This window comes from Arvicanthis niloticus, chromosome 1 (assembly GCF_011762505.2).
Source record: "Arvicanthis niloticus isolate mArvNil1 chromosome 1, mArvNil1.pat.X, whole genome shotgun sequence".
Taxonomy (NCBI): Eukaryota; Metazoa; Chordata; class Mammalia; order Rodentia; family Muridae; genus Arvicanthis; species Arvicanthis niloticus.
Window position 1 is genome coordinate 68,217,525 of NC_047658.1, and position 550,627 is coordinate 68,768,151.

The window sequence follows — 550,627 nt, forward strand, 5'->3', positions numbered from 1 at the left end:
CCACTTGCTAAGTAGTAGAATTGTGATCGAGCATTGTCACACCTGGCTGATTTGCATTAGTGACTGGGGAAGAGGAAATCAGAGCCATAGTGCCGACCTGGAAATGTGGATCAGTTGAGAGAGTGCTTGCCTGGGGTGCACGAACCCTGAGTCCGATCCCCAGTACTGCATATAACCATGCCTGGAATCTCAGCACTTGAGAAGTGGAGGTTGGAGGACCATAAGTCCAACGTCATCCTTGACTCTATGTTGAGTTCGGGAGACAGGTGACTCTGACTCAAAATAAAATTTAAAAAACGAGAACTCTTTTTACACTAAGATGGCTATAATAAAAACAACAGGAAATGTCGAGCTTTGCCAAGGCTGTGGAGAAACTGGATTGCTCTCGCGTTGCTGGTAGAAATGAGAAAAGGCACGGCACTGTGGAAGACTGGTGCTCTCCTAAAGTCATACAGCATCGCCATATAATCTAGCAATTCCACTCCTAGATATATACATCAAAGAATTGGAAACATGCATCTCATACAAGTGTTTGCACACTACTGTTCATAGCAGCATTATCTATAATGGCCCAAAGGGAAGCCGTCCAGCTGTTGAGTGGCTAAAGAGAACGCAGCAAGCATGTCCATGGGGTGGAGTGATACCACGAGAAGAGATGCAATGTCCACACATGCTGCAATATGGAGAAATTCCAACATGAACTTAAAATGTCCAGAAGAGAAAAATCCACATTTTTGTTTTTGAAGGAGATATAATGGTGTTTAAAGTCTGGGATGATGAGTGGTATTAGGTGTCACTGCTAATGGGTGTGGCATTGTTTCAGAGGGTGGTGGATGGAAGTGTTCTAGAGTTTGAAGCAGTGAGTAGGTTGTGTATCAGTTTTTAATGGCAATTGTATGGGGCTGGGGGAGTCTTTAACATATTAAGACTAGTACCACCATGTCAAAGATAAGAGATTACAGCCCAGAGAGACCGAGCAAGGACCTGAACCCAGAACTACCCTCATCCCTCTTTCTACTCCCTAAATTGTTAGTTCTGAGAGGATTGGATTCTCTACCAGGCCTGTTGCTCCAGTCGGGAAGCATAGCCTCAGGCTCACAGACAGCCCCAGGCAGGACGCTATGCATTGCCAGAGGACAGAGACCCACACTGGATAAACCCAAGGAAACTTGGGCTTGGTGGCCACTAGAGGTACAGGGGATGCTCAGGGCCACCAGTGACCTCCTCTCCACACCTAGGATTTTTCTTCTTCACATGAGTGGAAGCACTGAGATGGAAACTTCCCTCAAATCCACTTAAGCCACTCCAGGGAGACTCTTCAGTGTGCCCCCTTTCTAGATCAGTTATGTAGCTAGAAAATGGAATTCTCTAGAAGACCAGGTCTTCTGTCAGGGTCCTAGCCTCTGTGACTGGCACTTCTCCCCAGCCCAACATTCAGAAAATGGGGTTGGGGGTAGGTAGAGATGCATTTGTCAACAAGAAGAGGGAGACTGGGCAGGCTGAGTTTGTACTCAGCCACCTCCTGCCCTGGGCACCAAGGGCACTGCCGATTTTATCCCATCAGCCAGAGAAGGTAGCCATGGTGTTTGGAGGGCAAGTGACCTGGTGCTCAAGACTCAGTTTGTCTGCTTTCTGTCTGGGTGCAAGTAAGCAATGGATCTTGAGTCCCAGCTTCCGGAACTGCAGAATTAATTTTCATTGAGTTGAAAACATAGGAGATAAAGAATGCCAGCCCTCAGCCTGCTGCAGGGGAGGGCAGGGCTAAGCACCATTGCTACTGATGCTGTGAGTGGGTTCATGTTCAGCCACAGGTGAGAAGCTGAGGATTCTGGGAAAATGCTTCAATGGGTCCCAAGAATGGAATCGGCTGATGAAAGTCCAGTGCCTCTCCAAACTACTGGATGACTCTGCTCTGGCAATCTGTGCATTCTGAGCTCAGTGTCCCCTTAGCCAGTGAGAGCCGCTGAGTGGCAGCCCAGGGCTCTTGCTCATTTAAGGCTCCTATGAATGTGACAGTGTCATGAACCCACCCCCATATAGCCTCTATTTTGCAGCCCAAGAAGCCCTTACTACTGTTAGACATCTGTTTTTGGTTTTTTTGTTTTTGTTTTTTTGTTTTGTTTTTTTAGTTTTTTTTGGTTTTGGTTTTGGTTTTTTTTTTTGTTTGTTTGTTTTGTTTTGTTTTGTTTTGTTTTTTGGTAAGGCTATGGCCTGGGCATGGGTCTTCATAGGTGATTAGCCAACATAGGTGATGTTGAGAACGTGACTACTGCCTGTGAACAAACAGCCTTAAGTGGACCAGGCTCACTGGGGCTCTGATTGTCTGTGTGACTTTAATCAAGTCACTAATACCCCCTGGGTCTCTATGACTCTTGAGAAAAGGATTTATATTCGAGGGCAAGAGCCTGGGGCTAGGCCCACAGCCCTGAAGAAGTAGACGGGTGGCCCAGCCCCCACACTTCAGCTGCATCTAGTGACATCACCCCACCTCCTCCTGTTTCCCCAGCAACTGGGGTGCTGGAGGAGGCTCCCCAGAGGCCCAGAACGTCTGGATTTCTTTGCATACAACTGTACCTCATCCACATTTGCACAATTAAATTGTCAGTCTGGGTTAAGTGCTGTCTGTTGATGGCTGTCAGCCTCTCTCTGGCTTCGTTCACTAACTATTTGCTCAGACCCTGTGCAAATGACTTGCCCATCCCTCAGTTCTAGGGACTGAGAGTATGGTAGGAGGAGTGGGAGCCAAGAGGCCTAGATTCCAGCCCAACTAGGCCACATATCTGCTGTGAGTCTTGGTCAAGTCACTTCTCCTGTCTGAGCCTGTATCTCCTCATCATAAGAATAGGGCTATGGTGTCTACCCAGCCTTCATTCCTCTCAAGGTTCACAGGAGCCTGTAGCTGTGGCAGAGCTTAGAAACTGTGAACTCAATGCCAAGTCCAAGGTAGCTGAGAAAATGGGCATATGAAACCTGAGAGCAGCCTCTGACTCCCCACCATGTAGGTAAGGTTAGCCCACTCTCTGGTCTACCCTACTCTCTGGCTGTACATTTGGCTTCTCAGCTTCTTCCTAGCCAAAAGATGCAGAGTTGAGGCTCTAGGACAGAGGGTCAAGGGCCTGCTTCCCACAGATGTGCCCATCTATCCCAGATGTTCCATACCTTCCCCAGGTACAAGACTCCCAGACCTGCCTGCCCCAGACCAGAGGCAAGCTGTACCTGACCTTGCCCCTCTGTCTGGAGACCTCCCTGCCTCCCGTTGCTGGAGCAGGCCCTGAGTCAGGAGTGTAAGGCCTCCCACCCCTCTTCAGACTGGCAGCTCGAAGCCACAGATTCACCCTTCCCTGACACCATGCTTCCCTGACTTGTCTGTGCTCCCCCTGCTCCCTGCTAGGTGCCCCTCCCCCAGCAGCCTGCTGACAGACAGTTCCTCTCCCACCTACACATGAGCCGGCAAGCTTCCCATCTGGAATGGTTTATGTACCTGGCAGAAGAGGAACTAGCCTTTATCAGGGAGCTGTTACAGCCAAGCTTCACATCCATCATCTCCTCTGGGGCCCACTGCAACCCCAGGTGGTAAGCTTTACTCCTGTTTTCCAGGTGAGAACCAAGATTCAGGCACAAGAAGGATCCATACAGAGACAGTTGGCATGGCCGCTGAAGCTAAAATCACAGCTGGCAGAGCCCACTTGAGCTTAGGCCTGAGTGGACATACTTCCTGTATGGAGACTGAGGCACAAGTCCATGCAAATGCTTGCTATTAGTGAAATTGTGCTACTTTGCAAAGGCCAGAGACGCCTGTAATGCCCCAGCATCATCATATAGAAAAGGGGATCCTGGGAAGACAGCCTGGGTCTTCAAGAGTTGTGGGTCTTTGCTTCAGACTCTAGAGGGATGAGGAACTTCTTGCAGACAGAGCCATCCCATAATAGTAGAGACTGTCTTCGATGGCAGAAAGTGGGAGAATCCTGCCCCTGGGATTTGTGAGCAGGGCTGGCTGAGGGATGTGGACTCTTTCTTGTGGCACTGTGGAGCAACCAGTCTTTGTCTGGCTCTGATGTCACACAAAGGATGCAGCAGGGCCTGAGACCAAGGCACCACTGGTCCCATGTCCCCCTCAGATCACTGGCCACCTTGGGCTATGAGAATGGCCTACTCTTGAGACTGGGAACTTGTTTACATTGCACAATAATTGCAAATTTTAGCTTGTTCACTGTGTGTGTGTGTGTGTGTGTGTGTGTGTGTGTGTGTGTGATATACATACAATGTGTGTACATAAAGGTCACTACATGTCACTTTCTGTTTGTTCCTTTGTAACTAAGTTTCTCATTTGGACCTATGCTGGCAGCCAGCAAATTTCAGTGATCCTCCTGCCTCAGTTCCCTGACAGCTGAGTCAGAGAAGCACGCTGGCTGACTTTCCACATGGGTGCTGGGGGATTTCTACTCCTTATCCATAAGCAGAAAGTTCTCTTACCTGGGCTATCCTCAGCCCTATCTTTTTCACCCTGAGCTGTCCCTGAGAGCTGAGAGGGAAGCTTCTACAACACAGGGCTTGACTTCCAGCTTTTCTTCGTCATACTGGACAAACAATATCAGGGCAGCCCAAACAAGGGTGGAAGGGCAGACTTCACCTGTGGCAAGGTGCATTAGTCTGCTTTCTCATGCCTGTGATAGATAACTGGGAAAAACAATGTCATGGAAGGGAGATTTATTTCAGCTCATGATTTCACAGGCTTCAGTCCTTAGCCCTCTACCCCCAGCCTGCACTCTGAATCTTTAGGCTAAGCCCAGACTGAGACTCTCACTCAAAAGCATGGGAGTAGAGGCTCAGTGGCAGAAGAAACTGTACCCAGACACATGCCTGGTGGCTCCCTGCTTCCTGGTCTTCTGGTGACAGGAGCTCCTGGTGCTTCCCAGCATCTTCTCACCAACTGTCACTCAGAGGACACATGACCCAAGCAGTCAGCCAGCCCCTTCTCTGGGACTGACACATACACCAGAAGGGAAAGGTCTCTGACTAGAATTTCTACCTGGGGCTGTCACAGCCAATTCCCAAAGGAGGAGCAAAAGCAGGCCCAAGGCTGGTGGCTTCAGAGAATGATGGTACAACTCTTCCTCCAGGTCTCTGCTGCTCAAGTCTCCTGCCCAGAGTTCCTCGCAGGTGCACCAGTTGTGGCTCAGTTTCACTCCTGGAGACAACAGAGGCCTGAGAAAAACAAGCATTGTCCCCTGTGCAGCCACCATGGCCGTTCAACAATGAGAGCTGAGAGTGTCCTTTCAGAAGTGACGCCTCAGCAGACATGACGGGCAGTGTTTTGTTATGTGCACCCAGGAAAGCAACCACTCCCCACCCTATCCTGGGGTGCTATAGAATAATAACACCTCCCCTGTGGTCCTGAGGAGGAGGAGAACAGGCCCCTCCCAGGCAGTGGGCAGAAGCAGGTTTGCAGGTCTCTTGCATAACCTCTCTGCAGGCCTGGGGCTCAGTGGGCTCACTTGCAAAGAGACGAGTACCTCTGAGACAGGGACAGGTCTGGGATGTGTGTGCAGTGGGTCTCACACACACATATGTAGGAGCACACACGCACTTCCTATTTTATTATCTTCCAGAAGCCTTGAGGGGGTGCTGGTTGCTGTTTCTCCGATTGTACAAATGATGAAAGTAAAGATCGTGGTGGCTGAAATACATCTTCAGAGGCCTGCAGTGGGAAAGCAGAGGAAATCAGTGTGAGCCCCAGGCCAGAGGGCTTTGGTGACACAGTGGCTACTTAGTATGTCTCTCCCTTGTCTAGAAGGTTTGGCCTCTGGGCATGCTAAGCTGAACCCCTCTTTTCAGACACATGTTCCTTTGCCCCCTGGACAGGCCTTTTTCAAATCATACCTCTGTGTCCCTCTGTGTCAGTAAATGTTTCTGTCAGGTCCATCCAGGCTTGAGATGGGGAATCCTTGGGAGTTAGGAGAGAAAGAATAACTTTCCCTTCCCCATCCCTCCCTTTCTTCTTTTATTACTTTCTTCTCTTCTTCCCTCCCATCCCTGGCTCAACTTTTGCTGTAGACCAGAGTTAGGACTTGGGTTTTAGAGCCAGAGAGGCCCTTGGAGGGTTATCCAGCTCAACCCTCCCTATGGATGGGGCAGAGAGAGAGAGAGAGAGAGAGAGAGAGAGAGAGAGAGAGAGCAAGCAAACAGCAAGGCAGTGCTGAGTTCAGCAGGTAACCAGCTCTTCTGGCTCCTATCTGCAGTCCTGGAAACAGCCATTCAGCCTCCACCATCTCCAAGGCTTTAGCGGAAGTGAACAGAGGGGTCAGTGTGTGTGGGTCAGCATGACAGACAGAACTACAGCTGGTGCCTCACAGGGCACCGCACATGCAGGGTACAGCTGCAAAGCCATGGGTGGCAGCAAGCTCTCTGCAAGCAGACTTGACTGATCAGGTAAGCAATATCACCCTGGTGATGAGAAGGGAAGCATAAATGCTCCTAGCAGCAAGAGTGTCCTGCCCTGCTTTGCTGGGAGTCCTGTCCCCATTGAATTAGAGTCCAGGACCTAGGTGTCCAGAGCACGCCTTCTCCTTTGAGGAGATCTAGGCAGAGAAGGGGAATAAAAAGGGAAGATGATAAACAACCTTTCAAGCATCCAAGGGAACCCCTTCTAAAATACTCACGGGAGACTGGGCTGCAAGCAGGGCAGACTTGGTCCAGATTCCCTCTGATGCTCAGTCCAAGGTTTTGGCATCTCTCCCTTAGCCCTGCTCCGTCCCACTTAGGTTGAGGTGTCCCGCCTGAGCTGTGCCCTGTTCCTCACCCACCACAGAGGTGAGCAGTTGGCAGGAGCCACGGCTGGGCTACAGGTGTCCTAGCACTGCCTCCTGGCTTCTATCAGTCCCCAGGAGTCAAGGAAACTCACTCTGCTCCTCCTACATGATTTCTGTAGCCAGTGCCATGTTGACTCTGAGCAGGGGATGTCTGGCTCTGGGGATTAGCTCAGCTCTTTCCAGCAACTTCCTTTTGAGCCTTGGCTCAAAAGTCTGGGATATTAATCCAGACCATGGAGAATATAGATGATCTTTTGGGGTTATACTATTGCTATTTTATGGGTAAGAACAGGAGAATTTAAGCAACTCACTCAAGAACACACAGCTAAAAACAGAACCAGGATGATTCTACTGGAATCCCACATGGACTTTATTGTTGACAATTGCATTTCTGCAACAGGTGCTTACTCACTCTGTAGCCTACTCTCTAGTCTCTACTTCCGGTGATCCCCAAGTGCCAGGGTTACAACTGCCAGCTAAGGTGCTGGAGGAGAGTCTGAGGTCTATACTGTGATTCCTAATTGCTCTCCATTTCCATTCAACTGGAAGCAGAAGCTATCAGGCAGAAGTACTATTCATGAAAATGCTTGAGGACTGTTGACTTGCTTCTAGGAGCAGACGAGGCCACCTGGAATGGCTCTGACTGTGGTGTCTCTGGTGGCAGAGGAACTAAGGGCAAGTCAGCCCTTGGCCACCTTCACCTTCATCCCCAGCCTTCTGAAGGAAAGTCTTACCCTCCCTGGACTCCTGAATGCCTCACATAAAGCTCCCACTGCCATCCTGTAGTTTTTATAATGGGACTGACTTAGTACCCTGGGCTGGTCAGTGATGATGGCCAAGCGTTGTGTTCTTGTATTTACAGACTGTTCTTCTGTGTGTATGTAGTATATGCGTGGTGCTGCATGATGTGTGTGGAAAGTTGTATGTTTGTGAATGAACTGTTTGTGGGCAGTCTGTGTGTTGAGTTGCAACCTAATGACATGTATCTGACTACTACACACCTATGTGCTACTGGGTATATGAGATGCATACACATGTCCCCTGATAGTGTGTTTATAACCACTGTGATGATAGATATGTCCCAGCTCAGTATACCAGAGGACTGGTGTGACCAGAAGGTTTCAGAGTCATTGTGGTTCTCTCTCTCTCTCTCTCTCTCTCTCTCTCTCTCTCTCTCTCTCTCTCTCTCTGTGTGTGTGTGTGTGTATGTGTGTGTGTGTGTGTGTGTGTGTTTTGGGGAGAGCTTGAGAGCACTTTATCAGTAGCTACAAGGAGTGGGGGAAAGGTAGCACACAGCTTGGGAGAACCTAGGGAAGCCACTTCTTGCCTGCATTTCCCTTTTCTACTAATGAGCTAGATAAAACCCTGAGCACATTCTGATGTCGAAAACCCTAGAATGAGGAAGACAGAAACTGGTGGAACCACAGCATCTGATGGATAGTTAAAAACAGAGGGAAATAAGGCTGGCCTCAGGTCTAGACAAGAACAATTGAGGGTGATGGGCAGGATCAAGTCAGACAGGACTACACTCAGGGGAAGTCCTCTCCAGTGCCCGTTAGCTTCTGAAACCTGGTCCTCTGCTGGGACCGAGCCCCTGTGGCCGCTGGGTTTGCCCACACGACTCTCCTGCAACCAAGCCGAAATATAAGACACCGCCTACTTGGAGCCACTTTATGATGCACTTCGCATAGCAGAGCCCTAGCACCTCTTAGAAGTGAGCGCCCCTCTGAGATGCCTAGAAAGATGGCCCAATGAACCTTCTAGGATTAGGACCACAGCAGAAGCGAGGGCTTAAGACCCCCCCACCCCCGCCAACTCCTGAAGCAAGTAAGCTGCAAACGTCTTTAATAACGCTGACCTCCGCACTCTGATTCAAGTCAGCCCCTCCGGTTGGTTCAGGCTCTTTGCCTGCGCCTGGCGCGCCGCTGGCACACAACAGGCATGCTTTCAACACTAGCGGTGGCGAGCAAATTCCCTTCCGTACGGCAATAGGGTGCAAAGTGTCCCGGAGCGCCGGGCGGGCGCCGCGGGTCCGAGGCGTCATGGGGACCCCGCCCCCGCCCCGCGCGAGCCACCGGGTGGGGATTCGGCGCGCTGACGTGGGCGGATCAAAGCGGCGGTCCGCGCCTTATAAAGCGCTGCGGCCGGCCGGCGCCGCAGAGCGTGCTGAGCGAAGGGAGAGCTCCGGAGATCCGCCGGCGCAGGCCAGAGAGTGGAGCATAAGCGACAGCCGCGGCGTCCGCGCCGGGGTTGCCTGGATTCCCCGCTCCCGGCTGTGCTGAGTCTGGAAGAAGCAATCGTCCGCGCTCCAGTCGGCGGAGAACCGCACTCGCAACTCCCGAGAGCGGCCGAGGCTGCAGGGGTACGCTGGGCGCGCCCGGAGAGCGCCCCAAAGGTGAGCAGTGGCCGTGGCAAATGTTAATCAGGGACCTGCTGGGTAGGGAGGGAGGCGACTGAGCCGGAGAGACCTCCTTCTTAGTAGGGCACCCACTCCTGGGGAAGCAAACCAAAGTGGCCTTCGTCGCTCTCCTCCGCAGCATTCCCAGTAACTCCCCTTGGCGGAACGCAACTGCCTGGACGACCCTGGGACTCCGTGACTCGGGGCTGAAGGATGGGGTGGGTTGGATGTTTCCTTCAGTTCTCCTCCAGCTCTTCCGTCCTGTCCCCCATCCCAGGACTCGGTCCCCTCCTTCGCAGTCTGCGGGTTGATGAGGTCACGCCCGAGCCATCCCGGGGGTGGGGGATTTGGATCCCGCGACAGAGGGTGTGTGTGAGGAGGAGGAGGAGGAGGAGGAGGAGGAGGAGGAGGAGGAGGAGGAGGAGGAGGAGGAGGAGGAGGAGAAGAGAGAGAGAGAGAGAGAGAGAGAGAGAGACAGACAGACAGACAGACAGACAGACAGACAAAGGCCGAGAAGTTCGTAGCTCCTGCCAGAGTAGAGGTGGGGAGCTCCAGGAGGTGAGAAGGGCTCCTAGAGGCAGCTGGGAAAGAGGGGAGAGTTTGTTTACCGACCTCAGCTCCAGGTTGGGGGCTGGGGATGGGGAGGAGAGTGTTGCCCCCGCCCTGCGACACATCTGGAGCCGCTCGGAACATCTGGCTTACTTCCACCAGACTGGTATCTTCCACCCGCGGCACTGAAGTGCCTCCGTGTCCCTTAGAGTCTTTGGGAATCCAGGATTCCGCACCAGCGGGTGGCAGGAGTTCCGCACTTTCCCTATCCGCTTTTCAAACACTGCGTCTCCGCGGTGACCTGGAGCAACATAGAAGATCCTGACAGATTCTCCGCTGAGCTTAAAGTCAGGTCTCACGCAAGCTCGCAGGTAACCTTGAAGCTGTGGCTCGGCGTCCCTGTAGCACCCTTTTCGTCTTGAGTGCTGCGTGGGCAGGCTCTTGGAGCAGCACACTTGGTCAATTGCGGACATTGTCCCGGTGCGCAGCATCAAATCTAGGGCCAGCATAGCACGCCGGAGTTGGGAGAGGCTCGGCCAATCCTTGCCGGTTAGGCTGAGCGGGAAGACTATCTAAAGTAAAGGTTTTAGAGTTCCTCACGGCTCCAAGCCTTAAGATCACCTGTTGGCGGCCCGGGCCTGCGCCACTGTGTCCGTGTTCAACGTTTGCACTGCCCTGGGAGACTCATTCTTCCGACTGCTGCAAGCTGGGTAGTTTAGACTTAGTGTCCAAGGAGAAGAAGAAAGATTTGCTTTCTCTTTCTCTGTCTATAAGCACTGCTTTTTTTCCGCGGGCCCACTATGAGACTGTCTCCATTGCAGGCTGGGCGCCCAGTCTGAAGCAATTGCGTAGTTAGTTCAGGGCTAACGAAAACAAGTCTTATGGGATAACCAAGGCCAAGAGGGAAGTCACTCTGCGTTTCATCCAAGACGGGAACAGTAGAGCCCGAAGTCCCACTGTGTGAGGCCGGGGCAGATCTTTCTTTGAACCCAGGCTTAGCGCCCCCTGGCGGACCGGGGACTTCGAGCGGCGAATGCGCTCTGACCCTCAGGGCGCAAGGTGAGAGTGACCCAGCGGCTAGCAAGGCTGTCCTGGACCTTCTTAGGTAGGACAAGTATAATATCAGTATCCAGAGGCCAAGGTACCTTTTCAGCAACGTGCTGGGGTGACGGAAGGAGAAGTCTAGGGCCGCTGGAGCTGCTGGGAAGAGCAGGGAGTAGCTGGAGGCCTGGGTCCCCAACTGCTGTGCGATTTGGGCCCCCTCCTCTCGCTGAGAGTGGTGAGCCGGACCCTGATACTCCGCTGTAAGTCCTTGAGATTCCTTCTGCGTCTTGCCCTTCCCTTCCCACTTATCAATTCTGAGACCTTCGGGGATCCCAGACTTTAGGAGGGCACAAAGAGACGATGACTGGTATTTTGAGGGCCCCCCTCCGCGATGAGACAATGACTGGTATTTTGAGGCCCCCCTCCGCTATCTGATCCTGCAGATTTTTTTCTGGTTTTTAGGAAGTGTGTAAATTTCCAATAGGGAGGGAAAGATCTGGATACGGAAGAGGTGAGAGGAAGATTCGGACTGGACCAAAAATCCCGTTGAGACCCCAGCTTGGACTGTGTTTGTGCCAAGCATTTTAGACTTGGGGGGCTCGGGGGGATAATCTTTCTACTTAGATTCCTCTGGATTCTGCCAGAAAGCCCCAGAAAACTATGAAGTTTCAAACTGGTGTGTGTGTGTGTGTGTGTGTGTGTGTGTGTGTGTGTGTGTGTTTTCAAGCATTTGAAACACACAGACGTGCACAGTCTACACAGGTATGTATAATATTGGATACAGAGAGATCAGATGAAGATAAGAAAGCTGGAGCCAGGTTCTTTGTTTTTTTTTAATACAAGGAAAGACTAAGGCTGGGGTGGTTGAGGAATTGCCCAAACTCACAGAGCCAGATGAGAACCGCTCTTCTCTGTTCCAGAGGACCCCCTCCCCAGCACCCCCCTCCCAAGTCTGGCACCTCCTTCTTCAGACTCTGTAGACTCTTTTGGAAGGAATCTCTTTGTCCTTGCTGCTCCAGAGGGGAGAGGGGCTGTGTATGACTCGGGCGAATGCCAGGTGTTGGTAAATTTGGGAGAAGCCTGGAAGGGAGTTAATGAGGTGAGAATGATGAGCCGGAGTAAAGCCTCAGAAAGCAACTCCGCCGGCTGCCAGCGGGCGGGGTAGCGGCTCCTCTGCGGCTCTAGCTCGCCGCCTGGCGTCCGACAATCAACCTCTTGTGGGCCTGGAGCTTCCCTGCTCCGCTAGAGAACGTTAGCGGTGCCTAGTCCGGACCAAGGCACCGAAGTTGGAAGTCTGAGGTAGTTCTTCGGGCTCTGCAGAGCTTTCAGTTTGTAAAGAGCATCCACCACCATCCCACTTTTGCAGGTTCCCCTTCCCATATTGAAAAGTAGGTGCCCAGAAGAGGTCTTCTGTTTTCTCCTTGTCCTTAGCTCGTCAGGCACAGGTAGACAAGATAGCTCAACAGCTTAAGCACCAGACCGGTGCTCACTAACTGAACAGCCTAACAACTAACTGAACAGATGTTTCCACGTCTCTGGGCCTCGGTTTCCTCATCTGTGATGGATGGGGTGACAATACCCATCACAGGGCTGAGAGGAGCAAAGATGGCCACACTAGGAGACTGTTCTCTGTAAAAGGGGAATTCTGCTCAGATCACCCCATTCTCAGAAGGATGAACCGTAGACTCATTAAAGCTGCAATAACTAATAATCAATATCGTGGATTAGAATAGGAGCCCAAATCATTTCCCGGATCAGCTGCCTCAGCATGAGACCCTAGTTTCTCTCCTCGCGGTCTGTTTGTTCTTGCGCCGGTAGTGGTTGTGGGGGGGTCTCCGCCTTGCGGTCCTCTCCAGGCTCTCTGCTGGGTCCCCCACCCCCACCCCCACCCCCTGTCCCCAGAACCTCCGATCTGCTTCACGCTGTCCTTCCAGAGCGGTTCAGCCCTGATCTGCCCTGAGCGACACGCCCTCGGCCGCGCTCGGGTCTCACCTAATCCGAGCCTGACGCCGGCGGGTCTCGAGCTACCGAGAGAGAGCGAACGAGAAAGCGGACGCCTTCCTCGCTCGGCCTGTCCGGCCCGACCCCTCCTTTGTAATTTGAATAAAACGCCTCCCAGCCCGCGCGCCGCCTTAACCCGCCGCCCTGTTCTCCGTGATTGCAGGCGGCGTGCGCGCAGGACAGGCAGCGGTGGCCTGCAGGCGGCGGAGTTCGGCGCGGCTCCTGCAGGGTGCGACCCCCGGGAGCACCGGGCGCGCGCGACGATGAGGGCGCGGCCGCAGGTCTGCGAGGCTCTGCTCTTCGCCCTGGCGTTCCACACCGGCGTGTGCTATGGCATCAAGTGGCTGTAAGTAGGACCCCGTCTTCACTCTTATGGGCCATGGGGCGAAAAGCTGGAGAGGTTGGGTGAGCGCACTAAAATCTGGGAGGCAAAATTGGCTTGGGCGTCGCGGGCGAGCCTTTTTAGCTCGGCGACCTCTTCTGTGATATGCTGTTTTTACCCTCCGTGGGCTTGAGAAGTGGTGAGCGGACTTTTTCCTTCAGGACAGGCTTGCTTAAAGGCCAGTGAGAGAGAGTGGAAACATCCTCTCCAAGAGGCACAACCCAGAGAGGGTCTGCTCAGTGAAGGACACAGGGGGGCAGATCATGGCCTGTCAGCCTCCTGGAGGTCTGCAAAGAGAGTTTTGACCCCCACCACCTGGGGACCTTGCGGGAAGTGTCAGTCTAGCAGTGGGTCCTCCGTGTATTCGGTCTGTCAGAAGGATAGTTAGTACTGGCTCACTGGGATCTGATTGGAGACTCCCCATAGAGCTTCTGAACGGCTAGGGGCTGTGTGCACATGTAAGGGGTGTCCTGGAAGGATAAACGGGGTCTGGTCGCTGGAGGCAGTTTTCCTCATGCTGTGCTAATTCCTCCTGTGCTGGCTGCTGTAGGCAGCATGGGAGGAGTGGGATATGGGGAAAAGCAGCCCCTTCCTGAAGGAGCTGCCCCTGGGCTAGGAGAGATAAGCCCCAGCTGTAAATAACTTTCCAGGAGTTGTAAGAGTGGAGGCTCCGGGGCTCAGAGGAGAGCCGCCTGGTTGGGTCACCTATGCGGGTTACAGAGATTTTCTAGGGGTTGCCACTTTTGGCTGAGAAGTGGGGAGTTTGGCAGTGTTTGCAGAAGACTCTCAGAGCACAGCGCTAGGGTGGGAGAATCAAGAACAGGAATGTCTGCCTTGCTGGGGTCATGATTAGGGAGCCTGCAGATCAAACACGGGATAGATAGATCATGGGCACTGAAGAGGGTTGGTCCATGGATTAGCTTGAAAGAAGAGATTATGGTAACACACTGAACCTCTGGAAAATAGTCTGGAGGTCACTGGTCTAGCCCTTTCTGGTGCTGAGTTATTGATTAAATAATTTGGGAGGGAAATCCCATCTTCTTGTGCTTCTGGTGTACAAGAAAGGGGGTCTGTCCTGGGCCAGGTTTCTTCTACCTCCTTCTGCTACGGTTAGGCACTCTTGCTTACCAGACAGAGCAGGAGTCAGGGAGAGAAGCCCCTTTCAGCAACCGCCATTGTTTTACAGACCAGGAGATGAGGTGAAGAGAAGGAAGGGGTTTGCTGAGAGGTACAGGGGCCTTCATGGCCGAGCATCAGGCTTGGGTGACTTGTTTTGTTCATAGAGTCCTGGGGACACATCTCTCGGGCCTCTTTACCTGCCCTACAAAGGGAATCCTGAGGTTCTAGGATGCATGTGACTCACACAGCCCCAAGCTGGCACGTGCTGGGATGGGGTGGGGTAGGTGATTGGCTGAGAGCAACACCCAGCTTCGCTCCACCACGTCTAAGCCACGACACAAATGGGCACAGCTCAGTGTCTGCATTCAAGACATCTTCAAGGAGGACTCGATGGGCAGAGATGGAATGTGAAGCAGGTGTCCCCAGGCAGGAGCATCCCCTGTCCCCCGCAGAGAGCAGGGGCCACAGGGTGTCCTGTTGCAGCTCTGAGAACTGCAGGCCTCTATCTGATTTGTTAACACTGCGTGATAGGTGACAGACTGGCTTCTCATTGCTTCACAGTGAGTAAGGAAGTTAGGGTAGAGAGGGTAAGTGACTGTCACAAGGTCGCACGCTGGGCGCTGGGCGGTGGCTGTGAGATCAGACAGAACCCAAGCAGAGCGCTCAAGAGGCTAACCCTGGATAACGGTTGAACTATTACTGCAGCTGGAAAACAGAGGACCCGGGAGACGTGAAGTTTAAGAATAGTATAGCCAGGCTTGGTGGCAGAGGCCAGTAATCTCAGCTATTGAAGAGGCTGAGGCAGGAGGATTGCAAGTTCAGTGCCTAGCCAAGGTACAGATGCATTCGGAACCAGCTGGAGCAACTTAGTGAGACTTTGTCTTAAAATTTAAAAATAATAAGAGTTTGGAATACGGTCCAGCATGTGTGAAACCCTGGGTTCAGTCCCCTGCCCACAGGGGAAGAGTAGGAGTGGGCATAGGCACTTGTGCACACAGATGCAGCCTTCCTGGGTGCTGGGTGCTGGGTGCTGGGTGCTGGGTGCTGGGTGCTGGGTGCTATTTTCGACATACACATATGGCTTCTTTTCAGCTCCCAACCCATGCTGTGTGCTCTGCTTGCCTGAGCCCATGTGCAGAACAGAGGAAAGGGACACCTTGGGGCAGCTTCAGCAGAGTTTCATAGCTGACAAGGAGTAGAGCAGGTCTTTTTGGGTTGGGCTGTTGGTAGAAGGAAGTTCCAGGACAGTTATGCAGTGGGGGTGGGGACTCAGGGCCAGCTGTCCTAGGGAAGTCCTGGGGACCATGTGCTCGGGCTTGGAAACTGACCTGGAGATGAAAGGGACATTTGACACAAGAACTGAAACCAGATGTGACTTAGTGGCCTAAGGTGCCCACCTGGTGGGCTTCTGGGACAGATAACCTAAACAGGTGGGGTCAGGGACTGGGGAGCAGGGTCAGGACCTGACTGCCTAGGGATACACTGAGAACCTTGGGCATTGCCTCCAAGGCCAGAGGTGGGGTAAACCATGATAGGTCATGTGTGTGTGTTTGGGGGTGTATGAGGGGGTACAGGGGCAGATGTGAGCCTCTTGCTCCTTCTGGTGGAGGGGTTGGGGAGGAAAGACCCCTGGCCAGCTAAGGGACTATGAGAGGCTGTCCTCTCAGCAGCTGGCAGCCATGAGCCTGCCACTCAGCAAGGGCGGGGCCTCTCTAGGAAGAGTCTTAAGAGGCTCTAGCAGGAATGCAGCTGCTCTGGAGTGGGGCAGAAAGAGTGCCATCCTAGGAATCCATGTTTAGCTTAAGTGGTCACTTTCTGCCAGGCAGACCTTGGGCAAGACTTCAGCTTCTCTGTGTCTCAGATTCTCAGCTCTGACACAGGCTGGAAAAAGTCCTGGTCTGGGGTCTGCGAGGTCTAGCTTCTAGCTGGGCTCTGCCTCTAATAGGCTGCACACAAAAGTGGGCAAGTTCTGCTTGCCCCCCCCCCCATGGGGTTGATAGTACATGGAATCTTTTTTCCACTCTTTGGCTAGCAAGTGTCTGGCCAAGGCAACCAGTTAGAGCCCTTTTTAAGGGTGATCCTGTGACCATGGGGCCAGGTAGGGGCCTCTGAGGTCTAGGCAGTGCCTACTAGGCAGGGTTGGATCTACAGCTTAGAGGCTACCAACCTTCATCCAGTGCAGCTGCCCCTTTTTTACAGAGCAGGGAAGGAGCTGGCCTTGATCATTTTGATTCTGAGATCCTCAGACAAGTTCCTGGGGAGATTCTGGGGCCCCTGCCCCCTGGCTGTTCTCCTTGGGGTTGGTAGCTTCATCCTCCACCTAGCTTGGTATCCTGAAGAGACCTGGTTTTTAGACCTAGGACATCACTGAGGAATTCCAACTTGTCACCAAGGGGAAAGCTCCCATGGCCATCCCTGGGGGCAGATAGAAGTACAGAGAAGGTCTGACCTTGCCTGGTTGGCATAGACAGGCTCCATTTTTCCTGCTTCATGGATAATAGTCTGTGATGTGGTCCAGGACATCCCAAAGCCTGGAGGGTAGGTGGGCTAAACAGTCTGAGCGAATAGTTTCTCCCACCTTCCTGGGGTCAGCAGGGTCCCCAGAAACATAAACAAAGGGCCACCTTCGCTAGCTAACTTTGAGGAGCCCAAGGCAGGCCATATCCATGTCCATGGTCTCCTAATTTTACGCGTGGAGTTTCTGATGTCAGATTCAATCCACTGCCGGCCCGGCTCTGGGTATGCTTCTGCCGGTCTGGCTCTGGGTGTGCTTCTGTGGTCTTTGGGGTCCAGCTTTGCACAAGAGAAACGTAAATAAATAGTTTGGTTTCACTTAGCATTGTGAGAACCAGACAGCAGATGACAAAAGACCTTGGCCCAGACCACCCAAGGCCGTAAAGTGCAGGGCCATATAGGAAGGTCTTTCTGGAAGGTGGCTTTACCTGAGTCAGGTACCACAGAACTGTCTGGACACAAAGCTCCTGGCAACCCCAGAAAGACCCCTCATGATTGACTAGCCAGGAAAGCAACCCCATGGTGTGAGAAAGGAGAAGCAATGACCTCTCAGGACCTTGTGATGAGAGGAGAGTAGGCCTGGAGACAAGATGGGGGTAGGAGATAGATAAAGTCTATGGCTTAGTGTGGACTGAAAGTGACTTCCCAGCTGTGTCACTGAAAAATGCTCTCACAGAGCTATGAGCAAAGAATGCTATACACTGGGAAACTGAGGCTGGGCACTGGCGGTGACTCACCCAGGTCACACGGTGAATGTGTAACTGAGTCTAAGCTTGAACCAAGAGAACCCCAACTCTTGAATGAGGGAAATCTCTCTCGACCTATGGCATAGACTCCCCAATGAACTCTCTGTTCCCTCCTGTCCTCTCCTGCATCCTCTCCTCCACATCCCCATTCTGATAAACTGAAATGTTTCCAATTAGGGGATTCTAGAGCAGGCCAGCTTGTGAGCTGTCCACGGTGGCTCCCCCGCCTCTGCCTTAGTCCTGATTGCCTCCCCAAGGGGGTTCACTTACCCAGGTCATTACCACTAATCAGTGGATGCCTGGGAAGCCCTTGCAGTGCTTGGGGGTGGGGTGGGGAGGTAGATCTATTGCTGTGCCAGCTGCTCCTGGGGATTCCATGGATGTCCATTTCCCTCAGTCCCTGACAGGGGTCTGTACTCTGCCTGCCTCACTTCCAGGTGCCTGGGAAGAGCTTCAAGTATCCTGCTGAGGTAGCCCTATGGGAGGTCCCCTCCTAAATAGAATCTCTTTAGCCTGGGGACTTGAGGAAAGTAGACAAGGGGTTAGGGAAGCAGAGCACCCCAGATTCACCCACCAGTGAACCATAGGTACTAGGGTGCACTGGGTGCTGGGCCTCAGAGTAGCCCCAAACCTCAAGAACTTCCCCCACTGCCCAGAAGGAAGGACTCCATCAGCACTCCACTTCTTGGCTAACACCTACTTTTTGGTGAGTAGGCACCAAGGGTAATGCCAAGAAGACAGCCATGATGCTTGCATGGGCTGTGTGCCTCTGGCCCTTGTAAAATTTCCACTTTAGCCATAGCAAACAGCCCAGTAGGGAGAGAAAAAACAGCAAGCAACCAGGAAGAATGAAGGGGTTGCTCATACCCACCCAGGGGAGGCAGACAAGGGAAAGCTGGACTCCTGGGCTGCAGGAGAGCCTAGCTGTGCTGAGAGGAGAAGCCATACCAGGCCCATTTGTCTCTATGATCTGAGCCCCCACACACAGGCTTCACAAGCCGAATGGATTTGCTTAGACCAGGAAGCCATCTGAGAGACACATGCTGTATGTGCCTTCTCTATGGGCCAGGGGACATGGCTTAGCACACTCACCTTAGGTTCGTTAAGGCAACCTAACCACAAATGTCAGACTAGGACTTCTGTCCTCAGGGGTTTGCTTTCTGGGTCTATATTAGATTCTGTACTGGGTGTGTGTGAGTGCGCACGTGCGTGTGCACTATGGCGAGTAGAGTATGGCGGAGAGGGGCAGGAAGAAGCCAATGTCCGATGTATCAAGGATTACCTCATTTGGGCTTCATCAGCATTTTGTAGTTGTTCAAAAAGGAAGAACTGTACACTCTACACACGCGGCACACAAAGGAAGTCAGGTCTCTTCACTCCTTTGGATTTAAGATTCTCTTGGCAGTAAGCTGAGATCACAAGCATGTGTCACCATGCCTGACGTGAGTACATTATCTTACTTAAGCCTCTCCATTGCCTTCTTTGGGGGGAGGGGGTGTTGTTCTAGACAGGGTGTAGCCTGTCTCTGTAGCCCTGGCTGTTCTGGAACTTGCTCTGTAGATCAGGTTAACCTTGAACTCAGAGGTCCACCTGCCTCTACCTCCCAGGTATTAAAAACATGAACCATAATCCATTGTCTTTTGAGGTAGAAATAATACTTGAAGCAGATGAGGGCCGTGAGGACGGAGAGGTTAGGCGATTTGCTTAAGTCACGCAGCAGTGTCTCTAGTTTGTGTCTTTTCCTAGGCCAGCCATACATACAGCTGGAACCTTTGGGGTCTTACTGTCTAACTGCTGATGGGCTTGTGTAGCCCTTAGATTCGGGGCTCCTGGAGGAAAGGGTCTACGCCATGTTTGTCGCCAAAGGAGGCTGGGAAGTCTCGGTGCGTAGCTGCCATTTCTTCACTGAGTAGAAGTTCTTTTATTCAGTTGGGAACAAGAAGAAAAAGGCATTCCTGGCATTAGGACAACTGTGGGCAAAGGCATGGTGGTAGAGAAGTCCCAGTATTGCCAGATCCCAACCAGGGACATGTAGCATGCAAGTCCAGAGATCGTCGAAAGTCTGATTTGATGTTGAATTTTCTAAATTCTGGATCACTGTAAAATGAGTGTCCTTGCATTGTTGAATAGCAATTCTTTGCACAGGCGTGGACTTTACAATGGTGATAAATGGGTGTAGAAGTAAACGCAGTAATGGTATAAAGCTCTTAATTCACGGTGTGCACTAGCAAAAGGACTTAATTAATAGCACGTGTGATTATTATGAGACTCAGCAGTTGCCCGGGTTCTGGCACACAGCTACCAGTGCTCCACAAACGATCGGATGGAATGGGAGTAGTTCGTGACCAGGAGAACCCAGGCAGCAGCTGGAAGTGCGTTGCTGATTGCAGATGTGTTCATTCCTAAGACATTTATACAATTCAGTCTGGATAAGAGATGTGATCTTGTGTTAGAATTAGGGCGTAAGACCCAGAAAGGGACAATATCACATGCCAGATCGCAGGTGGTGGGTGGGCTAGGGCAGGCAAACCATTGCTTTGCGACATGGCGCGTTGCTTCTTGGTTTCCTGGCTCCTTCTGAAAATGACTCGGAGTCTGTGGAGGGGAGGGCTGGCCTCCAGAGCAAACGCCCCTCACACCCTGTCTTTCTCCCGTTGGTGGTTTTCGGGGTATGCAGGGCACTGTCCAAGACTCCAGCAGCCCTGGCACTGAATCAGACGCAACACTGTAAACAGCTGGAGGGCCTGGTGTCTGCGCAGGTGCAGCTCTGCCGCAGCAACCTGGAGCTCATGCGCACCATCGTGCACGCAGCACGGGAGGCCATGAAGGCCTGCCGCCGGGCCTTCGCTGACATGCGCTGGAACTGCTCCTCCATCGAACTCGCCCCCAACTACCTGCTTGACCTGGAGAGAGGTATGGGCTCTGGGGCGCCGCACTGCTGTGGTGGGAGGATCCAGGCGGAAGCTCTGTGTTTGGATAGGTGCGTGGATTCACGGGTGGATGAATAGATGGATGGTTACACAGATGGATAAGCCGTGGCTGGGTGGACGCTTGAGCGGATGAGTCAATCTTAGATATGGGTTTCAGGCACGAATTGAAGAATGAATAAACATTAGTGAATGAATATATCAGCACATACAGTGGCCCGAATAACGCTTCAGGATACACATGTGCTATAATGCACTGCTGAATGAAGGGTATTGCCGTAGACGGTACCAAGGTGGCTGCCTGCTGCACTGAAAGCCACATCAATATAATGTGACTGCTGGATAGCCCACTCCTGGGCAGGCAGGTGGACCTAGGCAAATCGATTAGGCAGGAACTGTTTCCATGTACAAAGCAGTCAGGGATAGCAGAGAGCTTTGAAGCAGGCTCCTGGAGGAGGGTGTGGGGACCTGAGTGCACACAGTGGATAATGGCAGATACAGACGCCTCGCTCTCTCTCAGTGATAGCAGTCTGCTTGCTGATGCTCACCTCTCCTACAGGTACCCGGGAGTCAGCCTTCGTGTATGCCCTGTCGGCCGCCACCATCAGTCACACCATCGCCCGGGCCTGCACCTCTGGCGACCTGCCCGGCTGCTCCTGCGGCCCCGTCCCAGGTGAGCCACCCGGGCCCGGGAACCGCTGGGGAGGATGTGCGGACAACCTCAGCTACGGGCTCCTCATGGGGGCCAAGTTTTCCGATGCTCCTATGAAGGTGAAAAAAACAGGATCCCAAGCCAATAAACTGATGCGTCTACACAACAGTGAAGTGGGGAGACAGGTAACCACCCCCCCCACCCGCCCCCGAGGGTGCGCCTGGGCCACTGGCTGGAGAAGGGCCATAGTGGGCCCCATGAGGGAGTGGGAGAGGGGATGGACTGGGACCCTGCTGCTCCTCCCTCTCTAGAGCTTGGGCCCCCTTCTCCTTTAGGGAGTCTCCAAGATTCAGGTGCTCCAAGCAGAGGGAACAGTGAACTAGGGTCCCAGAACTCTGCATTCTGCCCTTGGCTCGGGCCCTGAGCTTCCTTCCCAACTATAAAGTGGTGACAGGGTGGAGGCTCCTGCAAGTTCCTCAGCCTTCCTTCAGGACAGGGAGGGGGCTGGGCCACAGGCTTCACACCAAATCGTATCTTTGAAATGGGGAAAGGGATTCCACACTGCCCTGAGAGCACAGCTCCCTTCATGTGCTACCTGTCAGTGTCTCCCCATTTCCCAGTTACTGCATAGAAGGCTGGGTGAGTATGAGAGCGAACATACCACATTAAACGTGTGTGTGTGTGTGTGTGTGTGTGTGTGTGTGTGTGTTAGATAAGAGTACAACTTGGGGAGAGGATTGGATTGGATCTCTCCTACTGAGTTCTAGGGATCCAACTCAGATTATCAGGCTTGGCAGAAATCATCTTTACTTGTTGAATGATCCAGCCCCTTTCTCACTTTTTTTTTCAAAAATGAAAACCAACTTGACACCAATCCATGATGTGAACATATGCTGACTCTTTCCCTCCTGGGATCCCAGAACAACTCCCAGAAGGTTCTGTTGTCCCCTTTCCATTAATAAGGAAACAGCCCCAGCATGAGTGACCTGTGCAGAAGGCATTTCTCACACAATTTAGCCAGGGTGGCTCAGCCAGGAGCACATGGCCTGAGGAACCCACACCTTTTCACTTGTCAACTGTGACACTTGAATATCTTGGCCATCCTTGGACAATCTGGGAAAACTGAGGCCAAATCACACTATGGATCTGTTTCAGAGCCTTGCCAGGGACTTGGGGGTCTTGCCCCTCCCCCAGCTCTGGGGTTTGCCCGATTGTAGGAACCCAGAGATCTCTCTTTACCCAGCCCCTCTGCTATCTATGGCAACCCCAGCCTCCAACCAGGAGCTCCTGTCCTGTGCAAGAGGACGCTTGGCTTCCATCTCATGGCACATCAGGCCTTCTCTTGGGGGCCACATGCAAAAGGCCAATGCTGGTCCCCAGTAGTCTGGGGCTGTGCAAGGATTAAATGACTCCAGGACTAGGCAGCTTAGCACCTGCCCATGAGTATCCACCCCTTCAGGAACTGAGCCTCTGGGCTCTGTTCCGGGTTCCTTAGGCCCTATGTGACTCCTTCTTCTCCCTCCTACGTTTCTAGCAAGTTCTAGACTTTATACCTAGTATGCTTCTTCCTGTTGCAATGGTAAGGAGGATCCCTGACACTTTGTCCAGCTCACTGACAGAGGGATTGGGACAAAGCCATGGCAACCCTAGCCTCAGTTTCTCCAATCAGGTGATGCAGAGTGTGAGTCCAGGTTACCCTTGACCCTTGCAGGATAAGAAAGGAGAAAGTGTCCTGTGACTAGAAGAGGGTTTGAAGGGCTGAACAGAAAGGGCCGTGGAAGATGTCTAACCTCTGCCTTTCAGACATCAACAGGAAACTGAGGCCTATGGGGAAGAGTCATATCTCAGACCAGGGCTGGATCCTACCTAAGGGCCTAGCCCAAAGGTTTCCAGTTTCCCCCACAGCTCTGATTTAAACTGCATGTTCAGAGCCAATATTGACTTAAACTGTTATAACTCACACACCCCTTCAGTCCAGCCCATTTAACCCTTACAGCATTCTCTCAGGTAGCAGCAGCATGCCAGCTTTGTACTTCAGAGCAGAGGTCCTGTACTTCAGACAGAGGATCACCTGGCAGCCTGTGGGTGGGTCCTGAAGAAGATGCCATCAAACCCCCACAACTGTCTCTCTCCTGTTTACCCCACCCCTCCCCAGTTGCCTTCCTGCTTGCTTCTCTTTTTCTTGCTGCTCTTCTGGCAAGTCTCTAGTGAGTCCTGGTTTTGTGTGAGAGAGAAGGCATAGAACAATTGAAAAATCACAACTTTGGAATCACTGTCAGACGCAGGTTCAAATCTCAGTCCTACAATTTTCAAACTGCAAAGTTAGGTGTCACCTCTTTGAGCCTTCCTGCTTAGGATAGGGGAAGAGTGAGTCTCCCGGATGGGCTATGGTGGTTGTGTTAGAGAACTTGTCCAGAGTGGATATCTGAGAGGTGGCATCTGTTATCCCCCAACCCCCACAAAGACGGCTGTCTTCCTGCCTGCCCCTCTTAGCTGCTCTGTAGTGGAAGCATGACCCCCCAACTCCTCCTAGCTTTAGAGCCAAATGCTACATCCCTTGAGGCTCCAGTGGGACATGAATCCCTAAGAACACCCAGGCATGGAATAGGGGGACAGGGTACTGACAGGCCAGGGAAGGGTTCTGGCCAACTCGCCAACACCCTGACTGTCCGCAGGCTCTACGTGCCTCCCTGGAAACAAAGTGTAAGTGCCATGGGGTGTCTGGCTCCTGCTCCATTCGCACCTGTTGGAAGGGGCTGCAAGAGCTCCGGGATGTGGCTGCTGACCTCAAGACCCGCTACCTGTCAGCCACGAAAGTGGTACACCGGCCTATGGGCACCCGCAAGCACTTGGTGCCCAAGGACCTGGATATCCGGCCTGTGAAGGACTCAGAGCTGGTGTATCTACAGAGCTCCCCTGACTTCTGCATGAAGAATGAGAAGGTGGGATCCCATGGGACCCAAGACAGGTGAGTGCCACACAAATGTCATACTCAGGGCTGGGCCAGGCACAGTGGTGACTCAGTGGGCATTTGGAGGGTGGAGTCCTTGCCTAGTGGAGGGCAGAGGTTCCAGGGAGACTAATGGGACTCTGGAGATAGAGGCCGATGGCTCCACCTTCTTCCTAGATAGGAAGTAACAATAGCAGTACAGGGTGACAGGGTACATGAAGAAGGTCTGCCTAACATGGAGCAGGAGCTCAGTAAACGTCCCACAAACAGATGAAGGATACATGCACTCCCTCACTAGACAAAGGAGGAACTGAGAGGCACAAGAAGTGGGGACAGCATCAAATCTAAGTCAGCACAGGAAGTATCTGAAACAGAGCAGATGAGCTTCTGTAGAGGATACTCCTTTGTCCCCCCCAATAAGTGTCAGCCCTCCCTCAGGCTCTAGATCCTCTATGTCCACTTGGAGTCTACCTGGTTTGGGCCTGGAGTCCCTACAGCTGCCCCAGCCCTGGCTATGGATAGGGAGCTAGGGAAGACAAGAAAAGAGCCCATGCCAATGGCTCTGCACAGACTTACTGTGTGCCAGGTAGTGTTGCATTCCCAAAGATGGTTCATGGAAACCCAGAGAAGGTCTGTGATCAGATGCACCTGGGAAGCTCTCTGGTCATCCCCAAAGCCTGAGGGAGCCTCGGCTAAGGATTTGATTAAACAGAGTTTCCCAGAGGTACACAGCCGGGGAAATCTTTTATTAAGGAGCCCCTAATAGCATTCCACAAAGCTGGTGTGCACAAGGTTAGGGAAATACGGAGCAGAGAGCGGGTGTCTGGGAACGTGTCTGGCACATACTTGGTGCCCGGCCAGCATCTGCTTCCTCCGCAGCCCACGGTCCTGCCTGTGAGAGGAGAGGGATGGTTTGGGGCTCCGTCCCCACAGGCCAGGGCTCTGTGAGGAAGAGGCCCAGGCTCCCATCTGGAGGCCAGATTGAGGGGGTCGGCACAGTGGAGATGGAATGGGTCAGGCAAAGGAGACAGGAAGGATCGGGAGTCTGGTTTGAAGCAGCAGGGTGAGTGTGAGCACAGAGAAGGGGAGAGATGATTCTATCACACAGAGGGGCTGGGCACAGGGCCCCAGAGGAATGAGCCCTGCATCAGTGGAAAACTCTCTCCATAGGCTGTGGATCGGTTTCCTGCCCGGTTCCTCAGCCCCCAACCGTATTCCACAGACACAGCCCTTCCTCAGCCCTGGCCCTGCTGGAGGATGGTTCACCTGAGTAATCTTTACTAGGCAGGGACATGGCAGCAGGGAGACACTGATTTACATGGAGACCTTCCTCAGTTCCTTACCCTCTGCTATAGCTTAGGGGAAGGGGGAGCAGTGATCTTGGAGGCAGTGTTCAGGAAGAGAACTTTTGTTTGTCACTGACTCCAGTGACAGCAGCTGCTGCCCTGCACTGTCTGCTTCACAAACAGACGGACATAGGAATGCCTCTGAGGAATTGAGTCACTGCAGACTCCCTTGGACACCTGCAAACCAGCACTCAGCAGACAAAGTGCCCAGGCCCGTCTTGCCTCCTGGGCTGTTTTTAGTGTTCCAGAATGAATCCTGGGAGTTTTAACTGTAAAGATGATATCTCCATGGCAGCGTAGTGAGGGCGGGTACTGCATGGTACTGTACCTGCCTTGTAAGCATGAGGATTTGCATTCAGATCCCTGCCACTCACGTGATGGCAGGAGTCTTTGACTCTAACAGTGAGGTGGGGCAGGGATAGGAAGGTTTCCCAAAACTCACTGTCCATTCTTGGACAGTGGATCCCGAGCTCTGGGTTTAGACTCTCAATGGCTGGATAGATAGGTGGATGGATGGATGGATGAATGAATGATAGATAGATAGATAGATAGATAGATAGATAGATAGATAGATGCATGTATGCATACATAAGTACATAGGTAGGTAGATAGATACATACATATATATGTATGTGTGTACGTACATACGTAGGTAGGTAGGTAGGTCAGTAGATAGGTAGGTAGGTAGGTCGGTAGATACATAGATAGATGCATAGATACAAAGACAGGCAGATAGGGTGGAAGAGACAGAGACAAAGCCCCAGTGCAGTGCAGTGCAGTGCAGTGCAGGTCAGCAATTGCTCTCCCTGGAAGCAGTGTTAAGATCTTTTACTTAAAAAAAAAAAGTACAAGTTCTCTTTCTCAACATTGGCACCAAGACCACTCACCCCTCTCCCCTAAATAAGACATTCAGTGTCAACCTCGACCTCCAAAAAAATATATGCACACATTTGTGCACATGGACAGGTAATACACATATACTACACAAAATAGACACTGAATTAAGGGTTCTTCTGGAATTTAGAAATAGAAAGAAAAAAAAAAAAAAAAAAAGAAACCAGACAACTAAGAGATAACATAGCCTCAAGAGTTCCTTATTGGAGCTCTTGGAAACACAGGGAAGATAGGGAACAGAAAGCCTCAGTTTCCCCAAAGATTGATCCCCCTTCTTACAGCCAGTCACCATGGTGAAACTGCAGGCTACTTGGCAGGGAGACACAGGTGCTGGAGGTGATGGGCACCCACTGACCTCTTGTTCTCCCCCCCCCCCCCCCAGGCAGTGCAACAAGACCTCCAATGGCAGTGACAGCTGCGACCTCATGTGCTGTGGGCGCGGCTACAACCCCTACACAGACAGAGTGGTGGAGCGATGTCACTGCAAGTACCACTGGTGCTGCTACGTCACCTGCCGCAGGTGTGAGCGCACTGTGGAGCGCTACGTCTGCAAGTGAGACTGTATGCCCCGCCCCCGTGGAGGGGTGCTGCTCCTCTGAGGACCCACTGAAGGGCCTGGAGACCCTGGTGGACTTCCCTGCAGATGCCAGATGCCGGGCGTGGGAGGCGGCCTGTGCTGTGACCCCACTTGGAAGCCACCACCACAGGAGGCCTGATCGCCCTGGGAGAGCCGGGGCATCAAAGGAAACAGATAGGATTAAAAATAACCTGGCAGCCTGGGGCCTGAGTGCCCACATGTTGCCTTCCAGGCTGCTCCAAGAAGTCAGGGAAGGGATGGGTAAGACTGTGAGCATTTGACCTTTCAAGGCCAGAAAGACCAGCTTTCTGGAATGTTCTTTGGGACCTTGTGCCCACCACATGGAACCACTAACTTGGGTTGTAAATTTTTATTTTCCTTCCTCTCCCGTGGGATGTGGGAGCTACAGAAATATTTATAAAATATAGCTTTCTCTTTGGGGTGGCTCACTTCAATTCCTCTTTATATATTATATATATAAATATATAATGATTATATATTTTAAACAAGTGTGTGAAGTAAATGCTGAGCAAGCCCCAACCTGCCCCCAAATCTCTGCCCTCCTCAACTGACCCCAGCAGATCCTGGGCTGGCAGGAGGACTCTCCAGTTTCCAGGCAAGGCGGCCTCCCATTGATGTCCCAGCTCCACCCAGTTCTCCGACCTGGTCCTGGCCTCTTTCCCTGTATGTGATCTGTTGGTCAAGGGTGAGGACAGACGTCTTGAAACATAACCCCAGTTGGCAGTATCTTTATTCCTCAGGGACATTCTTACAGCACAGCCATCGGCCATGGTTTTAGACCCATTAAGCTTGCTACAAGAAAGCTGAGACCTTAGGGAGGCCGTCCTGGTGGGATACTGGTGGGACCCTGGATGGTGGGACTGTCCCATACTATTGTCTATGAGGCTGGGCTGACAGTGACTAAGCCTGGAGGTTGGGAGAGGCCCAGGCTCACAGCTCATGCCTGAACAGGGCTTGTGGCTACTGATGAGCTGAGACACGGGGACCAACAGGCCCCTTTCCCTTTTTCAGGTGTGGGGCCAGGTGGGCCAGGAAGAACTGTTTGGGTTTGGAAGGGGTGGGGAAGGAGGGAATGCCAGCTGCAGGTGGGGTTGGGGAGATGGTGGGGATCTGATTTGGACAGGGGGTAGACTGAGGTGCAGGGTGGACTCCCATGTAGAAATGAGCAGATATTAGGACCTAAGGTTCTGGGGGAGACAAGGCTGCAAAGTCACCTTTGTCATTACAGCTAAGGAGATGGGGACAGGGCCTGTCTGTGATGTTTGCCTGTCGGCTAGAAGTAGCAAGTAAAAGGGGTGAAGGAGGGAGGGACCGCCAGGGAGGAGGCAAGAGCTGGGGGACCTGGCTATTCCTCTCTGAGCTTTAGCTTTCATTCTTTTTAAAGATTTTTAGCAATGAAAACAAAAATATACCTAACACTGAAGCTTCTAGAGGAGCCACCTGTTCTTGCGTGTCTTAGGTGGATCTTCAATTTAATTTAGCCTTGGCCTCCAGCCTGGCCTTGCATTTCAGAAGTGGGTTTCTAAAGACATCCTTGTTGACAACATTTTTGTCCAATGGGATGTCCACAGGGCACCTCATAGGCACGAAGTGATTGTGATTGTAAACGCTCACGAAGGACTCGATCTTTGACCTCTTGACAATTTTCTTCTTGCTCATGGTGATTTTCTCCTCCTGGGGACAGTGGTCAATTCCAGCCACCTGAACAGAATTGTAAGGAACGTTCTTCATGACAACAGCTTTCTATCTGGAGAAGCAGCCAGCCAGCAAACTTCCCTCGGTTTCCTGAACTTGCCCAACTCAATAGCATCCAGCAGGCAAATAGCAGAAAAGAAGACTAGTGCCTGAAAATGGTCGATAAAAAGAGCAGGCCTGGCCCATGGAAGTCCCTCCCCCACCCCAGACAGGAGAATTGCTAAGAACCTGTGTTTTGTGCTTCTGACGTGTGTCCACCCAAAACCAAGGACGCAAAAGAATGTTTTAAACGGTTTCTCTCTGTGGCTTCCACACGTCGGTCGCAGCTCCCTCAGAGGCAGCTAGAAAGGAGACTTTCCCCATGACATCCCTGCTGAGCACGGCCCCAGAGCCTGGGCAAGGTTTCATGGAGAAGAATGGGGACCACTGCTGGGTCAGGGAGGATGGAATGGATGATTTGCCAGAAACTGGGCAGGCCATGGGGTGGGAGATAGCCAGATTTTGTGGCTCTCCTCCAACTTCTGCCTGCAAGCTTGTGATGTGGGGGTGGCAGAGTCTCAGAAACACCAGCTGGAAAGAACCTCAAGATAAGTCTTTGGGTCTCCTTTGAGTCTGTTTTCCAGATGAGGAAGTCCTCGATGGGAGGGGCCATCCTATGACCACTGCTGAAAGAGGCTGTGAGTAGAGAGGGACCCTGCTAGGGTGTCCAGTGTCTTTATAATCTGCCTTGGTTTCTCTTCAGTGTGTCTTCTCGGCCACACACCCCTCAGAACTGTCAGTCATTTGGCCCAGCCCACCTCTAGCCATAGATTACCCTTCTGCTACAGTTCCCGTGGCTCAATACCCCTCAGCTCTGCTGTGATGCCTGCTGCTTAGAACCCTAGTGGACATCTGCTGATTCTTTCAGAGGCCCAGGATTATCACTTCCCCCTCTCTCTCTTTCTCCCCTTTTTTGGTTTTTCGAGACCGGGTTTCTCTGTGTAGCCCTGGCTGTCCTGGAACTCACTCTGTAGACCAGGCTGAAATTGTCCGTTTGTATGCCTCCCCCCTCTGGCTTCTCATGGCCTTTGACCCTTTCAAGCAACCATAGCAACCCCCTCCCCTCAGTCAGTCAAAGCTCTCCTCCAAGGCCCAGGTAGACAGCTCCCTTCTCCAGTGAGCCTTCCATGACCACCTCCAGCTTGACTGACTAGGGGCTAGGCAACCAAGAGGGAGGGGAACCACTGGACCCTGGAGGGCACCTTACCCCTAGCTTCAGGTTGAACCCTACTGGGTCTACTCAGCAGGGACAAGGCTTCATTGTAAGTCACAAGCTCCTGGGAGCTCTAGCAGCTCCGGAATTTACTGTGTTCAGAGATTTAGAGTCAGAATCTCTGCACTCGAGAGTTTCAGCAGAAAACGTCCCATCATATGCTGCAGAGTCCAGAGGACTTGGCTTCAGAGTGTCAGCCACAGCAGGCTTCCCATCTGTACCATCCTGAGCCAGGGGTGGCCATCTTGGACTCTGAGCCCCTGTGCTGAACAGCTTAGACCTGTGTGGGAGGCTGGCTGGAGTCACCGGAGACAGGCCTGGAGAGAGACAAGACGGCGGGGAGGAAACAGGAACTTTCCAAGAGAAAGAAAGATTAGTTTGTGGGAAAGGAGAGAATGGACAGATAAGGCCCTGTGGAAAGGTGACTCAGGCCAAAGGAGCCACCATGTGGGGCCCAGCCCAGCCTCAAACATCTCTGCTGGGTTCTGCCACAGACCAGGGGACATAGACCAGGCCCCAGACAGAAGTCCAGACTCCAGCAAGGCCAGATGGTGTAGAAAGAGGTCTGGCATCACGCAGCATCTTGCTTACTGTCTTGTGCAGCTCCAGGCAACCTCTGGCCCTCTCTGGGCTTCTGCCGCCGTTGTCTTCCATAACTGTCCCGTGGCATAGGGCCCACCATCCCTGTCTCATTAATGAGGAAGCTCATAAAAGGAATAAGATGTGGCTTAGGGTCACGGTCTATCCATGGCAGAGTCAAGATTCAAACTCCAGGCTGTCTGGCTCCAACTTCTAAGCCTGTTCTCGATTTCCATATGGGTTTCCCAGAGTGAGAGTGACCTCCGCTGAGCTGGGACTGGTGTCACACAAGAGGGAAGGAACAATCCAGGACTGAGAAGTTTGGGATGTCTGTGTCTTTACTGCCAGGTCTTCTCCAAGTTATATTACTGGGGTGTCCCCTTCCTGTCCACCAGGCCACCACCCATCTCCAGAGACAACTGTGACAGCACACAGAGTAATTCGGCCATCATAATTTTAACAGGTCCCCTTGCTTACATGACCAAATTAGTATCAGCTTCCCAGGCTGGTGGCTGCTGAGGACATTCTCCTTATCAGTGGCAGGGTCTCCATTGCCTCATCTGCACAGGACTCAGGGCCAGGGGTGACTGAAGGAAGAGGAACAGGAGAGAGGCTCACCCATAGCCACTTCAGTAGTTGGTAACCTATAGAGGGCCCTCCACGCCAGTGCTCCAGGGCAGGGCACTGATGAAGTTAAAACCCCAAGTGTTTATGTCCTCACTGCCTCTGCCTCCATAAAAGTGTGCTGGGCTCAAGCGGCCTAAAAAGCAGGAGGCAACCTGATGCGCAGGGTCCAAAACCACTGGAAGGTTCCTTCCAGCTCTAGATCTACAGTCAGGGTTTCCTCTACTCTGGTCCTCTTGTTGTACACATCCAGAATGTAAGGATGCCAATCCTAGCTTGCCTGTGGTGTGGAAAACCCCAGACTATCTCCTTTACCTCTCTCCACTAGAAGCATCATTTGTCTCCACTTGTACTAGCCTCACTCCCTCCTCTCACGCCTCTGGTTCCAAGCTCTCTCTCCAGCTCCAGCCAAACAATCAGGCCCAGAGCAGGCAGCCACCTCGTGCAGACCCCAATTCTGTTAACCCTAGAACTTACTTAGAAGGATACCTGCATGGCTGCCCGCAACGAGGCCCACATCACTGCGGTCAAAAGGACAAAGAAGTGGTAGGGTGGACTGGGAGATACCTGGACAATGAGTGAAAGAGATAGGAGACAAGGTCTCTTTGGGATACAGGCTCAAGGACTTCAGGTTTACAGAGGCTCTGGTTCCGTGGGATGCCATGGAGGCCCTGCTCTCTGTGATAGCTGGCATTCACTGATTGGGTTGAGATCAACTCTCTGTCCTACCCATGATGAGTCTTGAGCCCAGACTCTACTCCTAGGATACCTCAAGTCTCTATGAGGGTCACCTCAGGGCCCCTGAGCTCCTTGGGCTATGAACACTGACAAATTGGACTCTGGGGATGCCATCTTACCAGCTGTGGTCTTCCAAACCCACTTCAATCTGGAGAACAGAAGCAATGGTGTTGAGGCCCATATCAGGGCAGACTGTGGGTGAGTGTCATCTCCCCAATGCTGCTCACCTGGTGTTTGGAGATCCTGGACCCCATCCACCCATGGAGGACAGTTTATAGATGAGAGACCCGAGACTTCTCCACTAGAAGCCCTCTGGTCCTTGCCTCAACCAGGGGAGGTTCAACCCAGCCAACCCTTGCTACCTTGTCCCTAAGCTTCAGTCTCCTACACACCTGCTGGATTTAGGCTCTGAGGCATTCCCCAGATTCCTCTGGGGACCAGGGTCATGGAGGGATTGAAAAGGAAGCAGAGACTGGGGTCTAACCCCATCTTCTCTATGACTCCATAACTGGGGCCTGGCTACTTGAGGCAGGACATGTGTTCTTAGGAGAAGCTCCCAAAGGAAACATGACTGGAAGGTCCTATAGGAATTTAATCACAGCCAAGCATGGCGGCACAGGCCTGTAATCTCAGAATTTGGGTGTTGGGATGGCCTGGTATAGCCTTGGTTGTGTAGGAAGACCCTATCTCAGAAAGCCAAACTCAAGGACACTGAGATGCTCCAGCAGGAGCCAGAGGACATCTTGGTAGGTCTGCCCAGGCTTTCTACTTCCAGCCCCATTCTAGAGATGAGGAATTGGGACCAGAGGGTAATGGTGGTCTTAGGACCTGTTTTGGGTTAGAGGCAGAGGCTTCTGTGGGGCTGGTGACAGATCAGGGTCAGATGCCATCAATTCATAGTGGCCTCCCATTCAGTGATGGGTCTGGCTGTGGGCATACTAGGGGACAAGCAGCTCAAATACATATGCAGAAAGGAGAAGGGCTCAGATCCTGACCCAGTGGCCCTGACCAGGTCCTGTGCTAAGAGTCGTAGCACAGAGATCCAGGTCCAGTTCCCTGTGCTATGTTCAAAGGCCCAGTCACATACTGTTAGGGTACCAAATTCCTCTGAATTAACATTGTGTTTCTCATGAATATTCCTTTCCCCCAAAATAATAATCAACACAGATGTACAGGGGTACAGTTACATGGGGTCTCCATATTTTGAGATACCCTAAGTTTTGCAAGGCCAATTCTCAAGGATGTTGTATATGGGGACCAGAGATCAGTGTGACTTCCCCAGGGTGACAGTGCAAAGGAGGCACGCCAGTGATAGAAAGGCACTGGACTCACATGGTTCCTTGCTTCCTTCCCCTCTGCCTTAGAAACCAAGAAATATGGGATAAGCCAATCTTAGAATAGCCTCAGAGAAAAACTCTTCCCAGAAGAATGAACATGCTTTTCAGGTCCCACAACACAAAGTGCCTTTCCTGCAGCCAGTACGGGAAGATCAATCATTACAAAGCTCACCTTGACTGACAAGTTTCCGGTCACTCCGCCTCTGTTGAGGGTTCCTTACAGGCCTTTCTTTTATACTCTACTCAAGCCAGACATGATGCACACATCTGTTATCCCAGCACTCAGGAGGTAGATGCAGGAAGCTATCCTCGGTTTCACAGAAACCATGAAGCCAGCCTGGGCTACATTTTGAGACTCTGTCTTAAAAATAAACAATAACAAACAAACACACACACACACAAAACCTCAACAGAACAAAGTCCTTCTAGTCTCTTGCCATGCTGTGCTGGGCATATCTACCCTGCCCTCTTCCAGGCCTGCTCTGTCTGCTTCTGACGGGCCTGCCTGGCCCACTTTCCTACATCCCCAGCTATGCCTGGCCTGGGTGGTGGGCTGTACTCCACCTGGCTAGTTCTAACTCCCATCTGGGTGTCACCCCCAGGATGAGTGCCCCTGGCTCCAGGCTGCCCTGAAGCTTCCCTCTTTCTCCCTGTCTGGGCTCTGCTCTAAGGTTCTGGGCCAACAAGGCAGGCCGTCTCATCCCCAGGATCCCTCACCTCGGGAGACTGACAGAGTAGGCAAATCTGAAAAGTGCACAGTGTGTGTGCTTTAACAGGTGGCCTAGAAGGCTTGATGAAAGCAGCCGGGAGTAGCCAGGAGCACTGGCAGAAGATGAAGGAGTCTTCTGGGGAGAACTTCCAGGTGAGGTGGCATTTGAACAGGGTTGCTACAGAGTCAGGGAACCCTGTGTTCATGGCAGCTGATAGGGAGCATGGCAGGGAGATGGCCATCCCAAGGACTACAGTGCTGTGAGTGGCTACAGATGAGAGGGACCAGGGTCAGACTGAAGGATCATGGGAGCTGGGAGCCACTGTGTACTTCATACCCAGGCCACAGTGCAGCCTGCTCTACACCAGGCTCTGAGCTGGGCGCCTGACATCTAACTGCCTATTCAATCCCCTGGCAACTTTAGACTCACTTCAAAGGCATCAGAAGCCCAAAGAGGGAAGGGACCTGGCCAAGGTCACCCAGTGGGAAGCCCCTCCCTTTTTCCTGGGCCTGTGGCAAGTTAGCACCCAGGAGGAGGGGAGATTTCCTAAGACTGTGTATTTGCTTTAGCCTCTTCTCTCGGCATCTGCCCATAAATCACTCTGACACTGTGATTGGGAGGCAGAGACATACAAGATCACCTCCGTGGGTGAGCCATTCCCGGGCCCCTGCACTCCACTGAGCTGTGGTTCTTGGCTCTGGACACTGGCTGCCCAGTCCTGAGCTCCAAATTCACAGCCCAGAATATCAAGGGAGGCATGTTTTCCCTGAACTGGGCAGGGAATTCAGGAGAAAGGGAGACAGTGTCCTCCCCAGGTGGGAGGGCCTGGCTACCAGATGAAGGCAGGGAAGGCTCAGTGCTACCCAGAAGCCTGGGCAAGCCCTGGGCTATGTGATATGTGGAGGCTGTGGAGTGGCCTGAAGCTCCTCTCGGGGCACTTGCTGACCACTTTTCTGGTCAGCTCAGGGGTGACTCCTTGAGGCGGGAGCTCCCGAGAGAAGACCCCTGGGGCCTCACTGTGCCTCAGTGTAGATCACGAGGGACATAAACTGAGTTCTTTCTGCCCAAAGTGGTTGGGGGCTGTTTGGAGAAGGCCTTGGGAGGCATTCCAGGATCCCTGGAGGACATGCCTGGGGGTTCAGGGAGCACATTTCATTTACAGATCTCAGGTGGTATGGGAGGCACTACACCTTAGACTTAAGATGTCCACCTCAGCTTGACCAGTCAGGCCTCAGGCTGGCCTGGCTGCTTCTCATCCTCCCAGCTAGCCAAAGCCCACGATGGGAAAGCGCTGCTCAGGCTGACCCCTCGGCCCAGCTCTCCCCTGATGTCCTGGAATGTCCACAGGACCTACATGCACTTTACCTCATGGCTGGGTCCCTGGTCCCAGGATGTGCATCACACTATATAATGGGAGGAGATACAGCCTGGGGCCTGAGCTGGAAAACCATGGCTTCTGGAGGTCCAAGCTGGCTGGGAGCCAGCATCTGCATCCTGAAGCAACTTCCCATCCCTCCTCGCTCAGCCTTCTCCACCCTGTAACCCTGCCAAGGTTATTATGAAAGAATTGTTCAACAAGGTTCATCCTGGGATTCAGGACACTTGTCATTTCTAAAGGGATGGCCTGAGTGTGTGGTCACAGGGGGCCACCCCTCTCCCGAACCCTCTTCTTGTTTCCCTTCCACCAGGGATAGCCTACACTCCTCTTTAGGCTGCTGAATGGCCCATGAGCATCTCAGAAGTCAGGAAGATGTGAGGAGGCAGGCCTCTGGTACCCACAGGGTCTGCTCAGTACCCAGCAGGGCAGAAGTACTGAGGGTGGGAAGGCAGGCAGAAGTGGGGAGTCGGGGAGCTATGAGTGGGCTGGCAGGGGGGCAAACTCCCCGAAGACTCTCCTGGGCCTCTAGTATACTCCATGGAAGCTGCTTGTCAAGACCTCTTGCCTAATTATCAAATTGTTCCCAGATCCCCTCCTGCAGCTGGACCCTCCAGCTGAGTCAGTCAGCAGGCAGAGTACTGAGCCCATCCTGAAAAGAGCTTGTCCTTGGCCCCACACTGAGAGGGACAGTGTGGGGTCAAGCCCTTGGCTGGATCCCCCAACTCCTGCTTTCTTAAGTCCCCAAGGGGACACTGGTAATCACTGTGTGCTGACCCCGCAAAGCCACAGCCCCTGCCGTTCCTTAACCAAAGGAGCCGGGTTAAGGCCACCCCTCACCCCTACCCCTACCTTGACCTTGGTTCCTTTGTGTCAGTCAGAAAATCCTCTTTCTGCCCTTTCCCCCAGATGGATCCCCACCTCATGCCAGAGTCAGTCTGTGTCTAACACTGGCTCTTCCTAACCAGGCCACATAGGGAGTAAGGGCATCTTGCTACAGCTACAACCCAGGGCCTTGAACTGCAGACAGAAGGCCTTATCCTGGGGTGCCCTGCTCAGGGCCCAAGGGAGCCAAGTTATATATGGAATAGGGATTTCCCAGGGTCCTCTGTGAGCCTAGAGGAGTAAGCCCTTTCCTCAGCCCCATGCAATGTTTCCCGGTGCACATGCATACACTTTTGAACACACACACACACAGGGCCCAGTGGGGTAGTGGGGAGCAGACATCTGCAGGACAGGTGTGACCCAGCTGTTAATCAGTACTTGGAAGAAGCCATGCCTAGAGACCCCGAGGGAGGTGAGGGCAGCCAAAGGTTTCCTGAAGTTCCCACAGCTCCTCACGGTGGCCACACCATAAGCCAGCAGCTTGTCAGCCCCTCAGGCACCCTCTTCTGTTTCCAGATGGGAAGTGGGACTCTGAACAAACAGGGATTCCACAGGGATCACACAATGTTAGGGGCAGCTGAACTTCCTGCCCCACCCTCATGGCCTGAGCCAGGACTCCCCCAACCTGCATGGAACGGAGAAGGCCTGGAAGCTAGAAGGTCTCCAGACTGGGGAGGCTGACCCAGCTATGTAGGAGGACATATGGCCTCTAGACAGCTGTCCCACAAAGTGGAGGCTGCACTATTGTGAGTAGGCCATAGTTCTTGTCCCTGGGGTGTTAAGGACTAGCTAAGGGCTGCCAGGGAGTGGGGTAGGGTGTCCTCAGATGTCCTGCTAGGTGTGGCTCTGTTTTGCATGTAGGGACTGTCAGAGTGGAACACCCCTCTGGAGTTCCAGTTAGATGCTACTTTTGCCTAGCTTGCCTCTGGTCCCCACTCTTGGATGCTCTTGAAGCCTAGACGTGTTTGTGTTGACAGAAGGGAATCCAGGTCCACACTCACGACAGCTAGCAAAGGTCTATGTCTCTCTAGGTCTCATTGTCTTCATGTGCTGGTCCTAGAGCATCTATCTGTCTTACCAGAGCTGGGCTGGAATTGACTGGATTAGTCAGGCGTCCTAGAGCCTGACTGCAAGAGGGCCTGATGGGGGCAGCGTGACTGAGGGAACCACCGGGTGAATGGACGGAAGGGCTGAGTGTGGGCATGGAAGCCCAGTCGGCTGAAGACAGGTGTGGGTGGATGGGGGTGGGGAGACCCCAGGGCCTGTGCAAGGGACAAGGGTTTTCCTAGCAAGACCTCAGTGTCCATGATAGCTCGGGCTGTGGCCACAGGCGTCGGTACATCAAACGGCTTGGAGGATGAGGGTAACAGCTGAGCTGACACTATGTTGACCCCAGCTGGTGGCCAGGCCTTGGGAAAGGAGCCCAGGAGGAGGCCCGGGGAAGAAAGAGGTCGAACAGAGATCCAGCCAGATGCAACTTTTGTGTGCTGAACTCCAGAGGGTAGGGCCCTCATTGTGGAATTGTCCCTACAACCTGAAGATCCATTTCACACATGAGGACACCAAGCCTTGGGTCTCTTCTATCTGTGTGTCCTGCCTTAAACACAGCAGAGATGTGAATGTGGAGGAAGCTTCCAGAATGATTAGGGAGAAAAGATAGAGAGGAGGGGGGCCGAATGCCAAGGATTGTTTCCCCTGCCAGCTCAGCCTCCCCTGAGGTCTCTGCAGCCCTCTGTCTCCCTGTCTGTGAAATGGGTAGGGGGCAGGGTTCTCTGCTCTCAGGGGGCCATCCAGCCCTGAGGTGGGAGGGACTGATGCGTTTCCAGAGAAGAGGTCCTTCCCTCAGATTTAACAAGCCGCCTGTTCTGTTGGATCTGCCCAAGCGAGACTGGGATAGAGCTGCCTCTCTGATTCGCAGCGTTTGAAGCTGCCAAGAATTCATCTCTCACTGTTGCAGTGAATAGCTGGGCTCCTGTGGGGTTTGCAGTGTGGGCCAGACTTCCCATCTCCTCTCTTCATCGTGAGCCTGACCATGGAAAGCTAAGTAAGTGAGCAGGAGACTCAAGACCAGGCTTCCTGATGTGCCACCTGGCTAGCCTGTGGGAGCGGAGGCACCATTATGAGCATGCACTCATTGGTAAGGGCTCTGGGGACAGACAGGCAGTCTGGCCTGTTACTCCCTTCCCTCATGCAATCCACAAATCTCCAGAGAGCTCCCAAGAGCTGGCATTCCCCCCCTTCACTTTCCCAGGTCTTTAGGGGGTCACCACCTGTTCCTCTGTGTTCCCTCCTAGTTTGTAAGAGCAACAAGGAAATGCTGAACCCAGAGACTCAGGGTGACATGAGCAAGGTTGTCATCTTCCAGTACTGTCATAGGTCCCCTGTACCTGTGTGCTAGTTCAGCAAAGGGGCCTGTACACAAACATACACTAGCACACACATGCACACACAGGGGGGTCTGACTGGCTTTCCTGTTGTCCACCTGTCACTATACCATCTTCCTACCCTCAGCCTCCCCTCTGCTTTTGCGTTCCCACGTGACTCATCAATACTGTATCTGAGCTCTAGCAGGTTCGCTCATAGCCAGGCAGGCCCTAGGGACCTCTGGGACCTGCACAACACCACATGACCTGCTGAGTTCCGGGGAGGTGGGGCATCTGACTCAGCTCCCGCTGAGGAGCCCGTTTGTGTGTCCTTGTGTCCGTAGGACCCAGGTGTGTGTGTGGGGGGGGGGGTGGTAAGTGGCCCCAGGGAAATAGACTCTTCTTGGATGCCCAACTTGGAAAAACAGGAATCTGAGGTCCCCTCCTCACTAAGCCTCCTCTGAAGCCTTCTGCCCCGTGGTTCCTGTGGGCAGTCGGCCTGGCCTGTGCCTCCAGTGCGCACACCCCGGGCTCCTGTATGCCCCGTTTTCTCCTCCACAAAAAGCTGGTTTGGGGAGGAGAGGGGACTCCTGCTCGTGTTCTCCACCCTAGGTGGATTGAATTCCTGGAGATGAACTTGTAATGAGAGGAGCCTTAGAAAGATGGGCATCAGGGATGAAGGGATGGCTCTGCAGCTAAAGTGCTTGCCCCACAAGTGGGATGACCCCAGGTCAGATTCCCAGAACCACGGTGTGGTATGCAGTAGCTCTCAGACCTGCAATCTCAGCACACTTCTGGGGAGATGGGAGGCAGCCAGGAGAATCCCCCAGAAGTTTGCTAGTGACCAGAAAACCCCGCTCCAAGTGGAAGGTGGAGATTAGCACTCAAGGTTGTCCTCTGCACACTACACGTGTGACACATGCCACACACACATACCGCATGTGCATGTCCATCCATGCACCACATACACAATAAACATTTTTAAAAAATTAGGCATCGGAGAATGTAGAATGTAATCTCAAACCAGCCCAAATTGCTATAACTGGGGATAAGGCGCTATCCTTCTGCGGTTCTTTGGGCCTATTGCTATTTTATTTTCTATTTCATGACTTCCGTAACCCACCTGAGTCACCAGGAACTTATACTCCTCACCTGTAGAGGACAGAGGAACAGAATGCAGGCAGGATCTCACCGTGTCCTCCCAGGGAACCTTGTAACAGATGCTCCCATATCAACCGAGGCCTTCATCTCAGATCCCACCACTGGAAGGGGAGTCCAGCCCGAGGTGTTAATGAGCACCATAGCTGCGGAATGGCTGACAGGCACTCCCATGTGCCATGTGTCATCGGTTGACTCACTTGTCCTCAGAACATCCCCCTTGAACCCATGCCACAGGCGAAGAGCCCTAGGCCCAGAGAGGCGAGGTAACTGGCCCATAGCACACAGCTTGTAAACTACAGTGCTGGGATTTGAGCTGAGTTGTGTGACATCCATCCCTGGAAAGATTCAAACTCAAATGTGCCTGACCATATAGAGAAGCCCTGCAGAGCAGGACCAGTTTCAGTCCCCTCTCTCAGCACAGTGGCTGGGACAGGAGGGTGCAGAGGGCTGACTCAGAATCTCAGAGGCCCTCCCAGTGCAGTGTGCCCTCCGCTGGTGGAAAAGAACCTAAGAACTCCCTCATCTCTGTGTAAATGGAGTCATCCACTCTGGGAGGGAGATGGTTCTTCTACGTGTATATGTATGTGTATATGTGTGTATATGTATATGCACACACACATACATATTTCTTGTCTCAGGGTCTGATACAGACCAGTTCTGTTTCCAGACACCTGGCCCTGCACAGGGCACTGGAGATCAGGTGAACTGTGACTGACCAGAAGAAATGAGACTTACTGAGTGGATGTCTATTCCCCACTCTGTGCCTGGTCAGGACAAGGAAAAACAGACACCCAGGGAATGACTGACTGGCCCATGGGGTAGCCAGGCAAGAGACACAGTCCCATCACCTACGGGTGAGGAATCACCTGAGAGGATGACAAGCCAGGACAATGCCTGCTGCCCTTCAGGACCACAAGCCTCAGGAGGGAGCTGGTGCTGAGCCATTATCCCAGGCCCAGTGCCTTACCCAGGATGCTCTGCTGCAGCAGGTGGTGCTGCAGAGCCACCCAGCTCCCTCCTGATGCTCAGCAGGCTGAGGAGGGACTAAGGGGCAGGATAAACATTACCCCTGGGTCCTAGTGTGGAGTGCTCTGCCCCCCAGTGCATGTGAAGTCCGCCTGTGCCTCCTGTGGTGTTTGAGAAGCAAAGACATCCAGATAGCTGGAGGCCAGCCCTGTGTTGGAAACTCTGAAGTTGCCCGATGTGTGTGTATGTGTGTGTGAGTGTGTGTGTGTGTGAGCATGTGGTGGATGAAGCCATGTTTCTCTTGGTCCCTCAAAGTCATCAGTTTGGTGGGGACCATGGCTGGAAGGATTGGACAATAGGCAGAATGCTGCCTATTGTCACTCACCCCAGTCCTTACCCCCACCTCCCTGAGGAGAGCAATAGGGCTGAGGACAATTCACAGAACACCAGAGCTGCCCAGGGTGCTGGGGTGCCAGGGTGTGGGACTCTAGGGTTCCTTGAAATGCTGCAGCCCCCCCCCCCACACACACCCGGGGCCCTCCTATCTGGTTGGCCTGGAGCAGGGCCAGAGCTGCCAGCTGGAGATGAAAAGGCTCTGGGCTCTGGGGTAGGGATGGGAGAGTGGGGTCTGTCACCCGCCAGGCAGTGGGAAGAGTGGAGTCTAAATAAATCACTAACGGGACAGAGAATTCCTTGGACATCTAAGATTATAGAAGGAGGGGAGCAGAGGGAAGGGAGGTTCAGTCCAGCCACCATGCAACCCTTCATTCTCACACACTGCCGAGCCCTCTCTCACTTCAGGGCCTGTGACTGTCTGGGGGAGGAGGCTTGGTTGGGGGGACCCTCTGCCCAGGGGCCCCTTGATCCTTGCGTGAGAAACTCTGACAGCCCGTGTGGGTCTGAGGGGAGGGAGGTGATGAGAGCTGTATCCTGCTCTGGGCTGGGCTCGTGCCAGAGATAATATCACGGTACTGGGGAACAGCGGATGGTCTCCCAGACCCCAACACCCCAGACTCTCACCCAGCCTGGGACAGAAGGGTAGCAGAGGCCAGCTGTGTGGCCTATGAGGTGGCAGTTGGGTCCTACCTACTACTGACAGGCTGGACAGGAGCAGAGACAGCCAGTTTGAAGGGGGGGGTGCTTTGGGAGGTTGGTGTCTGGAGGTCATTCATTTCCCCCTCCCTCTCTGGTTCCTTTCTGATTCTGTTTCTATATCTTGAAAATGGAATGCAAGAGACCCCAGTCATATCTCAGGGCTTCCAGGGCCTTCCCTGGGTGGAGCAGTTCTTGTTTTAGTGGCAGCTCCTAGGGCAGGGCATGCCATCTGCTGGGTAGATGAATAGATGGGTGGGTGGGTAGGTGAGTGGATGGATAGATGGATGGATGGATGGATGGATGGATGGATGGTAGAGACTGCAATTCAAGCATGAGGGAGACCAGGTCCCCAGAGGAGAGAAAGGGCTCCATTGCCTCAATCCACAGAGACCTTCATAAACCCCGCCCCTCACAGATTACAAAGGGGCCTCAGTGCTCCCTTGAGGGCCTTGAGAGGGCATCCAGTCAGGGTCTTGTGTCCTCTGTGGCAGAAGAGGAAACAAGGACAATTCTTGGCACCAGGTAGCCTCCAGAGCCCGTGTGACCTCTGTTCCAAGGGCACAGGCACCACCAGCCTGACATAATTGACGATGAAACCAAGGGAGGATGGGCACAGAAAAAAAGGGCAGCCAGAAGCAGGACTTGGGAATCTGGAATCTAGCTGACCCTGTCCAGGCTCTGTGTGCTGATTCTGGACACAAAAGCACAGCCATTCCTCTAGCTGAGGGTCTGGGTCTGCTTGGTCCCAGAGGGAGCGTGTCCTGTCTGTTCAGGCTCCTGTCCCATCTCTTACTCCGTCACTCCTAATGAAGCATGTGGTGCGGGGGATCATGCTACTGCCAGTCTCTGTGCTAGGAAATGTTCCCTTGTCCAGGAACCACTACACTGTTTAGCACACTTCCAGACTCGCCAACCCCTAACCACACACTCAGACTTTGGGTTCCCTGCCAGACCCCAGACCTGACACACACACACACACACACACACACACACACACACACACCCCTCCCTGGCTTCCCATGAGGTGTGGGAAAGCACTGCTTGCTCTAGAGCTGTGCCTTCGCCACCTCTGAACCAGGGTTTCTCCATCTGTAGAGTAGGGTGCTGAGGTACACCCTGGAGGATGTGAGCATCTTGAAGTTCAAAGGAGAAGAAAACAGCCAGTTTTCAGATGCTGTTCAGAATGAAAGCGGGAAGGAAGGGCCAGGTGGGCTTGTAGGCCTGCACAGAGCACTCCTGGCCATGAAATCATCCTCTCCCCCAAGGAGACAAGCTTAGGGACTATGATCTGCACCAGTTGCTTGTGTGAGTGGGAGCCTGATCAGGGACATTGCCTGGCACGCTCTCTGTGGAGATGTGGTGGGAACACTGGCCATAGGACACTTCCTCTGACTTCAGGAATGGAAGCGTCTGGAGAGGGACGATGGTACAGAAAGCAGAAGTGTAAGGACCGGCACCCAGGGTTCACCTGGCCTGTTTCTTACCACTCTCCCGGGGAGATGGAGATCTGGCCCTGACTCAGTGCCTTCCACACTCTGACACCCTGCAGCAGCTAAGGCTAGAAGTGGAAACTTTGTGGCACCTAGGGAAGGTACCAAGGACTAGCTGAGTTTGTGAAACTCAGGACAGAGACCACAGAGCCTGCGGGGTGGGCCAGAGTCACTCATGGGCCCCCTCTACAGGGCACGGAGGCCCCTTTGTCAGCTTCATCCAACATCTGTTTTCTTTGTGCCTCTCAAAGCACGGAGGCAAGATACATTTTCTCTGATTTAAAGATGAGGACACCAGATGCTGAAGAGATTAAGGCATTCGCCCAGGGCCACAAAGCCAGCAGTGGAGAGGGAAGGACCTTCAGCTCAGGTGTAGGAGGTTAAAATTGGAAGTTCCCAACCTCCCCCACTGCCCCCCCTCCAACCCCACAGGAAGTATGTAACAAAGACTTTCTTAGGAGAAGGGGCTTGACCATGACACCTCTACTGGCCTCAACAGGGGATATCTTGTCATCAGGACACTGCCCCCCAGCCAGCCCCATCCCTCTGGTGAACACCCAGGGCTTCCTTGAATATATTAGCAATGCCCTGAGCCTGTGGGATCAACGGATATGTTCCAGGCCTATCTATCATGCCTGCTGTACCTGAAGCTTGCATGTTGCCTATAGTTTTGTTCTTCCATAAACAACTCAGCACACTGGGGCGCTAAGGGAGTTCCCAGTGACAGCTGAAGCCCCCAGTGTCTGCCTTTACCTGAAGGCAGTGGGGAGCCACAGAGGGTGCTGATGAGGGAGGGGCAGGGAGAAGCTGAGCTGTGGGTTCTGCAGTGACTTTCCTAAGCAGCCAATGGTCTTGAGCTCAGGCCCCTCACATATTCAGCTCCCTGTCACACCTAGAGGGGGACAGGTGGGTACTAGTGATGGGTTTATAGGGTTAGGCTTCAGGAAACATCATCTTCTCCCTGACTGTTTCAGACCCTATCCTCTTGGGAATGGCTATAGTTTGGGACCCAGTTAGGATTGCTGTCCTCTCATTTGGGGTCAGAAGATGCATTAATATACAGTCACTTCCGTGTACAGGTCTGCTATGGCTGCCTATGCTGGTGAGGAATGGCTTCAGGGGTATTCCTCTCTTGAGTGCAGTGTCACCGAGGTGCAAGGCCATGCATGCCCTTGGCATCAGCATGCCCTACAGACCCTGGCTGGTGGCCACAGGTGGGCTGTGGTGGGAGTCACAATGCTTGAACAAGTTAGAACCAGACATCACCTGTGAAAAATTCTTCCCACCATCTGAGTAAACTCCAAGTGAGAGAGTTGGTCCTCAGGGGCACATGCGCAGGGTGGAACTGTTTTCCACCATGGACCTGTTCAGTAAAGAATCAGGGTCACCAGGGAAGTGTTCCTTGAATTCTTGTGTTGTTAACAAATCTTGTCTGATGAGTGGCATCTTGAATCCATTCTCAGGCATCTTGGCATTCCTAGATATCTTGTCCAGACACCAAGTCTCTGCAATAGATGAAATAGTGGGCACATTTTTTTTTTCTTGAAGGGCGCTCCACATTGTATAAGGTGGGCCTCACAATTTCTATCTGCCCTGGTAAACCCAAGAGGATGCCTAGCCTTGTTTGCTTGGATCTGAAAAACTTTGTCAGCAGATCTTGTGACTGTAACCATGGAAGCCCTAGGCAACCCTAGGCTTGCTTGTCTTCAGGGAGCCTCTGTGCGTGTGCTTTCCACAGTTTCACACTGCCCAGCCTGCACACCTCCCTTGGCAGACCTCCTCATGCTGGGGGAGCACTTCTGCAGCAGTCTTGAGGCTGGGAGGGGCTGGGAGAGCAGGGCCTCTGAGGAGACAGATGTGCTGCCCTAGGCCTCTGCAGCTGGATAGCACGTGGCGATGAACTCCCCAGGCATACAGTCTGGAGGAAATGAACCCAGCAAGGCTGCAGTGAGCGACTCTAGGTATGAATGCTTGGAGCCTGCAGACTCTTTCATTCAGCCTTCCTCAACCTCAGCCAGCTCCGTGCTCAGCCCCTCTCAGGATGTGAGAAAGTTTGTGAGGAACCAACCTTCGCCCCCTGTGACTTCCTCCCACAGAGCTCTTGATGCAGGACAACTCACCAAAGGCAAACCGAGCTCCTGTTCATCCTTCATGCCCCATGCTCTCCCGCTCTCCCCATCATTATGTTTCCCTGCTTTCCTCTCTCACTCATAAGCCCCAAACCAGGAGCAGAAGGCTGGTACCCAAAGACTATGCAGCTTCAGGGTAGTGGCTGAGGCTGGGCACAGAGACATTTTCTAGCTGCATGCCGCCTGTGAGAATGCTTGGCCAAAGGTGAGGCACAAGTCACATATCCCAATCCCTCTGCCTGCTGTCCCCTGGCTAGACATGTAGACCCTGCCCTCTGGTCTGACACTTAGCTGTTAGCAATCCCTTGTCTCACAAGAATATTCTTTTCTTTCCTTTGAGTTATAGCTTGCTATGTTGCCCAGGTTGGCCTTGAACTCCTAGGGGTAGGTGATCCTCTGGCCTTGGTCTCCCTAAGTAGCTAGAACTATGGGTGGCTTCATCCTTTCTCTGGACTTTTCAGCTCCTGGCTCTCAGGTCATTCCTTCTTGGTCTCCTGGGAGACCTCGCCCTTCTTCTTCTTGTCTCTAAAGGATGCCTGTGGCTCAGTTTGAACTGAATCTCTGATGGCTTCTCCCATCAGCAAGCTCTCTCAGAAACTGCCCTGTGCATGTCTAACAGCTGTCAAATTTTGGGTAGGGTTGGCAGAGTCACTACCTTTTCCCAGGGAAATCTGGGCTCCCTTTTTGGGTCCTGAGTCTTGTTAGTAAAATAATTTTAAAACGGTCTCAGAAAGGAAGCTCGGGGACAACTTTATTAGAGCTTAAAAGAAAAACTCCAGCAGAGTAAGCGGCAGCCACCCAGAGGAGAAAGAAAAAGAGAGAAAGCTCAAACAATTTGAATTAAGTCAGCCTGGAGGACAGCCACATGGCGGACAAACAGCCACATGGTCGGGGTACTTTAGAGCAGAAGAGAACTCTGGAAAAAAGCACCAGGGCAGATGCTCTGGCTTTGGTGAACATAGGTGAGCATCCAGGATTGGAAACCAGAAGGGAACGCTTGGTGTTTCTGAGCTCTGGCTCAGATAAGTGGGGAACTCAGGGAAGTCACAGAACTGACAGAGGCTCTGAGGAGACTACACCCAGGGCGGGAATTCTGGAAGGAAAGATACAGTATTTCATTAAAGGGATAATTATTTCTACTGTCTCTTCAGCATGGGTTAAAGTAGATTCATCTTTCTGAAGGTGGCCCCTTGGTCAGGTGGTTGACAGTCCACCTGAATTGGAATTGAAATGAAATTGAGATTGAATGTCGGGTCTCCACCCAGGCCAGAGCAACAGGTTCCCCCACAGAACCTGGACCTCACAGAGCTCTGAATGAGACCACTGAACACCAGCACCTCCTCTCCTGTCCAGGATTAATCCTATCCTGAGCTCTCAGTGTGTGTACCCCACCTTCCCTCTGTTCTATAGGCCCCACTCCATCCCCCTTAAGAAACCATGTTTGCCTGTCCATTATAGCTCCCTGTCTATACATCCACCCCAGTGTCCTCTACCCTCCCCTTTCCTCACCTCTTCTTTGTTTAGAGGTAAGATCTCATGAAGCTCAAGCTTGTCTTGAACTCTATGTATCCAAGGATGACCCTGAATTCCTAGTCCCCCCAACCCCTGCCCCGTCTCTGCTTCCCAAGTGCTGAGATTGCAGGTGAACACCACCACAGCTGGCTTGTATTTTCCTAAAACACAAACACAAGAGCTTTATTGAGCTTGCTTGTGTTCATCCTGGCTACCGTTGCCTTTGGATTGGAATAGTTCTGTACTTGGTTTGCTGGGACAAGATTGCCACTGTTTGCTTGACAAAGGGACAATGAAGTCCAGGCTAGCCTCTAGCTGCAGATCCTCTGGTCTCTCTGCCTCTCCTAATTTTTAGTGATTGTCCCGGAAGAAGTTACAACATGTGTCCTTAATATATTTATGTGCACACTATATGCATACAGAAGTATATCTTTATCAGTGTCTACCTAGCTTTAGTGAATTGTGTTAGTAATATCTAGGAATGTTACAGTAATGTGCTTCCGATTCCTTCCAATTCTCAATGGTATCAATATCCAGTATTCCTAATATACAAAGCACATTGTCAAGCTGCACACAGTCAGGCAGGCATGCATATGTGTGCACGTGTGCATGTGCGCAAACATACACAGAGAGATACAGTATCTTAACTGGCGCCTATATGCTCCAGTCCCAGGCTTCTTCAGATCTTCAGTCCTTCTACCTGAAGACCTTCCTTTGGTCCCCCTACCCCCACCTCCTCTGCAGATCTCCTCCTTTGTGTTCTCCTCCTTTGTGAGCGCATTCTCAGCACTTTGGTGTGGTCCAGTGTCTCCTGCTTCCCTTGGATTTAACTGTACCACAGTCCTTCAGGGTCAGGCAGCTTTTGTTAAGGGCTGCTGTCAAGATTTCGCCCTATCCTGGGCTTTAATGAGCCTGACTATTCTGTGCCCAGGCTGTTTGCCCCGATTAAGGTGTGCTGGGATTCTTAGGGTTGTTTGTTTTGTTTTGCTTTGTTTTGAGACTTTGTTTGGAGCCCTGGCTGTCCTGGAACTCACTCTGTAGGCCAGGCTGGCCTCAAACTCAGAAATCCGCCTGTCTCTGCCTCCCAAGTGCTGGGATTAAAGGCATGCGCCACCACTGCCTGGCTTTAGGTTTTAAATTTTATCTTTTTAAAAATATCTTTTAAAAAATATCTTTTAAAAAATATTCTGCACCGGGCAGTGGTGGCGCAGATTTCTGAGTTCGAGGCCAGCCTGGTCTACAGAGTGAGTTCCAGGACAGCCAGGGCTACACAGAGAAACCCTGTCTCGAAAAACAAAAAAACAAAAAAACAAAAAAACAAAAAAATAACAACAAAAATGCTGCATTGGGAAGTTTTGGGCCAGTATGTATTCAAATCACCGTTTCTGCCCTTGTCTCCGCTCTTCTCCTTCTGAGGCTCCAGTCACACATTTTGGAACTTTAGATCTTCTGGGTGTCCTGGGCTCTGTCTGCTACTCCCACCCCACCCCCACCTTTCTTCAAATTAAGTAGCATCAATCCTAACCTGTCTTCAGAGTCACTTGCATTTTTCTACATTTCTTTCCCCCCCCCCCATTTTTTCTGTATTTTACTGTTGATTCTAACTTTTTCAATTCAATTCTTGTACTTCAAAAATCTCTGTAATTCCGGTCAGTTCCATGGACATCCGCAGTCGACACATCGCTAGATTTCTGTTGGGAATCCCTTTCTCTTTAGTCATTGCAATTATTCTTTCCTTTATGTCTTTTAGCCTGTTTTCCTTTTTGTCATATTTGTAAAATGTCTTTGAAGTCTTTATTGCCAAGTCGGACATTTATGGGGACTCCAGGGCAGCTTCCTCCCGCCCCACTTATTGCTCTTCAGTTTGATTTCTAGATCTTGTAGCAATCCTTCCTCCCCTCCCCCCACCCCACCCCCACTTCTTTTTCTCTCCCCTCCCTTCATTTCCCCTCCCTCTTTCTTGCACTGATGACGATGACTGTAGACTGCTGTGGTGAAAGCCATTCTGCAGGCCATCCTCTCTGCAGTGGCCAGTGTCCTATGGACAGTGTCCATCGTTCTGATGTGGCCCTCTGGAGTCTCCTGATCCCCTAGAATTTGGCTGTCAACCCAGGGTCTGGGAAGTTTATGCTCAGAATCCGGCACCCACTTCTCCAGTGTCCACTTGTTCCTGTGCTCTCTCCCGCATTTCCCGGTGTTCTACCAGTCAGGTAATCCTGCCCTCTGACCTTCTGCTCCTAGAGCCAAACACTGGACACAGGACGGGAAGTTCCCTCAGTTTATTACAGGCAGTGGGCTCCTTTACCCAGCCCAGGGCACACAGACAGTCAGTAAGGTTCTTAGCCCCCTGACTGTTTTTGTCATTAGGCCCTTCGGCATGTGGCTGTGGAGGCCGACAGATTTGCTCTAGGATTTGGGTCTTAGGCCTGCTGTAGCTCTCACCCGCAGAGTCCCCCTTCCATGGGTCCTAAAGGGGTAAGGCTGCACTTTGTACTGGCTCCAGGCTTGGGGATGGGGTTACTCCCTTTTAGTAGCAGATGTCCAAGAACAGATTTTCCTTGACTTCTATCTTTTAAAATATTTCTGTTTGTCTTCAATAATTGTATTAAAAATATTTTGCTTCTATTTTTAATTGGCATGTACCAAAGGGTCCGTGGAACCACCACCACAATCAACAAGTCACGTGATGACTCTGGCTCCTCCCCCCCTTTTTTTTGAGGTGCTGAGGTGGATGCAGCCCCAGCCTCTGCACGCCAGTCAGTGAGCACTCTGCCACTGAGTTGCATCCCCACTCAGGGATTTCTTTAAGATTGAAAATCTCCTGTCCACCCCTAAGGCTGGAAGGGTTTTTTTTTTTTTTTTTTTTTTTTTTTTTTCCCCTGTAATATTGGCTAAATAAGCCGATGCCAGGACTGCATCCTTCCCCTCCCTGCTTCTTCCTGGGGCCTGGCACACGCTAAAGCCAGAAGCAGAGGGGGCAGCTGGGAATGGGCCAAGGGAAGTGAGCCAGAGCCTCTCTTGGCACAGGGCTGCCTGCAAGGCTCAGGCGAAAACATCAGTGGGACTGCCTCCAGGATTTGAAGGCCCCTTCCCTCTGCCTGATCTTCCCCAGACCAGGGGCAGGGGGATGGGGGCTGGAGGTGTGTGTGTTATGAGAAAAGAATAGAAACCTATTGAGAGCAGGGAGGACCTATGAGGCAGGGTCTACCCTGGGCAAAGATCTGGAGGACAAGACAGGTGGGACACAAAGCTGAGACAAAGGCTGCTGGATTTCGCTCTGGATAGGAGGGGGCGGGGGCGAGCCGGTGAACGTCTGCAAGGAGGAACTGTTCTGTATTACTGGGCCACGCTTCATTTTCACTCTCAAGCATATATATATTTTTAAAATCCTAAATAAATACAAACTAAAGTTTATAACTCTCCTACAACCATAAAAAGTGAAGTAAGCTCATAAATTAAACCACACAGGAGTAATACCGCAATTAAAGTCATATCAACAATATTAACGTAATGTGGTGGGTGATGTTTTACTGAAACCAACCCTTCCTCCCTCTGTGACTCTGGCATCCCCGCCACTGGGGGCTCACCAGCCTTCCGCAGCCCACGCATCAGGCGCCAAGGACAGGGTCCTCATCTTCTGAAGTTCAAGATTCCATTGTCTGGGCGGCAGCCTGACATCATTTCTACCTCACACAACAGGAATGTTTCATCCTGTGGCCCGTGGCCTGTGGCTTGTGTCGGGCCCCTGCTTTGTCTCTGTTGTGGTAGTGAGAGCCACTCCCAGGGCAGAGTGAAGAATGATCTAGGGAACTGAAGTGCCAGAATGTCTCCAAGGCCAAGTATGTGTTGTAAAGCCAGGCTTCGTGGAACAAGAAAGGGATGTGGGAATTCTGACTACACAGGGCCTGGGGAAAAATTTGTGTGGAGAGGAGGTGGAGAGGAGAGGGGGAGAGAGGAGAGAAGAGAGAGGAGAGAAAAGAGAGGAGAGGGGAGAGGGGGAGAAAAGAGAGAGGAGACAGAGGAGGAGGAGTAAGAGGAGAGAGAGAGGCTGTTTGTTGTGTTTTATAAATAAATAAATAAATAAATAAATAAGCCAGAGATATGTTTGGTGGAGGCCCGGTATGGCGTGCAGGAAGGGGGTGCCTCTGAGGGCCCAAGCGGAGGCATCCCTTCCTCCTGAGGTACCAGTGACAGGATGGTATAGTATAGAATAGAGTTTATTTAGGGCATGGGGAGGTGAGTTGAGGGAGTAGAGACAGAGAAGGGCAGAGAGAGGGAGAGAGAGGAGAGGGAGGGAGGGAGGGAGGGGGAAAGGGGCGAGGGAGGGGGAGGTAGGGAGAGAGAGAGAGAGAGAGAGAGAGAGAGAGAGAGAGAGAGAGAGTAAGTAGAGGCAGGCCATGAATATATGGAGAGAAAGGGGAGGGGAATGAGGAGAGAAGGAGAAGAGGGGACAGAGCAAGAGCAGAAGAGAAGAGAGTGCAGGGCCAAGCAGCCCCTTTTATACTGAGTCTGGCACACCTGGTTGTTGCCAGGTAACTGTGGGGCGGAGTCTAGAAGTGCTAACTAACCCTGTTGGTGAGCTAGGAGAATGTTTTCACCTCTAGAGGAAGCGGAGCCGCGCACAGCTGCAGTGTGAGTTAGAGTGGGAGGGCTGGGGGAGCCTGGGAAGATTCCCTCTTCCCATGTTCCTGTCCCCCACTAGGCTCTAAACAGGGAACAGCCTGCCCAGGGGATCCATGCAGGTCCCTGAAGGAGATCCTGCCCAGCAGTTAGGCCAAGGCCCCTCTCACAGAGAGAAAAGAGGGGACTGGGAGGTGGCCGAGCCCCCCAAGGGCCTGAGAGGCTTGATGAGGGAAAACCACAGAACCCTACCCCTACCCATGGAAGAGAGGCAGCATCAGCCATCCAGGTGAGCCTGCTGTGGACAGGACAGGACAGGACAGGACAGTACAGGACAGAGGGACTCTTGTCTGAAGCCTTGTACCTGGGTCAGAGTGGGTGAGGCCTGGGGGTTGGGGGCTCTGATTGCTGAACCAGAGAGGAGATGCCTGAGCCATGCAGAAGCAAGAAGGTCTGCTCCTGCTGGGACAATGCCTCCTCCTTGGATTTTTTTCCTGAATTTTTCATAATAAACTTCTCTTTGTTTACCTTCCTTATTCCTGTGCAGTGTGAGACTGTGAGCTCAGACACCTTAGTCCCCAGGTTAAGCTACCAGAGCTGAGAAAGTCTGATTCTCCAAGAACTCACGTCACTGTCACTGCTACACTCTCAGAGATTTGTTTGTCTAAGGGCCAGACCAACAGAGGGCACCGAACCAGCACTGAATGAATGAATGAATGAATGAATGGGATTGTGGCTGCAGCTCTGTGGAAAAGAGAGACGCCCCAGTTTCTAGCTTAAAGTCCTAGCTGTGTCACTTGAGTTCTGTGAACTTGTTTAAAGCCAGTTTCCCTGGGCCTTGTCTGTAACCTGGGGACTCAGCACACCTCCCCTGATCTCAGCTTTTCCTACCTGAGCTTTTAAATGGGGTGCCTGCCTCCAGGGAGCTCAGGGGGTCCTGGCTGACAGACAGAGAACAAAGAACAGAAATGGAAACACAGCCTGGGGAGGGACACAGACTGACAGACACAGACAGATGATCTGGCTTGAGGAGCACAGACAGGGAGCACTGTGGGGAGGACTTTGCAGAGAAAACTTGACAGATGAACTCAGCCTTGTGGACAGGCAGAGGTTGCTGTGGCCTAGGGAAGGGACTATCTAAGTGGAGACATGGCAGGGACATTCTGTGAACAAGAGGCTCAGCATAGGGGGGGCTGGAAGGCAGGTGAGCAAACACTTCCAGTTACCTGTCGCTCACCACCACCAATCCTGCGTTAGTTACCAGCGTTGGCTCAGGTCTACCTGATCCAGATAGAAACATTCATCTGTAAATATTTTAGTATCTCCAAGCAACAGAGACTTAAAAAAAAAAAAAAAACCAAAAGCAAAACCCTATACTATTACAGTATCATACCTAAAAAATGACAGGTCTTTAGTATTAGCCAGTGTTTACATGTTGTTAGTTTATAGGGTTCAAACAAGATCCACAGTGGGATTTACACAGACTCGCTTGCTGTTCACCCGCCCCATCTTGTCTTGTTTTGATGCTGGGGTCAGAATTTGGGGTTTTGCCCATGCTAGGCAAGCACTCTCCACTGAGCTGAATCTCTACACGCCCGAAATGTCTTTTTTATTGGGGTTCTTCTGTTACTTTCTCCTTGTCCCGTGTTTATGGGGAAATAAGGCCCAGTCTGCACTCCCGCTGTGCCTGGGATTTCCTGGCTGCATGCTCCAGGTGGTGATGTGGTCTCTGTCCCTGCATTCCTTGAAGCTGAGAGACGTGCTGCTGGCTAATGGTGAGTGAACTGAGTTGCAAGTGTGAGTCACAACCAGAGATTTAACATTTTTGGCAGTGTGTGTGCACATGCGTGTGCATGAGTACACACGTGTGTGTGCGTGCATATGCATATGCACACAGGACATAGTTGCCTGTGTGCAGGAGAGTTGAAAGCCAGAGGTTGGCATCCGGTGTCCTCCTTTATGTTCTGTTTTCTGCCAGGTCCCTCACTGGAGCTAGACTGGCTGGCCCGTCAGTCCTTGGGAGCCGCCTGTTTCTCCCACCCCAGCACTGGGATTGCAGATGTGCAGCTCTCTACTCTGCTCCGGTCCCAGCTTCTACTTGGGTGCTGGGGATCTGAACTCATGTCTTCCTACTTGCACTGCAGCCTCTCTGCAGCCTCTGAGAGCCATATTTCTAAGAGGCAAAAAGAAACAGATGAAGTCGTAATGATATATTTAACGGAAAACAAGAAGTTAGAACGGAAGCATTTATATTCTTTTTGAATGCCTGTCTCCGGAGCCAGCCACTCACAGCTCACCTTAGCCGGCACTTTTCAATTATGTAAGAGCTGTGTGTGGCTTGAACCTCTGGCACTGCACAGTGCAGAAGGGTGTGGTCACACTAAAAGACAACCATTGACCAGGAGTATTTCCTGGATGCTGCTGCACCTCCTGTCACGACATATTTCAGTGGTCCTCATTTGGATTTGCTCATGCCTCACGGGCTGCAGAGTATCAAGAGGCTGTTCTGTGCACCCTCTCTGAATCTTTTCACTCCATTTTCCTAAGAGAAGTCGACTATTTAGTGAGCTGATTTAAGATGTACACAGCAGCGGTTAAGAACACTGAATGCTCTTCCAGAGGTCCTGAGTTCAATTCCCAGCAACTACATGGTGGCTCACAACCATCTGTAATGGGATCTGATGCCCTCTTCTGGTGTCTCTGAAGACAGAGACAGTGTATTCACAATAAATAAATAAATAAATCTTAATAAAAAAAAAAACAAAAAAATGTACACAGCAAAGTGGAAGTCTCAGAGAGACTGGTTGTGTTGCGGACAAGTCAAAGTGTGTGGGGAGGAGGCAGGAGGTGGCTGGGAGAGCCTGGAGAAGAGGCTGTTTAATCCAAAGGGATCCCCTGGTGTGGACAGCCCCTAGACCAACAACCTCCTCCCCAAACTGCGGTTTCATACCCCAAACATATGGAGTCCTCAGGCACCCTTGAGGTGCTCCTGTCATGGAGTCCTCAGACACCCTTGGGGTACTCCCACCATACCCCAAACATATGGAGTCCTCAGGCACCCTTGAGGTGCTCCTGTCATGGAGTCCTCAGACACCCTTGGGGTACTCCCACCATGTAGTACTCAGACACCCTTGGGGTGCTCCCATCATGCAGTCCTCAGACACCCTTGGGATGCTCCCACCATGGAGCCTCAGACACAAATCAGGCCCCTCTCAGACTTTCTGCCCTTGGTCACCAGGTCTATGCAGAAGCATAGTCATTCTGACTGACTCTCCCTGTCTTCTTATTACTTCACTGGGCTTCACTCCTCTCATGGCCTTATGTTCTAGAACCTTCTCTCAGTCATTGTCTCCTTCTACGTAGCATTCATTCCCCCATCTCTCACTCCTCTCCCACATCCTCTAACTTTTTGTATCTCTTTACAACTCTGCCTCTCACAGGGTTGACTGTGCTCCTGTCTCCATGTCACAGGGTTGACTGTGCTCCTGTCTCCATGTCACAGGGTTGACTGTGCTCCTGTCTCCATGTCACAGGGTTGACTGTGCTCCTGTCTCCATGTCACAGGGTTGACTGTGCTCCTGTCTCCATGTCACAGGGTTGACTGTGCTCCTGTCTCCATGTCACAGGGTTGACTGTGCTCCTGTCTCCATGTCACAGGGTTGACTGTGCTCCTGTCTCCATCTCCTCTGACCACTGTCTGTCTTTGCCTCCTGGTGTCTCCCCCTCTCTGAAATGACTCCTGGAGGTCTCCAAGGCCATGTCCTATCCTGCCTCCTGTTCACACCCACGACCCTGCTAGGGCGTCACAGCCCCCCTTGTCTCTTTGCACACCTTCCCTGTCCTAACCTGGGCTGCTGTCTCCTGCTGACCCTGGATCCTCTGCCCAACCCCAGCTGCAGACCCAGCTCCTGAACTCCTGCCCCGACTTATTCACTCATGAGCAGGTTGGAGACTTTCCTCCTCAGCCACATGCCTGGCAGATTTCTCAAGTTGTGGCTGTGGCTTTCTGTGGCTTGGTGTGCAGTGCAGTCACTTGCATGAAGACATGTCCCCAGCAATGTCATTGATGTTGCTTCTTACCTGGCTAGCAGCCCTGTTTGATTTCATTTCCGACTTCTCTTTTAGTGTGTGTGTGTGTGTGTGTGTGTGTGTGTGTATGTGTGATGTGTGTACATGAATGCAGCCCCCTGAGTATCAAGGCACATGTGTGCATAGTCAGAGGACAGCTTTCAGGAGTCAATTTTCTCCTTTCACTGTGGAATCCAGGGACCGAGCTCGGGTAATCAGGCCTGTGCAGCCAGCCCTTTGACCTGCTGAGCCACCTCACCAGCTCATCACCTTGGTTTTTGAGGCAGTGTCTTTCACTGGCTTTGAACTTGGCAGGTTAACCTAGACAGCTCAGCCATTGAGCCCCCATCTGCCTTCCTGGCTCTGGGCTTTTTTACACCAGTGCTGGGGATTGAACCCAGGTCCTCATGCTGTGCGCTAAGCATTTGTCCACAAAGCCACCTCCCCAGTTCCCAAGGTGATTTTTAAAAAGTCATTACTAATTGTTGTACATCTAAGTAGACGGTGGGGTGGTGACTGTTCTAGCATCTACAAACCTTGTTCAGGCAGGCTGCCACTGGATGGCTTAGCCTCCAATTCCTCACAACACAGGCAAAATGGTTGGACATAGAATCTTCTCCTGTCCTCCTATGTTCTGCCTAGCAAGGCAGCAGGAGGCTTGCTCTGAAGAGTGAGTATAAACTTTCTGCTATTGTCAGAGGAGCCTCCAGCAGCTCAGCCCACCCCTGGCTGATGATGGAGCGAACGGGCTCGAGAAGGTTTGTGCCTTCCTGAGTCACAGAGCCAGGGACTCTTCTTGGGTTATGGAATTGTATAGCAAGCTCTGAAGAGTCCCTTCCTCTGGCACCTGTCTGCTGTGCAGAGTTGTCCTTTCTGCCACTGTTCTTAGCCTCTGTTGCAATAATTATTACATTTCTTGCTCATGCTTTCTGTGTTGCCACAGCCTGCATGGAGATAGGAGGACAATTTGTAAGAATGTTTCCTTCTCATTGTTTCTCTGGGTTGCTGACTCTGCTGGCCTTATATTACAGACATATCTTCCATTCATTTAAAATCCACAAGGCTGAGCTGTCTACCTACAAAACTGTAATTAGATATGCTACAAGTTGAAAAAGAGAAAATGAGCTACTTTGAAAAATCCCAGCTCTGGGGACCAATTCAGCAGATAAGGAGTGTCAGAGGGTGGCCTGAAGGACATTTGTGGCTGCAGGGACAGAGAAACTCATCTGGACAGGTCCCACCAGAAACCTGAAGCAAGGTAAGCTGGGAAGGTCACATGGCAGCTGTGTCTGTTCCCTCAGCACATCTGTGCAGAACTCAGATGCCTGTGTCAATGTCCCCGTTGAATGGCGAATTCCTTCCAATGGTGCTTGGTTGAAAAGTAAGTACTGAGCGTGGTGGCGCACACCTTTGATAGTGGTATTCAGAAGCAGAGGCAGCCAGATCTCTGTGAGTTCCAGGCCAGCCTGGTCTACATTGTGAGTTCCAGGATGGCTACACAGGACCCTGTCTTGAAAAACAAACAATAACACGAGCACCTTTGTTCAATTGTTTGTCTTTTCTGACCCTGCTAACACTGGCTGGGACATTATCCCATTTTCACAGATTCAGAACCAGATTTGGAGAGGAAGTGACTGTGCCCAAGCCACAGCGGGGAACTTGATGATGAAGCTTGGGCACCCATACCACCACAGCAACGCAGCATCCCACAGGACAAAGGAACATGGCACAGTGTTGGCTGGCAAGGGCAAGGCTCTTTCCAGCATTAAAAAAAAAAAAAAAAATCCAAAAAGCCCACAAGCTTGTTTGTGCAGGCATGCATGAGTGTATGAGTGTGGTGGTCAGAGGGCAACTTTTGGGACCTGTTTTGGGACACATCATGAGTGTTCTGGGGATCAGACTCATATCATCAAGCCTGGTGGTAGGGACCTCTCACATGAAGCCATCTTGCTGGCTCTTTTTCTAGTTTTTTTTTTTTTTTTTTTTTTTTTTCTTTTTATAGATTAAGAAATAGAGCCAGGGTGTGGTGGTGCATTCCCTTAATCCTAGCACTTGGGAGGCAAGAGGCAGATGTATCTCTATGAGTCTGAGGCCAGCCTAATCTACAGAGCAAGTCCCAGGACAGCCAGCTACACAGAGAAACCCTGACTCAAAAAACCAAAAGGAAAAATAAATCCTTAAATGTTCGATGATGTGGTGAGGGTTATAGCTTCCAGATGTAGAGGTGACGGGTTGCCATGGGTCTGAAGAGACAGCTGCTCTGTGTCACCCAGCACTCTACTGAGCATGTACACCAAGGACACAGTCAACAAGAGTGTACTTTTTCACATGCAGAAAGAGGAAAGAAGCCACCACTTGGTTACTAGCGTCTGGAACTAGCCTCAGCCAGCTCTAGTGTCATGTCTGGTCTCAGGAACTGGTGCTGCAGCCACCCAGTGCATATACCTGGAGAATGGTTAATACTGTCAATCACACAGGGGTCTAGCCTTGGGCCATACCTGGGAGGGATTATTTAGATTAGATTAACTGAGGTAGAAAGACCCACTTTAACATTGGGAGGCACCAATTTACTGAAAAAAAAAAAAAAGAAGCAAGGGGGCTGAAGACAGACACCCATTGTCACTCTCTGCTTCCTGATTGCATGTGGCCGGCTGTCTCAAGGACCTGCTGAAGTAGACTTATCTGCCATGAAGGGCTGTGTGCTGGAATTGTGAGTCTAAGTAAAACCTCTTCTCTCTTAATCAAGTTGCTTCTGTCATAGCAATGAGGCAAGCAGCATACCCACTCGATGCCTGAGGTTTTCCAAGCCCACACAGTGAGTTTTAAGGAATAGCTAACATAGCCATAACTGCTGATGAGAGAATGCAGCAGGGGTTAAGGCTTAGCAATCTGCATACACTTTGCCCAGCCCAGCACCCACATGTGTGCAGAGTGGATTTGATGACCCATGAGTGCCTGGTTGATTGCTTAAGAACAAGGTTTTCAGAATTAACTCAGCTTCAATATGGAATTCAAAACAGGAGAAGACAGGACTCACAGGAAATCACATATACTTCTAACTCTCAAAATAAATACTACTCAATTTTATTTTATAAATACAGATGCTGCGTTTTCTTCCAATTACCAACAGACCAGCTTCTCATGCCATCTATTGTCGGTGGTGGTTTAAAACTTATCTAAATAACCAGTTAGGTCAGAATAAATGGGTACCATTAGAAATGCTAAAGAGCTGGGTACAACCTTCCAACACTAATATTCTGAGGGAGAAAAAAATGTCTCTGGAATTTTTAATGTGGCTTAGGGGAAATGGAGAGAGAAAACACAATTAGATTTTCATTTATGATCTGTGCAGGCTCAGAACTGTCTCAACCATGTGAAAAGGCAAGGGGCTCTTAGGGGACCAGGAAAGGACAGCAGTGAGTCCTCCATTTCAATCTCTATCTTCCAAGCAAATTCTGTTACCATTATCTTTTATAACTCGTAAGACTAATTAGAAAGATCGGTAGGAGGTAAGATCATTAGGGAATTTGGCCTTGGCCACAGTAAACAGAGGTGACATAGACTCTGTAGCTGCTGGAGGTGTGTTCCACCCAGGTCACAGCAAGTACCAAAGGATGCCAATCCTGGCTGCAAGCTGAGCAGCATGTAGATGCATACATGGCTGACAGCGTGGGCATGCTGAGAATATGGGCAGAACCGATCAGCTCAGAGCAACGTGAGCCCATGCAAGAGGTCGAGCTGTGGAAGTAACTTCACAGCCCACACTTAGGAAGTTCACAAGGCAGAGAGCAATGGGAAGACCTCAGAGCCCTCCGATGCATGTCAGGGTCAGGGGACTAGAAGGTGAGCGTAAATGCATCAGCATGGAGCCTCAGGTGGCAGTCACAGGTCACATGGGACTCACCTTCCACCTGCATCAGCAATGACCTTCAAACACCTTTACCTTTTGGAGATGCCATCTCCCCCAGGATTCCACAGCATCTCTCTGTCCAAGATGGCGAAGTCTTCCACCTGCTTTGACTCCAAATGACAACACCCTGTGAAGAAGCCTCTCTCACCCACAAATGGAATGAAGTGGACTTCCCAGACCAAGCAAAAAGCAGGAGGGCTGTCTGCTTTGTAACAAGTCTGTTCATTTACTATCTGGAAATAGTGGTACTGATTAGTTCATCTGGCAATATGGCTGCTAAGGAAAGCTGGGCCCAGGAACGCGTGGCCGTAACACGATGTGTCTGTGAGACCAGCGTGTTAAGGAGCCACCTGGGACAACTATGGGGAATATAGCTGTGAAGTATGTCTCGCTTGTCACAGTATGTAAACTCAGATGAAACTGACAGCAGCAGCTGAGATACAGCCATGGCTTTAGCTCAGGATAGCCCTGTCATGAGGTAACATGAAGAGATGTAGGTTTAGAGGGGAAAAGAACAAAATAAAACAAAATGGGGGGGAAATCAGGTCAAGTGAAGTAAATTCAATTTTTATTTTTCTTTACAATACATGGATATGTGGATAAATTTTTCTTTTAAGAGCTTGCAACCCTGAGGCAATGTCTGTGGGTACATAATGTATATGCAACAGCAAATGGAATCTCAATGTGTAAGAACAATGGACCTGGAAAACATAATTGAACATCGTGACACTGCACACGTCTACACTTTATCTAGTCTCTTAACCCAACTATCTCTCGCAGTCTGCACACTGGACATCCTTGCCTGACTCTACCTATACTTTGTCATATATAATGGCTTCCTTCTGACTGAAATGTAATAAGTTAACAGGATTTATATCTAGGGGTCTTTATCTGGGGTGTATATTGCCAGAGGTGTGCCCAATTTTGGACCACATAAAAACTTTGGCCCCAAAGGAAGCTGGCTGCCATCTCATCTGACTGTGGTAACCATGAGGTTTCTGAGTGTTGCCTGGGATCCACCATAGGACAATTTTTCATCAGGGTATGGCACACTAGACAGAGACAGAACATCATTTCTGCTGGTTTTGGATTAGTGGATTTACCGGCCCAGCTTTCAGGATGCATGGCCCATCTTGAGAAAGCAGGGCAACAGTGGGTCTGCAGGCTGACTATGGTACTCGGGGCCGAGGGCCTGGGACACAGACCACCCCACAGTGGGTCTGCAGGCTGACTATGGTGCTCGGGGCCGAGGGCCTGGGACACAGACCACCACTTCGTTTCTTATTTATTCATCAAGCTAATGGATGGCACAGGCCTCTTGGTGGAAAGTCATTCTTGAATATTCCATTTTGTAAAGTTTTACAAACGATGAAGAGGGCGGATGCTTACTTGAAACTGAAGGTGAGCTCATTCTGTTACATATATTATCATCTTCCCTCTGAGGAGAACACAGAAGTGTAAATAAAGCGCAGACAAATGCCTATAACATGACTTGAGCTGTAAGCAAGAGGTGACCCTGGCCTGGAAAGCAAATCTCATGGACTGGCCCCACTGGTACCTAATGACCCTGAATCCCCTCTGTTCCCAAAGTCAGCCTTTCTGAGGAATCTGCTCCACTGACACCCATTTGTGTCGGAATTATTAAAAAGGCTAAGTGCAGCTCAGGCCTGGTGGAGGGCAGGGGCTCTGCCCTGGTCCTATAGTCTGACTGCTCGCCTCACTTGTCAGAACTCCTTCGAGGCCGGCGGAAGCTGGACACGTTTTCACTGAGGGCATAGATCCTCCGAGAGAACTCTTCAAACTCTCCCAGCACCTGCTCATCACACTCCACCGCCACCGCGCTGTCCACCGGGATGCAGCCGAGTGCTTCAAGCTGGTCCCCTGAGGTGAAGCCTGTGGCTTCCAGCCCGATAATTTCCTCTGCTTGCTCCACTGCACAGCAGAGCTCAGCTGAGGGGGCCGGGTGGCACGGGCCTGGCAGCAGGGTGCTGGCAGGGCCAGCCTGCTCACTGGGAAGCACAGTGCCATTTATGGCTGCCAGGTGTCCAGGCAGGGCCTCCCCCTGTTCTTGGCTGGAGTCCGCATGTCCGTGGTCTCCACTTACACCGTTGCCCAGGTCTACTCCTGTCTTCTTACTTTCTTTGGAGAAGTCCAGGGAGGTGTCCAGTGAGGAGGACAGTGGGGTGGCCTTCCTCTCAGAGTCTCCCAAGGTGGGCGTGGCCACCCCAGGCTGTGTCAATGCTGAGTTGTAGCTGGGAGGGGGGGTTCTGTATTGGAGTCTCTCATTCTCTGAGCTGGCCCGTTTTCGATGTACTTTATCTGGTGAAGGGACACCTGCAGAGAAGCCTACATCTGCACCCCCAAACATGGAGCTCTGTCTCTTCGGTACGGGGATGGCATTGGAGATGTGATGTCTATCACTAGAAGACAAACAAAAATGAGAAGTTACTTTCTGCTTTAAAACTCAGGTTATCTTCTGGACCAGAAACTGGAAACAATATATTTTAGATCTGAGATTAAAGAAATCAAAAACAAATACCCAAGCAGAGAATTAGATTACTATCAACCTTAGATGGTATTTGTTATAGCGTTTAAATCAAGAAACAACACAAAACCTGCAGGGTCTCACTTTGGTGACTTCCTTCTAGGAGGATACAAATTTATTCAATGTATTTAAGACAAGAGTGCCCAAGGTAGGATGAGGGACAGAAACCATGCCACTTGGGGAAGAACTGAAGGCTCTGGTTACACTGAAGCTACACAGAAACGTGTGATGGGCCCAGCCATTTCTGTGAATGCTGCCGGGCCCTCAGGGCTCCCATTCCGACCGTGACTATTCAATCCTATGAAAAGTGCTCACGCAAGAAGAGTTGCCATGGTAACTTGCTGATGGATGGCCTTTCCAACACTCAGTACTCATCACCCAGCAAAAGAGAACCACACAGAAAGCATCGAGGGAACCCTTCTTCCTCTTTAATAAAACATCACCACAGGAAATGGCTTCTCTTTTACAAGGCTGGTCACATACGTTTTTATAATACTTGGTCTTCAGTGCCTACTTTGAGCCAGGAAAAATAATCATTGTCCAGCCACACAAAACTTTACAGTTTCTTTAGTAACTTTACGTGTATCATTTCAGTTGGGCCTTACAAAGTCATTGTCAAGAAAGTAGAGTAAATCTGAAACAATAAATAACCATCAGTTAATGGAGCAGAGCCACAGACCATGAGCCATGGCTGCCAGCAGAGCCTGCAAGGGGCGTTGATGCCAGCAGAGCCTGCAGGGGGCGTCAAGTGTAGTTATAGATGTTACTGTGCAGGGGGAGAGTAGCTTCAAAACAGCCTTCTCAGCAGACGACACAAAGGCCGAGGGAGGCAGACTGTCTGACTCTTGTCCTTCAGGAGAGGACACACACAGAGGTTACGGGCTTGCCACTAGGTAGGATTGAAACAATAGCACAACTGGCTACAACCTATGCTGGGTCTGCCAGAGGAGACTGGCAGAAGTGAGAGGGAGCCTTCAGGGGCTTCCACTCCTGCCAAAGGACGTTTCCAATTATTTTAGCAACATTACTTTCAAATTACAACGTCAGTTAAGTGCTGACACAAAACAAGGGACCAACAGTGCCTCCTGTGTGCACAGCCAAGCCTGCAGCCACATGGCTGCTCGCTTGCTGCTCGCTGCTCCTTCTCTGTATTATGCCATGGTCTTTTGGTCTTTTCTCACGAGGTGTCCCTCCAGTGGCCTGCCACATCTCGCTCAGCCATAGCATGGTGTCAGTGAGCTTCATAATAAGTGGTCCCTGAGATATATATCAAACTGGGCAAGTGGACCAGCTAATGACTGTTCCTAAGAAAGAACAGAACCAAACTGAGCAAACCCTGATGGTCTCTGTCTAGGTTTCCAGTTACTGTGTTGTCAAGCCCACTGTGACTGGCTTAGTTATGTGTTTTTGGCCAACCTTGTTTTACTCTCCAAATGGTCCTGCATCAGACAGTACCAGCATCCCTCAGCCTGTTGACTCAGGATGGACAAGATCAACACAGGTTGCTGTAAGAGAGGTCACTGGGTGTAACCACTGGCACTTCACAGCCTTTGGCTTTGAAGGGTGAGGGCCCTGATACTCTCTGTGTGGCTCTGGCACCTGGCCCCTCACTTCTGTCTCTGCTCCTCTGTTGACAAAGGTAGGTGTGAGGAATGCATCCTGACACAGCCAGCTGTGTAGGCACAGGAATGCATCCTAAGGCCCTCACTGATGTTTTACACTTCCCCTCAGCTCTCCTGGACTCTGCACAACAGAGAAGTGATGTGATTTTGCTCCCTGCAGCTACAATGGGAAAGGAGCAAGAGTCTTCCTCAGCACCCTTCTGTTAAGTCCTTAGCCCCTGGAGCCCGTGCTTCTGACACAGAAGGCAGGCTGGTGAGGGGGTTGGCTGCTGAAGGCTAATGAGCACAGCTATCCTAGACTCCGTCTGAGCCCACAGCCCATGCTGACATTATGTTCCAATTCTCCCATCCGTGTGCATCCTGAGATCAGTGGGACACGGCTGCACACCACAGCTGAGGCGTCAGTGACACAGACTCAAAGCCTGGCTGTTTATTCCTCTCTCATGTGTGGGCAGACTTGGGCATTTTCTGAATCCTCTGTGACATTCTTCTCTGGATCACTCAGGTACTTACAGGAGGAGCTCAGGAAATGAAAATGTCTAACATAAAACTGGAAAATTATCAGAAAACATGTTCTCATGGAAATGGTAAGATGAAGCCGGATGTGATGAAATACATCTGTAGTCCTAGCAACCTGTGGGAGGCTGAGGCAAGAGTACCAGCAGTCCAGAGTAAAACACTGTCAGTCACTTCTGAGAGTCAGCGAGGACCGCTTACCGTTTTAGCCAACTTTTGCCTTTTCCCTCTTAGTTTTGAGCTTTGTGAGATGAAAAACGTTAAAAGGTTTAAATGTTAAAGTGTTTTACACAATTTTAAAAAGCAGAACAAAAAAGACATTTCTTGCTGACTGGGCTACGGGTATGAACCCCATCATGAAGCACGGATGGAGTGGAGAGCCGCAGGATTCTCAGGCCTCTGGGTACAGGGCATGGGTTGTCCTGTCCCTCCTGTGGCTACAGGCCTCACTGACTGGTTTCCCTGATCTTCTAAACCGTCGCCTGGGACTGCGTGCAGCGTGCCTGTGAGCATGTGCACGGTAGGTGCACTAGGTTTTGTTGTGAGCTCTGTGCATTGAACTAACGGAAGTCTCAGACAGCAGACATGCGTTACATGTGGACTTTGTAAGATTAATGTTAGCCACTCAGAATGGGTGTTTTTACATTCAGAATCTTAGTGATATTTCAAACTTTTAAGATAGCTGAACTCTGAATAGCTAAGGCATTACATGATGGCATTAAAATTATACATTAAGGATGCATGTATTTTTAATTATCACAGTAATTTATACTTGCAGGAAAGCAACATAAATATAAACTACATATAAAAAACCCTATCATAAACTATTACCCATCAAGTAACCACTATTAATTTTGGATGTTTTCCTTTTAAACTTCAATTTTATGTATGTTTAATTAAAAAAAAAACCCACATAATTCTGTATCCTGCTGTCATATGTTATTAAAACCTCTGGGTAAATATCATTTTAAAAGGCTGCTTTAATGAATGGAATGCTGTAATTTATTTAATTATTCCCTCATTTTTAGGATGTTTCTAAACTTTTTACTGTCAGAAAACAAACGGCTGTTCATATCTCATAGGCTGATGATCTGAGTGTGATCCTGGGATCCACAGGGTTTGGCGGCAGGGCGGGTGGGGGCAACTTAAAAAACTTGCCCAATAAGTAAATATTAAGTAAAAAGGGCAGCAATAAGAAATACTAACAACTTACTAAAAACTACAGATGATCAGGTTTTATTTAAGGTACTTTTTGCCTGATTATAGTCTTACTTTATGACTATTTTTATCTGATTAAAGAGTCTGAAACTCAGGTTTACTAATTGTGACCAATTTTTAAATGGTATTGACAATTTGCTTATAAAGTAAAAATTGTACATTATGTAAACTGTGATTAAAAATAACTTCTACACTTAAACTCACATCACACACATGCACACACACACACACACAGAGAGAAAGAGAGAAAGAGAGAGAGAGAGAGAGAGAGCACGAGCGTGAGCGAGCTTGTGGATACAGCTTACTGATGAGAGCATTGACGCTTACCGTGGGACATGGGTAAAAGGCAGAGGGAGAGGGACAAAACCTCCCCAGAGCATCAGAAAGGGTCTAGCAAGAAACATGGTCATTCTTCCTGACACCCAGCCCCTGCTAAGGGCCCTGGGAATTCTGAGCCCTAGACTTTGGGTGCAGAGTCTGAAGTTCAGGTAAGCTCACTGAGTCTGCCTCCTCTCCTCAGTCACTTGCCCTGAGAGAATGAGTTTTCTGGCTTGCTATGCATTCAGACTAGTAACACTGTACCTGGGGTTTAATGTTAAAATTAGAATTTATTAAAACAAACAAACAAACAAACCACAATACAACAGTTAAAGCTATCCTAATTGGGCATAGTTTAGCGGAAAACAAAAAGGCAGAGTCTGTGAAATGGCCAGCCTGTCAGGGGCAGCTAAGCGACTGGACAGCAAGCACTAGCTGTGGGACAGGAAGGACTTCAAGGGCCAAGCATCAGAATGGGAAGGAGCCAAGTGGCTTGGAGCTAAAGGTCAAAGAGAACACAGGTTTGGGTTCTCCTAGATGAAGGTGGTGGCTGCCTTTCTCACTGTGGGAGCCGCATCATCCAAGTCAGTCACCTTCCCTGGTCTTCACAGCTTTATGTAAAGACTGTTCCCTGGAGAAAAGATGTTCAAAGGCCTGGACCCCACTCCAGGGCTGTTAGACTATTTAGGGTACAACTTCCCCATTTATTGGTTACATGACCAGGGGCAGTTTTTCCCTTTCCATAAGCAAGATTATCGACCTTGCTGAAGACTAAGTAAGGCAACACACTTAAATTCCTTGGCTAAGCTGGGGGCGGGGGTAGTGCACGTCTCTAATCCAGCCCTTAGGAGACGGAGGTAGAAGGACCAGGCTACATAGCAAATTTGAGACACCATCTCAGGAAACTCCCAACTAAAACAAAACAGAAACCAACAAAACAAGGTATCGAGGTGGTTGTGAGGGTCAGAGAGTTGAGGAAAACCCAGTACTGAATCAATGAACAAACTTTGCCTGTGGTGAGTGGGCAGTGTCTTCTCTCTTGAAGTATGAGGTGAAGAAAGCTTTGAATAAAGGAGAAATGCTTAAAATGTCCTATTTAGATGATCTGCCAGCTGCTTAGGGACTACAAGAACTTCCCAGAATCCTTTGAGGTCTACATTCCAATTGTCCCCAAACCCCCAAAGCACCGTTTTTCTCTATATATTTAGCTCACAGAGAGATTTTTGTAAAAAGGAAAACCTCTATTTCCCTGACTTAAGTCAAGACGACCATGGCCAGCAATTTAATAATCTGTACGTGAACCTGTGGTGCCACCAGCCTGTCACAGCCCAGTTCAACTCTACCGTCCTTGTCCCACCACCTCTCTCCGTGCCGTTTCTGACAGAAGCCAGATTCTTCTTTGAAGAGAAGTGGTGAAGAGAGAAAGCCTCCAGTAGGAAGGTCTAGCCCAAGAACTGACTCTCATCTTCTGCTTGTCTCTGCCCTTCCGTGAACTGGTTACCACAGTGCATGACTGGCAGTGGTGGCACAGGCATATAATCCCAGCACTTGGGAGGTAGAGGCAGTAGGATTAAAAGTTTAAGGTCATCCCCAGCAGCATACTTACTGAGTTCAAGGCCTGCCTGGAATACGTGAGACCTTGCCTCAAAATACTACCACCACCAACAGGAGCTGGAAAGACAGCTCAGTGGTTAAAGCACTTGGTGCTTTTCAAAAGAAGTGTAGAGTTCTGTTCTGAGCACCCATGTTAGAAGGCTCACAACTGCCTGTAACTACAGCTCCAGGGATCCATACTCTCTCTTCACATCCTTGGGCACTCACTGTACTATCTTAAAAGACACAGGAGGCCCAGAAGCTCGAGGCCAGCCTGGGGTGTTATTAGTGAGCCCAGGCTAGCTAGGGCTATATAGTGAATTTAAAAACAAACAAAACAGACAAGCAAACACCCAGGAAACAAAAACCAAATAGAAGGACTAAGCGAGGAGTTAAAGAAAAACTCTGCATACAACAAACAGGTAGTTACCAAGCTCACAAAGCTCACACCATGACGGGCTATGTGTAAGCACCCTGTCAGCAGCTTTACACAACACCACACATCTATACAGTGTCACACAGCAAACAGCACCCCCACTTACACAGGAAGAAATTGCTACATGGAGGTCAAGAACTTGACCAAGGTCCCAGGGCCACCATTTGCTCTTCTTCCCCTTGAGGGGGGTCAAGAATCAGGGGAACATGTTTAGGCCAGTGAATGGGCATTCCTAGTCTTTCTTCTTAGAGCTCTGAATGCTGTGAGGTATTCTCACCAATTACAAGACAGAAGTTAATTCTGCTACAAAGCCATGTAAATTGTGAAGGGAGAGAGAAAATGGAACGAAGAAAAACCATGAAAAGTTACTGCATCAAGAGAGTTCATGAAGCTGGGTCAGTTTTATTTTAAAATGATTCCTCCCATTCTCGTTCAGATTCACCGAGGATATTTTATCTGTCTACAGCAGGGGCTCTCCTGTTGAGTAGTGGGGGAGACTACAGCTCTCAGCCTCAGATAGGTTTTCCCTCTGCAAATGTTTCCTCTGAGGAACATTATCAGACCACAGCTGCTCAAAACACTAAATCCTGATTCTCCGGATCCCAGCCAAAATCTACAGCTACAACTAGGAGGGACAGGGATGTTCAGAAAGAAAGGGGGAGGGTGAGAGAGAGAGAGAGAAAAAGAGAGAGAGAGAGAAGGAGAGAGAGAGAGAAGAAGAAGAAGAAGAAGAAGAAGAAGAAGAAGAAGAAGAAGAAGAAGAAGAAGAAGAAGAAGAAAGAAGAAGAGGAGGAGGAGGAGGAGGAGGAGGAGGAGGAGGAGGAGGAGGAGGAGGAGAGAGAGAGAGAGAGAACTTTTAGATAACGTTCAATCTTCCCTCCCCCTTGCAGCAGCGGCAGCCTCTCGGCTCTATCTGGAGGTGTTTAGGTTGGGGTCCGGCCATCAGTTTTGAAGCTCTCGGCACCGCTCCGCGCCAATATCATGTCAACTGTGCTAAAAAGCAATAATCGTTTCTCACCTTCTAAAAGATTACTGCTAAAATAATGCAGAGTAATGACAGGGCTGCGCCCGGCGCCAAGAGCAGGTTGCCAAGGCGAGGTTGAGGTAGGATTACGTCTTTTGGCAGCTAAGAAATTATGACATAAAGTTAGTTTAAAACAAAACAAAACAACCTTCATAAATTAGACTACTATTCTCTTTTCAAAATTTAGCCAAGGGTGGGATTTATCTTTCTCCCTTCCCTCTCTCTGATCAAGTGGAAGTCACAGCCTCCTTCCGTGGAAGCCAAATTTAACAGCTAGATCTTATCTCCCAGGAGAGAGAGCAGGGTTAACAGTATTAAGCAGGGGTCTCCTGGCCACAGGCAAGGGATCTAAGGGCCTCTCACCATTACCAGATAAGTCTAAGTGCTTAATCTTTGCCCTGAATGCTAACAAAAACTCCAAACAAAACAAAAATAGAAACAATCTTGGGCCCAAAGCACAGGCTGAAATGTGTGCCAGTGGCCACCTTTCCCCTGGGCTCTGTTTAGAAGGATTTCTGCCAAAGTCTGACTAAAATAAGCAAACAGTATAAAAAGGTAGAGCTGAACAAGGAGCCTTTAGATGGTTTCAACTGAGCAGTGATGGAAAGATGAATCTGGAGAAGACAGAGCCCACAGGCAGAGGACAAAATAAGCAGCTGAAGCAATCAGATCCCGGATGTGATGGGGTGGGCCGGCCATCAAACATCCTGGGCCTAGACAACAGGACCCCATCAGTAGACCCAGCACAGGTTAGGGACAGAGGGCAGAGAGCATCCTGCCCACGGCTCTCCTCAAAGCTGAACTTCTGGGATGGGAAATACACAGAGATTGCACAGGGCCACGGGGAGGTCCTGGGACCGGTCAAGTCTGCTCTATCACCCATCAACTTTCACGTTAGGACATCAGGACAAATTAATATACTGAAATTTCAGTCAGGCATCGGACATGAGGGGGACTATAAAATGGTCTGCAGGAATAGACATAGCCCATCTTGATGTCATTTATGTGGTGTGTAAGTAACATCCTCCAAGAGAACATGCAAAGAGGTCCAGGAATGACAGCTGGAGACCCCGTGCCGTGTCTGGACAGCATGTGAGACCTGGGACTAGTAAACTGTTTATGCTGAAAATTGGGAGGGGAACAACAATCTCACAGAACCCAGCCACAGAAGGAGCCCGGCAGGGAAATTAAAGCCCTGGCCTGAGAATGCTCTCAAAATTTAAAACCAGCCTTGGAAAGGAGCTAAAGGAAGCGGGAGACTCCGGAGGCCAATGACAGAAACTGTGGAATGAAGTTTTTGAAAGATACGCTAAGGCTGAGCTACCATCAGGTTTCTAATAAACCCTGACAAGGTCTCAACCACAGGACTCAGCTGCCTGTTGCTCTAAAAGAAAACCAGATCACTGCCATCACAGTGAGGGTGCTGTGGCCTTGAGCAGAGTCCCCTGAGTTACAATTGATCCCCAGTTAATTACTGCTCCATAGCAGACTGAGCGCTCTAGGGGTCCTCTGATGTCCACTGCACTACTGAAGAGGTACAGCACATGCTTAGTAGCAGGATGATTAACTAACACATTTACTGACCTTCAGTGTACGCGGAGTATCCACTACACACAGGCAAAGCACTAGACTTGGGAGCTAATAGCAATGGGAAAAGCCACACTTCCTGCTCTTATGGGGCTTAAAGCTAGTGAGAGAATCAGGCATGTGTCAGAGAACCCAAGACACAAATGTCACACAACTACCTCAGACATGTACCATGTAGGTGTGAACACAGGATAAGAGTCTGTGACAGAGAAATCAACTGAAAAAAGCCAAGGTCTTCAGGGCCAGTAGAGTTTTTCACTAGCTGCAGCTCAGGCCAGTACATGTATGAATATGTTCATAGATGCCAGATGTATACTTGGCCCTCAGAGGCCAGAAGAGGGCTCCAGATCTGCTAGGGCTGGGGTTATAGATGGTTGCAAGTCACCATGGGTACCTGTGGGTGCTGGAGCTAGAACACAGGTCCTCTGGAAGAACAGCAAGTGCTCTTAGCCTGTGAGCCATCTTTCCAGCCCAGACCTTTTCCTTTTATGTTGATTTTTCTCACGTATTTGTTACAGTAACAGTTGCCCAGAACAATGTGTTTTAGGCAAGGATCCCCACCCCCACTCCCACCCCTAACACACAGTGACTGATCTGGGAAAGCAGATGCAGGTGGAAAGGCGAGGGAAGGCTGATAGGGCCTGAACAGAGAAGACTGTACACCACAGGCTTATGGCACCTGCAACAGAGACACAGAAGCAGGTACAGGCAAAGCGTGCTGTGTGGAAGCCAGAGGCAAATGGAGTAAGTCACAGCAGAAGACTGTGAGAACACCTTCTAAGAACAAGGGGAGACGGAAGCGAGCCTAAGTCTGCACCTTTAGGAGCAGAACTCTGGTTTGTCATTTTGTTTTGGCTGTACTGGGGATGGCGTGTGGAAGGCAAATGCTCTACTACTGAGCCCCAGCCCAGCCCAGCTTTAGCAGCATAACAAAGGATGGAGAGCCCACGATGACACCAGGGTGCAACCTGTGGCCTGATGAAAACAGCAGGCAGCAGTGTCAGGATTCCCTTGCTAGAGCAGCAGGTAGAGAATCCTGCATGTGAAGTGAACATCATTCTAAACACAGAGAGGGGCTGTTTTAAATGAGGATTAAAGCTGGACTCCACACTGGCTCTGTTCACATCTTAGTGGTCTGACGGCTGTGCCATCTGTGAGTGAGTTTGTCCCTCAGGCCCTCAACTTCCCCATTTTTAACTCGGGAGAATACAATGGGTCTGGACTCCTAGGGGTGTTGGGAGACTATGGAGGGGTTCTTGGCCTAGTAACATCTGGCTAGCTGCAAAGACATACCTTGAGTACTCACTCACTGGGGAACTGCCGGGCAAGCAGCACAGAGAACGAACTTAACAGAAACTCAGAAGTTGACAATCTAGGAATTGTAGTCTAAGCTGAGCTTAAACCTGAGGATTAATGATCAGTGGTCATTTTGGGATTGGGTCAACAAAGAGCTTATTACTAAGCCTTCTTGAAATGTACTGTAATTATGAGTTCTGGAGACAGCTACCTGCTTGCTAGTCCTTGTTAGCATGTGGTAAAGGAGGCCTGCTGAAAAATAGCGACCTTTTGAGTGGCTTTTCTGTGAATTCTCTCCCCATTCAGTTAAGTATAACCACCCTCCAGAACCTGACCCAAGTGCCGCTTCTTTCTTGGAAGCACCTCTGACCACGCCCATCTGAGCAATCTCTTGGCCACACCCCGACTGCTGGACTTCTATGACCCAGCATTGCACTAGTGTTTCCACACAGGTTTCCAGCAGATGTCTCAGAAGCTATATCTGCTACTTGTCAGCCTGTAAGGCTCTGGAGTAAAGAGTTGCACAAAGAAGGTCCCCACCATTACCAGGTTTCCTGTAGCCAGAGAATAAAATAATAAACATAACACTTCAGTGTGTGCTATGCACGTTACAATGAAGAGAGAGCTATCTGGGAGCTTCTACAGAAGAGGCTATATCTAATGGGGGCCTTGGAGGACATTAATCAGGGAAAGAAGAGAGGGAAGAAAATGTGAGAACGAGAGCACGGACATATTCATCTCTCTCTCTCTCTCTCTCTCTCTCTCTTTCTCTCTCTCTCTCTCTCTCTCTGTGTGTGTGTGTGTGTGTGTGTGTGTGTGTGTGTTGGGGCAGGGAGCTAGAGAGGGAAGGGTGTTTAAGACTGAAGAACATGCAACCTGTGTGTACCCAGCTGTGGAGCCAGGCCTTATAAAGCAAACTGTATGTGGGTACCTAGCATTCTGTTTCTTGAGCTTCAACTTTCCACTTTGTGATTTATTACTGTATGGAGCTCATGGTGCATACATAACTTGTACCTGGGGCTTTCAATATGGCTGTTCTGATTTGAGGTATGGCAATTCTAAGACATGCTATATAAGAAAAGGTAAAATATCCTATCAGTCATTTTAAGGACCTAGAGCAAAGACTCAGTGGTTCAGAGCACTGGTTGCTCTTTCAGAGGACTAGGTTTGGTTCCTAGCATTTATATGGTCACTTAGAACACCTTAACTCCAGTTGCAGGGGATCTAATGCCCTCTTCTGGCCTCTCTGTAGGAACCAGGACATGTGGTACATATAAGTATGCACACATCCATGTAAATATATAAATCTTTAAAAAATGTAAACTAGTGAGTGTATGTTGATATTGATATTATTTTAGCTAGATAATTTTGCATCTTATTTGAGTTTCATCAAATATATTATTAAAAGTTAACTTACCTGTTTCCTTTTGCCTGATAAAATGCAGCTGCCAGAAAACTGCTGTCTGCATTTGTTGCTCACGCTGTTTGCTGAGCCCTGACACAGACAAAGGGCTTGAAAACTGGCTGCCCTGACAGAGTCCATCTCTGCAGTCGGAGATGTTACTACTGTTCACATCGTCTACATTGTATCGAGTAGATACAATTACTTTATAATCAGGAGGAGCAAACAGAAATTAGACATAAACATGAAAAGCAAATATCTTCAATCTGGATCAGACTTGCTGGCAGAGGAGAAAGCAGCCCCAGCAAGCAAAAGACTGTCACTGGCAGAAAGTCTGAGCACAAAGGATGTTGGACAGCTGTTCTCCATCCTGACTGAAGACAGAAGAAAGCGGAAATGGGTGTTAACCGCAGGAGGGGGGCTGTAAGTTAAATATAGGGAAGAATTTCCTGAAGTGAGGGTGTTTAAACTCTGGAATGAGTTATGGAAGGAGCCTCCCCACCCCCCAATGTCTTTTAAAGTCCCACAAATGCCAACATGCCTTGTGTGTTCCAGTCCAGAGGCAGGGAGATGGCCCATCAAGGTCCCTCTGAAATAGCGATCTTAAGAGTAAATAATTCCAGTGAAACTTTATTTTTCATTAACTTTCTACTAGGCTCCATCTTTTGTATTGGAATGCCAGTCTGAGAGCCATACTCTCACAAGCAGGCCACGTGATACTTAAGTAGTACTCTTGAGACTTCAAAGACATCTCATTTGATCTAAATTTAAAGACTGTCATCAGCTAGCTGTGGTTTTAAGTCCCCTGGAGGTCACCTGCCAGAGCTCAGCTGAATCTGGCATGAAAGCATGACTAAGGGAAAGGATGAGGGAGGATGTAAGATGTGAGACTTTCAAACGCTCTGACTGCTGTTGCATCGCGGTGATTTTAAAGTGTACCACTGCTTACTGTAGACAGACGTTTACTGAAACAGCTAAAAGTCAGCCTGGTAGTGCCAACCTGTCATCTCAGTCCTTGGGGGTGAGGCGAAGGTCAAGAGTTTAAGGCCAGCTTTGGCTACACCAGACCCGTGTCAAACAACAAACAAATACCCACCCTATGTTCCAGTTCTTGGGTAAGGACCTTTTCCTACTATTTCTACTTACAGCTGTTGGGCTTGATTCTCTCACTTTGCAAAGGAAAACAAGACTGCAGCATGTGGTGGCAAGGGCAGGAGAATTTCTGAAAGTTCAAGACTAGACTGTCTTTCCCTGCCACCACTGCTGGGTGGTAAGGGGGAGTGGGGAAGAAAAGGAAGAGTGGATGAGGGGCAGGGAGGATGAGGAGCAGGGAGGATGAGGAGCAGGGAGGATGAGGAGCAGGGAGGATGAGGAGCAGGGAGGATGAGGAGCAGGGAGGATGAGGAGCAGAGGATGAGGAGCAGGGAGGATGAGGAACAGGGAGGATGAGGAACAGGGAGGATGAGGAACAGGGAGGATGAGGAGCAGGAAGGATGAGGGACAGGGAGGATGAGGAGCACAGAGGATGAGAAGCAGGGAGGATGTGGAGCAGGAAGGATGAGGAGCAGGGAGGATGAGGAACAGGGAGGATGAGGAGCAGGGAGGATGAGGAGCAGGGAGGATGAGAAGCAGGGAGGATGAGGAGCAGGGAGGATGAGGAACAGGGAGGATGAGGAGCAGGGAGGATGAGGAGCAGAGGATGAGGAGCAGAGGATGAGGAGCAGGGAGGATGAGGAGCAGGGAGGATGAGGAGCAGAGGATGAGGAGCACAGAGGATGAGGAGCAGGGAGGATGAGGAGCAGAGGATGAGGAGCAGGGAGGATGAGGAGCAGGGAGGATGAGGAGCAGAGGATGAGGAGCAGGGAGGATGAGGAGCAGAGGATGAGGAGCACACGAAGGATGTGGAGAGCTATCAGTGAAGGGAAGAGCCCCTTACCTACTGAGTCACAGCTACTGGGAGAGACTACTGTGTGAGAATGTCCTGCAAGGCATGCCCTTCAAAACATTTAATTAGTCACAGCTACTTTAGATTAGAAGCTAAACCAATGTGAACTAGGCCCAGGCAGCATAAAATTTGTTTTTAAAATGCCCTTCATCTCCTGACAGCACAAGATGCACAGTAGAAACTTGAATTGTCAAGTGCATGAAATTTTACTCAATTGTTTTTTTAAGATTTTATTTGTGTGCAGTACTCACAAAAACCAGAAGGGAGCGTCAGATCCCCTGGAGCTGGAGTTAACTGTCACCTGTGAGCTGCCAGTTTGAGTGCTGGAGGGTTTGCTTGGGACTTTTGGAAAAGTAACAAACACTCTTAATTAACTCCTGAGACATCTCTCTAGCCCAACTTATTATTTTATATAGTTCTTTTGTGTTTATAACCCCTTTAGCAGATATATCTCATTTGTTCTACATATCTATGCTTGGAAACCAGGACTGGTACTATTAATATCAATAAAGTTCACTTGATACTTAAAAATAATTTATGAAATTTAAGTGATACAGCAGAAACCTACACCCATGCCTTCTGACCCCCAAGCTCTCTTTGTTGTATCACATTGCCCTGTATGAATGTGATGGTGAATTTATGCTTTATGATCAGAAAGTGAAATTTAGAATAAAAATTTCCTTAATAATGCACAACAGAGGGCTTTGAAATCATGTTTTTTTGTCAAGTCTTACTTCAAGAACTGCAGCATCCATGGAAGACAAAACTTGCAGGCGAGTTCGCGTGAGCTCTAGGATGCTCTGCACCCTGGGTTCTCTTCCTGCTTTTTAACTACAGAACAGGGACTGACAGAGGCGGACTTCCAGCATTACAGTTCTCATGGGTTTGCAAAGCTTTCTGAGGTATCTGGGTAAGCTTCCTCCAGAACACTGCTGGCCTTGCTGTGCATCATTCTACAAGACTCTGGATTTGACTTTGGTAACGGGTGTCCTGTCGGGGTAATAGTGCACAGTATCAGAGGGATGAGAAGCAGGGAAAGCACAGAGGAGACATCAGCATGAATGGGACATCATGGTGTGTGACAAGAACTGTCCTCGGTGGCTGTCATGTGATTCTGGAAAGTCATCCATGAGCCTGCTTTCTGAGCTGTGAACCACGATCATTATTCTTTTGCCCTCAGCTCTCTCAGGACTGTTAGAAGCACAAATACATACAGAAAGATTTTTAAGTAAATGGATTTTTAATAGTAAGAAGGTAGAAGCTACCAACATGTACAGGTAAACAGACTGCTTTTCTCTGACTCTTCAGAAAGGTTTAGTTAAGGGGCGTCAGAAGAAATAGTTGAGAAAATGGTTAACATTTTATACCATTAGTGTTTAAGAAAGTAAGCTGGTACATAAAAACACAAGAACTATATGAATACCTATTTGTAAGGCAAACATGGACTTTAAAAAACTAAAATACCTATAAAAAGAATGAATAATTTTTAAAAATAGAAGCTACAACTATGACCTGCTATTCATTATCCATTCGTACTAACTGCTAAGTGAGGCATGCTGGGTGCACTTTTATTTAAATCTCAATGGCACCACCATCAGCTAGGTCCTGTTACCCGCAGTTCTGTCCAGAGACTGAGTTCAGAGGCATTAGTATCAAACAGTCCATGCTCTTTCCACTTAACTGCACTATGTTGTCTTCTAGCAATGCTTTTCAACCTGTGGGTCATGACCCCTTTGGGAGTCAACCAGCCCTTTCATAGGGGCTGCCTAAGACCATCAAGAAACACAGATATTTATGCTACAATTCATGACAGTCATGAAGTAGCATTTTATGGCTGAGGGTCCCCACAACATGAGAAACTGTATTAGTGTCACAGCATCAGGAAGGCGGAGAACCACTGCCTTAAACCAAATTCCCACAGCCAAGTCCATTCTGTGTCTTAAGCCTACTCCAACGTCAGCTCCAAGGCAAGGCCCACGGTCCTCAGACCAGTCAGGAATGAACTTCTGGCCACATCATAACTTATGTCTCTCTTAGAGCATTTTATACTTTTTTAAAATTATTATTATTTTCTGTTCGTATTTCATCACCTTGATTAGACAAGTAGTGAGAATGCCTGTAGGTGTTTGTCCTATGAAAAGAAGACAGACACTTTGTATTCAGTGCCCCGTGCCAGGCTGGGACCACACAGGCCAGCTGGACGAAGACCCGGCGAGTGCTGCTCACAAGCCCTGTGGATTACATGTGGTGATAGAGGTGAGTCTGAGTCACTGAAGGAATACACCTTGGTCCCATATTTGCCCTGTGCTTGGTGGTGAGGGCATGACGTATGGCTTGGGCTATACCTTAATCTGTGAGAACATCTGCACAGGCAGTGGGGGTGGAACTGTTCTGAGAGGTAGGAATGGTGAAGTGGAGCACTGTGGTCAGAAATGTGTGTGCTGTGTCTGGGGTCCATGCAGACCAGAGGGCTGGGGAGATGCATATGCAAGGGCCCTACTGCAGACAGCCCTCTCCAGCTCTGGCTGGGCAAATCATCACATGGCAGTCACCGCCTTGGATTGCAAGCACATTCCTCCCTGACTGTAACTTAGCCCTTGAAGCAGCTCTGAACCTACCCATTGACTTAGACCGCTTTGTAGTAAGAGAACAGGAGAAAGGGCTGCACAGATGGCTTGCAGGTGACTTCAGCAGAGCATTTGGGGATAGGGCTCGAAGCTGAAATTCTGCTCACCTTGCAGCTCTAGTTGGGTTCCTGACACTAGGATGGGAAAACAGGGGTCACCTGGGAAAGAGCTGTCAAAAACCAGTGAGAACCACACCTGTGCCACAGTGTGCATGAAGAGAGAGGGCTCATTTTAGAACTGCTCAGGTGGAGGCTGACAATATTAGTTAAGAAATCTGTAATATACAGGAAAAAAAAATCACTTCATTAAAAGAGCCTTTATCACTGTCCTTTCTTTACAGAATCAAACAAAACAAGCTGTTGTATAACTTGGATGCTTCCCCAAGGAATTCGATGAACCCACTGATCCTCTGCCAGCTTGCAATCCTGAACTCCAGCAGGACAGACAGCGGCAACTCCACAGGACCTGTCTGCCAGTGGTAACCACTGCACAAGTGTTTCCTTTCCTAGAAGATGTTAAGTCTCCCCTAGGAGCTGAGACATTAAGAGTCTCCCCAAGGAGGAGCTGAGTTTGTTTGGCCTTTGCCCTTAAGAACACAAGCTGGGGATGTGATAAGGGACCCCCAGTCTACAGAGGCTTAGGGATTTCCTGAGGCTGAACCAGCTTGCTCCAGCTTTGTTTAGGTGTGTGGAGCCTGGCCTCCTGCGGTGGTCTTGACTTGAAATTATTCAGAAGAATTCATTTTCCCAGTACTATGTCTTGAAAATAGTGGCCCAGTTTCCATTAGAGACCAGAAAGTGGCTGTTACTGCATGTTCTTGTTAACACACTGCCATGGCTGGCACAGATGGGCACCGTGCAAACAATACGTTCAGGGTTTGATGGTCTTGCTACGCCAGTGCCAGGGGACCGAGATTCTCCTTTATTGCTACAGGTTCATAGGCCAATGGCACTCAGTCATTTCATTTCTCTGTGCCTTAAAACGAGTTGCTAAAAAGACAGTACTGCAAGTGGGGAAGGGCAGGAGGAGGGCTTGAGGTGAGTATTTTCCATAGATTGTCTGTAGGCATCTCAGAAGGCCCTAATATCTACAGTTGCAATAATTTGCTCTCTGTCTTCTCTGTCTCTCTCTGTGCCTCTGACACATACACACACACACACATGCACACGCACACGCACACACACATATATGGAGAATGGGACAAGTAGAACCAGGGAGATAAACTGCACCGATCCTGCTGTAGGAAAAGAAAAGCCATCGGTCAAGACAGGATGACAGAGTGGTAGGAGGAGGAAGGCAGGAGTCACCAGCAAAGTTGGAGGCTATGCACATGCTGACCAGAATAATTCAAGACAGTGGCCTTTGAGGTCCGCACAGAGCTTAGTAGGCACAAGGACCCAAACATAAACACCACAGAACACAAACAGTCCTGTAATCATCAGAGACATCAAACCAGTGCTCCCTCAATGAACAGAAACCACTGAGCTTTTGCTTATTTCTGTCAGACTGTTAAGACATGGATGACCTCTATCCCATATGAACCGCTTGTTCCACAGAGCAGGAGGAGGAAAGGTCCTCACTGTATTGTGAGGCTGTTACAACTTCATCATCATGTCTGTTCATGTTACAACCACAACCAGACATGGGAGATTCTTTTTTTGAGACAAGGTCTCACGTAGAATAAACTAGCCTCACTGTTTGGCTGGGGAAGACCTTAAACTTCTGATTCTCTGCGGTCACTCTTGAGTGCTGAGATTACAGGCATATGCCATGACACCTGGTAATCACCGTTTGAGAAAGTTAGTTACAGGCTAGCCAGAACCACCTGGGGTATATGAACCTCTTTAAAGAAAAAAAGGACAGAAGAACTGTTACACTTTACTCTCATTGGAGATGACCTTGGAATCCTGACCTGCGTGCACCGTGTATCTCAAGAGCTGGGATTACAGGAATGTGCCATCACGGCCGGCAAGAGATGCCATCTTTATAATTAATAAGGCTCAATATCATTAAGCAACCAAATGACTCAAACAAAACTCCAAATCAAGATTCTAAGTTAAGCCCGGTGTTTTACAGAGCCACTCAAACAGGACTGTGTACAGATTCGATGTCTGAGTGATGGCATCAGCCTCTTCCCGTTGCCTTAGGAACCGCAATGGGGCTCTGTCCCCCCACTTGCCCTCTCTCACTAGAGAACTTTTCTGTAGGTGATTTAGGGGCAGAATCTATGTAATCTTGGCTCAGCGTTCCGTGGGCCCTGCCAGGGAGTCAGCCGACAGCTCTCTGTAGTGTGCTAAGGGGCCTCTGTAGAAGAGCAGGGCTAGTGTGTGGAGTAAGTTTAATTTTGAGTGATGTCTTTGCAAACCCTTTTTATTACAGATCTAAAGCCACTTTTTCCAAGAGGCTTTATCAGTAATAAAACTGACATTTTGATTACGCTAGTCTGTCTCTTATATCCTCTCTCTCAAATGGTTCCAAATGTCAAGGGAGAGGAGGGGTGCCGTTTATTGCACATCTTCAAGCCACATCCAGACACACAGCAATTACATCTTATAATAATTAAGGAGGCATGAGCCTCTGGAGAGAAGTTAAACTCTGAGACAGAACAGGAAGTGTGGAAACAGACTGTGGGTACTTGGGAGAGGTGGTGCTGTCTATCAGAGGGAAAGAGCTCCCACAGTAAGTGATACAGGTTCACTTGATGTCTAGAATGGGTTGACTCTTGGTGACGCCTCAAGCAGGGCTGCGGCTGCCTCTTCCTTCCCAGCTATCTTAAGTGGCTTAAGGCTTGGGTTAGGTTACCTCCAGAATTACATGCCTTGAGGGCAGGGATGGAGCATTACAGGAACCTCCAGAGAGCCTGGCTCAGGGTTACAGGGACAGGGACACACAAACATCTGTAGTCACTTTTGTCAACACAGGTATTGTTATTATTTTGCATTAAACTCTGATTCTTTGCCTGCATTTGGGCACTGAGGTCAATATCAAGCTTTGACAATTGTTTTGATATTCTGAGCTAAGACTTGGATAAAAGGGGTTCTTTGTAAATGAGGATGTCTGAAACCTGTCATTCTGAGGGTCATATGGGACAAAAATAAATGCCAGAGAGCAACCAGAGATGACATTTTCTCATTATTCTCAGGGCTCATCTTCACAGCACAAGAGAGAATGAAGCCAGTACTAGACTTTACACCTCACATTCATCCTCACAGCGAACTGCTGGGTTAGCCGCTGAAGAGGCAGAGGTCAACACAAGGAAATCAAGTTTCAGAGAGGCCAGACTTCAAGTCCACACATTATACAAGAACATCTGCGCTCAAAAGCCAGAGCGTCTTCCAAGAGACTGACTGCTCCCAGCCACCATCTTCTCAGGATCTGACTCCCACTAAACAAGATTTGTTAAATCACCACCCACTGCTCCAGGACACAGGCTTCAGGATCCCTAAATGGCATGAACCCGGAGTTTCCATTATTCAAGTCACGTGAGTCACTTTAATGTTGAGGCTGCCTGCGTGGAACAGCACATGGTGACAAAGCACGACCCACGTTTTAGTAGCAATGCTGGGGCTCAGACTCTTAGTTCCAGCTGCTGGTCCTGGTGCCTGTCCTTTGCTTGTTCGTCCAGGAGTCAGACTGACCTCGCCTGCCTCAGCATCACACTCTACGACTCCCCATTATTACTTGCCTCTCTCCAAGAGGGTGCTCTCTTGCCTTAGCCAGGGCAGAGCTTAGGTTACAAGTTGAGATGGCAGCCTATTTATCTCTTTGGCTATCTCACAGCAGCAGAAAGCCCAGCAATGTGGGTGACTGGCAAGCTTTGCAGGTGTCTCAGCCACACCCCAGCTGTGGGGGTCAGACATATGGATACTTACCACCTGACCATCAGTCCGTGCTCCATGAAGTTTTTCAGGTTAGGAAGAGTCTGCCTCAAGTCTGGAGTCCCCAGGCCATGCTGGTATCTCAGCTGCAACAGAAGAAGATTGAAATTGAAAGCTATTTTGGGAGATGCTAGGCAATGCTCAGGAAGATGAACTGAACAAGCAAACATTAAGCGTACAAAGGCCACAGCAGCCACAGCAGGGGCATGGCGTTTAGTGGCTCTTTACCTTACACCTTGAACTTGTAAACAACGTGGCCAACCTGAGGCCTTGATCTAGTCTTCTCCATTCCCAGACCTTGGTAAAAGTTTTTAACACCACAGACATTATCTCATAGGAATATTTTATTTAAATCAGAAAAAGATGAATTTATCCTTATTGTATGTCTATGACTACACTGCCTACAGGTATATAGGTATGCCATATGTGGCCTGGGCCCACAAAGGCCAGCAGGGGGTATAGAAGCTTTTGGAGCTGAAGTTACAGAATGTGTGAGCCATCACGTGGGTGCTAGAAACTGAACATGGGTCCTTGGCAAGAGCAGTAAGTACTCTTAACTACAGAACCATACCCACCCCTCTTACCTTTAATTTTGTATATATGTGTTGTGTCTGTTTGCATAAGTATAGTGTCTGAGAGAGCTGGGAGAGGTTTTCGATCTCCTGGAACCACCAGGCATGGGTGCTGAGAATCATGCCCGGGTCTTTGCAAGAGCACGGCTGCTCCTGAGCACAGAACCATCTCTCCAGCCCCTCAAAGAAAACCAAATTACATGAATTAGTGCCACAGCTGACAGGAGCTGCACTCCAGGTTTCTCTGCAGCCTTCACTGTTTTGTGTGTGAGCGTGAGGGTGGGCCTCTTGAGGTTTTATCGCTAGTAGCACAAAAACAGAAGAAAGAAACAGTGAATTTAAGAGTTAAGTAAAAAGTTACTGGGAGATTAATTTACGCATGAGCACCCAGCACTCAGCTGATTTGCTGTAATACTTAATAAAGAGTTTACTCTCTGGAACTGAGACTCTAAAGGAGAATCCCATAGCACAAGTGAGTGTCCAGAATGCTCTGGGTGAATACGCACATCAAGTAAGAAGGCAGAAACACACTGTTAGATCTAGAGGGTGTCTTGGCTGTGACTGAAGCCAGTGGTAAATTCCCCAGGCTTCCTCGGTACACACAGACCCAGTGAGGGCCTGCTTTTCACAAGCCGTTCCTTCTACTGTATCCACCCCACTGACTGAGGAGAAAATTGGTAACAGTACTCGGGAGGTCAGGGGAAAGTATTCTCTTCCCTTCAAACCTAGCTTGGTGACCTAAATCACCTCCTGAGATTTGCTAGCCTTGAATTATAAGATCTACTCCATATTAAATGACATCATTCCTTGTATTAATATAAAAGCATTTTTTCCATACATTGATAAAAGCAAAATGGCTGATCTCCCAAAATGACATTCCTGAATTCATTGTTTCAGTAAGAAGTGAAATTGTTTACACATGGCATGAAAATTTCACCTGTGATTCATACTGAAAAATATTAAATATTAAAAAAAGACCTATGCAGAATAGCACAAAACTGTGTGTCTCTGGGCCAACACACAGTCAACTGCTTGTCTAAGCTTCACAATGGACGGTGGATGTTGAGTTGTTTTCAGAGACCACAGTGAAAAATTCTCTTAAGTCTGATTTCAGTCAAAGAAATGAAAATGTGGGAACTCCAAGGCTCCACCAAGGCCTTAAGTGTTTGTTACATTGCACTACTGTGCCGAGCTAGCTTTTCAGGGCCAGACAGCGCAGGGAGGCTATGGACCACTTTTCCAGCCTCCGTAAATGAAGAGAGCAAGGCTCACAAAGGCACATGGCGTCTCCTTTGCTCAGACTAGAGCCTCTGGATTACTGCTCCGTGTTCTCCCATCACACTGGTCTTGAGTTTTCAGCATGGAGAATGAAGGACAAATGTTTGTACTGTGGGTTGGCTGACTGGTCACTTTACAAACACACAGCCTTAGGTTTGGTTCCCCGCACCATGGGAACTGGGCACAGAGACAGAGCCCTGTAATCCTGTCACTCAGAAGGTTGATGCAGGAGGACCAGAAGTTGAGGGCCATCTTGGGCTATATACAGAGTTTAAGGTCAGTCTGGGATACATGAGACCTGATCTTAAGAAAAAAAAAAAAAGAGTTCTTATTAAATATGTTTCTGTATAAATTTAGCTTATTACTAAGTATTACCAAAGAAGTAGTCTAAAGTGCCCTAGGTTTCTAATGAAAGAATAATAATGCCTGGTCTCCAGGAGCAACTGCTTCCAGCTGTTTCTTTCCCATTGCCATCTTTCTCAATGCTGCTGCTAACACTTCCCACCGGCCACCTCCCCACTTCAGCAGCGTTCATGGTTCTGTCACAGGAGATTCTAACTGTTTTGCACCCCTCTTTTTCTCCTCTTTTTTTTTTTTTTTCCCAAGACAGGGTTTCTCTGAGTAGCCCTAGCTAGTCACTCTGTAGACCAGGCTAGCCTCATATCCTCTGCCTCTGCCTCCCAAGTGCTGGGGTTAAAGGCGTGCGCCACCACCTGGCTCACAATTCCTTTCTTACCCGCTGTTATTAAATTAGAGAATTCACTCCACTTCCCTCTCATTGTCCTCAATAAATTCAATACCTTTTTTTTTTTTTTTTGAAACAAGGTCTCATGTAGCCCAGGGTGTCTGGAAACTTGCTATATAGCCCAGGCTGGCCTTAAATCCCCCAATTTCTTGCTCCTGCCTTCCAAGTGCTTGATTATAGGCATGTGCCACCACACCTGATTTCAGCACCCCATTTTTTTTCTTAAATCAATATTCAGAGTTGTACTTACTGTGCCTCACAAATGCTGCTCAGCACTGAGCCACATGGCAGAATACTCCTTTCTCCATATGACTGAATACACCACACCCACCTGCTCAGCCCATTTCTCTCTGAAGAGCTGTATGGGCGAGCCAGCTCACTCACTGCGTCTACTCCCTCTTATGTATAGAGTGGGCATGGTTCTTGCCTCTAAGCACAGTGTGGCCAAAACCAGTATCCAGCCCAGCCAAGTATGCAACATTTACTATCATTAATGATACTTACTATCATTAATGTGTGTGCATATTCCTTCTGCCTGATTCCACAGTACCTACCACAAGGCTGGGATAAACTTGCTCAATAATGACTTATCACTTAACTAATTAGAAGGGAATCATCAAAGGAAGGAATGCGTTATCTCAGATCAAAAGGCAAAAACATAAATATAATGCTTAAGTCTTTTAAATGCTAGTTTTGACTGACTGGTGTGGCAGTGATAAAAACATGTATTTTAACAGCTTCAAAATAACAACACAGGGAAATGGACAGACTGACATGTGATGTGGGTGTCAGGAACCGGAGTGACAGACCCAACTTGGCTGTGCAGCCATGTGCAAATTTCTTCCTGGGCTGAGTTAATCAAGTAATTTCAAGCTTTTAAAGTTTCGTATTCTTTAACAAGTTACCCTGGCAAGGTACTGTCAAAAACAGAGAGAAAGTAAGAGAGACAGGAAAAAAACAGAAAAGAAAGGTGGAGCCAGGGCTGGGCTCACTAAGTTCCAGAGTTTACTTGGCTACACACTCATCCAGGACACCTTCTGGGGGTGCCCAGTGGGTAAGCTGTCCTTGGAACCACATCTGGACAGAACCCTTTTTACCATGCAATCCCTGTGGCACACTACGGCAGCAAAAGGACCAACAGCACCTGCCTTCTGGACTGTTGGAGAGACCGATGAGCGTCATGGCTATTCTTGGTTGTCAACTTGACTGCATCTGGTATTTACTAAAATCCAAGCTGCTGTGTCCACCCGTGAGGGATTTTTCTTGACTGGATCATTCAAGGTGGGAAGATCCACCTTAAATCTGGGCCACACCTTCTGGTGGCATAAAGGACATGGAAGAAGGACGCTCTTGCTTTTTGTCTGCTTGTCCTTGTTCATTTCTTCTCTGGCACAGCAGCCTGTTTCTCCTGGATTCTGACGCATACTGAAGACTAGCTGAGACACCCAGCCTCACGGACCAAACAACTCTTTGATTCTTAGACTTTCTGTTGGGAGGGAGCCATTGTCAAACTAGCTGGACCACAGCCTGTAGGTCACTCTAATAAATTCCATATTATATAACATATAATATTATATATAATATGTATGGAATATATATAATCAGTTCTATCTTTCTAGAGAACCTTGACCGATACAATGAGTCTTACTTCCAGAGAATAGGGGCTCCTGAGGTCTGCTTTTAGAGGGTGAGCACCAGGGAGGCAGAGGCAGGAGGATCAGAAGTTAAAGCCAGGAAGATGAGTTTGAGCCGGTAGCTGTTTTCTCTATGGGACCTTGCCTCAGCTCCATCAAAGCCCACCGTCACTGAGTACGAGCAGTACTACATTTCCCTACATCCAGCTACTTCTGACTCCCTACTGGGGAGGGGAAGGACAAGGAACCAGCAAATAGAATATCACTTTGGGTCTAACTGCCTCAAATTAGGCTCTGAAATAAACACCTTTTGTAATACGTCTTGTCTTCCTGTGCCACTACCCAGAGGCGGGGCAGTTCAGAAGTGGAATTTTGGTTTCAATTGGCCTGAAGTTCAGTTTCCTATGATTGGTCTAGGACGCCATGGAAGCAATTAAGTTTTTCTGCACTTGAGTGGTTGTAGGTGACTGGGATGAAAAGAGCATGCAGATCATAAATGAGATGGGAGCGGACACGTGAGGTGTGGTTTCCCTGGATGAACTAAGAAACAGCATTGTCTGGGTGCAAAAGAACAGCCTGGAGGAGGGAGCTGGCTGAATAGTTACGAAACAAACAGAAAGACAGCTAAAGCAGAGCACACTCAGACACAGCACCAACGACATCGCTGCCAAATTCCAGGGCCCATTTTCTTACCCACCCTCCTTTCTTGTGTAACATTACAGTAAGCCACCACATCCCAAGGCCTATCCAGTTGCTGTGAGATTTACCAAGTAAGACAGGTTGAGCTGACCTCGATGTTAGAGCTGGTTTACACAGGGTGGGGAGTGTAGCTACAGCAATAAGTACCACCCTCTGCAACTCCAGGGATAGAATTTGTAAATAAGCATTGAGTGTACTCTGAGAGCTTTGCTCAGTGAGTGTCCCCCTACTGAGCAGAGAATTCTGTTCTCATATCCAACATTCAATCTGAGTTTTAATTTTTAAACACAATTTTTCTAGGTCAAGAAAGACTCTGGGGTTTAGGAATCATTTTGTCATTTAGGTTTTGGTGGAGGAAAAATTCGCTTTAGATGACATGTGTAAATGTGCGTGCACGTTACACACACGTCCACACATGCACGCACACACACACACACACACACACATACACACACACACACACACACACACACACACACGGCCACTTATTGCATGGCTTATTAGCTCCATATGGAGTCTGAGATGAGCTGCATGAGATGGCTGATACAAACCGTCTGTTACCGTGAGGGAATGTGGATTAATATGTGGCTTCAATAAAGGTTACTAAAAGATCAACACTTCGTGATGGGATTATAATGAATCTGACTACAAAGAGAACTGGTCTGCAGGAACTGAAGGCAAGAAATTAAAAATGTACATATGCATCAAAGATGTAACTTCAGATGGCTTATGTAGTTAAACATCTCTGTAGATGCTTCCTAATATTTCACTTGAAAAGAACTAGATTAAGACCTTTTAAAAGGGCACTGCCATGTCCAAACCTGCCTTTCTGGAAGAAACTACAACTCACTCACAGTCATGGATGGGCTACTGTGAAAGTCTAGCATGAGCAGGCACACTGTTCTCAGAGTGAGTCTTGGAACACACATCTCCAAGGAAAAGCATAAAACCTTGATTATGAGCCTCCTGGATGCAAGGATGACCTAAATACTTTCCCAAGCCCATCTATAAACACATGCCAGTCTTTTCCACGATGGATGGGCTGTAATGTAAACACTTTACATAGCCAGGCCTGCGGGCCCGAGCTCTGAAGCATTAGCATCCAGTCTAACAGCACTACAGGGCTTCAGACACTCTCCAAGGCACACATCAACTGCCCTCGGAAAGCAGGTTAAACTGAGCACTGACAACGCCTTCCCACCTGTTTCTCACATGAGGGAGGGAGCTGTCCCACAGCAGATCTCAGAGCATGGGAGTCCAAGTTTCTGGGTTCTAACCACAGGCTCTTTCCTTTGTACTGTGTTCCTTCACTGTATTTATGAAGCACAGATTGTATCTGAGGCTAGCTCATTCTTACAAAAGCTCTTATATTGCCAATATCCTATGCATCAGAATCTTACACTGAAGCCATTCTGGCCATCATCCTTGGTGAAGCAGGGAGTTTACCTGGGGTTATGCACAAGAGCATGGGTGAGGGGTAACCTAGAGAAGAACAGCAGCTCACAGGCGGCTCTGTCATCTAAGAAAGTACCCATTTCTAGAGACCAGTAATGGCTTATTTGCCCTCACAAAGGGATGGGAGTGCCACTCATGACCTAGACCTGTGCAACCTCACAGGTCCTCTTCCCCTCTCCAAGGGAATGTTCGTGAACCCTATCTTCTCTCCTGGTAATCAGAGATGCTCTGGTCTTAAGATGGCAATAGTCATGTCACACCCAGAGGATAGAGTTCCAGAACATAGCACTGTGACCTGCTGTGACTCCGAAGTCAGCCTGAGTCTCCATCACTGGCAGCTCTTGGAAGTTAACTCATGAGGTTCAGTAATTAACATTGAAGTGGACAAGCAAAAACAATCGTGGAAGCAGCTCTAAGCAGTTTCAATTAATCTCCTTCAAAGGAAGACCATGTGCCCTGAAGGCTAAAGGGTGAGCAGGCTGTGTAGGACCCACCGGTGTAGATGCCCATGCTGCCCAGTAGGCCCAACCCTTACTGTTGGCAGGTAGGTACACAGCTTTCACATGGGACTTGTCTGCATCAATCTCCAACCCAATCAGATCCAACCCTTAAACTGATCGAACTCGGCATTCCTGACTCTCGTGATGCAATCTGACTACGTCCGGAACTGTACATTTGACTGAAACTGCATTTGAGTATAACAAAGGCCATTTTCTAGAATGTTGTGGAAACAGTTCTAGGGAATATAAATGTGTCTGCCTCTGTGCATTCACGACCGAGATGCACACAGGTTGCTGTACGTGGGAGTAGTTTATGCTCTCACTTGCTGAGTCCTTTTCCACTGTACACTGCATGGCTACACTCCCAACTGCTTCTCTATGCCAGCCCATGGCTGCTTAGTTCTCCATATTCTGATGTTAAGTAAGTTGCTTTAAATATTTGGATGCAGTTTTTAGCTGGATTTGTACTTTTGTTTTTCTTGTTAACAATACTGGAATCAGAACTGCTGTTTCAAAGGCAAATGTGTGGTTAATTTTATTTTAAAAATACCAAACTTGCTGGGCAGTGGTGGTGCACACCTTTAATCCCAGCACTTGGGAGGCAGAGGCAGGCGGATTTCTGATTTCGAGGCCAGCCTGGTCTACAGAGTGAGTTCCAGGACAGCCAGAGCTATACAGAGAAACCCTGTCTCGAAAAACAAAAAACAAAACAAAACAAAACAAAACACCCCAAACTTGTTCAAAGAGGTCATCCATTTTACATTCTCTGCATTGGAGCATCAGTGCTTTGGTGGCTTTGCCCTTTCTCAGCATTCGATATTGTTAGTGTTAAGATGGAGAGCCATTCTGGGGCTAGGAGAGGTTCTGTGTAGGGTGAGCACTCACAAGGGCGAGCGAGGCTCAGTCCCCAGTGCTAAATACATACATTGTAGTTTAAAACTAAGTTTATCGAGGCTGGAGAGATGGCTCAGTGGTGAAGAGCACTGACTGCTCTTCCAGAGGTCCTGAGTTCAATTCCGAGCAATCACTTGGGGCCCACAACCATCTGTAATGGGATCCAATGCCCTCTTTTGGTGTGTCTGAAGACAGCTGTAGTGCACTAATATATATATATATATTTATTTATATAAATACATTTATATAAATAAATACATTTATATGAATTTATTTATATAAATAAATATATTTATATGAATTTATTTATATAAATAAATATATTTATTTATATAAAAGAAAGTATTTATTGAAAACAAACAGACACTAAGTTTGCCCACCCAAGTGCCTGTGTAGATGACTTAGATGACTAATAAACCCTTTTCCATGTGCTTGCTTGCCATCCGGTTTCCTCTGGCCCACCTGCATTATGTGAGCTGCACTTCCTCTGATGGATACCTAAGACCCACTGGTTAACCTTAATCTTTTCCAGTTACTAATCCTCTGTTAAATACCAGTTCTGTCTATTCTAGCTAGAACCGATCTTGTTGACCACAACACCACCATCCTCTAGTTAATAAGGGATCCACAAGAAGAAAGTGGAGCTGCCCACTTACTAGCCGCATTTATAGGAGACGTCAGTTCCTATGACGTCTGTTTCCAACATTTCTGTCTTCTCAGCTGCTGTTAAGCTAAACTACACACTTCCAATGTCTTCCAACATTTTACATTATAAATTAATCTCCCATACTTTCTTTATTGTTCTCTGTAGTTCTGAGGTCCCTCCAGTTTCTTTAGAGAACTCGGCAATCAAGTGCTTTAAAAGTGAGAATTCTCTGGAATGTACTTTTCTCTCATTAATGGGTTTTTTCCTCTAAAAATGTTAATTTTATTATAATATAGCTATTTTATGCCTTTTACGTTGTTTTGAGGAAGTTCACTGACCTCACACGTGCCTACTGTTTAGTCTCTGGTTGAACATAAATAAACAGAACTTCAATAACACCCCAAACCAGCGAAGAGTGTCATTATTGTGAGTCATTGTTTGATCTGACAACTCATTAAGCAGAAAGCCGCTCACTGGACAAACATTTCTGTTAGCCAGCTTCCTCTCACTATGATGAAACTCCTGAGGCCATTAACATATTCTGAGAAAATGGCTGTTTTGGCTCATGGTTTGGAGGCTCTGGTCTGTGATCAAGTGCCCCCACACATATACTTTTGGGCTTCTGGTGTGGTAGCACATCATGGCGGAAGTGTGGCACAAACTGGTCCATCAGTCAGGAAGCCCAAAGAGACAGGAGAGAAAGACATCAGTGTGCCATAGTTTCCTTCAAGGACTTGTCCTCAGTGATGTCCCACAAAGCTTCATTTTCCTTAAAGGTTCCCCAGCACTAGAGAGCACCGCTCTGGAAGAAAGCCTTTGATTCATGGGCCAGTGGAGGATAGACCCAGGAGAGCACAGCAGCAGTGAGCACACACCGCATGCAAGGTTTGAAGGGGATCACAAAATGACAGCCATAAATATTCCCCCAAAAGGGGTTACCTATTAAAGGAGTGACAATTGAGTAAATCTGCAAGGGAAGGATGACCCACCTTCCTTATCTGAGTTTGAAGTGGACAATAGCCTGCACAGTTTAAAAACCATCCCTGTCTCCTCTACTCTCCAGTGTTACTTTATGTTTATAGCAAATGGAGATACCATTGGGTCTAATCTAACCACAAACTTTCAGAAGCCCCTCCTCCCCTACCATCCCACCTTCTGCCCCCTACCCCTGTCCCCTAGGTTGGCAGCAAAAGAGAAAGTCAGAGAAACAGGAAACAAGAGAAGGGCCTGATGGAACATTTCTGGCCAGAAGATGGAGGAGTCATATGAGCAGAATCATGGATGGTCTGCAGGAGAAAAGGTGGCTCCGGCTGACAGCCAACAAGACAATGGGACCCTTAGACCTACAGCTGAGAGGAGATTAACTCTGCCAACAACCGAAACAACTTACAAGTAAATAATTCCCAGGAGCATTCTCATAAGACCAGGCCAGCCCAACACTTTAATTATGGCTCTGAAAGACCCTGAGCAGAGAAGCCAGCGGAACCTATCCAGAATCCTGACCCACTCTGTGAGATGCAAATGGGAGGCATCTATACTGCTAAGCTTATGAAACTTTGATATGAAGCAAAAGAAAAGCAATACAGGCAGGCAAGACTACAGCTGTCCTTTATCGGCACAAGGCCAGACCTGAGCAGTTGCTGACAGATAGCCTTCAGATTCAGGAGGACCAGGTGAGAACATCTGTGAAAACTCTACCCAGCACTTTCAAGACACTTCTCTATGCCTCTGCCATGCACCAGAAACCACACAGATGGCCCCTGGGAAGCCCACTGTGTTGTGGTCATACTCTCTGGTGGATCACCAAGGGGAAAGGCTAGAAACACCGGACCTTCTCCTTGCTTCACCTCACGTGGGGTGTCACGATTGCTGCTCTTCATTGACTGTGGCTCTCTAAAAGCTCCATCCTTCGTTAGGGTAATAATAGAACTAAATTCACATGTTCAAAAGTTTGGAGGATGAAGATGGATAACTCGAAACACATGCACAGTGGGCTCAGCACGGGACAGATCCATGGCAGAGACTGCACAGTACAGAGTCCAGGCATCATCCTGGGGGCTTCGGGGGAGGCACAACATTTATACTCTTAACATTTCTGAGCCTCACAGTTCAACTATCACAACACTGGGATGTAATGTCATTCTCAGCCACATAGTGAATTTAAGGTCATCCTGGATTTCACAAGACGGTTAAAAAAGAAAAAAACAAGAAAAAAGTCAATGTAAACAAGACAGAGACACTCACTATAATCAGCTCATACTAAGTAGGACTGATTTATTAGGGAGGAGGAAAAAGTTAAGAGAGACAAAAACTAGAAGACAGGAAAAGCAATAATTTATTTTTTTTTACAGATATACGAATTGAATCTAAAAATCTAACTGAATCAAGTGAAAGCTCACTGGAAACAGTAAGAAGGCTCACAACACAGCGACAACAACAAACCAAGCACAGGTAGACTACAATGCGGCATCATTTTAAGTCACTTTAAACAAAGATAAGATATCTAGAAATAACAATCAAGAAAGCAGCTTTATATTAAGGAAAAGTTACTATCTGTTTGAAGGATGTTGAGGACCACAGGAAGTGGATACTCACACCTGCTCTTGGCTAGGAAGACATAAAGAAAAACACTTCCATGGACTTTGCTGGCCCACTCTAAACATTTTATAATACGAACCCATTCTATCACCAAATGATAGAAGGAGAAAACCATTCCCTTCAACTTGTCCTCTGACACATGCCTGCACACACACATGTACACATGCACGCGCAGAAACTGAGTTATGAAGTACCAGGGTGAACTGCACATCCCCTTCTTCTGACTGTGACGAGATCCCTGGAGGAAAACTTGTGGTGAGGAGTGGACTAAGCTATTGCCTGACTGACAGTAGAGCTGAGCTGAGCAGCAAATACAGGAAAGAGGATGGGTCCATGAAAGTGGGCTCTGAAGGGAGCTGGGGGGCACAGTGAGCCACGAGGAGGGTGAGCTGCATGTCTAGGTAGTAGACTGGACAAGGAACTACTCTTGCTTATTTTCATATAAAAAAGCAGGAATGTGATTTTTTTCTTGATAAATAAGGCTTATGTCAGGTGCTCATCGCCTAAGCGGGCAGGAACAGTTCTAGATAACCTGACTAGGGGGTGTGAGAAACATCACAAATTTTCCCTGGATGTGTTAAAATTTCACCAAAATGTGTCGGCAGGTTAATTTTTCTTTTAATATCACTCTCTGGTACTATTAATTCTTGGAAAACTATAATACAAAGCTGCTAACTATATCTATTAGTGGTCCTGAGGACTATGCCAAGGTTATTAAATAATGTGACCTTCTACATTTAAATTACCACTTTGACATTAATTTCCTAGCTAACTCCCCAAATTTCTGACTCAACAATTATATAATTAGAAGCCAATTCAGCTGGTGGCATGTGGCTCTAATCCTAGCACGTGACAGGTTGAGGCAGGCCTGTCAGGTTGAGGCAGGCCTGAACTATACAGTGAGACCTTTTCTTTAAAAAAAAAAAATATATAAAAATAAAAAATAAATTAAAAAAAATCCTGTTCACCTGAAATGGCACAGGAGGGGTTTTTAAAAAGCCAAAGACCCTCGAGGTTGGACTCCATTCTAGGTTTGCTTTACACTGCTGCTTACTACCTGTGTGACCCTGTAGTAAGGTGACCTGTGTCACTGCCCTCTCCTAGAGAACTCACACAGCAAGGCCTACTCCATAGACACCACGGGCTTGGGATACTGTACGCAAACTTGCCGAGTGGCAAGTGCCTCCCAAGTGTTAATCTTCTCCTCCTCCCTCAACTGAGTATTAAGAGTGTGACTGTGGCCCCCACCACTAGCTATTAACACTACACTACACTGTATCATACTATGCTATGCCACCTCACTCATCAATCATGAATTTTGTTTCTAACTTCTTTTACACAAGACTCTGTGTTCCTACTTGGGGGTCTTAAATAAGGGAAGTTTAAAAAGACAAGACTCATTTATGGGGTCAACTGAGGGGAGGGCATTAGGAAAAGGACAGAAAACCAAAAGGACATTGACAGTGGTAGGAGGAGAAGCCACTGCAGGACGTAAGAGACAGACTTACACTTGGAACCCAAGTTCACTAGCACAGGCCGACTGGACACACATCAAAGGGAGTTTGAACGACCCACCCGACCAGCTTTGCTAGCGACACTTGTCTATCCTTTCTCCTCACCTTCTGTCTGTGCAGGTGCAGACACGAGAGGCAGCTAAAACTGTGTATCCATTCAGTCAGTAGATATTGAACACCCTTATGTCCTAGGCCACGGCTCTGTTAAAAAGATAATCTTCCTATAAAGGAAAAACTGCTTAAAAATCAGAAACACAGAATATTAAAACATTTCAAAGGAGGACAGTATTTAAACACAGAGATGCGACCTGACCTTTAACTAAATCTCAGGGGACAGGAAGGTTTGGGAAGGACTGACAGCCTGCCTGGGCTAAGCACCGCAATCTGGAGTTTCTGGTAGGAGACAGGGAACTAGTGCTCCGGGCTTGCATGTGTTGAGGCCCAGAAGTAAGGAGGACAGGAAGGGCAAGGCTCTGCTGTGGAGAACGGGAGCAGAGCCATGCAGCCTGCTAGAGAACAGCAGACCTTAAACAGGGCTCCAAAGCCAGGCGGTGGTGGCGCACGCCTTTAATCCCAGCACTTGGGAGGCAGAGGCAGAGGCAGAGGCAGGCAGATTTCTGAGTTCGAGGCCAGCCTGGTCTACAGAGTGAGCTCCAGGACAGCCAGGGCTACACAGAGAAACCCTGTCTCGAAAAACCAAATAAATAAATAAATAAATAAATAAATAAATAAATAAATAAATAAATGACAGGGCTCCAAATTGTGAGGGTTCCGAAGAAGGAGCCTGTGTGTCAGATGACAGTGACACCACACTGCACAATGTGACAAAGAAACAGCCTCAAAGGATGGAAAAAAAAAATAGAGACATGGACAAAACCCCCCATATCTGATGTCTCTCCATCACGTTCTTGCTCTTTGTGGACTTCTAGGAAACAACTCCCATGGGGAAAAAAAAAAATAAAGTAGAGACATGGACAAAAACCCCCATATCTGATGTCTCTCCATCACGTTCTTGCTCTTTGTGGGCTTCTAGGAAACAACTCCCATGGAAGGAGACTACAAATTTCCATTCAGAGTAAGGGGGACAGTTCTATGGCTGCCTGGAGTGGGGAGCGTATATAAGACACTGACCTGCCCTGCCTAGACGGATTGTAGGCTCTGTTCTGACGCCCTTGAGGACAGCTGCTGAGGCTTCATTTAGATGGAGACAGTTCCAGTGTTCTCCACAGAACAGGAGAGGCCCTTGGAAGCCCACAATGGATCCTGAGGATCTGCCTTGAAATACGTCCGTGGAACAGTCTTCCACGAGCAGAGCCTGTTGCACAAGTTACATGGCAATGACAGGGGCCTGGTGAGGCGAGGCTCCCTTGCAGGGAGACCCTTGTCCTCGTTGGCTCTTTGGTTTTATGGCTCCACAGACTTATTTCCTATGGCTTTGTCTACAGTCATCTACTGTAGCATGCACACAGCAAGGGACTCAGCGAGTAACTCAGAGACTTAATTCATCCCAGGCGTCCCAGCCCACTGCCTACCTGTTAAAAATATTACTTCTCTGGTGAGCTAAACATTTTCCCTTTCTGATTTCTAAATGTTAACCCAGAGCCTCATCCAGCTTTAATTTCACTCCTCTTGGACAGCCTTCCAAATATGAAGATGGCTATCTGTTTCCTTGGACATATTCTTTACGTATGTTTTAAATTAAGTAGAATAATGATACATTCAACATATACTTCGGAGCTTATCAATAACTTCCATTACAGTTTTACTCTGTATCAGGTAAGCATTTATGAAGCCATGATGAAATAAAGGTCAACACACATGAGGTCCTTGATTCCCCAGCCACAGTGTGTTTTGTCTGAAAACAGCAGAGTGGTGCCAGCACTTGCCCAGCCTCACTCATACATGTCCCTGAGTGCTACACCAGGCACCAAGCAACTCTGCCAGTCCTAGAAGAAGCCCCTGCCTTTGGCTCTTTACATGGCATGCTACTCCTTCAGCCTCAAAGAGCTTCCCAGTCCCTTCCGTCCCTGGTTGCTATGGGCTGAATGTCCTCATGGGAGGCTGCACTACAATGGGATGGCGCCTGGAGCAGGGGGCTTGAGGAGTAATTAGGTCATGAGTGTTGGTCCCTCAGGGTGGAAGAAGAGAGAGAGAACATGTTTTCTTCCACACTATTTTCAGCAGCTAAGACACAATGAGAGGGCCCCCTGCAAACCAGAAGGGCCCTCACCTGACACCCAGTTTCCACATGATGGAAACAGGCCGCCGGTTAAATTACTCAGGCTGTGATACTTTTCTCAAAACAGCTCAAGCTAAGACACTGAGTGAGACAGCAGTTCAAACCTTACGTGGAGATGGTTTTCCTGACTGAACCAGTGGGAGCGACCCACATGATTAACAACCTGCTTTCTACATGCCAAGAGCTTGCAATGTCCATTATACTATGCATGAAAGCATCAAGGTTTTCTTCCGTTTGCTTTGGGATGACAGTACTGAAGGTTGGAAAGGTATACAATGTCTGTCAAACATCGGCTTACCTACCTCAAGCTGTGAATGTATAATGTTGTTACGGAAACTATGATGAGCATCATAGAGGGACTGAATCTGGTTTATGAAGAAGACTTTGCTTAGCTTCCCAAACAGACTAAGTTTCTCACCAATTAGGGTTTTAGGAGGAAGTGTGAAGACTGCTTCCAGGGATCTCCGTAGTATAGTTCCATGTAGGGCTGTCAGGGGGAGCTTCTCAATGACTTGGAACAGTCACTCACTAGCTTGGATCTCACTTTGCTGCTGAGCACAACAAAGTAAGGCTGAATTTGGTAATTTGGTTAAAACAAAGAGGAAAAAAAATAAAAATTCACTGTAATTTCTTGTAACTTTAAAATATCATTTTCCTTCTCACTTCTGAGCTTCTGGGATAGTTCTGGGGTAACATGACAGCCTGAAAATGTCTCCTGCAGCCTCCTGAAACCGTACCAAATATCAGTGATCACATGTTCTTTTCTGTGCATTTTTTGAGAAAGTTTCAGTATTTCATGCTTTCATTATTTCAAAGAACAAGACAGCTTTATTTTAAATATTTTTCTTCTGCATAGATTGTGTTATTTTCTCTCATTGTTCCCTCTAGCTGCTTCTTTGATTCTAGTCATTTGTCTCTGACACTCTTGATATCTTATAGGGTGTGAAATTTGTGTGTGTGTGTGTGTGTGTGTGTGTGTGTGTGTACGGTATTTATCCAGCCTGGGATTTGCTGAGTTTCTCGAGTCTATACTAAGTCTTTGAGAATACACACACACACACACACACACACTTTTTCTCTTGAGTAGCACTGAGAATTGAACCCAGAAGTTTCTACCATTGAGCTACCTCACTAAGCTGCCTAGCTTGGCCTAGAACTTCCTTTGTTCCCAGGCTGGCTTTGAACTTGCAGTCTTCCTGCTTGAGACATTGAGTAGCTGGGGTTTCTCTGCCACCACAGTCAGCTCTGACCACTTCTCTGTAACTTGTTCTTCTGCCCCATTCTGTCTCTCTTCTTCTAGTTACACACAATGTTCCACAGGCACTGGGATGTACTGGGTTTCTTACCTCCTTTTCTTGTGTAGTTATAGAGGGCAGCCCTTTCAGCACTTGTCCCACAGGCCCTGGGCTCTAATGACCTAATTTTCAGTCTTTTAAGTTTTTAAGATTTATTTTGCAATCTCTATTTTACTATCAAACCTATACAGAGGCTTGATTTCTATTTTCAAAACTGTCATTGTTGGTGGTGGTGCACGTCTTTAATCCCAGCACTGGAGAGGAAGAAGCAAGCAGAGTTTGAGACTAGCCTTGTCTACAGAGTGAGTTCCAGAACAGCTAGGGTTACACAGTGAAAGTCTCAAACAACAACAACAACAACAACAACAACAACAACAACAACAACAACAACAACAGAGACTGTCCCCTTTAGTGTTCCTCTCTTCTGTATTTTTTCCTTTATAGTTTTGTGTTTCTGCTGACATGTCCTAGCTAGCTGTCCCCTAGCTGTGAAGGACTGGTTCCCGGACTTCCTGCCCCAGCAAGGCTGTGGGAGCTCAAGCTTCCTTTATGAAGCAGCATATCCTCTGCAGAGAACCTGTGTGCATCTCCATATACAATGTATTTAAATCACTGCTTATTACCTATAGTACCCAAGGCAATGTGAGCACAGTATGAACAGTTGTACTGTTTCAGTGATCAATGAAGAGGGAGAAAGGCCATGTTCAATGCAGATGCCTTTGACTTGCATCCTTGAATCAGTCAATGTGGAACCCTTGCTTAAGGAGGACCAGTTCAATTTACCTTCACTAAAACAGATGCTTTATTGAGCCTACAGCTGTAATCCAGCACTTGAGAAGATAAGGCAGGGGGATTGCTGCAAGCTTGAAAACAGTCTGGGCAAGGGATTCTATAAAAAGAAAAAGAAAAAGAAAAGGAAAAAGAAAAAGGGAAAAGGAAGACAAAAGCCCAAACCCGTAAGACAAAACCAAACCAAATCCACGAGCCAAAGAGTGTTTTTTAAATCCTTTACCATAACTGTAGGAGCTGTTTCAAAATCCATGTCCACCAATTCCAAGTGTTGGGTCATCTTCAGGGTATTTTTCAATGTTTTTTCTTGAGAGTGGTTCACAATTTCCTGTTTTGCTATCCATCAAATAGTTTTGGGTTACATCCTAGACAATGTGAAATCACTGGCTCCTTAGTTTTATTTAGCAGGCCATTAACTTGGCTAACCTCAAACTGCAAGCCCTGGTAGGGGACATGAGGCTTCTCCAGGTCTGGATTGTAATTCATGAAGTCAGTCAGTGATTTGGGCAGAGGCTGTACACAGCATCTGAGGCCCCCTTCCCTAGTTCTCACCTTGATCTGTCTCCCTTTGCTTTTCCAGGCTGTGCTCTCCAGAGATCTGTTCTCTGAGATTAAGATTGAGAGTCCAGAAATGTCCAGGAGAATTTCAGTGGCCCACCAACTACAGACAGGGGCTGGTACTCAGGCTAAAACCTGCCAAATAAGACCCCCACCAAGTCCCATTCAGAACTTTACTCTCTAGTAACTGCCCACTTCTGGTTATTCTCTGGTGCCTTTTGTTGGTGCCTTTATTATACTTTCATTCAAAATTTCTATTGTTTAATCTGCAGGTGGGTGATCTGACAAGAGCCACTTATAACACCACCAGCAGAGTTGCCAAGAGGAAGTGATATGCACAAATATGGAGTCATATAGATAGTATTAAATACAAATAATAAAGTAAGATAGGAGAGATAAAATAGCATCAAAATGTTGCAAGCAGTAACTAACTTAGCAGACTTGAAAACACTGGATTTGAAGCCAAGCTGAAGGCAATCTGAACTACCTCTCAAGAATCCCCAGGAGTTGGTGGCTCTAGATATTTTGTGGATACACTCATTTGAGTGTGTGTGTGTATGTGTGTGTGTGTGTGTGGTCATGCATGTGTACACACCCCCACAAGCAGAAGCCAGGTCAACAATGATTGTCTTCCTTAGTTCCTCTCCATTTCATTTATTGTTTTTGAGACACCTACTCAAAACCATTTCTTACTGAACCTGAAGCTACTGATCCAGCTAGATTTGCTGGCCCGTGACCCAGGGCTCTGCCTCTGCCTTCTCTCCACACAGTGGCTTACATTACAGACTCATGGTGTTGTGCCTGGTTTTCTTATATGGATTCTGCGCATCCAAACTCTGGCACAACAAGCACTGTACCCCTGAACTCCCTCTCCCTGTCTCCCCGTACTTCTTGGAATGGCAGCTCAATTGGATTAACAATAGAAGACTGGCTGAAAAACACACAGTTGTATCCCCAGAACTGTGCTCATTCTCCCGTCCTGACACATGCACCACCATTTTCCTCCTTGGAGCAGGAAACATAAGGCACAGCTGGAGACAAAGGTCCTGCAGTGGCACCAAGACCATTGAGAGACTTGTCCATCATGTGCGCAGACTCCAGCTTTCTCTCCCACTCTACTTCCATCACACAAGCAACCTCATGACAGCAGGATCCCTGACAGGTTAAGAGCAAAGACTTATATAGAAAGACATTTGCTGTTCTTTAAGAGCCCCACTCAATCACCCTACAGAGAATCTTACAACTGAGAACCCCATCTGTAATTATTGTATAATTCTCACTCGCTCTGTATTATCTTCTGAAACACATGCCCGGCCAAGAACACTTGTAAGAAGAAGCAGTGCTTTCATCAGACACAGGCAGGCCATCCCTCTCTTGGCAGGCTATTCCTTTCAGGTTGAGTTTTTAGTGTTTAGTCCTGGTAAGAAAGGCACTGGTTCAGTCATTTTCTATGAATAAGCTTCCTGACTCCCTGTTACATGCTATGTACTGTGTCAGGTTCACAGATAACTCAGACTCAGGCCCTTAAGGAAGTTACTAGCTTAGCAAGAGGCACATACAAAACAACAGCAGAAATATAAGAATATTAATGTACTAGATTGACTGATGGATTTCAACAAGCTCTCTCGCTCGCTCGCTCTCTCTCTCTCTCTCTCTCTCTCTCTCTCCTCTCTCCTCTCTCCTCTCTCCTCTCTCCTCTCTCCTCTCTCCTCTCTCCCCTCCCCTCTCTCCTTCCCTCCCTCCCTCCTCAGAGCTCCTCTGTGTAGTCTTGGCCGTCCTGGAGCTTGCTCTGCCTCCCAAGTGCTGGGATTAAAGGTATACACCATATCACCTGGCTCTGGCTCTCAGTTTTAAGCAAAGAACAAACATGAACAGATTTGTAAGGCTGCTTGTTGCCTTTTCTCCTTATAAAAAGGGACTTAGTATGCCAGAAAAATATCTTGACTGGGGAATCTACCTAGCATCACTCACCAAGACCTCTTACAAAAGAATCTCTTACAAAAACCAAACCAACCAACAGACAAAACAGCAAGTGGACAACCACAGCCGCACTGCCACGGTGTGACCAATGTCACCACTGGGTCATTTTGGTTTGGAGGATAATCTTGGACTAAAATGTGCCTACTGTAGTAGTCAAGGAAGCCGCCATATCTACCCAACTCTGAAATGAGAAAACAGGAAGATTATCCCTGCCAATTTTCATGAATGTTGTCAGGACCAAATCAAATAATACACAGAAAAATCTTTTGAGAGGGTATCATGGGCCTCATTTAACTACAGGGCCTGACAAGGTGTTTCATTTTCCTGAGCTTTAAGGAATTCATCTGTAATGTGGGGCAATTCCGCCTGTTATAGGGGCCACAGGACTGAAGGCGCACGCCTGACACTCAGGCTTCATGTCTATTATCTATGACAGGACCTTCTTTGCTTACATTGGTTTTGCAATACCAATTGGTTAGTAAGAGTCAACGAGCTTTCCCAGAGGACATGAAGCAGGCAGGGTCCTGATAAGTCAGGATCCCTACGGAGAAAAAGCAAAAACAGATTTTTTAAAAACCACATTACTGAGTGAGCACATCAGTCTTAGAACCAAACCTGTCAGCTGAAAGTTTCCCAGGAAGCTTACAGAGGAATTCGCCAAGAATATGTTTGACTTTCTCACTGGTATTCCTGTGTACCAGGCACGGTCACAAGCATACGTGCCAGGGGGTATGTGAGAGAGTGTGTGTACACAAGGAGAAACATTAGGACCCACTGAGGAAAAATAAATCTCTCACACATGAAAATGAAGCAACTGCAGAGAAGCACATCGCCGAAGGAAGCTGATGCCGTGGGATACGCGAGCCGATAAATTATGTTAGGGCTTCGCAAAATGTTAGGCCCTAGGAAAAGAACCAAAACAAGTCAAATGACATCAATGAAAAGGTATGAGAAACTGGGCTGCCCCTCTGGGATGCAGGTTCTTGCTATAAACAGCGATGCTGAGGACTCAGATGACAGAGCACGCAGCATGACAATGAAAACAAAACCTTTCTCATCCTGCTGCAGAGCCACAGCCTGGGGATCCATGAGACCATGCCTGGTGCCATATTCCAAGCCTTGTGGGTTTCTGCTTTTCTTCTCCCCTCAACCCTTTGAGGGTGGGGGATGGGGTAAGTTCACATCATTTCTAAACTAGCAATTTGTCTGTCTAGATTTTGTTAAGCCTGTTATGGTTATGATAAAATATGATCTTTCATATTTAAATTACTTCTGACCTTGGTAAAATATTGCTTTATATTAACTGACTCTTGGGACCCTTTAATTTTATGAAACATGCACTTTAGTTTTTAAGAGTATGAAAGCAAAAGTGGATATTCCTGGTCTACTACATCATGTTAACAAGCTAGCATAGATCTGGGAACACAGAGAAAACATAGCAAATCTCTACTGAATCAATTTCAAACAGGAAAGGAGGCTGACAATTAAAAACAAAATATAGCCAGTGCCTCAAATCCCTGCACAAGCGAAGGGGCCCTAAGCAGTTTCCTGGATTCACGGCTCCCTGCCCAAGGCCATTCCAGGGAAGCAAGTCATGGAAGTGAAGAACCATGGGAAATTCCAACACCCAGTGTGTGTGTGTGTTGGGGGGGGGGGCACTGTTATGGATGTGATAACTAGTATTTCTGGAATATGTAGTGAAAAGAACTAAAAACATGCAGGCTTGTGGATCTAAGGAGGACAATCATGGTTCAGAATGTCTTAGATAGTAGCAGTAATGGGCCACAATCTTCATCACAAATCCATAACCAGGCGCCATGTTGTTTTTGTCTTACTTAAGCCAGGCTACACTCTTGGAGCCCTGGAGCACCCATGCAGAGTGGATATGGTTCAGGGCCATTGCCAGGCACTTGGTCTCTGGCATGCAGCAAGAACTCCTGCAGTGCTGAGAGATGGGTCACAAAACAAATAGACCTGGAAATGGATTTGAAAACTGTGACAGAATGCTGACTTTTAGAAAGGATCACAGGCCCTGGTGCTGACAGATGACAAGGGCGCCAGTGTCCTTACCAGTGACATGACTGGCCAACCTACAGGCAGGAAGAACACCAGTCAGAAGCCCCACAGGCCATGAAAAAAAAAAAAAAAAGAAGTTTGTTCTTTATTTTATATTTTTAAAATTTTATGATCCAGTTCTGCTTTTGTATAATTACCTAAACTGGAACACCACTCTCAAAGTACCACTAGCAGCAAACAAGAGGCTTGTGATGAAGTAGCAAGAAGCACACTGCTTCCTTCACCAAAACATGTCCTCTATAAGCCAAAAAAAAAAAGCAGCTCCTGAGCTGAACAGTGTTTACTGCAATGGCCGATTACATCTGGAATAAGTTCCTTATCCAACTGCAGATGGCACTCGGACATTCAGATCACACTGATGCCTCAAAACCACTCCTGCCTCAATGGTGTGTAGCAAGAAAGACAGGCCCTTAGCTGTCTAAAACTAACCACGGGCTAGTAGACAGTGGGTACAGAAGGGAACGAACACTTACTGTGACTGTGTCTAGTGATTTGCACATTTATATACCTCATTTAACAGTGTATTGATATATATCCTATTTTGTGTTTGAGATAACCCTGTGCTGGCTGCATTACCATTCTGGACTGAGGCTCAGAGGGCTTCTGCACTGCTGTAACGGTGCTTTAATGGAAGCCATGCTGATGGTCCAGCTAAAGCTCTGGATCCATACCTCAGCCAATGACTGTTTGGCAGAGATGCTAAGTAAGGCCTGTGGTACATGGACATCCTCCAGAGGGCAGCTGAGCTTGAGAGCTTCCTGTGAATTAGGGTGACTCTTTCTCAGGGCGGATCAAAGCCCGAGTTCCTCCTAACTTGCCCGCTGCCTTCCCGCTCTCCTTCTATAGACATCCTATACACATTAGGCTTTCCCACCTTTCCTAATCTCCTCCAGTAAACTGTCTTGATAATGTATTCCACGCCTGGAATCTGTTCCAACCCAACATAGTCAGTGAACGTGAATGTTAGTATTGACCTGTGTAATGACCTAGAAGAAGAGAACACTGATGCAGTATTGCCCTAGAGTGAGCGAGCCTGGGGAGCTTTTCACAGTGGGGAAGCCTGACACAAAGAGCAAATTCAAAAGGCTCTCTGGCCCAGTTCTCCTGCACCTGGGATAACATGCAGGGAGGAGGATTCAAAGCTTGAGGTAATGTGTAATGTACTGGAAGGCAGAGAAGGGCATGAGCTAGCAGGTTTGCAGAGCTGTGGCTTCCTGGTACGATGAGCTGCATGCATAGCTCTGAAAATCAATAAAAGCAAAATCAATGTGAACTGGACAGGTGGACATGGCGCAGAACTTGGTTCTTGATGGATCCCTCAAATGAGTCACAACTGAGTGGCTTAAAGGAAACATATAATAAAAACCCTGACATTGTCTGAGCAGATACTGTGGTAGAGCGAATACAGTAGGGAAAATATAATTGTATATGGATCCTCCAGAGCTGTGAGTCTCACTGACGTGGGTGCCAGGAACCAAACTCAAGTCCTCTGCAAGGGCAGTGCACATCCCTAGCCACTAACTTCCTAGCCTCTAGACAATTTCTTCTCTCGTTTTCTTTTCTAAAAAATAATTTATTCCTTTTTATTTTATATATACTTGTGTTTGCCTGCATGGGTGTCTGTGCATCCATGTACATGGTGCACATATGTACATGGTACTCACAGAGGCCAGAAGAGGCTGTTGGATCCCTTGGAACTGGTTGTGAGTTACCATGTGGGTGCTGGGAACTGAAACTGGGTCCCCTGCAAGAACAAGTGCTCTTAACCACTGAGCCGTCTCTGCAGCCTCTGCATGATTTTTCAGAAGAAGAAACTTTTGTATTACTCTGCCAACACTAAGAGCTAGACTAGTACATTCAACGAGTACTTTCTGGCTTCTGTGTCCAAAATCAGAAAAGCAAGATATAAAGTATAGAGAAACTAAGATAATACATTGTTTGGAAAACGATTATATAAAAGATATGAATTACCTTTTAAAATAAACAAAATGAGGTATATCATAATGGTTGTTCTTTAGGAAGGGGTAAAGAATCAAAATGGCAACATAGTAACAACGCTGTCTGTGCTTCTTGCAGCTACAGCTCACCAAGTATCTTAGACCCTGACTAAAAGCCCTACATCCTCTTAGCCTCTTACACTTGGTTATTAATGCTGCCTTTATGGAAATAAATAACAAAGCCCCATGGACGACGGAAAGTGCATTAGTGTGTGTGTTATCTCTCCTGGTATGAATGTAATGGGCATCTTAATAAGGAGATATAAACTAATGTCACTGATTAGAACATGATCCACTCACAGCACCTCACATCCTCCAGTGGGGCCTGATGGTCTTGTCTGAGTGGAATTACTATAAAGTAGATGATGAATTGGGGCAAGGGGCAGAGGGACACATAAATGTGCCTCAGAGACGAAGCAATTACATTCCAGGACATCACAAGCTCCAAGTCAACACAGACAAATCGGCAGTCCTGCCCATGTGGGATGCCCATTGCTCAGCACTGGCTGGGACTGAGCTCTTCTGACTGCTGGGTCACAGGCTTCCTTGGTCAGAATAATCTGAGAGTAACATTTACATGTTTTAGTCTCTTTTAATCTCCAAAATACCATGAAGTGATGTTTATCAGAGTTAAGACACAGGCACATTCCGCTTGGATGACTTCATTCTCAGGAGACCTTGTCATTATGAGAATGTATTAAAAGAAAGCAAGGCTTCACAAGCCTTCCAGAAGAATCCTAAGTGACATTACAAATAAAATCCAAAAAAAATTTTTTTGGCTTAGCTATACAAAGTAATTTCCTTCTTGTGGTTAGCTTAGCGGTCAGAGTTCAGCCATCTTTGGATAGAGTGACCACCGCAATTAGTGTGTGAATGGCACTGAGACAGGCTCTCCCACTCTCTTCTAATTAGCTTTGATTTCAGTGCTGAGCACAGGGGATTGACCTGTGAGCAGCAAATGCCCACAGATTCATTTACCACCAGGATTTTGGGAAATCCCACACATTTGTAGGAATGCTGGAAAGACATCTGTCCAAAACCCAGTCTGCTCGTCTGTGGACAGCTTGCTTTATCACATATTCTTAAGATGTTCACAGATGCTGTTTCCAGAGTATCTTTCCATAATATAGAACACCAGAAATACTCCACACAGATATGCTTCAGTTATTTCTTTAAAATTTCTTTTCCACCAAAAATTAGCCCAAGCCTGCTTCCACACTAATAACACAGAAGTACCATATGGTGATTAGGTCTATAGACTACACATATAAAAGCCTATTCGGCCTACATATGCTATTGAAACCAATAAAAGCAGACATACTTACTTGTGATGCTAAGATAATGAAGTACTCTATTGCAAAATTCTTTTTCTTCTGGGGTACATGACAATAAAATGATGCTTTTCATCATGGCCAATGGCATCTTCAGAGCAGAAAAGTATTCAGCCAACAGTGCTACGTAAACCCTTTCACTGCAGTTACACAGACCAACACATAACATATGATGTGCAGTTTAAAGTCTCGGGATGATAAGGCAAACTGTGTAGCCACGACTCAGTCTACAGAAAGAAGCTGATGGGTTCCAAAGGGTCCCAAGGAACCCCTTTTTGTGCTAATTCCTTTCCTTTCCCACTGGTAACAGCCTCAATTTGATGTATAGTTTTCATTCCTAAACAGCACTGCTGACCCTTGTCTGGTTTTGAACTGCACACTGCAGTGATCTCTTACTGCCATCCCATGTGTCTACCAATAAAGAAACTGCTAAATGAATTATGCTATATGCATACTACAGGACAACCTTTGCATAGCTTTACTTACCAACACAAACTGCATTCACAATATACTTAAATGGGAAAAAAAAACAAAGCAGAAAAGACAGACAACAGACTGTACAACCTAAAACTACTTATTTAAAATTGTATCTATTTTAACTGTGTCCTCTGAGCACCCTGGGTGCTGAGCCAGGAAACTTAGGAGTTTGAGGCCAGTCTGATCTATACAGATATGAGCCATGTCTTGATTTTTTTTAAAAAAGGCAAGCACTTTGTATCAGACTGCCTAGGTAGAGTGCCAGTATCATGGCAGTCACCGCTGCAAGCTACATATGCTATAAAGCACTGCTTTGAGGGCACCCCCACTTATTCCTACCTTAAGTGGAGTCTGGCTTGCCCTGGTCTCTGTTCTCCTGTCTCAGCCTTGTGGGTGCTGGGATTGTAGGAGTGTACTACTATGCCAGCTAAGTGCCTAACCATTTACCTATGCTGCCTCTGAATTAGGTAATTTTAATCTAAAATTTTTGGCTGTTTACTTGCTACATTTACATTAATAAGGATACTAATTTTATTATCATTGGAAACGCAAGCTTATAAATTTTAAAATGTTCTTCTTCAATGAGTACCAGAATTCAGATATATCATTTTTTTTGGAGTTTATTTCTTCAAATACCTTATGTCTAAGCTATGCTGGTCAGTTTGATGCCAACTAAAATCAGACCAAATTCATTTTTCATCTGGTTCATAATTCATTTCATAAGGCTCAATCAATCACAAAAAAATATAGTTAGGATTCCCATCTCTGAGCCAAGCTCTAGCCTCTCAGTTGATGCATTCTTTGCATAGCTACCCCCCCCCCCCAGATGCCACTGCTGGTGGTGCTTCGGAAAGCCAACTTCATAGAGTAAGGCTAGTGTGATAGGGTAGAGGAAAAGATGTTACAGATGCTAAGCCAAGCAAGATGCTACATCTACACCTTAGCTCCCAGCCACAGGAAAAAGTGGTGTACCACCACTGCCTAGCTGTAGTATGTCTGTTGCTGTCCGCTAGGAAGAAAGTAGCAAGCGTAGTCATTTCTCTCAAAGCAGGATGGGCAGGCTCTCCAAGCCACTGTGTCTGGAGAGGTCTACTTAGTCAAGCAAGTAGAACACCACCAACACTTAAAGAGGTTCTGCAGTCAACTGAATTATATTTATTATATAAATAAACTGAATGATTACTTACTAATAAAAAGGGACTTTTATCTAAAATATACCAAATTTGTTTCCAATTCAATAATAAAGACAAATAACCCAGTTTAAAAATAAGCAAAGGTCTGAATAGTCATATCTCCAAAGACGGTATACAGACAATGGGTATGCACTTGAAATGATGCCAGACACCTTAGCCAATAGGAAAACCTCAAATCAAATCACAGTGTGATAATCACCCCACAGCTAGTCAGAAAATATGAGGCCAGCCTGGTCTCCAGGGTGAATTCCAGCCAAGGCTACACAGAAAGACCATGGCTTGAAAAACCAAAAGGGACAGAAAATAGCCAAGTGTTGGCAGACATACAGGGAAATTAGAAACCTGGCATAGTATTGACAGGAGTGTAAAATGGTGTCGCCATCAAAAATGTCTGACGATTATTCAAAACAGTTAACGTAGGGAGACATAACTTAGTAGTTGGGTGCTTACTTAGCATGTATTAGGCCCTGGGCTTGAATACAGGAGAAAGAAAGAAAGAAAGAAAGAAAGAAAGAAAGAAAGAAAGAAAGAAAGAAAGAAAGAAAGAAAGAAAGAAAGGGAAAGGAAAGAAAAAGATCCAACACAATTATATGGTTCAGCAATTCTGCTAGATAAAATACTTGAGAATAATGAAAATATTTGCCAATAAAAACTTATATAAGATGTTCACAGCAGCAATATTATAATAAATAAGTGTATGTGTGTCTGTCATCTTAGTGTTTAGGGAAGGCAGAGCTAGAGGACCTTTGGGGCTTGTTGACCAGCCAGTCTAAAGAAACAGTGAGTTGTTCCAGGACCAGTGAGAGACTTTGTCTCAAAAACCCCGGGGGAGAGCAATGGGGAACACCCAGCACTGACTTCTGGCCTCTACATGCATATGAACGGGCGGCTACATCAACACACAAAGCTACTGCATATATACTTTAAGTGGGTGAATTATAAGGCGTGTCAATTACATCTTAGTAAAATCTTTTTAAGAATTTTAAATATGAACTTTCACTACATTATTGCCAAATTTTTGTTGGCAGCATGGGGGAACATTTTGACTATGAAAATATCCTTGGAGCGCTGGGGTGGCAGCTCATGGGGGTGTGCTCAGCAAGCATGCGTGAGGCCCTGCGCTCAATCCCCAGTACCCGTGAAGAAAAAACAGTCTTTGGAATGCGTACTCCTAAGAATTACAAAACAACATGCACATTCTCCCCGTGTCACATATATTGAACTGCACGCTGGGAAAGCATGTGTGGATTTAAGCAGCTGATGGGTGGGCATTGATTCCTCTAAACAGCCATGAACTTTGGGCACCAGGAACAAAGAGTTAGAGAATGACTGGGTCCTGCACATGTCCTCATAGGTCATAACTTGTTTAAAAGGAGAAGGTACTTTCACTTTCTGTGAAGCCTTAAGACAATATGCAGGGAGAGTGTAGGAGGAACCCTGAGCTTTACAATATGTGCTGCCGGAGTGAGCACTGGCCCTCAGCTTCTGATTGTTGTTTTACTTAAGCCCTGACACAGAATAAAGTCTATATGGAATTCACAGAATGGCCTACATTTAAAAATAAAAGGAATAATATTCACAAGCTAGTGGGAATACTTAATCTGGACTCTTTCTGTCAATGTGACAGGAGTAGGAAGCTACAGAAATTAGCATACAGGCAGTTCCGTATTTTTAATGCCAGGTCTGGAAAGCACACAGGTATGAAATGGGATATAGGACTGAAATCATGCCAAAGTCCTTACAGCCAACTGAATGTAGGGCATCATTGTTATTTGTAAAGTGTATCCACAAAGCGTTATGTCCTCAGCCCCTCAGCTTCTGGGGAGGAGAGAAGAGGGTCTGGGTTATGAGAAGCCAAAGAGATGGTGGCAAGTTCACAGAGAGCTGCTGACCCTTTGCCCTGTGCTGGCTGCACTAACTGGAGCTCACACCGGTAGGGCTGGTCTCATACAAAGTTTGACATTTCAGGGCTGACACACATATATCTTGCTTAATTAGAGTATGAGCTTTTGTAGGAAGTCTGGGTAGCTACATTGTCTAGGACAGCAATTCAAATATTTTGGTCTCAAAGGTTCTTTATACTCTTAAAATCAGTTAGGACTCCCAATTTATGTGGGTCACGTATATGTTAATATTTGTCATATTGGAAATGAGAATTAAAACAGACTTTCATTATTAATTCATTAAAAAATTAAAGAGGTGCTAGAGATTTGGCTCAGTGGTTAACAGCATTTGCTGCTCTTATGGAGGTCCTGGGTTCAGTTCCCAGCTCACAACAGCCTGTAACTCCAGCTCCAGGGGGTCTGAAGCTCAATGCTCGTCCAAATCTGAGAACACATGGTATACTCATACATACATATAAAAATAAATTTTAAAGAAACAACAGAAATCTATTACTTGTCAGTATAAATAAAAGTTGATACTGACACTTAAAATGAGTTGGTTTTTTTTGTTTGTTTGTTTGTTTTTTTTTTGGTTTTTTTTTTTTAAAGATGACCTTGTTGCTAAAGCATTCTAGGTGTGGCTGCTGTGTTATGTGCTCCAATAGGCGGCAGAGAGGAAGGAGGCTATGTCTATGCTCGTGTTCTGATCTGTGAACATCTGAGTAGCCTAACATTTCCTGAAAAAAGAGAGCCTGGGCTGACAACCACAAGTCCGGTGTCAGGGGGCTTAAACAGGGAAGTAGCCACCAGTTCTGTAGTCTGAGGTTGTATAGATTCCCAGGACTGGGAGCAAGCTGGACACTAGAAGAACCTTGCCTGGCACTGAGGGCTCCATGAGGGAGTGAGCTAGAGAGACAACCCTTCTCCTAGGTCCACTGTGGGAGGTCGGGAGAATAGTGAGCCTAAGATGACTACCACACGGGCCTGGATAGGGAGTTAGCATGAGACCACCAATTGGGTGCCAAGTAGGGCTGGTAGGGGCAGACCATGCCCAAGATGACCCCTGCCCAGCTCCATAATGCATGGATGGGGTACAGCACTCCTGAGATGACCTCAGACACTTAGAGACCCAGGGCACCTCTAAGAGGAGCAAGTAAGTGGTAGAGAAATGGAGGAGAAACAGAAGGATGTAGGCACAATGAAGACAGGCGGTGAGTGGCATTTAGAGGGCAAACGGGTAACCAGCTAGCTCTCTGCTCTTCTCACGATACTTTAGGAGTTCTGTTTGAAGGCCTGTCTTCCTAAGCCTGTGCTTTCAAAGCACGGGCTGGATTGATCCCAAACGCCGAAGAAACAAATATTACTAAGTTCTGTCATTTCCTCCACAGAAAAGTGATTTTACTACTACTTCTGGTTGTGATGAAAGGTTCTATTGACTATTCAAATCCTCAACCAAGTTATGGACGCGTACTAAATGACTTCACTCCCTTTTCTCTGGCACTTTAACACATGCCAGTGCTTTCATCTACCTCCACTAATATGGCTTGTAAATCACGGAGGCGGGACTGCAGTAATGGCATGCCTTATTCACATCTCTAGAGATGGGTTATAAACGAGACTCACTGAGAAGACAAATTCCTCTTTGACAGCATGCATTAGTATATGCAGATAATCCTTCCAAAGCTGCACACATCTTGTTGCTGTAAGGCTGGTTTATGAACGATAGTTATTAATAACTCTATTACAAATAGGAACACGGAAGAGCTGTACTATTAAGGTCAAAACACAAAAAAACTTTTCCAAAGCTTCTTGGGGTCACAGATCTGCTACAAGTTTCTTTTATGTGCTCAAAAGTAGCTTCCTGAACAAGCTTTCAAATCTATGGAAGTGTTTTGAAGAAACAGAAAATGACACCAGAGAGCTAGCTAGTTTCCTATGGACAGAGTAAAGAAGTGATTGCCTTCCCTTGCAAAGAATACACAGTTAAATACATACAATTACTACAAGCAAGCGATTTCCTATGCAGATGAGAACATTAGTTGAGGACATTGTGGCCTTCGGTTGGTTAAGCCAGAGGCTATTGAGAAGTGTTCCTACATGCTCCATCTGGGAGGGGATGCAAAGCACTGACCCGAGTTTCCACTACAGGCAGCCTCCATTTGGCTTTGCAGCATTTGGCCTGGGCTACTCTCAGCACCTCTTTATACCATCTTTTCCATTTTTATTGGGAATACGACATGTTTATGTGCATGCATTCTAGAGTTTGCAGCTGATATACATTAATAAGGAGACCCAGGTACTGCAACAGGGCAGGCCCTGGAAGCTTCCAAATCCGGTGCCAATATGCACAGAACAAGATAGAGCCAATGGGGCAGGAGAGAAGAGCCTCTGAACTCAGACTAAAAAGTAGTTCTAAACAAAGCCATTTTCACTCCTAGTCAAGCTGTGCTGTCTCTCTGCCACAGCAGAGCTCCTGGACATGCTACCAAGTTCACTTATTTACTAAGTTACTTCATCTTTAGTGTGGTCTTAGGTCTGAATTTTTTTCAGGAAAAGGCCAGTCTTTTCCAGGGATGACCACAACTGTGACAGTGGTGTGTGAACTAGCCTTGACATTAAAGTCCTGCTTCTTTGACAAAAATACTTATATGCCAAAAAATGGAGGGAGGGATAGCACCAGTGTGGGAAGAAGGGCACAAGGGAAGGTGAGTCATGGGCGGGTGTGTGGGTGCTCGCCCAGCATGAAGGTGAGGCTGCACTAGCGTGATCCCGAGCATGCGTAGCTTCGATAGGAAACAAGTGGTTAATGCAGTATGACAAACTAGAAATATGATCCAATTTCAGAAAAGAATAACAACTTTCATAAAAACCACATTTCAAAAAACAAAAACCAACATTAAACTGAGGTCTGGGGGGAAGAAAGCAAAGATAAAACCATATGGAGGAATAATTCTAGGTCTGCTGGACTTTTAGATTCATATGGAGAAAAGACAACAGGCTTGTAAAAGCAATGCACCACAAACCTATTACTTCCATAAAATCAAAAGGTGGAGGATACATCTGACAATGTCTTTACGGAACAGCAAATTGTGGCTTCTCCACCACATGGTGATACTGCAGTTGGACGGATCTCTGAAGGAAAGGAAAGCACTAAAGCCTTCCTCTGCAGCTAAAAAATCCATGGACTGTCCAACTCTTGAAGCAGAGCCAACTGCACTAAAGAAATGCTATGGGCTGCTCTCAGGAAAGACTCGGGCATCTGCTCCTCTTCTGATGGTCCATGGGAAATACTGTCCATATGAGATGCTAACTGATGGGATGCTGAAAGAGCCACAAGCATCCAAGACGGGCTGGAAGGAACAAACGCTTGGCCTTTCCCGTTGGGCCCTGGATAATGAGGTGAGGAGACTATTATGAACTTGCCAAAAGCACTAAACTTTTATTCCATAAACAATGCAAAATGAGTCCCCAGAAGTGGCCTAAGAGAAGAAAGCCATTACCAGTCAAGCTGTAGAGCCAAGAGATTTATTCAGACCACACACTCAAGCCCAAGCCTACCAGGAAGAACTCAGAAAAGGATGGCTAGAGGCAGAGATAGATTCTAAAACATGCCCACTGCTTCTCCAAATTCATTTTAATGTCACAGAATAAGACTATGGCCAACAAACTGCACTGCTCATATAAATGGCTAAAGTAAAGGGTTGGCTGCAGTAACTAATTATGGAGAAAGAAGGTTAACAATCATGTAAGACGAGCAAGAAGAGTCACTTACCTGTGCTATGTTCTTGTTCAGAAGGTAGACACCATAATCAAACTGCAGCTTCTCCCCGCCCTTTGGATACAGTGGAAATCTAAGAAAGGTAAACAAAGAGAACTTCTCAATGATGGGGTAAAATGACCTCCACACTGTTGACAGATGCAGATTTTCTTAGACACAGCACAAATATCTCATGATTAGACTTAACCGCAGACATGGATATTGTCGCTAGAATCTACTAATATCTGCATAAGAGACAGCAGCTGCCACCTTGCCATAGAGAAACTGAACACAAAGCAGGACCTGCAGCTCCAAGGAGTGGAGTCACTGTTTCCTGAACCTTGTCAGCCTATGACCAAGATCCTCCATATTCTTTCTAATGCCTTGGACTTGACACTTCAAGTTCTAGAACTAAATGGCAAAGAAAGTTAAGGGGAAAAATTAGACTTAAAAGCAATATATAAGACTGTTTCTCTTAAGATGGCTGGTCAAAATGCCAAATCTGAGCCAAAATTCATCTAAAATCCGTCCCTTTGCAATCATAGCTATGTGGATGTGGTGCCTGCATGGAGATGGATTTGTGCCACAAAGCTCTCTGGAATGACCTCACCTTGCGACCTGCCTGCCTCACTGATGCAACGTGGCATGAGCTCAGATCCCTTCAGAATGAGCTGGTATGTTAGGGAACACACTCTTGTGAGGTCCCCTTCTTCCCTCAGGCCGTGTACATTTACAGGTGTTCTGGTTTTTGTTTTGTTTTGCTGGCTCTCATGATCAAGCGTCAGTGCAATACCCTGAAACAGATTTCTCTACAGAAAGATCAGTCACTGGTACTTCTGCTTGTTCTTAATGACAGCCATGCTAATTGGAGAGGGGGGGCTCTGAGGTGCTCTGAACTTGTGTTACTCTGATGGTGAAGGGTGTTAGGCATTGTTTTAGATGTTTATCAGCCATTTGTGAATCATCTTTGGAGACTACCTGTTTATCAGCCCATTTTTTACATTACTGATAGGAATCTAAAATGCTCTAGCCACTAAGGAGCTAAGTAGAGAGGGCTGCAAAGAACAAAATATGTGACTACCATTCTGGGTATGTACCCGACCAACTTTAAGTCAGTACACCACAGAAGTGCCTTTGTATCCTTGCCTACCACAGCACCACCCACAGCAGATGCATGATGGAATCGGCCTCCATGTCAGTCAGCAGGATGAGTGGATACAGAAAATACGGTGTATGCACACAATGGAATATTAGGCACCCATAAAAAACAACAAAATTATGCCACTTGCAGGAGAATGACTAGGACTGGAAATTACTATATTAAATGAAATACAGAAACAGACACAGAAAGACAAATATCCCACCCCTTCTTTACTGTGAGTCCTAGACATTTTTATGACTCTATCAAAACATCTGTGTATCCCATCCATGAAGAATGACATAAAAGCAGAATGGAGTCTAAGGGAAGGAAGGAGTGTGACAGGAGGGTGAGGAGGGCTGACTAAGGGAAGGAAGGGTAGGGAGAGTGAGTGAATTTGGTCAAAGCTAATGATATATTTGAAAGAAACTGTACTTCTGAAGCCTACCATGATGTACCATGAATATACACTAATTAAAAGAAAAAATATCAACCACAACCTAGGGTCATGAAACAAATGACATCTAGCTTGGCTCTGCAAAACAGAACTACTCTCAAGAATAACATAGCCACAGTGAAATGAATGGTGTGGAATAATTACTAACCATTTTGATTGTCAAAAATGACTGAAGGAAAAAAGCTCATTTTAATAAAGAAAGCCCAGAGGGCATAGTGTTTTCAAGTAAAATAAAAAAGGAAGTTCAATTTAAAAGCTTTCTATTAAATTCTCAAGAGCTATAGGTTTCATAGTATCTAAAGGTAAATCTGATGTGCTATAAAGTTTACAGGCATTGGGGAGTGAGCAAGGTCACGAACTGAAAATTTATTAAAGGAAACCAAACGTCTTAGACACCCATCAAAATCACAGGACTTTTTATTTAACTGGGACAATAAAGCATAAACTATGCTGTGTGGTATATCCCCAGTAGAGAGGGACGGTGACAGCAAAGGCAGGACAAGCATCACCACACCAGGGGCTGGTTGTTGTTGTTGTTGTTGTTGTTGTTGTTGTTGTGTTTCACGGTGCCAGGAACCTTACACACTCACTGGCCTGGGGTGCCAGGAAACTACATCATTTGTAGACACAACAATGAGGCTCTTTGGAGGAACCTGCAGGAGTCTAAAAGCTCTGCCTGCTGCAGGGCTATTCTATAAGCCACCAGACACAGACTCTGAACAGTTCTCCCAACCCAAAGTCATCTCCACTTTCAAGTTATAAATTCAGAAACTTCATACACCATAAGAGTAAACTGAGATCAGCCCATGTTGAAAACCAAACTTCTACATTTGTGAAAACTGGATTTCACAACATTTGACTTTATTATGACTGCTCTGGGACTTTGTGGAAAGAGCCACAAGATATCTGTGTAACATTAAAACAAAACCAGAGAGTGATTAGAGACAAAGGTTGGAACAGGGCAGTGCTAAAACAGACCAGGGATCAGGACAGAGTTCACGTCTCGCTCTCCTTCCACATTCTTAATGGGTCACTTCAAGTTGAACACTTTGTTTATAACTTTCACATTCATCTCTTGTTGCAGAGGCATGCGGGTTTATAGACCTCCTAAGCCAGCTGGAGAGGTGGGACCCACTGCAAAGAGTAAAGCCCATCACCATCAGGACATAAGATGGGAATCAAAGACAGATAAGAACTCAGCTACTCACATGCAGCCAGAAAAACATTCTTAAAAGCACAAAAGGACTTATTACTGGAGAATACTACAGCCATTGTGGTGGTACCTCCCTGTGAACCCCAGTGCCTAAGAGGTCTGCAAGTTCAAGATTGGCATGGAGTATAAAGCAAGGCCTGTCTAAAAAACAAACAAACCAAAGAAACAAAAAAGAAAGGGTACTACTAAATAAATATAAAACACATATTTACTGTTAATACATTTAACATGAATTATTAGCACTGCACCCAACTAAATAGCCAACTTTGTTATTTTTCAACTTAAATGCACTTCCAAGTTAGGATTAAACCTACTGTACATAGTGAATATCACAGAAACAAAGAGCAATGAACACAGTGTGTGTGAAAGATTCCATCCAAGGTCAGTGCCCTGCAGACCTGTGGAAGACGTCCATCCAAGGTCAGTGCCCTGCAGACCTGTGGAGAGGGTAGCCTTTGGTACAGGAGCCTACCTTGTGCCTGGTCTCATCATGCTGAGTGGTCACATCAGCCTAGCCGACCTGTACCACTTCCTTTCTCAGTCACCTCAGTTTGTAATTTTGCACTCACTGAGTGATTATTTGGTTAGTCAGTGTTTCTCTTAGTATACAGCTCAGCATACTAATAATGTCTCCCTTAGTAACAGCTCTCAGAATAGACACTGACTGTGTCTTGTTTTTTTTTGTTTTTGGACAAGGCTGAACAACTGATCTAAAACTTACTATGTAGCTCAGGCTGGCCTCAAAATTGAGGCAATCCTCCTGACTTTAGCCTCCTGAGAATTAAGATTATAGGTGTAAGCCATACTGTGCCCAGCTCAGAAACAGGTTTGATTTTGTTCTTCTTTTGCCTTTACTAATGGACACTCAACAAACATTTTCTGAATTAAAGAAATAGAATCTGTGCGAAAATGATTTGGAGCTCATTATACAGAGCCATTTCAACAAGGGCAGATTTGTGACAGGGCTCCCCAATGCTAATGTGATCCCGGTGGGATTAGCAGAGAGGCTAAACCTGGGGATGACTAGACTTTGCAACAGTGTCACTATTATTTCAAAGAAACTGATGCCTGGGTCACCATTTAGTAAGTGGAAGAGACATGACCTCATTTCTCAGTCTTCATGGATAAATGCAGTATTCTCTCTTGCTCTGTGTCCTTCAGCAAGGCACACCCAGGATGACTGCTCAGGAGAACATCAGCCAACTGAGGGCAAGGATGGAGGAAACAAGGATGTTCATCTTGGGGGTGGGTCAGCACTTTCACAGACACAGCTCTGGGTCTGTTCTGCATGGCTTCTGGCAACAGGGAGTGACATGCATGCCCACTTGGTCTCACTACAGCCACTCAAAATCCTAAAAATCTGGGTACAGGTGGCTAGTCAGAAATGGGGAACATGTAAAGGATAGAGGGTGGAGGGGTGGCCTGCCAAAAAGTAGGTCCAGGTCCTAATTCCCAGAACCTGTGAATGTGACCTTATTTGGAAAAGGGGTCACAAAATATTAAAAGATCTAGGGATGAGATCATCTTTGATTATCCAGGTGGGTCTTAAATCCAGCAGGTGTGCTTATAAGGGAAAGGCAGAGGAGAGGTCATGTGCTCTTATCCAGCTACAGCCAGGAAATGTCTAGAAGCTTAGCAATGGGAAAGAAAAGGTGTGTGGCCCTACTGACACCTTGATTTTGGATTTCAGTCGTCCATGAGAGAGTATATTTTTGTTGTTGTAAGCCATCAAGTTTGTGGTAATTGATGAAAACCCTAGAAACCACCATAGGAGGAAACACTGGCTTCCTACTGGCTGAATGAGCTAGAGCATGCTCCCCACGCCCACCCCCACCCCCTGTGCCAAGGTTCTGTAAACTGCATGTGTGCATCTGAATGCATAATGGTTTCATTTTCCTTCAGAAAACAAAACAAAAACAAAAACAAAAACAAAACAAAACAAAAAAAAAGCATTTCAAAGCTACAATGCCTAAGGGGGCATCTGGATAGGCATTAGCTAGGGTTGGAATGTAGACTCACTAAGTGCTGCCAGACAGGGTACCTGAAAAGAAATCTGAATATTTGGTCTCACACAGAGAGAGACCTTTGCTTCCTGCATAAGAGTATACATACATAAAACACCAGCCACAGAGCCAATGTGAAGGTGTCTCTAACCCTTGTACCTGAAAGCTGAAGCAGGAGGGTCTTGGATTCCAGGAGAACTTAAGCTACTTAGAGAGAGAGACCCTTTTCCTTAAAAACAAAACCAATGAAACCACAGAGACATAATGCACAAAGACTATGTGATCCTGACCTTGGGAAAATATCTTAGAAGGAAGCCATTTTTTAATCTTTCTTATTAAAAAATTATAAGCACTTACTTCTCTTTCAACCCCAGCAATTTTTCTTTTTTGTAAACAAAGAACTCTACACTGGTGACAACTTCTAGGTCTTTTCCCGGACTCATGTCCAGGTTAGGTTCTTTGATGGAAGGTGGGGGTTGAGCTATGGCAGGAACTGCTTTACTTTTATTATGCATGTAAGGATCACATCTGTCCACTGTGTTGTAGAAAGCATGACAACATTAATATGCTCTGAGGACATATTTTCCTTTAATTCATGTGGAACTAGACTGTCTTCTTTCTATCTAGATTAGATTTTCATCACAACTGTTCTCCTGGGCTTAGAGTGACTCAATTCAAATAAGACTGACCCTACTGTAGAAACAATGGGCAGTGGGCTTCTGGGCATGCCTACAGGGCAGCAGTTCTCAACCTGTGGGTTTCTCCCTTTAGGGGTCAAACGCCCTTTTATAGGTGTTGCTGAAGACCATCAGAAACCACAGATATTTACATTATGACTTATAATAGTAGCAACATTTCAGTTATGAAGTAGTAATGAAAATAATTATATGGTTGGGGTCACCACAATGTGAGGAATTGTATTAAATGGTCAAATCATTTAGAAGGTTGAGAACCACTGGGTTATCTTCATTGTGTGGTGGTGGAAAGCCCTGCCCATGGTGGATGGCACCATTCCCTGGTTGCCATCCTGGACTGCATAAGTGAAGTAGCTTGGGAGACTAGACAGTCTGCTATAATCCAACTTTTAAAAATGGACTTCCTGGAAGAATCTGGCAGGCCAATGACATGGAGAATAACTGGCATCTCAGAAAAAAAAAAAGGAAAAAGAGAAGTAATTAAAGTAAAGCTGGAGAATCAGCCCAAGAATATGAAGCTCACTTTTAAAAATAAATTTTTATTTTATGTGTCTGTGTGTTTTGCCTGTATGTCTATGTAACCATGTGCATGTCTGCTGGACGCAGAGACCAGAAGAGGGTGTTGTAGTCCTTGGGAATGGAGTTACAGATGCTTGTGAGCTGCCATGTTGGTGCTGGGAATTGAAACTAGGTCCTGTAGAGGAGCAGCAGGTGCTCTTAACTGCTGAGACATATCTCCAGCCTCAAAGCTCACTTTTATAAAGATATTTTTAATGATTTATTTTTCCAAACAAGTCCTCATAAACCAACTATCCTAACTTGAGTCAGTTCTGCTGTGCTTAGGCTAGCCCACCTGACCCTCTGGTACAAGTCAGCAGTCCTTGGCTGGCTTTGCTAAATGTTAAAGCTTCACGGACTTCAAACATTTAACAATTACAACAATAACTACTACACCACCGTCACCAAACAATGCTGCTGCTGCTGCCACCGCCACCACTACTACTACTACTACTAAAAACAAAGCCAAGACTAACCAATCACACTGAATCCTCTATGGGGAAAGAAAAGAGAAAATGTCACCAGCACAGCCCAGGCCTTCCCCCAGCACTTGGAGACTGACCCATATTAAATTGGAGATCCACAGATCCACACTGTGCAGCTACAAGATATGGGCAAGGTAAAGACTTGACAATAAGGACGGATTGTTTACTTTTCCAAGACTAACCAGAGAGCCGAGGTCTCCTGAGCTCTGCAGCACCTCACCGGGGTGAGGCCAGAGAGAGGCCACAGGGAGGCAGAGCCAGGGGAATGGATGTCGGGCTTCACTTGGACTGGGAAATATTTCAGCATGTGTTTCTATTTCACAAGGTCACATTTATTAACCAGCCCATAACATATTCCTTTAAAAACATCGTAGAACAGCATTTCCACTTCCACTTGTCATCTCTTGTTCTAATTTATTGTCACTTTTCATTGTTTTAAATTTAGTGTGTGTGTGTATACACTCGTGTGCAGGCATAAAGTTTTTGCAACCTACTTTTAATAAGGGTTCAACCTCTCCTCTAGCCCAGCACCCAGCAGGGTGGTCGAAGAGAAACGTTATTAGGCTATGGGGGCAGTGGGCCTGCCCAGTACTAGTTGTTTGAAGGCAAGCTCGATTTCCTTTCTCAGAAGAAGTTCAGTCCTGCAGCAAACACCAAATATGACTCAGTAGTTGCAGACCAATCCTCTAGGCAGGCAGATACCACACAGGAATATTGGGCCCAAATAACTAGAGTCCAGTCCTTTGGGCAGGCAGACACCAGGCACAAACATGAACTGGCCTGAGGTAAGGCTGCTGAGGTGGCAAGCTGCTGCAGGAACCGTCTGAGCAGTTCTTGGGCGAGTTTCTCTCAATGGCAGCACAAGTGGAGCTCAGCAACTCTATGTAAGGTGAAACAATGTGTGTGTGTTGTTAGCAAAGAATAGCGAGGCAGAGCGAAGCAAACTAATGCTCAGTGCTCATCTCCCACTGTCTGTGGGGTCATATTTATATTCCTGCATCCTGGGTCCTTTCATGTGTTTGCTTTAGCAAGACATCCTTTCTCCTGTGTGCCCCAGCAAAACATCATTTGACATAACTAACTTTCCAAAGAAACTAGAAGTTTCCTTTTCATGAGTGTGTGCAGAAGTGTGCTCACTGTGTATGTATGTGCTCACTGTGTATGTATGTGCTCACTGTGTGCATGCTCACTGTGTATGTATGTGCTCACTGTGTATGTATGTGCTCACTGTGTATGTATGTGCTCACTGTGTATGTATGTGCTCACTGTGTATGTATGTGCTCACTGTGTATGTATGTGCTCACTGTGTATGTATGTGATCACTGTGTGTCTGCTCACTGTGTATGTATGTGCTCACTGTGTATGTATGTGCTCACTGTGTATGTATGTGCTCACTGTGTGTCTGCTCACTGTGTATGTATGTGCTCACTGTGTGTCTGCTCACTGTGTATGTATGTGCTCACTGTGTATGTATGTGATCACTGTGTATGTATGTGATCACTGTGTATGTATGTGCTCAATGTGTATGTATGTGCTCACTGTGTATGTATGTGCTCACTGTGTATGTATGTGATCACTGTGTATGTATGTGATCACTGTGTGCATGCTCACTGTCTGCATGCTCACTGTGTATGTATGTGCTCACTGTGTATGTATGTGCTCACTGTGTATGTATGTGCTCACTGTGTATGTATGTGATTACTGTGTGCATGCTCACTGTGTATGTATGTGATCACTGTGTATGTATGTGCTCACTGTGTATGCATGTGCTCACTGTGTATGTATGTGCTCACTGTGTATGTATGTGATTACTGTGTGCATGCTCACTGTGTATGCATGTGCTCACTGTGTATGTATGTGCTCACTGTGTATGTATGTGCTCACTGTGTATGTATGTGCTCACTGTGTATGTATGTGCTCACTGTGTATGTATGTGATCACTGTGTGTCTGCTCACTGTGTATGTATGTGCTCACTGTGTATGTATGTGCTCACTGTGTATGTATGTGCTCACTGTGTGTCTGCTCACTGTGTATGTATGTGCTCACTGTGTATGTATGTGCTCACTGTGTATGTATGTGATCACTGTGTATGTATGTGCTCACTGTGTATGTATGTGCTCACTGTGTATGTATGTGATCACTGTGTATGTATGTGATCACTGTGTGCATGCTCACTGTGTGCATGCTCACTGTGTATGTATGTGCTCACTGTGTATGTATGTGCTCACTGTGTATGTATGTGCTCACTGTGTATGTATGTGCTCACTGTGTATGTATGTGCTCACTGTGTATGTATGTGCTCACTGTGTATGTATGTGCTCACTGTGTATGTATGTGATTACTGTGTGCATGCTCACTGTGTATGTATGTGATCACTGTGTATGTATGTGCTCACTGTGTATGTATGTGATCACTGTGTATGTATGTGCTCACTGTGTATGTATGTGCTCACTGTGTATGTATGTGATCACTGTGTATGTATGTGATCACTGTGTATGTATGTGCTCACTGTGTATGTATGTGCTCACTGTGTATGTATGTGCTCACTGTGTATGTATGTGATCACTGTGTATGTATGTGCTCACTGTGTATGTATGTGCTCACTGTGTATGTATGTGCTCACTGTGTATGTATGTGATCACTGTGTATGTATGTGCTCACTGTGTATGTATGTGATTACTGTGTGCATGCTCACTGTGTATGTATGTGATCACTGTGTATGTATGTGATCACTGTGTATGTATGTTCTCACTGTGTATGTATGTGATCACTGTGTATGTATGTGCTCACTGTGTATGTATGTGATCACTGTGTATGTATGTGATCACTGTGTATGTATGTGCTCACTGTGTATGTATGTGCTCACTGTGTATGTATGTGCTCACTGTGTATGTATGTGATCACTGTGTATGTATGCATATTTGTGCCATAGCCCAAATGTAAGCTCATAGGATGACTTGGTGTAGTTAGCTCTACCCTCTAGGGAGTGGACCCAGTGGGCAGGCCTGGTGGAAGACACTTTAACCCACTGAGCAGCTTTCCGACCCCTCAGTTCCTTCTTGGTTTGAATTTTTATTCTGAGGACTATCTTCCAGACAAACGACAATCTTATTTAAGCTTGCTAATCAGTTTAAGGCAGCAGAGAAAGTCATATATAGCCGAGATTCTGGGCTGAAGTTAACACCATGAAGAGTAGGAGCTGAACAAAAGGCTCCTCTGACTCTGTTCCCCACAGTCAAATGACCTCTGAAACATCAGATCTCATTATAGACCCACTCTTGTCTCTTAGATCCATGAAAACTTGTGCCGTACTGATATAACACGTACCCTGCACAGTCCAGCCCTTGGGGCTCCAGAATCAGTCCAATGCCTGGTCCCTGGGATTGCAAACACACTTCCTATCATTCAGCACGCAGCAGGCCCTGACTCTGACCTTCCCTCTGTCTCTTCAACATGCCAAATTTGTTTCCTACCTTAGGAGTTTTGAATTCTTATCTCCTCTCCCTCAGAGTTTTTTTCCTCTAACTTCCCAGAGCAGATACTGTCCTATCATTCTGACCACTGGCTAAGTCACTTTCAGAGAGGCCTTCCTAAGGCCATACAAAGTGAAGCCATTCTTCCGGATCAATGGGCAGATCAGAGCAGCCAGGCTTACTTGTCAGCTTTGACGCTCTACACAAAAGCACAATTGGATATTATGGGCTTCCACATGTGCTACAACAGGAAGCATCAATAACGCCAGGGAAACACCACCATGGAAAATGTTACCCCAGTCTTATAGGAAGCTCAAGGGAAAATATGTTAAATGATAACAAAAGAATGCAACCTGTAAAGTTCAGAATATGGGGGCTCTAATGGGGAAGTTGGACATTTAGTTTCAGCAGAAAAAAAAAATGAAGGAAAAATGAAGGAGCGAAACTTCAGATGAAAGTACACTTACGATGAGGAACAACCGAAGCCATCCGCTGTAGTGCAAACAGCGTGGAGAAAGGCTTGTTAGAAAGCCAGACACAGCACACAATGTCATATTCTAAAGATAAATTCTGCAACTACAACCAAGCAAATGGAAAATGTTTGCACATCAAAACTGTATACAAAAATGGGCCCAGAAACCTTCTTCATAATGGTGAAAGACTGGGAATAGCATTCACCATGAAGAGCATGGATAAACAGGCCTATTCACACAATGAATTACTCAAAAGGAAATGTGCTACTGCTACACACAACAGCTGGATGAAGCTACAAACACACCGAGCGACAGAGCCCTGCACAAAAAAAGGTTCAGGTTGCAGTGTGCGGCTGAATAATGGCAGCCTGGGGGACTGGGGAAGACAGTGATTTATGGGAGGCAGAGGTGCTTCTGGGAAGATTTAATGTTCTGTATCTGAATAGGAATTGGATTGCACAGATATTTACATCTAAGGACTTCAGAGATGGTTCACTTAATATATATGCATCTCATAGTATACAAGTTTTACCTTAAAAGAAACAACACAAAACTCCATGCCCCGTCCCCAAATGTAAAGCCCCAGGCCCTATAGTCAACACAAGGTGGGGCATTGGAGGGAAGTGCTGTGGCATCAAAATGAATAGGCTGTCAGATAAGCAGAGGATGGATAAGGGCAAAGGAGAGTAAGAAAGGAGACCTGGCAGAGTGTTAACTATGGGTGCACTGCCGTCCATTGAAAAATTCTTTCAGTTTTTCTGTATAATCAGACCTTTTCATAAAAAAATGTGGGATAAATGTACATACAGTAACAAAGGCAAGTGGTAAGAGAAAAAATTACATATGACAGACAATGGGTTTCCCAACTTTAGGTTTCACTACTGTCAGTAAGAAATTGAACAAATGCCCAATGACACTTCGTCGTAGGAGGAGGGAAGCAAGCAGCTGGACTCCACCTGACATTCTGGCCACACCCACCTGCATCTCTCAATCATTTGCATGTAACTTTAACTTATGTGTGAGATGTGGGGAAGTTATTCATGCTGGGGTGACACTTTCCAGTGGTGCAGCTGCTCTGGGGTCACCTATGCTTCTGTAAGTAACTCTCAACCATTTTCTATAAATGAGCCCAATAAATGTGTCATTTCCCAGAAGGAAACTGCATGTGCACACCGCTGACAGTCATAAGCAGTAAATATCCAAGTGTCATGGCTCATATTCATGGACTATCGTTCAAATATAAGATCAGTACAAGTTAGACATTCATGGCAATATGGAAACACTTTAAAGACAAGAGATATTAGCAACTAAAGAAAATATAAGGACTCCCTTGGATTTGGACTTAAGAGAAATCAACCATACAAAAGGTCAGGGAACAACCAGAGGAGTATGAACTAGTGGTTATTGCATATCATTAAGAGACTCGGTTTTTTTTTATATGTGATGACGGCATAACGCTGTATTAGAGACTTATCTTTGAGAAACATGTTGAAGTATTTATGAATTAAAATGTTACAATAGCAAAGGTTTATTTAGAAATAATTCACTGAGATGAGAGAATAAGAACATAGATAAAAAAGATTAATGAGTGTACCTAATTATTATAGCTGGGCTTAAGGGTATGCTATACCATATTCTCTGCTTTTGTATATGTGCTTAAAGTCTTCCATAGTAAATGTTAGTTCAACAGAAGACAATGGCCTTCAGTTCACTCTATCTATCATCTGGTTCTCATTTGAGTCCATTCCCTTCGACCAGAATGTTTGCTCTGAGAAGATACAGATTTTTATCTATGTTGTGTATTATATTTCTAGTATTTAGGCTTTCCTATCATTGAGAAATTCAATAAATGCTGTTGAAAAATGAAAGCATTAAAAGCCACTTATACCACAATTATCACTTGTTAACTATACTAGAGTCTTTCTTCTATATTTCATAGTTATATTCCTGATCATGTGCTGGATGTTTTTACCTAAATGTCCCATAAACTCGTCAAATTCTCCATGTTTAAAATTAAGTGTTATCTTATTCTAGGGGCATGAGGTAATGGCTTTTCTTCTCTGTCCCTATAGTGTCCCGTGAATGGTGTTATTCCCAAACTTTAGGATTTGAGTAAGTTGGTCACTTGACTCCCTTCATATAGAGAATGGAGCTCTCTTACAGAACCCAGCACATACTTACTGCCTTACTCTAATTCATGTGAACATGAATGAAATCAGCTTTTTGATAATTGTCCCCATATCTAATGGTCAGTAAACCTCTCTTAAAAGTCAACAAGTTAAAAACAACGATTAGATGCTCCAAAAGAACAAGTTATAGGGAGAAGGAAAAGAAAACCTGGAGGGCCCACTGCAGCACATCCAGAGAGGCCTGTGGTTTGAACCTGCATGGCGGCTGTAGAGTGGTCATCTCTCTATGCTGAGGATGAGGCCAACATGAATTGCTATAGATTTTATATATGTGATAGGCAGACTCAAAGATGGCTAAGAGGACACTGAAATAGACAGCTAGAGGGTTTATGGGGTTGGGGGACAAGTCTGTGACCAGAGGGAACAGGGTTCTTCTGTAAACCACAGGAAAGCCCTCCTTCCTCTTCCTTGCTCTTCCTCTTCTTTAAAATGGTTGATTGATTGATTTAATGTATATGACACTGTAGCTGTCTTCAGACACACCGGAAGAGGGCATCGGATCTCATTACAGATGGTTGTTGAGCCACCTGGTGGTTGTTAGGAATTAAACTCAGAACTTCTGGAAGGTAGTCAGTGCTCTAACTGCTGAGCCATCTTTCCAGCCCCAGGAAACCCATTTTTTATACATGGGTGTGATGGGGTTGGGTTTTTGGGTTGTTTTTAGACAGGATCTCATTGTACTCCAGGCTAGACCTGGATTCCCCAAGAGGGTGGCTTTGAACTTCTGGTCAAATATATATAACTATGAAATATAAAAGAAAGACTCTAGTATAGTTAACAAGTGGCTTCTACCTCCTGAATGCTGGGATTATAGGTATGTGCCTAGTTTATGGTACTAGGAATCTAATCTGCCACTCCCTGCCTCCTAGATAAGCACTTTACACAATGAGCTATATCCCTAACCTGGGGTGTAGATTTTTTAGTTTTTAATTTTTAAATTGTTTTTTGTCTATACAACATATTTAATTTAGTGATATTCTTCTTCTTTTCAACTCCTCTTAGATCCCCCACCCTACCATCAACTTTATATTCATTCTCTCTCTCTCTCTCTCTCTCTCTCTCTCTCTCTCTCTCTCTCTCCTCTCTTTCTCTCTCTTTTTAAAGATTTATTTATTTAATGTATGTGAGTACAGTCGCTGTCTTCAGACACACCAGAAGAGGACATTGGATCCCATTACAGATACTTGTGAGCCACCATGTGGTTGCTGGGAATTGAACTCAGGACCTCTGGAAGAGCAGTCAGTGCTCTTAACTGCTGAGCCATCTCTCCAGCCCCTTTGTCTCTCTTAAAACCAAAAGCAGCACAAAACATAAACAACAAAAAAGTTCTCTGTGCTGGGATTTCGTCTGGTCTGAACTTGTGCATGCTGTCAGTTCTTAAGTTCATTTGTCCAGCAGCTTTGTAAAGAGCATTTTGGCCATAGTATAGTAAAAGGGAATAAGACCCGTTTTAGCATGTGTTCCAGGCCAGAAATGAAAACCATTTTTATTAGAGGTTCAGGAGTAGAAAGGAAAATATGAGTTCTAGATAATTCTAATCTAGAATTTCAGTTCTAATTTGCAGAACTGAAAGAGTTTTGTGATGGGTTGATTGTTATGATGGCACCCGTAATCTCAGGACTAAGGAAGTGGAAGCAGGAGGATTGGGGTTCGACACAGCCTGGGCTACATAGCAACATTCCATCACAGAACCCCTCCTCCTAATAAAAGGATATATACACTATTGTATAATATATAAAACACACACTCACATATTTCAAATACACTTAGAAGAGAAATTGAGGTGAAAATAGCAATTGTGGAATTCTAGACATTAGGTGGAAACCCAAAGCACAGGTATGGGCAGGACAGAGAGCTTCAGACCCGTGAGGATGTCAACTAATGCTTGGGAAATGAAAAGGCTTCGAAAAGCCTGGCTCTAAGAGACAGGCCAACCAAGCAGCTCAGGGAAGTGGACCCTCAAGAAGGAGGCTGTCAACAGTCAATGCTGCTCAGAGGCTGAGGCCAAGGATGTTAACTGCATGATAGATTTACTTCCACGAGCTCACTGCTGGGTAGCTTTGTAGTATAGGAAGAGTCTCTGTGCAGTGGGACAGTCTGGTGTGAGCTGGGAGTGGCTGGAGAGAAGATGATGGAGATGACAAGCTTGACAAGGGAAGGAGACAGGCAGTGAGACACAGAAGAAGGCTGTTCCAAGGTTCTCTGTCATAGGGTAGACCCAGAAGGGTCTACCTTAGATGATGGTGGACAGCCTCACTAATACAGGAAGGATGGAAGGCCACCTCTGTGGGTGTAATACTCAGTCAACAAACTATTATTGTGTGCTGGTCATTTTTCCTGTCAACTGTCACAAGTAAGAAAAATAACTTGTTAAGAAGCAAGCAGTGCTCCTCCACGGCCTCTGCTTCAGTTTCTGTCCTAAGTTCCTGCCTCAGTTCAGCCCAGCAATGGACTATAAGCCGTAAGCTAAATAGACATTCTCCCCCCACCCCCCAAAGTTCTCTTTGCTTTTACCACAGCATCAGAAAGCAAACTAGGACATATTGTATGCCAGGTACAGTGCCAGCTGAGAGAGATACAGTTGGGAAAACAGATGGGAAGCTTAGAGCCCGATGGAGCAGACAGTCACTGCTTGCTTAGCCATGCCAGCAAATCTGTAATCTATAAAGCATTCTAGAGGCAAGAAACACGACCTCAGAAAGGAAAGGGAGGATTCAGGGACAGTGTGACTAGCTGAGACCTCGAAGAAGCAGGAACTAAAAAGGAATGCAGCACACTGTTTGCAAGGAATAGAAAGGCAGTCAGCGAAGTCAGGAGAGGGGATGTGTGGCAAGGGACAGACAGGCAAATGAAGACCAACATGTCATTCATGACCCTTGAGACTATGAGGTCACAGTCTGACCTAAGCACAACAGAGAGACAAAAAGTACCAGGGGACAACAGCTAGCATCTTCCCCCTTCTACCTCCTTTGAAGGGAGAATAAAAATCTATAGTGAAAGATTATTATGAACCAAAGAGATGAAATCTGGTGTGATAGGTAACAAGACATCACCCCAAAATGAGGAGGAGATTGCATGGTGAGAAGGCTTACACCAGGAGGCCCTTTGCCAACATTGGGTATGACTTTTTCACAGAGCTAAACTAAAAAGGGAATGAATTTCAGGGAAATCAAGTTCCAGATAATTTCATAAGGTTAAAAATATCCTGCTCCCAGAAAGCCCTCAGTCAAAGTGGCTGTGGAAACCGTTGACGAGCACAGTATCAGTTTCCTTATAGAAGTGTCCCAGTTCCCTTCTGTAACTTGAAAAATAGGCAAAGTTCAGTGAACACACCATAATTAAAGGATGGAAAACCTGTCTTTTTTAATAGTCAGTTTTGTAAAATAAAATCTCTGCCAAGTAAATCAAAGTCACATTCCACAGCAGTAATGGCCACCTTGCATTGCCTGGCTCCAGCAGCACCTGCTCCCCAAAAATCTGTAAATGCTAAAAAAAATAAGAAAGAAACTGGACAATTAAAGCGTGCAAGGTACATAAACACTCAGCAACACCAGAAGACATTTCCATCTGGAGCATAAGCCCAGAAAAAAGCCATGCAGTGTTCTCGGTGTCTAAGACCCTCCGATGTGGTCTGCAGTGCAGCGTTGTCTAAACAGCTCAGCCTCCTAACACAACTCACTGCAAGCCAGTTCCTCACGCGGTGCTGGTAACACAATGGGGGCCGAACCCCTGTATGAAAATTATTTGTCCAATACCTACTTTAAGGGGAGAAGGAGAAAACCAGAGAGGCTGAGGCATAATCAGTTAAGGTCCTGAGCTGGAGAGGAAACAATCCAGGCCTTAGCTTTGTTATTTACTTGGACATGCACAAGGGCATTCTGCTCAGAGCCAGCATCCCAAACTTACAAGCCCGCACAATCCATACTACAGCCTATCAACAGACTCTGGACTCGACACACCTTCCAGGAGAGCTGGCACTTGACCATTACCTCGACTGGGACAGGCTTTCCTCCCTCCTCCCTCCCTTTTATCTGTGGGTGCCTCAAGGAGACAGCTCATATTTTACACTTTTTATTGCTCCTGAAATCATGAGGCATTTTTATGTACCTGGCACATTTTAGCATACACTTTATTTGTTCACACAAATGTCTTGTCTCCTCAACCAGTGAGAATATAATCTCTTTAAGGACATGGCTGGTTAAGCTGAAGTTCCTAGTGAGTGTTAAATACATCCACCTAAACAGATGATAGACAGAACAAATCAGGCAAATACCGACTGATAAATGTCCATCTAAATGACTGCAGCCTTGGGAATTAAAATTCCAAAGGCCAGAAATAAATAGCTTAAGGTTTGGAAATACTTTCATCCTTTTACACGCGCACGCACACAGAGGCACGATGCTGAGAGCACAGCAGGGAGAACATTGAGCACACACTAGCTCTTCAGTCCCTACAAGTGGCCACTGTCCAGTCTTTCCCTACATCTGATGGTGGTCCCCGTGGGTCCAGCTTACCTTGCTCTTTATTTCCTACACAAAGGCCAGTACAGTCCCTACCCTGCACCTCTCATACTCTACTGTAGTTTACCCACAGGTTCCTTGACTCTTCCACACGATTGTGAACTGAGCTACAGTCTTCCCAGTACTGTAACCCAGTCTCCTGAGCTTCATGTTGGGGCATATTTGTTTGTGGAAAGGATGGAAGAGAATGTATGAATGAGGGCAGGGCAGGTATGTCAGGCCACACCTAAATCCTAAACCTCTGTGAGTTGTTTTGTGTTTCCCTCTAGTGACAATCTTATTTAGGATTTTCATAAGAACCGTGGAGATGTTCACACACACAATGGTCACCAAAGTCGCCAACTGATGTCTGAGAAACTGGCACTCTGAAAACTACAGACATAACTTTTACATCACCATTTTGAGTTTAGGGCTAAATCAAAAAGGCAGCAATTGTCGACACCAATAACCGTGGCCTCATTAAAGTTCTAAACACAGCTACTAAAGTCCCAGGAACAATACTCACACATCATTACTTTCCAGACTTACGTAAATAAAAGGGAATAAAAGATTTGGAGATAAGTTCACAGAACTCCACTACATCAAGTTTTCAATAACTGGCCATAAATCTGTTAACTACTTAAGTTTTGAAGGCTAATTTTAAGTCATGTATCATAGAGGCTAAATACCTGCTTTCAGGATGTCAAAGCTCAAATTTATACACATAAGTTAGCTGACAATTTTTCCAAGTGCATATGCTATCTAGGAACCCGCACATTCAGAATGTATTTGAGAAAGATGTATTTCAATTATGAAATTGGAAAAAAAAATCACTTCAGTTCATCATCTTGCCCAGTTTCAAAGAAGAGAAAGGCAATTCAGAAGTCCTCAGTCATGGGGAAAGTCAGCCTCTGTGGAGGAAGCTCCAAGGATGCCGAGCTGACAGCAACCGATGTAAACATCCAGGCCAGTGTAATCATTTTTAATTAGCAGCAAGGTTTCCCCAGTTCTGACCAGTCATTTGGACCTGACCTCTGACAGGTCCTTACAAGCCATCGAAATCTCATTTTATTTTACAACCTCATATTTGTTATTGGGCTAATCTTTACCTGTTCTACATCACACAACAGCTCAAATATTTGAATGGCCTGGCAATAAATTCCCATGGTCCCCCTGGGTCAGTCAGATGTTAGCTGTTAAGTAAAGCTAAAAGGATCTATGCTTCATAAATCTCCTTCAGGACCCACATTTGCTCTTACAGGAGAGGCTTTCAAGCCCAAACATCTTTATAGCTATGTGCAGTGATTTATTAACTCCGCCTTGTTTTATCCAGAAAGATCAATCACATATGTATCAATAAGCTGGTGTGCTGGGGACGGCCTTTTATTGTACATATAACCACCTGCCTTTAATACAAACTCCAAGCTAAAGCTTTGGTAAGCGATTGCTGGATTTTAACAACCTTCACCTGTTTCTAATTTGGTTAAAAAACATATGGTTTAGCTCTGCTAGTTTGTTCTAAGCCAGTCTTTCCTCTTTTGAACCCAACAATATAAAAGAAAACAAATCCAGGGTACAAACCCCTACATTCGAGGATGTTACATATACACCCACCCCCAAACAATCTGCACAATTGCTTTGAGAACCATTTCTCACAAATAATAGGGAATGAATACCCTGGAATATGAAATTATTACATTTCTTTGAAAACTACCAAATTGTCCAGTTCTACTCTTGAGAATTCTACAAACTGTGTTCAAACTATGAAAATGACTACTTTATCTCAGTACCTCGCCAAAAGGATAACAGCTACATCGCACTGCCTGTGCGGTCAGGAGAGAGTGGAGTTTACATTGGGCCAGGCATAACCAAGGTTTTCTTCTCCCTTCCCTCATCTGTCTCTAAATTAGACCCAAAGTTTGGGAGGCAGGGAGCCAGCGGAGAGTGCACAACATCCTAACCCAGCATGGTAAAGTCAATAACAAAATTAAGAGTGTCTGGGTGCGAGGGCAGGAGAAAATCCCCAGGAAAAAGTGACTAATAGAAATGTCTAGCAGGGCAGGAGTCAGCCCCGCCTCCCGCAGCTACCCCAGACTTCTTTCCTGCACACGCCTCCCCCAGCTGCCCCCCACCCCGAGGACTTAATTCTGGCCATGGCTGGCAGGGCATCTCAGATTCAAGCCCTCCTTGTCTGAGGCCTACTGCAAGTGTGTATCCTGATGCCTTCACAGATCCAAGCCTCTCATGTGCTCTGCCATGAGCAGATCATACATCCTTTTGCAGTGGGAATGCACATAAGGCTTTGTTTGACTCTCCCGTGTCACCTCAGCTGCCTGGCGCCCCGTGTTGAGTAAATGCGCATCCAACAGTTTCAAGCCGTTTACCAACAAGCTAATGAAATCATAAAACACTTGAAAAAATTAATGCTTACTCGGACAAAAATGATACATGTATGTGGTTTTTAAGAGTCTGAAGTGTTTTTACAAGCCTGATGGTTAAATAAAAATCCACTTACATGTTTATTAGCTAAAATATAGGAACTCTATCCCCAGTTCCTAGATGCCAGAAGCAATTACTTGTAACACTTTAAGTCCCACCCTGAGTTGTACTCTGGTTGTAATTAATACCCTTCTCAGCCTGTCTTGATTGTGGGGTTTAAAAATGACCTGACAACCCATGGAGAAAGATGAGACTCCAGCTCTATTATACTTCACCTCCAACACCCACGTGTCCCTTCGCCTTCACTCTTAGGACAGTCACCACAAGCTTTGCTCACATCAACAAACAACCCCACACTATTACAACCACAAAGAGATTACTTTGATCCAAGAGACACAATATATAATCACTGTATTCCTTTTCCTTAAAGTTGGCTTTCCCAAGTTGTTTTTTCTTTTGTTTGCTAAGTTTGTTTGTGTGTCTAATTTCTTTCCAGATCTGAAAGTGATGTAATTTCCCTCTTGCTGTGATGAAGGCCTTCCGTGGTCCTTTGGTTCCTTTTTCTCAAAGCCGAGTCCTCCTTTTCCAGGCTCTCCTGTTCCAGGGAGGCTGAGGTATTGTGTCCCTCCATCCTCTGACCCCTCCCACTCTGCAGCCTGGGGTCCTTTCTCTTCCTGAGTGATGGCTCCCTTTTACTCAGCCTATGCCCTTGTGTTAACAGACTCCATGTTCCAGCAGCTTCCTAGGAGAGGTGAGAAGGTAGCTTTCTCTTTTGAGGTTTGTTGAGGGAGCAAAGATCTAACACCTCCTTATAGGTTAATGACAGACCAAAGTACATCTCTACCAAAGTCCAACTTGGGGAGTCAGTGAGTTTTCTGGGATTACTGACAGCACAGGTGACCCCATAGCAGCCCCACCATTGGAAAGTGCCACCCAGCACTGACATCCTTGAAGCCTTGAAAATTTCTGAGGAAAAATTATTTCTACAGCCTAGATTTATCTTTTAAATTAATTATGAACCCACTGCATGGTGTGTGTGTGTGTGTGTGTGTGTGTGTACTTTTCAGACATGCAGGTCATTGTTGTCAAGTGTGGTCCACTGAGCAAGACCTTTATCAGAACTGACCTGAAGGTGACCCTCAGAGCCAGGCCTATGGAAAGACAGGTCTGGGAAGGGTCTTTGTACCTCACCTCAACGTTCTCCCTTACCCCACAGTTCTGGGTAATTCTGCCCTGACTGCACATGGCCTTGTGGTCTTGGGAAATGCTAGAATAACAGACTGGGAAGTTAAATGAAGATGGCAGACTTTTCTCCTGTGTGTTTCTTGTGTCACTTACTAAGTAAGTAAACTTTTCATTCAAGTACATCATTTGCTTATTTATCACAGAACTAATAGTCCTTTAAATCCAGCACCTGGATCAAGAAACAAAGTATTACCAGCACTCAGGTCAGGATAAAATTACTACACTAGAACTGCAAATCAGTTCCTGAGTTGGTGAGGGGCCAGAATCACTGTGACTAGGGCAAAGCCAGCTGTGGTCGGTTGCCTCAAGCAAAGGGACCAGTGACCAACTAGAAAGAGCTCTGGGGGGGGGGAGAAGAGAGAGAGAGAGAGAGAGAGAGAGAGAGAGAGAGAGAGAGAGAGGAAGAAGGAAGAAAGAAGAAGAAGAGGAGGAAGAGGAGGAGGAAGAGGAGGAGGAGGAGGAGAAGGAGGGAGGGAGAGAGAGAGAGAAGAGAGAGAGAAAAACAGAGGGGGAGGGAGAGATATGCAGCCCACAGCCACAGTCTTTATAATCTGCGGAATCCCTGTGATGTCACCTCTTAGGGACTAAGGAGCCATGTGCTGCTCTCACTCCGTGGTCTACTACAGCTTTGTAGTCTCTGAGCCCAGGTGTTACTGATACTATCAAGTACCTTCTCTGGAACTCCTACTTTAATATGTAATATTTATATTCATTATAATGACACATTAAATATCATTACATACATTTCTTTCTAGTGGATATACTTAGAAATCCTGTGTCCCTGTTTTATTAGATCCTGCCCAATTGCTGTTACTATTAACTTACAGAACAATGAAAGTTCATGATGAGTATAATTGATGAACACACACACACACACACACACACACACACATACACACATATATATATAAATTTAGACCAGAGCCCCTGAAGTACAAGGCAATTACAATTTCCTGAGTGATTATTACTGCTGTTAAATGTCATAGCCCTAGAGTATACTACTAGCCTATTCACATACACTGGGTCAACATGGCTAGGCTGTAAACAGAATACCAGTGTTCAGATGGACCCAGGTTAGTAGAAGGTCCAGAAGGCTGGAGGGAAAGTGGAGCCATTGAATTCTGAAGGCCATGGCGGTTAGACACAGTAGGAGAGACAGGCTGCCTGGAAAATCTATCTGGTCTCTCTACTCTCATTCTGCATACCGCTCTCTCCTGCTGACCCCTAGCAACTCCTGCCCGCTAGCAGATGTGACGACAATGGATCTCTGTGGTCTCCACCTGCTATTGTTTGGGGTTCTACTCAGCACCTGAATGGATCTACCTCGCCTTCCAAATCCTATCCTGCACTGAGCACGCGCACCAGAATGTCTGTCAACATGGCTGGTTAGTAGTGTTGCTCTGGTCTTCTGACTCCCCTTTAGACCTCTACTTCTCCAGCTCCTCTCTCCACTGCACAAGGCTGTGTTTCTCTAACAAATCCTTTATAATCAACATTCATATTGATTCTGCTATCCCTACTCGATCTGATTGACGTAATACTTCTGACTGCGCCATTCATGGCCTTTACTATTTGTCCTCCCTCTCTCCTTTTCTTGCTTAGGTGCTGATGTTTTCATTCAGGAACTCATACAAAGAAAGCAGAGCTCTCTCCTATGAATTTTCAGATTAACCATTTAGATGCCTGCTTGTTTTGAGCACCATATTCCTGATACACTTTGATGTAACTGTTGGCCAGACTTCCTATGGTTGTACTAAATCATTGCTGTTTTGTTCTTAGCTGGCCTGGAACTTGCTATGTAGACCAACCTGGCCTACAACTTGTGGTAATCCTCCTGCCTCTGTTTCCAAAGTGGTGGGATTACAGGCATGTGCCACCACACCCAGCCATTTATCTTTTTGAATGTTTCTCTCTTTGCTATTTCCCCACCTGTGCTGTGCACTGCTCTGTAAACTTTCCTGCTGCAGCTCTGGCTTTGCTATCCACACCTTCTGGCCTTACATGCCATGGCTGCTCTGCTTGACTGCTGGCAGATCACATCCGATAACGGATGAGGAAAATAGATTTTCCATACCCCAAAGTGGATGACTTCAAATTCAAACAGTTTTAGAGGAAGATATTAGAAACGGTATTAACAAATCACAGTGGCACACAGCACATGAGCAGGGGCAGCCACGCGGCCTGTTAGCTTTCTCAGGCCGCTGTTATGAGTCACACACCCACAGCTCTTCACTGTTTTATAGCCTTTGACTTGAGTTGTATGGATTCTGCTTCCTCCTTTTGAGAACGCTCGATATCCTTTCTATTATTTTTGTTTCTTCGGAGCATGGATTCTCCTGCTTTGCAGCCCTTTACCCACAGGCCTTGGTTTCCTCTGATATTGCCCACGCTCTCACTCTCTAGACAAGGAGTTGCACGTTGCCTTGGATAGCATGTAATTCACTGCCCGACAATGTTTCTCATGACAACACCACTGACACTTGAGGCCAGATAATTTGGTGGTTTGTAGACAGCAGAAATGCCTGCCCTGTTCATTGTACAATAGGAGGCAGCATGCCTGGCCTCTACCCTCTAGATGCCGCCAGCGTGCTCCCTTGTCCTCAGTTAGAAGAGTGCTGCTTTCTGGGTGACAGACCGTCCCAGCCGAGAACCACAGCCATACTGGTATTTTGCAGTGATTGACATATAGTACATCTTATAGTTTGTTGTTGTGAAGAGACACCATCCCCAAAGCAACTGTTATAAAGAAAACACATTTAATTGCAGCTAGCTTATGTTTCAGAGGTTTAGTCCATTACCAGTACGGTGGGAAGCATGGCAGCAGCATGCTGGCAGACATGGTCCTGAGGAGCTGAGAGTTCCTGAACTGCAGGCAGCAGAAGACTATGTGAGCAGCTTGAGTAACAGGAGACTTTCTTTTTCCATTTTTTTATTGGATATTTTATTTACATTTCAGATGCCATCCCCTTTCCCTATTCTCCCCCTCCCCCCAGAAAACCCCTATCCCATGCCCCCTTTTTCTTTTTGCTTTTCTACACTTTTTAAAAATGTTAATCAAACTTTATAAGTTTGGTAATGCTCAATCAGAAGTGTAACCTAATACCCAGCTTAGATATACCAACCATCTTTGACTGGTGAAGACATGTGAACAACTGCCTCCATATCCCCCCTCTCTCTCTCTCTCTTTCTCTCTCTCATCACCTAGCTTCTCCTCTCCTTCTTCTCGTCCTCTCCTTACTCCTTCTCTTCCTTCTCTCCCCTCTCACTTTAGCTCCTCCTACATATTACCCTTCCTGTTAAAATAAAACTTTTCTCTCAAAATACAATCAGAGCATAATTATGCCAATTTGTACCAGTGAGGTACAAGATAGTCCTAATACTCAGTCCATCATTTTGTTGACTAACCAGAACCTCTGTCATCTCTCCTAACGAAAACACTTAGTTCTGGACCTGGCTTTTTTCTTGGCTTTAGAATGAATGTCAGCTGAAAACCATCCACTCAAATCTTTTCTCTCAAAGTAAATAGCCAGGATTGCTTATGGGACTATAAGTTTTCAACCCTGTCAGAAATCCAGAGTGACTGAGTTAACTAAAATTATGGGAAGCACAAAGCATAGCTTCTAAAACTTAGCCAATTTATAGAGACCACTGAACACCTGGACACTCCCTATACTACAAAATGTTGGAGCATCTGTTCTTCCGCCTTCTGGCCCAGGATCATCTGACAGACCTAGTGATGCAGAATTATTAAGGGCTGATTACCCTGTCTAGGCAGATATAATCAGTTGACTATTCTGCAAGTGTGTCCTTTTCTGGACAGTAATTTGTAGATGAAAAGAGGCAATTCTTGCCTAGTGGCTGTCTCACCACAACTGGAGTAACTTCAAAGATGCTCAATTTCTTCTTAGAATCCAATACAGGAAGCTGTCAGGAGCAGACAGGTCTCTAATCAAAATGAACATTAATACAGAAATGTTTGTAATGTCAATTCTGTGGATTTCTGACGTTTTGAAAACCAACTATCCATGTAAGGTAATCTGGACTGTTGTCTGTTAACTCCACTCAGCTATTTCTAAATAAAATATAGAAAACACCCTAACAATAAACTCCAAGCCATGAATTTGCTATAATCCCTTAACTCACAGGCTAACCATCTCAAATCAGCTGCAAAAGTTAAAGAAGGACTGGGTCTAGGCCTTGTATTCCTAAATTATCTTGATGCTAAAATTTGTTATGAGAATTGTACATTGCAGAATACACAGCCTTGGTGTATCTACCCATCAAGCAAGTAATGCAGACCTGCTCAAACCTCTGAGGTCCTGGAATTCCAACTGGATGCAGTGAAGACACAGCGTCAGAGGCTTATCAATTCACTCATCCCCCCACCCCTCTTCTAATATCTCAACGCCCGTAATCAGCTTGAAGAAGTTAATGAAGAGTCAGTGCCCCTATTCCCTGGGCTTGGGGACTAAAGTGGTTAATATTGGGCTGTCTTTCTACGGAAAAGTATCGGCTTTTGTGGGAATAGGGAGGAGTAGCTAGGATTTATTGCATAGCCATAACCTATTGGTAGAAATCTGTATAATTATTATAAAGATGAAGTTAATAATTTCTTAAATGGTACAAAATTTACTTTGATTTCAAATTTAAGGTTTCCTTTGGTACGAGCTTCTTATTGACATAAAAGTGAGATGAATATTGTTATTCTCATAGGCATTGTGCCCATATAACAGGAGACTTAACTATAACCGGCTCCCACCGTGACACACTTCCTCCACCTACTCCAACCAGGCCACACCTCCTAATAGTGCCACTCCCTGTGAACAAGCATTTAAACATATGAGTCTGTGGGGGCCACACTTATTCAAACCATCATAGCACAACACTCAGAGTCACAGGGATTCAGCTTTCCTCCCTATCACAGGTAGAAAAGCGGAGGGTCTTAGCATTGCCCGGATATGGAGGCACAGCCTAGCTTTAGTCTGATGAAAGTGGCTGGGCTCTCCTCACATCTCACAGTGGCTTGAAGACTTGTAGGTTCCCCCTCTGTTCTCCTAAAGGACTGCAATTCCAGGTTCATCTGCCACCTGCTGGGTCCAGTGCCTGAGGGGCTAGTGCTTTCCCACCATGGAAGGACCCACAGGAACCTTACACAGACTTTGCAAGTGCTCTACCACTGAGTGATATCCAGGCAATTTATGATTTAGATTCTCCTTTATGATCATCATTTTCTCTCCCATTGCTGTCTGCAAAGAGGTACAATTTGGGATGAAAAATTTCTTTTGGTCAGATGTAGCCAATCTGTCCTCTCAGAAAGGACCAATGTCCCCTCAAATCTCTAAGGAAAAGTAATATGCTATTTACCAAGTTCTTCTTAACCAGTGTATGGACCTCTCACTTTATGATTTATGCAGAAGCCACAAAATAATAAAACAAGTCTTGCATCTTTCACATGGATATCATTCATCAGGTTCAGTACTAGGAGATGGCTTCGCAAAGGTTTTCTTTTAGTTCTTCTTCTTCTTTTTTTTTTTTTAGGCTAGAAATGACAAAATCCTGGACTATACACTCAAAAAATAAATACACCACCTGTGAAATATTTTGCAAGCGAAGTTGCCTGAATAAATTCATGTGTCATCCAAACATTTAAAAAAGTTTTAATATAGGTGTCAATCAAACTACAAGGGATCTGCCACTTCTCATTAGCTCACCAAACTTACATTTATACAAATTAAAATAATAAAATGCCTCAGTTGCTTATTGGTATGTTTAATTAACTTACAACAGTGAGTTGCTCTAACTAACTCCAGTTAACACTTGTAATATTTCATCACTACACTCCACACCATGGAGTGGGAGCCATCATTTATAGTAATGGCAGTTACTAACAAGCATCATGGGAAGAATTAATTCTTTTTCTAAGTCTTTTTAAAAGGTTCCTATTAATATGAGTAGCATTCAACATTCTAGGCATTATTAACACCAGTCCTGGCTCAAAAGGAAATATGGAGACCCACTACTATAAAATTAAAACCAACCCAGAAGCTAAAAGGCATACAAAAATGTATGAGTTATGAGCAAAACTAGCCACCCACATCAACCTTGTGCTCACAGTCAGAGGAAGGAGAAGCTAGGCCTAAGGAACACAGAATCTCAAAGAAGCTTTTTTAAAATAAAGAAGACAATGTTGCATAGAAATAGAAATTCTGAAGAGGTTAGTACAAATATTAGCCACAACACTGTGAGCGAGTCTCTGTGGAAGAGCAGAGATGACTAAGGGGCAATCTGCTGAAACATAGCTATCACACAGGCAGTTAGTGTTTGTACAATGTAGATGCTTTGTGCAATGTATATGCAGTGTAGATTTATTTGTATTGTTAGATTTCTCTCTGAAATAGATGAGCTAAATACAAAATTCATTATCAAAGGACTGTTCTCTCTCCTCTCTAGACTCACAAAATTTAGCTTTAGATAGACACTCTGAATTTTGCCAGTTTCCAGGACATAAAACAATATTTCCTGGTTAAAAAAACACAATTATATCTATTTTTTTTGTGTGTGTGTGTGTGCGTGTGTGTGTGTGTGTGTCTGTCTGTCTATCTGCCTGTGTGTGTGCACATGTGCCAGAGTGAACATGTGGAATGGGTTCTCATCATGGCTAGGGATCCGATTCAGATGGTCGGATCTGGTTGGTGGCAAGTGCCATCTTGCTGGCCCTCTCCTGGTTCTAATTTCCATTTCTTGGTTACTAGTGTGGTTATTTTTCTTGTATTATTGGACACTGAAGGTTTGTTCTGCTGTAACAGCACATCACCTACAATGTATTAGGTTGTTTGCTCTTATTACTTATACACAAATATATGAGAAAAATATTCTAGAGCCATGAAGATAACTTAGTGAGAAAAGCACTTGCCTTGCAAGTGTGAGGACCTGAGCTTGAATGGCCAGAACTCATGTGAAATCAGGTGCAGTGCTGTAATCCCAGCACTCCTACAAGGATGTGATGAGAATAGGGACAAGAGAATTCTTAGAAGCTTGTAGACCAGCCAGCCTGGGGTCCTTGCAAGGAACAGTAAATACTTATCTCAGATGAGGTGGAAGGAAGACCTGTGTCTAAAGTTGTCCTCTGACCACCATATTTGTGCTGTCTATGCATACCTCCCCCAGAAAGACAGACAGAGAGACAGACAGACAGACAGACACACACACACCATCATCATCATCACCATCATCATCATTATCTTGATCAGTATGTAGGCTTTAATATATTTCCTGCTGATCTGTGGCTTGCTTTTTCATTCTGTTTTCTTTTGTTTATAAGCAAGCTGCTTTTCATTGTAAATTAATCAAACTTAAGGAATCTTTTTCATGGTATGGGCTATTTCTGTGGTTTACTTAAAAAATCCTTTCTAAATGCAAAGCCAAGGAGTTTTTAATTCTAAAAACCTGAATCTCATTTTTACTGTAATGAAACAGGACCAACAAGTTCTCCGAGTTGGGAACAGAACTGTGACTCCATGTGGAGTGACTGAGTGCACAGACATGGCCGACTACTGTGGACCTCAGAGGCCATCTTTGGTTTCTCAGATGAGTAAGCCTCAGCTAGATGGATAAAGCAGGCATTCAGCTGTCTCAGAGAGTGAGGAGGAAAGCATGGGTTCCCATGTATTTATCCTTTAGAAATTACAGTATTTATCCTTTAAAAGCCAGTATAAGTGGGGTTGTAGTGATACACGCCTAACATCCCAGCACTTGTGGTCTGGGGGCAGTCTGGGTTACACGGCAGGGTTGAAGGCAGCCTGGACTATATGGCACAACCTTATCTCAAAAAAAAAAAAAAAAAATCAGAACTGCCACCACCACCACAATCTAAATATAGCTCTCTCTGGTAGATATAGGTAGGAGGAATTGTATGTTTAAATGAAGTTATGTTTATTATAACCAATGTGATCAAGAATAAATATATATTTATAGTGGTTTGACTAAATTTATTAACTACTCAAGCTTTCTTTGAAGGGAATTTGAATTTTTACTTCAAGATTAAATTATAAATGTATCTCTCTTTCATCTCCACCTAGAAGAGAATAATGAGCGAGCTCAAATGCGTCACTCACAAGGCAGGCACTGAACTGCATGGTGGGCAAAGCAAACCAGGCAGCAGCTGTTCTGTGCCAGCAGACCTGCCCTTTTGGCATCTAGCTTTTGCTTGGGCTTCCAGTCTGCCATATACATACGGCTCACACGTCTAGGGCCCACTGTCACCAGCATGCTATTGCTCGTTCTTTCCAGCCTAGCTTTGTGTTGCCCATCAGTCCCTTCTGACTGAGAATGACTGTCTGAAGACACAAGTGCTGCTATACGGTGCAGCTGATCTGCTAAATTGAGATGCCTGTCTGCTCAGTAGCTCACAGGCAGGAAACACTCAGTACAGACACAGACACATGGTTCTCACCACAGACAGGCCATCTCTAGAATCTTGCATACTGCTTAGGACTGTACACTTTGTTTGGTTTTTGTTTTTTTGTTTTTTTTTTTTTTCTCAGTAGTTTGAGGGAAAGTAAAACTGGAGAGCCTGAGCCGGCAGACCAAGGGACACCTGAGGCTTCCTGGAACTACCTCCCACAGCACCTGCCACAGACACTGGCTTTTTAGTGTCCTCACCTCCCTACTCTTTCAAAACCATCATGTCCTAAGAACAAATGGAAACAATACTGTGACTTAATCGAACATCAACAAAGTTTCCAACAAGGACAATCCTTGCCAGAGCCCACAGCACCTATGCTGTCTTGTGACAATGTGAAAGACTGCAAAGCGAGCCCACGGAATACCTCACTGCTATTCTGGGGCCACCTGTGACAAACATAACGTCATGCATTCTAATAATGTAACACAAATTCACTTATACCACAGCCCACCAGTCACTAAATACATTATCCCTCTACCTCATTTCCCCTCTGGGAACTTCCTGAACTTCTACCATGATTTGAATATATTGCAAATCAGACGAGCAGGAGTTCAGGTTGGGGCCGTGTGTCGTCGTCATCTGGTTTTCCTTCTTGTCCCACTGCCCCATTACATTACTGAATTTTAATTTAGTTGGATACAGAAAACCGAGATGACAAAACGCTGGAGAAGACTTCCTCGTGCAGATAATAATGTCAGCGCTGCTAAAGCACACTTCATTAAAAGCGACACACGCAATATACTTCCAAGTGTCAGCAATGAAACAGCCGCGCCATTCCTTCTGACTCATTCTCCACACTTCCCTCTCAGCAGAGCGCCAGATCTTCACAAGGTGTTCATTTCCTGTCTCACCCAGCAATCACCTTCTGCATTTTTATTGTGTTGATCTCTCCTGCCTGCAATTCCACAGGGATTCCTCATTTTAAAACATTCTTTGCTCTCACTCCCAGCCCGCTCAGCAGTGCTGCTGAAACAGGGGATTACAGCAAGCACTGAAGTGAACAGCTTGCTGTGGTCCCAAGGGGTTCCAAGAAATAACCATGGTCCTGGCAAGAGCATCTAGAGTTAAGACTGTAGAGACCACAGTGTGGAGGGTCAGGTTACCTAATAGCATTTGCAAAACTGAACATCCCTTTATTCTCCTGACTCAACTAAACAACCTAACTTTTTGAATGTTAATAACCTAAAAAAAATGTAGTTCCTACATTGAAAACATTTCAGACAAGGGTAAAACAAAACAAGTAAGGCCAGGAATAGCGGGAGGATTGCAAGTTTGCAATGAGCCTGGGGTATATGGTAAGACTCCACACCTCAGACAACAACAACGATTAATACACACTTGTACAGTTGATGTGGGTGGTTGTTAAAATTCAATGCGCATACACCAAAGTGCTTCATTTCAGAGATGTGTAACAAGAGAGCTGCTTCCTGGACAACAGAAACAGAGAGTGCCAAATGGCAGGAGCACAAGAAGTACCTTCCAGAGAGAAGCAGGGCTTTTGCTTATGTGCAGCTATGATTTCGATTCTGGACATGGTTAGGGAAGGTATTAAAGGCAGATAGGCCAGGATGGACAATAGGAACAAGGTCAAAAGTAATATGAGGTATCTGGAACAACCAAGTGCTCAGCTTTACTGAAACCCAGGTTGTGACTCAGAACAAACTGGGGATTGACTAGAAGGCTAGTAGCAGGCCAGCTGGGACCATTCTGTTTAAGGATAAAGCCCTCAGCTTTCCTCACTGGAGGCTTGGAGGATATAACACTCTCTGGACTTGTTTCCTTATCCTAGATACAGTGTGACTGGCTGCTGTTTCTACTGCCCTGGTTTCCCTGCTGAGGTGGAGAGCGCCTGGAGCAGTGAGCTGAGATCAACACTTCCTCCCCTGAGTCACTTCTGTCTGAATACTTTATCATGGAAAGAAACAAAGTGAACTAATGAACAGAAGCTGAGAGCTTTTGCAGAAAGGAACCTAGGGATCTTGGAAGACATTGTTGACAGGTAACAATGCCAAGGTGGGTGACAGAAATGAGGAGAGAGAGTTACAGGCTCCACACAGGGGGTCTGGAGCTTGTGTTTATGCTTTCACTATGATGCTCTAACAGTGAAATCCCAGGGACTCACCACACACACCGATGAGGTGAAGTAACTCTATCTGCTCAACATGACATCAGAAAACCAAATCGCACTCATTCATTCAGCACTGGCAGCTGAGCAGCAGGCTGAGGGAACAGAGGGACAAAGACACTTGCAGCTATTCTGCCACTAAAGGAGAAGGAAACCGTTATGGACCCCCAGCCTTGCCTTTGGGATCTACAAAAAAAGGAAAAGATTCAAGACCTGTGTGGTAAGCCCCTTTACATACTGGGTCACAAAACAAGGTGTTAGCTCATGAAGTAAAACATCTCTCCACCTTGATGAGAACCGGGTCCACAGGAATGACTATAAATAAACTTGGCTCAAGTTTAGCATCTTGAGTTTGGACACATCACAATCTCTCTGCTATTGGAAATTTAATTTCCCAAAGAAATCAGACTCAGTCAGATAAAGAGGGAATTCCTGGGATTTCGGTCATAGTCCTCCAAAAGGAATAAACTTAAGTGCAAGAAAAGAAAAAAAAAAAAACCTAAGGAAATGTGAAGAACAGTATCACATTTCCCACATTCCAACAAGCCTACCACGAAAACCCCAGCTGCCCATCTTTTAGAGATCTGCAAAGTCCTTCTATAGAGGGGCCAGGAAGTTTCAAAAGTACCTGCCAGTTATATCACCCCATTTCTCCATCTGAAAATAAAACAAAGGGGGAAAACATCCTTAAAAAGTTTTTTAAAAAGAACCTATCAGACATCTTTGAGGGCTTGTACAGCCTCTACTCTGGCCTGTGGGGCCCAGCCCAGCCAGAGACATCCCAGTCTCTGTCCCATGTGTGTCTGTCATGCTTCAGACAGCAAAAGCAGCGAAGCAATTAACAATACATTTTTCTCTCAAAACCACTTTGGAAATCTGCATGTTAGTCTTCAGTACGGGAAGCAAGACACACACAACAGCTGGACTTTTATGACAAGCCCTTCCTGTTCGGTGGTTGAGTCTAACAAGGACCTGCAGTAAAGACCTCAGAGTTTCTCTTTATGCTGTGCAGTAAACAGCCCGGTATGAGCAAGGCACCGCTCCAGAGCCATGCTTCTAACTGGTCAGACAGAGGAAAGAGTGACTTCCCTTCCTCCAACCTGCACGAAGAGCCGTGAACTCTGTTATGTCACCTGCAGAGGCAGGCAACCAGACAGGGCAGCGGCTGAGAGAATCCCAGGCCTCTGGGACATTAACTATAATCTGTCCAATGAGTCACTCAACTCTTATTTTCCATCTCCCATGAAGGCCTGATTCCATTTAATGCCCCAGAAAGGTTCATACCAATCTGAAAACTCAGGAGAGAAGCAAACCGTGTCTAACCTGCTCTCTCAGTGTCTGGGATAGAATAACCATCAACTGACAGATTGATTCAATCAACAAGCATAATCAATAAATTTATTTCCACTTATATATTTCGACATCTATGCTGTTCCAGAAAGGATTTGGAGGATTTTCTAAAATTTCATAAAATCAGCCTGAATGTTTAATAGTTCACAAAAATCTAAAATATCAATTCTGAAATGCACCATTAACTGAGGTAATGCTAAGAAGAGTGCATAATACAACATACTAATAATTATAAGAAGCATTTCACTTTCATTGACATTAGACGTCAAAAAATATATACAGTTAGTCAATGAGATACAATGGGTTTCAGAAAAAGGCAAAGCAGTAGAAAACAAAATTCATTTACTCTAGACAAACGAAAGCTGTAAACAGTCAGCAAAAGTCTAGCCAGCCTGCACAGACTGCTGAATTGTTCATACATTCAGCTGACCCTTCACAAATTACATAGTTATCTAAAAAAAAAGAACACAACGTTCTAAAGATAGCCCTTCTTCTAGCTTCTAAAACAATTTCCCACATAACTTACATCTAAAAGTCAGATTATTATGTAGCAACTTGATAAAAATCTGGAGGGACATTTACTTTTGAAAACATGGAACACAGGGGGCTGAGAGGATAGAGGAAGCCCTGCTTCAGGGAGGGAGGGCTATGTGGTGGCTTGGCAGGTCAAGTTGCCCATTGTTAAGCCCAGTGACCAGAAGTTGACCCAGGACCCTGCAGGACAGAACCAACTCTCAAACTGTTCTCTGATCTTTGCATATATATCATGGCATGCAGCCTTATGTGTACGTATGACCTCCTACTCATGTACACTACACAGACATGCATTCATGCACGTGTACACACACATACACACACACACACACACACACACACACAAATGTAAGCAGAAAAATTAAAATCTTAAGGTGTTCTTTTCTCAAGTTCTTGTCTGGCCATGGTTGTCTCTCTTGTTTAATATCATGCAGAGTCCTTTCATCTGTTACAGGTGACATTTTTCATCACTAATGATGTCAGAGAAAACAGTGGAGGGGATTACTCAAAGGGCCTGATCCTCTAGAAATGTTAAAAAAAAAAAAAAAAAAAAAAGATCAAGCAAAAATGTCAAAACCAACTTTGTCAAAACTCTGGAAAATAGTTAAAGGTTTCCACCAGCCAACTGAACATTGCTATCAAGTCGGGAAGGGAGCCCTAGTGCCCTGGATCTGATCTCCAGCTCGGCTCTGTGCCTAGAGACAACAGCCTGCATTCCCAGTGTGGAACTTGTAGTTGCTTCTTAGGGGAGCAAAGCAGATCTTACTCTACAAAAACGTGTCTACTGCAACTTGTCTAGGGGTTACCTGTAGGATGAATGTCCTTCAGAACTCAGTGCAGAAAAGCAGTTAACACTGGTCAAGTTGTGAGGTAAGCAAACTGTACACAACCCTTGGGAGAAAAACCTGGATAAGTTTCTGGGAATATGATGCATCTCTGTGTCTCAGTGTGCTGAAGACTCAATGTACTAGTGACAAGTAATGTATAAAGATGAAATACGTGAGGATATAAAGAACTTCTGTATCCCAGGCTGGCCATCAACTTCCTGTGTAGCCAATGATGACCCTGAATTTTGATACTCTGACCTATACCTTCTGGAGTGAGGATCTTCAAAAACAAAACAAAACAAAACAAAACAAAACAAAACAAAAACTCTAACAGGGCCAAGATGAAGAAGAGGAGGCTAATGAGAGGGCTGGTGAGGAATGTGCATGCTCACAAGCCTGACACTGGAGCTCCATCCCTGGGACCCCCATATCCCGAAGAGACGGAAAGAACGGATTTTTTTTAAAATGTCCTTTAGGGGCTTAAGAGATGGCTCAGTGGTTAAGAGCACTGGCTGCTCTTCCGGAGGACTTGAGTTCAATCCCCAGCACCAACATAACAGCTTGAAATTCTCTGTAACTTCAGATCCAGAGAACCGGACACCCTCTGCTGGCCTCCTCAGCTACTGCATTTACATGGTGCACAGACATACAGTCAGAACTGAGGAAAGATGAAGACATTCTTAACTTTAAAGGCTTCAGCAATGTCCAGAGCATCCACACACAAGGAGACTGATATCACACATCAGCTGTGCTGGTACTGTAAGCACCCAGACTCAACAGATACACGCTGACCTTCTCACGTACACTGCATGTGTGCACACACACATATGCACATACACACATACACACATGTACACACATGTGGAGGTAAGGCAATTGAAAGCATGTTCTTCTTCAGTACATGTGAGATATTCTCCAAAATAGCTTACAAAATAAATATTAATTTAAGAACTTAGAGAAATAACTGGCTACAATGAGATAAAATGGTTATGGAAGAAAACCTAAAAAAATTCTAAAATAAATACATAAAGTCATATAGCATGTCCTTAACCAATGGGCTAGTGAAAACTATCACAAGGGAAATCAGAAAATATGCTGAGACAAATGAAACAAAACACAGTATACAAAAATAGATGCAGAAGTTTATAAGTGCCAACACTGTCATTTAAATATCTCAATAAAATTTTATATCATATAAACTGGAAAACGAAGAGAAAACAAAAATAATATACCTAGCAAATAAAGGATATTATAAAGACTGCAGTTTACAAAGTTGAGTATACAAAACCAATGGAATCAGTGAAGCTAACGAATATTTCTTTAAAAAGTCTGACTACATTGACAAACCTTTAAGCTATGGCAAGTCAGTAAAACCAGATACCCAGATACACCAGATACTGGAGGCAACAACAGAGACCTGACAGAAAGTGATTACCAGAAAACAGTACGAGCAGTTAACTGCACCAGCAAACAGATGACCTAGATGCACAGGTTGATACTGAGAAACACAACTGAGTGACAGAGCAGATGCAGAAACACTGAGACAAAAGCAGAACAAGAAGAAACATCTTGGGGACCTCGAGACGGCTCTAAACAAAAGTCCCAGACCAGATGCTTTGTTTGAATTCAAACAAGTGTTAAAGAAAGGGATAACAGGCTCCCTCAAACTCCCCAAAAGACTTGACCGTGGGTGGGGATCAATTCCTTTCTCATTTTAGGAGGTTAGACTACCCTGATCCTAAAGCCAGATGCACATAACAAACAGAAAATGACAGCTTACAAGTACAGGTGTCTGAACCCTGTGAATAGGATTATAGACTACACCTGCCTACGTGATATGTGAACTCACACCACAGGGAGAGCAGAGCCATGCCTGACCATTCCACTTGATGAGAGTCACTGTTTCTTCATGGCAGAGACACTGGGAGAACAAAGATCAGCAGGGACCCTCCTGAAGTACCAGAGTCCTCCATGGCAGAGGGCCAGGCACTTTCTCTGAGGATGAAGAGACAGATGCCCGCTCTCCCCACGTTACTCAGTGCTGTGTTGGATGTTCTAGCAGCAGTAATTGGCTAAGAAAACCAAGACAAAGTGAAAAGCATCCAGGTCGGAAAGAATTCAAACTTTCTGCTCAAGACAACATGGACTAATGTACAGAAAATTCAAACAATCTGTGGGAGAAATGACAATAATAAAATGTACAGAAATTTAACCAAAGGCATACAAGACTTGTGTATTGAAAAGTATAAAACATTGCCAAGAGGAACAGAAAAGGACCTGAACAAAGGCTAGCTGGACTAACAATTACAGTAAGATGCCAATACTTATTAATTAGATGGCAATATAATCAATCACCTTCAAAATTATTCAGAATTGGTAAACCTGATCCTCCAATTCCTAAGGAATTTCGAAGGACCCCAAATAGCCAAAACAGTACTGCAAAGAAACAAATTTGAGTTCCTTCCTTTCAAAATTGCAAACATGATTATGATTCTGGCTTAAAAGCATATATACAGACCACTGAAAGAGAAACAAGAAGTCATCCATGACCAATTAACTTTTTGCAACAAGGATGCCAAGGCCACTCAAGGGAGAAAGAACAGCCCTTTCAACACACTACCAATAATAAAAACTAATAATTCAAGATGGAACAAATAACTACCTTTAAGATTAAAATTATAGCTGGCAGTGGTGGTGCACACCTTTGATCCAGGTGCTTGGGAGGCAGAGGCAGGGGGATCTCTGCATTCAAAGGCAGCCTCATCAGGTCCAAGATGGCCAGGGCTACACAGAAAAACCCTGTCTCAAAACAACAACAATAACAATACACAAAACCAAATGACAGCAAAGAAAAATAATAAAGCCAGTAAGGGGAGCGCATGGATAAAACTTCTGACCCTGGACTGAGCACTGGCTTTAGAAGTGACAATTAAAAGCACTTAACAACAGGAACACTCAAATTTATCAGAATTAAAGGCATTTTATGCACCAGGAGCTCCAAGGAGGCTATGAAGGAACTTTTTAAATTGCTTCTTCCTCTTTACTCAATGATGGGAAATTCCCACCCTAACATTACAGGGATGGTTAAACAAGCACCACCTAACTATGGACAGATGGGCTTAAGAGCAGATTATTGGACATGTGTCCTTCTACCCCCAAGAAAGAGGACACTGCACACTATGACTAGGGGTTGCACTCAGGAAGAAAAGTGAACAATCAGAATATCGCGGTAGAAAAATGACAGAAACATAACACTAATTCAATAGTATTGGCAGGTGGAGTCTCTTCTTGAAGGAGGTGGGATCATAAGGACTCTGCTGTCATGAATGGATTAAAGTTATGGCAAGGGACTTGACAGGAGGAATTCGATTTTTACATGCCTTCCATCCCTCCCCCTCCATGAGAGCACAGCTTCCTCCTGTCTAGAGGATGCAGCAATAGGGATGGAACCAGCCTCAGTGAAGAGAGGAAAGGTCAGGAACATGACTCTGAGCTTCCCAGCCTCTGGAGCTGGGAAGAAAAAGTGAAACGAAAAATTAAAAAAAAAAAAAGAGTCTTGTTTATAAATTTCCTAGCACACCTGCACACACACACACACACACACACACACACACACACACACACACACTGCTATAATTGCACAGATTAGACTTGGAGTCACTTAAGACAGACAAAGGTTGTCATATCAAAAGATGGAGGTGAACCCTGGCTCCAGAAGTAGGTTGTGATTGGTTCTTTCAGTGCCCCCCGTGGCAGGTGGGAACTGACAAGGGGCCCCTCTGCTCTGACAACACACTCAGTCACATAACATTGGCTTTAATTTCTTATTTAAACTGTAACAACTAATAGAATGAGAGAAAACGCTTGCAAACCACTTATCTGATAAGGGTCTCCTTGCCAGAATAATAAATAAGTTTTACAACTTAACAACAAAAATAAACTACCCAATTAGAAAATGGGCAATAGATAAGAGGAGACATTTCATCAAATAAGATATACAAACGATTCCTAAGCAAAAAAAAAACAAAAAACAAAAAACAAAAAAAACCAAAAAAAAAAAAAAAAAAAAAAAAAACAAACAGTGGGGGAAAAAAAAAAAGCAGAGTTCAGTAGGGGAATAACAAAGCAAACCCACAGAGGGTACACTTCACATCTGGGAATGTGGAATGCAGGCCAGCAGGGCTGCCATGGACAGCCCACTGGGGGGCTTCCTCTCAGAGTTAAGCAGACTTACTGTATGACTCAGCAACCTCACAGGGGTGAAGAAGAGAACTGAAAATGGGCATTCAAACAACCATGAGTAAATATTCAAAGCGACAGTACTCATGTGAGCCACAGGTAGAAATAACCCAGACGTCCATCAAGAGATGAATGAAGAAACAAGATGTGGTGGTGTACACACTTGCTGGAAAATTATTGGGCCATAAAAATGAATGAAGTTCAGCTCTGCTTCAGCATGGACACATTGAAAACATTATGCAAACCGAAAGAAGCCAGGAAGAAAAAGGTCACATATTGTATGGTTCCACTTACATAAAATATCCAAAATAGGAGAATTCCTAGAGACAGAAACACATTGATGGTTGCCAGGGACTGAGGAGGGGCAGAGTTAGGGAGCAGCTGTTTACTCGGTGCAGGCTTTGCTTTGGGCTTCAGAACTATAGGCGTGCTAGCTGCACAACACTGAAAATGGACTAAAATACCACTGAACACTTAAAATCTTGAATTTGGTGTTACATCAATTTCAAATTGATTGTTAAAAAAGATCCAAGAAAAAACTACCTCATGTTTCTTTTGTCAAATATATTACAGTCTCTTCTTCAGCTTCTTACGGTTTTAAACTGAAAAGCATATTTGGTCTCAAATCAATCACAACACTGAAAAAGGTACTAGTCTAACTTATTTACAGGCCCCTCAGCTGAAAGGCACTCTTCCTTCAGACATATCCCTTAAATATCTCAGGAAGACTGATTCCCACCCTCTTTCAAAGATGCCAGAACCCATGATTCTCAAATCCCTTATAAAATGTCATGGTGTGTGCACAGAGCCTACACATATTCATGGTATGCTTTAACGTGTTTTTAAGTTGCTTCTGAGTTCTATTATCTGATGACTGCCCCAAACCTAGCAACTGCACTGGTAGAGATACACACCAATACTGCACTGGTGGGTACTCAAGACACCTGTAAGTAAATATTCATAGTAACACTATTTATTAGTGGTTAAATAGTTGATATATTTGGGGGTTGGAGAGACTGCCTAGCAGTTAAGGACATACACTAATCCTGCAGAGGTCCTGAGTTCGGTCCCCAGATGTGGGTACCCTGATGTGGGTAACATCAGTACACACATCAGGCAGCTCAAGGTTGCCTATAACACCATCTCTAGTATATCTGATGACTTCTTTTGACCTCCTGTACAACACCCCTCCACATACACATATACACATAATTAAAAATAAAAAAATCTTTTAAAGTTGTACTATACTGTTTAGAGTATAACTGTACATGCTCACTCTAGACATGACTGCCTCCCCCAGTACTTGTAATGGAATGCTGGCTAGCCCGTGGCTGCAGAATTCACAAGTACAGAGGGAACACATGTATACCGAGGGCTGACCAAGCTGCTAGGATCCCTCCTCTCTGCATAGCTCACTTTACCTCTAAAGACAATGGTGCTAAACTGCTTCCAAGCTCCCTAAGTATACAAGGTAATATTTAATTTTTCATGCCATGGAAACAAGATTTCTTAACTAGGACAATGATTCTCAACCACATTATACATCAGAACCACTAATGAAGACTTAAATATTACTCAGATCTGAGTACCACTGATGGAGTCAGGATCTCTACAGAGAGGGTCAGGAATCTAGGGGTTAAAAGCTCGGGTGGTTTTTATTTGGGGGGGGGGGGGGGGCGGGGAAAGGGGTTTGAGACAGGGTTTCTCTGTGTAGCCTTGGCTGTCCTGGAACTCACTCTGTAGACCAGAGCCTCAAACTCAGAAATATGCCTGTCTCTGCCTCCCAAGTGCTGGGATTAAAGGCATGTACCACCATCACCCAGCAAAAGCTCAGTTTTTAAGGCTCTCAAAATGACTTTAACCTGAAGCCAGAGTTGAAAATAATTCATCTAGAATATTCCATATCCCCATTCCTTGTGTGGCCACTGGTGCCTTACCCTGTTTCTCACCCACCCGCCCCTCCCTTTTGGTTCTGACTCTACCTCCCAGGTGTTGAGGCTGTGGGGATTACAGGTCACACACCAGCCTTACTCTGGTGGTTTTTAAATGCCAATTATTTACGTTGGAAAGTAGTGTGTTACTAGAAATTAATGCACTTGGCTATAATTTCCAAAATATTGGTTTAAAGTTGTCTGCATGGTCTCCTCACTTTCTGATGCCTGTATGTGCATTTGTGGGGTTTCTCCTCTCTTCATTCCTCAATCTGTTGTCCTGTCTTTTTGCTTTTCTTTCTAAATTCTCCCAACAGGGCCTTGTGCACTGGTCTGTTGTTTCAAAGGCCAGGCCTTCTGCCTGCACTGCACCACCCCACTGCGCAGCACCCTGGCTGATCCCACTCTGACCTTCAATATTTCCTTTCATTGATTTCCCAAGCTTCTGCTGGCCTTTCTTCACAGAGGCATCACTTTGAGACTTAGCTAAGTTACCTTCGAATACCTTTTCTGCTGTATGTACTTAGGGTGTGAATTTCCCTGAGCCCAGATACAGCTATGCTCCACAAACTTTGCTGTGCTACATTCTCACTAACATTCAGTTTAAGTTGAATACTTTCTCTATGGTTTCTTCTTTGGGCTGTAGGCTATTTAAAGTTTCTTTACAGAGCTGAGGATCAGACCAAAGCTTAGGCACACATGCCACATACTTCATGCTAGGCCCAAGTCCCTGCTGCACAGTTTGTTTGTTTCTGAGTCTCGACATGTTAGGAGGTGCACTTCACACAGGTCACAGGCCATACAGAAACTGTCCTCCATTGGATGCAGTTCATATTTCCAGCATGCTCAGCATTCCACCCATGTTTCCAGTCAGCTTACAGTATAACGCAAACAAAAGACACTTACTCTCGCTCCTTTTCTGTCAACTTGTCATTGATGTTATCTTTGATTGTTGATCTGGACCCCTTATGAATTATGGGATACCTGAGGGGTACTTGTAGGAAGAAGGAGATCATGGAGACCAAATGTGCAGTGTAACCAAGGGCGACAGCAATGCTTCCATCGTCTTTTGCTGTAAATTGGAAAACAGAGGAAAAGAAAACAACTGTTTACCTTACAGATGTAGCTCTGAGGAAGTCTTCTACAAATATGTGGTAAGTAAAATATTAATCATCCACTAAGTTATGTTAACTTATGCACCTGCTAACTATATGTAGAGCTATCTCCCAGTGAGCAGTGTGCTGTGTCAACAAGTGACAGATGTCTTATGGCGAGTTCTTAATGTGCCTGAATAGCTGGAACGAACTTTCGCATCCTTTTAAAGTGAGACATTAATACTTGAGTCTCTGTGATCAGTCAGAGGTTCTACTGCAACAGAGTCCAAGTACTGTGCAAGATTACTCACTCTGAAGTGAAGCAAAACCCCACACCACCTCCTTACAAGGTATGCTTCAGATACTGCTAAGGCCAATGTTGCACAAAGAAGCCTGGGAAATCTGAGATGAGACAAAGGGGAAATAGGCCCCGCAGTGAAGTGAATGTCCCCCACTGTATTGTTCACACACCAAACTTGTCATGCAACTTATGTGAAAGTAACGGGAGGGAAAACCACCTGTCATATAAATGTAAACTTCTGGCTTTTAAAAAGCTACAATTATATTCTAAAAACTCATCATTCATATTTTTACTCCTACCTATAAGGTTATAAATTATTCAAGTTCTCAGAACTTGAGTGATGCAATGAAAGGATTCAAATGTCCCGCCTAGCATACAATGTTCCTTAAGTACCTTAAAAAGCTCGCACGTGAGCAAAGATTTGACACAGGGTCTGGGATACCCAGCCAATGGAGAGAGGTCTCAATGATAACAGTGGTTGCGCTCACTATTGCCTGACTCCTAAGGACACCTTCAACTTCAGTTATTAATCCCTTTTTCATATTGTTCCTTTTATGGTTTCAGTATCTGTATAACTAGCTTTTCTCAGCAGGAATGCACCCCACCCTTCCTCAGTGAACAAAGTCCCTGCCCGTCACTATAGGGCTCTTCGATTCTCTTTGATCATCCTATAAACAAATACTATTTACTGCTACTCACTTCATTCATTCACAACAAATGCTAAACTGGACTCTCCTTTAGTATTGTTCTCATTTATCTTACAGATTAAGATAAAAACAAAACAAAAACTAAGGCTCAAAGAGACTAAGGAACTGTCCCCTAACAGCTGGTAAGTGGGTCCAACACCTAGCCCTCTGTCCTTGCACTCTCCCACACTATCACAGAACCTTGTTAAAAACAAACAAACAAAAGACACTATCTACTCATTTAACTTGGAGTTCTAGGATATAGCCAGCACTTGAATGCACCATCCCAGTGTCTTCACAGTTTTGTACTAAAGGGAAAATGCACGTGGGAAGTCTGTGATGGGGGCTGGAGGTGGCTCAGTGTCGAAGGGCATGCGCTGCTCCACCAGAGCAGCTGGATTCGGTTCCCAGCACCCATATCAGGTGGCCCACAACCACATGTAACTCCAGCTCCAGGAGGAGCCAATGCCTTTGGCCTCCTTGGGTATCTGCACATATATGTGCATATCTACACACAGACACAGTTATACATACATGATAAAAAATAATAAACATAAATCTTTTTAAAAGATGTCTGAAATCCCCCATTTCTGTAGTGCTTCACAAAAAGGCTTCACAGGCAAGACCTGCTGTCCTCTCCAAACTACCTCATGAAAAAGTAGAACAACATCCACTTCAGGTGACTATGGGGTCACTCCTAATTAACATCCCAGTTATTTTCAGGGAGTATGTCCTCTTCCCCAGGCACAACCAAATACCTTATTAATAATTTGCCTCTGTAAAAACCTTTTTATCATATTATACTAGCAACTAAGAGTACTTACTTTTATTGTATGTGCACATGCAGGTAGGTGTGTGTGTGTGTGTGTGTGTGTGTGTGTGTGTGTGTGTGCGCGCGCGCGCGCGCGCGCCTGTGCGCCGGCAGGAAATGAACCCTAGGTATCATTTCTCGGGAGCTGTCTATCTTGTTCAGGGGGCTCATTGATCTGGCCAAGTTAACTTGAGTCTCAGGGATGCAACTCCCAACACCGGGGTCACAGGCATGCACCACCACATACGGCTTTTTACATAGGTGCTGGAGCTTGGACTCTGGTCCCATGCTTATATGACAAGTACTTTACCAACTGGGGTATTTCTCCAGTCACAAAAGTAATTTAAATGATGAATTCTCTCATAAGAGAAATCTTTGATATCATAGCACGTAATGCCATCAATTCCCCGAGGGCACAGATGAGGTCCAGGTGGGACAGTATGATCAAAATCATAACAGTAAAAGCCACCAGCAGTGGAATGAATGGGGAAACTGCTTCTTAACTAAAATAGTTAAGGCCTAAAAATATGCTGCTCCACATATATCTAAGTCTGGAGTCCCAGCTGAGCCTGGGAGAGCCTTCACGGTGGAGAACTCAGCCTCCCTCCTTCTAGAATGAGCAGAGCCGCCAAACTAAAAACATTCCTCAGAGTAAAAGGACTTGTGTCCAAAGAACCTTCTTTTGAAGGGAGAGGCTTCCTACCACAGACCTAACACTCAGCCTGCCCCTTCCTATATAACCTGGTAGGAAAGGGGTTGAAAATTCTCAGGAAGCAACAAAAAAGTCTTTTGATGAACCTTCAAAAAAAGTCAAATTCAAACCACTAGCGGTTAATACCTCAAGCATCTATATGCTTCTCAAATTACTTACAGGATAATGGTAAGAAAAATTACATTTGCATGTTTTTAGATTACATACATATCTTTATTAAAAGAACAAAGACTTGATCTGACATCACCTTCCCCAGTGAGCAAAACCAATTTTGCTTAAATGTAAACCTAAAAGGGAATCTCAAAGAGAGGTGTACAGAAATGACAAATCAGAGGGAACGGTGGACAATAGAGTTAAGTAACATTGGAAAGGAGCTTCCGCTGAGGCTGTTCATGGTCACTGCTGGAGCCACAAGACTCCTGCTCTACCTATTACACACTCTATGATATTTCCCGGGCCAGGCCACAGTGCTCCGTCAGCCTCACAGTTAAAACACTGTGGTGTTGGATTTCCAATATTGAAGCTTTATATTAAAAAGCATTTTAAAGGGATCGCGTGTGGAGTCTTACAGGGCCCAGGGGTATTTCAATCCCTCAAAAGGAAAACCTCCTCCTGGGAGGGAAGTCACTTTCATCACCCTAAGACCACTGAGCCTCCAGTGGGAAAATGTGAGCGCATGTGGTTAATCATGGCGATTGCAGGCCATGCAACCTCAGATGTCACCGTCTGTTGCCAATAATTTTAGCTGAAAACCAAAAGGTTTAAGGTTCCCAGCATTCTGAGATCTGAAAGACGTTTTACCTGACAAAGCCAAAACATGGCCCTCTGAGATATGCTTTTCCAGCAAGCATTAACAACGTCCGCCACACCTAACACAGAGCAGAGGTGTGGGTTTCCTAGGCTGCTCTAGGGAGTAGAAAGGTCACAAACGAGACTTCTGCTGGTGGGAAGCTGGAGGGTGGGAGGAGGGCTGGGAGCCATGGGATGAACTGTAAGACTTAGCTATGTGAAATGATACTAATTCAACAGTGTTTGAAGGGCTTGAAAGCAAAACAAAAAGCCACAGTTCCCTTATAATAGGTATTTATGATTTGTTTTTAAGATACAGAAAGCCATTCAAAGCTAGAGCTTTTGTGTAATCTTTATGATAAAAATTTGCACAAACACACAATAACTACACAAACATTATAAATCAGTTCAGCGGTCCTTTAGTTCTATGTTGGACAAACTGTTCATATCGCAATGCATCTGAGCACAGTGAGTGATCACAAAGCTCTTACCATCCCGCCTTCTCAGTCCCCGAGGCAGCTCATCTGTTAAGGGGCTGAGCACCCTCTCACCCAGACAGGACAAAATAGTTAAGACTCTAATCAGTGCCACAGCAGTTACGGAGTCATCCCATGTTCTCAATGAAATACTGTTTGACATATGGACTCTCCTTTCCAAAAAACCATGCCTGCATGCAGGGCCACAGACACAGAGGACACCTGGGTCTCATTACCACAAAAGGCTCTCGTGCTATGGATTACTTAAAAACACACTTAAAAACACACAAGCACAAACATTGTTTTTTTTTTCTTTTCTTTTCATTTCTCTTTTTTAAACTAAATGTCTCAGTCAATGGAACTTAGATGAGCGCTCCTCCCTGGACCCTTTCCTCACACTGTGTGCAGCTCTCGCTGGCATGCTCTAACAATAGCTGCCTTACTCAGAAAAGCATAATAAATACAGGGCCCCTGGTGGAGTTTCCAAACATCACTGACCCATGCAGTGTTAATCTGTATCTTGCAAAGGCTCACAGACAACATGAGAAGCTCCTTTCCTAGAACCTCTCCCAGAATGCACTGCTATAGCACACTGAAAAGTCCTTGGATGCTCAGGAGGTCATTATTTAAAGACAAGAAAGCTGTATCACCACAGCCATAAGGGGGACCTTAGATTCAGGCAGATCAGTGGTAACACTAGGCTTTGCCACCAATTAAGGTGAGTCCTTGGATGGAAAAATGTTTGAATTTTTCAAAGCCTCAATTTTATTTTATTTTTTCTCCTCCCTTCCTCTCTCCCACCCTCCCTCTCTTTCCCTCATCTCTTTCTCTTTTTAAAAATGAAACAACAAAACAAGGTAGTTCTCTATCCATAATAGTAATTCTCACAGAACTAAAGTAACAGTATAACAACAAACACTACTCTTGCAATTTTTGAAACAGTCTCATGTAGTGGGAGCTGGCATTGAACTCCTGACCTGCCTGCCTCCAGGTGCTGGAATCACAGGCACTCCATCCATAGCGGGTTGATGTCGTTTCTACTCACCCAACTTAAATCACCCTCTTACCCTTCTTTCAAACATTCTCTGGTTCTATGAAGTGGTTTTTATAATCCCTTCCCAAGAGAACTATTCCCACTTTTTTGAGCCTCTAACATAGTATGTATTCAGTAACTACTTTCTTGCTTGGCTTAATTATATATCTGTTGCCCACAACAGAACCACAACCTCCCCTAGGCCAGATCAGTGCTTTAATCCTCTCTGTATCCTTCAGAACCTGGCAAGGCAGATAACCAACAGGGCATCTGTGTTGCTATACTACCTAAGTGTCCTGCAGAATGCGAACACAATATAGCTAGCGTATATCCTTCTCAAAACTCCTGACTCTAGGGCTCTCAAGGAGTGGACTGAACAGGACCTTGGGCTAAAATTAAATGTTTGTTTTATTTTATCTCCCATTTCACTCTTCATCGACTTCACTGACGGGCCACTGTGCATTTTTTTTTTTAAAGGACTAGAGAATGTATTCAGCTTTACTAAGCATTCTAAGTGTGGACAGCTATGGAAGCTATGAGAAACAAGGCACTCCAAAGAAAACTAAAGTAGAACCAGAAACCTTGGGCAGCCCAGGGTATCGGACTGCCACAGACACCATTCCTGCTCCCAAGCAGGCTGTCCCCATTTAGCAGCCAGAGGGACGACAGCACGGTTCAGCACATGCCTCAGCCCCTCTGAAGCTCTTTTGGCACTGGCCACGTACTGAGAATGAACCAGAAACCCCTTCCAGTGGCCTCAAGGCCTGCTGACCTGTCTCCTCCCTCTCTGACCCTCTCTTCCCCTGCTGCTTACTATATTCCAATCATATAGAACTGATCTTCTCTCTCCTTCCCTCCTCTCCCTTTGCAAGTAATTCCACTTATATTTACTGAGGAGAGGACTGCCCAGCAGACAAGAGGCAGGGCCGGCTCTCCCACACTCACACCCTTGGGTTGGCTAGCCTTCAACCCCCACATTCAGGGCCAGCTCTACTGTGTTGCAGCAGGTGAGACACAGAACCAGCTTTCCTGTTCTCATGACCCCAGGGCCAGCTCTAGCACCTGCCATAGGTGACAAAGGGTGAGACAAGTTGCAGGGCCAGCATCTCACGCCCAAACCCTTGAAGCTGGTTTACCAGCATCCCCACCATTGGGGTCAACTCTACTGTGCTGCCCAGAAGTGCAAGGCCTGCTCTCCCAAGTTCTGCAGCAGGCGAGGGGCAGGGCCAGCTCTCCTGCCTGTCATAGGTGGCAAGGGGTAAGGGGGCATCTCTCCCTTGCACATGTCACGGTAGGGCATGTGGTAGGTACAGCTCTCCCACGGTCATGCCCTCAGGGTTGGCTCACCTGTGCCCCAGCCACTAGGGTCAGCTTTATTTGTGCTGCTCAGGTGAGATGCAGGGCCCACTCTCCCAAGTGCTATAACTGGTGATAGGGAGGGCCAGTTCTCCTGTTCTCATGATCTCAGGGTCAGGTCTCCCACCTGCTGTAGGTGGGGAGAGGCAGGCGGGGAGAAGGGTATTTCTCTCTTCCTTGTCCACACTACTGCATGGGAGACAAGTGGTAGGGCCAGCTCTCCCGAGCTCATGCCCTCAGGGTCAGCTTACCCTCAAGTCCTCCAAAGTGCAGGAACTGTTCTCAAGAGCAATTAGTAAATACAATTTTAATTATCATTTTAATTTATGTGTATGGGTATTTTACCTGTATACTTCTGTGCATCATGTCTGTGCCTAATGCCTGTGGAGGTGCTGTAACACCTCGAACTAGAGTTACAGGTGGTTGTGAGTATCATGCGGGTGATCGGAATCACACCCATGTCTTCTGGAAGAGCAGCCAGTGCTTCTGGCTGCTGAGGCATCTCTAGTCCCAGTAAATGCAGTTTTTAATGAGTGAGCGAAGAAAGTAATGCACCATGGGCTCTAGGATACCACAAATTTGCATAAATGAACACCAAAGTGTACCCCTTGACTGAAAGAGGTGTGAAGGCTCCATGTACAATGGGAAGCAGCCCCACTCCACCCTGCCCTGCCCTGCCCTGCTGCTAATGCCACTTCCCAAGCTTCCTTTGGCTTAATAAGCATTAAAGATGAATCAAAACCTCAAGCTTTTATAGACACTAGTGTGTCCCAGTTCTCACAGCAATTACAGAAGTCTGACTGGAAAATAACGCAAACATGACATAGCCTACAGACCTGAATCGAGATAGTCTCTTGACTATCATTCTCCTTATACCATATCCCAGCTATCTGTGTGTTTTGCAGGCAGATGGAGTAATTAGATAAACTCCACCTGAGTGTTTCTGACCACAAACGGCAATGTTCTTCAAAGGAAAATGGAAGCATGTCCTGATGGATACTAATGACACCCTCCTCTGAAGTTCTGTGGTACACAGCTGGCTTTGCAAATACTCTACAAGACATATTGAAGACATGCAAGCAGCATTTAGGCTACAGGGGAAAGTAAGGCAATTTATTAATAACGAAAATAGTCTCCTGGACGGGGATAAAGCTCAAAGGGTAAAGTGCCTGGTGTACAAACACGAGGCCTTGAGTGCAGACCTCTGACACATACATTAAAATATATACTCTTGTCTTTGGTATTCAGAAACTAGAAAAGATTTTAAAATACAGGAATTATTTTAAATCTGAAATATGTAATCTCTTTAATGTTAAAAAAAGTGAGAAGTCAACAAATTAAAGCTATGCTAAATGGAAACACTCAAGATTAAATCTCAAATACTTTTCAGGTTGGTAACATGACTCAACAACAGACAACCCCTGCTCTAACCCTGCTCCTAGCTCTACACAAATTTTCATAAAAACCAAGAACAAAGACCGGGAATTACCAGTCTGCTGTCTGAAGCCCATTATTATTATTGTTATTATTTTAAATTTCAAATACAAGGCTCAGTAAGTATTCATTCCAAGATTAGGCTAAATGTTTTGTTACATTTACTACCAGGGAAGCAGATTCTGTGTACTTCTAACTGGGAATGCACAGAAATTCTAAAATCCCCTTTGGACAAAGTACTGGGTATCCATTATCACGATAACTCTATTCCCATACATATTATATATACCAAATCTTTATAATTAAAAAAAAGAAAGAAAGAAAGAAAGAAAGAAAATACCTTGGAAATCTTCGGAATTAGGCAACTTGACACCACATACAAAATAATCCTTATGCTCATTCTGTGAATTTAACCAAAGAATGAAATTAATTCATTGTACTTAAAAAGCAAAGCCACTAAGACAAATCCAGACTCCAGCAGGTCAATGTAGAAGACTGCCCAGGCTGTATGGTGACTGGCACATTACTTTCCTGGACTTTGTTATGCTTGACATTTTGATAGTAAAATTACATGTGCATCATTCAAAGAAAAGGGCATATGAAAGTAACAACATAAAACATCCTCTTGTCAGACATATCTATAATCTATAATCCTAGCACTTGGTGGGCATGGCGGCAGGACTAGGAGTTCAAATTCATTCCTAACTGCATCATGTGTTTGAAGAAGCTGGAGCTACATGATATCTGTTTTCTAAAACAAGAAAAAGAAAATATTCTGGCCAGGCAGTGGTGGCGCACGCCTTTAATCCCAGCACTTGGGAGGCAGAGGCAGGCGGATTTCTGAGTTCGAGGCCAGCCTGGTCTACAGATTGAGTTCTAGGACAGCCAAGGCTATACAGAGAAACCTTGTCTCGAAAAACCAAAAAGAAAAAAGAAAAAAAGAAAAAAAGAAAACATTCTGGCTAACCCATATTCACTCCATAAACAGTTTAATAAGATTCTAGGAGCAAATTCAAATTCTATTGGCTTTTTCTCTGAAAATCAGTTTACTAAATTGATAACCATTAACAAGAAGCTACCAAATTTAGGACTCGATTTTCTAACTAATAATACACTCAGATTTACTTCACTATCACCTTTTATATTAAGAAACTGCATTAAAAATTTAATGTCCTGACAGTTGCCTCAGGAATAACTTAATGAACAAATGCCCATAGGTCACTGAGCAATTATATTTTAAAGCAGCATATATACATCAGAAGAAACATCAGAAATGGTGGATAACTGGTTGAATAAAAAGATTCTGAAGGAACCAGGAATAATTTGGCATTGTTTCTGATGATATGAATTCATACCATCAAGCTGATATATAAGACAGTGAAACTATGGGACTTGAGACCAACTAAATGTGTGTGTGTGTGTGTGTGTGTGTGTGTGTGTGTGTGTGTGTGTGAGAGAGAGAGAGAGAGAGAGAGAGAGAGAGAGAGAGAGAGAGAGAGAGAGAGAGAGATCGCAACCAGAGGTGAACTTTGCAGCTCTGGGAGGCATTCCCCAATACGGCTTGTCTACCTTGTTTTTGAGACAGGGTCTCTCAATAAGACCTGAGACTGGATAATTGGGTGTACTAGCCATTGAGTCTCAGGAATCCTCCTGCCTCCACCTCCCCAGCACCGGGACAAGAGCCAGCCATCATGCCCAGCTTTTTACTTGGGTCCAAGGGATGGAACTTGGGTCTTTGTGCTTGAATGGGGAGCACTTTCAGGGTGGATCTCTCTTCCCAGCTCTGCCCACTGGAGACTTGATATACTCTTGAAATGGATACTAGCTCTTAAAGTTCTCCTGAATTATGAGAGAGCATGCAGAGTGATGATTTTCTCACTGAAAGGAAATTTCAAGAGGAATCATCTCTCCATCCCTCCAGGAATTTGAGACTTACCAAATCAATAGGGTAAATGTAGGGAAGCTCCGAGAGCAACTGCCTGCAACGGATTGTCAGCTGCGCGTTGGTCTTCAGAAAGAGCTCTCTAAGGAGAAAAAACCAAAAGTATATTCAAAAGTAAAAAATTACGCTTCATGCTTTCTAACATTTATCTCTACCTAATTAAACCACAGACGATTAAATGGTCTGTAATAGGCTAGAGAATTTCAGAAGTGGAGGCAAGAGTGATAGCCATCTTGAATCCTGACCTGTTTCCAACATTGCCAATTATGTTAACTTTACACTGTGGGCTACTGTATGCCCAGCACTGTGCTAAGAGCTATAAAGAATATACTATAAAGAATATAGTAACCAAATACCCATGCCAGCAGTGCCTATTACTACATACCAGGAGCACTGCAAGTGTTCGCTCAATTATTCCACCAACCACAGTGAGCCATCACTGTACCCACTAAACACTTAATAACCAGTGACTCAGGGAAGCTGATTGGATTTCAGGATTTGATTTATATGGCATTTCCTTTAAAAAGGGACGGGTGTGGGGAGAAAGAAAAGTAAAAGTATCCTTTCACAGCTACCCGTTATAACTGTCTCAAGAAACAGTGTCCTGTGATATCAGAAAAATAACAAAATAAGATGAACAGTTGAGCAAAATCCCAAGGTGTCGGGTCAGATGAGAGCTCATCTCCTGAGCAACTAAAAATGTGGCCAGCATAAAACATCACAGAGTATGCTTCCTGCCTGTCTTACCAGCTTAAAAACAGAAGGCATTTAAAAGAAACTACAGGCAGAGCAGAAGGGGCAGCCTTGCACTGCTGCAAAGGGCTCCGTTTCACCAGCAGACGTGCTAGACTGCTTCAGTCTCTAACCACAGCATCTAACACCTTTGGAATTTTCTGAATAATGGGGTTATTTTTTTGTTATTCTTGATAATGCCTACGTAATTAGGGTAATGAAGTGAGTTGCAGCAGACATTCCAGGGACAGAGCCGGTCACTATCATGCCTAAGGAGAAGAGAATTAGTTTTCAGCTCTACCCACACCTCCTTCCATGAAAGGCTTAGAAGGGGCTGGAGAGCAATCTCCATGTATCATTTCTAGAGGACAAGGCCTGATGAGTGTCATATTGTGAAGGCACCTAGATGATGGCAAGCCTGCAGTGGGCACAGAGCCACCTCCATCTGGCAGTTTATCTGTATCCTTGACAATCCTCACCATAGCCAGTAATATCAGTGTTTCCTCAAGTCTGTGAGGCCCTTGAGTAAATCGACAACTAGTTGAGCTGAAGGAGGAACTTAATGGGAATCATAGCTGGCTGGTAGGAAACACAGGTGTCAGTCTGCAGGAACTGTCAGGAGGTATCCAGCAGGGTAAGAAGTGAATTAAATCATAGGACATATAGGTCTGCTTATGAGAAAATCTAGAGTCGAAAGTGTTGTCAAGTCGACGTGATGAAGAACACAGATTTACTCCTCCTGCTTGAGGAGCACTGGACTCTTGGCGGCTCTGCCGGTGAGCTGGACAGAGACTCTGTGGAGCTTGGTTTTCCTACCTGCAAACTGGAGAATAAGAGCAGATGTTCTCTGCTTTGTCCTAGGTCTAGGATTCTTGAGTCCTCAAAGGAAAATGAGGAATGACAGAGCTTGCCACAGAAGGGAATGAGGTAAGGGGAGGAACAGAGGTGACGAGGAATTAACGTTCGAGGAGAGAAAAGCTATTGTCATCTAGTGTTGAGGGAAAATCTAAAATACACTATAGTTGTATAATGCTAGTTTGTTGAAGGGTATCTGAAAATTAAGCAAAGAATCACCATATTAAGAAGAAAAAAATATGGTAAAAGAAAATGGTATTTTAAGAGGAACTCCCTGATAGCAGCACTGGGATTCAGCTGGAAAGCTGGAGAAAGTGTGCTCAGAGCCATGCTCTAAGTATTTCGGAGGTCATCAAATGTGATATCAAGAAGCAGAAGTCTTAAGAAAGCGAGCCAACTAGCTGGAGGGGGCATGGAAAAGGTAAGGAGAGGAGAGGATGGAAATACCGGCCCCATATGTGGCCTGGGTGATGAGGAAGAGTGCTCCTGTTTCTAGATTCTTTCATGGTGCAAACACACAGTGGGTCCTTACAAATTATCTGCTGAGTAGGTGAATGGGGTGCTGAGATACACAGTGTATAAATTAGCTGCAGCCTTTTAAAATGCTGCTTTCCCATCGTTCCCATAAACTTAAGGCTCAGAGAAGCTCTTCTCAGCTGCTTTTACCTTTTGGCAGTACACTCCTTCCTCAGCTCACTCAGGGATTCCTTCTGCAGTTGAAGCTTGCCATGCTCAGTCGAAAATGCACTTCCTACAAGGGGAGATGGAAGGAGACACGGACAGATGTAATACTGCAGACAAGATGCTCAACTACATGGACACACACAGAGCTCAGTCTCCCGCCTGGGACAACTAGACAGAGTGAGCAGGCAAGGCGCATCAGTACAGAGGGTTTGAGATGGACTAACGGGACTGCCATTGGCTCGGCTTACATGGTCCAGCGCCCAGCAGAAAGCAAACAGCAGGACTCTCAGACTCTGCACACAGGTTTCTGGACACTGACCAAGAAACCTTTATGAGACTTCAAAATTCAGACTTCACTCCTGAAAGACTGGTTAACTTATTTTCAACCACAAATTCTACATAACATTACTGAGAATGTAAAATGTAGAACAGGAAAATTACCTACATTTTGATGGCTATACTACAGTTCATATAACTGGTTTTATGAACTTTCATCTTGCTTGTATATATTTTAGTGAAATCACAGGGCACAGGCAATATGTGTTCAGATTTTTCCATATTATGCCACAAGCATTTTTACATGGTGACAGTCTGAAGTTATGGCTGTGTAAAACTCAGCTTTATAGATGTGGCTTGTAGTGCTATCATACATTTTATCTCAAAAGGCTGACACTCGAATCCTATTATAGAACATTTCTTTTGAGTGTATGCGTTAGTATGCTAATGATTAATATTTGTGTTCGTATGCCTGAATCTTGTGACTATGTGAACTACATGACCTTCAGTTTTGTGATAATAAAATCTTTTTCTATCTTCCTACTCTGAGAAAATGTGAGCTTGCGTTCTTGACAGCCCAGTCCTGATTACATCTGCAGGGTCCTCAGGCACAGAGAAACGGTGTAAGATCCTGACATACTCAGTTTTGTATTTTTTCAAAGGGTTTTGTTTCATGAACTATGATGCAATAAGAAGAGCTGCCCTGAGCTCCTCTGCTCCTCCCACCCACAGAGGAAGAACAGAACACAGGCTTGACTGGCCAGAATCCAGTTTGGACCTTAACACAAAACCCACCACCTACAGAGTTTTTGTTTGTCTTTTAATTTAACCAAGGACCTCATTCAAGCTAGACAGATGCTGTGCTGCAGGTCCAACCGCCCGGCCCTACGCGGGTTATACCCAAGGCTTCTCTGAGCACCTTTTCTTCTCCTTCAACTATAAAGACCAACATGTGGAGGAATAAGACCCCAGACTCAAGGAGCACCACTCATCTTCTGCAGCCAAATATTCCTCCCCAAATCTTTGTCTTGATAATATGACATTTGGGTTGGCACTCACCACCCATGATCAAGTGTCCCTCTGCACACACCTGGCTGTCCGGAGATCTAAGTTCTCTGACGCATGAGAAAAGTATGTGTCTTTTTCATTGGGCTAAACATCAGATTTCTCTCTTCTGTTCTAGGCCAGTGCAGGAAGTCAAATGTGAACATACCAATTTTTAAAAAAGCTTGTGTGTATGTGTATTGGGGATGGAGTGGGGGGAAGCTATTCCATTTGTTCTATGTGGTCTTGTTCATGCATTTTTCCCTCAAATACTAAAATAACATTTTTTCCCTCAAATATTTTTCCTCAAATCACTTCAACCCCCAAAATAATTGATTAAGATAAACAACTGGTATAGTTTCACTTGAAGCAACAGAGATTTATGTATGCAAAATGCCTCATTCCTCAGCACCAGCTTATTATAAGCAGCCAGAACTGCTGGCAGCGCAGCTTTCCTTCAGAGCGTACTGGATGTGGTGGGCGTGTGGAGGCACAATAACTTTATTTAAAACCACTGCAACTGCTGAAGAGAGCATGTTACTTTGGTATCGTCTTAGTACAGGGTGTTTCCAATCCTTCATTCTGCCATCTTCCTCCTTCCTCTGAGTTAGTTATAAAAGTCCATAGTCACCTTCCTCTCTGTTCTACCTTTCTAGTATGCCAAATACTTATACACATATAAGTATACAAATACTTACATGGGACCAAACAAGATCAGGAATTCATTGTATATAAAAAGCATTGAAAACAAATGTTATCAAAAGTTACTTCAAACAAACAGAAGGAACGAAATGGGCCACAGGCCACCTCCCTTCTCCTGCTTTTCTTCTTTCTTTTTCTCTCTCTTCTTTTCTCTCTCTCTCTCTCTCTCTCTCTCTCTCTCTCTTTCTCTCTCTCATTTTTATTTAGTCACTTTACATCCCTCTCACTGCCCACCCCTCCTGCCCCCCCCCCCAATCCTCCCTGAGAGGGTTGAGGCTCTCCCTGGGTAGCCCCCACCCTGGCACATCATCAAGTCTTTGTATATCCTCTCCCACTGTGGCCAGACAAGGCAGCACAGCTAGAACATATCCCACAGACCAGCAACAGCTTTTTCTTAGCTCCTGATGGTTTTACCTGGAAAGGGCTCTGTCTCCCAGGAACCCTGAAAGCAGCCTACCCATCTCTTCCTGGGCTGTACCTTTTCTCTACTGTATTTCTCCACATGATCTTACCTACGCTGTATCGTATAGCATTGGTTTATTCCCACCAGTATGGACTTATCCCTTATGTCTAAATTGCTGCTATCAATGGGTCTTTAGGAGAGAAGGAAAAGAAATATATGCTGGGTTTGCATCTCCCCAACTCGCTCCAGCTATCCCCATGTCTAGGCATACGTCAGTGATCCACCCTACTGAGACAAGCCTCTGTGCACTGGGAACACAGGCAGTCGGGATACATTTAACAACTAAACAGCACTGTTGGTGCCTGTAAACCTAACAACTGAAGAATATCATCAAGAAAACAAAACACAGCTTCTTCAAGCTTTCTCTCCACAGAGAATTTGATCTTCAACTAGCCATTGGCCAGATCCTGTCAAAGTTATAGTTAAAGCTGTTGCACACCCAGTCTGTTATCTGTCGTGAACAGGTTGTGATAAGGTTTTAGGGTCCCCGTGGGAAGACAGGTCCTCTCCACTCAGGAATCTTATACAGGATTAACTGTGAGATGGTCAGTTCCCTGAGAGGGGAGAGAGTACGTCAGAGACAGAGGTTTGATATTTAAATGCTCTTTAATAATGTTCAGCAAACAATATATTATCACCAATGCTAAAGCTATTGTAACAACGAGGTATTGCCATATTTCCTATGCATTGACTCTATCAATGTCAGTACAATAAACACAAATAGTAAGTTGCTAATTACCGAAGAAATAAGCATAACAGTAAGTACATTATTACTCATGAGTTATACGACCTGAGTCCTTATGACTGTAGTTTCTAGCAGCTTAGGTCCGAAGAGTGCTTGACCACAAAAATAAGGGTGTTCTGCGGCTCCCAGCAGCTCAGGTCCAGAGAGTGTTTGACCATGAAGTTAGAGGCTTGGTCTCTCGGCTGTCTCCTTGATGATCGGGTACAGAGTGCTCAGTCTCTCGGCTGCTGCTTTTATGATCCATGCTGCAGAGTGCTTGGTCTCTCGGCTGCAGAGGAGGCCTGACCGGAGGATCACGCTAGGTAACCATTGCTACCAGTGTGATGAACTGCTCTGGCCAAGGGCTCCTTTTATGCATGAATTAGGGTTACTTCTGACGTACATGGCAGATAACCAGATGTGTCTGGTTATCTGTGGGCTATGACTTCATTGCAGGTGGGCTTTTAGTTATCATCATATTTTAAGACATGTTTAAGCTTGTTTTCTGGACTTGTCCAGACTTGTTTTCTTTCCTATTACAATATGGAGTCAGCTCTGTTAAGGACCTGATCCTTACAAAAACCAATAAACGATCATTCTGAGTTTTACATATGATGCCAGATGACCAAAAAGCAATATTCTTGAACTGTGAAAATTCTCTCCTTAGCAAAATGCCTTTTCTGTACCAGGAGTTAGGATGTTGTACTTTTCATGGGTTAATAGACGGATTTTTGTATGTGTGATTTTTGCAAAGCTGTAATTGACTGTACTTCATTACAAGTTCACCATCTTGCACACAAGAAACTGCACACTAAATTCCACCCCAAGAACTTAGTGCTAAGAGAATTATTTCCTCCATTGCAGGAACTGGTAAGTTCCCTTATTACAGGGATGGGAAGCAACTGGCTTTCTGCTTCTACACAACTGGTCTGACAGCTGAGGGCAGCGCTCATTTTAGTTCTTAAGAACGAAAGCCTTGACCTTGGAGCTTCAATTGAATTTAGACTGTCTGCCAGACGTATCTGGGCTAAAATATTGCCTAAGCTACACCCAAAACTCTAGACAAGTCTGTACTAGACAAGTCTGTATTTAATCTTTTTTATTGAGACAAGGTCTCCATAGGTAGTCTGAAGTGGGACCAGACCTTAAGGATTCTTTGGAAAGTCGGTTGTGTCAGATGGTGTTTTGCTGGGCAAGCACGTGAAGGAGTGTTTTCCTGAAGTGGACACAGGTGAAAGGCTAAGGCAGACTCGTGAAGGAACGTTACAATAAAGTAGACACAGGTGAAAGGATGTTCTCCTAAAGCAAACATGTGAAAGGACACGTGATGAAGGATTCTTTGCAAACAACATGCATGTATTGGTCCCCCTTACATTGCATAGTTGAGCTCCATCTGTCATGGCTCCATAGAGAGAAATGTACCAAAAAAAAACCTTCTGGTGGTGTGCTGCTGCTTCTTGCTGCTTCTGAGGACATTGGCTGATTTGGCACAGTGCTGTCAGCTGAGACAGACTCTCCTAGAGTTTTGTTAGGTCAGAGGCAAGACACATGATGAGGCAAGACCCGTGGAGGACATGTGATGTTTGGAGGAAGTAAATAGGACTCCACAGACTGTGACAGAGCCTTACTTGTAGAGCTAGCTGCAACACTTCTTGGTCCCACATCTTCACTGCTCTTTGCTTCACTGAGAGAGGCACCAGGCTGAGAACTCCTGGTGTCCTTGTTGGCCGTAATTCCTCCTGCTGCCAATTCAGCTGAAGCCTGTCTGTCTCTACTAGGCCGTGTCACCACTGCTGATTCATGTTTGCTATCCCAACCCTACTGAGCTGGACTGCTGGTGTATCCCTGAAGTCTTTGTGAGTGGACTGAGCTGCTGCTGACCTGTGAACTGAACTGTTGACTTCTTCACAAGGCAGATGGAGTTTGCTCCAAAGAACCATTTCTAAACAGGTCCACTTCTCCTGTATCCTTTCTTTTCCACTACCTCTGGTGGGTAGTGAGGTAGAAGGGAGGTTAAAGTGTTTAAGAACCATCATTAAAAGTAGGTTTGGAAAATTAACAGTAGTCTAGGCAGGCCAACCAGTCCCAGCTTTTAGAGGACTGGAGTTACAAGTGTCACCACCCACCAGCAAACTCTTAACTTCTCTGAGCTTCTTTTTGTTCATACAAAATAAGGATGGCATCACGTTTCTCTGTGCAAACCCCCACGGAGGTCCGAGAGCGTGAACAAAACTACATAGCTGGCTTGAAACGTTACTTTAAAATAACCACAAAGCACAAGGAGGTGTCCGCCTACCAATCCTATCTGAATCTCTAATTTGCTTTCACTGTAGGAAAAGCCCGGTCCCTGTAGTTCCTAAGCCTTTCCTAGCTCCAATAATTAGAACAGTGACCCATCCCCACCTTGAAAAGTAATAGGATATTATAGAATTCTGGTCATCAAATATGTAAACAAACTGCCCATGCTGTATTTTCTCAGCTTTGTTTTAGTCACTAAATAAGGAAATACTTCCAAGTCTATTCTGAACTCCCTTCCAATCAACCCACTGTGCTGGTTCCAATAGGATTGGCCCCATAGACTCATGTGTCTGAATGCTTGGCCATAGGAAGTGGCACTATTAGAAGGAGTGGCTTTGTTGAAGTGTGTCACTGTGGGGCAGGCTTCAAGGTCTCATGCTCAAGCTGTGCCCAATGTGGCACAGTCTCCTCCTGCTGCCTGAGAATCAAGATGTAGAACTCTCAGCTCCTTTCTAGCACCACGTCTGCTTGCGTGCTGCATGTTTCCTGCCATGACAGTAATGGACTAAACCTCTGGAAGTCTAAGCTATCCCTAACTAAATGTTTTAAGAGAGTTGCCATGGTTGTGGTGTCTCTTCACAGCAAATGGAAACCCTAAGATACCCAGTTGACACAATACGGTGCTCCAGCTCTGGGGTTTCTTTTTAACTCTACAAGCCAAGCCTCTCCCCTTTTAAGTCTCATATTCTTAGTTTCAAGACTGAGCTCCTTAAGGCAAACTCTCCCAAGCCATCTTTGTAAACAGTGGCTACCCATAGTTAGCTTTTGTTATCATGGACTGTACTAGCACTAGTAGGTAATGACAGCTATTAACTGGCTTATTCTTAAAAAGAATTTTAATCTTATTTATGTCTCTGTGTGGTGCCTGTGGAGACCAGAAGAAAGCATCAGATGCCCTGAAGCTGGAATTACAGGCAGTTGTGAACCACCTGACACATGGGTGCTGGGACTTGAACTCCGGGTGAGTGTTCTTAACTGGTGAGTCATCTCTCCAACCATTTGTTGAGTTTCTTAGTTATTATCTTACTCACTGCATAACGACCCAAAGCTGGGTATCTTAATCTTTTTATTTACTCATTCTACATCACCTGCTTCTCTAGTGCTTGCTGCTCAAGGATTGGACAAGGCAGGCTATGTCCCAACCAATGTAAAAAAGTCCCCAGGTTCTTCCTCTGTCCCTCTTTGCTTTAACCCAGTAAGTTATCACAGTGGAATCTATCACCCAACACACTGTGGTTCATCTTTTACCTGAACTGCAGGCCAGAGCAACAGAAGAAATTTTCCACTGCACAGAAGATAAGAACAAACTACAGAACAAAACAAAACAAACAAAACCCTTTGCTGGGCAGTGGTGGCGCACGCCTTTAGTCCCAACACTTAGAAGGCAGAGGCAGGTGGATTTCCAGGACAGCCAGGGCTATACAGAAAAACCCTGTCTCGAAAAACCAAAAAAACAAACAAACAAAAAAAACAAAACAAACAAACAAAAAAACAAACCCAACAACAACAACAACAAAAAAACCTACAGACATAGGCAATACTAGTTCACAAATTTCTTAAAAAATGATAAAAAAATTTATAATTAATGAGAGTTGCATATAAAAACTGTTTGGTTTTACTTTTGCTTATCACAATAAACTAAGAAAGCCCAGCACAACAGGAGAACAGCTGGTTGGGGGTCTAGAGGAGCACAGGGCCCAGAGTTTGGGTTTGGGCAGGCAAGTGGGGTGTCTTTTCTCCAGGGAGGTAGACCACAGCATTAAATTTTAACAAAGATTCAAAAACAAAACAACAACAAAAACGGATCTCCATCCTTTCTGCCAATCCTACAGTTTGGAAAGAACAGAATCTTACAGCCTGAGGGTATTCTACAAACAACCCTAAAATAGCTGAATACCTTTCTAAGGACAAAGTAAAAAAAATGGAAGACTTCCACTCCAGGTCTCCCATGAATTAATGCTACCAAACACAAATACTCTTTTGGGGAATATTCATTACTCTTGTCATGCAATGAAAAGGAAAACAGAAAAAAGTTCCCTAGCCATTGGTCCACAGCCCAGGGCACACTATCCATTTATACTGCTTGAATGTCAGACGCACACTACAGACAGCAGCAATGACAGCTTATTTAGTAGGAACCAGATAAGCCTTAAATTCAGAAAAACTTGTATATGGATTAGGGTTTACCATGAGGAACTTAAGTGCTTCAGAGTCTGAGCCTTTTGAAAAAACATAGGAGCCCCACTGTTGTAGAAGTGCACGTGCGTGCGTGCGTGCGTGCGTGCGTGCGTGTGTCTGTGAACGTAATTTAAATGGAGTTATCATATAATGGGGGAGACAATGCTCCAACTAGACTAAGCACTTCCAGTACTAGGAATAGGTTCAATTTTGTTGATAGAGAAGAAAGGTAAAAAAATTTAAATAACGCCCAGCTAAAAACCCTGTAGCCTACAACAGTGGTTTACCAAATGGATAAACTGGTGTAATTGAGGCACAGATATTATGGGGCAACCAAGCTCTTTGTGACTGGATTTAAGGCCCATTCCAGTGAACCTGTACCTGACATTGTTAATGTGGCTAAGAACCTGAGACTAGATCCGTCACACGCCTCTGAGAAAACCTATTGCTATTATTCTGGTAAAGCTACATGGCAAGAGAATGACTCCTAATGAGGACATGCTGCTGTACCCATTGACCAGGGCCTCACTCAGCTCACATCAGAGATGAAAATTAACACAAGCACCTGCAACTAGACGATGTGTGGAGAATAATGGAACACTCAGTCGTTTATGTGCTGTCTTCATTAAATCCAAGCCTCAGGGATCTACACAGAGGAGGAGAAGAAAGAAGAGGAAGAAGAAAAGGATGAGGAAGAGGAGGAAGAAGAAGAAAAGGAGAAGGAAGAGGATGAAGAAGAGGAAGAAGAGGAAGAGGATAAGGAAGAGGAAGAAGAGGAGGAGGAGGAGGAAGAGGAAGAGAAGGAAAGACTGTAAGAGCCAGAAGTATTGCATGACAAGTCTTCCAAACACAAGAGGACTGATACACATATGAACTGGCAGAGACTGTGGCAGTCTGTACAGACCCTGCAGTCAAGCCAGCATGGTCACAGGACCAGGAGGAAGAAGTGGACACAGGATTCCATCCCTAACCAAGAGGCTATCTAGAATTGACACCCACTAGCAAAGGGAGAATCACTTTCTCCAATGGAACTCACTGGGTATGTTAATCAGACTTAAGGACAGGCCCAGCGCCAGGGCAGGCCAACACAAAACAAACTCCATGGCGATTTTGTTGAGGAGAGTTTGTTTTGTTTGTGTATTTGTTGTCTTATTGGTCTTTTGTTGTTATTCTCATTCAGGTAGGAGAGAGAGAGAGAGAGAGAGAGAGAGAGAGAGAGAGAGAGAGAGAGAGAGAGAGAGAGAGAGAAAATGAAGTAGGGTGGTTAGGGAAGTAGGGAGGATCTGGAAGAGTTGGTGTAAGGGGAAAAAAGAAAAAAGATAAAAATAAATCATCTTGCAATGCATTTTGATCTTCAAAATATCGACAGATATAATAGGCACCTAGCTTCTTCAAATTGTTCTCAGAAATGAATCCCTTCGACTCTGTTCTAAGTGGCAATGCTACTTAAGATGAATAAGAAAGGGCAGATGTAATTCCTAGAGTTATCAGAAGAATCAGCAACAAATTCAAGGTTAAATATCAAACAAACATTTCTAACCTTGTCTCCTCACCAGGTTCTCAGGCTCAGCTTTGTGGGTAAGTTTGTGTCTGTCTACCAAGTATGACCATGGTGAACAAGGATATCTCAAAATATATCAAAACCTATCAGTAAAAAAACCTGGTTACCTATACCCAGCTACAATCTCTTCCCACAATCTAGCACTTCACTGTATTTACCACAGGATCAACATGAGATCCTAACCTTCTGATGCCTCTAACAGTTTGAGGAATATAAATGAATTCTCCATTCAGCGCCTGGGGGTCCAGTGGTAGGGCTCATGCAGGAGGCCACGCATCTGATCCCTGATGCCACTGTAAATGTCAGAGCAGGGACTGAAGCATACACTGAGTGTGAAAAATCAACTGGTCTGACTCATCTAGCTTGAGGATTCTCATTCTTTCTATGACTCAATGGAGTTCCATGAGTATGACAGCTCAAACAAAAGAGATAATATATCTACCATATCTTCAATCACTAAAAAGATACAGTATTTCAACTCATAGGACTCTTATTAATGATCAAATGAAAGAAAGCCCAAGAAGCATGTTACTGCCTAACATACATGTTCCCTATAAAGAGAAGCTCATGAATATATACTATTACTCATCCATCTTTTCTAAAAATTATCAACTAGTATTCATTGACAAACATACATATACATAATGTATATCATACCCCATGCCACCTCTCCTTTCATATTCTTCTATCACTCAGCACCTTATTTCTTCAGATGAGCTCTCAACCGGAATGTGCTGCTCTCTGACTGACTAGGCTAGCTAGCTAGCACACCCCAAGGATCCTCTCATATTTGTCTCCTAGCACTGGGACTGCAGGTGCACACTACCACCCTCCAGCTTCCTATGTGGACACTGGGAAGCTAAACTTAAATCATCATGTTTACGCAGCAATCCAACAGAGGCATCTCTCATACACTACTTACTTTGAAAGGAAGTTCTTGGCAGTGATTCAGAGTTATGGAAGCCACGGAAGTATCTTCATCCTTGCATTGTTAGCTCATGAATTTAAATACCTCTGCTCAGCCAAAACTGCTTTGCATTATGAACTGCAATGTTCACTTACAGTCTTACAGAAACATAGTAAAAAGCAAAGACTTTCTACTACCATTCATTCATGGGTATATATCAAATTAGTATATCTATTAATGTTTTCCTACCAGTATTATTCAGCCTTTAAAGTATTAAATTAATGAATCTTTTAAAAGTGAATTGTTAAAAATCATATGTATGGGTATTTTGTCTGCCTGTATGTCTGTGCATAACATGTGTGCCTTGTACCCATGGAAGTCAGAAGTAGGTGTTGGATTCCCTGGAAATGAATTATGGATGGTTGTAAACCACTATGTAGATGCTGAGAATCAAACCCAGGTCTTCTGCAAGAGTAGCCCGAGCTCTTAACCACTGAGCCATCTCTACAGCCAAAATTTTTCTTTTGAACATAATATAAAAATCAGTATCACTTTTTTTTTTTAAAAAAAAGGCCAACAGTTGATATACTATCATCAAGTAGAAAATAAAATTTAAACAGAATTATAATAGTCTCATAAAGCATCAGAAAATAGGAATAAAGTCAACTAAGCAAAGACCCATGCATTATGGTTTCAGCAGTATTTTGTTAAGATCTAAGAAACAATGGTACATGGGGTTTTCTTGGGGTGGGAGACAGAACCTTAAGATTCTATTTCCCATAACTATCCTGACAGATCTATTCAATCAAGTCCCATTAAACTACTAGCAAGGCTTTCTGTTTTGTCTAGAAATTCATATAAAAATGCAAAAAGAACAAAAATAACCAAGATGATTTGGAAGAAAAACAATTAAACTGAAGAATTTCAACAGACATCAAAACAAAGTATGACAGAAGGAAAATAGAAGCTGAAAAGTAGACTGATGGCCCAGAGCAGAGGGTCCTTCACAGGCCTGAGCAAGGCCGTGGCAGTGGACACATAGGAAAGTGGAGCTACAGTGCTCAGTCTGTGAAAAACAGATGCCGCTTGTAACTCATGGGACACATAAACCTCACTTCAGATAAACTGGTGATATAAATGTGGAAAGAAAAACAGTAAAAGAAGTAAAAGAAGATGGGGGACATGTGCCTAACATGCATGTCAAAGCCACAGAAGATGGGAGACATGTGCCTAACATGCATGCCAAAGCCACAGAAGATGGGGGACATGTGCCTGACATGCATGTCAAAGCCACAGAAGATGGGGGACATGTGCCTGACATGCATGTCAAAGCCACAGAAGATAGGGGACATGTGCCTGACATGCATGTCAAAGCCACAGAAGATGGGGGACATGTGCCTGACATGCATGTCAAAGCCACAGAAGATGGGGGGACATGTGCCTGACATGCATGTCAAAGCCACAGAAGATGGGGGACATGTGCCTGACATGCATGTCAAAGCCACAGAAGATGGGGGACATGTGCCTGACATGCATGTCAAAGCCACAGAAGATGGGGGACATGTGCCTGACATGCATGTCAAAGCCACAGAAGATAGGGGACATGTGCCTGACATGCATGTCAAAGCCACAGAAGATGGGGGACATGTGCCTGACATGCATGTCAAAGCCACAGAAAATGGGGGACATGTGCCTGACATGCATGTCAAAGCCACAGGATGGGGATATGTGCCTAACACGCATGTCAAAAAAAACCCATATCCATAAACAGAGAACTCCAGAAACTGGCAGTATAAAAATTTAATAAATAATTAAGAGACTTCAGCTGACACCTAATAAAAGACTCATTTTAAGTGTGTAGGATGGCGTTTGTGAGAATGGAACCCGGGACTACAAGGGCATCTTGCACACACCACACAAAGACTGAGTGCTGCACACCAGGGTGCCAGGTGAAGATGGAGGCCAGGCAGATGTAAGATGTTTTTGGAAAAACTTGAAACACCATCCATTACAACTGAAGAATTTCCACCCTACAATCCTGCAGTTCTACAGGAATCTCCATTAGGAAGCAGGCACTAGAACATGCATGGCAGGACTAACGTAATAATTTCAAACTGGAAATTACCAACACTGAAAGCATCTAAATACATATTTGCATAATGGAATTCTACTTGGCTTTAAGAATCAATTATAATTACAGGAAGGTAAGACAAACATGCTGAAAAAGCTAGCAAAATGTGTATACATGACTACTATAAAATGCATAGTGAGGCAAAAGCAAACTCTGGTCTCATTGAAGGTACCTGGTTAGTGTAGTGTAGTGAGAATCATGGTGAATGGCAGGGAGCAGCAGGTGTTCACTTTGTAAAAAGTGTGTGTGTGTGTGTGTGTGTGTGTGTGTGTGTGCGCACGTGTATTTGCATTATATCAATGTCAAGATATTCCAAAAATACTTTAAAAATTTAAAACAAAACAAAAACCCAATAATATCATCAAGCTGGGTATGGTGGCGCACGCCTTTAGTCCCAGCACTCAGGAGGCAGAGGCAGGTGGATCTCTGAGTTTGAAGCCAGCCTGGTCTACAAAGTGAGTTCCAAGACTACAAAAGGGCTACACAGAGGAACCGTGTCTCAAAACAAACAAACAACAACAAAACAAAGCCAAATATGGCACTAGCGCAGTCTGAGGAAGGAGGCTGAAGTCTGAGGAGGGAGGCTGATGGGCAGCACTGCTCACCTTTGTCCTGCAGAGCCATCTGGTGCTTATGCAGGAAGGCCACCTCCCGGCCCAGTGCTTTCTTCTGTCTTTCCAGTTCATTTCGAAGCACCAAAATTTTTAATCGCAGACATTCACTTTCTTTTTTCTAAATAAATAAAATCACAGGTAAGTTTATGAATATAAAGTCACAGCTGTAATTGCACATCCACCATGTTTCAAACCAACAAAGGCATCTGAATATCAATAAATGTATACATATGATAAATGTACACAATAAAGACATACCACAAAACACACTACCTATTTATGACCCACAAGTTCCAGAAACAAAAAATAAGTGAAAACTTCCTTAGCTGGCACCTACTATCATACTTAATGGTAAGGAACTAAGCCCTAGATTCAAGAACAAGACAAGAAGTTGCCTTTGCTGTTTCTACTTAATGCACATAGACCAGACAAGTCCTCACCAAGGCAGTAAGACATAAAAGAAATGAGAGGCTATGTGGACAGGGAGAAGGACTAACAAGACAGGTGATGGGACAGTTGACACAGAAGAGCCTAAATAGACAAAAACCAGCCTATGGCACTATAAGCAATTACAGCAAAGCCTAGAGTTTGGCTTTCCAGTACCCATGTAATATCAGGTGGGCTGTGCTGCTCAGACGGCAGAGACGGGGAGCAGAGATGGTTAGACTAACATATAGGTGAGCTCTGGGTGCAATGAAAAGATAGAGAAGGATAGAAGACAATTCCTGGTATCACCCTTGGGCCTCTGATGTACGTGAACATTCACACATACATGTGAGGTGCGAGCCCACACATGTGAACATGCATACATATATATATGGATAGCATACACACACGCACAGACACATGCAAAAGGGGGTAAATTCCTTTTTATTCAAATACATTCTCTGAACTCGCCTCCATTTACAAATCTGTCAACTGACGCACAGTGCAGCTGTCTGTGAGCACGTACTCACTGTAAGGAGGTATCTTTGTTGGCCTCTATCACATGGTATCAGTAGTATACTTTTTGTGATTTTCTGTGATATAAATATTGATCAAATTGTAATTTGGCTATACCTGGTGATGTTTTGTCTTTTCCAAAAGTTTAAATAGCTAATTAAAATTATAAGACAAAAATACGTTTATTTAATAAACTAAAAGTTAACAAAATGTGCAAAGAACTGTCAAAAATTTCTCAAAATTGACATTTAGATGATAAGAAAACAGGGGGATTGAGTGCAGTTCATCACGGCATGGCTCTTTTAAAGCAAGGGGAGAGGAAAACGATCCTGGGTGACTGTGTTGATAGCACCTGGCAGCAACCAACTCTCACCCAGAATGTTTTCTTCTTCATCCCTGAAACAATCAATCTACATAGATGGTACAATAGTCCACTTCAGACACAGCCGAGGAATCAGTACAAAACCTAGTTTCCTACCACTATTACATTAGGCTGGAAAAATCTAGGAAATATGCCCTTAAAAACAATGTTCCTAAATAGAATTTTTGAATAATGCAAACATTTATGAATGTGAACACCATGTGAACACCATGGCACATGTCCCTCCATACATGAAATCAATAAATATTTTCTAATCACTAAGATTAATCACTAAGAAATGTTATGTTATATGCTTTATAATTTAAGAAATTGAGGGGTCAATGAGGTAGCTTATTATTACTATTTAAAAAAAAAAAAAAAAGGAACCAAATCAAACCTAGTAGTGTTTTCTTTAGTGTGATCAGAAACCTTTGGGTCTTTGACACCACTGAGGGGGAAAAATAAAACAAAACAAAACAAAACAACAAAAACAAACAAAAAAAACTCTTCAGAAGTAAGGTTTTCCAGAAAGATGTAGGTATTCAATTGCTTTAACCCCTTTCTTTTTTACAAAACATAAAAATATTTTGTGCAGAGAGCATTCTTCAGAAAGCACAACCTGGCTCATGGGATGACTTGCTCTGTTCCAGGGTACACACTCACACTGGGAATGTTTTCTCATTCCAAAGCACAGTCTATCTAAATACGGAGCTCACACGAGAAGGCGTGAGCACAACATTTCGTGAGCACAGCATTGTGTGAGCACGGCATGCTTGTGTTATGGTCCATGTGAGGAAGCTGGCCCACTTACAAAAACAAACCCATTTGCTCAAACCAGAATCGCTGGCTCCTGTTTTTGAGGAGTAAACAAACCCTGCCTTTGGCATGGCTCTGTTTCCTTGCTCACACTTCAAAAGCGAGCTGATCAAAGATCTTAATGTAAGTATCTTCTATGGGCTGCACTCTAGTCCTCTCTTCATTCCAAGTACAGTTAATGTCACACATCTACCCCAATATATCTATCACTTTTAATTAGATTTTACACAACGCTCAGAAATCACAGACATGCATGTTTGCAAGCATACATTCCCATTTATGTGTCTTTTAAAAAATCATGGGTAATATTAAACACTCATTTTACAATGACAGATTGGTTTATAAATTATATGTTCTAAAATAATATAAGCAAACAAGTATTTTCTCATAGATCTGGAGCTTAAAACCCTCAGACACAAGTTCCTAATAAACGGCTCTGGGATAATCAAAGTTTCAAACACGTGTAATCGCACTGCGCAGTTGGGCCCCTGTCATGGTTGTGGTTCTGTCTATAAAGCATGATAGTCTGCTTAAATACTGCAAAGGATATACTGCCAAACAAGAGCTGCTGGAGGCCTTGCAGAAATAGTTATTATATGTATTTGTGTGTGTGCATGCAGGTGTGTGTGAGCATGTATGAGCGTGTGTGTGTGTGTTCATGTGTGTGCAGGCATCAGGGCACCCATGTGAAGTCAGAGGACAATAGGAGTCAACTCTTTCCTTCCAGCACGTGGGGTCAAGGAATGGAAGTCAGTCGTCAGGCTTGTGGACAGTGCCTGTGCCCAGTGAGCCATCTCACCGATCTTTACAGTCACAAAACCAAAACAGAATCTCCTTTTTAAAAGAAAAACACTTCTCATAAAAATCTTTTATACTAACATTATAGATTTGCTATTGATACTTTAAAATTAAGTAGAAAATAACTTTGAACCCAGCACTTAAGAGGCAGAGGCAGGCAGATCTCAGAGTTTGAATCCAGCCTGGTGTACAGAGTAAGTTCCAGGACAGGCAGGGCTACACAGAGAAACCCTGTCTCAAAAAGCAAAAACAAAAACAAATAAACAGAGCTCTCAGATTTGATTTCTAACATAATAAATATTAATAGTATAGCCAGGTTCTTAGAGACTGTCACCACTTTTAACATATTAAAAGTTCCTAAGACCAAAAGATTTGAGGAACTAGTGATTTACAGCATAGTTTATCTTATCTGTGCTCATTTCCCACAACGTGGAGTAACTAACAATCTGGAGAAAGTCTCAGACTGTGAAAGTCACCAAATTGCTTCCAAATGTCATTTACAGGTGGCTTTTCTCCCTTCCACATGGACAGGCCAATCACTAAGACAGAGAAAACACTTCCTTAGAAAACATTTACTCCAACTTATTAACTTCACAGACTCGGTAGTACTATCAGAACTCAGGCATAGGTACAATATGTAGGTAGAAAGCTTATATATCTTTATAAATATAAAATATATTTATATAAAATATAAAAGGTTGGCTTCTAAATAAGAGTGAACACCTACCAAACTGATCTTCTAATCAACTAAGTCTATGAAGATACCACTGTAGTTTCTACAGTGATCAATGGCATGCTGTTTTAAGGAGAAGTCGAGGTTTAAGTACACAGCACACACAGACAATTTTCTCTCCTTAGTCTATGATTGTGCCTGTGGCTCTGGAAGCCAGCAAAAAGCCAACCATCTCTCCACTTGCAGAGACCAGAAGTCAGGAAACAAAGATGCCAGAATAAGGGGAGATAGAAATGGGCACCCCAAATTCTGTTCAAACTCAATGAACTCTCAAACTTAACCCTAAGCCACACATGCACAAATGAATGTAGAGCTGCCCATGCATAAGGGTGAAGCTGGAACTGGAGCCACGCTGACTGGAGCATGAAGTTTAACCAGGTGGACTGCCAGCTAAAGCCAAACGTTTTTCAGAGCAAATCCTCCAAGTCTACAAACTGCATTCAGAACATCCAGGGTGCTGCACAATACTGCTCAGCCCATGAACAGTCACAGAACGTGACTCGCTCTCTAGAAAAGAGGACAAACATACTGGCAGCCAGCACATGTTAAAGTACCAGATAAAGGACCAGATCCTTGAAAGCCACTCAGAAACATGCTGAGATGGAAAGCAGACTACTCTAACAAGGAGTTGAAGGAGTTCCTAGTCAAGAGTGCAGACAGAAAAACAGTGAGCGCCCGGCAGTGTGAGGCCGCCCTGCCCTAGACCAAAGTCCCACCGCACCTCAGTGTCCTGAGTGAGAACAAATACCGCATCCCCAGCTCAAATCTAACACGATACAAACAGATTGCCCACTGTTATGAATTCAGGGTTACGGTGGAAATGCAAAAGTAACATAACATATGGGGGCTTATGCTCAATCACCAGTATTGCAAAAAAAAAAAAAAATTAAAACCTGAAACAAAAAAACAAGTTTACTTTAATAATTTTTAAATTAATGAGGAAATCATGATTGTTTCACTATATGTAGAACACCATTTAAACCATTTATGACTTTAAAAATCTCCCAGAAACTAGGACGAATTAAGTCCTAAACCAGTAGAGACCATTGCAAATGTCATACTTAATAAAGCAAGGACAACATTATTCCTCAACTAGGCACAGGCAGGAATCTCTGTGTCTTCTGTTCTGTATGGATGTTCCCACTGCTGAAATGAACAGAGAATTTAGAATTCCTCAAACATGAGCTGGAAGGAGTGCTACATGTCTGTGATGTAACTCAGGATGCTGAAGCAGGAGGATTGCTGCAAGTTGGAAGGCAGCCTGGGCTACACATTAAAACTTTGTTTCAAAAACAGCAATAGCAACAACAAAATTCCCTACCACCTAAATCTGTAGATACTATTGTTTGCATAAAAACTCTTAAGAAATCTACAAAATGAAGATCATTAACTACAGAATAAAACTAAAGTAGAAATAAATCAGAATGAATAGCATATATACTACTCAGACAAATAACAAATGAAAATTCAAAAGGCATTACTCTAATTATTACTGAGTTTTTGGAAACAAGCCTTTCTATTTGGACTAGGCTAACCTTAAACTCCTGATCCTCCTGTCTTAAATTTCCCCAAATTTAATTCCTCCAAATTTAATATCCATTCATGATAAAATCCCAGAGACTAGGAAGAGGAATACCCTAAAGCCAGAACAAATGATTGTTAATACTGCATTTAATGGAAGCATGAACTGTTTTTCCCTCTGGCCTGGCTTTGTGGGGCACACTACCACACCTGGCTGAACTTGGCATGATGCTTGTGCTTGCCCAACTCCCACAAAAACTTAAGACTCTTTACCAAAGAGGGTTGAAGACATTATTCAGAGAATTAAAGAAAAGTCTATATAAGACATAAATGCCATGTTCATAGACTAGAGACCTCAATATTGTTAAGACGTAATTCTCCACAAAACCTTACTTAAAATTCCAACAGGCTCTCCTTGGTAGAAACTGAGTAGTTTTAAAATTCATTTGGCAACATAAAGAACCTATGGGGAATAAAAAAAAAAAGAAAGAAAGAAAGAAAGAAAGAAAGAAAGAAAGAAAGAAAGAAAGAGGAACTTTTAAAAAAGTTTAGAGTATTTGCCCTACCTGGCTTTCTTGACAAACCTACAGTAACAGCTGGGGAAGATAAGCAGACAGGTCTGTGAGACGGAGACAAAACAGATGCATGTGCATCTGGTCAGCTGACTTTAGACAAACATGTCAGGGTAATTAATAGGGAAGGAAAAGCTGTTCACCAAATACTGTTCTGTCAACTGAACATCAGTTTGGGGAAAAGCTTTTACTCTTTCTTCACCCAGGACAAAAATAATAACTTGAAATGAATCAGAGATATAAACATAAAGCCCCAAACGCTAAAACTTCTAGAAAACAACACCAGAAAATGTCTGGGATTTTGAACTAAGCTGATGATTCTTATAAAGACTACAAAAAAAGACTTGAAACAAAAGGAAAAATAAGAATGAATGAAACAAACCATCAGAGGACTGGGGAGATTGCTCAGTTGGTGAAGTGCTTACCGTGCAAGCATGAGGACCTGAGTTTGATTCCCAGAACTCATGTAAAAACCAGAGCTAAAGCTGGGTGTGGTAACCACTGGCACACATTTGCAGCTGATGCACTGAGGAGAGAGGCTGGCCAGCCAAGCTTGATTGGTGAGCTCGATGCTCGAGTGATAGACCCTGCCTTCAACGCCAGCACTCAGGAGGCATAGGAGGGTGCATCTCTGTAAGTTTGAGGACAGCCTGGTCTACATAGAAAGCTCACAGCCAATCAGGGCTACATAGTGAGATCCTGCCAGAAAACAAACCCAAACCAAGGTAGAGGCTCCTGTAGAAGAACACCTGTGGCAGTTCTCCTGCTTCCCCCACACTGTCATCCACACACACATGCACAGGTATGCATGCAAGCACCCACATATATACAAATAGATTAGATTTCACTGAACTTTAATTTTTTTGCTTTTTAAATACCATTAAGAAGAGGAGCAACAACGAACAGGCTGGAGAGATGACACAATGGTTAAGAGCACACCCGGCTCTTGCAGAGGACCTGAGTTATGTTCCCAGCACCCACATCAGATGGCTCACAAGTACCTGTAACTTTAGTCCCAGGGTTCCCAAAGTCCTCTTCTGACTTCCAATGGCAATACATGTGTATGCATGTATAACACCACACATGCATATGTGTATACACATGCAGGTAAAACATTCATATATATATATATAAAACAAAAAATAATCTTTAAAACAATGATTTTTTAAAAACTCCATGTCACAGACTTAAAGAACATATTTTTCATGTACATGTAAGGAAAAGAACCTGTGTATAGAAATAAATATACATATATATGTATATATATCTTTATTTCATGCATAACTATATTATGTACTATATACTTATATAATATGTAATTAATAATGTTATATATTTATTTATAATATATTTATATTATTAATAACGACTGGAAAGACAGGTTAGCAGTTAAAGTACTGGCTGCTCTTCCAGAAGAGCTAAGGTTGAGTCTCAACACCCACACGGTGGTTCACAATTTTATGTACCTCTCCAGTTCCAGGGATCTGATGCCCTCTTCTGTCTTCCATAGGCAACAGGCACACATGCAGTACACAGACACATATGCAGGCAAAAACATTTACACATACACACACATACACACACACACACACACACACACACACACACACAACCTTCAAATAAGAATGAAAATGTTCTAATTAAAAACAGGAAAAGAGTATTGTATATTTTCTCTCATAAGCAAAAGCTAAAATAAAAACAACCTAACAGATGACCCAAAATTAGTAGAGAGAGTACTCAGGCAAAGCAGCTGGGGAGGGGGCTGAGGGAGTGTGGGGGAGGATAGATATGATGAGAGCATGATATGTGTATATGTGGAAATGTCACAGTGAAGTCCATTAATACAGAGATCTAATATACACTAATAATTATAATAACAAAACAAATGGAAAATGAAATCGGAACCACTTTACACATATGCCAGGACTTAACAGATAAATACATTATACTTAATGAAAGCCAGATTTCTCACTATCAGAAAAAGATTCTGCAAATAAATAAAATGAATGAGAAACCCAGAATAAACACTGTGGCATTAGAATGGCCAACATTAGTATGAACTCATGTTTATTTTAATATAGATAGGTACACATTCATACAGAGATAGCTATGCATACTGACAGGGCTTTAGAAGCAATGAGCACCCCCAATATCCCAGCACGCACAGCAACCAGATCTTGTTTCTAAAGACTGTCAGCCAACCTAAGGAGCCGGATCCTGGTGAGAGATGGCTGAAGACAGGGCTAGCACAGGGCAAATGCAAGATGAACTGGACCACAGCACCACAAGGGAAAGAATACCAGAAGATGGCAAAAGTCACAAGAGTCAATCTGACACACTATTTATTATATGTTTACTCATTTTAGAAAGGGTTAGCTATGTATCCCAGGCTGGCCTTAAACTCACTAAGTAGCCTAGGCTGGCCTCAGACATATGACAATTATCCTGACTCAGGTTTCTGAGTGTGTAAGCACATTACACCAGACATTTCCTAGGAAATACAGTTTTGTATCACCGTTCATGCTGGGCATGGATGTCATATGAGAAGACACCAAGGCTTCGGCTATAAATCTGGTATCTCTGAACAGGTAAGTACTTGAGGCTCCTTAAGAAGAAGTTTGAGGCAGGTAAATGGTTGGTTTTAGCATCAAATATGCCATACTTTTTTCCTCTATACTTACACTGGACCAAATTACAAAGGGAGGTAACTATTTCTAATATGTTACAAAGTAAACTATGGTTTCCTGTCTTATTCTAACGAGCCATCATGTTGGATACATTCTCTTTTGTTTTTAACTTTTATTTGTATGTACATTTGTGTATCCATACGTGTATGTATTCCTCATGTGTTCAGAAGGCCATGGAGGCCATCAGTCCTCTGGAGCTTGAGTTATAGGCAGCTGTGAGTCACTCCACATAAGTCCTGGGAACTGAACTCCGGTCCTCTGGAAGAGCAGCAAGCCCTTCAACTGCTGATCCGTCTCTCCAGCCCCGTGGATTCATTCTTAAATTCAATAAGCACTTAATATACACTTTACATCTTCTATGAGTCAAACCTTTGTCTAGAATCAAAAGAGAAGGAAGGTAGGGAGGGAGGGAGGGAGGGAGGGAGGGAGGGAGGGAGGGAGGGAGGGAGGGGGAGGGAAGGTGAAGAGACCAAAGGAAGCAGGAGAACGGGGTTGCAGGGACACATTGGGATCTCAATTCCCATAGAGTTTAGAGAGACACAAATATATTAAATAGATATCACATTAGATGGTAATAAATACTACAGAGAAAAACCAAGCAGGATAGGGATGGAGGTGTGGTTTCCAGTGGGTTGTTATGGAACTATATGATTTCTAGGTTCACTTCCAGTTCAAAACTCCCTTGACTTCCTTCTGTGTTAACTAGGCAGCATAAAAACACACAGTGAACCTCTGAACCTAACCTCGGCAGCTCACACATTCTATCACCTTACCCTGTATGTCACCACTCATGTTTTAGAAAAACAGGATTAAGAATACAAGTTTCCACAATGAGACAAAGCACATGTAGTCACTTAATGAACCAAGTCATTTCCCAGTTTTGCCTGGGAGAGGAAAAAAAGAAAAATAAAACCTAGCAAGTTCTCCCCAGACAAAATGCAGTATTTTGTGCATTACAGAGATTAAAATCTGATGCTCTCCCCCACCACCACCACCCCTCTATAATGTACTCCTGGCCTGGAATTAGGCCTGTATTGATCCTAAGTTATAACACAAAAGATAGCCATTTCTCTAGCGTGGAGGATTTTCCATAGACAAGGCAAGTGCTATGAAGAAACAAACAGCTCCTGCTGCTACTTGGGTACCTCTGGACACCTGCTACCTGCCAGGTAGAGCATGAGCGAGTGTGCAGGTGAAATTCAACTGCCAATGTCAGCAAATCTCTACAAGGCGAACGGATATATTTAGTTACTTAGGTCCCAGGAGAGGGCATGTGCATAGGTAGCTGCATACACGCCTGCCTCCCACAGTTCCAGAGGCCTGAGACTGTGGACAACCCTTCCGTGTAAGAGGCGCCTTTAGATAAGCATGTGCAAGCCACAGTGGAAAAAGGCTGCATATGGGAGGTAACAGTCCCTGGGGGCAAACAATTCCTGGGACATCATGGCAAGTATTTTTCTAACCCACAGCACTTTGAAAGCTGTTCAAAGCCGGGCAGTGGTGGCGCACGCCTTTAATCCCAGCACTTGGGGGGCAGAGGCAGGCGGATTTCTGAGTTAGAGGCCAGCCTGGTCTATAGAGTGAGTTCCAGGACAGCCAGAACTACACAGAGAAACCCTGTCTCAAAAAACAAACAAACAAACAAAAAAGGAAAGCTGTTCAAAGTCACATGGCTTCATTTGAAAAAACGTGTGATTTAGTGTGCACACTTGACTTCTAGGGACAGAACAGTCATTTCAAATCTGCCATTCTTTCCCTCTGAGGAAGAGCATAATAAAGCACCAGACTCTATGAAGACCCAAGATCTGTCCATCCCCACTGAGGGCATGGTTTCTTTGGAATGCCTCACCCAACCCACATCTCTCTAAAGGCAAACACTTCACAAATCAGACTCTTACAATTGATCCTATTAATTTTAAAATCCTTCTTTTTAAAGTGAATTCATCCTGGGTGAATATAATCAGAGTACAAATTAAACTGTAAAAAAAAAAAACAAAAACAAAAACAAAAAAAACATCTTCATTGAAGCCAGCACTATGTATATACACCAATGAAATGGGTTTTTTACATTTATTTGTTTGTTTATTTATTTATTGGTTTAGTATTTGTATGTGTATATGTCTTGGAAGTCAGAGAACAGCTTATAGGAGTGGGTAAGCTCCTTCCTTCTGCCCCAGGAATCCCAGGGACTGCACTCAGGTGTTAGGCTTGGGGGCAGGGGTCTTAGCAGCTGAGCCATCAATACCAACCCAAATGCTTTCTTCAAGTACATTAGTCCACTGACCTTCTTTCCCCCTTCCCTGTCCTGGCAGCTATTGGTCACTCACTGTACCTTTCATGCTTGAAGTTCACATTTATAAGATGTTAATAAAACAGTCTGCTAGTCATCTTTCAAGTAATTATATCTCAGGTTTCATCTAATAGAATGTGGCCCATTTACCTTACGTTATTAGCAGATGGGACCTTTGATTTCTAACATTTCAAACACGCCAGCAGCCATCCGAATGCAACACCATTAGCAGCATTAGTAGTAGCGTCTAGATACTTTTTCCAAGAATAATATGATAATCACTTGAAGAAAACAAGGAGTTTGAACAGGTACTTATACAAAAACCTACCAGCTCATTGCTTGACGATGTGAGTCTTAGTTTTTCTTCAATTTCCTTTCCAATTCTCTGAACAGTTACCTGAGTCTGTTTAATTGCACACTGGGCTCTATGAAGCCTAGAAATACAAGTTGTAGAAAAATGTAAGTGAGTTAATTACAAAGTCTAAACATAGAGAGCCACAGACATGAATTATAAATCTCCTAGGATAAATAGAATCAATCCTGAATAAACCAGTTATTTCTGCAGTCAAACATATAATGAAGTAACAGGAATTACAAGTCCTAAAATAACAGTGCTCTGAAATTCCTACTTCTGCTACAACATAATTAGGGTAAAGGACTCTAGGGGTTTAGAAGCACTTTAGAAAATGATCTAGTTGAGGGGCTGAGAAGATGGCTTAGTCAGAAAGCAGCTTGCATCTCAAGCATGAGGACCTGAGTTCAATCCCTGGCACCCATGTAAAAGCTGGAGACAGCAGCACAAGCTTGTAATCTCATTGCTGGGAGGCAAAGACATGGGATTCATGGGGCTTCCTTTATATAAATTCCTATAATTTATACAAACAGTAAAAGATCTAGAAGTAACAAGCTGATCTTAAAATCTGTCAGATCCCAAGGTTTGTCTATAGGTGCATGATCAAGGAAGTATGTTACTAACTTAAAGATGAAAAATAGATCAAGAACAAGGTGCTCTTATACATCCAGATAGTGGAAGACTGAGGCAAGCTCAATTGAGCCCAGAATTTGGAGACTAGTGGGGGCACAGTAGTGAGACTCCATCTCAACAACAAGCAAGGGCTAGAGATATGGCACAGTGGTGAACACTCACTCAAAGGACCCAGGTTTGATTTCCAGCACCCACAAGGTAGCTCACAGCTATCCATAATGCTAGTTCCCAGGGACCCAATACCTTCTTCTGGTCTCCATGGGCACCAGGCACACAAATGATGCATGTGCACACCACACCACACACACACACACACACACACACACACACACAGAGGTAGAACAATTGTTTAACTAATTTACTAGAGCCAGGACTGTCCACCTAGAGACAGTAGTAGGAAAGTGAAACATAGTCTTGAACTGGGAGAAAACAGCAAACCGCAAACAACTGTGCCGGGAAGCCACAGCAAGAAAAGGACAGACTCTTCAGCAAATGGTGTGGGTAAACTAAATCTCCTAATAAAGGAGAATGAAATAAGATTCCTCTCACTCTGCAAAAGGTTAATTCAACATAGATGAAAGACTTTAAGTCGTAAAACTTTGAACATGCTAGAGAGTAAAACAAAAGAAGCAAATCCACTTCAAGGTATAAGCATAGGCAACTTCCATATCCAGGCACAGGCAGACTTCCTGCAAGGACTCCAGCCGTTCAGGGGGCAGAGCTGGAGCCGTGGGTGGAACCGTGTGAAGCTAGCAAGCTGCACAGCACAAGATCACATCAGCAGGATGAAGGCAGCTTACAGAGTGGGGGAAATTCTCACCACTGACATGCTGACAGTGGGGAGGGGGTCAATACCTACAGCATACCTGAGCAAGGGACAGACACTGGGAAACTGAGGAACTATTTGAGGTGATGGGAACCTTAAATCTTGACTGGAATGAAGACTACACCAAAACCGCATTGTGATATGCTGTGTGAAAATTTTATTCCATTAAAACAACAACAAAACCACTATCAGTCTTAGCCTGAATGTCTTGGGGGGGGGAGGGGTAAGGGTGTCATTGTATAATGGATTTTATGGCATCAGTATCTCTGGCAGCATTTCAGTAGGGCCCCTTCTAGGCTGTCAGGAAGTACCTGAAAAATCACTGAAAATCAGCAGCTCCCTCAGGACTCAGCATCCTGTTGTATAAGACACACCTCTATAGAAACCTGAATGAAGAGAAGGTCGTCACCAGATGGTCCCTACTCCATCCCCAGCCTGGTCTCGGCTCCCTGTACTGACCACCGGCATTTCTTATTTCTGTGACTCTTTATAATCCATATATCTGCCCACATGTTTTCTATTTCTTGCAGGTAAGCAGAGTCCTAACCCACTAAGAGGCAGCACAGCCATAACGTTGTTCCTCTGGTCTTCTGTGGCTGCACCAGGCAGCTGACGGCATTTGCTCCTCCTCTAGAAATGTACACCAGATCACACACAGCACCACAACAGACAGTACTAAGGACCACATACGGCAAATGGTCCTCTTCTTGTCCTTTCCTTAGCAGGTCTTTCTGAGGGGCAAGAATACTCATTCTCGTGCATATTCTAGATGCTCAGCAGAGCGGAGTACAGAAGAGTCTCTCAATCTACTTCCTGATTGTCCAGCATTCACATCTATGTAAGCACATTCCTAAGAGTGAACGTTTTGACTGGTAGAGTGGGAGATTAACTGAAAGACACTATTTCCTACACTTATAAGATCAAAGTATTTTATCAAGAAAAGGTGCATAAAGACCACTCCCCTCAGGCGAGGGAAATAAGCAATTTTTACTAAAAACAATAGGCATTATCAACCCAGGGACAAGTCAACAAACAGCATTATTCTACGGAGGAGGGGGCTGCTTAGAGCTCCGCTGGTACTATGCAAACAACCTTGTCAAATGGTAAAGACTTTAAAAATAAAAATGATTCATGACCATAATTAATGTATGACTTCAACTATTTGGCTCTCTCTGCCCCAGACGCTTTCTGATCTTACCTTAGGGGCTTAAAACACACAGACAGAGTCACATTTCCTCCAATCTTCACTGTTATCCAAACAGACTCTCAGAGCCCCTGCCACATCAAGACGGGGTTCATAATGTCCCCCTTTCAAATCCAACTGGAGAATAAAACTTTCAAGTATTTAGGCTTTTCAAAATAACATGGTACATCTTGATCCTCCTGGGGGTCAGGAGGGAAAGGCCTGACAGGCGGGGAAACAACTGCTTTGCCTTCACACAGGACGGCTGCCTGAGGAGGGAGGACGCTTCTTGAGTTCTAGGGAAAGCATCTATCTATAGAGAAACACACCATCTAGTCACCTAGATGACTGCTCAATGCCAGTGCACCCGCTGAGGTAAACTCAGCATGCTGCATGTTAAGAGTTCAAGCAGCTTCCTCACAGTATCCCTGGTGACAGAGGACAGATGTGCCTTGTCATGTAATATTATCTGAGAAAGAGAGATAAGTAGAAAGTGGATTTAATGGAATTTGTTGGAAGCCAGATATTGTTGTAGATACAAAGACATATAACAAATGAAAAGTTGTATATTAAGTAAATACTTGCAAATACTGACAACTACCAGTCAAATAGTATAATCTCAGGCAATGCACTTGAGATGTTTTTGTCTGCTTAATGTTGATCATGTGGCATGTGAATTGCTACCCATATGTCTCAGAGGAGCAAGGACAGATCAGAACACAATTCCTGTAGCTTATGAGGAAGGACAAAGCGAAGAAGAAAATTCAGGGTGACAGAGACTATTAGGGACAAATGGGCATAGACTAGGAAAGGCTGCATGCGGTGGAAAGAGCTCAGGCTTCTCTTCAGAAGACACCAGGAAGCCATTCAACCATTAAACTGAAAAAAATTTCAGTATCTTTGTATTTTCGAAAGCTCTATGCAGGACCTATCAGGGACTGGTGAGGGCTGGGAGAGGGAACAAAGAGACTGGACTGGACAGCAGAGGCTAGGTTAGACTGGGCAGCAGAGGCTAGGCTAGACTGGACAGCAGAAGCTAGGTTAGACTGGGCAGCAGAGGCTAGACAGAAGGGCAGGAATGATCGATACAGGGGACATGTATACAAAGAAATCCCACAGGAGACTCTTGAGTTTGTGCAATGAAGGTTGAGGGATTCAGTGAACAAGAAGGTTGATGTGCGGTAAGCAACCATCTGAGCAAAACCAGGCGTTGTCCTGAGTGAAACAAAGATAGCAAAAGATGAAAGGTCAGTTAGAAGAGAGATAAAGTCTGATGTCTGAAAACAAATTACCAGCTGCTCTGGTCTGAACATGGTTTAACCCCGCCCGCTATAGGATGACCTGATGGAAAGCATGATTCTCGGGATGGTGGCACTGGGGGGAGGGGGGTGACAGGAGCTTTAAAAAGTGTCATCTTCTAGATGTCACTGGGGATGCGTTCTCGTGGGACCCTTTCCATTCTCAGGACAGGCCTGTTATATAAAAGGGACCAGCCTAACCAACCAGTGCTGCCTGTGTTCCTGGTTTAAGCCCTGATCCTTCCTCCCTCAGATCCTACACCCAGTGCCATCCTCCATGGGCATCAGAACCTGGGATGCCTATATAGATTGCAGAACTGTGAACTAAGAAAGCTCTGTTCCATGATGGCTCTGTGGCAAGCAACACTGGAGATCCTTTAGGCATCTGCAGGAATTAAGGGACATTCATAAACAACTTCATGTCAATAGGTTTAATTTAGATCAAATAGTCAAACTGCTCTCAAATCACTAGTTTTCATATCAAAAGAAAAAAGTTTCCATATCATAGAAAATATGAACAATTACTGCCTGTTAAGTTAGACTTACAGTTAGAACCTTCTCAGGCTGGAGATACAGCTCAGTGATAGTACTGGACTAGGACCCGTGAGACCCTGTTTCAACTCCTTGCACTAAAAACATCAAATCAAAATACCATGTCTGCTTACACAGAGACCAGGCTCAGGGCTTTGCTGGTAAAATACTAGCTGTATTAATTTTTCAGAAACAAAATATTTCATTTTGCCTAACAACACAAGATTAACATTGAAACAAAACACAACAAGGCTATCACAAAAATCTTCTGCTCAGTGCACTAATAATGACCTAGAGCTACACTATGTTGGAAGGCCAGGAAGAGGGCAAGACATCGGCAGTCAGTACTTCACTCAACACAGTACTTGACCTTTAAAGCAATCGAGGCAACTGGGGAAAAGGGAATAAACAGAAGCAGCACTGGAGATGTAGGAAGGAAAGGAAAACAAGAGACAAAAGCATCAAGGGATTGCTCTGGTCAAAGTATGTGTATACATGTGTTGTTGACAGACACAATGAAACAACTTTGTCCAGTTAACAGACATTTATCAAAAAGGGAAGAACTAAGAGTATGTATGTATCTGCAAACACAATGGTTGAGATATAGAAAAATCAAGAGATCTATATTTCCAGTCTACTAGAAATAAATTAAGCCAAATCTAAGATTCCAGAATAAATTTGATAGACTAGTTACTGCATATGTATGTGTATACATACATACTATCAACAAATAGCTAAGAATAAGTCTAATAAAGGATGTCAGTGATTTTAACTCAGAAACCATAAGATGTTGCTGAGACAGTAAAGCAGGGTCACAGGTGGAGACACGTGGACCGGGGAGTCATACTGTTAGTGGCTGATTCTCTGCCTAACTCATCTACAGCAGCCAAGCAATCACAATCAAAACTACTGCAGCCCCTACTAAAGGAAATGATACAGAAATGCAAGAGCCATGAAAAGGCTGAAAAACCACAGTGGAGGTCTTACACTACCAGACCATAGCACCCACACAAAACTTATAGTCACGTGATCCTGTTCAGCCATGTCAGTGAAGTACAATTCAGATTACAGAAACAGAACTTCTACTATGTAACCCATCTGCTTTAACAAGAAAAAGAAAACTCTTGTCAATAAGTGACCCTGAAATCACTTAATCTATAGAGAAAAAAACCCTGCCTTTTAATGTCTCTCTCATTCCATGCTAAAAATGAGTTTCATTGCTCAGAAACCTAAATGTAAAAATGAAAACTATAAAGCTTCTAAAGTAACATATAGGAAAATATATTCAAGATACAAAATGTTTGTATGTACATACATAGCCCAGGCTAGCTTGGGACTCATGAGTCTACCTGGGATTACAGGTGCTCTGATTACAGATGTGTGCCTGCAAGCCTGAGTGTGCTGGCTAGTTTATGTCAACTTGACACAAGCTAGAGTTACCTGAAAGGAAGGAACTTCAACTGAGAAAATGCCTCCAAAATACAGCTGTAGGGCATTTTCTTAGTGATTGATTGGGGAGGACCCAGCTGTTTGTGGGTGGTGCCATCCCAGGGCTGGTGGTCCCTGGTGCTATAAGAAAGCCATGAGGAGCTGGGCAGTGGTGGCGCACACCTTTAATCCCAGCACTTGGGAGGCAGAGGCAGGCGGATTTCTGAGTTCGAGGCCAGCCTGGTCTACAGAGTGAGTTCCAGGACAGCCAGGACTACACAGAGAAACCTTGTCTCGAAAAACAAAACAAAACAAAAAGCCATGAGGACTAAGCCAGTAAGCAGCACCCCTCCATGGCTTCTACATCAGCTCCTACCTCCATGTTACTGCCCTGACTTCCTCCAATAGTGGCCCATGATGTGGAAGTGTTAAGTCAAATAAACTCTTTCCATGCTGTTTCAGCAAAGCAATAATAACCCAAACTAAGACAATGCATCAGTTTCCTACTGTCCCTGTTCCTCTCCTCCCTACCATTACTCACCCTGATCCCCAGACAGCTCATCTCCTACTTTCAGATCATATATATCAACATGCTTTTATGTTTCTATATAAAATCTAGAAACCATAATGACAGAAAACATATAATATTTCATCTTTATGAGACTGGCTTAAATGAGCTTAATATGATTCTCTAAAATTGATTCCATTTTCCTCTTGACGATCAAAAACAATTACATTGTACACATATATTTTCTTAATCCATCCCTCCACTGTTGGCTGGCTCCATTACTTAGCTGTGAACAGAGCTGCAGGCCTGTGCAATAGTGATCTCTGGGATATCTCAACTTGGACCTCTGAATAAATGCCCATAAGTGGCATATCTGTGTCCTATGAATCTACTTTTAGTGCCTTCTATAGGGCTGGACTAGCACACTTCTGCCAGCAGTGTGTCGTTTCTCTTTTGTTGGCACCCTTGCCAACACATTGTTAATTGACTTCTCAATGACTGTCTTTCTGACTCAGGTAGCATAGAATTTGGGTGGTTTCGATTTGCATTCTAGTGAAGTTGAACTTCATTTTCCCTGGGTTTACTGACCAATTGTACTTCATCATTTGAGAATTGTCTCAAAAGGTGTTCCATTAGCCCATTTATTACCTGGGTTGTTTTGAGTTCATGTTAGTTTGCTACCTTCTTCATTTATTCTGGCTACTTATCCTGTCAAAGGTTGTACTAGTTACTTTTCTGTTGCTGTGATGAAATGCCACGACCAAAGGCAACTAGAGGAGGAAAGAGTTTTATTTTACCTTACCCTTCCAGAGGTGAGTCCATAATGAGTAGAGGAAGCAGGGTGGCAGGCAGCCAGAGCAGGGAGCTGAGGAATCCTGTCTTTACTGCCTCACCTCTGACTGTGTGCATGCATACACACACACATACGCACACACACACAAGCTGAAGACCTGGAAAAGCTAGCATACAACTAGCTCTGCCAGGAGCTGGAACGCCATGAAGTGCCTGGCAGAGGATGAATCTTGTGCTGTGATGATGACACAGACACATTTATCACAACACAGCAGGAGCCAAGACAACAGTGCTGCCATTGTGTGGGGCATAAGAAAAGCCACTCCGGAAGTTTTATTGAGACTGAGGTGCCGATGCTGCATCAGTAGTGGAGTGGGGTATTTGTTCAGTATGGAGACGGGTGTTGGGAGATAGACCTTGGCCAGGAATGAAAATGTGGCAATCATTAGCACACAGATGCTAATAATGTTATGAAACATTACAACATTTCATAACATCACTAACATGAGCAGAGTGAATGAGGTCACCCAGTAAGACTGTGAGGATGAGAGAGAGCAGAACCTAGAACAGATTTCAGAGGAACATCAATACTGGAGGAATTAGAAAAGAAGAAATAAAAGACCTGCCAAAACAAAAAACTCCAAAGTGAGAATATGCAGAGACCAGGACAGCTGCAAGAGTTGATGTCACAGCAGTTAGAGACATAATGCCTCTGGGAAGCAGTGACCACTGTCTCAGAATCTAGAAACCTGAAGTCTGGGCAGCGTCAACATATTTAGCAGTGAGGGACTGATTTAAAACATCACTTCTAATCTGTTCACCTCGAAATCCACAGCCATAATCATTCTCTCACCCAGCTAACAGCCCCCTAGCTGGCTTTCATGTCAGCTCTTGCTTTTCTCAATTGCATTTCCCAAGGCACCCCGACTTCACATGCTTAGTTCCTCACTGTAGTCCATCTGCCCTGATAGCCCCAGTACCGGTATGCTTTATCCACTGGTCTAGCCTGGCATCAGCTATGCTGCCTGTTGGCAATCCTCATGGCAAGCTCAGAAAAACATAACCCAAGACCTCAGGCTCTCCCACTGGCAACAGTCTAGACTCCAGGTTTTTCCTCTCATAGGCCAGAAGAGAGTTTAAGGCTCTCATTTAGACTGTGGTTACAGATGCTTTTTGACACCGTCTGGGATTAAATTTTCTTAAAGACAACTAGAGATATCACAACCTATAAAACCACAACTTAAAATGTTAGTGCTGTGGCAGCAGTGGTGCATGCAGGAGGCAGAGGCACTCGAATCTCTGAGTCCAGCCTGGTCTGCACAGAAAGTTCCAGGATAGCCAGAGCTACTCAGAGAAACCATGTTTCCAAAAATCAGATGGATGGATGGATAGATAGATAGATAGATAGATAGGTAGATAGATAGATAGATAGATAGATAGATAGATAGATAGGCAGGCAGACAGATAGACAGACAGACAGACGGACAAATAGTAGATAGTAGGTAGAAAGATGAATAGATAGGTAATAGATAGGTGATACACAGGCAGGCAGGCAGGCAGGCAGGCAGGCAGGCAGGCAGGCAGGCAGGCAGATGAATAAATGAATAAACAAACTAGGCATTAGTGTTGCCTAGTACAGCCAGACCCAAGCCACTTTCCACCTTCTCTGGTAAGTACAAACCTTCCATGCTCTCCAGGCCTCTAATAGCTATGGTCAGTTCTTTGTTGTCCCTTTCACAACTGTGACATCTCTAACACACTATACATGTACTTCTAATCATGTTAACGTCACTCATTAGTTTAAAAAAACTGTTTTTTTTTCCTGGTAACTAGAAGGGTTACAGCCTCTAGACGTTTTACAGCATGTATTTATATCATGCTTCCACACAGTTGGGAAATCACCATGCTACCTAACTGACTGCCACACAACACACGGTCCAGGCCACTCGGCCCTCACTCTCCTCCACAGCCAGCCCACAGCCTCCTCCATCCAAATGAACACTGCTGTGAGAACATCCAAAACATGCACTTTAACAGTGGCCAACCCAAATCACAGGACCGGAATGTGGCTCAAGAGATGTTCAGGCCTTTGTGTATCGATCACCAGTAGAACAACAGTGAGAGCCCCTGAACTAGCACCAAGAGTTCACAGGCTCTAAAGAGGTATGTCTAGATATTGCTTTTTGACCAAAAATAGCCTCTGTCCATTTAAAGAGATAAGTGCTGTGCATGGTGGCAGGCACATGCTTCTCATTCCAGGACTTAGGAGGCCGAGGCAGAAGAATCACAAATTTAAGGTCAGTTCTGAGTTACAATTTAAAAAAAAAAAAAAAATTGTATCTGGAACATCATATACACTTACTGACTTAATAATTATGTTGAACAAATAAACAGTCATTTAGATTTGCTGTGCTAGGCAATAAACTGACAACATGAAATATACATCTCATTTGTTTCATTATACTTCTCCCGGATTTGTTCTTTTACATGGTGAAAGAGTCTGGAGGCATAACAAAGTTATAACACAGTTCCCCAGTAGATTTTGAATTAATCAAAAAGAAGATTATTAAGATACTACAAACTGAATCTTGCCTGCTCAAATCCATGTGTTAAGGTCCTAACTTCCCAAATAAATACATGAGGCTTTTGGGACCTAAGGTTAAAAGGGGTCATGTGGTTAGGATCCTAATACAAAAGGATTGGTGGCCCTAGACCAGTAGTTTTCAGCCTGTGGGTCATGACCCCTTAGAAGGAGTTGAATGACCCTTTCACAGGGGCTGCCTAAGACCATTGGAAAACATATTTACATCACAATCCATAACAGTAGTAAAATCAAAGCTATGAAGTAGCAACAAAAATAATTTTATAATTTTTTTTTTGGGGGGGGGGTCACCACAGCATGAGGAACTGTATTTAAAGGCTGAAGCATCAGGAAGGTTGAGAACCAGAACCGCTGGGCTAGAAAACTGTCCCTCTCTACTCACATACAGAAAAGAGGCCATGGGAGGACACTGAGAAGGCAGCCATCTGCAGGCCAGGAAAGACACCCTCCCCACACATTGAGTATGTGGGCACTCTGATCTCAGACTTCCTGCTTTCAGATCTATGAGAAAACACATTTCTGTTAAAGCCACCCAGTCTCTGGAATCTTGCGGCAGCCCACACTAATACACTCACTAGGTCTGATCTCATCAGGTAAGCTCTTAAAGTGACTAGCTCTTCCTGAAAGACGGGGCTTAAAGCATGACAGGACCTGTGGGGTAGGGCAATGGACAAGGGCCTAAAGCAGCCTCTCTGGAGCTGACAGTGGGCCCAGAGGACAACCAGCAAGAACTAGAGAGCTGAATTCTGCAACCAGAAGGAGGAGAACTGTGCCAGCAACCACACAAGCCTAAACAAGGACAGTGAGCTCTAAAACGCAACAGAACATGGTAGACATGGACTGCAGCCACCTGGGACCAAGACCCTCATCATGCTGTGGTCATTTATCCACTGCTTTTGTTCAGCACAGGACTCCAGACTCCTCAGCATCTAACCTCATCCTGTGAGCGCTGGACACATCCTGTGAGCGCTGTCACTAGACACAGGCGTGGCAGAACACTGCTTCAACAAGTATCGCTTCCCTTCCTTCCTTTCCTCAGTAGGGGCAGGCCCATCTATCTCACTGTTGAGATCTTCACTGCAGAGTATACAATAATAAGGCAATGTTTTGATTTCTATTAATTCTGTCTTTCTTAGGTCCTATGAAATATATTGACTGACATGTTTAATTATGCTGTCTTACATTGTGTTGAGCATGAGAAACTACCTTGAGATCATTTTTTAAAGTTAGCAAAGCAGAAAGGCCCTACCATTTCTCATTCTGGATATACCACATGTCTATGAATGTAACTCAACTTGTTCTAACAACTCAGACCTCACTGGTTATCAGCATTGACTTGCGTGACTAAAGGCTCAGTGTGCCCTTTTCAATAAGGCTGCTGGAGTTGAAGAAATGGCTCAGTGACTTCAAGTACACACTGCTCTTGAGGACTGGGAACTGACTCGCACTGCTCATGCTGGGCAGCTCACAACACCCACAACTCAAGTTCTGGGAAATCTGACAGCTCTTCTGCTTCACTCACACACACAAATCCACACAGTTCCACACTTACACACACAACTTAAAATAAAATACACAAACAAATAAATAGGGCTGTTATCCACATGGCAAGCCTCCCTCTTCCCATACCACTCTCATCCCAACTACATTTCACACTGAAACTTAAGATGCGTTGAGTCTGTCTTCCAGTTTTCCAGTCCTCCGAGATCATCATGTTATATACTGACGCTGTGCATACAATCACCTTGTCTACAAGCTCCAGATCACCACTGCCATTGTGCAGCAAGACTTGTTCACGTGGACGAAATGCATCTCCTGTTCACTGTTATATCCCCCGAGCCCCCAGCCCCCAACCCCACCCTATCTACCCCCTGCACAATGTGTTTCCCAACATGAGGTACTTAGCAAACACTTTGCTGTGAGCAGTGGAAGGGGTAGACATGTTGAACAGCACTAGATCAGAACCAGAGCCCTACGCCATGGTATTAAAAGTTTCCTTCCAGCCTGATAGTGAGTCATTAAGCAGTTATCAATGTGTCTTCTCTGTCATCTAGCTCATACTTCTTCATCTTGCTGACAAAGCTATAACCGCATCTCTCATCAAGCACATACTAGAGTTATGTATATGTGCAAATCTAATTATCCTTTCAAAGCAGATACATCAGTCTGAGATAACTTGTTCCTGAAAGGGCTTGCCTAAAAGAAGCAATATTTAAGCTGCCATTTGAAAGAAGGGCATGCAGGGCTCTGGACGCTGTATGCAAAGGGACTGCCTTGGAGGGAATTAGACATCCCTTCTCAAAGCCATTAAAAGAGTGGAATGTCTTGCATGTTCGGAACAGAAAGGAAGTGAAAGTATGGAAGAGCTAAGTCCAAAGGGGACATCCTGGGAAGTCAACCAGAGCTCCACCACTATGCGCTCAGTATGCCCCAAATCATTTGCATCTCCACAGCACCTACAGCAGTCTTGGACACATGGGAATCCCTCAAAAACTTGAAGAGTTTATTAAGTATTATTCTCCCAAACCAGGAATCTACCCTAAAGCCTTCGACATTCCTTTGTCTAGACCACTCACATAGTTGAGAACACACCGTCTCATGGTAATGGCATCAAATAAAACACAATACTTGTGCTACATATAAAATTAATATACTTTCATTGAAAAGTAACTGGTAGCGCCGTGGGTGGGAGAGTTCTACTGAGAAGATGGTAGGGGTGTGAGAGCATGTGCTAATGAGATGTCAGGTCTAACTAAGATGTCCTCTCAGAACCAGCGGCAGGAATGATGGGGCAATGGTCACAGAACAATAATCAAGTCTTCGCATTTCCAATTTACAACTCAAATAACTCATTTTAGGCAACAACCACCACACTTGGCATAAGAACGGGCTAAATCATTCCCAGATTTGTTCCTAATACCATCCATGTGCATTTTAGCAAGTTTAATTTAAAATGTATTCATTGCACAATAAACACACTTGAGGAAGTACAGGGAAAAGAACTTTGGAACTAGAGATGAGAAAAGAAACAAATGGCAGATACGGACACGATCTTTAAGGAATACAGACAACTTGATGCCAGGAAGTTGTTTTAGGTTATGATTCTCTAGTAAAATGTTACCAAACTGTCTCAACAAGGGCTGGAAAACCTGCAGAGATAATAGTGAGCAAAGACTGACAAAGGACAACCAGAGCAAGGGAGGGGACAGAGGTCCTGATGGTTTATAGGTGCTGGAATATTTGTCCTTTTGAAACGCAAGATGAAACTGAACTGTGCTAGCCTTGGGAGTGAATCCACAGGCAGAGTTTAGGACTGAAGGGCTCTGCCCTTATGACTTTACCCATCACACTGGAATGAGGCATCACAGAAGGTCGAGTTTGGCTCAACCCCCTCTGGCTCTCTCTTTACCTTCCCTAAGTGAATCTCTCTCTCTCTCTCTCTCTCTCTCTCTCTCTCTCTCTCTCTCTCTCTCTCTCTCTGAAAGGATTCAGCCTGTTCGGCATGGATGGTGTGTATGTGTGTTATATAGCATGTTGTGTGAGGGTGCCCGTGATGTTCACAAGAAGGCATGGATCCCCAGAGCTGGAGTTACAAATGATTGTGAGCTACAGGATATGGGTCCTAGTAAATAAAGGAATTCAGGTTCTCTGGTTGTATAGAAAACTCTTAACTGCTAAGCCATCTCAGATGCTCCAAAGTATTTTGATGCAGCCAGGAGGCCTACAGGATGCCAGTGCCTTGAAATACACAGTCTTGGAAACTGTGAGAAATAAATTTGTTTGTTACAAATTGCTAAGTCTTAGATATTCTGCTACAGCCACACAGAAGAAACTAAGGAAACTGGGACCAAGAAACTGGTGCTGCTCTAACAGTTACCTAAAACTGAGAAAGCAACTTTGGAACTGGATAATGAGAACAGAACAGAAAGAATTTGTAGGAACACGCTAGAAGACTGAGACTGACATGAAGAGAGGATTAGGGTCTTGTGAATGCTCAGAACATGAGGTGTACCATTAGGAGCATCTGGATCTCCCTAGTGAGTATGTACGTGGTCAGGACCAGGATGCTGGTGGGGTTGACTATGCACACCACTGACAACTCTATGCCAATGAATAGCAAAGACAATCCTGATGAAACATCAGATGGCAATGAGTGAAAAAGACAATTGCTACTGGAGGAAACAACATCCTTGTTATAAAAAGGTAGGAACCTGGATGGCTTGTATCCATGTACTAAGAGGGTATATGTGCAACATGGAACAGGAGTTAGAGTGATACATTAAGATAGCTGGAGAAAGACATGTCTGAGAAGCAGAGCATTCCAGCTGCTGTGTGTGAGTGTGTGTTGACTGCACTATAAAATATAAAAGGAAATAAATAAATTATTTTAGAACATAAAAATCTAAGAAAGAGAGAGAGAGAGAGAGAGAGAGAGAGAGAGAGAGAGAGAGAGAGAACGAACCCTCATCCTGGTCAAACATGTTCAGCAGCAAACACCAAGGATGTGGCCAAGTAACTAATAAGGAGATGAGTGTGGACACCAGGCAGCCTGGAGTTGTCAGCCAGTGGAGAGTGACCTCTACAGGAATTTCTAAGAATGCCTCAGTCAGGACAAGGCCAAATGGAGCTAGGGCATGAAGCTGCCATACAGTCCCCATTAAGGCAATGGCTTGTAGAATCATGGGGGTAGAGCTACCCTCAAGGCTCTAGAAGCATAAAGTTGTCAACATGAGTCCTCAATCTATGAGACTCATTGTATGAGCTGAGCCAGGCAAAGTCATAGAAGTTGGTAGAGGCCAACTGCCAGCTAGAAGCCAACATGAGTTGTAAAAGAGATCATTTATAGCCAAAGGATTCAGCCTGTTCGGCATGGATGGTACTTGCCTGGGACCCTTCTATTTCCTTTCCCATGCCTCCCTTTTGGAAGGGCATTATCTGTCCTATGACTGTCCCACCAGTGCATTTCAGACACTTGCTAGAAGATAAAATGTATAATTTTGTAAAGATGGTTCTTAAACACTTTAACTTCCCTTCTAGCCCACCACCAACCAGAGGTAGCGGAAAAGAAAGGATACAGGGGAAGTGGACCTGTTTAGAAATGGTTCTTTGGAGCAAATCCCATCTGCCTTGTGAAGAAATCAACAGTTCAGTTCACAGGTCAGGCAGCTCAGTCCACTCACAAAGACTTCAGGGATACACCAGCAGTCCAGCTCAGTAGGGTTGGGATAGCAAACAAGAATCAGCAGCAGTAGCAATACCTAGCAGAGACAGCCAGGCCTCAGCCTCTAGACTAGTCAGCAGGAGAGACCTGAGGGACACCAGCAAAAGTTCTCGGCCTTTCCTCTCTGGATGAAGCGAAGATAAGCAAGCCTAGCCCAGCCTCTGTCACCGTCCATTGAACCTATTTATACTCCCTCCAAACATCATATGTCCTCCACGGGTCTTGCCTCAGTTTCTGTCTCAGCTGACATCATTCTATTAATCAGCCCCAGTGTACAGCAAGAAGGTGGTGACCAGAAGTTTTCTGGTGTGTTTCTCTCTCCGGAGTCCCAACAAATGCAGCTCAACTATGCAATGTAAGGTGGACCGATACATGCATGTAGTTAATGAAGAATCACATGGCTTTCACATGGCTTTCACATGCTTGCTTTAGCAGACCATCCTTTCACTTGTGTCTGCTTCAGTGAAATGTTTCTTCACGAGTCTGCTTTAGTCTTTCACACTTGTGTCCACTTCAGGAAAACACTCCTTCACATGTGTGCCTCAGCAAAACACCATCCAACACAACTGAATTTCCAAAGAACCCTTAAATTTCCACTTCAGAAATCTGCCTCAAAATGAGTCAGGCCTGGAGCCTACCTGTATCTAATCAGATGAGGCTTTGAGTTCTGTAGTTGATGCCTGGATGAGCTGAGACTTTTGAGCCTATTGGCAAGGAGTGACTGACTATAGTTTACATGTGAGGAGGACATGCAGTTTGAAAAGCCAAGGGATAATGGGCTGAATGTTTGCCTCAGGTGTTTTGTTACAGTAGCACAAAATGGCAAAGAGAATAGGTGAGAGCCTATTCTAAATCTTAATCTAATTTACATAACCCATCTCGGATCATGGGGAAATATATAGTGTCTCCATTTACTTTACAGTAGCACACTTACCAGTTTTGATTTGTACAGGAATGCACACAAACCATGAAACTGTGTAAATCTCACTCATAAAGAACTGTAAAATACTTAGTAAGACGGCAGCAAATCAAACCCACTGTGTTTTAAAGGGGGGAGGGGGTTTACAAGCAAGTAAATGTATCCCAGGAATACAAGAATAGTTTAAACTTAATTAAGTTTGTGTAAATGATACTTTAAACTGGCCAGGAAAATGTTAAGACTTCTCAGCCTCTGTGTAAGAAATCTGAGAACACCATGTGAGGGAAGCTCAAGCTAGCCTGGTGAAAAGGCTGCTTGGAAAGACAGACATCCAGCCAGCCCCAGTCTGGTAGACTCTTGGTCTACCAGAGTAACCAAAAGCCAGAGAAGATACATTCAGGCGTTGAGCTCGGAAGGATGTCATCTGACTTGGGCTGCATTTCTCACAGCAACTATACAGTTGAGCTCAAGTTGATCCACAGAACCGGGATAAGAAACTACTGAGTTGTTATTTTATTTTACTTATTTTTTTTTTCTTGAGACAGTCTCACTAGACAACCCAGGCTTATCACCTGACAAAACTTACATTGTGATCCACCTTAGAACACCCAAGGGTCAATGAAAACCTCTATGCTCAGGCATGGTGTGACACATCTGTGGTCCCAGTGCAGGAGGCTGAAGCATGACTGCTTGAACCTAGGAGTTCTAGCACAGCCTGGGCAATGCAGTTTCTTTAAAAGTAGATAGAAATAACAAAGCCCAACAAAACAGTGGTAACAATGGGCAGGGAGACCACCACTGGTCCAAAAAGCAACTGTTAGACTAAATGTAGCAAAGTAATTATATGCAACCAACATGCATCATTTTAAACCAACAATTTCAAGCTTCTTCATTAATCCAGTATCAACAGACTGATCATGTCAGCCGGTGAAGCTATACTGCAAGTGTAGCATAGATTTTAATTTTATTGCTATAATAAAATTTCATATGAACCATTTGAGTCTGTTTTGGCTTGTGGCCATAGGTTGTAGCTTTAACCCTGGTTAAATAGCTTGCAGATTTTAATCTTTGCTCACAGGAAAGATGGTACAGCAAGAATGTGTTTGAACCAACACATACTGGTTCCAAAAGGTCTATTCAGGCCTGTGTTCAGGGCACACCCGCTAGCTGCCTTACACAGTCTGTCCTGTCCTACACAACACTTCCTGCTGCCTTTTACCACGACTGTTTATTTCAAGACCCCTCCAACTGTACTAACCTTTATCTTTACTTCATTCTCTCATTCCTGATCTCAAGACCCCTTTCCTAATCCTGTGGCTTTTGCATCTTTCCCCTGAAAGCTTCCCAAGTCACATGGCTTCTCTTTTTTTCTAATTCTGTCTTAAAGCACACAAAACTATAACTACTGAGTATTTCATATGTGGTGGGCTTTAGGCCTTCTTTTCTTTTTCTCTTTGTTTCTTTCTTTGTTTGTTTCTTTGTTTCTCTGTTTCTTCCTTCCTTCCTTCCTTTCTTCCTTTCTTTCTTTCTTTCTTTCTTTCTTTCTTTCTTTCTTTCTTTCTTTCTTTCTCTCTTCTTTCTTCTTTTGGTTTTTGAAACAGAGTTTCTCTGTATAACAGACAGAGCCCTGGCTGTCCTTGAACTTAGAGAGATCTACCTGCTTCTGCCTCTCAAGTACTGGAACTAAAGGTATGCGCTACCACATCAGCCTCAGGTTTTATTCAGATAAGTACATGGCCTGCAATCTAGCACTCACTTGTGGCTCCTTGTCATCTGAACCCGTCCTTCACTGCACTGGAGACAGCAGTACAGTTAGCAACCCTGGGTGATTATAAAAATCATTTTCAACTTTAAGTAGTATTTCCAATTAACTGGACTTCATAGAAAGAACATTTGGAAAGGAAATTACAGAATCTGGCTGAGTCCTAACAGAAAGCAGTAGTGTTGAACTATGAAGAAAAGACTTGGATCTGTAAACACACGGAGAACTTCTCCAAGCATGAGGTCACAGCTATGTGGAGCAGACAGAACTCTACCATCATGGAGAGGACTCTATACTGGGAATGAGAAGCAAGAAAGACTACCACACAGATTCAAAGACTGCAGTGAGATTAACTTCAAGGTAAAAAGAATAAAAAGACAACACAGCTCAGAAACTCAGATTCACTACACAGAGCTCAAGAAAAGCCCTGCTGCATCTAAAAGACAAGAGACTAAAGCAAGACAGTCTTAGTTTTGATTGACATTAACCAGGAATGCAAACGGAAAGTTTGCCTAAGGATTAGATGTTCTTTTGCAATGTAGCACTCAAAGCTGAATCGTCACTGGTATTGCAGCTATTTAAAACACCTTGCATTTATGATACACAATAATTTTACAAGTTCATCATGGTGTCTCCATGCATGCATATCATGTGCTTTGAGACTGACCCCTCTGCACCTCCCCTTCTGCATTCCTAATGCACCTGTTTAATTGCCTCCCCACCTCTAGATCCCACACAAGAGAAAACACAGTAGTTGTCATTGTGAAACTCATCTATTTCATTCAACATGAGGGTCTCCACCCATTTTCTTGCAAACAATCTATTTTTCTATATAGCTGAGTAAAACTCTTTTGTATATAAATGCTACATTCTCTTTAACACTAATCCACTGATAAATACCTAGGCGGACTCTATGACTTGGCTATTAGCTTTTGTTTAGTATTGTTTTGGAGACAGGGATTCACATAGTCCAGGATGCTCTCAAACCCACTATATTTAGTCAAGGATTACCTTGAATTCCTAATTCTCCTTTGTAAACCTTTGTCCACCTCCAAAGGGCAGGGATTACAGGCATGAGTCATCAGGCTCAACACAACTATATTATTAAAGGTTTATTGTGAGGATATATGTAATTTTACCACCTCATTTCTGTTAAAATAAAGGCAATGATTCTAGTTATTATTAGTCACACCTTCTGTACATTTATCCCAGCAAGAAAGTCACTACTCAAAATACTTTGAGGAGCTGCTGCCCACTTAATTTACAATCTAGCCCCTGACGCTCCCAGTAAAGGTGAACCTCTATCATGCTGGAGGCTTTACTATTTAAGGATTGTTGGAACTGGAGTGAGCCCAACATTTCTGTAAATTAGCTGAGCAAGCACACAGGATAATGACCTTTTAGACAGATAACACAATGTGGTTACAGGTAAAGCAATGCTTCTATCTTATACTGTTAGTTCTAGCAATTAAGGAATAACCGTGGTCTTGTGTCAATTAAGATCACCATGAAGATCAAAGGATCAACCAGGAGCTACTTTAGCTTCTTTCATTCAAGTTCTCACCTTAACCATGCAAATAGAACACCAGCTAGAGGAAGGGACTTGCCCAGTATTTCAAAGCTATTACAGTTAGTGATCTGGGCTGATGTCCAAATTTAACTTCCAATTAGCTGCTCCATCCACACATCCATTACCTTTCTGCCCTCTTTGTCCCATCTGCACACTGCATTCAGACTTATGCACATGGTCTTATTACTGGTATAAGAAAATCTGAAATTTTTTCAAGGAATCCCCTATTGCCAATACATGTGATTACATTTACTCGTTTTAGTTTTGGGTGTAGTGTTTCAGAATTGGCTTAACAAATTTCTCCATTTGGCCCACTATCTGAAGAAAATGAGCAAACCCAGAATTCCTTCTATATTGGCAGTTTCACTACAGTTTTCACTGGACACAGATCAAAATTACTACAGCGTTTCCACAGTCGAGTTTCTAGTACGCACAACTCTTGAAGTCTGTTCCAAAATGAAACCACCATACTCTCCTTCCTCTCTGTTCATCCCACTGGCTTAGTTCTTTCCTAGCCTCGCACATTCTCAAGTGATTCTAAAGTCTTTGATCACTGATAAGAAAAAAAATCTGATGAGGGTAAGACTTCAGACTATATGCACGGGAAGCTTCCTGCGCAATACGGGTTATGTATCTGAACACATAGACATATATGTATGTGCGTGTGCGCGCGTGTGTGTGTGTGTGTGTGTGTGTGTGTGTGTGGGGAGAGAGAGAGAGAGAGAGAGAGAGAGAGAGAGAGAGAGAGAGAGAGAGGAACAGTTACTTAAGAACGCTTTGTTACAAAGAGAAAAAAAAAGTCACATGGAAGGAAAAAAATACCACTCAAAACTTCAGCTCTCTCGACTCAGGAACTAAGACTAAAGGGCCTCATGTGACCCCTCAGAAGCTCTAGGCTCTGAGTTCTCTTTGGAAAGGAAAGGGACTGCATGACTCTAAAAGTGTCCCAGCATTCCTGCTTTCCTGCAGGCTTTCCATAAAGTGGGCCCAAACTTGAATTCAAACAAAAGAGACAAAGGCAATGCTACAGATATGATAAAGTAAGGGCCATGCCCTCACTAAAGAACAGTGCAGAGAAAAGACACATGACACCCTGATGGCGCAAAGATTCATGTTCATTCATATTCATTCATATTCTCTCTCTCTCTCTCTCTCTCTCTCTCTCTCTCTCTCTCTCTCTCTCTCTCTCTCTCTCTCTCTCTCTGGTTTTTCTACTCACTCTGTAGACCAGGCTGGCCTCGAACACAGAAATCCACCTGCCTCAGCCTCCCAAGTGCTGGGAATTAAAGGCGTGCGCCACCACTGCCTGGCACAAAGATACTCTTCAATTATCAAATTCTTTAGGGTCAGCATAATTCATTCTTCTGACCAGAACAAAGTAACAGGGGCCAAATTTAGTTCCCACCTGAATAACCCTGAAGTTTTGTTTTGTTTTTAATGTTTTACTAAACTAAGAAAACATGGTACAGAATGGCTCTTTTAAGATTGTACTTATAGCAATAGAAAAGTGAAATTAATACGAGAGTAAGAGAATCACATGAGAGGGACCTACTACCATAGCTCACCCCTAGAGGAAGTTCCAGGGCTAAGCACCAGGGAGGAGTCCACATTCAAGCTCTCCAGAGCTTTTGCTTCAAAAGCAGATATAACTGGTGGATTAGATCCTAGCCAAAGCCTGGTCTGGACCAGCCTAAAGCAACAGGGCAAGACAGAACTGTGTCTCAGAGTAAAGCTCAGAACCACTGATAAGAATGTAAAACATTACAATGGCTGCCTAAAGTTTGACAGAAAATCATCACATCTATAAAGATGTAGAAAGGTACAAGGTAAGGAACAAAATTATTCCATGGAAACTGACCTGCATCTGATGGCAAGTTTATTAGACAGGGCCTTAAAACAGTTACTATCACAAAAATTTATGTCTGAACACTACAAAATAGACTGAACATATTAAGAAGAAATATAAGTAAAACCTAAAAGACCTAAATTGAACCTTTTCTTCCCTTTTTGGAAGCTGGAAATTGAATTGTTTTGTTTTTTGTTTTTTTGTTTTTCAAGACAGGGTTTCTCTATGTAGCCTTAGTTGTCCTGGAACTTATTCTATAGACCAGCCTGCCCTTGAACTAAACTCAGAGATCCTTCTGCCTCTCCCTCCAGAGTGCTGGAATTGAGGTGTATGCCACCACTGCCTGATGAAAATTGGATTTTTTTATTATGTACATGCTAGTTAAGTACACTTGACCTCTAACAACTCCTGCCCTTGTTTGTTTGAGGCAGAGTTTAAACCATGTGGCTCAGGCTGGCTAAGAAAAAGCTCGCCACACAGGAAGGATATATTAAGATGACTGGACAATGGAACAAAACGTTTAAAGAATTAAAAAGCAAAAAATTTAGAATTTACCTCCTCACTACTGGGATTACTGGTGCCACCAATTACACCTGGTCCCTAGTTTTGATCTTCTAAGAGATTAAACCATAATGTTTAAGATCAGAGGGAAAGTGTCGTGTGTGTGTGTGTGTGTGTGTGTGTGTCTGTGTGTGTGTGTCTGTGTGTCTGTGTGTCTGTGTATCTGTGTTTGTATGTGTAGTAGATAAACAAATCAGATGTTATAGACTTAAAGATTAGTAAGTTTGATGGCAAATGAAGTATCTACATATATTTAATAGGAATTAAGTCCATATGAAACCCAAGGAGAAATAAAACTTACACAAAACCAAAACAAGCAAGCACCTATGTGTAGAGGCCTAGAAACCATCAGACAATTGAATAGACTCCAAAAAGGGTAAACAGTAGATACAAGAGGAGACAAAAAACAATACTTCCAAAAATTATTAGTTAATTTTTCAATGTTAATGACTATTATAAGCCCAGAGATCCAAGAATCTTAAGCAATCCCACACATAAAAAGGGAAGGACAGGCTGGGGAGATGGCTCACTGGGTGAGGGCCCTGTCACATAAGCATGAAGACTTAAGAGAACCTGAGATTAGATCCCTGATGCCTACATAATGCACAGTGTGGCAGCATACTCTAATCCCCATGCTAGAAAGGAGAGGCAGGAGGATCCCGGGGCTCACTGGACAGCAAGCATAACCTAATAAGACAGAGAGCTACAAACAAGCAAATAGAAAAAAACCTCACAGGACTTCAACCTGTGGCCCATGTATTCATACAGATGTGTTGTGCACCCACATGTATAAAATACACATACAAAATATTATAAAAATATCTTTGTAAAAGAAAACACTGTACCAAGGGACATCATAATTAAATTGCTTTCAGTAGTTAAAAACAAAAACAAAATAAAAAACAACAAAACCTTAAAATCATCCTGAGAAAAAGCTCACCACATAGGAAGGATATATTAAGTTGACTGGACAATGGAACAAAATCTTTAAAGAATTAAAAAGCAAAAAACAAAAGCTTAACCTAGATTCCATGTCCAGCAAAAATATCCTTCAAAATGAGAAAGATACAAAGATGTTTTCAGACATACTGAAAGTTTTCAATTACCAACTAAAATGTACCACAAAAAAATACAGAAGGAAATATTTCAGACACAGGGAAAATGGTTCCAGATGGAGATGTGCCCTAAACCCAGGAATGAAAAGCAACATCAAGAGCAAGTGTGTGGACAGACATGACCTTGTGCTTTAGTCATGGGCCACCAAGCAGTGTGTCCATCAGTGCTGGCCTGAACATACAATGGTGGCCCCTCAAACCATAACAGAGCTAGAAAATTCTTATTCCAAGGGCTACCTCAGCCATCTGAATGCTGCAGCACACTTTACTGTGTGTTCACTGTGATGCTTGCATGTAAGCACACCTAATGCACTGTGTGTTGGAAAAGAATAAACAGCACATAGAGGTAGGCATAGCCTGAATACCCAACAGTAAATGCCCTTGCTGGTGCCTGTGCTCACTTTAGATGATACACCTGCTTATAAGAGAGGAGTTTAGGACATACCAGTATCCTGAGCTATGCTAGCACAGACCCATACACCTCACCATGCATACCCATGTATCTGCATACACATGCCCAAGGCATCTGCACACGTACAAGTGACTCGCGCCACTTACATTTGTATGTGCAGTCTGCACAAAGATAAAATCGCCTGCCACTGTACTCCACAGCTCTTACCCACACTAATAAACAATGCATCTGTACTTAAAGCTCTTCTGATGTGCTCAACTGTTGACAGCAAAAACAACAGCTATGCATAAGTATTCTGAGGTTTGTAATGAAAGCAAAGCAGCTAAAAGTAGCACAAACTCACTGGAGTCTTAGCTTTTTATCACTGCAAGAACATATATAAGATGATATAGCTCAAGGACAGAAACGTTAGTTTTGGCTCACACTTTGGGAGTTTCAGTGCAGTCACCTGGCCAGTTGTTTTTGGGCCTGAGAAATTCCAACACAGTAGCATCCCACAGTAGACGAAAATGTCACCTCATGGACCCCTCTCTGTTTAACAAATAAAAAGAGAGATGCAGGAGGGGTTGGAGTCTCAGTCTTCCTGTCAATGGCTCACTTCCATGACCCAACTTCCACCTACTAGGCTGCACCAGGTAATAGTCCTCCCGCACCTCATCAGCACCACTATCTAGCAACTAACCGTCTCCAGGGTAGGCTGCTGGGGATACTTACCCAAACCACTGCACTGGGATAGGAGAAAAACAAGAGAATGTGGTCCCAACCAGTGAGCATGTAAATACCACATTATAAACTTGAAAGCAACTATATAACAGAGCTAGAAAGACAACAAGTCATAAAATCTAGGAAGACGATAAAAAGGAAAGAAACTAATATAGTGGGTTAAACTGAGCACAAATACCTGGGTGGAATGTAACTTCAGCAACAGCAGCAACGAACGAGAAGTAAAACGGCCTGGAATCCAGCCCAGTACAGAGCTTGCCCTGCTTGCTCGTGATCCTTGCTTCATGATCCAGAGCTGCTAAGAAAAAGCCTAAGGCCTGGATAATCATCCCACTCAGTGGGCAGAGACTATCCCACTAGATAGATATGTAAGGCCAACATCAAGGTGGGAGGGGACGTGTTGCTGAGGATGAGGAGTGTGGGGGAGGAATCAGCTATGATCAAAACACACTATGGACATGTATAGAATTATCAAAGAATAAATTAAAACTATTTTAAAAAGAGAAAGCAATACAACCACATTTTGTCTAAAAAGAACGAACCCCTTTTAAATATAAAAATGCACAAAGGTTAAAGTTGAAAGGATGAGAAAAGATGGCTTATTAATAATACTGTGTAATTAAAGATGGCATGGTGGGTGATACCAGACAGTGCACAAAGGACTACCAGGATAAAGAAGGCAATTTTATGATTAAAATATCAACATGTCAAAAGAATACAATAGACATTCTTATTGTTTAAAAAGATGGAATTTCTAAATGTTTATGCACCTAGTATCAGAGCTTAGAAACATAAAGAAAGGGTGATGGGACTTCAGGGAGAAGCAGAAGCCTTCACAGAGCTCAACGCTCCTCTCTCAATACATGAGAAAATGAACAGAAAATAAAAATTAAAAAAAAAAAAACCCACCTACCTAACTATAATTTGCCTATGAATCTGACCAAATTAACTTAGAAACTCCCATTCAACAAAAACAAAAATGTGCTGCTTTGCAAATGATCAAGAAATGGTTACCATGAAAGAAACCAAAACATAAATCTCAGTAAACTGAAAATAATTCAAACCAAAGGGCATTAGCTCTTTCTTCACAACAAAATCAGACCTCAAGAACAAAACAAACAACAAAAACATCCTAACTACACAAATGTTAGTGTAGTTACTGTACCTAAACAGAGCTGTCTGGAATAACTCGGTGCAGGAGAGCCTGAGGTTTTCAGCTTCATTAATTGATATACCTCGCACTATAGTAAAGACACCAGGTCCTCTCCTGAAAGCTACTGGGGAAAACCCACAGGGCTTAGCCACCAGCCATTAGCATCTGTTCATTTCTCCAATGGGTCTGTTTGTAAACCTACAATGTAGGCAGTGCTGAACTAAATACTCGGGATAGGGTATAATTATTATAAAATAATTAGATCAAACATTTCTCAACAATTTCCTTTGAAAGATTTAAGCATCTATTAATAATAGTAAACAGAAACCATTCTTGATTTCCTGGCCCCTTATGGAGAGACAGACCTATAAGCATATGGATCTACTGTGAGATAGCAAACTTACAGACTGCTACAAAATGGATGCGATGTTTGATGTCACTGACGCTCCTCACTGTGCTAAGGAGACACATTTGCTGTATATTTTGAATAACACTTGGCCACTTGACTGGTAAGACACGTAAGTGTAAGCCCATGTAACATGACTACATTGGGTGAGGATTTCACACTTTCTGTCCTCTGAGAAAGAGATACTAAATTATATGGAGAGTCTACAGTTTATTACAAGTTTACCCTTTATTAAGCCAAGTTACATTGTCAGGTGTACTAAACTCATTTTCAACTTAAAATGGGCTTACTGGGGGGAGGAGGCAGAAATAGCTAGCTTAGCAGTAAGAGCAATTACTGCTCCTAGAGAAGACCCAGGTTCAGTTCCCAATACTCAAATGGTGGCTCACAACTGCCTATAATTCCAGCTCCACCACCGGGGACCTGACATTTCTATCGACCTCTGAAAACACTGGACATGCACATGATGTGCTTGCATACATGTAGCTAAAACACTCATTCACAGAAAATAAAAGTAACTCTTTTTAAAAACATGGTTTAACTGGAAAAGGACTCCACTGGGTGTCATGGGCCACACACAGTCTGCTTTAGAGGAAAATGTCACAAAAATGTGAATTTCCCCCAACCCCATTTTTTGCTCCTTTCTGAACAATTCAGTAGAAAACCCTTTGATGGGACCAAATAAAGTAAAATTCCATGTGGCACTGGAGATATGGGTGGGGTGAGATCCTGGCACGAGTATAATAGCCAGGGAGAGCCACAGGGGACTCCAACAGAAGTAGGGTAATAGCAGCTCACTGCAGATGCAGTCCTGGGTGGAGGGCATGTCGGACTGGTATGTTCAATGTCAGCATCAACAGCCAGACTGACTGTACACACTGGGAACTGGCTGAATAATGAATGTCATGGGGCAGGCAGCAGAGTTCACAGTGCTGGAGAATGGAGCCACAACTATAAATTGTCAAACAAAAGCCCTCAAATGAGCCCCTGGCGTTAACACTAGAACCAGAGATGCCTATATAAATTCAGGTTTCAACATAGGTAGATGATAAGAGAGGCAGATGTTATATAGACATACACATGCATGCCTCTGTGTGTGCAGAGTCATGGGAACCAAGGTAGACTAGATGCAAAGAACACACAAAGGCACAGATCCTAATTCCTACAAAATTGTGCTAAAGGAAATGGAAGGTCCTCAAGTGACAGGTTCCCACGGCAGGCAGAGGGAATCTGCAGAGCAGTCAGTAACGGGCAGTGAGGAAGTTGTTCTCAGAGAATGGGGAAAGAAAAGAAGGGGGCTTGAGCCTTACAGTAAGTAGTTACAGTACCACACAACAATCCACTGGCTCAAAGAGAATCTGTCTGTCCATACAGACAGACAGGCAGGAGGAGACTAGATATTTTCTTATAATGGAATGTCAATAGAAGAGATGAAGAAATTAGACAGTAATCATTTGGCAGCATCATATAATAATCCAGCCAACATAAATGTGTGCTGAAACCAGTGGGAGGAACTTCAGTGAAAAATTATCTAAAAATATCTCCCTGAAAAACTGTTAAGTCAAAAAGGTTAAATTCAGAGAGAAAAAGATGGCAGCCATCACTGTAATCAAGTCTTCCCACGCCTACAGTGAGACAAACTGAAATGTACATTAGACAAGACTGAACAAATTATATATGAGGACTTAAAAATGCAACATCTTCATGAGAAAACATCAAAACAAAATTATAGGACATCATAAAATAACTGTCAAGAGAAGACTGAGGAACTGCTTCAGATTGAGAGACCGAGGAAAGACCATGGTTGTCGAGTGGTACAGGATAGAATCCCTTTGTTATGAAGGGCATGGAAACAGATGGAGACTCTTGAGACTTGACATGACAGATGGATTGGGTGTTGCTGATGTGTGAATGGGAACTTCCTGATTTCCAGGGCTGCACCATAGTTATCTAGGCGAAGGCTCGTGTTTATAGACACTTTAACTGATGCTGTTGGCATAGCTGGGAGGGCCCTTCTAACTTTCAATGGCAACAGGGGGAGAGCACTTGATACTATTTCTGCAACCCTTCCATAAATTTAGAAATATTTCAAAGGAAAAGAAGTATAAAACGCTCAAGAAACCAAGGCAAGAAACACAAAGGTGGCAGAATCTCAATCCCAACTTCCCCCAAAACAACACACCCATCAACAGCTAGTAGAAGTCCATTCATTTCAGTCAATGTCATCCAGTGACATCACTGAGCAGGGAGACAGAGGGCCACCCTTTTCTCTAACTGACATACTTCACAAGATCAGCTGCCTCCCAGTGAAAAGTCACTCAGTAACTAATGTATTGAGAATGAGTTTTCAATGCCAGTTTTATCACTAAACTGTAACATTTAAGCCACGGGGGATGTGGATACTGATCAGCATGGTCTCTAGAACACAGAAGAGTCAACAGGTTTTGAACCTGGCCTGTATGTTCTCTCTGTAAATGGAATAAAATGAACAATTGTAGACGGTTTAACTCTACATTTGAGGTTGTTATTTGGCAGTTTAGATAAAGGAGGGACCATTCTATTTCAATTTTCAGGCAAAATATTAAATGTTACTCACACACAAATGGTTGGAATTCACATATCCAAACAGGAGAAACATTCTTTGTCCTTTATAAATAAGCAAATGAATAAAAATATGGCCAAAGGACACCTATTCAGGGCTGGGGAGATGGCTCAGTGGTTAAGGGTTTGTACTGCTCTTGCTGGACCAGAGATTGGTTCCCATCTCCAATGCAAATCACCTGTGACCCCAGCACAGGGGAATCCAATGCCTCTGTGGGTACCTGCACATATGTCGCATACATACCTAACATACATGCACACACAAATTCATAATTACATTTTTTGGTTTTTTTGTTTTGTTTTGTTTTTCAAGACAGGATTTCTCTGTATAGCCCTGGCTGTCCTGGAACTTACTCTGTAGACCAGGCTGGCCTTGAACTCAGAGATCCGCCTACCTCTGCCTCCCAAGCGCTAGGATTAAAGGCGTGCGCCACCACCGCCCAGCACAGATCTTTTTAACAGTCTCTCCATTGTTCCAGTCCCTGGGCTGTGGCACTGTGGAAGCTGCTCTGGGTCAGAACATCAGCATTTACAGTCATGCAATGAAGGGAGTCCCCATGGCTCCATGCTCAGTCCGTGTTTAGACAAACAAGAGTTGATTACAATATTATCAAATAGAAAGTTATTGTTTAAACTCATCATGTAAAAATGTGGCTAGTAACAAAGACAGGAGGAGGAGGAAGAGGCACCGTGGGAGGAATGTAGCAAATTCCTCATCCTTCAAGCTCCAAAGCCAAGAGCATGCTATCTAAAAACTCATTCATCAAATAACAGAAACAAAGAAGTTGGTGTCAAGTTTTATAGATAACTACCATAAGTCAACAGAAAGAGTTACAGGTGGCAGCTATCCCTAATGGGTAGAACTGGGCAAGGCTGAAGAGGGCAGGAGTCTCAATTTTTAATTTTAGGATTTGATTTTTTTTTTTAATAGTATGCTGTTTGTCCACTTTAATTTTTAAATATGTGGCAGGAGGGGTAGTGTCATTTTCTCCAGGGAGTTCTTGTAGCCACCATGGGGCCTCCTCTTACTGTTTCTAAAGAAGCAAGCACAAAACTAGAACATTTGTTATACTGCACAGTGCATGTGGGCCCAGCTATCTGCAAGACCCTGGCTGGGATCTTTTGAAGGTGGGCCAGCATTTTCCAGAGTCTCCCCTGCACAGGAGTTAGCACAGAAGCAAGAAATCCCTGCTTAGGGGGTGACCGATGTATGCAGGATAGCAACAGTGAACCAAACTGCTCAGACCAACTTTTACTTAAAATGAGAAAATTATAAAACAAACCTCAACTTTTCTTTATTTGTGCCACAACAAGTACACCTCACTAAAATAATACATTTTGTTGAAAACTCACAAGTTTTTTAAAAAGTCACAGAAAGCCAGTGCCTTTCCCATTTGCTTCCTATCAGAGACTCTTTGCCATCTCCAAGGAGTGAGTGGCAGCAGCGTGCAGGCTGAGCTGCAGAAGCAGGCATGCGTGTTGCTATGAAGGAGGCTGGGGTACATCCTGTACCTCTGGTTGTTGGGGAGTACACCATGCCTTTCAGGGTATCTTTGAGACTAGTGAGTTTACTTATGTGTAAACGATGTTTCAAATCTATTCAAATGACTTCACAAAGTAATTCCACATGACAACTTCTTTCTACCATCAAAATCTACTTACATTAAAAGGAAAACTGTGGCTTAAAACAAGCACTGAGAAGCCATGGTTTCCAAGGATACAAGATGGTTTCGTGTTAAGGCTCCAAAACTGGCACGCCTGACCCAGCATCAGTGAGTCAATGTGCTTGGAGAGAAATTACACAAGTCTTGTTTTCTGTGTTTCCTATATAACAGTTCCACAACAGTGGTTTATAACATGGAGGATCCGTAAGTAAGAAAGTCACTTTTAGTCTTGGAAACACCGTCTGAAGTTAGCTATTTCACCCACTGCAAAGTTCAGCTCTGAAGCCTGAAGAAGTGTCAGGATCATATGGCTCTTTGATCAAATCAACAAAAAAACCCCAAATGAAGCTGCAGTGTGGCCTCACCAAGCACAGGGTCTGTAATCCCATCTCAAAGAGCATGCACAGTAGGGAGAGCTCACACTGTGGGAGGGGAGCATGCAGTGGAGAGAGCTCACACTGTGGGAGGGGAGCATGCAGTGGGGAGAGCTCACACTGTGAGAGGGGAGCATGCAGAGGGGAGAGCTCACACTGTGGGAGGGGAGCATGCAGAGGGGAGAGCTCACACTGTGGGAGGGGATAAGAAAATACTAACTATTCAAGCTGGTATAAGCCATTAAAATTCACCTAACTGCAGAGTTGCTGAAGGGGCTCAAGGGGATACTAAAGCACACACAGCATTAGCTTTATACACAACAATTCAAAATGGCAAACACCTATAGCCCAGCCTCAGGCAAAAATCACTGGAGCCTAGAAGACAGACAATAGAGTGAGACCTGGTTTAAAAGCAGGAGAAGAAACAACCATTATCAAAGGGACTAATGAGGCCAGGGGCCTGGTGATGCTTGTAAAACACAGAAAGGTACAAAGAATGAAATGATATCTGTGGAGGCTTCACAGAGCGAGGGTATGCCATCCACATCCAAAGGAGAATCTTCTTAAGAAGTCAGGCAAGTGTGCCTGGTTCTTGCTGTTTCACAGGTGCTCTCTCCTGCTCCTGCTCCTGCTCCTGCCTGATAAGAGCCGGGTTGATTTTTGTTAGCACCTACTATATGCTAAGGATAAAGTGGCTCCAATACTCGCCAGTTTAGTATCTACTGGATGACAGAGAGTAATTAAATGGAGAATTCTCTCACTATGTGTAACTGTTAATCTTGACTTCCAGCTTTACTGATCCAGATGTTCCTAGAATATTAGCAAACCATATCTCTGGTGTGTCTGTGAAGGTGGTCCCTGAAGAAACTCACTAACAGAGAGAAGACCCACCCTGAAAGTGGATAGCACCATCCCACAGACTGGACCCTAGTCTTTCAATGGGGAAAGAAGAAAGCCTACAACAAAAGCCAATTAGCTCCTACAGGCTACCTCCATTGCAATGCCTTCCCTCAAGCTCACAGTAATGGAACCGGTGGTCATGGACTGACACCTCTGAACCCCAGGAGGCAAAATAAATCTTTCTACCCTAGAACACAGAAGACTAATACTGGGAGTAAAGACACGTCTATGACTAACCTGATCACATCACTCCAGCTGGTGCTGGAAAGGTTTGGGTAAGTGAGCAGGGTGACGCACACAGCAGCGTAAGCGAGCTTTCAGACAGGGATTTCAGATGGGAACAGAAGTGAACTAGAGGCCACTCATATTAAATTGTTAAAAGAACTTGGGTGCATTTTGTTGAGACTTTTAGGCTACATTTAAAGTTAACAGACTAACAAGACAAGGGAAATACAGTCAGCTCATCATTCACACTGTCTGGCTTAGCCAAATCTGTAGTGAGAACTGAGAGAGAAAAAAGAAAACAGAGTAAATAGATTTGAAAAATTTGTCATTCACCCAAAACTACAGCATAAAGCTAGGACTGAGGGAGATATGGTCAGTGCCACTAAAAAGAAGCCATATTCCATTTGGACATTAGAAAAACTGCCTTAACCACATTTAAGAATTTGGTTAGATCATGCACATTGCAGAATAAAACAGATTTTAACTAATCTCAAATACTCTGAAGGCTAAATTCCATGGGTGGTAGAGCATTTGCTTAGCATATGTGAGGCCCTAGGTTTAATTCCCCAGAACCAGAACCAAAACACAAAACTTCACTTTGAGTAGACTGCTGCTGTCTAGGAGCTATCTAGCCATCTAGGGAAGGGTTTGCCTATGACCAGCCATCCAAGCACCACTACAGCTGTGGTGATAAGGATCTAGGCTAATGTTCACACTGGCAGCCAACTTTGATATCACCCTTACAGGTCCTTGTCATGCATGCATACAGAAGAAGTGGTAAGAGGCTCTGAGAGGCTTGCATCCAGACTTCAAAGGAAGACCTAGGAGGTTAGACAGTACATGCCATGGCAGCGTGAGGATTCCCAAGACAATGATGTGTGGAGCTGTAAGGGTGAGCTGAAGGCACAATGGGGGCTCTAGGAAATTAGAGATGACATGAACATGGTAGGTCAGCTGAGACAGGCTACAGTTAATGAGCAGAGCCATTTTAAGAGAGTGGCCTTGGGCACTGCAAATGGGAAAGTGGGACAGTACTCAAGCCCTTGGGAGTTCACATCACTCCATCACCTGCCTCAGATGTATGGAACTACAAGATTCAGTGACTGTTATGTTAGGGTAGCAGCCTCGCTTTGGTCCACTCGCACCTTGTCTTGTTTGCCTACTCCTCCATTTTGAAATGGAAACATGTACACCATGCCACTGTATTCTTGGAGCATATGACTTGTCTTCTTATTTCATAACACATCACAGCAAGAATTCCACCTTGAATCTCAGAGGAAACCCTGGCCTCAGAACTCCTGAACAATGCAGGGTTGCTAAAGATACAGTGAACTTTGGAAATGAACTGATGCATTCTGTGCTATGATAGGAAGATGAGCCTTTTGGAGACAGAATACTATGGTTTAAGGAGATGCTTGGGATGTCAAAGGCCCCCCAACCCCCAGAACCTTGATCTTGACTGTCAACTTGGTTCAATTGAGAAGCTCCTAGGATTAGTAAAGCAAACTCTGGGTGGGTCTGTGAAGGCATTTCCAGGAAGCGTGAAGTAAGGAGGAGACCCACCCTAGATGTGGATGGCATCACCCCATAGGCTTCAGGTAGAAATGAGATCAAAGGAAAGAAAAACCACCAATAAAGTCTTCCTGGCACCTCAGCTGCAACCTCTCCTTCTAGCCGAGGTAAGGTGAAAGCTTCCTCTGCAGCTCGCATGTCATGACTGTGATGTACCTACCCTACCTTAAGCCCACAGTGGCTATGGACTAAAAGTAGAAACCAAAATATATCCTTTCCCCCCTCAAGCTATTTGTCCTGTATATTTTGTCATAGAAACAGAAAGACTAATTAACATACTACTTATAACATGGAACTTCCTCCCTCTTCCTCTTCCTCACCAACATAAAGCCCAAATCAATGATGTAACTGGGCACGCTGAGTGAGATGCAGGTTTAGATGGGAAAATGTAGGAGGCTCCAGGAGGGGTGAGCCCACCTCTTTTAACCCAGGCTCCTTCCAGAGCCCCACTGACTGAATGTGCCCCTGGGGTGGCTCCTTACTAAGCAGGGATTCCTTCTTTTGAGAACAGCTTCCCTAGAACAGAATGGAAGGGCTGACAGACACATGGGGCCCTGCTAATAGCAGGAGCCTAACAAAACAATGTCCCTAAGGACACTGAATTTCAAATAAGTCACCAGTGTTCTTCTTCTAGATTACTACACCTTAATCCTTGAATTTTCAACTACAGTGTTTGTCATACGACATATGTTCCACGAGTCATAAGGATGCCATATAGCAAGGCTCTTGATTGTTAGTAATCTATGTTTTCTCAAAATTATAGCCACAATTGATGATGACAAAATGTTGGCAGACCTATAAACCCAATCAAATAATGACAGAAACATCAGACATCCCCAATGAGACATTCTAAAACTATCTTAAATCTGTCGGGTCATCAAGAAAACCCTGCAAAGTCCAGAGAAGCTTAGGGAGATAGACTGGCTGGGCACGCTATGATGGCCTGGGTGGTGACATCTGAGGAAAGCCTGGGCCTTAGTAACATGTCAATTCTGGTTCACTAATCGTAATAAGTGTATCATACTAATACACGATATTAAGAACAGGTGAAACTAATCAAGCGTGGAATATATAAAAATGTGTACTATCTTAGCAATTTTCTACATAAAGCTGTTTTAATTTTTTTTTCAATGTTAGAAAATGCATCTGGCACTAACAGCAACATTCTGATGAGGTTTCAGGCTAATTTTGTAAAACAAGAACAGACTTTTTTTTTTAAACCACAAAATAAAGAACAGGTAATTTGTCATAACACCAGACTCAGGCTGCTTACGCCAGCACTGTGAGAAATCAGTGCCTAGATCCTACTGGAAACTGGCCAGCAGGACACAACCAACAAGCAATCCCTTTTGCTTTAAACAAAGAAGCTTGTTTTCAAAGAAATCCTGCAAAGTTGTAGTGAGGCCTCAAAGAAACCCAGTGGCCCTCTGCAGGACCAACCAAATCCTTTGACAAGAGACTCAGTTAAGAGGACACTTTTAAGATAGCAAGTTAGCAGTCTAACCCTTGTTCAGACATATCAGAACTGATGAAAGAAACAGTTCAAACTTGAAGATCTTGAAAACTGAGCAAAGGGGCCTGCCTCTGAGGCTGGTGCTGCAGAGCAGAGCCCACCTGAAAAAATGCCCTGTGCCGAGAGTGCCATGGTGAGAAGTGACAGCCAACCCCTGGTGGGCAGACAGAACCATGCACGCCCATCCCAAACACTCTGCAGTCCATAAAGTCAAGACCACCTTTACATTTCCTTGTGCCCCAAGGGCCTCATGTGAACCGGGAATGAATCAGCACATTGAAGAAGCAATAGCCACCTAACAGTCACAGACATTTTCACTCTGACAAGAAATGTAATATACAATGGCTGCAAATGTCTAGTTTGTTGGTGTTTAGTACAGTCATCATGCTCAACCACCACAATCTCAATCAGAGTCTTATGCTAGAATTAAACAAATTGAGCCTCTGCCCTCTTCAGTGACAGCCAAGAGTTTGGGTTTGCCTCGTTGTTTTACCCTGTGCTGGTTTTCTCCTAGCACCACTGAGTTGTCAGCAGCAGCCTGTGGAGGGCGAGCACTTGCCCAGCACAGGGAGCTCAGCCTTCCCTCAAAGCAGCATAGCTCTCAGTGTAAAACCACCACCACCGAGTCAGTGCCGTGTCCACGGACTCTGAGCTCACAGACAGTGGCTGTCAGACCAGTTACTTTAGGCTCTGGTTTCCCATCTAGAGAGGACAGGGCCACCTCCCATTAGACGGCTGCTCTGAGAACTGAGTAAGGGCAGGAAGCCCCAAATGAGGCTTCAGGGTCTTCTCTTGTGCCCTACAGGACAGTGAGCTTGATGAGATCTTCCAGACTATTGACATCCTCCATCCCTAAAGTCTCAGGCTCTTCCTCCACTGTGCATAATATTTGATTGTGGTAGATTCCTTGCTTGCTGCTATTACCAATGATCCTCCAGAAATGACTATAGCTTAGGAATGGGAAATTTTACCATCCGAATCTCCCTTCTGATACAGCTGCCATTGCTTTTGATGCCCCCCAACATCAAGACCCATGAGGAATGGCCTGCATGCAGCGCATCCACTTATGATAACTTCAGCAGCTTATTTTAAACCCAGGTATCATGAATCTGATCTGATTATCCACCTTCACCTAACACCTGCAGGATTCTACTCTGACATCTGGTTATCACCACCAAAACTTCCAATGCTTGGCCCCAACAGTTCCTCACGAGCCACCACATTCTCCCTCACTCAGCTCAGTTTCCAAGGCCTATTCTTATCAATTACTTCTTCAGTCCTTTCTTCTGGCCCCTCAAGGTCAACACATCAATTCTCTGGACCCAGGTGACTAAATACTCAGGGAAAACACACCCAGATACCAAATGATACTCCCTGAGCCTACAACATCATGATCGCCTAGACAGTTAGAAATGCAACCCTGAGCCTCCACCACAGACCTGGTGATTTGGCGACTGTAGAGATAGGACACAGGAGATTTATATCCAGGCCACCACCTAAATCCAACAGAAGGGGAAATTGGAAGACATTAGGCCCAGCCATTCTGTAATCCAAGACAGTGAATCCCTACCTGCTTCTCTGTCCACAAATGTTTATATCTCCTCTGCCTTCCTCACACCTGCCAGACAATCCTACTGAAAAGCAGAGTCAACCACAGGGGAAAGCATCACTCTCCCATCTGCAATGGTGACAAGGGATTCTGTCCCCTATTCACTGCTTCCCACTGTGACATCAACATGTACATCCCTCCTTTCTGAGGGCTCACCATCCACTCAAACACTGACTCCCTGAACTAGGTTTGTGTGACTGCTGTGTGGCTGTAGTCTATATATCATCTGGTAGAATATGAATTTGGTGAACAGAACACACATCCCTCATCCTCTCCTTCACCCCAGTATTAGTACCACTTCTTTGTCCCTTTGGACAGAAAAAAGAAAAAACAGTAGTCTTCGGTTCTCTTAATGTCCTCACTCCCACTGGCCCTAGCCACACCCATCACACTGTCCAAGCTGTTGTGATGTCATCAGTGCACTCAAAGCTGCTGAGGTCAGCGTTCTGCTCCCAGGACTCATTCTATCCAATCAGCAACCTAGCATCCAACTGATCTCATTCTTCAAAACACTTGATTTACTTTGGCTTCTGGAACACGCTGTTCTAGATCCCACCAATGGTCTGTGCAGATTTTCTGTTAAATGCTGGAATCCTTTAAACAGAATCCTGGGGCTTTGGTAGAGGTCCTCCTTCCTGTTGGCCTCTCGGGTGTGAGTTTTTGCAAGGCAGTTTCCTCTTTCAGGCATGGAGAGTGGGGTGGACAATTCTCTAACGGCTGCCTCAGTGCTGAGTCCTGCATGGCCATGCGACATGGCTCCCACCCCAGCAGGGTGTGGCCTCCATGAGTTGGTGGTTGCTAGGCATGAGGCTTGTTTGTATAATACTGTACATAATTATACTTATGTTTAATTTATCTCCTTCGGGAGATCTCCCTGCTAAAGTTAATGCCTCCATGATAATCAGAGACAGCATGAGTCTGGGAAGCAAGGGTTTGTCTAATGTCCTTAGCAAAATGTTAAATGCTGTGACCTTCAGGGCATCCCTTAAGGCTGTAAGAAAGAACTCTAAAAATAAGAGTTCAAAAATATATAATTTCTCAACTATGCAAAAAATATAAGGATGCAACATGAATTATATGGGGAGCTTTATAGGCCAAAAGAACAGGGGCAGCTATGATCCAGCTTGTAAGAAAGATACAAAGGAGTTCAAGGTCAGCCTGGAATGGGGCAATGTTTGGCCCATGCATGTAGGAGCAGTGATCTCAGAGCCAGATCCTACCCAGCTAGCTTACTGTCTGTACATACAAAGGCAAGCAGATCTCTGAATTCATTTGCAATGTTAAGAAAAATGTGCTTACTGTCTTTTCCTAAGAGTCAAGGTGCTAAGGTCAAAAAATGCTGATTGGTGGATAACCAAAAGGGAACCTGGGATGGACAACTGAATTGATCTGTAAATAAAAGACTGGGTCTGCAAGAGCTGAGCTGTCTGATGATCTTCAGAAAGCTGTCTCAAGCAGAACACAGGCTGTCAGCTTGTGCCTGAGAGACCAAATCTTTTAAGTTCAGATTCCATTATAGAAAACTTGAACTCAGATAAACTAAGTTTCTAGGCTAAACCCAATAGACCAGCATGTCCAGGTTAATCTCCCCCAACAATTCAGCATTTCCAGGTTAATTCACAACAAGCCAGCCCTCTGCCTGATGACCAACAATGCTGAGGGAAGCATCAGTTAAGTTTATAGCTTGATTCCCAGCACCAGCCAATTATGTTAAAAGCCATAGTAGCTTTCCAACTAGATATTGGCCAGGCTAGAAACACTCATCCCTTGTAGGAAAATTTTCCCCTAATTAATTGATTAGAAAATAAAGACAACAAGAATCCAATTGCTGAGCAAAAAGGGGGAGGTAGGCCTTCCTGTCTGAGAGGGGAAGAGGGGATTCAGGAGGAAGAAAACAATCCCTTTACTGTGAGGTGGGGAGCAAGATGTAGACCCGGAACTGTTGATGTAGACCTGGTGGCTGTTTCCACCACTAGAAGATTTCCAACAGAGAATAGTTGATAAGCTTAGGACAATAGATCCCTCGCCCAGAGGTTGTGTTATCTGTTGATTTTAAACTAAGATTGTCTGGTGTTTTCCATTTGCAGTGACTCAGGTAGGCCAGAGGGAAAGAACTTAGCCAGGGTGGAATTCCACCAGGCTTTGGAATGGGCAGATTGGGCAAAGGACCGAGAACCAGAGTAGAGGTAACCACAGTGGAGCACGGGCTGGCAAGAGCACACCCAAAGCTGGCCATGGGGTTTTGGGCTGGCAAGAAAGCAATCTTAGAGTTCTGGAGAGGCATTGGCTAGGAGAAACACATGAGCTCCAGCTATGTACCAGGCTAGGAACAGACCGAGACTGCCGATGTTGGTGCATAGCCGGTTTAGTGAGGATCGATTTTTAAACTACACACTATAACCCCCTGCTTGTTGTTTTCTGTAAAGCCTTACACCATAGATTCAGGGCTCCTCTCCATCAAAGCTGAACTGCAGTGTCAGGGTTGGTGGGCAGGGAGTCCAGATCGGCTTGTCTGTTTTGGGGTTCACTAACACTTCCACGGCACTACATACCCACAATTTGGCTTCAAGTCATTCTTTTTGTGGCTCCCAACACTCCTTTTTCAGAGCCCCTCTCCAAGCCCAGGCTGGTCCTTGGCACTTCAGAACTACAATGGGGCAGTCTGGAAAAGCAATCATTTCCTGTTAATGCCTCTACCCAAGGCATCCTGAAGCACTTGTTTTCATCATTCCACCACCATCCACCAGCTACTCAGGGCAAACACTTATCCTAAGTCCAATTTCTTCCTCACACACCACTATCTAGTCCATCAGCAGGTCTAGCTAGCTTGAAAACTGAGCCAGCATCTGACCACTTTCTTCACTGCAGCTAAGCCACAGTCATCTCTTGCATAGGATGTGCTGGCACCATTGCCTCACCATGCCACCAGCATTTGCTCTTTCCTATTTTCCTATCTTGTCTATATGTTTTATTTTGTACTAGAATCAAACCCAGGACCCCGAAATGCCATAACCTGCTCTAACCACTGAGCTAAACCCTCAGATAATAAATCATTTTCTTTATGCAACTCAGATCATATTATCCTTTTGCTCAAAACCCTTGAACAAGCTTCATATTGTACATGAGGAAAGCGGAGGGGTGGGGGGTATGTATCTAAAACCCTGTGGAAGATCTGTTCATTGCATTCAAACAAGACAACCTTCTGGCTGTAGCTGTTCTTGAAACAAACCAAACTCCCTCCCACCCCGGGGTCTTTAATGCATGTGATCACTCTTCTCTGGAATGTTCTTCCTCCATATGCCCACTCTGCTTGCTTGTATCTTTTTCAAGTCTTTTTGTTCAATTTTTTTTCCCCTCTGTGCAATCCTCTGTGAACTAAAATATCTCATCAAACCATCCTCGGCACTCCCCACCCCTGCCCCAGTTTTGCTCTCTGAAACTGACTACCGGGGGAAAATAAAAACTACCCAAAAGTTGTCTGTTAATTTCCCAATGGAATGCAAGGTCTGTGAAGACAGAATTTGTATTTCATCTTCCAGAAACAGGATTTGGTACACCTCAGATACCAGCACATGTGGGCATCAGAACACTTGTTCTCAGGGACAGCATACCTCCAAGATGTCTCCCTTCCTAAGGAGCTCAAAAATCTACAAAGATAAGGAATACAGGAAGGAAAAAGAAAATGAAATCAGAAGCCTTTGGCTCTGGCCCAGTGCCACCTTAGTGAGTCAGTTCCAATGCTGGGTCTCCATTTTCTGAGATCTAAAGATTAAAAAGAAAAATAAAAAGAAAAAGAAAAATCTCCTTTGCAGAGTAAATAACACAAAGCACATAATGACTTCCCTGGCAGAGAATACTTAGTCAACAGATGTTCACTTTATTGTTATCCATCAAATTAACCAAATAACTGCTTAAAGACAGCATATTTCCAAAGCTGCTCCTTCTCTGGGCTAGATGTCCTCTATTCCAGCTAGTCCTTATAAGACAGCTATAAAATGGCCATGATGCTGGCCACCTCCCCTAGCTTTTTCTCATCAAAGTAAACTAGCACCCAGGTGGAATATTCCAAATGTGATCTAATGGGCTCCAAGCCCAACAGCCCATTACCCTACCTCATCTGGACAATCTATTTTCAGTGGTGCAACATAACAATCTTAGCTCCTTCTTAAATGCTGCTGAGTCAACTGTTTGGCTTATACCAAAGCCTTCATGAACTCCAGCTTCCAGATAACTTCCCCAGGAACTCTTTAAAGCCAGCGCCACTCAGATTCAAACCTGACTCTGTCACTAGAATCAAAAAATCTTAGGGAAAACAAAGCAAAGCAAAAGATGCTAATGTGAAAAGGCCATCTTACCTCCATGGTGGATGCAAGGAAGAGAGGCCTGGAAACAGGCAGGGTAGGGAAAGAAAGTCAGCGTTAGATCATCCACACTGACAGATAACGGTGAAGACAAACTCACACACACAACAACAACATCCATGGGTCACAGGTATGCCATGGAAGATACCAGCAGAGCCCACTGTGGACGTCTCCATGATATCAAGATGCCTGGCCCATTTTATGCTCAGGTGTACCTACGACCAAAGACATTTTACTGAGAGTACTGTCACTGAATGGTCTCAATAAGAGAGAGATGTGTCAAGAGAAGTGTTCACACTAAATGGAGAATCAATCTATTGGTAAACCCTTTGTTATGTGCCCTTCTGGGCTTTCTGTGACTTCCTAAATGAGTTACTTGGGACCAATGTGCTCAACTTCTCTGAGCTTTAGTTTGCCTAATAATAAAACAGAATTATAACAGCAGTATGTCTGTTGTGGTACTATAAAAATATGTTAGCAGAGGCTAAAGAGATGGCTCAGCAATTAAGAGCATGGCTGCTCTTATAGAGACCCAGGTTTGATTCCCAGTACCCACACGGCAGCTTGCAACCATCTGTAACTCTACTTCTAGGACATCTAACACCCTCTTCTGGCTTCCCTGAACACCAGGTATGCACATGGTACACATACAGAAACTCAAATACATTAAAAAAAATTAAAAATATAAGGGTATGCAAAAATTTTAGCCCTGAATACTGTTTGTATTCTACATGTTGGATACTACTTTCTTTCCCTGTCTACTATGTAGGCCTTTAGCAGGAAGGAAAAAAAAAAAGAAGTTTAATATGTCTAGAACATAAAATATTTAGAAATTATTACTAACTTTCAATGAATAAAAGACTGTTTGCTTGCTAGCCCTGTTAATCTCTAGAATCTAAGTCCCCAAAGTAAACCCTGGCTTCTTATGTGCATGGAGCATTTCCAGTCCTAAGGAGCTATTTGCAGGAACTTGGTTATTATAAACACACTGTCAGGAGATAACATGTTAAACTCTGATTTTCTTCAAAGGTATAGTACTCACCTTTAGAACAACTGTGCTACAGGGGCTACGTGATATCCTGATGTGGATAAGGTATTAAGTCTTCCAAAGCCTCTGTTACATTCTCTTAATAAAACTGGATGTAAAAATCAAGTGATGGGTGGGGTGGGGTGGGTGTTTAATGGTAACTGGTTATTTTCCTTGGCACAGACATGAGGGTGAAATCACTAACCCTTGGAAAGCTGCCTTAGAACATGCCTGGCACAGTGAAAATGAAGTTACAAGGCAGCCATGAGGGGCAGGATGGTGGAGCCTTAATTCGAAGTGACATCTTAAACAAAGTCACCCTGAGTAAAGTAACCCTGTGAACCCAAGCCAGGATCGGAGCACTCAGGCAGAGGGAGCACGTCTCGGGCAGAAGATGATCCACGTCTTTAACTGCCTCTGATGATGTCCTTCACCTCTTCTCACTCATCTTAAGCTTCACTCACCTTTTTAATAACATCTGAAAATTAACATTTATGCTAAGCCAAGAATCGCTCACAGGGCTTTGGAATGACTTGTGGGATAAACCCTCTATGTTTCCCTCTCTACTGAGCATCCAGTAAACCAAACATCCTCCTGTCTCAGTTTCCCAAGTGTTGGCATTACAGGCAGGCATCAGCATGCTCTCCAGGTCTACCTTTTCATTAATGACAGTGTGTATCCCAGGAAAACCAAGAGAGAACTATCCTCAGAAAATGAGAAGCCATGCCCGCAGTGCACACCGGGACAAGGTGAGGAGGGGATGAAGATGATGAATACTTAATTGGATATAGTAACTGAGAATAAGATTTTCTGAAAATTATAGCATTTCCTTATGATAGCAATATGTATACAAGAACAGAAATGAAAGTTACAGCTAATATAAAATAGGAATATTCTATTCAATATATAAAATAACATACAAAAAGTCTAACATACTCAAAAGCAACTTTAATATAAAGGCAAACGTTTGATCACATGAAGAAAATGTCAAAATATTACTAAGGAAATGAGTAAAGTGGGCCAGCATAAAGACATAGCTTTGGTGGGAATACCAACCTAAAAATGACAGTTCTCCCGAAGTTAATATGAAAATTCAATTAATCAAATTTTTCCATTAAGATTTCAATAGAGTTGATTTTCACTTTTAGAATAAACTTAAAGTAACAACACATATTGTTTGTGTCTCTGGAAGAATCATCTTAGAATTAAACTGAGTATGTTCTTAAGACTCAGAAACCCCACTTCCAAGATTGTAGCACAAATAAAAGATGGAAAACAAAGAGTGTATATGTTATGTCACATGCATGTGTACACACACATGCACACGTACACACACACATTCTGCAGCACTGTACACACTGGCAAAGCAAACACTAAAAAACTAGAGTCAGGCTAAATAGGAAATGTCTAGCTAAGGTGGGAGATGCATCTGTGTACTCACTGGTGACCCCTTCAGGCTCCAGTGGGTCACTGCAACCCAAAGATTGCTTGCGCGCGCGTGCTCTCTCTCTCTCTCTCTCTCTCTCTCTCTCTCTCTCTCTCTCTCTCTCACACACACACACACACACACACACACACACACACACACACACCCCTGTTATACTAACCTCTTTATAAAACAAAACCAAAATCTCTGAGAACAGGACAGGGAGGGAGGCAGGTGAGTTGAAAGGCTGGGAAAGTGGTGAGAGACTGTGTTAGAGTGACCAGAACACATCATACAATAGCTATAAAACTGTCTCAGAACGAAGCTAATTTTTTAAAAAAGTAAATAATAAAACAAGATAATAAGAGAAACTCACAGGTGAAGAGTTGACTAAAACAGCATATATGTCCACAAGATTATATTTACATTATTTACTTTGTCTTATGTGACTGATATTTTAAAAGTTATAATGGTATATTAAAGTAATTTTTTAAATAAATAAATAAATGTAAATAAATTTTAAAAGTTATAATGGTATTTCAAAGTAACTTTTTAAATGTTCCTTGATTCTTGGGTTGCATAAGTAATTTTTAATTTTTTAAAATTTCATGTTTATTGGTGGTTTTGTCTGTAGATATGTCTGAGTGAGGGTGTCAGATCCCCTGGAACTGGAGTTACAGACAGTTGTGAACCACCATGTGGGTGCTGGGAATCAAACCTGAGTCCTCTGGAAGAGAAGCTAGTGCTCTTAACTTCAGCCCCACAGAAGTAAATTGTTAGATATAAGTGCACGTAAAAATAAAAACAGGATAACGGTGAGATAAATGTGCTTTCCTTCCAGCGGGGACTGTTACTGAATCATTGAAGATGAATTGGAGGAACCTGCATATGCCGTGCTGAGTAGAAAGCTGAGACGTAGAATCATTACTGTGTACATTTTCCATTCCAACTCTGCAAATCAGTAATTAAAACCATGTCCACACATAGTATCCATGACATATGCAGAGACCGTGGGAAAGATACAGACATAGAGATGAGGCAGGGATTGCTGACACAGCGGGTGTGTGACTGGGGATCTCTTGGACGTGGGTTCTGTGTTTGGGTGGTTTTCTGGCAAGGAATGAAGAGAGGGGGCTTAAAAAAGAGAAAAGCCAAAAAGAAAAAGGAGGGACCACCTAAAATTACAGTGACATTTGTTAAAATTCTAATTTTACAATGTGTGTGTGCCTTTATGAATATGAACACACACACATATATATCTGTACTATGTAGACAGAAAAGGAGAAAATAAAAAATAAAAGAAATATGCCATTACACACAAATACAACTTTTGTTTAACCCATGCTTGCACAGAAAACCAAACCTTTCTATTCTGACTGAGAAGCCTTCTGAAACTTACCCTGTCTCTGCTCTTCACAAAGGCTAAATAAGCAGTATTCAATTCCACTGACTTAACAGCCATGGACCTTGATGGGAAAATGCACACACACTGGAACCTGGCTAGCGGTTATCAAACCTGCCTTAGTACCCATCTGTGGAGCTGGACAAGCCTTTCCACTATGGCTCTCACACAAACAGCTGTGTGACCATGGGTAAGCTACTAATTGCCTTGTGTTCCAACTTCCTCATCTATTAAGGGGTGGGGGGAGAGAAGGAACAGGTTTTACTGCAAAAGGAAGAGGAGTTGTATTGCCATCAATACTCGGCCAGGCTGGAGGGTGCACACCGTTAGTCCCAGCAACCTGATGCAGCTCTTTGTTTACTTTATGCCTGTGTGCCTGAGCATATATATAACGTGCATCGTGTGTGTGTGGGAGCCCATGAAGATCAAAAGAGGGCTGGGGTTCCCTAGAACCGAGTTACAGATGCTTGACCGTGAGCCACCACATGGGTGCTGAAAAGAGGACCGGGGGCCTCCACGGGAACAAGAGCTGCTCTCCAACCACCCGAATTGTATTATTGTAAAACGCCTAGTGAAGAAGACGGCACGTGGGGAAAAAAAAAAAAAACTACAGCAAAAAGACTGCTCAGAGCTGAAGACACAGCCCAGGAAGACAGACAGAAGAAAAGGGAAGGGTGACACTCGAGCCACCTGGAGAAGACTCAAGGGGACTCAGAGCTAACTAAACTCCAGTGAAGGAAGAAGAGTCAGAAAACAAAGATGACTCTGATTTCTAGAACCATGGCACTAGAAATGAGAAAGAAGGACAGAGGGCAAGCTGGAGGTGAGGCTTCTCGAGGACATGACTGTGAATGACCAACAGCTCTGGTAAACACAGAGTGTGAGTGCGTCCAAGGAAAGGCAGGAACACGGAATCTAGTCTAGGGGCTTCTAGCTTCTGGACAGGCAGGTTGAAGTTGTGTGAGTGGAACAGAGCTGACAGGGAAAATAATACTGCAGAGTCCCTGGCATAGGAACCTCAGACAATGAAGAGAGACATGGCCAAGTGAAGAATTCCTCCTTCAAGAAGCTTTCAACGCCATTGGTGTGAAGAGACTAACACAACGTTTTAAAATCATGACTGACCAGGGAGAACACAGCTAACTTTGAAAGCAGGAGTGAACGTAAGAACGACAGGAAGGAAAGGGGGAAGATGATGCTAAGAGGAAAAGCCAGGGCACAAGCTTGGAACTCAGGCATCGCAGAGAAGAGCTGACAGTGAAGGCTGTGCATAACAGGTGCCCAACATGACATGGGATTTCACTCCCCTGGCCTCCATTTACCGCTCACCCCCAACATTCCTAATCGGATGAGACAAGACCAGCCTGGACCAAACGAAAGGAAAAAATCCTACCCAAGGTCCTGCACCAGTCTACCAACACCTGGCACTTTTGTAGGAAGGGTTCAGGCAGAGGACCACAGCCAGCGACCATGTCACTGCTGTTTCGTGTGTATTACCCTGGAAAAAGTGAGCCATTTCAAAGGATAAGAAAGCCTACAATATGGGCCCCTCTTTACAAAGTATGAAGGGGTGAGGCTGAGGATGACACCCTGAAAGATCTTTTACCCTCAGAGAGTGGCAAGATCAGAAGTGACTCTGTGCCTCCAAGTCTTATCCTGGGTCTATCCCACGATGTCACCACAATGAAACTGTATACCTCACCATGCTGACCCTCCTTTCTTATACCCACTCAGTGACTTACTACCACAAGCAAAAAAAGGTGTTTAAAGGAAACAACAACAAAATCCAAGTCCCCGCCCGCCACCTGAATTTTATCGAAATACTTATGCCCCTAAAATAAGAAAAGCTAGATTTAAACAGCTGCTTACTGAATAGCATTTCATAACACCGATGGATACACGTTCTGCGGAAGCCCTCCCTCCAGCCACTTGCTCATCCAAATTGGAAAGTAACTGGCATTTCGAATGTCAGCTAAAGAACAACATTGACACCTTGTGGTGAGCATCTCGAAGTATGAAACACAAGAGCCAAATGGCTCCTGTCTGTTTGCTGTAGTCTCAGAGTTTTCTGGGGCTAACAAAAGTTCACTGCCTCACGCTGCACCCACTGAAGGCAACTGTGGAAGACTCAACTACTACTGTGGGGATGGTAAAGCTAGCCTGGGGTCTCCAGTGTGAGCCAAAGCACCTGACTTGGTTTCCTATGAACAATATAAAACTCCCGTGGGGAAGTATGTGGTTTCAGGGCATGCCCTGGTCTAGGTATTCCAAAGTCCTAAGTTCACCAAGATTCCCTAGATTTCCATGACACTCACCAGAAAATATTACTAAGAAACTATGGCTCCCAGGATCATAATACAGTGAAGGAACTCTCTATTAATTTTTATTTTAATTTTGAGACAAGGTCTCACTTATAGTGCAGGCCTGAAGCTCACTATACAGCCCAGTTGAGACCTTGAGACCATCTTCCCTCTGTATTAGGGCAAATGAGCCCTAGCTGGTGCAGGTTATTAATTAGCATACACTGCTTAAAAACACAATCAGGAGACTAATGTTCTCACTCTGAAGCAAAGGGCTGTTAAGGAATGCAGGCAGCATGGGTGTTGTTGTGGTGGTTGTTGTTGGAGACAGGGTCTAACATTAGTTCAGGATGGCCTAGAATTCGACATGTAGATAATGATAAGCTCCTGGTCCACCTACCTGTGCCACCTGAGACCAAGATTAAAGAGACCTGTACAACATGCCCAGCTGTGGCTATGTTTTCAAATTATAGGCCAAGTAGCAAAAATGTTGTAAATGTTATAAATGTTATAAATCAAGAAGAAATAGGAAAAGAAATATAGTTTTAAAAATATCCCTATTCAGGAACAATGTTAAGTGAGTAGAGAATAGAACAAAGAAACAGTCTGGGAGGAACACAAGCTCCCAGCAAGCATTCCACATCAGAAAGCTCCAGAGAACAATGCGTTCTGCAGAGTAAACCATGGCTGCCTGCTACTGTCTGAAAACAGCAGGACGGTTCCCAAACTTTGACAAGTACAGCTTAGAGTTTCTGGGTGCAGGGTGATATCCACAGTGCAGGCAGGTAATTTGGTTGATAAACAGGCATTTAATCTGGCTCAGAAAAACTAAGTCTTGGGACTGGCAAGAGGTTTTGGCTAACAGGACTATAACCACAGTAGTGAGAATGGGAAGATCCCAGGAGCTCACTGACCAACAAGCCTGGCAGAGACGAAAGGCTAGCATGCAGTGAGAGACCTGCCTCAAGCAAGTAAGGTAGAAAGTGACAGAGTCAAACATCCAATGTCTTACTCGGACCTCTGTATGTGCACACTCCTCCTACATGTGTACACACAGTCACATACACACACACTCACACACATACATAGGCACATGCGCATACACAATGTGTATATACCACCACACCCCACACAAAAGTGAGTCTGTGTTGTTGTGTAGCAATGGATTACTGTAACAGTGATTTTTAAGAGCACCTGTAAACTATATGTCTTAATAACAGCACTTCTCCCACCACAAGAGCCAGGGCAGTTCAATGGACTGAACAGGACAACCAGGGGTCCTGGGGACTGAGCTCTGCACTTCACGCATGGCAGGTGGGTGCTTTCCAGTGAGCTCTCCCTGCAGCTCCACTCACTGCATTCCCTATGGGATCACATCTCTTCACCTCCTATTCCCCTGCATAGCTGAGAGCTTTCAGCACCTTCAACACACCCTCTACTCTCTGTTAACTCTCCCAAGTGCTGCCCTTTTCTCTAAGTTGGGCATTTTTCTTTTAGCTCTATTGTTTTAGCTCTCCTATGATCACACAATCTCATACTCAAAAAATACCTTTTTAAAAAATTCTATCACTTTCCTAAGGAAAATAGAGGTCAGGAAATTTAGCAGTTTATTCACATTTCAACTATTTCTGGACACTCCATTCATCACTTACTGTGTATTCCATTCAACAGACTCAAAAGAATGTCCATTCAATTAGTAAACCCTATCTGTTTACACATCCCAAGCAGTCAAACTGAAGATATCTCTCGGACACAGGTCAAAGGTCATCAAGCATATGTAGCAGCTTTAGGGTTGTTGTCCCATAAGAGTAATTTTCACAAGTCACATAACCAAACTCTATGTCATCAAATATAAGATTCAAGGCTCACAAAGGAAAGGCCGCTTGTATAATGTTTATAAAATAACCATTCTTTATGAGTCCTTCTAAATTCTTCCACTAGAAGATCTACAGAGGATATGTAATGCTCTAAAATTTATCATGTGTTAAGTAAACATTAGAAAAATGCTACCCAAATCAAATTTCCACTAGCAATCTGAGCTGAACAGAGGCTGAGTGTTGCACTGACTATCCTGGGAAATGTCCCTGATAATCTACCACATGTTAAATGAAGCTAAGTTTTTAAATCTTTCAAAATTTGTCTCAAGTATTTCATATACATACAGACCCATACAGAGATTCATATACATACAGACCCATACAGAGAGCCGAGGCATCTAAGCCTCTGAGCTCGGATATTTGCAAAGCTCCTGTGACCTGCCACACAGACCCTCTTAAGATGATGAGCAAGCCAAAAGCCTAAGGTTATGTCCATACTCTGCAGACCAGCAAGTGCCTTCTGCTCTGTTTGAAGATCTGCAGTTTCCAGCTGCTCTTCCCCACTACCCAATGAAAGGAAATGGCTTTTCAAAGATTCTGTCAAGGAGATAAACTTAAATCACTGGAACAACAGAATTTATGGGGCTTTCACTAAAAAATGCTAAGCCTGAGTGTTGGCTTCTCAAGCCCTGACACACTCCCTCACACCTCAGCACCACAGATGCACAAGAGAGAGAGCTATCCAAATCCAGGAGACTCTAAGGAGTTCCTTACCGCAGCAGAGAGAAGACATCATAAGAATTGCGAACACAGTTCTGGTCCACCTGAAGGAGGTTCTTATGTGCATTTGGATGACCCTGAAAGACAATGGTGAAGAAAGTAAACAAAAAGAAACAAAATCTGTGCATAGACCAACCATATTTGCTTTTCTCAGGATATGACCTATCAAAGACCTGGGTCCACTTAAAATGTTAGAGACCCAAAAAGTATAATCTCCATGGAGCTGACATCAAACCTTTCAGACAAGTGGATTTAAAAATCAATTCCTTCTCACCATTCCCAAAGAAACAAACAGTTCTGGTTGAGGACTATGGTTAACTTCCCAGAGACGGCTCAGGGTCCTTGAGTCCCTTATGTGACTGCAGAAGGGTACTATTCTTCCCACTAGGCTGAGTCCTAACACCATGCTGTCTCTGGACACCCAAGTCCTACTTGGGAATATAAGAGACAAATGTTCCCACCCACACAAGCACCAAGAATAACACAATGACATAGGAACAAGGGAGGTATCTCTGTTACTTAAGAAAGGCAGTATAAACTGTAGTTAACAAAAAAGACTGGGCACTGTGGCTGTGGCTGTTGATAGGGTGCCTGCATAGATGTGCAAAGCCCTAGATTCCATTAGCAGTGCTCAGAAAACGAGCTGTGGTAGTACATGCATGATCCCATCGCTCAGGGGTGGGGGGGCCAGGAGGATAGCGAGTGCAAGGTCATCCTTAGCCACAGAGTGAGTCTGAGGCCAGCCTGAGCCCTGAAAAAGACTCTGGACTCAGATTATGACTTTTTCAAACCCTTAATGTACCAGGCCTGTGACTGTCACCTATACCTTCAGTCAGTTGGTTTCTCTGTCTGTAACATGGAAATGACAGTTGTGTGTGTCTCATAAATATTATAGGAAAAGTTAATATTCATAAAACAAGAGTCGTGCAAACACTAAGTATCTGCTATGATCAAAACACAGATATTTTTAATTAATAATAAATACTGGCAAGGATTTGAGGAAAAAGGAATGTAAGTTAGCATAGCCACTATGGAATTCCACGTGGAAGTTTCTGGAAAATGTAAAAATTTCAAGGAATGTATGAGCTACCAAAATGACTCAAGAAGAAACAGAAATCAAAACAGACTTTTCATACATAAAGAAGCTAAATTGGTAATCATAAGACTACCAGGAGAACTAAATATAAAAATTTAAAAGTATGGAGGCAAGCAGGAGACTTGACTAGTCAATCTGATAATTATTTAAAATAATAATAATAATACCAATGCAGTTCAAAGTGTTGAGTGTTAAGAAAGGAGGGGATCGAAGGGACTTTTTAAGTCACTGTATGAGATCAATGCTCTTAGAACAAAGCCAAACGAAGCCTAAGAAAACCTTATACTATTATACTTTATAAATACACACTGAACTCTTCCATAAAATATTAGCAAAACTAATATAGCAGCATATTGAGAGGATGATTCCATGTACTCTGGCAAGTGTTCCTGGGTTTATTCCCAAAAGAAAGCAAGGATTTGAATATAAGATTTGGGTATCCGCAGGCATAGTAGTCTTAATCACAACTGGCAATGGGTGGAAATAACCCAAAAATCCACAGACAGAGGAAATGACAAACAAAATGCGGGCTATTCACACACTTAGCTTTGCAAGAGGAAAAAAAATCTAGCACATGATCCAACCTAAGTTCTAGCCAGAACAATTAGGCAGGAAACACAGTATACCCAAATTGGACCAAAATAAAATGGAAAACATCTCATGTTCTGGATACTGTCATGGCAGCAACAATCTCCGAGGCCATTCACAGATTCAACACCTCTCTATCAGAATCCCATCTGCCTTTTCTACAGAAATAAGAAAGCCAATTTTCAATTTACATAGACTCAGAAGAGGCTGACAGACGACAAAGAAAACTTACATTGTCTGATTTCAAAACTTTTGGGAAAGCAACAGCAATCAAAAGAAGATTGTCTGAGCCAAAGGACAGCCAAAGGAAGGCAGGAACAAAATAGACCGAGGGTGTAGAGATTAAACCCAAGTATCTACAATCAACTACCACAACATATCAACTGCAAGGTGGCAGGGCCAGGCAAGGGAGAAATATGCTCGTCATAGGCAGTCATAACTGGGTGGCCACATGCCCAGCAGCACTGGTGCTAGAGAAACTCGGAAGGAAAGACAATGGCAAGTTACTTCATCCACACGAGGACAGCTGTAACAGAAAATAGTAATTATTAACAGCGTAGGCCAACAAGATGCAAAGAACCAGCATCCTTACAGGTCAGGGCTGTTGCCACCAAGGAGGAGAAGTTCCATAAGGCCTCAAAATGTTAAAACCTGGAAGTAGAGAATAACAAGGTTTGGTTTGGTTTTGTATTTTCAAGGCAGGGTTTCTCTGTGCAAAAGTCCTGGCTGTCCTGAACTCACACTGTAGAGCAGGTTAGCCTTGAACTCACAGAGATCCATCTGCTGAGAAAGGCAAAAGGCATCTCTACCATTGCCTGGCAATAACAATTTTACTCCCAGGTTCTTACCAAAAAGAACTGAACACAGGCACTCAAACAAGAATTTACCCTCAAATGTTATGTTAGTCAAAGGACAGAACAACTCAAATGTCCATCCAAGGCTAATGTATAAAAAAAGTGTGGTACATCCTCAGAAAGATGAAGTGCTATATATAACATGTAGATAATATGTGCAAACATAAAAACATGCTAAATGAAAACCACTAAACCCAAAAGATCACACACCATGGGATCCCACTGACATGGAACACACAGAATATGAGAATCTGTAAAGTACAAAAGCAGATTGGGAGCTATGGGAGGTGGGTGTGGAGAAAGGCACACTGGAGTACCAAGTTTTCTTTAGGATTAACTTTTTCTGATGTGTCTATCTATGTGTTTATGTGCATGTGAGTGCAGGTGCTTGCAGAAGTCAACACTGGGTCCCCCAGAGCTGGAGTTACAAACAGTTGTAAACTATCTGACTTGGGTGCTGAGAACTGAACTCACATCTTCCATAAGAGCAGGAAGCATTTTTAACCAGAGCCATCTCTCCAACCCTCTTGAGTTTTCTTTAGGATAATAAAACGCTTGTCAACTTGACAAAGACAGTAGTTACATGAGTAGCATTTCAAAGACATGGCTATGAAATAATGTCCGTATCCTGAAGGTGAGAAGATGAGGAGAAACAGGATAGACAGGAGACTAAGCTATAAAGTAACTTAGTTTTCTTATTTTATCTAAAAGACTGCCATGTATTTTTTTCTAGTTATTAAAAATCGTCCAGGGACTGGAGAGGTAGCTCAGCAGTTAAGAGTACTTGCTGCTCTGGTGGAGGACCTGGGTTTGATGTCTAGTACCCACATGGTTGCCTTACAACATCTATAACCTGACTTCCAGGGAATTCAGCAGGCACATATGTATTGGACATAAATGCAGGCTTACAAAATAGTCATACAAATAAAGTAAAATAAATAAATAATATTTTGTTTAACCATCCAAGACAGTTATGGTAACACAATAACTGTAATCCTACCACTTAGGAGGCTGGCACAACTTGAAGAGTAAGGCCAGCTTGGATGACATCCTGTATGAAAAGTAAAAATAAGGAGCCATGAGGATGGTCGAGCCCGGAAAGTGCTCACCTAGTGCTGGTGTGGCGGTGTGGATTTGTAACGCCAGCACAAGTAAAGCGGCACCAGGAGGACCCAGGAGGTTCTCTGGCCAGCCAGCCTATCTGAGTCTGTGAGCACCAACTTTAGTGACAGACCTTGTCTCAAAAAATAAGATGAAAACTGACTGAGAAAGACACTGGTATTTATCTCTGGCCTCCGCATGTATGCATACACATGCGTACATATAACACTCGCGAGTGAACACACACATACACAATTTAAATCTACATGTGTTAAACACATATCTACAAGCCACACATGGTAACGGAGGGAAGACTGAATTGAAAAGCTCCAGCTGGGCTTTAGCCCACTCTGCCTGCCAGGTTAGGAAGGGCATCGGTTTGCTCCTCTCGGCCTCAGTATCCATAACTATAAAGTGAGGCAAGTCCTAAAGCATCAGTGAAACAAGACTGTTCATGCAGAGGGAGAGCCCTGTGTCAGAGCCAGTGCTCCGGCTGGGCCAAGGCGGCCGTGGGAAACGTCCACACTTGCTGATGCTCGCAAGCGCAATGGCTAGGTGCTATTCTTAGCCCCACTTTAAAGGTGAAGAAACTGAGACACAGGAGGATTAAGAGGAAGAGCCACACAGTCTGGCTCACAGCCCCTACTCTTAAGGACCATGGTAAACTCAGTGATCTCCCAGACCCTTTTTGGTTCTAAAATTCTCAGGCTACGGACATTTAAAGCAGCTTAAGGACATTATGAAGCCCTTTGACTTCAGCCTGCACTTAGCAATTAACATTCTTCAAATATGCCAACAGCCTCACTCTGGACAGCAACTAACTGGACCAGCTGTGCAATCCTCCAGGTTCTGGTGAGGGTTATAATGGAAAGAAACAACTCATTTGTTTCTGGTTATCTGTGGGAGATAGTGCCAAGTGCCAAAGAGCCCAGAAAAGATTTGCACACCACTCAAAACTCTTCTGAAGCCAGGCCTAAGGATTTCCTTCCACTAAGGGAATCTCCTCTGCCTGGAGAGGGTCTGGTAAACTGTTAGGGAAGCAGACAGTTCCACAACTCCAGCACCAGTGGCTCCAAGAAGATCAGGTGTATTTCTAAATTAGTGGTCAGTGCAATTCTTCCATAAAGGGTCAGAGGGTATTTTTGAGGCTAGGAATACAGTTGAGTGACAGATGAAGTCTGAGTCTGATCCCCAGTACTGAGGCAGGGGTCACGGGGCACAGTTAAAACTCAGTGTTTTCAGCTTTGCACAGACACGTGTGGTATCTGGGGCATATTCTTATTTGTTTCCTCTTTCAAATTCTTGAAAATGTAAAAACAAATTAGTATTGGTTTACAGAACAAACAAAATTTAAGCTATGTTAGTGCACCCAGAAAGGCCACCTTGAAAAACAAGAACTATCTTAGCTGTCCTTATCCTTACAAACACAAAAGCGATATAGAAATGACCCACTTTCTGGGCATGGTAACACATGTCTTTTATTCTAGCATGTGGGAGGCAGAGGTAGGTGCATCTCTGTGAGCTTTGGGGCCAGCCTGGTCTACATAGTAAGTTCCAGGACAGCCAGAGCTACATAAGATCCTGTCTTGAAAAAATTAAAATAAATAAAATATTTTTAAAAAGGAAGGAAGGAAGGGAGGGAGGGAGGGAGGGAGGGAGGGAGGGAGGGAGGGAAAAGACTCTTCTGGGTAAGGTGACTATTTATAAAGCCAATCAGTTTGCATGTTCCTTTATTCATTCATTAACTAAACACCTAATACACAAAGACCATTAGGCTTGTTTCTCACTAGCCTCAGAAAGCACATATGCCAGTTAAAGGCCCAGGTGAAATAAGTAAATATGATGTCCTAAGACCAGCTTAAAACCAAGAAGCTACACAGGTGTTGGATGTGGCGAGCATTCCATCTAAGCAAGTGCAGAACATCAAAGGCTGCACTGCGAGCAGTATTTGGGGTGGGTTAGGTGGTCCTGAAGCTGAATGGCCAAGAGGAAAGCCCCACCCAGACGGAACACTTTCAGCCAAAGCATGGCAGCAGGAAACATTAGCTGCATTCAGAGAAAATCAAACTGTGTCCTGATTTGTTCGGCTTCAGTGACATGGAAACGATTTGGATCTCTGACGACGAAAGTGGTGGGAGACACGGCTGAGTAAGCAGGCTGGGAGCCCTGACACTAGGCCAAAACTAAAGACAACCTATGGGCATCAAAGGCTTGGGAAGGGTTCTAACAGTGCAGTGTGACTATCGGAGCTATAGATAATAAAGGCTACTTGGGGAAGAACTAATGGGATGATGAGCTGGCAGGGGCGGAATGACCAACTCCAGTAAAAGTCCAGGGGCAGGGAGAAGGCTCAGAAGCTGAGGTGGAGAGTGACTGGGGAAGGCACTCGGCCTAGCCAGAGACACTTGCTGTGGGAAGTCACTCAACCTCTCGAAGAGACATTTACCTTTCTTAGTTTCAACTTGGCCAGCACTGAAAAGCGCATTAGTGTCCGTGCACACATGCACATAGGACCCAGGCTGTCTGTGAATTCAGCACGTAGCTATTTTAGGAGTAGCCATGTTTGTATACACACACAAACATGTACATGTGCCACACACAGAGACACACAAAAGTACACACACTGTATGTACTGAGAGCTCTGACTCAACAACAGCAGTGGAATTTAAACAGTAGAAAGGCAAAAGAGGAGGAGAAGGGATGGGGTAGGGCATGGGGGTGTGTGTGTGGAAGGTGGGTGGCATCTGAAATGTAAATAAATAAAATATCGAATAAAAAAAGAAGAAGAAGAAGAAATGTCCTAGGGAAATGGGTCTAAGTGATGAGGACATATTTTAGCATGAGAAAATGTTTTAGAAAAGGTTTAGAAAGAAGAAATCAGATCTTGGTAAGACATTGCAAGCCATTAATTAGTAAGGACAGAGATGCTACTGCCTTGATTTGAAACAAGAAATTACATTAGCATCTTAGAAATGAAAAAACAAAAACCCCAACAGTGAAGGAGTAGACATTGGCATGCTCCATCAGTACTGGTTCAGAGAGAAAGGGGATGACATGAGACACCCTCGACCTGGGCTAGGAGAGGGATGGACACTGGTACTATTGGATTAAGGATCATAGTGGGAGAGGGGAGAAAACCTGCTCAATTTGGGCCGGGAGTATGCACCAGTCTCTGAAGCACTTGACCAAAATCCAGCTGGCCAAGAAGGAGCCTTGTGGGGAGACTGGGGGTGGGGTGGGGTGGGGTGGGGGGCTAAAAGGACTGGAGTTTAACTCCTAGCACCAGGTCAAAAGCTCAAAAGCACCTGCAACTCTAAGCTCTGTGCGCGCGCACATGCACCCACACAAAATAAACGAACAAAGTTTTAAAATTTTTGGATACAATGTGCTAAGAACCAAAGTCTGGCAGAGCCTGAGGACAGTGGAAGTGATCCCGTGTAGGTTTCCAGCAAAAGCACCGATGTTCTGCACAGTCTTTGTGTGGCAAGTGTGCTTTACACAGCCCAGACTCACCAACCTGGACAGAATAAGAAATCAGATGGGCAAGAAGAAAAAAAAGGACAACAAAACAAAGTTGTCAGCTTGTCCCAGAGATGGGGAAGTGCCCTCTCTACAGTTACAGTATGCATGTGAATGGCTACCTGCAGGATCCACAGACAGCCTGGGTCCCATGTGCACAGACACTAATGCGCTTTCAAGTGCTGGCCAAGTTGAAACTGAGGAAAACAGCAAGTGTCTCTGGTAAGCATCTGCAGACCGTGGACACCCTCTGCCTGGGCTCTGATGAAGCCCAGATGCTGAGCTGTTAAAGAGGGAGGGGGGACCTCTTCTCAGACACTGAGCTCAATATGGTCATTTTCCTGCCCCCATCTGGCCACAGCTTCAAACATGCTTTTCCTCTCTCTTGAAACAGTGAGAAGCACTGTACAATAAGGACAGCATTGTAAAGGAAGACACGTGAATCCTAAAACAGACATTATTGCCTTTTAAAGAACATTCAAAGCAACACAGAAGGTTCTTTTAAAGGTTCTTACTTTGAAAGTAAGAAATCATAACTATAAACACTCAAGCAGAAAGTAGATTAAGAGTCTCGATGCTACTTCTGTCAGAAGGACAGGAGGACCCTGCTGGTGTGGCCGTCTCTGGAGTGTGATGTCTATTTTACAGCAGGGCAGAGCAGATTCAGGAGGACTATGACTCAAGTAGACCACATTCATTCCTGGAAAGATGTGCACCAAGCAGAGAAAACACTAGATCCTGAAACCATGTAAGTGAGACGGAGGGCTGGGGAGACCCCTGGCCAGTCAAGTGCCTGCTGGGCAAGCATGAGGTCTTGTTCAGTAAACGCCAAGGAGAGCTGTACGTGTCTGTGCTTGTGGAGTGTAGAGGTGGGTGGATCACTGCCAGCCTGGCCAAACCAATGAACTCTGGGTTCAATAAGAGACTGGGTCCCTGACGATAACGACAATAATGTAGAGAACAGTAAAGTAGGACACTTGTCATTGACCCCTAGCGTCCATACATACCTATACATGCACATGTACACTCACAAAGACACACACACACACAGGAGCATTTACCCTAAAGGCAGAAAGAGTATATACAAAATCTCCTGTAACCAGGGAGAAGACAACAGACCTGAGGGAGGAAGAGGGGCAGCAGTGGCAGTAACAACAGTCAGCACTGGACCAAGTAAGGGGTGGCCAGCTTGTGGAGAAGCTGAACTTCACTGACTTTTCAGAGTTAAGAGTGTCCTCATTTAAATCCAATCTAAAAGAGAATAAGGATTCTAAACAAACAAAGGCTCAGCTCTAAGTCTGGGGAGGACAAACCTCAGGCTGCTGGTGTTCACCTCTAAAGAATGGAAAGCATCTCCGAGAAGCATAAGCATCACTTGGCTTTCCATCTCCTGCTGCTAAAATTCTCAAAAGCTCAAAAAGGATGCTAAGAAGACAAGAGCCTCCAAACTCATAACAGGAAATGTGGCCTTTTCCCAGGTTATTTTCTGGTTTCAATGAAGGCAGAGAATGGGGACCACACTGTAGCAGAAGGATTTATAAATATAAATTACAGGATAAGACTATTTTCCAAACATCTGTCAAAAAAGTTAATTTGATCCAAGAAAAAAGGGGAGTGGGGAGCCAGTGGGAGGCCAAATGCAGTGACTAATGGGTGTGACTTTAGTGGATCTGGGTGGTTGACAGCTTGAGTTCCCAGCATGTCTCCGCTTCAGTAATACCTCACCAGCCTAACAAGGCACTGGCCTGAGCGCTCTCCTCCAGCTCTCTGCACAGCTAGTGGACAGCTCTAATTAAATGTGAAACTACAGGCCGGGGACTCTGACGTGCAATCTGAAGTGGGAGGAAACGCAGACACCACGTGGCCCAGTTCAGAGATATAAGCTTCTAAGTGAGTCAGACCAGAGCTCAAATGAAAAGCCTGCTGCTTACCTACTGGCCGTGTAATCCTGAGTCCACAGTCTGCCAAGTTCTTTCAAGGCGCTTTGTTCATCCACTGAAAATGGCTGTCTTGTGGAGTCGCTCCATATTAAATGTACATGCACACGATGGGAGGTTTTCAAAGCCCCATCCCTGCCTTATGCAGTAGTGGATGGTTCTGAAACAAGCTCACCCGTGTTTACACGATCAGATGCCAAGATGTGTTAGAATAACACAGGCAGCAAACAGACAGCCCCGAGCATCCATCCAGTTTAGGTTTCATCTGTGTGTGCGCACAATAACTGACTGAAATACATATAAGAACAACTTTGAAAAGTTCTCCAATTTTTCAGGACCGAAGAGATATCTCAGCAGCTAAGATCATCTTACCACTCTTTCAGAAGACCCAAGTTCAATTCCCAGCCCCTATGCAGTAACTCATAACCATCTATAGCTCAGGTTCCAAATGGTACACTTACATACACACAGGGAAAACATTTATATTCACAAAAGAGAAAAGGTTTTCCAACTTTTTAAAAGCCTGAGCAGAAATGATCCACTGCCCAGCTCCATGTCACTCAAACACAGGCTGGACTTGGGACAAAAATCCCAACTTCTAAGAGCTCTGCTGTGTACTACTAGGCAGGATGCCCTCTGCCGTCAAGCTAGACCCAGGGCACGATGACCAAGAAGTGAACAGCCACTGTTCGACCTCTCAGTCCCAGAAGGCCCATTACATGAAAACCCCTTTGCTTTTCCAGGTTACAGCATCCCTCCCCCAACCCTGCACCCCCCCACCTCCAGTTCAGTGACTGCAAGACAAAGAAGATGCCAACAGCACCCCTCACCGCTAAGGAAATAAAGTACAGAAGAAATCCCAAAGGGGAATGAAAAGATAAAAAGCATAGCCACTACCTTTTCCCAGGTTACAGGGCAGAATGAAGAAAGGAGTCTAAAAGGAGGCAGAGACGCACTCAATCCCCGTGTCCACCACTCATGCATCCTATTACACAGCCTGCTTTTCTCATGGTGGCTCCCTACTGCATACCTGGCAGGTGCATGCTCCTGACCCTGGTATTAGAGACAGGCGTTAGGACTGTTATGCCCCCTACAAAGGGAGACAGACCCTCCAAAAGATTATAACAAGCTGATACAGCTGCCCAAGGAGGTCTGTCTGTCCAGAGGTTTCTGAAGTGAAGAAAAAAAGGAACAATCCTGCACGGAGGCAAGTCCTTATACTGTATACAGTGATCTCTGCTGAGATCACGGGTGCATGCCTGGCTCCCTGAAGCAAACTAGAATTTCTTGACTTTTGAGATGCAGCACCTAACACTAAGAGGCTAGGTGATTAGTTAATAAGCACTGTCCGAGAACAAAGCTGAGCTACAAGTCAGAGCTTCTACATTTCAAAGGTGCAGTGCCAGGACTCAAAACAGATATGAAAGCTTGCTCTTGCCCCTTAGTTCCTCAGTCAGTATCAACCTCACCATTGCTCGAGATGACCATTTATGTGATTACATGTGTGAAACTCAGTCAGTAAGTTGCAATTTCAATCTATGTTTCTTTCATTTGAAAAATGTTGATCTTTTTGACTTGAATTCCATTCCTGGTCCAATTTTCTTTCCACTAAAGTGAGAAAGCAGCGCCACCTTCTGGATACCTATGGGTATTGCTTTTGCAGTTTTTGGCAGAAAAAGAAAATCCTGCAGTCTAATTTTTTTTTTACCATCTGTCAAGGCCAGATAATTTAAGTGTCCCACCAAGGTAAGTTATATAGAACTAAATACCACAAGGTTAAGCTCAGGGGAGTTAGGCTGAAGGAGATACCTCCCTCTCAAAATTTTAATTCCCAAACTATGATAGTCCTAAACAAAGCTGCTACACCTGCATTCACTGACCAAACATGCCAGGCCTGGGCTGGGCACACCGTGCCAGTACGGTGGTGAGCACATGAAGTGTGCACACTCACCGTGGGGCTCAGACCATAGTGAGCATCACTTCCCGTTTGCTGCTGATCTTTGTGCACATGCCAGCCTCCTCACACACACTATCTATTGTGTTTAATCCCCAGTCAGCTGAGGACTGAAGAACAGATGGTTCCCTGTACTTATGGATGAGAAAACAGAGCCAGTTTTCCCACAGTCTCCTCAGTCAGCTCGTGGTGAAATCCACAGCAGTCTGACTCGGAAGCTGGTGTTTCTTACATTACCCAAGACAGAAGACAGCAGACAGCAGCCAGCAGCGTTCCAAAAGAGCAGCTGCCAAAAGGAAACCCAGGCCAGGGGAGCCGACCTGCACACATTACAGGCAAAGTCCTGGATGCACATCTGAAAGGCTGCAAGCAGACTGCAAAGCCGATTTTCTCGCCCACACTCCCTCCCGATGGCCATGCATCCAGCACCCACCCTCCCAGGCACAGGCCTCAAGCCACCAGTGTCCCTGGGGTCTCCAATGATTGTTTAAAGTTCACCTACATTACCACTGAACCCACGCAACTCATCATCCAAGATAACCTTTTAATCAACTCAGTGAAGACCGGGGTCTGGAATACATCCGTGCTGTCTTTCCTCTTTAACACACACACACACAATGGCTGTTCATCTGTATTTTACATTCTTTAGCCCCAACACACTTAGTTTAATGGCATGCAGTAGGTGCTTAATGCTGAGGAGGTGAACAGAGAGATGGAGAAGAGAGAAAGATTTCAATCACTCAAAGAAACACTTGCTAAATAAATGAAATTACATTACATAAAATTAATATAAGATTTTATTACACAAAGTTAATTGGAATAAAGTAGTCCTCAATGATGCCAGCAGAAGATTAAGCAAGGGATTAAACACTGGATCACAAGTCATGGTGTGCACTTTTCAAAGACTTCCCCCAAGTGTGCTGTGCACTCTCTGGGAGGCAGAGTGAACGGCACTGCAGCAGACAGCAAAGGCTGCACCAGGACCCAAGAAACTCTGGTCCAGGATGCATATTCTTAGAAATGTGCCGCTCTCAAAGCCCTGTAAACAACCTTTGAGTTTAAATGTCTCTCAGTCACTCTCAACTACCAGGGCCACAAATGTTGTGGACAACTGCTGCCTTCTTGTTCCATCACATTTAACACTACATGTGGACGAAGCCTTTCCCCTAAGTCTTCCCAGCCCTCTGTTTCCCTTCGCTAATTAGAAATCTCTAGCGTTTACCAGGTATTCTTTAATTGTGAACATGTACACATAGGTTTGGTTTCTTTTTTGTTTTGAGACAAAGTGTCCTTCCTGTATCTCAGGCCAGCCTCAAACTTTCTAAATAGCAGAGGCTAACTTTCACCATGCCTGACTAGAATTCAAGTTTTTCTACCAAATCCTATAGCTGTTTAGTATCTGTAGACTTCTGCCAAACAGACTGGCGACCTCAGTCTCAGTCAACTCCTCACACATCACCGCTGTGAAAAGAAGCAATTGCTGAAATTCTTTATTCCAGCCACCAAGGACTGATACTGTCAATGGGCACCCTACAATGTCACAATGATGGCCAAGTCTCTCCTCAGCATACTCTACAAACTGATGGCAGACTGGTCATAGTGGGAGGACCACATTCTGAGGAACAACAGTCTAGTTTCATTTTGTTTGTTTTGTTTCGTTGTTTCTGTTTTGTTTTGTTTTGTTTTGTTTTTTGTTGAGACACAGTTTCTCTGTGTAGCCCTGGTTGTCCTGGAACTTGGAGACCTTCCTGCCTCTGACTCCCAAGTGCACTGCTACCAGCTGGTTCTGACTTGATCTCTTAAAACACATAAACTCACTGTGGGATTAATCACTGTCACCTGACTGGACTTGCCCATGACAGTGTTTCCAGAGACTTAACTGAGGATGAAAATATCAACCACCCATTGTTGGCGGAACCACTTCAAGGGCTGAGGTCTCAAACTGGATAATAAAAGGGGGGGGGAGGGGAAGCAAGCTGAGCTTCTTACACTTAACATTCATCTCTCTCTGCCTACTTCATGATGGACTGAATCTCCTCACAGTAGACCAAATACTTGCCCCCTTCCTGGAGTTGCTTTCTGTCAGGTGTTCGGTTACAGCAACAGGAAATGTAGCCAGGCTGGTACAGAAGGACACCAGGAGAGAGGCTGTTGCATGACTACCTGGTCTCCTGGCTTTCGGGGCCTTTGGAACTGGTTTGTGGGTGGGATGTAGAAGAGATTGGACTATGGATGAAAGAAACTTTATAATGCTAAAATAACTTAATGGGCCATTCTGGTGGGAGTATGGAAGGCAAAAGCATGGACAGTGGAGGTGATGCTCACAAAATGGACTCTATCAGGACCAGGGTATGTATGGCATGGATTCTGCTCAATGCTCTCAGTCAGGTTCACAGAGCAGCAAGTGTGCAGTCTGAGGAACAACCTCATTAGATCTACAGTTGGAAGCAAGAAGAGTTCAGTGAAAGCAGCTTGAAGTGTTAAAGAGATTAGCACCATTAAAGAGAAACTGTGAGCTATGAGCTGAAATGAGAGATGAGGTGTCCAGGTGAGACCTCACTCACTTCCTCAGACAACATCCATGGGCTGGGCTCTCCACATGAATAAACAGGAGTGAAGTAGCTGACATAGCTGGAGACCAGCACTTGCTCTCTCTACTTTCCGACTGTGGACACAATGTAACTGATGCATCAGGTTCCTGCAGCCACTCCTTCCTGTCCTGATAACTGTATCCCTTCAAACCATGAGCTAAAATAAACCTGCCTCTCTTCAATCTCTCTTCTCAGATATCTTGTCAAGGCAATGAAAAAATACTATGTTTATCATATACTAGTTTTTGGCTTTTATCATATAGTGAGCAGTTAAATCCCTTCTGTCTGGATCATTTTACATTCTTCACGTTTTTTTACATCCCACGTCATCCCTTCCAGGTCATTCCCTGTTGGTAAAATGTCTGTGAGCTGTAAAGCTCAGTGCTTGGAAATTAAATGTAGCTGTTCCAGCCTTTTGCCTGAAACAGTGCTAGAGACAAGATTGCTCACTAGTGGGTCACAGTGCTTTCCAGATAAGACTTCTGGCACCTGCTGCAGGTGATGAGGGTCCACTGTCACTCTATTAGTAAGGAAAGCTCTTCTCCCCGGCAGCTTCAAGTTTCCCCCTTCAAGTTTAATTCTAAAGTTTGGAAGTTTCTTTTCCACCTCCTTTTGTCTCTATCTCAGCCTGAAGTGCTTGCTCTGCCGGAGCCCCCTTCTCCTCCCTCAGCAGCTTCCCTGCAGGACAAGGTCTACAATGTTGTTTCCGTACACTTCTATTCCTGTTCCAGAATGTTCATTACTGTGTTTGATGGCTTTAGGTAAATCTCTACATTTCTTTGACTTGGCCAATTTTGCTTTTTGTTTGGTATAGGAGATACTTTTTAATCTAGATTTTTTTATTAAAGATGTATTTATGTATATGAGTGCTCTATTTGCATTTATGCCTACATGACAGAAGAGGGCATCAGATTCCATTATAGATGACAGTAAGCCAACAAATGTGATTGCTGAGAATTGAACTGAGGACCTCTGGAAGAGCATCAAATGCTCTAAACGGCTGCGCCATCTCTCCAGCCCAGAGACAGTCTTAATATATTCATTCACCAATAGTCACAAAGATTGCCTATGGCAAAAAAAAAAAAAAAAAAAAAAAAAAAAAAAAAAAAAACCATGCTTTCTGGGGCTGAAGAAATGGCCTTGTGTTTAAGAGTATACACTTGGCACTGCTCTTGCTAAAGACCAGAGTTCATCAGGCTGCTCACACTACTCTAGCTGCAGGGGGCAGCAGACATCCAGTCTGCAGGCTCCTGCACTGGCACACACACACACATATGCTCTGTAGGGACATGTGCGTGTGCACGCCCCCCCCCCACACACACACACACACACAGTCTGCAGGCTCCTGCGCTCACACACACACATATCCAGCCTCTGTAGGCACTTGCAATCATACTCACAGACACAAGATCAAAAGTAATACAAATAAATCTTTTCAGACAATGCTTTTAAGCTTCAGCTGATATTGCCAAATGTTCCATTGAAAGTAGCTGAATAATTCTAAACTGACAAAGCTAATTAACTGGAGGACAACAAAATAAAATGCAACACACATACCAATCGCATACTCAGTAAACATTTCCTAACCATCTGGTTCTGAATCCCAACTCTGCTATTTGGCTGCTGTGCAATCCTAGGAAAGTTACATAACCTCTCTGTACTAGTTTCCCTTCTATAGATGAACAACTGTGGAGTTGAAACACAGTAAAGATGGAAAGTGTTTGCTGCCTGGCACTGAATAACTAATATTATTTATTAAGTGCTCACTTAATATCTGTTACTGCTACTACTGTTAGGGTTAGCCACTCATTTCATGCTTCCAAGCTTCCACAAAGGAGAAAAATCTCCCAGTCCACATCTTGAGAGAACCTCTCAATCCCTGTGAGCTGTAGCTTTCTTCTCAGCAGCTCTGGGTGGCTTACCTATGAGCTCTGAAGGGCTGGGCATGCGTGGCTCAGCTCCTCCTGGCTGCTACACCAGGAACTGTCTAGAGCACACACACCTCTGCTTAGCTCGGATGATCAGGCTTTGTCTATAACGGGACAATTTCACTTCCAGGTCAGGAGGAAATGCACACAAGCCTTTTTAGTTATGGCAAACTTTTAGTCACACAGATAAGCAACATCTGCTGGTCAGTTTTATCTGCTCTCAAGCCACCTTCTGAACTCCATTTTCCTGTCACCCATCTTGTCTGAACTTGTTCAAAACTCATAAGCAGAAAGAGAAGCCGAGCACTGGCTACCCCAACCCTCACCAAATATTAATGTCTAGCCATGAAGTTCTTGAGGGTTTAACTACAACAGCAAGCACCACAGAACACTCAGCAGACACTGGCTCCAAATGCTACCATTGCCTCTGACTGCAAGACTCTACCAGATGAAGACTCAGGGACCAGCTGCAGGGTGAGTCACCCTCCCTCCCACACCAGGACAGCCAGCCTTGGCAATGGCAAACAGCCCAACAATGGCAGTCCCACAAGTCTCTGACTTAATCTCAAATGTTTTTACTAAGCAAATACCATGTCCCAAGAATTGGGGCTGGGGGGTGGGGGGTACAGGGTACAGGGAGGATGTCCAGCATTGCTCATGTCAGTCTGACCCCACAAAGCTTACAGAGGGGAAGAAAGGCAGGCCTTTGGACAGAGCAGTGCCCAGAGGAGATCTGAAGATGTGCACGTACTACAGGAACCCAGAAAACAAAGCTGGAAATAAGGCGAGACTTTGGGAGTCGGGACTTGTAAGGAACCACCTAGCATAAATCTGTTTGCTAAAGTACAAAGGCAGCTTTTCTGTCCTTGTTCACTTGACCACTGCATCTCCTTAAAAAACAAAGCAATACAAACAGCCAGGCCCACAAGTTTACAGAGATGGACAGGAAGAGAGCAGAGAGAGCTCTTCTCTCTGCCATGGGCACTGCTTGGCCACTCCACTGCCCGCTTCTCAGCTTGACCTCTCACAGCCGGGGTCCTCCAGGCTGGGCTACTCAGTCCTTCTTCTCTATTGTACAGCCTGTTGCTAGCCTGTGTCACACATCCATGACTTTAGTGACTTTGCCATCCGCCCCACACTTATAGTTCAGTTCTCTCCAGGTTCAGGGATCCAGATGGCTACTTACCATCAACACAGGCGTCTAAAGACACTGCACATGCCTGTAGCCATCTAACCTCAGGATCTGTGCTCTTCCTCCCCGTCCCACCCCACCATGTCCCAAAGCTTCCTGTGGCTATTACCTTTTATCTATCTAGTTACTTTAAGCCAGAAATCCAGTCACCCTTGACATCTCTTCTCTTCTTTTTACCTCAAATGCAAACCACAACAAATCCTAGTGATTTTCTCTCCTAAAACCCCAACTCTGTCCTGAGCTGGTGTGTGGCTCAGTGGTAAAGAGCTTGCCTAGTATGTGCCTGGCCCTGATGTCATCTGTCTTCCCTTCCCTGCCATGGTCCATTCCAAACTGTTGTCATCTCTTGCTCACGGCACTGCAAGGTCCTTCTGTCTCTCCACATTCACTCTTGCTCTTTAAAATACGCCAGAGCAAAACCATTACATAAATCTGGTTACAGCACACACCTCTGTCCTGTGGATAAAATCCTGAAACACCCCATGGGGTGGCCTGGGGCTGCTCCACCTCCCTTCCGTCCCTAAGACTCAGCACCTTGTGCCCTTTCCACTCCTCTCCTGGAACGTTCTCTCCATTCAGCGCCCAGGCTTTTCACATATTGCCTTCCATTCATAACCTGGATTATAACTTTAGCAACCAAATCCTCAGGAGCCCTTTTCTCATGGGACCAGTACAGGCCAATCTTGAATTCTGGGGCCGTGGCGATCCTCCTGCCTTAGCCAGGCAGCTGGAAGAGAGGTGTGTGCCTGCACCCGGCCCTCCTTCACCACTGTGCTCTCAGCACTGAACACAGAGGCCAACCCTGGGCAGGCACTCAGCAAACCTTGGGATGGCAGACAGGACAGGAGTGTGGCATCCATAACAGAGATTATAAAAACGGGATTTCTGAGCAAAAGCAGCAATGTGAGGACTTTACAAAGGGGGAGCTGTTTTGGTTTGGTTAGTGGGTTTGGTTTGGTTTTTGGTAAAACTCGTCAGAGTGGGGAAAGCAGACTCGGACACGTAACTAACATCTCAGCCGCTCTCCAGACCCTGTGGAGTGCACCCTCCCAATCACTGCTGGCTTGTGGTGAGCATTAACTGGGATAAAGACGATAAGGCCCCACCACAGGGATGCTCACAGAAGGCCCTTCCTAAGAATGGCCTCTGCCTCTCCTTCCTCCCTTCACCTTTAGATGCAGAGACAGCAATGACTACGAAAGAACTTCAATTTCAGTTTCTGTCTTTCTCTCTTTTGAGGCAGGATCTCACTGTGTACATCAGGCTGATCTGGAACTCTCTATGTAGACCAGGCTAGCCTCAAACTCACAAGGATTCACCTGCCTCTGCTTCCCACTTGCTGGGACTAATGACGTGCGCAACTATGTCCAGCATAAGTTAGGTTTCTTGGGTTTAGTGAGAATGAGAAATACAACTGAACACTTCCATTACATTCTTCCATTTAGATAAGAGCCACCTTGCCTATTTTGGGGGAGGGCAGGAATGGGCACTAAGACCTGGGCTTCCAGCATGGTGAACAACATCCTGGCCATTTCTCATCTTGAGACAGGGCCTAACAAGGCTTCCTAGGCTGGCCCTGAACTCACTCTGAACCTGGGCAGGATCTGACCTTGTAATCCTCCTGCTACACACAGCCTTCTAAGTGGCTAGGATTGCAAGCCTATGCCACCACACCCAGCTCACCACTCTCTTAATCCCCAAGGATTAAGAGAAAATAGCTAGCTCAGGATTTAGAACGGACTTCTCAGAGGGCTTGTGTGTCCTGTGAAACTCATTCTCACTTCAAAAGGCATTCCTCCAAGCCACCCGGACAGCAGGCTTACAGCGACACTCACAACATGCTTCTTTCTGTTTGCTCAACTCCTCTCTGAGTCTGGCTTCCCAGGTGCATGGCACCTGCACTGACCAAAACTCAGAACATTCAGAGACTCCTCTTACCTTGTGTTCAAACGGAGCACCATAGTAGCCATCATTCAGCCCAAAAATGATTTCATTTTGGTTGCGGGCATGGATCTAAAAAAAGAGGAAAACACACTATTAGTTGATCTTATTTCAGAGGCCAGAGCATGACAGCTGTAACCTTGCACATTTCCATGCCAACAAACAGGCTGCCTCTATCTAAACAAAAGGGCAGCAAAGAAATCAGGTCTCAAAGGCCAGTGAGTAACGGGAGAATCCATCCAGCTTTAGTCAAAAGCCTCACAAACACCACGTGAGACTACTGGAGCCGTTAGTGATTGTCACCAACACTTGTGATGAAACAGTTACAAAGGACAGGGGATAGTGGCAAACCACACATTCTCTGATTCAGTTTAAAAAATAAATTTAAAAACTCTACAACTGCTTTAAAATGACATCAGATTAGCTTTGACTTCCTGGTCTTTTTGCGATCAACTGTCTGATGCTGCAGTCAGTGTGCCCCAGACCCAGCCACACCTGCAAGGTCTGAAGAATACAACTTAAAAGGATTAAAGAACAGGGACTGGAGGTGACTCAGGGCTTAAGAGCACTGGCTGCTCTTCCAGAGGACCTGGGTTCCATTACCACAACCCAGGTAAGGTGACTATAGCTCTAGTCCCAGAGACTCCAGCCTCCTTCTGCCCTCCATGAGCACAATACACACATATGTACAGACACGCAACAGTCAAAACACCCATACAATAAAATACCATAAAATAAAAATAAATCTTTTTTATAAAGAGTAAAGAAGTAGTGAGACACAGTGGCACAGACCTGTAATCCTGACTCCGAGGGAGGGGGGCAAAGGCAGGAATATCATAAGTTTAAGGCCAGTCCTTGCTTCATAGTGAGACCCTGTCTCCAAAAACACATGGGGGGGTAGGGTGGGGAAGGAATAAGAACTGAGATCTATATAATACTCAACTATGAAATGAATGCCCAGATTTATTTCTTTCATCAGAAAGAATTGTGGTAAAAAACAAAACCAAAAAAGGACCTACCTTTGAAATGAAGAATTAAAGTGAAAGGTTACAAAAACCATGGGCTTCCCATGAGGACTGCCTCATAGAGAGACCAAGCAGCCAGTGCCATCCATCCGTAGACAGCCCCTGTGAGCGCGGGCCTCTACCTGCCTCCGTCCATGAATCACACACTTCCCGTTTACCTGGTTGCTTACTGCACCAATCTCAGCAACAGCAAAGATGGTTCTATAATCACTAATGTGTAGTGACCACCATAAATGAAGCAAGAAGTTTTCTGCTTCACAGGGAAAATATGTCAAAAACCAGTTTCAAGATTAGATGAATTAGATTAGAAACTTTAGAAATACATGTACCTGAGAAAGAAGACTAAAATTATGCTCATCAAAATGTTAGCAACTGGCCCAAGATCAACTTTCTAAGTTGAAAGGAAAATATGAATATGAATGCCACGAAAAAAGAGGAGAGAAAGTGGAGGAAATACATCTACAGGAAGCACGTGGCGGGCAAAGCTGGCACTGAGTCAGCTCACGAAAGTTAGATACGGGCAACACCAAGGGCAGCCGCCTTTGCAGCCAGGTGCCCAGCATGCTTCCAACCTTGCAGCCAATCACCTTCCGCTGCACACGCTTTAGTTAGTTCCCACCTCAGTGAGGTGGAGAAGCTCCCTGCTCTGCCCTTCAGAGTGTCAGAAAGACAGAAGGACATAGCTGCATGGGAAACTGTCTAGAGAAGTGAGACCAAAAAAAACCAACCAACCAAACAAACAAACAAAAAAACCCACCTGTCTAGTGATGTATTCGAGATCAGGGAATATAAATCTCAGAGCAATCTCTGCTTTTGACTAATAAAAAATCCACTGAATAAAACAGGCTATTGAATAGAGCACACATTACAGAGCTCTTAGATCATGGAGAGATGTGTCCAATTCTTCCTCTTTGATCCACCCAGCTGTGCTGGGATGATCACATGAAAAAACAGACAAGGACTACGTTTACTAATTATTAGTAATTAGTAATCACCGCTCTATCCACAAAGCTGTACTTCCAGACCTTTATAGAAACACCACACCTCATAAGGCGCAGTGCAGTCAAGATGCCTAAAGAACATAATAGGAGCCAAGGATCAAGGAAAAGCCCAAGGCTAACTAACCACTGTGTTACCTTCAACAAGTCACTTGCTGTCTCTGTGCTTCTGTTTTCTCCTAATAAACTTGAAACAATAAAGATAATCAATGCATTCAAACACTATTGTAAGGTTAGTAAACTGAAAGTCACTAGTGACGGGTCAGTAGAGAAAAAAAGATAAAAAACACCAGGCACAGAACACAGCAGGCTTGCTGTAGACCTACCCACAGCTAAAGGATTAGTAATGACTGTGGACAACTCTATACCAATGTATGTAAAGCCTCAGATGAAACAGACAACTTTCAAAAAAATTCCATCAGCACTCACTGAGGAAGCCCCGCATCGGAGACAGTAAATCCCACTTCAAAACTCCCCACAAAGAAATCTTAACACCAAGATGGTTCCATTGAAAAATTCTGTCAAATGTTTGTAGAACAGTAAGAAATCTATAACAACTCCAAAAAAGCAGAAACAGGCATGCTGCAGCCCATATGAGACCAACCTGACCTGTGCCAGACCAGTGGACACAGTTAGGAAAAGGTCAAGTAAGTCTGGGGAGTGAGGTATTGTTTTCTTTAATGAAGTATTAACAAATCAAATCTGTCAGTATATAAAAGCCCAACATGTGTATGATATAAAACTTTAAATATGCATGTAAAGGAGAATGTACTGTAATTAAGTAGGATTTGTGTCAGAATTTAACCCAAAGTAACAAAGTCAACACTACTTAAAACTAGAACTGCTCAGTAAATTAAGAGCAAAAAGAAACTTCTTTAACCTGGTAATATTATACTTTATACTAAAAGGCTGAATAATCTGTTATTATACTTAATACTGAAAGGCTGAATAATCTGATAATATTATACTTAAAACTGAAAGGCTGGATAATGTGATAATATTATACTTAATAGTAAAAAAGGCTGAATAATCTGATAATATTATACTTAATACTGAAAGGCTGAATAATCTGATAATATACTTAATAGCCAAAGCTGAATGCTTCTCTTTAAGATAAGGCAGGAAAAAAAAAGAAAAACAAGAATTTGCCCCCCCCCCCATTAATTTTTACTGAACAATATACTGGAGGTAGTGGCAATAAAATAAGACTCCCTCAAAAGATGCAAAGAAAGACGTACATTTTAAGATGGGTATTATGGTATAAATGTGAAATGATCCTGTCAGAGGCTCGGGTATTTGAACACTTGGTCCCCAGATGGTGATGCTGATAGTTGAGCCTGGGAAACCTTAACAAAATGGAGCCTGCTAGAGGAAGTAAGTCACTAGGGCTGGGTCTTGAGGTTTGGAGAGGGGGACATTTCCAATTCGCCTCCCTTTGATTCCTGACTGATCTGCAGTGTGTATAACTGCAAATGAACATGCAAGTGTACGCAGGCCAGAGGTCAGCATCAGGTGCTTTCCTCAGTCTTTCTCCACATGATGACTTTTTTTGAGGCAGGGTCTTTCACAAGACTCGGAGCTCACCTGTTCAGACAGGCTGGCTGACCAGTCAATCCCAGGGACCCCTGTGTCTTAGCATCCTAGCACCGCCTTACAGATTGGCACTAGAGGTGTGGCTTTTACATAGGTCTGCAGAGTCAATTCAGGTCCTCACGCTTGTGCAGCAAGGACCTGGCCAACTGAGCCACCTCTAAAACAGCATCGATTTAAATGTGCATAAAAAGATGGAAATACATAGCTAGAAATCTAATATGTGAGACCTGTAGGCTGAAAACTACAAAATCCTAGTGAATGAAAAAGCTTTTCATAAATGAACAGATACATCATGCTTAGAGAATGAAAGACTCAATAGTCTCCAAACTTGCTTTGATTTAATACCTATCAAAATACCATTAAAAAAATCTATAGAAGACAAAAAGAACTTACAGTAGCCAAAATAATTTTGGCTGTGTTTTCATTTTTATAAAGTTAATGTTTTGACTGATAGTTTAGAACCAAAAAAGTATGAAAAAAAGAACAAGCCAGGGACCCAGGGGACCCAAACCCAGGGCATACTATAAAACTACTGCAGTCAAGACAGACACACACATCAGTGAGTCGGAGTCCAGAAACACGACTCAAACAAATGATGGTCAACAACTGCTCTTCAACAATGATGCCAAAAAAAAAAAAAAAAAAAAGGGTAGGAGAATGCGTATGAGTCAGGGGGGAGCTGCTTGTGGGAAAGGGGAACCAACAAGAGGGGTTAGGGGGCAACAGAGGAGGGGTGATAAAAACAGCACAAAAAGAAAGGTGTGGTGCGTACAAATGCACTGTAATGTGACCCACCACTGTGGATGACTTACAATGTAATTATAGAAAAAACTAACACAAGAATCCTAAAGATTGAATAGAGACATAGTAGCCTTTACAACAAAGTACAAAGCCATTATTCATTCATCTGCAGAACAATGGCCCTTGTATTTTTATAAATGTTAACTCAAAATGAATACCTGCAAGCCAGGCACAGTGACACACACCTGTAACCTCAGCGCCTGGGAGTTGGAGACAGGTGGATCAGGAGTTCAAGTCTAGCCTCGACTACACAGAACAAGCTCAAGGCCACCCTAGTCTACATGAGACTTTGTTTTAATAAACAAAATTAAAAAATAACAACACAGAGGCTGGACAAATGGCTGAGCAGTTAAGAGTAAGTACTCTCTTACAGAGGCATCCAACAGGCACACATGGTGCATATACATTATGCAAACAAAATATTTATACACAGAAAATAAATAAATAAAAGGTTTTTTTTAAAGAAAATGAAGACAGCAAAAAGTATCTGGAAAACACCTATTTTATAAAGAACTAATGTATCTACAATATATAAGGAGTATTTTACATAGTACGTGTGTGTGTGTGTCTGTGTGTCTGTGTGTGTGTGAACCTGGAAGCCCATGCCTGACTCCAGTATCTTCTTTCTGGAACTCTTGACCTTATATATTGAGGCAAGGTCTCTTGCTGAATCCAGGACTTGCCTTTCTGCTAGTCTGGCAGGCAGCTTGCTCAAGAAATGCTAACCTCTGTCTCCCACACACAAGCCACTATGCACACCAGGGTTGTAGTGAATTCTTGAAATCCAAACTCTAACCTACACATCTGTAAACAAGTGCTTTAAGCTCTCTCACTAGCCTTTATATAAAGAACATTTACAAGTCAGTAACTAAAAATTTAAACAACCTAGTAAAGAATAAACAAATGCTATAAACAAACACCACACACACACACATTCACATGATGGGAGGGGCAGGCATGGGGGAGATGGGGAAGATTGGTTGGACTCATTAGGGAAATCTGAATTAATATTACAATAAAATACTACTTTTTGCTTGTTTGTTTTTGAAACAGGGTTTCTCTGTGTAGCCCTGGCTGTTCTGGAACTCACTCTGTAGACCAAGTTGGCCTTGAACTCAGAGATTCTCAAGAGTGCCTCTGCCTCCCAAGTGCTAGGATTAAAAGCGTGTGCCATCGGTACTTGGCAAAATGCCACTTTATACCCTTAAAATGGCTCAAGCTTAAAAGACTCACAATAAAAAGAACAACAAACATCCATAAAGGTAAGAAACAAGCAGAAATGCTGCACACCAGGGCTGGGCCTGGAGCCTTTACATTCAGTTTGGAAAACCACCTACAGTTATTTACAAATTTCAACATACACTTATCCAAAGAGCAGACAATTGCATCTTGGGTATTTACCCAAGAGAAATGACAACAAATACCAACACAAAGGCCCATAGTTAATCATTCCCAGCAGCTTTATTGGTAGTTACTCAACTCTACTTACATGGTTCACTGAACTGTCCACTTTTATACTGGACTGCCAGACTGCTGAGGATGGAGCTACACTCTGAGACCCTGATGAACTGATCGTGCGCACTTTATACCTCAACAAGCCTAAGGTAAAACCCAACACATCTGAAGCCCTCCCTCCCTGACTCTGGGGCTGGTGTGAATACTTCTTCCACATGCTTTCTAACTCTATTTAAATAGACGTCTTCAACTCTCTGGGTCCTTAACGTTGAGAACAAGAACTGGTAGAAAGCACAGACCACTCAATGAACCTGATCTCATCATGGCAGTCTACCCAGATTTCTCTTTCTCTATAGCTCTGTGGGTCCACTACTCTAGTGTGTGCTGTGGCCTCTATTTCAGAGACAAGGCTGGGTTCAGCCTGCTGATAACTTTCTGGTTGGCTTAAAACACAATTTTTCTGTGCTCTGCCACCCATATGCTTCCCTGTATAGCCAACTTTCTAAGAAGACTCCTGACTGCCGACTCTGAAATTAGCTCATGACACATGAGCACAGGATGGTATTTCCAGAGCACCACCACTACAGGCATGCGTGAGTTAGGAGGCAGGGTGAAGGCCATCTTCACAGCCAGAGCTCCCTGCAAGCCTGGAGTCATGCCACAACCAGGTTAAGAAGCACCACGTCCATGAGACAGACACTCACAGATGGCAGACTAACAAGTACCCAGTGTGTGCCCCGGCCAACCAGAGAGGGAAGAAAAGATCCAAACTGAATGTCACTATCTGACAAGTGTTAATTCGGCACCTCTAAGGGCTGGGTACCAAAAAGCACATGCTGAGTCATGCTCAGAATACTCCTAAGAGGTACTAAAGCACATGCTGAGTCATGTCAGAACACTCCTAAGAGGTACTAAAGCACATGCTGAGTCATGTCAGAACACTCCTAAGAGGACTCCTAAAAAGACCAGCAGTAAAATACAAACAAAAATGAAAGCGTTAAAGAGATGAAGCCATTTTAGGAGACTAGAAGTTCGCAAAGGAAGGAAAAGTGATGTTAAAGGCACAGCTCTGGTCACGACAGAACGACACAAAGTGAAGATCCGGCAAAACATGGCTTCACACGTGTGTGGAACCCTGAAGAGATGAACCCAAAGGAGCAGAGAGAATCGTGATCTGCTGGGCCTGGAAGCAGTTAAGGAATGGGTGTTTAATCAAAAAACTAAGTTTCCGTTACAAAGTTTGAGTGCTCCATTGTGGGACTAGGACATTGTGCAGCTCAGTGGGAGAGAAGTTCCAGCTTGCACAAGACCCTGGGTTTCATCTCAGGCACATCATCATCATCAAAAGTAAATAATCAAATAAAAATAAAAGTATGGTAAACACGCTGAATGTGGCGATTTTTCAATCTGAAAAAAATCAGATTTAAATTGTTCCTTTTAAAAGAAGTATCAGAATGTACATACTAAACAAATATTACCAAAATATTAAGTATGTTTATAAACAACCTACAGCTAACATCTTAGGGTAACTTTTAACAGTAGAAGAAACAAGACTGCCAACGCGGAGCAGAGGGCCTCTGTGGCACAGCACAAGGGGGTATTCTGATGTTGGATGGACAGATCTGGACCTAAATCTTAGCTTCACCCTACTAAGTGGTCTTCAGTACTTTCTTAAACTCTCTCAAGCTTCAATTTTCCCAAGGGAAAAAGAAGGGCAAAAAAAAAAAAAAAAAATCAGCCTTTGCAAAGTAGCTCTAAACATTAATTATAGTAACTTCTATGTGGGACAGTAAATAGATTTTGCTTCATGTACAGTTCTAACAGACTTCCGACACATTCTGGAGCGATTAGAAAGGATGGTGGGGTGACCACTGAGCTCAGCCAGGAGAGAATAAAAGTAAGGGACATCAACCACAGGGCAGAAAGGCAGCAACAGACCCAGTACAAAAGGCACATCTGTCATCTCTGGACTCAAGGTAAAAGCAGCTCTTCCCACTCTTGGGTGACCCAACCCTACTGGGGGAAAGAAAGGGAGATGTTTCATGGCGGTACTTTGTTTCAACTTAATGTTCACAATCAAGGGGAGAATATCCAAGGAGGCCAAAGAAGCACAAGGAAAGTGTATCCTCAGACACACACACAGAGACACGTGCACACAACACAGACATGCACACTAGGGTGCTTCTGAGTTTCTAAAGTTTTTTTTTTCTTTAATCCTTTTTTACAGTCCAGTCTTCATCTCCCATACCTCCTCCCCTCCCCCACCCTCCCCACCCTCCCAGACCTCCCCACTCCCTGGGGCCTAAAGTCTCTCAACAGTTACCTGCATCTTCTCTCACTGAGGCCAGACCAGGCAGTCCTCTGCTTTACATGTGTTGGGGGCCTCATATCAGCTGCTATATGCCGCCTGGTTGGTAGCCCAGTATCTGGGCGATCTCAGGGATCCATGTCAGTTAAGATTGCTGGTCTTCCCATGGGGTTGCCCTCCTCCTCAGCTTCTTCCAGCTTTTCCTGAATTTAACCACAGGGGTCTCCAGCTTCCATCCATTGGTTGGGTGCTAGTGTCTACATCTGACCCTTTCAGCTGCTTGTTGGGCCTCTCAGAGGGCAGCCATGCTAGGCTCCTATCTGCAAGCACTGAATTTCTAAAGTTAAAGATCCTTTGTGTTTGTTTCTGTTACCTGGGTCTTACTCTAGCCCAGGATGTCCTGAAACTCACCATGTTCACCCAAGACTGGCGTCAAACTTACTGAAATCCTCTCAGCCTCCCTGTGCTAGGATCCCAGGTGTAAGCCACCACAACTAGCTAAGAGCTTTTTTGTCTCAAATGTAGCAGAGGAAGTAACTTGAGTAAACACAGTATCATAAACCTATTTTGTTGCTGACCTGGATCTGTAGCAAGGCTCTACTAGCTGGGAAATCTCAGTAGACCAGACAGAACTCCAATTTAAGGCAATCCACCTGCCCGTTCCTTCCAAGTGCTGGGATTATAGGCACGTGTCACCAAGCCTGGAAAGTTATCTTTTTTTTTCCCTTGTACTAACTTATTTTTTTACTTTTTTCTTTTCTACTAACATCTATCATAACTGAAACCATAGAGAAGTATCAACAGAGCTAGGCAGGTTAATTTGTAGAGGACAACCGCTTGAAACATCCCTCTGAAAATTACCTGTTGACCCAAGTACTTCAGCCCATCCAAGTGGACTCTCCACTCTATCAGCAGCTGGTAGGCCTCCTCCTTTCCGCCCCAGACCTTCACCACAAAGCAGGACACAGACGTGTCCAGACGGTCTGGCAGTATTCCAAAGTCAAGACTCCTCCACGTTGGATTCTGTTGATGGAAATTAAAACATACTTTAGGAAGACTCTTAACTTCTTTACAAGAATTCCCATTAGACAGTAGATCATTTTGTTTTCATACTAGAAGAGAGGCTGATGAGATGGCTCAGTGGATAAGAGCACTGGCAGCTCTTTTGGAGGACCCAAGTTTGATCACCAGCACTCACAAGGCAGCTCTACCTCCAGTTCCAAGAGACCTGTGCCTCTTGTGGCCTCTGCAATCACCAGGCACACAAATGGTTTGCAGACATACATGCAGACAAAACACCCGCATACTTAAAAAAGTGAAATAAAAAAGAAAGACCAGAGCTGGCAGGGCCACTCAGTGGGTAAGAGCATTTGCCACCAAGCCTGACAAACTGAGTTCAATGGCTAGAAGCACATGACAGAAGAGAGCCAACTCCTGCAAGCTGTCCTCTGACATCCACATGCACCTGGCATGCTCATACCCCCTACTCCCTGACATACACAGAAGAAATCCTGTTGTAAAGACAAAGGGTATCATAGCAGAAGTGGGGTGATGACACCCCAGGATTAATCTGCTTATTAGAAGCACTTATGCTGACCCTCACTGACATGGCTTCATACATACTTTCACTCACATATTCAAGAAAATACATAATTACTAACAGCCAACACAGATTAACACACGGACACACAACTGGTCATCGTGCAGAGAATGAGAACACGTGCTGTGCTCTGCTCTAGCCGGGACAGCTGCACAACATCCCTACCTCCAAGGCTCAGGGATTACAAAGATGAAGGGGTGGAGAGATTGTTCGACAGCTGCAGTCAAACAGTATTTGCCAAGCATGTCAGAACCACTGCACACAAGCACTCACTGTGGCAGTGACTGCGCACCCGCACCCAGGGCTTCACAAGATCAAGCTATGGGGCGAGGATGGGGGCGCACTCATTGAGTTCCACCCCAAGCTGAGTTAGGCAGCTGGCAATTGATAGCTGCTGGGGTTCGGAGAATGAGTTTTCTTCAGGGACAGGGAAGGAACTGGAGGAGCAGTAAGGGGATAGGAGGTGATCAAACCACATTACACTCAATAAGGGTGGGCAATAGCATATAAGCAATGCCCCCAAAGGACCTCCAACTAAATCTCCATTTAAAATAGTCCTATCACTGGAGATGTAACCGACAGTAGAGTGATTGCCTGGCAAGTGCAAGGCCTTGGGTGCCATCCCCAGTACCATAAACAGAAAACTTACACTGGAACAGTGCAAAGTCCAGTGACAGAATTATGCTAAAGGTTACACAGCAGCACAGAACAAACAAGAAACTCTAAGAAGCAGGGAAGATGCCCGAGAGCACGGGAGCTTGGCTTCAAAGGCACAAATAGAATTTCCGCAGGTTAAACTTGGCAATTCCAGGCATTCAGAATGTGTGAGGCAACAAGTGTGAACAGGGGCCTAAGAACAACTAACTGCCCAGCTGGAGAGGTGGGCAAAGGAAGGCTCACAGGCTGTGCAGCTGGGTGAGGTGCCCAAACCCCTCTGAGTGCCACCTGGCTTCCCTAACTAGGAAGTACTCGCCATCACCTGTGTAAGCTCATGACGTCTTGCCAGGTAATGGTGCTTCAGTTTTTATACCTGAAGATCCTGAGACAGTGGGCCGTGGAATTTAGACATGTAGCCTAGTCATACACTTTCTACTGCACTGCCTTCTCCTCTCTTCGATGACAGAGGGAGTTAGCTGATTCTCCCTGCCATTCCACACCTGTGGTCGGGGCTGACCGATGCTCATTCATCCATCCTAACCCACTGTCTAATGATAACCTCTCTGCAGAGCTCAGTGGGCAGCCAGCGATTGTTGAGACACTGTGCTCAAATACCTCAAACCAGTTACCCCTGCCAACCGGTCGGTAAAATGCAAACAAGACACAAAAGAGAATGGACATGACAGCAAATGTTAAAACCAGTGTAAGATGAAAGCGACCTTCACAGATCAGCCAGGAAGGAACTGATCATCCACAATTACCTCTGGGCCAACTCTAGTTCTGAAGCCTGAGACTAGGCTCCCCCCTGCTTCCCCCTGCTCCCCCTGCTCCTCTCTGCCCCACCCCACGCCCCCACTCAGTCTTACTCTGAGCTTTGTACTTGGGTTTACAAAGACAACAGCAAAAATGAGGAAGGAACGTGTAACAGGACACATAAGGGTACCTCCTAGTTTACCTATTCTAGAAATGCCAGGGAAAAAAACAACTTTTGAACCTATCAGCCTAACTCAAGTTTTGAATGAGGAAGCTGAGGCCTCTGGGGACTCCCTAGTTACCTAGTCACTGACAGGCCTGCCTCGCCTGCCAACTGTCATGCTCTCCTGCAGACCCTTTGTAAGGCTGGGGGGCCTTCCTGACACTCTTCCCCTCCTAGTACCCTGGGACACAACAAGGATTCCAATATTTACTGAATAAACAATACATTATACTCCAGGTACTGTACTAAAGAAGTCCTAATCATCTGGAGGTAAAGAATCTTATAGTGGAAAGCAGAAATTAAGATTGCTTTAGAAATGGTGTCTGATGTGCATGTTTTCTAAATGTCGATTAAAAACAGGTTGGTATAACTATCCCTAAAAAAGAAGAGCACCCTGAGCTGTGGTGTCTAATGTCCTTACGGTAGGTAGCATTCCTTCTAGGCTCCACCCCACAGTTACCTGGCAACAACCAAAAAGGGTCTGTTTCTCTCCCCTTCCCCCTCCTCCTTCCCCCTCTGTCTCCCCCCACTTGTTCCTGGCCCCAGGGTATCTGTTTCTTTGTCTCTACCCCCCACCCTCCCTCTCCCTCTCCTCCCTCTTCCTCTCCCTCTCCCTCTCCCTCTCTCTTTTGCTCTTTCTCTCTCTCTCTGCCCCCCTTCCCTCCCTCCCTCTCTTTCTCTGCCTCTACTCCCTTCTCAACCCCCCTTCCCATGGTCCCAAATAAACTCTATTCTATACTATACCTGTCGTCATATGGCTGGAACCTCAGGGGGAAGGGATGCCTCAGCACAGGCCCACCTCACAAAACATATCCTACAAAACATATCCTGGCTCTTTTTATAAAACACAACATATACGCTCTTGGGAAACTGCAAGTGAGTGACTCTCCCAGCACCACACAGCACCAGGCTTTCCTTGTCTGCCATCCCTCCTCAAAGGCAGAGGTTTCTCCAGTGTGTTTAACTTAATGGTTACAGTTCCTGGCATCCTGGGTGCCAGGTCCCTACCAGCAATGTGTGTACACGTTTTGCCTTAACTTTATAACTCCAGAGCCTGTGTGAATCAGGTAGCATGACTGCTTCATCCGAGGAGAAACTCATGCTTAGGAGACATTAAGAAACTGCTTATCATATATGTGGTTACAGTTTATGGAGCTGGCAGTCAAAGTTTACAGCTGACTCCAAAGGCATGGAAGTTGTAGAAAACTTGCTTTAAAAACAAAACCACATCTTACATATCCTGGGCTAGCCTTAAATTCCCTGTGTAGCCAAGGATGACTTAGAATTCCTAAACTTCCTAAGTTCTAGGATTGCAGGCAAGCACCACCACGACCAGTTTTATACAGTGCTAGAGACCAGACTCAGAATAAAGCATCTAGCAGCTTCCTGCATCTCCGGCCCTAGATAACTGTGCTCCAGGACACCATTCAAGGTCAGAGCTATGTCTGTGGCTTTATGCTGCAGCCACTGAAATCCAGCTTGGTATAGTAACTAATGTTCTTCATAAACTGCAGTTCTTGAGACGTTAAATAACTCTCCCTTGTGAAAAGAATGGAAGTGAGAGAGGAAGAGAGGCTCCCGGCCCAGCAGCTGAAAGCACCTGCTGTACAGACAGGAGTTCAGACTCCCTGGAACAAGAAGGGTGGCCTACGTGTATGCCTCTGATTCCAGCTCCAAGGGATCTGACCCTCTCTTCTGACCTCCACACATGAGGGAGGCCCCAGACTGACACACACAAGTACACACTCAGGTAGACAAATATGTGCATGTAAAACCATTTAAAAGTTTGGGAAGAAGGAGACTATATAAAGGTGACATGGACATGAATTCACAAACTAATGTTTCACTTCACTGAGATTCAACAGACCAGCAACTGCATATGTCTTTGAATAATGGAAATAGGGGGAAAAAATGAAAAGCTACCAAATTACATCAAACAAATGCCATAAACCTAAAGTTTCAGGCCAGTCATGGGGCTCATGCCTGTAATCCTAGTACTCATTAGAGTAAGGTATCAAGGCTGAGGCAAAAAGAATATTCAAGGCCAACCTGAGTTACATAAGACTTAAAGTCTAAAATCCTTGCATTAGGTTTGTTTATTCTTAATTTAGCTAGCATGTTCTTCCACTAGTCTAAAGTGAGATCATCCGAACGACCAGTCAACACTCAGAAAAGTGTTCAACCAGAACAATCTATGAAGTACAAACTGAAGTCACAATGATGCCACAGTCCCACCAGAATGACTGCAATAGACATCAAGTTTGGGCTAGGATCTGGAACAACCCAAGAGCCTCCAACTGTTGTGAGGAACAGAGCTGGTACAGAAACCTCTGCAACTTTTTTGGCAAATGTCTTCTACAGCTGAGCAGAAAAGCCCATTACTGACACTCTGCATAAGCACACACACTCACAGACACACTAACACAGTAACACACACTTACACACCACACAGGCATACAGACAGACATAGTAACACAGACACACACACTAACATAGACACACCAACAGACACATAAATACATACTCACAAACACATACAGACACACTAACACACGCACACACAGGCACAGAAAGGCATTCTTCTGTTGTCAGAGGGGATGTTCTTTCAAATCAGTGAATTACTACATGCACCAACAGAGTCTCCCAAATATGTAGAACAAAATAGTATTTGCCACTTGAGGGTCAAGCTGGGCAGAGGTACTTTGCTGTGGAAAACCAGGAAAGAGGAGCTTGCTGGTCTTTGGGGGTGGGGGGGGAGCGCTTAGTGAGTGGAAAGAGACACAGGAGAAAATAATTGTGCTCCATTCCTCTTCTGTTTGTTTGTTTAGGGGGGGATTGTTTGTATGTTTGAGACAGGATTTTTCTGTGTAGCTCTGGCTATCCTAGAACTCAATACGTAGATCACACTGGCCTGGAACTCACAGAGATCCACCTGCCTCTGCTGCCCATTTGTTGCTATTAAAGGTGTCCACCGCCACACCCTGCTCTACTTCTTTTATTGTTTATTTCTGTTTTTCAAAACAACATCTCACTGTGTCTCAGAGTGGCCTTGAACACAGAGATTTACCTGCATCTGCCTCCCCAAGTGCCAGAATTTAAAGTAGTGCACCACCACACCTGGCATAAAAGAATAAAATGGGTTTTGTTTTGTTTGGGGTTTTTTTTTTGGGGGGGGGGGGCAGTGTTTTGAGGGTATTTTTTTTTTTTTTTTTGAGATTTTTAAACGGGAAGAAAAGGTGACATCTTCACCGTCTACCTCGATGTCAGTCAAAAGCCTCAGAGGTGGGCAGTGGCTCACACAGCATGAAAGGCAGCCACTTAACTCCCTACAAGATCACAACAAACATGTGCTCTAGAATAAAAAACAGCATCATTCCAGATCCTCACCAACCATGCAACAAAGTGTTAAGAAAAAGCATGAAATAACTACTCTCCTCCAAAGAGAAAAAGAAAGGGACACTAAGATGCCGCTGAGGGTCCATGCTACATGGTCAGGAGGGTGGTATACAGAATATCCTCCAGTGTATCATCCTTAGCTAAGAGCCACTCTTGGAAGAACCAGGGCTCATTTCATATGAAGACAGACTGGCCTGGGTGCCTTTATGGGCTGCTACACTGACACAGTAGCGTGCTGACAATCTTCTCCCCAGACTATTCTCTATGAGCTTACAAAGCATGTGCCAGTATACGAGGAAGAATTCTCAAGTTGGTACATACAGACACAGCCTGCCACCTATTAATAGTTACTGCCCAATATTTTTTATTATTATTTATTTTATTTATATGAGTACACATTAGCTGTCTTTAGACACACCAGAAGAGAGCATCGGATCCCATTACAGATGGTTGTGAGCCACCATGTGGTTGCTGGGAATTGAACTCAGGACCTCTGGAAGACCAGTCTCTCCAGCCCCAAGATCACTACTTCTTATCAGAAGTTTTAAAAAGTAATTATCAGCTGGGCGGTGGTGGTGCAGGCTCTAATCCCAGCACTAGAGGAAGTGCTCCTCGGAGTCTTCATAGTGAGTTCTAGGACAGCCAGGACTACACAGAGAAACCCGTCTCAAATAAATAAATAAATAAATAGTTGTTTATTACCAGTATTTATTTCTCTACACTGTTTAATGACAACTAAATAGTCATAAGAAATACAACTAAAAATGTATAAAAGCTGTACCCATTTTAAAAAAAAAACATATTCAGGATATCTCTGTACAACTCATACTGGTTTTTAATTAGTAGAAGCCCAGCAAACTCCATTCCTGGCCTTCCTCAGCTCAGCTCAGGCTCTCCGACCCGCTGAGGGATGACTTACTGCTAGCAACCTTCCCTGACTGCTCCCCTGACCCTGAGATAAATCACAGTCCTACAGCCTTCACAGTATCATCTACCTGAACTAGCTCGGCCTCGCTCCCAACTGTGGAACCAGAGGAAGCTGAAAAACTTGATGATGCTGCAGTTTATTTACCCCAGGGTCACAGCCTTGGCAGGAGCAACAAAGAGACAGCTCAAATGTTAATATATCCAGCCACAGTTCCACTGAGGCACAGGTGCCTGGAGAACCTCTCGGGCCAGTAACCCACGAAGACATACTGATACTGCCCAGCTTCCACCTCTGCTAAGAAGCAACTCCAGTCATGATCCCAGTGATCAGTCTGGTAAATTGTATCTCATGTTTTCTCTAAACATATCTGTTCTGGGCTTTGTTTATGCAATAGCAAGGCTCACTGACCTCTAGGTGAAAACAGCTGAAGGAAGTGGGGGAGCCTGGGGTTAGAGCCTCAGAACTTCAGTTTTATTTGTCACAAGCTGTGTGCGGCTGACATCAAGTTCCCTGGCTGTTCCCTCACTATGAAACAAGAATATACCTTACCTTGAAGCTCTGTCATCAGTGGAAAATAATGCACAAAACACCTGACCTGGTCACAATTACACCTCTTTACTAAAGAAACTTGTGTAGATAACCTCCAAACCCTGACCAGCCCTGTATAGTAAATCAATGTTGGGGACTCCAGCTGGCCGCCCCCACTGTTACCTTTCAATCATTTTGGTCACTTTATTGACCTGTCAATCATAGTAAGGATACAGTCACTAAAAACACACACACACACAAAAAAAAAAAAAAAAAAAAACAGTAACAGAATAATAATAACCTGGGGGAGGGTATGTCTAGCTGGAGCCAAAGGCAAACAATGCAGAATTATTCCCATTACCTGTTATTAACTAAAGGAATGTGAAAAAGAAACGGAACTCTGGCATATAACTTGGAGACACATTTCCTTCCCCTCCCCATCCCTATCCCTCCCACCCACCTCCAGTTTTATTTGGTTTTTTTTGGGAGGGAAGGCGAGGGAGAGAAGATGAGAGGAAGACAGGGAGGTGTGGGGGAAGAAATCAATAAAGTTCTCAAGTTTTTAACCACTAGGTGGCAATCTTTCTAAAGCCCTGTGTCTATAAGCACACCCTCAAAAACAGTTATAACTGTTATCAGCTCTTTTCAGTTAAGCATATTGTTGGCACTAGATATTCTATCTGCCTCAATTGCAAAAAGAAAATAAATCCTGTATATGATTTCCATCAACATTTAAATGTTTAAAAACATTAAGGGTTCCCAATAACATAATCAGAATTCTCACAGAAATGCAGTGAGTAGAAACAAAACAGCAATAGTGTGAAACCAGCTAGAAGGCCTGGCCACTCCAGTGCATATCCACCTACAGACTCCAGAGAAAGGCACGCATGCTCCAGCAGACACCCAGGTCAATATTTACAGCAGCACAATGCTTGCTGGCTCAAACCAGAAGCCAAATATGCTCACCAACAGGGGGAAAAAATGATTACCTATTAGAATACATACAAACGAATCAAATTCAGCACACAGGGCCAACTGATCCCGACAACCAGGCTGACACATGGGTGTCAGTCACCAGGCTCTTACTGCATTATTTCATTCACACAAAACTCAGAAACGGGTAACCTGAGCAGCAGCAGCACTGTGCATCCTCACACAAACACACAACTCCAGAACAACCCCCTCCAGACAGAGACAAAGTGGGATGCTTGGAAGTTAGTTGTTTGGTTTTTGGATTTTGGTGGCAGGGACTCACTGTGTAGCTGAGGTTGCCATTAAAACTCACAATCCTCCTGCCTCTTTCCTCCCAAACCCTGGTATTACATGCATGTACCCATGCCCAGCTAGACACGGCCAGCTAACTGAACACGGCTGTTACCACCCAGCAATAAGTCCTGTATACAAACTACTCTTATGAATTTTGCCCAAATAAATACAGATTCAAAAACAGTCAAGCTCTTTATAAATGAAAATGATGCAAATTTAAAGTTTACAGCAATTTAAAAAAACAGTAACGACTGAACATCTGAGCAGATCTGGACATGCACCACAACCCAAGAACCAGACTTCAACTCAAATCACTCACATCTTATGAAACAGGGATATACACTGTGTCACATGTACCTGTCAGGAAACAAACTTACCAAGGAATTCTTAATCACTTCACTCCTATAAAATTCTGGAAAAGAAGAAAAAGCACAGTGAGTGATATGAGAGACAATGGGCTCGTGAAGTAAGGGCTGTAACGCTCTGACGTTCTAGTAAGGCGTCTAAAACCATCTAGTGCCTGTCACCTTTACCAATAAGAATATATATAAAACCAAAATTAAGTAAAAGTGCCTGAAGGGGAAAAGCATCAGTGAGGCAGATCACAGATTGTCCAGAGTTAGTCTCATAATCGCTGCATGTCTCCTGCAACACATTCTACTTTAAGTCCTTAAAAAACTCAAACTTCCTTCTTTTCCCATTTCCACTCACTTCTTTCTTTTCATGTGTACATGGTGAGCATGCACATGCGTGTGTGGTCCTGCAGGGGGCTGAGGTTGAGGTCAGGAGTCTTTCCTTATTCTCTTTAAGGCAGGATATCTCAATCAAACCCAAAGCTTCTCAACACAACTAGTTTGGCCAGACAGCTTGATCTGGAGATCCCACCTCTGCCTTCCGGGGCTACATTACAGTTGGCCTGCCACACTCACCCAGCATCCAGGTGGGTCCTGGGAATTCAAACTCCAGTTCTCATCTGCACAGCAAGTACTTTAACCTATGAGCCATCTCCCAAGTCCCCATTTCCAGTCTCTATGACTGATTCTCTCTGGTCTTCAGGCACCGCTAGAACATTCCCTCATAGGAGTGTACAATAAATACTGACTTAGAAACCACATGACCCAAGCCTTATCTGTGCTTGTTGCTAACATTCCATATCTTCAACTCCGTCAGGCCCTTTCTCAACTTGGGAAATTTGGATAACTGAAGTTCTTCTGTAAGCATTAAAATTACTGAGAGACAGCTCAGTGGTTACAAGCACTGACTACTCTTCAAGAGGTCCTGAGTTCAATTCCCAGCACCCACATGGTGGCTCATAACCATCTGATTCTCTCTTCTCTGTGTGAAGACAGAGCCCTCATATACATTAAATAAATAAATACTTTAAAAATTGCCATGATTCGATAAACCTTCATATATAGTCACAAATGTTACAAAACCCAAAAACAAAACAAAACTATGCTCTAGGTTCTGACAGACATTCCCAACAACCCTCCAGTGTTCCGCAGCCACCTACCCAATAATCTCCATGCCACTGTCAATACAAACCCTAGGGGGCTTCTGGAGTCCCCTTTGCTACAGGACAGTATTTCCCACATGTGATTCACACACTACTGGTACTTGAGATAAACTGAGGCATGAAACATGGACAAATGCCTTTTTCTACCAATTGAAATGTGTGCCTGGAGATTCTACTCGTTACTGTGGGCCTATACTACCACCTATACTATGGACCCTACAACTACCATCTCCTAGATACTCAGCCAATTTTGCCTTTATGGATGAACAAGGACATGCCCAGGGAGCCCACTGGTGTTCACCTTTTGGGGGGCTTCAAAGAATAGAAAAGTGAAGCTCTTCCGGCAGCTCTGTTGTTAGGGCATTCCTTGCAGACAGGCTACCTCCGTTACTTTATCCTCATCTTCCAAACAAAAGGTCACTTTTATTGTATGTTTTGAGAACTACTCACAATACATTAAGTGAAAGAACAGGTTCTATGAGAGGATTTACAGCAGGATTTTCCTAAGTAAGCTAACAGTTTTTAATCTTAGGTTACAGCTTTAGGCTACTTACATTCACTAGCTGAATGATGGTTTGATTTTGTTTTTAATCATGAATAACTGTTTGTGGTAAGTTATCCCTGATGATTAAATGAGTCAATTCAAGCATTAAAGTACATAAAGGCAGGTTTACTGGGAAGCAGCTCTCTGGTGGGTTCACTGGTCCCAAGGAACAAAGCCAGGGCAACTGAGGGAGGGGGGAAGAGAAAGAGAGAGAGAGAGAGAGTGTGTGCACCACAGGGAGAGACACCAACATGTCTGATTTATAAAGGGAAGAGCTTCTAAGGGAGGGGAAGCCCAGCCCCCCACAGAGGGCAGGGGATGCCAGCCAAGCCCTGTAAGAGGCAGGGACTGAGGGATGTTGGGAGACCCTGGAGCCCAGGTCCACTTTGGTATGTAAAATGTGTCTGGGATATAAATCCCAAAAGTAGGAAATAAGAAAAAAAAAACTTCTATGATTTTAAAAGGGAACATCCTGAATTTTAGCATCTTTCAAATAATGCTAGAAATAAACAATTTTTTAAATATATATATAAATATATATAACCTAAACGGTGTGGCTCTAGAGAAGAGACCATTAGAAACGAAACTGTGAGACTGAAGAACAAACAGGTTCCATGATAGCTACAACAGACAAGTCACTCTCTAACTAAACTGTGCAATCCCTACACTTAAGGAAGACTCACTTCCCCAGCTCCCTACAACTCTACTCTTTCCAGCCACTCTCAAACACTCAAACACTGCAGCTGCAGTGATCCTGATACCACATGATCCGGAGTATACACGTCCATGCGTGTGTGTGTGTGTGTGTGTGTGTGTGTGTGTGTGTGTCCAAATCTTGTCCAAAACAAGATTGTAAAGGGGTGTTCCTGTGTCTTCATTTTGTTTGGGTTTGTTCCTATTGTCACTATCTGTGGTCTTGGACCAAACCCAGGGCCTCATGTATACAATGCCGAGTGACATTCTAGCCCTAAGACTTTTTATTTAACAAGGTATTTTTTACTTTCTAGTTAATACATGTCATTTACTTATCTATTTAACTGCACTCATTTTATTTTACTTTTTACAAGAATGTATTGCTTAAAGATGGTGAAAAACTAAGCTGGGAGGATGAGGGCCAGGAGGTGAAGCACTTGCCTCACTTGCATAAGGCCCTCTCTTCAATCCCAGTAACAGATTAAAGAAATTAAAATATAAAAATAAGATCATTGAGAAGACAACAAAGATATTTTAATTCTTTTAAAAAAAAAAAAAAAAAAAAAAAACAGAATTATTCAGCTTCTTGCAAAGAACCTAAGTTAGAGAGTTCTCACAGCTCCGCTCCCCACTGCTAGAGAGGAACAGGGTGACTTCTTCTAAAATGTTGAGTGTCTGACTCTGTAGATAAACCCAAACTAGGCAATTTGCCATGTCCATTAGCACTCCAAACTAGACAGACAGAGGCCAGCACAGGTCCATAGTCCCCGTGAAGAGATCAGAGGATGAGAGCTGATCGCCAACACACACACACACACACACACACACACACACGCATGGACGTGTATACTCCGGATAAGCCCGACTATGCTACCACACTGTTACATCTAAATAGCCGAACAGCAGCAGGGCTTGAAAACAATGAACATGGAATTTTAAGAATAAAATAAAACACACTCAGCCCTCCTCAGTCTCTCATGTAAGATTAATGACCAATGCAGTCATCAATAGTCAATCGCCATCTCATTCCCTTCCAGAGCAGAGCAGCACCTAGGAAATTACAGGGCTGTTATAAGGCTCAAATTAAATAGTAGGGCTAAAAACACCTAATGAGCCATAATGTTTGTTAATAAACATCTATGCATTTTATTCCTTTCATTTGAATAAAGTCATATGCCAAGTAGAGCCTCAAAGGGTCCTATCAGAGCCTTGTGTCCACTCGGATCACTGCATACAAGAACTTTTCTAGACAGCCATGCTCACACCTAAAGGGCCAACAATGAAGAGCCTGCTGCCAATGGCCCACACTGGCTGCCATGCTACATTCCTTCATTCAGTAAATGTTTATGAAGTGCCGACCTCACTCATAATAGGAGAAATAGAAGCTTAACCTGAACGGCAAAACTATTTTTCACCTATCTGACTGACAAAGACTCAAGGGCTTACATGGTCTACTGATGAGGCTGTAGGGGAAAAGACACACACAAAACAATTCCCACTGAATACAATTTTGCAATACCTACCAAACAGAACATACCTTCTTAGTGTCCCAAGAACTTCACTCCCTAGAACTTAGCCTAAGGGCTAACACAAAATGATGCATTAGTAAAAATTAGTCAGTGCAACAAGAGACTGAACAACCTAAAAGTCCACCGCAGAGCCAACTAAAGACACTATAGAGCAGCTCATCAATGCAAAGCCAGAGACAGTGCATCAGAGGCACCCTCTAAGGCATATTAAATGAAAAATGTCAAGCTAACAGCATCTGTGCGCATACGGCATCTGTGCAAGGGAACTGCTGGGAATGAAGGAAGAACATCTTATCTTTCTTGTTTCTGCAAATAATTTAGGAAAGACAAACAGGAAACAGATAACAGCAGTTACCAGGGCAGAAAGAGGAGCAACAGCTTGATGGGACATTGATGAAAGGCGGTTTTAATGTAAACCTCCACTTACGTTTTGAAACACAGACTTCATTACCTACCCAAAAAAATTAAACTGAAAATAAATGGAAGGAAGGGGAGGAGGGAGAAGATGCACCCAGTACCCTCTGGTTATCAGAGACAGAGTGGTTAAATGTCTGTCCCTGTGAGCTTACTTCTGCAGGAAGGGACGAGACACTGACTGAGCACACCAATGCCAGGTGATCCGAAACAACCATGAGGAAGAATTAAGAAAAAAAAAAACAAAACAAAAGACAAAGCAACAATAAACAAACAAAAAGCCCAGCAAACAGAATGGTCAGAACTTGTAAAAGGCCAGCGTCAGCAGTGCCAGCGGGAATGCGGAAGGGCTCGTTCCTCAGCCCAGTACCTGGAGGAAGGTGCTCAGGCCAAAGTGCAGACAGAGTACAAAGCAGTTACATGGAAGAAAAGGAGACAGTCAAGACGTGGTATGGCTGCAGCAGAGAAAGCAGAAGAGAGGCTGGCCTTCAGGGATCCTTTCTACAGTTCACTACCAGAAAACCCTGAAGAGCAACGAGAAGTCCTGAGCAGTGACATAGGACATAAGGGTCTTGGCCTTATTTGGATGAGCTAAGAAACCACAAGAGCATTTTTTGGAGACAGATAACATGATCTTTCATTTGCAAGAAGTCTGGGTTGAAGACCGGCTGAGAGGGCGTGGCTGCGTGCGTGTGCGTGTGCGTGCGCGCATGCATGTGGGTACGTGGGTAGACAGACAACCAGGGGACCCTTCTGCCACCCATGCAAGGGAGGACAGTGGCACAGCGGTACAAAGAAGCCACCAGAAAAGTATCTGATGAAAGGCTGGATGTGGGAACTAGGGAGCTTAGGCCAGGAAATGGAGTTGTCATTTTCTGACACAAAAACGTAAGGCCAATGAGCATACCAAGTTTAAGCCACCTACTGACTCCAAAGGGGACACAGAGCAGGCAACTCTATCAGCAGGATAGAGGACATGACCTCAGAGGATGGGTCTTGGGTGAGACCAAAGGACTGCACAGCTCTGCCCCTGATAGATTTGTGCTAGCTGGTAGTCGGAAGAGGACAGGCCCTGAGCACTTCCCAGGGGAGAAAATATCTATGGCTAAAACAGACAGGAGAGGCTGGAGAGACGGCTCAGCAGCTCCGAGCACACACGGCTCTTGCAGGGTTTGAGTCCAGCTTCCAGCACCAATCAGACTACTCACAGCCTCTGCTAATCCCAACTCCAGGAGGCCCCACACCTTCTTCTTGCCTTTGAGACACCTGCACTTCCTGGTCACACATTCCCCAGACACACACACATGCGCATACACAATTTTAAAATATAAATCTTTTAAAATAAATAAATAAATAAACAAACAAACCCTCTAGCTGGGAATGGTGGCTCATAGCTGCAGTCAAAACACTTGGGAGACCAGACCTACCAGGAGTTTTTGAGGCAAGACCTGCCCGCACAGTAAGGGCTGGGCCAGCCTATGCTACAGAACGAGACCTTAACTCAGAAATAAACTAAAACTACAAATTTAAAACTTCTAAGTTTAAGAGGGAAGCAGGATTAAAAGTGAGTCTCCATTCACCAACACACAACACAGGCTTTTTTCAAACATGTATCAACACTATTTGGGGAACTACCTTAAATCTCCTATGAAAACAAAAAAGATGTAAAAAAAAAAAAAAAAAAAAAAGTTCCCTTACTTTCTTGGGATCTACTATGAATTCAGATGAAATAAGAGTAACTGAGAAGCCAGCATTTCTGATAATCTTAAAAAATCTTATAAAACTGGGAGATGAAATAGATAGTAAATCGGTTTAGGAAGGAGAGCCAACTAGCCTTTGTGGCTATTCTGCACCAAAGGTCATATAAGGACCATGACATACCGATGACTTTCATGACGGAGCCGACCAGATGAGGTAACGTTAACCAGGATTACTAGGTGACTCCCCAGCTCCTATGATGAGTTACAAAAGCACAGAAAACATTTCATTCCATCACGACTGGTTGAAGCACAAATATGTCTCACAAGTTACCAGCCACCTCACTGTAATGATGAATTAACCAAGGCTCACTGTTGGGAGCCGACTTTTAGCAGAAAGCAGCTATCAGCTTTGCAGCCATCTTGAGCCATATACCCTGACATGAGACTTGGATTACAATAGCCTACAACAGCTGAGAACACTCTGATAACATCTTGCTTTAGATACCCAGGATTTTCCTTGGGTGTGTGAGATTAAAGGTGTGTAACTTAAGAGTGTGACTTAGAAGTGTAGAGATCAGATTTAGAGACAAGACCTAAGGGCATGATTAAAGGTGTGACCAAAAGGCATGGCTTAGAAGTGAGACATATAAAGGCGAGAGGCAGACAGAAGAGAGAAGAGAGAATCAGACACTTTAGAGAGTACAACTTAGAGAACAATTTGGAGTAACAGAGATTCAGACACTAGGAGTAGGAGTAGGAGTAGACATTAGACACTCGGAAGAGAACAGAGTGAGTACTACTAGGAACTAGGAGGAGTACAACTAGGGACTAGGAACTCAAGACTTGGGACTTGGACTAGGAAGAGAGACTGAAGAATAAATGGGATTCAATCACACTCTGTCTGGTCTCCATTCTTCGAGTCCATCCTCACTCTCTCTCTTGCTGAACCCTGACCCGAGGACCTGAGCGGCAGCTTAGGCCAGGATACAGTGGCTGCCAAGCGTGGAGTGGAGAGGGCCGCAACATTTTAGGCCGCCCAAAGTGGGGCAGCTCGGGCCTCAACAGCTCACCAGGGGAAATACGGCCCTAAGTGGTTTCTGAAGAAGTGACAGGCTCTACTGTTGCAGACTGTGGCTGTGCCCTGGCACTGCCACCCCCTATGTGCATTAATGGTCTTCTCATTGGTCACATCAAGAAAAACTGGGGACTTTCAAAAGGCTGCAATCACCAGGCCAGGTGTGGTGGCACACACCTTTAATCCTAGCACTTGGGGACAGAAGGCGGCAGATCTCTGTGAGTTCTGGGCAGCCTGGTCAATGCAGTGAGTTCTAAGCCAGCCAGAGGGGGAAAAGAAATAATTGAAGCCAGAGAAAAAAGAGCAAAGACAGTCATTCTGTTTCCAACTTTACATCAGTCACCAGCTAGTCCCATGGCTGCTCCTTTTAGAAACCAGTCTAACACTGCAATTCCAAAAACAATGGCCACCATTTTCCAAATTCCCAGAAGACACTAAGTAAAAGGACTCTGACCAGCTCGAACATAGTGAGCATGGCTCTGGCAGGCCTTGCCCTTCTCCCCATCCCCTCTGCCCTGCTAAAACCATGAGATTACATTCTTAAAGCTACCACCAAGGTCTATTCTCTCATTTTGTCACTTCCTCTACCTGACACTGACCACCAAGGTCCAGCTCTCAACACACTGAAGTCCAGCAAGCAAAGCCCCCTTGGCTTACCTAATTAACCTGACAACTAAAATTAAACACCTCCTCCTAGCACAGGACTCCCCCTCGTACTTTTATAAACCACTGTTTTCCTATGGGCCAAGTCTGTCTCCTCGCTATCCAGAAGCAGTCCTTTGTTGTCCCAATCTTTCTTCAGAATAAGAGTTCACTACCTCTTATTAAGGTAGTCACTGCCTTTTGTTTGCCTAGTCTAATAAAGGCATCTCACCAACCATGATCCTCAAAAAAACCCATCTCACATACTGTATAAGACATGGTATCACTGCTAGGTCTTAAACCAAAGACAAACTGCCAAGGTACCTACTTAACATATCAAAGTGGATGCAGGCTGCCAGGTTGGCCCTGCATCCCTCAGTCCTGGCTCTCCTGGCTGGCATACCCGACTCCTACTCTAAACTTCTCCAGCTGGCCTGCCCTATATATTCCAACCATTTTGGTTACCTGGCCTTTTTTCGTCTACCCTTTCCCTCCTAGCCTCTTGGTCTGGCTCTTCTCTCTCCCCTCCTTCTCCTCAGATGGCCCCCGCTCAGGGTCATGTCCACTCTGGACTCTCCCAGACGTCTCTGCCTCTGGCTAGGCTCTCTCTTTTATCTACAATAAACCTTCTCCTGCACCATACCTAGGAGCTGTCATGTCCTTTCCTTCTTATTTTCTTCTTCTTTTCACTTAATCTCTAAAAAACTTTCTCCCAAAGCATGAAGCCAGAGGCTGAGACAGAGCAACTGAGGCAGAGCAACTGTCCTCCTGCTCTTCAATCCCAAGCCAATGGCAGGAATGACACTGCGCCCTGGTCTTCTCTACCACTTCCCACTCAGTGTGTGTCCCAAAGATGACTGTAACTCAGAATCAAATAATTAATCTCCTTTAAAACTGCCACTTCTAGAAGAATCCACAATGTAATCTATAAAACTAAATTGGAGGCTGGAGAGATGGTCAGTGGTGAAGAGCACTGGCTGCTCTTGCAGAGAACCAGAGTTCAGTCCCCAGCCCCCACACAGTGGTCTACAGCCATCTGTAACTCCAGTTCCAGGGCATCTGAGGACTCTTCTGACCTCCAAGGGCACCAAGCACACAGATGGTGTACATACAGACATGCAGGCCAAATGTTAAATAAAATTAATAAGTCTAATAAAACAAAACTGAGTTGGAAGAAACCAGGCCATTCTTCTGAAAATGACCCCATGTACATAAAGCTAAGTATGGGAAGATACAAACTTGTTTTTATAAACTTGGTCACTAGAAGGGGGAAATATGTTTAAGAAATATAAAACTAGTATAAGATACTGAACTCCCATCATTTGTTTTAAATGCTAGGGACTGGAATAGTACTGTACCACTCATAAAGGAGAAACAAACTTACTTAGCAACTGGAATAGTAACAGTAACATTAATAAAAGGGAGACAAACTTACCAAAGTAAGGCTATACCCTAGAGACAAACTTACCAAAGTAAGGCTATACCCTAGAGCAAACTTACCAAAGTAAGGCTATACCCTAGAGCAAACTTACCAAAGTAAGGCTATACCCTAGAGCAAACTTACCAAAGTAAGGCTATACCCTAGAGCAAACTTACCAAAGTAAGGCTATACCCTAGAGCACCACCCATTGGCCATGACTCCAACATATAACACTTGAGATGTTTTCAGAAAGCATGACTGAGCTTTCTAGTAAGCAGCAGAAAACACTGCAAGCTGTTCCTGTTACAAGCGTACAAACATGACTTACCCCAGGCTCCAGGTCCCTTACCTTTATAGATCTTCTCATTATCACACAAATGAAGAGTGAAGTAGGTATCCAGAAGCTGATGGCCATTTCTATTAACAATGTTCCGAGCAGCGATGTTCCGGAGATGTCGAAGACGCCGCTAAAACATAATCACAGATAAACAGACATTCAGTTTGTAGTCCTGTGTTTGGAAAGCAGCAGTTCAAAAAAAAAAAAAAAAAAAAAATGGAATATGACAGGTTGTCCCAGGCACTTTTTGTTGAGCCCATAACATGACCCAGTCTCTTATTTATGCCTCAGCGTGTCCTCCGCCATACAGGAAGTAAGCTTTCCTCATCTCACTCACAGAGCAGTTATGAGCATGGAATGGAAACAGACAGGAAATACTTTTGCTCTGTGTATGTAGATGTTCGTGTGTAAGGTTGTATGCAGTGGAGCTCAATGGTGAGTGTCTTTCTCAATCACTTCTTCTCCTTATTTTTTGAGACCTGAGCTCACTGATTCACATTGGCAGGTTGGTTGGTAAGCTCCAGGGATCTGCCTGTCTCCGTCTTCCCAAAGATGAGACTACTGAAGCACACTCTCACGGGGACACGCCACACCTAGCTTTTTGCATGGCTGCTGGAGACCCAAGGTCTGGACCTCATGCTGTGTGGCAAGTACTGTGCCAACTAATTCATCTTCTCAGCCCCTGAAATATTTTTGAAAAGCACAAATATTATGTAAGTGAAAAACACCTGCAAAAGAGTGTTTGTATCCTGTTGGGAGCCGACTTTAGTAGAAAGCGGCTAGATCAACTTTGCAGCCATCTGGAACCATATACCCTGATGAAAGACTTGGTTGTCAAAAGCCTGTAACAGCTGAAGCACACTCTGATAAATATATTGTTTATCCCACATAGCCTGTTTTGCTGTTTAGTGACCTCAGCTGTATGGTGCACGTGGTAAAGTGTTTTCACCTGTGTGCTCCTGTTTGTGTATATAAATACCTCAGAATTCCCTTCAATAGGAGAGACTTGAGAAAATAGAAGAGACTGAATCACACCCTGTCTTGTCTCCATTCTTCGCGTCTCTTGCCCCAAGAGCCACACTCTCTCTTGACCAGAGCACTTAGCCCCAAAAGCGTTGAGGCAAAGCATTGAGGCCGAGTGTGAGCCTCAACAGTATCCCCAGGATACAAACTAAATAGAAAGCTGATTCCCCTTGCCCAAAAGGCTTCAGATAGGATAAATATATGTCCTGTTGCTGGGTCAGTCTAGATGCCAGATCATTTGGACACAAACATAAGAGGCCACAGATGGAAGGAAGGAAGGAAAGAAGGAAGGAAGGAAGGAAGGAAGGAAGGAAGTAAGGAAGGAAGGAAGGAAAAAGAAAAAACCTCTAAAAGAAGTAAGTCATTTTTTCAGGCTATCTGCTAACCAAAGCTAACACAAGAGCTCCAAAGTAGAGCTTCAACAAAGTAGAGCTTAAACACAGACGATAAACTGAAGAGCTAGCCCAATCATGTCATAGCAGACAATAGTGGCAGAGTCAGGCATGGTGGCAAACACCTACAACCCCAGCACTTAAAGAGACAAGAGACAGGATCACCACATGTCCAAGGCCAATCTGGTCTGCTATCAAGTTCTAGGCCAGTCAGGGCTACACCTCAGGACAGTTTCTCAAGAGAAAAGAAAGTAACGCTAGTGCTGAAGCCTGGCCACATCATGTTCACCTCTCAGAGCGAATTCTCTTGAGACAGTGGAGACCAGCAAGATGGCTCAGTGGATAAACTGCTTGATGAACAAGCCTGACAACCTGAGTTCAGTCCCCAGTCACATGAAGGGAGGGAGGAATCAACTCCACAAAGCTGTCCTCTGGCCCAGACGCGCCCACACACACATCTCACACACACACAATAATAAAATAATGTTTAATAGGCACCTAGGGCTCATTGTTGAATACCCTTCCTGCCCCTTCCAGCTGACAGCCGGAGTGCCCGCAGTCAGCTATGCAGGCAGCCAGCCAACAGGACATCTTCTGTCCATGCACACAGCCACCCAAAGCTTCCTCCCTGTGTACACATTACAATTCCTTGAGAAAAAAAGGTCATTGTCTAGTATGCTTCCCCAATCCTTAAGTATGAACAGCTCCATGTTTAGGAACCTCTCAAGGCCTCAGGCTTACCAACAACCTAGTGTGCTTTCCTCTCACACCCTAGATTATAGCCACTTCCTGCTACCTGATTCATTAACTCCTTCATTCAAAACTTCTAACTGGGAGGTGGTGGGATGGCTCAGTGGTAAAGGCACTTGCCACCAAGACTGACAATCTGAATACTGGGAACCTGCACAGAAAGACAGTTTTTGTTGGTGGTGGTGGTGGTGGTGTTAATTCCACAGTGTACTTACTAGCAAAGTACAAAGAAATAATCTGATTTGGTTTAATTTGATCTGGTCTGGTTTTGAGCCAAGATCTCCTTATATTAAACAGGTAGCTCTCCCCATCTCCCGGGCTTGGAAGATGTTCCTGCCTCAGCCTCTCAAGTTCTAAACCCACAGTCACAAGCCACTAAGCCCAGCTCAAATAAATGTTTTTAAATATCCTCATTTCCACTGCATACTAACTTGGAACCTCAGCACAGTCAGCCTAACAGAAACAGAAAGCAACTTTCAGTAGAGACATACCCCTCTAGGTCTCTGTGCATCCATGTGTCATCTTCCCCTGCAGGCACCTCAAGTGTTCCGGATCCCCAGATGTAGCAGTGCCTGAAGGAGCAAAGGCATCCATCCTTCTCTTGTGCCTCATCCCTGGAGGGAGGCTGAGGTCAAAAAGGTGATGATTTTCACCTGCCAACCCCCCTTCCTGTGCTCTCGTGTAAAAGACAAAAGTACTGTGTGGGTCTTAAATGTGGTTACTCACAAATCTTCATTACCAAACAAAACCACCCACAAACAACTTGGATGGCTCCCGATATGATTTGGATATAAAGTGTCCCCAGAGAGGTACTTAAGGCTTGGTTCCCAGCTAGTGATTCTGGGAACTTTTGGAGGTAAAGCCTGGAAGTAGGGCACTGGGTCATGTCCTTAGGGGTGTCTTGTCCCTGCTGTCATGAGATGAACAGTTTCTACCACACACCCCTGCCACCACAAATACCTGCCTCACAGAGGCAGATGTCTGTATTCCTAGCACTTGGTAAGTAGAGACAATCAGGAGTGAGGCCAACATAGGCTCCATGAAACCCTACCAAAAGAAGATGGAAGGACAGACAGAAAGAAAATTAAAATGTCCTGACAGATGTTTTATTACAGCAACAAAAATCTAACACAATCCTCAAGCCGACAGTGATGTGTTTTTAAAGCCAACTTTGAGTCCAAGTTGTTTAGTTTACAAGAATCATTACAGATCAACAGTATACTCAACAGTCACTAATGTGAAGCCCAGTGACAAGGCGGGTGGGGGGGGGGGAGGTATGAGAAGGAAGGCCACAGGGAAAGAAACCACCAATGAACCCAGGAAAAGAATGTACAATCACGACCATCATTAAAGGTATAAAAACCAGCTGAGTGGTTTTAATCCCACTTTAATCCCAGCACTCAGGAGGCAGAGGCAGGTGGATCTTTGAATTTAAAGCTAGCTTGGACTACAGAGTGAGTTCCAAGACAGCCAAGACTGCAAAGAGAAATCTTGTGTGGAAACACACACACACACACAGAGGAAGGAAGGAAGGATGGATAAAACCCAACACTGCACTATGCGGCAGGCAGACTAGTTTCCGAATGTGGTCCCAGGTGCATCCTGTGGCCCTGCTCTCTTGAATTGTGTGATACCGCTACACAATGAAAAAGTGTGCCATCTGTTCCCAGTCCCATATGTGCCATCACTATGGCAAAGAACTCTAAGTGATTATGATGGCTCAAAATCATAAACACCTACAGTATAGCTTCTCCATCCGTCTGGATACTCTTCTTGAGAGTCCCGTGATCACACAGCTCAGAGGACAAGCAGCTGCATGGAAGAACTGTCCTGGATTCTTCAGAGCTGATCTCAGATGGCAGCCAGACCTGTGGCCGCTGAGCCTCCAAAAGTGACAACCGGTGGACCCAAGCTGTTTCCACAAAGCCTGAGCCAAAGTACAGACTTAGGAGTAAATCAATGTTTTAAGCCACTGATTTTTTTTAAGTTGTTGTTCTTATTACACAGATATGAGTAATTAAAGAGCTCCAACTGATTAAACACTCTATTTTGGTCTCTGACACAAGAAAACCAGAATTGGAGAAAATATGACTGTCACCTGGAGCAAGGACAACTTAGCAATTACCAAAATGTTCCAGTACTGTTAAAAAAGCAAAACCTTCATAAACACTCTTAAATGGTAATACACTCACACAACAGAAAACATACCATTTTAAAAAGGTCACTAAGTATGAGTATAAAATTCCAAGGGGGGAAAATGTTAACTATTCATAGAAAGAAACCTAATTATATTCCCTGAGTAAGAGATTAGGGTCTGCAGACGTGAACGGGTCACGGAGTGATAAGCTTTCTAGCACCTCTGCATAGTTTTCCCTAATTTTCTTATGACCCTGTAACAGACTAAACGCTATTCTTAGCTTCCTGGTTATTGAGAAGCCTGCTGCTGTTGGTGTGCGGCTGCTGGTGCAGGTGTGGTGAGATGTTTCAGAGCATCTGAGTCAGGAGCATGCTCACACTGGTCCTGGATGCCTGCCATCTGTGTCCCCACTCGGCCCTCCTCGATTCATTCCTTTTTAGTTCAGCTGTTTATTCTCCATCTAGGACCATGCTCACTGGAAGGTAAGGGGCTAAAGACCCAGGTTATTTCAGGTAAATTCATATTTCTGTTTTGTTTTAGCTTTATGGAGAACAAGAAAATGGAACTTCAAAGAAAACTTTGTTTTCTGCAAAGATACTCAGTCACTGAATCAGGGATTTAAGCTTGCTATCAAGTTAGACTTTTCAAACACAGAGAAGCCCCTTCACTACTGCAGCACTCCCCCCCCCCTTTCCCCCACATACCCCCACTCCCATGCCCCACCCTTTGATCTCACCAGAAAGACTCCCGGGGAAAGTTCTGAGAGATGGATGCTTTTAAAACTAGGGCCTGGGCCCCCTGGCCCTAAGCAATGGTGTCAAGAGTCAATGTCTCAGACTTAACCCAGCAACACCCACTCACATGAAACACTTCACAGTTCTTGTCCGTAACTCAGAGCTTTTTCTGGCACAAATTATACAGCTTCCCACCTGGAACCTTGAATATTAACTCTGCTCTCCAACTCCAAATCAGCCTAAGAATTAATTTAATGAAGTCATTTACTGAGCACAACTAAATTATGAAACAGGCTTCTCCACAGCGAAGACAAAGCAGACCTCTGAATGTCTGGCATTTCTTTGCTTTCTTACCTCTACCCTGTTCACCTTCAATCTTGGCTCGAACCTGCCCTTTTCTTTGCCCTCCACCTTGCTCTGAGGAACAGGCCATCTCTCTCTCATCTTCCTCTCTAGCTCAGTTCTCCCCTCTCACTGATACTTCCTGCACACTCTGTGCTTAGGCACTGTGGGGAATAAAGCAGGGAGCTCTCTCATTTCAGTCTGTAACCCTACTAAGGAATAAAACATGAAGCCAGGTGTGGCAGCTCACACTTACAACCCCAGAGACCCAGCCTTCGTGAGGAGGAGGGAAGAGGACCAAGCTGGAGGACAACATAAGCAATGAAGCAAGTTCCAGGACAGCAAGGACCTCTCTCAGAACAGTTGGAAGGGAGGGAAGAAGGGAGGGAGGGAGGGAGGGAGGGAGGGAGGGAAGGAGGGAAGGAGGAAAGAAGGTATAATGGCACACAGTTGTAACAACTTTATTTAAATACAGATAGATAGATAGACAGACAGACAGACAACATGGAAATTTCCTCAACAAAAAAATTCTAAAATACTACTGATAAGGACTAAAAGGATTAGACTACTTAAGAGTCTAAAGAAGACTTTAACAGGGTGACGAATTCAATTATGTGTTTGAGAATAAAGAAAATTATTTTTAAAAAAGGAAACAGAATTAAAGACAATTTCTAGAGAAATGAGAACTAGTCAGAAGGGTATTAGAGCAATGGAGTGGCCATTCGCATACACTCACACCCAGACACATAGCATACTGTCTCTGCTGTGTGCACTTGCTTTCTGCTGCTGGGACAAACACCACACCCAAAGCAAGGTGGGAACTTACACTTCCATCCCAGTCCATCGCTGAAGTAAGTCAGCAGAACTAAAGCAAGAACCTGAAGGCAGGCACTCTAGCCTGCTCTTCATGGCTGGCATGCATGCATGCATACATACATACATACATACAAATATACAAACATACATACATGCACACAAACATGCATACATACAAACATACATACATACATACATACATACAAACATATCCAACTAACCCAAGACTACCTTCCTAGAGCACCAAGTAGTGGGTTGGCCTAATGCTGCTTGTATTATATTGCTAATTTGGATTCTCTCCCCACCCCCCACACCCCGGCCCCAAAGACTAGAGAGTCTGCATGTAAGACACTGAAGGACCCTGCCCCCAGTTAAATCTGATTGGTAAGTAAAGATGCTAACAGCCAATAGCTGGGGGAAAGACACATAGGTGGGGCTTAGGTTTCCCAGGTTTGAGACCTCAAGGAGAGGAAGAGAACAAAGAAGCTGCCATGGAAGAGGAAGAACACGCAGGAGGGAGAAGGAGAGCTGAAACGGGATAGCTGAGCCATAAAAAACGTGGCCATGTGGGCTGGCCAATTGGAGTTAAGAGCAGCCCAGATGGAACATAGAAATTAGTAAGTAAAATAACTCAGAGTTACCAGTAGGAAGGTGGATCCTAACAGCATGGGGGAGGCAGTTGCCCAGCTATTGTGCTGTGTAAGGCATATTTTAAAATATAAGGCTGTGTGTATGTCTTTCATCCAGGAACATAAACCATTAAGATGGGAAAAAATCTTGCACAGGGATTTTTTTTTTTAATATTTTTGTTTACCACAGCACCATCCACAATAGGTGTGGAGGTTTGAATGAAAATGCCCCCCCCCCCATAGGCTCGTAGGGAGTGGCACTACTAGGAGGTGTGGTCTTGTTGGAGAAGGTGTGTCACTAAGGGCAAGGTTTTGAGGTTTCAGATGCTCAAGCCAGGCCCAGGGTCACTATCTCTCCTGCTGCCTTTGGACCTGGATGTAGAACACTCAGCTCCTTCTCCAGCACCATGTCTGCCAGCAAGCCACTATGTTGCCCATCATGATGATGGGAAACCTTTGAACTGTAAGCCAGCTCCAAATTAAATGTTTTCCTCGGTAAGAGTTGCCATGGTCTAACTAAGACAATAGGGTGGGCATCAGTTATTAATCAAGGAAATATCCCAGAGTTGCCTACAGACCAATCTGACAAAGGTATTTTCCCAGCTAAAGGTTCCTCTTCCCAGATGACCCTGGCTTGTGTCATGTTGACAAAAAACTAGCCAGCATTAGCCAAGGTTACAGAGAAACCCTGTCTTGAAAATCAAAAACAAGGCAGAGACAGGTGGATTTCTGAGTTCGAGGCCAGCCTGGTCTACAGAGTGAGTTCCAGGACAGCCAGGGCTACACAGAGAAACCCTGTCTCGAATAACCAAAAAAAAAAGAAAAAGAAAAGAAAGAAAATCAAAAACAAACAAACAAAACATTCATGCCAGGCAGTGGTGGCACATACCTTATGGAAGCATCTAAATGCACCATAGTTAGATAGGAATAAGACTTTCTGGTGAGGGTAGAGTAAGCATGGTGGTATTCACTTTTAATCCCAGTATTTGAAATACAGAGGCAGGCTGATCTGTGAGTTCCAGACCAGTCAGGGCTACACAGCAAGACTCCATCTCAAAAACAAAAATAAAAACAGAATTTCTCAGGGGCTGAAGAGATGGCTTAGCAATTAAAAGCATTTGTTGTTCTTGCAGAGGACCTGGGTTTGGTTCCCAGCACCCTGATGTTAGTTCATAACCATCCATAACTCCAGTTCCAGGGGATCCACCAGGCACACATATGGTACACATACAGGCACACATACGGCAGGCAAAGAACTCATACATATAAAATCATAAAAAAATTATAAAAAAGTAATTTCTGGTGTGTTGTTATTAACTGCAGAAATCACTACACTATATTTTGCTTTGCTTTGGTCTGGTAGCCTCAGGCACATGATTGTCCCTTTAGAGGCAAGGGTAGAAGAAAGGGGTTATAGAAGCTCCTCCTGTGATTAAAGAAAGCTTCAGAGGCCAGGCATGTGTCACAGGTGTCCCTGCATGGAGGCCCAGAGAGGTCATTGTGAGAAGCCGTGAAGGTGAAGCCTGGATTGCCTTGGACACTCCAATTTTTTGTTGTTGTTTGGTTTTGGTTTTTGGTTTTTCAAGACAGGGTTTCTCTGTGTAGCCCTGGCTGTCCTGGAACTCACTCTGTAGACCAGGCTGGCCTCAAACTCAGAAATCCGCCTGCCTCTGCCTCCCAAGTGCTGGGATTAAAGGCGTGTACCGCCCGGCCCAAACTGCCAGAGCCGTGGGATACTTGTCAAGGGGAGCCAGCCCAAGAGAAAGAAAGAAGTGTGCTGCACAGAGCTGGAAGGAGTGAGAAATCTGATAAATGCTTTGACATCACACATGGAAATGCACGGTCTGGAGTTTGCCCAGCTGGTTTTTAGCCTTGCTTTGGTCCTGTATTTCCTCACTATGCTCCCTTACCTGCCTTTTGGAATGGAAATGGTGTTTCCTGGCCACTATTTTGGAAGTAAGCAATCTAGTTTTTGTTGTTGTTGTTTTAATTTACAGAGAATTACAGTTAAGAGATTACATGAATCTCATAACAGACTTTGAACTTTTTATAGACTATGAGGACTTTTGAAGTTGGACTGAATACATTTCTGCATTATGTTATAGCTATAAGCCTATGGGAGCCAGGAAATAAAATGTGGTGATTTGAATAGAAATGACCTCCATAGATTCATGTGTTTAAATGTTTGGCCCATTAGAAGGTGTGGCCTTGTTGGAGGAAGTGTGTGAGGAGGAACTGAGGAGCAGGCTTGAGGCCTCATGTACTCAAGCTAGGCCTAGGCCTAGTGTGGCACATAGTTTCCTTCTGTCGCCTTTAAGATGTAGAAGTCTTGCAAGGCGGTGGTGGTGCACGCCTTTAATCCCAGCACTTGGGAGACAGAGGCAGGCAGATTTCTGAGTTCAAGGCCAGCCTGGTCTACAGAGTGAGTTCCAGGATAGCCAGGACTACACAGAGAAACCCTGTCTTGAAAAACCAGAAAAAAAAAAAAAAAAAGATGTAGAACACTCAGCTCCTTCTCAGCACCGTGTCTGCCTGGATGCTGCCATGCTTCCTGCCATGATGATAATGGACTAAACCTCTGAAACTGTAAGCTAACACCAATTAAATGTTTTCCTTTATGAGAGTTACCATGGTCATGGTGTCTCTTTACAGCAATAGAATAGCCTAACTAAGACAAAGTTCAAAGATCTAAGGATGACACAAAATTTAGATGCAATAAGAGAAAAATAAGGTACTACATTAAAAAAATGTTTTAAAGCCCAAAAAGATAAACACACACACACACATAAACAAACAAGTAAATAAAATTTAAGAAGTTTAAAAAAGGAGAAAAAATGTTAATGCTTTAAAATTTTACATGACAACAGAACATGGCAGCTCACACCTTTCATCCCAATACTTAAAGGTGGTTGAAGTAGGAGGACTGCCATGAGTTAGAGGCCAACCTGGACTACACACTTAGTTCAAGGTTAACCTAGGCTACAGAGTGAGACCCTGTCTCAAAAAGCACAAAAAACAAAAAGCAACTCTATGTGATGAAATGGCCAAGTGCAAAGTCAAAGGGAAAAAAAAAAAAACTGAAGAAAATATTTAAATTAGCACAACAAAAGCAACTTCACTGACACAGAGGTATTCCTAGAAATTCCCCAAAAAATTTCCAGTAAATGGAAAAGAATGTGCGTAGTAACTCACAGAGGAAACACAGGGAGTACTTAAATGTGGGAAGAACCTCATGCACAAAATAAATGCACTGAAGCTTCAGTAGAGCTGGTGCAGGTATCATTCGGAGGCAAAACACTGGAAAAGCAGGCACTCGGCCAACAGAAGTGCAACTGGCAAAAGCCTACACGTGCGGCAACCTGGCAACATCTAGACAACAAATGCACACAGCCTTCAACACACAATTCCACTTCTCCATCTGTGCTAAAAATATACTTGCAGATACGTAATATGAGACACTGATTTTGGATCTTCTTTTGCAGTGGCTGGGAGCAGATAACATCTTACACTGGACTTGAACTACTATTCAGTCCAGGCTCAAGCTCTTGATCCTCATGCCTCAGATGCTCCTTCAAGGTCTACAGATTTGCTCCCCAGAGTGATGCTTTTAAAGGGCAGTGGGACCCCCAGGGCCTCCCCTTCCTCTTTTGAGTCTCCAGGTGAGTGACTCATCCCTGTCCCTACAGGAAGTGCTCCCTGCCATGATCTGCAGCATCACCACAGGACCAAAGCCACCTGACCACAGACTGAGCTCTCAAAGTCTCATAATCCCAGATTATTTGGCTCTTCTCTGTAGCTGACTATCTTAAGTGTGTTACGGTAATGTGAAGCTAAGTAACACAAGTAGAATAAAGTATGGCTGGGATTAGAGGAAAACTGCATCAAATACATCCACTGGCAGTTAAGTTATGATCCTATAGTGAAGTAATGCACTGCCATGAAGAATAAATAATGTGGTGTTGATGAAACAATAGTCAAAACGCCATTAGTCTTCAAAAGTTTGTATGGTGCCTGTGTTGTTATTTGTGCTTCACAGAGAGAAGACAATGATGTAATTCCTAGAAAGGCTTAAATATAAACAATAACACTATTTTCCCCAGGAGGTGCGTGAGGACTACACATTGTATCCTTACACATTATACAAAATCTTATACACATTTTACATGAGAAAGCATAGGAATATATTCCCTACTTTTAAATGAAAAATAAATTTACGTTAAAAAGAAGTTAGGAAGTAGTGGCACTCACCTTCAAACCCAGCACCAGGGAGGATAAGGCAGGGGCGTCTTTGTGAGTTAAATCAAAGCAAGACTAGCTCCAGGACAGCCAGGCTAAACAGAGAAACCTCGTCTTGAGGGAAAAAAAAAGGGGGGAGGGGGCAATAAATCTCTTTTTTTATTGTTTATTTTTGTTTTACATGCATTGGTGTTTTGCCTGCATGTGTGTCTGTGTGAGGGTGTCAGATCTTGGAGTTACAGACAATTGTGAGCTGCCCTGTGGGGGGCTGGGAATTGAACCCAGGTCCTCCAGAAGAGTAGCCAGTGCTCTTAACTGCTGAGCCCCTTTGCAATAAATCTTTGAATGCAGACATATGTAACAGCCATTGTGACACAGTGAAAGGAGCTCTAGCTACAGTAACCCTGAACTTGAGGGCTGCTCTAGACTCACTAGTGAGCAAACCACAGGCTGTGTCCCTTCCCACAGAGTGTAGACATTTCCGTCCGTGTACCTATGTAGCTTGTTGGAAAATAAAGCAACAACAGTGAAAGCTCTGCAAAAACAGTGAAGAACTTTATGAAAATGAGCTGACAGATCTGGGGAGGGGGTGTCAGGGGCGTGGCTGTCAGTGAGAAAGGTAAATCGACCGCCAACTGAAGGAAAGAGACAGACTAGAATTCATCTGTCTTCATACAGATGAGAAAGGAGAAAGAAAACTGACGTCGGATGTGGAAACAGTCAATGACCAGAATTCCAGAAGTGCAGAGCTGAGAGGCCTCTGAAAGTCGTCTAAGCCTTTGGACCCTACAACACCAAGGAATGAGCTCAACACGCAGACCCTCGGGTCCTAGCACAGCACTGACCTACTCAAGCAGAACCCTTATTTTACCTGTGTCACCAGGTACTTCAAATGTGTATTTTCAATGGAAGCAAAGGTTTACAGCATCCAGACTTATTTTTTAATGAGAAAGCCTGGATCAAAGCAAAGGACTACTCACTTCACACTGTTAGTAAGAAGCAAAGGTGAAACTGAGCCTGATCTCCCAGAGGGGTGCACCAAGCTTGCCCCCGAGACACCCTGTCTCAAAACCTGTGAGGCTTCTTGGCCTTTCAGGTTTCACGTGTTCTACCCAATTATAACAGCCAGCCATGTCCATCCACTGTCGTCTTTCCATTGCAGGCATATGGTTCTTCCTCTGACATCTTTCATTCACTGCCCCAAAGCTATTGTCACAGTAGGAAAAGCAGCTTCTTTCTCCTGCCTGTGTATCAACTTGTGAAAACAAAAGTTCAGGCCCTACTATCAAGCTCTAGATGATTCCTTAAGAAGGTTCAAAGCACTGAGATGCATTTAACGTGAACATGCTGATAGAAGGCAGAGACTACCGTAAGAACTTGGTGTTTCTAGGACAGAACGTTGACCTCTCCATTCTCCTATTGCATCCTTTCTTAGAAACTTAGCCCATGCCCCTTTACATAGCCAGGTCCTCTTGTTCCTCTCATTCTAGTCAAGCTTCACTAAACAAGTGCTATCTTCAATCCCAGAACCCCTCAGCAACCACAAGCGCACTCATCTTCACCTTACATGCCATATCGTAATAAACCAGAATATTTTCTTATCTCCTAACTCCTTGTGATTTGCTAGCAACACCTCTGAATACCATTACTGCAAAAGGAAATCAAAAAGCTCCAAGTACTAGGATCATAGGTGTGCACTGCCATGCTGAACAACAGGAGGTGTCCGGGGTTGTTTGTCTCTCTCCTTCTTTTCCTCCCCCCTCCCTCCTTCCCTTCTTCCCTCCCTCCTTCCCTCTCTTTCTCTCTCTCCTTCTCTCTCCTGGAACTGAACCCACCGGCTTCATGCAAGCTGGCAAGAGCATTACCACTGAGCCACATCCCTAGCCTCGACACTTTTAAAAGGCCAAGCCTGTGTTCTTTGTTTATAAATTGACTAAACCTGGATGGCAGCTGGATCCTGAACTGAAGGGAACCAGAGACCAGGTCTAGAACGTCTCCAAAGGCCTGGTGTTAATGGCTTGGTCCTTGGTGTAGCATTATTGGGAATCGTGACAAACTTTAAGAGTTGAGATCTAGCTGAGTCTTCAGGGCATACACCCTGGAAGGGATGTTGGGATCCCCGTCAGGACGGACAGTTTTGTGTTGCTGTGCTCACAGAGCCCAGGCTGCTTCACCTTAAGGGCAAAGCAATGAGGTCATGGATTGACACCTCCTATCTCCAAAGCTCCAAAAGCCAAACCTTTTAATGATTGATTGTTCTTTTCTTCTTTTTTCATTGTAACAGAAAGCCAATACAAGAGATGTTCTGAGAAGGACATGTGATCAGCTAGCTCAATTGCAACATGAGCCGCAGAGAACTGTAAAGGACACACAATCAACTAACTAAATTGGAACATAAACCGCAGAGAGCTTCGGCACAAAAGGACAAGGCATGATTAGAGAGCAAGAACTTCCCACCCCGCCGGGCGGTGGTGGCGAACGCCTTTAATCCCAGCACTTGGGAGGCAGAGGCAGGAGGATTTCTGAGTTCTAGGCCAGCCTGGTCTACAGAGTGAGTTCCAGGACAGCCAGAACTACACAGAGAAACCCTGTCTTGAAAAACCAAAAAAACTGGAGGCATCAGGACTATGTTTACTGGAGCATCCCTGAGCAACATTATTACCCGGAACCCTGAGCAATGGACACGGGAGATTCTGAGATGAGCACACGGGGCCACTGGAAGGGGGATACCTAGCAGGTCACACAAGCCCAGACTCTTCCCCACACCTTACCATTGGAGTTCTGGTGCTGTGTACCATAATGGTGAGCACGCAGGTTTGCCCAGGGGCGATTGCAGCAAATCCCTAAACCCTGGGCAAGGGGGATGGGCGCTCCCAGCTCCCAGCTGCAAGTATAGGCAGCCCAAGACCTGCAACAGCAGTCTGAAGCAGAAGTTTTGTAAGGATCAACCTTCAACTTCCAGGATCTAAGACTAACTCCAGGTAGACAGCTGCAGAACTGAACCAAAGAGCCAGGAAAACCACGGACTGTGAGAGAATGAGGCAGTAGGACAAAGGGGGGTGGGGGGGGATGGGGGGAAAATCCCTCAGATGGATCTCAGTCTTATAATCAATAGAGCAACAACACCTGGGAACGGTGGCAAAGGCCTGTTATCCCTGCGCCCAGGTGATTGACACATGAGGGCTGACAGGAATTTGAGGCCACACTAAACTACATGGTAAGTTCCAGGTCAGCCTGGGCTGGAAAATAAGACTCTATCCAAAAACAAAACAAACAAATAAACAAGAAGCTGGGTGGTGATGGTACACACCTTTCTTTAATCCCAGTGCTCAGGAGGCAAAGGCAGGCAGATCTTCCTGAGTTCGAGGCCAGCCTGATCTACAGAGTTCCAGGGCAGAGAAACCTTGTCTCAAAAAACCAAGATGGGGGGAAAAAAGGACAAGACGGTGGTTTCCACAGAGGCTGACAACCCGAGCCCAGTCCCCAGGGCCTACATGGTGGAAGAAAAGTGACTCACAAAAGTGGTCCTAGGACCACCAAATAGGCACAGAAATAAATAAATATGTAATTTAAAATATTGTTTTAAAAAGAAAAGAAACTCTGCAGTTCTACAAATCTAATAATTAGTTGGTATCTTCTGACAGAGACAACAGAGTAAAGAGGCAGCTGGCTCTGTATTTTCCTATTTGTCCTGAAAATCTTCGACATAGAATAAACTCTGTTTAGTCACTTCATGAGAGAAAAAAAAAAAAAATACCTTCCTGTGTGAACAGCACCCAAGTAACGAGTATAGTTCTGTAACTGCACCCAACCTTTTATGAATACCCACAGACCACCAGCCTACCACGCTTGATTCTATGAATCAAAGCTTGGCAGGCTCCTCATGCGCCAGAACGTTAACATTTTAGCAGTAACAACATTCCCAAGGACTTTCCTCTTTTCGAAAGGGACAATTTCAATGTTCCTTATAAGTCTAAACAAAACTATTTTCATGTTGAAGACTTTTTAAAGGTTTTCTAGATTAGCTCTCTTACAAAGAATGTTTGGAATTGAAGAAGAAAATAATCCCTATCCTCTCAAAGGCACAGTCTGGCTGGCAGAATGAAAACATTCCTCTTCAGGTCCAATGCTCACACAGTCAGAAGGCACTTCACAAATATCTACTGGAGAAATGGCCCTCAGTCGGGCTTTCCCACTCAGCATGCACAACTGGCTAAAATAAACAACTGAATTACTTAAGAGGTCAAAGTTAAACATTTAGTCACACAAACTACAGACATGGTAAAGATCACCAAGTTTTTCACAGAAAAACAAGTCAGAAGCCCAAGGCCCTATCTCTTTTATTTGTTCCCTCTTTTACTTACTCAAGAACCTATGGATTAAACCCAAAGGTAGACACTAGTTTCAGCTTCCTAATATATCCTGTTATTTTAAAGGTCTGGCCACATCTTTTAGGATATTCTAACCATAACATGAATAAATTCTACCTGTTTCCATGGACTGCTGAGTACTGAATTCTAATGCTCAACTTCAGGGCTACTTATCTTAGCCTCGACAAACACACTTTGCTCGCTTTCATTTTTATAAAATGTCTAATAACATCACAACTAGAGTCTACAGCAATCAGTGCTAAATATTACACAGAATCAAACTGCTGGCATGGAGAAAAACCAGTCACCAGATGTTTGCTGTTTCCGAAACTTAAGGAGGTAGAGAATTTGTTGTTCCTAAGAATATTCAAAATATTTAAAACTGGACAGGCTTGATAAAGCACCAGAAACAGAACCGGAAAACCAGCCCTGGAGGCCAAGGGGCATTTCTTTCAGTTTGCTTGGTTCACACCATGAATGCTGCAGGAGCAGAGTGAGTATTCAGCCCTACCCTTGAAGGGAAGTTTAAAACAATGCCACAGCCCTACTTTAGTTCCAGCCTGAAGTCAAACAAAGCTTGGGGGGACACCATGTCAAAGGCCAGAGAGGAGTTACAGAAGCAGGCTCTCTGTGCGTACTGACCAGCTGAGAAGACCCAGTGCTGGCGAGGCAGACACTCCCTAGAGCTCTGTTAAACAGTCTCTGAGGTCTCTGGAACATATTCATGGCCTGGCAAATAGTTTCACCTCTGAAAACATCAGATTTTTAATATCTGTAAAATTCCACTATTCCAAAACTTGAATTTCCACCTTACAGTAAGATGGACAGCAATATTAACTACAAACTAGAGGGGTGGATGGGGGGAATGGAGAGAGGGTACAGTAGTTAAGAGCACTTGTTCATGCAGAAGACCCAGAGTGATTCCCAGCACCAATATGGTAACAGCACACATGACTCCAGCTCCAGGGGACGAAACATCTTCTAGCCTCCAGGGCACTGCATGCGTGTGGTACACAGCCATATGCACACAAAACACCCACACATAAAAATAAGAAAATTAAATTAATAAATTAAATTAGTTAAATTAAGAAAGAAAGAAAAGTTTTCCTTTTTCATATGTTCTACTTTCATTTCAGATACAATAAAAAATAAATAATAAGGAGGCTGGAGAGATGGCTTGGCTTAGTGGCTAAGAGCACTGACTCCTGAGTTCAGTTCCCGGCACCCACATGGTGGCTCACAACCATCTGTAATGGGTTCTAATGCCCTCTTCCATCATGCAGGCATACATGCAAATAGAGTACTCATATATATAAACAAATAAATAAGGAAGTAAATCTAAAATTTTTAATGAAATAAAATAAGTAGCTCTGCAACATAACAAAGTTCCAATGCCATTAAACCTAAAGTATACAAATGCAAATATTTCAACCTTATTTTAAAACAGATTTGTCTTTAATTTTTTTTAAACTAACTCCCAATTTTATAATTCATTCATATCCCAGTACACTAAAAATGACCAAGATTTCTTGTCTGCCACAGAAATGTCTTGGCTTGCAGGTAGAATTGCACAGTGTATTAAAAATACACATCTGTGGCCCTCTCTGCTGGTTGGTGAACGCCTTTAATCTCAGCACTTGGGAGGCAGAGACACGTGAGTCTCTAAGCATTCAAGGCCAGGCTGCTCTACAGAGTGAGTTCCAGGACTTCTGTAGCTGTCTTAAAGACAAATTAGTAAAAGTAAAATACACATCCGGAAGCCATGTGATGTAAATTTTGTCAGCCGCACACAGCAGACCCAACTTTCAATTCTGCCCTATTTCCAGTCAGTTTCACTTCTGGATTTTCTACCCCAGAACTAAAAACTGATCCTGTGAAGAAATCTTTAAGTAAACACAAAATAAGAACAGAGCTTTTCCTTTTAAAGCAAAACTAAACATTTTCACAGGAAGAACAAAAATTACAACACAGAAAGCACTTAAGTTCCGGATGGCATTTTGTTGTGTAAAGTAATGACTTTAAGATGCCAACAGGAAGCTTCCAAAGCTTCCTCATGGTTGTTACAAGAGTCAATCCTGCTCAGAAGTTTCAGTGCCTTTATTTTTACAGATACAACTATAGATTGCATTTCTTTCCTTTGAGTCAAAGACATTTGGTAAATATTTATGGGCGGAATAACGGTCCAGGTCAGAGCACTGTGCTGCACAAGGCATCTGTTCCCAATACAATCCGGCTGTCCTTTGTGCCTGCCCTGTCCTTAGCAACACAACAGACTAAAGAAGAAGAAGAAACATAAATTGGCTTTAAAGAAGCAAGTATATATGGCTAGACATGGTAGTGCACACCTCTAATCCCAGCACTTGGGAAGCAGAGGTGGATCTCTCTGAGTTCAAGGCCAGCCTAGGCTTTACAGTGAGAAGCTGTCTCAAAAAAAAAAAGTATATGATAATCACAAGCATGTAAGGTGGAATGAACATACCACTGGCAACTACATTAAACATTCTATCTGCTTCTGTCATTTTGTTACAGTGTTTCAATCCTATCTGTGATGGTTTGTATATGCCTGGGCCAGGGAGTAGCACTATCAGGAAGTGTAGCCTTGTTGGAGTAGGTGTCTCACTGTGGGTGTGGGCTATAATACCCTAGTCTTAGCTGCCTGGAAGCCAGTATTCTGCTAGCAGCCTCCAGATGAAGATAGAGAACTCTCAGCTCCTTCTTCATCACGCCTGCCCAGATGCTGCCATGCTCCTGCCTTGATGATAATGGACTAAATCTCTGAATCTGTAAGCCAGCCCCAATTAAATGTTGTCCTTTATAAGACTTGTCTTGGTCATGGTGTCTGTTCACAGCAGTAAAACCCTAACTAGGACACTATCCAATCACCTCTCTGTAAGCTAATAAATTCTTTAAAGAAAGTTGCATAAGTGACTAAACACGGTGTTACCACTTCATAAGCAACACATTGCTAGGGGAAGATGCTGTTGGAGTGGGTAGCTACAGTAAATGGGAATTGGTGGCCAAGAATGACAGTCCCTAAGTGGATGCTCCCTGTGACTTTTGAGAAAGTTACTGAGACCCTAGGTTCCTCATCTGTAAAAGGACTGGAATGTCCACTGAAGCACTGAAAATTATATAGACACCTCTCCTCAAGGGGAGAGGAAGCAAAAACCCCCACTCCTTAAGTATGCCCTTCACAGAGAAACACAGAGGGTTCCAAGGAGCACAGTGGAGAGGAGTGGGGTGGCACGAGCAGGCTTCCAGCTGGATGCCCTGGTGAGCACCGCCTGCTGTGTGGGGATGCTGTGGTGAGCACCTCCTGCTCACTACCTGTGGTGATGTGTAGAAAACAACGCTCATCTTAGTCTTCAGTCCCTGGCACCTTCTAATTTGCCCAGCAAGGAGTGTGAAGGGAAATCTTTTCTGGTTTAGGTGTTCCTAACCAGACCATTTCCTGGGAGCACCTTCTAGTCTGTCTAGTCCCGCTTGGCAGGCTCCTGGATGGCTGGAACTATCAGCCTCACTCACCTGAGAGACACAAGACACGCTGATGACTGAACGAATTACTGAGGGTAGGCACCCTGAGGATGTGGAAGCTTCCATCCACTCTGTTTCCTAACCATTCTCTTCCTGTCTGGCAGCTCCCCAGCTCCTTACAATAAACCAATAAACTGAAAGGTTTTCCTGGCCTTGTGAGCCACTCTAGCAGATTATCAAAACCTAGGGGGTTGTAAATACCCTACATTTATAGCCAATTGGCCAGAAGTTCTGGAAAGACCAGGTTTCAGATTGGCATCTGAAGGGCAAGGGAATGGGGCTGAGCCTTTAACCTATGGACTAGATACTAACTCCAAGTAGCCAGTCTCAAATTTAATTATAGGTCACACTACTGGTACCCCCTGGAGGACTACATGGTTCTGCAGAAATTCCCACACTTGGTATCAGAAGTGCAGTGTTGGGGGGGCGGGGAGGGGCAAGGAAGGAAAGGCCTCAGCTGGTGAGGACCAAAGTTCAAATCCATTGAGATAAAAAAGTATAAATAAATATATAATAAAAATGGTACTTCACTCTTAAGTCTTGCTCTTAAAAGCCCACAACTCTAGCATAGCTATGAAAAACAATCCAGCCAGGCGGTGGTGGTGCATGCCTTTAACCCCAGCACTTGAGAGGCAGAGGCAGGCAGATTTCTGAGTTTGAGGCCAGCCTGGTCTACAGAGTGAGTTCCAGGACAGCCAGGGGTACACAGAGAAACCCTGTCTCAAAAAAAGAAAAAAAAAGAAAAACAATCCATACTAATGCCAGGACAGGAACATCATACAAAGCATCTGAACAGTAAGAGAGAAAGAAAGACCAAAGTGTAAGAAACTGTCACTGCCAACTAAATGCCACGTGGGATTTATGCACAGAAAATGAATGGGTGAAAAGCAAGGGTCATTAACTAGACAGTTGAGCATTTCAAACTTTGAACCTGCACAGTGGGTAACCTAGACGGGAGGGACTGGCTGACACAAGCTCCCATAATTACAACAAACCTTGAAAACATTATGCTAAGGGAAATCAAATCAGGCACAAAAGCACAAACACTGTAAGAACCCAGTGGCCTCAAGAACCCAGGTGGTCAAATTCATAGAAACAGAAAGTACAAAAGAGTTTCACAAGCAGGCCAGGGCTAGTGGGAAGAGAAATGGAGAGCTGTTTATTATGGATGCAGGTTCTTCTTGGGCTGATGAAGAGGTTCCAAGCATTTCCAAGATGCCCTAGATGGCACTGAATTCCACACTTTAAAAAAAAAAAAAAAATAGCCAGGCAGTGGTGGCGCACGCCTTTAATCCCAGCACTTGGGAGGCAGAGGCAGGCGGATTTCTGAGTTGGAGGCCAGCCTGGTCTACAGAGTGAGTTCCAGGACAGCCAGGGCTACACAGAGAAACTCTGTCTCATTTACTGTTTTACTGCGCATTTACTGTTCTTACAGAGAACCCAGGTTCAATTCCTGGCACCCACATAGCAGCTCACAGCCAACTGTAACTCCAGTTCCAGGGGATCTGACACCCTCTTCTGTATTCTGCAAACACGAGACACACACTTGATACACGTCTATACACTCAGGCAAAATACTCATATGTATAAAATAAATAAATATATAAAGTTCAAGGCCAGCCTGAATAATTTAGTGACACCTTGTCTCAAAACAAACAAACAAACAACAACAACAAAAACTGAGAAAAGGGTTGGGTGTGTGGTACACAACACTCAGCACTGGAGAAACAGAAACAGGTAGGTCTCTGTGAGTTCCAGGCCAATCAGAGCTATACAATGAGGCTCTGTCTTTAAAAAAAAAGAAAAAAAGAAAAAAAAAAGAAGAAGAAAGAAAGAGAGAGAGAAAAGGTAAAAGGTTGAAGCTACAACTCAATAGAAGAAAACAGAGGACTTCTCTATCTTGTGCAAGGTCCTGGGTTCAATCCTATGACTTTGATGATGACAACAACAATGATGATAGTGACCAGGAGAATGGCTCAATGGGCAAGTATTGCCCTGAATGTTGAGAAGACTTGAGTTCGGGTCCCTAGAAGTCACCTAAAGCCAGGCTAGGAAACCCATGTGCCTGTAATCCAGAAACTCCTATAGAAATCAGGAGAATCTTTGAAGCTTACAGGCTTGCAAGCTTGGCATGCACCAGAGAACAAGCTTTTCCTCAAACATGGTGGAAGCCAACACCTGAGGCTGTCCTATGACCTAGTGTTATGCTCCCTAACACACACACAGAAACGAGAGCACATGCACACAAAGATAAAGATAATGATAATGATAATAATAATAAAGGCTAGTAACTTCAAACCCACTTCTCTCAAAACAAAAACAAACAACAAAAAAGACAAGAAAAAAAGATTCTTCAAGACTATAAAAATCAAGCACAACAATTAGAAAAGTTAATTCTAAAAACACAAAAACTGCTTCACAGAATAAATTAAAGTACAAAAAAAAACATATGCAATGATATTAAAATGCATAAGGCTGGGCAGGAAAACTGAGACCAAGTGTTTGATATACTATCCAACAGGCAATAAACGAAGCTTTTAAAATATTAGCCAGGTAGTGGTGATGCACACCTTTAATTTCAACACTAGGGAGGCAGAAGCAGGGTTAGCTTGTGAGTTCTAGGCCAGTTTGGTGTACAGAGTCAGTTCCAGAACAACCAGGGCTACACAGAGAAACGCTATCTCAGGAAGTAAGGGAAAAATATATATGTATACATATGGATATATCAGTGTGTGTGTGTGTGTGTGTATTCATCAGCTAAAGAAATGCACATTTAAATAACAAGTACAGACATGTGTATGTATGTGCACGCATATGTGGTCTAAATCAATAAAATCAGGTTAAAAAACTGCCCAAAGCTAGCATAAATGTAGAGAAGCAGGCTCTGTTATAATGGTAACACGAAGGTTCCTATGGTTTTGGGTTTTTTTTGTGTGTGGTTTGTGTGTGTGTGTGTGTGTGTGTGTGTGTGTGTGTGGTTTTTTTTTAGACAGGGTTTCTCTGTGTAGTCCTGGTTATCCTGGAACTCACTCTGTAGACCAGGCTGGCCTCGAACTCAGAAATCCGCCTGCCTCTGCCTCCCAAGTGCTGGGATTAAAGGAGTGCGTCATCACCGCCCGGCGGTTCCTATGGTTTAAATACACACACACACACACACACACACACACACACACACACACACACGGGGAGTAGTTTACACACCTTTAATTCTACCAGCAGAGGCAAGCATACCTCTTTGAGTTAGAGACCAACCTAGTCTATTCAGTGAGTTCCAGGCCAGCCAGGACTATGTAGAGCTACCCTGTCTCAAAATAAATACATAAAAACAAATACACGTACCGACACACTACCTGTGTTGTGTTTTCACTGCTCTAACTTTACCCTACAGAACATCACATGTACACAGAGATCCTTCACACAGCCCTCCAGGGCTGTGCCACAGACACAGCATTGCTAGAAACAGTCTATAATCCCTTCCTTCAACAGAGGCAGTCACGGGGAGACAGGGGGGAGACCCTGTCTCCAAAAAAAAAAAAAGGGTCAGGCAGTGTCTCAGAGATGACAGAGAAGGTGTGCAGTGCCCTTCAAACACATGTACAGCCATACACACACAAACACATATACACAGACAAAGGAAAAAAGTAGGCTATGAACATATATATGGAAGTCCAAGAAAAAGTCTAATAGCTAAATTGTGTAATGTTTTTGTAAATAAAAAAAAAAAAGATTAAGTCAGGAACACTCGATATGAGGTCTTCCATTTAAATCAAAGAAACCAAAGCCTCGTGCAAGATTAGGTGTTCCTGTGTATTTGTAGGTACATTTCTAAAAGACTACCTTTTATGAAACCTTTTTTTAATGTTTTATTTTTTATTTTTATTTTTGTGCATTTGTATTCTGCTTGCATGTGTGTCAGTGTGAGGGTGTCGGGTCCCCTGGAACTGAGGTTCCAGACAGCTGTGAGCTGCCATGTGGGTGCTCAGAATTGAGCCCAGGTCTGCTGAAAAAGCAGCCAACACTCTTAGCTGTTGATCCTTCTCTCCAGCCCCCTTTTTTATGAATCCTTAAAGGAACATGTGACCTCCAAAAAGGGTAACATAATCACTAAAAACTTCTAAAAATGTCTGCATTCCAAGTATCTGAGAGTGGGGTTAGGAAGCTTTGGAGAAGGAAAGAAATTCTCACTTAATGTTAAGGACTCGGTAAATGTCTCTACCACAATAAATAAATAAACAAACAAACAAACAAACAAATGTATGTTTTTATCTTGAGATTCCTAAATCCTAGGGAGTACAGCATGCTTCTCTTGGAGGAGGCTGTACTGACTCACTAAATGATGACAAACACCAACCAAAAAGGAAGGAGCAGCCCAACCTCAGAGGATAGGATGACTTCTTGAATAGTTAAACACTGATGGCCTAGAAACAAAGGCCACTAAAGATCTTCAGTACTGGTCACATTGGAGGAGTGGGCTCACCATAGCTAGTTAGTCAACCACGAAAAGAAAGGTTCCGGATTAGGTATGTAAATTTTAAAAAAGCAAACTAACCCAGGCATGGAGGCACGTGCCAGTAGTCCCAACCATAACTCCCAGAAGTTTGGGAGACATAGGTAAGTGTTTATAAGTCCAAGGCCAGCCTAGTCTATATAGTGAGTTCCAAGATACCCAAAGGCTTTATAATGAGACCCTGATTAAATAATAATAAATTAAATTAAATTTTAAAAAGACAAACCATACATCTTATCCATAATTTTGTGGGCTTCCTTGGGCAAACCCAAATCTTTTCTAGAAGCAGATAGGGTAGAAGGAGGCCAATACTACTGGAACTTGTATTATAGAGTAAATTAATATGTTAGTCAACAAAATGCTTATTTTAAAATATATTTGTTTCCCCAGACTTGTGCATTTTGGTCTAGAAAACGGAATCAATATCAACTACAGAAGGAATGTGTTTTGTTACATAGGCTGCCTCACAGTTCAAGGATGCTACTCCCAGAAAAAAACTGTTAATAGCATGCCAAGTCCTCATGCAAGGTCCAGCTGCACACTCAGGACACTATACACCAATCCAGAAACTCGACAAACACTAACAAAAGGAGTTGAATTGAGTCCACGGGCAGTTTGCTTGGATTATTTCTCCTAATTCTAAACTGTGAACCATTATTACCAGAACAGGCTCTAGTCAGGAAATGATACATTCTCTTCTCCAACACGACTTGCTTTCAAAGCTCCCCTAAACTACACCCATCTAGATCCCTGATTTCTCCAGGCTGCTGCCAACAGTGCTCACTACTGCTTCTTCCAGCAGGCCCCTCACACTCCACCTCCCACACAAACAAAAATTCACATTAACGCTCAATCCACAGACTCCTCTCCCACGACCTCAAAACGCAATACAAGCCTCATTCCTTTCCAACTCCTAAAATTCTCCACAAACTCCCTCTCCAATGGCACTACAAAACCAGGGCACATGCCTTCTGATCTTTACATCCTCTCCTGCCACAGAGGCTTGCTTCTGCAGTTAACACTGCTTCCCTACTCATAGGGTACCCGGTTGGGGGGGGGGGGGAGCAACATCGCTCTTTCCTTTACATTCAGATCCACTCCATGCCTGGCCCTCTCTCCCATAGCCTCTGCGCTCCAGTGTGGCTCCTTCCTGTCTCTGGCAAGGATGGAAAGTTACAGGAAGGGTCTGAGGGAGCTTGCTCTGTCCTGTGTGGACCGTGGTGGAGCAGCTGCTCAGGTCTAAAGCAAACTATTGCTGCTGATGCACAAGCTGGAGTCAGACTCTGTATTCGGAAATCCATCCCCACCAGAAACGCTAACAGGGAGGCAGTAGGCAAGCTTGCTCCTAGAACTGAAAAAAACGGGACAATAAAAACAGCTATCGCATAGAGTTATGACGATTCAGTGGTCACTTTGCACAGACCCAGCTTGGTAACCTCTCCATGACTGACAGTTACTCCAGGTCCTCTTCAGTGCTAAGGTTCCTGCAGAGTCTCCCCAGAGGGACTAAAGGAGGGCAGTGGAAGATGTACTGATTAGGCGGGTGTTGCCATGAATTTTGCCAGATCCCCAAAGTCAGTGTTCTCTTGCCCTTATCCCGCCCCCCCCCCACACACACACACAAGATATATATACTCCAAATCCTCCTTCAGACACTCACCCGAGGGAGTGGAGTGTGCCATGAGGATCTGAGATTGGAAAGAAAACCCCGACGTCCCAAATACCTTCCTCAGGAAGAGCGGAAGGAAGCACCCGAACGCTAAGAATAAGTGCAGAAAACCGACTCGTCGGCGCGAGAGCGAAGAGGGAAAGCGCTGCGGCGGCCGGCGGGGCAGGGCTCCCCGGCGCCTTCCTGGAGGGATGCGGGGGTCTGAGCGCGGGAACGGCCGGGGAGGGGGGTCCTCCTCCTGTCAGCCCTCCTCAGCCCCGCGAGCCCCACCAACCTTCTCCGCCCCCCGGCTCGCGGCCGGCTCACCTGCTGAGACGGCAGCTCCACATGCAGGGCCCGCGCGGGGGCACCCGGCGTCAGCGCGGCGGACGGGCCCGGGGGTGGCAGGGGCACCGGGCCCCCGAGCGAGGCGCAGGAGCTCATCTGGACCCCTGGGCCGCCGAGCGGCTAGGTGGGCAGTCCTCTCGCATCAGCCGCCGCCTCCCGAGCTGTGATTCGCCGAGTCCCTACAGCCTAGAAACCGGGCACCCGAGAGCCCCGGCAGCTCCGCGCCCGCGCTGGCCACCGCCGCTGGCTAAGGAAGAGCCATATTACCGCAGTGCAACCCCTCCACCCGGCCCGAAGCTGGCGTGCTCATTGGTTCCGTTCATGAGAGGGCGGGACCCAGCGGCGGCCAAGGGAAGTGCTATTGGACAGCGAGTCTGTCCGTCGTCGGCCGCATTGGCTAGGGGCGGAGGGACTCTAGGATGGCCTCAATTGCGTCTGTCAAACCCGGGCGAAACCTGGGGCGTAACTTCTCTCTGCCTCAGCCTAATTGGCCCTTTCACTATTGAGGGGTGGGGTCTCCTAGAGGAGCCTCGTGGGCTATTGCTTTAGAGCGCTGTCAGTTGTCGGTGAACTAGGGACGGCGTCTTGATTAGGTAGAGCGCGCGCCTGGAATCTCGTGTCACGTGCAGAAGTCTGGAGAGTCACCTGATTAGTGAGAGTCAGTCTTCTAAGCCACTTCCGCCCTAACCTAGTTGCTATGGTAACAGAGCCTCCAGTGGAGGGCGGGGACGGCTTGGCACCAGCTGAGTGGGGATGGATGGTCTGTCTTCCCGAAGTGTTCTCATCCACGTACAAAAAAGCCATGCTTTATGACTGAGATGGGGAGCCGCCACCGAGCAGCGATCACTGAGACCAGAGATCCATCGGCCAGTCCACCAGCTCTTCAGAGATCCATTCAGACCTGCAGGTCCACACCCCTTCTAGCTTCTATAACTAGTAAGCTTAGCCACAAAGTGTGCCAGCCAGCCAAGAGACTGTCTTACCTCTGCGGGTGGGATGCTTATGATCTGCCTAGAAAGCCTTTACTGCTTGTGACTAACGCTTGCTTAGCCATCCTGTTTCAGCTGGGGCAGGAGTCCTTTCTTCCAAAAAACTTCTCTGGAACTCTGAATTAGGAAACTTACGTCTACCACCGACCTGCTAATTCTATTGTGTTGTCTTAGTTTAGTTGCTTGGTGGGCTGGGGGTGGGTGAGTGTGGGGTGCGGGCGAGACATGTCTGATCTGCTACTCACCGTGTAGCTCAACCTGCTTCAGCTCCCCGGGTGCTGGGGTTACAGGAGTGTGCCGCCACTTGGTCTTTTAATGGGCATTTAGTACACACAGCAGCCACATTGCCTCCCTGAATTCAAACGTGCACACGTGAATACCTCAACCAAAGGACCTTGTCTGATTCATCCCTGGATCCCCGTTGCTTGCAGAGACTAGAGAAATGAATATGAAGGTACTGCTCAAATGCTCTCCCTTCCCTGAAGACTTCATTGACCATAATAGCTGCTATAGCCATTGCTTCTATAAGTAGCACTGAGTCATTTTGCAAGATATTGATTCCCCCATCCCCATAGAGTGTGAATTTCTCCACCACCTGGACTGTTATAGCTGAAAGAACACAGTGTTCAGAGAGGCAGACACAACAGGAAGCAAGCTGTTTGAGATTCTGACTGCCACTTTCTAGTTTTGTTGCTGAGTGGGTCAGCTCCCCACTGTCTATCCATGTGTTAAATAGTACTAGTATCATTGTGGGGGGGGGGTAGGTGGGCCAATATATGTGCCCATGAAGACCCCAACATATAATAGATGGATTTAAAGTCTTTTAGTGTGTGGGAGGACGTAGATATAGCTCAGTGATTGAATAGATGCCAAGTCTTCACAAGGCCTTGGGTTCCATCCCAAGCACTATGAAAAAATTATGTATAGGTGGGCATGCTGGCACACACCTTTAATCCCAGCACTTGGAGGCAGAGGCAAGTGGATCTCTGTGTTCAATGCCAGCCTGGTATACAGAGTGAATTCCAGGACAGCCAAAGCTACAAAGAGAAACCCTATCACACACACACACACACACACACACACACACACACACACACACACACACACAAAGTATTTGCACATGTTTGTGTGCACAGGTATGCATGCATGTGTGTGTGTGTGTGTGTGTGTGTGTGTGTGTGCGCACGCAGAGGTCAGAAGTCAACCTCAAGTATTGTTCCTCAGGAGCCATCTACCTTGTTTTTTAAATATGGGGGTCCCTCATTAGCCTGGAATTTACCAAGTAGGGCAGGATGGCTAGCCAGTGAGCCCTATGGATCCTCCTGTCTCTGCCTCCCTAGCTCTGGGATTAGAGGTAAGCACTGCTATGCCCAGCTTTTTTATTATGATATTGGGCTGGAACTCAGACCTTGGTGATTGAACAGAAAGCACTTTACCAACTGACCTATCTCCCTAGCCCTTCCTCCTTCTTAAAATAAAAGGTAAGCATATTAACTTTCAGGGGAAAATGAGTTGCATCTGGCCTTAGAAATGAATTGCTTTGACATCACAGTCTCTTATTTTGAAACACTGAGCAGTTCCTCATGGCTGCAGGCTCAGTGTGGGGTCAGGTGTCAGTTGAGAAGCGAGCCGTTGGGAAATTCCAAATCATACCTAGTTCAAGCCATACCATGCCAAGAACCAGTGGAATTTCACAGAAAACATTTCTGTTTCTAAACTGTGCTTGTTTGCCAAGGCTGCCATATCAAATTACCACAGACTTAGTAGCTGAAAACAACAGAAATTCTCCCACAGATCAGGGTGCCGTCCGTCCCTCCTTGCTGTTCCAAGCACCTGGTGGCTCTCAGATCCTTGGCTACTCAGATCTTCGACTCCTCCTGACATTCCCCTCTTCCTGTATCTTCCTTCTCCTCCAGAACATTTGACATTGGCTTCAGATGCCCTTTTCATACTTCATCTTGGGATCCTTTGTCAAGTGACATCTACATAGCCAGGCAGGGTGGTAGTTTATGTCCACAGCAACACTCAGACAGTTGCCATGAGTGGACTGAACTATACAATGAGTTCCAGGCCAGCATGGGCTACAGTATAAGACCCTAACTCAAAAAATAAAAGAGAGAAGGAAGGGAAAAGGAGGGGAGAGGAGAAGAAAAATACATCTATAAATACCCTTTTTTTCCAAGTATGGTTATAATCATAGGTTCGAATTATTTGAATATCCAGCCATGATTTTGGCCTACAACACAAGAAAAATGAGACTATGGGTCAGTGAGATAGCTCAGTAGACAAAGGTGTTTGCTGCCAAACCTGAGAATTTGAGTTCTATCCCTGGAACCCAAAAGGCAGAGAGAGAGAACTTACTCCCATAAGTTGTCCCTTGACTTGTAGGTACACACCTGTAGCATGGAGGAGCTCAGACATATAAACAGACATATAAACAGACATACACACACACATGCATACATACATATGTAAAAAAGAAAAATGGACCTAGAGAGAGAACATGGGATCTTTTCATCTTCCTTGGTTGTCACTTCTATCATTTAGCCTTATTACTTTATTCAGTCAACAAACACCCAGAGAGCTCCCCTGCTAGGTGTCAGGAAGTCAGCCCCTTCCTGAGCCAACTCTAAAATGAAGGACGAGTTACCAGCCTGATCCCTCAGTACTAGTGCTGAGCTAGTACTCATGCTAGTGCCAAAGGAGACCCAAGGGCAACCACCCATACAAACAGCACAGTGGAGGGGACATTTAAACAAGGGGACTGAAGAACCAAGAGCCGAGCGTGTCAGCAGAAGCTGTTCTTCCCACGCGCTCTCACTGGAGCTCCTCACGGATACCAGAAATGCATACTTCAAATTCAGGAGCCATCTCAGATGTTTCAGCCCACAGGGCTCAAGCACCAAGGAGAAACTCAGGCTACTGCTTGCAAAGTATTCAAGAAAATGCATAGCAACTATAGCATGCCAGGTGTTGTGTAAACAGTGAGTGTTCAAGAAACTCACCCTAGGATTATTTTCCTTTTCTTTTTGTTTTGTTTTGTTTGTTTGTTTGTTTTCGAGACAGGGTTTCTCTGTATAGCCCTGGCTGTCCTGGAACTCACTCTGTAGACCAGGCTGGCCTCGAACTCAGAAATCCGCCTGCCTCTGCCTCCCAAATTCTGGGATTAAAGGCGTGCGCCACCACCGCCCCGCAGGATTATTTTCATGTATGCTGTTTGATCCTAATGCAGCTGGTATTCTTTGGAACTTAATCTGTAATGTGGCAGTCTCAACATTTAAAAAAAAAAAAAATACCTTAAATTGCTTAGAATTACCATGGTTATACAGCCCTGCATGTATTTCCCAGAAAAAAGTGTATCTAAGTCAGCGGCTTTCAACCTTCCTAATGCTTAGACCCTTTAACACGGTTCCCCGTGTTGTGGTGACCAACCCCCCAAACATAGAATCATGTTCATTGCTACTTCATGACTGTAATTTTGCTTCTATTATGAATTGTAATGTAAATCTCTGATATGTGAAATGATCCTGTGAAAGGGTCATTTGACCCCACCCCACCCCAATAGGGGCCACGACCCACAGGCTGAGAACCGCTGATGTGAAGAGACTGTAGATGAAAAAGTGGCCAAGTACAGCACACATGCAATGGCCGGAAGGTTGAAGATCAGGCAGAAACACACACTACACTCTCTCTTTTTCTGTCTCTCTCTCCCTCCCTCCTTCTTTCTCATTCTCTCTCTCTCTCTCTCTCTCTCTCTCTCTCTCTCTCTCTCTCTTTCTCTTAACAGCACAAGTGACTCTTCAGAGGCTAGAGGAAAAATCAGAGCTGTCTTGAAAAGTTTTAAAGCATGCTGTCTTGGTTGTTTCTCTGTTGCTGTGATAAAACACTATGAACAGAGCAACGGATAAAAGAAAGCACGTAACTGTGCTTATGGCTTCAGAAGGTTAGAGCCCATCATGGCAGAGCAGAGGCACAGCTGGGCACTCACATCTGGATTCACAGCCATAGGCAGAAAGAGAAACAGTGCAAATGCCACAAATCTCTTAAAACCTCCAAGCCCACCCCCTGTGACACACCTCCCCCACCAAGGTCACACTCCTATCCCTTCCCATACAGCCCCACCAACTGGGGACCCAGTATTGAAATATGTGAGCCCATGGAGGGTCACCCAAACCAAACTTAGTTAAATTAAATTTATCCCTTCTTCTCAGCAGAGCCTCTTGTATTTGTTCACTTGTTCAACCAGATGCCCACTAGACCAGGTGTCCAGCCTGAGACCCCTGCATAGAAAAATTATCTCAAGAGCACCCTTGGCTGGGGACAGTGCTCACTCATTCAGTCCTCAGTGCTGACTGCAGTAACTGAAGTACAATGAGAGCCCAAGAAGGGACGTTCCAAACAACAGGGTGTTGTCCAGGAAGGAGAGAACAGACAGAGTGTCCTAGGCAGACAGAGCACACCCCCTGCATCAGCGTGGTTTGGCTGAAGCAAAGGCTGCAAAGAGGGCATTGGGCAAGGAGGCCTGAGGAAGATGACAGGGCCAGTGAGAGGAACCTGAAGAACTGGCTGAAGAACTTTTGTTTGTGGGTGACAGGAAGTCATTTTTAGGATGATGGCTAGATAGCCCTGGAGCAGCAGCATGGAGGGGGCAGGGTGAGACAAATCAGAGATTTGCACAAGACCGAGTCAGAATTGTGAAACCAGAAAGCAGATTCCCAAGGAGCCTGTGCACACCAAGCGTACCTGAAGAGTAGGCCCCTGTGTGGCATTTTTTCCCTTTTCCCTTCCAATCATATTCCTGAACAGCCTCTCTGGATCGAAACTGATAGCTACCTCCTTTGGGCTCCCCCATGGCTTCCTGGCATGTCTCTCTCTGTCTCTCTGTCTCTGCCTCTCTGTCTCTGTCTCTGTCTCTGTCTCTCTCTCTCTGTCTCTGTCTCTGTCTGTCTCTCTCTCTCTCTCTCTCTCTCTCTCTCTCTCTCTCTCTCTCTCTCAATTCCCAGCATCCAGACACCAGGGTGGGGTGGGGGGTGCATCACAAGCATTACTGAGTAGATGGCAGAATAAAGTTACTGAGCAAATGTGTGTGAAAGTTGGGGGTCACACAAGGGCTCATCATTGTGTCCAAATACCTGAGGACAATCAATTCAATACAAAAAGGGGGTCATTCCACTCCATGTTTCAGCCCTGTTGGTTGGGCCATGACAGCCACAGTCCATCATGGCAGGTGTGTGTGTGTGAGGAAGTCTGTTCTCTTCATGACTGCCAAGACCATAAGAAAGGGAAATGAGAAAGGACACGGTTCCCAAATCTGTTTTAAGGGCCCATCCCCCAGTGACCTAACTTCCCTCACTAGGCTCTACTCCTAACCACCTCCCAGAAAGTTCTGGGGAACAGCCCTCAACACATGGGCCTCTGGGGGTTCCAGGTTCAAGCTAGAACACCTCCACATCTCTCCAAAAGAATCTCTCCAAATGGATCTCAGATCCACAGAGAGGAAACCAACCTGCCAAGGTCACACAGAAAGTGTGGACTGCAGCAGAGGCAGAGGCTTGCTCCATCCCTATAGTTTCACAGTCCTGACCATAAATGTGCTGATGTGTGCACAGGGGCTTGGGTACATGTGGCAAGCAGAGAAACAACTACTACACTGTAAAGCATGTAGAACCCCAGCGTAGATCTAGCAAGAGGTGTCCAGAGGAAACAGACCCTAGGAGTGGGCTTTCATGATGAGGCCTGAAGGTCACAAAGGGGTCAACTGTTCAAAGGTTGGTAAGAACAAGGGGAGGGTATGGGCCAAAGGACCAGGAGCCGCAGCTTGAAGAAGTGACACTGACCACAGAACTAAGAAAGGAGACAAACGGCCAGGTGCACTGGGTAGGGAGCACTCAGGTGCAGTGGGTGGGGAGCATTCTGTGCTGAGGAGAAGTGGGAGAAAGAAGGTCAGTTTTTAAAGAACAAACACATGCCAAAATTCAAAGTGAAACTGGACTTGTGGTGGTTTAGTTTACAGTGCTCCTATTTGTAGTTTTGTGAGGCAGAGGCTGCTCCATCTTTTCAGGGCTTAGCTTTGCAGACTCCATGATCTGGCCCCTCAACTGCAGGGGATGAAGCTGGAGATCTGGCAGGGGCAGTCCTCTGAGTATTGCAGGCCCCCATACCACAGTTGGCATGTCTCTGAAGCCGGCAATTGTTGAAGGGTTTAAACAGGGAGGGCCGTGATCTGATTTATATTTTGGACATGTTACTCTGAGCAGCAGCGAGATGGCTCAGGGGTAAAGGTCACTACCCCCAAGCCTGACCACCTGAGCTCTGTCCCCAGAGCCCACATGGTAGGAGAGAGCCTATTCCTGCAAGTTGTCTCCTGGTCCTCCAGGCATGAGCATGGCCATACACACATACACACATGAGCTTCAGCACACACATTCACAAATATAAAATTAGATTTTTTTTTTTTGACATAGTGGTGCAGGTCTGTTCTCCCAGCACTTGCAAGGTAGAGTGGTTAGATGGAATCAGTTCAAAACTAGACTTGGTTAAATGAGACTGTCTCAAAAAGGTGTGTATGGAGGGGAGAGGTGCAGAGTGTGTGTGTGGAAGAGGGGAGCACTATCTTGGCCGTGGGAAAACCCTGGATATATAACATAGAGTGATTAGAAGACTACCCCAGAGGTCTGAAGTCCAAGATCAGTCTAGACCTGCAATTTTTTAAAAATCAATTTAACATATATGAGTGTTTTTCTGCATGTATGTATGCATGCTATGTTCATACCTGGTGCCTACAGAGGCCAGAAGAGGACATCAGATCCCCTGGAACTGGAGTTACAGACAGTTGTCCACTGCAAGAACAGCCGAGACTGACAAGAATTTGAGGTCAGTTAGGGGGTCCAGAGTGAGTTCCATACCAGCATGAGCAAGAAAGTGAGACATTGTCTTACAGATTCAAGCTTAGGAGCTGAAGAGATAGGCCCACGATTAGAAGCACTGGCTGCCCTTTTGGGGGTCCTGGGTTTGACTCAGAGCTTCTACATGGCAGCTTCCTACCGACTGTGATTCCAGTTCGAGAAGCTCTTGCAACCTCGCTCTTCTGACCTCCACAAGCACCAGGCATGTACACAGTACACTTACATACATGCAAGCAAAACACTCGTTCACACAAAATAGAAACAAAACTTGGGTAGGAGAGATGGCTCAGCTGGTAAGAACACTGGCTGCTCTTCCGAAGGACCTGAGTTCAGTTCTCAGAACCTACATGACAGCTTACAGTTGTCTATAACTCCAGTTCCAGGTGAACCAACAACCTCACACAGAGATACACTCAGGCAAAGCATCAATGCACATTAAAGAAAATAGCTAAAAATAAGTAAGTTGTTTTTTTAAATCTTTATAAAAAAAAAAAAAGAATATACTGCTTAGAACTTAGAATTTCACCATTCAGTAAGAACCTCACTCCCGGCAGCAACAAAAATACCAAAGGTAAAACTCCCTAAGCAGGTCTTCCCCTTTTTAAAAAAAAAAAAAAAAAAAAAAGCCTGCCCAAAGGCAGGAGCCCTAGGGTGGACCCATGAACAATCACACTGTCACCAATGTGAGAAGGACCCAGAGCAGAAAGGCAGAAGCCGGGATGATAAGGAGAGTTTGCACACAGGGCGGGGAGGGGAGGACCCTGGCACACAGGTTGGAACCAGAATGGGTGAGGAAGGTGTCTCATAACTGGCTGCCTAGAGCAAGGTGGCAAAATCCAAGCAAGAGGAGGTACAGCCAGGCCTGGTGGTGTGCTGAGGTAGGAGGATTTCCAAGTCCAAATCCTTGAAAGTGGGGCGGGGCTTGGGGGGGATTGTGTCAAGACAGGCTTTCTCTGTGTAACCATGCCATCCTGAAACTCACTTGTAGACCAAGTTGGCCTTGAACTTCAAGATCCACCTGCCTCTGCCTCCAGAATGCTGGGGTCGAAAGGTTTGTGCTACCACTGCCCGGCACCTGAGGAACTTTGTTTGTTTGTTTTTTGTTTGTTTGTTTGTTTTTCGAGACAGGGTTTCTCTGTGTAGTCCTGGAACTCACTCTGTAGACCAGGCTGGCCTCGAACTCAGAAATCCGCCTGCCTCAATGAGACTCGGGGCGGAGACGCAGGGATGTGGGCAGGCCAGATTCCAACGCGCAGAGGCAGAGAGAGAGAGAGAGAGAGAGAGAGAGAGAGAGAGAGAGAGAGAGAGAGAGAGAGAGAGAGAGAGACACGGGTTCGCTACCTGAGGAACTCTTAACAAGACACTGTCACCAAAATGTAGAAGGTCCAGGGCTTAGCAGCAGGACACTCGCCAAGCATGCTTACGGTCTTGTTGTAGGACTGGTTTTATGATTTTGAGAGCTTAGCAAATAATGAAAATGCAAACTCTCCCTTGTTCAAAAAGTATAGATTCCAAAAAGGTCCAAGAGCAGGCCAAGCATGGCATACCTAAGCATGAATACTATGCTGCCACATACGCCCAAAGCTCCTGACAAAGACGCCCTTATTACCAAGAATTACTCTCGAGAGCAGACTGAACAAATACATATAAAGGAAGGCGGAATGGGCCATCTTTCTCTCTGTGAGAGTTACGAGAGAGAAGTTCGGATAGAATCTGTAGTCCATGGATAATCTGCCCAGACTATAGCTTCCAAATACCATCCTCCGCTTGGAGGAGTCTTTGGAAAGGTGGCTGATTCCAAGATTCAGTGAGAAGATCAGAGAAGACGGCTTCAGGCATCTAGCTGTGCCAGAAAACCAATGCTCAGAAAAATGGAGATAGTGATGGTGACAAATCATACCGAGAGGACACAGCAGGCAGTTAAAAGGCTCTCACTGCCCAAGTCTGGGCTGCCTGAGAGTAAGAACAATGATAGTAGGGATGAGAGGTAGTAAAGTGAGTGCCACAGAAGCAGGGCTTGGATTTCTAGAACCCACATTTAAAAATCGCTGGGCATGGTGTCCTGAGCTTGTATTCTAATCACAGCACTGGGGAGGCAGACAGGTGAACCTCTAGCTCAATGGACAGCCAACCTAACCTAACCTAACTGGTAAGCCCCAAGTCCAAGTGAATGACCCTGTCTTCAAAAAAAAAAAAAAATAAAATAAAAAACAAGGTAGTGTTCTGAGGTATGACATCAAGGTTAGCTTCTAGCCTCCAAATGCTTGTGCACATAACAGTGTATATATGTGTACACACACACACACACACACACACACTGATGAAATGGCTTATCACCCACTGAATTAAGAGATCTTGATAGAAATGTTTCATAAGGAAGCATTTCACATAGTCTCAAAATATGGGGGAAAATACAGGAGAAAGGTATGGCAGTCACTATATATATACATAAACATATACACATACATATACATAAGCCTCTGTATCCATAAGTCACCATATTAACTGAGTGATCCTATTATCCATCTGACAAAGTGATGAAAGAGGCCATTATCATGTTGAGACAGACAGCCTGAGTTTGCCTGAGGAAACAAAACAGAACTGAAAGGTGTTCTGAGAAACCCTGCCCAGTGTTCAATCTACACTGTCCACAACCAACAAAAGAAAAAAATAGATCAGCTGTGTCAGGTAAAAGGAGAATTAAGTAACTTGTCCCCTTGAACCTGATCCGTTTGCTATAATAAGTATTAAAGAAAAGGATGCCAGCCATGGTGGTGCACACCTTTAAGCCCAGACTCATGTGAGTTCAAGGCCAGATTTGTCTACATGGTGAGTTCCAGGACAGCCAGAGCTATAGAGGCCTAGTCTCAAAAAACAAACAGGTGACATTTGAGTCAAGCCTGAGGACTGGATGGTTATACATGAATTTCCCAGTCTCCCTGGCTTTATTATAAGCCAACACTTTTCATTCCTGCAGTGGGGGAGATGAGACTAAAGCCAGAACACCAAGCAGGAGAGGTGGGAGCTCAACAGCGAGCAGTCCATAGATAGGATCCTGCTTAGCTTACAGAGCAGAGCGCCCGCATCCGCCTCACTCACTTCCGTGCTCTGTGTTTGCAGCTTCCTTGTGAGAGTCCTTTCTAAAAAAATCTGTTCATTTTATAACTTCCAAAACAAAATGAAAACACACATTACCCTTTTCATAATATTTGGCTCAGTAAGGTTTAATGTTAATCAACTTGTTAATTTTCTGAACTATTAGCAAACAGTCAATCACTGTATTCAAGGCTGGGGCTATGGCAAAGGAGTTTTGTAGCCGGGAGACAGGAATTTTCTCTTTGTGAGCCCACTGTGTAGTAGAGGACGACCTTGAACTCAGAGATCTGCCCGCCCCTGCCTCCTAAATGCAGGAATTAAAAGAGCGTGCCGCCAAAGCACCACCGCCACCCCCTGGCTGTGAGCTCAATTTCTAAAGCAGTCTAACTTTGATGTTACAAATCCTACATTCCATATTCTGCTTAATATATTGGATTTCTTTTTTTTTTTCTTTTAGTACATTGGCTGCCTGTAGCTGTTGCTGTGCTTCAGTGACAAAATTATTTTAAAATCACAGCTACTGTTTTCTGGATAGGGCCTCTGGGTGAAGCCCTGGGGTGAACATTTTTGGTTCATGTTGTCCAGGAGCAGAGATCTATGCATTTTACAGGTGCAGAGGCTGAGGCACTTGCAGGCTGGTGCTGGTGGTGTCTGCCATGACTTAGGTGGATACAGTCCATCCTTAGTAGTCTATAATTTTAGGGATTAAAAAAAAAAAAAGGAAATCACTCAGTTCTCAAAACTGTGGGGAAATAGACAGGGATCTTTTAGAAATATGAGTGTTTTGCCCATAACCTTTCAAGCATCTAGGAAGCCAGAGCATTGAATTCAGACATTTAAAGTTGACTAGCTATGTGGTGAAGGCAGGTCCCCTGATCCCTATACACCAAGTTTCCCAGGAATGTATTCTGAGTGGTTGCTAAGTTTCTCTCTAGTCCTCTGAGTCCATTAGACTGTAGCTTCTAGTTTAAGACAGAGCTAGATACTTGTCAAAATGTGAGGCATTCAGACAACCCTGTCACATTGGCTGTGGAACCTATCTGAGCGCCCCCTTGTGGCTGTGTCTGGGATCCAGAGGAAGAACCCTGGAAATGACTGATTTAGAAGGCCAAACCTGCAATCCCCATTCTCACTAGACAGCAGAGTGTCTACTGATAAGGTAGTTCCTTCTAGCACAGCAAACCTCCCAGCATGCAGCTGGGGTCTCCCAACTATAGCTGAAGATCAGAGCTGGCTTCCGTCCTGAACACGCTGCTGCCTGATATATTAACCACACTGAGGTAGCTGAGTTTTCTAGTACACACTAGGCACTTGCAGATAAGAAATTTAATCCTTAGGAATGCCCTTCTGCCAAGGTGTAGACTAGGTTAGGGCTAGGCCTTACCCTGGAGGCAGAGGCTTCTATTGTCCAGTTAACTGCAGACTGGGGTGGCTGGAACTAGGAATTTGGTGTGGACTTAAGGTTCTCACAGGAAAATAGGCCTTGCATAAACCAAAAGGAAATGGTTGTTTTCTGGCCTGAGCTTCCAAGCTCCTGAGGACTGCCTAATGTAACACAAGTCAGCAGAGGCCTCATGCTCTCTACCCTCTGCCACCTGGAGTGTGGAACTCCCTGCCCTCAAGAAAAACAATCCTCACAGACCCAGCTGTGTCCACAACCACTGGATGTGGAACAGCAGCAGTGCAGGCCCTCTCCATCTTTGCACCTGCTATTCTGCCTGGCCTGTTCCCCACCCCCACGTCCCCCAACCCTGGCTCCGAGGCCTCCACTTCTGCCCTGAGGCCCAGCTTAGTCCCTCCATCTTCATGAAGTTCCAGGTTGGATTACAGAGTCTGTCACAGCCCTCAGTGTCCTCCCTTGTTCCCATGGTCTCTGCGGCCCACTCATGGCTTCAGGCAGAGGAGATGCCCTAAGGTGGAGGGATGGCAAGCAGGTTGTGGGATGGGTATGCAGTTGGTGAGAAGGTTGGAATGAGGCCTGTGGTCTAACTGGGCAGGGTTTCTGACTGCTGAGTAGTCACCAAACTGAATGAACAAGAATAGAGGGGTGACATCTTCTGACACCTGTAACCACAGCATCAGGTGACATCAGACCAAGCAAAGGGACTGTCTGAATAGTTCTAAGGACCCTTCTAGCTCTACTGTTCTAGAACCTGCTCACATATGCTGTGAGCTTACTATGACAACCTGGCCATTGGTTCTCTGTATTCACCTCCTCACATCTAACAAAAGCAAGGCTAAGATACCGTTCCCAAGGTCAGTTACACAGGCTGTGGCTTGTGCTCTTCACTGTGCGCTGGCTCCTCTTGCTGCTCTGCTGTGAGCTACCCTGCGGAAAGGTACACAGGGCAAGGAGCTGTGGGTGCCCTCTGATAATAGGCAGTGAGGGAGGAAGCAGATCTCCCTTGTTCAGGCTTGGGATGCTTTTAGCACTGGCCAATACCAGCAAGCAGAGGGTTCTCAAAGCACCAGTGCCTGGCTTAAGACAGTGGAGCAAATGCTTAAAGTCACTACTTTTTTCTTCTAAAAAAAACCTTTTGTGTATGAGGTTTTTTTTTTTTTTTTTTTTTTTTTTTTTTTTTTTTTGTCTACACAGGTCTGTTAACACAACCTATGTGCCTTGTGTCCACAGAGGATATCAAATCCCCTAGAACTGGAGTTACAGATAGTTGTAAGCTACCATGTGGATATTAGAAATCAAACCAAGGTCCTAAACAGCCAACACTCTTAACCACCAAGCCATCTTTCCAACCCTGAAGCCACTAAAGTTTGAAGCTAGTTGTTAGCCAGCCTGTAAAAGCTCAGGGCCGACGGCTACAGAGTAGTACTAGAGTCTGCCCTGTACAGCGTAGTATAGGATGGGCAGTGTGTATGTACAGCACAGTATAGGACGGGCAGTGTGTATGTACAGCACAGGATAGGACGGGCAGTGTGTACGTACAGCACAGGATAGGATGGCAGTGTGTACGTACAGCACAGTATAGGATGGCAGTGTGTACGTACAGCACAGTATAGGATGGCAGTGTGTACATATAGCACAGTATAGGATGGCAGTGTGTATGGACAGCATTAAGTAACAACTCACAGGCCGTTCTTGTTTCCATTTATTAGTCTAGGAATATACAAAAGTGTGACATGGCACAACAATCTCATAGAGAAAACAGAATACACAGAGGGGGTGGCTTTCTCCCAACGCCTCATAAAGGCACACATGTGAGGCCTGGTTTAGGGGTGCCTCCTGTCCTGGACCCAGTGTGCTGCACAGGAAGCCAGGCACCTCTGTGAATAGGAGAGGCCTTTCCTCACACCAGACTTGGGGTGCGGCTCGGGAGAGCTCAGGTGGCTGGGAGGACATGCTCCAGAGCAACGCTGAGCTGTGTCCATGATGCTAGCCTCGAGAGTGAAACCAGCCAACAGCAGCAAAATAACCCAAGACGGCACCTATGGGACAGCCTTGTCCCCAGCACAGTAGACAGGAGGCCAGGGTAGGCTCAGATTAGAGAAGAGGGGTAAGGTGAGGAGCAGAGACTCAAGCTGGGCATTCCAAATGTCATCTACCACCCTCCCCAAACAGGGCCAACTATGCCCTCTCCATCCTCCCCTTGGTAAGAAGGACCCGCCCTGTAGTCACGTGTTGTGGGTGGGAATGGAAGTGTTTTAAAACAAGGCCTCTGCCTCTTGAGAACCCCTGGAGCAAAGAGGATTATCTAAGTGGCTGAGTCACTAAGGGCCATCCTTCCCCAGTTAACCAGGGCCAAGTGTCTGTTGTTTGGGGAACACTGGAAGGGGCGGATAGGAAATCATCAGGGCCCATAAATGTCAGCCACTACCTTGAGCAGGACACACTAGAAGTGAGCTTAAAATACTGACTCTTCCCTTCTTAAAAAAGATCTAACATTGCAATGGTTTAACAAATTATAATTTCTTTTAAATAACCCACAGACATCCATGACGCTTCCAAATTTACAGAACAAAATGCACTTGAGAACTTGGTAGAAAAGGATTTGCAGTCGTTCCTTCCAGGAGCTGGCACCCATGGGCTGGGTCAGTTGACCTCCAGCACCTCAGTCTCTGGAAGGCCAAATTTGGTCTTGTGATCGTCAAAGAGCTTCACCAGGGCCTCCATGTACATGCTGTGGTACAGGTCGATGTCCTTCTGGGTCGGGTGCTCCAGCTTGGGGACAGTGATGGGCTCCCCCACTGCAGAAGAGGGACAGAGATTCTATCAGTTAATGTCACTGAGTAGCCCATTCTTGGGTGCCCAATGTGATGTGACCCTGTGCTATGTGCTGACCATGTGCTATGGACTGTCCTTTTGTCCAGATGAGGATACTTTGGCCTGGCAGCATGGGAAAGACCCCACCCCAAGAGTGTGGCCTCTGAGTACCGGTGAAGCTCAGTTCCACATTCTGCCACGAGTTCCAGAGTAAGGTGTGGACCACAGGCTTAGCTTCTGCTTCACTCAGGACAAACCCCACTACCTCTCAGAGCCTCAGTTTCCTCATCTGCCACCCAGCATCTGTCTCATAGAGCTTTCCTTTTAAGGATTCTGGGAAGAACAGAACATGCTTGCTGTAAGGGTGAATAGAGAGGAGAGCAGTCCTCACACCATGCTTTGCTTTGTCTCATCCTGCTTCATGTTCAAGCCCAGCCCAGACCACAATCCAGCAGCACCGTTCAGACACTTCCCCTAGACGCACACACACCCCTCCCCACTGCTGTGCCTTAACCCCTGGCTACTGGAAACCCCAGGCTGGCCTCCTGGCTTCTGCTTTTGGCCCATCCTAACCTTTGTTTTCCCCTCAACCTAACAGCTCCAGAGCTCACTCAAAGCTGTAGAGCAGCTCTCACCCTCAAAGAAGCTTCTCTTCACAGCAGCCAGAGGGGATTGATTATACAGAAAGCCACGACTGGTCAAAATCTCATCCTGGTTGCTCAGCCCTAACAGATAGGTCTACAATACAACCCCCACACCCAGAGCTGGGGAACATCTCAGAAGAGGAGACAGAAAGATTGTCAGAGCCAGAGGACCGGGAAATCTGCTGGGAGATTTGGTCTCCTAGAAATGACAGGGAAGCTAACCCCATGATATTTCAACATGGTACCTGAACCAGACCTGAACAATGACCAGCCCGAGACACGCTAGCACAGAAGGGGAACTCTTGGGGTGTTACTCCTAGACTAAGACTAAGAACTACAAGCAACTAATGATGGCTGAGAGGAAGAATGAAGTCTTCTCCCAGGGATAAGTCCCCTTTGGTAGTCCAACACCAAGAGTTTAGCCCTGAAATCTGAGACACACAGGCGACACTGAAATGAATAAATAGTGCCCGGGACTCCTCTCACAACTGCCCCCCAGCAGCTTTCCACCCTGCAGCTGAAGAGGCTGCACGGCTCAAGCCCCGGGCCCTCAGCCACCTCTGTGAGAAGCGCTGCCTTACAGGGTACAAGCAAACACCTACCCTCAATGCGCAGGCACTGCCTGACCTTTGGACATTCCAGACTACTCTTCAGAGCCACATGTGCCCATGAGATCTCAGGCTTGTGAGCTTAACCACACGCCCACATGTATGCACACACACCACAGCCCCGGTTCTCTGATTTCTGAATGCTCTGACTTGTCCCCAAAACAAATGCACACTGCTAGTCTCCCCCTTAGGTCCCACACATCCATGTTTGTTTACTTTTTTTTCTGCTCCTCAAAAGAATCAATACCTTGTTTTTAGAACTCTCGTTAGGCAGTTTTTATTTTATTTTGAGCCCTGGCTGGCCTGGGACTTGCGATGTAGATCAGATTGGCCCCAAACTTGCCGAAATTCTGTTTCTGCCCTCCCTACTGGGATTACAGGATTCCCAGCCAGCAGGGTAGGAGCTGTCTCCTGGGTGGGCACACTATTGAGTAGAGCAGCAGCAGGACCCTATAGCTTTCCTCCTTACAGCTGCATGGCCAGTGCTGCAATGCCTTTTCCTGACAGGTTTGCAGCCCTGGCTCAGCCTCCTCACTCCCAGTACCCAACCCCTCAGTGTCCTTATGAGCCGGGTGACTTGCCCAGGATCCTGCCATGCTCAAGGACGGCCTTCAGCATGCGGGTTAGGACTCACCAACGGTGGTGATGGGCTTGGAGTAGGGCACCAGCCCCCAGGTGTCAGAGGAGAAAAGGCCTCGGCCATGGAAGATGCAGGGGGCGAAACCAATATACTTCTGGAACTTCTTCTGGACCCATCGGCCCCAGGAGCCCTCCTCAAAGATCACCTGCTTGTATACCTCATTCTCTCCAAAGGAATAGGTGGGAACCAGATCAGCTCTGCAAGAGAGAGGCCCAGATTAGTCAGACCCCATCCCTAGGTTCCGTTCCCACAGTCATCCTAGAGGGCCTCATCCAGCAGGGCCTGGCTCTGCCTTCCAGCCCAACTCAACTCCCTCACAGCCCCAGCACACTAGCTGTCCCTGTCCCTCCCTGCCATTGGTCTGGCCTAACAGAGCACACCACTGAACAGCCTCTCCTAAAACCCGAGAGAAGAGCTCGTTCTAAGATTCATGGGGCCTCAATGACTTGGACTACTGGGTCAGTGCAGTGAACCTGTCTCACCCTAGTCAGGGCTCCCACAGCTGAGACGTGGGTGAAAAGCAATGACAGAGTACAAAGGATGGCTCTAGACACCCCCCTCCCCCCAGGTCAGGGATCCTCAGTCTTCTCTCGTGGAAAATGGGTACTCAAGTCTCCTCACCTGCCAGGAAGTCTAAGGGATCCCAGAAAGTGACTTTGCTCATCAGAGTACGTCCCTAGTATTCTAGAAAGATCAGCATTCCAAGCTGCCAGCTCTTGTCTAAAGGTCACCCTTCCACAGGCTCACAGGCTTTCCCTGGTGCTTCAAACAATGCTATCTCCTTACTCCACTAAGAAAAGGAGAAAGGGAGCGAGCCTGTATGTTTGCACCGGGGATCAAACCCAGGGCTTTGCACAAACCAAGTATCCACTGAGTCTCACATCTCTGACCCCTCAAGTGGTACACATTCTCACATGCTCTGCATATAAGCCTGGCTTCTCAGTCTACCTGTAAGTGCCCAGGGACAACAGGTCACACACACACACACACACACACACACACATACACACACACACACACACACACACATCTTTGCACAACCTACACCTGGACAAGCCAAACCATGCAGTGTGGGCACTTCTTCCTTTGCCTTCCTAGGGTCTGGGCACCTCCTTCAGACCCAGTGTCCTGGCTAGAGGAAAATACTGGAGATGTGTGTGTGGCACTTACCCATGGCGCAGGGCCAGTTTTACAAAGCCTTTGCGGCTCCGCAGGGTGACTGCATTCTTGCCAGGCATGGAACTCAGGGACTCAGCTGCACCTCCCACCACGATGATGATAGCATTGCCACTCCCATTCTTGGAAAGCAAGTAGTCTATGGTGTCTCGGTTGACAGGACAGATGCCTAGGGTGAGGGGACACACAATCAGGATTGCTCATGGATACATTCCCTATTTAATATACAATCAAGGATGAAATAAAAATCTCTATAGGTAGGTCCCAGACCTGTTACCCTCTCAGAAAATATATGCTCCTTCCTTCCTACCTAAGCAATTTACTTTTTCTGATTCTCAGTTTACTTATCTATAAAATGGGGAGGAAGATACAGAGTAGTTTTGAGAAAACAATTCAGCAAGATCTATGAAGCACTAGCTCTGCAGTCCAGATGGTGGGGACCATGGCAGGGATACAACGGCTGGTCCATCTAGGAAGTGGGTGAGAAGATGTCACCTATGATGCGTCCTGAAGCCTGGGGCAGCTCCTGACCTAGAGTATCTGCTGCAGGCTCTCTACCTGCATGGGTCCAGCACCTCATAGGAATGGTACTTCCGTTCCCCCTGCATTGCTATAATCAACAGGGAGGCTTAAGCCTTAACAGCGGAGCCCAGGAGGAGTAGCTGAAGTGGATCCTCACCTCCAGACATCAGGTACTCCCGAAGCACAGGCATCCGGAAGTTACCAGCCAATGTGGCCAAATAAGGCCTTATGCCAGGGAACTTCTTGCTAACTTCGGTGGCCTCTGTGCTGAAGTTACAGAAGGCACCTAGGCCCATGATGCCATGGGGATGGTATCCAAAGATATAGTTCCTGGTGGTCAGCAGGTTGTGTGTCTTCACCAGCTATAAGAAAAACATGTGTTAGGCCCATCTGGGAGAGGAGTATAGGGCATACCCAGAAAGGGGAAGGGACCTGATGTTTTGTGTCTCATTGCTAGGCAACCAGGACAGCATGAACTTTGCAAACCTGTCCTCAGATTCTTCTTCTTCTTCTTTTTTTTTTTTTTTTTTTGGGTTTTTCGAGACAGGGTTTCTCTGTGTAGTCCTGGCTGGAACTCACTCTGTAGACCAGGCTGGCCTCGAACTCAGAAATCCTCCTGCCTCTGCCTCCCAAGTGCTGGGATTAAAGGTGTGGGCCACCACCGCCCGGCCCTCAGATTCTTCTTATTTGAACACCAGTGCCAGTGGCTGGTGGCTACCGGGGCTCTGGTTCCCCAGGTGGCTGCTTTTTTCCTTCCTTCTTCGTATTTCCTAGCCAACAACAGCCCCAAATGAATTCAACCAGCCTCCTGCCTTCCTGCTTCTGGGTTCCCCAGCACGGTAACCAAGCTGGAACACTCAGTATTGGTCTCCTCCAAGCTGCCCTTCCTCACTCCACAGCCATGCCATATATGATAGCACTCACTCAAATCCTGACTAGTAGATACTTTAAATGTATCCAAACTTCCCCTCCTAGAATAACGCTTTGATAAATAGCCCCCTTTTATCTGTATTTCCAACTGTTTTTGTGAGATAAACTTCCAGAAACACGATTCTGCTGGTGTTGGTCTGAGCTGCCCTGCCTCAGCGAGAGCACTCACAGCATCCCCGTCTAAGTGCCTGACAGCATCCTTCCTGCACTGCTAGCAGAGCCCCTGGCTATGGACGAATATTACAAGACCCAGCTTTCCTTTACTTGAGTTACAGGAACCTCCTAGCTGAGTGGAGGCCCTTCTGCTCAGTTGGAAAGGAGGAGGTGCAGGGCCGGGGGAGCTCTGCTGATGGCATGAGAAAGTGGAGGTGGGGACTGAGCAAGGTCAGGTGCTGTTCTCAGCTCCGGGGCTGCAGCATATGCAAATGTAAGCAAGGCTCCCTCGTGTCATCCCTGTTGGTGGCTCTCTTCTCACTTTCCCTTTGGCAAGCAGGTTAATGCTGCCTGGAAAACAACTCTCAGCTGTCCACTAAAGAACCAGGGAATGGCAGTGGGTTGGGGGGAGAGCGAGGGAATCCCCAAGGAGCTGGGCACATGAACTGTATGTGATCTACATTGTTTCTTAATGACAAACTAAAGAAGTCTAGAGAAAGGAGTCACTATCTCCCCTAGAGAAGTCACAATAAAACAACTACAACACACACACACACACAGATACTCCAGTTTCATTTTTCCCTAGACCCTGTGATAGTGATGTGCCACCTCTAGGGAACCTGGCTGGCCCTTTAAATAATTCCCTCCCCAAGTCTCCAAGTCTCTTATCTGATAGGACACATGGTCCTTGGGCCACTGTACAGGTTAATGGTCCCCATGCAGTACCAAGAAGAATAGAGACATGTGATACAGTCTTGATCTGCCTCCTGTCATATACTATCCTTCCCAAGACTGGACAGAATGTCTACTTGGAAGGGAGGGCGAAGGTCACTGCTGCTGACTGCTCTGTTGACATGCCCACTGGGTGGCAAAGTCCCAGTCCAGTGGTGTTCACGACAGGCCAGGTGATAAGTATAAGCCTGGGCACATTCCTGGCAGGTCACTCGCCACACTCTGTTCTCAGGACAGGCTTATCCTACCCTAGCCCCACACAGAGAAAGGCACTTGGTCCCAGAGAATAGCAGCAGCTTGCCTAGGCTTACAGCAGCATGTCAGCAGTGTCTTGTGAACTTGGAACAGTCCCCCGTCTCTGGGCCTCGATCTGCAATCTATGAAATGAAGCAATTAGACAAATAGCTGATGCGAAGCCCAGAGAGCCTTTTCTAGTTTCCAAAGGCTGTGCCTATCCTTCAGGGAGAGGAATCCCAGGACATGGGACACTTCCGTTATAGGTGGTTATAGTCCCAGTGGCTGCTGAAAGAGCCAGCCATACCACTGCCAAAAGAGATGCCCACTGCACTAGCTGGATGACTTTGGAGAGGGGAGGTCCAGTAAGAGAAATGGAGAGTGGGTGAGTACTCGGGTCCAGCTGGAGATCTCTATTACATAACCCCTGGCAGGCGCTCAGGAAAAAGGGGAGGAACAGGCATGTCACACGTAGCTCTAGGGCACAGAGTATCAGACCTGATGTAAAGCAACAAAGGACAAAGGGTAGAGCCTGTCACACTCAGGGTGAGGCCCAGACACCCTCAGAGGCCCTGTGAGCTCAGTGGAACACAGAAATAGTGAAAACATAGGCTCTTACATTTTTTAAGATTTATTCATTTATTTATTTGAGACAGGGTCATCCTTGGCTAGCCTAGAACTTTTCTATGTAGACCAGGCTGGCCTGAAATCCAGCTGCCTCTGCCTAAGACTAAAGGTATGTGCCACCATGACCCACTAGATTTATTTTTACTTTACATGTGTGGGTGTTTTACCCACATGCATGTCTATGCACCATGCACATGCAGTGCTCTCAAAGGCCAGAAGAAGGCACTGGATCCTCTGGAATTGGAGACATGGACAGCTGTGAGCTGCCGTGTAGGTGCCAGGATTTGAACCCAGGTTATTTGGAAAAGCAGCCAGCCCTCTTAACTACGGGGCCATCTTTCCAGCCCATCTCCATCATTTGCGTCTTTTGAAGGGGTAGAAGATCGGTTGGAGAACTGAATCCTTGGGTCTGACCAACAAGCATTAAGTCACTTGCTGCGGGAAGGGAACCACCAGCCTGCTGGGGGACAGTGACTGGGAAGACAGCAGAGCAGACCTAGTTACATCTCCCTAGCATTAACTCACTTTCCATCACTTAACAGCTAAAACTTGCAGCTGAGGCAAATGGCAATCGGGAAGGCTGAGAAAGCTGATACAGAGAGGGAAAGTATGACAGGATTCACTAGGCCACAAGTCCAGGGCTGACTCTCTTCCATCACTGTGCCCAAAAGCAGCACCTGGCAGGCTGGTAAATTGGCAGAGCAAGAACTGAAACCCTGGTTCCAACAGTCAAGGAGATTTGGGAAGAGGAAATCTTCCACTTGTGGAGATGGCTGGAGTCAAGTCCCCCGCAGGGGAATGAATGGGCAGTTAGGAATCAGGGAGAAGGAACCTGGATTACATGTCAGAAGGTCTGGCACCACAGCCATGGACCTGCTGAACATCTGGGGCAAGGCTTTGGCCCTTCGAGGAGGGAAGCCTAACTGCAGAAACACAAAGCCCTGGTAATGGCAGCAGTAGGCAGGGCTGTCCTGAGCAGCCCAGGGTCACTCCCAGAGCAGTGCAGAGAAGAATGCAGGCCACCTCCACCTCCCAGGGCAGCTCATGTGGACATCTCAATGCCTGACTCACAACAACAAAGGTGCGCCACACTTGTCAGGCCCACTTTCACACTCACATACTGCCTCTGTCTTCAGCTCTCTGCCTTCTGCTGGGTGTGTCAGGGCTGGGTGCTCGGAGTGCTGGCCAGACAGGTTCCCACGTGGGGAACCCACAGGCCCACTCAAGAGTCAGGGCTAGACCGCTGACTTACCACCCAGCCTGCAGACAAGGCAGGGGCCAGTTGGAGCCAAGAGACACCAACATTGTTCCTGCTGGGGACTCAGTTCCATCTCAGGAAAGACAAATGCCCCCCAAAAGCAAAAAGCCCTCAAATAGCCAAAGGCACACTAGGAGGAATCCCATAGGTAACTTCTAAACTTGCTTCATAGCAGGATGCTGTGTCCTGGAAGACAGTCCCACCCTGGATGACACTGGCCTCCATCTCCCAGGGCGAGCACACGGTCTCCACTGGACTCTGCCCTGCTGAGTGGAAAGGCACTGTGCCACGGTGGGAGGAAGTCGGCCCAAGACAGGGCAGCGACTGGAAACCGTCCGCCTGCTCACCAAGCTTTGTTGTTCTCTGACCTCTTTGGTTGAAAGGGTAATGGAGGGAGTGTGGAGCCTGAGAGGCTTCCTTTCTCCTCACAGCTCACACAGCCGTCCCTCACACTTGGGGCCTATGGGCTCGCTCCCTGCCCTCTCAGTGCCACACCCCCTTAACGTCCTAGCCCCACCCTCTAAGTGCTTCACCTCCCAGGTCACCTCATTTTAAGTTATAATCTCAAGCTTCACTTAAGTAGGAGAAGCAATACCATAAAACACAGTGATGCCTGCCTGCCCCTTAGATCGCACAGCCCCTCGGTGGGCTTTTAGAACCAAACAAGTCTTGCTTTCCCCCAAAGAATCACAGGAGAAGCCAGTGACTACCATTCTTCTCTGGTCACCTTGGCTGCCAAGTCCGACTGTGGCGACTCTGCCTCTTTATGGCTGAAAATAGTAGTGTTCTGTCTTAAAGGTCTTGATTTCACTTTTCCCAGCATATGTATCAAACAAACTTTTCCTCAGTCTGGCATGGAGTCAGTAGAGTCTGGACAGATGCTCATGGTGGGAGACCCCAAAAAGTTCAGCCCAACACGGTCACTGTTCATATTCCCACCTATCCCTGTCCTCCCGAGACAGCACAGCCCGTCTTTACCTGGATGGGAAAGTAGTCTCGGAAATAGCGCCACACAGCCCAGTTTCGCACCCACTGCGATCTCCTGCCACCTTCCAGGAAACAAGACACAGTGTTGGGAAGGAGTGGGCGTGAGGGACATTTGAGCAATACAGGCGAGGTGAGACAGGGCCCGCATGAACCCCTGAGGGATGTGTCTACCTGCCCACATAGGATTTCTGTACCTGCCCAGTGGGCCCCTTCCCACATACATTCCCCAGTCATCCCTTAAGAAAGGTGAGCTCTATGAACACAATGAGGGAGCTTTGAATCACCCCCCCCCCCCAACCATACACAGCCAGGTCTTTCACAAAGTAGGTATTCCATAAAAGGAGGCAGCAGCCAGGAGGAGGAGCGGCAGGTGCGCAGGGTGGGCTTGCCAGGGTGCGGGATGGACACAGGTGGGAGAGCAGCCGGTTACCTTTCTTGGGCGTGTTCCAGTCAAATGCCAGCCAGGTGAAGTAGAGCACGGCTATCAGCCAGCAGTCAGTGCAGAAGGTGTACATGAGGATGACACTGCAGGCCACTCCTGGGGGAAGCAGAGGTCAACAGGTCAGACTTGCAAGCCTCCTGGCTGAGGCAAGGCTTCTCCCTTGGAAGGGATGAAGTTCCCTATGTACTAATCTAGGCAGAGGTCCCAGATGCCTAGGCACTGGGAGTGGTTGGTGGGTGGCTGGCCCAGTGAGGAGGAGCAGAGCCAGCACAGACCTCACTTCCTAAGACTCTGGTGAGTTCTAGTGCTGGGGGCACCTGGCTTGAGCAGGACAAGCAATACAGGGAGACTTCAGCTTCTTGTGAAGCAATTCTTAATGTCGTCTCCTCCCATGGCCCCTTTGCCAGTGCCCAGGAAAGACACTGGACACAGGAAAGGAATATCTACCAAGTATCTCCCTTTACTTCTGAAGATGGGCTATGCCAGTGAGTCACTAAAGCAGGGAAGGGAAGCCACTTTTATTCTGTTTTAGATGAGAACCTGGCAGGAATGACTTGCCTATGCTTACCTAGAGGAGAGTTGGGGTTTAAACTCGGACTTTGAAGTTCATGGTCCATACTCAGCCTTAGAAGTTCACCAAAGGTGAGAAATCTCAGACTGTGATGGAGTTGGGGGTGGAGGGTGGAGTCACGGTGAAGAAGACTGTTGTCACAGGAGAGCTGTCTCCGTTAACATACAGAAGGCTAGGCAGCCCCAGCCCAGAGGCAGAGCCCACCAGGCTCTCTCTCCCCAAACACTTAAGAAAGATCCTCCTGGAACACCTATTTGTGGTCTCTGTACTTTGGACCTGCTCTCAGGCCATGAGGCTGAATGGTCTGGCCCAGAGGAAAAGAGAGCCAGTATCTCATGGCCACCCCTAGATGCTTCATCATGGCTTCTCTTCCTGCTTTTTACCCAGTCTTTAAGCCCTCGTCAGGTCCTTGTTCCTCCATAGTGCTCCTCAGTATCAAACGGCCGCCACACAACCTCTTGCCTCTAACTCCTCCACACTGGGTGTGGATGGGTCTCAGGTTTCATAGGCCTTTTCCATCTACAATGTTAAGCCTGTTTGAGAGCTGTTTCCATGAGAATGAATAAATCTAGATGCAGATCTCTGTGAACCTAAGAACAGGGAAACTGTGGTTCTCACCCTCTTCCTCCTGAGCCTTTCCCTAGGAGAACTAAAACCAGACGACAGTTTCTGGAGAACAGGCACGTGGTTTCTTATGACAACTTAGCAGTGGTATACACACAGGAGGTTGAGTCCTGGGAAGCATCTGCAGCCCACACACCCTGTTGAAGATAATGTGTGTCCTAAGGCAGCTGGGAAAAGTCCTGCTTATATTTAGGCTGCATATAGTAAGTACAGCGTTCCCACAGTTTGCCTCGGCCCCCCTTCCATGGTCCCAGAAAAAAGGTTCCTCCAGCACCAGCCTCTGCAGTGTCCAAAGCAAAGAAGGGCTCAGCTCATTCCAGGACCTGGCCAGGCTCGTGGGGTTCAGAAAGGGCGTAGTGAAAACATCCTAAAGCCCTTGCTGCTGGGACACTGGTTGCTATGGGAATGAGGGTTATCACCTCATACCTGTCCTTTCTGCATGACTAAGTGACAGAAGCCCAAAGTTGGTATTCCAGTCCTGGCTCTTACATAACTGGGGCTGCCCCCACCCTCTCGGGATGTGCATTTTCTCTCATCACCTGCCTGTCCAACAGAGCTAAGTCCATGAGCAACTCTGGAGCTAGAACAAGGTGAGATTAATCTCCAGCCCCAGCCACCAATATAGAAAGTATTTTAAGTAAAAAGAGTGAGCTACTTGCTGGGCATGATGGCACACAGCATTATTCCTAGCTCTCTGGGGGCAGAGGAAGGTGAATCTCTGTAAGTTGAGGCCAGTCTGGACTATGTACATACATAGATACATAGATGCATAGATGCATAGATACATACATACATACATACAAACAAATGCTCTCCCTTTTGGAGAACCTACAACAGCTGCCTGTGCCATGTCTTCAGGTAATGAGGCTGAGGCCCTCCAATGCTACTGGGCCCAGGACATGTTAGCACAGTGATTGAATCGGCCTGCTTGTTCTGCACAGAAAGTGCTCAGAACTACCTGCATACATCCCTTCCTGTACATGGGAGCCACAAGCAACTCACGCTGCAGAGCACTGGCCCCCAGATGGTGGTATAGGGCAGTGTGTGCGTGTTCTTCAATAGAAGACACAGCCACAGGGCTGTAGAGAGCAGGGACTCTAAGACCAAGCAGACTTGGTGACTTGTCCCTGCCATGTACTGGCCACTGTCCACACCCGAGCCTTTACTTTCTTACAGAGGGTTGGCAAGATACAATGACATGATGTTGGAGTTTAACACATGATCTGGAATACAGTAAGTGCCTATGGACTTATATGGGGGAGCAAAGTGACACCTACATTTTCTATTGGACGCACATGAAAAGTTAGCACTTCCTTCACCAAACCACAGAAGTATAAGCAAAGCCTGTTGACATGATACCTACAGATAACAAAGGTGTGTTCGTGTCGAATTACAGAAGTCTAAGCAATCTTGATGATGCTTCATTGATTACTACTTAAGATAAGTAATTATTATAGCTGCTGCTACTTTCTAACGCAACACATAGTAAAAGAGCACACATTACTAAATGTCCAACTGGGTTTCAAACGTTTACGTATTTTATATTCCAGAAGTTCTAGTTCCTTTAAAAACCAATGTACTTTATTTATACAATTAAAAGAAGCAAGAAGGCCCATAGCGTTCACCAGAGTTCTAGTGGACTACATGGCACATCATAAAAACAAAACCAAAACACTGTTTAAGAGAAACATGAAGGGGATCCATAGCAGTGTCAACAGTAAAGTAAGCCTCTGCCAGTGGGCTTGGGACACAGTGGGAGGGCGTGGTGGCAACTGCTCATATAGTCATTAACAGCAGCTTACGCAGGCCCAATCATCTGTCCAGGTCTAGCTCTCACCTACACCAACCAGTATGTCGGAGAGACACGCTGAGCCAGTTTCTGAGCCGTGGCTTGGCCTCACAGATCATTAACCTACAGCTCAGGGCCAGTCCCTAGTCCCTGTCACATGCTCTCTGGGCTAGGATTGCACAATTTACTCAGTGCCCCGCAGCCAAGCTCTGACCCACTAAGGCAAGCGGTGGCTTCTAGTGCAAACAGAGACAACAGGCGCTGGCAAAGCCGACTAGGCAGAGGACCGAGAGGCCGGGATCACTGAATTCTTGTCTTCGCTCCTTCTATTTACCTCCATAGCTCCAGACAAGGCTCTGTCCCCACTAGGCTCTTCCTTCCTGTCTGAACAAAGATGAGGTTGCACTGTCTCCCCTACCCTGGTTCTAATAAGAAGCCAATGCAAACAGGCTGAGCCCTGTCCTCAAACCTGTTCTTCACCTTTCTGGGGCCATGTGACCCTGTAAGAATCTGAGGGTAGCTACAGCCTTTCTAGGAATAAAAATGTAGACATGGTCTTACATTTAATCTTAGGAGTTCAGTGAATCTAAAGCCCACCGTGGTCTCCAGCCATTAATTCTGGACCTCACTGCGCTTTGACTCAAACTCCAACTTGCCATGTCATGTGTGTCATGATCTGTCACTGAACCTCTACATTTTTCCCTCACATGTGTAGCAGGAACTTGACAAAAGATATTCTAAGAACCTGGCACATGTGGGTTTGTTCCCGTTGGTCTACACTGTGGGCTGAGGCTCCATGCCTGCCTCAAGTCTCTCTATCATCTGATGTCTGCTCAGCTCCCACCACCCTGGGCAGTTAGAAGAGAGAGGAGTGCCTGGAGGCCTGGCTACAAGAGCAGGCTCTGCAGCAGGTCTGTCTGATGTGCTCAGACACTAACCTGTGCTGAGGACATAAGGCCTGGGCATGAGGAGAAGGTCCCATGGGAACAGTGTTTGCCCTCGCCCCAGATGATTCTACCTGGCAGGCAGTGAAGCACCCAACCAGCCTGCACAAACAGCGTCACGAAGCTGCCACAGGCAGGGGGGTAACTGGGGAGTTCATTCAGCAAAGGAGATTGGAACTGTCATTGGGATCTCCGGACCCTCTAACTACAGCATCTGTGCGATGGGACCACCAGCAGGCTCTGTGTAGCGGCTCTCAACCCTTATCTTCAATCCCCAGGGTGTCTACAGAAGCCATGTGAGGCGAGCAGCTGGACCCTCAAATTCAAGAGGAGGATGCTTGCTCTGAGAGCTCACGAAGCCTATGTAAAGTCAGAGCTTGTCTGGAGTAGGTCTCAAACCTGGCAATGTATGCTCTAAGGCAAAGCAGCACACCTGCTCCTTGCTGGCAGACAAGGTGGGCTGACTGTAAGAAGGGCACAAGCTCCAGGCATCCCACAGAACCAGAGTCAATTAAGTTGGGCCAAGTTAAGCTGCAAAATGAAGCCACACTACACCTATGAATTAAGGTCTCTGGCATGCCTAATGGTGGAATGTTTGACCTAAAACATGGGAGTAAGAGGAAAGAGGCTGGGGAAGCAGATGATCTCACTGGATGCAACCATGTCCATCCCACCCCCATTCGCCACCCCCCTGGGTGAGCTTACCTAGCACCAGGAAGGAGAGGACCCATTGTAGTACTGAGATGACCTGTAGCTGTTTTTCCACCTTGGATCTGTTGAGCCAGGTGACAGAGAAGATGTCTTGGAGGGCTGAGAGGATGCTGGAGCCAGTGCCTGCAGGAGAAGATGTCCATTTGTTACAAGCCTGCTCCCCAGCCTCAGACACCTCAGTGTAACAGCCCTCCCACAGATGCCTTGCTAGACAGTGAATGTAGGCCACAGAATCAGGAACAACTGAACCCTCACTCAGCCACCAAATGTCTTCCTAATGGCTGCTTTAAAGCCTTCCCCATATCATAGTTTCTACATAGAAAACAGGGGATGTGATCCTGAGGAAGCTAAGAGCAAGCCCTGGATTTGGGCCACATACAGGAGGCCAGATATCTTCCATCTCCTATGCTCCAAACACATATCTTCCTTTATCTGGGTCTAGTACAAATATTTAATCTTTGGTATCTGTGGCTATGAGGCCAAGGACAGAAGTTCAACATCCAATCTGCAATATTCTGTTTTGATTTTTGTCCAAGTGTACTTTGAGCAACCGGATCCCCGCCCCACTCCCTTTATTCTGGACACCCCTTTTTCCATGAAGTCAACTCCCATTCCCTCCTGAACAACCAATCCTATACTACTACCAGCTTAAGAGGGATTTACATTCATCTTCACTGTAGTTCCCAAAACTTGGGGCTTGGGGAAGATCCAGGGGGTATCTTACTTCCCCTAAAGTGGGGAGCTATGCTCCCCAGCACTGCAGATAAAACCCAAGCTGGTGTTTGGAGTGGTGTTTTAGCAAAGAGACACAGGGAAGCACCCGATCTAGGGCTGTACCTATGTTTGCTTCTAAGCAAGTGCCAAGACTGGAAAACAGGACAAAATGTGCTCAATTAACTGGCTCTGTAATTGTAGACCCAGGATGACCCCTGGACTCCAATAGCTGACAGGTAGTGCAGCCAGGCAGCCTGGTACCTACAGGAGAGGTTGCACTAGGGAAGACAAATGACTGTCACAATTATATACTTAAGGGTCTTCCCTGGACTATACGTAGGGACAAGTCTCAAGCATATGGATAAGAGAAATGAACCTCCAAGATATAGTCTAAACTCCTGACCGTAAGGCTGGCTGATTGCATCACTGTCATCAACAGTGGCTGTGAGGGCTAAGCATAGGTACCATCGGGCAAGGCCAGGCACCCCACAGGCAGGAAGACAAAAGGTGCTGTAGCAATGTCTTGTCCTAAGCAGGGTCTGGGGACACACCATCACCTGTGAGCAGGTTAGAAATGCCATGGTCCACTGAGTCAATTGTGCAGTTGACAATATCCCAAAGTGCTAAATTTGAGACACAACTAGAAGTATCTAAGTCTCTCATGGAGTAAGAGAATGAACCAGGGTTCAGCCTTCTGCTATGCAGGAGATAATGCATGACAAACACCCTCTGTTACCAGCCCCCACTACAGCAGGCAGAACCTCAGGCTAGAGTTTGAAACACCCTGTTACCAGCCCACCACTGCAGCAGGCTAGAGTTTGGAGGCGTGGCTAAGGAAAGGCACATAGGGCATAGGTGGGAAGTGAAGCCCAAGCCCAGGCCCGAAACCCTCACCCTATACTGGCAGGCCTTCCACTTCAGCCAGCACAGCCAACTGTAGCTGGGGTAGCACTCAGCTTAGGGGAGGCATGCAGAAACTCCTTACTGGTTATATGCCCCACCCCAAACTGAGAAAACCTAAAAAAGAAAAAGTCTTTCTCCAAATTAGCCCAAGTCCCCCTAATCTTTTGAAACTGCTTACAATAGAGAGGAGTACCCCATTTTGTTCAACCCTCATCCCATTATACAGACAAAATCAAGGGCCCGAGAGACTCTGCAAGTCCATATCCAAGCAGGCCAGAGCCCATCCTGTTCTCTTCCTGCCTCACTGGACCAACCACCTACTGCCTGCCCTGCCAGCAAAATGGGAATGCAGTCTAGGGAGGGCAGGGCTGCATTTCTTCAAGAGGAAATGGAATGGCTAGGGGGCAGGAACTGCAGGACCACATTCCTCAGATGTACTCCCAAAGCCCTACCTGCCTGGCCTGCCTCAAGTCCAGGCTCCCTAAGGGGCCTAGGAGATAATGACTGCCCCTTAAAGGCAACACCAAGCTTGACACACTATGCGTTCCCAATGGAGAGGGCCCAGGGAGGTACAATCCTTTCTTCCCTGGGGACCACCCAAGCCTGGAGCCTGACAGAGGCTTTCTAGTGACCCTGGGGAGCTTTTCTGTTTGACAGTGAAGTGAGGAGAGAGCAGCAGGGAATGGAGAAGGAAGTTCTCCCTCTCAGCTCCCCGTCTCTTTTCCTTGTGCAAAGGACATAGTTCAAGTTAATTGTCACGTGAAACCCCATGCTGCCTGAGGCCAGGTCAGTTCTGATCCACATCTAGGTCCCCAGCCGGGCAGGGCCTGGCTAGTATTAGAGAAAGGCACTGAACTCTTGCTGTTCAGGCCCCTAAGACTCCTTCCATGCAGGGCAGGGCAGCAAGAATGGTGCCTGAGGACTTGGAGCTCAGAATCTTGGGAGTCTGTCATCATCACTCCCATGTGATGCTGATCATGGCCAGGGCCTCAGAGTGTGGGACTCTATTCAGACCTAAATTCAGGCTCACAACTGCCCCTATGCTGCTGGTCTCACGTCCCTTCGGTCTTCTCCCCACAGGGAAGCTGGGGGACACTGCAAAGTGATGGAAGTTAATCAGAGGGCAGACCAAGAACGGTTTCATGTTCTTCTTGTTTGCATTTTGTGTTTTACTGATTAAATGTGGAAGGATTCTTTTTTTCTGTATAGCCCTGGCTGTCCTGGAACTCACTCTGTAGACCAGGCTGGCCTCAAACTCAGAAATCCACCTGCCTCTGCCTCCCAAATGCTGGGATTAAAGGCGTGCACCATCACTGCCCGGCTACAGAAGGATTCTTAAAGAGCAAAGAGAGGCTGCAGGCCTTCGGGCTCTAGTCCCAGCTGTGCCACCAATTCCTGTGTCAATTTGGCCAGGTTACTTTCCCTCTCTAGAGTAGTTTTCCCATCTCTAAAATGGAGGGAGTTTGATCAAGCTCATGATCTCTGGTGTCCACTTCCTGGCCAGAATTTGGGATCTCAAGTTCAGCTTGCAGCAGCCCTGGGAGGATTCCCTGGGGAATCAGGAAGTGAGGGTTCCCTTGTACATCCCCAGGGCATAACCAGCCTTTGCCACCTGGTTGTTAACACTTCCCCTACTCCAGCTTGGTTGGCAGAAGTCCAGCTGGTGAGGAAGCTAATCAAATGCCACCACCTCCACACCCAGCCTGTTTGACTCGGAGGTAGGGCGGCAAGAGAGTCTTAGCATCCAGCCAAATCCAGCTTCCTCATCCCAAGCCTCTCTGGGCACACCCACTCTTCTCCAATCTCACAGAATCCCACCTCTATCAGTGACTTGTGAGTCCCCCCAAGATGGGACCTGACTCATCTGTGTGTCTAGAACCTCACACAGGGTCATGGCACATCCAGGGTGGTAGGAGTGGGCAATATAAATATAAATATGGCTGGACAAATCCAACATGGTTGGCCCCAGAGGAGGCTGGATGTCCAATTGCACCGGCCTGCTTTCAAGAATCCAAACCAGCCCCACTCGGAAAATGCTCAGCCTCTCCCGCCATCTATGAACACAGGCTCCCTGACTTATGAAGGGAACAGAACCTCCTCTTGTAAACATCGTTGTTCACAGAAGAGATGAAGTATGTATAGTGTAAATAGACGAGTCCTGTGAAGCAAAGGCTCCCACAGGCCACTCAGGAGGCTGATGGCACCACACAGCTCATGTACTACTCCATGTCTAGAGGAGGAGGGAAGGGAATGCAGAGAGGCCCAGAGCAGATGTCACTGTCTCCTTAGGAGGACACAGGACAAGGAGGAAACCAGCATGATAAAACCAGAAGAGATGAACCTCATGGAGAGGGCACAGGAAGCCAGACTCAGGGCAGGTATTTGGACCCCAAGTCCCTTCAAACACTTGAACAATGCCACAGTACAGAGGGCAGGTTCTCCTACTAAATATGGCAAGTATACAGCCAAACCCCAAGATAACACCTGGATGAGAAGGACTGCCTGCCTCGCCTACACTGTGCATCACTGTCATGGGGACAGTTCTGTGCAGACTGGCTGTGCAAGAAGAGCCCCACCCAGCAGCTCCCAGAGTCAAGCTCCTGCTGAGGTCACAAGAGCTGCCTGCCAGTGGACCCAACAGCCTTGATCTCAGGGCCCAAGAACGGGAACAATGTGAACCGTGTTAGACCCCTCTTGTTCAATACCTGATATCAGAGTGAGCAAGGAGGCTTCTTCCCAGGGCATCCTGGCTTTCTCTCACCCTTGCCTAAGGGTGGCAGAGTGCACCTAAGCCCCACACTTTGGGGAAGGGCCAGCTCTGCCCTGTCTGGCTCTGTGACATGGGATGAGTGATTAAAGCTCTCTGAGCATAAGAATAACCTCGTGGGGTTGTTGGAAAAGATTAAACGAGAAAATGGACGGGAGCCTGATGCATAACATAACTGCTATCAGGCCTGACGAGCAGAGTCCCAATCCTGGGACACACATGGTGGACAGTACCAGCTCCTTCAAACTGTGCTCTGACCTCCATAAAGATACTACAGCATTCATGTGTGTGTACGTGTGTACACAGGTAACAAACCGTTTTTAATGTACATACGTAAGGTGCATGTGGCCAGTTAAGTTAGGAGACAGGAGCTGCTTTCTCACCTGGCAGTGGGAAGGCTATAGTGAGCAGACAGCTTTTCACAGGGTGTGCGAATGGTGGGCCAAGACTGTGCACTAGGAGAAACAGTACAGAATGGGCTTTGGAGGAAGGCGAGCAGAGACTGTTGGTGGTAGAACAGCCAAAACATAGAGAGGGTTTCAATAAGGCAGGGTCAAGGCAATCATCAACAATCCAGAAAGGGGGGAGGTGTAATCAGAATGTCCCAAAGAAAAGTTGAAAACAGAGGGCTGTCTAATCAAAGCGGTATGACAGATAAGACCCAAAACATGAGCTCTTAGAAGGTGCTGCCAGGGATGGAAGTGTTTGGGAGTGGGAATCAGCCCCACCTGTCTGGAAGCTCAAGTCACAGTGCAGGAAGAAGATGTGCTATCGGGTGGAGACGAGCTATAAAGGAAAAGAATTTGGGACAATGAGCCAGAGCCGGGGGCAGAGAGCCCCGGTCTGAGGACAGGAGGTGGGAACATAGGTATTGAAGCACATACTACACAGAGCAGCTGGGAGTCCATGTCCCAAGGCAGCCCCCTGGCTCCTCTGCCACCTCCACACAAGTATCTGTGGAGAAGCTGCACCCAGGAGAAGTCCACAGAACCGGAGTGAGGAAAACTGGCTTCTAACCTACAGGAAGTGTGGCTTGGACGAGTCACCGCCTATACAAACCTTGGTTTCCTCACCTTATTAGTGGGGCTAATATCTACCTCTGGGAGACTGCAGAGGGAATTAGGTGGGATCATGTTTAGGCAAGAGCTCCATAAAAAGCAAGGATCTACATGAGTGGCAGCTAATTACCAAGCAAGCATCAATAACTTTTTGTCGCCTTATGGATGTAACAACACCTGCCTCTCCTTAAAGCAATACAAACTCAGGATCTAATGCTTCCTGCAAATTGCTACCCTCCTTGAGACCCAGTGTCCAGGGTCCCTGTTAGGAACCCAAATAACTTGTGGAAAGAACCAGTCAGAACTGGCCCAGCTGTTAGGGCTGGAAAGATCTAGAAAGCAGAGGTACCAAGGGACCTGGGGTTCCCTGGGCAGGAAGGGATCCTGCCCACATTCCCAGGTCCCAAGGATGCCACATCTGGACCACTGGACTGAAACTTTACCTTGGTTTGAGGCAGAGGAAGCTACCTTAAGTTGTTCTAAGGGCTGTGCACGAGCTGCATGGTTATGAGGGGCTGGAAGGCCAGGACAGTCAAGTGGCAAAGTGATGCAATGTCTTTGAGGCCAGAGGTGAGCTAGCTGTCTTTTGGGTGGCCTCAGGCAGGTACTTTCGGCCAGAGTCCACACATGTGATGGTGACAGGGCCAACATGGTGGAACTATCAGCTCTGGAGGGTCAGGCCTACTGCGGTCCTACTGTGGTGCTGTGGTGCTGGGCTCTGCCAATCCATGCACTCAGAGCTGTCCCCAACTACTACCTCACATGCTCTTGACCCAGCCTGCAGTGCCACCAAGCATCATTCTCTTGCTTCTGAGTCGGGTCAGTTGTCCAGCAGATACTTTGGGGATCCCTGTCAGGCACTGGCTCTTTGCCAGCTTGCCTACCACCCTCCCTCTGGAAAGTCTTCCTGTGCCCAACTGAGGATGGCCTGCCCACGCTGACAGGTTGCCTCTCACTCCTACATTCAAAGCCCTTTAGACTACGAGGTGTGTATTCATTTGTAAGAGCTATGTTTCACTCTGTCTGGGTTCCTATGCTACAGAATGGAGCCATACAAAGAGCAGGTACCTGGTCAATGCCTGAATGCTTGAAGGGACTGTAATAAATAAAAAGGGCCTAGAACAGAAATGAGTTGGCAGCCGGGCGGTGGTGGCGCACGCCTTTAATCCCAGCACTCGGGAGGCAGAGGCAGGCCGATTTCTGAGTTCGAGGCCAGCCTGGTCTACAGAGTGGGTTCCAGGACAGCCAGGACTACACAGAGAAACCCTGTCTTGAAAAAACCAAAAAAAAAAAAAAAAAAAAAAAAGAGTTGGCCTGTCCCACACAGAAAAAGTTTTCCTAAGTGGAAGGAAGGGTAGGCTAACGTCAGGGACAACAGGAAGGCTCCAGAGAGAAACGTACTTCCTAAGGACCCCTTCTGCTTCTCAGGAACCTGCCAGAGGTGTTAATTCTTGGACTACCCACCCTAGACATAGCTGGGGAGACAAGGTTATGAATTATTATATACAGAGGTCTTGAAAGGACCAGGCACAGAGGGATGTCCCCAGACTATCCTGGGGAGGGGATGTGACAGCTCAGATGAGGTATCAGACCGACATAAAAAAGTCATGGGGCCCTGCGAGTGGAATCTACAGAGAGAGAGAGAGCACAAACTTGAGGACTTGAGTATACAAGTCTAGTCCAGCTGCAGCACAGACTGAATCTGAATAACAGAGAGGCAGGCAGGAAGGACTAGAAGGCCATGAAGTGCTGGCCTCTACCCTGAACACTAGAAAAGGCCCCGTCAATTTCCACCCCTTCCAACAACTTTGGACAGGACAGCAAGATAGTCATTTATCTGCTGACACACTGGTGAGTTCTTTCCCAGAAAGATGAACAATCTCCTTTGAGAGCAATTATGGAAATTATGTGTCCCCAAATAGTGCCCATAGTGACATTTGGCCCAAAGGGAAGACCAAATCACCACAGATCTATGCTGTACTGGGGGAAGTACCTGGCCAAGCCATCAAGAGCCTGCTGTAGGGAGCACAGCATCCCAGTCTCCTTAGATTCTCTGGGACCCTCCCTCCTCTCTAGGTCTCCCTGGAGCACTACATAAGGTGTAAGACAGAGCAGAGGAGGCCTGAGGGCTTGCCAACTCAGACCTTCTGCACTCTGCTACAATTCCTAATGGCTTTTAAATCTACAAATGCTCTTTCTCATAGGAACATTGGCTCCTACAAGGGTTATTCCAGAGGGTTAGGGTTTAACATATTTAGTTTTCATTAAATGCGGTAGAGTCCTGGGAGGTAAAGGCAAAAAAGTAAGTCTTTTAGGATGCCAGGTTCTCAACAGCCAACCAGGACTGCAATATGAGTGACATGAGGCCCTAGTGCCTGCCTTCTCAACCCCCCACTCTCTGACCCAGCACATTCAATCCTGGAGTAGGAGGGGCTGCTATGGTAACACCACCAGCTTGCATGTGCGTCACCAAGGAGTCCCCAGAATAGGTCCCTATGACAATCCACGGCGAGGTATGTTTCTCTAGGGCACTTACCTGGGCCCCAAGGAGGATGCAAGCCCCATTTTCTGGGATGACACTGAGGGTAAGAATGAGGAGGAGCAGGGGGCCAGGTCTGGGGAGACATTTTACCGCTGATCTGGAAGGAAGTAAAGGGGCTGACCTAGTCCACCCTCCTCACTGCACGGAGGAGCTGGCTCCGTGTGGAAGGCAGAAGCAGAAGTTTCCTGCCCTGGCTCAGAATTAACAGCTACTCTGAGAGCAGACCCTCAGGCTTCCTGCTCCTGTGGGGTTGGCACAAGGGTCTCATAGGTTCAGGACCATAACAGTGAAAATACTTTTATCACACCCCTGTCCATTTCACACAGGAAGGACTAACAATCAGCAAGAGGCAGAGGCTTGCTGAGGCAAAGTCAGGCATGCCAGCTGACACAGTAAGAAGTAAGTCAGCCACCAGACCGCAAGCTCATACCCAGGAGAGTCTGCTCAAAGAACCAGAGCCTTCAAATATCCCGTTTTTATGAAGTAAGGTAGTCTTTGATGAGGCGAAGGAAGTATGCCACTTAGGATACCAGGTTCCCAACACCCTGGCTGTCTTGGAACTCAGAGATCCACCTGCCTCTGCCTGAGTTCTGGGATTAAAGGCGTGCACCCCAACACCCAGCTTTGACTCTATTTCAAATCAGGAAAATAAAATCTTCAGAGACAGTAAATCCATCATGTCCTTGGTGGTGGTGGGGGGGGCAGGAATAAAGGCAGGATAAGAATCCTGGCTTTGGCCTTCTATAATCTGGAACTATGTGTGGATCACCGTACACCAAGCTCTACCCATTTGGCATTCAACCTCCAAGGCAAGTTCTTAACCAGACTGAGTGTCTCTAGGACACTCAGCACATATAAGCAAAGAGTTCTGGGAATAGCTAAGGAATTACAGTGAAGCTAAAAACAAGGCTTTCTGCCTAGAGGACCTAGAAGTCCCACTAATGATTCTTTTACTCAACAAGTATCTCCAGGGCTCCTACCACCTGCCCGCACAGGGTCAGACACTAGGAACAAGCACTGAGGAAGACAAATGAGGTCCCTGTCCCCAAGGCTGATAATTACCCAAACAATACACACATCATAGCGATGATAAGGACTACCAAAGTGCAAGCTTTGGGAGCTGGAGGATGTGGTGACAATCTGGGTAGGCATTCCAAGGTCTGAGAAGGGTGACCATGACAGAGAATTAACTTATGCACAATGATAGAGGGTCAAAAAGACCACCAGCACATGGCATGGCAGCCAGGACGTCATGAGGTGGTAGGAGGTGTTCAGGCAGCCTCACAGGATCTGAGGTCTGAAGTATTGTGGAGGGGAAGTTCTGTGGGCTGTTGGCATCCCTAGCTATCAAGCCTAAGGGGGCTTCCTTGAAACGCTTGGGAAGGAGACACCATACCCAACATGGAGTAATTTGCATTCATTTGGCAACTGCATGGTACATATTATGGTCAGCTCTCAGTGTTCCTGTCCCCGCACCTCTCTGGCTTAAGGAGGCTGATAGGTACAGACGCAGATGAAATCTGGGTTCTGCCTTTTGTCTTTTCTACTACTGGACCCGCCCTTCTTGGGGACCTCGGTTTCTAATTTGTACTATGAAGGTTGGGCCAGACCCAGCACAATGGGTAACTATAGTTTGATAACTCAAGTACTTGCTGCTGAATTTAGGAGGAGGGTAGAGGCGGAGCAGAATTTCCACACTTGCAACTGAGTCACTTGCCTGCTAATAAAGCATTGCATTTGGCCCTCCTTTCCTGGCTGAGGTGAGCCTTTGGCAGCACATGTAACTCACAAGTGAGAAAAGCTACAAAGAACTGAGGGAGTGGGGCTAAGAGTGAGGTTTTCATTCTGCCACCACAGGACTACAGGACTGTGTCAGATGACTGCCAACCCTCAGTTCCAGAATTACCCCAACAATCTGGCCACTTAGTTTTACCCTCCACCTAGCATATGCCCAGGGTAGGGGTTCTCCATCTCCACCATCCAAACTATGCAGTCATCAACAAACAGCTGTTGGGATTCTTCTATTAAAATCCCAACTATGACTCCACCCCTGTCCTAGTCTTTGGAGCCACACAATGTCCCAGCTCAGAACAGTACTGCCACTACCTCCTGATGGGTCGTGGACTGAACTAAGAATAGCCACAAGCATCCAAGGGCTCTATCAGGAGAAGCTCCCTATTCAGGAGCAAAGGAAGAAATGCACCTGCAGCTACCTATTAGCTCTAAGTCAGTCTTTCGGAGATCAGAAAACACCAAGGTGAACCAGGAGGGGTGGCGCACGCCTTTACTCCTGGCACTCAGGAGGCAGGCAGGCGGTTTTCTAAGGCCAACCTGGTCTACAAAGTGAGTTACAGGACAGCCAGCAATAAAAAAACAAAAACAATCTTGAGAAGATACACACACACACACACACACACACACACACACACACACGAAAAAAATAAAAAACAGACTCCCTCTCTTCCAACAAATGCACCATTCAAGCTTCAACAAAAAACACAAGCCACCAAGTTGTCAGTGCAGTCTCTCTCACCCATTACGGAATTTCCCTTCACAGAATCCATACTCGTTCCTCCTTCCTTGAACAATGCCACTAACCTGGTGGTTAGTGGGAACTGATCTGCAGAGACAAACTAGGCCACTAGGGAGTGTCCATAAGGACTAAGGAGGAACAAGGAGGCCTCCTGGAGATGTCAAGATAACAGAAAATTTGCTTGAGCACCCTCCCTACCCCACCTAGTCTTTCACCAAAGCAGATCCCAGAGAGCTAAACTGACTAGTTTGCATTTCATATTAGTCCTGGTTGCAGTCTATGAGGTAATCACACCCACTTTTTCCCCCATTGTATTTTCTACATTGAACAACAACATGGAGAAATTCTCTTGCTATGACAGTAAAGAACTGCTCAAGAGCTGATGGAGTACAAATTCTCCTGAGTTAAAAAACAGAAACAAACTTGTCAAAAAAAAAAAAAATGAATTTAACAAGCATCCTGCTCTTGGAAGACAGAGGAGAGCCCAGGAAGAGTATCTCCAAGAGGGGCCATAGCAGACAGAAGACAGGGGCCATTACCCAGAAACTGAGAATATTTAAAAGTATCAACACTGCAAGTCACATCCTTCTCTGTTAAGGGTATCAAAAGGCACAATGAAGAGAGAAGCACTAAGAGGCCACTAGAAGCTGTAGGCTGTATGTGGAGCAGCTCCAAAGGCTTGCCCCTGAAACACGTCGGGACTTCTCCAGGGGCAGATAACCACAGCAACAGTCAGGTAGGGCTGGTGCCAACGCCAGGTGGGAATGCTATGACGGAGCTCCAGCACGGGTTAGCTTACAGCCACCAGCATGTGAGAATGGCAGACATACAAATGGCAAGAAATACTCATGCTGCACCATTAAGAGAAGACTGAATTTAGAATGGTATATATATATAGCATGTTCTTGACTTTTTATATAACATGTACTAATAGATGTAACACAGGCCAGGTGGTGGTGGCACACGCTTTTAATCCCAGCACTTGGGAGGCAGAGGCAGGCAGATTTCTGAGTTCGAGGCCAGCCTTGTCTACAGAGTGAGTTCCAGGACAGCCAGGGCTACACAGAGAAACCCTGTCTCGAAAAACAAAAACAAACAAAAAAAATAGATGTAACACTAGATAGTTGATTTACCAGCAATCTTCTTTTCTTCCTGACTGCCTATACTTTCAAGATTACCATCATTAGTATGTCCTATAACTCATCCTGCAAAACAGGCTGGACTCAGACTAAAGAAATCTGCCTGCTTCTGCCTCCCAAGTGCTGGGATTGAAGGTGCACATCACTGCTGCCCTTCTAAGGAAAACTTGGGTTAGCATGTTCTTCCTCCTTCAGTTTCTGCAACTTCAGCTAAGTAATGTGGGTGCTTTGTTTTGTATGGGAAAGGCTGTGGTGTGATTTGAATTGTATGTCCGCCTTCCCCATTCACTGAAGGCCTCAGTTCTACCTTGAAGACAGACCTTCCAGAAGGAACATCAACGTAGGTAGACTCTGTGAGTTCAAGGCCAGCCTGGTCTATAGAGTACCAGGACAAACAGAGCTGTTACAGAGAGACCAACTAAACAAACAAACAAACAAACAAATAAACAAAACCCTAGGGTCTCCCACCTCACTTCTAAGTATGTCAGGCTCAGGGTTGTGCTGAGAGGGCTTCACAGTCTGGGTTGGCACACAAAAGTTGGGGCAGAGGACAGTTGGGGCACACCTGTTCCAGGCAGGCATGTTCTCTATCCAGTGGCTGTTTCAGGGGATTGCAAAACCCAACTTACCATCCTGCCCCATCCAGTTCTTCCCAGCCAAATCCTGCTCCACCTTGTGAGGTAGAACAGTACTGGGGGCTGGAGAGTAAAATATCACTAATAACTGAGATGAGTGGGTGGTGTCGCCTTCATCAGCTGGGGGATGGAAAGTGATGTAACACATGTTGCAACATGGGTGAGTACCAGGATGGAGAATGAACCCAGGCTAGACTAGGATACCAGGTTGCATGGCTCAAACTGGGTAACCAGACTAGGTAAGCATGAATCTTGCCTCATCCATGACCAAAATGACAGGATGCAGAAGAGTCAGGTTCCCCTACTGAGAAGTCTGTAGTAGTGGCACACCTGCAATCCCAGCACCTGGGATGCTGAAGCAGAAGGATTGAGAATCGGAAGCCAGCCTAGGCTACAAGATGAGACCTTTGAAAAACTGGAAGTAATTGTCTGGGACGCCAACCTGAACTAGCTAGCTGTCGGTCTCGCACAGGGCAGCTCGCCTTGAAAGTCGTCTTGCTGTGGGCACCCTCAGGATAAAAACCCTAGGGATGACTGACACTCACCCCATCGCCCAGACCCCTCTCGTGACAGGGCAGATCCTTTATTCTTGTTTTCGTTGCGGGCAGCTTCGGCCCGACGCTCACCCCGCAGGACCCCGGAGTAGGCAGCGATGAGGGTCTTCATGCTGAAGGCGGTGCACGTCACGGCCGTGCAGAAAGCCACCTCACGTCGCGCCCCTGACCCATGCCCCGGCCGCCGGGGCCAGGGCTTTGCGCTGAGCTCCGGGAGCCGAGGGACAGCGCCCAGGCCGTGGCGGCAGCAGGTCGAGAGCCGAGATAGGTAGCCGCTGCCACCCTAGGCAAGCAGAAAGCAAGCGAAGCGCGGCCACGGCGCCTAGCGCCGCCGCGCGCGCGCTTTATAACCTCACAACGGGGCGGGTCGTGACGCCATAGGGCGGGGCAAAAGGGTCCGCCCCGGACTGTACCATGCTCTTGTAGGTGGTGAGGCTTCCGGAGATAACCCATGCACAGAGCCTAGAAAGGCAGCATGGCCTGAATTGTACGGGACAGAGTTTATAGAGTACGGAAAAGGGAGCTGGAGACCCAGTATATGAAAGCATGCCTAGTTGTCCCAGCGGCCGCCTTGCCCTTCCTCCAAGCCTCTCTCGCAGACATTAGTACGGTCCAGCAGCTGGAACGTGGGCAGGGAATTTGAGCACGTGCGGGACGATCGGGACCGTGCGGTTGCTTGTGTTCTTACTTGGCTGCGCTTTCCTTAGGCTGTAGTTGGGATTAGTTAGGTTACAGTTGGGCTTCACAGTTACCCAAGTGCCGCAGCCTTTCCTCTTATCCGAAAGAGCATAAGAGTGATGGAGTCTAACACGAAGATCCTAGAGCGATGGAGTCTACCACCTGTAACCCTCCCTCCCTCTCCTCCCCCTCCCTCCCTCCCTCCCTTCCCCCTCCCTCCCTCTCCTCCCTCTGTGTGTGTGTGTGTGTGTGTGTGTGTGTGTGTGTGTGTGTGTACGCGCGCGTGTGCGTGTGCATGTGCACGCTGAGGCAGGAAGATCAAGAGTTTGAAGCCAGCCCGGGCTACATTATGACCCTGTCTCCAAACGCCAAGTACAGAGGTAACACTACAAACATAGTGAGTGATGCACTTAAGTCCGGTTCCAGACCTCTCTTCCTCTCTTTTCCTCAACTTCAGAGTGTTTTTGTTTAGCTTGGTTGGGGGGCGGGGAGGGTGTTTGGTGTTAGTTTTTTGGGTTTTGTTTTGTTTTGTTCTTTTCTTTTTTTAGAGATAGGGTTTCTCCTTGTAGCCTGGCTATCCTGGCACTCACTATCTAGACCAAGCTGGCATTGAACTCACAGAGATGCACCTGTGTCTGACTCTAGTGCTGGGTTAAAGGCATGTGCCACCATGCACAGTTTGCAACTTCAGTTTTCTTTCACATCTGTAAAAATGGGAACACACATGATTGTTTTGTGAGCGGCTTCAAGAACTAAGGAGCTGAGGTATGAAAGGCACTTTGCTCACTACAGGCACTTAAGGTTAGGAATCATTTCGATTGCCCACGGAGGAGTGGGAGTTTCATAGAATGAGGGTGTGAGCACAAGCCAAGGGCCAGCATCAAGTCTTAACAGTCAGCATGTCTGGATTGGGCCAGGACCGTAGAGACTGTAGTCCAGGCAACTGTGGGGTATGGAGGCTGTAGTGACACAATGGGCTAGAGCTTCGTCTTAGAAGACCCTCCAGTGTTCCTCTTCAGACATTGGGGTGGGATGGGGTTCTGGGAGAGCCTTGAAACTGACAGGGTAAGATAGATTCTGGGATCCCTCTAGACAGAGTATGAGAAATAGATGTGAGGGTGGGCTGAGGTTGGGAGCTGTGTGAGTGGAGGAGCCTCAAGCAAAAGCAGTGATTAAAGGTATGTCCTGCAGGAAAAAGATAGGGCTGGTGTGTGGCTCACCCTTGGGTTGCAAACTGTAAGGTCTGGGCCAATAGGGCCTTGGGGGAGAGTGGAAAAGAAAGGAGATGAGTTCTAACAGAAGAGGGAGAATGATATTCGAAGTCCCAGGGCATGTGACGAATGCCATTAGTGAAACCTAGAAATGCTTGCATGGTGGGTGGTGGGGCACAAATCTCACTGAGAAAATGCTACCAAACCCTGAGAACTGAGTCAACCATAAATAGAAGGAAAAAGATCCTAGGGTGGAGGAACCATTGTGATGATGCTCTGTGGTAGACCTGGGTCCTTTTTTTTAACTAAGGGAAGGCTAGTGGCTTGCCATGTTCATGGGAGACTGGAGATAGATGTATGCTATGCAACAAGTATGGGGAGAGAGGGATATATGTATATGTACACACACACACACACACACACACACACACACACACACATATATATATATATATATATATATATATATATATGGCAGAGAAGGGTTTAGCCATGTGGGTGCTATAGTGCCAGGGAATTACTGGAGGCAAACCTCCTTCCTGCTGGTTGTTTAGCAGGAATAAGGAGGCTCTAGGTTCAGAACCTAGAAACACACACACACACACACACGGCAGAGAAGGGTTTAGCCATGTGGGTGCTATAGTGCCAGGGAATTACTGGAGGCAAACCTCCTTCCTGCTGGTTGTTTAGCAGGAATAAGGAGGCTCTAGGTTCAGAACCTAGAAACACACACACACAGTCTCATGTGGGCATGGAAAACCCCAGGTCAAGCATGGAAAACCCCAGGTCCCTGTATGGCACATTTCTGCTCTAGAAGCATCTTCTGTGTAGGAGGCCTTGGACCGAGACCCATGATCCATTCACTTATGTCCACTACTGTCTGATGGGCAGAGAGTAATCTGGAAGGTTATAAGCCTGGGGTGCAGTCTCTCCTTTATCAGTGACTTGTCAAGTGTCCTTGGGTAAGTTGATAGTTGTTCATCACAAAGTGGAGATGGGAAGCCAGTCAGTCATACCTCATTATCTGAGCACATGGTCCGTGAGGAGGGTGTCTCCTTCAGGAGTTCAAGGTCATTTTTGACTATGTAATAAGTTGGAAGCTAGCCTGAGTTAGATGAGACCCTGTCTCAAAAAAAAAAAAAAAAAAAAAAAAAAAAAAAAAAAAAAAAAGAAAGAAACAGGAGGAGGGAGGGAAGAAGGAAAAGAGGGAGACAGAAAGAAAGGAGTGACAGTTCTTATCTTGACTACTTATGGATCAACTAAACTAATATGGAAAGGGTGTTACCATTATGCAATGAGAGTAAGATACCATGATCTTAACGATAACAAATGGCAAGCCTTTGGGTAAACAAGCCCCTTTGGAAACATTCAGATCCCAAGTTCGTGGACTTCAGCATTTTCTTGTGCACCTTCTCTGGGCCAGGTACTGATTGGAACACACAGAACCAGAACAGTCCCTGGCTTTGTGGAGACTCAACCAAGAGATGAGACCAGTGGTCAAAGGATGGCCAGGCTGTTGTGCAGGGAAGCATAAGGTCAGGCCAAGGCCAGCCCTCCCCTCCTGGCTGCCATTGCCTGCCTCTGCTGAGCTTGGAATTTACCCAAGCCCAGGAGCCCTTGGTCTGTGTCCATGGTGGGTCTAACTTAGCCAAGAGGCTCAGTGGACAGTAGATTGGCCAATAGATGTGTCGTTTGTCAGGGAATGATAAATGAGAAAGTCATGATGAGGCAATATTACTGCTGGCTATGAGATGAATCTGGTTCTGTTGATCAGAGAGGAAGGGCATACATTCAGAGGTTCCAGCATGGGCAGATGTCTGGGAGTGGAACCCCAGTATGGCTGGAAAGGGGATGTAGATAGTAAGTTAGGGGAAAGACAGCAAGTGGAGTTGAAAAGTTGACAACAGGAGCCAAATCTGGGGACCTCGTCGTGGTTCAGCACAGGAATCTGGCTTCATCCTGTGCCCGTGGAAGGCTGGGAAACAGGACCATAAAATCTAGTCCCTAATACCAGGCATGGTAGTACACACCTTTAATTCCAGCACTCAGAAGGCAGAGGCAGGTGGATCTCCAAGTCTGAAGCTAGGCTGATCTGCAGAGAGCTCCAGGACAGGCAGAGCTACACAAAGAAACCCTGTCTTGAAGAAACAAAGCTAGTCCCTAGTTTAGATCCTTCAATGTGGGAACAAGTACCAAGGGCTTCAGAATGAGTCCAAGAGCTCCCTCATCATCTGGCTTCTAGGGCTATGCTCATTGCTTATGTCCACTGGTTCGGACTGGATCTAGATGGAAAACCAGATGCATAGTTAGAACTTTTAGAGAAGGCATTGTGATGCTGGAGAGATGGCTCAGCTGACCTTCCGAAAGTATTAGTTGGGTTAAATGCCCAGCATCTACATGACAGCTCACGACTGATCAGAACTCCAGTCCCAGGGGATCAGATCCACTCTTCTGACTTCATTCAAGCATGTACATGGTGCACAGACGTTCATTTGGACAAAACATCCACACACATAAAAATAAAATAAATAAGAGAGAATGCTGAATTTTTCCTCTGTATGACAGTGGGTGTTGGGGCTCATAGTGGGTATTAACTTTTGGTTTTCTCTCCATACATCTAAGCGCCCTTAGAATTTTGTGACAGCCTGTCTGCTCTTCACAAGGACAAACAGGTCAGCTATAAGATCGTTCTAGACCTGTGTCACCTCTCCTTCATTGCTACACATCTTGGCTCAGGAATACTTTGAACAACCAGATATGGTTCAAGACACTCATCCAAGAAGAGCTTGACCAGGGTAAGCATTACTGAGTGTGCAGTCCTAATATCCCATACAGTTACCCATGCCAGGCTGCTATTAGGTTTTGGATTTTGTTTTCCAAGACAGGATTTCCCTGGCTGTCCTGCTTGCTACGTAGACCAGGCTGGTCTCAAACTCATAGAGATCTGCCTGACTCTGCCTCCCAAGTGCTGGGATGAAAGGTATGTGCCATCACTGTCTGGCAGTTTGCTATTAGAAACTGTGTACATAGCCTTGTGTTTCTATGGATCTGTGTACAGACTGGATGGGCCTCCATCACATAGACAAGGGGAATAAATGGGGGTTCACAGGCATAGAGGATGCCTGCCCTAGAGGCACAGGAAGAAAAAAAAAAAAAAAAAAAAACACCAAGCACCCTGCTCTGTGCTAGGCCTGTATCCAACCTCAAAACCACTGCAAGAGTGATTATCACCCCACTCTGCAATCGAGGTGCAGAGAGCTAAAGAAAAACACCCAGGGACACACAGTAAATGTACACAGGCAGAACCTCCCTAATTAGAAATCTGAAGTGCTTCTGGTTTTGCTTCTGGTTCTGAGTATTTCAGCTGCTGGGTTCTCAGCCTGTGGGAAAGCTGAATTCACATCCCACCCTCTGGAGCCTGCAACTCACATGTCGTCCCTGCTCTCCCATCCCCGGCGGTTGCAAGAGGATCCACCTTGAACACAGCACTCTGGGGTAAAAGGGAATTCTCACCCATCATCCCCCTTTAAGCCCCTCCTACAGCCCCGTGAGATTATTCCTATCTTGTCATTGAAAGGACTAAATCTCAGGGAGGCTGATGGATTGGGTAGGATTTAAACCAGTCACACTCATGGCTAGGGCTTTTGAGGTTCAGCTCAGGACGGGATCACCTCACTTGCAGAGAGAAGGAGGGCAGAGGTTTGGGCAAGGGAAAGGCAGCCTGGCATGCCTCACTGGCTCGGACCTCATCATCTTCTCTAGGCAGGAATTTGCCAGCTGGAGCTGCTATGTGGCAGGGCTGCAGCCTCTCAGGCTTCCTCCCACTTCTAAACCCTTCACTGTCCTTGCAGATTTCCCTACTTGCCACTTGGTCACTGGGGACCAGAGAGGATGCAGTCTTAATTCCCATCCTATAGAATGTGGACTTTGTCCCCAGAGCAATGGGGATCCCTGGAGGATTTTAGCGGAGGTGAGGCGTGCTCGTTTTTATGTTCTGAAGGGTCACAAACAAGAACATCTTTACCAGCCACCTTCATGGCAGTGTTCCTGATCACCTCTGCCTTAAATTAGATTCCCTACAGGGAACGGCCCTTGCAAATTGGATAATTTGAGGAAAGTTTAATACAAAGACCGTTTTCAAAGATGTGGGCATGAATATGGGAGACTTTCTCCAAAACTATTGACATGTAAGGCACATGGACAGAGGAGCCAAAGGGAGAAGGCTCTACAGAGAGGGAGTGAGGTGAAATGGCTGCCCAATAAGAGCTGTGGGCAAAGACAACCCATGGTAACCTGGCAGGGTTATCCTATGCCCTTCCCTTCTTCCCCCAAGGCTAATGGCAGGACTTCTTGCCATCCAGGCAGTGATACAAGCCCCTTGGTGTCAGCTATGCTGAACATCCAAGAGTACAGAATAGACAAAGGTGGAGACTTGGACTGAGAGCGAATGGTGGTATGCAGCACATGGCCCTAGGAAGACCCTGTCCCCTCCCTGTGCCCAACCAGATCCCTAGCTTCTGTCCTTCATGAGCCTGTAACAACCAGTGCCTACATGTTTGTCTTCCCCCATGGAGAGCCTGCTGTGAAGCAGGAGAGTCACAGACCTTTCCCTGTCCCAGTGTCCAACTCTGGGACTGGTGTGTGCACAAAAGAGACTTGGGTGATGAGTGGGAGGAGTGGAGGGACAGAGGAGTGAATGATGGTGATACAGTGGGAACAAAATGAAGGGGATGCAGGGCCAAGAAGGGTATTTTGAGAGATGCCAAGGCTTGGGATCTTCAAGATGCAGTGATATGGGTAGAGAGGCCAGAGGAAGGGAAAAGGCTGAGTGCAGGAGACTCTGGGTTTCAACCCGGAGCCAAGAACACACCTGCAGGGAGGCCATCCCTTAAGGGGCTCAGAAGTGGCCTGTGGTCCTCTCCTATCTGGCAGGTTTGATGGACATCAGAGCTGATCCCCTTGGGAACCAGCTATCAGAGTAGCCCCAGGCCCCTTTTAGAATGTTCTGTTGCAATATGTACAGAGAGCCCCCTTGCATCATCCTGTCTGCAACATTCTTACTCAACTCACCCAAGGCCTTTTCCCCACAGGGATGGGGGTAGAAGGCTTATACACTTTACTGGGAATTCACAACACATCCAGTTTTCATCTTCCCTTCTAGCTGGCCCACCTTTTCTGAGACCCCCTAGTCACGTACTCTTACAGAGCTTAGGTCCTAGAGAAGTTTGCTACTGTTGAGATCCAGCTTTTTTTATTGTTGCTTATCTGAACTCAGACTTCCCTTGACTCCCAGTAATCCTCCTGCCTCACTCTCCCATGTTCTGAGATCACAGGCATCAGCCACTATACCAGACTTGCTTTTGGTTTCTTTGAGATAGAGTCTCACAGTGTAGCTCAGGCTGTGCTCAAGCCCATGCTGATATTTCTCTTCAGCCTCTCGAATGCTAGGATGCCCCTCTAGGCCTGGCTACCCCAGCACTTTTACCCTTTATTCAAGTGCAGCTTTATTCAGAAGCCCAAGAGGTGACATGGGTGACAGGCATGGTCTAGCTTAGCAAGGGTGACCCCAAGGTTCCATTTGGTCATCTCCATACATGTTTAACCCTCTTACCTGAGTCTTCAAGGGGTCTGGGAAGCCCCATTTGAAAACTCCTATGGTATAGGCAGTAAGTGCTGCATCAGGGACATGCTGAAGGCAGATGGTGAGGCCTGTGGGCCACACATTCTGTCTTATATACTAGTTCTAATGCACTAGGCTCCTCTTAGATCCATAGTACCAGGCAGGTTCTCAGGACAGGGCCATCAGATTATTTATGGCAGTTCTGAGTATTGCCTAATCAAAGCATTTCTAATCTATATATACCCAGACCTTCACCAGGGTCCCAAACAACAACAAAGGCCCTGACCTTGCCATGCATTCATGTTGCTGCTCATGCCTCACTTTTCCTAGACTCCTTTCATGGGAAATAAGTGCAGTGGCCCCTGCTCCTTGAGCTGTAAGGAGGAGTGAAGTTATAAACACAGTGCCGAGCACAGGGCCTGGGGCACAGTTCTAGACTGTCATCCATAGAAGGACCATAGCTGAAGACTGAGTAAGCAGGACAGGGCTGCCTGCCTGCCTGCCTGCCTGCCTGCCTGCCTGCCTGCCTGCCTGCCTGCCTGCAGATGCAGCAATGTGTTCAAAAGGGTTTTACTCAAACGTGGCAGGAGTAGAAATGGGAAAAATGTCCAGAGAAGCCAGTATAACTGGAGAAGACCAGAAATGGCAGAAGTGCTGCCCTCAGCCCAGAAGAGGACTACCACTCTGTAGGAGGACCGTTATACATTAAGAGAGGACGGCTACTCACAAAGGAGAACACTATGAGGGGGACCTGGAAGGAACAGATGCCACAACAGCAGCCTTAGTTAGGAGGAAACAGGAACTTCACAACAGCCTTGGACTTCTTTCCCAAACAGAGTCTCCTCTAGTAAGTCCTGGGCCGTCCAGTGTCACACAGAGATGGGTAAGATTCACCCTGCTTGCAACCTAGGGAAACACCTCTGCGTGCAGATGACATAAACAGAGGAAGTTAGAAATGCCAGTAAAAGGTAGGGAAGGGTGGCCTTGGGCAACCGATATTTCGTGGAGGAAGGGCAAATTGAGTCAATCTCCGTGTGCCCATAATTACTGCTGCACTGTACTCTGAATCCCAACCTTTAGGGTACATTACAAACATCCTTAAATTGGGCTGGGGAGTTGCCTCAGCTGATAAAATACCATGCTAGCATGGAGACCTAATGCCCACATAAAAAGCCAGGAATGGTGGGTGTTGCATGCTTTTCCCAGCACTGTGGAGGCAGAGGCAGGAGGACCCCTGGAGCTGTCTGCCCAGCCAGTTTAGTCACATTAGTGTGAGCTCCAGGCCATCTAACCATGTGGTTGAGTTGTCAAGTAACAAAAATAAGGTGGCGAGCAGCCGAAGATGACAACACAACAGCCTCTACACACACACACACACACACACACACACACACACACAAACACACAAACACACACATATTTCACACACTCCATCAGGTGCCTGGGCACACTCCTAGAGTTTCTGATTGTGGGGCTCTGGATTGAGAGCCCATAATTTGTAGTTTTAACAAGTACCCAGGAATTGCTGGTGGTGGCTTGCAGTTCTTCCTGTGAGAACAGCCCCTGCTGAACTATGCTGGTGAGAGACCACAGTGGAGTGTGGGCTTGCTCTGTTACATTGCTCAAGCAGGCCTGCTTATAGACCTTGTGTTTAGCATGCCCTGAGATCCATTCCTAGTGCTACAAAATAAAATAAATGTTCTACTGGTCTGCCGTGAATCCTGCCTCCAGAAATCTGTGGTCTTGCAGGGAGGGGGTTATTCATCTGCAGAAGCTCTGAGAGCCTGGAGGTGATGAACTGCTCAAAAGAAGTATGACAGCTAAGATTCCTGGGCCCAACACAAGATCTGACAGAAGGTGGACATCACAGACACTTGTTGCATTATTTAAGGATGAAGGATGAATCATAACTAATTGTCCCTTCCTACTTCAGCAGTCATGTACACTCAGTGGACATGGACCACACAGTTTAAAACCTTAGAACTTAATATCATTCATCCATTGATGAATCAATGATTGCTCGTCCAATACCGTCTATCACTACCTTGTTCTTGGCCAAGTTCTGTGTGTGAACTAGGGAAGAAACAGACTCCATCTCTGCCCTCCTGGGGCTTCTAAAGTTCAGGGTCAAGTAGGTGTGTAGTCTGCACTGGAGTTTTCTGTGAAGAAGCCTTTAGGGAAGATGCTAACAACTGATAGAAATTGAAATCTAACCTTGTGCTGAGCACTAATGTGCGTCATGTTCTGTGACTGTCATGACAGCTTTGAAGGTATGAGTTCATGACAACCTTAAAGCAGAGCTGAAGCCACTGAGGCTCAGAAAGGAGGTGACCAGGTAGAGAAGGAGCCAGGCCTTAAACCTTGGTTAGCCCAAAGCTAAGGCAATGCCTGGGACTGTGTGGGCAGGGGTAAAGAGAGTAAAGGAAGGGGTGGAGGGAAGGATTTGAGGATTTTTACAACACTGCCATTGGGCAATCCCCAGAATTAAGTCTGCCACTACAGCTGTCATTTCTTGTGTGCCTGATATTGAGAAATAGGTTCAGACCCAAGATAAACTCAGGGGAATTTGAACTCAGTTAGCTAGCCCAGTTTGTTCTCTGATAGGTTAACCTCACCCCACTTGGGACCAGAGGTTTCTTGTCCACAGTAGTAGAAGTCCCCTCTCCTCTTGCCTGGCCTCAAACTCACTATTATACAATGAGCAGTTGTAGAAGAACTGGCCTGGCTACTTCTGAGGCCCCCCACTAAGACATTTAGTCTTAAATATCAAGTATACTGCCATACAGCTGTTTGTGTTAGTCACTTGCTATTCTTTTACTCTATAGGAGCTGTGATAATTCTTTTTTCTTTTTCTTTCTTTCTTCCTTTTTTTTTTTTTTTTTTTTTTTTTTAAGAGAAATGATTTATTTTGGCTACACTTCAGGTTACAGTTCATCTTTGCAAAGAAGTCAAGAAGCAGCTAGTCACGTATGTGTCAAGAGCAGAGATAAAAATGTAGACATCCAGCCGGGCTGTGGTGGCGCACGCCTTTAATCCCAGCACTTGGGAGGCAGAGGCAGGTGGATTTCTGAGTTTGAGGCCAGCCTGGTCTACAGAGTGAGTTCCAGGACAGCCAGGGCTACACAGAGAAACCCTGTCTCGAAGGCTCACTTTTAGTTTAGTTTTAGTTTAGCCCAGGAAACAACTCTAGGTCATTGTGCTGTCACTATTATACTTTCTGGAACCAGTCCAGAGGGAATTTTAAGGAGGAATGCACAGTCAATTTTTTTATCCAGCTGTATGAATCTCAGAGTGACACATTTTTAAGTGGAGGTGTAGCAGAAAGAAAACATGAGTCTTCGTTTGAATATGGCTTTCAGCATAAGCAGATAAGTCCATCACTGATGAAATTACACAAGTAGGTAACGACCATGTCTATATGCCAGTATTAAGTTCAGTTTGGAGTATTAATACTGGAACAGAGACAGAAGCCTAAGAATTGAGAAAAGCTCTTCATCACTGGAGGCAGAGAGATAAAAACATATCTTCAATTCTCTAGATGATATTTTCTTGTGTCATATGTCATTAGTTTCTCAATGTAACTGAAGTAACTCAAATCTCATTAGATACCAATAACTACACGCCCCGCATGACTACACGGCGTCACCTCTGGATCAATTCTCTTTTCTCAGCATGAAAGATCTGTTATGTTAGCTCAAATCTTAATGTGAGAGCCTTAATTTGATTTCTAGTTTGATTCTGTTGGAGAGCAATAACTCCTTTTCAGTCCTGACACTGGCAGTCTGGGCATCTTTACTCCATGTTTTCCTTGACCAGCCTTCATCTTCTCAACCTGGTTTCCATTTCACTCACCTCTGCCTTTTATCTCAATGCCTTTCTTCTGCTTAGCTTGGCTATAATTTGCTCTTTCGTCAGTTTATTGATTCCAAGCCTTCCTTGTTTTTTGTTGTTGCTGTTGTTTATTTGTGGTGGTAGTGGGAGTGTGTGTATGTATTTGTCCGTGTGTGTGTGTGTGTGTGTGTGTGTGTGTGTGTGTGTGTGTGTGTGTTTTGGTGTTTTTGAGACATAGTCTCACTATATAGCCCTGGCTGCTCTAGAATTTGCTCTGTAGACCAGGCTGACCTCAAACTCACAGAGATCCATCTGCCTCTGCCTTCCAAGAGCTGGAATTACTGTAAACCTTTAATCCTTGCTAAAAACTACTCTAGCTGTGCCCCATAAAATTTGATATGTTGTATTTACATTTTCACTCAACTAGAAATGTTTAAGTTTTTCCTGTGGAATTTTCCCTCAAGTTTGTTTGCTCAGAGCTGTTTTGTTTCTGAGCATTTAGGAGGGAATTCGGCTTCACCTCTACCAGCTTCCTCCCATTTTTGTTATAAGTCATAATTGTACAACTTCAATTTGGTTGACCGATTGCCTGATTCACCTTTAAAAGAAATCTACCTGTCGTACCTGTCGCTGGGCAGTGGTGGCGCACGCCTTTAATCCCAGCACTTGGGAGGCAGAGGCAGGCCTGGTCTACAGAGTGAGTTCCAGGACAGCCAGAACTACACAGAGAAACACTGTCTCAAAAAACAAAAACAAAACAAAAAAAGAAAAAAAAGGAAGAAATCTACCTGTCAAACTCAGTCTCCAGCTGCTGGCCTGGCATCTAGGAGACAGATCCAAATCCATTGCTTCTCTTGCTCTTGTATGATTTCCCTATATAAAATTTAAGAATCTTTTTTCCTCTTTCATGCCTTCTTTCAGATAACTTTAGTGTGCTGTCTACCTCTTTTAAACATTTAAAGCTAGCCTGGTACTACAGCTCCTCGGGAGGCTAAGTCTGAAATATCACAAGTTCAAAGCCCGTGTGTTACAGAGAGTGTTTAGGGACAGCTTGGGTAACTCACTGTGACCTTGTTTCAAAGAAAGAGAGAGAGAGGGAGAGAGAGAGAGAGAGAGAGAGAGAGAGAGAGAGAGAGAGAGGAGCTTCACTCTGTGGACAGCTTGCCTCATTTGCATAATGTTCTAGGTTTAATCCCAGCACTGTCAACAGAGTTAGTAATCTGAGGCTGACACAACACACCTTAAGCTTGTTAGTCTACCTTTGAGTAATATTATAGGAAAATATTTTCCCATTTCCTCCTTCCTCTTCTTTGTACAACATTCCTGCTTGTGTTCCTCTACAGATAATATAAACACTACAAAATGTCATTATTGCATTTAGTTTAGTATTACCTTTAGTGTAGTGGTTGCCTTTTTTAATGCTAGAAATTGGACCTACTGTTTCACATCCTAAGTAAGGGCTGTACCACTGAGCTACATCCAGAGCCCCAATTGCCTCTTAAGGTGATTTAAAGTGAAAACAGCAATTTGTTCTTCTTTCTGCTGCTGTAACAGAACATCTGGAACTGGGTAATTTATTACAAAAAGAGGGTTGTTTGGGTTAATGATTCTGGATTCTGAGAAGTCCAAGATCAAGTGTCCACAGTGAGTGAGGGCCACATACTGTCTAAACTCGTGTCATAAACCAGAAGTGTAAGCAAGTGTGTTCTAAAGACAACAGATCCTCCAAAACAAGCATTCCATCCATGACCCAGACACATCCCAACACGGTTGCATTGAGGAATTACAGTTCCAACTTGAATTAGCAATGGTCTTTTATACTTTTGTTTTATTTTGAAGTTGGAAGCAATTTTCATTTCTTTGTGTAAACCTAGATTTCCATCTGGGGGTTCTATATATGTAGCCATGATTAACCTTTATTTTTCAAACTGTTGCCATCATTCTTGTTGTTTTGAGACAGTGTCTTTCTGTAGCCTTGGCTGTCTTAGAACTGGATATGTACACCAGGCTGGTCTCAAACTTAAAGAGATGCCTCTGCCACTCTGCCCCTTTACCTCTTTCTCTGCCCCTCTACCTCTCTGCCTGTCTCTGTGCCTGTGTCCCTCTCTCTACCTCTCTTTCTCTGCCTCTCTGCCTTTCTGCCTCTCTCTCTGCCCCTCTGCCCCTCTGCCCCTCTGCCCCTCTGCCCCTCTGCCCCTCTGCCCCTCTGCCCCTCTGCCCCTCTGCCCCTCTGCCCCTCTGCCCCTCTGCCCCTCTGCCCCTCTGCCCCTCTGCCCCTCTGCCCCTCTGCCCCTCTGCCCCTCTGCCCCTCTGCCCCTCTGCCCCTCTGCCCCTCTGCCCCTCTGCCCCTCTGCCCCTCTGCCCCTCTGCCTCTCTGCCTGTCTGTCCCTCTGTCCCTCTGCCTCCTAAATGCTGGGGATTAAAGGCTTGTGCCACCAAGCATGGCTCAAACCCTTCTTTAGCCATCCTTTTGGAATGATCTTTTCACCAGGGTGGAATTGTGGGAGTGTCAGCATTCAGAGTCACTCAGTTGTACTCTGGTTTGCAAACATGTGGCAAGAGCCTGATTTCAATATTATCTTTGTTCTTTTGTATATAACTTTCCCCCTGTGGTTACCTTCAACCTTTAGTTTTTATTTTGTTTTGTTTTATTTTTGTCTTTGGCAGTTTGACTATATATCTAGGCATGTGTGTATTTTGTATTTATCCCTTTGGAAGTTTTCCCAGAATTCTTAGGTCTGTGATTTGTTGTCTTTCATTGAATTTGGAAAATTCTCAGCCATCATCTTCTTTGAATGTATTCTCTATTCTTTCTCTTCCCTCCTGGGGCTCCCACTGCATGTACATCTGGACTGTTTTCTATTGTCTCACAGCTTTTTTGTTTTTGTTTTTCAAGACAGGGTTTCCCTGTGTAGCACTGGCTGTCCTGGAACTCACTCTGTAGACCAGGCTAGCCTGGAACTCAGAGATCCACCTGCCTCTGCCTTCCAAGTGCTGGGATTAAAGGTGTGCACCACCACTGCCTGGCTGTCCCACAGCTCTTAGTTGTGTCTTCTCTTTCCCCCTTCTCTCCTTGTCTTTGAATGTGACTATTCCTGTAGTGAATGTTCACTTTCTTTCCTTCGCTCTTCTCAATTTACTAGTGAATGCTTTTTCTTTTTTGCCTTTTAACACTTATTTACTTACATGTGCATATGTGGGAGCACCTGTGTGGAGACCAGGGGAAAGCTTGCAAAAGTTGTTTTTGTTTCATCACATGTGGGTACCAGGAATTAAACTCAGGTCATCTTGTTTAATAGCAAACTCCTTCCCCGACATCTACGATTTCTACTGGAACCATTCAGTTTAACCAGAGTTAAGTTCCTACTTTCAACCTCTGACCCCGTCTATTCCTACCCATCTGGCCATCTGGTTTTGCTGTGTGCTTTATTTCTTAACAGTGGAAGATTTCCCCCTCCTCTTCTTGATGGAACATCAAACATCACACACATGAAACAGGAGGTAAAACTGAGGCAAGCAGAATTTGTGACCGGAAATGGACATCACTGCCTTCCAGGCAGGTAACATGGGCTGGAGTGACCACTCAGCTGTGGGCTGAGTAGGGAATTATTACTGCCTCATTGCAATCTTTTCCAGTGGTTGGCAGCTGTCCCCTTGTGCTGAGGATAGCCTCAGGGGATGCATCTCCATTTCTTCCCAACCCCATTTTGTAACTGAGCTATAACTCACATCATGCATTTCACATAGCTCAATGGACTCGTGGTATGTCAGAATCACGCAATCATCACTGTCTATTTTTAGAACATTTCATCACAGGGAAGAAAACCGCAAACCCTGCATTTTTCAGGAATGGACAGGAAGGAAAAATCACAGGAGAGTTTCTGTTTGGGAATTTTAAAGTTCTGAAGATAGCGCCACATTGCTAGTGCAGCGGTGAGTGCTCACGCCACTCCCAATGCTTACGGTGGTAAATACGCAGTTGTATCCATTGTACCATAAATGGTTTTGAAGACTTGAGCCAAATATGGAGAGAGAAAGAGAGAGAGAGAGAGAGAGAGAGAGAGAGAGAGAGAGAATGAGAGAATGAGAATGAGAATATGTCCACCAGCTGGGCAGTGGTGGCATAAGCCTTTAATCCCAGCACTTGGGAGACAGAGGCAGATGGCCAGCCTGGTTTACAGAGTGAGTTCCAGGACAGCCAGGGCTACACAGAGAAGCCCTGACTCAAAAAACCAAAGGGAGTGGGGGAAGAATATATTGTAAGGGCTGGAGAGATGCTCTTCCAGAGGTCCTGAGTTCAATTCCCAGCAACCACATGGTGGCTCACAACCATCTGTAATGGGATCCGATGCCGCCTTCTGGTGTGTGTGAAGACAGCTACAGTGTACTCACATACATGAAATAAATAAATAGATCTTTAAAAAAAGAGAGAGAGAAAGAATATGTCCACCATTCTCTCTCCCTTATCCCACCCAGTTCTAAACCAGATCTGCTGTACTCCCCACTCTGAATATTTTCTTGCTCTGCATATTTTATGGCAGTTGAATGGCATGCTCTTTTGTGCCTCTTTCATGTCCACCAAATTGAATCATGAACAGCACTTCTTTTCATGATCATGTTATTTGGTCTTATGGATACCACATCTGTGTAGCTTTCCATCAGCTGATGAACATACAGTTTCTGTCTACCTCTAGGCTACAATGAAAAAACACCACTATGAACACTTGTGCATAAAATTTTAAGTGAACACAAGCTCAGTCTTCTTGGAGTATATGCACCTTGTAGCAACTTCCAGCTGAAATAGTCCAACCTGGAGGGAGACTCCTTAAGAATCAGGATGAAGACAACTCATAAGCCTCAGGAAGGCCCTAAAACTTTCCAGATTCACAAGGCCACTTCATCCCCTAAGTCTACATTAGTAGAAAACACTACTGGGGAAGAAGCTCGCCAACCTGTCCAGATACCTACACATTGCACAGAGATCCAGAATTAAACCTAGGGCTTCACACATGCTAGGCAAGCACTCTGCCACTGAGCTACACCCCAGCTAAAACCAAAAGCTCTTTGGTTTTAAATTTTGAAACAGGCTCTCACTAAGTTGGCCAGCCTAGCCTTGAGCTCCCTGTCCTCCTGCTTCAACCTCCTGAGTAACCTGGATGGCAGGCCTGTGTCCCTAGACTGGTTGAGAGTTACCGTGTTTTCATATCGTGCTTTTAAAATGAAGATGTATCAATTTTTATTTTGTGTATATGAGTGTTTTGCTTGCATCTATGTCTATACACTATATGTTTGCCTAGTACCCATGGAGACCAGAAGAAGGTGTCAGATCCCTTGGAACTGGAATTACAATTGTTTGAAAAGCACCAGTTAAGTACTGTAAATAGAACTCTGGTCCCCTAGAAGAGCTGCCAGTATGTTTTCACACCCCTGACAATACTCACTATCTAGCTTTCTGATTGGATACAGGCAGTTGGCGAGAATGCTAATTATGGTTTTGATTTGTATTTCCCTTGTGTCTCATAGTGTTTTGTCCTGTTTTTTTGTGCATGATTATTGGCCATCTGTTCATCTTCTTTGGAAAAAAATTCTTTTTTTTATTGGATATTTTATTTGTCAACATTTCAGATGCCATTTCCCCTCCTTAGAAAACCCTTATCCCATCCCCCCTCTTCCTTTTTTGTCTTTATACCATTTTAATTACATGCAAGTATTAAGGTCAGTTCTAGGTTGAGGAACTAGCAGTACAGTAGATGCAAATAGTCAAGGAACAAGCAAGGCAATAAACAAAATTTTGTGAACACTCCCGAGATCACTGTTTCTAAGGGCTTATGAGGGTGACCAAAATATCTGAGCCAACTTCCCTGTCCTAGCCCAAAGTCATTTTCATGTCTGAAGCCTACTTCCTTGTTTTAGCGTAATATTTAGATTCCTGCCTGAAATTACTTCTTTGTTGGTTTGCTTTTTGTTTGTTGTTTGTTTGTTTGTTTGAGGCAGGACCACACTGTGTAACTCAGACTTACCTGTGTAGACCAGGCTAGCCTGAAACTCACTATGAAGACCAGGCTGGCTTTACCCTCACAGAGATCTGCCTGCCTCCTAGTTCTGGGATTACACCATACCCCACCTAGGCCATTTTTAATTAACTATTTTATTTAATTGAATATCCTTTGATTATTGAATTGTAAGAGTTCTTCATAATTTAATACCAGCCCTTTAGTACACAAGAGAACTACTTAAGGAAAGAATGGTTCATTTTCATCTCAGCCCACAATAAGCTTCCTCCACTGCTGCAAGATTATGGTGAGGTAGACCATCAGGGTGGGAAGAGCATGCTCTATAGGAACTTGCTTTTTTCGTGGTAGCTAGGGAGCAGTGAACACATCAGGAAAAGGCCAGGGCCAAGGTACACCTTCCAAAAGCTAACCCTTCCTCAAACCAGGCCATCCCCTCTACTCTTCCATTATTAACACTCTTCTTATTAACAACCCATTCAAGATTTCCTGGGACTGGGGAGGTAGCTCAGCTGGTGGAGTGCTTGTCTAGCGTGCACGGGGCCCTGGCTTCGATCCCCAGCACCATAAAATCTGGGCATATTGGCATGTACCTAGAATCACCACACTTAAAGGCAGCTACTTGAGACTCTGCCTCAAAACCAACCAACCAACCAACCAGTGAATTAAGTCATTGTGTCAAAGGTCAGTTGTTCTCTGGCATTGTCCTCTCGGACCCACTTAATGTTCTGCTTGGCCAGTTCCTAAGCACCTCAACCCCGTGAAGCTGTCAGTCAAACTGAACCATTGTAACCTCCCTCTGACTTGCCCAGCAATGGTTTTCAAGCAAAAGAGCTTATAGCTTTGATGTAGTCTTGCTCAGGGCTCACCCCATTCGAAGGTTTCCATAAATATGCTGCTGCAGGCAGCATCCCTCTGCAGTTCTGCCTTATTCAGTGTAAACTGCTGTGGGCTTGCTCATCTGTGATAAAGTCACCAATACACTCAGTAGGATCTCTATTAAGTGGGTCAAGCTTGGGCAGGCCCAGCTCTATATACCTCTGTCTTGAAAGTGGTATCTTAAAGACTTTAGATGAAGTTTAACAGCCTATTTGAGCATTAAAAGACTCATCAACTAGGCAGTGCTCACAACTGGAAGAGGCCCAGAAAGGCTGTGGGACAGCTCAACAGCAAGCTGTCATAGGCTGAACAAAGAGAAATAAAAACTACCAAAAATTAAGATTGACTACAGAAGGGCATTTGCCCTTTTGGAAGGAAGCTGGGCCACAGAAAGTCCCCAGGTAGATGTTACTTGGCAGTTTCTATTGCTTACATCAACTGGATTTTGTTGTTTTCATTACATGGGAACTCAGGGCCTCGAAACCCTGTCTGCCTAACACCTCCACCCCAGTTAGTTATTTCACAAGCTTTCTTTATGTTCCTGGAACCTCTCCCCATGGCAGCCACCTAGTGCTTTGGATCCACAGTTGGTCTTTGGTGGAAGATAGTTCTCATTCCTCTGTAGTGGTGGGCCCCCCTCTGCTTGGTATCAGTGAAGATCTCAGAATGGAGACCATCTCCTGGCCCTTCCCAGGCAGGCTTTCTGTGTCTACCATTCCTACAAGGGTCTCTTAGGACCACCAAGGGATTGTATTCTGGGAGTTGCTTTGGCTCTTCCCCAGAGGTAGTGTGCTGCTGCCTGGGCCCTGGGAACGATTTGACCTTCTGTTGTCTTTCTAGGGGCTTCTAGCAGACTTTTGCTTTGTAAAGTAGTGGACCAGAGAAAGGGGTAGACTTCCTGACTATAAAAAACAGCATAGCCAGGCAGTGGTGGCACACACCTTTAATCCCAGCACTTGGGAGGCAGAGGCAGGCGGATTTCTGAGTTCGAGGCCAGCCTGGTCTACAGAGTGAGTTCCAGGACAGCCAGGGCTACACATAGAAACCCTACCTTGGGGGGGGGGGGGGGAAAAGCAGCATAGTGCCGCATGCGTCCTCGTATGTATGCTTGCAGTTAGAATTCTGGAGAAGAGCTTGTAAATCCAAACCCTGCTTTTCCCCTCTGGACACCAGAACTTTATGAGTAAGTGAAGATGTTTTTAGGTCACTTCTTAGGAATTTGCACAGAGGCTGTCTCCTGTTGTATACCCATAAAGAAAGACTCCCATGAAGGACACTTGTGACACATGGGAAGCCCCAGAGGACTTGTCACATGCACTCCAAGCAGAACTCTAAACTTTGCAGAAAGAAATTAATGTCCCTTCAAATTCAAGGCTAGCCTGTATTCCAGAGTGAGTTCAAGCCAGGCTGGACAGCTTAGAGAGATCCTGTCTCAAAAAGTCATTAGCCTGAGGCTGCAGCTCAGCACTAGAATGCTTGTCTAGTGTGCACTGGGTTCTAGCTCCCAGTCCTAGTGCTGGAGTGAAAGAAAAGGAAAGGAGAACTGGGAGAGAAAAGAAAGAGGGAGGAGAGAGAAGAGAAGGATGGTGCCCTGTAGGACCATCCTAACTACAGAGCTGGAGGGGGTGGGGGTTACAGGGCTCAGTCACCCCACTGGTATGACTCGGTCACTCCCGAGCTGTAGGGTACAGCTCCACAGAAGAGCATTCAGGACGAGATTCAGAGTTAGGCTACCTGGTACAAACCCAGCCTCACAATACCTTATAGTGCGGTCCTAACCTGGACAAGTGATATCCCCTTTCTGTGTCTTGGTTATTTCCTCTTTCCAGAGTGTCTATCAAACCTCAAAGAGATGGTGTGAGATTAAACAGGACCATTTAATACTCAAAAACAAAGCCTTGGCAAGTAACCCTAACGGTCCTTGCTTCAGTAGTCTCAGTGGTCATGGTAGCAAAGGCAGCCCCATTCTCCCCTCCCCCACACATAGGTGGATGGTCTCCATCACTAACTGCTAGAGGCCCTGTGGGTTTTGCTTTATTTGCTTTTGGTGAGAGGATCTGGTAGGCTCAGGTAATTAAGTGACTCACTTGGGAAGAGGAAGGCAGGTCTGTTTGCTTTGTGACCTCTGGCCCAGTCCCTGACTGCTTCTGGACAATTCTGTCTGCCTGTACTGTGGAGGTGAGACAGCAAGTGGTCTGGGGCTGTTTGAATCTGTGTCTAGGAACAAGGGGTGGGGGGAATAAAGGACCGCTATGGAACAGTCAAAGATGACTATTTAAAAGACAACTCACACAAATTATCATCTATATAATCTGGGAAAGCAGAGCCGCCCCCCCAAGGTGTGTGTGTGGGGGGGGGCATTCCTGGGGCAAAGTTTAAACATTCATCTGGTATAGCTGGGACAAGAGTGTGTGAGGCATGTGAATAGGGTGTTGTTAATTCCAATTTACAATAGAGGGAGGGGAAGAAATTAAAGAAAGGTCACAGAACTCCTGTAGAGCTAAGCTCCCAAGGCACTGTCCTTCCTAGACATCCAGAGAATAAGGTGCCTGTTGCACAGATCTCCCTAGCAGCCGTGCATTTCTTGAGTAGGAGCTGGCTCAGCAGAGAGGCACAGGAATGGGGGCATCTATTAGTCTGACACCAGTCAGAAAAACTCCAGGAAGAGGAGGAAAGGGGATCTTTTGTTGCTGCTTCCTGGTTCCATAAGCCTGATGGGAAGCAGAGGAGGTTTGTTGAATGACTAAATGACAAAATTTCATCTTTTATATTTTTTTTCAAGCTCATTGAATCTTAAATCTTTGCAGCTTGTGATAACCCAGACTATGCTCTACATTCTCACTTGGGCTCCAGGCACATAGGAAATGATCAATAAATAGTTTTCTTTCTTTACTTCCTTTTGTTTGTATTGTTTATTTTGTTGTTTGTTTGTTTGTTTGTTTGTTTGTTTGAGACGGGCTCTCACTTTGTAGCTCTGACTGTCCTGGATGGAGCTCACTATGTAGATCAGACTGACCTTGAACTCAGAGACTTTCGGTGGTGCCTCGGTGGTTAAGAGCACCCACTGTTCTTCCAGAGGACCTGAGTTTGAGTCCTACTGTCCACACAGCAGCTAAGAACTGTCTTCATTCAGTTCCAGTTCCAGGGGACTCAATGCCTTCTTCTGAGTCACTTGGATTGCACGGTCAAGCATGTGGTGCCCATATATACATGCATGCAGAACACTCATACACAGAAAATAAAATACCGAAGGAGAAAGGAACAAGGGTGATGGAAGGAATTTGGAAAGTTAGGGTTTGGGCTTTTCAAGAGAGCAAAAGTCCTGGAGGTGGTATGGACCGTGGACCTGAACAACGACAAGGCTTATGTTACTTGTGTTGCCATCATTAGAAGATTCAAAAGTGGGCTGGAGAGTCTGCTCGGTAAATAGAGCCCAAGGACCCGAGCCCAACCCTGAATTCACATGGCGGAGAGAGCTGATATGCTCTGATCTCCAAACGCAAACCTTGGCATGCAGCTCCCCCTCCCCACCCCTCAACACTGTATGTTATAAATAACTATAATAAAAATTGAGAAGGGGACTCTTACCAAAATAAATTCATTTCTAACTTGAGGAAACAAGACAGTGTCGGGATGAGGGCTGTCAGGGAAGTAGGGCAAAGGTGAAGCCTGCATGACCTCAGAATGAAGACTGCATTCACCTCAGGCAATAGAAGAAAACAGGGTTGGGCTATGGCAGTCGGACCCTGCTGATACTGAGACATGCCCACCCCAACCTGGGTGAGCTTACCTGCCCAGTGCATCCAGCTTGGTGCCTAGCCCTGTTCCTGAAGCCAGTAGGAAAGGCATTAGAGGTGGCACAGCTGGACCAGGGAGGTCAAACCCTTTAAAACTGTTTCCACCAGTATGTCCTTTAGGCAGTGTCCTCTGGCTGTCACAAAGGCTGGGAGCTGTGTTAAGTCAGCGAGGCCACAGGACAGATTCAGTTATACAACCTGGTACATAACAAGAACAAAAATAGCCACTAGATTTCCAAGCTCACAGTGTGCCAGCGGCCTGCCAAATGCTCTCTGTGTGCTCTGTCCCACCTTAAACCTTACCAGGACCTGTGAGGCCACTCCTGTGATGGTCTTCATTGACAGGTGGGGAAACTAAGTCACAGGCTGGGTAAGTAACTGGTTCAACTATTATAAGATGTGGAACTGAAGCTGGAATCTGTTGTTTTGAGACAGGATCACCTTTAGTCCAGGATGACCTTGATCTTCTGATGCTCCTGCTTCTGTCTCCCAAGCTCTGGGAGTAAATGACAAACCACCATGCTAGATTGTGGGTGCTGGAGATCCAACCTAAGGTTCCAGGCATGACAGACAAGCAACCTACCACACCCTCAGCCTGAGGCTTGCATCTCTACGCTCTGAAATGTTGTACTTCAACATGTTTCCCTCCTGGCATTCTGTGCACAAGAAGCTGCCATGTCCCAGAGAACCAGTTGACCCCCTTAAAGCTACCCAGCCAGGTGCCAAAAGAATGGACACTGGAATCCAAGCCTCTGACTTCCGAAGTAGGGGCCTTTCATCATGCAAGGCCCACCCAATGAGTCCCAGACTTCACCACCCAGAGCCTGTCTGTTGGTTTGTTTTGCTTTGTTTTTCCTAGACAGGGTTTAGAACCTATAACTCAGAGATCCACCTGTCTCTGCCTCTGGAGTGCTGGGATTAAAGGCATGTGCCACCACACATAGCTATAATATTACTTCTTCTTTTAAAGATTTATTTATTTATTTATTTATTTATTTCATGTATACAGGTATTTCATCTGCAAATTTGCATACCAAAAGAAGGCACTGGGGCACTGGATCCCATAAGACTACTACATCTTTGGAGGGTGGTGAGCCACCATGTGGGTGCTGGGAATTGAACTCGGGACCTCCTTCCAGTGCTCCTAATTGCTAAACATCTGTACAACTGATACTCTGGGACATGCCAGCTTCTTGTGCACAGGATACCAGGAGGGAAACATGTTGAGGTACAACATCTTCTGGCACCTGATCCTGAGGCTGGCTCTTGCTTCCTCTCTCTCTTGGGGGTGGGGTGGGTGGAGTGGATTTTAGACAGAGTTTCTTTGTATAGCCCTGGTTGTCCTGGAACTCACTTTGTAAAGCAGGCTGGCCTTGAACTCAGAGATCTGCCTGTGTCTATCTCAAGAGTGCCACCACACCTGACTTGGTTTTTTGTTTTTGTTTTTTTTTGTTTGTTTGTTTGTTTGTTTGTTTTTGTTTTTTTGACAGAGTTTCTCTATGTAGACCTGAATGTACTGGAACTTGCTTGGTAAACTAGGATGGCCTCAAAATCAGAGAGCCACATGCTCCTGCCTCCCAAGTTGCCAGGATAAAAGGCATGAGGCACCATGCCTAGTTAAGAGGACCACCCCAGGACTGGGGGGATTGCAGCTGGATCAGAAACTTTTCAAACCTAAGGTTTTTTGAGATCATGGCCAAGATGGCTTCAGCCTTGTAGGGTAATTGAAGTGACCATGTAATACCTTAACTGGCAAGGGAGGGTCTCTAAATTCCCACACTGTGTTTGCACCTCAGTACTCTCTTTGTACAGCAGGTTGTGGGAGCCTGGGTAATAGTTCTAGGCCCATCCTTCCTAGCCTGTCCAGAAACAGACCCCTAAGGTGAGGAGGCCCCATGAGACTGGCTAATGAATGAAATGCCCTGGCAAGACATGGTGATATATGCCTGTAATCTCAGCACTTGGAAGGCTGAAGCAGGAGGATCACCAATTTCAGCCAACCTGGCTACATAGCAAGACCCTGTGACAAACAAGACAAACCAACAACAATAAAAAGGAGAGCCCAGAATGGGTCTGGGAAAGCAGGGAAGGGCAGAAAACAAGCGGAGCAAACCTCCCAGCTCTAGCTAGGCCCAGGCCTCAGCCCAACCCCAAAGGGGGCCCTGGAATGTGACTTGTGTCCTAGAGTTTGTTCCAACTTAAGTGAGACAGCAGCCTTTTCCCTCTTGGCTAAAGGTGACCAGGCCTTTGCCATGTCCTGCAAATGGGAAGCGTTTTCAGGGGTCCCAGCAAGCCAAAGAGATAAGCAGGATTAGAAGCCCAGAACTGGACCTTTAGCAATGATAAAAGAGTCTGAAGTCCCAGTGACAGAACATTTGCCTAGCATGCTTAGAGCCCTGGGCTTAATCTCCTGTACCACCAATTTCTTAAAGGGGTCGAGGGAGTCAGTTGGAGCATGCCACCATCCCCTGTGCCTCCCTGAGAGTTCATCCTTCTCCCCTACTGGTTCTGGTCTCTACTAACAGTACTGGATTGATACAGTAATGGGTCAGAGTCCCTAGAAACTGGGATCCCCAAGCACTGTGTTAAATAAGAAGACTGGGGTGTGGTACAGGGCCATTGGAGCCCCAAAGAACCAGTTGTAATGGTTTGAAGAAACTAAAGGGACCCCACTATGCACACTCTCTGTCCTAGGATACAGGAACACACTCTCAAATGTGCATACTAGTGCACACAGACATACACCCAAGACACCTGCCTCGTTCTGAGCATGCTTTCACACAGCCCATGTGCACACAGCTACTCTTGCAGAAACATCCACAGATCCAAGCACACGTTTGCGCCTCCGTGTACTCAACTGTTAGGCTCACATCAGAAGCCTGGCCATCCAAGGTCCTTTTCATTTCTGACTCTTGAATCAGGGAAAGGGACAGGAGGTTGGCAGGCAGTGTCCAAAGCAGGGTCAGTTGCAGATGGCCACAGAAGATTGACCTTTGTCTTTGATGACCCAGATCACGCCAGATCCAGGGACTAGGCTCGTGTTTGTCTGGGGTTGCCTGTGAGGACTGACCAAGTTTTCTTAGAGCGCAGCTGTTGACACTACCCCCACCCAACATTCACTCCCACCATTGACCCAGGCTTGAGAGCCAGCAAGGGACAGATACTATTATACAATGAGAAGGAAATGAACTGGGCCTCATGATACCCAGTTTCAGGTCTTGCCTGCCCCTTAGTCAAGAGTGGGGAGGAACCTTGTCATTGGTAAGCATGGCCATCAATGCAGAACGGATCAACTCTGGCACTGAGGGGTTCCCAGTCTAGCAGAGGTCACAGGCATCTAAAAAGTGTGGTCAATGGGAATGGTGGGGAAACAGGCTGTGGGAAGTCAGAAGAGGTGTCTAATGAGGGGAGTGGAGCCAAGGAAGCTCTCTAGGAGCAGGCAATGCTTTTAATGACGAGAAAGACCAAGACTTGGGTAAACAATGTGTCTTGGGCAGAGGGGCAGCTTGTGAAAGGTTCTGGGGAAGCAAAGAAGACATTCATCCCGGCTGCAGGGCAAAGAGTGGCTGGCCAAGAAGGCAAGCAATAAGGAGTGTGGACAACCAAGGCCCAGAAAATCCAGAAGGCACGTGCAGGAGTCAGGGAAGATTACTGCAGGGACCAAAGAGGCCACATGTCACTGGCAAGCTGCTTCTGGCTGTGTCATAGAAGAATGTCTCAGGACAAATTGGTTTAAATGGAAGGATAGGGGCTTCTGGGCAAACTGACTACCACAGGGACAACTGGAGGATTTTCAGGACAAAAGGAGACTGTGGGGTGTCAATCAAGTAGAACAGAGGAATGAATGCCCACCAAAAAATGTGACTGATCTAACTAAATAATTGAGTATCATCTTTTTGTGTTAGAGCTCTACAAATAAGAAATGAAATTATCTAGTTGAATTGTTATGTGTGTGTGTGTTTGTGTGTGTGTGTGTGTGTGAGAAAGAGAAAGAAAGAGAGAGATAAAGGAGAAATGATATGTGTATACACATGTGTACACTCAGCCATGTGAGTGGATACATAAACATCTTTCAGGAGTTCTCTTTTCTCTGTGGGTTTGGGGGATCAAACTCAGGTCATCAGGCTTTTACTGCAAGCTCCTTGACTTGCTGAACCATCTCTTCGGCCCTGGAGTTTTCTGTTAAAGAATGACACCTGGGCTCAAAGGTCCTATTTCCTGTCATCAGCCTGACTGCAAGCATACAAGAACTGATCGATAACAACCCCAGCTCCCTTTAGCTCATGGTCGCTCCAGAGCAGATTACCATTTACCAGCCATGGTCTAGACCTGTGGGAGCTTGAGAACATGGGTGTGAACCAGGAAGGCTCTCCCTTCCCCTCAGCAGCCTCGAAGCAACCTTGCCTGCGCTGGCATCTCTACTATTACTAAGCATTACTCAGTTCCTGGATGGCACTGAGTGCCGATAGTGAGACACTGGACATGTGAACATGCTGTAATTATGACCTCTCAGGGCAAGATTAACTTCCATTTGCTCCTTGAATTGCTTCAACCATGTGGACAATGATGTCCTTGAGACACATTGAAAGCTGCCGACAGAGTCAAGATTGGAAGTTGGGACTCAGAACTCCAGTTCCTGTTTGTATGACTAACTATGGTGTCCTACCATGGATCTCACTTTTGTGTAGGGATGGAGGATGCTGAGAGGAGTGCCAGGTCCCATATGGCCAAGGAAGTGTGTTCTCAGGCCCCTGTCTTCCCCTGTAACCAGCCTGGCGGCTGAGCAATTTGTCTAATCTAACTTCCTGATAAGGTGTCCAAGTCTCATACAAAATGATAACTTGCTTGGCATCTTAGTAAGCAGAAACATCACACCCCAAAATGTCTGTCTTAGGCCCTGGAACTCGGGAATGCTCACTGTATGTGGCAAGAAAGGATAGTCTGCCAACATGATTCTTTGTTTTTGTTGTTGTTGTTGTTTTGGTTTGGTTTTTTGGTTTTTTGGTTTTGTTTTTTGAGACAGGGTTTCTCCCGACATGATTCTATTAAGGATTTGAAGTGAGATTACCATGAATTATCTGGACAGGCCCCCAATGCTATCACTTGTGTCCTTACAGAAAAGAATTTTCTAGGTGGGTGGTGGTGGACCTTTGATCCTGGCACTCCTGAGGCAGAAGCTGACAAATCCCTGAGTTCAAGACCAGCCTGGTCTACAGAGTGCGCTTCAGGACAGCCAGAGAAACCTTGTTTCAAAAACCACAGACACAAAATAGAAACAGAAGGCAAGGGGTGGCATGCTGACAGGGTCAAAGAAAGTGGAAGATGCTGCTGCTTTGGAAATGGAGAAAGGCCATAAGCCAAGGATATAGTTTTAGAAGATGACAGAAGAAAAACAGTCTACGCCCTAAGGCCTTGTAGAAAAGGTGGCTTTGCTGACCCTGTACAAGTGACCCTGGTGCCACCTACTTCAGTCTCCAGCTCTCTGACCTGCTTTATTTTGCCATGCGATGGTACTGGGGATTGAACCCATACTCTTGTAAATGCTAGACAGGTGTTCTACCAAAGAACTACAGTGCAGCTACCAAAGAACTACAGTGCAGCTCATAGATGGTGGGTTTGGGGTTACATTCTACTTGTTTATTTTGTGTGTGTGGATGTGCGCATGCCCTGGCACACCTGTATACCTCAGAGGATGACTCCACTTCTGTCACACAGGTCCTGGGAATCAAACTCAGGTCATCAAACTTGCAGGCAAGAGCTTCTACCCACTAAGCCATCTCACTAGTCCTAGTGTCTGGTATTTTAAGAGTCCACGTGTATGATCATTTCATGCAACAGCTCCAGATAACAAATACCGCATCCTATAGTAACTTTTTAGACTTGAATTTTAGATTTACAGATAATGCAAATGCTGAACAGAAATGTCTGGCATATGTCTTCACCTTACAGAACATTGTACATTTTTTTTTTGTTTTTTGGTTTGTTTGTTTGTTTTCGAGACAGGGTTTCTCTGTGTAGTCCTGGCTATCCTGGAACTCACTCTGTAGACCAGGCTGGCCTCGAACTCAGAAATCCGCCTGCCTCTGCCTCCCAAGTGCTAGGATTAAAGGCATGCGCCACCACCGCCCGGCAACATTGTACATTCTTACATTTTAGTCGTCTCTACAGACCCAAGACTGGTCATTTTTTTTTTTAAAGTATAAGTAAAATATCTTGTGGGAATATTCCTGAATTTGCATTTGTCTATTTTTCCCCCAGGATTATACAAGGTTATGAGGTTTATTTATGAATTGAGAAATATCATAGCTGGAAAGGGCTACTGTCATCCCGCCATATCAAGGGGACATAGTACTGATGTGGCTTATCACTGGTCACATTAGCCTTGGTCACCTGCTCATGCTAGTGCTTGGTAAAGTTTTTCCCTATGATGTCACTTCCTGTGCCTCCTCTACACCCAACTCTTTGTACACTCTACCTTTGGAAGCAGGTTGTTACATACACTTCACTGGGAGAGTTAAGCTCCTCTCTCTTAAGGGAAGGGCAGTCTTAGTATCTGGGAGTCTTTCTGAAAGGTAGACTTACCTCTTCTCCCTTGGTAACTTATTTGTTTACTCTATCAGCATGTGCTCAGGGCTGCTTGGGCTATACTTTAGTCTGGCATCCCAATGCTATTATATTATTTTGTCTCTCAAATTGTCCCTGACACAGTCACTACATCTTTCTATTTGGCTCCTGTGTAAGAGTAAAATGACTGTGTGTGTGTGTATGTGTGTGTGCACTATTGATATTTGTTTGTGTGTGTGTGTGAGCTGGTCTTGACTTTCTGGCACTCCAAGATGCTTCAGACTTTTGTGTATTTTCCCTGCTCATCCCTAGACTCTTGCATTTCTTCAAGTATCTTAAGACTCTCCTTTTTAATTAATTAATTTGTTAATTACTTATTTTAATTAATTATTCATTTATTGATGTGCATGTGTGTGTAAGAGAGAGATAGACACACACACACACACACAGAGAGAGAGAGAGAGAGAGAGAGAGAGAGAGAGAGAGAGAGAATCCATGTGCAACAATACACACATGAGGGTAGAGGGAAACTCCTGGGAGTAGGTTTTCTATGTCTACCATGTGCGGCTCAGGTCATCAGGCTTGACTGTAAGTGTCTTTATCCACTGCAACATTACACTGGCCCTAGGGAAGGCCTTCTTTAGAGAACGGTAACATCCAGGACTACACAGAGAAACCCTGTCTTGAAAAACCAAAACAAACAAGCAAGCAAGCAAACAAACAAGATCTGGGTTCAGGGAGTGTGAGCTGCTAATGGCTGCTGCTGCTTGGAGGCTGTCTCAGAAGCCAGAGCTAAGCAACCCACGTGTGTGCACCAGCCTGTGTATACACCAGGATTTTATTATGGTTTCTGTATCTATCCATCCATATCTGTGAGAAGGTGGCATGAGTTGACGCTGATTTGTCCCTTACAACATGGCTCATTCTAGTCTTCCTTCTCCAGCATTGAGAGAAAACTGGCTCCCAGTGAGGACTTAGATGTTTGTTCTCAGCTGGAAGCCCAGCCATTTCGGATACAGGAGCTTGCACATCTGAAAGAACTCAGCATCCCTGGACACAGTGGATGCTTGTATTGTGTCCATCTCATGCTGACATTAGGCCTGCAGCTTCTCCTCCATGCCCTCTGTTCTAGAGCTACTTAAGTTTGTCCCTTAGCTTCCTACTCTGTTTGGTGGCAATCTTCAGTGCCTTTCTAAAACATCACTGTTATCACAGTCTACATTCCATCTTGAGATTTCCAAATTTAGAGTATATTTTTTATTTGCTTTTAAGACTGTGCCTTTTGTCCCAGGCTGGCCTTGAACTCACTACAACGGAAGATGACAATGAATTTCTGATCCTCCTGCCTCTTCTTCCCAACTGCTGGGATTATAGACCTGACTTTAGTTGTTCTAGTTTGCCTTCTATTGCCGTGATAAACACTGTGGCCAAAAGCAACTTGGGGAGGAAAGGGTTTACTGGGCTCACAGGTCGCACTCACCCCAAGGAAGTCAGGGTAGGAACGCAAGCAGGAGCAGTCATGAGCCACGGAGGAGCACAGCTTACTGACTTGCTTCCCATGGCTTCCTCACCTGATTTCTTTTACAATCCAGGACCACTTGCTAAGGGATGGCACCGCCCATAATGGGCTAGTCCCTCCCACATCAATCATTAGTGTAAAAAAATGTCTCACAGACTTGCTCACAGGACAACACAGCAGAAGCAGTTCTTCAGTTGAGATTCCCTCTTCCTGACTGACAAAAAGTAACACAATCATTTGCATTTTTACATTTTTATTTGTTTTGGGTGAATATGTGTGTAGCGGAAGGTATTAGAAGAGGTGTCCGGCTGGCTCCGGGCTCAGCAGCCATGTTCCCACACTAGCAGCTGCAGCGGCCTGTGGCTCTCCCAAAACGTTGGCATGCCTGCTGCCTCTGCCTGCCGCCACCCTCTGCCTCCAAGGCTCTTGGCTTGGCTCGGCCCCTAAGACAACCCGCCTCCTCCACAATGCTAGGCTAGCCCCATGCAATAACCGCCATCCTCACAGTTAGATATCACAGTACTCATCACCCAACAAAATCAAAACTCTTAAGGCTATGATTAACCAATCAGATTATACATATAAATATATATATATATATCAATAAAATCTCAATACACAAGATGCCCACACAATTTAGACGAGTTATCTCAATTATCCTAACCTTTTGATATGTGTAACTACCTGAGACTACTAAAGCTAGGCAGGTTCGCATCTGCCTCCATTTTGCCTTCTCTGTTCTCCTGTGTTTCTCCCTGTCTCCCTCTCTGCTACCTTTAGCTCCGCCTCCCTTTTCCCTATCCAATCACAGGTCTCCTGCTGCAAATAGCTTGGACAGGGAAATTTCTGCCACATATGTGTACATGTATTCATATGTATACACATGTTTGCATGTGTCCTTTGTGTAGAGATCATAGGTTGGTGTCAGGTATCTTCCTTCATCAGTCTCCACCTTAGTTAGCTTTTGAGACAGGGCAACTCACTGAACCTGGAGGAATATGACTGACCAGTGAGCCCCAAGGCTTTGCTTGTCTCTACTTGCCCCCTCCTAGCGCTGGGGTTGCAGATGGCCATTACCCAAGCTTTTGTAAGAGTGTTGGGAATCCAAACTCTAGTCCTCCTGTTTTCCTGACTGATCCAAATCCTATTCTTTTTTACAATTTACATTTCTAAGTCAGGCATCAGTGGCGCACACCTTTAATCCCAGCACTTGGAGGATCTCTCTCTGTGTTCAAGGCCAACCTGGTTTATAGAGCGAGTTCTAAGACATCCGGGGCTATACAGAGAAACCCTGTCTTGAAAAACCAAAACAGGGCTGGAGAAATGGCTCAGAGGTTAAGAGCACTGACTGCTCTTCCAGAGGTTCTGAGTTCAATTCCCAGCAACCACATAGTGGTTCACAACCATCTGTAATCGATTCTAATGCCCTCTTCTGGTGTGTCTGAAGGCAGCAACAGTGTACTCACATATATAAAATAAATAAATCTAAAAAAAAAAAAAGAAAAGAAAAACCAAAACAAAGAAGCAAGCAAGCAAACAAACAAATAAATAAAAATGTAAAGTCCACATACAGAAAGTTCCTTTGTGGGCTTTAAGCAGCATACAGTTGTTATACAGACACCACTATAATACTGTGTGAATTTGCTCTGTACTCTAAAAATGTCCCCATACTTCCCAAAAGACTGCCTAAATCCCTGGCAACTGCTAGTCTGTTTCTCATCTTTGTATTTTCTCCTTTTCTGAAATCCAAAGTCAATGGAGTCATAGAGTGGGCAGCCTCTATGGGTGGGTGCCCTCACCGAGTGCACTTGAGGTACTTACGCTGCGGTGAGTGAGGAGCTTGCTTCTTCAAGACTGTATAGTATTCCACTGTGTGAGTACGTGCTAGATCTTGTTCAATAGATACCTATTCCCAGCCCGCTGAGGAACAAAATAGCTGCAAATATCCATGCACAGGTTTATGTGGGGACTTGTTTTCTGATGTGTTGAGTGAGTGGCTTGTGGTAAGCTGGTGATTAGCTTTATGAGAAACTGCCAAACTGGCTCCCAGAGTGACTGTGCCATTTTCTCTTATGCTATACTTCAACCTCTCTGATCCTTGGAAGTCAGGGATATCATACCTCACAAGGCAAAGAGAATCGGCCCTGTCTCATATATGTTGAGATATTGTAAACAAGTACTTGTGCCGGCTAGTTTTATGTCAACTTAACACAACCTATAATTACCAGACAGGAGGGAACCTCTGTTGAGAAAAATTCCTCCATAAAATTGGGCTTCAGGGAGCCGGGTGGTGGTAGCTCACGCCTTTAATCCCAGCACTTGGGAGGCAGAGGCAGGCGGATTTCTGAGTTCGAGGCCAGCCTGGTCTACAGAGTGAGTTCCAAGACAGCCAAGGCTATACAGAGAAACCCTGTCTTGAAAAACAAAAAAAAACAAAACAAAAGCCAGAACCAGAACCAGAACCATCATGTGGCCCAACTATACCATTCCTGGATATTTATCCAAAAGACTGTAAGTGTTACAGAGGTACTTGGATATCAGTACTGTTCATAATAGCCAAGTGACCGAATCAACCAAGATGTCTATCAACAAAGTGGAAAAAGGAATTGTATATCTGCACAATGAGATTTTTTTTCAACCATAAAGAAGAATGGAGTTGTGTCATTTGCAGGAAAATGAACACAACTGGAGATCATTATATTAAGAAAATTATATCAACTTCATAAAGAAAAAAAAAGTTCCCTTAAAAGCCTGGCATGCCAACACACTCTGCAGACTGGGGACAGGCAGGTCAGAAATTCAAGGTCGCTGGGTGGTAGTGGCGCATGCCTTTAATCCCAGTACTTGGGAGGCAGAGGCAGGTGGATTTCTGAGTTCGAGGCCAGCCTGGTCTACAGAGTGAGTTCTAGAACAGCCAGGGCTACACTGAGAAACCCTGTCTTGAAAAACTTAAATAAAAAAAAAAAAAGAAAAAGAAAAAAGAAATTCAAGGTCACTCTTGGTGACAGCCTAGGCTGCATGAGAGTCTGTGTCAAAGCAAAGCAAAATAAAACAACAAAGCAAAACCAATCCTCGCTTTAAAAACTTCCCTATCTAGTCGTGGAGGCACAGGCCTGTGATCTCTGCACTCCGGGGTGAGAAGGAGGATGGAAAGTTTGAGGCCCGCCAGGGTTCCTTAAGCAAGATCCTGTAGCAATAAAAGTTTCAGGGGTTGGAGAGCTAAGAAGATGCTCTCCATTCCCTGTCTGTTTATTCTCCACTGAAGATGAGGCTGCATGTACCTGGCCCCAGCTTGTTCTGGTGGGCTTGGAACAGTGGGAGAAGAGGAGTCACCGAAGCTGAGGAATACTCAGACCTGGTCTGTGAGAAGCACAAACTCACATCTGTCAAAAGCCATCCCTGGAGTTCTTCAAGAGGGGTGAGTATTCCCTAAATACTCACTCATGGACAGCCATGGCAGTTAAAGACATCAGGATTTAGGGGACCTGATTTACATGGGGCACCAATTAAGCATGAGGGTGGTGTCCTTAATAAACATATGTGTGGTGGCACACACCTTTTATCCCAGCACTCCGGATTGGCAGTTGGATTTCTGTGAGTTCAAAGTCAGCCTCAATTTACCTAAGGGTGTTCCAAGCTAATCACAGCTACAAAGTGAGATCATATCTCAGAACAATGATTAAAAACAAAGCAAAACATAGATGCCCAGTTCAGCCCATTCTGTCTGCCCATGTGGCCTGGCCCAGGTCCCACACCAACTCCAAGCTCTTCTAGGCCACCTTCAACTTTGGGAAGAAGTTCCCGCCTCCCTGATGTTGAGGTTCTATAGGACAGCCAGCAAGAACAGTCAGGGACTGGTTCTCCTGGGTCACCACTTTCAACACCAGTTTCTGGTCCATCACAAGGTCTTGATAAAAGTTTGCTAAACACAGAGACCTACCCCTTAAAGTTCTCTTCTCCAGCTGTCACCCTTGATCTCTGATCACAACAATTGAGCGGAATCCCCACAGCCCCCTTCTATCTGCCTTTGCTCACTCAGCAGTTTCTTTCTTTGCCTCCTCCTGTGTCCTAAGAAAACTGAGCTCCCGTGGGAGGGTGAGCCTTGGCCCATGCCACGTGGACACAGGATCTACTGTGCTGGCTGACCCCGTCCTATTTGCCACCCAAGTCACCATAAAGCAGTATCAGACAGGCTGGGCCTCAGCAAGCCCTTTGTCCCCTTGGGTGATGATGTCTGAGAACTTCTCCCGGGTCAAAGGGCAGCCTGATTCTGGAGGAGCTTCCGGCCATCCCCTACATCTGAGGACTTCTGACCCGCTGTATCACACTGACAAATCTTGTGTGTATTTGCATGTGTGTTGAAGTGGAACAGACGGCCTTCTACACATTGTGGGGCAGCCCAAGGGAGGCCCCAAGAGGGCCAGGAGGACCATGAAGATAAGTGCTTGAGCCTGTTATATGTGTAGAGTTAGGGAATCCAACTGCTGTAACCAGTATTCTCCAGCTCGGAGGCTGGGTCCATGAAAAGCACCCTTTAACCTGAACACAAAGCCCTCCTGTGAGCTCAGAGCCCTTCAGTTCTCCTGGCTTGTGCTGCTGGTGTCTGTGACATGGAGAGTCTAAGGTCATGTGAAAGAGGGCGAGTTCTTTTCCTCAAGTCTTTTGCCTTCTCCTGTTTCCATCCTGGCAGCTTCGTGTCTAAAGACAAGCCTGTCCTCCATGCCAGCCAGGCCGGGGGTCATAGCTATCGCTCCTGTTCCAACCTTTGCTCAGACCTGCCCCGCCCATCTTCAGGCTTTCTCCTTGGCCAGCTGGGTGTCTGTCCTTCAGTGTTTTTCAGGCAGGCTGTTTCATGCTGTAGCATGGGGGGTGGGGGGGAGGGGTCAGAAAAAGCCTGACTGAGTATTTGGGGGCTTGTCTCCTTACAGTGGCAGTTATCACTCCTTCCCATCCTCCCACCCTAGACAGAGTGTGAAGTGAGCAGAATGACTCACACCTAACCAACAGAGGCAGGATAGACTTGCATGACTCAGAGGTCACCAAAGGCAGCTGGCCCCCTCTCTTCCCACTCATTCCTTCTAGGAGAAGCCCCATCAGGGGTGGCCCATGGAGAGACCCCATGGCAAAGAACGGAGGTTCCCACTTATCAGTCATGTGAGTGAGTGTGGAGGTGAACCCCGAAGCCTCGTGCAAGCTTTCCAAAGTTTGGCCCAGTCAGCAGCCTAGCTGCCACTCAGAAGGTCCCTGAGCCAGAGCCACCAGCTAAGCCACTCCCAGGTGCCCACCCTCAGAAAGTGTTACTTAATCAGATAACTATTACAATAATTTTTTTATAGGCAGCGATAGCTAACAATCTTGACCACCTCCAAATTATAAATCCTAGAATGCAGGATAGGCTAGTTTGCCAACTTCACTTAGAGGATGGCTGAGGTACTGTAGATTGTGTGGTTGGTGTGTGTGTGTGTGTGTGTGTGCGCGTGCGCGCGAGTGCCTGCCTGTCTGCCTGCCTGCCTGTCTCTGTCTGCCTGTCTCTGTCGGTCTCTGTCTGTCTGTCGACATTAGGCATAGGTCTTAGCTCTCAGAGTTTCCCAATTCCACGAGAGACAGAAAGTCCCCGCCCCCATGCCCTCATGTATTTGTGACCACAACCCTTTCTGCTTAAGAACTAAATGTCCACCTTGACTCAGGGAAGAAGGCAGAATAGACAGGGGGTATGACACAAAGAGTGACTTGGGGTAAGTGACACTGACTGGGTCAAAGACAAAGACTATTCTGAAGGGACAGAAGGTACCTAAGCTGGAGCAAGCGCAGCAGGGGTGTGTCCTGAGGTGCAGTACAGAGTGCAGAGGTTAAGGTGAGGCTAGCCATGCCTAAGGGCAGATGAAAAAGGGCCCCAAGGGCCAAAGGGAAGAGAGAGATCCACGTCATCTCAAGCACTGAAGAGGACCCTGGGTTTTATGGACTTCGGGTTTTATTTGAGAGGGTTGATCAGGTCCTTTGGTGGTGGTGCCTAGTATACACCAGGCTGCTGAGAGCAGGGGCAGAGGAAGGGAAGCCCAGGGAGGCTAGAGGATGCATTTCTCACCCTGAGGCACACGGGGAAGCTCCCTGGATTAGATGAATCACACTGGAGGATGAGGAGGGGGAGGAATTACGAAACAGGAAGGTGACGGGAGGGAAATGTTCTAGTCTGGGAAACAGCTCAGGCAAGATCACAGAAGTGACCTGAGTGTGGTCACCATGTCACTATGACATAAGCTTAGGACTAAGGACTTAGATAAATACCAAGGACCAGAGCAGAACAAGAGGCCATGGTGAACAGCAAGGTGACCCTAGGCTTCAAGGTAGACATCATCTGTCTTCTGCAGATCCCTGAAAGCCCTACCCAACAGCCTCAGCCCCAGGCTGCGACCCACCTGCCTGGATACAGTCACAGGCCCAGGCCCACCATCCCTCCAGCTTCCTCTGGACTTAAGCACCAGGATTCAGAAGGAAGTTGAAGGAAAGAAGGAATCACGCAGCATATTCCTGCTCTTGTCAAAAAAGTCCCTCAAAGCCGCCTGTGTCCTTGTCAGAGGATGGGTCCTGGGCGTGACTAGCTAGGCACTGGGACTTGATGTCTCCCTTTGCTCTTCTGTTGTCTCTGGGTAGTGACAGTGTCTGGTGCAACAGCTGTGGCTTACAACACCACACAATGTGGTTTCCAAAATCTGTGGGTACCTCAAGAAGTTGTTTCTTTAGCACACTCATCTCAGATTATCCTCTGGTTCCCACTGACAGCAAGACTGCCATGGACCTTGACCTGGCACAGAGGAGGGCCATGGAAGGTTTTTGAGCAGAGAGAGTGGTCTCAGAAGGGAAATGGAGATGGGCCAGATAGGCCAGGCTGACTTGGCTACTTGAGATGCAATAGCTTTATTATGACCATGAGATGGGGGGTGGGGGTTAGGGGTAGGGATCTGCCACAGGCTTTTACTTTTAACATTTCGGTATACAGTTTACAAAGATGGCCACCAGCACTCTCCAGTACCTTCTATGATGTGGCAGCCCTTCTCTTTACACTCAGAAGTGGATATAGTCCTGATTCCTGGCCTTGTGACCATTTAGGTGCAGAGTGTGTGGCTGAGTTGACACTGCACGCTGTGTAGCCCTGGACTCCCATTCCTTTGGAAGCCAGCCATCACAGAGTGCTAAAGAGGTTGTCAGGAGAAAGCTGGGCTCTGTGCCCCGCTGTGACAGCTTGTACAGCCATCCCAGCCTCACATGACCCACACGTCCCATGCAGCTGCAGCAGCTGAGGCAACTCAGAACTGGGGTACATAATTCCTCCTGTCTTCAGCTATTTGGTGGCTCTGACTCAGTGGAAGATAATTACTATGACCCCTCTAACTGCCATTTTCTTGTCTTTTAAGGCCCTGTCCCCCACCGCTTCCTCCAAATCTCCCCTGAGCCAGAAGACAGCACTCACTTTTCCGATCCCCTGCCTTCTTCTGGGGTGAGTAGTTTATTTTATTTTGACACAGGATCTCTCTACATAGCCCTGGCTGTCCTGGAACTGTGTAGACCAGATTGGCCTTGAACTCAGAGATGCTTCTGCCTCTGCCTCCCAAGTGCTGGGATTAAAAACAGACATGTGCCAACATACCCTGCTTGGTTCTTGTCCCACACTATCTGAACCCCAGGTGCCTGAACAAGGTCCTGAGTGCCCATGTCACCCAACTACTAATTTCTACATACTGTTCAGCATTCCATAAAGGCCATGGCATGACTCCATGGCTTGGGAACCGCTCAGGACACTAAAGTGGGACGCTGTGATTCCTACGTCAGACCCTAAAGCAGGGTTAGAGGTATTCACTGAAGATGGATAGATGGGGCCAGAACTAGGATCCAATGCACACTTCTCCAGTGTCTGTAGAAACTTTTCCTACTGGGGAGGGATCCGTTCTCCATTAGAGATGAGCAGCAATCAGGCACTCTTTCAACCCGGCCACGCCCTGTGCTTATACTGCTGTTGTAGCATCTCCAGTTCAGGATCCCAGAATTCTCCTGGCCAGAGTATATAGCCTGACCCACAGCCATCCCAGATGGCTAGTCAGGAAAGAGGAACTGACTGACATATTTGGGTTGTTTTTGTTTGTTTGTTTGGTTTGGTTTTTGACACTGGGTTTCTCTTTGTAGCACTACCTGCCTGGAACTCTTTGTAGATCAGGTTGGCCTTGAACTCAGAGATTCCCCTACCTCACCTTTCCAAGTGCTGGGATTAAAGGTGTGTGCTACCACAGCCCAAGTTGACATGATCTTCTAAGACCCAATCTGACCCAGATTCTGAGGAGGTAGATTGGACCATGTGACAGCCCTGTTGGTTTGAAGAAAGAAAGAGAAGGGAGTTAAGACAGACTCTTCATTTATTGAAGTAACATGTACAGTGCTGCCCTTTGTGCCAAGACAGAGGCTGGAGTTCACTGGAAAGCACGAGTAAGAGACTCCCTGGTGGAGCCTCTGTGATGTAAGCAGTGTGGCTCCCAGGTCATTAAAGCTGGGGAAACTGAAGCTCAGGACATGGGAAGGAGACCTACCCTCCATCATAGTCAGTGACCTCTGTCCTCCTTAACTGCTTTCTGGGCTCCTTTGGTATCCATGTCATAGCTCAGAGGACCCAGAATCTGGAAGAAACATAGTGTGGGTGCCAGAGCAGACTTGGCTTCCCCTCTCTAGCTCAGAGGGGAAGAAGAGGCATCCAGGGAGCATGTACAGGGATGCCTGGGGTACTGGCTTCTCTTGCACTGTCCTTCAAGGGTAGATAAAGAACAATTTTGTTCTTTCTCCCTGGTTGTCCTTTGGTCATGTTTGAATGACATTACAACTGTGGGGAGAGACCTCAGGAATTACTCTGCCTGCGTTTCTCCCCATTCTATAGATGTGCAGACAGGCCAGGGATAGGCAGACCTCAGAGCTTTGGCTGCAGGTACAAATCCCAGGGTTAGGAGCTGCCTCTTCCATCTTGGGAGCTGTGGCTGGGTTTGTAGGAGTTCCTGGTGGCTGCGGAAGTCCCTCTAATCCCAGCCCTCCTGCAGGCACTCAGATGCAGCTGACTTCTGGCTGGAGACACTTAGCAGAACTCCAGATGCTGGTCCTCGGGGACATTGAACTTCAGTTTGTGCTCTTCAAAGAGCTTGCAGAGCTCTTTGATATAGAGCTGGTGAAGCCGGTCCACCTCCTCCTCTGAGGGCTGCGGTGTCGTCTGCACTGCAATGGGCTTGCCCACTGCAAGGGACAGAGGAGGACAATGGCCCAAATGAGCACCACTGCAGTCCCAGGGGCCCTGGGAGCAGGTCACCCCAGTGTCCCACTACCACTCCCTCCTCCCCTGATTTCAGATACTCCTCCCTCTCTCCCCCTTTCCTCCCTCTCTTTCTCCCTCCTTTGCTCTGTCTCTTTCCTCCTTCCCCTCTTCCTCCCTCTCTCCTTCCCCCTTTCCTTCACCCCATGTGTGTGTATAAGTGTAAGTTCATGTGCACATATACACATGTGGAAGCATGTATACAATTGGGATTAAAAGCATGTGTCTCCACACCTGGCTTTTTTCATAAGTGCTGGGGTTTCAAACTCAGGTCCTCTTGCTTGCACTTTATCAACTGAGCTGTCTCCCCAGCCCTCAGGTACTAAATTCCAAGGTTTTAGGACAATTCACTCCCAGACTCTTAGTATACCAACAGCCAGCTTTTAATATGGGGGTACCCCTGCTCTCTACATATGTTCTCTCCCTTAATCCAGGCAGACAAAACCTGTCATCATTCCTACTTGATCAGCGATGCAATGAGGTTCAGAAAAGTTAAGTAATTGGTCGAAGTAAGCGGGTGGAAGCAGTACTTGGTTCACACATTGCCTCCAGGGTGCACGCATTACCTCTAGAATGCACACGTCACCTCCAGGGTGCACATGTCATCTCCAGAGTGCACACATCACCTCCAGGGTATGTGATTCTGAGAGTTCAAAGTGCCAGAATTGAAGGTGCCTGCACTTCTAGAATGGAAGTGGAGGAGCCACAGCCCAGGCAGCCCTCTTCCTTCACTGGCATGTGCCCTAATGTGTGACACTCCCTATTCATAGGGAGGGATCTGGAAGACTCTCAGAAAACATCTAAATCTGCCTGGCTGGGAAAGTAGTGCTCTCTCCTCCTAGAAATATCCCCAGAGGCGGCGGCAGCAGCAACAGCATCCAAATACATGAGGACATTGCCATACAACCACTGATATCCATGATATAAGGATTACCAAATCTGTGCTCAACTAACAAATGGGTGGATGGGTGGGTAGACTGATGGGTGGATGGGTGGATGGATGGGTAGACAGATGGGTGGATGAATAGATGGGTGGGTAGACATATGGGTGGATGGATAGATGGGTGGGTAGACAGATGGGTGGATGGATAGATGGATGGGTAGACAGATGGGTGGATGGATAGATGGATGGGTAGACAGATGGGTGGATGGATAGATGGGTGGGTAGACAGATAGGTGGATGGATAGATGGATGGGTAGACAGATGGGTGGATGGATAGATGGATGGGTAGACAGATGGGTGGATGGATAGATGGATGGGTAGACAGATGGGTGGATGGATAGATGGGTGGATGAGTAGAGTTGAAATAAATGGAGTTCTCTCTACAAACGTTGTCAGAATGAGAATCCAAGAAGAAAACAGAAGAGGTGTACACATAACTGAAAAATTGCGTTAGTCTATATACCAAAGCTGTTAATTTCTTACAGTAAGAGCCCCCAGAGTCTAATTCAAAGCCTATTGATTATTAGTTGGCACACACATTTAAAAATCTTTCCTTTTTGTACCTCTATGTGTTCATGTGCATGTGTGAGCATACGCGAAGCCCAGAGGTGAACACTGAGTATTTTTCTTAATCATGCTTCATCTTATTTTTTGAGACAAAGTCTCTCACCAAACATGGAGCTTGCTCACTGGTAGACTGCTAGCCATCAAGCCCTAGAGATTCTATTTTAGTCCCTTCAGCCTAGGATTACAGATGCCCACCATCATGCCTTGTGTCCAGCTTTCTTTGGGCACTGGGGGCAGGGCATCAAATTCACCCTTGCTCAGCAAGCACTTTATTGGTTGAGTCATCTCCCCAGCTCCAGATCACAATTAAACCATCCTTCTCTGACCCAACAAAAGGTCAGATAGATTCCTGTTACAACTTCAGTTCTGTCCCTCAAAGGCAATGTGAGCTTTTGGAAGTTATTTTACTTCTTTGAGCCTCACTTTACACCAATGAAATGGGGATAATAGTCCCTTAAAAGTTGCTAGGACAAACCAAGCTTCCATGTGGTAAATGACGAGTGTAATATCTGACACATGACAGATCGCCTGCTCTCTCTTCTTGAGAATGAATTCCCAGCCATCAGTATCTCTCTTTAAGAATAAGTACTCAGCCATTAGAATCTCTCTTTGAGGATAAGTACTGAACCAGCAGTACCTCTGTGTCTATTTAGCTCTTATCCCAGACTGCTTTCCACATAAGTCAGTTACCTGTGTGGGTGTGTGCATCCCTGTCTAGACTGTGAGCTCCACCAGGATGGGAGCATCTCTTGCCCATCCTCCAGTCCCCTTGTAGCACCTATCTCAGGCTCTGTCCCTGACCCTGCCTTCCCAGTCTGGATCTTAGCTTACCTATTGTGGTGATGGGCTGGCGGAAAGGCATGAGGCCAAAGCTGTACTGGAAGACACCTCTGCCATGGAAGACAGGGAGGGAGATGCTCATGACCTTCTGTAGCCGGTTCTGGATCCAGCGCAGCCAGGTACCAGGGCTGTTCTCAACTTGGTTGAACAGGTTGTTCTCCCCAAAGGAGAAGACTGGCACAAGGGCTGCCCTAGAGGGACACAGGGGAGGACATTTGGAAGAACCCAGAAAGGCATGGATGGAAAGCAGAGACTCAGCAACTAGAAACTAAGGCAGACCTTCCTTGACCCCTCTCTGACTTTCATAGGTCCTTTTCAGGCTCCCAGTCTCTCTTGTGGCTACCATGACTGGCAGATCAGAATGTTCTAGAACATTTTTACTTCTTACCTAGAAAAATCTCCTTCTTGTGCCACCTGGCTCAACTTCCTCAGATACCTCTTCCCATGCTGGGAGAACAGCTCTGCAGTAAGGTCCCAACCTCATTCTTCCAGATTCCCAAAGATCTGAGAGTTCACACCAGCGGTAGAGAACATGTCCCTTCTCACCTAGCTCCACCAATTCCCCCAGGCTCCTTTAGGAAAGGTATTTAGAAACTTGGCTGTGAGATACCTTGTATGGCCTGAGTATCTCCTCACCAAAATAGAAGCTACAGTCATCCTTGCTGTCTCCCCAACACAATACAAACCTATAATGTGTTGAAGTATTTAAAATTGGCCGCTGGTCAAACCGACTATATAAGGTGCAGGGGCTCTACCTAGCTCAGCCACCATGTTCTGTGGCCAGAGGCCACGTGCGCACCACAGCTAGAAATGGCCAGCCAGAAACACCAGCCCTGCCACCCATGAGACGCCAGCATGGGAGATGGGCTGGGCATTGCCCAGACCATCCTGCCATCCATGCGGGCCCAGTAAGAAAATGAGACTCTAATGCTTAGAGATTAATCAAAGGCTTTATATGTTTGGTAATGCTCAATAACAATATGCCCATACAAAGAGAGTTGTTTCTTGTTGGGAGCCGACTTTTAGCAGAAAGCAGCTATCAGCTTTGCAGCCATCTCAAGCCATATACCCTGACATGAGACTTGGTTTTCAACAGCCTACAACAGCTGAGCACACTCTGATAAATATCTTGTTTATCCCACATATCTTGTTTTGCTGTTTAGTGCCCACAGCTGCAAGGCGCACGTGCTATCCACACCATACAGGCCTGTAAGGCGCACTCGGTATCGACGCCTACACCTACAAGGCACGTGGCAAAAGTGTATAAATACCCCGGACTTCCCTTCAAAGAGAGAGACAATAAAAGAGACAATAAGAGAGACAATGAGAGAGACAATAAAGGAGACTTGATCAGAACCTCTGTCTTGTCTCCATTCTTCGAGTCTCTTGCTAGACCCTGTTGTCTGATCTGCTCAGACCAGAGCACAGTAACTCCAAAGTGTGGGTCAGTGCGGGTCTCGACAGTCTCTCAATTAGCTAACCTAAATAAAAGTTGTTATCCGCGACTGCTCTCCATACCTGCATGGCTCTCCATCACTCCTACATCTCTGCTCTCCCCAGCTCCTCCTCTTCCTTTTCCTCTTCCTCTCTTTACTCCTCCCACCTTAGCTCCTCCTACAACAATGTACCTACAGTGTTGTCCCCTGAGTTCCATACCCATGTATCAGGGCAAGCCTGATGAAGCCCTTTCGATTCTTCAGCAGCAGCCTGTAGGCTCCAGGCCTGGCGTCCAGTGCCTCCTGTGCGCCCCCAACGATGATGGCTAGCAAGTTCCCGCTGCCCTTCCTGCTCAGAATGTAATCAGCACTCACCTTTTCTGATGAGACCAGCCCTGGGGAGAGAGCAAGGTGGGTCAGATACTGGGTAAAGGAGGCGGGACTTTCTTGGAGGCAGTCCAAGAAAGGCCATCACAATGTCCACAGAAGCCATGATTCCCCCAAACATGCACCACCTGGGGTCTTTGCATTCTCCTCTTTCTCCCACCCCCTGATGGGCTTTCCCAGAACAGCAATGTAGGATGTTCTTTGGGTCTAGCCTCTGCTGTTACTGAACAAGTACTTGAAAGAAACACAGAGCTGTTGACAGCACTCTCTCAGATCCCCATACACACCCAGCTTCTTCCTGAGCTACCTGGGGCTGGGTAAAGAGACTCACCCCCAGACATGATGTAATCTCGGAAGAAAGGGGCCCGGAACCACAGAGTCAGCATCATCAGGTGGGAACGGATGCCTGGGAAAAGCGAGGTAAAGCCTGTGCTTTCAGTGCATAGGTTAAGAAAGGCTCCAGCTGCCAGGACTCCATGGGGGTGGAAGCCTGCGATGTAGTTCCGAGAAGGGTCCAGTTCAGCTGTCTTGACCAACTGTAAGAGACAGCACACTGGTGATGAACAGCAGGTCCTGGCTCTGCTACGGGCTTGTGTCAGTCTGGGACTCTGAAGCTCAGGACGTTCATAATCCTCGGTATAGTGGATGCTTCCACAGAGATAGGTGCTGTGTGGGCAGTGGGTAATATGGGTGCCCACAAACTGGGTGCTGGCTTTGGGCAAATTGTTCACCCGATGCCTTTGTATGAAGTTGGGACATTTGGCCCTGTCCCAGGAAGGCCCTGTCCTTTCTTCTGAGAGGCTCCGGCAGAAAGAGACTGGAATTCCTGGTGACTGGCAAGAGCTGTGATGGTTTGAATGGAATAGCTCGTATAGGCTTATACATTTGAATGCTTGGTCCATAGTTAGTGGAACTGTTTGGGAGGATTAAGAGGCATGGCCTTGTTGAAGAAGCGTGTCACTGGAAGCGGGCTTTGAGATTTTAAAAGCCCACTTCAGGCCCAGTCTGGCTTTCTCTCTGCCTCCAATTTGTGGATAAGCTCTCAGCTATTGCTCAAGCACCAGACCTGCCTGCATGCCTCCATGCTTCCTGTTATGATGACCACAGACTGTCTGAAACTGAGCAAGCCCCTAGTCAAATATTTCCTTTTATAGGTTGCCTTGGCCATGGTGTGTCTTCATAGCAAGAGAAAGAAGTCCCAGATGCCAGGAAAGCAAGAGGCTCCCAGGACCCAACAGGGGATGACACTAGCTGAAATACCCATCAAAGGGGAGAGAGAACCCATAGAGACCATATCCAGAGGTTAGGCATGGCCCCCAGTTAAGGGATGAGGCCACCCACCCATCTCAAAAATATTAACCCAGAATTGTTCGTGTCTAAAGGAAAAGCAGGGACAAAGAGGAGCAGAGACTGAAGGAAAGGCCATCCAGAGACTGCCCCACCTGGGGATCCATTTCATCTGCAGCCACCAAACCCAGACACTATTGCTGACGCCAAGAAGTGCTTGCTGACAGGAGCCTGGTATGACTGTCCACCGAGAGGTTGTACCAGAGCCTGACCAATACAGATGCAGGTGCTTGCAGCCAACCATCCATCCATTGGACTGAGCACAGGGACCCAAGTGGAGGAGTTAGGGGAAGGACTGAAGGAGCTGAAAGGGTTTGCAATCCCATAGGAAGAACAACAATATCAACCAACCAGACCCCCCAGAGCTCCCAGGGACTAAACCACCAACCAAGGAGTACACATGGATGGACCCTTGGCTCCAGCTGCATATGTAGCAGAGGATTGCTTTATCTGGCATCAATGGGAGGGAAGGCCCTTGGTCTTGTGGAGGCTTGATGACCCAGCATAGGAGAATGCTAGGGTGGTAAGGTGGGAGTGGGTGAGCTCTCTCACGGGGGGGGGGCGGTAAGGGGGTAGGGGAAAGGGTGGGATAGGGGATAGCACTTGAAATGTAAATAAATAAAATAACCAATAGAATTTTTTTTTTAAAAAAGTGAAGGCTATGAGGGCCACATGGGGCCCGCTACCATGCAGGCATCACCCTATCTTAACCTTACTCAAAAGATTAAAAAAAAAGTACAGAGAGGAAAACAATAGAGACCCTGTCACAAAATAGGGTAAAGGCAAGGACTGACTCCTTAGGTTGTTCTCTGATTTCCATTGGTAGGCCATGACAGGCACAGACACATAGATACACAGGCACGTGTACATGCACACACACACACACACACACACACACACACATACACACACAAAGTGGAGATAAGTGGAGAGCAAGGAACAGGACAGTGTATGCAGGACATAGCCACTGAGCATGGCTGCACCAAACACCAATGGTCAAAGATGCTCCCAGGATGGGACCTGGGATGAGGGATATGTCCTAGAATGAATGGGGTAGTAGTGACTGCTGTGCGTGTAAGCTAGAGGACAATCTCAGGTGTCATCTTCTGAAATGTCACCACCTTCCTTTGAGACACTGTCTCTCATTTGGCCAACATTCATGATTTAGGATAGACTATCTAGCCAGTAAACCATGGGGATCCTCCCTGTCTCTGCCACCGCAGTGATAGGATTACAGGTGACCACTACACCTGGCATTTTTACATTAGTACTGGGCATCAAGTTCAAGTCTTCAGGCTTGTAAGGCAAGTCCTTTACTGCCCGAGCCTTTCCCCATCCCTAGAATAGTCTTTTTAGATCTGCTTTTCTGTCCTCCTGAATTTTGAATAAGAACACATTACTACTTTAAATAAATAAATGAACAAATGAACAATTGTCCCCTTGACCTTGAAGCATCTGCGTAGAGAAAAGTATCTTGGTGAGCATGGGAACCCTGTGAACTGACATTTATATGTATTGACATGTACACATGGAAGTGTGTGCCCTGGAGGGTCACCAAGGTCCCACTGAGTGCTGGTCTGAGCCTTCTCACCAGTGGTTCCTACTGGTATCTTCTCTGCTAACCAGCTACTGTTTCCTGTGAAGCCTGGAGGCTGTGTTTCCTATGCATTGTATCTCCACAACACAATGGGACAGAGGAGATGCCTCAGGAAACTGAGTCAAAGAAGGAAGGAAGCCAGTGGAAGAGGCATCCCCAACCCCAATCCTGTGATACATCACCTGGATGCCACCGCATAAGACAGCACCCTAAGCTAGGAGTCTAGAAGCTTATCTCAGGATTGTGCTAGACGCTGGCTCCTCCGTGCCTCAGTTGTTAACAGGAAGTGGTAATACTTCCCTGACAGACTTGTTACAGGTTCCCAGGAGGCAAAGGAAGAAGAGGGGCGTTGGTGAAGTCCACTGGTCTCTCTGCAGCCCCCTCAGTTCTGCTAGAGTAGGGAAGGGTGGCTAAGCAAAGTGGTAGGTGTCTGGAGAAATCCAGGCTGGGCCTAGCACTAAGCAGTGGGATGGAGAGGAGGCATCATCCAGGTAGCTAGACTCTGGAGCGCCTCATTTTTTATTGGTATCACCTGTAGACCGTAAGAGCCAATCTTTGAAAGTCTGTGGTTGAGTCAAGTGCACTTGGAAATAGCTATGCAGTCTCACCGCTGACTCCAGAGCACACTCCCAGCTCCAGGAGGGAGACCACGTCACTGTGACTCAGTCCTTTCTTGGCAGCCCTGTTCTCCATCTCTCTGAGTTTGCCTGTCCTGGACAGTGTCTACCAGAAGCCACACACGTAAGACCTTTGTAACTGGATGCTTGGACTTACTGGCATGTGTCCAAGGTCTCTAGGTCTCTTTCATGCCATGTTGCACTCCATTTTTCTGAGCAAATAATATTCCATTGTATGGACAGACTGTTATTTTGTTTATCGGCTGATAAGCACTTGAGTAATTTCTACTCTTTGGCTGTTATGAACACCATGGCCCTGAATATGTATGAACATGTTTTCAGTTCTGAAGGGAAATCCTAAAATATTACTTTTAATCATAAGGCCCTCCTCCAAGCCTACACAGAAGACCCCAATATCGTAGAGTGTTCTATCACACCAGTTTAGTCCAGTCTTTCCACGTGTGCCCTGTGCCTTCTCAAACCCTTCTGTGGCTCACATGCTTCAGGATCCACTGTGCTCTTGGCTGGTTTGGGACACACAAAGCACCTGTACAGCTAGCTTGTAACACTTACCTGGGCCCTAAGGGCTGGCTGCAGTGTGATAGCCCATTGCACAAGTGAGCAAACGGAATGCAGAGGTGATAAGAGAATTGCCCAGAACCACAGAGGTCACTTGGATCTGAGACCTGCCATCTCCTGCAGAGAGCACAGGAGGGAGCCAGAAAGTCTTTGCTTCAGGGCACAGAGCACTCAGGACTAGCTTTGGAACTTTCTAGTCAACTTTGCAAAACCCAGGAGTCCAGGTTACCTCCCCCGGGCTTCTGCATCAGCAGCCTATTCAAGAACTCCAGGGCAAATGGACCCAATATTTTCTTTTTTTTTTTTTTTTTTTTTTTTTTTTTTTTTTTTTTTTTTTTTTATTTTGGTTTTTCGAGACAGGGTTTCTCTGTGTAGCCCTGGCTGTCCTGGAACTCACTCTGTAGACCAGGCTGGCCTCGAACTCAGAAATCCGCCTGCCTCTGCCTCCCAAGTGCTGGGATTAAAGGCGAGCGCCACCACCGCCCGGCGACCGCTATTTTCATACAGGGAAAGTGCTTCATGACCTACTTGTGCACCTAGATTACTCAGCAGGAAAACAGGGTTCGGTTCAGTAGATCTGGTGCTGGGCTTGAGTGTGAGTGCCTATCCCTTGTGTGTGTGAATGTGTGCAAGTGTGCATGTATGTGTGCATGCGTGTATGGCTGGTTGGGTGGGTACGTGTGTGTATGCAGGGCCTGGAGCAACTTCCCTGTATCCTCCATCCCAGCCAGATGAATGAAGGAAAGGCTATCCTAGCTGCCCTTGCATATGGCCCTAGGTATGGGTTTGGCCTCCCAGATTCCAGTTAAATTCTCTGATCCACCTTCCTGCCAGGTCATGAAGTCATTGACTGGGGCTCACAGCCATTTACGGATATGTTCCTCATTTCTAAGCTAGCCTCCCATCACCATCTTGAAATCACCTCACAATTCTCACTGAAGGCGTATTTCTTATGGCTCATAAAATATTTTAAGTTTTACCACTGAGACTATTGACAAGACCCTGGGAGCTAGAAAGAGTGTCAAACAGTGCCCACTCTGACTTTGTGCCATTGTCCTCCATTGTCACCCCTGAGAGCAATGTTGGTATCTGTGTCCCAATGTACAGAAGAGGAAACAGATTCATGGCCTTTCTTTGGCTCACACAGCTACTGAGGGAGCAGAGCCTGGCTGAGCCCAGGCATCCAGGCTCCAAATGCGAAGCCCTCCCAGATGCTGTGTGAAAGGCAGTGGGAGTTAATGAAGTCGGGGTGTGCTCCAGTCAGGCCCCCTGCACGGGTGACCTGGGGAAATGGGATGGCAAGAGCGAAAAGAGGGGCAGATAAGGGCTCAGTCTGCAGGAGCTTGCAGGCTGTTGCAAAGATGGGTTTTATCCCAAGGAAGGGTGCACCATGGAGCAAGTGGAATGCAAAGAAAGAAAGGCTCTTGATTGGACTTAGGGTAGAGGGAAAAGGGGATGAGCCAGAGAGGGGAGTTTAGGACCCAGAACACAGGTTCTGGAGCAGTGGCCTGCACTAAGGAGAGCAAGTCTGCCATCTCCCTCAACCCTTGTCTGTCTATTGTCATTTTTGGTTGTCACAGCTCAAGACAATAGGGCTGGTACATGGTAGGTGGTTGCCAGGGTGAGAACAGTCAGAAAAAAGGGCTTATCTAATCACGGTTGTCAGTAGGAATTGAGAAAGCCTTCTGGAAGCAGGGCAGTGGTGGCGCACGCCTTTAATCCCAGCACTTGGGAGGCAGAGACAGGTGGATTTCTGAGTTCGAGGCCAGCCTGGTCTACAGAGTGAGTTCCAGGACAGCCAAGGCTATACAGAGAAACCCTGTCTTCAAAAACAAACAAAAACAAACAAACAAACAAACAAAAAACAAAGAGAGAGAGAGAGAGAGAGAGAGAGAGAGAGAGAGAGAGAGAGAGAGAAAGCCTGCTGGGAGGGACAGGAGTGGGGTGAGAGGTGGTCCTCACCCCTCCAAGCTGACTCAGACAATGCGCCCAGCATTTCCTGACCCCAGGTCAGGGTCCTGGCCACAGAACCTGGTCCCTCCCAAGGTCTTGGCCTATGTAGACAGTGTTTATTCTGGGTGATGAAATCTCCATGGGGACACCCAGCTCCTGGGCCCACCTTTCACATGTGTTGACGACAGCTACCTGTCCATGAACTGCCTGACGCCCCGATAGCTCTTAGGGAATCAGGAAAGCTGCAATGTTCTGATTTTGTTTGATATTTCCACCCCTGGAAATTAGTTTGTAAAATCATAGTAACAAATAATCAAGACGTAAAAGTCTTCAGAAAGTCATCAGAAGACCACTGCACTGGAGGGGGAGTGCAGAGGCGGGGGGGGGGGGGGGGGGGGAGGTGGGGTGCAGCAGAGTTGGAAAGAAAAGTGCCTGGAAGGGAGAGAGGGTATCCTGTGAGGAGGAGGTCGGTGGAAAAGAAAGTCTGCAAGCTCCAGCCCACTCCTGGTCACTCCAATCCTAGGCCAGCCACATCCCAAGAGACCAGCATTTCTCCCTCTGCTGGCCATTCACTGGTATCGCCTGCCCCTGGCGGGAGCTTGCACACAAAGCCTGGGATAGGCAAAAAAACAACACTGATTTTTGCAAATCAGGCAGAGAGTCCCCTGGCTGAGGAAGGATCAGCAAGATGGTGGACATCCTCGTTGTTATCACTTCTGTTAGCCCTGCTGCTGGAAAACCAAGTGGGCAAAGGCAGACGCACTCTAGAGCCCTGGGCTACCCAGATCTGGGTAGGCCTCTAGGAAGCTCCACTGACCCGAGTCACCTCTTCTGCCACTACTCAGGCTAGCTTTTGCTTTGGTCACACTGAAGGGCCAGATCCGGCTCAGGAGGCCTCTGACAGAAAAGGCTTTTGTTTCTAGTGAGCTCAGGACTATAGCTCACAAAAAGAAAGTGAAGACAGAGCCAGAATCTGCAAAACTCAGCAGAGCCCAGAACTAACCAGGCTTCCTTTGATGCCTCTTATACCTCCCCAGAGCACAGGTTGTACACCATCCTGGAGAACCCTGACCTCCCCAACACAGGGCCCAGAGAGAGGTGAGGCAGGGAAGGAGGTTCAGAGTCACAGAGTTCAGAGGTCCTGGAGTGAGGACTTGGGACTCTGCCCAAGACATCTTGGGTCTCAACAAGTCGTGCTGTGCTGTGCTGTGCTGTGCTGTGCTGTGCCTGTTGTGGAGATCCTGGGAGGGGCCCCTTAAGAATAAAGAAATCTGAGGAATGGAAGTGAATGTCATGCATCTAAGTCCCCCAAGCTAGTCTAGGCTCCCTCACGCTGGACACTAAAATGTTCAATGCCATTGATTGACAGTCTCTGCTAGTCCCTCCCTGTTCCCTGCCAGCCCCTTTCCTTGGAGGCCCTGCTCACTGGAAAGCTATGGGCCTCTGCATTACCACTGTCACTCAACCTTTGTCAAGCCTTATGGGGCCCCAGGACTCTCAAAAAGGCACAGCGTAGGATCCTTTACTGGAGTCCCCATGATGCAAGCAAATTGCTTAACATCTGTGAGCCTGTCGGTCCCATTGCTCCCCTTTTGGTAGCAGGGAACTTGAGTCCCTGAAGAAAGACGTGGGGAGGAAGAAGTCAGGCTGGGGTGAAGGTCAGAGTGTCCAGTTCCAAGCAGTGTCCTACTGACTCAGTGACATGGTGTGAGACCAGCTATTAGTAAGATTCTCCAAGGGCTTTGTCTGCACAGTCTGTAGAATACACACTGTCTGGACGGTACATGGCATCATCTTTATCTTGTTTGTTTTTGAAGACATGGCTGTCCTGGAACTCACTCTGTAGACTCAAATTCAGAACTCAAAGATCTATCTGCCTCTGCCTCTGCCTCCTGAGTGCTGGGATTAAAGGCATGTGCCACCACCTCATGGCTTCTTTTTCATTTTTTAATGATTTATTTATTTTATGCACATCCGTGTTTTGCCTGCCTGTATGTCTGTGTGAGGGTACCAGATTCAAATTGGAGTGACAGACAGTTGTAAGCTGCCATGTGGGTTCTAAGAATTATACCTGGGTTCTCAGGAAGAGCCATTGCTCTTAACCACTGAGCCATCTTTCCAACCCCTGTTTGTTTTTGAGACAGGGTCTCTCTTCATAGCCTTGGCTGTCCTGAAACTCACTATATAGACCAGGCTGGCCTCGAACTCACAGAGCTCTTCCTGCCTCTGCCTTCCATTGCTGGAATTAAAAGTGTGTCCCACCATGTTCAGCTATCTCTATCTTAAATATGACCAAAACAGTAGCTTAGAGCATGGGCAACCGGCTCAGGTCACACTGCCGATACATGGCAGGATCGTGAATGTCCAGCTCCACAAGCCATGCTCTAGCTGCCCACGCCTGGCCTGCATCCCGACTCCATCTCATCCCCTCAGTAAGCCAGCACTGCCTGTGGTTCTTGGGTTCAGTCCCATTGAAGGAACCCGAGTCTGCTCCACTCAGGACCAACCTTCAAGTCTAAGGCCACGTGTTCACGATGACCTAAAAGTGTCACGAACCAGAGATGCCAGATTTGAGGACACTCATGGTAGGAGATGTCTCATTGCTTGTTGACCCTTAGGGACACTGAGGCCAGCATGGGCTAAGCCTTGCCTAAGGATGTTCAGCCTGCCAATGGTAAGGACTGACTCTGAGGCAGTCCTATATCAGTGCAGAAACATTAAGCCTAGTAAGAGAGTTTGCTGTGTGAGCAGGACCACAACCTTGAGTCCCCCTATCTGTTTAATGTAATGTGGGGTCAGATGATCTCTTAAGACCAAAACCAGGACTGCTGATAGCTTTGCTCCTATAAGACACACATATCCCCTCAAACCACATTTATTCATCAGGGACCATATTGGTTCCACAACCAGAGAGAAGCTATGCTTTCCCATAGGCCTCCCCCAAGCCCCTGCTTCCTAGCCAGCCTTCTGCTTCTCAGACCTCCTGGCCCCACAGAAATGAGTGGCTCAGGAGCCCTTTGACCCCCCCAAAGCCTGGTACTCACAGAGACAGGGAAATAATCCTTCATGTACTTCCATATGGCCAAGCGTCTGAAGAACTGGATGGGCCGGCCTCCCTGTCGCGGCTTGTCCCAGTCCAGGTACCACCAGGTGGCATATAGGACAGGGAGGAGCCAGAACCTCGTGAATAGGAGGCCTATGAAGATGGCGATACAGAGCTGAGCTGGGAGAGAAGCAGGAGAGTTAGAGCTGCAACCAAAGCAGGTAAAACCCCAACTTAGCTCTTCCATGACTGCGCCCCCGCGTCTGCAGCGCCCTCTCCCCTCGTGCCTGCAGCGCCCCTGCACTATCTGGCACACACCACTGAGAGAAGACCGACTTCCATGCCTTAGACACCAGGAGGAGCCACAAGGCCTGGGGCCCAGTCTAAAGTCGTTCCCCCGACCCCTTACTCCCCACTACACCAGATGTGCACCAGAGGTTGTGAGGTGGGGCTTGACCAATTTGAACGCTAAAGATTTAGAAGTCAGGGGATAATATAGATTCAGGCCACAAATACTCTTTCTGCAAGGGGCATCTAAAAGGTACCAATTGCTGGTGGACCAGCCATGAGCAACCAATAAAAAGTTGTCCCTGAGAAGCTATATTTCCAGTATTGTGTATGAGGTACTTTATATTTTGTTATAAAGGTTTGTTGGGTTTTGTTTTTGCATTTGTATGAGGTAGGTGTGCATGTGTGTTTTCACATGTGTGTGGGGTGTGCATCATGTATGTGTCTATGTGGTGGGTCTGTGTGCTGATATGTATGTAGGGCATGCATGTGTGTGTGTTCATATGTGTGTAGGACATGCATGTATGTGTGTGTTCATATGTGGTGGGCGTGCATGTGTGTATGTGTTCATATGTGGTAAGTGTGCATGTGTATGTTCATATGTGTGGGGGTGTGCATGTGTTCATATGTGGTAGGTTTACATGTGTGTGTGTTCACATGTGTGTGTGGTGTGCATTGTGTGTTCACATGTGTATGGGGTGTACATGTGTGTGTTCATATGTGGTGGGTATACCTGTATGTGTGTGTTCATGTGTGTTGGGTGTTCATGTGTATGTGTTCACATGTGTGTGTGGAGTGCATGTGTGTTCATATGTGGTGGGGGTACATGTGTGTGGTGTGCATGTGTGTGTGTTCACATGTGGGGGGGTATGCATACATATGACATCAGGAATCTTCATCAATTGCTCATCACTTTATCCCTTCATTTCTCACCTTATTCTCACTTGAATCCAGAGTCTACCAGTAGTCCATGCTAGTTTAGCTACCGTGGTCCAGTGTCCCCCATCTCTGCCTTCTAAGTACTGGAATTACTGGTGGGCTGCCATGCCAACCTAGCATTTACATAAGGTCTGGGGATTCGAACTCTGGTCCTCACACTTGCATTGAGTTGTCTCCCCAGCCCTGTTTCAATGTTTTTGGTTCTAGTAAAATGTACTGAGCATACAGTGTATCACCTTGCCATTGTGAGTGTGCAGTACAATTAAGTACATTCTTTATTCAGCCATTGACGTCATCTATCCCCAGAACACTTTATCTTCCCTAACAGAAACACCATACCCAGGAGACAGCGCCCCACCCCCTCCCTATCCAGGGGAGGCACCCACCCATGCTCACAATAACTCTAACTACTCCAGGCACACTACAGCTTGGGGTCATAGGAATCCCCCCTTCCATTAATGTCCCATTGTGTGTATCTAACACATTTTGCTTCTCCATTAGTAGATACTTAGATTGAATCCATGCTTGTTATTTATTTTTAAATGTTATTAAATTATTTACAAATAAAAACGGGGACGGGGGGGGGGGGGATTCATACACAAACCCAGACAAATGATATCTGAAAAAAACTGAAAGAAAAGACAGCTACACTCAGCACTTCGAGGGCCAGCCTGTCCCTCCAGATATCTGCCCTCTTCCTGGACCCATCTAAGGCATGAATGATGGAGAGACAGGACCAGCAGTGGCTTATGGCTTCGTTACTTTCTGTTTGTAGAGGGCTTAGAACCAAGTGCCAGTGTGAGTAGGAACAGAGGCTGGCACAGATGTCCCTGCACTCAGAGGGGACAGAAAGCTCCTCCAAGCAGGAGACAAGGAGGGAGGGAGGTTGACTTAGACTTTATTTATTTATGATTTTCATTAAAAATGTTTGCACTGGAAATAGGCAGCAGCTGCTGTGATGTGCACCTGTAATCAAGGATAAGGCAGGAAGATTGCAAATTCAGACCAAACCTCACTTACATAGAGAAACCCTTATTACAAAAAATTTTCTCTCTCCCTTCTCCTCTCTGCCCCCCCCCGTGTGTGTATGCATATATATACACGAATGCTTGTGTGAGTGTGCAGTTTCCATGTGAGCATGTGCATGCTGAGTCCTGAGGTCAGAGGTCATGTGTCTATCACCCTCCACATTTTCCCCCTCTGGAGCTGAGGACCTAACCCAGGTCCTTGTATTTGCTAGGCAGGTGCTTTAATTCCCTAATTCCACTGCCATAAATCCCTAACCCCTCCACCTTATTTTTTGAGACAAGAGTTTTTTTTTACTGACCCTGTGCTCACTCATTCAGCCAGGATGACTGGCAGGAAAGCCTCTGATGCTCCTGTCTTCCCAGAGCTGGAGTAACAGGAATATGCCGCCACATCCAGCTTGGTATGTGGGCACAGGGAATCAGCTCAGGTCCTTACTTACAATTGTACAGCAAGCACGTTCCCGACTGGGCCGTCTCCTTAGCCTAACTCCAATTTTTTCATGTTAAAAATAAAAAACAAACAAACAAAAACAATAAAACAGCAACAGCGCTTTCCCTTTTGGGTCAACCCAAAAGTCTCTGCAGTGGCTCCCATTAATAAGACCCTCTCTCAGGAAAAAAATGCACTGCTAAACAGTGGCTACCTGGAGGGGAGGATTGTGGGAAATCTTTTACTTAAAAGTTCAAATGATGTTTGAATGAGTTACTTTTGCAGAAAAAAAAAAAAGTTTAGGAAAAAACAGAGGGCTTTCCCCTCAACTAGAAGGATCCCACTTGGCAATCCTGACTCCGGACTAATTTCTCTGCCCTGTGAACAGCAAACCCAGATCGGTCTGCTTGGTAACTTAGGAAGGTAGCCCTTCCTTCCATCTTTCCTTCCTTTACCCAGTCTTTAAAAGCTTGCAGTTTCTTTTGTTATTGTCTTTATTTAAAAACAAACAAACAAACAAACAAAACAAAAACAATAAAAAACAGGGTCTTACTATGCAGCTCTGGCTGTTCTAAAACTCACTATGTACACCAGGCTGGGCTTGAACTCACAGAGATCCCAAGTGCTGGGATCAAAGGTCCAGGCAAGCCTAAGGCTTCTTAAACCCCTACATTTTGTTGTTTTGTTTTTGAGACAGGGTTTCTCTGTGTATAGCCTTGGCTGTCCTGAAACTCACTCTGTAGACAGGGCTGGCCTTGAACTCAGAGATCCACCCGCCTCTGCCTCCCATGTTCTGGGATCTAAGGGTTGTGTCACCAGGCCTGTCTTAAACTCCTACTTTTTAGACTCAGAAAGGATATGCACATGGCTAAGCTCACATAGCAAGCTAGCAGGGTAATATCTGGGACTCAGTGCTCGGCTCATGCCAGTCATTCATTTATTCACTCAGCAATATAAAATATAAAACAAAAACATCTAGGAACAGCATGGACCAAGACTGAGGAACCTTACTCCCCCACTAGAGAGATGTGAGAGAGAAAAGAAACAGAAGCAATAAGTAGCCCATCTGGAAAGCATTTGGCTTGGGGCCTGAGCCTTTGGTGCCTGGTCCTAATTGACTTTCCCAGCTACTTCTGTGCCATTTTGCAAAATACATCCCATATGTCCAGCTTGAACCAGCTGTTCAGATCATCCTCTGCCTTTTCTTCCTCCTTCAGATTTCCCTGCCTGGGAACCTGAGTATTGGCAGGCTTTAGACTCACATCGTATTTTTTCTTGGTGTATATGTGGTTTGTAAGCATGTATGTATGTATGTATGTTCATACATGGGCACACGTGTGTTCAGGTGCCAGTGTATCTTCCTCTATCACTCTCTGACCTTTATCTTTTTCTATCCCTCTGTGACTCTCAGGTATTGAGGCACGGTCTCTCTCTCTCTCTCTCTCTCTCTCTCTCTCTCTCTCTCTCTCTGTCTCTCTGCCTCTGATTCTCTCTCTCTTTTTTGAATCCCTGATTGGACTAGTCTAGCTGGCCAGCTTGCTCTAGGAATCTCCTGTCTCTGCTTCCTTTGTGTTGATATTATAGGCAGGCCACCAAACCCCACCTGGTGTTTTTGTGGGAATCTGTGGTGGTCTGAACGAAAATAGCTCCAATAGGCTCCTAGGGACTGGCACTGTTAGGAGGCGTGGTCTTGTTCAGAGTGGGTGTGGCCTTGTTGGAAAAAGTGTGCTGCTGTGAGTGGACTTTGAGGTCTCAGATGCTCAAGCCAGGCCTAGAGGCTCACTCTCTCTTCCTGTTGCCTCTGGATCAAGATGTAGAACTCTCAGCTCCCTCTCCAGCACCATGTCCGCCTGCACGCTGCCATGCTTCCCTCCATGATGACAATGGACTGAACCTCTGAACTGTAAGCCAGCCCCAATTAAATGTTTTTCTTTATAAGAGTTGCTGTGGTCATGGTGTCTCTTCACAGCAGTAAAACCCCAGCTAAAACAGGGTCCAAACTCTAATCCTCCGTTTGTACAGCAAGTGCTTCACTGACACAATCATGTTTCTAGCCCAAACCTCACTATTCTTTAAGACTTCCCTTAAGTGGTGGTCTGTGGACTACACCCCCACTATACTGCCTTGGCTTACCTCTCTGGTATGACACTTGTGTGTGCATGTTCACCTGTGGGTAAGTGTGTGCACCCACATGTATGCATGCGTGTAAAGGCCAGAGGACAACCCTGAGTGTCCACCTCAGGAAGGCTGTTCACCTTCTTTTGAGACAGCCTGAAGATCACCATTAGGCTAGCTACCTGGCCAGCAAGCTCTAAGGACCTTCCTGACACCGCCTCCCCAGCACTGAGAGTACAAGCATGTGTCGCCATGCCTGACATTTCTACAGAGGCTCTGGAAATCAAACTTAGACCCTCATGCTTTGGAGACGCCGAGGCCATTCCTTCTTCAGCACCAAAATCACCACCATCAGAACCATCATCATCATCACAGTATAAAAAAATGAGGCAAGAGAGTGGATATTTTAGACATTTCAGAACTTGTGACTCGAGATGCAAATTGAGAGGCACCTTAGAGATACTTAAGTAGCAGCTTAAAATCTAATCTTTTACAAATGACAACCACTCTTGGATCTCGGGCTGAAAACAAAACAAAAAAAACCCAAACAAAGCAAAAAGCCACTCAGGCTGGTCTTGGCCCTGATTTGGTGACTACTGATGGAGACTCTTGACTGCCTTTGATCTCCCCATCCCCCACACAGCAGGCACGGGGACCTTTAACACCAGTCTGGACCTTATCACTTCCCTGTTGAGTCTATTCTCCTTTGCCCTCAGGATAAGGGGTAAAGTAAAAATTCCCATTCTGGCATGAAAGAGCCCAGAATCCTTTCCTCAAATCTCTCCAGTCAGTCCTCTTCAGCTCAGGGGAGCCCTGACTTCTGTGCTCCACTCCCCAGTCTCTCTGTGTCTATGTAAGAGCAGTAAGAGCAGCCCAGGCAGGTACCACGGACCGAAAGGATGAGGTTCATCTAGTCAGACTTACTCCTGCCCTCAAGGACACTGGAGACACGATAGCCTGATGTCCATTAGCCCCTGTGAGCTTGTGGCTATGAACTACTTGACTCTGAGTCTCCAGAGCCATCCCTGGGCTTAGGCTGCCCGCCCTGTGTTTTCTATACCCATCATCTATGTTCTGTATCCACACCTCCTCCCAGGGCCCTCTGCCCATCCTCCAGCCCTTCTTCCTCTGGAAGGAGCAGTTGCCAGGCTCCTGATTCACAGCCTGGGCCTTTCAAGTATGCAGTTCCTCTGCTTGGCTGTTACCAGGGGTACTTAAAATGGTTACAGACCCTGGTATAGAGATGCAGACCCTTTTAAAGTGGGTGCTAAAGGTGGGATCCTGGAAGGCCTACTTTGCAGGAATAAACCTTGTAGATGAAACATTGTGAGGTGTGTGTGTGTGTGTGTGTGTGTGTGTGTGTGTGTAAAGCATGTACTGAGCACATGTTTTGACAACCAGCAGTATTTGAACCCAGGCAGAGTCCTGGGGTGGCAGTCCTTCCCCAGTCTAGTGCCAACAAAGGAGATAAGCTTTCCAAGTGCTCCCGGCCATTCTTCCTTCCCGGTCCACAGCGGTGCTGGAGCAGAGGCACACATCCACAGGATGGAGTGGGATACAGCCACACCTCAGAAGTCAGGTAGGTCTGCCTTTCATACAAGTTCCCAGCTTTCTGCATTTCATCTACAAAGACTCCAGAGGGTGATACTGGCATCCCCATCATGCAGCTGGTGAAGCAGAGGACGGTCCCCTCTTTTCTGGCCTCAGTTCCAGCTCTCTTTTTCTGAGAGATAAACTGGAGAGCTTTCCTCTCAGAGGCATCCCCCAGCATCGGATGCTCCCTCAGCCCTCAGCAGCTTGCAGCAAAAACCTGGAGGAAACTGTCCCAACGTCCAGGAAACGAAAGTCTGCCTAAGACTTGGGAAACCCAACATACCCACAGGAGGTTCTGACAGACCCCGGAAGAGCCCTTGAGCCTAGCAAAGCCTCTTCCTGAATCTCTCCACCAAGCATCCTGTGCTCCCGCTGAGGCTGCCCTGCCCTTCTTCCCGTGTGCCCATGGCTACCCTCTTACCCAAGGCCATGAAGGAGAAGATCCACTGAAGGACCGCGAAGGTCTGTAGCCTGCGCTCCCATGGTATCAACAGGGGGGCGAACTCCACCATGCTGAGCTGCCTCAGGAGGCTCCACACACCGGCTGTGGTCTAGGTTGAAGGGGCTGAGCCAGCGCCGCCCGGCCCCGCCCAGCCCAGCCCAACCCAGAGCCAGGGGCCTCCTGCTCCGCCCACGCCAGATCCTTTTTCCTAGAGGAAACCTTGGAATCCCTGGGCTGGGACCAGGCTACAGGAAGGTGGAAGAGAAGAGAAACCTCTTTCATCCTTTCATTCTTATCAATCCTCTTAGGCAATGCCTTATCTGCCAAACCACCGTTCCCACCCTCTAGAATCTGCTCTAGCTGCGGCAAGAAGGTGAAACCCCAAGGGCAGTCAGAAGGGTTGTGTTCGGTCTTTCCATGCCTCACACCGTGTGTCCTCAGCTCTGCGCTTCACACAATGTTCCACAAACTGTGCTCACAGGTTGGTGACCCGACAGCCAGGTTGCTCATCTTGTTTGGTCAGCAGGCTCAGTCACCTGGGACCACTGCACTTCCCTGAAGCCTCACCCTCCACTTTTGCCTCCTGGCTCCCAAGCTAGTCTTCCTGGGGCTCCTTTGTTTTGCCTACTCTAGATCGAGCTGGCCTCTAGTCTCTGCCTCCTCATTGCTGGGATCAGAGGTGGATAACTTTGCCTGGCCTTGATTCCTCTTGCCCCTTGAAGGTTGTGTTCAGGCTGGTGGCTTGTTTCCTGTCTCGGTAGAAAGGTCTTCCAGACCTGGAGCCTCCAGCTCTGACCTCTCTTCTCACCTCTAGACTTGAAGACCTAGGTGGTTCCTTCATCATCCATCATAGCTTGCACGTCTCACTGAACTCAACTTTCATCCCCTGCCTGGGCCAGCTCTACTCTTTCACACCATGGCAAAGGGTAATTTCTCTTCCCTGTTGCTGAGGCTATAAGCAGTTGCATTAGAGTTTTTTTTTCTCCAACCACATCTGTTGTAATATATACATATGCGTATATGTATATATATATATATATATATATATATATATATATATATATATATATGTGTGTGTGTGTGTGTGTGTGTTTGGATATATATATATTTGTGTGTGTGTGTGTGTTTGGAGATATATATATATATATATATATATATATGTATGTATTAGAGATGTGATATGGTGAGGTGGAAAGGGGGTGTCTCCGTGGGTATACTATACTATACTGGTATAGTATAGGATAGAGTTTATTCAGGGCATGAGGGGGGAGTTGAGGGAGTAGAGAAAGAGAGAGAAGGGGGAGGGAGAGAAGAGGAGTAGAACATGTGAAGAGAGACTGGGGAGAGAAATGGGAAAAGAAGGGGCAGAGAGGAAAGAGAGAAGAGGGTAAGAGAGTGAGGAGGGGGCAAGCAGCCCCTTTTTTAGAGTCAGGCATACCTGGCTGTTGCCAGGTAACTGTGGGCGGAGCCTAGAAGGAATGTTAACAACATCCACCATCACTACATCATTCTTCTGAATGTTTCCCTTTGGATTGAAGAGATGGGTCAACAGTCATGAATGCTTATTGTTCTTGCAGAGGAGTCAGGTTCTGTTCCCAGCATCCACTTAGTTCACCACCACCTGCAGCTCCAGCTCCAGGGGATCTGACACCTCTGACCTCGGCAGGCACCAGTGGCAGGGGCCATGCAGAAGGAGCTACGGGTGAGCAAGAGAGCTCCCTGGAGACCGCCCAGGCCCTGGCTCAGGTACTACAATGGGTATGCCCTGAAAAATTGTGTCCCCAAATCTCAAGATCGCTTCTTGCAACTGTTGTACCTTCTCAGGTTTGTCATCGCCATTCTCATTCATCTGGCTTGGTGTCAGTGGACAGCGGGAGACTCTCACCGCCAGCCCCGTAGCCTGGTGTGTTTACTTCCTGGGTCCACTCTGTTGGGCAAGTTTCCTTCAGATCAACATGAAGATAAAAGTTCTTGCCCGGCAGTGGTGGCACACTACTTTAATCCCAGCACTTGGGAGGCAGAGACAGGCGGATTTCTGAGTTCGAGGCCAGCCTGGTCTACAGAGTGAGTTCCAGGACAGCCAGAGCTATACAGGGAAACCCTGTCTCAAAAAACAAAAAACAAACAAAAAACAAAAACAAAAAAACAAACAAACAAAAAAAAAAAAGATAAAAGTTCTTGAGATAATGCTGTTTAGATGAATTAATTATGACTTCTGGAAATCCTGATTTGATGTAAGGAGTTTTAGGAAGTTAGTTTGATTTAAGTAATTTTGGGAAGTCGGGGTAGTTGATAGAAGGTTGTCTAGAATGTGCCCCTTCCTCATAGACTGGCAAGAGCTGCATGAGTTAGAGAAAGGAGCACAGTGAGTGTCCTTGCATTGCAAGCATGTAGTTGAAGTAGCAAGAAAAACAGGCTTGGGACAGGTTAATGATCAAAGAAAGCACTCACTGTAATAGGGCCTGAGTTCCCTGGTCTGGTGGTCTAGGGATGTGGTAACAGGTTTTCTGTTACCACAGAGTAAAAACTGCTGGAGCCTGTCTTTGCTTCAACCACTGTGTGTGTGTGTGTGTGTGTGTGTATCTGTGTGCACCATGAAATAAAAGGGTTATGAATAAAGCATAAACAATTCTATTATGAGTGTAAGAACAGAAAACAGATGACTAGCAAGTCTAGCTGATTGAGACTTCAAAACTAAGATGCGAGATAGATGACGTGTTCCTTAGTAAGTCCAGATTGTCTCCCGGAGCACAGGGAGAAACTTGCTGCTGCTATAGACTTGGTCTGCTTAAACTTTGTTAATCTCTGACAAAAGAATTACTGCTTTGGGGTTACAATGAGCTTGTGCAAAGATAGATGAAAATTGTTAGATATACGTTTCAAAAAAGAAATACATAATTAATAATCCTGTTGCAATTTCCTCTTGTGTAATGATTCTGATCTGTTTTTAAAGAATATGTTTTTGTGGTAATTCAACTTGCTAAACAGAAAAAAATTGCCTAAAGGGGAAAAAACTGCTGGAGCCTGCCTTTGCTTCAACCACTGTGTGTGTGTGTGTGTGTGTGTGTGTGTGTGTGTAAAAAACTGCTGGAGCCTGTCTTTGCTTCAACCACTGTGTGTGTGTGTGTGTGTGTGTGTGTGTGTGTGTGTGTACAAAGAAAAAACTGGTGGAGCCTGCCTTTGCTTCAACCACTGTGTGTGTGTGTATCTGTGTGTGTAAAAAACTGCTGGAGCCTGCCTTTGCTTCAACCACTGTGTGTGTGTGTGTGTGTGTGTGTGTGTGTGTGTGTGTGTAAAAACTGCTGGAGCCTGTCTTTGCTTCAACCACTGTGTGTGTGTGTGTGTGTAAAAAACTGGTGGAGCCTGCCTTTGCTTCAACCACTGTGTGTGTGTGTGTGTGTGTGTGTGTCTGTCTGTCTGTGTGTGTGTGTGTGTGTGTGTGTCTGTGTGTACAAAGAAAAAACTGCTGGAACCTGCCTTTGCTTCAACCATTCTGTGTATTTGATTTCACCCTTTTCTTTTTTGCTAATTGCTGGCTGCCATAGGCAGCAGCCCCTGTCAGTCGCACTGTGGACTGACCCCTGTCAGCTCCTCTTAGCTCTGACTCCCATTGTAGAAATTCAGTTAAACTTTAGTTTAGGGAGAATGTAGGAATTTGGTTAAACTTAATTTTTAGTTAAAGTTAATTTTTAACTGCCTCGACACATCCTGGGAGGAGCACATTCCTTAGTCCCAGGACACCAGCTGGATTACCCTGCTAGATTAACATTCAGAGGAAAAGTGGATTAACATTCCTCAGATCACAGGGGAGGGAACCCACCTGTGGGTGGGGAAGGCCCAGAGCATGTAGACAGACCAACCCTTGACACTTACAGACAAGGGAGATCCTTGCCACCCTATTCCCCAAAGACCAGTCAGTTTAAAAGTCACACTGTTCTGCCAATCATATTGTGCTTAGTCACTGTTTCCCTAGGCCACCCCTTAAACTGTATAAAAACTGCTCTTAACCTCAACTCCGGGGTTCTCTTGCCTACAATGCAAGGGAGCCCTGGTGTACCAGTGCCATTAAACCTCATGTTATTGCAGCAAATCCTGTCCATGTGAGTTTCTGGGGGAGCACATCCCCTGGTTTTGGATTTTACAGTCCAACACCATCAGCTACTTTCAGCAATGACCCCAGTTCCTGATGCCACACCTTGCTGCCTGACTCAGTTTATCTTGTGGTGTCAAAGCTGGCTTTTGACACACAAGTTCTCATATGTATCTGCATACACACACACACACACACACACACACCTAAAAAAGAATCTTTGTTCTGTGAAGGTGGAAATTGATTTAAATGTATCACATGTGTTGGTCTATCTTCTGTCTCTTCAACAAACTGACTTGGGGCCATGAGTAGTGGCGCTTGCCTTTAATGCTTACACTGGAGTCTGTGAGTTCGAGGCCAGCCTGGTTTACACAGCAAGTTCCGGGTCAGCTGGGGCTACATAGTGAGATGTATCTCAAAAACAAAACAAACAAACAAACAAACAAAAAACTAAAAACAAGAAAAAAAAATAAAGAAACCTGAGGCAAAGAGTTTACAAAGAAAATGCTTTTATCTCCAGTGACCTAAGGATCTTTCTCTAAGCCCCACCTGTTAAGGCTTACACCCCCTCCAAAAGAACCACTCAATTGTATGTGGAACTTGGCACATTTATCCAACCACACTACAGTCCATCAGGTAAAAACCCAGGTGTGTCCAGAGTGATACATTTTCATAAAATAAAATCAGTTCTGCTGCCTCGATCTGTAAGTGACCAATAAGCAGAAAGAAGATGGCCAGTGCCCCTCCCATCCAACCCTTCCCAGGGCCTTCCCTTCCCCAGGTGACCACCATCCTCCTCTCTGCTTTTCTTTTTCTAGATTTATTCATTTTTTACGTGTGGCCTGAATGTATGTAAATGTACCACATGTGTGACTGGTTCTGACCCTCACAGGTCAGAGAGGGCATCAGATGTCCTGGACCTGGAGTTATGGGTGATTGTGAGCCCCCACTTGGGTGCTGGGAATCAAGCTCTGGTCCTCTGCACGACCAGCAGGTGCTCCTAACCACTGCGCCTCTCTTCAGCCCCTCCCCCACCACACACACCTTTTTTTTTTTTTTTAAAGACAATATTTCCTGAAGCCCAGGCTAGTCTCAAATTTACAATCTTGAGTTTCTAATCCTCCTGCCTCTCTCTTGAATGCTGGGATTACAGGCATGCATGACACTTGGTATATGTATATTTCAGACGGCAGCCAAGGCACTCTACCCTGACCAACCAGCACCGGTTTTTTTTTTTGTGGGGGAAAGGGGCTTTTTTCTTTTTCTCTTTCTGTCTTTTCTTTCTTTCCTTTTCCTTTCTCTCTCTCTCTCTCTCTCTCTCTCTCTCTCCCTCTCTTTCTCTCTCTCTTGTTAATTTTGAGACATGGTTTCTCTGTATAGCTCTGGCTATCACACTGGAACTCACTTTGTAGACCAGGCTGGCCTTGAACTCAGATATCATCATGTACCACCCCCATCCCAATTTTCAATTTTAATTGAAAAAAAAATTCCCATACAATATATTCTGATTGCAAATTTCTCTTCCCCTAACTCCTCCCACATTCTCCTCACCCCCCTACCCCTACCCACCAAACAACACACCTTTTCTTTCTTTTAAAAAACAAACATAAAACAAAACACACATATAATCCACAAAAGCAGAAACCCAAATAAACAAGTAAAAGACAAATAAACAAAATTTTCCAAACAAAACAAAAGTCTACAAAGATCTCATTGAGTTTGCTTTGTGTTTGTCATCTATCCTGGGCATCAGGCCTGTACTGAAGCAAAGATACCCTGTGAGACGCCATTGGAAAAGACTGAGTTTTTCTTTGTAATGGGGTACCAATTACAGGTAGGCTCTTGGTTAGGGTGAAAGCCACTTCCTGACTCAGTACGAAGACCCCAATATTACTGTTTTTAAGTATATTTTTGCCCCTCCCACCCCCCTTTCAAGACAGAGTGTCTCTGTATAACAGCCCTGTCTGTCCTGGAACTTTGTAGACCAAATTAGCCTTGAACTCACACAGTTCCACCTGCCTCTGCCTCCTGAGTGTTGGAATTAAAGGTGTGTGCCACCATCAATGGCTCATTTGTCCTTTTAAAGACAGTATCTCATGAGCCCAGATGACACATGGCCAATGGTGACTTTGAACCCCTGGTCTACCTGCCTCCTAAGTACTGGGACTACAGGTGAGCACCACCCCAGTCTTATCTAGGCCTTTGAACTTTATAAAAGAGGAGTTTCACAGCATGTACTCTTTGGAGGCTGATTGCTTGGCTCAAAATTGTATATTTGAGTTGTCCATGTTGTATGTTGGTGGGGTGCCTCTTGCTGTGTAGTATTTCATGGTGTGACTATGCTGGTTTATCTATTTTCCTGCTGATAGGTTTCTGGCTGCATGAGTCGTATTACTATACCCCCCCCCCTTTTGTTTATTTTATTTTTTGAGGCAGGGTTTCTCTGTGTAGCTTGGCTGTCCTGGAACTAGCTTGATAGATCAGGCTAACCTCGAACTCACGGAGATCTGTTTGCTTCTACTGTGAACATTCTCACACATCTTTTTTTTTTTTTCTTTTTTCTTTTGGTTTTTCGAGACAGGGTTTCTCTGTGTAGCCCTGGCTGTCCTGGAACTCACTCTGTAGACCAGGCTGGCCTCGAACTCAGAAATCCACCTGCCTCTGCCTCCCAAGTGCTGGGGTTAAAGGCGTGTGCCACCACCTCACACATCTTTTTAAAAACGAATTTTTATTACATCATTTGTTTATTTTGTGTGTGGTGATGGTGCACGCTACAGCACATGTGTCATGCTACAGCACATGTGTCACGCCACAGCACATGTGTGAAGGTCAGAGAGCAACTCTTTGGATCCAGTTCTCTCCTTCCACCTTTACATAGGTCCTAGGGTTAACTTCAGGTTCTGGCTCAGCAGCAAGCCCCTGTCTGCCGAGCCATCTTGCTGGCTTCTTGTTCGTCCTGTGGCATGCTTTCTTGTTCCCTTCCGTGTGCTGTATGCCTGGGAATGGAGTTGGTGGGTTATGGTACAACCATAAAGCATGGTTTTCTTAAGTAGAGACACATGCATAATTCGAGAATTCAGAATGCTCAATGCTATGACTCTTATTTTGTTTTTGTGGTGCTGGGATTGAACCCAGACCCTTGACTATGCTAGGCAAGCACTCTGTCACTGTGCTACATCCCCAGTGCTGCACTATAACCATGTGGATGAGTGTTCTTCTCTGTGCTTATAGCAATAGCTCTGTCTTAGTCAGGGTTTCTATTCCTGCACAAACATCATGACCAAGAAGCAAGTTTGGGAGGAAAGGGTTTATTCAGCTTACACTTCCATGTTGCTGTTCATCACCAAAGGAAGCAGGACTGAAACTCAAGCAGGTCAGGAAGCAGGAGCTGATGCAGAGGCCATGGAGGGAAGTTACTTACTGGCTTGCTTCCCCTTGCTCAGCTTGCTTTCTTATAGAACCCAGAACTACCAGCCCAGGGATGGCACCACCCACAATGGGCCCTCCCACCTTGATCACTAATTGACAAAATGCCTTACAGCTGGATCTCATGGAGGCATGTCCTCAAGGGAGGCACAAAACCAGCCAGCCCAATCTCCCTGACAACTATTAGGATTTAGTACACTGCAGTAAGCTTTCTGGCCTTTTGGGTATCATTTTCCAGGTATTTCTTGTTCTAGCTGTTTCTTAATAGAAGTGTTCTAAACATTAAAAGGCCGCTTTCTGCACAGCAGGCTCCTCCTTCAGAAGATGGTTCCCACTTCCTGGTGGTCTCTTTCTCACTGCTTCATCCCCTTCCCTCAGTCTTAAAACTACTTCTGAATCGAGTCTGTGAATATTCAAGTTGGGAAGGAGGACCAAACTATTTTCCAAAATGGACACAGACTGGAAGGGCTCCTGGATCCTCCTTCTCCTCTCTGGCACTGGGTGTAAAAGCCAGGCTTTTTAAAAATTTCTTTGACCAGGATGTAAAATGCTTTCATTTTGCATTTCCTCAACATTGAAGTTGAATATTGCCGGTCGGTGGTGTCGCACGGCTTTAATCCTAGCACTTGGGAGGCAGAGGCAGGCGGATTTCTGAGTTTGAGGCCAGCCTGGTCTACAGAGTGAGTTCCAGGACAGCCAGGGCTACACAGAGAAACCCTGTCTCGAAAAACCAAAAACCAAAACCAAACCAAACCAACCAACCAACCAACCAAACAAACAAACAAACAAACAAAAAAACCCCAAAGTTGAATATCTTTCTTTATAGGAATAAAATTTTAATGTATTCACACGAATCATCTTTCATTAGACAGATATCTTTTCCTACTTCTGTTTTCCATTAAGAATTAATTTTCAGGACTTCCGGTCTGGGCCCGAGCACTGAGCGGACCACCAGCAGCAGCTCTGCACCCAACCTCACAAAACCTAGATGAAGTGGGGCTACCAGGAGCTCTAACCTGGGCAGTATCTCAGGTAAGGAATCAGCAACACCCACCCCCAAACAGGGAGTAACGGGGGGGGGGGGGGGGCCCACAGGGACCCAGGAATTCACTCCTGGCCAGGAGCACTGGTACCTTCCGGTCTGGGCCTGAGGGCTCAGTGGATCCCGGGAGATAGCTTTGCACCCAATCTCACAGAACCCAGAGAAAGCGGGCTCTCAAGAGCTCTAAGCCAGGCAGTATCTTAGTTAAGGAGGCAGCAACACTCACACCAAATAGAAAGTAACTGGGACCCACTGGGACCCAGGAATTCACTCCTGGGTGGGCATACCGGTTCCTTCCTGTCTGGGCCCGAGCATAGAGCAGATCCCAGGAGGCAGCTCTGTACCCAACCTCACAAAACCCAGAGGTGGCAGGGCTCTCAGGAGTTCTAACCTGGGCGGTATCTCAGGTCAGGAGACAGCAATACTCTACCCAAACAGGGAGTAGCCAAGACCCACAGGGACCCAGGAATTCACTCCTGGCCCAGAGCACTGGTTCCTTCCTGTTTTTGCCTGAACACTGAGCAGGGCTTGGACCTCAGCTCTAACCCCAGCAGTAACACTCATCCCAAACAGTTCTGATACAACCAAGATAATAGGAAAGACAAGGCTCCAGTCAGAGACAGCTCAGGTAGCACCAAGGAGATCCAGATGGGGAAAGACAAGCGCAAGAATACAACCACCAGCAGCCCAGTGTACTCGGCTTCATCAGAACCTAGTTCTCCCACATTAGAAAGTCCTGAATTACCCATATCACCAGGAAAGCAAGAGTCAGATCTAAAATCACTTCTAATGACGATGATAGAGAACTTTAAGAAGGACATAAATAACACCCTCAAAGAAATTGAGGAGAACACAGATAAACAGGTGAAAGCCCTTAAAGAGGAAACACAAAAATCCCTTAAAGAATTAGAAGAGAACACAACTAAACAGGTGAAGGAATTGAATAAAAACATCCAGGACATAAAAAATGGAAGTAGAGACAATTAAGAAATCACAAAGGGAGACTACCAGGGATAAAGAAAACCTGGGAAAGAAATCAGGAGTCATAGATGCAAGCATCACCAACAGAATACAAGAGGTAGAAGAGAGAATCTCAGGTGCAGAAGATACCATAGAAAATATTAACACAATTGTCAAAGAAAACACAAAATGCAAAAAGTTCTTAACACAAAACATCCAGGAAATTCAGGACACAATGAGAAGACAGAACTTAAGGATAATAGGTATAGAAGAAAGAGAGGATTCCCATCTTAAAGGGCCAATAAATATCTTCAACAAAATTATAGAAGAGAACTTCCCTAACCTAAAGAATGAGATGCCCATAATCATCCAAGAAGCATACAGAACACCAAATAGACTAGACCAGAAAAGAAATACCTCCCGTCACATAATAATCAAAACACAAAATGCACAAAACAAAGAAAGAATTTTAAAAGCAGTAAGGGAAAAAGGCCAAGTAACATATAAAGGCAGACCTATCAGAATTACACCAGACTTCTCACCAGAGACTATAAAAGCTAGAAGATCCTGGACAGATGTCATACAGACCCTAAGAGAACATAAATGCCAGCCCAGGATATTATAACCAGCAAAACTCTCAATTACCATAGATGGAGAAACCAAGATATTCCATGACAAAACCAAATTTACACAATATCTTTCCACAAACCCAGCACTACAAAGAATAATAGCAGGAAAGCACCAATATAAGGAGGGCAATTATACCCCAGAAAGAGCAAGAAAGTAATCCTCTTCCAACAAACTCAAAAGAAGATAAACACACAAATAATGTCTCTGCTGTTAACAAAAATAACAGGAAGCAACAATCTCCTCTCCTTAATATCTCTTAACATTAATAGACTCAATTCCCCAATAAAAAGACATAGGCTAATGGGCTGGATACACAAACAGGAAGACAAGGGAAAGCCCACACTCACATGGAAATTGAACAATACTCAATGATAACGTGGTCAGGGAAGAAATAAGGAAAGAAATTAAAAACTTTTTAGAACTTAATGAAAATGAAGACACATCGTACCAAAACCTATGGGACACAATGAAAGCGGTGTTAAGAGGAAAACTCATAGCTCTAAGTGCTTACAATAAGAAACTGGGGAGGGCATACACTAGCAGTTTGACAACACACCTGAAAGCTCTAGAACAAAATGAAGCAAATACACCCAAGAGGAGTAGACAGAAGGAAATAATTAAACTCAGGATTGAAATCAACTAAATAGTAACAAAAAAAACTATACAAAGAATCAATAAAACTAGGAGTTGGTTCTTTGAGAAAATCAACAAAATAGATAAACCCTTAGACTAATCAGAGGGCAGAGAGATAGTATTCAAATTAATAAAATCAGAACTGAAACGGGGGACATACTAACAGAAACTTAGGAAATCCAAAAAATCATCAGATCCTACTACAAAAGCCTATACTCAACAAAATTGGAAAATTTAGATGAAATGGACAATTTTCTAGACAAATACCAGTTACCAATGTTAAATTAGGAGCAGATAAACCATCTAAACAGTCCCATAATCCTGAAAGAAATAGAAGCAGTCATTAAAAATCTAGTCACCAAAAAAAAAAAAAAAAAAAAAAAAAAAAAAAAAAAAAAAAAAAAAAAGTCTGGGACCAGATGGTTTCAGTGCAGAATTCTATCAGACCTTCAAGGAAGATCTAATACCAATTCTTTTCAAACTGTTCCACAAAGTAGAAATAGAAGGAACACTGCCCAATTCATTCTATGAAGCCACAATCATGCTCATACCTAAATCACACAAAGACCCAACAAAGAAAGAGAACTTCAGACCAATTTCCCTAATGAATATCGATGCAAAAATACTCAATAAAATTCTCAAAAACCGAATCTAAGAACACATCAAAACAATTATCCATCATGATCAAGTAGACTTTATCCCAGGAATGCAGGGTTGGTTCAATATACGGAAGTCCATCAATGTAATTTACTATATAAACAAATTCTCAATTAAGGAATCTCGAATGGTTGAGAAGTACCAAAAGAAGTGTTCAACATTCCTAGTCATCAGAGAAATGCAAATGAAAACAACATTGAGATTCCACCTCACACCAGTCAGAATGGCTAAGATCGAAAACACAGGTGACAGCAGATGCTGGTGAGGATGTGGACAAAGAGGAACACTCCTCCATTGTTGGTGGGATTGTTAGCTGGTACAACCACTATGGAAATCAGTCTGGTGGTACCTTAGAAAATTGAACATAGTATTATCTGAGGACCCAGCTATACCACTCCTTGGCATAAACCCAAAAGATGTTTCAAAATACAACAGGGACACATGCTCCACTATGTATATAGCAGCCTTATTTATAATAGCCAGAAGTTGGAAAGAACCCTGATGTCCTTCAAGAGAGGAATGGGTACAGAAAATATGGTATATTTACACAATGGAGTACTACTCAGTTATTAAAAACAATGAGCTCATGAAATTCTTAGGCAAATGGATGGAGCTTGAGAATATCATCCTGAGTGAGGTAACCCAATCATAAAAGAACATACATGGCATACAATCACTGATAAGTGGATATTAGCCCAAAAGCTCACAATACCTAAGACACAATGCATAGACCACATAAAACTCAAGAGGAGGAAGGAAAACCAAAGTGTGGGTGCTTTTTTTTTTTTTTTTAGAAGGAGTAGCAAAATACTCAACCAGAGCTCCCCAGGGTCTAAACCTCCAGCCTGAGAACAGAAAGGGAGGGACTCATGGCTCCACTTGTATAGGTAACTGAGGGTAGCCTTGTTAGGCAACAGTGGAAGTAGAGGGCCATGTTCCCCGAAAGATTGGATCCATAGTGTTAGGGAATTCGAGAGCAGGGAGGCGGGATTGGGAGAATGGTGGGAACACACCCTCATAAAAATTGGAAGAGGGGGTATGGGATAAGGGGTTTTGGGGGAAAAAGGAAGTGGAGATAACAGTGAAAGGTAAATATGTAAAATATCAAAAAAATCTAGATAATGGGTCTGGAAAAAAAAGATAGTTTACTTATTTCAAACGATTTTCAAAGGTTTCCAGGAGATGCTTATTGGCTAAGATCTTATTTTAAGCTCTTCATAAAAGAATTTATGTCTCTGTTTAATATTCTCAAGAGAGATGCAAATCCTAATTTCTCTCAACAATTAATTGAAAAAAGAGGAGTAATTTTACAAAAAGTAGAAGAAGCTCTCATTAATTTATATATTATATAGATTGATATAGATTAATTGTTGGCTGTTTTATAATAGTCCTTTAATAAAAGAAATTATTGATAAAGAATTATATTTCTTTAAATAGTGTCTTCATGACTCTCTTAGGGTGGAAGGGGCATGCCTTGTTTACTCTTAACTTTCTAAAACTGAAAGCTCATGGCAAATCTGCTGCTGATTGCCTCTGGCATCGCTGAGACCAATAAAAACTAGCCACAACTATGTGGAAAGGACCCTTTTACTCTTAAATGGAATGGCCAGGACCCAGTTCCTACATGGGGCCGAGGATTGATATGCATGTTTGATACCACAGAAGGCACAGCTAAATGGCCACCAAAAAGATTAATGAACTAAATAGATACCCCGACAAAACCAGGCCCAATTATAAATAAGATGAATAACAATTGACATCCAGGGAAGAGAAATTTCCCTGAGAATTACCTTCTTTTTTCCTTTCCAGATAAAAAATTAATCACTGGTGATGTCTGCTGTTAGGAGTTCTAATCCTGATGCTGGCTTCTGGACTTATACTACTCAGACCTTCGATGGGCCAATGACAAGGACATCAAATAGCTAGAGATTGCCATTACTAATCCTGAAGAAATCTCTCGTTTCATTGTCTGAAGTGATTGTCAAAAATTGTGAAGGACTTTATTGGACCTGATTTACTCTTTTACAATTGAAAAGACGTGTACAGCTCTAGACTGTGTACAGCCCTTAAAGATGAATGTTGCTATTACATAGACAAGACAGGGGGATGGTTAAAGAGAGCATGAAAAAGGCCAGAGAAGGTCTTGAGAGAAGACAAAGAGAGAAAGAGAACGATGAGAGCTGGTACAAGAATTGGTTTTCAACCTCTCCATGATTGTCAATCCTACTTCCTTCCATCTTGGGACCATTAATTGGGTTATTTTTGCTTATTTCTTTTGGTCCCTGGGCCTTAAATAGGCTGACTAACTTTGTGAAACACAAGATAGATAATCTGATAGCAAAATCTATTCAGATACATTGTCATAAGTTAGCTATGAGGGAACCATGAGACTCAAGATGAGGTTGTTACTCTATCCAGGGTGTTCCCAAATCCCATCTCCACCCAACCTAAAAGAGGGGACTTCCACCCCTAGACCAAGCAGAGAGGGGCCACCCAGAACCCCCTCTGTCTGTCGATCTGAATTCTTGCTAAGGCTGCGAGGCTAAGCACTGCAAGGGAATATAAAAAAAAAGTTAAAAATATGTTTCTGGGTTCCCTGAGGACAAGCCTGACTGCATAGGGGTTGGTGTCAAAAGTATCCCCTCTCCAGGAAAAAGACATCGGGACGGGTATGGCTCTCATGCCTCACTGAACAACGACAGGAAGACTAGAGCCATTACAAGGTCCCCTTTAATTACTGGAGGTCAGACCTCTATCTCTGCCTTGGCAAGATTAGAATTGCCATAGCCCTTCTATATTTGGAGAAGGGAGGAGATGTCAGGGGCAGCCCTGCTTATACACTGAAGGCCTAAAATCAGCCATAAGTCTAAAATCAGCAATAGGCCTGACTTACATGCCTGCTAACACAAAGTCTTGGGTCTGTATGGAAAAAAACACTGAAACAGAGGGCTATAAACTATTGTAAACAGGCAGCTTTTGTTGAAATATACCAGCCTGAGTAGTCATAGACCTGGTAAATAGGCAGCCTTTGGCAGATAGTTCCAAATTAGATAAGGACAATGAATCATAGGCAGAGTCATAGTGACCTGACCCCTGAACCTTCACACAGCTGATACCTTGTTCTGAAAGATATCTGTACTCCCCCTGAACACCTATGCTCCTGTGTCATCCCCTTTCCCACATCTTGTATTTTTGTGTTTATAACCCCCATGTTAAAAAGTAAAATTATGATTTGATAAACACACACACACACACACAGTGTTCCCTGGTTCTGCTGACTTAGCTCCTGACAATCTATTTTCTTGTTCTCAGAAATACTTTGAATTATAGAACATTATTGTTTGAATTATAGAACGTTATTGTGGTTTTTGATAGTATGCTGGGTAAAATAATCTTTATTGATCTCATTTTAAACATCAAAGTTTGTAGTGAGTTAAAATGTCCTTTAATATAATTATAGGTCATATTTATTTTCATATTGTAAAATGTTAGTTAATCTGTTGAACATTTTAAAAAACTGGATTCCTTTTTGAGAATTTCATATATGAACACTGTATTTACATAATTTTCCCCTTTCTCTCCTTCCTCCCACTTTTCCCAACCCCCCATACTTTTTGAATACATCTTATTGTTTAATTATTGTTTATATATGTATACATGTATAAGTATATATGTTTATACAAATATTGATAAATAAAGCGTTTTGGGAAAAAAAAAAAGAAAAAAGAAAAAAAAAGAATTAAATTTCAGTGATGCCGCACGCCTTTAGTTCCAGCTCTTGAGAGGCAGAGGCAGGAGGATCTCTGTGAGTTCAAGGCCAGCCTGGTCTACAGAGTGAGTTCCAGGACAGCCAAGACTACACAGAAAGACCTTGTATCAAAAAATGAAAATAAATCAAATTTTGGTCAGGTTTCAGGGTGCACACCTTTAAATCTAGCACTCAGGAGGCTGAGACAGGCAGATCTTTGTGACTTTGAGGCCAGCCTGGTCTACAGCGTGAGTTCCAGGACAGCCAGGGCTACACAGAGAAACACTGTCTTGGAGGAAAAAAAAAAAAGAATTAAAAATTTCAGGACAAAGTGGTACAAATCTTCCACTCTGGGTTTTGCTGAATGTGTTTTAATGCCTTTTGATATACAGTGGGGTTTTTTTTTTGTTTGTTTGTTTGGTTAGTTAGTTGGTTTGGTTTGGCTTTTTGATTTTGTTTTGTTTTGTTTTTCGAGACAGGGTTTCTCTGTATAGCCCTGGCTGTCCTGGAACTCACTGTGTAGACCAGGCTGGCCTTTAACTCGGAAATCTGCCTGCCTCTACCTCCCAAGTGCTGGGATTAAAGGCAGGCACCACCACTGCCCGGCGGCTTTTCGACTTTTTTTAAGACAAGATTTTTCTATGTAGTCCTTGCTGTGCTGGAACTTGCTTTGTAGACCAGACTGGCCTCGAACTCAGAGATCCAACTCTCTCAAAGTGCTGGTATTAAAGACGAGCGCCAACATCACCTGGCTGGCCAGTTGTTCTTAAGATTTATTTATTTATTTTATATATGTGAGTACATTGTTGCTGTCTTCAGAGACACCAGAAGAGGGCATCGGATTCCATTTCAGATGGTTGTGAGCCACCATGTGGTGGTTGCAGGGAATTAAACTCAGGACCTTTGGAAGAGCAGTCAGTGCTCTTAACCACTGAGCCATCTCTCCAGCTCGAGGCCACTTGTTCTTTACTTGGACATTACAAGGCATTTCGGACCAGTGTACCACTGGCTTGCACCACCACATCCTGCTGCTGCTGGACTGAGTTTTTTTGTTTGTTTGTTTATTCTTGATTTTGTTTTTTTCCGAGACAGGGTTTCTCTGGATAGCCCTGGCTGTCCTGGAACTCACTCTGTAGACCAGGCTGGCCTCGAACTCAGAAATCAGCCTGCCTCTGCCTCCCAAGTGCCACCACTGCCCGGCTGGACTTTTAAATGCAGAATTGAGGTTCCATTTGAGTCCTTACTTAAACTCAACAAAATCCAGCATTTTTTTTGTCCTATATCACACTTTCCATTCCCTAACTAGAGCTGCACCCCCTACCTTCCCTTGAGCATGAAATCCCGGGCCCCGAAACCTAAGAAATTGGAGGGTGCAAGCAGAGGGGAAATTGGAAGAGGGAAATCAGCCTTTGCCAATGAGAGCTACTCCCTCTGGTGGTCATTATGAGAAGCTGCAGTCAGATGGCCTTCTCAAGGCTGGACTGGTGATGGCTCAGAAGCCTGAGCTGAGGGTTGAGGTTGGATGTGGGCTGACTGCTAGCTTTGGCTTGAGAGGAACAAACAGTCTGTTCTTCTCTACGCACTGTCAGGATGGAGGATCCTGAGCCTCTGCCTTGAGTGTGAGGATGAGACGTTACCTCATCTGCAGAGGAAAAAGCAAACTCAGAGGTGTAAACCCCTTCAGCTTACCAAAGTAATGACACCTCCTTTGCCCTTTGTCTGTTGTAATGAGATCATTGTAAACCCACCTAGGCCCTAGCATTTTCTCTTTTCCTCTCACAGGTGACCTTTCTCCAGATATGGATGACGACTCCAAGTTCACTGCTGCAGATGGCTGCTGTGTTCTTTACTTGACAGTATGAGGCATTTCAGCCAGTGTGGCTAATATGGACCCTGCCCTCTCTCTGCAGGAATCTCTAACTCAGGGACCTCTGTCCACTTCCCACTGGGAGGTGTGTTCTCTGAAGGAGGAAATGTGAAGCTGAGGCTTTCTCTGCCCACTTCAAGCTCTCTGAGAGCTAAAGGAAGTTCCTGCTTTTCTGAGGTTCCTTTTCAGCGCGGCAGGCTGGCCCGGGCAGCAGTGTCCACACTACAGTGTGGTGTGCTGCTATCTCAGTAAGACTCTAATGAAGTAAGTTTAAAATTGGAGTGCACAGCATGGTAGGGGCTCTGAGAAGTCTGTCTGTAAAGACACTGCAGCACTGCTCAATTGCGTTTGACTGTTAGAACACAACCAGCAAGCCCAAGCACTGCAGCTAGAGGGAACACTGGAGACTGGGTGTTGGGTCTCGGTCTTGGTTCTTCCTGTCCTGGCAGTGATGTAAATGCTGGGCATATATGGAAGGATGAACATCCCCACCCCCACCCAAGACATCTATATCTTAACCCCCTGAACCATAAACAATGCTTTATATGTGGCAAGAGGCATGTAGCAGGGATGACTGAAGGAGTCTGAAATCACCTCACGTGATCCTACAGTTGGATGCATGATGTCGTCACAACGATCCTTGTAAGAAGGGAACAGAGGGCCGGAGGCACAACAGAAGATGGCTACATAGTGATGGAAGAGAGGGGCTCGGGAAGATGCTCTTTGAACACAAGGAAGGGACCACACAGGAAACTGAACAAGGCAAGATGATAGGCTCTCTCACAGATCATCCAGCAGAACCCACCTTGACGACATACATTTAAGCTGGGTGTGACACTGTCTTCTTATTGCTATGACAGAATACCCAAACAAAAGAAACTTCAATACAGAAAGTTTTATGTTGACTCAGGCTTAGGGGTACAGTCCACCATGGTGGGGGGGGGGGCAAGGGAGGGAATATGAGGCGGCTGGCCACATTATGGCCACAGTCAGAAAACGGAGCCATACAGAAAGGCTTCTGCTCAGCGACAGTTCTCCTTTGAAAGCAGCCTGCAGTCTCAGGACTAACTATGTCCTATGTGAGGCTTCCTCCTCAGTGAAACCTCTGGAAATGCTTCACAGACACACCCAGAGGTGTTTCCTAACTGAAATCCGGTCAAGTTCACAATCTACCTTGACTTCCCTGTTTCCTCCATAAGTATCAGCCTCTTGTTTGAGGGTTCCTTGAGCCCAGGACTACAGTTCTCCGCAGGCCCCGCTAGGGCTCAGTTCTCTAGTGTTTTTCTCTTCCATTCAGACAGCAACACCCTCAGCTAGCAGCCAGATCTCCTCATACCAACCCATTTGTTTGGTTTTGTTTGTTTGTTTGTTTTCTTTTGGAGACAGTGTCTCAGTGTGTGGCTCTGGCTGGCCTGGAACTCACAGGTCGAGCTGGCTTTGACCTCACAGAGATACACCTGTCCGAGTGCTAGGATTAAAGATGTGTATCACCATGCCTGCCTGGCTATCCTAGCCCATCTATCATGACCATCAGTGGCTGTGGAAAGGCATGGCTCTTAAAGTGGGAAGCTCCTCCCACCTCCATGGCCTGCCCCCTACCAGGAGACCGTGAGCCTCTGCAGAGGTTTGGCCGGTGGGTTAAGTGAGTGATGCACACAGTGGCATGCAGATGTGCCCTCTAGGCCTCCAGGAAGGAAGTCTGTGCTCTGCTGGACTTGACGATGCCCTCCTGAGCCTGAGGCTCGTCTTTAATACCAAAAGGTCATTTTGAGTCTGAGGCAGATTTCTTCAGATATCTCACAAACCCTCCAAGGCTTCGATGCCCCAAACTGACATTTTCTGGTTTTGTACTCCCTGGCTCTGGGTGGTCCCCAACACAGACCTCTGGAACAGGGCACCCAAACTCCTTCTCCTTCCTTACCTCAATCTCATTCTTTTTTAGGGTGTGTATACGTTCGTACCAGCGCATATGTGTGCACCTTTGTGGAGGCCAGAGGTCATCTCTGCCTCGCTGGCAATGGAGTTACAGACGTGTACTGCTGTGCCCAGCTTTGTATGTGAGGCTGGGGATCTGAACTCAGGTAATCGCTTGCTCACCTTGGCATCTCCTCAGCCTCCTGCTTCTAGTCCTTTAGAAAGCACAGTTAGTTCTACCAGGATTTTTTTTTTTTTTTAACCGTGTTCCTCTCTTGCTCAGGCAGAGAAAGGCACGGACAGGACTCGCTCCCGCGTGCAGCCCGTGGGGCCCCCTCACCTTTGGACATCATCCACATTTCCTAAGAGACTAAGGTGACTGATGGCAATGGCCCCAGTGTCACCTGCCAGTTCAGTTGTGACACTCAGTTCCATTTCCCTCGGTAGCCACTGCCGTATCCTGAAGAGACACTGCTCTGTCAGGCCTGGAGAGTTCTCGTAAGGCCTCTGGGAGCTGAGACTCACCTCATCACAATGAACAATACGAATGGCTCCTGCACTAAACACCATTTACTGAAGTAAACATTTTAAAAGAATTTTACTATCTCCAGTTTGGGAAAGGGTACATTACTCATTCTCTTTCTGAAACTTGAACTTGGATTGATAATAAACGAGGTGAGGTTGACCTGGATTCCCCTTGACTAGCTGCCATAAAACCGCACTTGTAGGGGCCGGAGAGATGGCCCAAAGGTGCATAGCACTTGCTGTTCTTGCAGAGGACTTAGGTTCAGGGTCCAGCACCCATGTGATGGCTCACAGTTTCTACAACTCCAATTCCAGGGTCTAGTGTTCCCTTCCGGCCTCTGAGGGCACTAGGCCCTCATATGGTACACATATACAGTATATATGTGTATATACTCATATATAAATGAAATAGATACATCTTTAAAAAAATAATTTCTTATTTTTGTTTTATGTGCATTGATGTTTTGCCTACATGTATGTTTGTGTGAAGGTGTTGGATCCCTTGGAACTGGAGTTACGTGTGAGCTTCCATGGAGGTGCTGGGAATTGACCCGGGTCCTCTGGAAGAACAGTCAGCTCCCTTATCTGTTGAACCATGTCTCTAGGCCATGTGGCACAAGCCTTTAATCCCAGCACTTGGGAGGCAGAGGCGGATGATCTCAGTGAGTTCCAGGCCAGCCTGGTCTAGAGAGCCAGTTCTAGGACAACAGAAGCTACACAGCACAACTGGAAAATAAATAAATAAATAAATAAATAAATAAATAAATAAATTATAAGCCCTGCACTTGTGGACATTTAAACATTTTTAGTGTATATATTATGTGTGTTTACATGTTTGTATGTGTGCATACCAGAGGTCATTGTTGAGTATTTTTTGTTGCTGTTGTATGTATGTATGTGTGTGTGTATGTATGTATGTATGTATATATATATATATATATATATTTCTGAGATTACTGCTGTGCCTGGCTTTTCATGTGAGTGCTGGAGATCCAAACTCAGGTCCCCATGCTTGCACAGTAAGTGCTTACGGACTGAGCCAACTTCCTGCTCCAAATGTCTATTTACTCTGATGCTGTTGTTCCCTTAGCCCATTTAGAACCCAGATGTTCTTCTGGATGCATCAATAATTTGTGTAAGTTCCTTTTATCTTTTTATGATAGGATTTCTCTGTGTAGCCTCCACTCTCCTGGAACTCTCTTAAAGTTTAGCTCTTCTAGGAGCTCAGGGTCCCCATCTAGGTAGAAAGAGGCCGGAGCACAGGCTCTTGCACACGTGGGTCTCCTTTCTAGTATGGAGTCAGAGGGGTGGGCTCCTGTGGTATGCAATGGTTTCCTCAGTTCATCCATATTTGGTTCATGACAGTCTACTCAGACACTTCGACACCAAGTTTGGCCAGCCTCCTCCCCATTGCACTGGTTCTTTGCATCAGAGCATCCAGTGTCTGCTCCTATGTGAAAAAGACAGGGAGGCCTGTTTTCTTTACTGCCGATGGGCACCAAGGCCTCTATGCAGTGTTCTCACTCAGCCTGCCTGGCAAAGGTGTTTTCCCAATGGCCCCCGCTCTCCCTTCGGTATCCTCAGTGTCTCTAGTTTCCTGTCTTTTTGCAGAGGTGCAGAAAGCCAAATGTGCATCCTCTGGGCTGAGTTGGAGGCCATGCTCTCTTGTATTCCCCAAAGGCAAATCAACTACTAAAAACTTCCCCTGACCACTGCACATGACCTTACTATTTAAACTCAAAGAGAAGGCTTTTAAATAGAAAAAAAAATAATTTGAACACTCATCATGAAATAGTCTATGTCAGCAACCCAGTTAGACGGCTTACCACTTACAGGAAGTAGATGGCTGAGGTCCAATTTCTATTCCAACTGTAGTCATTCTGCAAAAGATGGCAGCACACACTTGGCCCAGGCTCTGTCCATTTTTTTTTTTATGTGCTGCTCACATAACTATGGACAATGTTTCCCTGCTTAACAAGCAAAGAACAGGATCTCTAAAGAATGTTCCAGATAACATCTTTGTGAGCCATGTCACCACCATCACACCATATCACCCTCGACCATCACTACCACCAGCACCATGACATACATCATCTCCACCGTCACCACTATCACCATCACCATCACCAGTACCCTCATCGACACCATCCCTACCACCATCAGCACTGACATCACTACCTCATTTCTATAATCACTGTTCATTACCACCACACCCATTAAAGCAGGCAGGTGAAGAAATGCATTGATCAAAGTGTAAGGGTTACTCTCAGATCTAAGTGGCTTGTTCTCTCCATTTCCCTCCATTCTGTCTTCAAGGACTACTAGGACTTCCCACCGGACGTCTCTGCCATCCTTAAGCTTCCCAAGACCTGAAGTCTGTCCCAGCTCTTGCCTTCCTATCTTTCTCCAACAATGCTACCAATTTTCTCTCAGATTGTCCCCTTTACTGGTCTTCCAGTTGATTCATTGGTTGATCTTTTTTTTTTTTCTATCTGCCTTTTGATAAATGTAAGTGTAGGACGGAAATAGCATAAATAAAGCAGGCAAGATCCCAGGGAACTCAGTGTTCAGCAGCTAGAGGGCGTTACACAGCAGCTGGAGGGCATTACACAGCAGCTGGAGGGCATTGCACAACAGCTAGAGGGCGTTACACAGCAGCTGGAGGGCATTACATGGAAGCTAGAGGGCATTACACAGTAATTAAGTTTTTGGCTTGACTAGGTTTTATTTGTTTTGTATTTGAGACAGGGTTTCTCTGTGTAGCCCTGGCTGTCCTGGAACTCACTCTGTAAACCAGGCTGGCCTCGAACTCAGAGATGCACCTGCCTCTGCCTCCCCAGTTGCTGAGATTAAAGGCGGGTGCCACCACTGGCTAGCAAACAGGTTTTTTAAGTGAGTATGATGATTTTAGAGTGGAATGAGCCACACACTGAGGAAGCAGAGGTACATAAAGGGACAGAGGGACCTCACATGAGGTTCTGTCCCGCATTAGACGCAGCCTGGTTTCAGCAACAGACAGGCAGCAGGGCAGCCAGAGCACAGCCAACAACAGGAGGCTGAGTGAGAGCAGGATGCTCACACACCCCAGCAAGCTCAGAGTGTTGAAAACCAAGGTTGGGAGCCTAGATTTTATTCCAGGGGCGGTGAGACCCCGGGAACGGATTCCTTAAGAAGGGAATGGCATAATTCTTGTGGCAGGTACACAAAGATCCCTGGGGTACAGAGGAGTCACAGGTGAATCGTGTCAGGTGACCAGGAAAAGTGCCCATGGGATTGCATGTGTCCTGTCACTGAGCATGGGAGAGGAAGGCAGTGTCACGAGTCTCAGAAAGTCATACCTGCCAAAAAGCCCAGCAAAAGGAAAATGATAGGCCTAATTCACTCATGAATATTACTGCAATGATTCTTAATATTTTGTAAAGGAATTCTGAAGCACATTTTAAAAAACAACACATCACCACCGAGCTGGCGTTCTATCAGAAAAGCAAGCACAGCTGAGTCAGAGTGACTGTTATTATAATTAAATATGTCGACAAATCAAAGTGGGAAAGATACAGTTGTCTATAAAGAGACTGGAAAAACATTTTTATAAGTCCATCATCTCCTTATAATTTTTTTTACAAGACTTTCTGAGGCAAATAGAAGTTGATGGGTAGTTTCTAAATATTTTATGTCAAAATTCACCATGATGCTTAATGGAAAGTTACTGAAACATTCTTATTAAAGTCCAGGAAAATAATTCTAGAGATACAGTAAGGGTGACTGGGTAAGAGAAAGACATGGGAGGTTTAAAAGTGAGAAAGAAGAGAATCTGTCACTTATGTAAACAGTAAATTCAAAGCAAGTTACATCTTATGAAATAAACATTCGGAAAAGCATTTTTAATATTCCCAAACTAGAAACAGCTCAAATGTTGTTTCACAAAACAGAACACAGTGTATCTAGACAATGGAGCCCCGTGAAATAGTTCATGAAACTTTTCTTTCGTTAGAATTGTCAAGAATTGGTCAGGCTGACTCCAAAATTAATATATAACAATGAAGGACAGCTTGCACTGCCCGAGGGCCACACAGGGATTTGCTTGCTTTGTTCAGTGTTGTGTCATACAGCGTGGGATGGGACCTGGTACTTAGTAAGAACTCTGAAATATCTATGAAAAGATAAATAATAACACAGAAAATAAGGAGAAGGAGGAGCAGGAGGGGAAGGAAGAGAAGAGGGGGGCTTTAATACCCAAAATCTTTGTATTGTTTGCCCAGGAATAAGTAAATAGAGCAATAAAACAGAATGTGCTGTTTCTAGGGAGATCCTCATTAGTACAGACTTCCTGTGTGCTAGAGGAGGCATTGTCGGTCAGGGAGGACCAGGCTTACTGAGCAAAGAAAACTGTCTCTGTCTCTCTGTCTCTCTCTGTCTCCATCTGTCCCCCCCCCGCACCCCCCCGCACCCCCCCCCCCCAGTCTCACTATGTAGCTGGCCTTGAACTCAGTAATCTGCCCACCTCTGGCTCCTGAGTGATGCAATTAAAGACTTGTGCCACTCTACGTTTAAAGACCATTTAAAGAACCATGATGAACTTAAAGCCATTCTGTTTCTAGTAGGGTTTGTACTTCGATACACAGGAAGCTGACCTACCAAAAAAGTGTTTATTTTTCTCATTAAAAAATTCTAAAGCAGAACAAAAAAAAAAAAAAAAAAAAAAAAAAAAAAAAAAAAAAAAAAAAAAAAAAAAAAAAGAGAGAGAGAGAGAGAGAGAGAGAAAAAAAAAAAAAAAAAAAAGAAAGAAAGAAAAGGACAGAGAGTAAAGGCAAACAGAATCCCGGCGGCCAGGGCACCGCAGGCCCAGCCTTCTGTCTGCACCACCACAACACTTGGGTTGCAATTTCTGTTCTCAAGCTTGTTACCTCATGCAGACAAACAGGGTCCTAGCTCTAGTTCATGTCAAGTTTTCACAAATGAAGGAGGCGGAGGAAGGGAGGGAGGGAGGGAGGGAAAATACCTTAATCAGAAAGCCAATATTTTCTCAGAAACCCCTAAGGATCTGCTATTTATTCTTCATTGGAAAACCTCCTGTCACATGACTATCTTTGGCTCTAAGGAAGTCTAGAAAGGAAAGAACAGTTACCATGAACTGAAATAACCCAGGAGCAGGGCCAGGGCCTCTAGGCGAGGGCGAGGTTCTGCTATATGACTTCACATCACAGACAAAACAGAAAATTCTGAAATAAGTCGCTTAAGAGAGAGGCTGGAGAGATGGCTCAGAGCTAACAGCTCATATGCCTTTGCAGTGGGCTCCAGCAGTTCCCTGCACCCATGTCAGGCAGCTCACAAGCACGTTTAAAGCTGGCTCCAGGAGAGCTGCTGCCCTCTGCTGGCCTCCATATGCTCCTGCATCCATGTACACAGATGCACACATACATACCTTCTTTTCCCTCCCTCCCTCCCTCCCTCCCTCCCTCCCTCCCTCCTCCCTCCCTCCCTCCCTCCCTCCTCCTCTCTCTCTCTCTCTCTCTCTCTCTCTCTCTCTCTCTCTCTCCCTTTCTTATGTCTTTAATCCCAGCACTTGGGAGGCAGAGGCAGGTGGATCTCTGAGTTCAAGGCCAGCCTGGTCTACAGAGTGAGTTCCAGGACAGCCAGGGCTACACAGAGAAACCCTCTCTCGAAAAACCATTAAAAAAAAAAAAATTTTTTTTTTTTTAGTTCACCTGTCTCCACGCCCAGTGTTAAGGATAACACACACACACACACACACACACGCACGCACGCACGCACGCACGCACGCACACACACACACACACACGCACACACACACAGAGCTATGCCCAACTTTTATGTAAGCTCTGGGGCCTGAATTCCAACCTTCATCCTGATCCAGTAAGCACCTTAACCCTTTAGCTGTCTCCTCAGCCTTGAGAAAGCTGCTTTTTTGTTTGTTTGTTTGTTTTTGTTTTTGTTTTTTTCGAGACAGGGTTTCTTTGTATAGCCCTGGCTGTCCTGGAACTCACTCTGTAGACCAGGCTGGCCTCGAACTCAGAGATCCGCCTGCCTCTGCCTCCCAAGTGCTGGGATTAAAGGCGTGCACCACCACTGCCCAGCTTGAGAAAGCTTCTTAAGGGATGATATCATTCATCACGAAGATGAATGTTGAATACATATTTACCACAGAGTCACATATATTTAAGAAGTGCACACAAGCACGAGTGTATGCCTCCTTCCACATGCTGGCAACATTGGAGGAAGGCAGGCAAGGAGTATGTTTAGGATGGAATTTAAAACGTACCTGGGCCATTTTATTTAAGGGCATCTCAGATCTATCACCAAGGATTCCCACTTAGAAAATCTGGACAACATAAGCCTCAAAATAAAAAGTGAAAAAAAGGGTTAATACCACAGGAAAAATATTCATGAATCTGACAGTGTATAAACAAGGAGGCCAGCTGCTAAGTGTGGAAGGGGAAACGGAGCCATGGGAATCGTCGCTTGACAAACATCATCGTAGTGAGTGTGCTGGGCAAGGGATACCAGCAGTTGTAAAGTCAGTGGAAGACAATTGCTTGGGTAACGAACAAGTTGCAGAGTGTCAGGTGATCTTGCTTAGTGTAGTATTTAGACTGGATAATGAATGACGGAGCACTTAGAAATCTGAGGACTTTATAGTTGTTTTAAAAAATATGTCTTCAAAATGTCCTCTTGTTGTGTAAAAGAAAATTTTCTTAGTTCAATGAAAAAACAGACATGTTTACTGTGTATCTTAGCCTGTTTGGGTTCTGTGACAGAATCCCATAGACCCCCAAGCTGAAACATCTGCTCATTTCCCACAGTTCCAGGGCTCGGGAAATGCAAGATCAAAGCTCTCATGCAAGTGGTGTCCAGTGAGGACCTGTCTCCTGCTATGCAGATGCTGCAAGCATGTGACTCCAGACTCTTCCTCTTCTTATAAGGGCATGTGTCTGGTGTGGAGGGGTGGGGGCATTCATGACTTCATCTGTGTTTCCCCTAAAGCTAGCTACTTGGTTAGGGTTTTAACATAGGTGTTTGGTGGACACATTCATTTAGTCTATGATAGCCTCTAGCAAAAAACCAGTGAAGAGAGAGAGAGAGAACAGGTATGTGAGTGAGTCTGTGATTTGAAAGCTTCTTATATTTGACCTAATTTTCATTTATGATTCTGGGACTCTGTTGTTTCATTTGAAATTCTAGGACTCCAAATAAATATTTTTTTTGTTTAGTTGGTTTGTTTTGTTTTTCGAGACAGGGTTTCTCTGTGTAGCCCTGGCTGTCCTGGAACTCACTCTGTAGACCAGGCCAGCCTCGAACTCAGAAATCCACCTGCCTCTGCCTCCCAAGTGCTGGAATTAAAGGCGTGCACCACCACTGCCCAGCATAAGTATTTTTTGATCTTAAACTATCATCATTATTTTACTCTGACCTCAGAATTCAAAGATACCATCACCTTGCTCTCTTTCGCCCCTACTTCTGATCTCATGGCAGCCACAGCCGAGGTTCTATGAGTCCTCCAAGGACTCTGTAGCTTCAACACTGAAGCCTGTGACTGTGTTCCATGGTCCCCTAATGTAGAAGGAAAAAGCCCAACATTTCACACTTAAGCATGGAGCAGACTGAGTGCCTTTGATATTAGTGAAGGTTTAACTTACAGGATATTTTAAGAATTGATCGTTGGGTATCAACTATGATCATGCTCTTGAGATGGCTCATGATCGTTCCCATTAATCTGTTGTGTGTGGAATTATATCTGCACATTGCTGGCTATTAAACCAACTATCCTTTGGTCATGTGATCACAATCCTGCTCCTTGATGATTACATAAAGGAGTTATAGCTTATGTCAGTACAACAACCTGTATACAGTTTTAGCAGCTTTATTTATAATTCCCTCTAAATTGAAGCAACCAGCAACCATTCAGTAGATGAATGGATAAATAAACTATGGAATATCCACATAAGGTAATATTACAGAAAAAAGAAATGAAATACCAAGATATAGAATGATATGAAGGATCCTTAGGGCTTATTACTAAGAGCTAAACAGAAACACCGCTTACTATTTGACTTTGCATGTATCAGAAAGGATGGAATCTACCTCAAGTGGCAACATGACTCTGTCTCCTCCTTAAGGGTTAATCCAGTGAGACAGGTCAGGGGACTGACGAGGGGTCCACCCCAGGAAGGTGTATTCACCTTACAATAATGTACTCTTCCCCTCCAGAATTTTGGCATCCTAATGCAGTTCCCTTGCTGTGCAAGCATGAGCACATGAGTTCCAATCCTGCACAGTGAGGCATAAAACAGGGTGTGGTCAGGTGAGTACTTGGGACCTCAGCACTGTAGGGGCAGAGCCAGAAGAACTGCAGGGGCTTGCTGGCCAGGGAGCCTAGCTTCAGATTTAGTAAGAAACCTTATCTCGATGGAAAAAGGCAGAGGATGATAGAGCAGAATGCCAGCATCCTCCCTTAGACATGTACATGTGCATACATGCCACAAATAAATTAATTTAATTAAAACTAAACAAACAATAGGGATTTTTAGAAAATGAATTCTTTTTTCCCCTTGAGGAGGCAAGAGATCTCCCAGGAGCAGGTTTCTTGGTGGCTTATCTGGGAGGCTCTGCCTGTGGGACTTTTGGACAGGCTCTTGAATCAGCTTCTACTGAAGAAGCCATTTCCATATGCTAGGAGCTGCAGCTAATATTTCAAGTGAATTGTGTCATTTCAGTTTTCAGAATAACTTAGCAAGTTCAGAATAGATATCCTTGTTCAGAGACAAAGTTAATGGTCAGAGGTTGCCATGACTTCCTTACAGTCAAAAGTACAGAAGCCAGGATCTGAACCTCTGAATATGGACTCCAGGTTTCTGCTCTGAGTGCTTAACTCGTGAAACCACCCCGAGACATCTATTAGCTCTACCATCCCTCATGAGGAGACTGCAGCCCAGAGAAAATCCAAGTCACAAAGAGAGTTTCAGAGCCAAACAGGTCGATTAGATTCCAAAATCTGTTTTCTACTTCAAAGTAGAAAAGAAGGCAGGAACACAACAGAGAATCCCCTCTAGAAAGGGCTTGCCTTTTCCTAGGGAACTGTCTCCTGTCCTACCGTTGACCTCCTCCTTTAAGCCCCTTTCCAGAATCTTCCTTCTTCTTCTTTTACCCCAGTGTAGGCTCTGGGCCGGAGAAGAACGATTTCCCCCCCTGGGAAAGCAGAATCACTACTTCCAAGTTGCTTAAAGAAGGAACTGCCAGAGTACTGCTAGGCTGGCCTCTCCCAGTCTCATACACCCTGGGAAGCCCTGTACATACAGGCTTAGGTCAGGAGCCAGCAACACTGATGGTAAGTACAGCCTGGTAGCTGACCAGTAAACAGCAGCTCCCCCTTTAAAAGATCTATTCAGGGGCTGAAGAGATGGCTGAGTGGTTAAAAACTTGTCCCAGCGTTCACATGGGGGTGGGAGCTCATAATCGCCTGTACAGCACCAGGGAAATCTATCTCTGACTCTCTGGCCTCAGCAGGCACCAGTGGCCATGTGCATATACCCAACACACAGAATTAAAAGTAAAACACACATAATTAAAAGTAAAAAAGATTTTTTTAAAAGAAGCCTAAGCATCTAGCCTGGAACAGACATTTCATGGAGGCGGGGCAGTTTTATATTTAAAAAATTAATATTCAGTGATTGGGCCTATTTTACGAGAAAGAGAGTCGGTTCTAGGACGTAAAGCTAGCAACTCAAGGACAGCAAGTCCTCGGGAGCTTGGGATTTGAACCTATCAAGGACCCAGTTCTGCTGTTGCCTGGAAACAGAGGAGGGAGGAGCTGCCAGAGAGAAGGGAGGAGGAGACAGGGAGAGGGCAACCTCTCAGCAAAGCGCTCTGACGACAGCAGGTGATTTTTTTTTTTTTTTCTGCAGCGCGCATACTCTCAGCATCTTTTCTTGATAACCTCCCCCCCCCCCCCCCCCCCCGTTGAGCCGCAAAAAAGGGTGGGGCCGCCTCTCTCTGCAGCAGAAGACGACGGCGGCGGCAGCTGCGGCATCACCAGGGGTATAGATAAGGCGGAGGCCGTTGTGCTCTCTGCTCTGTCTGGGTTGGAGGTGACCGCTGCCAAGCCTCGCTAGGCGGCCGGTTGAACCAGACGGAAAGGAGACAGAAGCCTGTTTGCGGATCCTGCCCAGCCCTCTCGCTGCGCCATGGCTTAAGCCCACAGCCTCCTTGCCAAGCATCTCCTTGCTCGGCCGGGGTCTGCTAGACACTGCAGTCGCAGAGAGGGCGCGCCCAGACGCCCTAGGCCTGAACTCTGGGACGCCAAGCCTCGCTCCCATTCTTCACTGCCCACAGCAGGTCCTCTGCAGAAGGCGTTTGCAGTCGGTAATCGAGGGACTTTACGGACTTTATCTCAGTGGTACCTCGTCCCCGGGTGCTCTTTGAGGGAAGAGGACGAGGCAAAGGGCTTCTAAGGGGAGGAAGCGGTGGGAACCACATTGGCGGGTCTGGGTTGGGGGTTAAAGGGAGATTGGAGGTTTGATTTAGAACCACAAAAAGGCTTTGCGGCTAGCATGATGGCGTGGCCGTGCATCACAAGGGCCTGCTGCATCGCCCGCTTCTGGAACCAGCTGGACAAGGCGGACATTGCGGTGCCGCTGGTTTTCACCAAGTACTCGGAGGCCACCGAACATCCAGGCGCCCCTCCGCAGCCGCCAGTGCCACTGCAGCCCGCGTTAGCGCCCCCCTCGCGTGCTGTCGCCATAGAGACGCAGCCAGCCCAGGGAGAGTCGGATGCAGTTGCCCGGGCAACAGGGCCGGCACCCGGGCCCAGCGGCGACCGCGAGACTGCAGCCGCCCCCGGCCGGAGCGGGCTGGGCTTGGGCGCGGCCTCGGGCTCCACTTCCGGCTCAGGCCCCGCGGACTCGGTGATGCGACAGGACTACCGCGCCTGGAAGGTGCAGCGGCCCGAGCCCAGCTGCCGGCCGCGCAGCGAGTACCAGCCGTCCGACGCGCCCTTCGAGCGCGAGACCCAGTACCAGAAGGACTTCCGCGCCTGGCCGCTGCCCCGCCGTGGGGACCACCCCTGGATCCCCAAGCCGGTGCAGATCCCTGCGACTTCCCAACCTTCCCCGCCTGTTCTCGGGGTGCCCAAGCGTCGTCCTCAGAGCCAAGAGCGCGGGCCCATGCAACTTTCTGCTGATGCCCGGGACCCGGAAGGTGCTGGAGGAGCCGGGGTGCCGGCGGCTGGAAAGGCGTCCGGTGCAGATCAGCGTGACACACGCAGGAAGGCAGGACCAGCATGGATGGTGACTCGCACCGAAGGGCACGAGGAGAAGCCTCTGCCCCCGGCCCAGTCCCAGACCCAGGAAGGTGGTCCTGCAGCTGGAAAGGCATCCGGTGCAGATCAGCGTGACACACGCAGGAAGGCGGGACCCGCGTGGATGGTGACTCGCACCGAAGGGCACGAGGAAACGCCGCTGCCACCTGCCCAGTCCCAGACCCAGGAGGGCGGCCCTGCAGCTAGAAAGGCATCTGGTGCAGACGAGCGCGACACCAGGAGGAAGGCAGGGCCGGCCTGGATGGTGCGTCGCTCAGAGGGGCACGAGCAGATACCCACTGCCCATGCCCAAGGCACAGGGCCCGAAGGAGGCAAAGGGCGCGCGGTGGCAGATGCCCTCAACAGGCAAATCCGGGAGGAAGTGACGAGTACAGTAAGCAGCTCCTACAGGTGAGACAGGGGCAGCAGGTGATGCTGGTCACCCTCATCCCCCTCGCGGGGACCACTCATTTTCCCCCACTGAAAGCTTCGCATTCAGCTTCTTCTCCAGGGCCAGACCACGCCCTCTCCAGGCACATTCCAGAACCCTTTCAACCTAGACTTCACTGCCCCGCCCGGTCTTCCCAGCTTGTTCTTTGTGCCACCCCTAAGCCACATTTTCCTCCTGGTTGCCTAGCTCAGCACCTTGCCTGCCCCACAGAGACCCTGTCAGTTTCCTCTTGTCCCATCAGTTCACCTGCTGTCTTAGTCTGGCTCCTGCCCCCTGTCGGCTCCGGCTCCGACAGCCATTCTCACTTATTTCCATGAGACCCCCCAGTCCCTTTCATTTTCTTGATCTCTTCCTATTCGATCCCTCTCCCAGTTCCTGGCCGATACTCAAGCGCCACACCCTTTTCCAGATTCTCTACATGCGCCTTTCAACTGGCTCTTCTCTTCAACCACTAGTACTTTGAAGTCATTCCCCTCCTGCTGCTTCCGTAGCTTTGACACATTGGGCGAGCTTCTTCTCCTTTTTTGGGGGGTGGGGGGGCGAGCTTCTTAACCTCCCTGGACCTCACGTTCTTATCTGTAAGCTGGAATCAATAATAGTCAACTTAGGACTGTCCACACAGGACTGATTTAAGCTGACATGTTCTGTAGTTTTGAGTATAGACTAAATGCCAAACATTGTTTAGCGGATGGAAAGATCGAAAGAGAGGACCGGCCATGCCTGAGATGTAGTGATAGTTTTTGTTTCCATTATAATCTCCTATGTGATGCCACCTTATTCTTGTTTCTGCTTCCTAGATGTCCCCAGCCCTCTTCCCTATTGAGACAACTTCTTTCTTCCTTTGTGTTCAGATGTGTTTCTTTTAATTTAATTTATTTATTTTACTTATTTGCTTTACATCCTGCTCACTGCCCTCCTCCTGTGACACCCCCTACAATCCTTCTCCCTATGCCCCCCTTCCCTTCTTTTCTGAGTAGGTGGGGCCTCCCCTAAGTATCTCCCCACCCTGGTACATCAAGTTTCTGCAGGGCTAGGCTAATCCTTTCCCACTGAGGCCAGACAAGGCAGCCCAGCTAGAAGAACATATCTCAACAACAGGCAACAGCTTTTTGGGGTAGCCCCTGTTCCAGTTGTTTGAGACCCACATGAAAACCAAGCTGCACATCTGCTGTATATGTGCAGGGAGGCCCAGGTCCAGCCTCTGTATGCTCTTTGGTTGGTGGTTAAGGAGGTAGACCCCCTAAGGGTTCAGGTTAGTTGACTCTGTTGGTCTTCCTGTGGAGTTCCTATCTCCTTTGGGGCCCACAATCCTTACCCCTTTTCTCCCATAAGAATCCCCAAGCTCCATCCACTGTTTGACTGTGGATGTCTGTATCTGAGTCAGTGGCTGGGTGGAGCCTCTCAGAGGACAGCCGTTAATGTGTTAATGTGTTTCTTATCTTCTGGCACATTCACTTCCTTGTAAATGGATGCTTTCAAGCATGGAAATCTCTCCCATCTTCACCCCCACACACCCGTTTCTATAATTCTCTGTGCTGCATGCAGCCTTGGCCCTTCTGGCCTGCTTTCTCACCTCACATCCATCCAATGCACATCTCTGAAAGTTTAGCTTGTGGGCCTTCCTTTATGTTTCAACCAACATCAGCTAGCTGATAGATCCTGGTTGACTTGAACTTGTAGCACCGGGCTTGGGTGCTGAGGAAGCAGATGTGTGTGATAATGACAGAGCTAGCCTTGTGCAGGTGTGGCTCCTGAGGTCTTCATTCAGTGCCACAGTCAGTTAGGTGCCCTTTTCCTGCAAGTGTGGAAGGAAGGGCTACAGAGTTAGTGTCTTCTGCTAACCCTGTATGTGGCCTCTTCAGTAGACATGGCAGGCACTGCTCACATGCAGCTAGAAGACTGCATAGAGACTCTATTGTTAAGGCAAAATCAGAGCCCTGCCTCAGAATTCCACGTCTTCCTGCATTCTGCCTCCCACTAGGTACCTCTCTCTGGGCTAACTGGTATCACAACCAGACTGGCCTCCCAACAGTAGTATATCACTTCCTTTCGAAGCTCAGGGTCAAGCAAGGACAAAGCTCCTTTTCCTTGGACAGCCACAGGGAAGTGGGGTTTTCATAATGTTTATACTAGCAATGGAGTTTCAAAAGAGAGGTGAAAACAAACACGAAGGGGCGTTAAACACCCACAAGCCAAGATGCATGTGAGTTTCTGGTTCTGCCCTGGTACTTGTGTTCACAAATCCTAGTTCATTTATCTGAGAGGTCTGTCTGTGGGTGCCCTGGCATTGCATTCCTGCTGCTCCTTTCTTCTTCCATTTCCACTCTGCCACGCCCTGGCGGGCGAAACCTTACCAGCCACCCAGCAGGATCTGCCCCTTCTCACCTTCATAGAGATCGTGCCGGTTGGACTCAGAGAGCCAAGGCTCCCACACCGCCTTGGGTGAACCTGCTCAGTTTGTTTCTAAGCTGGCTGGAATTGTTCTATTTGCGGAAGCTGGGTCAGACAGCTCAAAAATGAGCACGCCCCTCAGGTGTGACGACTCACTGCAAATGTTGGTCTGTGCCTTTGTTCCATGTAGCAGTCTACCCTGCAGCAACAAAGCCTTACCTGTGATAGGCATGCGTGCCCTCCTTCACGTTTCTGATTACACAAATACGGGCTGGTTAGACTTGTGTAGGGGACATGATTCTCTCGAAGCCAGTGAGAATGATCGTTTTTATCTGCTCGCTGTCAGAATTCCATCAACTTATTATGAACAGTCTTTGAACACTTCAATTCTTTTTAAATCACATTTTCTGTTAAATACATATATTTGACTTTGTGCCCATCCGTGCCCTTTTGCTGTATTTTGAAACATTAAGAAAATGTCCTTCTTAAAAAAAAAACAGGCATTTCTTTAATGAACAAACTTGAATTTATGACATATTTGTTGTGAAACTTACTTTGTTGCTGTTGTTGTTTCATAAGAAACATTAATTCCAGAGACATGGACTTTGGGTGAAAGTATCTGTGAAGAAGTAATATATTCTATAAATTAACATAAACATAGTGTAGATTAAAAAAGTGTGTGGGATGTATACACCTACCTGAAACATTGTTTTTTTCTTCCCCTGTTGTCTGACACTCTTCCTTGCTATGACTGAGGCTAGCTCTTTAATTTAAATATGCCCCATGTCCACGGTAGAGGGGCCTGATGACACCATAGAAACCAAATTAGGCTCCATGTCAATGGCAATTCGATTTATACGACCTTCTCTTCTGCCGCTTTCCATAAGTCATGGTGTAGTTATGCCATTGCGGCTGGTCCCTCTCGTGGGCTTTACAAGTGACATCCATCACGTGGCAGCAATGTGAGCAGTTTGCTTTAATAGAGAGAAAAGGACATGTGATCCATCATCGCCATATACTGGTCTGTAATATAATGCACATTCTGTATGCAGAATCACATATGTGCTAATGCGCGGTCAGTGGATAACACCAGCTACCCTGGGCTACCCTGGTTTTGAGAAATTGTCCTGATCAGCAGGTGTAAATGGTATCTGGGGGTATCTTTGCCATTGTTCATAATCATGAGGTTGATAAAATTTTAATATAGTCTTTTGACATAGATAATACTATAAAATCGAGAACCGTGACTTAAAGGTAGATTTTATTGGGAAGTCATTTGTGACATTCGACCCGGCATCCTCAATTAAGAGATAGATGAGTCTTAAGGAAGGCATTAAAATTCCCTTCCCAGTCAGCCCCATTGCCCTGGCTGTCTGGCTAACAGGGATGATGTGGCACCAGGTGCTCCCTGCAGCAATGCTAATGACAACTTCTTCCTAGATGCAATCAGTGGTGGCTCTGGAAGGTGAAATTAGTAAACCAGAGGCAAGTACTTGAAAGATGCAAGCAATAGCAGGAAATCAGAAGGAAAAGAGACTTTGGTGTCTGCCTTCCAGCCTTGTGTGAAGGTTAGAGAAGGTGGTCCTGGCTTGGCTTACACCCTATACACCAGCTGCATACTTCCCTAATTTTCTTCTGCCCAAGTCCTAGCAATATCTCAAGACAACCTCAGATGCACCTTCCTCAGTCCTGCCTGTCCGAATGATTCCTTCCTTTTTAGTCACAATATACGATGCAAGCTTGTTTGTCTTTGCTTACATGCTGGATATGCTTGCCCACATCTCCCCAGCTCGTGAGCGCCTAAATGAAGGGCTTTGTTTCGCTGTTTGTATATGTCACAGCTTAATTCTGTCTTGGATTTGTTGGTCATATGGGACTTTTAGGGCTTAGTGAAAAATTCATTCACTTCCACAATGATAAATTTCCTTCAATTTCATGTGGTTGAACTTAACACAGCATAAAATGATCACAGCATAAAAAGCTCTGCTTTATGCTAACCAAGGTGCTGGGGGACCGGTGGGTGAGCTTAATCCTGTGTAAGGAAGGGAGTCATAAAGTCTGGATTCTGCCATGTTACTCCAGAAGGAAATGCTCACCTGGGGAAAGCTGGCCAGACCCACAGGCCTCTCTGCACACAAGTCTTCACCCAGGGCAAGTGCTTTAACCTCTCTGCATAGCATAATCTCTAAAAATGCTAATGCAGGGCCTGGAGAGATGGCTCAGTAACAGGACTGCTGTGCAAATGAGAGCCTGAGCCCAGATTCCTAGAACTCACAAAAAATGTCAGGTGGGGCAGCATCTGTCACTCCATCTCTGGTGCAAATAGTGACATCCATGGAGCTCAATGGCCAAGGAGCCTAGCTGAGTGAGTGAGTTCTAGGTTCAGTGAGAGATTTTATACCAAAATGTAAGGTGGAACATCACCAAGGAAGATACTTGCTATCAACCTCCAGCCTCCACATGCATGTACACGTGTTCAGATGTGCATATGCACACAAATGGTGACACACACGTGTGTTTTTAATGCTGATGTATAGATGCCCCACCCAGAAATTCTGATGCAGTGCTTCTAGGGTATATAGCCTGGACATCTGAACATTCTAAATTCTTGGTAATTCTGTAGTCAGAGTTCTCAGACCTCAGGGTGTGGCAGAACCTCCTGGAGAACTTTCCAAGCTTCAGATCCTCAGACCATGTCCTCAGATCCAGTTCTGCAAATTTAAATTGGAACCCCAAAATCTATTCTTGTTGCTAAGTAAGACTTAAAGCTTTCTCTGTCAAAACACCACTGTCCGTTTTTAAGGGATGAGTTGTCCACGTGCAGACATGTTAAACACGCTTTTTTGTTCAAGTCTGCTACATCCTTCACGTACACAATTTCTCTCCACGAGATCTTATGTGGATATATGCATTCAGGTTTTTATTATCTTTATACAGTTTAGTTTGTAGCAAACTCATTGGATTTTTGTCTTTGTGTGTGGAATGTGTTAGGGATCTAATCCCCTAGGGCTGGAGAGAAGGCTCAGCAATTAGGAGAAACTGCTGTTCTTTCAGTCCACTCAAGTTCCCAGCACCTACGTTAGACAACTCACTCAGAAGCATGTGTAATCCAGCTCCAGGGTACTCACACACAAGTTCACATAGACACATACACACACACACACACACACACACACACACACACACACACACACAAATAAATAGAAATAAAATAAACCTGAAAAAACAACTTTTCCCTCTCTCCTCGCAGGTGTCACTGTCCCATCCCTTTTTAAAAGGCGTACCTTTCCCCCCTGAATAGATGATGTCTCTTCCAGCATACAACTGTCACATATACTTGGGTATCATTTCTGGATCCCTTGTTCCATTTCACTAGCCTGAGCTAATATCACATTCTCATTTTCTCTTATTTTGTACTATCCTTTAACTATTGTTACTCTTGTGAGGAACATATTTGCTACATTCACTAATTTATTATTGCTCTGATACATTTATTTTTCTGAGTTAATCTTGTTTTTGGGAACCTTACCACACTGTAATTAGTTCTGCCGAGGAGATGGTTACGTGTTTCTAGCAATTAGTAATCTGTTGCCCTGTTTCCCGTGTGTCTGGGTCTTGTTTATGTTGAGTTTTGCATTGATTACAGTACTCTGTTGTTCGAGTGGTCCGTGACAACAGATGTGTGTCTGGGGACACAGGACTGCTTCTAATAGTGTATCTTTAAGGATGAAGTCTGCTCTGTCTTTCAGGGAACAGGTTAGGAAACTTCTCATTCTCCTACTTTGCTCAGAGTTTTTTAAAAATGTGGGTGGCTGTTAGATCCTACTGAGTAATTTTTCTATATCTACTGAGGTCTGGTTTTACTTTTTAATACTGATAGTTCTTCCTGATGCTAAGCCATGTGATTTGTCCTGAGATAATCCTTGCTTAGATAACAAATATTTTTATTATGCTGAACTTGGCTTGCTGTTTGTAACATGAAATATTGACATGTGTATTTATAAATGAAATTGGTTTGCTATTTTCAATTTTTCCACATTGTGCTCAAATAATATTGGGCTTGAGGTTATAAATTTAGATGGATAGACTTCCTTATTTTAAAATTATTTGGGCCAAGTTGTGTAGGAGGGGCTGCTCCTTGACTAGATGATACAATTCTCCTGTCCTGCTGCTGGTCTTTTTCATGAATACATTTTACTACCATTTAGACATCTTCATTGTGAGTTATTTATTCAGGTTTTTAATTTCTTCTTGAGCCAGTTCCAGCAATACTGACATTTTCTGGTTATGGACATAAACTTGGCAATGGCATTCTTATGAAATTTTGAATATATCTATTTGCCTGTAGCTGTATCTGTCTCATAAGTAGTATTAATTTGTGCCATCTCTCTTTTTTCAAGATTGGTCTTGTTGGGGTTAATTAGGTCATTTGTCTTGTATGTGTCATTCTCAGGGATGCAATACCAAGACTCCCCCAGAAAGGAGAACCAGCACAGGTAATTCTAGAGAATCACTCAGACACACGCTAAATCCAAACAAAAGACAGTCAAGTTGGGTATAAAGAATCACTCAGTGTTCCAGACACAGCATGGAAACAACCCAACAAATGTCTGTTAGTAAGGGGCCGCCCCTACAACAGCGTTGGCATCACAGGTTGTACCAGTTATCCTCTGAAGAATGGGGTCAATATCAGGATGGGCCTGAGCCTGCAAACTAAAAGATCTCAAGATGTTCCCTGAGAAGCTTGCGAGGGCCTCCTGTGTGCCTGTCAGAAGTCCAGAGGCCTCACATCACTCTACAAGCTCTGAAGGAATAGAACTGTCATCTCTGGGCTGCCCCTGTGAGCTGTCAGGCCTTGTGTGTCCTCAAGTTTCCAGATCATTAAAAGCACAGGCTTTGTGTATGTTGGTCTTTCTCTCCATTTGGCACTCCTCTTCCCAGGTCACACTAACATGTATGTTTTCAACTTGGTTTCAAGCCACCAAATGCATGTATCTACCTATGTCAGGCTCTGGACTAAGTTCTCGGATGAAGTTGCCCTTGCTTGCAAGAGCTTGTGTGAGCCTAAGCACAGTGCTGAGCACTGGTGCAGGGTGGGACAGGGCAAAGAGAGTTCATTCCACCCTGCTGGAATGTTATCCAGAAAGTTATCCAGAGAACGTGACTGGTATGTTAAGGCTTGCCCCTAAGTGGGCACTAAGTGGGGTCCATCTGAGAAGAGGTATGGGTAGTTCTCAAGGAGGGACTCAGGCTGGGGCCAGCTCCTTATTCTATAAACAAAGGGAAGGTCAGAATCAGGTGGGGAATTTTAGGAAAGGCGACTTTGCCAGCGGTGGAAAGGAAGGACTGAAGGTATAAATCTGGGACCACCAGGGTCAAGGAAATGTGTTCTGATCTGCACAGTCCCCAGTGATGCCCATTACAGATGATTGAACAGCACAGCTTCCTAATAAGTGTGTATGGGTTCTCTTTTCTCTCTTCCTCCTGCCCTCCTCTCTCCTTGGGATGCATCTAGAGTCTGTCTCATGCATGCTAGGCAAGCGCTCTCCCATTGCGCTACATCTTCAACCCTATTTTTTTTAAGACCAGGTCTGACTAAGTTACCCCAGTTGGCCTGAAAGTCACTGCAGAAGACCTTGACTTACGATCTTCCTTCCCATCTCAGCTTCCCAAGTAGCTGGGATTACAGATTCCTGCTATCAGGCCCAGCTTTGTGTATTTTCCTGGCAGTTTGAGACTGATACACAGAGATATTCTGTCTTGGCATTTAGACATTTTCAACTGGACAATTCCTTTTTCTGAAGGGCTGATTTGTACACTGGCTGTGTGCACTGGCTCTGTACACTGGCTTTGTATACCTTGTTACCTGACTTTTGCTCACAGCCACATCTTGCCAGTGGAATTTCCTACCTTTCCCTGTCCTGATCTGTAGCAATAAAAGTATCTCCATAAAATAATCCTGTTGGGGCAGGAATTTATTCCCAACTGAGAACCACAGTGCTACATGGTGATGAAAAAGACACCATGGCGAGTGAAGGAAAATAAATACACCCACATTTACTGCGTGCCCCCTTTCATTCAAAGTTCAAAAAAACAGGAATGCAGGCAGTGGTTAGAATAGGGGTGCTCCTGGTGGTGGTGGTGGGGAGTTAGCTGAGAAGGAGGCCGAGGAACCTTCCGAGGTGTTGGAAAAATCTGTCTTCTGTCTGTCCACCTGAGCGATAGTGCATTGTGGGTCTATATGAGACAACAGTCAAGACATGTAGACTTTGTTCTAGGTGTATTTTTTTTTTAATCAAAATACCAAGTAACTAAATGAAGATGTAGTTTGATTCTCAGGAGAAAGCATGGGACAGAAGACAGACCTGAGCAACATCAGGCTGATAGTGAGACCCAACCCCACTGATGCTAGTCTGGCTGAGGTCAGAGTTCAGCATGGGCTGATCTCCCAGCATGGAGGAAGAAGATGTGAATGGCAGCTTGTTGGTTTCCATAACTTCCTTCCCCACCCAGGAGGAGAGCAAGGCCCATCAGAGGGCTCTCTACCTCCTAGCTTCTCCCTCATTGGCAAGATACATTGACTAATGTGTAGTAAAGAAAGGCTTTCCTCACTTGTCCCACACTGATGTGTAATTATTTGCACATGAATGAAAGGCTTTTGCAGGGTGAAGCCTAATGTGCTGTGAGAAACTGTGCCCAGACCTCAAGCCACAAAACCCTTAAGAGCCCGTAAACACGGCCTCCTCCACCACGCTGTGCCCTGCGGTCACTGTCAGTTTCCTACAGTGACTTCAGAAAGTTGGCCACGTGGTGACATTTCCTAGAGTGCATTTTCTCGAGCCTTCTACCTGAAGGTTCACTTGCAATTAAATACAGTGAGGAGGAGAAAGGTAGGTGTGGCTAAAGTGCAAGAGAGCATTGTTGGGGAGAGTGGGACAGTGCTGTGTGTGCCTCAGTTGCATTTGCTGAGGGCTTATTCTCAGCCAAATCCATTCATCAATCTTTAGTTAGGAGTGTGTGAACATGCTTGTGCCTAAGGACAACCTTGGCCATCACACTTCAGGTGAGGTCTACCTTTTCTTCTTCTTCTTCTTCTTCTTCTTCTTCTTCTTCTTCTTCTTCTTCTTCTTCTTCTTCTTCTTCTTCTTCTTCTTCTTCTCTCTCTCTCTCTCTCTCTCTCTCTCTGAGACAAGATCTCTTACTAGAACCTGGGGTTTGCTTACCAGGTTGGCATAGCTTATCAGAAAACTCTAGAAACCTCCTGCCCCTGCCTCTCCAGCATGTGCCACATGCCTGGCTTTTGGCATGCTTGCTGGGCATCGAACTCAGGTCCTCACGCTTGTGACACAAACACCTTACTGACCAGGTTGTAGTTGCCTTTCAAGCTCCTATCTGGGCTTCTCGATGATCTTTTAAGGTAAATCTATGTAGTCCTGGTTGGCCTTGAACTTGCCATGTAGACCAGGCTCTCTAACTCAGGGGTCCACTTGCCTTTGTCTTCTGAGTTAGTCGGGGTAACACTACCATGTAAGAATGTAATTAGGGAAAGGTGGGGACTGAGACCTCATTGTTGATCAGTGGTTTGACAGATCTAGAAATTCACATCTCCTCACTCTGGACCATGGCCCTGTCTGACTTGTACAGCCTCAGCATGTCCCTGATGTCCCCTGGCTCTCTAGTTCAGCACACTGTTCTAGAAAGGGCTGCTGCCTGTCTTACTAAACCTCTGCTGGTCCCCCTCTCTTAAATGCATATGATGACCCTCCATCAACCTCATTTGTGTGTTGGAGTTGGGTAAGGAGTGTCTCCCTACTGCTTGTCCTAAGCTCCCTGTGGACCCCTGTCCCTCCAGGGTGAGGTCCAGCACTTTGGCTTGAGTTCAGAGCTTTCTAGGAGCAGGCCTAGCTTGTGCATCCAGCCTTCCTGCTTCCTGCTCCCACACCTGATGGTTCCCTGGGGGTTCTCAACCCTGCTTGCACGTTGAAATCACAGGTGCTCTGGCCCAATCCCATCCTGAGCCCCACACTTAGCTAATGTGAATTTCACTCAGTTTTCCCTCTGAGCCTCTTCCATCTTCTTTCTAAATCCTTCCTATCCTGCGGGGCTTTTAGTCTGTTGTGAAAGAGGCTTATACTATAACAGCAGGGAATTAGGTTGGATTTACGTGGTCTTAATTCCATAATAATAATGCAGGGAGATTAATAGTTTTATTCCAAGTTCAATGTAGCATATTAAAAAGCATGAAAGGTTGGGACACTGGGTCTCTCTGTTCCTGGTGACAAGCGCATGATCTTGTTTGCAGGGAACTGCTTTCATGAGGGAGCACACATGAGTTCACGTGTCTGAGTTACAGGCAGGCCACCATGAAGGTGAAAATCAGAAGTTAGAATCAGAGTCCTGCAGGGCCCTGCAGGGGCTGGGTGGTTCTATTGGAAGACTGGCAGAAGGAAGAGTTGTTTGTATCTGAGAGGTGCCCTGGTGTTTTCAGAAGGAGTTGGTGGCCATGAGAACCAGAAGTTTGAATCCTGCCCTTTAACTTGAAAATCTGTGTGGTCTTGGGAAGGTTAGTAACACAGTAGTGACCTCACAGAGTCACGATGACCGTGGAGGAGGTTAATGCCTGTACAGTACAACAGGCACAGTCAGTGATGGCTGCTTTGTTGTCCTTCTTTTGAGAGAGTGGAACAGAGTAGGCTAGGAGGGAAGTCTTTCATTTATTCATCCAGGAAACACCTGTGGCTTCTCACTTGCGGCTGTCACTAGGCCAGGACTTACTGGTGGCGTGGAGAAGAAGCACATAGATAACTGTCTGTGGGAGCATCTGGTCTAGTGAGAGACACATTGAGGGAAAGATTAGGAGGAATCACAGTACTTAATGTACATCCAGTTCCTCTTGGATGTCTATCTTTGCTTGGGGCTTTGGGTTTCATTGCTGTCTGACATGTTAACTACAAGACATCGAGCATGTGACTTAACCTCTTTCCTCATTGGTAAAACAGATTCAGTAACACCCACCTTGTAAGTTGATGAAAGACCCAGCATTCCATATGACCCAAGCCTCTCTTACCTGCCTCAGTCATCACTGACACTAGCATCACATCACTCAGAACCTAGCTTTGTACCTAGTAACAGGTTTTCTCCGCTGACAAAATAAGCCATTAAAAGTGTAAAGGTGGGTTTATTGGAGGCAGCTCTCATGTGGGTCCACAGGTCCTAAGGCATGAACCCAGGGACAGGGAGAAAGAGGGAAGGGGAAAGAAAGTGAGAGAGTGCATACAGGGAGAAAGAAATGCAGAGAGAGAGAGAGAGAGAGAGAGAGAGAGAGAGCAGAATGTTTAGCTTATATAGGGAAGAGCCTCTCGGGGAGGGGAAGCCTGGAAAGTTTGTGGTAGAGGGTGGGGTCTGCCCACCATACCCTGTAACAGCTAGGGACTGAGGGATCCTGTGAGAACTTGGAGGCCAGGTCTACTTTGATATGTCAAACTGGCACCTCAGCCATTTGTCTCAGGTCTGAATTTCAACACTTAGTAGATTCTTAGTAGATTGATTCTATTTAAGACACTCTTGCTATGTAGTCAAGTCTCAAGCCTCCCAAACACTGGAATTATAGGCATATGTCACCATGCCCTGCTTGCAGCTACATTTTTTTTTTTTTTTTACTTTTTCTTTAATTATGTGAATATATAGGTATGGGGTGGTCTATGCATCTGTGAGTTCAAAAGCCCATGGGGGCCAAAAAAAAAAGAGCATCTGATTCCCTGGCACTGGAGTTACAGATGGTTGTGAACCATTCGTCATGGGTGCTGGGAACTGAACTAATGGACCACCTCGCCAGCCTGCAGCTGGACTATTAAACAATTGAATGAGTGATGTGTGCAGTATTTAACACAGTGCCTCCTCACCTATAACAAACAATAGACAAGCCCAGCGCTGTTACTCTGGGGTTGAGTACTGCTTGTCTATCTGGGATTCTTGAATTTCTGGGAAAAGAACCCTGGGATGCCCCCGTGGGGTTTTCTATGGGCGTGTGTAGTCCATCAGCACTGGAGTTGCTGACTCATTCTTTGTCTTTGCAAATATAAATTAAATGGGGAAGGTGACGTTCTTGCTACTTTATATTTATGGAAACATTGTGTACCTCAAACAAGAAAAATATAGGGGTTGAAGAGATGGCTTAGAGGTTTAGAGCACCGACTGCTCTTCTAGAGGTCCTGAGTTCAATTCCCAGAAACCACATTGTTGTTCACAACCGTCTGTAATGGGATCTGGGGCCCTCCTTGTCTTGTATGCAGGCATATATGCATGAAGAACCCTGTGTACATAATAATTCCTTTAAAAACCTCTTTTTAAAAAAAAGAAAGAAAAATAAACTACCTTAAAGACAGCAGTTAGAAATGACCAATTACTAACTAGCTTCAATGTCTCTGAAAATGGACTTAGAGCCTTGTTTGTGGTTCTAATTTTCACTGTCATCTGATTCTTTTCTTCAGATTTGTGTGTATTTTGTACATATGGGTACTTTGTCTGCATGTTCCTCTGCACTCCAGGGCAGGGCATCAGACAGCTGTGAGCTGCCATGTGGGTGCTGGGAATTGAACTTAGGACCTTCAGAAGAGTAGTGAGTGCTCTTAACCACTGAGCCATCTCTCCAGCCCTGTTTTTCAGTTTTTCAAGGGTTTTCCTCTGTGGCCCTGGCTGCCCCGGACTCGCTCTGCAGACAGGGTTAGCCTCAGACTCAGAGATCTGTCTGCCTCTGCTTACTGAGTGCTGGGACTAAAGGCTTACATCATCATGCCTAGCATCTCAGGTCTGATTCTTTAATATTTATCATCAACATACCTTTATTCAACATAAAAATAAATAAATTTATTTATAACATTTTCAACTACATGTATATAGTAAATTTTTATCCTCTTCTCCCCCCTTTACCTCTCTTGTCCTCCCCATGCCCACTGGTCCCCTTCCTCTACCCAGCTAGTCAGAGTTCAGGCTTTTAACTTCCTAGGTGACAGCAGCCTGGATGTGAATGGATTGTGCACAAACTCTGGATAGAAAGCCCCTCCCAAGACTGCAGTGATGACCTAGCTAAGCATACATTTGTACTTGAAGCATGAGTTAATTGTGCACAAATTCTGAATAGAAGGTCTCTCCCTAGACTATAAAGACATCCCAGCTAAGCATCCATTTGTACTTCTCTGTCAGCTTTATCCCTTTATGTCTCCAAGAGCCCAGGCATCCCAGTGCGCTTTCTAGGGATCTGGCATCTATCTCATGATTCTGCAGGGCTGTAAAAGAAAGTCTGTTTAGGGATCGGAGAGATTGCTCACTGGTTCTAAGCACTAGCTCTTGCAGGGGATCTGGGTTTGATTCCCAGCACCCACATGGAGGTTTATAGCCATTAATAACCCCAGTTCTGTGGGATCCTAGTTGTATGCATCTGAAGCACATGCATGAATACAGTGGTTAAGAATGCTTGGCCAGCATGTACATGATCCTGGGTTCAAACCCTAATAACATTTTTTTTTTTAAAAAAAAAAACCTTAAGCCAGGTTACACTCTAAGCAGGTTCATCCCAGCCAGGTGTGCCCCAGCCATGAAGGTCCCAACCCTTGAGAGGCTACAGTAGTAGGGTTGCTGTAAGTTTCAGGCCAGCTGTGCTAGAGAGAGAGAGAGAGAGAGAGAGAGAGAGAGAGAGAGAGAGAGAGAGAGAACCCTGTAGTACAACCAATTTAAGCTGTCCCCAACTAGCTTAAAAATAAGACTCAGACTATGGTTATTTTATTTGGCTTTGACAATTAATGGGAAATAACCTCTAATCTACCTTTCTAACTGCTGGCCTGTCTACCTCCCCAGCAGTGTACCCCAAACGCTTGCTGTTTCTCCTAGCCACATGCTCATGGTACCTCTGTTCTTGTGGTGCTTCTCCTCTCCTCTCCCCTCTTCATTCTCTGCTTTCTCCTACTTCTGCCTCACTCAACCAGGTAACTCAAAACCTGCCTACCTCTAATCCCTCCAATAATTGGCTGTAGCCATTTTTATTTAACCAATAGTTTTAAATTAAGGTACAAGGTTTGTACAACAAGAGCTGGTAAACGTGAGAATTCACTTGGAAGTCTAGACTTCCGGGCACAGAATTTAGCATCACAACACATAGCAATAGACCAAACCTCAACAAAAGACCATCTTAAGAACCCAAGAAGATTGCTAGGCATAGTGGCACATGCCAATAATCCCAGCACTCACAAGGCTGAGGCAAAAGGTTTGTGAGTTCAAGGCCAATTTGGTCTACATCCAAACATAATCTCTGTTTAGATAGAGGACTTCAGGCAGAGACTGCTGCTGTAGTCACTTGTTCAATTCAGTTCATGTTGGCTGAGCTCTTTCTATAAACAGGGCACTAGGTTAGTTAGGCTTTGAGGAGATATTCGTGAGATCCGTGTTTGGGGATGTCCAAGTTGACTCTGCTGGCTGCTGCTCCAAAAGTCAGGGGAAATATGGCAATGCAATGATGGTGTTGTTGTTGTTAATGGTGGTGGTGATGATAATGGTGGTGGTATTGATGGTCCTGATGGTGGTGATGGTGGTAGTGATAGTGATGACAGTATTGTTGGTGATGATGATAACGCTGATGGTGGTGGTGGTGATGGTGAATGATGGTGTTGGGTTGATGGTGGTGATGGTAGTGATGGTGCTATTGGTGTTGGTGGTTCTGACTGTTGCCTGGAAACAAAAAGGACAAATCAGCAGAAATATGAATATTTTCAGATAACAAACATCTTTAATACTGGCACTATGGGTAGAAAAGGGAAAAGTTCTTGAGAAAAAGTAAGGATCTGAAGGGACTTAGTACATAGCCCTCCTCTCTCAGTGGTTTCAGTTACTTGTGGTCAACATTGGTCCAAAAGCATTAAACAAAAAATTCTAGAAATAAGTAACATACATTTAAAATTAGATTCTAATTAGAGTGATTTTATGAAGTCCCATATCATCCCTGTCTGTCTCATTTGGGATGTAAGTCACCTCTGCCCAGAGTATCCAAGCTGTGCATGCTACCCTCTCATTAATCTCTTGGAAGTAGCATGGTTAGTAGACTGGCTGTTGGCTATCACAGAGCTTTATTTTACATTTTGAAGACTCAGAACAAGAGTAGTGATACTGGCAGTTTTATAACACTATACTATGCTTGCTTTATTTTATTAATACTTATTGTTGCTACTCTCTTACCATGCCTACTTTGTAAATTAAAACTTGCCATGTGTACGTACACATCACATTTAGATAGTAGGTATCTACCCACCATTTTTGGCCTACTCTGAGAATCTTAGGGCATCTCCCTGTGCATTAGAAGGGACTATTACAATTGTATATTGATCTGATCTGGCAACCATGGTTTAGAGGACCAATGAAATGTCTTAGGATGAGAACACATCAGCTCGAACCCAAGCCTTCCTGTTTACTGTTTATTGTGTGGCCTTTATGAAGAGACTCCAAGCTCTGACCCTTTAATCCTCTATTAGGAGCTGTTGGTGGTTTGAAGGAGAATGCTACTTAGGCTTACATATTTGAAGACTGGGTTTCCAGTTGGTGGAACTGCTTAGGGAGGATTAGGAGGTGTGGCCTTGGTGAAGGAGGTGTGTCACTGGGGAGAGCTTTAAGGTTTCAAAGCCAGGGGTGGGGGTGCTGGAGATGGCTCAGCAGTTAAAAGCATTTTCTGCTCTTCCAGAGGTCCTGAGACTATGTATGTGTGTACAATTCCTAGCACCCACATGGTAGCTCACAACCATCTATAACTCCAGTTCCAGGGGATTGGACACCCTCTTCCAGCCTCCACAGGCACCAGGCACATCCATGGTGCAAAGACATGTATATAGGCAAAACACTCATACAAATGAGATAAATATTTTTTCCAGGTATAGTGGCACACGCCTTTACATGGCATTCTCTTTCAAACTACCATGGGCTCCTAATGGAGGATTAAAGGGTCAGAGGCTTGGAGTCCCTTCATGAAGGCCACACAATGAACAGTAAATGGGAAGGCTTGGGTTCAAGCTGGTGTTTCCTCATCCTGTGACATCACAACAATCAGGAGGCAGACACAGGAGGATTCCTGAGTTCAAGACCAGGAGTGAGTGTCTACAGTGTGAGTTTCAGAACAGCCAGGGTCACACAGTGAAACCCCATCTTGAAAAACAAACAAACAAACAAAAAACAAAAAAACAAAAAAGGAAAAAGAAACAAAACAACCCATACCCGGTCAGTCAGTGCCCCTGCCTCGTGCTTGTGGATCAAGATGTAAGCTCTCAGCTTCTGCTCCAGCGCCATGCCTGCCCATCTGCTGCCAAGCTCCCCACCATGACTCTCTGAAACAGTGAGCCCCAAATAAACTGTTTCTTTGATAAGTTGCCTTAGTGATGGTGCCTTATCACAACAATAGAAAAATGCTAAGACAGACCTAAAATGAAACATCCTTCCACACCCCTTCACACACATCCACAGTCTACACTAACTCAAAAAGGTCTTGGTCCAAACAGCCATTTGTGGAAGTGGTCAGAAAATGTGAACGACATAAAGCGTCACAGGAAAGTGTTGTCTCCTTTTGAACACCACACACAGTTCATGCTCAAACAGACTGTGGGTGCTGCACAAATGTTTGAAATGCCATCAGCTTCCTGTGAAAACCAAAATCAAACATGATTGTGTGAGTTGTGTATGGATGTATGTGTTTTGTGTGTGTAAAAGTGTTTATACGTGTGTGTGTGTGTGTATATATATAAATGTGTGTGTGTTTGGTTATGTGTGCAAGTGTATATTCATGAGTAGGGGTATGTATGTGGGTAAATAGATGTATGTGGGAGGGGAGGGGATAGACAGAAGGATCAGGGTGCTAGATAATTCAGAGATCCTCCAGTCTGGTCCCCACCCATGCAGTCAGCCATCTGCTCTGAGCCCAACCGTCTGAGAGTGGAGGGTATCCATGGGAACCAGTGTGGAAGTTACCAAGAGGACACTGTGGCAGCTGGCCATGAGGGAAAGTGGAAATCAAGTGGAACCAAGAGTGACAGACTCATGTGTACTGAATGAATGAGAAGTGGTTAGCTGGGGGGGTGGGCAGGATGGGGTCTCAGCCTCTGTGCTGGCACTGGGAACCTCCAGTGAGGCTGAGCAACTGCACAGCAGTGCCCAGGAGCGTCAGCAGGAACCTTCCTTTTCTGTCTTTATCTCTGTCTTCTCTCTTCCTCTCATCCCTTTTGGTTTGTTTTTTGTTTGCTTGCTTGTTTGAGAAACTTCTCTTTTTGTAGCTCCCACTGTCCTGGAACTTGATATGCAGATCAGGTTGGCCTTGAACTCTCAGAGAGCCTCCAACCCATTCTCCCTGAGTGCTAGCATTAAAGGTGTGTGCCACCACCTCAGACCCTTTTCCTTTAGTAGGAAATGTAGTATGTATAGTACAAAAACGTTAAGAAAACCTCTTCTTTTTAAAAATAAAATGTTAGGGCCAGTGAGATGGCTGGGTGGGAGTGGGGAGTGTGTGTGTGTGTGGGGGGGGGGGCGGCTGTAAAGTGCTAGTCATACAAACATGATAACCTGAGTTCAATCCTCAGAACCAACATAAAGATGGGCACAGGACCACCAGCCAGGGGGACACCACCCACAGTGAGCTGGCACTTCCACATCAATCGGGCATCAAGAAAATCCCCCCACAGGCCAGTCTGATGGGGGCCTTTTCTCAACTGACATTCCCTCTTCCAAAGTCTCTCCAACTTACGTTGACACAAAACTAAGCACACAGAGGTGTATGTGCATGTATACACACACACACACAAACACTACACCACACACACACATATACACACCACTACCCCCAAACACTACACCACACACACATATACACACAAACACTATACCACACACACACATATATACACACCACACACACATACAAACACTATACCACACACACATACACAATTTTTTTGGAGATGGGGCTATGGGAGCCAGTTCTAAACCAAATACACTGGTGGGGGAACCACAGATTGGGGGAGGGGGGTCACAGCGACATAAGGACAAGTCTGCTCCCAGCCTCAGATGCTGCCTAATGCCACTCTTAGCTTTGGGTTGCTACAAGCTGTGGTCAGCTGTGGTGTGTCCTCAGAAGCTGACACAGGTTTGAAGTCAGTTACACAAACCCAAGTTATTGTCTCCTGAGGAGGTGATTGGAAGTGCCAATGGGCCCCTTTCACCCAGGCTGAAGGGCGTCCTTGATCTGCTGCCTTCTTTAATTGAGAAAATCACCTGGGTTTAAATTTGGCTTGTTCATCTCCTGAAGCCTACCACAGAAAAACTACCCAATTCTTAATTGGTACTTATCATTTTAAGTGTGTAGTTTTTTTTTTTTTAGCATAGATGGCTCGTGTAGTTCTTTGCCCATTCTCATAGGATGCCCGACAATTATTTTATAAGGAGACAATTAATTTTTAAAAAGAGTTAAAGCTTTGAGCTTTGAGAATGAGCAGTGGAGTCATTGGCCTGGAAAGTGGGAAGCTTTAGTCAAATTTGAATTAAGAGGCATTTAGACTAAATTTATCTGAGCACCTATAAACCAAGATGAATCATTTAGGTGACTTTATCGCCTGAATACATCATAAAGCATGCACCTAAAGGAAACATACAAAAGCACTCGCACCAATAAAGCAAGGTGATGTCATCTTTATGTTGTAACACAGTCCTAAGACAAAGCAGTAATGACAGGGTGGTTTGGGTGGTCATACATGAGCAACAAGGCAGGAAAGAGTTAAAACTGGGGACCCCGGGGAGCCTTGAACACCTGGCTGCCACGATAAGGATGCTTCCAATGTCTCGTGCATCAGCAAACAGGAAGCGAGAATAATCAAAATTTGCACCTCCATAATTCAGCTGGGATGGTTTGAGATCACGAACTTGAATAACTAGGATAACCAGGTTGCCTTGGTTTTTATTTTCATAGCTTCCAAAAATTAGTCAGTCTCTCTATCTCTCTGTCTCTGTCTCTCTCATAAACATATGATTTCATCTTTTCTTCCTAGGTGTTTTTAGATTTTGAGATAAGCTGCCCAGTTTTTGGTTTTGTTTTTTGTTGTTTGGGTTTTTTTTTCCCCCCCCCAGGTCCCATTTTAGCATTTAAAAAAAGCTGTTTGGGAATATCAGACATTCTCTGTAATTAACCATAAAACCAGCTGGAGTATGAAAGGATTTTTGTGTGTGTGTGTGTGTGCCTTTCTTTAAATTTTTGTTTTTTATTTTAATGTTTTGTTTTCTTTCTTGAAACTGTAACCCTCTATACTTAGCCATGGGGATCTGTGCTGGGCTCAGACTCAAGTGCAGTTTGCTGGAATAGCAGCCTCAGCTCGCGGAAGATTGCTTCCTGCCCTCGCCTCACAGGTTTATCCGGCATATTTACTGAAATGTGAGGGGCTCAAGACACTATCTGATCACCTATAACATGTTTCCTCCCAGGTGAGCTAGCAAGATGCTTTGGGGGGGTGGGGCGGAGTAAGGGCTGCCGACTCTGGCTTCCTTTGAGACTCTTGGACACATGCTGGGGAACTAGCTCACCCTGACCCCTCCATCCTGTCAGGCTGAAGAGAATAAGTGTCCTAGTTTGGGGGTCTCTTTTTTTTATTATTATTTTTCCCCCGAGATACAATTTCTCTGTGTAGTCCTGGCTGTCCTGGAGCTTGCTCTATAGACCGACCAGGCTAGCCTTGAACTCAAGAGATCCGCCTGCCTCTGCTCCCACCATGGCTTAGCTTTGGTGTCTTGATGATCTGACACCCATAGAATTTCTAGACCAAAAGGAGTATGGTTACAGTAAATAAATGGAGAGAAAAAAATCTGAGTTAGATGTGGAGAAATGGCAGAGGGAAAGGCCAAATCTAGTGACCAGCTGTTCCAACTGTTAGCCCTAACTCTTACAGGCTATTCTACTGGTCTGCTCTCAGGAACCTAGCAACTGATTACATCATCACCTGCCTTCACCATGTGCCCCAGGTGTGTGTGTGTGGGTAAAAGGACCAGCCAAAACCCCTACTGTCCCTCTCCCCTCACCTTTTCCTTCCCCTCCCCCTCTCCTCCTGGTCTCGCTCCCCTGTGTTCCTCTTCACTGCTCATGCTCTGGAAACAAATTGAGTCCAACAGCTCAGAACAAACCAGCAGCTGTGGACCAGGCTTTAGGAAATCTCCCAGCGTCTGCCCAGGAGGCCACCAGGGCAGCCGGGAAAAGGAGTCAGCGCTGGCCCCTGGCCTCAATCCAGATGACTCTTTTGGTGTAAGTGGATGGTCTTTGGGACTTCACACTGGATGCCAAAGCTGTCAGTACAAAACACAGCTGTCACCACAAAGGGAATAAGAGACAACTTATTCTGAGCCAAATATTAAGTGATCGCATCCTGGAAATACAGATTCAGGTTTTCTTGATTGTGTATTCCACTACAGAAGTAGTCGTGTGAGCTTTAGTCACAAAACTAAAGAAAACAGTAGAGCAGTGGATTGATCAAACATTGCTGGGGACTGCAGGTGAGGGCTACCGCCAAGCAGGTAAAACTGAACTGTAGGTTTCAGATGTTACCAGCTGGCACACTTACCTTCTGGGATGGTGGAAGATAAAACACACCCTGTCTTAGGGTTTCCATTCCTGCACAAACATCATGACCAAGAAGCAAGTTGGGAAGGAAAGGGTTTATTCAGCTTACATGTTGCTGTTCATTACCAAAGGAAGTCAGGACTGGAACTCAAGCGGGTCAGGAAGCAGAAGCTGCTGCAGAGGCCATGGAGGGATGTTTCTTACTGGATTACTTCCCTTGGCTTGCTCAGCTTCCTTTCTTATAGAACCCAAGACTACCAGCCCAGGGATGGTATCACCCACAAGGGGCCCTCCCCCCTTGATCACTAATTGAGAAAATGCCTTACAGCTGGATCTCATGGAGGCATTTTCTCAACTGAGGCTCCTTTCTGTGATAACTCCAGCTTGTGTCAAATTGACACAAAACCAGCCAGTACAGATGTTTCACTTATATTCAACTTTTTAATCACTAATACTTCAAAGCTAGCTTCTTTCTCCTCCCTTTCTTCCTTTCTTCCTCCCTCCCTCTCTCTCTTCCTTCTTTTTGAAACTGCTCCACTTTCAAAGCCACAGTTTACATCCTTTGGTGACCAGAAGGAGTTTATTTATTATTTTTTTAAAAGATTTTTATTTATTTTATGTGCATGTGCTATATCTGCATGATGCCAGAACTGGGCATCAGATCCCATTACAGATGGTTGTGAGCCATCATGTGGATGCTGGGAATTGAACTCAGGACCTTTGGAAGAGCAGGCAGTTCTCTTAACCGCTGAGCCATCTCTCCAGCCCCAGAAGGAGTTTTATAAGTGACCTGCCCTTCCCTTCTATTTTGCAGATGTGACATCTGAGTCTGGCAAGCTGCATCTGTGACTTGTCCAATGGCTTGGAGAGATGGTTTCAGAATAGGAAAGGGACTGTAAGCTTTTGGGCCCCTGGTCCTGTGCTTTCATCTGGCACTGAGCCACCTCTGGGTTTTGTTTATCCCACAAGACTACTCCAAAGTTAGCCCATCCCAGATGCTATGAATAGCTGGGCTTATTTTATTGGCTATATTTCTATTATTTTAAGTGTTTGTGTCTGGGGCCAGAGAGATGGCAGTGGTTAAGAGTTTGTAACTCTTCCAGAGAACCTGAGTTTAATTCCCAGCATCTTTGTTGTCAAGTCACAAGCAGCCATAACTCCAGCTCCAGGAGATCTAAGCCCCCTGGCCCCCATGGGCTCCTGTACTCACATGCATGTCCTGCACATAGACACATAATTAACAGTAAAATAAGCCTCGGACGTTATTGTCTGAGTCAACACCATCATGTGCATGGCACTCGAGAAGATGGGAGTTGTAGCTCTTTCAAGCGTAGTGTTAGGACTTAGCACTGTTCAGGGGAGCCTGTGATAACTGTGCAACATGGCCAGCCATTCACTCTTACGGCTTTGTTTGAGAAGAGCAACACCTTTGGGAATAGTTTGAGAATTGATCTAAATTTCTAACCCCAGAACCAACAAGCTCTAATTAGCAGGCTTCATTTAAGCTTGCTGACTAAGTTTTTCAACAAATGCAACAAATACTATGATCTTCACCCTGAATGGGACAGTGAGCTAATCTAATAACTATTTAATAAAGTTTGTCCTTACGTGGCTTCTAGTTCAGTCTAGGGGGCTGTTTTAAAATGTGCATTTTATTAATTCAGGTATGGCTAGGCCAGTAGATCAGCAAGGAATTACAGAAAAGAATTTTCCCAAAGGAGCCCCAAGAGGATGGTAACAAGACCAGATGTCCTCATCACCAGGGTTGTCAGGCAACAGGAGTGGATGGAGAACAGGCCGCTCTGCTCTCCCCGGGAGGAAATGGGTGAGTGGAATTAGTGCGCTATGGAACAACTAGTGCAAACTCAGGAGCTCTGAGCACGACTCTGCTTGGTGCTTGATGCTTGCCCTGGAGAGACAGCACAGGAGAGAACAGCTCAGCCGTGAGGGTCTAACAAAGAAGGTGCTTGGGGAATAGGCATGGTGGGTTGGTTTGCACACAAAAGGCAAACTCACAGACAAGTTACCATCTCAACGATTGCCTAGCTCTGAGTGTGTGGGTAGTTGACCCAGGGTTCATGTCTTAGGGTTACTATTGCTGTGATGAAACACCATAACCAAAAGCAACTTGTGGAGGAAAGAGTTTATTTGGCTTACGTATCTTGAATCACAGTCCACTAAGGGAGGCCAAAGGTAGGAACTCAAACTGGGTGGGAACCTGGAGGCAGGGACTGATGTAGAGGCCATGGAGATATACTGCTTACTGGTTTGCCCCTCATGGCTTTCCAAGCCTGCTTTCTTATAAAACCTAAGACCACCAGCCTAGGGATAGCAACACCCACAATGGGCTTCAAGCTCCCCCATCTGTCACTAAATAAGAAAATGGCCTTACAGCCTGGTCTTCAGGAGGCATTTTCCATCCTCGCCGATGATGATAGCCTGTGTCAAGTTGACCCAAAGCTGGTCAGCACACTAAGACTCCCAGATGCCAAAACATCAGACAGCGTGCCTAACTTTAGCTAGCATTTAACTCTAGTTGTGTGTGGGATAGACAGCTGTGTTTAACAAAAAACAAACAACAACAACAAAAACAAAACAAACCAAAAAAAGAAAAAAAAAACACTCTGAGTGTCAAAAGGGAGAAATCCTTATTTGTTCTCAAATGTGCTTAATGGAAGAATGACTTTTAAGCAGGGCAGATGAGGGCAAGGCGCCCAGCCGCCTCATTCACTTGGCAAGCTGCCTACCTAGAGCAAATTACAGAAACCCTCTGTGGTATGTGTACAGGTTTGGCCCCCATAGATTCATATATTTGAGTGCTTGACGGACAGGGAATGGCACTATTAGGAGATGTGGCCTTGTTGGAGTGGGTGTGGTCCTGTTGGAGGAAGTGTGTCACTGTGGAGGTTGGTTTTGTGGTCTCCTATGCTAAGATCCTCCCAGTGTGGGGTTCCGGTCCCTTTCTATTGCCTGTGGAGCAAGAGCTCCTCCAGCACCGTGTCTGCCTGCATGCTGCCATGCTTTCTGCCATGATGAATGGACTGAACCTCTGAGACTGCAAGCCAACCCAAACTAAATGTTTGCCTTTATAAGAGTTCCCTTGATCATGGTGTCTCTTCACAGTAATAAAACCCTAACTAAGACACCCTCTGACCCAGGTTCCTCTGTGTCTGGTTCAAGGCTGAGACAGTATTTCTGTCATTATATATCACTCATGGGCCTGGACCAGAATCCACCCCCACCCCACCCCACCCCCACCCCACCCCACCCCCGCCCTGAGTGCTGCTTAAACAGCCTCCTGGAGCCAGAATCCACCCAACTCTGAAGGTGGGAGCCTGTATTTTAACAAGCCCTTCATTCTCACCCTATGTAATTCTAAGTAGCCTGGAAGCCTGAGACCAGTCCAGAGAGAGCAGTGCTAGCAGCCTTCCAGAATGCATCTAAAGAGCAAAGGTCTACATATTCACGGAGGTTTTATGTACTTAATACCTTTGTCACACTCGTGTCTTACACATAAGATATCACGTGTAGGCTGCTTCCCTCTCTCAAGTCTGCTGAGGTCAGCGTTAGACACACAAGTGGGAATTATCCTGCCCCCCCTCCCCCCAAACAAAGCCTTCCTACGGAGGCTCAGCTGTCCCAGGCCAGCTGTGCAGGATGGCTAATGTTACAGATGTTCTGATATCCCTCTGAAGGCTCAAAGCCAAGCAGCCAAGCCCTCAGACTGTGAGGACACTCCAGTTACCACTCAGCCATGGATGCAGCTGTGCGATTCAAATTCCTTATTTAGCCTTGTAGGTTTCTATTTTTACCTCAGAGTTTTAAAAATATGAACTGACAGACAAAATGAAAGCGATTTGGGTCATTTCGAGGGAAAATACATGGGTAAAAATAACTGAACATGTGCTAATCCCTTCAGTGTTAGGGAGTGGGGTCCTCTGCTGACGGTACTATGTGAGCCTCCGTGTCTGAAAGGCTGGAGACTAAGCACCCAGATGCCACTTGTGCCTTGGTGTCTGTCAGTCCTCATTGCACAGCTAGAGGAGATGTTTCATAATTCACTGTGGTACAGTGAGACTAAGTCATATCATCTTTCCCAAGATATGGTGGAAATATTGCCTGGAAGATAATTTCTGGACAGCTCCTGAGGGGCTTTTATACCCAGCCAGGTAGCCCCTGAGCACCAGGGGGACCTGAAAATGCCCCTCCCCATGTACCTCCTGATCTGGCTACCTTTACAGTACTCTGGTGAGAAACTTCCATTTTATGAACTGATAACTGTTCTTCTCTGACTTTCCCTGAGCGGAGCCTCAGACCTGACAGAACAGCCCACAGCCAGCCAGCTGCTTGCTTCACTCTGCGTTTTCCTTCCCGCCTCCCTAGTAATTATATAGCAATTATTATGCTGGCAATTACCTCATTAGTAATTTGGTGTGAGAAAGCTCAATGAATTAATAATAAAAAGGCCTTTATAGTTCAAAATTACAGATAACAAAGCCAGTTTTAATGCCCTGAACACTCATTAAGTGGTTTCCTGTACAATATTTTGAAAAGCGTTGGTATCCTTCTTGATCAATACACAAGTCTCTGAAGAGCCCACGCTATTCTTATCTGGAGACTTTCAAGGAAGCAAAGGCACTTTGGAAGTGCTGGTGAGAAAGACTGGCAACCCAAGCGGACTCACGGCCCCTTACCTCCTGGACTCATGGTGGAGATCAGCAGAGGTGTTCAGCTTCCCCAGACTGGAAAAGCCCATCCTCAGATCTAGCACTTGGGAGGCTAAAGCAGGAGGATCGTGACTGTGGAGCCAACTGGTCTATGACGTTGAGACCATGTCTCACAAACAAAGCAAACAAAACCCAGTAAAGATGCTAGGCCAAGACAGAAATGCATATCCAGGCCATGGCTCCCCCGAGTCAGTACCTCGAAGTCCTTTCTACTGAAACCAGGTTGGAAGCCCCTGGAGGCTGGCTTTGTGCTATTCTGCCTTCTGATCTGGGCAGATGAGTTTGAGGGCCTGGGAACCCTGAGTGCAGTGAGTCAAGCTGCTGACACTCGGGGCCATGGGCGACACTCAGGGCTGTGATGCCCACTATGACTGTACCTTCCAGTGACTCCAACCACAGCCACATCTGGTGGAACCTGTTTCCATTATCCATGGCCATAACAAGACCCCCACCCCCCACCCCAATGCCTTCTGTTTTTGGAAAATCTGTGTCATCAATGTTCAACTCATGCTTCCTTTGTCTTTTTTTTTTTTTTTTTTTTTTTTTTGCTACTGTCTCTTCCCAAGTAGAATAAACCCCCTGTGCACAGTTGCACACTTCCTGTGACCTTAGCTTAGTTACACACTCCTGTGACCTTAGCACACTCCTGTGTCCTTAGATCAGTTATACACTTCCTGCATCAGATTATTCCTTTATCAGTGTCTTTCCTGGGAGTTCCTCTGTCGAGCTGGGGTAGAGAAAGGTGAGGACTAAATCAGAAGGCTCAAGGAAGTGAATCCACTGCCCCGGGGGCCTCAGAACTGGCCCTGGTCCCCAAGGCCATGAACATAGACATAAACATAGAAGAAATCAAAAGGAGCTCTTAGAATTTTGAGATTTGTTGAGTAAAGTAATGGATTTAAAGTCAGAATTGTATCCTTCGAGTTCACAAAGGTAATCTCACCACCGGTAGAAGAAATTCCTTCATTTGGGGCTGTAGAGATGGCTCAGTGCTTAAGAGCATGTATTGCTTTTTCAGAGGACTGAATTGGATTTCAGCACTCAAAGTGTGTGGCTCACAATGTCCTGAAACTCCAGCTCCAGGAGATCAACTGCCTTCTTCTGGTCTCCTCAGGTTCCTGCACACATGTGCACAAGTTCTGCCACAGACACACACACACTTAAAAATAAAAATCTTCTTTTAAAAAATAAAATAAATTCACTCACATTTATGTCTGTTGGTGGCCAAAACAGCCAGTGAAAGCAGAGATGCCTTAGCTGGTGGCATTGCTAGATGGAACTGGATCATCCTAGCTAAGTAACACAATTGGATGCTCATGCTTATCTCCTGGGACCAGGCCTTCATGTCCCCTCCTGGTTGCCCCTCCATATATCAGGGGAGATAAGTGTATTTTCTTCCAATTGAATTTCCCTGGTCTCCTGCCGAGGCCTGTGTCAGAAGGAAGCATCGGTAAGATCATAGAATCACCAGCCTTTGAATCTGCCTTTCTCTTCCTTTGTCCTGTGTGGGTTTGATATCTGAGACAGTCACGGGAGGGCCATCCATCAATGTCCATGAGGCAGAGAATTTAGGCTCTCTCCTGCTGGTCCTGTATTAAATGATCCTAGCTGGAAAAGGGAGGGGGTGGGCTCCTAAGAAAATACTTGTAGAGTCTGGGATGCAGCTCAATGGTACAATGTATGCTTAGCCTGGGGAGGGCTGCATTTAATCCCTACTGTCCCCAAACAAAAACAACCTTTATAGTACTTCAGAAACAGTAAACGACATCTCCATTTTACAGATGGCAGATGCGAGGCTTCAGCTTTTTGTTTGGTTGGTTGTTTGGTTGGTTGGTTGGTTGGTTGGATCATCCCAGCTAAGTAGCACACAATTGAATACTCATTGTTTATCTCCTGTGTAGCCCTGTCTGTCCTGGAACTCACTCTGTAGACCAGGCTGGCCTGAACTCAGAAATCCGCCTGCCTCTGCCTCCCAAGTGCTGGGACTAAAGACATATGCCACTGCACCTGGCTCAGATTTATTTTATTTTTAATAGTGTGTGTGTGTGTGTGTGTGTGTGTGTGTGTGTGTGTGTGTGTGAGAGAGAGGGGGGGGGGGACAGGGTGGGCACATGAGTGTAATACCCACAGAGGCCAAAAGAAGGCACTGAATCCCTTGGAGCTAGAGTTACAGGCTGTTGTGAGCTGCCTGACCTGGGTTCTATGAACTAAATTCAGGTCTTCTGTAAGAGCCGTATGAGTCCTTAACACTGAGCCATCTCCCCAGCCCTCTACAATAAATTTAAAAGGGATGAAAGTAGCCACCTCTTAATGCTGTATTTGTTCGATGCATTTATAACCAGTACAGACCATGTGCTAGAAGCTTTAGACATAGACCTGCACACTTGATGTAATTTAATCTCAAACTACTCTTCAAGGACAAAGTTGTTATTCCTGTTTAATAGATTAGGACACCAAGACTCAGGATCGACTGGCTGCCTTAACGTGACAGAGCAAGCAAGGCCCTGACAGGACCCAGACCCCAAGAACTCTAAATCTGAGTCTTCCATTAAAAAATGATTTATTTTTATATATACAGGTTTCTGTCTGCATGTATGCGTGTCCACCACATGCATGTAGTGCCTGTGGACGAGAGAAGAGGGCTTTGTATCTGGAGTAGCAGATGGTTGTGAGCCAGTGTGAGGCTGAGAACTGAACCCAGGTCCCCTGAATGAGCAGCAAGCGCTCTTAACCACTGAGCCACCCTGCTCCGATTTAGGTCTTCCTATTATGTCTTTGCTTGGGACTCCAGCAGGTCAATGTCAGCCAATAGAGTGGTTCCTGCTGTGAGCTGGTATCCTGCATTTGCTGTATAATCATTTATTCGGTGAAGATTTCACTACAAAGAGAAAGAGGATCTGCTCTCAGTACCAATGCAGAATACAGTCCTCTGTTTGGAGATAAAAAGGATTGGAAAGAAAAACCTCATTCTGTAGCAGCTGCCATTTGACTGCCTGTCAAAGAATTAATATAAACTGCAGTAGTCACAGCCAAATAGCTCATTGAAGGACTCAGTTTGTTTGTAAACAGAGCTTCCTGTTGGCGTGGTCGTCATGTGGGGGGAGCTAGTCTCAGAGGAGTAACAAGAGCCAGGGAAACCTCACACAATTAAAAATAATTGGGGCTGGAGAGATGGCTCGGTGCATTGATTCCTGCTTTTCTAGAGGACCTAAGTTCTGTTCCCAGCACCCACATTAGGCAGCTTAAAACCACTTGTAGCCTCAGAACCAGGGGATCGGATGCCTTCTTCTGACTTCCATGCTCATCCCCACACATGTGACGTACATAAATACATACATACATGTCCACACAAATACATAAATACTACCAATAATTATTTATTCTATAGTGAGGTTCTTTCTCTATTCTTCATGAAGTTTAAGGAAAGTCACATCATGTAATTTATGCAACATTTGGGAAAGTCTCATAACTTGGTGAGTCAGACTCTACTAGCTATTAAAACATTCCATTGGTTTTATAGCTAAAAAGCCAACCTATTTAAAGCTACTGCTTTTCTTTTGAAGAGAGAAGAGAGGCCTGGTAGAGGCCTGGCAGCAAGAGAGCTCTTGCCCAGACTGGTACTCAGTATGGACCAGCAGCTGTTTGCAGTAGACTCAGTGTCTTGGTGTTTTGCTAGACCTGTCAGAGTGTCTTGCACCCCACTGCTATAGAGCTCACCTTGCAGGTATCTTACTGTATGTGAGTCTCTGTAGCTGCTCTCATGTGCCTTCCTCACCCCTGAGCATCACACAGCCCACCAGCTTCTTACACCGAGAGCCACTTGCCCCTTGAGATGACCCTCGACCACTAATCCAAGAAACAGCACCACAGAGTTTGCTCCAACAGGGAGTACAATCTATGTGCTCTACAGCCACTGTCCCTCTCTGGCCCTGGGTCCACTGGCCAGCTGTCTCCCTGGCCTTTGGGTTTCCTAGATGAGTCCACTCCCAGTCCATCACAACCGTTAAGGTCCACATACCCTTGAACTTTCTACACAGCCCCCAGATTCAGTGTCCTCTCTCCACCTTTCAAAATCCTGAATCTGGAGCGCAGGCCTCACTCTGGAAGATGGAACTGTCTTGGTGCCTGGGTGAAGTTTCCCTGTCAGGCTAGGACACAGCCATTACTTGTACTGTTCTTGTTAAATCCCAGCATCTCTGATTGTCCTGTCCAAGGTCAGGACACCTGACTCCCCGTTGCCTCCACTGTAGCTGACAGTGATGACTACAGTGCCCCACGGGGCCTTTGTGAATGTGAAAGAAGATAGTGTGCAAAGTGGTTACCCAGTGACTATCTCTTAGGAGGCTGTGGGCTGGTCTCCTCCACTGCTGTCACTTATCCCAATGTGACAAAGCGAACGAGTCACCTACTGAGAAGACCCTGCTTTCATGTCTATTAGACATGTCTATTTCATGTCATCATCCTGTCTCCTGCTGCAATTCAAGAAAGTGCATGCACTCGCGGACACACACATACACACACACACACTTAAAGAAAGTGCACGCACACACACATTTAAAGCTAGCTTGGTCAGTTGTCTCAAACATACAAATTTAAAGACCTGGTGACACAGCTCAGTGGTAGAGTGCTTACCTCTCATGTGAGGCCCTAGGTTCTGTCCTCAGCACTGAAAAAAAGAAAAAATAAAGCAAGAGCAAAAACAACAACCATATCAACAAGGCCACAGAGCCAGCCCAGGGCACAAGGTAAAGGCCATTTGAGAGCAGTACTCACAACCATCATCCAGGTCCCTCTCCTCTAATTGGTTTATCTTTCTACTGTCCCTGGTAGCAACCTAATTAAGGGCTGTGAGAACCAGCTGTGGCTGGTCTGTCAGCCATCTTTCTTAGAATCCCTGGGGGCTCTCCTAATAGCACAGTTTCCAGAGGGTGGCGGAGTCTGGGCTCCTCCTGGCCCAGTGCTGAGCAATGAGCTGGTTGCTTGTGAAGCTCTGAGTGATGCCCACGTTTCCCCTTCTGCTTCCTTCCTCTTCGGTTTTTATCAATCTGAATTTACTCTAAAAAGAGAAGAAATGAACAGTAAGATGGTAGACCTGAGACTGGGTGGTGGTAGCCTGTTCCTTAATCCCAGCACTTGGGAGGCAGAGGTGGGGGATCTTTGTGAGATCAAGGTCTACATACTGAGTTCCATGACAGCCAGGACTACATAGACAGAACCAGTCTCAAAAACAAACACACAAACAAAACAAAAAAGATGGTAAACCTGCGTTCACCCCATGGCAGTTTTCTCCTGTCCCATCACAGTGATTCTTCGTCCAGTGCCCATAGCTGGGGCTGTGCTCTCCACAGAAGCCATACCACACGACCCAAATTGTTTGCCTCTCTGCCTTGGCCCTCACTAGACTTCAAGCTCCTGTCTCTCATACCAGGAACTGGCACAGTGCCAGGGTTTCCAAAGCCCAGGACAAGTAGCTGCCCCTCTCCTAGCAGCCTGAGTCTTTCCCTCTCCCTAGTGTCTCACTGTGCCCAAATACCTGAATCAGTCAACCCAAGCACCTCCCAGACCACACCGGACACTCCTCTAGTCTGAGGGCTGAGTGGGTCCATCCAGGTTCTTGAGCCAGGCTCCCACTCTGGTGATTTTGTCCCCCAACAGCCACCTCACTGGCCTCTCTTTCCTTTGTTTCACTGTGAGTAAGCTGCTGTCAGCTCTCACCCACATGTTTACACAGCTGGTTTCTCTGAGGTCAGCGCTGGCCCTGGGCAAGGTCTGGGGCTCAGTACCACTCCTATGCTCAAGGGCCTCCCATCTAGAGGACACTGGCTTGTCTAAAGACATCTAAAGCAGTTTTGGGAGGGGTGGAGGGTGGCAGCTGGGGTAGACTCACCACAGAATTCACATTTGAGAGCCAGCAGGATGACAGCCTTGTCACCCATTCTGGTCACCTGACTTTGATCCCAAAGACTCTCATGGAGGAAGAAGAGAACCGACTCCTGCAAGTTATCCTCTGACCTCCATGTTCCCTGTGGCACTTGTGTGTGCAGGCACACACATCAAATAAAAAAATGTAATTTTTTTTTTAAGGGAATCACATTGGAGTGGGTTTGGGAACAGAATGGGAAGTGGGTGAGCATTCCACGGGGAGGAAATGATATCATCAAAGGCCAGAGACGTGAGAGGGAATGGCTAAGGTACAAGGGGCCAAGAGTGGAAGACAACGGCCTACTGGTGAGTGAAGCTGGACGGTCAGCCGTTTGGCTGGGAACCTGGCCATGGTCTTTCAGACGTGGCCTTACCAAAGTGTTTAAGCAGATAGAACATCTCTTCCACTCTGGCCCAAAGTAGGCCTCTTTTCTGTAGCATAATTTGCAAATATGATTTTGTCTATGTTCTTTGCCTTATTTGGGTAGCCACACTGAAGACTGAATCCAGGGTCTCACCCGTACTAGGCAAGCACCATCCCACTGAGCTACACCCCCATTTCTGAACGTTGTTGGTTTTTTTGAGACAAAAGGACTTGCTATGTAGCCCAGGTTATCTCTAGGCTTATAATTGCCTGCTTTGGTGCTGAAAATTGTAGGCATTCCCACAGTTTATTTTGTTAAGAGAAACAAGATACAAAATGTTTTTGTTTGCAAGCCCAAGAGGGCTGTTGTTTGGGTATCTTGTCTGTGTTTGGATATTTTCCCTCTATACAGAAAGATTAATGCATAAGAATGAGAAAATATCAGATTTGTAGTGATGCACTTTTAAATTTGATTCCTGGTCTCCCACGGGCCCTTGAGCAAATCCGTCTTCTATCTATGGTGTGGTTTCTCAATTATTAATGAGATAAAGTCTGACTGACAACGTTATCACAGGCATGGAGGTTACATGCCTGCCTGTCTGAAGCATCTGGGTGCTCTAGGCCCCAGCATCCCCTTCTCCTCTCCCATTCTCCCTCTCCTGTCACAGGTCACCAGTCTGAGGACTTGCACAGCTGGTGGCTGAGTGCTGAGTACTGGTGTGAACGAGGTTTTGTCAACTGTTCATCATTTCCTGAAAGACTAGCTATTCTTTGGCTTTGTTTGACCAGCTGATGGCTCAGGACATGACTGTCCCTTCTTCTGTGCTCTGTTAGCCTAAAGGAGCTCAAAGGAGGCAGCTGTCTTAGTAGAGCTGTGGGCAAGGCCTTCCTGGGAGCAGCTACAGGAGCAGACAAGGCGGGTGGGGGATGTGTGGGGTCAGGCCTCCCCAGCCCTCCTCTGTAACCACCTTTACATTACTCTGAGGCCCTGGGGCTCCCTCAGCCTTGATCTCAGTGCCCTTGTTGGACATCTTTTTGTGTTTGGCAAGGCTCACGGCCTGCTCAGTGACAAACAAAGGTGAGTTTGTGTCTTTCTGTGACACTGATGTGCTTCCTCTGTGTGTACCAAACACAAAACACATCCTCCAGACAAGCTCAGAGTGTGCTTCCAATGGCAGCTGAAGTACATGCAAAGCACGTGCCCATCACATGGCCCTTCTGTGGGGCCCATTGTTCATACTGGCTTGCGTCTTTAGTCTCTTTGTGCTTTTTTTTTTTTTTTTTTTTTTGTGCCCCATGAAGACAGGTTTTCTCAGTAGGAAAAGAAGGAACAAATTCACGGCAAGGACAGGCTATACAGACACAGACTAAGTAAGCACTTGACGCTTCTGCGGGAAGCTTTTGAACTTGAGTTGGGCAGTTGGGCAGACCTGAGTTCCAGCACCTGAGTGGGGTCTCACTGAAGATCTGTACTCCTGATAGAGAAGGAGCCTGCCTCCATTGTCTGGCCATGCTGGGAGGTGCTGGAGTGGGTGTGTGAGCCACCCATCCTCCTGATGTGGAGAAGGGAGCAAAGTAGTCAACAAGGCTGTGACTCCTGCCGCTGGGCAGTTGGTGTCTTAAGGTGTGAGTTATGTGAAGCCATTGTCACTTGGGGTGTCGGCCTAGGCAAGTGACTCAGCTTTCTGCCATGGTTTTTTGACAGGATCTAGATCTCCAAGAACTGGAGTTACATATGGCTGTGGGTGTTGGGGATGGAACCCGGGATCTCTGCAAGAACAATAAGTGGCCTTAGCTACTGAACCCTCTCTCCAGCCCCAAGAAGAAACACCATTATATTTTATGGCCTGAAAAATAGTTTCACATTTCTGTTAGAGAACACAAGTGCTGCTGCCACCCTGCCCCATCCCCAGGTAACCAGGCCCTAAAAAAGAATTGCAAACAAGGTAAGAACAGCCCTTTCCCCCCAGGCCCCTGCTACCTGGAGATCAGAGGCAGCCTATTGACTATCAAGCTCTACTCCTGCCCACAGAGTAACCCCTTTCACAGAGCCTAAATCATATATGTCCTGTTCCCCTGCCTTGGGCATATAGTATAGGAAAGATATTAACTAAGCCTGCTTCTTCATGATGCAGAGCATCTTTCCTCAGACACCTTTTACGGTAGGCACTTTGCTTCTTTGCTTCATCTGACAAGGCAGATTACTTGTTCAGACCCTCCAGCATACCTGCCTACTGTGGCGATAATAAATGCCTTTTCAACTTCATCCGTATTAAGAATGAAGAGTTCCTACCACTGGGGGACAGTGTTTGACCTACCTCTGCTACACAAAATGTAATGCTTGGCCATCAGAGAGAACCATGAACTAAAGACCCTGATGTGGGAGAGGGGAGGAGACAAGCAGGGAGCCACTCCTGCGTTAACATCCAGAGCTGTTTAAAACTGCAGTGACTGTAGACATTAAACTATTGCAGGTCGAAAGCCAAATCATGATGGGCTATCCTAACCCCTTAAATAGCCACTCATTGCCTATATTTGTGTTTAACCCAACATCCTTGAGACAAGCACTCTGGCACCAGAGGAGTCCAGCAGCTTGCTTCAGAGTGCACTCCTGTGAACTGGTGGCAGATGTAAAATCCCTCTTCAGAAGAAACCCAGCCAAACAGATAACTGAGGACTGATAGAGAGGCTCTGTTCGGGTGGCAGCTGTTCTTACCTGCCCTCTTGTGCTCCTCATGAGAGACCCCTTGCTTCCTGTGGGGTGGACTCAGTCTTTTGAGAGACAGGGAACACTTTAGTGGAGCTTTCCAGTGTCATGAATTTCCTAACAATCTTCAATTCCCTCCCACATTAAACCTGCCTAAAGAACCCACTGTGTGCAGCCTAGCTAACCGAATTTCTTGTCCTTCGAATCTCTCCCATTCTTGCGATTTGCTTACACTCTGATGCTAGAGCTCCCAGCACCAGCCCATGGATGGACTTGGAGAAGCATCTTCTTATAAGGAAATGTGTGAGGCCAGTCTTTTTGCTCCTTCATCAGTTGGTGGCTACTGGCCCAGAAAGAGACTCAAGAAAATACCCCAAAATGGAGTCTGTTCCTATGTATTCCCTACTAGATGGGCACTCACACATTTAACCTGGGACACAACCACCAAGTTCTCTTCTGTATGCTACAAAAGGCTCTCGCCCACAGGTGGAAAACTTCATCACTCTCTACCAATCTGATCGCTCAGCTGGATAACCTTAGAAACACTCGTGACACCCCGATTAGAAATCAGTCTCTACTGCTGGGTGTGGTGGTACATTCCTGTATTCCCAGCACTTAGGAGGCAGAGGTAGGCAGATCTCTGTGAGTTTGAAGGCTACAGTGAGTTCCAAGACAGCCAAGGCTACATAGAGAGATCCTGCTGCTTTCCCCGACAACCTCCTCAAACCTATCATGTATCAAAATCCATAGCTATCAAAATATCCTTCAGGGAGTTGCTACTGCCCGAAGCTTGATCTTGTAGGTCCTTCCTCTGATGGTGCCTATTATGCCCTTCACAGTTCTCTTTACATTGGGTCCCCCTATTCCCCACAAACTTATAGAGTTCGTTTCTTCCAGAAGTCAACACATCCAACTCCAAATGTTTTATAAGTGGTCAGTGTCTTCCTGATAAACAAATACAGAAAACAGCCTCTGATCCAAAGATTACCATGTGACTACCCACCATAAGACAGGGATCTCCAAATCCAGCAATGCCCCAATTCAGCAGGAACCAGCTGGACTGATTGCAATGCCCACTAATCCCCCCATCTCCTTTTTAATAAAATCACCTCTCTGATTCTTTTTTTATATAAACAAAAAGGCTGGAAACATTAGAGAACCTGGGCCTTCAAGGTATACAGGCCCTAAATAGATAGGACCTCAAACAAGTCAAGAATACACCCAGCATGCATGCATATATGCACACATGCCACATGCACACACACACACACACACACACACACACACACACACCTGGCATCTGGAAGTCTGAGGCAGGCTGACTACTGCCATGTTGAACAAATCATTCATTGACTGAACTCCACTCCCTACTCAGAGAAAAAATGTCCCATTCCCCAACCTTGATCATATAGTATAATAGGCCACATGTTAACTAAACCCGCTTCCTTACGATGTAAAGCCTCCCCTTCCTTGGAAACTTAGAAGTAGATGCTGTGTTTGCACACTCAGTCCTGCCCACTGTAATGTTAATCGTGCCTGGATGATGATTCAAGTCAGTGATCTTTTTTGAACTCCATCTCTTCTCCCTCCTCAAAGCCTAACAATACATCCATTTCTTTAGATGCTGAAAACTCTGAGTATATCTGTTACTTCTCCAAGAGTGAACAGGGGCCTGAAAACTTAGTGGAAGTAGAATTGCTATATAGAAAGAAAAAGAAATTGAGTCATAAAGGTTGGTTGTGCCTAACAGAGGCATGTAATTCCCTCACCAGAGTCCCAGCCCCATGAGCCCGAGGCTGCACTTTCTGCAAGGTGCCCCAAGGCTCCCATCACTCAGATAAGAGAGTGTGGCAGCCAGAGGCAGAGCTTAATAGGAATCACCCCAGCGATTACAAGCAGAAAAAAAAAAAGGCATTTGGGGAGTCACCAATTTATTATGTTTGCATTTAATAAATACATGATAAATAAATAAATAAATAATACTATGTACTAAATTCTGATATTGAGTCCTGCCCCCCACTGTTGGCTTAGGAGACGTTCATTTCTGAACAATAGCATAGAAAACCCTCACTCACTACAGTAACCAGGAGCACAGGTGTTTCTTTATGACAAGTTCCTAAGATGGAACTGCCAGCCCAGGGGATAACAATGTGAAAGGCTCCACTCATTAATTCACACACTGAACAAGTAGTCAATAATCAGCCAGATGCACCAGCCCCCCTATGCTCTCCACAGCCCCCATGGAGCCTCTGGACCACACTGGTCTCTTCCACCTCCTTACCAGCAGTGGACACTGGCAGGCTTCATCCTCTTTGTCAGTCTCCATAAGTCCAGGGATGAGCCTTCATAGCTTAAAGACTTGGCTGCAAATGCATACATGTACAAAGAAATCATAAATAAATATTGATGCCATTCTGGGATCAAAAAGGACTTTGTTGTTGTTTTGAGACAGTGTTTCTCTGTGTAGCCTTGGCTGTCTTAGAACTCACTCTATAGACCAGGCTGGCCTCGAACTCAGAGATCCTCCTGTCTCTGCCCCTCTGCCCCTCTGCCCCTCTGCCCCTCTGCCCCTCTGCCCCTCTGCCCCTCTGCCCCTCTGCCCCTCTGCCCCTCTGCCCCTCTGCCCCTCTGCCCCTCTGCCCCTCTGCCCCTATCCCTGCCTCTGCCAGGATTAAAGGTGTATGCCACTACCACCTGGCTCAACTGGAATTTAAGACAGCTTTATCAAAGCATAGAATCACTCACCCACTGTCATGTATTTCTTAAATTTATGTATTGCATGTGCACCTACTTGTCTGCATGTGCACCACGTACATGCAGATGTCTATGGGGGCCACTGGAAACAGAGTCACATGCAGTTGTGACTGAACCATCTGATGTGGGTTCTGGGACCCAAACCCAGGCCTCTGCAAAAGTAGCAAGTACTCTGAACCACAGAGCTATCTCCCCAGCCCCTTGTGACTATTTTGATGAAATTTGCATCAAATTTCATATGCAGCTGTGTCCAAAAGACAGCCCCCACCTCACTCCACACCAAGACAACCACTGCTCTTTTTGTCTCCATGGTTTGTCTTTCTAGAAATTTAATATAAATGGAATTATATAGCATGTACTATTTTCTGTTGGGTTTCTTTCATCGTATTTACGTGTTTGTGCATGCAAGTGTGCAAGTGCATATATACATGCATACATGGTATAAATTTGTGTGTAATGTATGCAAGCACATGTGTGCATGTATATGCCATGTGTGGTGTGTGTGCATGCTGTGAGTGTGGTGTGTATAAGCACATGTGCGCATGTGCATGCTGTGTGTGTGGTATGTGCAAGCACATGTGTGTGCACGCTGTATATGCATGTGGGTGTATAGGCAAGTGCTCAGTCTCTCTGCCATCATTTCTGAGACAGGGTGTCACACTGAACATGGTAGAGTCCACCATTTGGCTAAAGTGGCGGGATAGCAAGCCCTCAGCCCCAAGGATCTTCTTGCCTCCACTTCCCCAGTGCTGGGACATCGCATGTTGCTGTGCCCAAACTCATGCGTGAGAGAGTCCAGACGCGGGCTCTTCGACTTGTGCAGTGCTCTACTGACCGAGCCATCTCCTTAGCCCCTCCGTTAGCGTGGAATCCTTAAGAGTCGTTTCTTTTCGCTGCTGAGCTGAGTTGTATGCACAGACCTGTTTTGTGTTTTCACTTGTTAGTTGGACTTGTGAGCTGATTCTGACTTTGGGACTGCTATCAATGTTACTAACACTCATGTGCAGGTCGCTTGCACTTGTACGTTTTGGTTTATGCTTGCAGCTTAGGACTAGAATTGCTAGGTCACATACTGCATGTGTGCTCAACTTGAAAAACAAACCTTTTTCTGATGTGGTGGCCCATTGTGCACTCTCCTCAGAAATGCACTCGAGGCCCAGATGTCCCTCACCCTCCAAAGCTGTCAGCATCACCTGTGCTCTTCATTGCAGCCATGTTAGAGAGAGAGCGCGCGTGTCAACCGGTGTCACACTGTGGCGTTATCACCTGTGTTCTTCATTGCAGCCATGTTAGAGAGAGCGCTCGTGTCAACCGGTGTCACACTGTGGCGTTATCTTGTATTTTCTTAACTGTTCATAGCACTGAGCACCTCTCATGAGCTGCTGTATCCCCTCTCTAGTGAAGTGTCCCTGGTTCTCCTGTTTTGAAATTGGGTTGCTTGTCTTAGTGAGGCAGATCTTTATGTATTCTGTGTATAGTTCTTTATCTAATATTGTTCAATGTTCCCTCCCCAAGCACGGCTTGTCTTTTCATTTTCCCCATGGCATCTTGGAAACTATGATGCTTAATGTTCATTATTTCGTCATTTCCTCATCTGAGGTCTTTGTTTGCTTTACTTCTTGTTCTGTTTTTGAGTCTTACTACTGTGTTCAGGCTGGCCTGGGAATGCTAGTGTCTCAATCTCTGCGTACGAGAGTCACAGGGCTGGGCTGTTACCACACCTGGTCTTTTTTTTTTTTTTTTTTTTTTTTTTTTTAAGATTTATTTTTGTTTTATGTGTAGGAATGTTTTGGCTGCACGCACCTGTGCATGCTTGTTGGATCACCTGGAATTGGAGTCATGGATGGTCATGAGCCACTGTATGGGTAGCTGGAGTCGCAACAAGTGTTCTCAGCAGCTAAGCCCCCCGCCCCATATCCCCAATACCTGGCTCTTAAAAGTGCTTAATTGTGATAATCTAAATTTACCTTTCTCCCACACCTCTGTGTATGTGTGTGTGTGTGTGTGTCCCCTACACCAAGAAATATTTGCCTACTCTGAGGCCACAAAGATATCCTTCTGTTTTGTTTGTTTTTCTTAGAGATTGAGGATTTTGAGGGTTTGAGGGATTTGGGGTTTGGGGGGGTTGTTGTTTTTAGGTTTATAATCCATTTCAAATTTATTCTTGTCTGTCATGAGTGAGCAGCTGAGGTCCTTTTCATTCGTTTGGCAATCCATCTTCCCCAGCATTGTTGAGACCTTTATCCTTTTCTCTGATCTGCTTTAGCACATCTGTCCAGAGTAAACGGACTATGTCTGTAAACCACATCTATAAGCCAGCGGTTTCATGGGAAATGTTTAACAAGCACTTCTTGGAACAAAGAAGGGGACCTGTGGGTGGCGTTGGCCGCTTTCCTGCTGTGACTCGTCTCAGTAGCTGAGGCTGCCGGCTACCCATCCTTTAGCAAAATCGGGCCACCCAATTCCTGAGAATGTCTGCTCTGTAAGCCAGTGTGAGTCTGCCACCACCCACATCTGCTCTCTCCTTCCCCTTCCCCTTCCCCTTCCCCTTCCCCTTCCCCTTCCCGTTCATGTGCTGTTCATCCTCATACAGGGAATGCATTTGGTTACCATAGCATTCTAAGTTTTGAAATCAGGTATCAAAACCCCTCAAAACTGTTTCATCAGTTTCCATATATATATAATTAGCTTTCCATTTTCTACGGGGAGCTCTGCTAGGATAGTTAATGGTTGCTTTAATTCATAGACCAATTTCTAGGTAATTGCCATCTTAACAATCTTGAGTCTGTTCATAGCAGCTCTTTCGTTTTCTCCTCAGCCGTTGCGTTGCTTATTAGTAGTGCACATGTGGAATACTGGGCTTTGCACATCCGTGTGATCTCCAACAACCTCCCGAAATTCCATTCTTCTACCGGCTTTTTCTCAGATCCCTGGGGTATTAAACTGATTCCTGGTTTCTATTTTTAGCTACCTATCGTCATGGCTGTATACATGCTGCACACATGGGCTCTCTTTGTTTCAGACCGTTGCCCAGGTGCACAGGGCCTGTGAGCTGCATGCAGCCTGCCAATGGACACTGATGGCAGCTACTGCAGAATGTCACTTCCTTAATGAGGGCACTGGTGCCTTGACACCTGTCATTCCCAGCTGTTACACATGTCTTCCTTCCATGGATGATATACAGTTTTGAGAGGAGGGGGGGAAAGGGAGAGAGAGAAGGAGAGGGGGAGGGGAGGAGGGAGAGAGAAAGAGAGAGAGAGAGAGAGAGAGAGAGAGAATTCTTTCCTTGTTTAGAATACGATTACAGCAGTCTATTCACATGGTATAATGTGTATGTTCGATCTTAATGGGATAGGAGAACTCCTTAGTGACCACAGCACTGCATTTTCAGTGTGGACATCCTTTATGCTTTTCACACAAAAGCTCTGAAGGTGCTTGCGAGCCTGTTGCCCAGACACTGACCTGAAAGCTGTGCTCTGACCTTGCTGTTTCTGCAGAACTCAGTCTTCCATTCTATAAGAACAAAGGCTCCCTAAGCTGTTCTAACAACAGGACCAGGATTGTTCCATTTCTTTTAATCTATACATCCTCCCTCCTCTAACCAGCCCTGACAAGAGCCTGGCAGCTGACAGCGCTCATTGCCTGCCTGTGCCAGGGTTCATGACCTAACCTCCTTCCTTCCACAGAGGACATGTTAATATAGCAAATGCAGACAAGACTTTTGAACAGAGACCTGATATGTTTCCATGGCAACATAAATTACTTATGAAAATCTGTAGGAAGATTTGGGACCATTACAAGTTAAGTGCGGTCTTCTTCCTGCACAAAGCAACTGGGAGATGTCGAAATTTTTATTGTGCAGAGGCTAGGGGACAAAATTTGATTTCCCAAGGATTTAGATACATAATAAATAAATCTGGGGCTTATGGCAAGAAGACAAAAGAAATTTTTACATGGTGGTAATTGGCAGCAATCTCTTATTCTAAGTCAATGCCATTGTAAGAAACAATCGCTCTTCTTCACACAGTAAAACTTGTTTCTCAAACAATTCTGTTTCATCGTTACTCATAAATGACAGTCCTTTTCAAACTGGAAACAAAATAACAAAATAACGGCTTCAATCCTCTTCCTTCACATTTCTCCCTTTCCGAGGCCACACCCTGTCCCCATTCTCCAGCCTGCATACCCCTCCTCCCTCTTTTGGGACTCAGCTCAGCAGTGACAGGGTTCTAGCAGCTGTCTGTGGTCTGCCCCTCTGGAATTGCTCTTTCAGAATCCATCCTAGGTCTCTACAACCAAATGTGCTGAAGTGGGACAGGGCTTTACTAAGTGAAGGAACATCTGTTTATAGTGGGTTCCGTATCAAAGGCTCAGTGCATCCGCTGTTCACTGAATGCTGCCTTGTGCAATCTGACTTGAAGTGCACTCAGCAGGAAGCCTGGTCCTAGAAGCTGCTGTCCTGATTCTGCCCACCCCGGGGAACCAGAATATTGACTTTCATAGGTCAGAAGTATAATACTAGCTGAATAAGTATCTGATTGTCTATAACCATTTACATCTCCTCATGTGACAACAAAGCCTGGAGGGCAGAGACTGCATTCATGCCTAGAATACAAGGCAACTGAGATAATTTTTCTTAAATACATACCTCTATTGAAAACCAAATATATTTATTATCTAATTCTCCACCAGTGGCTTTGTGATTCTGACAGGAACCCATATTCTGCCTTTTAACCCTCACATGGGTCCTGTAATATGCCAACCCACCCCAAATGGCCAGATGACCAGAGCTTGGGGTGTGGTCCTCTGGCTTGTCCTTCTCTCTTTCTGAGACAGGGTCTCACTATGTAGCTTTAGCTGTCTTTGAACTCCCTGTGTAGACCAGGTTGGCCTGGAACTCACAAGGATCTCCCCACCTCTTCCTCCAGACTGCTGAGATTAAAGGCTTGTGCCAGCACACCAAGCCTATGGGTTTCTTCTAAAGATCCACTTCTCTGTTTTGGCCCAGGCTCAGTAGCAGCATCTGTGGTTTAGCTTGACTTGAAGGCATTGAGCTTACTGTGACAGCTGTGTGGCACTGCTTCTGCGAGCTGGACCAACACAGCGTGTCTTTATCGGCTTGGCTGGGAAGGAAGCTTTGCTATCTTGTTTTTGTTTTTATTTTTTGCATGGGTATACTTGTGCATGTGTGTGTACATGCCCATGGAGATCACAGGACAATGTCAAGCATTGTTCCTGGGGTGCCATGTTTCACTGGCCTGAAACTCACCAAGTAGACTTGGCTTGCTGGCCACCAAGCCCCATTGATCCTTCACAGCATCCACAGCACAGGGTGACAAGCACATATCATCATGCCCAGCATGTTTGCGTGCTTGCTTTAACAAGGATTCTGGGGATTGAATTCAGGTTCTGGTGCTTGCAAGACAAACACTTTACTGACTGGGTTGTTTCCACAGCAGGATTGTGAAGAGAAACTCTGTCTCAAAAAAAAAAAAAAGAAAGAAAGAAAGAAAGAAAGAAAGAAAGAAAGAAAGAAAGAAAGAAAGACAAGAAAAGATAAAAGAAATAGCCATATAGCCAGGCCTAGTGGTACACAGAGCTATGCAGGGGGCAGAGGCAGGAGGATACAAGTTCACAGCCAGCTTGAGCAACAGTGAGCTCAAATCTTGGGCAATATAATGCGGTAAGAAGTAAGAAGAGGGCCGTGAGCAGGGTTAAGAGACAGAGTGCTTGCCTAGCACTTGAGAGGCCTTAGGTTCAATACCCAGAACCACAAGTCAGCTGAGTGGGATCCACAAGAGAGGCTGCTGTGAGTAGAAACACGGATGGGGCGGGACAGCAGATGGAACAGGATAATAGCGACTTACACGCACATGATGGCCATCCTACACACACACACACACACACACACACACAGAGAGAGAGAGAGAGAGAGAGAGAGAGAGAGAGAGAGAGAACAAGCTATAATGTTCAAATGATGTAGAGAAATATGCTAACATGCTCTGTACAAAGACATGTCACAGGGATTCCTAACTAAGAGGACCTGCTTGTTAGTGGTCTGGCACCATAAGAAGCAAGCAAGCATGCAAGGGAAGGATCACCCTAAAGATTTGGACAGCAAAGGTTCTTCACTGTGAAAAGTAGGGGGAAAGTGGCTGGAGGCTGGAGGTCAGCAAGACCTGGGTACCTCTGGTACCCAGAGCCCTGATATGATCATCATCACACATAACGTGGCAAGGGGCACTGGGAACATATTGCAAGGTTGCAGTCTACCTGTCTCAGCAAGTCCAAGTCTAGCCTTGCACATACAGGCATCCCATGTTGAGCTCCTAAAGTACTGACTGGGCCGATGTCTCAGTCTCCTTTTGGAGCCTGGTCACACAAGACTTGAAGGTGAGAGCAGTTGTTCTGGATCCCCCAAGTCTAGGTCTGGAAAGGACCCTGAGTCCTTTCTCTGAGATCTCTACTGCCATCTTCAGACCTGGGTCAACTCTAAAAGAAAGAAAACTGCTGGTCTCTGTGGTGCTCACTCCCAGCCATCCCTCAGTCAGCTCCAGAGTGTGTCAGGAGCTGGTTTTAGGTGTAGCTGGAGTGGGGAACATTTCTCTGCTGTGTGATATTTCTCATCACTGATGTTTTCTTTGATTCACAGGAATGAATTCAGAGCATGGACAGACATCAAGCCTGTGAAACCGATCAAAGCCAAGCCCCAGTATAAGCCCCCAGATGACAAGATGGTTCACGAGACCAGCTACAGCGCCCAGTTCAAAGGGGAGGCCAATAAGCCCACTGCAGCGGACAACAAGGCGGTGGATCGCAGAAGAATACGAAGCCTCTACAGTGAGCCCTTCAAGGAATCCCCGAAGGTAAGACAGCTCTTATTGCACATCCTGGAGGAAGCAGAACGTGGGGCTCCGGCTAGTCCTCAGGAGCTCCTGACGAATCATACCTTTCTTCCTCAGCACACTGGCCCAGGGGCATCTCCAACAGATGGCTAAGGTCCTGTTAAGGTCCAAGGCACATTAGGAAGGAGGACTACATGAAAGTAGCTTACTTGGTACACCAGACTCTGTGTTTGAGAAATGAAGAATAAACTTGAGAGAAAAGCCTCACCCCGGTGCTACAGCCTCTTTCCTGGCCTTCTTCACAGCCTGGCTTTGGCTGCTGCCCCTCCACCCCATCCCAGTCCCTGGACATTTCCTTCCTCCCAGGCTCTGGAACACATTCACCTTCACTCAGCCTTCCCCTATCAGTGCCATCCAAGAGTGTTCAATGTGTGACAGAAAACATGCCTGTCACATAGAGAACAAGAAATGTCCCCAGGTATTTATTACCAGTGTAGCAGTTTCTGCAGGAAGATTTGGGATTTTTTTTCTTTTTTTAATGCTAACACTGCCCAACCTATTTTCATCTCAGTATGGGTTTGTTAACAGGAGAGACAGGCTGGACAGAGTTAGCAAAGTGGCCTCACAGGCCCATTTGCTGTGTTTCAGGCCAGACAAGGCTGGACACATACCACTTTCCCATGTGTAATAGCAGAACACATCCGAGGAACAAAATAACTCCAGAGCCTAAGTGGCCTTCCTCTCCTCTTGACCTCAAGTCTAGCACTCAGGTGGCATTTCCATTGTCAGGACTAGCTTATAGCTATGGTAACCATCTGACCTAGTTTGTCTGGGATGCAACTAGTTTTAGCACTGAATGTTTCACGTTCCAGGGAACTGCCACTCCAATCCAAGCAATTCACGAGATCACTGGGCCTCCATTAGTGAATGGTCTAGCCTGGGAGGCCCAGCATCAGCTCTGTCCATCCATAGATGAAATAGGTCCTGGGATATATGCTGGCATTGAATGAAAGAAGATTCCAGCTGAGGGAGGAAATAGGATAGGGGAAGTTGGGGATGGACAGGGTTTGCTGTATGGTCTCATCAAGCCCAGTGGCCCCAGAGTCCTCTGAGAAAGAGAAGGTAAGACTGCCTCTTCAGAATGAAAGGAAAGATCAGAAGGGAGGCCTGGAGACTGGGTGGCTGCTCTGGAGAAGCAGGCAAGATCCAGCCAGAGATAAGCACGAGGCTGGTAGTGCCCATTGCCTGCCTGCCTGACACCTGAGTTGTTCCAAAACTATGTCCTAACTATGCCCACCATTGTTCATCCTTGTGAATACCTACCTGCCCTCTTTAGTCCAGAACCTGGATGACTGAGCATCTCAGAGAGGAGATTGTCTAAGCCTGCCAACCACCTGGCCTTCTCCCAGGGAGAAGTAGCAGGGTGGGAAGCACAGGGCAGGTGAGCGCTGCTACAGGCTGCCTATGGATTCAGACCAAAGAAGCCAGGTGCCCAGACACTGTGAGATCCTGTCCTTGCTCTGCCTGTCTGCTCCGTCACTAGCCACTATCATGACTTTTGTTAATACTTTAATGTCTTTCTCTAAATCCCTTCCTTCTCCTGATCCCTCCCTTCTGTGTTTCTATATGTGTGTTCTGTCTGTCTGTCTCCCCATGCAGGTAGAGAAGCCTAGTGTTCAGAGTTCCAAACCAAAAAAGACCTCAACGAGCCATAAGCCCCCGAGGAAGGCCAAAGACAAGCAGGTGGTGTCGGGCCAGGCTGCCAAGAAAAAGACCACAGAGGGCCCCAGTGCTACTAAACCCGACGACAAGGAACAAAGCAAAGAGATGAACAATAAACTGGCTGAGGCGAAAGAGTAAATGTCACCGCACTTTCCTTTTCTCCCCTCCCCCACCCCCTATATTTAAACCAACAAACAAAAAAAGGCCACAAAACTAATTAGAGACTTCACATCTGCCTTGGTTCTAAGTGTCCCAGGAGCCCTGTGGTTGGTTTCTTATGGGAGAAATCAGGTTTCTGAGGCCACTGACTTACTACAAGTGGCATGGCACCTAGCCAAGGGCCCCCCTGGGAAACCAGGAAGCAGTGTGCACTGGTTGTGCCCTTCCTGTGGGTCTGGATTGGGTCAGGTCTTAGTTACTACCTAGCCCAGCTCCTGGTGGGACTTGGAAGTGTCTGCTGCAGGGTATTTCCCCCCTGAGCCTCCCACAGTTTGCATCACTCCATTTTGGACTTCAGGCAAATGTTCCTTCCCAAGTTCATTGGAAGCTTGCATGCTACCCAAGTTCAGCTTGGGCTTCAGCCATTAGAACTTGTGAAAATATTAAAGACAAAAGAACAAGAAACCAACCTTGGCCTTACTGTCAGTGAAATGGAATTGTGTCTGTTAACTAGAAGAAACCCTCTCCTAGGACCTCTGTTAGGTGTGTGTGCCTGTGCTTTGTGCCTATCGGGCTTTGAATAGTGAGTGTATCAAGTAATAGGCCACTGGCTGAGGCCAGCCAGAAGTGACAAACAGTGAGTATTTTGGGATGCTGTAGATGGCGTAGGAGGAGCCATGAGCAATGGAGCCCGCTTTTCTCTGCCCTTTGCATACTGCTAATGTGGTTACGAGAGAATAGTCAGGTGTGAGATGGCACATTGCACGCTCATTGTGACTTTCTGTTCCTGCGGTGTGCAGGTGGAGTGTGTAGACGTGACGGCGAGGGTGGTAATGCCCCCTCCAGCCCCGAGCTCTTGCTCTGCTCCACAGAGAGGTCAGTGTGCTGAGCATCTGGCCCGAGTGCGTGGCGAGTCCTGCCAAGAGCTTAGCAAGCATCTGTGACTTCCAATGCCTAGAAATGGCTCTCGATGTACTCCGTGTTGCAGCGTTGCGTGTGTGGGGCCAAAGCCCCCTAGAGTTGTGTTGTAGGAATTAGGGAATGGTTATGAAAGAAACCTGCCCTCCTTACTTATGAGAGAACCCACACTGTCCACCAGAAATGCCCTGGTGAAATGTATGTTGCTCCTGTTCTGGAAGTTCTCATTTGCGCAGTCTCTGAGTAGCTGGGATGGTGTGTCCCAGCTTGCTTTCTCCTGTGGTGAGTGGTTCAGAGGGCAGTTCTGGTGGCTCCTTGGTCCCTTCAGGTCCCTGAAGTTTGGGAAGGTGGAGCCCCCAAGTGCCAATTCATTCTCTCTGTGCAGACAGAGAAGGCTTTATTTGCGCCTTGTGGGCCTGCCTGAGACGTGTTTGGAAATGAACACACCAGTGCCGAGGAAACCGCTGTTTTTAGCAGAGCAGACTAGAAACGAAGTCTACAGTATAACCTGATGCCATCTTTTCTGACTCAGGGCATGGGCTCTGAAGGAGACAGGCTGGAGAAGGGAGGAGACATTGATGAGTCTCGTTACCACAACTCACAGGTTTCACAGGCCTGTCCTGGCTACCTGTTAGCCAGTCTTACTGTCTACCAGAGAACTCTATCAAGTGCTCCAAGTGTAGCTGCCAGGGTGTGTTCTCAAGCCCTGGCATCAGTCAGATCTGCTGTTAGCTACACTTTGATTTCCCTGTAGAATAACAGTATGTTTTGTAGATCAAGTAAGTCAGAGTTTACAGTCCACAGGGATCCTTCATTTGGTGTTCATGTTCTGCATACCTTGTGCCAGCCTTGGTGAGCAGACAGGTCTCTATAGCAACACATCCAGACAGAGGTGCATGACTACCCCACATGTGCTGTGACTGAGTTGAGTTGGTGTTGTGCGCACTGTAGTTTGCCATAGCTTAACACAAGGGCCCCCAGAGCCTTGGGGGCTGAATTCCTTACCCTGCCCTGTCTGAGGCTTTAGGTGACCTGAATAATGTTCTTTTCAGGCTTTCAGGGTCCCCCTCTTTTTCACACATCCACCTAACGAACTCCATTTGCTCTTGAATGTTTCACTCCACTGATAAGAAACGTCCATTGATTCCTACTGTTTACAAACAAAACTCTGCCAGTCTTGTTCTGTCTCTCGAGTTTACTGGACAGAACTGCCGTGGCTCCTCAAGCAGTGTTTGGTGTCACCTCTCTGAAGGTGACCAAGCCTGCTCCTCATTCTGTACATTTCCCTTCTGTTCTCTGTTCACCCCTGGGGCAAGAGAGCTGAAATGGAGACTTTTTTTTTTTTTTTTTTTAACTTGGCCTGCCTGCAAAACTCTCAGAAGCTATGCCCGGCTTTCTGTTCTCTGCCCCAGCTCCCAGACAGCAGGTGAAGTTGTATCACGCTAAGGCAGAGAGGAAGTGTCTAATTAGGATTTTGTGGCCCGGGTTTTGTTGCATACCACAGATTGTCTATGTATCATGTAGTGCTCCCCTCTCTTGGTGCTATTTCATTCCTGATGTTAGTAAAAGAATGACAAAGAACAATTCATGTATAGCCAATTGATTGTGACGTCTCGTGGTCTGTGCTTGCTCGGAAAGCAAACCAACGGGCCCCCCCCCCCCACAGTTATAAATAAATGCTAAAGACGAACAGCATTTTCTTGATCGTATTTCCTTGGTGAGGCCCAGCCTGAGTAGTGTAAAGGCAACAGCTTTTGGCATCTGAGCCTCTCTGGACAAGATGAGCGGTTCCCTGCAGGCTCCCCTGGGGTCTCCATAATGCAGCTTGCCTCTTTTAGATTGCCTCTCAGGGACTAAGTGCAAGCAGTCAGAGCTAAATGTTGGGAAAGGCGAAGATGGACCTGGAGACGCCCTGGCCAACAAGGTAGTGTCATATTTTCATGCCGTGTCCCTGGAACAGCGACTGCCTGAGCTACTCACTGCCTCATTGCAGTGAGAAGCTGTCGCCTAACTCTCCTGTGGCCAGCAGCAGCGTTGTCCCTGGCCTCCTTTCTTGCAGGGATGGTAGAGGCGTCTCAACTTGCTCATTTAACCCCCGGTCATGTTACAGGCTGAACCCAGGGGTTGGCTCTGTGTGTCGTGCATGTGCCTGACATGGGAATGAAAAAATGGTCACAAGAATGGTTCAGACAAGGACCCAGGGAGTCAGGGAGCTTGGAAGCTCAACGGAGAACGGCTTTTCCCATGGGGGTGGGGAATAAGAAAAAGCTGCCTGTCTGAGGGCATTAAGAAGGGCGGCATGATACAAGTGTTCTGGGCGTGTGGGGCTGGTGTCAAGGCAGGGGAATAGATTTGGGGATGGGAAGGGGTGGGGTCGGTGGAGAACCTCAGGACGAGAACCACCACAGCTCACTCTGTTGTCCTTCTAGTAAAGCAGGAGACAAAGACTTTGATCTCGTCATTTCTCCAACATGTGTCTATTGGATACTGTTGTATGCCAGGCTCTGTGCTAGGCACTAGGGGAGCCAGGAGACTGAGACCATACCTCTGATCACAGTGGGCATGGAGGAGGAGTCTGTTCTAGCTGGTTCCATGGATGAGAAAGGACTCAGCAGATGGGTAGGTGTTGATCGGGTGAACAGAATGGAACCTACCCAAGGCATGCCAAACAGAGGGATGTGCCCAAGCAAAGGTGTGGATGGACCATGAGCCCAACAAGCTTAGGTTCTGGGGGTAGTCCACTGAGGGTGGGGGTGGCAAGGGCAGGAGAGTACAGAGTTCCGTGGCGGGAAGCCCTAATGTTCCATTGTGGGTGGCTACTAACTGGGGCTCCATTCCACGTACCCAGGTTGCACCCGTGTCCTGCATGTCTGCCTTCATGCTTCTTGCTTCTCCATGCCACAGCCACAGGTCCTCTCCTGTTCTACCCGAGATCCATCCATTGCTGGCCCTACCCCTGCATTTGTAAATGCAGTGTTAAAAATCAATCTAGGGGATTAATATTTTGAAATTACTATATATTTATTTTCCAGATGAATGGAAGACATTTGCACTCACCTGTTACTTTTTTATAAGACAGGATACAGAAAAAATGCTCAACAACTAAAGATTATCGATAGGTATTCATCAGTTTCTCTTCCCCTCAGTTAAGGGAGAGAGATTAATTAGGCTTGGGAGACAGGAGAGATTGGAGGTGCAGATAGAAGCAAAAGAGAGAAAAGAAGGAAAGTACACTTCAGAACATCAGAACACCAAGAGTAAGCCCAGAGAGGAAGAGAAGAAGAGATGCTCCCAGAACCAGACCCAGGGCAAGAACTGTCCAAGGGAGGAGGTCGGGGAGCGGGTCAACCTGGCCTGCTTCACCTGTATCACCTAGGTGACCCAGCTCAAGCCCGCACAGCTGTGGCTCCCAGCACAGCTGAGAGCGTCAGCACAGGAGTCTTTACTCATACCACGTTCCTAAGACAACCAACAACTAAACAAGGCCCGTGGCTTTAGAACAGGGCATTATTGCTAAACTAGTTAGAAGTGAGTTTCGATTCTTGCTTCAGAGTTATATATTTTTGGTGCAATTCCACCCAGGGTCAACGACAACTCACAAAGACTGTGGACCCCTGTGGTAGTTTCCAGGGCCACGGACTGCTCAAATGCTGAAGTGCTCACATCTCAGGTATCAAAGTTTCAGGATGCACCCCGTAGGCCATCAAGCAGTTAAAGCAGGCCACTGCTCCCTAAACCCTGTCCCAGTACAGCCTGGGCCATGACTGGAACCACTGAGGCCATGGTGACAGAAATGCCCTTTCCTGGACCACACATCACAGTTTGATAGGTACCAGATTTTTACCCCAGAACCTACAGGGCTCACAGTAACCCCAAATGTTTAGGTCATTCTACAGTACATGCAGCATCAGGAGAGCAAGATGAAATGCCTCAGGCGTTTTCTCAGGGAGTTTGGCTGAGATGGAATGTGCCCTCAGACACTGTGGAGTTGGCAGTTGAAGTTGGGTCTTCACTGGCCTATTCAAGTCTTGGAACCCTTCTCTAGAAGGAGGGACAGTAAGAATGGGGAGGTAACACCAGAGTGCAAGAGACACGGACACTAGGCAGATTGTTTCAGTACAGTGTAGTACTGGGGATGACTTCCTCATCTATAGAAATGCAGCTGAGAACCAGTTATACAAGAGGCTGAATTAGTCGAACAGTTCAAAGACAGCCGCCTTGAAAGAATTTCAGCTATTGGATTCTTTGGAGTCCATGGACTGAATAATGTCCGAACAATTTATACTTTAATTGCTTACAAGGCAGTCTGTCTATGAGTGCAGTGGGGCAGGTAGTTGCCCAGGTATCAGATGAGGAAGGATAGCTCCAAGGGGAAGACGCTGGCTAGCTTGGCCCAGCTTGAAAGACAGGAAGCTTAGGGCTGGCTGGAATGAATGAGGTTCCAAACAAGTGGGACCCTTAAGGAAAATCACATCCAAAGCCCACAAAATGACACTGTGGCCTGGCCATCGCAAGCCCTCCAGCGAGTTTGCCCGGCACTTTCTTTAGATACTAGGATCCAGTGCAAACTGGGAGGAAATTAGAATTGGACCAAGTCTTCTGTCACCAACTGTGTGATGGAATCCAGAGGATGCTCCGTTTCTAAGCAACACAGTTGGTATTGGAGAAACCATGATAAAACAGGGATCTGATCCCTGCGGCTGCAGACTGGAGGCCGCTCCTTGGTGCTTTTTATTCCCAACACTGGAGTTGAGCTGAAATGTCTGTCTCTGTCCTCATGTGAGTGGCTCTTGGCCACTTGCCCACTAGGGATCATACTCAGCTGTCTCAAAGGAGAGTCTCAGGCATGCTACCTGGGGCCAACTAAATTTCAAGTGCATAGAAAAGTAAATTATTGCTACTGCTATGGGCTGACGCTGCTGGAGGGCTCTTAAAGGTGCCTTGCAAGCCTGACCATGTCATCCCCTGCTTGAAACCATCGGCTCCGGTTCCCACGGCCTGCAGAAGCTTATTCTCAGTCACCACGCTGCTTCTCACCTCCATGCCTTCCCCACGCTGTCCCTCCTACCCAGAATGCCCTTCTCCTGCTTCTCACCTGGCTAACTCATCCTTCAAGACTCGGCTCAGGGGACTGCTCCAGGAAGCCTTGCCTGCACCTTCCAGGCTGGGTAAGATGCTCCCTGTGTGTGTCTTCATCGTGAAACTCATCCCATGTCCTGTGTCATCAGCTCACATGTGTGTCCCCTCCCCCCGCCCAAAACTGGATCATGCTCCTCCAGGGGAAGGGTCAGCTCCTTCTGTCATCTACTTCCTGGCTCAATGTCTACCACAGAGAATGTCTTCTGAAGTGTTGAGTGACTCCTGAATGCGTGAATGGGTGAGTGACCATAAGCACTGTGTGCCCATGTTCACCATGGTGCCTCCACAAGGCTTCTTTACTCTGCCTGGTAACTTCCTCTGCTCATAAGAAAGGAGTAGTTGTGGCATATGTGGCATGGCAACAACAAAGCAGAGGTCAACTGCCTTTATGACGGCCAGCCTGTTTGGGTCAGCATCCCTTTGCACTGGATGTAGTTCCTACCTCTTCTAGGCCGTCTTAAATTCAGAAAATCACAAGCTCCCAGATACAAAGTAATCTTTTGTTTTGTTTGTGTTGGTGTGGTTTTTTGAGACAAGGTTTCTCTGTGTAGTACTGGCTGTCCTAAAACTAGCTTTGTAGATGAGGGTGGCCTCGGACTCAGAGATCCACCTGCCTCTGCCTCTGCTGGGATTAAAGGTGTGTGCCACCTCTGCCCAGTTCAGAGTAATCCTAAAAGGTGGCCTCATCTCATTCCCCGCTCAGAGCAGAGCCCTCTCATCTCTGACATGGCAAAAAGGTGTCTCCTTCTACCACCCGCTCTGAACTTAAGCCAGTAGCAGCCCTGTTTTCTAATCCAAACTGTGCTGTTTGCTAGCTGTGTGACCTTGTGTGACCTTGACCGAGTCTCAGACTTTCTAAAAGCCTCCAAGTTATTGTTATAATACTAGATTGTATCATCCTCTGAACTGATGTGGTGTCCAAATTCAGGAAATGCAAATTGGACCAGTCAGGAATAGTGTGTTCTTAGAATCTGTTTGGTGCTGGAGCTTGCAGGTGGCAGCTGGGAAGAGTGCTGACAGCAAGGACACCTGTCACGGGACCCTGTTCTACTGTGAGAGACTGATGCAGGTGGATGGAAGGTGGACCACCTTTGGCAATAGTTTAATTCCTGATGCTTTACTGCAGACCACTTTTCTTCCATCTCCTCCCCCTTGCCTCCTTGAGTCACAGTGTGGCAGCTGCAGCCACTGGAGGAGAAGCCACTTTCTCTACAGCAGGACTGAGATCCAGACTGTCTATCTAGAGATGGCTTCCCTAGCCCACCCTGCTCCAGCCCTTCATGCCCCCCCTCCTCTCTGAGTGCCTCTATAAATCACCTGCGCAGATTCCAGTCTTGCAATTACACGTCTTTTTACACGGAATCTCTCTGGACACCCAGAACAGATCTTGATTAATTGCTGAAGATACTACCCTTTGCTTTGGGGGGGGGGGGGGCACAAAAAGATCAATTTGCAAGTTCCCAGGAGCACAGAGTTAGATACGAGCTGAGCCATTTCTGTCTGGCAACCTCAGCCCAGTGCACTATATTTTTAAAAGAGTCAATAGCAGTATTATCAGGTTCTTGGCTACCCATTCAGAAAATCGATTCTACCCTTGACTTTGCCTTCTTGGAGTTAAAACAAGCGAAGATGCTTTTGATAATACTCCTTACATGTACAACTGGGGATTCGTTTCATTCTTAGAAGGTCAAATCTACAAAATAAATTTAATGATTTTTTTTTTTAAAATAAATAAGTAAATACATTTATAGGGCCACTTAGCCACTTCGCTGACTTCAGAAGCCCATGCCCACGTGGAAATAGGGAGTTTCCAAGTCTTAGAGGAATCTGGGAACCAGGAACCTGGCCCTGGAGGCTGGTTTTTGTAAGTTGCAGAGCTGGCACAGCCCACTGGAAGGGAGTAAGCACTGCTTTTTTTGATTTTGCTTTTACCTGACTTGGTCTCACAATAAGGCTCTTTACAGATAAAGAAATCGAAACTCAGTGATTAAGTCACAAAAATCAGACAGCCTGTGAGTGTGAGCCTGGATTTGAAGCCAATGGTTGACGCTACAGATCATTCTTGGTCCAGCCCCTGGATGCAGCTAGGATTCCTACTATCCCAGAACACCTGCACCCTATTGTAAGCAGCCTTCCCCGCCCCCTTCTCAAGGACTACAGTAACCTTTCACCAGAGGCCCAGGATTCCTAGGCAAATTGGGGGTGGGGCACACTCACCTGAGGGTAAGCCTTGTGGATGCAGCCTCCCCCTCCCTACCTGTGATTCCAGCTTCTTGTCCACGTGTTGAGCCACCATGGGTGGATTCTGCCTGGCTGGTGCCCCTTCTGCTACTGTGTTCAGGTAGGCTAGCCCTTGAGCCAGAAAACTGCTGCTTCCTGGAACTGTTTTCTCTGTTAGGGTGTGTTGCATGCTGGCGGTAAACTTGGGGATGGCACAGTCTGGCATGGTAAATTCAGGAAGGGCTAAGGAGAAGGGCACTGAGCCAGCACTGCCTAGGGATCTGTTCTAAAAGATGCATTTCTCAGGAGGTGCAGTTGAGGCCTCAGAGCCTGAGTCCTGCAGAAGTCATGGAAGACAGCCAGGACTAGTCAGCTGCAGTGCAAGCCAAGCTTGGTTCTGAGCAGATGTATTTGGTTGTCGGTGTTTGCAGAGAGAATCAAGCTCCTCCATGGAGTTGTGCATTGCTTGTACTGTCTGCGCAATCTGGGCAACTCATATTTCCCCTCTGAGCCTCTTTTCGTCTTCTAGAAAGTTCAAGTGAGAACAATTCCAAGCTGCAGGGCCTGTACAATTGAAAACAAAAAAACTGTATCCTATCACAGGTTCTCTTAAACTTAGAAACCCCTGTTGAAGAGGACCAGAGATCCTGCATCAAACAAAGCTAGGAAAATGCATGTTATTAGAATTTGATGTAGCGCAAGTTACTTTCCAGCTTCCCGGTTAGGATGCCAGCCCCTATTGTGTGCCAGCCCATGCCACAGCTCCCTGTGTCTCAACTATATTCAGTGGCCACACACTCAGTAGGCATGTGTGAAATGTTAGGGGAAGGAAAGAGGGAAGGGAGGGAAGCAGCCAGCATCGTCCATGTCCTTAGAGACAGATACAGCCTAGTTATCACCTGATGGGAGCAGCAGACATGGAGGACACAGAGTGGGAGTCAGAGATGGTCTCACTGGCCCGAGAACTGAGTCTTCATTCCTGAGGAGGGTCTCCTAGCCAGGCAGGCAAGGAGAGCAGGAAGGCCAGTTGGTAGGGGTGCGTGCAGAGCTAAGAAGTTGTGTTTTGTTTGGAGATCGGGCTTAGCTGCCAGTTCTGAGTGGTGGGAGCCGCCTGAGCCCTGTAAGGGATAGTAGTCTGGTCCTGGCCAGCGAGGGCTGCTGAGTTCTTGGCTGTGGGGTATATGCTACCCAGAGGGGCTGGGACAAGGACATGACTGCTCTTTCTTTTGGGGCAGCCAGTGTGGTGGTCCCAGAAGGGTGGCCACAGAGTGCCAAACACCAGTCACCGTTCAGATCTAACCACTGAGACTCCAAGGTGGGCTGTGCAATGGGAATACGTACCCACCCCAGAACACTAAAGGCAGCTAGGGCCAGAAAGATGCCAGCAGAGGCCAGGAGGCCTGATGGCCCCGGGTACCAGTAGTCTGGCTATGTGGGGATACACTCTCATGGAGATAAAGAGGAAAGATGTCCCAGAAAAGTGATGTCTTTGACCCTAGAGAGAACTTTGAATCTGTCTGAAGAGACACAGGGTTAAGGCCAGGCAGGGCTGTCATGGCTCCTGCTCACTGGTGGTAATGTTGTGTTCTGAGTGTGTTAACTAGGGTGTCTGGGGCTGCTCTAGGCATTGCCTGGGTCTCACTTCTGTGCGCCTGGCCCAGGGCTGAGTAGAGGTGTACACACCATAGAGTTAGCCCAATGAGTAGATAAAAGAGAAAAATAAATCAGAGAACAAAGAAGCCACACCCAGCTGTTATTGTCCTTCTATGTCTGCTAGATACGCTGAAACGAAGATGAACAAAACATAGCCCACGGTCTAAAGGGAAAGGCAGACAACATGGTGATTACCCAAGCAGAGGCTCCCACCATGTCCTGGCAGAGAGAGAGAGAGAGAGAGAGAGAGAGAGAGAGAGAGAGAGAGAGAGAGAGAGAGAGAGAATAGGAGAGCCCTCCTCATCTCCATGGATCTTTCAAAGAATAGTGAGCCTTCCAAAGACAGTTTCCCTGGCAATGCCTCTCAGGTGCTGTATTTCCCATCTCTAACTTAGGAACTATTGTACCCAGGAAACACATGCGTGTAGGGACCTTGGAGGTAGGCAGGCAGTGAAGGGTCAAAGCTATGATGTCCGTCTGTCTGTCTGCTGTCCATCAGCTGCTGGGTGCTGTTGACGTGGTTGGCCTGGTCCCTGGTCTTCAAGCCCTTTGCTCCAACTGTATATCCAAGGCCACCCACTCACCAAGGTGCTGGAAGGATCATATTTCTGACCCCAGCTTGCTGTCCATGATGGAAACTACTTGCCCACCCTCACCAGACAAGGGAGTCTCTCTTTGGGGCTGTCATTCACTAAACATGACCTGTGTTGCGGGAGTCACGCTGAGCAGTCTACCAGCCAATCCCCTTTTATAGATTAGGAGACCACAGCTTAGAGAATGGCGTGTCCATGCGTCCTGAGCTCAGCTCTTCCCGTATTGAGCCAGCCCTTACACTTTTCTCTCTGTGAGTTTGTTTCTTACATTACATGAAGCAGTATCAGGATGACGCAGCCACACACAGCTTTTGCTCAGTTAATGAGGCTCTTTTTCTCCTTCTGGGCTTTTCCTGGGCAGGACTCTGCAGTTGAGCACATTACCCTATCTCTGGTATACTGAGGGAAATCTAGGAAAAAAGATTAGGTTTGAGGGGTCAAGGGTGAGGGTGGGGGACAAAGGTGCAGTTCCTTTTGCAGCTAGTCCAGGCCAGGACTCAGTAGTCTGACTTCTAGATTCTGGGTTGGGTTTTGGTTTGATTTTTTTGGTTTTGTTTTTCTATTTGCCTGGTTTTGGGGTGTGTGTGTGTGTGTGTGTGTGTGTGTGTGTGTGTGTGTGACAGAGAGGAAGAGGGAGAGAGATAGTTATTTTGTTATTTGGTTTTTGTTGGGTTTTGTTTTTAAGGCAAGAGTTTACCATGTGGTCCAAGCTGGCCTTGAACTTAGTATGTATCCTCAGATAGCTTAGAACTCACAACAAACCCTCCTGCCTCAGCTTCCCAAGTGCTGGGATTACAGGCACACACCACCACACCCATGTTCACATCCAGATTCTGGGAGAATGGATCCAGTGTCACTGTGCTCTGGAGGCTCTGACTGTCTGTCTCCATGGAAACAAGATGCTGTGGGTGAAGTGTCTGAGGCTCGGCGTCTTATGCATTCTTGAAATGCTAATTTAAAATAGGAGAGTCTAGCACAGAAAAGATTCGTGTTCACCCATTCACTGGACAAACATTCAGCCTTATAGTTTGACCCAGTCCCTGAGTGAGATCTTGTTTAAGGTTCAGAGGATACAGTTGTGACTAAATAGCCTGGTCTCCACCCTCTGAACACATCCAGATAGCATGGGAAAAATACCCAAAAGAGTATGCAAGTAATTGACTAAGAAAAGAGACAGAGCTGGCCGTTCCCCTGTGGCCATGACTAAGGGCAGGGAAGGTTTTCCAGGGCGGCCAAAGTGAGCTGAGAAATGCCCTCAGGATGGGTAGGCTTTATTCAGGTGAAGAGCTAAGGGAACATTTGGGGAGACAGGGTGGGGTGGGCATTGGAAGACTTAGCCAGTGCAAAAGCTAGAAAACTCAAAGGAGAGGGGCACCTGTGTAGGAGAGAAGAGTAGACTGCTGTCCTGCATCCTGGCAGATCCTGCTCTCTGTCCCCAGTGCAGAGAGAAGTCCCTGGAGGATTGAAGTAGGGAAGGGGTGGGATCGGGTCTGCTTTCCTGAAGATTCTTATCTCTGTATGGAGCATACACTGGAGGACAAGACAGAGAGGGACTATGTTAGTGTTTGGGACAGTGCTCTGGCAGCAGCTGGGAGGGGTGTAGAGTGAGAGGAGTTGGGATCATGGGACCCAATGAAAAGAAGGAGGCATCTAATGGGGGGTGAGGGGGAGAGACACCAAGGTTGATTGACACCAAGGTTGGTGAACTCGGAGTGAGCCAGGTATTGGGACCAGTATCTGTAAATCTTTTTACTTGGCCCTCCCTCTTCATTCTGAATACTGTGCTGGGTATTGGATCTTCTTCAGACAAGGCACATGGTCCCACTGTCAGGCACTGAGAGTCTAATGAGAGAATGTAAGTGTGAGGAGAGAGAGTCAGACAGGGGTGTGCGTAAGAGATGTGAGCAAATAACTTGTGAGGAAGTTTAGTCCACCCAGCCAAGTCTTCAGGGACAGGCAGGGAAGAGAATGTGGGGAGGTTGGACCAGGAAGCAGAAACCACAGACGGAGGCAGCACCAGGAGGCTCTAACCAGCATTACACAATCAGGGAGGACAAGGACAAAGGTCACAGGAAGGCCCACCTTTCTGCAGGGTCCATGGGAGTTGAAAAAGCTACACCATTACTACAGTTACCCTGGGGCTGGGTGTGCCTGAGTCATATACCCAAGCACTTGATAAATATAGTTCAATTCCCAATAGCGATCCTCGGTTTCTCTGCCGTAACAGTCCCTAATAACCGGTATCCCCATTTTACAGGTGAGGAAACCAAGGCCCATGTGGTTCAGTAATTGTCCAAGACCTCTCAGGCAATAAGCAACACAGAAAGGAAGATCAGGCCAACCTGTCTGTCTCACTTCCAGAGGTTTGCGATGTGGGGCCCCGAGGCCGGGAGGTAGAAGGACCATATCACGGAGGGTCTGAAGCTGGCTCAGGGTAGCAGATCCAGTTGTACAGACTACATACCCAAGACAAAGAGCCGCCATGTGTCCCAGAGGGACTGAACCCAGTCACTTTGCTAGCCTGTCACCTCCCCAGCCCCCACTGGAGGGGCCCTTTGTCCCTTGTATACAGCACTGTGAGTGTAACTCCAGCTGCCCTAGAGGCAGTGGGCACATTCCACAGAGGAAGGCTGGCAGAGACATCGGAGCCACACTCTGACTGCCTAGGGATAGTGAGGGCTCACGATAACCATGAGGGTGGTTCTGCCCATGGGAAACACTGTCAAAATGACACCTGATTTTCAAAATCAGTGCCTAATTTATAAAAGTAAGAAAACCAAATATCCAGATAAACATAGCAGTCTCCATTTAAGGAAGATTTATGTCTCAACCCTTCTGAATTATTCAAACCAAATCATAAATAATGTAAAGACAAGAATCCCGCAGCTTGGTGGGTTATAAATGTTCCATCAGTGTTTACCAACTTTGTAAAACCACCCGAGGTTCTTTAATTTTAAAAGACATGTCTCATTTAACAGGCAAATGGCTGGCTTAGACACAGTGTGCTGCTGCTCAGGACAGGGCCAGGCACTTCTCTTCCACAGAGGCCTGAGACACACTGGGACATACTTACCTCTGCTTCACTGACATCAGACATCAGGAGTGGCAGCCATTTTGTAACCTTTAAACATGTATAGTTGCTTGTTTTTATTTCTAATTATTTGAGGTGGGGGGTCTTCCTGTGTAGCTCTGATTGTCCTGGAACTCAACCAAACTGACCTCAAACTTACAGAGATCTGCCTCTGCCTCCCAAGTGCCAGGAATAAAGGTGTATGTTTACACCCAGAATATTTGCTTATTCTTGTGTGCCACTCACCAGAAGTGTTGAGGGTTTACTGGCAAGACCCTGTGTTGCTAATCTTTCCCTAGCCTGCCTGGATGACTCACTCCCCAGAGCCACTTTTACTCTGATAAGATATTAGGGATGCTTGCTTGGGTTTCCCTTAGAAGCATCTAAAATCAGAAGGTGGTGTTGATTTTGTGTTTTGATGTAAGATTTCATATAGCCCAGGCTAGCTTCCAACTTTTTGTTTTGTTTGTTTGTTTGTTTTTCGAGACAGGGTTTCTCTGTGTAGCCCTGGCTGTCCTGGAACTCACTCTGTAGACCAGGCTGGCTTCGAACTCAGAAATCCGTTTGCCTCTGCCTCCCAAGTACTGGAATTAAAGGCGTGCGCCACCACTGACCGGCTAGCTTCCAACTTTTAATTAGTCCAGGATAACCTTAAACTCATGATCCGCCTGCTGCCTCTGCCTTCACCAGATAAGTGCTGGGGTTATGGACCTGAGCCTCTATGTCTAGTTCATGTAATGCTGGGATAGAGCCCAGGCTTGGTACATGCTAGGCAAGCAGGCTGCCAACCAAATGACAACCTCGATTCCCCAGAAGAATTTTTTAAATTATTTGTTCATATCCTGATTGTATTTGTAAAATGGACATAAGAATAAATGAATTAATTTATAAACTAATTTCATTACATGTTTTATATTTTTTTTAAAAAATCACAACACTAATTTGGATAATCTAATTCTCCAAACTACTTTGAACTTTTGACTCACACAGACTTTTTCCAAAGCTAATAAAAAAAGAGAGAAAGGGGAAAAAGGCATGTTTTAGGTTTATTTAACTCATTTCTAATCCCTTTAAATATGTATTTTGAGTGTGTGTGTGTGTGTGTGTGTGTGTGTGTGTGTACCACGTGTGTGCAGTAGTCTGCTGAAGTCAGAAGAGGTTTCAGATGCCCTAGAACTGGAGTTACAGACAGTCATGAGCCACCATGTGGGTGCTGGGAACTGAACTTGGATTCTCTGGAAAAGCAGCAAGTGCCCTTAACAACTGAGCCACCTCTCCAGCCCTCTTTTCTAATGTTTAAAAGTTTTAATTGCATTTATGTAGGTGTGCACGTGTGTGTGTGCGTGCGTGTGTGTGTGTGTGTGTGTGTGTGTGTGTATGGACACGTGCATTCCGCAGCACACATGTGGAAGTTGGTTCCCTCCAATGTGAGGGCCCTGGAGAATGATCCTATATGAGTGTCAGGCTTGGAGCTGGGTCATCTTACTGGCCTTCCTTTCTAATCTTAGTTCTAACGTTCATGAGATTTAAAGTAGTTAAAGAGTAGTTAATGAGTAGTTGCAGAGATTTAACTACTATGGTAAGATGTTTGCCGGCAGATCAATATGAGGTTAGGCCTGTATTAAGGAAAATGGCGGAGAGTGCTTAGTAGGCTTAGAACCCAGGCTGCAGGCACCCAGGGTACACAGGTCCCAGCCCAGGCTCAAAGACTGCTCTTGTGTGTGACTTTATGTCAGCAGGGGGCGCCAATGCCCTGTCAGTGGGTTAGAGCGGCAGCTAAGTAGGGCCTCATTGCCTAAACTTCTGTAGGATGGTACCTGGTCACCCAAAGATCTGAGAGGCTACATCTAACAGACTTCCTGCTGGGTCTCTTCTAAGTCCAGCTTTTACTTTCCCCCTGACCACCACCCAGCACTGGAGGGGTGTTCGTGCCATGTTTGGATTTTGCATGTCTCCTGGCCTTGCCTGGCTCTCTCTTCTCACTCTTAGTTTCCCTAGTGACAGCCTGGCCAGGACAGCTGCCTAACTATGGTGCTGAACCAGAAGGCTGCCCTGGTTTTCTCTTACCCCTGTGTTGTTCAAGGATAGCAGTGAGGACAGGACAGACAGGTTATTTACTTCGACACTGTGCAATCTGCTGAATCAGAGCCTCCCCAGGTAACTTGAGATGCTGGATACAGGAAAGAGCTTGTAGATGAAGCGGGCACTGCAGAATAGAAATAACCTGAGTGGGGAAGGGGTGCTTCCACTTAAATAGATAAGCATTCTACTGCCTACTGCTGGCCACGGTGCAAAATGCCGTGTCCATATATTTCTTGGTTAATATCATTACAAACAATAAATAGATGACAAGCCCAACACCCAGAGAGTTAAACCATAATGAGCCAAGAAAATATCCTGCGGTGTAGCGATGGGCTAGGAGTGTATCAGGGAGTAGAGTACTTGCCTAGTTCAATTCTCAGTACTGTTTTAAAAACAAAAACAGTGTGGTTGTAACACACCTGTGTCCCTAAACACTCCAGTGGTGGAGGCATGAGTTCAAAGTCATCCTCAGCTATGTAACCAGTTCCAAGTCAACCTGAACTACAAGTGACTTTGTTAAAGATAGATAGATAGATAGATAGATAGATAGATAGATAGATAGATAGATAGAGTAATAAAAAAGAGAGAACATTACAAATGGTCTCAGTAGACTATCTCTAAGAAAAAGTAAGACTAGGCTCAGTGGTACCCCGAATGCTTACTTTATATGACTAAACCCTGAGTTGCAGCCCCAATATCATCAAAAAGAAAAGGGAAAACATAAAATAAAAGAAGCAGGCAAAAAATTCCTCTAAAAGCCTGTCTGGGGGCCTGGAGAGCTAGCTCAGCAGTTAACATTCATTGCCCTTCCAAAGGATCTGGGTTAGATTCCCAGAACCTACCATCTGCAACTCTAGTTCCAGAGGATCTGAATCCCTCTCACGGCCTTCATGGGCATGACACACATGTGATACACACATATGCAGACAGACCGGACATACACACACACATACACACACACACACACACACACACACACACACACACACACACACCCTGTCAGGGTCTGTTAAAATGCTAACAGATTTTGTTGTTATGAAGTATAAATGAATAATACCAAGAAGAGCCTTGTACTGAAGACTGCTGTGAGCCAGGCCCTCTGAGGGAAAATGCACAGGCCCCAGAAGAAGAAAGATCTAGGATCTAGTTCCTGCAGGTACCTCAGCTCCTCATTGATGGCTTCCAGACCTCAGCTTCTAGCTCCAGCAAACAGGGTGGTAAACCCCTTGCTGTGTGCCTCACACCCATGAATTTCACAGGGCTTCTGTGTTGTTGGCATGAGCTGTAGAAAGAAGGGATTTGGAAGGAGGAATGTGCTGAGGTGTGCCAGGGTCTGTGACACTGGCTACGCAAGCCACTCTTAAGTGGTAACTGTCAGTCTGGCCTACACAGAAGGTCTGTGCACTGTAGACCAGAGGCCTCAAGGATGGCCAGGTCTGAGTTGGCAACGTTTGCCTTCAGGTGGCAGTGTTTGTGCATGCTCTCTTCAATGAGGGTGCACCAAGGGATGGGACAGGTGACTGCAGTCAGCCACACAGGGCAAGTATCCCATGAGGGCTCTAGGGAGGGGCTTGGACACTTGGATTTGGGAAATAAACCCAGGAGTCCTAGAGCAAGTGTGTGCAAGGGTATGAGGGGGTAGAAATGGGGGTAGAGAAAGGGACCAGGGCCTGAAGGGGAGCCCCAGCTAGTTATCTACCAAAGGCTTGTGGGGAGCAGACAATATGGCGCACACTGGATGAGAAGAATTAAAGAGCAGTCATATTTAAAAGAATTCACTTATTATTATTGTTATTATGTTGTTGTTGATGATGATGATGGTGATGATGGTGATGATGATGTGTGGACCATTCTGAATGTGAGTAATGAAATACTCTTTCTCTTGGACAGTAGTTCTCAACCTTCCTAATGCTGTGACCCTTTAATATAGTTCCTCATGTATGGTGACCCCCCCATCATAAAATTATTTTCATTGCTACTTCCTAACTGTAATTTTGCTATTGTTATACATTGTAATGTAAACATCTGATACACAGGATATTTGATGTGTGACCCACAGGTTGAGAGCTGCAGCTCTTGAGTATGTGTGGAGGGGGTAGATAAGCAGGATGATCTTGCCCCTTTTCTGATATGCCGTAGACCCCTTGTTCTTGCCAGTAGCCATCCCTTAATAGAGTCAGGGGGAAAAAGAACCTTGGAAGGGCCTAGAAAAACAACAGAGAAGTTGGGTCTCTGGGAGCATTGGGTAGATAGTAATACAGGGCTCCAAGGATGGGCCTGCCATACAGGAAGAAGTGGGGCTATGTGGAGTATATGCTGGGCAGGCTGCCGGGGTGCTCACTGGATGGTTCAAGTCTGGGGACATTCCTGCTGCTCTCTCCCTGGTACTGTGCCCTTTGCCACCTGCAGGTTCTAATCAATTGGCAAACATTGAATGACCAATTCCCTGGGCTGCCCTGTCCCCACTCTGCCTTCCCTATTGATGCAGAAATCCAATTTCTTCTTAGCTCCTCCACTAAAAGCTACCCTGCCCAGGCCCCATGAGGCTAAGTCTCATCAGGCAATCTGTGTTCTGCTCTCTCCCTGGCTGGTACTTGGCCCTCAGTGATCATCTCTCTCTCCTTTGCAGGAACCGGGTCAAACCTACCAGTGACGCACATAAGAATGAAGGTCCTGTAGCCAAAGAGCCACACAAGGATCAAGGTCCTGTGGCCCCAGGTCTTCCGAAAGGCCAAGGTCCTGTGGTCCAAGAGCCTTTGAAAGACCAAGGCCCCATGGTGCCAGGACTGCCAAAGGATCAAGTTCCTGTAGCCCCAGGGTCCTTAAAGGGCCAGAGCCCTACAGCCCCGGGCCCTCCAAAGGATCAAGGTGCTGTGCTCTTAGGGCCTGTGAAGGACCCAGGTCCAGTGGCCCCAGCACCCATCCAGGATCAAGACCACATGGCGTCTGAGCTTTTAAAGAATAAAGGTTCTATCACCTTAGCACCAGCCAAAGCCCAAAGCCCTCTGTTGTCAGAGCCTCAGAAGAATCAGAGCCCTGTGGTTCCAGCAAGAGCTATGGATCAAAGCTTCCCAGCACCAGCACCTCTGAAGGACCCAGGTCCTGTGATCCCCGAGCCTGAGAGAGAGCACGCTCCCATGGTCCCAGAGCGTAGGAAGGACCAGAATGCTTCCATCATGGCGTCTTTGAAGAACGAAGCTCCTGCGGTCTCTGAGTCTGTGAAGAATCAAGGCTTAGCAGGCTCAGAGCCAGTCAAAGATACAGGTACAGATACAGCAGCCCCCAGGCATCTGAAGGGACATGATTCTGTGTTTATTGCACCTGTGAAGAACCAAGGTCCAGTGGTCCCTGAGCCAGTGAAGAGCCAAGACCCCATTATCCCAGCATTAGGCAAGGACCAAGGTCCCATGCTCCCAGAGCCTCCAAAGAATCAAAGCCCTGTGGTCCTTGGGCCTATAAAGAATCAAAACCCCATAATCCCAGTACCTCTGAAGGGTCAGGATCCCCTGGTGCCACCCCTAACAAAGGACCAAGGTCCTACAGCCCCTGACCCTCTGAAGACTCAAGGTCCCAGAGGCCCTCAATTGCCCACCGTCTCACCTTCACCCCCAGTCATGATCCCAACAGTTCCCCATACGGAATATATTGAGGGATCCCCTTGATTCCCCTGAAATGCCATGATGGAGCTGGCAGTGTATGTGCTTCCCTCTTGGGAAAGCAAAGATATATATTTACTCTGCATGAAACTGTGCTGTATAGTCTTCTGGAATCTAATAAAATTGGTTCCTCTGGCTCAGCAGTGTCTCTGTCTCTGTTGTGTTGGAGTGCATGTGTGTATGCATGCCATGTACACTGAGATGAGTGAGGCTATGGAGTTAGAAACACACAGTTCTTAGGGTTTGTCAGCATGACCTAGGGATAGGCAGGTGCTGGGTGGTTTCCTTGGAGAGACATGAACAAATGTCCACTTGCCCCTAATAGGACAGAACAAAGAGATGATCCCCTCTCACCTAGTTTAGCAACCATTGAGTTTATTGGGTTCACCTAAGAGGACTATGGATGCAGCATTACCTACAAGAGCATGTCTGGCTCAAAAGCAGTTGTATTACCCATAAACCCAAGACTCATTCAAGCTGTATCTCTGAAGATCTTTGCCTGACTTAATGGAGAATCTTCCTGCTCTAGAGATCCTTATTTATACAGCCTTAGGGCACAGCCTTGTGAGACTTGTATGTTTCAGGACTCTCCTGATTCTTACTTATATACCCTTGTGAATCTTGCCTGTTTCAGGAGTTTCCTGAGACTTTTAAAATTCCATTCACTTTCTGAGTCTTTATAGCCTTCCTCCAGGAGGAGCTGTTTCAATTCCCAGGAAATAGCTGCACAACATATGGGGTTATTTGTTGTTAGTTTGTCTGATTGGGGGGCAGGGGGAGGCACCACAAAGGTATCTAGGCCATGAAAGCTCACAAGAGGCAAATCCCAGCAGACTGGGCTCTGGATGGGTCAGAGTTGAAGCCCACAGATGAAATCGAAGCAGGCATTCAGCTGAACTGGGGCAATCTGCGGTGATAGTTATTGGTCATGGGGTCAGCTCATCCAATCCAGGCTTCAAGTTTGTTGATATGCATCTCAGGACTCTGTAGTGAGAACAGGCTGGCCTCTGCCTCGAGTTTGGGGATTAAAGGCATGTGTCAGCAACCCCAAGCTCTGTAAAATAGTCTTAAGGATTAAAGATTTAAAAAAACACACACACACAAAAACAAAACAACAACAACAACAAAAAACCCAACCTCCAGCACAGGGATAAGGATGAGGCTCAGTCTATGAGCAGCAGGCTGTGCATGCAAGCATACATGTGCACACGCGCGTGCACACACACACACACACACACACACACACACACACACACACGTAAGCACCCACGCGCAAATACATATGCATTAGGCATCAGAAGGCAGAGAGTGGACCTCATTCTCTTGTCCCTTAGGGGCTGACTTCATTTATGGCCCGGCTCTTCCTAAAGCAGCTCGTTGTCCTCCAGCCTCGCAATGTGGCCTGCTGGCCTGCAGAAGCCTCACAAAGCTCAGGAGACCCTTGCCACGTCCAGGCATGCACTGAGGAAGGAAGGTGGGCAAATGGAGGTTTGAAGAAAGGGAGGCTCTTTACTGCTGGCCTGGGGGACAAATCAGACCCACAGAGATGGTAAGCTGGTGGCTGAATGGGACAACACAATTCTATCCCAAAGGTTTCCAGGCTCAGAGGATGACTTGGCACATACTAGTCCCAGCTCACGCCCTAGCTCAGCTCTAGGCCTGAGACAGGCTCACCGCGCTGCCCTGCTTAAGACCATATGCCTGTATGCACACCCTCCAACCCCAGGGGCTCCCATCCACTCTGCCCATGAAGCCCTGGGATATGGGAACAAGGCAGTGGGAAGCCTTAGCATGTTAACATTCCTCTAGGCTCCACCCAATAGTTACCTAGCAGCAGCTAGGTAGGAGCCTGGCTTGCTATAAAAGGACTGTCTGGCATCTCTCTTGCTCTCTGACCCTTTCTCTCTCTCTCTCTCTCTCTCTCTCTCTCTCTCTCTCTCTCTCTCTCTCTCTCTGTCTTTCTCCCTCTCTCTCTCTCATCTCTTTTTCTCTGGTCTGTCTCCCTCCCTCTTCCCCTCTCTGTCTCTCCACATGTCTCTCCTCTTCTTTCACTCTTCTCTCTCTTTCTCTTTCTCTGTCCTTCTCTGTCCCCCCTCTTTCTCTGCCTCTACTCCCTTCTCAACTCCCCTTCTCAGGTCTCCAAATAAACTTCACTTTATACTAGACCCATTGTATGGCTGGTACCTCAAGGAGGGGATGTCTCAGCATGGGTCTGCTAAAGCACACCCCTCCCACCTCATCACACCATGCTTTACAAAACATATCAGGAAGAACAATGCTGGGGAAAAATAGCCACAGAAGACGTATCAAGACCTGTAAGGTGAAGATCTATTCCCTGCCTACAGCCCCGGTGAAGTGTGGTCCATCTGCAGCCCAAGCTAGGAGACCCTCTCTGTGAGTTTGGCTCGCTAGAACTCATGATGGATATGTTCTCACACAGAGATCCTCTCCCAGAAGAGCTGTTGGTGCCCTGCCAGTAAAAAGGATGCACAGTGTGGGTGAGGGCAGGGATAGGAAGCAGGGTCCTGTTGGAGCAATACCTTCTGCGCTTTGTCACAGAATACCAGAGGAAAGCTTCAGGCTGATCTAGCATATGGGTTACAGCATGGCCTTTGGAGTGTAAGAAACTCGGACTTGAGCTGGGCCTGGCAGACAGACCTGTACTGCCAGCTACTCCAGAGGTTGAGTCACAAGACCTAACGTTCAAGGGCAGCCTGGGCAACTTTGAGACCTTGACTCAAAATGAGAAGTAAAAAGACGCTTGGGGTTACAGGACAGGGGCAGAGTGCTTCTCCCCAGCATACTAGGGCCCTGAGATTTACCACTAGCTTTCCCTGCCCCCCAGGGTGGAGGTGGGAGCAGGATGGGGGAAAAAGAAAGAAAAGGGGGAAAAAGGAAGCAGGGAAGACTGCTCAACCAGTATAGTACTCACTACCACACTGTTTAGTTTTTATTGTCACTGTGATAGAAACTTAGAGTCACCTTGGGAGAGGGGACATCACTTGAGGAACTACCCAGACCAGATATGAGCCTGTGGTCATATTTGTAAGAGATTGTTTTGAGAGGGCCCAGTCCTGGGCAGATGTCCCTGGGCCAGGGCTATATACCAGCAAGCTATCTGAACATAAGCCTGGAAATGAGCCAGTGAACAGTGTCCCTTCATGGCTTCTGCTTTAGGTCCTACTTGAGCTCCTGCCCTGCCCTCTCTTGATGGACCATTACCTGGAAGTAAAAGAAGATATAGACCATTTCTTCCCTTGCTTTTGTTCAGAGTGTTTCTTCCACAGCAACAGAAAGGACAAACGTGAGGACCCATGTTCGAATCCCAACACCCACATAAAAACCAGGCACATGCACCTGTAATCCCAGCACTGCGGAGGTGGAGGAGGAAAGGTCCCTCGAACACAAAGGTGAATGGGAGCTGGACAGACCATCCACAGTTAGGAGCACTTGCTGCTCTTACAGACAATCCTCTTCCACATCAGGCAGCTCATAACTGCCTGTGACTCTAACTTCAGAGGATCTGACTTCTTCTGGCATCTGCAGGCACCCACAAGCATGTATATATATGCACACACACACACACACACACACACAGAGAGAGAGAGAGAGAGAGAGAGACAGAGAGAGAGAGAGACAGAGAGAGAGAGAGACAGAGAGAGACAGAGAGAGAGAGACAGAGACAGACAGAGACAGAGACACAGAGAGAGTCATACCATACACACAAATAAAAATAAAACATCCTAGGAGTAAAACAGACCGAGGTATCTGATAGGTTTGTGGAAGTTCGTTGTACTGTTCTCTCGATTTCATTTATATTCACAAACTTTCCTGTTTCTAAAATAAGGTTTTCTATAGTGTCCATTGGCCAACAGGAACAGTTACTGGTAACCTTGGCAATCCCTGTCTAGAGTAGAGGGAACAGAAACTTGAGTCTACTGAACAGGAGACAAGTAAGGGGAGAAACCAAGTGTTTCTCTACATGACACATAGTTTACTGAAGTCACATTTAGTGGTCAGAGGACACACATCAGGAGCACCTGAGAAGAGAGAAGAGTTTGTGACTTCCCATGTCTCTTGGTGCCTTCTACACTGGGACTCTTTGTTCTCAGCTTGCTCAGTGGGGAGACAAGCACTCAGCTTCACACCCAGCTCCTTCCCTGGGGTTTACATGGGTCCACACATCATTCCCACCTGCTGCACATCACCTTTGGGTCTTCTGCATCACTGGCCCACAAGGCAGAGCGGCTTGTCCTTCATCTTAAGCCACCCAGCATCTCCCCCTTTCCTGGACTGGCTACCTTCCTGGATACTCAACAGTGGGTCAGAACAGCACACCAAATCTGACCTGTGTCGCCTCTAAAACACACAGAAGCCCAATAAGGGTTGTACAGCGTTTCTGCTGCCAACAAAAGGCAGAAAGGCCAGAAAGCCATTCTGTACCCTGTAGGGTCTTTCCTGGAACAATCCAGTTTACTGGACACCCAGAGGCTTCACTCGAGTACATGTCTCCTCCTTCTGTGGAGCTTGTTCTCCATTCTCAGGGACATCTATGTGTCTTTGATGCATCTAACAGACCTGCTGCTTACTAGGACCATGGGATAACTGATTTAATGGGCAGGATGCTGCCCTGAGATGAATGAAGAAGGACTCAAAATCTCCATCAATTAAATAACAGAAAGGCAGAGACTTGATGAGTCAAGATGAGAAAGGTATACTGTCGATCCTATCAAGAGGAAGAAAACTTCATCAGGAATACCTTACAGAGAAAGAAACTGTCAGCTAGTTTCACACCAAGTGACAACTATGTTCTCATGAGAACATGATATTTAGAATGGCCTGACTAAAAGTCACCATTAGCCTAGTCTCACAGCCGTGCCCTGTCATCCTCTAAGAACTCTGTCAATCTATACAGAAAAACACAGGAATAAAGTTAATGTGACAGAAACTACCCGCCGAGGGCGGGTGAATAGACTCACCAGGCTTGTGAGGCCTGAAGACCTGAGTTTGATCTCTGGAACCCACATAAAGTTCCTTTATAGGTGCACCTGTGTACACATACACCCACATGCACAAACACATAGACACCCATCACACACACACATGGACAACAAACATTTTTTTAAAAAAATAATCCCTGCATTTCTCGAGTCTTTGATGACAACAATGTCTGTGATTTTTCCAAGATCCCACCTTTCCTGCTGATTTATTACACTGGTAAGAGGACTTGGAGTAGGGCCTTTTAGATAGCATTTTCCACCATGACACTTATTGCACAGGCGTGGCTGGAGGTTCCAGTAGGAATTGAGCCTTTAAATTGAGCCTTCCAACTACATATCCTGAAAGAAGAAGGGCAACCACAAGAGCCAGAGCGCCACTGGGCTCGCCAGGCCTGGACCTGGACCCTAACCACCTGTGTGCACAGTGGCATTCTGGGATGTCAGGAATTAACATCACAGAGTTTGACCTTTCACCCCTGCAGAGTCTACTGTAGATTGTCCTTTCAGAGTACAATTGGCTGGGACCAAAAGCTAGCTACAGTGTGCTGGTCCCTTCTTCATCTTAGAGATTCTTGATCTCTTTCAGAGAGGCTCAAGTCAGCCTTCTGCGTGCCAGGCCTACAAGGACTTGGCCTGTGCTCACGTTAGAGGTTCAGGACCTCAGCAAAGACTGGTCACCATTGGCCAGATGGAGTCACCTTTCTAAAGACACCCGTGGGTCAAACGATGCTAATGGCCTTTGGGGGTTGTGGTCCAGAGTGCTGCAGAGATTCCATCATTTCCATTGACATCCTGGAATTATTTCTGTGGAAGCATCTTCCTCCTGCCTCACTGGACCTCACCGAACACAGCAACCTATTTCAAAGATGTCCCTTCCTGATGTGTTTCGGGGTGCCTGAGTAAGGGACTTTCAGGGTCTGTAAGGGGATGCTAAATGCATTGAACTTAGCTGAGGGCACCTCAGCCATGCATCCCTTCACAGGCTCAGCATCTCATGACTGAAGAATATCTGAGCAAACAAAGCAAAGTGAGAACTGGCCACAGAAGGGAAGAATCTAAGAGTTGCAGGATAGGAAGAGGTCTGTGTGTAACACAAGACTGAAGCGACCAGCATTTCATTGAGACCAAGAAAAGGAGGCATAAACAGTTAATGGTTGCTGATGGTGTTGCTAAGCACTACAGAACCGCTGGACCACTTCCTTTGACTGTATTAGGCACAGTGTGCTGGACACTATGCAGGATATAGTACATAGTGTCCTAGTGTTTCAAAGGCGGGGAAATGAGAAAACACGGCAGAGAAGCAGGAGGAGGCAGAGGACAGCTGTGTTGGATGGTCACAGATGGATTTTCAAGAGCAGACGACGCCCAATGCAAAGGTCTCATTGGAACTCGGTGAGTCCTGAACACACGCACTGGCCACTGACTCCAAGTCTCCACATCCAGATGAAGCCCCCCAAGAGTGGAAATCAAATCTATCAAGTTCAAAGTGCAGGTCAGGCTTGGGATGCTAAAGGCCTGTTCAAACTCCATGTGGTAGCACTGAGAGAGTTGGCCCACCTACAGCTCTGTCTACAACTGCTAGGCTTGTGTGGCCAAGGTAAGGGACCTTATGTGGCCCCAAGCCCTGGACTTGATGGTAGAAGGAATGTGGAGAAAGGGGTGAGCTGCTAAGGTCACAGCCGGCAGAGGCAGGGCTTAATGCCAGTTTCCTCTGCCTCCCTGACTACAGAATCCTGTCCTGCACACCTGTCTCTTTCCTGAGGCATAGTCCTAAGGACCACAGGAGGCAAGGACAGGGGGCTGTGGGTTCCCCCTTCTTTATCACAAGCCCATTATATGAGGTACCTGAGAAGGATTCCCACTAGCCTCCTGTGTACAGCCTAGGTCAAGTCAGTAAGCCTGCTAACTACCCATGTGCCTGCTTGCCTTCTCTGGCCCCTGGGTTGTGATCAACTTGCAATGAAACCAGAGGGCTGACAAGCAGGGTCCCTCAGAGTGTAGGACTGGGGTACCTAGACTTCCACTCTGATGTTCAGGCCCCGCAGCTGGAGACCAGAACATAGAACACAGCACACAGTAGCCACATGCCATTGTCTGGTTATCTACCAGAGCTTCAGAGCTGGAGACACTCTGCTTAAACCACAGACTTTGTCTTAGAAAGAATGATGTGGGAACCTCCTTCTTTAATCTGCTTCCACATGCCTATAACATTTCATTGGAAAAGTTTTATTCAAAAAAAAAAATTGTACAAACTGTTCTTGTTTTGAAAGCAACAAAGGCTCATATTCCCCTTCCCCCATCCTTGAAAAACTAAAAAAGGGAGAAAAACAAAAGTTCACGACTGTGATGCCCAATGTAACAGCTCTAGTGCTGGGTATGCCAGGGAGCCCCTCCTATGCACTGTTTCCCAGCTCCCACTGCTGGGCAAGGATCATTTTAAGGGTGGGCAGTTCTGGGGCTGCAGCACCTAATTTTGTGGTTAAAGGAAGGGTGAACAGGAAAACTGAGGTGGGCTCAGGGCATGGTGACAGAGAGGGCTAGGCCTCCCTACCTCCAACTTGATTGTCTCTCAGATAGAACGCTTGACCATAAATATGAACACTGATTGACTGTTGAGGCAGATTGGATCTAAAACTTGCAGGGCAGGACATAGCTGGGACACCCCTGAATGTAGTGTCATAGTATCTGGGCTCCATGCCATAACGGAATGGATTCTGTCTAAAAATACCCACTCAGACATATGGGAATTCCATTTGCCCTGCCATCCCCCCACCCGTGGACTATCCAGGGTTGGTGCCTCCCCCTCCCCCCACAATAGCACCCATGTGTCTCAGGAACCTTTGGCTACTTCCTGCCGTGCCATGCCCACTCTTGGACTCTACAACTCATCTCGCATCTTGTCTCCCTTGGGCCGGACCAGGCGCCCAATGAACAGCAAGGAGCCACTCTGGTTATCTCGCACCAGGAAGATGAAGGGGTGGTCAGCATAGAACAGCTTGGGGCTGCGCAGCTCCTCGCGCCCATAGATGTCTTGATCAAAGGGGTTGCCCTCTGTGTCCCACTCGAAGGCAGTGGCGTGGAACACACTGGCCAGGTACAGGTCCTTCTTGCCAGACATGCGCGATAAGTCTGCCTTGTTCTTGTCGATGGCCTCGGTCAGGCCCAGTCCGGCCAGATGTTTCTGTGGGAGCAGGTGGCTGGGTGAGCCTACACGTGCCAGGCTCTCACACCCTCACCTTCCATCCACACCACCCTGGAGGCTCCTCCAAAGAGAGACAGCCACTCCCCAGACAGCTGCTAGATGCTGCAAACCACTGTTCCTTTCCTTCCTCTGTACACCACCAGCACCCGGACCCTCCCATACCCATTAGCCTATTATCAACTTGACACAGTCTAGAGTTATCTCTGAGGAAAGCCATCAATAAGGAACTACCTGAGACCAAACTGGCCTATAGGCATGTCCATGAGAGATTTTCTTGAGAGGGTTCAGCCCACCGTGGGACCTGGCCAGGGACAACACCCAGTATCTGTTCAACTGTTTTCAGCCCATCCTCCCAAGGGCAAAGCCCACTTCTCCCCAGCAGAACCCAGCACTGCCTGGATGCCCTATGGATGCAGGACGGACCTACTGAGCAACTGGGTGAAACCTGCCCTAGCTGCTACCTCCGGCTCTCACCTGCAGGTCATGGGTCACCTCCACCACTCCCTTGGGCAGGGAGATAGCGACAGCCTTCTTCTGCAGCTTCCCCATCCAGACCTTCAGCTGCTCCTTGGTCAGCAGCTTCTCCAGGCGTTCGAGCGGCTCCACGTGGTGGGGCATGAGGATGATGAGGCTGGAGAGCTTGTGGGCCAGGGGCATCTCCACCATCTGCAGCTTCTCCTTCTCGTCATCATAGTAGTTGTAGAGGCCTGTGGGAATAAAGGGCAGAGGACGCTGAGCATACTGAGGGGTAAGGGCAAACCAGATCTGGGCAGCCTGCGACCCCCACACCTCGACCCCTCCCATCTAGCAAGATGTCTACCTGTCCGGTGCATCATCGTAACACCCACGGTATAGGAGCGGGTCACCATGAAGCCACGGTTGTCCACCATCTTGTGGTGAAACCTCTCATCCCAGTGCGCTGTGGCGGAGAAATAAAACCAGGTGTCAATGAGCTGTGTCCCTGAGACATGATCAGCCCACAACCATCCCACTGCGTGCCCTAGACTCCACCCATGCCCCGTGCTCTTTCTCCCTATGTGTGGCAAGCCCTCAGTCCACTGAGTCCATGTTCCCTGTCTGGGCACACTGGCCTCTCCATCACTCCCAATTGCAAGAAGCTCACATCCTTGTGCTTGGGCGGCATTTGTCGGTGTCTGGGAAACTAGCTGAGACAGGCTTTCTTCCCCACTGGACAATTGAGGTGGGGGTCTGTGCCTTGGGCGGGAATAACCAAAGGCCACCCTTAAGTTTTCTTCACAAGCTCAAGGCTGGACAGATGGCTCCGTGGTTATGAGTGCTTGAGTGCTTACTGATCTTGAAGAGGACCTGGTTTGTCCCCAGCACCTATGTGGTGGCTCACAGTCACTTGTAGCTCAACTACCCTTATGGTACACAAAAATTCATGCAGGCACACCCACACACACATAAAAATAGTAAATAAATCAGTTAATTAAAAAAATTATTTCTTCTCTTTAAGTTCTGTGTGGCCAGAAAAATGACCAAAAGCAGTGCACAAGAGAAGTCCAAGTCCCAACCAGACCTGCATCTTAATCCAGACAGACTAGATACAATTAGACTTCTCATCTAGGCTCACCTATTTGGACATTAAGAGTCACCTTCTCCTGCCATCAAGATCATTCCCCCATAACTAGATATACTCACACAAAACCATCAACCCCAGATCTAATCTTCAGTCAATTCAGATGTACTTGTCCCTAGTCTTGTCTCTACTTCGTGCTACCCGGGCCTCAGTCTCCTAGCTTGAAATGGGGCTAACACTGCCTCTATGGTTCCTTAATTCATTCTGTTGAAGCAGAACCAGTTACCGAGTCCCATAGGTTCCAACTTACATAAGCAAGAACCCTAATGTGGTAGAGTCCTACCCTAGAGGTTCCTACCTGGTTCCTGGATCTGGTTTCTAGCATGTAGAAGGGGTTTCCCAATAGCCCTGCCTCTGTCCCTTGTGGTAGTGCTCACATGGGAAGCAAAGGAAGACTTAGCATAAGGAGAATCAAGTGCAGGGGACTGGTAAATTGTCCCCCCTCTCCTTCACTCCATCCCTGAGACTCACGCTTAAAGAACATGGCGTTAACGAGCAGTGCTCCATCCGTGCGCTCCACATCCTTGGTGACCTCTGGCAGCTTGCCATCCGTGGTCTGCGAGGCCCACTCGTTGATGGACTGCAGGGCGCTGCGCTTGTCTCGGAAGTTGATCTTGGAGTGTTCACAGTTGTAGTGTTGCTTGCTGCTGCGCACGAAGTCATCGGCGAAGCTCACAGAGCTGGGCCCATACAAGCGGCTGCCCAGTTTCCAGGTCACGTTGCGCGCAGTGGAGTTACTGAGGGAACGCAGCAGCTCACCTAGCCCCGTGTGCACTTCCTCATCCCGCAGCTTCTCGGCGCTCAGCACTGCCTTCGCCTGTGACGCTGTGGTGGCTTTACCACCCAGTGACACAAGACCCAGGGATGAGGCCACCACCAAGGGTGACAGGAGGATATTCTCTACTGCCTGGTCTTTCGCCATCGCCTGATACAGGCTGAAGGCCAGGCCTGTGCTGCGCTCTGCCAGCGTGGTCGCCTTGGAACTCAGCTTCTCTGCAGTACCCGGGGCTGCAGCCTCCAGGGGTTTCTTCACCTCGGCTGCCAGGGCCACAGCCAGGAGGCAGAAGGTGCCCAGAAGGAGAGAGCGCATGGCTGGGAGGTGGGCTGTGTGCACCACAGAGGACCTGTGAGGGCTACAGAGAAAGAGAGAGCCACCCTGAAGCTTATGCTTTTCTCCCTAGTGGACCCACCAAGCCACCAAGGGGACAGGGCACAAGAACTCAGTTCTGTAGCCCAGACCTGACTCAGGGCTACCCAGCCTCTCAGAGGCCTTCTTGGACTTCCTTACCTAAAACAAAGTTCTTGACATATTAACAGGCCACCTACTGATGTCCCCCACAGGACATTCAACACTTACACATAATTATAAGTTTATTATGAATCTGTAGGTGTCCTGAAGTAGGCTATAGCCACTAGGGCTGGAAACCTAACATATCTGGTTCCCTACAACGTCCCAATGCCTAGACTGGCATAACTGTTTCTAAGGGTCAGGGCCACTGGCCAGAATGACACCCAAATTGGCCTTTGTGAAATCCAACTCTAGTTTCATAGAGCCTCAGGGCCTTTGTTGGTTAGGAAAAGGCAGTATCTGGGCTGCGGGTTTGCAGGAAGCCCAGGTGTCTGGGCAGAGGACACCACGTGGAATGGAGCTGTCGGCTGGTCCTCTCCGTGCCTTGCATTCTGCCCTGAGACATTAATAAGTTACTTCCCAGTTCACTATTTAAAAATGGGGGAACCCAGATGCTCCACTCTGCTGCCCCTAGGGTGACCTTGAGTGTGCATATGCATGCATTACCGGCTAGCCTCAGACTCTTTCCTTAGCAGAAAGGGTCTCCCTTAGCGGATACTTGGCCTGCCCACCTATCTAAAAAAAGCCCTGAGCTGGATGGGAAATCCCATGACAAATACTCCTGGGACCAAGTCTTTAGAAGCTTCAAGTGACATGGGCTTCCTAAGGGAGCAGCAAGAGCAAGGCCCCGAGGAAGGGGGTGAGTCATGGCTCAGTGGAGCACGGACCCTTTCCCTCCATTCTTTAGGAAGCCAGAGCCACACATTCCATTCTGCCCTCCCATGGGACAGCCACGGCCACATCACCATCTGTTCTAGAACTTCAAAGATGCCTTCACGTTCCCTTCCCAAACTCCAGTAGTAGCCAGAGTCCCCAAGACAGGCCCTGTCTGCTTTCGTGAAGTCACGGGTCACAAAGGTCTCCTTCCCACACCCTCCTAGGCTCATCTGTCCCCATCTCCACTTCATGCAGCAGTTCAGGTAAGTAGACCACAAAGCCAAAAGTTCAGGAAGAACCCTGGAGGACGGGTGCCCCTGATCGGGAAGACCCATTTTCATAGTCTTTTAGAAAGACAGAAAATTCCAAACCCTTCAGGGAGCCCTTTGAGAGCCTGGCCTACCTGAAAGAGCAAGGGATTCTGGAGATGAACCTACTGCTGGCATCTAAGGCTGGGCTGGTCCCTTACCTCCTCAGCTGCTTCCCTTCTAGGGACCTTGAAAAACAGTGCAAAGGCCCTGGAGGGGGAGAGGGAATGAAGGACCACAGCCTCACAGCTGCCTGGGGTACAATGAGAGACCTCTTACTCTCAAGGGAGGTGGGGTCCGCAAGTCCAGATTGGCTCCTTCCTCACTGGACCTCAAAGACAGGGTGACCATGTAATTCATAGTACACTCAAAGATGAGAGTAAAATGGTAAAATGATGCTTTATGGGCTGTATCACAGCAACAGACTGTGGCAACCCTACTCACTAATCTAGCAGAGGCCATCAGCCTGCCTAAGGAAGGGGAAGGGAAGCCTAACCCTGCCACGTGGCACCCACCATCTTGACAGCCCCCACGCTCAGCCAACCAGGGCCTGGGAGGGGCTTCTCCAAAAAGCTCCAAATGACTAGTTTGGGATTCCTCAGGCGGCCACAAGGCCCCTGGTGACGTGGCAGGCAGAAGCTGCTTTATCTACATAGGCCAGCGGAGGGTTAGAAAACTGGAAGCCTGACTTGGGAACTGGGGGGTGCAGAGAATTTGCCTGGAGAATCCGGAAGCCTCACAGGCTTTAGTTTTTACAGCTGCACTTCAGAAATCTGAGGGGGGAAGCAGGGCTGGGGAGAAGGGCCACCCGGTTAAGCCCAGCATTAGGAGTGAAAGTAGGCAAGTCTCTGCAAGCAAGCCAACCTCCCACAGCCCGGCCCGTCTGCCACAGGGAAATGCCAGCCCTCCGGCCACGGTTAGACATTTTACAGTTCCATTAAAACAAAACAAAAAAATAAGATACCACAGAGCCAAAGGCTATGTCCACCACTGGCCCTGGGAGCCTGTGATGGGACAGAAGGGGAGGGAGCAGATGCCAGGAGGCAGGGAAGAACACCAGGGGATTTCTCAGACACTTGAAGGGTCTGAAGTACCTTGAAAGTGCCTCAGAGGGAGATCATTGCCTGCCTTTTTCATTCTGAAAGAAAACAGAAGAGTGAAGAAATGGGACCCCCTAGAGACATGGGGAGCAGAGGCCTGTCGGGCCCAGGCCCCAATGGAGTAAGGAGGTGGATAACTTCTTTTGCAGAGGGAGAAACCAGGGCCCAACTTGGGCCTCCTCAGCTCTAGCAGGTCAAGCTTCCTAGTGGCGGCGCTGCCCTCAGCAAAGCTCACTGGTCGACCACTGTGGTGTCCTGTTACACAGCAACCCACTACAAAAACACCTCTGCAGGGAATCCTGGGACAGAGACAAAGGACCAGACGGAAATGGGGGATGGGTACAGAACTATCAGAGAGCAGGGTGTGGCCTCAGCCTTACTTCCAGGCAATCAAAGCCCCCAGTTTTACAAGGGCCTCCATCAGTGCCCTGGATACCAAAGGGCCCAGAAGGAAACACGGGAAGTGGAGAGCTAGGCCTTTAGACCATACAAGGAATGTCTTCTTCCTTTCGTCTGGAGGCTCAGGAATGTCCCCAAGCTAGAGGCAGGGCCTCAGAGGAAGTCCTCACCCTACAGGAATCAAATGGAAGGACAGAAGGACCAGGGTGACTCAAATCACCCAGGGCCTGTGGACCCTGATGACACCCCTTTCAGGTGAGGTGAAAGCAGAGCTAGTCAAGTCCGGCCACCTTTTACATAGGATGCTGATTAAAAAGCGACTGCTCCCCAAAGCAAGGGGGTGTCCTTAACGACTAGAGACCCCCCCACTCCCGGTCAAGAGAAACCAAGGCTACGGCATCTCCTGTGCTAGGTTTAGAGGCCCCTACACAAAACTACTGCGGGTCCCTGGGCCTTCACCCCTGAGTTAGGACTGCAGAGCTGGCCCTTCCCCTCGGACGATGGTATAGGCAGGTCTCCCCCACACTCTCAGTTGTGCAGAAGGTCATCAACATTTAGTCCCAGCTCTACTCCGTCCCTTTCACCACCTTCCCCGAGCTGCAGAGACTCTTCCGCACTTTTCCAGTCAGTCCGCGTACTAGACCACAACTCCAGGGACCCCAGGCACACCAGGCGTGACTGTTCCTTGTTCGATCTTTCACTGCCCTCCTGCGTCAGGACCCCAAGCTTTAAAGCGTTCACCCTTAGTCAATGCGCAACCCCAAATCATCCGGCCGCCCCCGCCCCTCACCTGGGCCGGGCTGGGCTGCTCCGGGACCGACGGGACACTCGCTCCTCAGACAGGCTCTACTCAGCTCACTGCCCCGGGCCCTGGATCTATATATGGCTGGCCCCACCCCCTCCTGCCTGTCCTAAGAAACTTCTGGAAAGTTGGAAATGCTTCCGGAGGGCGCCGTGGCTTGGAGAGGGAAAAAAAAGCTAAAGACCTCCCCCAAACCACCCTGGCTCCCGCCCCTGTGCCTGCGGGCGCTCTCCCGGTCCCTGGGTCCTACTGCCCCCTCGTCCTACCAGGTTGAGGGAACTCTCCTCCCGCACCAGCTAGACCTTGGGAGCCAGGGCATTCTTGGGATTCCGCGGTGCTGGAAGTGGGAAAGCAGGGTTTAGACCACAGAGTGAACTGAAGGCAGATCGGCTCCAAAGTCCTGCTCTCCGGGACTGGAGTTCCCTTCTCAGGGTTGTCCACACAAGCCTGCTCTGATCACACATCCCTTCTGCCACACGTTTCCCTGCTCTACCCCAGTAAGTCCACTGCCTACTGTTGTCAAGCTTTAATCAGGGACCCCCCCCCCCCGCCCTCTCTACTCCTTAGTCAGGGGCCCTCTCCTTTGCTTTAGGTGAGGGGAGAGCCAGAGGCAGGGGTCCCTCTCCAGTCCCGGGTTCACCCTTGAAACATCCCTGGGGAGGAGAGGCCCTGAGAGTTCAGGTTGGTCCCTCACCCTGGCAGCAAAGTCTTGAACCGATTTCAGACAGACATCTAGGTGGTCCCACTGAACATGAAGAGGTGTACAGGAGGGAACATCCTGGACGTACTAAGTACTGTGTTGTGTGATCTTCCTTCTCGGCCAGTGTCCTTAGTTGATGCTAAGTCCTAACTGCCCCCTTTCTCCATCTCAAATTGGCCATCCCTGCTATTCCCCCCCCCCCCATCTCCATCTGCTCTTAGGACTCAGAGTCTCACTGTCTGCTCTCCAGACCCACCCCTTCCCACCCTGTTACACTGAGATAGCTTCTTGAGCCTCGAGTTAACTGATAGTATTCTTTACTATTCTGGTGTCATGCCTGAGCACAAATCTGCACAATGGGCAAAGTCCCTGCCCTCAGGATGGCCTTTCTGAGGGGTGTGTGCAGCTAGCGGGGAATTCAGTAGGTGAGGCCAGTTGTTTTAGGATCCTCCTATCTTCTGATAGTGGAATGATAGACAACAGAAGGACATCCCTAGAGAGAAGGGGAGAGGTGAGAGATTTTCCCCCTCTTTTCAATGTATTGGGGTTTGAACCCAGATCCTCAGGAAAGCTAGGAAAGCATACTGCCACTGAGCCACTGCCCTGAGAGACCCTGAATTCAGCCACTCACATTCAATCAACAGACTCCTAAGTCTCTTCTTTCTCCCAGATGCAGAGCCTGTGGAGCACCCAGGGCCCCAAAAGATGATTTCTCTGGAGTCTTGGCATTAAACAGTTATAGAGAACAGTGGGGGAGGGAATGGACACCCCACCCAGTTTCTGGCTGTTTCTGCCCAGCCTTCCACTCCACAGGCTGAAGGAAATATTAGATCCTAACAGACTTAAACCTCAGTCAAAGGATTAGAGAGTATATGAATTCTCAAGAGGCCGCCACAGATGATAATCTCATACAGAAGCTCCATAAAGTCTTTGAACCTAATGAAGGAATCTTAGCTTGGTAGAATCTCAGAGTTGAGAAGAAGAAAAAAAATCATGGTACCAGGCCTAGGGTGACATGCCTGAAGTCCCAGGATGCTGGAGGTAGGATGTTGAGGTCAAGGTGAGCCTAAGGTAAAACTTAGGACTTCGTTCCTATCTGCAAACTTAGTCTTCTCGTGAATGTCCCCCAAAGGCAAGGGCCTGACTCTCTCTAAGAACAGTGACCTGGCAGCCCATGACTGGTTTGTAGACAGATCTGATCTGAGCAAACTTTGTAGGCACAGGGAGGGCGGATCCATCCCTGTGGTGGCTGAATAATTCTCCTTTGCTTCCTCCTGCATCCTCTGTGTACTGCTTATAAAGATAAATCTTTGCTAGGTAAGGATTCCACCTGGATCCCAGACCAGATTCCACTTTCTATTATCATCCTAGTCCTGGCTCTTGGGGTCTTCTGGAATTCAATTGGTAGGCTGTGAGCAGAAGGAGCAGTGGGAAACTCATCAAAGCTGGAGGGGTGTGGTGGAGGTTTGCTGGGTTTCCAGCAGGTCCAATATTAAAAAAAAACCTCTTATAGCCCCACCCCCACTTTCCATCTGACAGCATCCAGGCCTCCATTGGAAGCATCCAGGCTAGCACTGGAAGGGGGTGCTAAGAGGGCTATGACTTTCCCCAATTGGCAGAGGGTAAACTGAGGCTCCCTGTGTTAAACAAATTCAGAACCCTAGTAGGAGTAGGAGTAGAAACAGAAGCCCTCCATTTGCAGTCAGTGAAGCTGAAACCTGGAGTAGGGTGCAGGGCTGGGGCCTCCTGCACAGACCCCTCATGTAGCTCCCCTGGCCAGAAGCCTCCTCTATGCCTGTCAGGCTGCCGTGCCTGTTGGGTGTCTATGCTATTTCACCCAGATTGTTAGTGAATGTCACTAGGGACTTTGAAAGGGTGGGAGAGGTCTCACCCTCCTCCCTCTGGGTCTCTAGCTCCTAGTCCAGGGTCTGGCATATATATAAAAAAAGGTATTGGGTGAAAACCTTAGCCAGGCCAACAAGAGACACGTGGGAAGCGGCTGACTCAATCTCCTTAGAAAAGAAAAGGCCACGGCTCCTTTAAATTTCCAACATCAGCAGAAAAATGTCGAGAGTCTTGGCCACATTATTCTTAGCTCCAAGCCCAACCCCAGACACTGGGAGCCCTTCCCCCACACTCCAGGCAGCTTGCTCGGAGAAAGCCTCTTTTGAAGGGGGTGGGAGGAGATTCAAACAGGTCCAGAAACTCCCTTGTTCACATCTGGATTCCTTTGCTGTCTGAAGCTCTGCTCCGGCTGCCCTGGCCTGCCTAAGGGCAGGAGCCCAGCTTGACGTTCTCAAGCTCCAGGAGCGCGGCAGTGGGAACCAGAACTCCTTTCAGTCCACTCCATCCACACTTGCCAGAAGGGAAAACTGAGCCCCAGATGGGGGTGTTTGCATTGGGTCTCACAGCACGTGTGAACTCGAGCCGAGCTGGAGACCGTACCCAGAGCCCTTTTCCACTCCAGCACCCTTTCCTGACCCTGCAGTTAGCTGGCTACAGTTTGGTCAGGGATTGTAGAAATAGCTTCTTTGGGTCCCTGTGACTAGATTCAATCTTCATGCCATGGACTCATAGGACAGACGCTAGCCTGCCCTTTAAGTGTCCACACCTCCCATGGCTTCTAATCCTATCTGATTCTTCCAGATAGTGAACATGTTTCCATTTTCAGCAGCCTGGGATAAGCAAGTCCAGGAACCAGACACTGATGGCTTAGGCTGTTTCATTTTAGAAGAGGAAGTTCAATCCCCTTCTTTGACTTGGAGAAGCCGCCCTGGAGGCAGGCCTACAGACAAACACTCTGTGACAGTTGTCCAAAGGCCAAGTGAACTCTCAGCCCAATCGTGAGTCAGGAATTCTGCAATCTCTAACCCTCCCAAGAATGCTTGCTAGGGCTTTCCATCTAAGGGGGCTGTGCTGCAGGCTGCCACGAGGGGGGTCTGGGGTGGTGGTGGCAATGAAGGCTGGGAAGCTCCCTTCCCCTCCTCCAAGAGCAGGCCCTACCCCCAGCCATCTGCAACTACTCAGGAACTCTAGTGCCCTCACCCACACCTCTGGCACAATTATCAAAGGGACCCAAGGCCACTGAGTGCCATAGAGACGTGTTTGAACACGTGGCCATGCAACATACACAGTATTCAAGACATCTATGAGCATACATTTATATATGAGATATACAAATGAGATATACATGCACGCGCACGTGTGTGTGTGTGTGTGTGTGTGTGTGTGTGTGTGTGTGTGTGTGATGGTGGCAGGCACACAGGCTGGCACTTTGTCTTTTTCTAGCTCTTCCCTCTCACTCAGGAAAAGGCCAGGCCTTTAGGGACTCTTAAGATTGGACACAGAATTTAACATTGCCCTGTCACTTCTCTTCCCTTCTCCTTTCTCCAGGGTGATGCACTGCCCGGAATACCAGTGATGGTGAGATTGGCCACAGAATTATTCTCCTTGTCAGAGCATCTCTGATAGTCAGAAAGAGCTATGACCTGTGCTCACCCGACTCCCAGGCTCTAATGTGCCCGGTGCAGCACCCTAGTGTTACCAAATGCAAGGGCCTCATCCTGGTTCTGCTGCTGCTTGGCTAGGTGCCCACGACCTTGTCTACCTCACCGGATACACTGCTGTCCCAAGGAAACCCAGGTCAGGATCTCCAGTTCACACCCTGCTCACCCTCACAGGCTGTCGCCTAGATCTCCCTTGAGGAACTGCCAATGACCTGTCTTGCTCTGTCAGTCTGAACGTTCATAAACGTTTCACACCCATGCTCTGTGAGTGCACGTGGGCACGCGCGCGCGCATGTGCGCGCGTGCACACACACACACATACACACACACAGAGGGAGAGGGAGAGGGAGGAGGGAGGAGGGAGGAGGGAGGAGGAAGGAGGGAGAGGGAGGAGGAAGGAGGGAAAGGGAGGAGGGAGGAGGGAGGGGAGGGGGAGAGGGAGGAGGGAGGAGGGAGGAGGAAGGAGGGAGAGGGAGGAGGAAGGAGGGAAAGGGAGGAGGGAGGAGGGGAGGGGAGGGGGAGAGGGAGGAGGGAGGAGGGAGAGGGAGGAGGGAGAGGGAGGGGAGGGGGAGGGAGGGGGGAGAGGGCCCCAAGAGAAGTCTGTATCAGGATCTGTTCCCCTTCTCCCTCCCGCCCTGTTCCTCCACAGATTACCTATTGACTTTGGAGAACTGCTAACCCAGCGGTTCTCAACCTGGGTCTTGATGCCTTAGGGTGTGGGGGTTGATTGACTCTTTCATAGGAGCCATGTATCAGATATCCTACATATCAGATATCTACATTACGATTCATAACAGTAGCAAAATTACCGTTATGAAGTAGCAATGAAATAATTTTATGGTTTGGGGGTCACCACAGCATGAGGGTCGCAGCATTAGAAAGGTTAAGAATCACCTCACTAACCTCTGCAACTCAGCTCCACTTCCTCATCTGCTGTCTAGATGGATTAGAGGGATCTTGTCTGAAAAGAGAAGGAAGCTCATACACCCTCCTGCAGGAGGGGCAGTCCGTGCATTTGCAGCTGGAATCTGGAGCGCAGTGGCCTGGCTCTCACTTACCAAGGCCCTTGGTTTAATCCATAGCAAAGGAGAAAGGGAGAACAGAAATGAAGAGAAGACCAGATACAGAAGGGGTGTGTGTGGAAACATCCCATAAGTAAAGTACAGAGCACTCCCTTGCTTCTGCATGGGGCCACCCCTGGCAGGTCACTGAGAAATACTGACCAGGCCCACTGACTGTCTCCACGGAGTGGTGGGTGAGCTGCAGAGTGAAGGCGGCGTGCAAGACTCTCTCTCATGGTGGACATGAGTTTGGGGACTGTGTTAATGTTTCATCTATCCATACACTTCAAAAATATGAAATGATTTGTGTTCCTTGTGGGGGGGAATCACTATTAGGAATTTATCTCATGGAAATGATTTTTGGATATAAGCAAATGTGTCTAGAACTTACCCATGGCTTTTTTTTTTTCTTTGTAGTATCTAAATATTGGAGACAAAGGTTGGGAATGTTGGTGCATGCTTTTGAACCTAAAAGTCAGAAAGAGGCAGGAAGCTCTCTGTGAGTTCAAGGCCAGACTAATCTATATAATATGTTCCAGAACAACTGGGGCTACATAGTGAGACCCTGTCTCAAACAAACTGGAGACAAAGTCAATGAGGAATAGAGTATTGTCGATGTCAGAACCAGAACAGAGCCCTTTGAACTCCGGTTTGAGAACGGTTTGAGCTTGGTGGATTGGAGGATGAAAACAAGGTAGTTTATAAAACAGTGTGCTTATGAACATTCCATGTCCAGAGAATGATGTTCATACATCACACACACACACACACACACATACACACACACACACATACACACACACATACACACACACATACACACACACATACACACATATATATACACACACACACATACACACACACACATATACACACATACACATACACACACACACACCTACACACACACACATACTCACACACATACACACACACACATACACACACACACATACACACACACATACACACACATATACACACACACACATATACACACACACACATATACACACACACACACACATTTACACACACACACACACAAACACAAAGCCAACTTTTGCTACTGTTTGATTTCCAGTTGATTTTGAACGTATTTCTGCTAGGTAAAGATTTGAGTTTGTTTACTTTTGCTTGTTTGTTTTGAGACAGGGTCTCACTATGTAGCCCTGGCTGGCCTTGAACTCAAATATCTGCCTTCCTCTGTCACATCCCAGGTGCTGGAATTAAAGGTGTACTGCCACACCCAGCCTTGTGAGTTTGTTTACTTTTTAATACATGTTTATTGTAAGCAGTTAATAAAGTGTGCATACATGCACACATACATGCACACATACATGCATACATACATGCATACATACATGCATACATACATACATGCATACATACATGCACACATACATGCATGCATACATGCATACATACATGCATGCATACATGCACACATACATGCATGCATACATGCATGCATACATGCATGCATACATGCATACATACATGCATGCATACATGCATGCATACATACATGGATGTGTTTCACAGAGAAAGGCTCAGGAGGAGTATTCTTAAGTGGCTTAGCTTTTTCGCTGGAGACAAATGTATATCACCTTTTTTTCTTTTCTCTGTTCTGGAGTTTTTTCAATACCATGTATTTTTTAGTCACCTTAAAACATCAATAATATAAATTAAAAACCAACCACAACAGCCAATGGAAAGCCATGCTTTCGCCTAAACAGGTCTGGGGAGGGGGTGATGCTGGAGAAGCTTCTGGCCTTTGGAGACCTCTTGAATAGAATTACTTCACTGCAGCCCTGGTGGGCGCTAAAGGTCCCTCCAGCCAGAGCTGGCTTTTCCTACCAGCCCAGGCTATGGGGAGATGAGAGTCAGGGAGATGTCACAGAGAAGACTAAGTAGCCCAGAGCAAAAGGCTGAAGCTTTGACTGGCAAGAATGCAGAGCCAGGGAATGTGTGGTGGTGGATTGGGCCTGGAAGCCACAAAAGAGAAAGGAGAAAAGTCTCCCTATATGTGGCTGGGTGTGGAGGTAGTCCTTTCCCTGAGATGGAGACTGGCTAGGAAGCCCTGTGGGAGGCAGTGGGCTTCCCTAGTCCCCAGGAGGGCAAACTACGGGGCTAGAAGGGTCCAGGTGGAGGAGGCTGAGGCTGGAGGCCATGCAGGATGCTAAACAGAGCAGTTGCTTCCCCTGTTCCTCCTCCTGGGCTGAGAAGGCCGTGGGTGGACCAGGCTGCCTGAGTGATCCTTAGTGGGTGGGGTGGGCCAGCGCTGGGGTCTGTACACTCGGCTGGCTCTCATTGGCTGTCAGGACTGGAGCGGCACAGAGACAGGCCAAGCTGATGCAACGTGGGCCTATCGTTGCAGGCCCTGTGGAGGGGATGCAGCTGTGCTGGCCGCTGCCCAGCTGTTCCAGCAGGGAGGTGGGGAAGGGTTCTTAAGGAAGGCTGAAGCCTCGGACTGGACTGCATCCCAGCCAGGCCCAAAGGCCGGCTGTTCTCAGTCTGCTCTGACTCAGGAGGGAAACACGCCTTTCATGGAAGCACCCGGATCCCTGCCGTGTGTGTGTGTGTGTGTGTGTGTGTGTGTGTGTCCACCACAGGGAAGGAGACCCAGCTGATGTTGGGCTACAGCTGTTCCTCATGGCTCAGAGCTCATGGCTCAGAACCAGATGGGAAGGAGGGTAAAGGAAAAGTGTAAGGATCAGGGCCAGGGCCATCTGCCACCTCTTGTGTGGGGGACTGTGAGTAAGTCCCCATCTGAAACTTAGGGTTTACATCTTCTTTGCTGGAAGAGTTGTGAAAGAAAACTCAGAAGCCAGAGGAGGAAATGGAAGAAGAGATGCTCCAAAGGGGACAGGGGACCAGTCTGAGCCTGGAAACAAGACCAGGACAAAGAAAAGGATTCCTCCTCTTCCTCCTCCTCTTCCTCCTCTTCTTCCCCCTCCCCCCTCCTCTCCTACTCTCTCTTCCTCCTTTTTTTTTTTTTTTTTTTGGTTTTTCGAGACAGGGTTTCTCTGTGTAGCCTTGGCTGTCCTGGAACTCACTCTGTAGACCAGGCTAGCCTCGAACTCAGAAATCTGCCTGCCTCTGCCTCCCAAGTGCTGGGATTAAAGGCATGCGCCACCACCTCCCGGCCTCTCTTCCTCATTTTGTGTATTTTTTTTTTCTTTATTTCTTTTTTTTCTGTTTTGCTTGTTTCAATTTGTGGAGACGGGGTTTCATGTATTCCAAGCTGGCTTCAAACTCCCTATATAGTGGAGGGATGACCCTTGAACTCTTGATCCCCCTGCCTCAGCTTCCCAGGTGCTGGGATATAAGGTGTCACTTTGCCAGTCTTAAGAGGTGTCACATGACACCCATCTTCCTGTACCCCCCCCCCCCACCTTGTCTCTCCCTGCTGTGTGGCTTCAAAGGAAAGGTTTCCTCTAGCAGCCAAGGAAGGACGCATGTGGTTTTGAAATCAGGCCTAGGCTCTGGTCTGTGGGCTACACCAGAGGGCACCAGCAGGCTCCTGTTGGCTTCTGGGTGGCTTTGTTTAGAAGTTGATTACTTTGTTAATTCTTCCCAGGCCCTAGGCAGAGCTTTTGAGGTGTTGGGAGGTGAGGGAGGGAGAGCTGGAGACATGGTAGCAGGGATGGAGGGATCTTGTCCAGCACTTGGTGGTTCCAAAGGCAACATCAGGGGTCAGGGTATCAGGAACCTATGTGGAGTTCTGAGGAAGCTTTGAGGGGCAGTCAGAGCCTTGAGTGTCTCAGGGCCCAACACTTTCCAGAAAGGTACCTGAATGCCCCTCCCAGTCTCACTCAAATCACTGTCCCAAGCAGGGTCACCATGAAGTGAGAAGAATAATGGTGCTCTCCTCTCTCTCTCTCTCTCTCTCTCTCTCTCTCTCTCTCTCTCTCTCCCTCTGTCACACACACAGTCTCACACACACACAGTCACACACACACAGTCACACACACACAGTCACACAAAAATACACATTCACACATACAAACACACTAACACATACACATGTGTATGTGTGCACTCACTCATGTGTGCATGCCAGGACACACATGTGGAGGTCAGAGGATAACTAGCTACAGGCAGTTCTCTCTTCCCAACATGCCGCTCCTGGGGATGGAGCTCAGGCTGTCAGGTTTGGCAGCAAGCAACAGGTTTCTGAGGTTTTGGGTTTTGGTTGTGGTTGTTTTTTGTTTTGTTTTTGAGACAGGGTTTCTCTATATATTCCCGACTGTCTGGTAACTCACTTTGTAGACCAGGCTAGCCGGAGCTCACAGAGACCCACCTGCCTCTGTCTCCGGAGTGCTGGCAGACACCATCAAGCCCAACCCAAGCCCACAGTTCTTAGAAATCTGTCTCCCAGTTGCTCTGAGGGACAAAGTAAAGTAAAACAAAACGAACCACTGGTTTGAGAGGTGGATAAGCTGGACAGCTGCATGTCCGTCCCAGGGACTCTCTTCTGCCTTCCCAGAGTCTGGGACGGGGGAATTCTTCCAGCCAGCCAAAAAGCTTCCCATCCCTGAACACTAAGTACAAGCAAGTCCCTGCAGGTGCTTTGTTTCTCTCTTCTCTTCAGTGTAGCAGATACGCTCTGAGTATGCCCTGTAGGACAGGGTTGTGAATCTGTGTTTATTTGTTATTTTTCTTAGTGCTGTGACAAAATAACCTAGGAAAGACAACTTTAGGAAGGAAGGAAGGAAGGGTTTCCTTTGGTTGTGATTTGAGGGGATACAGTCCACCATGGCAGTGAAGTCATCGCCGCAGGTGTGTGGGACAGATGGCTTCATTGTGTTTGCAGCCAGGAAGAAGAAAGGTGGGGAGGGAAGAAGAGAGGAAAGGAGGGATGGAGGAAGAGAGAGGGGGGTTAGTGTTCAGCTCGCTTTCTTCTGTCTTTTTCTAAGTCCAGGCTTTTCGCCGACGAGATTATTCTGCCCACAATACTCACTCAAAGATGTATCTCCTAGGTGATTCCAAATCTAGTCAAATTGATCAGGACAATCATCCACCACCTTGTCCTTCCCAGCCACAAGGTCCCTATGGTTCTGTGACTCACTCAGCCTCTGCCTCAGCCTTCAAAACAAGCTTCACTGCCAGGTGGTGGTAGTACTTTAATCCCAGCACTTGGGAGGCAGAGGCAGGCGGATCTCTTGAGTTGGAGGCTAGCCTAGTCTACAGAGTAGTTCTAGGACAGCCAGGGCTACCCTATCCAACTTCCTCTTGTAAAGATCCTGACTATGCTGGTCTCTCTTCTCAAAATCCTAACTTAGTTACACATGCGAAGTCTCCTCACTACAAAGCAAGATATGTTTCTTGGTTCCAAGGTTTAGGACACAGGCATTTCCCAGGAAGCCATTATTCTTACCATCAATGAAGCCAACTCCCGCTCCCTACGGGCAGCTCTTGCTGGAAGAGGCCAGTATCTCCTCACAGGAGAGTGCAAGAGCAGAGGAGCCAAGACCAGAACATCTGAGGCATGGTCTAGGGCAGCAAGAAGGCTAGCTTTCTGGACATCAAAGCTCTGCTCAGCTTGATTTCAGCAATCCGTTTACAAGGCCGATCCTACCTCTGCAAACAGTCATGGTATGCTCAGGAATCCAGAGCATCAGGGCACTGAGGATATTCAAAGTGACCTCTTCCAAGCCCCTGCTCCTGGCTATCACCCTGGTGTGGAGCTTAGAGTGAGAGCCCTGGATGCTTGTAGGATCTGTGGCCACTCCTCTGCCCAGACTTACAAGGAGCATGCATAACCCCTGGTACCCAGGTATAATCTTGGTCTGTCTTCCTCAGTGAAGGCCAAGATTGTGTGGCTGAGGAGGATGGGCCAAGAAAGCTGGTCTGGGGCAGTGGTCAGAACCTTCAATAGCTCTATTGTTGGCTCTGGGCTGTGGCAGGAGAGGCACTGGGGTCTGCTGAATGAGTCATCTGTGCTTGCTGAATTGGGGTGCACAGATCAGGAACTCTCTTGGGAGATGCCTCCCTTCCTAACCTGCCCCCAGTTCAACCCAGCCCCTGCCTTTTGGCTTGCTATGCATCCCTCAGGGATCACGGCAGTAACAAGTCAGCTCTCTGTGCTGCTGGCTGTTGAACTGTGGTCTTCCTTGTTGGGAGGTAAGCTCTGTAGATAAGCCAGCTTTCATCAGCACCAGTACCACTCAGCATCTGGCACCATTCCAGAGCTGAACTCAGAGAAGTGTTCCATGTTCTTTCTGTGATGGAGCATGCATGTATGGATTCATGGACACAGCGATGTGTCCATAAATCCAGAGGTTGATGGCACTGCCATCCTTGCTTTACCTGGTCACATCCTTCTTTAACCTTTGCCCCTAATATGTACACTAGCCTCCAGCCCACTTCACACTGTTGCCAGGGGATCGGTCCAGCACACCATCTAGTGAGAAGCCTTCTGGAATTACCAGCCATTCTGGAAAGGTAGCTACTCCCAGACCAGCACCAAAGCTTCCTCTATGCGTGCTAGCTTCAGCAGCCTCCTCCCAGGTTCACTCTTCCACCCCAAGCACTGAGGTGTTTTCAGAATGTCCTTCTCAAGATGCCAGCTCTGCCAGAGACCTCCTGTGCCCACCCACTTCCCTGGGCTTCTCTCACCTCAGGACCAGCTGTAACTTCCGGTTAGCATACCTGCCTTCCTTTCCATAACCTGAGACCCGAGTGGCAGAAACTGAGTCTGATTCATGTCTTTGTTTTCCCAGGGACCTTAGGCGTGGCCACACACAGCAAATGTTAAGCAGATGTGTTAAGACCAGCCCCAAGACATTGGGTGGGACAGACCTAATCAGTGGACACTTCTGCCCTCTGGTGTCCATTTTAAGCCACTGCACTTTCCTGACCAGTAATTTGATTAAGATCAAATCTGTTAGGACACTTACTGAATCCCACCTTAGACCTACGAATCAGAAATCTTAGGAGGTGTGGCCCACTAGGCTTTGTGTTAATGAGCCCTCCAAGTGGTGTGGATACAGGCTAAAATTTGCAAAAGATTCTCCTGGTACCTAGACAGGAACTCTCCTGGGAGTCTCAGAAGACGGAAGAGACAGGAGGTGCCTGAATGTTTAATTAAGGCTGAATTTCAAATAAAATGAAACATTTTTTTTTTTTTTACAAATGTTGCTTTAGATGCCCAAACGGTTAAAAAAAATGCTTCTCTGAAAACTCCTCTTAAGGTGCGTTTTTTGTTGTTGTTGTTTTTGTTTTTTTAAAGCTTGCAACCTTATGCAAAATTCAGGTGCAACCCTCTGCTGTGACTACGTTGAATCCTTTATATTTTAAGTTTTTATTACTTGTGGTGGAGAGCTGGGGCGTGCATGTGCACTTGTGTGTTCATGGCGGGTGTGAGCATGCCAGGGAGTGTGTGCAGAGGGTAGAGGACACTTTCCAGGAGTTTGTTTTTTCCTTCTGCCTTGGATTTTGAAGCTGGAACTCAGGCTGTCAAGCGGGCATTTTTGCCAGCTAAGCCACCTCGCCAGCCCACATTTTGAATTCTTAGTAGTTTTTGTTTGTGGGTTTTTGTTGTTGTCGCGGCTGTTGTTTTAGACAGGGTCTCACTGTGCAGCTCTGATTGTCCTGGAATTGGCTATGGAAACCAGGCTAGCTTCAGGTCAGCCTCAAACTCACAAATATCTTGCCTGCCTTTGCCTCCTAAATGCTGGGATTACAGGAATATGCCTGACCTTAATATTACACCAAGTACAATGGCAAACTCTTATAATCAGATTAGGCTTTTGAGTGCTCAGCATTGAGAATTCCAGGCCAACCTAGGCTAGACATGCAGCTCCAGGTGAGTCTCAACTACGTAGCAAGACCTTGTCTCCAAACAGGTTCGATGTTTCTGTTTTTTTTTTTTTTTTTCAAGAAGCCCTGCATTTTCTTCATGAGCAGGGTCCTGCAGACTGTAGCTGGTCCTAGATGGTCCTTTACAATGTCTTACCCAGAGCATTGGGACCCAGAGCTCAAAGTCGCTGGCAGGGTGGGGTACTGACCTCCCAGAGCTGGGCTGTGCTTGTTCTTTCTGCTCAGCTCACAAAGTTTTCTCCCTTTGCCCTTTCTACAGTGCCTCTCCCCACCACCTCACTCTGCCATCCTGTCCTTCTCTGTCCACCTTTCACGTATGTCAGTTACCTTTCACGTCACCACCAGCTCTAAGATTGGTCCGCTAATCTCCTCACCATCAATTTTTATGACAGTCAGCGACACCTGTATAGAGCACCAAGCAAGCAGTGCCTTCCTTCACTGCCCTTACTCTGCAAACAGCCGGGCCTCTGACTGCCTCTGGGTGTGCGTGCTGTGGGCAGGATCTGCCAGTGGCTTGGAGGAGAGCTGAGTGTGAGCTCCAGTTAATGTCCAACTTGGGAAGAGCCACTGCCCAGGCAGGCAACCCAGCAGTATGGCTGCTGAATGACTGACTGAGCGTTTACTGTGTGCCCAGCACTGCCCCAGAGAGTGGAAAGTTGAAGATAAAAAAAAAAAAAAAAAAAAAAGAAAAGAAAAGAAAAGAAAAGAAAAAAGTACTGAACTTCCACAGAATGTCCCTTCCATTCTGCCAGCCTATCTCCGGTTTGTGCCTTGACCCTAGTGTCCTAGTCAAACAGAGGACACAGAGTCTTTAATTTGCAGAGGGAAACAGAAGTCACTATATTCTTCCTCAGAGCTTTCACTCAAAGGGTTGAGGAGATGCCTGAGTAGGCAGAGTGTCTGATGATGAGACCACAGGCCTTTCTTCTCCCTCTGTAACCATCCTTGCTGCTACCTGTGGCCTGGGGTAGGTGCAGTAGAGAGGACAGAAATCACCCTCCTTGTCTGGGAGGAGAGGGGACAGCCACTTCTTTAACTCAGCACTCAGGAGGCAGATCTCTGAATTTGAGGCCAGACTAGTTTACAGAGCATTCTAGGACAGCCAGGACTATGCAGAGAAACCCTGTCTGGGAAATCCAAAGATACATAGAGATATAGATAGATAGATAGATAGATAGATAGATAGATAGATAGATAGATAAAGGAAAGAAAGAAAGAAAGGAGGGAAGGAAGGAAAGAGGGAATGAGGAAGGGAGGGAAAGAGGGAAAAAAATCACCCTCGTTCCTGACACAATGGGGACCTGGCTTGGAGTGGCTCTCTGTCTGGGACATGGCAGATGTTCAAAGTTGACTAACTGATAGGTTCCTCTTCCCAGGATCATTTCACCTGTCAGCTGGTGGCTTCTCCCCCTAGAGTCTTAGCACTTTCCTCTCTTCTTTTGCCCCCCACCTCCCAGCTGCAGGCCCTCGCCTGGTCCACTGGTAGCAGTCCCTCTTTCTCATCCACCCTGGCAGTGAGAGCCCCTTCTGGTCTGGGCTGACTCTCCCCAGTGTGTGCCCATACAGGGTCATCAGCCTCAGCATGTGTGGGGCCAGCCTGGAGTAACCCCTCAGTGGACTAACACAACACTTTAGTAGCTCTCTGGACACTTCCTCATTTGGCACAAAGGTGGGAGAGAAGCCAGAGCAGAAAGACAATTTCCTCTCAGAAACAAAACAAAACAAAACAAAACAAAACAAAACAAAACAAAACAAAAACCCAACTTTTCAAGCAGAGTAAGTATCAGGCAGTGGTTGGTGGGTCAGGTCTGGGTCACCCTGTGGTGCTCAACAGAAAGTGTGGGGTACTCTGGTCTCCAACTTTTAGAGCCCCTGCTAAGACCTCAGGGACAGGAAGATCCCTGAAGCTGGGAGAGGACAGAATCCTGTGCTTAGAGAAGCTGCAAGAACTGTCCTCCTGTCCCTGACCCTCCTGGCTGCATTCCTGAAGGGTTGGCCCACCCCTCTTCCTCCAGATTAACTCCCCACTAGTTGAGGCTACCTCCTTTCTGCGCATTACAGCATCCCCAATTTCCACCCCATCCCAGCAACTGATGTGTCTTGAAATTTGTTTTTTGTGTCCCAACTCTGTCAGCTTGAGTGTTTTTTCAGGTGTCCTGGGTGGGTTCTGACCTACTGTTGGGTTCTGGTATCCACAGGGCTGCCTGGTGAGATGTTCTTTACAGCAAAAGCAGCAGCAGAACAGGGGGGTCTGTACTCAGCCCTGGCTGTGTGCCAGACACTTGCCATGTTGTCCCAGCCCTCGCTACTGCCACCTGAGCAGCCAGCAAACAAGCGCAGAGGCAAACACCTCGGGCAGGACATCTTAGAAGGAAGATGGAGGAGGCTGGCTTTGGTGGGAGTCTTTCTGGCACAGAGGCCAGTGTCAAGGAGATGGTTCCCCTGGGCTGGCTGGAATCTAGATGGATGCCTGCTCACTTCAGACCCCTCTGGGCAGGGGTACTGTGCAGCACCTCAGAAGACAAGAAAGGTTAAGATGGGTGACTGACTTCCAAGGTGAGTGCTGGGCACCTCCAGCCTCCTCTGGGCTGGTGCTTGCTGCTGGCAATGAAAAGCTTTATCTTTCTAATGGCTCAACTCCTCCCAGAGTCCAGAGGTTCCTAGCAGTGCCAGGAAACAAAGATGTAGAAACCACCAGGCAGTGGCTGTCTGTGGGAACAGTGGCAGGTCCCCACTGGGCCACAGCTCAAATCCAGCAGAACTGATTTGCCCAGGAATGACAGATATGAGACTTTTAAGGTTGAAATGGGGACAGTCTTGGGAAAACTAGAGTGGTGGGTTGTATTTTAACAGCTATGATCCAGCAATGCCTCCTGCCCATCAGAGGCATCTGGACCATGGGTAAAGGACACCTCGGTGATGTCATGGTCCAGACCCACAGGCACACACCTGCCTGTCAGCCTGAGTGGTGGCCTCAGGCTTCATAGAAACAGCAGGGCCCAGTGATGAGAGTGAACAGGACTTGATCACACTTTAGCTTCACAGTGGCTGAGTAACCTCAGATCACTAACTTAACGTCTCTGAGCTTTCTAGTCTCTCTCTTAAAATGAGGTTACATCCACTTGGCAGAGACATTGTAAGGATGACAATAAGATGCCTCAGGACAAGTGAGGTGGGTCCAGTGTTAACAGAACCACAGAATAACAGTGACTCAAATAAGTGTTTCTCACTTGGATAAAAATCTGGAAATAGAGGCTGGAGAGATGACTCAGTGGTTAAGAGCACTGGCTGCTCTTCCAGAGGACCCAGGTTCAATTCCCAGCAACCACATGACCATTCACACCTGTCTGTAACTCCAGTTCCAGGGCTTCTGACACCCTCACACAGACATTCATGCAGGTAAAACACCAATGACCATTGTGTGTGTGTGTGCGTGCGTGTGTAATATATTATGTATACATATACAATACATATTTAAAAGAAAAAAATTTTTTAAAAAGCCTGGAGATAATGCAGAGGTGATACAGGGCTTTTGCTTTATCCATCCCTTATCCCAATGGTGTGGTTTTTGTCTCCAAAAACCAAGATGGCAACCAGAACCCATGTCATTATATTCAGTTTCTAGACTGCAGATAGAAAAAGGACCAAATAATTGCACACTAGTCTCTCTAAGGGCACTTGTCAGAAGTCATAAGCAGCAGTTCTGCCTACATTCTATTTGTTATAGCTTTAGTCCTGGGAACACAGATAGATGTAAAAAAAAAAGTCTGTGGTAGGCACTTTTTGTTTTGAAGGACCATAAAGGGGTAGGGGTGGGGTCAGAAATGTTGTCACTGTGGCAGGAGCAAAGCATGGGTGTTAGAATTCCTAGTCCAAAGCCTGACCATAACAGAAGCATGCAGAAAATGTACACTTTTTTCCCTTTAATATTTGCTGACCTTTCTCCAACCTAAGAAAGACAGCAGCTTTGTGCCCGAGGCTAGCACATCCCATCCTGAGTGTCCTGGAGGGAGTAAGAGATGAAGCTAAGCAGTAAGAGTCAGGGACATTCCCGGACGGGTCCGGCTGCTCACAATACCCTACATCAGCATGTGCTGTCCCCAAACTGAAGGGCCATTCCTGGCTCTCAGTTGAACATTCAGCTGTAGGGTTCCAGATGCAAGAAGTCCTTGGGGGCTGCCCAGGACTTGAGAGGAGGCTCTGGTTGGGGGACAGGGACAGCGCCCACCAAGTGCCCAGCTCCACACAGCAAGCTGTGAAGTGAGTCCCCTGGACAGAGTCCCACCTTCCTGGAGGACTGGCTTGAAGAGGAAAAAGAAGAGACAGCCATACTGTTCGATGTCCACTGCACACATGCATGTCACAATGGAACAGCGAGGGTCAGCTCAAGCTAAGTATGTAAATCCCAGCCTGAGCCTCCTCCTGGCCACACAGCCACTTACCATTGAGCTGCCTGGGTCCAAGCCTGGGTGGGAATGCCCTGCACTCTGCTGAAGTGGTTGTGGCTCAGTCACATCTGTCACTATCGGCAGCCTGTACCATTAGATCTAACTCTCCAACACACTTTCTCTCTCTCCCTCCAGGGTAACCTTCTCCTGCCTTCCCCTCCCATTCATGTCTCCTCCAACCCTCAAACAGCTGGGAGTCTCCTTCTGTGATTCAGAGAAAACTGAAGCTACCAGGAAAAAACTTTCCATCAGACCCAGTGCCCTGGCCTGCTTGCATGGACCGACAGGTGGCCTCTCCATCTCTAGGAGGTAGCCATGCCGCTCTACCTGAGTTCGAACCCCAGCCTCCCACTTCCTGAATTTCATCGCTGTTCCTCTCTTCTCACCCCTCCCATCAACAGACACACTGCTTAGGAAAACCTTGTCCTCTCTCTTCTGTTCCAATGGCTCTCAACCCTCCTAATGCTGTGACCCTTTAATACATTTTTTTTGTGTTGTGACCTTCTCTCCAGCCATAAAAATTATTTTCATTGCTATCCATAACTGCAAATTTGCTATGGTTATGAACTGTAATGTAAACATTTCTGGAAATAGAGGTTTGGGGAGGGGGTTGAGACCCACAGGTTGAGAACCAGTACTCTATATCGAACCTGCTCTGAAGAGAGAGGTTTGTGTGCCTGTTTCTGATTCTCTTACCTTTGAAGCAGACAGGGACTCTCCACTGAACTTTCATTCCAAGGTTGGAGAGGCTCTTGAGACTCTAGGTCCAGGGTTTGGGGAGGGGGATCCTCTGTGCTGTACTGTGCACTGACCGCTGGCTGCCCCTCTCTGGCCTCTCTCTCTGGCTCCTCCTCTCAGGCTACCCTTCCCCCCTTCTCTGGGTCCCGCTCACTTGATCTTTAACCTCCTGGGCCTCTGTTGCTGGCTCTTCTCTGTCCTGACCCCAGGCAGGCCTATAGCTTGCTCCTTTCTTGTCTCTGGCCACCAACCTTGCCTTGCTAGTCCCATCTGATTGCCTTTCTCTATGCCCGAAACACCCAGGTTTCAAGAACTCTCCCTGACCCTAGACTTGTTTGTCTGATGGTAGGCCCAACCTTTTTATTTTATTTTATTTTATTTTATTTTAATTTTATTTTATTTTTTAACTGAGCTATGTAAAGGTCATCTGGAAATGAAAGTTTCCAAATGTGAATTCTGTCTGCCTACCTCATTTTTCTCTTGTACTAGCTAATTGAGGTGCCGTCGATCCCCACTTTTTCTTACAATGTACTGAAGGATTTTACAATTCATCAGAAAATCCTGGGACTGGGGAGATAGCTCAGAAATAAAATGTTTGCCTGGTGAGCATGCAGACTTGAGTTCAATTCCAGGATTCCTCATAACTACACCCACACAGGCAGGGAGATGAGGATGGGTGGATCCCCTGGAGCTCACTGGCCAGCCATACCCAGCCTGTGTGATGAACTTAGGCCAGTGAGAGACCCTGTCCAAAAAGACAAGGTGTGGGGTTGTCTGAGGAGGGACTCCTGAGGTTCTCTTCTGCCTCTAACTTCTGAAAGACACATCCAAGGGTCTGGCTGCCATCCCTGCTGTCACTGATCTGCTCCACTGTTGTGCTGGGTGCACCTCACCACCTTGCTCTCACCCCTCAGGTAATTATCCTTACTACCTTCTCACAGGAACCTGAGAAGAAGCCAGGCTCCCAGCATGGCCTCTGTGACCTGGTCTCTTCTGTCTCTTTCATTCCCACTAGTCGCTCCTTCCCTTCCAGCCACGTAGATGCCAGGCACCGTCACCTCAGACCTTTGCTCCTGTCATTTGCTTCAGTGTTTACTTGAATGTCAGGTCCCCTTCCTCCCGAGTGGCAGATACATCATCTCCTTTCCTCTCCTTCAAGGTGCCTTTAATGAAGGCAGAGATGTGCCCATTGTGCCAGCATTACAATAACACCAGGCACCAAGGAATCCCTGAGAGTAAACTTCCAAGAATTCAGAAAGGAAGGATGCCGTGAGTGGGTGAACCAACAACTCTTGCCACCCTTGGTGGGCTGCCTAGAGAGGGCAGCAGAAAAAGAGAACCTGGTCATCTGCATGAGCAAGTGCTCTGGAACCCTGAGCTATCCCTGTAGCCCCCAAATGTGTCTTTTATCCAAGTATGATGTTCAAGAATACACTGTCTTTTAAAACAAAAATCTCCTTTACTATATATCATCTCTGACCTCGTCAGAGGCTGTCAGACTCTCACAGAAACACAAGGTTCCCCAAGTTCTGATTTCTTTCACTTGAAAGCTTGGAGTTTATCACTGGTGATGATAAGTGCTATTGATTTGCCCGGAAAGATGGCCGATGCACGTCCCTCATTTTTAAGTAAATGTCTGCAGACACCCAAGTCTTCATAGCTGTAATTCAACTGTCAGTATTTCTTTTAAGTGGTAATGGTGTTCTGTGGAAAGGGTGGCCAGTTCAGGTCACACTTTAAACAACTGTGTGGATGTCTGTCCTGAACACAGTTGTCATATCCTCTGTGACAAAATGCTGTGTGACACTTCCCATGCTGTCACTCAGAATACACAAAAGATCCCTGGGGCTGCGGTAACTCAGTGACATAGCAAGGGTTAGTGCAAGGCTCCAGGTTCCTCTGTGGCAGCATACAGAGGTCCCCACCTGTGTGTGTATGTGTGAGTGTCTGCATTTGTGCACATGTGTACATGTGAGTGTGTGTATGTGTGAGTGTGTGTGCACGTGTAGAAAGACAGATATGATATGTATTAAAGACAGGTATTGAAAGGACAACAGAATAAAGAGAAAATGGAAGGAGGGGTTGTGAGTTACACGGTGACTTCTTGCATAGTTAGAAATAACCCAGTGACAGAGTGGCATTGGCAAATGATATTTTCTTTTCTTGTTTTTGGTTTGTTGTTGTTGTTATTTTTGTTTGCTTGCTTATTTTTGCCATAGGGTCTCACTATGTAGCCCAAGCCAGACTCAAACCTCCGATCCCCTGTTTCAGCTATCCTTCTGAATTTGGAAATTATAGGCTTGCACCACCATCTCTTTCTTTGAATGATGCTTTCATACGATTAAGAAAATTTGAGGGCTGGTTATATGGCTCAACAGGTAAAGGTGCCTGCCACCAAGACAGTCTACTTAAGTTTGAACCCTGGAATCTATGTGGTGGAGGGAGAGAACTGATTCCTCTAATCTCCATAAATTTGTTCGTGCAGTGGCATGAACAAATATACACATAAATAAAAAATAAGAAAAAAACATTTCTAAAGAGCTGGAGCCAGGCTGGAGGGACAGCTCAGTGGTTAAGAGCACTAATTGCTTTTCCAGAGGTCCTGAGTTCACACACACACACACACACACACACACACACACACGAACACACACTCATAATACACATTCGCACATGCACACACAATCACACATGCACACACTCATACACACACACACACACACCACATATCCCCACCCCTGTGTGCTGCCACAGAGAAACCTGGAGCCTTGTACACACTCACCCCTGCTCTACCACTCTGTTACCCAGCAATCACATGGTGGCTCACAACTATCTGTAATGAGATCTGGTGCCTTCTTCTGGTGTGCTGAAGACAGCACAGTGTACTCATGTACATAAAATAAATAAATTATTATTTAAAAAGAAAGAGCTTGAACCGTCTTGCGGATGTCTCTGCAGGGTCTTGAGCACTGGGCATGGTTTACACACTTTTCAAGGCCACCACACCCAGACAGAGCACTCACACATTGTGCCACATTGTCATCATTCATTGTGTCTCTGGCTTGCCAAATCGAAGCTCTGCACCAACTAGACACTGACCTCCCGCGCTGCTCCCTCAGCTCTGAGAACTATGGTTCCTCTTGCCTGCTCTTCTCTTCCCTGGGTGCCTAGTACACAGGATCACCTGCCAGCTGTCCTTCTGTGTCTGGCTTTCACTCAGTCTGATGTCTTCAAGGCTCATCCAGGTCACATCATTATGTTAAAATCCCCTTCTCTTTTCGTGATGAAGAGTGCTCCCCCTTTCCTTACCTGTCTGTCTGGCTCGTTCCCACCCTCTGCCTAAGGTGAACAGTGCTATGAACACCTGTGTGCAAATAGTCGTTAACAGCTCTGTTTCTGGTTTGTGGTTGTTGCTGCACTCACAACTGGCTTGCTAGATTTTCTTACATTTATTATTTCTTGCATGTCTGCGGGCACATTATGTGCTATTGTGTGCATGTGTTGGTCAGAGGACGACTAGCTGGAGGCAATTCTCTCCTTCCACCGTAAGGGTCCTGGGAATTGAACTCAAGCTGTCAAATTTGGTAGCAAGCACCTTTATCTGTCTCATTAGCTCTCACAATCTTTTTTTATTTGGGAGAATATAGTTATCTTTCCTAAAGCAAGCTCTTTTAATGCTTGATCTGAAATTACAGAAAATTTAAATTTTCCCATTTTAATTTATTGTAATATAAATGTTTGATATATATATATGTATATGCATGTAAATATATAAAAAAAAATCCAAAAATCATGGTTCATTGGGGTTCTCAAAAGTTTTAGTTGTTAAAGTTTAAGAACCAGTTAGCTTATATTGCAGTAGCCAGTGTCAGGCAGCAGGGGGCGGCAGAGGTAGCCCAATGCAGGCACCTGCTTTCATCAGAAAATGTACACACATCTGCAGATTGTGACCTATGCCCTATACACTAAGGGCACTGAAGTAGATCTGACAAGGAGTCCATGATCCAGGGGCTAACAACCCTGCAACTGAGAGTGACAGGGACAAAGTAACACCAGTTCTGATGAGCAGGCAAGGCTGCTGGTGAAGGATCAGTCAGTACGGAGTCAGAATCCCCAGTCTTGAGCCAGGCAAGACCACAATAAGAGAGGAACTGATGTTTTTTAACCTTACCAGGTAGTATGATCAGGAATCCAGGAAAAGAAAGGGCCAGGTATCACCTTTCATTAGCCTGACCACAGACTTACCCTGCCCTGTTCACCACGTAGAGCTTCTTCACCTGTCCTTGTGTCCTCTGTGGTCCTCCATTCTTAAATGATCTCCCCAGCCGAAGGCACTGCATCTTCCTAGAGCCAGATTAGCATCCCGTTCCTGTCTTCTGTTGCACATCCTCCTTCTGTTCTCCTCCTCTGGCTCCACCCTAACCTGTGGTCCTTTGTCAACTTACCTGTCACCAAGGACGCTCCTGCTTGCTCCTCCCTCTGTACTCACATCTGTTCTCTCCCATCATCCATGGCCCCAGATATCGACAGAATGTCTCAGCCCTGGACCTTCCTGTCTTAGTTATGCTTCTTTTGCTTTGAAGAGACACCATGACCAAGGGAACTTATGAGAGAAGGCATTTAATTGAGAGTTTGCTTACAGTGTCTGAGGGTGAGTCTATGACATCATGGGAGGAAGAATTAGACCAGGCAGGCATAGCACTGGAGCTGTAGCTGAGAGCTTACATCTCACCTATGAGTTGCAAGCAGAGAGTGTGTTAGACTGGACCTGGTGTGAGCTTTTGAAACCTCAAAGCCCATCTCCAGTGACACATCTCCTCCAACAAGCCCACACCTCCTAATCCTTCTCAAATAGTTCCACCAACTTCAGCCCAAGCATTAAAATATATGAGCCTATGGGGCCCATTCTCCTTCAACCCCCACATGAACCTTTCAGCAGGCCATCCTTGTTTACCTTTACTTCGACCTCAGAGAAGCTGAGGCTGACAACAGGACTCAGACACTTAGGATGACTTAGTGTCCCAGACTGTCCACAGCTCCCCCTGACCGCACTTGGGGCCATAAAGTTTTCTTGGTGTATGACCCCAGCTTCTACAGTCCTGCTTTACACAGACTGTAGCTTTAGGGCCACAAGGGACATATATGGTGAGGGAGGTGAAGGGCCAGCAGACTGGAGCCCTCAGAAGCCCTGTGATATGTGTAGGTGAAGAAACAAGGGCTGTCTATCCAAGTGAAGCGTCCTCAGGATGAAGCCCACACTCAACCCTGCCCCGCCAAAGCCCATCAGGTCCTCCATCTTCATTCTGTCTATCAGGCACCTATATGGGGCCCACCATGTATTGACATAAGAAAAACTAACTCACTTGATCCCTTGAGATATCCTGAGTTAAGTTCCCACCTTCCAGATGAGGAAACCAAAGTACAGAGAGATCACAGAGCTAACACGGGCAGAGTCAGGGTTCCCCATTGGGCCATGTGTCTCCAGAGTCTGTGCTCTAACTGCTCCATGAGGCAGCCTGAGTTTCTCCATTTCTCCCCAGTCTTGTTCTACAAATGGATTGACTTTCTTATCCATCACTCCACAGTTCCCTGTTCATGTCTTCGACCAAGATCCCCTTACTTCTGCATATCATTAGATATTAATTTTTTTTTTTTTTGAGACAGGGTTTCTCTGTGTAGCCCTGGCTGTCCTGGAACTCACTCTGTAGACCAGGCTGGCCTCGAACTCAGAAATCCACCTGCCTCTGCCTCCCAAGTGCTGGGATTAAAGGCGTGCGCCACCATTGCCTGGCCGCTTGTTGCTCTTTTAATTGCTGTGACTAAAAGCAACTTAAGGAAGGACGGAAAGGTTTATTTTGGTTCACAGCATGAGGCTTAGTTCCTTATTGCAGGGAAGTAAAGGAAGCGGTATCATGGGGCAGTGGTCACATTGCAGTAATGGTCGGGACTGCTGAATGATGGTGCTCGTCTTGCTTCCTCCACTGTATTCATACTGACACCCCAGCCTATAGGATGGCACTGCCTATGCTTAGGGTGGGACTTCTCACTTTAATAAATCCAAGGCAGGGCTGGAGAGATGGCTCAGCAGTTAAGAGCACTGACTATTCTTCCAGAGGTCCTGAGTTCAATTCCCAGCAATCACATGGTGGCTCACAACCATCTGTAGTGGGATCCAATGCCCTCTTCTGGTGTGTCTGAAGACAGCTGTAGGGTACTCACATAAATAAAAATAACTAAATCTTTCAAAAATAAATCCAACATACAAGCTCCCTCTCAGACATGCTCGGAGGCATGTTCCCCGGGTGATTCTAAATCTGGTCAGGTTGACAATATTAACCAGTACAGGTATCTAGGGTGCCTGTGCTCTCCCCGTGGCAACGCGGTTGCACCAGCCGGCTAAATGAGGAGCCCCTGTGCTCACAGAGAACTTGGTGTACCGGTGCATGCAGAGAGTCTTGGGCCAAGGGTTCTGCCTAGTGGGTGTCACTGTCCCAGCCTGGGTGTCCAATATGTGGCATATGACTTGGTGCAGGGGACATGGAGAAGTAGAGTGAGAGAATGAAACACAGTATCTCAGGGCGGGGTCAGAGGGTTGTGTCTTATCCCTTGTCCTTAGACGCTCATAACTGGGTTAGGAAACTGACTCCCACCATCCCTAATTCATGGGCATAAATTACAAGAGAGGGGCAAGAGCTTCCATTGAAATAGAGCGTAGAGTAAACATGGTGCTGTCCACTGAGAGACCTGGAGAGGCTTCTTGGAGAAGCCAGCCGGTATAGTTTAAGTCTCGAGGGATGGGGCATTCCCCTGCTGGAAAAGGATACATACAGACAGAGACCAAAGTAGAAAAGCATCAAGAATCTACAGGCTGAGCTCAGCTGAGCCCACCAGCCCCACTAGACAGTGAGCTGCATGAGGATAGGATCACTGCTGCCTGTTGATTCTCAATAACCACCCCAACCCCCTGCCCCATCACCATCAGCGAGCACGGTGCCTCCCCATCATGCACAGACTATGAAGTTATCCAGTGAAGAAGCTTTATACACCGAGGTGGCCTATTTAGAGAAGGAATGCAAAGTGACTGATAACTGTCTGCCTGCAAGCGAGTGTCCATCTGGGACAAGAACACCAAGTGCCGACTGCACGGACACTGCGGAGCTTCTGCAGATCGCTCTGGCTAGATGCACAAGGCTCTCAGGAGCAGTGGGGTGCACAGAAGGCTACTGTTTCCTGCCAGCCTCCAGGCATGGCTCCCAAGCCAATCCATGCACTGACATCCTCCCAGACAAAGCCACTACCAATCATCTGCTGTCACTCTGTGGCCTCCCTAGCCACAAAAGGCCAGATTGCCCCAGATCAGAAGACTCCTTCTCCTCCATAGGGGCAGCCAGAGGGCAAACGTGGGTGTTTTAAGACCTGAGGGCTGTTCACCACTTGCTGACCTTAAGTGGGCCTCAGGAGTCACTGAGGAAGCTGTGTTCTGAAAAGCTTTTTTCTTTTTGACATTCTGTCCATCTGACCCCCTGAGGAGGCTGTCCCAACAGCCAGGAAGCTCCACTCTGAGAACCTCATTCAGTCATCTCCTAATGCTGAGGTCTCTCAAGGGCCATGGTGGGCGGGGACATACATCCACAGAGTAGCTCCCAGCCATGAGGAGGAAATGAGGCATGGACATTCCTAAAGAATCTTCCATGCAAGTGAACCAGAATAATGGCTGCCTGGGAGTTCAGGATGGCATCTTAGAGAAGGTGACATTTGTAACTCAATTACTGTGTGCCAAGCAAGGTTCTAAGACACAGCAGTAAAGAAAGTTAGCGAGCACAAAAGGGGAAGAGGGTATCACCATGGAGGAGGACGGAGAGTTGAAGAGCAGTCCCGGGTAGCAACTTATCAAAAGATCAAAACTTGCCATCATGCATGAAGTTCTGTTCCTCTACTTCAAAGTACACATATTTCCAGCTGGGGAAGGCACATGCAAATCCAGAGTCTACTCACTCTACACTCTCACCTTCTATGTGGTTGACCTGGGCTCTCATGAGATCAATGTCATGTTCAAGATGAAGAATGGACCATTTACTGGATTAGACCTCTTTGAAAGACTTCCGTGGTGTGTGCTTCTCCCTGAGGCCATGCTGGTCAGTGGCCCATGTGTTGACAGAGGACCATGTAGATGTCCGTGGTCCATACTGTCACAGGAGACCAGGCAGAGACGGTTGGTATGTGATGATGCTGGAGACCGAGTGGATATTGTGGTTCATGGTGTTGCCAGAAACAAAGGATGCCAGGATCTGTGCTCCCGCTGATCTGTGCTGACTGCGAAGGACAAAGAAGGTGCTCTGGCAGTGTTATTGATGTTTGCAGACACTATCCCCACTTCCAAACGTGATAGCCTAGAGAGGAAGCATCAAGGAGAGGGCCTACAAAAATGTGATGAGAATGCTGAGGTGCAGTTCCCCACATTTGGTGGCTTTTGGTGGGGGTGCAGGTGGAGAAGAACTCA

General features: G+C 46.2%; 6 protein-coding genes, 6 long non-coding RNA genes and 1 pseudogene across 23 annotated transcripts; 8 read left to right on the forward strand and 5 right to left on the reverse strand.

Moving 5' to 3' along the window:
- Positions 1–4,690: 4,690 nt before the first annotated feature.
- On the reverse strand, positions 4,691–8,613 carry LOC143443121 (uncharacterized). The gene is made up of 3 exons (XR_013111870.1): positions 6,660–8,613; positions 5,881–5,944; positions 4,691–5,698 (listed from the first exon to the last, which is right to left on the reverse strand). It is a non-coding gene; the product is annotated as an uncharacterized LOC143443121 (long non-coding RNA).
- Positions 8,614–8,905: 292 nt separating this feature from the next.
- Positions 8,906–27,363, forward strand: Wnt11 (Wnt family member 11). 4 transcript variants are annotated; one of them, XM_034523497.2, is made up of 6 exons: positions 8,906–9,204; positions 12,965–13,147; positions 20,240–20,475; positions 21,049–21,326; positions 23,817–24,109; positions 26,714–27,363. In XM_034523497.2, the coding sequence occupies exons 2-6, from the start codon at positions 13,065–13,067 to the stop codon at positions 26,886–26,888; spliced, it is 1,065 nt and encodes a 354-aa protein (XP_034379388.1). In that variant the 5' UTR covers positions 8,906–9,204; positions 12,965–13,064; the 3' UTR covers positions 26,889–27,363. The 4 variants fall into 4 exon arrangements, with proteins under 4 accessions (XP_034379388.1, XP_076794679.1, XP_076794671.1 ...); XM_076938564.1 differs by lacking the exon at positions 8,906–9,204 and adding an exon at positions 9,700–10,127; XM_076938556.1 differs by lacking the exon at positions 8,906–9,204 and adding an exon at positions 10,117–11,060.
- A 24,088-nt stretch (positions 27,364–51,451) lies between these two features.
- On the forward strand, positions 51,452–57,451 carry LOC143443127 (uncharacterized). Its single transcript, XR_013111877.1, has 3 exons — positions 51,452–53,235; positions 56,560–56,786; positions 57,134–57,451. It is a non-coding gene; the product is annotated as an uncharacterized LOC143443127 (long non-coding RNA).
- A 2,533-nt stretch (positions 57,452–59,984) lies between these two features.
- Positions 59,985–311,694, reverse strand: Uvrag (UV radiation resistance associated). Of its 5 annotated transcripts, XM_076938600.1 has the most exons (17): positions 311,376–311,693; positions 288,587–288,709; positions 285,943–286,060; positions 276,438–276,472; positions 267,571–267,732; positions 258,527–258,601; positions 239,823–239,905; positions 190,745–190,850; positions 179,688–179,814; positions 166,781–166,865; positions 164,522–164,609; positions 162,926–162,986; positions 154,800–154,965; positions 113,571–113,649; positions 94,086–94,181; positions 81,440–81,531; positions 59,985–61,858 (listed from the first exon to the last, which is right to left on the reverse strand). In XM_076938600.1, the coding sequence occupies exons 2-17, from the start codon at positions 288,608–288,610 to the stop codon at positions 61,156–61,158; spliced, it is 2,100 nt and encodes a 699-aa protein (XP_076794715.1). In that variant the 5' UTR covers positions 288,611–288,709; positions 311,376–311,693; the 3' UTR covers positions 59,985–61,155. The 5 variants fall into 5 exon arrangements, with proteins under 5 accessions (XP_076794715.1, XP_076794709.1, XP_076794699.1 ...); XM_076938594.1 differs by lacking the exon at positions 276,438–276,472 and having other exon boundaries at positions 311,376–311,694; XM_076938584.1 differs by lacking the exon at positions 288,587–288,709.
- On the forward strand, positions 110,413–110,533 carry LOC117701851 (small nucleolar RNA SNORA17; annotated as a pseudogene).
- LOC143443721 (uncharacterized) lies at positions 264,479–265,791 on the forward strand. Its single transcript, XR_013112941.1, has 2 exons — positions 264,479–264,550; positions 264,896–265,791. It is a non-coding gene; the product is annotated as an uncharacterized LOC143443721 (long non-coding RNA).
- A 13,778-nt stretch (positions 311,695–325,472) lies between the features above and the next one.
- Positions 325,473–353,403, reverse strand: Dgat2 (diacylglycerol O-acyltransferase 2). Its single transcript, XM_034487238.2, has 8 exons — positions 353,031–353,403; positions 340,189–340,317; positions 335,544–335,651; positions 335,105–335,175; positions 330,350–330,554; positions 329,665–329,839; positions 328,489–328,691; positions 325,473–326,586 (listed from the first exon to the last, which is right to left on the reverse strand). Exons 1-8 carry the CDS (start codon positions 353,149–353,151, stop codon positions 326,432–326,434), a joined length of 1,167 nt encoding a protein of 388 aa, XP_034343129.1. The 5' UTR covers positions 353,152–353,403; the 3' UTR covers positions 325,473–326,431.
- A 21,901-nt stretch (positions 353,404–375,304) lies between these two features.
- Positions 375,305–391,441, forward strand: LOC143443129 (uncharacterized). 3 transcript variants are annotated; one of them, XR_013111880.1, is made up of 4 exons: positions 375,305–375,436; positions 386,415–386,567; positions 390,562–390,644; positions 391,328–391,441. It is a non-coding gene; the product is annotated as an uncharacterized LOC143443129 (long non-coding RNA). The 3 variants fall into 3 exon arrangements; XR_013111881.1 differs by lacking the exon at positions 386,415–386,567 and having other exon boundaries at positions 375,311–375,436; XR_013111882.1 differs by lacking the exons at positions 375,305–375,436; positions 386,415–386,567 and adding an exon at positions 390,141–390,464.
- A 95-nt stretch (positions 391,442–391,536) lies between these two features.
- Mogat2 (monoacylglycerol O-acyltransferase 2) lies at positions 391,537–412,772 on the reverse strand. Its single transcript, XM_034514771.2, has 6 exons — positions 412,613–412,772; positions 405,800–405,978; positions 396,994–397,198; positions 396,496–396,670; positions 394,831–395,030; positions 391,537–392,413 (listed from the first exon to the last, which is right to left on the reverse strand). The coding sequence occupies exons 1-6, from the start codon at positions 412,701–412,703 to the stop codon at positions 392,259–392,261; spliced, it is 1,005 nt and encodes a 334-aa protein (XP_034370662.1). The 5' UTR covers positions 412,704–412,772; the 3' UTR covers positions 391,537–392,258.
- Positions 396,559–398,555, forward strand: LOC143443130 (uncharacterized). The gene is made up of 3 exons (XR_013111884.1): positions 396,559–396,686; positions 397,817–397,964; positions 398,045–398,555. It is a non-coding gene; the product is annotated as an uncharacterized LOC143443130 (long non-coding RNA).
- Positions 412,773–412,875: 103 nt separating the features above from the next.
- Positions 412,876–415,718, forward strand: LOC143443128 (uncharacterized). Its single transcript, XR_013111879.1, has 4 exons — positions 412,876–413,114; positions 413,448–413,559; positions 414,211–414,379; positions 414,458–415,718. It is a non-coding gene; the product is annotated as an uncharacterized LOC143443128 (long non-coding RNA).
- Positions 415,719–442,119: 26,401 nt separating this feature from the next.
- On the forward strand, positions 442,120–509,568 carry Map6 (microtubule associated protein 6). 2 transcript variants are annotated; one of them, XM_034507071.2, is made up of 4 exons: positions 442,125–443,847; positions 488,024–488,237; positions 489,876–490,072; positions 508,402–509,568. In XM_034507071.2, the coding sequence occupies exons 1-4, from the start codon at positions 442,691–442,693 to the stop codon at positions 509,432–509,434; spliced, it is 2,601 nt and encodes an 866-aa protein (XP_034362962.1). In that variant the 5' UTR covers positions 442,125–442,690; the 3' UTR covers positions 509,435–509,568. The 2 variants fall into 2 exon arrangements, with proteins under 2 accessions (XP_034362971.1, XP_034362962.1); XM_034507080.2 differs by lacking the exon at positions 489,876–490,072 and having other exon boundaries at positions 442,120–443,847; positions 508,402–508,576.
- Positions 509,569–516,633: 7,065 nt separating this feature from the next.
- Serpinh1 (serpin family H member 1) lies at positions 516,634–523,996 on the reverse strand. Of its 2 annotated transcripts, none has more exons than XM_034507457.2 (5): positions 523,833–523,996; positions 519,702–520,363; positions 518,451–518,549; positions 518,105–518,337; positions 516,634–517,609 (listed from the first exon to the last, which is right to left on the reverse strand). In XM_034507457.2, the coding sequence occupies exons 2-5, from the start codon at positions 520,318–520,320 to the stop codon at positions 517,307–517,309; spliced, it is 1,254 nt and encodes a 417-aa protein (XP_034363348.1). In that variant the 5' UTR covers positions 520,321–520,363; positions 523,833–523,996; the 3' UTR covers positions 516,634–517,306. The 2 variants fall into 2 exon arrangements, with proteins under 2 accessions (XP_034363348.1, XP_076794776.1); XM_076938661.1 differs by lacking the exon at positions 523,833–523,996 and adding an exon at positions 522,638–522,681.
- Positions 523,997–550,627: the final 26,631 nt, after the last annotated feature.

Coding starts and splice junctions, on each gene's coding strand:
- Wnt11 (XM_034523497.2), top strand. CDS start 13,065: ATGAGGGCGCGGCCGCAGGTCTGCGAGGCTCTGCTCTTCGCCCTGGCG. Junction 13,148..20,239: donor TGCTATGGCATCAAGTGGCT/GTAAGTAGGACC, acceptor CGGGGTATGCAG/GGCACTGTCCAAGACTCCAG. Junction 20,476..21,048: donor CCTGCTTGACCTGGAGAGAG/GTATGGGCTCTG, acceptor CCTCTCCTACAG/GTACCCGGGAGTCAGCCTTC.
- Uvrag (XM_076938584.1), bottom strand. CDS start 311,492: ATGAGCTCCTGCGCCTCGCTCGGGGGCCCGGTGCCCCTGCCACCCCCG. Junction 179,815..190,744: donor CATCGTCAAGCAATGAGCTG/GTAGGTTTTTGT, acceptor TTATTTATTTAG/AAAAAAGAAAGTGAATGTCT. Junction 94,182..113,570: donor TGAACAAGAACATAGCACAG/GTAAGTGACTCT, acceptor TCTTTTTAACAG/AGCCGTGGCCTAGGACATAA.
- Dgat2 (XM_034487238.2), bottom strand. CDS start 353,151: ATGAAGACCCTCATCGCTGCCTACTCCGGGGTCCTGCGGGGTGAGCGT. Junction 340,318..353,030: donor AGAGGGGTCTGGGCGATGGG/GTGAGTGTCAGT, acceptor CTTCTCCTGCAG/GCACTGGCTCCAGCATCCTC. Junction 335,176..335,543: donor CTGGAACACGCCCAAGAAAG/GTAACCGGCTGC, acceptor GTTTCCTGGAAG/GTGGCAGGAGATCGCAGTGG.
- Mogat2 (XM_034514771.2), bottom strand. CDS start 412,703: ATGGTGGAGTTCGCCCCCCTGTTGATACCATGGGAGCGCAGGCTACAG. Junction 405,979..412,612: donor CTTCTCCTTCATGGCCTTGG/GTAAGAGGGTAG, acceptor CTTCTCTCCCAG/CTCAGCTCTGTATCGCCATC. Junction 395,031..396,495: donor AGGCTTGCCCTGATACATGG/GTATGGAACTCA, acceptor GTGTCCCTCTAG/GGCAGCCCTTGTGCCAGTCT.
- Map6 (XM_034507071.2), top strand. CDS start 442,691: ATGATGGCGTGGCCGTGCATCACAAGGGCCTGCTGCATCGCCCGCTTC. Junction 443,848..488,023: donor ACAGTAAGCAGCTCCTACAG/GTGAGACAGGGG, acceptor TTTGATTCACAG/GAATGAATTCAGAGCATGGA. Junction 488,238..489,875: donor CCTTCAAGGAATCCCCGAAG/GTAAGACAGCTC, acceptor CTCCCCATGCAG/GTAGAGAAGCCTAGTGTTCA.
- Serpinh1 (XM_034507457.2), bottom strand. CDS start 520,320: ATGCGCTCTCTCCTTCTGGGCACCTTCTGCCTCCTGGCTGTGGCCCTG. Junction 518,338..518,450: donor TACGATGATGCACCGGACAG/GTAGACATCTTG, acceptor TTATTCCCACAG/GCCTCTACAACTACTATGAT. Junction 517,610..518,104: donor AGGTGACCCATGACCTGCAG/GTGAGAGCCGGA, acceptor CTGCTCCCACAG/AAACATCTGGCCGGACTGGG.